At 50.5% G+C, this 462,042-nt stretch overlaps 19 protein-coding genes and 2 long non-coding RNA genes across 50 annotated transcripts; 10 read left to right on the forward strand and 11 right to left on the reverse strand.

Moving 5' to 3' along the window:
• Window positions 1-227: 227 nt before the first annotated feature.
• PER3 (period circadian regulator 3) lies at window positions 228-22,902 on the reverse strand. Of its 6 annotated transcripts, none has more exons than XM_033079347.2 (21): window positions 22,434-22,901; window positions 21,233-21,384; window positions 20,563-20,678; window positions 19,541-19,742; window positions 18,465-18,513; window positions 16,598-16,740; window positions 16,164-16,242; window positions 15,460-15,566; window positions 15,055-15,211; window positions 14,053-14,158; window positions 13,528-13,653; window positions 12,880-13,006; window positions 11,695-11,839; window positions 10,954-11,081; window positions 10,305-10,508; window positions 9,459-9,707; window positions 8,211-8,947; window positions 6,938-7,103; window positions 6,183-6,363; window positions 5,414-5,564; window positions 228-4,090 (listed from the first exon to the last, which is right to left on the reverse strand). In XM_033079347.2, the coding sequence occupies exons 1-21, from the start codon at window positions 22,628-22,630 to the stop codon at window positions 3,989-3,991; spliced, it is 3,624 nt and encodes a 1,207-aa protein (XP_032935238.1). In that variant the 5' UTR covers window positions 22,631-22,901; the 3' UTR covers window positions 228-3,988. The 6 variants fall into 6 exon arrangements, 5 of the variants coding, with proteins under 5 accessions (XP_032935238.1, XP_032935239.1, XP_032935237.1 ...); XM_033079348.2 differs by having other exon boundaries at window positions 6,183-6,360; window positions 9,459-9,710; XM_033079346.2 differs by having other exon boundaries at window positions 9,459-9,710.
• A 371-nt stretch (window positions 22,903-23,273) lies between these two features.
• Window positions 23,274-27,044, reverse strand: VAMP3 (vesicle associated membrane protein 3). The gene is made up of 5 exons (XM_033079392.2): window positions 26,936-27,044; window positions 25,652-25,730; window positions 24,917-25,075; window positions 24,256-24,307; window positions 23,274-23,489 (listed from the first exon to the last, which is right to left on the reverse strand). Coding segments are annotated over exons 1-5 (312 nt in total). The 5' UTR covers window positions 26,938-27,044; the 3' UTR covers window positions 23,274-23,469.
• A 2,915-nt stretch (window positions 27,045-29,959) lies between these two features.
• On the reverse strand, window positions 29,960-265,527 carry CAMTA1 (calmodulin binding transcription activator 1). 10 transcript variants are annotated; one of them, XM_042779950.1, is made up of 25 exons: window positions 265,513-265,527; window positions 262,057-262,150; window positions 241,801-241,919; window positions 203,031-203,098; window positions 183,822-183,957; window positions 139,584-139,655; window positions 85,945-86,098; window positions 75,349-75,489; window positions 71,315-73,170; window positions 69,480-69,606; window positions 68,638-68,772; window positions 55,942-56,081; window positions 55,500-55,696; window positions 55,081-55,159; window positions 53,959-54,274; window positions 53,088-53,611; window positions 52,234-52,421; window positions 51,649-51,895; window positions 51,116-51,187; window positions 50,102-50,122; window positions 47,481-47,674; window positions 47,225-47,299; window positions 42,492-42,522; window positions 39,096-39,166; window positions 29,960-33,172 (listed from the first exon to the last, which is right to left on the reverse strand). In XM_042779950.1, exons 2-25 carry the CDS (start codon window positions 262,121-262,123, stop codon window positions 33,109-33,111), a joined length of 5,094 nt encoding a protein of 1,697 aa, XP_042635884.1. In that variant the 5' UTR covers window positions 262,124-262,150; window positions 265,513-265,527; the 3' UTR covers window positions 29,960-33,108. The 10 variants fall into 10 exon arrangements, with proteins under 10 accessions (XP_042635884.1, XP_032935284.1, XP_032935287.1 ...); XM_033079393.2 differs by having other exon boundaries at window positions 39,096-39,277; XM_033079396.2 differs by lacking the exon at window positions 50,102-50,122.
• Window positions 228,082-232,228, reverse strand: LOC117006797. Its single transcript, XR_004420026.1, has 2 exons — window positions 232,143-232,228; window positions 228,082-228,394 (listed from the first exon to the last, which is right to left on the reverse strand). It is a non-coding gene; the product is annotated as an uncharacterized LOC117006797 (long non-coding RNA).
• A 146-nt stretch (window positions 265,528-265,673) lies between the features above and the next one.
• On the forward strand, window positions 265,674-287,092 carry DNAJC11 (DnaJ heat shock protein family (Hsp40) member C11). Its single transcript, XM_033079404.2, has 16 exons — window positions 265,674-265,780; window positions 269,024-269,153; window positions 271,162-271,235; window positions 272,414-272,515; window positions 276,563-276,691; window positions 277,718-277,840; window positions 278,726-278,799; window positions 279,759-279,948; window positions 280,286-280,371; window positions 280,805-280,921; window positions 281,876-282,031; window positions 282,181-282,250; window positions 282,374-282,431; window positions 283,047-283,189; window positions 283,628-283,757; window positions 284,363-287,092. Exons 1-16 carry the CDS (start codon window positions 265,709-265,711, stop codon window positions 284,386-284,388), a joined length of 1,680 nt encoding a protein of 559 aa, XP_032935295.1. The 5' UTR covers window positions 265,674-265,708; the 3' UTR covers window positions 284,389-287,092.
• Window positions 287,093-288,787: 1,695 nt separating this feature from the next.
• PHF13 (PHD finger protein 13) lies at window positions 288,788-291,519 on the reverse strand. Its single transcript, XM_033079406.1, has 4 exons — window positions 291,392-291,519; window positions 290,883-290,984; window positions 289,818-290,370; window positions 288,788-289,437 (listed from the first exon to the last, which is right to left on the reverse strand). The coding sequence occupies exons 1-4, from the start codon at window positions 291,428-291,430 to the stop codon at window positions 289,211-289,213; spliced, it is 921 nt and encodes a 306-aa protein (XP_032935297.1). The 5' UTR covers window positions 291,431-291,519; the 3' UTR covers window positions 288,788-289,210.
• A 117-nt stretch (window positions 291,520-291,636) lies between these two features.
• On the forward strand, window positions 291,637-298,466 carry KLHL21 (kelch like family member 21). Its single transcript, XM_033079675.2, has 5 exons — window positions 291,637-291,685; window positions 292,218-293,269; window positions 294,464-294,869; window positions 296,339-296,411; window positions 296,753-298,466. Exons 2-5 carry the CDS (start codon window positions 292,228-292,230, stop codon window positions 297,044-297,046), a joined length of 1,815 nt encoding a protein of 604 aa, XP_032935566.1. The 5' UTR covers window positions 291,637-291,685; window positions 292,218-292,227; the 3' UTR covers window positions 297,047-298,466.
• A 727-nt stretch (window positions 298,467-299,193) lies between these two features.
• Window positions 299,194-303,367, reverse strand: ZBTB48 (zinc finger and BTB domain containing 48). Its single transcript, XM_033079900.2, has 10 exons — window positions 302,908-303,367; window positions 302,662-302,866; window positions 301,894-302,005; window positions 301,465-301,557; window positions 301,070-301,156; window positions 300,591-300,745; window positions 300,290-300,426; window positions 299,815-299,979; window positions 299,625-299,713; window positions 299,194-299,539 (listed from the first exon to the last, which is right to left on the reverse strand). Exons 1-10 carry the CDS (start codon window positions 303,365-303,367, stop codon window positions 299,243-299,245), a joined length of 1,800 nt encoding a protein of 599 aa, XP_032935791.1. The 3' UTR covers window positions 299,194-299,242.
• Window positions 303,368-303,453: 86 nt separating this feature from the next.
• TAS1R1 (taste 1 receptor member 1) lies at window positions 303,454-307,727 on the reverse strand. The gene is made up of 6 exons (XM_033079668.1): window positions 307,556-307,727; window positions 307,185-307,488; window positions 306,099-306,875; window positions 305,555-305,767; window positions 305,283-305,403; window positions 303,454-304,433 (listed from the first exon to the last, which is right to left on the reverse strand). Exons 1-6 carry the CDS (start codon window positions 307,708-307,710, stop codon window positions 303,508-303,510), a joined length of 2,496 nt encoding a protein of 831 aa, XP_032935559.1. The 5' UTR covers window positions 307,711-307,727; the 3' UTR covers window positions 303,454-303,507.
• A 122-nt stretch (window positions 307,728-307,849) lies between these two features.
• On the forward strand, window positions 307,850-313,007 carry NOL9 (nucleolar protein 9). Its single transcript, XM_033079670.1, has 12 exons — window positions 307,850-308,041; window positions 308,112-308,337; window positions 308,497-308,624; window positions 308,753-308,891; window positions 309,119-309,215; window positions 309,657-309,754; window positions 310,491-310,652; window positions 310,813-311,098; window positions 311,182-311,293; window positions 311,653-311,830; window positions 312,246-312,379; window positions 312,700-313,007. Exons 1-12 carry the CDS (start codon window positions 307,850-307,852, stop codon window positions 312,829-312,831), a joined length of 1,884 nt encoding a protein of 627 aa, XP_032935561.1. The 3' UTR covers window positions 312,832-313,007.
• A 2,306-nt stretch (window positions 313,008-315,313) lies between these two features.
• Window positions 315,314-326,536, forward strand: PLEKHG5 (pleckstrin homology and RhoGEF domain containing G5). 3 transcript variants are annotated; one of them, XM_033079538.2, is made up of 22 exons: window positions 315,314-315,569; window positions 317,419-317,495; window positions 319,461-319,590; window positions 319,802-319,904; window positions 319,985-320,045; window positions 320,151-320,242; window positions 320,319-320,455; window positions 320,532-320,680; window positions 322,269-322,454; window positions 322,637-322,807; window positions 322,881-322,976; window positions 323,055-323,105; window positions 323,216-323,365; window positions 323,443-323,553; window positions 323,627-323,776; window positions 323,855-323,992; window positions 324,188-324,307; window positions 324,409-324,541; window positions 324,611-324,723; window positions 324,804-324,958; window positions 325,032-325,826; window positions 325,933-326,536. In XM_033079538.2, the coding sequence occupies exons 1-22, from the start codon at window positions 315,437-315,439 to the stop codon at window positions 325,940-325,942; spliced, it is 3,261 nt and encodes a 1,086-aa protein (XP_032935429.1). In that variant the 5' UTR covers window positions 315,314-315,436; the 3' UTR covers window positions 325,943-326,536. The 3 variants fall into 3 exon arrangements, with proteins under 3 accessions (XP_032935429.1, XP_032935430.1, XP_032935428.1); XM_033079539.1 differs by lacking the exon at window positions 315,314-315,569 and adding an exon at window positions 316,096-316,153; XM_033079537.1 differs by lacking the exon at window positions 315,314-315,569 and adding an exon at window positions 316,985-317,002.
• A 103-nt stretch (window positions 326,537-326,639) lies between these two features.
• Window positions 326,640-330,817, forward strand: TNFRSF25 (TNF receptor superfamily member 25). Its single transcript, XM_033079543.2, has 7 exons — window positions 326,640-327,101; window positions 328,663-328,858; window positions 328,961-329,092; window positions 329,167-329,328; window positions 329,418-329,502; window positions 329,588-329,649; window positions 329,734-330,817. The coding sequence occupies exons 1-7, from the start codon at window positions 327,072-327,074 to the stop codon at window positions 330,330-330,332; spliced, it is 1,266 nt and encodes a 421-aa protein (XP_032935434.1). The 5' UTR covers window positions 326,640-327,071; the 3' UTR covers window positions 330,333-330,817.
• A 92-nt stretch (window positions 330,818-330,909) lies between these two features.
• Window positions 330,910-342,601, reverse strand: ESPN (espin). Of its 3 annotated transcripts, XM_033079540.1 has the most exons (15): window positions 342,308-342,601; window positions 341,299-341,492; window positions 338,904-339,090; window positions 338,630-338,812; window positions 338,415-338,546; window positions 338,106-338,325; window positions 337,756-338,033; window positions 336,060-336,221; window positions 335,811-335,985; window positions 335,489-335,515; window positions 334,136-334,281; window positions 333,766-334,047; window positions 331,660-331,739; window positions 331,568-331,579; window positions 330,910-331,473 (listed from the first exon to the last, which is right to left on the reverse strand). In XM_033079540.1, exons 1-15 carry the CDS (start codon window positions 342,599-342,601, stop codon window positions 331,326-331,328), a joined length of 2,520 nt encoding a protein of 839 aa, XP_032935431.1. In that variant the 3' UTR covers window positions 330,910-331,325. The 3 variants fall into 3 exon arrangements, with proteins under 3 accessions (XP_032935431.1, XP_032935433.1, XP_032935432.1); XM_033079542.2 differs by lacking the exon at window positions 337,756-338,033 and having other exon boundaries at window positions 338,209-338,325; XM_033079541.1 differs by lacking the exon at window positions 335,489-335,515.
• A 1,446-nt stretch (window positions 342,602-344,047) lies between these two features.
• ACOT7 (acyl-CoA thioesterase 7) lies at window positions 344,048-349,880 on the forward strand. 2 transcript variants are annotated; one of them, XM_033079619.1, is made up of 10 exons: window positions 344,048-344,129; window positions 344,792-344,909; window positions 345,325-345,481; window positions 345,980-346,071; window positions 346,204-346,318; window positions 346,771-346,785; window positions 347,381-347,467; window positions 348,176-348,292; window positions 348,487-348,671; window positions 349,280-349,880. In XM_033079619.1, the coding sequence occupies exons 1-10, from the start codon at window positions 344,077-344,079 to the stop codon at window positions 349,382-349,384; spliced, it is 1,044 nt and encodes a 347-aa protein (XP_032935510.1). In that variant the 5' UTR covers window positions 344,048-344,076; the 3' UTR covers window positions 349,385-349,880. The 2 variants fall into 2 exon arrangements, with proteins under 2 accessions (XP_032935510.1, XP_032935511.1); XM_033079620.1 differs by lacking the exon at window positions 344,048-344,129 and adding an exon at window positions 344,590-344,700.
• Window positions 349,881-350,521: 641 nt separating this feature from the next.
• ICMT (isoprenylcysteine carboxyl methyltransferase) lies at window positions 350,522-354,135 on the forward strand. The gene is made up of 5 exons (XM_033079621.2): window positions 350,522-350,749; window positions 350,877-350,965; window positions 351,045-351,214; window positions 351,873-352,090; window positions 352,797-354,135. The coding sequence occupies exons 1-5, from the start codon at window positions 350,528-350,530 to the stop codon at window positions 352,977-352,979; spliced, it is 882 nt and encodes a 293-aa protein (XP_032935512.1). The 5' UTR covers window positions 350,522-350,527; the 3' UTR covers window positions 352,980-354,135.
• Window positions 354,136-355,271: 1,136 nt separating this feature from the next.
• RNF207 (ring finger protein 207) lies at window positions 355,272-360,690 on the reverse strand. The gene is made up of 18 exons (XM_033079307.1): window positions 360,405-360,690; window positions 359,656-359,846; window positions 359,376-359,508; window positions 359,146-359,290; window positions 358,981-359,062; window positions 358,835-358,910; window positions 358,626-358,751; window positions 358,462-358,508; window positions 358,262-358,334; window positions 358,120-358,188; window positions 357,945-358,013; window positions 357,730-357,851; window positions 356,501-356,690; window positions 356,226-356,411; window positions 356,092-356,143; window positions 355,886-356,003; window positions 355,737-355,817; window positions 355,272-355,648 (listed from the first exon to the last, which is right to left on the reverse strand). The coding sequence occupies exons 2-18, from the start codon at window positions 359,844-359,846 to the stop codon at window positions 355,486-355,488; spliced, it is 1,923 nt and encodes a 640-aa protein (XP_032935198.1). The 5' UTR covers window positions 360,405-360,690; the 3' UTR covers window positions 355,272-355,485.
• Window positions 360,691-361,467: 777 nt separating this feature from the next.
• On the forward strand, window positions 361,468-363,993 carry RPL22 (ribosomal protein L22). Its single transcript, XM_033079533.1, has 4 exons — window positions 361,468-361,574; window positions 361,982-362,089; window positions 362,725-362,849; window positions 363,771-363,993. The coding sequence occupies exons 1-4, from the start codon at window positions 361,563-361,565 to the stop codon at window positions 363,913-363,915; spliced, it is 390 nt and encodes a 129-aa protein (XP_032935424.1). The 5' UTR covers window positions 361,468-361,562; the 3' UTR covers window positions 363,916-363,993.
• A 199-nt stretch (window positions 363,994-364,192) lies between these two features.
• CHD5 (chromodomain helicase DNA binding protein 5) lies at window positions 364,193-387,996 on the forward strand. Of its 4 annotated transcripts, none has more exons than XM_033079466.2 (42): window positions 364,193-364,282; window positions 365,349-365,479; window positions 368,721-368,900; window positions 369,344-369,462; window positions 369,949-370,187; window positions 370,521-370,645; window positions 371,681-371,804; window positions 373,177-373,343; window positions 373,423-373,641; window positions 374,118-374,327; window positions 374,406-374,617; window positions 375,574-375,705; window positions 376,203-376,311; window positions 376,607-376,798; window positions 376,884-377,084; window positions 377,436-377,573; window positions 377,954-378,075; window positions 378,260-378,433; window positions 379,117-379,258; window positions 379,389-379,520; window positions 380,014-380,131; window positions 380,572-380,696; window positions 381,056-381,287; window positions 381,365-381,490; window positions 381,621-381,793; window positions 381,945-382,119; window positions 382,533-382,625; window positions 383,022-383,110; window positions 383,294-383,427; window positions 383,641-383,785; window positions 383,970-384,129; window positions 384,255-384,334; window positions 384,450-384,576; window positions 384,892-384,987; window positions 385,297-385,434; window positions 385,658-385,766; window positions 385,949-386,081; window positions 386,253-386,448; window positions 386,630-386,790; window positions 386,884-386,998; window positions 387,109-387,159; window positions 387,359-387,996. In XM_033079466.2, the coding sequence occupies exons 1-41, from the start codon at window positions 364,219-364,221 to the stop codon at window positions 387,114-387,116; spliced, it is 5,865 nt and encodes a 1,954-aa protein (XP_032935357.1). In that variant the 5' UTR covers window positions 364,193-364,218; the 3' UTR covers window positions 387,117-387,159; window positions 387,359-387,996. The 4 variants fall into 4 exon arrangements, with proteins under 4 accessions (XP_032935357.1, XP_032935359.1, XP_032935358.1 ...); XM_033079468.2 differs by having other exon boundaries at window positions 384,910-384,987; XM_033079467.2 differs by having other exon boundaries at window positions 365,352-365,479.
• Window positions 387,997-390,255: 2,259 nt separating this feature from the next.
• KCNAB2 (potassium voltage-gated channel subfamily A regulatory beta subunit 2) lies at window positions 390,256-408,706 on the reverse strand. Of its 5 annotated transcripts, none has more exons than XM_033079476.2 (17): window positions 408,666-408,706; window positions 403,211-403,329; window positions 402,804-402,845; window positions 394,913-394,956; window positions 394,510-394,547; window positions 394,261-394,340; window positions 393,777-393,821; window positions 393,580-393,624; window positions 393,456-393,499; window positions 393,268-393,354; window positions 392,940-392,984; window positions 392,030-392,115; window positions 391,699-391,819; window positions 391,468-391,562; window positions 391,183-391,303; window positions 391,005-391,093; window positions 390,256-390,698 (listed from the first exon to the last, which is right to left on the reverse strand). In XM_033079476.2, exons 2-17 carry the CDS (start codon window positions 403,285-403,287, stop codon window positions 390,609-390,611), a joined length of 1,149 nt encoding a protein of 382 aa, XP_032935367.1. In that variant the 5' UTR covers window positions 403,288-403,329; window positions 408,666-408,706; the 3' UTR covers window positions 390,256-390,608. The 5 variants fall into 5 exon arrangements, with proteins under 5 accessions (XP_032935367.1, XP_032935366.1, XP_032935368.1 ...); XM_033079475.2 differs by lacking the exon at window positions 408,666-408,706 and adding an exon at window positions 406,397-406,826; XM_033079477.2 differs by lacking the exons at window positions 392,940-392,984; window positions 408,666-408,706 and adding an exon at window positions 406,397-406,826.
• A 183-nt stretch (window positions 408,707-408,889) lies between these two features.
• On the forward strand, window positions 408,890-428,569 carry NPHP4 (nephrocystin 4). Of its 3 annotated transcripts, XM_033079471.2 has the most exons (29): window positions 408,890-409,146; window positions 409,368-409,582; window positions 410,445-410,576; window positions 412,312-412,484; window positions 412,796-412,860; window positions 413,126-413,281; window positions 413,956-414,092; window positions 414,805-414,971; window positions 415,054-415,180; window positions 416,566-416,739; window positions 416,862-416,991; window positions 419,185-419,231; window positions 419,926-420,116; window positions 420,220-420,411; window positions 421,000-421,184; window positions 421,435-421,595; window positions 421,990-422,170; window positions 423,024-423,140; window positions 423,333-423,412; window positions 423,562-423,779; window positions 423,870-424,059; window positions 424,206-424,289; window positions 424,385-424,541; window positions 424,834-424,919; window positions 425,795-425,880; window positions 425,966-426,137; window positions 426,700-426,879; window positions 427,677-427,820; window positions 427,971-428,569. In XM_033079471.2, the coding sequence occupies exons 2-29, from the start codon at window positions 409,445-409,447 to the stop codon at window positions 428,109-428,111; spliced, it is 4,011 nt and encodes a 1,336-aa protein (XP_032935362.1). In that variant the 5' UTR covers window positions 408,890-409,146; window positions 409,368-409,444; the 3' UTR covers window positions 428,112-428,569. The 3 variants fall into 3 exon arrangements, with proteins under 3 accessions (XP_032935362.1, XP_032935361.1, XP_032935363.1); XM_033079470.1 differs by lacking the exon at window positions 408,890-409,146 and having other exon boundaries at window positions 409,352-409,582; XM_033079472.1 differs by lacking the exon at window positions 408,890-409,146 and having other exon boundaries at window positions 409,352-409,582; window positions 424,397-424,541.
• Window positions 428,570-452,593: 24,024 nt separating this feature from the next.
• On the reverse strand, window positions 452,594-458,065 carry LOC117006748. 2 transcript variants are annotated; one of them, XR_004420018.1, is made up of 4 exons: window positions 457,891-458,065; window positions 457,634-457,732; window positions 457,108-457,185; window positions 452,594-455,874 (listed from the first exon to the last, which is right to left on the reverse strand). It is a non-coding gene; the product is annotated as an uncharacterized LOC117006748 (long non-coding RNA). The 2 variants fall into 2 exon arrangements; XR_004420017.1 differs by having other exon boundaries at window positions 457,634-458,065.
• Between the last annotated feature and the right edge of the window lie 3,977 nt (window positions 458,066-462,042).

Raw genomic sequence — 462,042 nt, forward strand, 5'->3', positions numbered from 1 at the left:
GCATGCCAAAACCTAGCAGTTTAGAAATACAGATGTAATATTTCACACACAAAAAGTGCTTGTTTTCCCTTGTGGGATACAGTTAGAAAAGAAAGAACAAAACATAAATGGCCACACCCACGACCCCATGGACACTGTATCCAAACACATATACCATCAAGAAAGGTATTGAGTGTTCTGTTAAAAGTCTATTTTCTACACATTATCAAGAACAAAAGAAACACACATTTGAACAGTTTTTTACAGCATATTTTTTTCAGTTTTATTTATAAAATCAGATGCTCCTTTAAAGTGTACAGTTAAAATCACAACTGTAAATTCAACCACAGCTGAATATTGTTTCAATAAAATACTCCTAGCAACTGATGTAAAAATTCATTCAATTGTGATTCAAAACTCAATTCAGCTGGAAGATAAACTTACCAATACATTACTCATTCAGCAAGTATTTACCACACTGTAAAAATACATAAGGGTCCCTTCTGTTCATAGCAATGCCATGAAAATATCTGCACAACAACTCATCTTTTAAAAACATAATTCTACATTTATGAATACAACAACAACAACAAAAATTGCCAGCGAAATCCTCCGAGGGTTTCCAAACTGCTGACACCCCCACAGGGGGTAGTAACTGCATCAGTGCTGTACCAGCATGTTTTCCCTCTGACCACTAAATAAGTGATTTTCCAAAAGCAGCTCTAAACTGTCTGCAACATTTTTCCAGGCAAAACAAAGCCACAGAAACAAAACAGCAGCAGGTGCAAATCCATCTGCATCACTCACTCCATTGGCCTTTCTGATCAGAACTGCATCTTGCTGGGATCACTTCAGCACACTACAAGGACTGAAAGATTAGTACAAGCTGAAGAAAAAACTGCCAGCTCCTGAAAACTTAAGGAAATGAGGTCAAAGGCTTGATAAGGCATTTCATTGCAAGATGAAGTTGTGGTTCTAGCAATACCTTGGGAAGGTTTGGGGGTTTTTTTATCCTAAGGGGATTAAACCTGCTGATTTTGCAGCCAAGACCATTTGATTTTTGGGCAAATAATTGCCTCATCATGACCCAGGGCACTGATTCATCTGTTCATTCCTCTTATTCTCCCACACCACAAAAAATTTTTTTTCCATAATCCAGGATGTATGTAGCCCCAGAGAAGGGATCCTGTACCAAAGATTTAGGCAGGATTACAAACTTGGAATTCAAACTCCTAGGCACGTGAATTTTCATTATGTATGGCCAGAGGGTCTGTGGTATTCACAGCAATTAAAAAACTGCCTGGGATTTCCATTGCTCAATGATTCTACTGGGCATGTAGGGGTACAAGAAGGATTAACATCTCCAAACAAGAAACACAGGTACATGATCAGGTTTCTACATACAGAATCTCGAGCACTTGTAGCAAAGACAGCACAGAATACAGCAAGTGAAGACTCCCAAATTCTACCCCTGAATTCAGAATGAACTGCAGGTATGCACCTTTGTGTCTCTGCCTCTTTTTCTACAGCTGGGATAATAAAAGTCATTTTTTGGACATGTTCATGGACCTATGGATCAAAAGCATTATTCAAGTGTTAGGTATATATTGCCATTCTCCTGAACTAAGTCTCACTGTTTTACAAGAGAGACACATGTCTGCCTGCTAAGACATTGCAAATCAGCTCATTTCCATACGTGGGAAATGAATGAACACTTTCAAACTAAGGAAATAAAAATAACAAGAGGCTATTGTGACCATAAGCTTCCTTCTGACTTAGGGTTCCAAACTATTTTGAAAGACACAGCTGTCCTTACCCAAAACATTCCATTTTATCTATTTCACTAAGTTTCAAAATGCATTGAAGCAATAATTTTAATTTAAACACAGCTAAATAGAATAGATTCTAGTGCGTAAGTCTAATTTGAAAGATAGGTTGATTAAGCAGCTTTCCAATCAAGAAAGAACCTTTACATAAAATATCTGACTACATGTTTTAGAGCAAATATTTTAGGCAGTGTGGTCATAAAGCAGAATGCCATGTTTGGAAAATGCTGTAAAAAGACCAGGAAAGGTGTAAGATATTGCCCACATCTTCCTACTTGGATACATAACCTGCTACATGCAAACACCTACTGAAGTCTCTTATTTTAAGAGGTGTTTGAGGAAGTGTGGACCTCTGCTGATTTACAACACAAGGAAAAAGAACAAGCTGAAAAAACTGAAAGACCAAGAAATGTAGCTTAAGAATAAATAGAAAGCAACAGCTATAATCAGAGCAGGCAAAAACACTGAAAAAAACCCAAAGCCATAAAAAGAATGCTGCCTGAGTAAAATTAGCCTTGAAAACTCAGAGTTCTGTAAAAATAACTTTCCTTAAAATAAACTTTAACAAGAAAGATTGTCACTGGACTGACTTTTATAAGTAAAGAAACCTTTAGATAAATACAATCTTCCTTCAATGACCTGCAGATCACAATATTTTACTTGAAGCTTATCAGTAATTGAAACTAGAGAAACGAAAATATTTCACACACCAGCAAAAGGATTACACAGAACAAAAGGGTAAATAATGTGTTACATTCTAAAACTCTGCTGAGAAAGCTCAGGTGATTAATAACACCACCAGGAAAATCTGATTACATCCAGCCTTTGATAAACAGAGGGGAAATCAGACAAAATTTGCCAGGTTTTTAGCCAAGCAGGTCCTGTTAGAAGAGCACTTTGAGATATGAATGAGAACAAGTCCTTTTACATACTGGAAGTGGTTACCACATTCTGAACTACAAACTCCTTTTTCATCCCTGGATTTCAACAGCCAGAGACTTCATTACAATGAAAGGTTAAATCTTATGCAGGAAGTCAACAGTGCTAAGAAATAACGAATATGTAGTCTGATGTTCAAGTTTAGTTCCACAACATGTGAGTTTTGAAAGCAGAAGAAATTAAATAAATTATTTTTGGTTTTGGCATCACCACAACAAAAACAAATCATAGAAACTGCTTAAATAATTTCCTATTTGTTATGTCTGGATTCAACTCCTCTAACCACTCAACAAGGAAAACATTAGGATACAAACCCACCTTCCCAAGCACTACCAACATAAGGATAAAAAATTGCATGTAACTACTTTAATTGATAGCTACTTGCCTTCATAGAGAAAATTTTCCATGGGTTTGTTTTAAAAAGCAGAGCCTGTGGATTTATACTTTTGGGTTGGTTCAGTTTTTAAAATTGCTGTATGTAATTTCATCTCTGGTGTATTTGCAAACCAGTTATCCTCAATTAATCTATATATCTGTCTTGATAAACAGAGCTTTAAAATCAAAAGCTGTAGAACAACTTGACTCCAAAACACACATCACAGAAAACATTGGGAAAAATTTACTTCTTTTCACTTCAGGTTACTTCTTTTTGATGGGCACAAGCTAGCAAAAGGCATTTGATGCAGAATAACCCAGCTGGTTTTAGCTGCTCTTTAAAAAGCCTATTGGATTCTCAAACCAGCTACCAGTTTCAGAGCCTCAGAATATTTGGATCTTTAGTTCACTTTAAATAGTGAACAAAAATGAAGAGTACTGTAGCTTGGTTTCAATACATCCACCTTACTTAGAGAGTAAACATGCTCTGATCAGTAGGTTCATCACCACAGGTTCTTAAACACTGCATCTTTTCACACTTATTTGCCAACTTCAAAAGAACAAACACCCAAACCAAAAAAAATCTTGTGTTTTGCTCATCATTGAGCAGCTAAAGTTTACAAACATAACCCATTCTGTGTCAAGTCTGTGAGGTCAGAAAGTGAAACAGCCTCCCACTGAAAGATTGTCTTCAGAGTCATGCCAGGAGCAGAGGGGGAACAGAGGAAGATTGAGGTTCATGTGTGACTGAAATATTTCATATTGGTAGGAGATGGCCATGGAGGTTCACTGCTGCTATGGAGCAAAGCCAGAGGGAAAGAGGGTGGGAATTACACCAAGCAGTTGCACTGACACAGGTGCTGAAGTCCTCAGCGTGGCAGGGCTGGAGGGGGCTCTCCCTTGTTTTCCACGCTGTCATCAGCCACTGCAGCCTCACAGCTTGCTTCCCTGCTGTCACACGTGACACAGCCCTTTGGAAAGGACAAGAAATAATAGTTTAAATTCTTTTTATATTTCCAAGGGTCAAATCCTATGGAATGAAACATTACAGCCTCTTGAAACCTCTCTCCAATGGGTGAGATCTCTCTAAAAGCAGAGATTAGATCTTGCAGATACTTGCAGCAGCCACTTACCTTGCCTCTGAGATTAGTTAATTTGGTTAGTGGAACACACAGTTCTACCTTTGAGATAAAAAGGCATGTGACTTTCTTGAATTTGAAGACCTTATCATTCAGCTTTATAAGCAAGCTCCTTATTGAAGATTTGGACTGCAGACTGAACAGCAACACTGACCAACATCAACAGCTGAAATGCCTGAGTGTATTGATGTTTCTCTTGTTCTTATTGAAACAAAGTCTTCAAACAAAAGTCCTTTATTTCTTGCTACTGTCACAAGCCTGGTCGTTGTTGCAAAATCACAATCTGCACTGGAAACACGACTTTCTGCTTAGGAACAGTTTCAGGACCATAGATAGAAAATAGTGATATTTACATACCAATACCTTTCCTAACATTTGAGATTATAAACATTCAACAGAATTTTCAACAAGATCACTGGACATAACTTGGCTATCTGAATGTTCTTAATCACAACAGGACACATGTTATCAATGAGGTATTAGGAAAACAAAGACTAGTTTTCTAGTCTTGTTCCATAGCCAAGGACACATGTGTCTTAGTTTTTCTTCTCTAAATATAAATACCACATCTCAGAATGCCACATTTGACAACCCAGACAAAACAGACAAGACATTTTTCTGGTACACGAGTACACAAACAGCTTTAAAGTTTTCTTTACAACTCAACACTGAAACTCTAGGTCTTTGTGGAAATAGATCTGTCTTGCCATGCTCCATAGCTGGGAGCACTTTAAACTGATTAGGACATTCTCTAATATACATCAGTGCAAACCAGAAGCAGTTTAGCAGAGTACCCAAGAATTATACCAGCTAAAATAATGAAGTATAAGATTGAATGAACAAATACACCTACAAAAAAACTGGCTATTCTTGTGTTTTTTACAATACACCTAACCCTCCTCCTGTGACTGAACATTTCTCAATTTCCTGAACACACTTGATCTAATTTTTACTGATATCCCAGCATTATATGCTATTCAATTATAGCAACATTTTTATAAGAGAAAAGGCCTTAATACCAAGAGAAAAAACCAACTCTAGGTGCCTTACTTGAGATCATGACACCCATAACCCAGCAGTGTAAGGTGGCCCTGGCTGGAAATGCCTGGGCTGGCCAAGGCAGGGATGAGCTGCAGCTCCTTTCCCACTGCTCACCTGGGTGCTGATTTGCAGGGGGACAGTCTGGGTCCGGATCCACGAGTGCACCTCTGCAAGCTCCTTCTTCTGCCCATCTGTAAACCAAGGCTGCTGCTTCTGCATAACTGCCAGCTTCTCCAGATCCTGCTTTAGAACTTCCTCTTTGATCCTGCAGGGAAGAGACAGCTGTGAGCACAGCTGTACACACAAGCAAGGCAGGCACTGACATTGTGAGAGTCTCTTCACCACAATCTCTGGCTGAAGCCTAGACAGCATCAGCTGTTAAAAGGGAACTTTGTACCTTGTTTGCTTTGTACCTTATTTACTTTGTAAGGCTGCTTTCAACACTGGGCTAACAGTCTGGGGTTTGTTTGCTGTTGATATTGTTGGGAGTTTATGGTTGTTTGGTGTGGGTTTTTTTATGGCTTTATGTGCTGCTTATTTTAATGTGGACTCCAATTACAAATTATATGTATAAGCTAATTACAAGGAACTTGCAAATAATCTGTAGTTTCACCCCTTTATGCATTCAAAGTATAGGACAATAACCAATCCCATTAATACTTCAGCAAAAAAGGTTACATGTTACCTTATTTTAACAGATGGGGCAATGGGAAAGAAACAGACAAAAGTAAGTAAATAACCAGGCCTAAACTGCACAAAAACAATCTAAAACACCTTCTGGGAGTTTCACTGGTTTGTGTGCTGTTTCCACAGTCTCACGTTAATCCTATAGTTCCACGCACAATTCCAAACCACATGTCAGAAATTGTTGATGTTTTCCAACCTGTTTGGCATTTGGTAATTCATTAGAACTCTCTCAGGTGTGTCATCCATCATCACACAGGCTGACTCATGTTTCGATTTATAAGCTGTCCCTTTTTCTTCTGCTTCCTGATTCTTCTCTTCTTTGGAAGCTTCAGAAGAATAATTACTGGCAAAATTGTTGCTGCTTTTCCCACTACCTGCTGAGAATGACCATGGAAAAAAAAAAAAAAAAAAAAAAAAAGGCAGATGCCTGGAAAATCCCATTAATTCAACAAAAAAAAGGTACACCACCCCCAGTGTACTCTTGCAAGTTAGTTCTGTAATACAAACACAGGAATTCTCCCAGATAGATTGCTCTAGCAATTATTATTATCTATTGAGAATTCAAAGATAAAGTGCACTCTCAAATTATTCAAGATCTACAAAGCTCTATTGACTTTTCTCAAAATTAATTGGTTCAACTTCTCTGCTTCTGAGAGGTCCTACTCTGAGCAGATTTACCTTTAGTCAAGATGTAAAGCACTAGCTAATGCAAAGAAAAGTGATAATGAGAAAAATGAAGACTGACTTCTAGGTTAAAGGAGTAGCTTCTTAGACTCACATTTCCAACTACAGTGACTGAAACAAACTTGGCTTCAAACACTAAAAGCTGGTGAAAAGTAAAGGCCATGGATCATCTTATATGGATTTCCCATCCCCCCTAGAGTATCCTGTTATTAATCATATGTTAGCAAGCCATCTAGCACCAGATACCTAAATCTTGGCCTTCCCTACCTGTGCCATGACCAGAGGTCTCGTTGAAGCTAGAGCCTAAAGAACCAGATAAAGCTGATCCACTGCCTGATGCTGCTGAACCTGAAGCCAACTGTGAGTCCTTGTACAATGAGTGGTCAGGAAATTCAAGAGCAGCATTGTTACCATTATCTTCTGGATCATTATCCTGGAGACAAAAAGCAGATCCAACACATCCACAGAAGTTACATTTAAGTATGCAAAAGGAAGTTCATGCAGTTACTGAATTTGTCACACGTTGACCAAGTTCTCATAGCAATTCAACAGGTTTGGAGTTTTTAGCTCTGAAAATGACGGGCGGTTTAGAACTCAGGATAACTCACAACTCACTTCATGGGTGAAAATCAACAAGCATCTCAACTCTAGTTTACTGGTTTCTGCTGTAGATACTTCCCCAATTTGTCAGGATATTGTACAGTGCATAAAATTAACAATTTCTACTGACAAGAGAGGAGTCAGTTCCCTTCACATCCTGTTAGATGGCATGAAGCAGCCATACACATCAAGCAAAGGTGCACTACAGGGAAAATGAGAGTCTTCCCCTGATTCACTATGCGAAGCAACTGCTTCTGCAGCTCCAGGTACACCAGCTCCCCTTTCAGGACCCTACCCTGCAGTTTCAGCTGATCCAGCCTTTCCAGCCCAATCTGGATTCAGGAGGCAGCATTTTTTTCCTTGCCTGCAGAGCTCAGATTCCTGCCTCTGAGTTTACCGCGGAAGTTGGAGAGGCCTTTTCTATGCCCATGTATGGAAACCGACCCACACGGATCCCTGTTCTTCTTTCATTAGCTGCATCCCTGGGAGACAGAGGGAGTAATTAGAAGAGTATCTTCCCTTTGTTTTGGTTCTCCACAGAGACTGTGGGACTGGGTGAAAAAGGATGCAAATTGCGCAGCACTAACCGAGTTCCACATGCATAAAAGCCCCAAACCCCAAATTCTAGCTGGCAGTTCCATTGAAAAAGCTGCTGCCAGAATGCTGAGCAGAAGCAGCTTGTGGCAGCCTAGACCAGATCATCTCACATTTCTGTCATTTACTAAGTGCCCACACTGTACTGGTACAAGTTCCCAAAAGCACAAGTACAAACTGCTTTCTCCACTCCTGTGCTATTCGTGACCTGCAGCCTACATAGCACAGCCAAGAGAAAAAGCAGCCAACAAAATCTGTGTCCCTGACACACAGACCATCACCACTGGTTTTGGTGACACAACACAGTGAAAGTTTCTTCTCCACACGAAAAATCTCTGTTACTTACACATTTATCTTCTGCATGTGGCTTAAGATCAGCACTAAGGGAAAGTTCCATAGGTTTTGGCAGCTCTTCTTGAAGCAAATTCAGCTGAAGTGGGGAGCTGCTCCGTGAGCTGCTCAGCAGTAGGGCCTGCTCACACTGGCCCTCTTGCTGGTCCTCCACAGATGAGTGAGGAGAGGCTGGAAAGGGCTGATCCACAGACTGTGGTGCTGCTGGTGATGGAGCACAAGGAGGGGGTGCTGGAGGTAGTGTGGTGCATGGATATGAAGAGGGGGGATAAACACACTGAGGGCTAGGGAGAAAGACATGTTGAGGCATCTGAGCATACATGGGGAAACCCTGAAAAAATACAGCCATGAATGTGCCAATGTTGGGGGGATAAAAGACTGGGTATGACTGTGTTCCACAGTACAGCTGTGATGAGGACATGGACTGAGGCTGTAATGAGCGAAGGGCAAGCTGCTCTCCTCCAGAAGGGGCTGGAAAAGTAGACACTGGATTTGAATAGGCAGGAAATCCCACAGGAGGATGGACATTCAGGCTGGAGGAGCTCAGATAGGACACTTCTGAGGGAGAGAACAACTGTTTCTGATTTGTTCTCTTCTCACATGGAAGACTATTTCTGTTTTTACTAGAAGAGTGGCCATCTGAGCACTGTCTCTGAGATTTCTGGCGCTTGAATTTTCCATGTTTTCCTTTTTTATGGCTAGCCGGGCTCATCTGCTTTGCAGGGGAATCACCTGAGGAAGAAAAAGAAACATATGCACTGAAATGACAGAACCAGGGAAATAAAAGAGGAAAAAAAAAAAAAGAGAAAAACACCCAGATAAATGTGTGTGGCTTAGTCAGAGAGCTGACTTCCCTCTGGATAATTCTTCCATAAACCAGGGATGGATTTGCTGACATCTACAATGTTTTTCTTCATGTCATCAATTTCCCTATCAATCACTTTGGCTTATCCTAATCAGATTTTTTCCATTCCTTTCAAGGGGATGCAACAAACTACCTGGGATTTGCAGGTTTTATTGCAATAACTATGTGCTTTGTGCAAAGTTTCAGATAGCAAGATCCAAGATGGAGCAGACATTCTGTGTGGGCAATGCTGCTGTCAAATCTTGGCAATCCAAGGAAAGCATTCTGTAAGCAGCCACAATAAGGCACTCACTAAATCATACAGAGAACCAGACATCACAGCTAGGTTGGCCTTGTAAATCATCTAACAAGTCTTTATTTCTCGAAGTTGCTGCATACCTTGGCCACAGGAATGTCTGTTGTTACTTCTGTTTCCTTGCTGAAGGTAAGTCCTAAACGGAGAGAGCAAGACCCTCTGTCGGAACTTGTCAACATAGTTCTGCTCCTCCTTTTGAGTGTGGGCTGACAGGGTCTCCTTTGTTAGCCCAACTGGCTTTAAGTCCTCAGGCAGCACTGCAAGATTCTGAGCATTCACAGGAGGCAGCTCAATCTGCTCACTTCCAACCGCGGCATCCTCCATTGTAGTCACTTCTTTGAAGAGGGAAGAAAACAAATCACTCTTTGCTCTGCCCTTCTGGCGTCAACTACCACAAAACCCTGAGTGTTACACAGAAAACAACCTCATCTGAGCTACTGAGCAGAGGCATGGGGAGAAAACAGCCTTTCAACTCAAATACAGTTACACTAACTTCAAATGAGCAAATTACTTCACATGGTGTGGAAAACTTCAAATTCACTTTGAAGTTAGAGGCACTTCTTTCTTCATATTTTATTAGTACTATAGCAGCTACATACTCTTTTCATGAAGTAACATTGGCCCCATAGTAATTTTTATTTGAATCCTCAATGGCCAAAAAGCACATTGTTGTGTTTTGAGGTATATGCAATGAAGTTCAAGGGGAAAGGAGACGGTGTAGTCTGTTAAAACTATTTCACTAAAATACCCTAAAAACTTCGAGGCTCAAGTTTTTCTTCACAGCACCCTGAGAAGCACCATAATATTTCAGAATTCACATTCATTGAGGACATATCTTAAATGAACAAAACTTTCTCACCGTGTACTTCAGGCTGGAAACATTGTGTAAATTCAAACATCAGTCAGTGTTTTGTGAGTGTGAACAGTACCTGATTCAGGGTGTGGGACATGCACTATAGTGCTGCTGTAGCTGCACTGGCTGGTGACAGATATGACACTTGGAGCCTTGTTGGACAGGGTCAGGTCTGCCAGAGGAGCTCCCACCATGCCTGCAGTTGTCTGGTCTTTCAGCGTCTCTTCCAGACCAGCAGATATTGGCGTGTGGGACTCAACTGCTGACAGCATAGTAGTATCTATTGGCAAATGACAAAGTTTCTACATGGAATTTCAAGCACTATGCTCCCAATTCATCAAGTCTCACTGGTTCAGAGATAACCAGTAAGTATGCAGACTATTAAATAAGACAATCTTATATTAAAGAAAAAAACCATTTACATGCCAGTGCAAAGGCAGCACATACTAAATGTGGCATAAAATGAGTGAGCAACAGAAGGTTCATTTAACAATAATAAAGAAGAGTTCCTTTGATGCATTCAAAGACTTAACCAATTTAGCTTATGTTTAATTGGGAGATCTAGACAATTTAGGCAAGTATTTACTAAATATTTACTAAAATACTGTTAGCAACACAACAGCTTAAAAAGTGGACAAACCTTGGAATACATAACAGTGACACATAAAAAAAACCCAAAACAGTTTTTGTAGCTCTAATATGATTATCAGTACACTTTGTGTTACCTTCCAGTGCCCTGACTTCCTGCTGACTTTGCTGGACTTGTTTGTCATCTTCTGAGGATGATGATGATGTATTTGCAGAAGATTTACATTTCCTTTTCAGTGCTGGAATACTGCAGCTCTCTAGATATCTGAAATGAAAGCATATCACAGGAAGCTCTCTCTACTTTGAGGGGGTGTTTTTCTCCATTTGGAGATACAAACATTTGAACAATCCAAACTGGAGATCCAGAGGTTGTTAACTAGTATTTTAAATTCACTGCAGAAGGTTCTGGATATGCATCTGCTTTCCAAGGAGTATTTTAAATAAAATCTATCACTCTTTGAGGGGGGGAGAAAAGAAAAAGAGAAAAAAGATTACATTATCCACTGGGTTAAAAAACACTGACATTTTATAAATTTTATCAACTTTCTATTTTATAGGGATGTTCTCAGAGTGTGTAATGAGAAGACACTGATACACTAGGACCATCAAAATTCACTTAAATTCCTACTGCACCAATGACAAACATCAACAAATAGTTGCAAACAGAATCTTGGGTCCTAAACTTTACATTACTGTTTAATTCAGATTGGGCAATCCATCCCAATGCTTAGAGAGGCAGAAAATTTTACAAACAATCCCAAATTTGTCTCAGAACTCAAACCCCAGACAGTTTAAGGCAAATGCAAACTGCTTGGATATTTACTTTCTGCTAATTAATCTTAAACTTGTATCACTAAAGTTGTTTCATAGTTTATTACCTGATGATACTATCAACACAATTGATCTGCTGGTAGGAAGGAACATGTGGAGTCTTCTTTGGATCATCATAAAATGTGTTGCCTGGTTCATCTGTGCTATCCCCTCTCAGTGTCTGAAGAAAGCAGGAAGCAGTGTGCCTCTTCCCTGGAATAGAGGAAACCTTTAAAGATTTCTCTCAAGGGCATCTAAACACTACCCTCACCTAGATAAATATATATGAACCCACATAATGATACATTATGACAGACCATAATGATATGGTCTATGACAGTACAGCTCTCATTACAAAATTATTCTGCATTTTCACCTCAATTTATATGTTTTGAGGCAAGGGAAGGAGCAGGGGAAAGATGCCTGAAAAAAGCCAAACCGCCCCACACCACCTTAAACATGCACTCAAAAAAGCAAGCAAAGACAAAGAAAACAGAATATAAACCCCCCTGCATTTAAGTTGCAAATAAAGCTGCAATTAATATCACTCTTCTTTCAAACTACACATCACAGAATCCAACCCATTATTTAACAGTTATTCACAGGTTTGTATACCATGGATACACTGTCTAGAGTCCTATCAATATTGACAGTACAGTCCTCTAGGATAACACCAGCAGTTAACTTTAATGGAGAATATCACAGAGCAAAATGTTTTAATACAAACTCCTATGATATTTAAGGGAGCATCCAGTTTCTCCATATATTTGTGCTACATACAAACTAGAAATTATGTGTATTAGTATAACATTAAGCACTCAGGAACTAAACCCCTACTTCAGTGGGAAGTGGGGCCATATTATCCAACCTATAATAGCTCCTAGGAGTTCACATGACATAACCAAGAGGAGTTTCCACACTACTTGCTACAAGCACATGTGCATTTTCACTAGAAAACCTTAAAGTTTAAAAAAAGAAATCTGCTAACCTAGAAAGAGACATATGCTCCTCCATATTTCAAGGAGGAGTTAAAAAATTATTGCACCTGTTGAGTTTATTTTTAGGGGTGAATTGGGGGAGGGTGGGGGAACTTGTTTGCTTGGGTTTTAAACAAAACAAACCTCTTCTCATGTCCAAGCCATGCTAGGAAATGCTATCTCAAGTTCTTCAGTGTAACACCAGGTAGTCAAATGCATAGCTACAGATCTACAGGAGTTCATGTTACCTTCAGGATCATAACTACATTAACTTACCTCCCAAAACTTCTGAGCACACAGCTTGTTCATTTGCATTCTGTGGCTTGCTCCTAGATGCAATGTACATCTGCTGCCCCAGGTTCTTTATTCGGTTGACATCTGCACAAACTTGTTGCAACGTCATCTTGAAACACGAAAAAAAGGTGAAGTCAAAATAAAATGAGTACAAAGAGGTCATAGGAGCTGATTTGGATTCTTGTGTTCTTCAAATTGAAAGGGAGTAGACTATCAGCCTAAGCCTGGTATCTATTGGTATTTGTAAACTTAATTAATCCAGTTATCACAGCTAATTTAAGTAAATTAACTACAATAAAGCTCAAACAGCCTCAGCATTTGAATGTTTTAATACCCATGCCAATCCTTGAAAGTGAGAATAAGCTGACTTACTCAGGAGCTTCACAAGGAAACTAAGTAATTGTATTGCTTGCTTTAGCACAGCACTACTTCCACTCTCATCTACAGCAGTCAGCAAAATTCAGAGCAAAAACCCAAAGCCAGCACTCTGTAATTAATCTGTTTAGCTTGAACATGGCTTTATTCTTCCCACTTCAGTAACATGCATGATGAGAAGCACACACAGTAAACATTTTCATTTTTACAGGTGTATTTTCCCTACTCTGCAGGCAGTGACATTTGCAGACTTACTGGCTCCTGTGTTTCCTCTGCACAGTTCCCATTGGAGTCACTCGAAGATGCTATGCTGATGTAGTGCTCATAAGAGCCACTGCTTCCAAGGCTTCCATAACCACTGGAAACATTGCTGTGAACTGGCTGTAATGAGAGGAGAAAATAAAACTTTAAAAACCATCCTCTGAGAAAACAAAATGAAGGAAACAACACACTTTGCAACACAGAACTTCAAATCAACAAAGACAATCAAGTGAAAAATCTGTATTTGTTTGGGCTCTACCACTTGCTTATGAAGAATTCTCTACCGTGCTTCAAACTGTTTCAAGATGCAGATTTACCTTTCAACATAAAGACTTGGCAAGAATGTCAAACTTTTTCTTGGGGGGGAGGGCAATGAGGTGGGCCTGTATCTATGTAGAATTTTCCTTTCAGACCTTTCAAAAGACCATCCTCAAAACAGCCCACTAATCAGACTCAAGTTTCTTTAGCCTCTCACTCAGAAGACCAGTCTGTGTCCTGAAATTCTTTTGCCTTCTTTACCTGCAGAAGCAGTTTGTAAATTTGTCCTTGTAATTCTCTTATTTCTTTCTCCACACTGCTCGTTTCTTTACTTCTTGGGGCAAAGACATCTTCATTCAGAGGGCTTCTGCAGAGAGACAACAGCATTTCACTTTGCATTTTCATTTCATGAAGAAATGACAGCTATAAACACTTAGAACAGATTCTTAATTGATTATGATTACTTTATTTTGATTTTATTTTAGTTCTGCTGAGACAACACAGAGGAATGTTATCTGTTACAGTTGCTCTGCTGGGGCAGTGCTGTGAGAGCAGGGAAGCTCCAGGGAAGTCAATACACCAGCAGAGACACCAGCTAAGGCTGACAAGCATCTACCCCTCTCTGTCTTCCTCACTCAGAAGGCAAATTCATACCCCATAAAATCTTGTATTAAAAGATCACTTTGAAAAGTCAGAAGACCACTCCCAAAAGCCATTTCCTCTAAGAGATATCAGGTAGGAAGGCAGTCAGTTATGTTTTCAAATTTCTTGAAAACTAAGGAGAAACATCTGAAAAATTAATTTGTACATTCAACACTGACTATATTTTAAGAAGACGTTGCCTTAGTAAATATTTAAATGCTGTATCAAGTAAATATGCCAAAAGAATGTCAATAAATTGGGTTTTTGTGGTGAGTGAACCACAAATTAATTTCAGGTAATTATTTGTTAAAGTGATCTAATTTTATGCTGCTTTTTAGCTTTTGCTCATCTAAAACTGGTACTTTGATTTAGACATGAACTATGTGCAAAAACCTGCTAAAATAAAAAGCTGGCTTTGCCTTTTACTTCAAAGCAATTCACTTATTCTCACACTTAATAAACAAGACTAAAGCAGTTCTGAAGGAATGGTCTGAAGACAGATGCTAGGCTGCTGTCATGCCTGCAAGAGCCAGTTATGTCTCTAGTTCAGTACTTAGACTTCTGTTTTGCAGAGTAATCAATGAAAAGCACTTTATTTGATCAATTCTACAACTGACTTACGTCCGGACTTTGTGTCGGCCAATGATGAACACAATCTTCCTGCTCCAAGGATTCACAAAGCTGGACCAGCTGGTGTCCAGTATGACATAATCCCCATTTTGAGTACAAAACCTAATAGGTAAATGCTCAAAAGGGGGTTGGCCAGCAAATTTCAGTACTGAAAAAAACCACACAATCAAGAAACTAGGTTTAGCTTACATTAGGACACAGTAGTGAAAGCACAAACACTAATGACTGAGGTTTCTAGAACTTTGGCAATGAATTCACTTGGATCTCAAACTGACTGCACGAGTTAATTAGTTAATTTTTGTCCAGATTGCAGATCAGTCACGTGTCAAGCAATATGATAAAGGTATGATAAAGAATCGTAAAACCAACCGAAATTCCTCTAAAAGCAGCTCTTACTTTTCCGGTGAATAGTGATCATCAAAGGACGATCCTCTGGGTGCAAATACATCAGTATGGATGTTCCAATTAAATCCTGAGGTAAGTAACCCAACAAAGGCACTGCTCTGAAAGCCAAACACATTATCACAGCTTACAATAAAGTTTTGACTGCTTCCATCCTTAACCCTTTGCTGCTCAGTGAAGTGCCCATGCACAATCTGCAGTGATATGAACTAAGGCTACAGAACATTTCCCAACCCATCTCAAAATCCTGCACTGTAATATTGACACATAAATACCCATGACAAACATTTCTGTGCCTGGATATTTAACAGATATTCACACTTGTAGGCAGTTTTGTGCTTGTTCACATGCAAAGGGGGAAAAAAACCCAACAAGATCTTGCAGACAACAGATCACAGGCAAAATGTCAGTAATTATGCTAATTTTCCACTGTTGATACAACCACAGCTCCCCATTGCCCTGGATAAAGAAAACTGACTGCAATTCTGTTTAACATGTGTTTTAAACCAACAAAGAAAATTATATCTGTGGAGTGTGAGATGTTTTCCCTGAGCAGACTAACACAAACTGTTTTGTCTAATTACATATTACCAATAGCACAGCTCAGCTACTTTACTTGGGTCTCCAGCTGCATCACTTAATGATTTTTCTACCTCTCCATACATACCTCATAGGTCTTAAAAACTCAAATATCTCACCTGTCATCTATGTCCAGAAAAATACATCCAGGGGTGTGTGTGGTGGTGAATATTCTTTTATCCATAGGAATTCGAGGAGCTAATAGAAACAAAATATGCACTAAGACAGAAAACTTGGGCATTACTGTTGCTTATGATATATACTGGTTGCTGAACTTAATAATTGTTGGCTGCTTTCTAACCAGTAACTCATAGAAACATTACAGAATTTTAGATACTACAGACTTCTCTCAAAAATAACAAATAGGGATCAAATGCTTTGGGGCCTGGCAAAGGCAGCACAGATATTCTGGATTTGCATGCATGCACACACAAGCTGCAATTTACACAGGTGAGACTACCCAAGCACAGCTTCTAAACAAAGGAACAAGACTTTCATACACAGCATTTTTCTATTGGCTTGGATTTTTCTCCACTGGAGCCTCCTGACTTGCCTTCATATCCAGAGTGGATTTTCTCAGCCAAAGCCAAGCAGCAGGACTCTGCATCCACACGGACAGAGGTGCACACGTGGACCAAGTACGGGGTGATTCGGAAGGGGTAACAACGTGCTTCTTGTTCTTGATCTTTCCCACCCCTGAGGAAAAGCAAAAGGGATTAACATCCTGGTTTAAAGACTCACAGTGCCAGGGCCAAGGACCCTGCCCAGAGAAGTTATGCTGAGCACAAACCCAAATAATCAGGTCCTTTGCACAACTCCTTTGAGCCACCTCCAAGGTCAACACACTGAGCAACACTGACCTCCCTCCTGCTGAAGCCAAGTAAATGTTTTGTCTCCAACACTTACACTCAGACACTGTCTAGAGATACTCTTACTCTAATGGCTAAAGACTACCTTCTAATTCTCGGTGCAAGAGTATTCACAAGAAGCACCCATTTGGTTTTGTGCTCTCCTTCAAGCTAAATAGTTCTTTTTCTGTTTGTTATTTGTTCTGTACCAATTTTAGGAAAAAAATTAAATATCTATCTCCCTCAAGGTTAGTTCTGACAGACTGCTCCAGACTTGGTGCACTGTTGTTCTTTGACTATCTTCCATAAGAATTTGTCTTCCTAGAATATGTTTGAACTGCAGCAGCACACAACATTCTTGATGAGATCTTAACCCTGGCTTTGCAACAGCTGCCATAATGATTGGCACTTTCTATTGCAAGTGCTTTCCCACCTGTTAAATATCATATCATATATTCAATATCATACCCACCTGTTACAAAAAGAATTGAGTTAAATTTCTGAAAATTATAATTTACACCAGAAGTTACTTTCTTATTCCACACTTAGTTTTGTAAAATGTTTCTAGAGAAAAGTGAGTGTCATAAAACCTACTTCTGACACTTCTGTCTTTGGGAAAACAAAAGATACAAATGGAAACTGGATACTGCAGAAGTCTAACTCAAGAAAAACCCCCATTTTCTTATTTAAGCCTAGAGTGTGTGCTTGTGAAAAAATATTTTTACTCATAAAGCCAACATGATAATCAAGTGATCTGTTACAAAAGGGAAGTCAGATGCTGTAGAAAAACATGGAGAAAAACTGTTGTAAAAGGTTTATGTATCCAATGAACAGTTCCCTCAACCTGACATTGCTATCTGTCCTGCTACATTCATTTCAGGTGCCCTTACACAATTCAAGAGACAAAGGTGATTTAAGAGCTAAAGTTGTTGAAACACATATGAATGAATCAATGATCAGCTGAAAGATGAGCGTCACATCTGCTCAGAAACAAACAGTTCTTACTGAAATCCAGAGATCACCTGAGTCTAAGGCAGAACTACACTGAAGATTGAAGGTCAGTCTCAATTTTTTTCTTCTTCTAGCTCTAAGATTAGTCAGGTACTACACAACAAACAGCATTCACAGCAACAGCAAGTCAGGCTTCACAGGTCTCAGGAGTCAGGCTTCACACTGGGACTTAGGTGACCTGAGTTTCCCTTAAGGCTTCTGCCCCAATCTCTCAAACAGTCTTAATCTCAAGCAAAACACTCTTGGCCTCCACTCTCAAACAGTAAAAAGGGGAGCAGCAATTTTTCACAAGATCACTCTCCTGCATGTACATAAGGAAACCAATAGGCCCAGGAGAAAAATTTATAAATAGTTTTTCTTCTGTCCCAGTGCAAGTTTATGCATCATTCTGGGAAAGATGTTCAAAATGTGCTACTGGATGAAAATATTCAACACATAAAGCCCATTTTGTAATGGAGTTTCATGAGCCCACACCAGTCAGCTGTAACAATAGAACAGTTTCTGCTAGTATTGTATCCCCTGTCAGCCTTCACAAAAATAAAACTGTAATAATGCACTTACCTGATCCTGCAGAAAAAGGATTTCACCTGGGCATATTCATACGGAGAAGCTAATAAGATGAACACATTGAAAGTATCAGTTAATATCCTTAAAAAGTTCACAGCTATCAGAACTATGTTAAACTCTGCATTCTCCAGACTTTGAGCAAGACTGAAGTACTTTTTATTAGCTATTGAACAGTCTGCTCCCAGCTCAAATGTTATCTCTCCTCTCTAGTCCACTCACTCATAGAGAAATGGCTGACCTGGAACTAAAGTCAGAGGAAATGCATATTAAAAAAAAAAAAAAAAAAAAAAAAAAAAAAAAAAAAAAGGAACAAACCAACCAACATATCAAAAAAACTTTCTCCAGTGCATTTCCGTGAAAAGGAAAAGAGGAAAAGTGATGAGCCAAGTACCAAAAACTATGTACAGACAAGAAAACCACAACTCCACTGGGGTGCAACTGTTCTGCTGGGTAGGCACATCACTGGCATCCAAGTTGTGGAATCCCTGGCATTCAAAAGCTCCAAATGTCTCATATCCTTTGATACCAAGGACTTTGGACTTGTCAGAACTGATGCCAGAGCAACCTCATGTCAAGGTGGGGAAAAGACACAGCCTTGGCTTGCAAGTTGTGTTTGAACTGCTCACAAATAACACAGGACTCAGATGTTTGAGTTTAGACACATCCAGCACTAAACAGCAAATCGGCTTAAAACTTGGGTTTGATGAGCTGTGCTCACTGCAGACAGTAGCAGACCATAAAGACAAAGCACCTAAGCAACCGTAAGGTGTAGATGCAACAACTTTAAGCTCACAATCAGACTTATTTTCTTTTCAAAAAGCAGCAGTATTTGGAATGGGTAAGATGATACATAAACAATAAAGAATGCACCTTTTATTTACCCCAAGTAAGAGTTTAGCCTTTGGGAGATGGCTAGGACTGCTCACACAGCCACTCCAGTTTTTAAAGTGGAAAGGAACAAACGAGGCTGGTGCATACTGCTAGTGTAAGCACTTAAAATGAACTACTACTGTCCTCATTCTGCAAAGACAGAAAGAGACAGAGCATTTAAGAGCATTGCCATGTCCCACCTGTCTGACTTGCCATGTTCCAAAGGGGCAGGTGAGACTGATCAGTGTGTGTGTAGAACACACTCACATCCTGAGGGACAAGCAACTCCACAAACCGGGAAGAGTCCAACACTTTCTTCTTACAGTTCAGAATAGATGCTGCCTGCTCAGAAATATGCACTATGCGTCCAGACAGCAAAGAAAACACAGCCACAAACGTGTCCTGGAAAACAAACATCAAAGGCAATCATTGCCTGAAACGTGGCAGTGATAACATAAGGATGAAAAGCAAAACAATCCTAAAACAAACCAACCAAGCCCAAAATGTAACCTCAGGCTGAGGTTCAAAAATGTGTTGGGTAGTGTGTGATCTACTACACTCTCCAGTGCTACAGCAGTGTACTCAAGATTTACAAATGCTAGTAAGACTACACTAGTCTTCTCAAAACAGATTAGTGCTTGTCTTTGCTCTGAATGATTGGTCATCACCCCACACACTCCTCCACAAATTTCAGAGAAATCATCACAATTCCACACACAAAAACATTCTGAGAGCTTTCCAAATTTTTTGTACTTTTTCAAGCATTGGCAATATTTTTGATACAGCATCCAACATACAGAATTTCAAGAAACACTTCTTTAAAGCAGAGCCAGAAAGCATGACACGTATTGCAAAACAAGAAAGAAAAATTAAATGCAGAGTACAAATAGAAACCAAAAAGCCCCTCACAACTATGGATCTGATGCGTTTTAAAAACCTTCTGCTGTCTTGAGATTACTCTGCTGTAAATGAATTCTCAAAGAGCTATTTGTTGCTTCTGGCCAAGGAAAAAATAGAAATTAGTATTTCTTCACTCACTATAGCTGGGTACTGACACAGTACAGATAAAACATAATCTGGATTTATCTTTAAAAACTTGAAGGTCCGTCTGGTTAAAATTTAGAGGCCTTTCAATTTTACACATTCTATTTCCACAAAACAATGTTAGGAGACTAAATATAGTTAAACTGAATTAAATCCTTGAGTGTGCCTGAATTCTTACAGTGTTTTTTGGAGTGTGTTCAGATGCAACTGCCACCAACTCTTCTATACTGTATGTCACCACATCTGTCTGAAATGCTCTTCGGTCATTCAGAGCCTGGAAAAAGTCATTGTTTGCTAATCGAAAAAAAAAAAAAACAAAACAGAAAAAGCAAAACAAAGACAAGGAAGTCAGTAAGGAGACTACTTTGAAAGGAATTCTTACAGCCCTTGTACTTTTGTCATCTTTTTGGTGAAGTCCAAGGTGAGATGAGAAGGTCTGTGTAGCGACAAAGGGAAAAGGAATACAATTATACTACTGGAGTAATCTCATTTTGTTACAGAACACAAGCATGAAGAAGTAATACAATTTTAGCTACTAAGTTCTGTGGGAAAACACAAACTAACCAACATGTTTCAAAGTGGGATGGGAATACTGTTCTCTCAATATACATAGGAAGTTACTATTAGGCATCTCTTAGCTATGGGACTCTGAAGGAAAGAGAAGCAGTAGGGGGGTATCTCAACAGAAAAGATAACACGGTTGTTTAACAAAAAAACTGGCAACAAAACTATAGTGCTTCAGGAAGTCAACTCTTTGCAGGATAATTGGAATTGGTTCTTTTAATGCTACTTGTTGCCAGACACATCTATGCAAACTCTGCTGTTCTTCCAGATTGTCTCACACGTACCTTGGACCTGCTGGACACACTGCAAGGCGTAGTTGAGAGCGCTGATGGTACTGGGCTTGTTAGAGCTCCTTTTCTCTTCAGGCAAACACCTCTTCATTTCTTGGATCATCATCATCATATCTTTGTGGGACTGGCTCCAATTCAGTTGCTCACTGTCAAACAGAGGTTAAACTTTACCAGAGAATTCTGGTGTAGAAGATTTTTTTCTTATCACCCAATTAAAATTACTTCCTAAATGAACATTTTATGGGAATGGCTGCAGAGTCATGCAATATCCAGGAACATCCTGTATGCTCAGTCACTAAATTTCCTGTTATAGCTTTCCCACTTCTTTGCAATTGAAGCTTCTCTCCTTTACCTTCCTCCTTCCCAACTCCAGTGTCATAGACGGCAAAGTCATATCAAAACCACTCTGCTTGCTAAGATGCCTAGCAACTAAAAATAAGATGATGTTTACTCTAGATTTTCTAAATATCACAGGTATTAAAATAATCAATAAATGCTGATTCTTGATCTAAGTTTCTCTAGCCTAGAAGGCTGCACCTGGTTATAAGCATCTCAGGGAACCATGAGATCCTCAAAATACACCTGACACAAAGATTTTAATCCTTGTGACTTCAGAGTCTTCATTGTACTTTAGCTGATGACTTCAGTAACTGCAGAACTGTTAACAGATAAAATCTCCCTCTCCTTACATTTGCTTATTCCGCTGACTAAAAGATAAGCAGTCAATATCCTCAAATCACAGATTCTAATCCTACCGATGAGACATGAACACCATTTTTAGTAACTTTTTTCCAGTTGCCACCGTCATTAGTATTGTACTCTTACTACATAAACCATTACATAAGTGTAAGTATTGCGTGGTAACTTTACAAGCCTGTTTAACGCTGCATACGTTATGGTCATTGAACTCTCCTTTAAATTAAAAAAAAATAAACTATTCAATTTCTAAACTTGGACGAAAAATGTTATGTCAATAATTTCTGCTTTGGTACTGCTAAACAGCCTTTAGGTGAAGCACACATCTAAGCTACCCGAGGGCGGCTGACGCGCGCGGCTCAGCCGATCTCAATGAGGCACACACAGCTCAGCGGAGCTCCGCGCTCACCGCACCGGCACAGCCCGGCCCGCGCCCCCCGGAGCCCCGCAGCGCCCGGGGTCCCGCCCCTCGCCCGCCCCGCCGAGCGCATCCCGGTACCTGTTGGCTTTTCCGGCCGAGCCGCCGCTGGACTCGGGGCTGTGCAGCTCGGTCCCGCCCGGCCCGGAGCCGCTTCCCGCGCACGCCGCGCACCGAGCGCCCGCAGCCCCCCGGGGCGCCGCCGCCGCCTCCCGCCCGGCCCCGGCCCAGGCCGCGCCGTGCTCCGCGCTGCCGCCTCGGCGCTCGCTCGCGTCCATCCCGGATCCGCTGAGCGCCACAGCACGGGGGGCATCGGCTGCCACGCCTCCTCGGCGCGGCCGGACCCTGGGCCTGCGCTACGGGCGCCGGTGCTGCAGGGAGAGCACGCGCCGCCTCACGGGACGATGGGAGGAGCGGCGCCCCCCTCTCCGCCGAGCCGAGTGGTCACCGGGGCCGCTCCTCAGCTTGCGGCTGCCAGCGCGGATGCCTCGCCAAGGGTCCCGGCGGCCTCCGCTTCGCCTTCCCGCCCCTCCGAGGCCGCGCCTCTCCCGCCGACCCCGGACAGGCCCCGCTCGGGGCCGGGAGCGCCCTGAGGGGCCGCGCCCCCGCCCCGTTACGTAACGCGGCGCACGCGGCGGCCCCGCTCCCACACACCCGCGCCACGTGCGCCGCGCCCCGCGGACAGAGGAGGAGGCGGAGGCGGGGTCGGAGCCGCTTTATTGGAGGACACCGCGCGCGGGGGGCGGGGCCCTGGCGGGCGGGGGCGCCGCCCCGCCCCTCACGCGGCGCCGCACGCGGCCCCCGTGCGCGCGCATGCCCCGCCGCCACGTGCGGGGCCGGCCCCGCCCCTGGGCGTGGCCGGAGGAGGGGCGGGGCGCGGAGGGGCGGGGCCCGCCCCGGGTCATTGAGGCACTGTGCGAGTTGTGAGCTGCGCTGGTTAGTAATTAATGACAAAAGTGTCTTAAGGCGACCAGTAAAGTTAGTTAACATCTCGGTAATCAAAATAGTTTTGCTTTAAACAGCAGTAAATGGGCTGAGAAGACAGTAGGTTTGGAGTGCAGAGGCTGAAGAAGATTCTCAAAGGCACCTTCAGTTGAACTGAGTTTCTTCTTGTAACTCATGAAGACAGACTCCAGACTACAAAAAGAAGAAATAGGTTGGACGATGTCCTTCAGCCCCTCACCATGACAATCCTGCATTTTAAGAATTTAGAATAGATATAAATCCCTCTTAAATATCTTAAATCTAAGAATTTGCCCATGTAGGTTTTCTTAGTTGTATTTTTCCCTTGTGCTTGCACACCAGGACTGTGTCTCTGGTCTCAGGGGTTACTGCTGTGTTTGTTACTGTTACAGCACAAACTTAAAAACTCTGTCTTCCCTTTAAACACTTGGTGATTCCATGAGAACTCAAAGATTGAACCACACATTCCCTGGCTCTCTATCCTACCCCAACGTTAGTCTCTCATTTTCCCCAGCAGCCAAAACTCTACTCAAAGTCTCCCTGGTTTGGCAGTGCGCTCGTAACTGCCACAAAAAAGGAGGAAGCCAAGGCAGATAACGGCTCTCAGACAAGGACACTGAGTGGAATCTCATGTTACACTTCCGCAACAGGTAGCTGTAAAAAAAACCCCAAGTCTGTTCCTGCTTTCTAAGTCCTTGCTATTTTCACTTTCACCTTTGTCACCCTCACTCACGGTTGAGACTCCGGTGCTGGAGTTCCCACGTTATCACAGTTTGCCACTCACTGCATGCAATTGTTGTTAAATCCATCACTGCTATTTCTAATTCATGTTGGGTACACTTCCATCTGAGTATCCTGCCTTTGCTTACACTGTACCAGTCAGTAAATTAACACCATCCATTGCAAATTGAGGAGAAATCCCCATTTTGGTCCAACTTACCAATAATGATGATGACGATAATGACAACAACAGCTATCAATATTGCCCACATCTGTGAAAAAAAGCCATACAACACTTACTACACACCATGCAACAGCACTAAGTGCCCCTCAGGGTACAGGAAAACAGTCCCTGCAAGGGACTTTTAGCACTGTTTGTCAGATCTAACATGGCAAGCAAAGGCTTTTCAGTCAGCAAGCTCAATCCAGTACTAGCACTCAGAGATGGCAGGCCATGCACGAAGGCAAACACAGCAATATGGTTTTCTCCACATAAAGCCTGTCCCAAGTGAATGCACAAGCTGTTCTGTTACTCACCCAAGATGATTCCAACCTTTGGCAACAGCTGCAGTACAGGAGTCTGAGTGAGCTTCTTCTACTTTCTAATACTTCCTACACATTAATTCAAGCTATGCATTTTTAGCCTTTTCTTCTTGTTTCACAAAGCCTCAGAACACTGACATGCTTCCCCTCTGGCCATTATCTTATCTAGATCTCACATAGGGCAGCTTGACCAGTAATGCAGCCTCTTGTTACTTCACCCAGTCACTGTGCCATGCTTTAAAAACTAGATGCTGTGAGTTAAATAACATTGGCTAAACTTTTTTCTGCCTTCTGTAATAGTGTTACAGGCACAGTGCAAGCACACAAGCCGAGGTTACCTTGCAGTTCTTCCACCAATACTTCCTCTTCAGCTTGGCCGCGCTGGTCTCAAACTGGGAAGCCCCTGCTTGCAGGGCATCAGCGCGGTCATCCAGCTCTGACAGCTTCTGGTCTCGCTCCAATACCTTGTCCACATTCACTCTCATGATGTCAACAACCTGCAGCAGTGCAATGTTTACAGTGAGTGACCACACAGTGGAACATAATCACAGCCAACAGGCAGCACCACGAGGTACTCAATGTTTTCACACTGAGCTATTGTCTTTTAGTATATGCAGCCATAAGACTGAAGAAAACTATGAAATCCACCTGTGGCTAGAAGCCCTGAATGCTTTTTTAAAAAGTCACTAGTGCTGGCATTCCTTCAAACCTGGGAAATAATTATTGACTTGCTTCAGAGGGAGTTGAGGAATATAAACACTATAGTAAACCATGTTAAGAAATACTTGCCAGCCAGCCTGGCATTTGGACTCCACAAAAATCCCATTTAGTAGTCAGCTCTCATGGCTACTGATGAGAAAAAAGCTTGTTCTCTGTAAACAAAGGTTTTTGTCTTTACTTATGCCAAATCCTCAAGCACCGAGATTGCAGCTAATGTTTGGGCACTGGGAACCTTTTCTCTGCTTCCCCTTTCATATAATGAAGAAAAAACTGCTTTGGCAAAAAATATCCCTTCTAATTGCATGGATTTCCTGCAGGAAGAGGAGGACACTACTATCAGAGCAGACTTTTACCTCATCTACTTGGTGTTGAGTTTGCTGAAGCCGGCGATTGCCCGCAGCCATATTGGAGCTTCCAGAGACGTTGGCTGACCTGCAGTAAAGAAAGGCATCATTATACATCTGACTGTCCTGAAAACTGGGAACTTGTATCCTTGTAATAACTACAGGGCAGTTTCTTGCTGGTATTTTAGCAGCTGACAGCAGGCACAAGCCATGCAGCATCTCAAACATCTTGTCCACAAATTGCTTGCAGTGCTAAGAGCAGCAGTGGCTTGCTAACACCACATATTGCAATGAGGCAGGGGATAGCTCAACAATGGTCCACAGGGCTCAAAGAGGGAGAAGTTTGAGCTCAGGGGTGTCCTTGCTTTCCCGTATGAATACAAGTACTAAGTTTCAAGCAACAGTCGTTTACAAAAAAATTGAATTCATAAACTTAATACTTATTCTAACTATGATTTTCCAGCGATGTGTCTCTATTCTTTTGAAATGGTTGATATGGAGCAAGAGAGAGCACCAGAAGGAAAAAATATTTGGAAAACACAGGAATTTACCTTTGGTCAGCTTTGAATTTTTAAGAGAGTTCTTTTTACCAGCTACAGCACTCTGCAGCTTTATAATGGATTCAAGAGCTTCTGTAAATACTCCTCATTACCTTTTCACCACTTGGCCAGGTTTTTAATATCTCTAGAACTATCTGCACCCAATTTCCTTTTCCATGTTCTTACTTTCACATCAGATGCTTGTTTAGTGTATCCTGGCACTCCGAACAGCCAAGTCTCACTGTTTCCTGTATTTACACATTTGCACACTGGCTTCTAACTTGCGTGTAATGAGTACAGGCCCAAGGCGGGAGCCAGGGCAAGGCTCAGAGCCGGCCCTGTACAACACCTTATCACTGTTTTGGTGCTGCAGTCACCCTTTGGTGCTGCTTCAGTGCCAGTCCCAGGTGAACAGCCTCGGAAATGACACGGCTTCCTGCGAGGTTCCGAACAGAGCAACGCCCTGGTGCCCAGCAGGCGCTGTGCCGGCAGGGCGGGTCCCGCTCTGAGAGGCGCCCGGGGCTGGCGGGACAGCCAGGCCTGCGCAGCCCAGGCCAGCGCCCGGTCCCGGCCCAAGGCACAGCCGGCCCGGGCCTCGCCTCTGCCCCGGGCCTCGCCTCTGCCCCCGGCCGCGCCCGCCCCTCCGCGCGGCCCCTCCCGAGCCGCCGCCCGCGGGGCCGGCCCGGGCCCTGCTCCCGCCGCCGCCGCCGGGCCCGCCCCGCTGCCCAGCTCCCCCCGCTCGCCCCGCACTCACATCCTGGCGGCGGGACGAAAACGGAGCCGCGGCAGCGGCACCACCCGGGCAGGTCCAGCGGGAGCTGCGCGCGGCGCCCCGCGCTGACGATTCACGGGGCGGAGCGCGGGGCGGGCTCGGGGCGGGGGCTCGGAGCGGGGGCCGGGCCCGGGACGGGCTCGGGGCGGGGGCTCGGAGCGGGGGCCGGCCCTGGGGAGGGTTCGGGTCGAAGGCGAGGAGCGGGGGCCGGGCCCGGGGAGGGTTCGGGTCGAGGGCGAGGAGCGGGGGCCGGGCCCGGGGAGGGTTCGGGTCGAGGGCGAGGAGCGGGGGCCGGGCCCGGGGAGGGTTCGGGTCGAGGGCGAGGAGCGGGAGCCGGGCCCGGGACGGGCTCGGGGCGGGGACTCGGTGCGAAGGCCGGGCCCGGGGCTGGCTCGAGACGAGGGCTCAGAGCGGGGTCCGGGCCCGGGGCTGGCTCGGGACGAGGGCGATGAGCGGGGGCCGGGCCCGGAGCTGGCTCGGGGCTGGGGCGATGAGCGGGGGCCGGGCCCGGGGCAGGCTCGGGGCGGGGACTCGGTGCGAAGGCCGGGCCCGGGGCTGGCTCGAGACGAGGGCGATGAGCGGGGGCCGGGCCCGGAGCTGGCTCGGGGCAGGGGCTCGGAGCGGGGCCCGGGCCCGCGGCAGGCTCGGGGCAGGGGCTCGGAGCGAGGGCCGGGCTCGGGGCAGGTTCGGGGCGGGGGTTCAGAGCGGGGACCAGGCCCGGGGCAGGCTCGGGGCGGGGGTTCAGAGCAGGGGCCGGGCCCGGGGCAGGCTCGGGGAGGGGGCGATGAGCGGCGGCCGGGCCCGGGGCAGGCTCGGGGCGGGGGTTCAGAGCAGGGGCCGGGCCCAGGGCAGGCTCGGGGCGGGGGTTCAGAGCGAAGGCCGGGCCCGGGGCAGGCTCGGGGAGGGGGCTCGGAGCGGCGGCCGGGCGGGCTCAGGGCGGGGGCCGGGACGCGGCTCGGGGATGCGGCCGGGGCGGCCCCGGGGCGGGGCCTGGGGCGGGGTAAGGTCATGGCCGCGCCCCGATCATGGCCGGGCCCCCGCCGGCCGCTGTCGGGGGCCGCGGCCGCTGGGGGCGCTGTGGCGGCTCCGCCCGCCCCGGGCGGTGACGGGAACGGGAACGGGAACGGGATCAACGGAACGGCGCGAGCGGGCGAGCACGGACACTCGGACGGACAGACAGACAGACAGACAGACATGGACATAGACACGTGGGCACGGACAGACAGACAGACAGACATGGGCACAGACACGTGGGCACGGACAGACAGACACACGGACAGACAGACAGACAGACATGGGCACAGACACGCGGGCACGGACAGACAGACACACGGACAGACACACAGACACAGACACACAGACACAGACACGCGCATTTCGTGGTGTTGCCAGTCGTGTCCGCGCGCTCCGTGCAGCGCCCGAGCGGGGCCGGGAGTGTCCTTGTCCTTATCGTTCCTTGTCCCTGTCCCCCGCCCTTGTCCCTCGCCTTGGCTCCAGAGGCGCCCGGCGGGATCCCTGCGCTCGCTGCCCCGGGTTCCGCTGCTGCAGCCGATGCTCCCGGTACCGCTCGGGGCTGGAGCCGATGCTCCCGGTACCGCTCGGGGCTGCAGCCGATGCTCCCGGTACCGCTCGGGGCTGGAGCCGATGCTCCCGGTACCGCTCGGGGCTGGAGCCGATGCTCCCGGTACCGCTCGGGGCTGGAGCCGATGCTCCCGGTACCGCTCGGGGCTGCAGCCGGTTCGGTGCTGCTGGCCGTACTCCCGTGGGAGCTCCGGGGCTGCTCCGCCAAGGGAGCATCGACCTCCGCAGGCACTGCTGGGAGGGGGGCACCGGCTGCCTTTGACGTGTTCTGAGTTATCTTCTGTTTTTTTCCCCCTTATTAAACTTTATCTCACCCCAGGCATTTTTCCCCCTCATGTTTGGTCTTCCAGTTCTCTCCTGCCATGCCCCTGGGGAAAAGGGAGGAGGTGTTTTCTTTCAGGACTGGGTCAACCGGCAGGATGGCAAAGAACCCAGCAATTAACAGCCACGTAAAATGGAAAAATGGGAGAGCAATTTGGAGAGTTAAATGCTGATTTATTCTAAAAGAAAAACATAATTAAACTTTCTCTGCAGTCAAGAAGAAATGAATGAAATCTTCAGTTGTGGAGCTGGGTTTCGGAAGAGCTTACTCAGAATGGTACTAACACAGTCTCTGTGAGACCAGATGATTAATTTATTAAACTCTGTTTCAGGTTTTGCCTGCTGGGCTGGCCATGTAGTCTGGTACCAGTTTTGTTCTTAAAGACCAGTTCACGTAAGTCATGTATTTGATTAGTGCAATAGTGATTGTATCTCAGTTAATTGTATTATTAATTGAGACCTCTAAGGTTTCTGCCTCAGCAGCCCTCTGGAACTCTGCCATTTGACTCTGCTTTGTGTACACTGTAGGATTAAGCATTTTGCTACCACCTCTATCTATATGGTTTCCCACAAAAAACCCTAGAAATGACTGTCCACTGAAAAGGAACTGCAAACAAAGCCCTGGGGGCTGCACCTGCTCACGGGCAGACTGTGGACTATCACACCATAACCTGTAAGGAATCAGATGCAATATTCTTACAAGCAGGTTGTGTAGAGCAAAAACATTTTTTTTGGTGGTTCCTTGGAGTGATTAAAGAACTACTTTGCTCTCAAACTAGGATGGAAGGGATGTGTTCAGAAGAAGGCACACACTTTATATGGGGAAATTTTCTTTTTTAATTTACAGCAGAAAGAATATAAAGCATTCAGAAAACATTTTCCATATTTTAAGGGCAATTCAAAACATTTTGCATGGTTCCAGCAGCTGAGTTCTTCAACAGATCCATTGATTCAGTGATGCTTTACATGCACAGTTACAAAAATAAAACTTACAAAAGAGAAGACATCTATACTAGTTTTACATGCAAGTCTTGGGGACCCCCCATTGGGCACCAGCTATTGTGTGGAACTGCCATAAGCGTGCAACCAGAGAGGGGGTTCATGTTATATTCTGTATTTCTTTCACACAGTATTACTGCTGTCGAATGTGTTTCACAAAGGAGCAATTCTATTATCAGAAGACAGAAGATCTGGCTCCTGGCACTTGGGAATTTGAATTTTCCTAGAAAGCTGCACTTACTTATCTTAGGTGAAAATGTTAAGTTCCACAACCAAGAAGAGGGTTTGAAGAATCACTTCACTGGGGGGGAGTGCTCCTCCCTCCCCAGTGACACACTGAAGGGTTACTGCCCGACACAACAAAGCACTTGGGAGCTGAGCTGGCTTCAAGCGTGCCAGGAGTCCTGGAGCTGTGCTGCAGAACTGCCTGCATGGTTAACAGCCAGCACAGGCTTAAACGTTTGGCTGAAGCAGGATCTAGATTAGTAGATACACCACCAGGCCCATGGATCTGGAAGAGTAATTTGAAATAGCTCTGTATATTACTGAATCGTTTTCTGTATAGAACAAGGAGTTAAAACATTTCCACTGAGGTCACTACTCTTGTTAGGAACAGATCAATTCTATATTGTCACGTATTGGTTAATGGGTGCAATATTTCAGTTTCAAAATGTCAAGATTCTTCCAGTACTAATACAGAGCATTTCCAATTCATTCCAAAGGAGATTCTTCAGCGTCTCCTGTTCTGTTTTGGTGTGAGAGGAAAACTGAATGGTTAAGGTTCCAATTGCAGACAGTAAATCGAGGCTGTGAGGCTGCCCACAGGCACAGTGCGAGCGCCAGGCCATTTGTTTCACTTTTTTCCCTTTTTTTTTTTAAAATTGAATCAGGTCATAAAGCAGCAGTTCAGAAATGTACAAGAGAATTCTGATAATGAGCTATAGCACATCTACTGTAATTCAATGCTGGCAGTGAAAAGAAGTAATTAAAAACAGGTACAATTATAGAAAAGGCACCAAGAGCACTGACCCCAGTTTTTTTGCCACAATCTTTGTTTTTACTCTTCTTTTAAAGACACCAGTTTCAAAGCTTCCTATGTGTGAATATTTTTTGGCTTCACAACAAGCCTTGCGTTTAAACATTGCAGTTGGTGGCCGGGATCAAGCAAGAACAACTATTCCAAAACTAACAATCTCAAATTTACACAAGTTCATTCAGAAATTTTCAACTGCCACGAGTGAGACAAACAGACAGGAGCAGTTTCTGATCTCAGACACATGTACGTGACCCACAAGTAATGACACGGACTTCAGGAGTTTCTTCCCTTACATTCCTGTGTAATGAAGATCAGAACTGGTTCCCATTGTTGAGAATCTGTGACAGTTTTAAATTAGTAGTTCAATTTAAAAAAAATCTAATTTCTTTGGCTCCTCACTATGTGGAAATAGCAATATACCATGACACCCCTACAGGATCAGTTTGCATCTTTTTTTTAAGTTTTACTTAATTTTTTAAAATTTTTTGTGCAATTTTTATTACATTTTCTGACTTCCAGCAGGAGATATGAAAATGTGAAACGTATTTTCTACTTTCGTACTATTTATTTATTTTTTTTCATTTTATGTTCATTCTAAGTGTTCTTTATTGGAGTGAGTGTATGGTGTTAAGCTAGATACGGTTTTTGTACTCTTATGATTATCTGCTTTGCAAAAGTAACTTAATTTTCTTAAGCAATATTAGCATTCACATTACTTGGCACCATTGGCAAAAAAAAAAGGAAAAAAAAAGACGGGGGTAAAAAAAAAAGAAGGAAGGAATACATAAATTAAACCCAACTGAACCAAACTCCTGGTAGCCAAAATCAAATGTAAACATATCCTTTTTTTCTTTTTTTTTTTTTTTTTTAAAGTAATGTTGCTCTGCCTTTTTTTCCTAAGTCTAAATACAGTAGCTCTTTTTTGCCATTTAGTCATGCTTTAGCAAAAATGTTCTTCTAAAGAACATTTAAAATAAAGTTTCTTATAGTGAAATAAAGTTTTTGTTTCATTTTACAGACCATAGCCACTAATGCTTTGCTTTGTTCATTTCTTTTTCTTGAGTTCATGCACATATCTCTTTAATATATACAATATGTACAAACAATACATCCACACTCTCCTCGTTCATTCAGACAAAACTATACAAATAATAATTTTATCTTGCCAAGTTATTGACCCTTTGTGAATAAAATATTTAGTAATTAATCAATATATTCCCTTTCAAATATTTTTTCTCATTTTCCATTTCTACCTTCTATATATACAGAAACTGCCCAGATTTTGATGAAGTAGCCAAAATAAGAAATTTACTGGCCAGAATGCAGCACCACTGATCTTTAGGTGGCATAAAATGTCCAGGCAACATATGTACGTGACTCTGCAAAATGACAAGAGGTTTGACAAGTACATAAGAGAAAAAGCTACATGTTTTACAAATTATTTGAGAACTTAATTAAACAATAGTACATGAAGGTAAGGCTAGAAAATAAAGTGCTGAATATGAGAGAAAGTACATGACAGTTGATATGTTTGCAGGTTCTACTAAAAATACAAAAAAAAAAAAGTGTAAAACTTGCTTAAGCTGCTCTCTCCATTCCTCATGCAATACCCGTGTCTCTCATACACCAAACCCCTCCTGTAAGTTCCCACGGGATGTATTAAAAACCTGCAGATTTAAAAAGTTGCATTAAGTGTGCTGTAGAGGTTTAAATAAAACACAAAGGACAGGAGTGCGAAGGAAATGAGGATGCATGGACCCAATAAAGATGTACTGATCTAAGCCCCTCCACTGAGACTCTCAAAGCTTCAGTTTCTTGGAGATGACTGACAGGTGCAGGAACAGCATTCTTGTGTTGCTTGTGCATTCCCACCTTTTCTGAACAATATTTTTGGTATAATATTTGTACAGTTCCACATGTTGTTTAATACAGCCCTATATGAAAAGGATAATTAATCGCTTCTTCCTTCCTTCTCGGAGAATGAAGCAACTCACGATTTCCTCCCGGTGTCTTGTTTTCCCCACGATCCAACAGAAGATTGAGTTCCAAGATGTCTTGCTGAACAAATTAAAAGTTGTCCATGAAAGTGCAAATGCAATGACCAAAACATTACTGTTAAAATCCTGCAGCTGGTATTTCCAGAACTGCAGTGGGTATTTTTGTTGTTGTTGCATGTCTCTGCTAAAAACAGAAAATGAAAACAGTCTGAAAAGCAATGTCACATTGCTACGGGATGCTGCTGCGTATCTTCAAGTTCCTTGGCCTTTTTCAATTCTTTCACTCTGAAAAAACAAAGAGGAGCTTTGTAACACTTCTATTACAAATCTCTTGAAGACAGAACAATCAAAAGGATTCATCACTCCAACCTCCCGTGCAGAAGAGGCAGCTCCCAGAGACACGACAGGAGGGTAACACCTTCCCAACACCATAAACAGTTGGAAGTGCAAGAATGGGCCACTGGAGAGCCCAGACATAAGCATTTGGAGAGACACACGTGGTTCCAGCTACTGCTTCTCTCCAGAACTGCCAGCTACAAGCTGGGCTCTTTCTGTTGTTGGCCTGATTGCTTGGGGTTTCCTGCACTGCTGTTCCCTGCCTGACCCTGCAGCTGCTCCCCACTGTCAAGGCAAAGGGGCTGCTCAGTGCTGACCCCTTTTCTCTCACAGTGCTGAGGCAGTGACAGCACAGGGGGAAAACCCATCTGTCCAGCTTGGAAAGGAAGCCTGGTGTTGACAGAGAACCTCACATAAGTGTTTATGTACAAGCAGAAGAACGGGTATGGGTGTAAAGAAAGGCACTTTGTTGCACAGGGACTCCAGCTTCTGTGCCTGTGTGTTTTGTCGTGCCCTTGGCAGTATGTTCCTGTGTTTACCCAGCAGTGCAGGATGCTGGGTGCTGTGTGCCAAGGGAGATCAACCTACAGTGTGGAAGTCACTCTTCCTAGATGTGCCCCATTCTCACCTTTCTCAAATGCATACCATACACTACCTTCTCTAACTAATCAACACAAGAACTAAACCATCACTGAAAGCGGACAAAATTAAAAATTAAATTAAAGGATGAAGAGAAGGGAATATTTTCAATCCCATTAAGTGAAACAGAGCTGGGGCAGCAGGAAACCTTCTGCTCAGGCTGAGAATCTGGCTGTGTGTCAGTGCAGGCTCCCTGCAAAGGAGCCAGACCAAATCCAGAGGCATCCCTGTGCTGCCCCAAAGGTGCCCAGTTGTGCTTGGGGCTGGCCCTGCCTTCACTTGCAGGGAGTTCCTCTGCAGTGAGATCCCTTTGCCACCTGCCTCCACATCTTCCCTCTGCTCCTGCAAGGGGAAGGCCCCTGCAAAAGGAGCAGATTACAGCAAAAAACCAAAAAAAAGGTGATTTAGCTAAGCATGTATAGGCTCAAGTGCTCATGTGATGTTGCAAAAACTTGAAAGGACAAGCAACAAAGGTACAGTACAAAAAATAGTGTCAGAGAAGCAAGTTTGTGTAATGCAACCAGCTACAAGTGAAAGAATTTAACAAAACCCAAGTAAATAAAAGAAAGAAAACATGCCAGGAGAGCTGAGCAGCAGCAGCAGTGACAGTTTGTAACTACTGTGCATAGACTTACACCCACACATCTTTTGGCTCTTACAGCAGCCTGCTAATATAAGAGTACAATGAAGGCTATAAATTGATCTCTATAAATACACCTCCATTTCACAGTTTTATTTATTCCTTTTTCTGTATGTACTATGAGTCAGAACCACAGTGAAAAGGGAGCTAGCTGCTTTTACCCCTGTTTTAGCTGACTTAAAGGCTCTGGCATTCAAATGCATTCTCAGTGTTTGTGAAATGTGACCAACAGGGGTCAAAGCAGATTAACCTGTATGCATGTTAGACCTTTGTTAATTATCCTAATTCCACTGTTGGAGAATATCATGTACGGAAAGACAGAGGGCTCTGCCAGGCCAAATGCACACAGTGTGTTCAGAGTGTGAAGGGCTGGAGAGGCCCTGGCACTCCTGAAATCAGAGCCCAGCAGGCTCTCCCAGGTGCCAAGCAGTGCTCTGGTCCCCAGGCTGAGGAAGGGACAAGGTGGCCAACAGCACCAGGGGTTCTCAGTTCCTGCTTGGACAGTGCTATGCTCAGCCTGACTGCCTGCTACGACTTTACACAGAAATCTTCCACAGGAAGGTTCTGGCTCCACACAAGCTGTCTGTCTAAAAGAGCCTGTTGACATCAAGAGAGTGGAGGCTTCAGCACTGCACAGAAGGCAGCAACAGCCTGAGTTCTAAGTTCATTGGGGCTCTTTATGCTGAGTACAGCCAGATGCCCTTTTAATTGCAGGAAACATAGAAGGGCTGACACAGTAAGCCAAAACAGTCACAAATGACAAGTTGCTCATCTCCAGTATATCCAGTTTTATTTTCTTGGAGCAGAAAAGCAGCCTCCTCCTTGAATTTTAAATTAATATTTCTAGTAGTGCACCATTTAGAAGCAGGAGAGCCAGAATCCCTGGTGCTGTGCTAGAAAAGGTGTTGTGCCTCTGTGCAATACACAATTTTTAAGGCTTAGATTAGCTGTGTTTAATACAACATCAATCAATTGATGCATGATTTGCAGTGCAACTTCCAAGTGTTTTCTGTTGCACTTCAGTACTGTAATGTAAAATTAACCTGTTATAGATCTCTCACTGAGAACATGCACATTAAATAAGCTGGTGGCTCTTTCACTGAGACATGCTATTCCTCACTTTAGCACTCCACATGCAAGGGCTACACTAACAAAGCACTTTTACTGGAAGAATGCAAGACATGCTTTGCTGCAAACTTCAACCTACAGCATGCAGTATCTGTACTGGTGCAGAACTATTGCATCTGTTTGCCTGGAACACACATGCCAACAGAGGTTAATTACTGCAGCACTCAACATTTGCACTAAAACAGGTCCTGCTCAGAAACAGTATCACAGAATCATAAAATGTAAAGGGTTGGAAGGGACGTTAAAGATCATCTAGCCCCAACTCCCCTGCCATGAGCAGGGACACCTTCCACTCTCCCAGGTTGCTCAAGGCCATATCCAACCTGGCCTTGGACACTTTCAGGGATGAGGCAGCCACAGCTTCTCTGGGTAACTTGTTCCAGTATCTCCTAATGCTCACAGAAAAAAAAAAAAAAGTCTTCTTATATCCAACCTAAAGTTACCCTCTTTCAATTTGTATGAATTACTCCTCACCCTATCACTACAGCTCTGGATGAAGAGCCTCTTTTCAGCTTTGCTGTAGCACCCTCCACACACTGGAAGGGGCTGTGAGGTCTCCACACAACCTTTTCTTCTCCAGGCTGAGCAGCCCCAACTTTCTAAGCCTGTCGTTGTAGGGGAGGTGTTCTAGTCCTCTTATTAACTTCATGGCATCCTTTGGACTTGCTCCAACAGTTCCATGTCCTTCTTATGCTCGGGACACCAGAACTGTGTGCAGGGCTCTGACAAAAGCAGAGTAGAGGGTAAGAATCCCCTCCTCCCCTGCTGCCCACATTCCTTTGGATGCAGCCCAGGACACAATTGGTTTCTGGGCTGGGAGCTCTCAGTGCCAGCTCATGGGGTTTTTCATCAACCATGACCCAAGTCTTTTTCTCCTCAAAGCTGTTTTCAGTCACTTCACCACCCAACCTGTCTGTGTGTGTGCGAGTGCCCCAGCCCAGGTGTAGGACACTGTAGTGTAGACTTGTACTTCACTTTGTTGAACTTCCTGAAGTTCACACAGTCCCACCTCTCCACCCTGCCCAGGCCTCTCTGGATCCACCCCTTCCCTCCCATGTGGGACTGCACCACACAGCTCAGTGGTGTCAGCAAAGGTGCTGAGGGTGCCCTGGATCCCACTGCCCATGCCACTGACAAAGATGTTGAACACTACCAGCCTCACCCCTGACCCCAGTCAGCACTGGCCTCCATGTGGCCCACGAGCCACTCTCTGCATGTGGCCAGCCAGCCAGCTCTTCATCCACCCAGTGGTCCATCCTCAAAATCACATCCCTCCAATTTAGAGACAGAGATGCAATATGGGACAGTGTCAAACACTTTGCATTTGCAATGCTTTCATTAGTCAGGTGGGATTTACATTATTTACATGCAGGTGTAATAATTACTGCCAAAAACAGAGACACAAAATAGTACAGAATTTCCCTAAAAGTATAAACTGACATCTGCCACAAGTACATTACTGAGAGATCCTATTTAGTATGCAATGGCTTAAAACAAACCCTGCATTCCACAGCATTTCCACACTTAGGCCTCAAGATGATAACCAACCAAATTCATTAAGCTACTGAATTTTTTTTACCTAATCTCTTTGTTCAATGTAATAGTGTGTGTGCCCACTGCAGCTGGGAGTGCAGGTAGCTGCTGTGAGTCCTTTATTCCATTAACACACTGCCTGGTAGAAATGGAAACTTGCAGTCTGCAGCTGTCAGCCTCTCCTCTCTCAAGAGCTGGCCCTGGGATGCCAGGGAAGTTCTTCCTCCTGGCACAGGGCAGCCCTGCTCACCACAGACTCTGCAGCAGGCACAGCCAAGTGCACTGAAATACCTCCAAATGTTACCAAAAATGGAACCAATCCATGGCCAGAGTCATTGGGGAAGCTCTGAGGTGTTATTGTGAACACCATGCTGCTTCTTCAAACCATGATAAACAGGAGGTGCCAGAACCAGTGCATGCACCAATGCAGTAAATGTATTACTTATCTGAAGTGCTTTGTCTAGAGAATCTAAAACTGTCTTCAACCAATTAATTCTTTCTCAGATAGTCTGCACTGCAGCCTTTCCTGTGTCTTCCTGTCCTTTCAGTCTTTCCCTAACTCTTCTTGAGTTTCTCACTCAGTGGCACTTGATTTGATTACAACAATATAAAGTCCAATAGCAGGGACTGGTATTTCCTCTTCATTAATACTTGATGTAATAAACCCTCACAATTTTCAACCACAGTTAAAAAGTACAGGTTGACCAGGGAAGAATTTTGGGCAAATTAGGACACTTGAGAATAGAAATCCTCTGACTAAGTGCTGCTAGGAGAGATTTTAAGTAAACAATATAGCACTGCCTTCATGCTGTAAGGCAGTCTTCTTTGGTTAACATTTTTCCAGTCTTAAACTGAGGCAGGGAAGAGAACCAAAGCAAAGCATTTGCAATTACAAGCATTAGTAAACTGCTGTAAGGAAAAGAACACTACTGGGATTTATAGAATTGAGCAGCAGAAAGATTGTTCTTAGAGAAGATGTTTCAACCCAGTTTGGTAAACAGACAGCAGTGAGACTGTTTTTAAACAACAGAGGAAATGAGGGCAATGGAAGTAACAGCAGCAGGCCAGGTGCTGCTGGATGGTGTAAAACCTCTCAGGAGTCTACAAGCACTGTCATGCTGGCTTGGATCACTTCTGGGAGTGCCTCTCTGAGCTGAAGGGGGGCTGCAGTGAGGACAGCTCAAGTGATGCTCAGCTGTCAGTGCAGCACCCCAGAATGGGAAACAGGCCCTGGCTTTTGCAGGTCCCTGAACAAAAAGCTCACCCTATGCCAGCAGCTCTGACACCATGCACAAAACTGCAAGGACTGTACATCTGATTTTGCACTGATGAAGCCTTGAACAAACACCTCCCCAAATAACATATTCTCCAGACACTAAGCACTTCTAAGGCACAAAGTTATTCCCTCTGCAAGTGCTGAAGAGCAGATGGAAGGAAAAAGCACGTGCAATAGAGATGACCACTGCTGAGGTGTCTGAAATCACAGCCGTGATGCTGACATACAGAAAGGAAAGAGAAGATGATTTCAAACATGAGCTTTCAACCCTGACTCTTGGGAGATACATCCTGCTTCCCAAACTGCTCCAGCCAGCCAAAGTTTCTGCCCCTCACACCATGTTGCTCACTTGGACAGTGTACAGGGGGTGCATCAGTGTGTGCTGAAGCAATGCAGAAAGCAACAGCCCCAGCGAGTGGCAGCTCCTCTCCCTGTGCCCTCCCCAGTCCTGTACAGGGTGTCAGCAATGAACCAGCCCTACTCAGGAAAAGTCACAGCAAACGATGGCTTCATGGGAAAAGCACAACACAAAGCTGCTGTATCAATCAGAGTGACTCTGTAATGTCCAGCCAGGGAAATGCTGAATGAGTCCCAATGCTGAAGATCAGTTTACAGGACAGGGTGCAAGAGCCAGAGAAGGCTGGCTGGCGAGTTACCTGTTGCTCTGAGAGCTGAAATGGCCTGTGGGATATTTAAGACAAGGGAGATCTTGTCTTTTTCCAGATACCTCATTTAGGCAGCAAAACAAAAAAGACAGAAAGGCCCAATAAGAATGACGCCCCAGAGCACATGGTCTGCAATTTAATACACACATCTGAGCTTCAAATACATTCAGCCCCTGCAAGAGGTAAATGAAAAAAAGAAATTACTTTGAAAACTTTTGTTGCAGGTACAGAGACGCATATCCCAATATGACATTTTCACACATTGTCCTGAACAAACAAGACTTTCCTACCCCTTGAAATTTTCCCCCATTCTCTATCTTACTAAGAGAAGCAAGAAACCAGGTACCTCAACGCAATGTCTGCTGCATGGCACAGATTAAAACCACATAAAAAATACAAGTCCTAGATGCACAGGAGTAGGAAAAGGTTTGTTGCTAAAATGCAGAAAGAGGGAAGAGTATGCAGAGAACAAAAAAACACAGTAGATGTTGTTTATTCAGGTATGAAATGCAGCTGTACTTACCAGAGAAATTACTTCAGATGCTACACACTTACTCCCCAAAACTGGAGAGCAGCATTTAATCAAACCATGAGATTGTGGTGGGGTAAGGGGGTCTGTCTGTACATGAAAGGTGAATGAAGACAGTTTTTATTGCTCATGATCAGAGTAACAAGCGCCCTTGTTCCACCCCAGGGAGGACAGAAGTTTTGCTGTAGGCAGAAGGTGCCTGACTGGTCATCCCCTGGAGATGGGAAAGATTCATTCCTTGTGATCTCCTCCAGATCATTTTCTGCCAAGGGTAGGGCAGAGAGGGAAACACTGCAGGCAGCTGTGCAATTTGTTCACCTCTGGACTGGGAGCAAAGCTCTCTTTTGCAGGAGGCTACAGAGGATGGTTTGACTGATAGGAAGGCAAACCCACGTGTAGGGGGACATGGTGAGTAGCTGAAATCCCTCAACTGAAGCAGATTTCTTTGAGATGAAAACTGTTACTTGAAGACAACAGCAACTGGATGGGGTTTTTTCCCCTAAAATGTATTTTAATTTCTACTGCAAAAGGACACCAAGTCTCATCTCACTCAAGAATCAGCCAGTAGAATCTCCTGCCTCTCCCTCTTTACTGATCCTGGTGTAATGTCACCCAAATAAATCCAGAAAAAAAAAAAATCACTCAGTTTGGACAGGTTTTAAAACTGAAACCCAGGAGCAGATGCTGCAATCATTTATCTGCACACTCCAGCAGCACTTGTACAGAAAACACGCAATCTGTGTATTACAGACAATAAATGCAGGATTCCCCCAGCACCAGGGGCTGTGTCAGCCTGGGCACACCAGCAGGCCTGGGAATACTCTTGCACTCCAGCAACAGACACACACAGGGTGTTACCAGAATGCAAAGCAGCAAAGAACACCTTGCCATTACAGACTTACTGTGCAGAACAGCAGCCAGTACATTTTGAGATAGCTTTTACACAGTTTAATTTTTCCAGACAGAGAGCCACCCCATTTCCCCATCAATCACACATCATTGGTCATCCCAGGCAAAACCACCAAATGCTACCAAACTTCCAGGATCTGCTTCCTGCTAATTTCTCATATGCTGTTACATACAAAAAGCCTTAGAAATGCAACACCTGTTTCTCCTCCAACACTGACAACTGGCCTCTGCAGAAGCAGCCCCTGTGAAGTCTGCCCTCAGGGCACATCTGCCCTTTGCCCTAATTTCAACCAATTCTTACTTCATCTGTTATTAGTAAAAACTCCCCATTTTAACTTCTAAAAACCCGAGGACACACAACAAAAATGGCAGCATAGAAGTCATCATTTGGAAACAAATGTCATCAGCTGCTACTCCTTTGTTAGCCTAAATAGTTAAACAAATATTAGTGTCTCCAGCAGGCTCAGGCCCTACTCATGCTTTCAATTCTTGAGTGTTGAAAATTATCTCTGCAATTCCAAGTCAATAAAACTCCATCATCAACAATGCAGTTTTCTTTTTACAATGTCACATGGAAGTGCAGGCCACCCCTCCCTTGCAGAAAACAGGAGCAATAAGCAAACAAACTGTGATATTTCTGGCAGCAGTCTTTTACAAATACCCTGCTGCACCAACAACCTCTCAGGTGTGAGATGGAACACAGCAGCCTGCTGGCAGCTGAAGCACATGCTTTGAGAAACCTGTCATGGCAATTCTCCCACTGGTAGCTAAAGATTTTTAGCTTTTCCATGTATTTTGTAGCTTTGTAGGTTTCTAATATATAGTTTTCTAGTTTCTAGCACTTTCTTACTCTTCTTCACACTTTAACACAAGAGCTAACCCTTTTTAATACATTATGTCACACTCTTGAAATTCTATTTGGTTTTATAGAACATATTTTCTAGTAAGGAAATCTTGTTTTGCACCAGCAAAAATCAACACAAGATATAGGGCAAAGAACCTCTTGGAGACACTCCAAGGGGCAGGCCCAAGTGGATTTACCTGCTAGATACACTAATTAATTAACCCTATAATATTGTAGAAATCCTACTCATACCTATGTTTTCTGCACCTGAATGCTTTCATTAAAGAACTGCTCTTTATACCAGCACTTTAATAACTTTCAGAAAGCTTTTCTTTTGATTCCAGGCAACATCACCTCTTGCCACTCTGCTGTCTGGCAGCCAACAGCCACTAATGTGACTGAGCACACAGGTGAGTGGGCTCTTCATGAGAATGAGACTCCTGACAGATGCTCCCTTGGCACTTACTATAACCCAGCTACAGCATCTTCACTTTTTTTTGTTCTCCTTCCCAATATGTGGATTAATAAATGAGAGAAAAAGCTGGCCCTAGAACATGTGATTTACCAAAGATCAACTTCATAGAAGATAAACACTGGTGCTTAACCACCTTTGGGAGTAAAAAGCACTGTGAGGAGCTCTTCTGCTTCCATCTGGCTCAGGCAGAAATAAATGTCCATTTAGAGCAGGCTGCACCTGCAGTGCAGCTTCCTATGATCTACCCTGAATGCTGCTGCAGTCCATGACAACAGAACTCATTGAGTGTGTGTGAATGCAGATCCTGTCAAATTCCAACATCTACTCACAGCCACTTTGGATACTGAAAAAATACCCCACCAACAACGCCATCTAAGCATGCCCATGATGAATATACATGTCCTTTTTCACACATTCATGCACTGGTAACATCTACTGCAGAGCTCTGTCCTGTTACAAAAGCAGCAGTGTTAGTCATTGCAGTAGGGTTAGTTTATACAAGATTCTGTCATAGAATTAATGGAGGTGAAACTTACTGGCATATCTCGGCCGCAGCCCCATGCAAGCAAGCAGAAAGCAAATATATTTAAAATGGAAGAGAGGAACTGGCTAGCAGGCAGCTACACTCACCCTTTTGTACAGCCTATGGTCCACCAGAGGGCTTCAGAGTGCAAAACAATACCAAAGAGCCATTAGACACACATGGCAACAACTGTACCTTACCCAGAGCTTCACTTCAGGGAGGAGGAGACAGCACTTCTGCTTGCCTGGAGAGAAAGAACCCTTCCCACTCCTGCCTAGGGACTCCTCTTTACCAGGGAAGGGTAGTCCTGTGTTTAGGTGCTTTAGGGCAGAAAGTTATAAGCAAGTAGAAAAAACCCAACACTGTCATCCCCATGGCATTTCTAGCTGCATCCTGCCTTCCCTGGCAGCAGTCACCTCTTTTCTATCTCATTCCAAATACTACTCCATAGAATACACTGCAGATCATAATTCCATCTTAGCAACGGTCTAGATATCCCCCAGAAGAGTAAAAGTTTCCTACAAATCAGAGAAAGAATAGGAAATAGGAGGTTACCTTCCCAGTGCAAGCTGACTGTACCATACATGAATTCAGCTCAGCAAATCCAAACCCATTCGGAGCTCCCGGATTTCCTTGCAGCTCTAGATGTGTCACATCTGGGCATCACTAAGTAGGTGGAGTCTTTCCAAAATAATTTACTATGCCAAGCTTTGGTTCTGCCTCAGGACAGTGAGCCTGGAGGCAGCTCAGCTCACAGGAGGTGTTAGGGGCAAGCTTTAGGCTGGAAGTTAATCAAGTACAAGCTGACAGGTTTGGGAGCCATGGGAAGATGGGTGAAGCTCTCCTGGGAGACCAGGAAGCTTCTGTTCCTCATTCTCAACAAACAACACTTCTGTGACAGATCATGTTGATACTGTGTTATGCTGATGCATGTTTTTCACCAGATTTTTGAGAATATGACAATAGATGGATAAACATGGGGGTTCTGTTCAAAGTCAAAAGGAAACAATACATGTCTGACGGTCAGAATGACTCCTGCTGATGAATGATCGCTTTTGTCTCCATGACACTCAGCTACTAGAGCTCCAATATCTTCTCTGAGAATATATTCAACTAAAACTTATGTATTTTCTGATTTTCATCTACATCTATGCATCCACTATTGAGAGCTCCAACTGCAGAACCCTCTCATTAACTCTCCCAAAACCCTTGAAACACCTTCAGGTCAGGCAACAAACATTAAGTTCAGGAGATCAGATCCTCAAGATATCTCACAATTGCATTTGAGATATTAAGCCTTTGTGCCAAAAAGTTATTATGCAAAATAGGACAAGATGACCATTTAAGCTGTTCTGAATGCAAGCAAACAGAGCTCCCAAAATTGGCTTAAAGTAGATTTTGATCAATTTTAAACAGGAAAGAAACCCCACCAAGCAGACAGTTGCCAGGGGAACAAATCTCACCTAAAGGCTACAGAAGAAGCTCTTGAGAGTAAGTTTTTGGTTCAGCAACAGAATCTGCTCATGGACAAAATCTAGGTTAAACCATTCCATTTTTCAAAGGTTGAATTTCTGAACTTCAAGCATTTACTGCCTTCTCACTTAGCTCACTCTCCTTACAATAGACTGCAACTGGCTTTTGCAGCCTCTTCCCCCAGATCTATCAACTGGCAGAAATGTGCTGCAAGATCCTGTTTGTTTGACGTTCCCATGCACGCTCTCTTTTCTCTCACTCCCTCAGATTTTCCAAAAATATTTGTCATTTCTATCCCTTGCACTGTCAAGGCACTGTGGTTTTAAAAGTGGCTTCATAGTGCCATTTTTATACTACAGAGCATTAGCTAACATTAGGTATTACCTGTTACGGCTCACCCTAGATTACAGGAGCTTGGATGGCTGAAGTGTTTCTGGACACTGTGGCTTTCTTAAATTCTTGTTTATAACAGCAGTGTGCTAATTTTGAGTAGTACAGGGGGAGACTGCAACGAGATTTCAACAAGCAGAAAGAGTGTGTGTGGCTCTTAGCCCAAGTACCAGTCCCATCCTCATCAGCTGTGCCCTGTGTGAGTGTCACATGGGAGACTGAAGGGATGTAATCAGGAGGCTTACACAGAGGGCATCTGAAACTTTCTTAGCATTTCTAAGCTTTATTACTCTACCCTTAGGAAGAGGTAAGCAAGAAAAGCCAAGCAGGGAAGAATAATGTCGTTACTAAGATAAAAAGAAAATTCAGAAAGCTTGAGGAAGAGCAGGTGAGAAGGAAGTAATTCCACCTGGTACCCCAGTGTGCCTGCACCACAAGGCAGTGAAGAAAGAGGATTGCAGAGCCAGGTTTGGGAAGGAATGGATGTGTGTGCTCTCACCAGAATATGCCTGTGCCAGGGGAAGCACAGGGATCTGCCCCTCAGGACAGGGAGCAAAGAAACGAACAGGTCAGCCTGAGTCAGCTGAGATGCTGGAGTAAGTGAAGCTCCGTTCTATTAAGAAGATGATCTGGTTTATTTCCAGTATTATATTTTCCTTTACAGTTGTTTACACAAGCAAAAGGCTTCTAATTTGTCTTCAAAATCCTGCGTGGTAACGAAGCTCTAAGAACCTGATTTGCCTGGTCTTTGCACTGACTGCAGAGAGCAGGGGCTCCAGATCTGTGTGGTTCCAGCAGCCGGAGGAGCCTGAGGGTCTGAGACACTAAAGCAGCGTGACCCCAGGAACAAGGACACAGCCCAAGTGTACAAAGCATGAAGTGTACACTGCTGGAAAACACTCTCCTGCTTGCCAGAGCTTTTTTAGCAAGCAGAAGGAAATTGGGTAACAACACTGAAACCTGTCACATTTCTAAACAGTTCCATATATCTGGCAAATTTATGTATTTTTCAAGCAGATTCTGAATGCTGGTTTTGTAATTTTGGCAAGTCTTGCTTTCACTTTTAGCATTTACCAATGCCACAATGCTCCTGTTCAAAATTGTCAATTACTAATAATAGTTACCCTAACACAGTTTTAAACTCTTATGACTGCTTGGAGAAAACATGCAATCACAACACTGTGATCATTTCTATTTTAGAAGGAAAAGCAAGGCAGTTTTGAAACACAGTTAACATCTTCAGTGGAGGCAAGTCACTTTTTCCTTTTGTTGCATCCTAGCCAAGAACCACAGACTAATTCCTGAGCAACAACTGGTACAAAGTGCCTGTGGACACAGGACAGGACTGCACTGCTGCAGAAATCCAAGCACTGCACAGTGTGATGTGAGCCAGAGAGAGCCTAATAACAGTGAATCCCCCCCCTGCTCCTGAATTTGTCTGGAACTCCCCAAGAGCTAAACCCATCCCACAGGGATGCCCAGAGCAGTGACCATGCTGCTGGAGAGAGGAGACTGACCCTGGGTCTGGCCTGCAAATGAACAAGGTCTTTATACAAAGGGAAGAGGAGACACTGAGAAAGAGGAAGGCAACAAGCTGAAGTCAAGAACTGTTGGAATCATGGGCAATTTAAGCCCTGCAGAGTCTGTGTTACTCAACAGCTGGAGTCTTAACTGAGCCCTGCTGGGAGTGCATGGCACATCCTGGGTGTTGGTGGGAACCCCAGGGACACAGCCAGACCTGAGGCACTCTCATGGCCTGGGTCTGAGCTGGCTCTAAGAGCCTCTCAGGCTGATCCCAGAGACCTCATGGATGGAAAATTGGCATGTGGTTCCCCCAGGATCTCAAGCAGATTTGAGAAGATACAGAAATTCCGAACCTTCAGGACATGATGCACAACAAACACAACAAAACAACCCCTTTGATCTCTTCCATGTGCCCTGCCAAAAGTGAGAAGTCACTTGTGCTTCTTTATCCATGACTGTGGCTGGTTCAAGAGCTCTTGGAATCAGTCTAGGAACTACAAAGCCCTTTTTCTTGTCCCCACATGTTACTTCCCACTGAATCTGCAGCTAAGATGTGCTTCCACAGCATGAGCCACACTGACCTCCTGCAAAGTGCAGCTTTGAAATCCTGCAATAAAGACTGAGTCTGTTTCTAAAATCAGGAGCCTATCACATGCCTCTAAGAGCTCTCCTTGTTAATTGTCACTGGACTCAACTAAACATGCTTCAAAATGCATCAGATGTGACCAGCTCCTGAGTGGATGAAATGCATGGGTAGTGAGAATGGAGGGGGCAGAGTCAGAAACATCAGGATTCACCATTGTCCAGGCAAAGTCCCAGTTTGCAACTTGATCATAAAGGGGATCCTTTCAGCTAAAATCCACAGCAAACACCCTGCTGGTATGGCAGTGCTGGCTGCCACAGGGGAGCACTCTGGCAAGCCTGTGCTGCTCCCACGCTGGCAGGAGCTGATTCATCTTCATGTCTGTGGAGTGGCTGATGTGATGGCACTTAACCTGTGCTGCTGCTGCCACATGCCACCTACCCACACTGGAGAGAACAGCACTTGAGGAGAGCCAACCAAATGATTCTGTGACCAAACTAAAGGCATTTCCAGCACACACCATCACTTTTTGCACTTTCCCACGTACCATGAATGTTTTGGGCGGCACTCAGAAGCTGTATTTAATGATTTAATAAAATTTTTTAGACATTCTAAAGTCCAGCTTTTAAAGTTGAACAACCTGGGCTGTTTTACATTATAAGCAATGGAACTATACGCAATTCTCTTTCAGTCCTAAGTTAAAGATTTAATTTTTGACAGTACATCTTGGAAACAGCTCAGCTTTGTTCTTTGATTAAAAGATCTGTAGTGAGCTGGTTCTCTTATATCTACATTGCACTCATTGCAGACACACTTGAATATTGTCACATAGCTCTAAGGAAAGGCAGATACCAAAAGACAGTGTCATACCTGTGGCGGCAGCGTCGTAAAAACCGCATAATCTTGCGAGCAGCTTGATCCTGCTTCTTGGTAAGGAGACTGCTTCTAAACACAAAAAACCCCAACACTGAAGTGTAGGCAAAACTGGGGAGAATACTACTAAATGCAAGAATAATTATCCTATAATACACATTCCTTTTCCCACTAGCCTTTGTTAAGCACAGCCTCGAAGAGGATAAAAACCAATATATAAAGATCCTAAGAGCATCATCAGCCTGGGGCTCACCTGAGTTTCTGCTGCACGATGGTGGCTGCCCGGCGGTTTTGCCTCCTCTTGCCACACTCCTTGTAGCTGCGATAGTACTGCTGGATCAGCAGCGCGGCTCGGCGGCTCTGCTGGAATTTTTTCTGCTCATAGTAACTTCGGAATTTGCTCTGGATAAGAATGGCAGCTTGCGTCATCTTTTTATAAAGTGCATACTACAACAGAAACAAAGAGAAGCTGAGGCATCCCAGTAAGACCAGTAAGATGCAGGTTCCCTATGGTGAAAGACCTTTGAGCCACTAAGATGTGATGAGAAGTAAATGAGCATCTATTCCCTGACTGGGGACTGTGTAAGAAAATGGTGACAGCAAACTGGAACAACTGTAAGATTAGGGGCAGAACTTAGTCTGTTAATAACAGAAAATAACTGTTTTGCTGCCTATGGAACAGTTTGACTCAATTAATGGAATCATAGAATAGCTTGCCCTGGGAGGAATCTTTAAAGGTCAGCAGTACAAACCCCCCCAACATGAACAGGGACATCTTCAAGGAAATCAGGCTGCTCAGAGCCCCCATCCAGCCTGCTCTTGAATGTTTCCAGGGGTAGGGCATCTGCCACATCTCTGGGCAAGCTGTGCCAGTGACTCATCAGCTCCCTTGTAAAAACTTACTTCCTTGTATCCAATCTTAACCTACCCTCTTTTAGCTTGAAACCATTATCACTTGTCTTATTGCAACAAATGTCTGTCCCCATCTTTCTTAAAAACCAAAAAACCCTAACAAATAGTTATATGTCTAATACTGAGCCTAAGACACAGGCAAAACAAAATTTTATTAGAAATCCATAACAAGCATCCAATGAACTCACAAATTTGCATGAGCAGTCACACACTTCCCAAACTCCATCTAGCACTGTATTATTTCTAGCTGTATAATTTCTGTAACTGTAAACTATATAATTTCTATTTCTGTATTATTTCCACTTGATTCCAAGTAAAGCAGGCCCAAACTCTTAAAAAGATCTTTATTCTACATACTTTTCCTCTGAAAGCATGCAAGGTGATGACTACTTAACAGAAACCATGTGCATTCATGCATATTTTTAAGTCCTAAGATGGAAATACAGCATAATGTATAGAAGTTGCACTCATACTACTGTAACAGTAGTACTGCTCTTATTTTGGTAAGTTTTAATAGTTTTAACGCTTTCAAAACTCATGTGTCTATTGTTCTTGGATATTTTATGAGCTTTGATTTCTGCTTACTTTATCACACGGATGAATAGCAGCTACTGCCCCATACAGGGTAATGCCCTAACATAGCTCAGTATTTTCCACTCTGCTGGGACCAAAAACCCCAAAAGCAAACAAACAACCCTCCCAACATAACCCCAAAGCAAAAAATCCTCCAATATCATCACAGACCACCATTTACCAAATTTCACTTTTTGGAATTGAAGCAGTCATTACGAGCAGTTATATTTTGCCATTACTAATTTCTATTGGGTTTTTTGTTTCCTTCTTTTTAAGATTTTTAAAATTAATGGATCAGATTGTGATTTTAAATTTGCTGTTTTAAATAAGTCCTCTCATGGGCTGGTAGTGGTTTTCCTTCAAGGCTTTAGCCCAGATGGGACTTCTGTGGCTGAGTTACAAACCCCTGAACAGAAGGGTTCAAATACAAAACCAAGCCATGAGCAGTGACTGTTCCAATCCAGTCACAAACCTCAGATCAGAGGAGTAGGCACATGAAAGAGAAATTAGCAGTCACTGCATAGACCAGACACCAATGTTTGCATGCAGCTCTAAGACCTGAGTAGCTGCACCCTGTCCTCCTCTTGCTCCCTTCCTTCTGGGAAGGGGATCAGTGGAGATGTCACCTAAACTCCTCCCCAAAGAGGAAAGCCTTGGCAAGCTCAGCATCTCAACCCACTTGTGCTGCCAGGACAGCCCTCAGTCTGACAAAACCCCAGGGCAGGGGGAAGCTGTGGATGGATATCACCCCAAGGACACATTCTGCCCAGGAAAAGCACACCTTGCCTCCTGGTAGCTCAAAGAAAAGCCCAACTGATTCTAGAATCTGGTGAGATCAAGATGTTGCACAGTTGGGAAACCCATCTTTACAGCAGAGAATTATTGGCTGTGAACAGTTTAAGACTGGCATCAACAGTTGTGCTTCCAGCATGAGCAGCAGTGTACTGAGATGTTGGTATTAGGAATTCAGCACACAGGTATTTCAAAGATGAATGGTCAAAATACTTCAGCAGGCAAGCAGAACACAGAGGACATTGGCTCACAGGTGGGATAAATGTTCTGTGCTCCCCAAATGCCATGGCAAAGGTCACCAAGTGGCAGCTGATCAGGAGCACTAAAGGAAAGCCTGTCCTCTGGGAACTGGCTGCAAAATCCTCCCAGCAGCTCAGCCCACCCCTGCTCATGGGAGCTGATCCAACTGTGGCACAGCAGTCCCTACACAACTCCCACAAAGTCTGGTTTGACAGTGACTTCTCAACCACAGGCATTTATTAGTGGACAGTATCAAAACATTTCTCCAAAATGCCAGGTTCTCCTTGTTTATACTGAGTGTGAAAGTTAGTGAGCCAGGGGGAACTGTTTCCACAATAGTGTTTGTATTTGTATTACCTTCAAGGCTATCCAAGTAAGCTTGGGGAGAAACAGAAAAATACATAGTTAATGTTAGTTCTGCAAATAAAGAATGAAAAAAAAAGAGAAACTAAAACAAAAAGACCCAAATAATCTTCTTTCAAAAAGAAGCACTCCAGGATCCAAGACAAAGCAACTTGCCAAGCAGTTTTTGAAAGGAATTGAGCTTCCCTACCACAGGAAGCATCACTCCAGAATGAGAGCCATGTGATGGGTTGGATGTGAACCACAGTGCAGTCACCTAATGCTAGAAAGGCTTCCCAAATAAATGTTTTTGAGGGTTGTAAAAGAGCACAGGTGTCTTGCCTCTCTTTCTATAAACATGCTGCCAGGCATTAGACAGACTGTGTCTAGCAGGGTAGAGGGCAAAGAGGGATGTAGGCTCTAGTCCTCACCAAAAAAACCCAAAACCAACCAACAACAACAAAAAAAACCAAAACAAAACAAAAACCCCAACCAAAAACCAAAAAGGAAAGGTATCTTCTTTTCCTGGGGTTGAGAACTCAGCCTGAAAACATGTCTCCAACCAGAGTATGGAGAACAGCCTCAGTCCTGGAAAAACTCACATCAAGCTACAACATGTGACTTCCCATAGTTCAAAAGTTTAGTATGTGCAAAACAAAACAACCTGGTTTTCATCTTCACCTTTATCAAAGGCAAAACCAACTTCAATTTCACAATGAAATTTGGCAAGCAACTAGTCAGAGAATAGTCTCCTCAGGCTGCAGCATGCATGAAGGCCAATATGGAATACATCACAGCTGTCCATCTCACAGCAAAACCACAGGCATTATCACAAACAAATTTCAAGGATTCCCTCCAAACTATGATTCAGAACACAAATCTTCCTTCCTTCTCAATTCTGCCTGAGCAGGGTATTTTATTACAGCAGGCTGAAAAGCATATTAGAGGAACAGAGGGACAAAGCCCACTACAACAGGGTGTGTTCATGGCACTTGGATGTGCTTCATTAAATGTCACTTTCTTGATTACCTGTTTGTACTTTCGGTAGCAACGCTGAATAACAGCAGCAGCCACCTCCTGCTGTTCCCGGAGAGGACGACCCTGTGTGCAGAAAGAAAGGAGCAGCATCAGTCAGAGTGCACCAAAACCCAGGAGAGGTGATGTGGCTCTTGGCTGCTCACAGGGCAAGCCTCTTCTGTCAACACAACCTGGTCCAAGTCAGGCCCAGGCACTTCATGGAGATGCCTGTGTTTCAACTCACATAGAGAACAAACCTTCAAAATGCATCTCTACACCAAACTAAGCAGAACCTCTGGGGTACATTTTGAGGATGTGCCTTGTGAGTGCTGCTCTGGCACAGCAGGTGTGCCATAGCATGGCATGCACTCCCCATACAGTGCTTGTTGGGCAAATATCAGCAAGCAAATGTCAGAAGCATTGGAAAGGTTATGACAGAGACTGCATTTTTATCCCTGCGGTGGGTATTACCCACATCTTGGTTTGTAACAAATCTGTCTCTCACACACCCATCAAGGAAGACACTGGACATTTGGGCCACATACCTTGTATTTCCTGAATACTGTCTGGACGAGTTTGGCAGCTTCATAGAGTTCTCTCTGCTCATGATCAGACAGAGTTAACTGTGCAAACTCATTTTCTACCTTCTCGCTGGTGGATGCACTCAGAAATTCAGACCAGTCTGCTGCCGAGGGAAGGCTGGGTTTCTCAAAAGCTATTTCACTGATTGGTGAGCCTGCAGGGCTCAAGCTGGTGTTCGAAGAAGGGGTCAGGGGTTCACTATACAGACTTCTGAAATACCAATCACAGTAGGAATTATTGGCTTACAAAGCACCTGGGCTGGCATCACAGATAAGGACAACATTTCTGAGTTCAAGACAGAAGTTTATGCTCCCCCCCTTTCTCCAAGCAACATCCCACGCCCCTGAGCCTGCCTGTCCTGCACTGCACAGATGTGGTGCTGGAGTGAAACCCTCATTCCATGAATCTGAGCACAAGAGTGTGACTGGGCCTGCAAGACCAGAACTGAGCTGCACTGAGAACTGGCACCTGCAGGCTCAAGAGTCAGAACATGCTGCCCAGCATGCACACCACACCAAAACCCAGAGCAACTCCCAGCTCCCACTGACCTGATCTGTGCAGCACTGGGCAAGTGATCGACGTCAGCAAGGTAACTGGCCAGCCAGCTCATGGTGGTGCTCATGGCAGCACTGTCCGTCCTCTCCGCCAGCAGCGATTCCATTGGCACAAAATTCTCCCGCTTGATCCTGTCAGGTGTAGCTTCAATAATGTGCTCTGCAAGTGTCATCATGTTCACCTGTCAAGGGGGAAAGAATAGCAAACTTTAGCTGCCTTGTTCTTCCATGTTACAGCCCAGCTTTAGACAGAATTCCCCATTTTGCCCAAACCTGTGGAAGCTGGAGTCTACTGTTTGTTTCAGCAGTGGAGAGAAATCCATTAACCAGTGCTCATTTGCTTTTCTGCCTCTTCACACCAAGCACTGCAGGTTTTCATACTCCCCAAACCTCTTATTTTCCTTTATTGAGAGCCAAGAGATCTGGTGAAAGGTCTCTGGGCCCTCCCTCTACAGCTGTCACTAGTATGTTATTTCCAAAGGAAAAGCAACTTTGCTGCTCTTTTGCTGAGATGGGATTGCTGCACAGTTCCCACAGGACTACTGGGCCACCTGAGTCACATGCACAATGTGACCAGCCTCTGCTTTTTCCTTGCACAACTGCAAACAATTCTGTGCATTCTGTATGCTGTTGAAGTGCATGCCAGTGTACAACCCTAAATGCTAACTATTAGCCTTTATGTGTGTGTTGAAATTGGAAGAAAGTATGGATTGACTGTGCAACCACCTCCCTCCTCAAAGCACAATTCAGCCTCTAGAGGATCCACGGGAGTTTCTCACAGTCAGGATCCTCTGTGCAGCCTCCATGCTCTATGAGATTGCTGATCTGGGTGCTGTGGGTGTGTTTACCTGCAGCTCATCCATGTGGTGTAAGCAGTCCTCATCCCCTGCGCTGTCCCTGTAGGACAAGAGTTCTGCATCCACCATCTCCCTGTCGGCCATCATCAACACATTCATCTGCTCCCGCTGGCGCAGCCGATGGGCCACAGCATCCTTCCCCAGGGCAGTGCCCTTCTGGCTCCCTGCCACCTGCACTGCAGACACACCAATATAAATGTCTTTTGGGTTCCATTTGACGCCTGCTTGGCTGCCGGAGCCCCGGTACCCAGTAACTTCTGGGATGTGCTGGGAGAGCTCCCGGCCATAGTCCCTCAGCCCCTCACTGGGGCTGATTGTCTCAGTGGAGGATTGCTTGGAGCTGGAGTTCTGCTTCCTAATGCTTGGCTGTTCCAGGCTCAGTGCAGTGGAAAGTAGCTTTTCTTGCCGGGCTTGAAAATACTCAGGGCTCAGCTTATGCTTTTTGGGTGCAGGGTAATCTTTCTGAGTCTCACTGCTGTAATAGCTGGAAGGTTCTGATCTTGGCCGCCTCAGCTCTGTGAAGAAACAGATCAATGGTCAAAACTAAACATGCAAGACTGCTATAGGAACATCAACAGCTTCTGAGTCAGGTTGAAGCTTATGCTGTGCTCTATGGACACCTGAGAAGATGTGCAAAGGGAGTAACAACCACCCAGGGAGGAGGATACTGTCTCAACCACTCCTAAGACACACTAGTCTCTCCAAAGCAGGCATTCACTCCTCTTCCTGATGCATATGCAAGTGTATGTAGCACAAGAAAAGAATTAAGCATAGACAGCAAGGCTACAGGTGAGCTCCCTGCTCCCACATTTTCACATCTTAAATACCAGCAAAACAGAACATACCCTCTAGCGTGTTTTACCTGTGTTTGTACTGGAAATCACCGTGACTCCCTTCTGAGGCTCCTGAGAGGCAACAAGCTCACTGTGCCACTGGGACACCCAGTTCTCTGTGTTGGAGTCTGTGCTCGAGGGGCACTGAATCCTGGGGTTTTGCCCAAGCTGAGTTTGCTCATCTCGCTGCAGCTGCTCCAAGCACTCTGCCAGCTTCACGTGGCCCCGGGACCGAGCAATGGCCAGCGGCAATCTCCCGAGGGAGTCGGGAATGGAGATGGCTCGGCGGTCCCACTTGTACAGCACAACAGCTGCATCCATGTGGCCCAGGGCACATGCCCACATCTAAAGAAGAAAAGGTAATTGACCCACTGGGAGACTTGCCTTCTCCTTTCTTATTAATGCAGTGGAGTCTGGTCCCAGCTCAAGGAAAAACTGTTCTGATAAACAAAACCATGCTCAAAGCCAGCAGATTAATTTTATAAATGTCCCAACCCAACAAAAGGTCAATACAGAGGACTGAATACATGCTACTCTCTCCTACAATGGAGAAACCTCCAACTGACAAAGCTGACAGTTTGTTTTCTTTTGTTTTGGGCTTTTTTGTGATACTGACATCACTGCAGAAACAGATCCGCTTCACACACAAAGGAATCTCTGAGGTCAGAAACACACAGACAGGACCAAAGGTTGAGAACAATAATACTCTGAGTAGCAAACTGGCAGTTCTGGTTCCATCTGTTTTGGCTTTTTGCTTTTATAAGTTCTCAGTTATGATTTCATGGCTCCAGTGACCAAGACAGTTTATAACTTTACAACCTCTACAGTTAAACAGTCACAGAGGACAACGTGAAAGAAGGCATGCAAAGTCCTCTCCACATGAGAGTGGAGACTAGAGTCTGTGTAAAACACTGACCAGAACCATCTGTCTGCCTCCTTTCCTCACGTTTCTCAATGACAAAGTTTTGTTCTGTGTGCTCTCTCTCAACAAAATGCCAGGAATCTGATAGCACCATGTCTTACCATGTACACAGCAGGAACACACAGGAACATCTAATCTCCAGAGGGTGAGACACTTTAGGAAAGTAACACATCAGAAAGAACTCCCCAAATAGTCAAACCCTCTAAGAAGTTTCAGACCCTGCTCTTACCAGAGGAGTGCAGGAGAAATGATCCACATTCAAAGGGTCAACTTCCAGCTCCAGATCAATGCTGTCTGCATGTTTGGTGCTGCAAAGGAAACAAGAGAATGAATGATGCTCTGTAGCCATGTCAGGATCATTGTTTAAGTCCAGATTTATCCAAAGCACTGTACCACAGAGGCCATACACATGCCCACAACATGTACCTTTACTACAGACAGTGCTCCCATCACAGACATGAAGAGCATGATACATTTAACAACTGGACTTGCTCTTAAAAGACAAGTCTCATGAGATCAAGGGATGGGAACAAGTTCAGGGGCTTGGCTTTTAGTGCAAGACTACCAGAAGTGTGGACTGAGCAGAGTTTTTTTATGCTCTTGCCACACCTGTGCTGACACCCTAGAGTCCAGCAGGCTGGGTCTTACCGCCATTTGATGAGGGTCTGGATGAGAGTAGCATAGCCCTGGGCAGCAGCCAGATGGAGCAGTGTCATTCCTCGGAAAGTCTTTGAATGGATCAAGTGTTTGGACTTCGCCCAGCACGCACGACTCATCATCTTCTCGCACACCACCACCACGCGGCTCTCAAAGCAGCTGCCCAGGGTCCCAGTCCCAGAAACGCACTGCAACACCACACACATCCCAGTTTGACCATGGAGAGAGCTGCAGCTTGCCCTCAACAGGCAGCCTTCCACTTCTACAGGTACTGAGACAGTGGCAAATGCAACTGAAAACCAGTTGCTGTTAGACACCCACAAACCAAACTTGTTACTTAGGACAAACTATAACCCTTTCCAAACCCTATCCCCCAAAAAAAACCTTTGCTAAGCAAGCATAAAGCTGTGTCTGGACACAGAAGGATTCATACCTGCACCTGTGTTCCACTGTTCCCATTCCCATTGCTCCCGCCTCCTACTCCTTGTTTGTGTTGCTGGGAGCCAGTCATTTCAGCCATTCTCCTCTCCATCTGCTCCAGTCGCTCCAATATGGACATCCTGAACTGGTTATCTAGGTTGAAGAAAGCCACAGTAAGGGCATTTCCATGGAAAGGAAGCTCAGGTTTTGACAGTCAACTATAGGAAGTCACAAACAGCTATCTTGGAAATTTGGAAATCTTGGAAATAGAGATTTGCTCTGCTTGCAAACATACACACGCACTTGACCTGCAGTATCCTAGCTCTTCAACTTTCTGCAGCAACTCTTTGACTGCAATTCCAGAGAACTTCCTTACAGAAAACAGAAAGAAAAATGAAAAATGCAGGCAGAAGACAACTCCCTTGCCTTGTGAGTCCAGCTGCACGCACACAATACTAGGAGTAATGCAAAGTCTTTCAAAACACAAACTCTGAGCAAATATACCCATTCAGAGACCATGTCAGTCGTATCACGTCTGCCATTTTAGAGTCATACTCCCCACTTTACAACAGTCCTGAATTCAGCTTGGCTTGCCTCCTAGAATCATGCAATAAAAGTACCTGGAAGAAAAAGATGCCTCTACTTCCTTCTGTGCTTAGGAAAAGGAGCCTTTGACAGGGCATTTGCTACTTCCCTAGCAGGCTCCCTGTCCTGGAAAACAGCTTCAGCCAAGTGCCACAAACACGACCAGAAACTGGCACATGGGCACTGACAATCCTGTAACTCTGGAATGCTGTACAATTCTGGAGCCCTCTGGTCCCTGCAGAGGTCTCAGAGCTGTGCTACTGATTTTCCCCTCCTTGCTTTGTAACATAGCACAATCCCAGAGCTACTAAGGCTTGAATGGTGGAGCAGGGAAGTTCAGACAGATTAACAGATCATTGCTGAACCTGATGCCATAGAGATCAGTTGAGACAATGATTCTCTGGATAGGGCCAGTCAGTGAAGAGGGAATAGATGGAAATGCAGAGCTCCTTCTGTCCTGTGACCCATAAGGGACAAGTTTCATGCAGCTCATGTGAAGCTGGGCAGGACTGTTTTATAGATAGGGAACATTTAATGAATCTCGGTATCATGCTAAGAGCATAGGTAGTAAACTGTAAGGGAGAGACAGCCCTCATACTGCTCAGTTTCATGCATCCATACAGATGGTGTGGTGGTGCAGAACACTCATAAACCCAGAACCAAGCCCACTGACAGCAAAAGGAGTATGTGCACCAAAATAGACAAGCTCTGATGAGGTTTTGAACATGTCAATCTTCTCCAAGAACACCGAGCCCTCCCTGGAAGGCTGTAAGAGTGCTCACATGCTACACTCCAAGGCACAGCTCTCACTACAGGGTACTGGAGAGATGTGGATTTCTGCTGTACTGCTCTAAGGACCATATTGCAGATCATGGTACAAGACAGCTCAGGTCCACTGGCTGGAGACATCCCCTTCTCACCAAGAGGTTGCTGAGGTCTGACAGCAGGCAAGAGCTCCACTCCTTTCTGGCCAGCCTCGGCATCCCACTCGGGCTGCTCAAGAGTCAGGGACAAAGGACTGTGGCCAGCACCTCCCAGCTAACCTCATGTCAGAGGGGAGCTCGCTGGTCCAAAGGATTTATTATTAGTGCCCTACTAATCCTTCAGCTGCGCTGTTAACTGCAAAGCCCCTGGGGAAGGAGTGGCAGCTGTACCATGAAGCACTCCTGGCGCTGATGCGGTGTCACAGCCCCGTCCCCCAGCTGCGGTCAGCACACGGCAGCAGCACAAGCCCTGTTTGCCCAGCAGATCTTTGTTCCAGGAGTGCTGCAGTGTGCTGCAGTGCAGTCCACACCGCTGTCTCCTCCCTCCCCATTGCCAGGCAGAGCACGTCCACTGCAGAGCCCGGCAGAGACCTGGCCCTGCCGAGCCGTCCCCTCCCGCCCCGCAAACAGCTGCGACACCTGGAGAGGAGGCCACGCTTGCCTGCAGGGAACAGCTCTGTTCCACACAGGTAATGCCACTCTCCCTAGCTGGGTACCAGCACTTGCATTTATTAGAGCTGAGAGCAGCAAGCCACACTGGGTATCACCCTCAGCCTTGAACAGGCAGAAGCAGCACCTTTTTAAAAGAAATTGGGCTTGAACCGACGTAATAAACCAACAAGCTCAGGGCTGCAAGATTCTGGGATTTGCTCCTACTCATTTAGGGGTCAAGAGAATAATTCTGTACCCCTGGAAACAAACAGAGAAAACAATTCCAGTCAAAATGCAGAAGTACAGACTATTATTCCCTCTCCGCCCCCCACCTTTTATTTTCCAGTCTGAAACTACTCTGGAATAGAAATGGAGGGCCCTATGTTTGTGACTATTTTCCAGGCTCTTCTCTCCTGACTTTATGATCCACAATGAGTGAAGCCTCCACCTTTCCTAATCCCAGGCTAAAGATACTGAAAACTTCCTATCAGTTTTTGTTAGAAGACTGAACTGAGGTACACCTGTCACCCACCAATGTCCCCAGACAGAAACACTAAACCAAACAAATGAAAGCAGGGAATTTTTCTTAGGAAGCAGAATTCAGAACAGCATCTGGTGCTTCTAGATATTCCTATTCAGACACCTGACAGTGCTCCTGGAAAATACTAAGGGCTGGACTAACTGGTTTTGACCAGATCAGGCATTTTAGAGACATGCTGCTATTGGTAAAATGGGAAGTAGAAACAAACATTCTGGAGTGCCAACACACCATAGCCAGAGCCCTCTCTGTGTCTAGGAGAGACCACCAGAATTTACCCAGACCTGGGTAAATGCCCTCAAATGAGAAAGATCCAGGCAGCAAATGAGGTAAGTGGGGCAGCAGTGCAGGGAATGTGCCCCTATGCTGCCCATTTTCCAGGTGACTAAAATTGGCCTAAGCAAGCCACAACCAACAACAATTCCAAAATTACTAATGAATCATGTTTTTGTTATTCTGTAATATCAGTTACACCAGGATGTCCCTTTCAAAAGGGACTGATCACTTAAAATGTCTACCAAGAAAACAAACAAACCCCCCCAACAAACTAAAAACAACAACAAAACCAGCAACAACAGAAAAACCAAACAAACAAAAAACCCAAATCAAACTACAGAAAAGAAAAAAGAGGGGTCAGGGAGGCAGTAGGAGAGAGAGGACCTTCCCCCAAGGTTTCTCCTGAACTCAGAGATGAGGTAAAACGCTCCTCTCCCATCGCAGCCTGAGCACACACCAGATCAGCAGCATTTTGGACCATGTCCAGCCCTTTCACACACTGCTGGTGAGCCAACAGATGAACCTTGCAATACCTGAGAGAAGGGCTACAAGAGCCACAAGGCTGAACCTTACAGCTACCACTCTGAGAAGTTAAAGACCTCTTATCCTGTGTTATTTCTCATTTTTCTAGTCACAATCTTTTCTCTCTTGCTTATTTTAGGAGTCTCTGCAGGGCCACCTGCTTAACAGGCACTGAAGTTACAGGAACAGTTTCCACATTCTTGTCTTTTACAGGCAGCAGAGGATCTAATGACAAGCAAATCTCTTGCAGTGCACTGAAGATGAGAGCTCAACAGCATAAAAATCACTGTCCAAATAAGCTTTTCTCCTGCTACATTGCATAGGAAATCTAAACAGTCCAAGCCCAAGGAAACACCTCACACTGGAAGCACCTTCACTCTGTCCAAAGGCAACAGAGATCCACATAGATACAAACATATTCACATAGTTAAGGTTTTGCCCAAAAATTCTGCTTTTGATGATAGAATTTAATATCTTTTTGCAAGCTAACAAGTTAGACATGCAAATTTCTGCATTTGTTGAGTTTTTCCATTACATATCAGTCTAAGAAATGTTTTAATGTTCTTTAGGAAACTCTGACTGTTTCTGAAGGTGTTCTTCAAGGCTTCCTCCACAAAAGGCAACAAAAATAACCACATTTCTCCATCTCCAAGACACAGAATAATTTCACAGAAAATATTCTGAACACTGTATCTTTCATGGAAATTATTCTTCTTCAAATTTAACAGTATCAATGTAACACCAAAATTACTTTTTACTATCTTTCCTCTATCATAACAAGGGGAGGTGGTGGTAACCTGAGGATAGCTGAACTATCCCAGCTGGGAGGGATTGGGAGGAGCTGCCTGGTCAGATTTTGATCAGAACTAAGCAATTGGTTTGAGTTTCACTCTTATTTCCCTAAAACATGAACCACCTTTTAAGTCCAGAACAAACTTCATTTTCATCAGCATTATGAGAGAGCCTACTACTGACCACAGTAATGACAGCAGGTTATGCACTGAACCTATCTAAAAATGCAGAAAAATATTGGTACAAATCCTCTAAGGGTACATGGTTGTTTACATCAGCTAGCATCATACTGTTTAACATTATTACCTTTTTTTTTTTCAGGGTTGGTTTAATCCAGTGACGTTTTCTTACCCCAGGTCCCTTCACAATGAATTTAAAGCACATCTGTACCAACAGCTCCATAAGGCACCTTTGCAGGCACAGGGAGTGGAAATTGCAGAGAGCAGAGGAGTTAGTTTCATCTCCAAGATTCTGGAAGCCACACCTCCATTTTCTCCCTCAGTGTTCTCCAATAAACACTGAATTTCCTCAGTAAGAAGCTGAACAGATGCCAGCCATTTACGTGACACAAGTTTTTACTGGAGGCTGCAGAAGCACGTGCCTTGTGCAGCCTGGTAACAGCTCCTGACTGCACAGACCCTGTATTGACAGGGGAGCTGAAAGACAGCACTTGCACACATTTCACCTACACCCCCACGACAGCCCCTCCTCTGCACAGCCCTCCCCACTGCCTAACCCAAAACCTCTTCCAACAGCAGGATTTCTGGTTTTGAGCTGTGCACGCAGTGTCCCCCACGGGTGGGCACAGCTCAGAGCATTCTGCCCACACTTTATTACAACAGGTAGTAAAGGCACACCTTCATCAAACATCAGTTCTGCACTTGCTTTGTGTGGTACCCAAAACACCACCATGGCCCATGGCATGGAGCTAAGAGAACAGCAAGGCACAGCAGTAAGTGACAAGCCCTCCTCTGCTTAAGAGGCCAATTTTAAGAAATGAGCACAGAGAGCTGCTTTTCTAATCTCTGCACACTGCTGCACTCGACAAGAACACATCCCAAAGGACCTCCAGTCCTTTTGCCAAGCAAGCTTCAAACAGCAAGAAACTAACTGTGGCACACTTGACTTGGCAGTGCAGCCAAAAGAGGGGAAACACTGCTGAAAATATAGATAAAAAATAAACTGGTAGTTTGTAGTAGCAAGCGGTGTTAACAACACTCACTCTTTTTTCACACTCTCCCCTGGAGGTCTGGAGGCTTTTGCCATGCTGCACAACCAAAATGATAGACAGTGTCTGGCTGGGAGGACTAAAGCATGAGAATCCATGATCTTCTGCACATTCCACTGGGGCTGCATCTGCCCAGCATATAATTATTCCCCCCCAGAATTCTAAACACTGAGCTAACAGTGGTGTGCAAGATCTGCATCTGCACGTGTTCCCAAGCACTGTGCTTAGAAACTCTGGTGTGGAGGAGCCACTATGGGGGCTTTGGCTTCTCAGCCTGTGCTGCTTCTTTACTGGCAGTTTCTGTGTTAAATCATTCCCTGCATGAGAACACACAGACTGAACTAAACAAGTGTGACAGCTGAGCACTGTAAAAAAAGCCATGCAGCATGAAGACATTTTTCTGGTTTGCAGAGCAAGCCAGAATTCTCTCACCATATTCCCTCATCCAGTACAAGCTGTGGGTGGGGATGGAAGCAGTCTAAGGCCACGTCACTCACAGTGCCACTGCTCTGTTTCTATTTTGCAAATCATCTGTCACTGGTCCCTAAACTTGCTTAATTCTTCTGTGACATCCTCACCCCTTATATTACAATCCTTATGAGAACCTCTCTTAGGCAGTAAGCTGTTACAGGTCACAGTATCTACCAGCAAATAAAAGCATTTAAAAGTCATATTCTAGGACAAATTCATATCTATGTTAACGAGGCAGATCACAGGGCTTTTGATCAGTAAGAAATGCCACAACTACCGAGGTATGAGATGAGGGAAACGCCGTATTGTACACTCTGAGCCTAAGCAGCAGCTGAACAAACCCCATGCTTTCACCCAAGTAATGAACACTACTGGGCATGAGCAGGAATGATGAAGTCATCCTGACTTACACACACAGGTAGTCAGTCATTTTAAGCCATTAATTCACCTGCCAAGGCATGATTTCTTACTGTCAACACTTTTCCCATAGTTCTTCCAGTGCTGTAGGACTTGAGCTATTACTCCCATGTCATGTGGGATTACTCTGTTCCTCTCTGTCACCCCCAGTAGCCAGTGCTCCCTCAAAACAGGGTACTTATCTACTTTACAATGCCTTTACTAGAAAACAGAAGCAGGAGGGCTGACTTCCTCCCCAAGTAGCAGTCTCTATACCAACAGTAATAAAGCACTTGCTGCCCCATTTTTCAGACTTCTCTTCCCCAGGGCTTAGGGAGGCAAGATGTTAATGCTATCCAAGAACAGCTGCTTCAGGAATCAAAGGAAAGTTTTAAACATGCCAGGTGTAGTTTATATATTTTAGAGATAGGGCATACAGCTAAAGGCATTACTTCTTGTGCTGCTTTGTAATTTGTATCAAAATCTGGCTGCCTAAGGTCAGTCTCTGCATCTCAGGTCAGAAACTTACCTGACAGATACCAATACTAAGAAAAATGTACACTACTACGAAAAATGCTCTTGGATCTATGCAAAGAGCAACAGCCTGGGAGAACATGCTGTGCTGCTGCTCACCAGCCCAGTGCTACTACCCAGGGCTCCTGGAGATTTCCTCCTCCAAGGGCTACATGCTAAAGGGGCTACAAAAAGCAAAAAAGCATCTCGCGCCACACTGTGCAGTATCTGTGCTTACAGTACAGTGTATGGTATTTATGTATGCATATGGTAATGATTCTGACCCAAGTTTTCTCATCAAATCTGCAATCTCGACAGTCAAAATACTCACTCCGAAATCACCAGCATGCTATAAAATGGCCTCTATTTGCTGCAAAGTTAGATAAATAGGAATTGCTGCAAGCTACACAACAGTGAAGCACTGGAACAGGTCAGCAAGCGAGACAGAGAGCTCCTTTGCTGGAAGCTTTCATGAAGTCTGACATCAGTCACGTTTCCCCCATCTAAACTGCACGTAGTCCTCACAGCCTCCTCAAGTCCTCCTCCTAGTCCCGCTCTTTCTGGCTAAGCATGCTACAAAACAAGTTTTCCAATAACGTGGTGCTGAGCAGGCGTGTGTTTCCAGCATCCCCAAGATCCCCAAAAAGGTCTGGGCTACCGACCTGCTGCTGTGCTGTACCAGCTCAGAACACGAGGCTGTGAGCTGGAGGCGCTCCGATGTAATGTGTCCTGCCGTACACGTGATGCTACAATTAAAGTGCTGTCACAACTCTGAGCCTGCATCGCAGCACTCGGGAGGGGCTGAGGACCAACACGGGAGGGCAAGAACATGAAAACAAGACCGTGTCCCACGGCTGGGGGCACAGCGAAGGGGGGCACGGAGAGCAGCAAGGCGTGCGGTCATCGTCAAAGTACAGCAGAGTGACACAACACACAAACATGCAGATTTAAACCCAAACAAGCACTGTGCGACACTTTATCCTGCAATACTTACTGAAAGCAGCACTTTGTCACATGTGCACGTCCACCTGCAACGGGTGGGGGTCCCGGACCCCTCTGCAGTCCCTCTACCTGCTTCCAGGTAAATAACGTGACAACACCTGGCACCAGAGGACTGACCTGGGAGTCTACAAGGCATCAGCGGAGGCTCCAGCCAGCATCTGGCGCAGACCCCGCAGGAGGGGCGGGCAGAGCAGGCTCCCCCCAGACCTGCTTGTCGTCTCTCGCATCCTCGCAGCCAACTGGAGCCCCGCCGTCCTGTCGCAGCGCCGGCGGGTCTCAGCGGTGCCCGCCCCGCGCCCCGGCGGCCGCAGCGGACGGGCTGATGCTGGCCGGGCTAGTGCTGGCCGGCATAGCCGGGGCTCGGGGCGGCCCGGCCGGCCGCGGCGAGGAACGAGCTGGGGCGCCGTTCAGCGACCGCGAGCATCGCGGCCCGAGCGCCGGGGCCGCGGGGCCGGGGGCGGCAGCGGGCTCCGGGAGGCAGGGGCCGGCATGCGGGGACGGGCGGGCCGCTCCCCGCCCCGCTCCGGCCCCGGGACCGCCTCAGAGCCCGCGGCCGGTCCACGGCTGCCGCCCGCCCCCCGGCTCGCCCCGCGCCGTGACAAACACGGGCGGCCACAGAAGGCAGCGGCGTCCCGGGCGGAGGGTCAGGCGGGAGCTGGGAATCGGCGGCGGCCCCGGTCACCCCCACGGAGCCATCACGGCACCCGACACCGTGTCACGCCCGCAAGTCCCAGCCGGCCGGCACCTGCCCCGGGGCACTTGGCAAGGGGAGAGCGCCCAGCCCTGCCGCAGGGCGCTCCGGCTGCCCGGGCGGAGAGCAGCGGCGCCGGGTCCCGCCACCGCCCTCAGCCCACGCCGGGGCCCCCCGCCGCCCCCATGGCGGGACGCCGGCCGCGAACGACGGGCTCAGCGCCGGCCCAGTGCGGCTGCGGGCGGGCGGCGGCCGCCGCCACCTCCCATTGTCTGCGCGGCGCGGCCGGGCGGGCCCTGCCCCGCTGCCGCTCCGCGCCCGCCGCCGGGCCCGCCCCGCCCTGACGTCACCGGGCCCCATTGGCGGCCCCGCCGTGTTTACAGCGGCACCACACCGAGTACCGAGCACCGAGAGGCCGCCGCCGTGTTTACAGCCGCACCGCACCGGGCACCGAGCGGCCGCGCCGTGTTTACAGCGGCACCGCACCGGGCACCGAGCGGCCGCCGCCGTGTTTACAGCGGCACCGCACCGAGCACCGGGCACCGAGCGGCCGCCGCCGTGTTTACAGCGACACCGCACCGGGCACCGAGCGGCCCTGCCGTGTTTACAGTGACCGGACACCACACCGAGCACCGAGTACCGAGCGGCCCCGCCGTGTTTACAGCGGCTCCGCACCGGGCACCGAGCGGCCGCCGCCCCCCGACCGTGCCGCACGGGAGCGACTCAGCCCCGGGCCGCGTCACTTTCCCGCTCATACGCGCAGTTCTCCGCATTTCGCTACACACACAGCATTTGTACTTTTTGTTATTGCTCTAATCAGGCGAATTTACAGAGCGTTAAAAGCGGACGGAATTTCGGAACTGTGCGGTCCCACGATTCACAGAGGAACCGCAGACTCCTCGGGGCAGCAGGGCACGTTCAGTCATCGCCCGAGAACAGACACAGCTTCCCAGAGGAATCTCATGTCTCTGACTGTGAAGTCAGGCTGGCTCAGAAGACAACACGCAGCATTAGGAAATTAAATACTGCTTGCCTCAATTCAATCACATTACGTTCAAAATGGGAAAGGACAGTCTGGGAAATGCAGTCAGAGCAGTAGGAGACTGGCTTCCTGAAACAGTGTCCTTAATAGTGTGTGAAAGGAAAAAATTACCAAACACATCTCAGCAGGATATAGAAACAGAACCGACAAAACCTTCACTCTACAGAGGAGTCAGCAGAGGGAGGATGAATAGAAACTTGTGAAGCTTACTGGATAACTCCTATCAAGGTACTCTGTGTCCTCTACCAGTGCTCACACAGCTGCACCACAGCCTGGTAACAATGGTACAAAACATTCATCCCTCTTCCCTGAGAGAACCCAAACAGATAATCTTTTATGGTAACATCCAAGATATAAACACCAGTCACCTCTACCCAGGTGGAAAGAGGAGTGAAAAACAGTGATATTGTTTATCAACACAGATTTTTTTTCCTACTGAAAGTCTCTTAAGGCTGCAAAACTTTCACCAATACTGAACACATTTCTCCAAACTTATTCTGGTGTCCTGCATCTACTTATCCTACTAAACAGACGCATGCCGTGGGTTTTGGTGATGAACATCACCACTGCACAGGAACCATGTACCTGTCAAACTGTGGAATGCCACAGGCAGCACACACACACAGTTTGCTCACAGATGGTTCCACACCAAAGTGAGTTTAGATACCACTGGTATTGGCCACGTCACAACACAAGTGAGCCACCGAGCTACCCCCCAGTCTTTTTATGTTCTTCAGCTGGGAAAGACAGCCAGATGAAGAACTGAGAACCCAGCAGTAGCTGAAGGCTGCCTGTCAGGTGCTCCTGCATCAGTGCCATTTTCATTCAGCACCAGTCACACCCTTGGACAACCCATACACACTTGACTCATCAGTACACACATGGCATGCCCCTATTTTTAGGTTCTGTCCTCTTTCCTGCAGACACATAACTGTAATGCCAACACCACTTACAGCCATTTCCCAACACCATCTCTACAGACACTGTATGAAAGCAGCAAAGCCTTCTGCACACGTGCTTTCCATTGGGAATCTGTACTGAAATGTCTTTATAATTTGTTATGCATCTGCTGTGAGAAGATCTCTGCCCTTCAGCCTTCAGTTCTTCAAGCCTCATTTGCTTTTTGTTTTTCTTTCTTAAAAGAACCTCTCTACAGACAGTGAATGAAAAGTGAGGTCAAATGGCTATAAAAATACATGGCTTCTGAGAACTGAGTTTCACATAGAAAACAGAAAAGGCTGCCAAGTTTATCAGCAGAGAGGAGGATCACATGAGAGTACTTCCTTTATGAGAAAAAGGTTTGCTTTGTAATGAAAGAACACCACTATTCTCATTAACTAGAAAAAAAACCGGCAAGAACATCAGCAGCTAGGTCAACTGTCCATTTGTAAAAAATCTAACTCATCCATGGTGTGAAGCAAGGAAAACTCAGACTAAAACAAGAATCTCTGTATAGTTCAGAACAGGGTGCACAATCCTTCATGGCACAGCAGACGAAGGATCCCTTCAGAGGATGGTGAAGAACATGCTCCCTTCAAACTCCTCTGCCCATTCCTACACACGGCTCAATTCAGTCCTAGGAGGAGGAGTGTGGTGGGACATGGTCTCAAACCCTTCCCAGTCATTAGCAGGACTTCTCCCTGATCCCAAAGGCTAGTACTTGTGCTGTGCTCAAAAAAAAAGGATAGTGATTTCTGTCTGAAAACAGAAAACAGAGTTCACATATAGAGTGACTTTGACTTTATTTTAAAAGGATTTGTGGAAAGGAATTGTTTATCTAAACTTATTCTTTTCCTAGGGTGTTCCTGGGTATGGCTGTTAACCCCATCTCTCTGGTCATTCCAGCTGGAATCATGAACTGTGTTTTAACAATGCAGTGCAAACGAAATCAGAGTGTTCCACTGAGTTAATTAAAAAGAATTTTAAAATTCTTGTCAACATTTTGTGACTACAAATATTCCTCGAAAATCTTCCTTGAAAATCTTCCCTCAAGACTACATGACACTCAGTAGGGCAAGGATTTTAAGCAAGGAAATGAAAGCAAACAGAGAAGTCAGGGATTTGTGTATTTATTCAATTGATAGAATCGACTCACATTAGATTTTACCTCGGCTAGCTATGCTAACATTTGTTCTCTAACAGTAAATTAGAAGACGTAACTGGTCCTTTAAATAATAGTGTAATTTTCTCCCTTTGGAGCACTGTGCATCAAGGCAGAGGCTTCTGATAAGTCATGGTTAGTATAATTATTCAGTCTTTTTCCCTGAAGGGCCTCTGCAATGCAGCGGTCCTCTTACTTTTTTTTTTGCCTCCCTGTTAGCAATGCCCTAGTTTGTTCACTGCTGCAGTCCCCCTCCCTTCCACCATCACCACAGCATAACAACCTCTCATTGAGAGCTGGGCTGCTAACCAAGAGCACCCAGAGAAACTGAGGGGCACCAGAGGCTGCACTCACAGCCACCTTCTCAGCTCCTCCGAGTTCAGCAACACTGAGGGAACTGTCAAACAAGGGATTCAAAACCTGCCCACTTGGCACTGCAGCCCTGGAGAGACTGCTAACACTGAGTACCAATCACCATCACACGCTATCAGCTGCACTCCACAGGCAGCAGGAGGCCCTGACAGCAGATGAAAAGCACCTATAGACTCTTACAATCCTCTCAAGACAAGCAAATTCGATTTTGATGCTAAACATAAGACTTTGTGTAAGACCCAGTTCTATTTCTGTTTGCAGCCATGCTTCTGCAGCCACATCACAAACCTCTCTTCACTCTGCAATACCCACAGTGCTCTGTCTCCATGCTGCTCTTTGAAAGTGGTACCATCCCAATCTGTTTGGGATGTCACTCTTGTACATGCCTCACTATCTCCCCATTTTCTGATTAAATAAACACACATTTTTCTAGGCAAGCTCAAGTTTCAGATTTTTCAGGAAAGACAATTCCAGGGTAAATGCTTCTTTCCTTCTAGGAACTGAGCAGTATGATCAGCTTTCTGTTCAGACAAAAAATGCCACCCCTTTGTCACCCTGTATAAAAAGCAGCAACATTTTGTTTGCACCAACAGAACTAGTAAGACTTTTCAATGAGAGGACATTGATTAACATTGCCACTTTGATTAACATTGCTTCCTGTCAAAACAAACTTGCCCCTCTACACCCCTCCCCAGCAGGAGCTGCTCTGTCATTCACAGCTCTACATCTGGTGTGCTTTCTTAAGGAATATCCCATGCTCCTTACCGTCCAAGGACAGCCAGTCATGCTGGGAGGAAGGCAGGGTTGGCAGAGCTCTGGCTTTATATTCAAATACCACAGAATTGGAGATGATCTGATTGTTGAAGGCAACTTGCAAAGTCACAAGCCCAGTGTCATGAGCTAAAAGGAAAAGTACATGTTGTAAGACAGAAAACTCCCCAAGAAACCCCCAGCTAGAATTACCCCCATGTGCTAAGTATTGAGCTGAGAACAGGTGAAGAGACAGAGCACTGAACAGTATTTTTGTGACTATACAATTCAAAAGTCCAAAATACCAGCTGGTATATTCGGTCATGGAGATTTTCATCTAATGGGTTGCTCTGGCAAAAGGCAGAATAACGTGTTTCTAAAGACTGAGCAGCCTCACTACATTTCCAGTGGAAAGCTGGGGCCTAGCAATAAAACCAAGTTATTCTGCATCCACCTGAAGTCATATACTGAGGGCCATACTATTGAAAATCTCTGTGGGGAGGTTAGAGGTGTTCTCATGCTGTAAGTAGCAAAGGGCAAAATGTAAGCAAATCGAGTCAGCAGAGCAATCAGTGCACCCCTGAATAACAGCAACTCTTTAATCTGCTCTTTCAAAACAAAGTGAATGCTTAGAATTATTTTAAATTATTTCAAATAATTACTTTCAAGTTTATTCAGAGATTCTGAATAGTATTTGTTGTGATCTGTTGTGATGTATCAAGATGCCAAATTGCTATTCTCACACTAAATTGGTCAAAGAAAAATGAAAACCTTCTCAATGCCTATGCACTTTTGTACATGTATATGACATAACGAGGCTCTGAAATCACCAGATGCAGGAGAGCAGTGCTCCTTACCTGGGCAGTAGCAGCGCAGTACCCCTGGCTGAATTAAAGATGCAGGCACTGAGATCTGATCAAACAGACAGCTGTAATTATTGCTGGCTTCCTGCCACGGGCCGGTAATCAGGACTTTCACTCCTCCCTGTGAGGGAAAAAAGGGAGAGACCCAAGCATGAGAGGAGAGGCCCCGGCTGGGGAGGAGCGCGGCCGAACGCGCCCGCCGCCCCTTCCCCGCGGCCGTGCTGCCCTCGGGCGGCCGCTGCGGGCAGCGACACAGCCGGGCAGGGACAAGGACAGGGACACAGCCGGGCAGGGACAGGGACAGCGACAGGGACACAGCCGGGCAGGGACAGGGACAGGGACAGAGCCGGGCACGGGCAGCGACACAGCCGGGCAGGGACAGGGACACAGCCGGGCACGGGCAGCGACAGGGACACAGCCGGGCAGGGACAGGGACACAGCCGGGCACGGGCAGCGACAGGGACACAACCGGGCACGGGCAGCGACACAACCGGGCACGGCAGGGACAGGGACACAGCCGGGCAGGGACAGGGACAGGGACACAGCCGGGCAGGGACAGGGACACAGCCGGGCACGGGCAGCGATACAGCCGGGCAGGGACAGGGACACAGCCGGGCACGGCAGGGACAGGGACAGAGCCGGGCACGGGCAGGGACAGCGACACAGCCGGGCAGGGACAGCGACAGGGACAGGGACAGAGCCGGGCACGGGCAGGGACAGCGACACAGCCGGGCAGGGACAGCGACAGGGACAGGGACAGAGCCGGGCACGGGCAGGGACAGCGACACAGCCGGGCACGGCAGGGACACGGACAGGACCGGGCACGGGCAGCGACAGGACTGGGCACGGGCAGCGACACAGCCGGGCACGGGCATGGACAGGGACACAGCCGGGCAGGCACAGGGACAGGACCGGGCACGGGGAGGGACAGCGACACAGCCGAGCACAGGCAGGGACACAGCCGGGCACGGGCAGCCCGGGGGGACGGGGCCACAGGTACCGCTCTCAGCCCGGTACCGCTCCCGGCCCGGTGCCTCTCCCAGCCCGCTGTGGCCCCTCCCGGAGCCGGCCCGGTGCCGCTCTCAGTCCGGTGCCGCTCTCGGCCCGGTGCCATTCCCAGCCCACTGCGGCTCCCCGGTACCGACCCGGGCCGCCCGGCGAAGGCCGGGAATGTCCAGGCGCGGCCCCATCACCCTCACGGGGCCGCATCCCCCGAGAACCGCACAGCGCTGCGGGGAGACCGGCCCTGAGCAGCTACCGCACACCTCCGTACAGACACCACAGGGCTCGGAGGCCGGGCCTATGAAAACAAACCCCCCTTTTTTCTTCCTCTTCTTTAAGTGGCTCAGTCTCTTTCCTCACGCACTCCTTCACGTCAGCAAGTCTGTACTGCTGCCATTTTCAGCTTATGGGGCATGTGACTGATTTGGAAGTGAGATGGAGGGAAATGCTGAACTCATTAAAGCTGTGCTGGCCTTGAGTTTTTCTACTAGGAACATCAGTGACAAATTTAAGGAACGGCTCCAGTTTGCAAACTCTACTGTTCTACTGGGCCTAGGTAGCACCATGAAGCCATCATGTGGGAAAGACTCAGCTTTCAATGAAACAATACCTTTCTGTTCAGATGCTTCCTAAGTGAAGAAAGGGCCCTGTCAGGATAATGAAGTGCTTAATTAAAAGTAAACTCAGACATGCAAGTGGCCTTGAATGCTCTGACTTGGAGAGAAATATTTAAAAAGCCTTTTCACAGCTTTAACAAAACAGTTCCCTTTTTAAAGCAACGAAAAGATAAAGCAGTAAACAACAGTGAGTGAAAGCCCTGGACTTACCTCAGGGTAAGACCATTCTGGTGAATAATCTGTCACCATGAACAAGCGCCCACTCTGCTGCAGCAGCCCCAAAGTGCCTTGTGCCGCAGCTGCCGAGACCACCTCAGCCACGTGCATGTATGCCATGGTGCTGGCTCCGTTCTCCGTGCTGCTGAGCTGCATGTTGGCTTGCTGAGGGCTGCAGCAAGGAATGCACATTTCGGCCTGGTTGTACGTCGCTCTGTTACTGTCCTCAGGCTGAGACAGTCCGGCACTGTCACCTGATACCAGCTGGTGTCCATACAGAGCATTGCTCCCACCTTCTACCGATATGAAATCATTAATTAGATCAGAAAACTGGTTGCTGAAGGAGATGTCAAAGTGGTCTAAGTTAAGCTCCATGTTGGAGGAGTTATTTAAGCTAGGATGGGCCACAGGATAGAGTCCTTGTACCATGTTTCCTTGGAGAATAGGGAGGTTATTTCCATTCCTGATACCCCCGTTGGCCTCAGGCTGCAAGTAGTGTTCTGTGTTGCAGGCTTGAAGATCCCCTGATTTAAGTAGATTTTCATTTCCTTCTGCCTGCTGGGAGGTCTCCATGGGAACTTCAGCTTCTGCAGTCATAGCCTGGAAGTTTGCTTGGAACTGCATGAGCTGGAGAGAAGAGGTGGACTCTATTCTGGTTTCCACTGTGCCATTACAGTTGGAAGTGGTTTGGGACGAGGGCTCTGTTTTCACACTGGAGATTCCTAACGTGTTCACAAATGAGCTACCTGTGTCATTCAAATTGTTGTGAGTGTTTTGCTCAAGGGGAAGAGGTTTGCTGGCATCCTGCAGAAAGAAGCTGGGGGAAGGGGTCTGATGGACGTGAGGGCTCTGGATGGTCTGATTGAAGCTGGAAGAATAGTCCTTGTTAGAGTCAATGGCACTGAAGTCCATCTGCTCCAGGGTGGTACTTGGGCTCAGACCTCCTCCAGATGGAAGTAAACCTGAACCAGTACTGAGTGTGAGAGTGTTAGATGCAGAAGTGGAGGAAAATGCTTCTTTGGACATCTGTTGTTCGAAAGATGTGTCCTCAGTTTTAATTTCTTTTGTGAGGGTTGTATTGAAGTTGAAGCTACGTTCTGTTGTGGGTGACTGCTTTATGTTGGTATTGATGCTGTCACTTTTCATACCTCCTCCACCATAAGTCTGCCCTTGCTTGGGATTGTTAAGAAAACAGTCTGGGTCAAAATTCATGGTGGTTTCTGGAATTTTCCTATTTCCTTCTAAAGTTGTGGAGAGCACAAGTTCCTCAGAGACAGTGCTGGGCAGCATCGACAAGCTCTCTGAACTGCCAGTTGTTGGAAAAGCAAACTTGTGTCCATCTGAACTCACAGCAAGTACCAGTCCTTGTGCAGCTGCATCTGAGGACAGAAGGTGTTGATTTGGGCCAGACGTGGGTGACATGGTGTACACAGCTTCACTGGTGACTTCTGACATAAATACGGTGGCACTTTGTGACAAACTTCCCATAACTGATGCTACAGCCATACTGGACACACCAGTGACAGCTGGGCTATCTGCCATATCTGGGTCGCTGTTTAACCCACTGCTGATGGACACAGGAGAATTCTGGGTCGTGTCAGGGACCTCCACTTGGTTGGTGGAAGAAACCTCAGTGCTGTTTTGATGGAGCAACACTGGTTTCGCCACTTTGCCGTTCCTCTTCTCTCGGCTGGAGGCCTTGCCATGACTGTGCTCGTTCTTGCCTTCAGAGACATCGTTATTTTGTACCTCTGAATGAGTGCTGTACCCACCTGTCCTTGGTTCAACCTTTGGTGATATGATGCGGTGTTTGGCACTGTTACACTTGTGATGCACACTGCTTCCTGCCCCTGTGCCAGAAAACAACAGTATTTGAGGTTCAGTAAATGCAAAATTAGGACAGTGCTATTTGTGTATCTTGTGGCTGTGGCAAGGGACAGCTGTGCTTGTGCATACATGTGTGAGAGTGAGTGAGGACACACATGAGAGGGCAGAAGAGACCTTGGAAGTAAAACAAATTTCTCACCAGTGCCAGAAGCACAGGTCCTGTCTAATACACTGCACACAATGACAGCGACCTCACAAACAGGCACATAGGCACCCCTACCCTCACCCCACGTAGCATCTGCCCCCTTCCTCCCTGCCCCAATCAGGCAGAGGGGAATCAGCATCTGTGACAAAGTTTCACAGTTGTTTAAATGTGCCTAATCTCAGTGCAAAGTCTGCAGAGCAAGCGCTGCTGCTGTCAGTTGGGAAGTTTGACAAACACTCTAAGGGCATGGATGCTGATGAGTAATCTGGAAGTGACAGATGCCACATCATGCTCCTGTCCCTGGCATCACGCTACTGCCTAGACTGTAGCCCACATCTTCCTGTCATCACACTGTCTATCAGTTGCCAACCAAATTATTAAAGAAGTAACCCATTAGCCATGCAAAGCATTCCTGCCATCCCATGAAGATGATCTGTTTGACTCTAAGCCATTCCTGTGCTGACAGACACACTGAACTCTGAGAGGAGCACACAGAGCACACAGTCAGCACTGAAGATCCTGAAGAATGTTCAAGCAAGGGCCACCAGAAGGAAATCCTCCATGATTTAAACCAGCCAGCACCTTTACTGGCCTGTAAAGGTAACATCATTCTTGAGAGCTTGTAATCAGGCAGGATGAAGTAAACAATTCTGTCTGCAAAGCACCTTAGTCACAAACTCTGGTGCAGGGACTGCTTTTGCTGTTTCAAGAACAGCAGCCCATGAATTTTTGATGTTTCTTTCCTTAATTGATTAATTTTCCCTAGAATGAGGTAAGAACATTAATCACAGAATTGGAGAATGACTGAAGGGTGAAAGGAGCCTCCTTGCTATAGCTCATGGCTACAATTACAGATGCCATCTTCTGGGCACCATAAAGCAACCATGGAGCCACTGCAATTTGCTAAATCGTTTGTTGCGTGCCCTTGAAGGGGAACTTCTCTATTATGTGTTCAAGATTTGAATGAGGTCACTTAAAGTAGTTCAAGACAGTGCTTTTGAGACTAAATACAATATTAAATCTCTCTATTCTCCTAGGTATAGAAATGAGCAGGAACAAGGGAAAGGCTTTCATGCTGCTGTATTTGGGGATGACAATAAGGGATTGGGAATGTGTGTGTCAATGTGCAAGCCAGTTACAAAACAAAGCAATACTGTTATGTTAAAAAGCACTGAGCAGACTTAGCACAAGACAAAACATCAAAGGGAAGAATAAAAGGATTCATGTTCAGATCTGCAAGCCTGGATCAAATGCTGAGCCTTAAGGGGTGAATTTTAATCCAAACTCAGGTATTTCAGAGGTCATCATTCCTATTTAAGCCTTGATTGTATAATGCAACTGCTCAAGAAAAAAAAGGGAAAAAAAACCCTTTGAAGCACTGACAACTTTCCTTTATAAGTTTTGCTAAAGACTAGTTAATGTGTCATATACTTTATTTGACCAAAGTGCTATAAAGGAGCAGCTCTAAAGCAGATGAATTGGAAAGTGAATCACTTAGCTTCCCACTGTCTGTAGGAAATGCTAACACTCAGGATGCTGTTTCTTGCTGCTGTACTGTCATCCAAAACAAGGTCATCTCCTTTAACAGGAAAGAGACCTGTATTTTCATGATACCTAAATAAGACCTATCTTATCTCAGTGATACCTTGCCATTAACCACCTGAGCACTTCCCAAAAAAAGTGAGATGCAAGGCAATGAATTCAGAGGGTGACATTGGAAGAACATTAGATTTTGAGGCTTTGGTAACAGAATTTGCACATATAGAAGAGAATATATCTTTTTGAGCAGGTCATGTATGGACTGCATTTATTAGAATGCATTGACATTTTCCCTAGAAGTTCCAGCTGCTTTTTTTTATGCTTGAGACTTCTGTCAGCTCTGAGTTCATTGTGTCCCAGTGTTTCATGAGACAGCATTTTTATCACTTCAGTACTACAAACCCTGCTCCCAAACTGGATGAAGCTGAGTCACTCTGTGCTCTCCTGAGGTACTCACCCAAGGTACCAGTGCAGAGACAGTTGTGTGTTCGAGGCTGGGGCTTGGTCTGGTGGCTATCGAGGATCTGCTGCACGAGCTGTTCCACTGAGAACCCTGAACTGCTGTTGCCATTGCTGCATGTCCACTTGATGCCATGAACTGCAAAGAGAACAGTAAAATTTCCCATCAGAAACTTCAAAATCACACCAAAACCATCAAAAACCAGCAAAAATCCGTTCCTGCTGCTTTCTGTCAGAACTGAAAGGAGACCTATAAAAAGCAACAGTAATGGATACTGGTTTACTATCCTCTGCTCCTTGGTATCAACAGGCTTCTAAAGGCAATTCCTGAATTAGGTACATATAGAGGAAGAACTCCTCAGTGGAGTATCTGGCTCTATTTCAGTCTTCTGCTAACAGGGAACTCTGTGCACCTGCAATGACTCTCTGTACTGCCAGCAACCTTCACTGAAAACCCAAAAACAACAAAAGATTTGGTTCCATTGAAGTAAAGCAGTGTAATTCCAAAGAGTGTTTTAGAATCTTTTTCTGTCTAATATGAAAACAAAACCAGCTTTATAGTAAAATCAGCAGCCAAAAATACACCAGAGTAAAAGTAAATGCAAACCTTCTGCCAGGTCTTCATTGTCAGATCCCGGGTGGCAGTAGTGAAGGCTGACTCATTTTTTGGGAGTGACTAACAGACACTGTGTGAGTTCCTCCTCAGACTTGGATGACCTTTTAGTAATATGGGAAAATGGACAGGAGGGTGATGTTACAGAACACATTGCAAACTGGAGCTCTTTTCTTGGGAACTCTCTGGGCCTGTTAGCTAGTTAAATAAGAATGCTAGACTGCATGCAGGTACATGATCTGAATAAAGACTCCCTCTCAGAATATTTTAGTTGCAGAATTTCCTGTAACAGTGATATTTGCAACCTGACTTACAATGGAAATGGCACTTATAAAATATCTTATCCATAATAACTGACTCAAAGCATCTTCTGTCTCCTTTAATGTCTCTATGAGCAATTTATACGTGCACGTTATTTATTTATCCTTTAAATGCACTACAGCTCACGTGCAGATTTTGGAAAGTGCTGATAAAGGACAACATCATTTCCAAGGTGTCCTCATGCCTGGCAGTTTCTTTTCAGGAGTGTCTTTGCCACAGTCTATCAAGGCACGTTCCTTGCATGTTGTGTTCTAAAATCCTTAAATCAGAATACACAAAACCAAATCTAGAAGTTCCATGGACTTAGGCTTTGCAGTAAAGACACAGATCCCTGCGTGGTGAGGGTCCCTGATGTGAAGGGGTGAAATCCTGGCAACAGCACACTGGGCTGATGCTCCTGTACAGTGAACAAGCCAAGAGCAGCATTGTGTAAGGAGATCAGAAGCAAATGAAGGGATGTTTGTGACATCTGATGGCTGTGGTCACAGGGGCAGCATATCCAGTCTCCTGTTCTCCTCTTTGATGCTGCTCACTGAGTGTGTCACACGCAGCTGGTGGAACAGAGCTCTTGGATCTGCTCTGTGAAGCAGTTTTATTGCTTTTTTTGTTACCTGTTGCTGTACTGCCTCATCACCCACTAATGTCACTTTGTCTAACAGCGTCTCATCTTGGTCTAGTTTTATACTGCAGAATTCACATTGCTATTGGCCAGGCTGGATAACCTGCAGAAATACTCTAAATTGGGTTTTCAAGTATTCTTCCCCATATCAGTATTTAAAGTGTTGCAGATAGTTTCGTAATAAGTCCCTCTATGTTTGTTTGATGACCACATTCATTGTTATTGTACCCAACAGATTTTGCTTTCTAGTACTTTCACAGTTTTGGATTTCCTCTTAACACTCAGTCTCTGTTATTACATCTAAGACACGCTTGCCACTTCACTACCTCTGCTCCCATTCGTTTTATTATTTAAGATACATTGTTCTGTCACCAGTGATATTATGTCTAATAAGTGATGTTCAAGCACCAATTTTACAAAAAAAATACATTGTCAGGGAGATTACAATGCAGTCAAGTGTTTTGGATGCTTTCAGCTATACAACACAAAGTCACTGAACTGTATTGAGAAACTTTGCATTAAGTAATTTCTGGTTACTTCAGAAACACTTTGCTAAAGAAGTGAGCTGGTGTCTGTGTTGTTGGTACAGAAAATCTATTTTACTGCAGGATGGCAGAGCCGCTCCCTACTGCTTCTAAATCCTGGGATGAGCAGCCCATCGTGCTGGGGGCAAGTCTGGAGAGTGAATCATGGCTCGGGGTTTGTATATTCATGATGATGGTTCTTAAGTGTGAATCAAGCTGTGAGCTAGGAGCTAAGGCATAATGGACAACTTTATAGCTGGGTACTTAGAGAACCATGCCTATTATTTTCAGGTCCTTCCAGCATAGCAAAGTCCCATTGAGGATCAATTGCTGCTGAGGAAAGGTCCTTCCCTAGCCTTTCTCCAGCTGATCCTAAAGGGCACTGGCTCCAGCTTCTGTCCACGTGGTGCCACTTTTTTTGGTACTTATGTTCCCCATATGCTATGAAGGTTATAAAATAAAAAGCCAGTGAAGGGTGACAGATTGCGAAAAAAGAATGTCTGGATGCTTAATGCAAATTATCCACTATCTTGGCACATCCAATATGCAGATTTTCTTCCTCCCTCTTTTAAAGAAAGACTCCTGTGCCTGGTGAATTGTTAGTACTGAATACCAAACACTATCAAGATGGCTTTTAACATGTCACGCTTGGCTTCCTGACACATAATGAATCAGCAGGAAAGGAGATTTCTAAAGGCAAGAAAGTGCATTATGAAAGGAAGGCTAATAAAAAGCATACACACATACTCTTCCTGCTTCTTAGTGGTTTAAGAAGTGAAACCACTGTAGAACAATGTTTGATTAAATATAGCCATAATATATGAACACAAAAGGGGGGGAAAAAAAGTCTGAAGCTTAGCAGAAATTCTGGAAAGGATTTTAATCCAGATTCCTGTTCAGACTCCTACTGCATTTCCTGATAATTTAAAATGAAAGCTGTGAACTGCTTCAACACTTTCCTTTTCAGTGATAGCATGGAGGGGTCTAAAGCTGCTGCATTACAGCAGCAACACATTCCTCCTGCACAGCTCCTGCAGTGCGAGGCAGCGCAGCCAGGCAGAGCCCCTGGTGCTGCACTGGGTGCTCACAGCAGAGCAGGGAGCCTGGGGAAGGTCCATAACTCACAGTGCTAATGCAATCTCTTTCGATGAGCTTGGGCTCTCACCTTTCTTCTCTTTCTTCCCTTTTGAAGAAAAGGCAATGAAAATGACCTTCTGATAGTGCCCAGCAGCTCCTCGTTCATTAGCACTGCCAGGACTTTGACCACCATGAGCAAAGGAATGAAAGATGAGATCTGAATTACCAGCAAAAAGGCTGCTCAGAATCCAAGGGAAACTTGCACAAAGAAACATATGACTGTCCAAGTTTCTTAAAACACCCTGACTTCTTCTGCCTTCTGCTGCTGCTGCTGGTGCTCAGTCCTCCACAGTTTCCAGGTCTGCAGTCCTTCTGTCTTGCAGATATCTTCCTCCTCCCCATCACCTGAACTCCACCTCACTGTCTCATCATCATTCTAGCCCTAACACCATTCCCTGTTTCCCTCCCTCTGGTTTCTCTACCCTAAGCAAAACTTATCCCTAAAATACCCTCCCACATTTAAATCTGATCATTTCACCCTTTCTGAATACTCTTAGACATTTTTCTTTGCCACTTTAAGCATTTTACACTTCCTGATTTTATTCCAAAGACCTTGCTCTTCCATACCACCCCCAAAAACACAGCTTACACATACATGTACATGTACAGGACATGATGAAGTCATTCCCTATACCCTACATGTGGCTCCTTTGCCTCAGTTTGGTCTTTTGCTGCTTGAGTAACAACGATGACATCTCCTACATGAAACTGGTAAGTTGGTTAGACTGATAGAGCTGGGATATCTACAACCATCAAGGTCAGGTTTCTGCTTGCCAGCTTTCTGTTTCTCAATGTATTTTGAAGCCTGCTGCAAGCCCTGGTGTCAGAAGTCCTGCCCTCAGCCACTCCTGACCCACACAAAGCACTTTAAAAATCCCCAAAGTGCTGCTGGGAGTGTGAGTGGGTCCTTTGTCCAACTGCCCATTCCTGCCTTGCTGCCCATATCCTGCTCCACCAAGTGTTGACATGGAGAGGTGTTTCCATGGCGATGGTCAATTGGAAATGGCAGCCTTGTCCCTCCAATTTCCACTGCGTTTCTGTTGACAGAAGTAAAGGCCTTGCTCTGATTTCTCAGTTTGGCTGAAGGATATTTCTATTAGATTTATCCTTTCGTACTCAGACGCCCACACACAGTTTAGCTTTGATTTTCCAGCCTTCCATTTCCAGTGGTTACTGGTTGTGAAGGACAGCTTTACCTGAGCCTCACTGCTGGGGACAGCAGTGACACCCCCTGAATGCTAATGTCCTGCACGGACTCACACGGGCATTCTGCTTGCAGCTCTTCTTTAAAGAGATGTCTGCCTTCCAGAACAACACTTTTCCTTGAAGGTTTGCTCAGATGCAGTGGGATGATCTGAGGGACTGGGCAGATGTGCTGTCCAATGACCCTTGGAGGGCAGGACAAGACACGACTCTGCCGAAGCTGCTGGAGCTGCTCCCAGAAGTCCAAGGCTGCTCGCACACGGAGGAGCAGAGGGAATCCGCCTCTCCCCTCGCCCGGTGTGGCCCTCGCCCTCCTCCTGCTGCGGCTCAAGGGCACCATCACCATCCTCCCCCTCCTCCTCCTCCCCCTCCGCCTCCTCCTGCCAAGAGCACCGCGAACTGCGCCCGGCGGCCGCCAGGTGGCGCCAGCGGATAAGGAACGGGCGGCGGGACCGGGACCGGGATCGGACCTGGATCAGAGCCGGGATCGGGACCGGGACCGGGATCAGACCGGGATCCGGATCGGACCGGGACCAGGGCAGGGATCGGGACCGGGACCGGGATCGGACCTGGATCAGACCGGGATCGGGACCGCGACCAGGATCGAACCGGGACCAGGGCAGGGATCAGGATCAGGACCAGAGCCGGGATCAGGACCGGGACCAGGGCAGGGATCGGGACTGGGATCAAACCAGGACCAGAATCACACCGGGACCAGGGCCGGGATCAGACCGGGATCGGACCGGGACCAGGGCAGGGATCGGGACCGGGACCAGGGCCAGGATCAGACTGGGACCAGGGCAGGGATCAGGACTGGGACCAGGGCCAGGATCAGACCGGGACCAGAGCCAGGATGAAGACCGGGACCGGAATCAGACTTGGACCAGGGCTGGGATTGGGACCAGCATCAGCATCAGCGCTGGGACCAGCATCAGCACCGGGACCGGGACTGGGATCATGGCAGGGCTGGAACCAGGGCCAGGATCAGGCTGGGACCAGAGCCAGGATGAAGACCGGGACTGGGATCAGACTGGGACCGGGGCTGGGATCGGGACCAGCATCAGCACCGGGACCAGGACTGGGATCATGGCAGGGCCAGGATCAGACTGGGACCAGGACCAGAGCTGGGATCAGGGCCAGGATCAGCACTGCGAGCAGAACCTTGTGCCCCAGACCCACAAGAAGCCTGGAAAGGCCTCTCCATTTCTCTAGTGATTTTTTTTTCTTCCAGGGTTTTGGGGGGGCCGGGTTTGTGTGGCTTTTTTTTTTTTTTTTTTTTTTTAGTTTCTCCATTCTGTTGGGTTTTTTCAGCAAAAATCTCAAATCTCGCTTGGTGTATTTGGGGGAAAAATATTGCTCATAAGCACAGTCCGTACAGAGAGGACCTTGAGCCTTTCCCAAGGTTCCCAATCCTTCTCCCCATGGCCCTTCCCAGGGCTCCCAGCCCTCCTTCCCCCGGTTTCACATCTCAGAGGCACTGCCAGGAAAATGTGCACTGACTGACACCTTTGCAGATGCTCAAGGACTGAGTCTGCCACTCACCACAGCCAAGTGTTAACAGGGGACATAAAATAAAGAACAGGAAACAAAGGCTGGTGTGCCTGTAGCCTCCTCAGAGAGGTCTGGCAATTGCTGCATCTGGTTTAATACCCAGGTTTTAAGGGTTCAGGAAACTGTTTGGTTAAGGTTTCCTCAAGTTAGTTTCCATTACTGATAATGGTGGGTTGCTACTGGATTGCTGGCAGCACTCAGTGGGATTATTTCACTTTGGTGTCTCCAAATGCAGCTGAAAAGCACAGCTGAAACACAGTTCCTAATTCTGTTCTTTTGGCAAAGTGGGACTGTCTAAGGTAGGTAAAACTCAACCAGAAGGGAAACTGTTTCCCTACAGTGTGGCCCAAGCTTCCTCTGGGGCACAAAGGCCACTGCAGACCTCAGAGGGAGAGGAGAAGTGTGTTCTTGCATGGGGCTCCTTTTTAGAGTTGCACACCTGCAGGAGTGAAGGGTTGGGTGAAGATGAGAGGCTGAGCAGGTGGCTGATGAGCAGGAGGCTGATGCTGGCCACTCAGACAATGTGAGCAGGGCTACTCAAAGTCCAAGTGGTGGGTGAGATATAAGAAGCTACCTAATACCTTCAATCGTGTTCTCTTTTTAATAAAAACTCAGACTATTGCAGTAAAACTAGATGTCAGCACTACTAAACCCAATGTCTTTTTAAAGAATCCACGTGGCTTTCTACATGGTCAGCTGAGCTAAGCTGGCAAGCTTCAGTTTTCATTGAGGGGTACTTTGGAGCTCAGACAAACTGCTTGGGGAATTGTAAAATTCATCCCATGTAGCATTTTTGTACAACTGATCTCTTAAGATGAAATATAACCCCAATCCTTAAACAGAGTTACTGAAATTGAATATAAATTCAAGCCAAGATAAAACTCCCAACAACTCAATTCTTCAAACTGCATTAATGCCAATTGCTGCTCTCTGAGTTTTGTTCTGAGCTCCACAAGTTTGATGCCTTCTCCAGTGATGACAATGCAGGGATGCAGGCTGAGGTCACCTCCAGGAGGCCTGATGGCTTCACTGACACAGAATTAGGGACTTTGGAAAAAGGCAAGAGCAGCCCATGCCCACTGACTGATGAGCACACGTGGGACTTTCAGCTTGCCCAGCTGTGGCTGCGTGCAGGCAGCACAAACAGGAGCCCTCAGCTCCTACACAGCAGAGAAATGCAAAAAGCTTTTCCTCTGAAAAGGAAGATAGCTCTTAATTATAGTGGACCTGGAACAAGGATTGCAACGTAGCACCAGCTGTGAGTTCTAAGTCGTGCTTTGCCAGCTGAAGGATGAGAGAGCCAAAAGGGGATGATTTGGAGAAACCCCCAACATGAGCTGGCCCACGATTTGCTGATCATATGGAGTTTATATACAGAATTCTGCTGTGATGGATTCTGCCACTGAATTTGCTTTTACCACCAGATGCCTCTAAGGACATCTGCTAATCTGTTCAGAGAAATCTCAAAGCATGACTGTAATGGGGCATGGGGTGGGGGGAAATTGAAAACTAAGCCAAATTGAGGCTCATTCTTCACACCAGGCATCCTGAAATGACTTACAGGTGCCTCGGACAACATTCCTGCAGAATTTTCATGTATTATAGCTATTCACTTTACACAAATGCGCCCAAAAGTTGCATTCATACCAAAGCAACACACACACAACCCTTCTGATTGAGACACCCAGTTGAGATGCTCCCAACAGCTGGATTATCCCAGGTCTGCCATCTGTGGTGGTCACAGCCTTCCCTGAGCTCCCTGACCTTGCAGACACCTCTGAGACAAGGGGCCTCATCTCCAAGGAAAAAGGAATCATCCTGTGGGAGGTCAGGAATGTGTATGAGCCCTTCCAGGTTCACATGCTTCAGTCTTGAGGACTGCCAAATTGAGGTTTGACCAGACAAGAGTGATGGTCCAGAGAAGGTGATCAGGAGGTCATGGACATCCCAGTGCAAAGGCAGGTGACAAAAAGATCAGAAAATCGAAAACCATGAAAGCTGAAGTCAGGCTGATTAATTAATTATTTACAGTCTCAACTCAGCTGGAGGTGTTGAGAAAACCTCAAATCCTTAGAGCATCTGCAGCATTTACCTTTCACGGATGTTCAGATGGGTTCATTTCAGTCTCTTAATTAGTTCACACACCAGCAATGTTAGAACAAGTTAATGCTGTTTCCACAAAGCTCTCAGAGCTCTATGGCCACTCCAAAAATGTTTTTTTTTAATCCATAACCACCAGTGGAAGCACAGTCACAGAATGAGCAAACACCACCCCTGCAGCCAGCCAAGAAGCTCTCTCTGGGTTCAGAGGTCTCCTTTAGGGGCAGGGCTGTCTCAGTACCCAAACTTCAGTGCCCTGCTCTGCCCATGGGGGTGACAAGGCTGGCACCAGCAGCTGGGGCCTGTCCCTGATGCTGCAGAAGCCTGGACTGACTTTGGGATGATGCAGTGGGGAAGGAAGAGGGAGCTGAGCAAATTATGGATGCAAGAAATGTAAACAAACTCCCTGATCATCCAAGCCAGGGTCTCTCTGCATTTCAGGAAAAACAGTTTGATGTATTTGTCTGGCTTGGACTCCAGGACCGATGCTGCTCACCCTGCCAGCCATCTGCCACATTGCTTTTAGTTCTCCAGGCACACATGGCCAAGAGAACATGCTCCCACACCATGGCTGCCACACCACTGACTGCCTGCTACCCTCCATGCTGACTTTAGAAAAGCTTTAATACCTGACAGAGGTCAACAGCTTTAACACCTGACTGCAGCCCAGGCTGAGCAGGACTTAAACAAACAGCACTTGTCAGTGAGTCAAGAGCTGGACACTGCCACCAACCTCTGACCAGGAGGAAGCACATTCCCCAAAGGCAGAACTAGTGGTAGCTTCTCTCCCTTAATCCAGAAGACATCAGTGGTCTGAAATGGGAATCCCTCTGCAGGCACAGGAACTCCACACACACCCTGGCTGTAATCGTCACTAACTTGTCTTAAATGAGAAATTCTCGTGGAAAACAGCAACCAAGGAAACAAAAAAATCAACAAAACCCCCATACAGCTTTCAAGTCCAGAGGAATAAAACAACAAACCCCAACACAGAACAGGTAAAAGGGTGAGACTGTCACTGCACCAGTGACACCATGCACAATGCTTTGATTAAGCCATTGACAAACCTGCTTTAGGGCAGAGAAATTTGGAAACATCAGGCAATCAAACTGTGAAGTCTGTGAAAGAATGTGATTAATGCAAAAATGTGATGAAACTAATGTGCTTGGCTCCAGAATTTCATGGCACACCCTATACTGGAACCAAATCTGATGGCTTCTTGGCGAGCAGTGCCCCTCTGTGCTCCCCAAACACGGTTATCCGTGTCCTCTTTGTTTTCTAGGTCTGATCACAATCCAAAGCTTTTATTGTAGCCACATTTCTAAGGATGTGTTTCCCAGGATATGTACCCATAAACAGAGACGTGTACATGCATATATACTCTGAATAATTGCGCAGAATTTCACTCTTCCCTCCTGGGACATAAAAGAGCCAAGTGTTATTAAATTTACGGCGAGTTCGTTGTAGTTTTCACATAATTTTCTTGATGCACTGCAGATTTTTTAGCAGGCGGCTGCTTCCTTTCCTGTTTAATGTTAAAGTACTTGTCCAGTCTCAGCTACACCAACACCCTGGATTTCTGTCTAAGTTTATCAGCCCCAGGGGCAAATGTGTTATTTTCTCTATCCTCCTCTGCCCTCCAGCTTTGTGTGGAAAAGGAACACACGGTCTTGCACAGTTCAGGATGCAACAAAGGACTGCAAACTCAGATTATCAACGCTGCAGTCAGCACAAGGCTGATCTTTCACGGATGGCAGAGGCACATCAGGATGCCCTCCATGGCTGAGACCTCCAATTACAGGAGGCTGGGCATGACACTAGCATCCAGTCAGGGGCAGGGGGCAGGCACAGAAGCAGACCTGGTATTTGTTAACTCACATCTGGTATTGTGGCTTTTGCAGTTAATTTTCTCTTGGTTATAGACCCACTTTATGTCTAATTTTTCTTTCATTGCCAAAGGATGTTTGTGTGCACACTGGAATGTGCTCTCCAGGGAAGACATACAATATAACTGTGATGCAAAGGAAAATGTTATACACCAAGGCAGATGCAGAAGGGTTCAAAGAACTCCCTGTCTGCAGGCAAACCTCCCCATCACTCTGCACACCTAAGCAGCCTTCTCTTCAGGCTGCACAGTTCAAAACTGTAGGAAATGATGCTCAGCTCAAAACACTTAGTTCCATGGGGCCACCTGTAAGCTACAGCAACCCACTGTGACCTGACAATGAGCACCCAAACATGGAGTGCCCCTGGGGGAATCCTCCTGCCAGTGGGCAGGTCAATCAAACAGCCCTAGAACATGCAAGAACATAGGTACAATTTTTCCACAGTGTGCAGAAGGGACGTCTCTGGGGACAGTCTGGGCAGCTCTCACACCCAGAAGTGTTGAATATTGGAAAGAGAGTGTGCGCAGATGCAAGCCGAGTTGGATGGACAAATGACTCCTTCACATGATGGTCGCTGGTTGTGAGAGACACTGAACTCTAAACACACAGCAAAGAAGCAAAAGCAGCTCCAGATACTCACACATCGGTTTGAGCTGCCCAATGAGTTCCTCTTTTGTCCACTTTGCCCATTCCTTCTTGTCGGTGTTTATCGAGCACAGGATGGGGCCGCACGGTTTCCCGCAGTCCTCGATGGCCGGGACATTCAGGTAGTGCACCAACACAATGTCTGGGTTCTGCAGGGACAGCAGTGAAAGAGTTACAGCACTGGGGACAGCACTCTCTGCATTTAGCTTCCTAATTAAAGCTGTCACAGCACGCATTGTGATCAGACTGTACCGGATTTCCCTGAGATAAGAGATGTTCTTTAAAAGAGGTGCAAAAAGACAGCACCTGACAGTTTGCACATGGCTTCCCCCATCCTGAGGGCCCTCTGCTTGCAACCCTCCCCCTCCACAGTGTGAACCTCTTTTCCAACCCTCACAACACCAAATACTTGCAATAGTCCTGTGAACACCACTGACAATGAACACCAGGTAATGTGCTGTGGTTTAAGGGACCTTTTGTTCATTTGAGACAATGCTTCCATCAGTTCTGGTCCACATCAGTCTTTTTTAAATATACAGAAAGTCACCTGAGAACATCAGGAACAGCCTCACTCTCCATACAGTGACAGAAAGCAGGAGGGAAGAGCCAAGGAGGCTCACAAATAGTATTACAGAGCATCTTAAACATGGGCTCTTTGCAGACAAGCCTGTAATTCCTTGTCTTTTTGCAAACTGCAGGAGGTTGGGACTGGAAGAGCTCTTTGCAGGACAGCTGCAGGAGGACAGAGGTGCTGGCTCCTACAGCTGATCCTGCAGGAGGATCCTGCAGCTGATCCCACAGCTGATCCTGCAGGAGGATCCCACAGGCAGATCCTGCAGCTAATATTGCAGGAGGATCCTGCAGCTGATCCCACAGGCAGATCCTGCAGCTAATATTGCAGGAGGATCTTGCAGCTGATTCCACAGGAGGATCCTGCAGCTGATCCCACAGCTGATCCTGCATCTGATCCTGCAGAAGGATCCCACAGCTGATCTCAAAGCTGATCCCACAGCTGATCCCAAAGCTAATCCCACAGCTGATCCTGCATCTGATCCTGCAGAAGGATCCTGCAGCTAATCCTGCAGGAGGATCCCACAATTGATCCCACAGCTGATCCCGCAGGAGGATCCCACAGCTGATCCCACAGCTGATCCCACAGGAGGATCCCACAGCTGATCCCAAAGCTGGTCTCACATCTGATCCTGCAGGAGGATCCCACAGGTGATCCTACAGCTAATCCCACATCTGATCCTGCAGGAGGATCCCACAGTTGATCCCACAGCTGATCCTGCAGGAGGATCCCACAGCTGATCCTGCTGGAGAATCCCACAGCTGATCCCCCAGCTGATCCCACAGCTGACCCCGCTCCCCTCTCCCCTCCCCAGGAGCTGCAGGGAAGGACCCCGCTCTGACGCACTGCGGTGCTGTCCCACCGACACCTGGAGCAGGAGCCGAGCTCTGCGTTACCACCCTGTGAGTAAATGAATCATCTTAACAACAGCAGCAGCAACAACTCCGCCAGCTCCCCAACAGCGTCCCAGGGAGATTGTTCAATAGATAATAACAAGATTGAGGAGATGATTTCTTTCCCTTAAGTAATTTACTCCGAAGTTCGCAAACTTTAATGATTGCTTTGGAATTATTTATAAAAATAAATAGGATAATGGTGTAATTAAAACTCTAATGTTTCATTAATGCTGTTAGAGCCCTGTTCCGAGGGGGAGCACAACCCATCATCCTTGCACAGGTTGTGCTGATGGGAGCACTTGCTGACGAAACCAGGGGAGAGCTGGAGCAGGACACACACACCTTCAAGGAGACCTGTGGAGGAAATTTCTGATGGGCAAAGCACAGCACTGAAGCCCAGCATGCTGAGAGCTGCACCTGGAGCAGCCCAGGGCTGGAGGACACTCAGCAGGGCTGAGTGTGGGGTGACCATGACCCTCTTGTGTGCCCTGCACACAGGGAGCATCCTGCACATCCCCAAGGTCAGGGACGGCTGCTCGTGTCCCCCAGCTCCTCCAGGCTGCCTAAGAAGGTGCTGGCAGTGGGGAGGACACTGTGCCCATGTACAGCAACATGAAAAGCAGAGCAGGGCATCCCCCCTGTATCTGCTTACATCCCTCTGTCTTGGAAGGGAAGCTCTTTTAGGTTAGGAAAATATTCAAGCAGAAACTTGCATTTTCTCCCTCTATGGACAGAACTGCGAGCAGGGGATTCTCAGTGAAGATTCTGTGAGAAAGCAGTATTAAATTCTTGCAGTCAGTGCTGAAAGAGTTGTACTGCACAAGGAAGAGGCAAAGAAACCTTGTAAGGAACAGCTAAGAATTTATTTCAGAGAGCTTTTGGGAAGTGCTAAAGCAAAGAGAACCATTGGCTCTCCTATTCCCAAGATTCCTCTGGGACAAACAACTGGACCTTTTGTGTTCAGTTGTGAGGTGTTCAAAACCTTCCTTTCCACAGGGCACATCTGTCCCAGAGGACACAGAAAACCATCACAACCTCTCATTCTACAAAGGGGAGGTCTGAAACATCACTGTTCTTGTGCATAATTCAGAAGAGGTTCAGACAGTAAAAATGATTATCCATACACCCAAATAGTCTCCATCAGCTAATTTAACATAATTAGTGATCTAGATGATGAAGTAATAAAAAGTAATATGCTTCAGAGATTTCATGTAAATACACCTCTTGCTCCCAGGGAAGTTTCAAAGAAGGGAGCAAGGACACAGCACTGGGTGATGTGGCAGTTCTGCAGGTGCTTCTACCTTCCTCTCAGGTAAGCTGAGTTTTTCACAGCCTGACAGTGCTGGTTTGTCAGGATTGTGGGGCTTCCTGGCTTCAGTGCAGCACAAGCAAGTGGACCTCAGCAGTGGACAGGCACTACAATTTATACTTCTTATATATAAAAGCATATAAAATAAATGCAAACCAAACAGGTTTGCTCCTTATGCCCATATCTAAAAGTTGATCTCAGACTGATAAATCTCATGAATGCCAATCTACTTGGTGAACTGAAATGTTTTGACACAAATGAAGAGAATACATGTTTTAGAAAATATAATTAGCAGTGAATCCCTATTTGTGATAAACTACCAGGAGAGCAAGAGAGATGTGAAAGACTGAAAAAAAAATACAAATGTAACTTCCACACAGGAAAGGTGTCAGGACACTGGACACACCAGGGCAGAAACTCTTCACTGGGGTGGCAAGGGGGAACAAGGGGAGCCCTGCACTGGGCTGCAGATGGCTCTGGAAACATTCCTGCTGGAAATCCGCCCGTCATTCCAGCGCCTGGAGCCTCAGCAGAGCTGCTCTGCTTCCCCCACACCCGAGCTGAAGGCACTGCCATCTGTCCCTGACCTGCACAAGGCTCCTTAGCTTCTCCTGCCTCCTCAGTGTGGCAGAGAGCTGCCTCCACTGCTGCTGGGGGTAAGCAGGAGATGGTGCAACAAGTGATTTAACACAAAAACTCGTTGGTTTTGATGAAGAAAAATGCAACTGCAACATCTGTCTGACTCTTGTTTGAAGCTTCATCAGCACTAAGTGGTCAATAAATCAGACTGGCATGGTGTTACGTTTCTTCCATGGCTTAGCCATTAATCTAATGCCAGTTTTCACGAGAAATGAAGGAGAAAAACTACGTGATGGTGAAAGTGTACACGTTATCCAGAAAGTGATAATGGCACCTAATGGTGCTGCAGCCCTCCATCCATGTCTGGAGTAGCCTGGCAGCCTCCTCTGCTGCCCACCACACACCATGGAAATTATCTGACTAAAACAGGAATTGTTTGTTCCACCAGCCTGCTCCATATGGGGATTTTTCATGGGAGCAGAAACACCAAACTGGAACAGTACTGGCAGCTGGGGTGCCCTGGGCAGCCAGCAAAGGGCTGGCCAAAGCTGGGGTGAAGGAATGGTCAGTTCCTCCAGAGCCCCACGATGGCTCAGCCACAGGGGAAACTCTCATTTCAGCAACCACCTTTTGCTTCTCCTTCACCTCCCAGAGTCAGTTCCCCCATAGGGAAGTCTTCCTTCTCAGGAGAATAATCACAAAAACCCTCTGCCTTACCAAAGCATGCTGCTTCGGTTCTCTTCTTCTATTTCTTTTTCTTTTAAAAGCAAAAATCAAAAGCCATTTCTGGCCAGCTTCCAGCTGCTCTTCAGTTGCTCAGCCAAGGCAATCAGCTCAAGGCAAAATCTCACTGGCAGGGGCTCCCAAATCACCGATGACCACAGCTGAAGATAATTTTATTTGGAAAAATACCTCTGAGCTGAAAGTTTTGCATTTGTACTCCCTGCTGGAAGGATGAAAGGAAGTAAATCATCCTCAAGGGTGATGAGATCAGTGAATTTAATCTCAGACAAGGAATTACCCCCAAATGCAGCCACTTGCCCTGGCTGGCACTGGACATGTGTGTCAGTTCTGTTGAGTCAAACCTGTGAAGCCCAGCTCTAATAGCTACACCACAGAGCACAAGGGCAGGAGGAGTGGAGCATGACAGTGGCGTGTACAGGCAGCTCCTGTGCCCCCCTCCCTCCCTCTTCACCCCCAAAATTATAACAGGTTTTTTCTTTCCTAGCAGCTATTCATTCACAAGGTTTACTTTGTATTTCTCAAACAATCCAAAAGGAAATCTCAGCTTTCTGGGAAGATAATTCACATCCATTGCTGTGAGGTGACAGGATTAATATCTGACAGATTATCACCCCCCAAAAAAAGATAATATAAAGAGGTGCCATAACAAGATAATATAAAGAGGTTTCTGTGGTTTTGAGGGGCTACTATTACATGATGCTTCAGCACCCACAAGTAACTCAGGGACAGGTACTGGGAGTGCCTGTGTATCATCTGTATGTTATCTAAAAATCAAACCAATGAATGAAACTATTCCCAGACACATGGATGACAGAATCTGCTACTATCTATAGCAGTGTCTTTCTGGATGGTTTCCTCTGGATTTTCAAATGTTTGAGAGCAGAGTCTGAGATACCTGAAGAAAAAGGCACAAATACATAACACAGACACTGAAGTAATGGAATTTTTTCAGAGACAAAATGCTAGCTTTGGGCAAGATTATTGGTTTGAATCCCAGCAATTTCTTTATCCTTGAACTAATTTCTAATTGAGGTCATGCTATGGAAGGCAACCTGGTGGCTGATGCCTTAGAATATATTAATCTTCCACACTAACTGTGAAAACAAAAAACAATCCACTGCCTTTGAGCACACAACCTACTGCCTTAATTTATCTAGAGCTGGGCATGTTTAATTAGGGAGAACGAGACAATTACCAGAGACACAGCACAGCCCTGGCACCTGAGATGAAGCACTGGAGCACAGGCAAGAGAGTGGGACCCCAGAGCCAGACACAAAATCAGTTGTTGTGCTGCAGAGCAGGACTCCTGCTGCTGGAAAATCCCTTTCAGTTAGCACAGCACCTTGAATTAACCTTGTCCCCTATGGCTCCAGCTGACAAAAGAGCTGCTGGAACTTCTGGCCCTTCAATAGCTTCCTCAGGAAGAGAAGCTTGGAGTCAGCCAGGCAGAGAGACATTGGTGCATGTGTGGTTTTAATTGCACTTGAATCAGCATGCTGACACACACTTGCTCAGGAACTCGTGCCAGCTGTCACTGTCCTTGCCTGGCACAGGAGCTTTGGGTCCCCTCTGGGGTGGTGCCATCCCCACCATCCTCACCATCACCACATCCCAGCCATGGCTGGGGTCTCCAGATTTATACCCTGTGGATACAATGCTTGTCTCAAAAGCTCAGCCAGCCCACAACTCAAACACAGAGTCATCTCCCCAGTTTTTCAGCCCAAATTATTTTGAGGTTCAAGAATTTTTGAGACAAGAGATTGACTACAGGATGATATAGCTCCACATACTGCAAATATTGAAAGCAAAAAATTATTTTGAGATTATGAGATGTCCTGCAATTGTTTTAAAGAGAATCAAGATTTCATCTGGCTGTATACTTTATAACATGTTCCCCAGCTCCTCTTGAATACCTTGGTAAGGGCACAGCACACAGAGCAGGCAGCATTTAAATAGCATGAGCAGCAAAGTAAGGGAGTCTTAATATAGAACAAATCCAAAACACTCACTAATATATCGTCAAATGTGATACATTTGAAGATATTTTATACAGAAAGAGCTGCCTCTAAATACTCCTGAGGATCATGTTTACTTAATGTACACTTTGAAAGACACAGAGAAATAACATGCAGTAATTCCTGGCCTCCAAAGTTCCAAAAGAAATTGATTTCTGGGATGTTTTTTATCTTTCATAGCAATACCTCTAGTGCTAGTAAAAGATGTAACAGGAAGATGATGTTACACAACCAGAAACATGCAGCAAAATAAAACAAAAGGCACTTCTCTTTTCTCACACAGGTATTATTCTTCAGGACAATGGAAATTTCTTTTAATCTGTGTCACCTCTCCCAGCTGGAAGCTTTAACTTACACAGGCAGCTGATAGGGACAAGATAATTCTGCCATGAGCTGGGACTGTGTTTATTTATCTAGGAACATGCAGGCAGCTTTGCTGCTGACACAGAGGTCCCAGGGATGGAGATGCAGCAGGGAAGTCTCCCGTCCTGCTTATTACTCCAGAGACCATGGAAGTGGTTTCATGGAAGGTCTGAGGACACCTGAATCTGTGGCTCTTGTGGTGCTGGCACTGCCCAGCATGCAGGGCATCAGTGGCAGCACATCCCTGGCACAGCCTGGCTCCCATCCACATCTCCAAAGGGTTTTCTCTGAGAACCACGGTGAGGCTCCAGGCTGCCACCCACAGAGCAAGGCTCTTTTTCAAACCCATGGTTTGTACTGTTTGTCTGGATTCTTGAAAGACCAGCCTGAGACTGTGATGGCTTTGAGCTGTCGGTCAGAGGCAGCTGTCTGGCTCAGTTAATAGCTGTCTACAGCTATTACTATTGTGTATAAAAACACAACCATCATTAAAGCATGCAGAGAAAACTTAGAGAAAGCAACCTGCCTTACTTCAGCTTACTCAAGAGATACTCCTTCTTAACACCCCTGCTCAGGAGAAGTGTGAAACAGCAGCAACAGCTGCCTTTAACCCAGCTGCTGCATGCAGCACCGACTGCCTCTACAGGGAGACAGATTTGCCATGGAAATCACCAAGGCATCTCCTCCTCCTCCCTGTCACTTGCTCTCTGCAGTTTTACAATTCATTCTGCAAAAGCCTTGAGGATTTTCAAACAATAACGCTGAGGGCAAAGCAAAGGTTTCTTTGGGTTTGAACTCCTCCGAGATACTCCTCCTGACAAATGAGGCTTATTATAGCACACACATCTCTTGCTACACTGAGTATATTCTGCTACTCCAGCTCTCCACCTCTGAAGACTTTGCACAGTGCCTCTGTATTTGCCTATGTTAAACCTGTGTATTGCAACCACTTCCAGAATAGTGGAATTTCTTCTGCAAGGAAAGTGGTGCAGAGAACATCAAAGCCACATGATATTTCAGTGTCCTACACTTGAATTGTGCATTTCATTTTCAAAACATCTAAAAAAAATTACCAACTTATACAGCCCAATTTATGCACCAGGATTACTCGATTTAACAGCAAAATATGGCTCTTTATAGGGTAACACAAAGTAAAGGCTTGACTGCCATTAAAGCACCCAGAAATCTTCCAGCCACCAGAACTGCAGATGTGGAGCAGAGTTCTGCCCTGCAGCTGCATGAATACTTTGAAATCATGTTTGAAATCGTGTTGCCCATGCACACATGGGCAAAGTCCCAACAAATCCCAGACACAAATGTAAATACTGAGGTACTGCATATGCTGTAACAGTGTTGCTCTCTTTGCAGGCTGCTGATCTGTAAAAGATTTGCTACTGCATTTGGACTATTTTCCCCCACAAGTGTGAGCCAGAGATCCCTCAGCTGACATTTGTGAGGACTCTTTATATTTTTTTTTATTCTGAAGTACAGAATCTCTTCTCCCTCTTTCTGTTTTTATTGCAACCTTTACATGGGAATTCTGTCATTGCATTTCAAACGAGCTCAGGCAGAGCTCAGCTTGGAACACTTCCATCCCCATCACCGGCCAGAAATGCCAGCATTATAAATCATGCCCCAAGTGGCTTCTGCCCTTTCCCAGCTCACCCAAGCCAGAGATACAATAATAGTTAGTCTGAAATAAGAAGAAATTTTAATTTCAAAGCTCCACTGACATTCACCGAGTGCTTTCAAAGTTTCTATCAACAGAATGCGCTGCTTCCAATTCTAGTTGGAATGAAGATGGTGCAAGTTTTTCTCTCAAGCTGATGGCCTAGTTTGCCTCAATAACAATATTATCTGTTAAATATTAATGCATTTCTGTGAATTAAGAGCAGTTCTATGGGCACCTGCAGATGCATCACTTCTTACTTTTTTAATTGGTATTGTTGTAGGTGGACCAAGTAATAGAAAGCTGACATTTCCAAATACCAAACAAGAAAAGCCCAGGAGATTGTACTGAGAGCTCGTGATAAGCTTTCCCTACAGAGACATGCTGTCCTTCAGCACTGCTCCTAAATCTTCACCAAGCTCCAAGCTACATTTGCTCATATAAAAATGACTGTAAATCATTTGGAAGAGGATTGTCCCTCGCACCCTGTGTACGCTCCCCACAGCAGTGGCACGATGGACTGAGGATGTGTCCAAGAGTTGGCTCATCTGCACAAGGCAGCAGAGCAGCAGCTCAGCACTTCCCAGCCCCACACATCCCCCCTGCCCAGCAGGAAGGGAGCTCTGTGCAGTGCCAGAAGGTGACAGCAGCTCCAGCAGCATCCCAGGGGCTGGAGCTGGGCTCACAGAGCTCACCCAGCCCTGACCCCTTTCCCCACACCTGCACAGACACAGAGCAGGGGCTCCAGGAAAGGAGGCACATGTGAGCTTGATGCCTGCCTGAAGGAACAGCAGATAAATGCTATTTAATGTTCCACACAGCCTATACAGGATGTGGTAAGCCAACAAGTCCTTTTTATTTCTATTCTTTGCTCTTGCTCTGAGGGCTCTATCATTTATAGCTTCTTTAAATTTGTTACTTTTGATATCAGTGACTGGTAATACGATTCCCGGAGGAATAACATCAATAACCTTCAAAACACTTTCATAATGTTGCCTTTGATAGTATTGCAACACGTTTGTTCCTATGGCAAAACCCTTATGACACTGCTATACAGCACACAGGTTATTCACTGAAGGTTTTGTTTGCCTGGATAACCTTTCCACACATGAGTAATGCCAGTGCCAGGGAATCCAAGGTTCTCCTTTTGGAGTCCAATTTCACTTCTGCATTGCATGTGAGGATTCACAAAGTGGAGGGTCCAAACAAAAGATGCATAAAAGCCAAGCAACATGGGGCTGTGCCCAGTGGAAGAGATGGGCAGGTACCAGGGACACCCCAAACTGCCACACCAAGGACATTCCTCCCTCCATTCTCCCTACAATCCTGGCTGTGACTCGTTAGCCATGGTGTCCTGAGAGGGATCCACAGCAGCCAGCTGAGAACTGAGGCAGCACTTTAAGCCAGAAACATCAAATCCTAAAGCAAAAAAAGGAGTATCAGACTTGCATTTATTCTGAACTGAAAGAAAAAGATTACTAGACAACCTTCTTTCTTCTTCACTACTACTCAGAAGTCTCCTGCATACAATGGGATTAGCAAACAGGGATTAGCATCTCGGCACTCCTGCTGTAGGCTGGAGACAGCCCAGCTCTCTGGGCCTCCTCCACATACACTTTGAGACTCCCATGTGGATGCCTTGAAATCTTAAAAGGAAATGAGACCCCCAACAGTGCTGCTGTGCAGCTCAGATGGGCTTCTCTGACCTGCTGATAAGAGAGGAATTATCTCCTTATCAGACCTTTCCAAGGACTCTGACTCCTTTCTGGCCATGTAGGCATCCAGGTTTCTCTTGGGGAGATCTGACAAATGGATTTTGTTTCTGTTTCATTATGTCAGAGCAAGCACAGGAACACTCCCAGGGTGGACAAACAGCTCTGGTCAGTGCCAGCACAACTCTGAACTCAAGGCTGGGACACACATTCCTTCCTGGGCTCCTTTTTGCCCCAAATCAGGTCTCTCTAAGAGCAAAGAATTGTAAATTGGACAGTGAGTCCATCCTGCCTCAAACTGCCAAGTCAGAGCAAGCGACCTGGCTGCTAAGGCAGATGTTATCAGGGATGAGCAGAAGTTGGTACAGCAAAGCAAACTGCCCTTCAGCCTGATCCATCAGTCTCAAATTCGCTGCACAGGAGCAGCCTGGCAATCTCCCAGCACACGACAGTGCCCTGATAACCTCCAAAGCTGTGTTATTTAAGCAGAGAAAGGTGAGCTTTGTTTAGCCCTTGGGCTCAGGCTGAGCTGATGACAGATGCCGACACTTCATCCAATTAGATTTTTAAGTAGTGAGCGCAAATTTATCAGGTGAGCATTTGGAGATGTGGCACATGAGAATTATCGATTTCTTTGGTAACTCCATGGCTGCATCTCTCCTGAAGAGTCTCCCTCATCTTTTTATTTCACAGTATGCTCCAAGAAAAAGAGTGAAGTTTTGGCAATGCCTTCTGAAGAATACAACAAATAGCAATGCAGTTGCCATTAAATGCAGAAATTCTCTCCCCCTTCTTCTTTTTATCTACTTGCCAAACGTGACTATGAAGCTGAGATATTTTATACACTAAGTGCTGCTGCCTGTGGTGTACATTCACATCAGCAAGAGAAAAGAACACACAAGGCATATGACATTGTATGCCTTACAAAATACAAAAAGGCAGGAAAGCTTCTGAATTTCAGTTACAGATGCAGACTATTACACGCAGCCAGTCATTGCTCATTTTGCCCATCAGCTACTTGACCCAGCTACACACACTGGTATCTTCTGAGACATCCCAAAAAAGCAGCAGTGGTTGGAACATCCAGTGCCAGACACGGAAATATTAAAGTTTAACACAGGCACTTTTAAGTTGGTAAATGCTCAGCAAAGTAAGCACAGATCAAAGGGGTTTTTGGGCTTAGGCATCGATGCATCTGAAGAAGCATCTGAGAGAGGGGTAATGCTGAGGAACGAACAGCTTATGACAAGAGTCCTTGAAACCCCAGAAACAGCAATACCCTGCACTATCCAAGCTCAAGAGTGCTCTGAGCATTTTCTAACTTACTGCTTTTTCCTTTTTTTTCTGTCTGCACAGAACATGGAAGAGGAATGGAAACCCTTGTCTTGCTGTCCTTCAAATAAAGGACAGAGCAGGTTTTGTTCTTCAGCTTGGACCTCTCAGATCTGAACTTCATCAGACAGCACAAGAACTGACCTGAGGGTCTGTTGTTAAGTGTGCCAGACATGACTGCTGGTAGGGCTGGTTTTGAGCAGAATATTGAGAGTCTTACATGCCCACCCACATTTTAGCCTTTGTACGTATCCCACATAGGTTTTCTGCCTTTTATTCCAGCAGCAAAGACTGCCTGTTTGAGTCAGAGACCCTGCCCAGATGCCTCCTGTTTGTTGCTAAAGACAAGTGACTTCACTCATCCAGCCACAGACCGTTTCTCTCTGATACTGCTGGAATGGAGCTGGTGCTCACTCAGCAACAGCACAACTTGAGGTGACTGCAGTTGTGCCTTTGCAAACCACTCAACAATGAAGATTTTCATCTTGGCACAGACACAGGAGCTGCAGCTGCCTTCTCTCCTTCATCAGGAACATTTCTGTTGCCATCAGAGGCATTTCCGTCACCTGCCACAGCTGCAGAGAGCGAGGAAACGTCAGCTACAGCAGGAATTGAAGTCACCAGGATTCCCCACGTTATTGCTCCTCAGTTTCAGAAGGACACACACCAGAAGTGCAGGGCTGGACCCTCTCACTGTGTCTGCAGGACCAGCAGTGCCCAGCACCCCTGTGATTCCAGCACCACCACCCTTCCTGCACTGCGTGCTCACAGTGGGAGATGGAGCAGGGAGCAGCCAAGGGGATTCTGTTCTCATTACACATGCAACAGCTGAGGATGCTATTCCCAAACCCTGGGACTGGAACAACAGTGCTGGAGATGCTGTGATGTGAAAGCACAAGGGAGACCACGTCCTGCTGGGCCCCCCTGAGGAGCAGGCACCTCACACGGTATGTGCTGTCTGCCTGCCACTAAAGAACCTGTAAAGGAATGTGTAATGAGATACAGGCAACAAAACCAGCGTGGGTGAACAGGGATTCCCTGCAGAGCCTCCTCTTGACTCTGTGCTAGGAGAGCACTCTCTGAAGAACACAGCATCCACCTCTTTAGGCAGAAATACCCGTGCCAGAGGAGATCCTCCATCATCATTATTTGGAGTGCTCTCTGATGTTTTGGTGTTATGTCAGAAACATTTCAGTTGTCTCAGTACTGCAAGAACCTGGAAAACCACAAAAATCTTTCATCCCAACTTGTACATATAATTTGGAAATGACTGGAGCAACCATCACACCTAAGGAGATTAGAGCCTGTTTGCTGAAAACCAAAGCCCATCCCTGCCACACCACAAGTGGAGCAGGACAGGTAAAATGCACATTACTGCACTTTGGTTGATGTGGGATGGTAACAACAGCAGAGCCCAGAGCTTGAAGGCATGTTCCCAGCAATAGAGCAAACTCCCCACAATGTTCACCGTGTCCTCAAGTCATTCTGTTTTATAGATAGAGACACAAGGAAAAAATGAAATCTAAAAAGCATTGTCAACTTGAATGATTTTTCAGGTTCTTGTCACTAAACAACCATCATCCCTCAGAGCATACGAAAAGCAATAAACCCAATAGAGCTAATAAAGGAAAACTGTGTGGAGCTTGACAGATCTGGCTGTCCCTGGCATGTGACAGCCAATTTTCCAAGCAGGCAAATTGAAGCTGCAGTAAACTTGTCCACAGGATAAGTGAGACCCTGACAAAACCAGCACCTACTCCTGTTTTTTAACGCTAAGTTCTGCTAAAAAAAGGTCAATTTTGAAAGAACATTCAAAAGGTTCTGCAAGATACATTTGTGGCCAATATAAAAACTGCCCAGTAATTGCTGTTTATCGTCTCACCTCTGCTGAGCACCAGCAGGAACCCAGTGGTCTGTAACACAAATAAAGGGACAAACCTCACCTTGTTAACACTGACTGTCCACTCTGGCTGTGCCAGCCCCCTTTACCTGTGCTCCTCTGAATGCTGAAAACCCAACAGAAACTGTAGTTTGCTCTAAAAGCTGGAATTCCTCAGGCTGTGTGGCAAGCTTGCACAGAAAGGTTTGCAGGGAGAGTCTGTGATCAAACCAAGACCTAATTTAGCCAAGAACCCATTAACATTTCTTCTGTGTACTCACTGAATGAACATGCTTTTGAAGCCACTTATTTACCAATAAATTACAATGGTCTGGATTCATTAGAAACAAAGTAAATTGTTTTAATTGATCTGAACTTTTTTGCAATGTGGGAACTTCCTTCCTGCATAATTGTACTTTCTAGAAGAATGAAACAGCAAATGAAAACTCTCTTGGAGCTTCTTGTCTGTAAAATGCTTCCTATTCTGAAAGGCTGGAATTACAGAAATTAAGAAATCAACAACTCTTCCATTTTTGCAATGAACCTTGAACCTGCCTCATGAAGTTTATAACGGGTAAAGGAGTTTTCTATGTGGAACCACACACAGACAGCTCATGTAGGAGCTCTTGCTGCACTGTCCAAAAACTGTATTACAGAATCACAGAATATTCAAGGACTTTGTTATTTGTTTCGGGGATCAGAGGAGATGAAGACTATGCAGATTTAAACAACTGCAGTTCATTTGGTATAACTTCAGGCAGATGCAAAGGAGCAAAGGTCCTGTTAAAAAAAACTCAGGCCCTGAGAGTAATGGCAGTCACTGCAACCAGAAGCAAAGCTGCAATCTAAAACAAACACTGTGCAGTGCCATCAGGTATAAATACATTTCTATTCAAATTGGTTGGGGGCGTTCAGAGGAAATATTCAATTTATAAGTAGAGTATAAATGGCATCTCTCAAAATCAGAGTTTTCGGCACAGATTAGCTCTCCATCCCCATTGCTGCTGAGAGGGCTAATCACCTCCCTGAATCAGTGCTTCTGCTCAACCTGACACTGGAAATAACATGTAATTATACTGATTAATTCTGCTGAAAACATACATTGTTTTGCTATAGAATGTAAACATAATAAGGTGAAAGTGTGTTACAAATAGAAAAAGCTGCGCTGTTCAGAAAAACCCGCTCAGGTGCTACAGGCGTTGGAGTGACTGCATTTATTAAAAGAGCAGCACTGATTCCCACAGCTGCCTCCTGACTTCTGAGGGAAAAAAAAAAAAAAGCAGAAGAAAACTGGTGGATATATGACCCAGGAGTATAGTTACAGCCTACTAAAGGCATCCAATTATTTATATATACATCAGAATGAAATGAAAAAGAACAATAAAGAAGGACTGCTTCAAACAGCAGCAGTCCTGCACAGCATCTGCACATTGAAGGGCCTGATGTGGCCAAAGGACCCCAGGTTCAAACAGGGGGCTGATACACAGGGAGCTCAAGGGAGAGGCAGGAAGGAAACAGAAGGAACTCACTCCATCTCCTGGGAGCCAATAGAATAAATACAAAAGGAGCCACAAAACAAGGAAAAAAACCCCCTAAAATTAGGAATTCCTCCTTGCACAGAATTACAGCAACAAAGCCTGGTAATTTTGCAGAAGACAGCAGCATTATCACATAAAACCAAGAAACATGCCTTTCTCCTTAGCTGCATCTTGCTGTGCAATGATCTGAGAAGCCACTGAAAGAAAATTGCTTGAGTTTCCATTTTAGAGCTGCACTTAACCAAATACTATCTGTCTTCAGACATATTGGCAAGAAAAAGTAGAAAATTACTTGTTTTTCCTGCAGCACCCAAAACCCCAACAGCCACAGTGTCAGTCCCTTGTCACCCACAACCTCCAGTGCCACCACCCTGCTGTCACCATTCTCCCTGCGCGCTGCTTGCTCAGATTCTTTGGGTGCTCTTTTAATTTATTCACGGACACAAACCCCCACCTACAGCAAAGCACCCACATCCCAGAGGACAGCAGCACGAGTTCCACGGGCTCAGCATTTTGCAGGACCCTTTTGCAGCGTGGGGATGGGGCAGCCCCCAATACCTGGCTCCTGCAGAGCATCTGTGTCACAGGCAGCTCCTGGAGAGGAGGACCCGGGGTTTGCCTGATGATAAACGGAAGGGAAAAGGCAAACACAAAGCTGCAGCTGAGTAAGGAACATTAAGTCTGACATGGGGAAGCTGTGATGCATTACTCAGCCTGATAAGTTTAATGTATAATTTAGAAAGATATCACCAAAATGGAAAGGAGAAGCTGTTAAGCAGCTCTGAAGGGTATTTGGCTCAGGCATCACATGCAGTTAGTGTTCACAGGAAGCTGCTTGCCCCATGGCACAGAACCACCCCTTGCCCAATAACTTGATTTAGATGTGTCTCAGCACTGAAGCACTTCAGAAAGAACTCATTCCTTTCCATAGGCTTTTCACTGACTGTTAGGTATTGCCTCCCTGCTTGATAAGCAAAAGTCATCAGATGGAAAAGCCCTCCTCCAACTGCTGCTCAGAGTAATAGGCTCAACCAGGCAGTTTGCACCCTTTGACACCTTGGAAGTCACTAAAAATCCCAAATTACATTTAAAAGACCTTAGAGAATGCATCAACAGAAATTATTTTAAAAATAAAATAAAAAATCAAAAACAAAACCACATCAGCTGTTATGATATTTGTTTAAAAGAGTATAATAACAACCACCTTGCCACAGTCCTTTGAAGAAATATCTATCTTGGTGGAAAAAGAGCTTTGCTGGGGAGCTTAGGGAATCTTTTGCCCTTTTGGCTTCACCAGGACAATGCAGAGGAGGGATGCTGCAGCTGCTCATTGAGGACAGCTGTAGGCTGCTGAATGACAGCTCAGCACCTGCCTGACAGGGGAAGCATTGACAGGGAAAGGTATAAAGGTTTATTTGCCAGCTGAACTTGCCCAAAGTGTCCCCTGGAGCCCACATTTCAGAATTAATGACTTCTGATACTGCTCATGTGATCACCAGAGGGCCTATGGAAAATATTTTGATGATGAGGGATGCCATTTGTTAACAGGACAAATGTGAAGAGCAGAGAGAGGACACCCCAGGACACCCTCAGCACAGAGCAGACCCTGCTACCCTGACACCAAGGATGGGACAGTGCAGGGGGCCATGACAGCACCTAGACCAGCCCAGCACTGCTGTCTGCCCAGCACCACTGGAAGGATTCCAGCATCCCTGATGAACCTTTAGCTGCTGACTTTAATTTTCTCACTGCAGGGAGCTCAGTCAGGTCTCCATGCATGCCCTGGCCTTGCACAGAAAACCATCACCCTAATTGGGGGGGACTGGCAGGCTGTGCTGGGAGCACAGTGCCTGCCCTTCAGTGCAAATCCACACTGTCCCACCAGGGATGCTCCTCCACACATCCACGTCATGGCTGCCAAGGGCACTGACAGCTGAATTTCAAGCAAAGTAGAAATGATGGGTGGCAGCAGGTGAGACCTGAGACAGGAAGGAAATTCATCCATTGTGGCATGGGAGGGAGGAAGGTCACCCAGCAGGACACAGACAAAAAGCTGTAAAGGGCCCCAGCAGTGCAGGCAGTCCCAGAAAGATCCAAGTTTTGATGTCCCTTCTGGCAGTCTCCCCAACATCTCTCACCATCCACACATTTTAATTCCATTTTTAAGTTTACCACACTCGAGAAGGGAATAACATCCTGCAGCAGTGTCACTGTATTTCCTTTCCTTAAATCAGATTTAACTTGTGTTGCTCTTTAGCAAAATTCATTGTCCTCTTATTCAGTATTACCAGATAAAAAGGACAGAGCTGTCTTATCTACGATTTTGGGAACAATTCCTCATCTGACACAGTATTTGTACGACACTGCCATTTGTCTTTTCCTAGCCTGTTCATATCGACCTTTTCTAGTTCCTTTAAACGGGACCTTTCCAGAACTGATCTCTCCCCATCCAGCCCCTGTTGAATGGGACCATCCAGCACCACCTGCGGCATCTTGGACAGGGCTGTGACACAGGAATGGGACAGTTTTATCCAATCCCTCTGTTCTTTATTTTTATATCAAGTTTTTGCTCTTCAGTTCCATATTAAGAGAAACACTGACAACCCATGACTCCCTCTAATGATATCCCAACCACCCTCAAAGTGCCTGCAGGACTCAGAAACAGCTTTCCTATTTTGTCCCTGTTTCCCAGCTCCATTAAAAATACACATTATAAAAGGTTCTGATTCTTGCTGGCTCATTATCCAGAGCACCCTGTGCTCCAACACCAGTCTGAACAAGCCCAGTGACATTCCCATCCCAGTGGCATGGCTTTTCTGGCTTCCCACTCCCAGTGAAGGGGGAGATGCTTTTCAGGACACACTGTCACTGCAACTGCTCCAGGAACTGCTTTATCACACATATATTTTAAACTCTTGACAACACTCACACAGAGATAAGGGAACAGGAACTTGGGCCACAGTTTTATAACATTTTCCCTATTTCTAGTGGTTTATCTCCAGAAAATATCAGTATGTCTCCCAAGTCCTTACAAATCAGTGCAGCTGCAATATCAGCCTCTCCGACCTCAGCCAGTACTGCCTGCAATGATTCACTCAGAATAATCAGCTCAAAAAGGGAGCCCTTGCTCCAAAAGCCTCCTCCTCCAGCTCTCCAACAACCAGGACCCACAGTTGCAGTGAGACCAGAATTTCTTGGTGTAATGTGCTGCTGTTTCCTCAAAGCAGCAAGTGCACCTGCCCCTGCCACACAAGGAGTGTGATTCTGAATTTCCATCCTTTCAGAGGTTATGGTGTATCATGCTTTATCTTCTTTCTTCTTCTGCCAGAGTCAAGATTAGAGATGGTATTTTGTGTTTGGACTCAGATGTTTATTAGTTCTTACCCTATATTACAGCGAGTTCTACAGCACTTCAGCTAACAAGCTAAAAATTGAGATGTAGCTCTCTCTACAAGGCCCTTTAAGGCTTAACTGTCCCATTAAGAATGCACACCCAAATAATTTTTTACTTTTAACCCAATAACCAAATACCCATGACCCACAATGTGGAATTTCTCTATGCAATTACAAAATACCACCCAGACCCAGGAAGAAGAAGGTGAAAAGAAAGAAACCTCCACCCTAAAACTTCCATATTGCCTTCTATATATTACTATGTTCTAAAACCTCAAATTCCAAATGCTCCATCACACTTCTATTCAAACTATACACCAGTGGCCCCAGTTTTATCACTCAATTTTGGAAGCCTTTTCCATGGCCTCAGGTCAAAACCAGTGCTTTCCTGTCATCACAGAAACTCTAAAATTCTCAGTATCCAGGGTTCCAACAAAGTGTGGGTGGGAATGAATGTGTGACGAGTGTCACACTGCCGCACCAGCCACAGGCCACCAAGCACCTGGGAGGAAGGTGCTGGTGGCTGATCCAAGAAGCTGTCACAGACCAAGGTCCAGGAGGATCATGCAATACACACAAAAGGGGTCTGGGACAGAGAGATACCAAGCACACAGACAATCCCAGCCAAATCATTTAAAAGCTCACAGTTGGATCCTGTGATTCTGTGTACAGCAGGGAGCAACTGGCCCCTGGCCACCCAGACATCCTGCAGCCGTGCAGGAGCAGCACCTGGTGATGTGCTATAATCCCTGGCACGCTGTGAATGCCTCTGCTCCCTCTGGATACGGAGGAACTAATCCTTGGGAGTGCTTGGTGCAGCTCTGCAAGGAGCTGGTTCAGTCTGCATGGAGCAGGACCAGCACTGCTCATGAGCCAGAGCAGTCTGAGGCTGCACTTTGGTGGGTTTTTTTTAACAAGCACAGACTGTGCCCACAGAATCTGACATAATTTGAGTTCAGAGATGCAATAAAAAATAGCACTCCCTTCTCAGAGCTTTTAGACTCAAAAATCTCATCAAAAAGAAATGCAGGTCTATAAATTATGCAGCCCTACCCTGCCTATCACATTCAGCTGATGTGTAGAGTCTCTTCACTTTCTCAGTGGGTTTGAATTACGAGAGTTGGTAAAAATGCTGAGGGCTCCTGCCTCAGGCTGTGGGAGGACAGCCCTGTGCTGGGCTGCTGAATAATCTCATAGCCAAAGACAACGACTGCTTTTGCTGCAAATGCTCCTGAACAGAAGGTTATCTGGCTCAGAGGGGCAACACACTTGGGCAGGAATATCCCAGCCAAAGCATCCTCCTCACACAGGACAGCAGCTTTCTCTGAAGATATCCCCTGAAGGACACTGGCCCAGAAGCACAGCAGGAACAGCTGTGCCAGTGCTGGGCACTGCCTGTGCTACCTGTGCTCACACACAAGAACAGGGCAGCACTTTTCACTGTAGTCAGATCTTGGCACAGCGTGCGATGAAAGACTTTCAGCATTGCCAGTGTGCTGAATTTAGCAGAGAAGGGAGCTGGGGAGATGGGATTCCTACAGACAAAAATAGAAAGTTTTAAAGCTGCAGCAAAGAGAAAAACTGCTGGAACATGGAGTCCTCTAGCAGCATCCAGCCAAGCAGCAAGAACCAAAAGGAAACCTATAAATAATATAGAGCAGATCTGCTCTGATCCACTAACCTACTTCAGGACAGGTTTACAGTGAATAATAAAAAGAATTTAAGCATGATTGTGGTGATTTAGAATGTGTACAGTGTTGATGTGTATTCCTTGCCCTGGTTTCTCAGCTGGAATTAAACCAGATAACTGAGTCCATGTACAGGGAAAGCAATCTGTGTTCTCTGGTTCTGTTTTTGGAGAGGAGAGGGGAGGCAGTGCCCTGCACTCTCAGCTCTGTGTGCTCTGCTGGTGGCCTGGAGCTGTGCCCTTGGGGCAGGCAAGATCCCAGATGCTGTGACAAAAGCACAGCAGGATTAGAGCACCCTCATGGGAAAGGAAAGCAAACACATGGATGTCACCATTTATCAGCTCCTCAGAGCTGTCCTGGGACACGAAGCATGTGTAATATTTGTGTACTGACAGGACACAACATCACACAGAACACGGGTGGTTAATTGCCACTACAGAATAACTGTTTACTTGATGGTGGATGAATGGAGGCAGTAAAACGAGCCCAGGTTTCCTAGAGGGTGTGTGGCAAGACTGTCAGCAAACCCAGGGAACAGTCCTAACTTTACTTAAATTATGGTGAGCAGTAATATCTTTTATATCTACGCTGAATACAGCAAAAGGGTAGCATGTAACTTTGCAGTGGATTCCTCAGCCAAGAATTCATGGCACAGGACCCCTCAATCTTGTGTTACAACCTCCTGCCCTCCTGAGGCACCTGAATGAGGTTCCAGATGCCATTTCATCACTGGCTAAAGAGTACTTCAAAGAACATCTCCACGCTGCCAGTGCCCCTGGCCCAGGGCCTTCTGAACCTCCCTCTCTCCTTTTTCCATCCATCAGCACCATCTTCATTTCAAGCACACTCTGCTGAGGCAGACAGAGCCATAAATAGCCTCCTACCTCGCTGTCCCTGCTCCCTGGGAGTGCTGTGGCAGCCAGCCCTGCTCCTCTCACGGTGTGTGCTGTGCTTTGCCCAGGTGGTTTCAGCATTGCATTCCTCGTGTGAAGAACATCCATCCAGGAGCCTGCATGCACACCTACTCCAACAGGAAACCTCAGCATGACTGGCACTTGCACAAACTTTAAAGACTATTAATTACTGTTACTTTCCTGAAAATGCTTTGAAAAATAATTGTGAACATGATTTGGGCTTAATGAGTTTGTGCTTTTGATACAGGCACAGTCTAGACAGGTGAATTGATAGCCTGCAATCTGCTAATTTATTATACCAGATTCTACTGATGCTCTTAGTGTCCTACTCTTCCTATTCCCATCTATTTCCATTTCCTTTTGACCCCAAGGAGATCATCCAGTTTTGCAGGTACATGTTCCCATTTTTCCAGTCTTTTAACAGAGTGGAAGCAGGCACCACTCTGAGGGTGAGGGGGTTCTTGTCAGTGCCACCAGAGCAGCTCTCACAGTGCCACCAGAGCAGCTCTCACAGTGCCACCAGAGCAGCTCACACAGTGCCACCAGAGCAGCTCTCAAAGTGCCACCAGAGCAGCTCTCACAGTGCCACCAGAGCAGCTCTCACAGTGCCACCACAGCAGCTCACACAGTGCCACCAGAGCAGCTCACACAGTGCCATCAGAGCAGCTCTCACAGTGCCACCAGAGCAGCTCACACAGCGCCACCAGAGCGGCTCTCACAGTGCCACCAGAGCAGCTCTCACAGCGCCACCACAGCAGCTCACACAGTGCCACCAGAGCAGCTCACACAGTGCCACCAGAGCAGCTCTCACAGTGCCAGTGCCTGCTGGTTTATGAGGGATAAACATCAACCTCCTCCAGGAGCCTTTGGTGGTTCCCACCTGCAGCAAACCAACTCTGAGACTTCCCCTGCTCCAACCAGCCAAGAAAACCAACAAGGCAAAGATCAGGAGTTGCTCTGTCACAGACCACCCCTCCTGTCCCCAAAACTCAAACCTACTCTGCAAAGCACAGCTCAGGGCACTGGCAAGCAGTGCCTTGGGAAGTCACACACTGCTGCCACAGAGCTCTCATGCACTTCTGCACAAGGAAGCCTGCTGTGTTTTGCCTACATGACATGCAAATTCACACATTTGTGTGGGTAGATAATTTCCATAAAAGATTTCCAGTGATCATACACAAAGTCTGGCACTTCAGAACAGGTTCCTGTTCTGTGTCAGCACCTGAATTTTTTTTTTGGGTTTTTTTTTGGGGTTGTTTTTGGAGGTATGGCATCCACAGCCCACCCTGAGAACAAGACAACCCGAACAGCTCCAGCACACCTCAAAGCCAAGCAGCACTTCATAGAAAACAAAACAAAAAAGCTGAATTTTAGCTCTGTGCTCCTGGATTTTTCTGATTAGAGAAGCCCATGCTAAACACTTTTAAAAGCTCTTTTGGCCCCAGGTAATTCCTGGCATAATGTCCTTCCCAGTAAATTGGTTTTGGGGGCGGGGGACTTGGTGCAGACTAATTCCCTGTGTTTTGCTGCCAGGTCTGTGACAAAGAACTGCTCCATTGTTCCAGAATAAGGTAATCTCTTGCTCTCAATCAAACACAAAATCACAAAAATACATTCCCCCCTCAATTCAGCTGAAACCCTGAGCTGTTCCCCAGGTAATTAATAATGTTTGCAAATGTGCCTCCTTTGAAGGAATATTATCGTAGTTTAGGTGACAAGCTCAGACTTGGATTCCTCTTTATAATTCCTAACATCTACTCAGGTAGCATTAATTGGATTCAGAGCAATTACAAAGGAGTCAGTTTGGCCACTTTATATCAAATTCTTGAGGAAATTTTGCTTTGGGCTGCTGTGAGCTGCAGTGCTGCTTCCCAGCCTCTCCACCTCCAGTGCCCAGCAGCACCAGCACAGGGCACTGGGCAGGTTGTGATAGGGCTCAGCAGAGCAGAAATGAATTTATTGATGCAGAGCAGTGCCTGTAGTGTGGGGTTCATTACAACCTGAGGAAGGACCACGAGATGGAGAGTGGCCACCTGAGGTGATGGTGGCTCATCCCACCTTGGTGGGCTCTGGCACAGAGGGGCTGCAGTGGAGAAATCCCTTGGCCTCTGCTGTCATCCCAGAACAGATGTAGCTCCAGAAGGAAAATTCCCTCAAAGGGATGTCTGTGTCTGTGCAGTGCTGACCCATCTCCCCAGGCTCAAACAAGGAAGTTTCTTGGCTCTTTTATCCTGCACAGACCCACGCATGCAGACAAGCAAAATAAACTGAACCCAAGGGCCTGATGGAAGCATGCCGAGGAAGTGTCTTGAGCAAAAACTGCTGAGAAGTGCCTAACACTGGAAAAACACCAGTGTGATTCACTTATTTCATAATCATTTAAGATATCCAATACATAATTCAACAGAATTTGAGGATCCTGGCTGGAGCCAGGACCAAGGTCTCATAAATTCTGCTGTAGAATTTCTGAGTGGTTGAACATGTTGGGGGGTTTCGTCCTGCAAAATATAAGCTTTGAATTTAATTCCCTTATGTGTAAACAAGATGCACCATTTTGCTCGGGAGTATTTTCTCTTTACTCATTAGAGACTACCAAAAATAATAGATTATTTTAATAGCAAGTCCAACACAAAGTCCATTTACTCCCAGACCTGCTGGGCAAGCCATGCTGGCAGCCCTGGCTGGGTCCTAGGTCCTGAACCTCTGCCAGGAAAGGGCTGAGACTGACCCAGTGCATGGGATGGGGATGAGGGCTGGGAAGAAAGCACAAAGCAATCCATGAGGAGGCTGGGGCTGCTCCTGGGGTCCCTGCCAAGAGGGCTCCACACCCAAAATCAAAGCAGCCAAAGTCTTAGGCACAACATCAGAACTCCAAAGAGCAGAGGGGCTGTCAGGAGGATGAGGAAGAAATGGCTGGGATTGAGGTTCCAGCAGATCTGCCAGGGATGGAGCAGAGCAAGCTGTAAAGGTGCCAGTGGGCTTGCCAGAGCAGAGCCAGAGGCTCAACAAGGTCATGGCAATGGGACAGTATTAAACCCAAGGAATCGCAGAACGATTTGGTGAGATGTTTGCACCACACCTTTTGTTGAAGCAGAGCAAGTTAAGCCCAGCTCTGAGCCATGATGATAACTTTCAAAATTTTAATACACTGACTCTAATATCAGCACTCCAGTTATCCCTGGGAACATCAAACAATCTGTATTTTGCAGTGGTTCCCAGTCACACCGTGTGCCTGTGGAGGAGGCATCTGCAGAACCTGCTCTGATAGAGTTAATGGGCTGCTCTGCCAGAGACTATTTAGAATTCCAGGCAGCACCAATTTAGTTTTAATGGGCACAAATTCAATTCCAATGGCTAAAGTATGCAAATAACAAATAAAAGGGAACCACTGCTCCAGCAGCTGCTGGAGAGAAAATGAACGGGCGCCCAGCTGCCCACCTTGCCCCGAGCTGCTCTCTCCTCAACCCATCATCTCCAGCAGAAGCAGCCCCACGGCCATGCAGGCAGCTGGCAGGGACAGGGCTCACCCCCATACCTCCAGCTGATGTATTTATTTGCCAATGAGTGCAGAAATGACACTAAAGGGCCCTCAATAATACCAAGCCTCATTAAATTTTAATCAGGGCAGCCTCACACTCCCTCTTCAAACACCAAGGCTTTGCAAGGGAGGGGATGCAATGTGGAGCCTCCAACGGGGCAGGGGAACATCCTGGGAGAGACTTCCCAAAGCAGCATCACTGCAATTCTGCCCACCAGACCTGGAGGAGACAGGCTGCTGCTGTGAGATGTGGCTTCACTCTGACCCTCCTGCTTCATCACAGCACTGCCCCTCCTCTCAGGGGATCCCACACAAGAGGCGGGTCTGTCCTACAGGGTCATACAGGAACCAGCAGAATTGGATTTCTGCTTTGAGCAATACCATAAAGGGCTTTGGCTTCGAGTTTGAGTCCTGAGCTGCAACTGGGGCAGATTCTGTCAACACTCAACATGTGGTGACCTCTGTACAACTCAGGAACAGCACTGTCACCAGTGTCTTCCCACCTGGAAGCCACTGGCACTGGGATTCATTCATGGGAAAGCTGCATACATTCATCTGTACACATTTGTGCCTTTAACCCAAGGGCTGGAAACACCTGAGAACAAAGAGGTGGGTGAGTAAAAAATTCTTTTCTCTCTAAATATCATACTGGCACAATATGGTGGATGCAACAGTTGGTGACTCACACTCTTGAAGGTGGTTTCATTGCTTGTCATGGGGAGGAGGTAAAAAATAAAGACATTTGAGACAACTGACAAGCCAAGAACAGACCCGAGGAACAACCACCTGGCACATCCCAAGCTGTTCTTCAGGTAAGTCCAGGTTGGGCACCAGAAAGGAGCTGGAAAAGGCCAAGTCTCGGGTTTGCTACAGCACGACATACCAGAGTGCCTGAGGAAACCTGTCAGGGGTTCCATAGTACCAACCAAAGATCAAGTTTCCCCAACCTGGGGTCCCCTTTTTTACTCAGCTGCTACAGAATCTGAACTCAGATTGAGTTATGTCACCCAGCTACACAGCAAAAGTGCTGAATTTAACAGCTTAGTAACTTTAATAACACACTCAAACCAGGTCAAAATACCATAAAACATACTGAACAATGGCTGCCTAATGTAGATTTCTTTCTTAAAAATGGCTAAGGCAGAAACTAAGAAGGCAAGCACCAAGAGTTTATGTCCTCTGTAGCTGTGGCAGACCTGTCCCTCTTTGCAACATCATCTCTGCAGCCTCTCCTGAGATCACAGGGGCTGCAAGGACACCAGAGGGAAACCAGATGTCAACAGCTGGGAAACAGAGAAGCCTAGCTTTATCCAGGGGAACTGAAGATGCTTCTCCCTGTTATTCATTTCAACCTCTATTTAGCAGGAAAAGGCTGCAGCAATTCCCTGACTCCCATCCTCTTCCTGCACTGACTGCTTGCTTCCCAGCCATGGCAGTGAAAGACTGGCCAGGGCATTGGGATTCTGGAAAAGCCAGCCCTGTTCAGCACCTGTGGGCACCCCCTGCTCCACCCCAGGCAGCATCACTCACCACTGACCACCTGGGCCAAGCCATTCCTCCTCTGAACAGATTCACTCCTTGACAAAGGCTCATTATGTCACCAGAGCAGCACCAGAAAAACACTGGGGGATGAAGGACTCTGCAAGGACACTCTCAGAGTGCTCACAGGAGGCTGCCAGCCCAGGAAGGGGACAGCAGGGTGACACGCCACGGGGATGAAGAAGGGATGCAAGAATCTGCAGCATATCCTGCCCCAGACCTGAGACTCTTCCATGCGATCTGTGGCTCTGCCATGCAAAAAGCTGCTGGTTACAGTACAGATGCACCCTTGACTCCTGTGTGGCACATGCAGGGCTGTCCACATTGGCTGGTGTGACACAGCACAGCGTGGCTGTGTGGGGTGGCACTGTCCCCAGCGGTGTCCCCAGTGCTGCAGCGCCAGCCCCGAGGTGAGACAGCACCTCTGCCCAGGGAAGGCAGCACCTGCAGGCACAGGGGTGGAGCATGCTGCCAAGCACAGCACCCTCCTGCTCCAAAAATCCTCCTTGCCCTGCCAATAAGCAAGGACTCCTGGGAGGATTTTTCCAGCAATTGCCTCAGCAGACGTAGAAGGCATTAATATTGCTGTCTGCTCCCTGCAGGTGCACTGAGCCCTGTGCTGCCCATATGCTGCACTGCTCCCATCACAGGAACATCAGCATTCTCCCACTGTGGCTCACAGCCTCTCTCACATGTTTCAAGATGGGGTTTTCCCTTTAAAAAAAAAAGAGAATTCAAACTGGGAAGTAGTTTCTAGGAATCTCTCCAGTTTGGCACTGAAGGGCTGGCACTGAGGGCCCACAGCTCCAGCAGGCAGGAGCCTGCATCATGCTGCCTTCACTAGCTCCAGATCCAGTGATGCCCCAGCTGCTGTGCTGCAGCTGGCAGCCCAGGGCTGCCTCCTTCTCTGGCCTTTTTCCTTGGCCTGGCTGTGCCTGACTCTGGCTGTCAGCACAAGCTCCCAGGTAAGGAGCCACAGGTAAAACTGAGAAGTTTCTCCCTTCTGCTCTGGGAACAGCAACCAACACTTCCTTGACCTCAGCTGCCATAAATACTTATTGTGGGATTCACACACATTTACAGTATCACAACAGAAATGGAAATTGAGGTGAGATATTGAGATGAAGTACAGGAATGTCCAGTGCAGGTGTTCCTTAGCCCACTGAAAGAATCCAAGCTGTGTTGTGCACCACATGCCTGCATCCCCTCCTGTCCCCTGTGACCTCAGCAGAGCCCTCCAGCACATTCCAGACACTGCACTGGAGGAGTTCCAGGAGCAGCTACAGCTGGACACGACCTGCCAGGCACCCAGCACACCTCATCTGCCTTCTGCAGCAACAGGGTGGCACCCTTGGCCTGTCCCTTGTGTCCAGTCACCCAGGACAGAATGAATATGTGCTCTTTTACAAGTAAGGATAACAATTTGCGAGGTGCAAAGAGCTTTCTAAGTCAGGAAATTGAATCTTATTCAAATTCAACAAAGATAATGGGAGCGGAAGAAATGCACATCATCAGGGCACAGCAGACAGAGAATGGACTGGGTGAGCCTGATCAATGGCTGCACTTACTGCAGCTGAAAAAAGGAGAGCCTGCCTCTTTTCAAACCTTGGGCTGCACAATATAATTTTAACACCATAGGATTATCACAATCAGGCATTTTTCAAAGACTGTATCTTGAGTACATTATATCAGTGATTTCAGTTTAAATCTGAATTCACAATATGATTTCTATTTATAGGCTCACACTCTATTTTTGAGAAAAAGAGCAGTTTATTTCAAAAGTAATACCTAGTGTGATAAAAGATGGTATTTCCAGAAGAATTAATCTCTAAAACGATGAGCACTGTTCACCTGAAATGTAATTTTATAATTAATTGCTGCAAGATTGCCTTCCAATGGCAGAAGACCTCTTTAAAAAGTCTCTTCAAATCAGGGCAGTAACTCTGGACTTTTTATTGTAGCATATCTAATTTTGGAAAGCACCAACTACACTGGCAAATGCTAATACAGAAAGGAACAACAACATGTGCATTCTCCCCAGAAATAAAGTGCCCAGGAAAGCAGAAGGTCAATGCTCAAAGAAAGGCTGAGAGGGAGGATCCAAAAACACAGCAGTGTGCAAAGCCGCATCTCCTGTCCCAGGGATTCTGAGCAAAGGGCCCACCACACATCTGCTCATCTTCATCAGAAACACACTCAGCATTCCTCTCCTTTGTGCTTTCCCAGAAAAGACTCACTCCTTAATTTTGGAGACTGCTGTTCCCTTGGCTCTGGGGTGGAAATGACAGTGGTATTTTCCTAATATTGGACACTGGCATGACCCCTCTCTGCTGGCTGCACAGCCTCAGTCCCTCAGCAAGGACAGGGTCAGTGCTGCATGTGGGAGCAGTCACTTGGGGCATCACATTTTCACACAAACCACAAGGAGTAAATAGACAAAAAATCAGCTACTGCTAATTACATCGTGACGTTTTCACCTTCAAGCTTTTAAATCACAAGTGACATTTCCAAATCAATCCTATTCTTTTGTGGAGAGTTTAACAAGAAACATTCAGTCTCCAAGAGCACTTGGATTTATTTCTTCAGTAATTTGACAAGAACCCATTAAAATCTACTGGAGGTTGTTTTACCCCCCATAGAGAGAGTTTAGTCCAAGGGCTTTTTCACAGTTGCCTTTTGGTAAAAAGTGGAAATGGAAACTCATTGTAACAGGGCAAGTACTGGTAATGAGGAACTCCAAAATGCTAATCCAAGAATCCTTTCCATTCTGCACCTGATGCTGAGCTGTACTGAAGTGCTGAAGCACCTGTAGCAGCTTCACCCCACGCTGCAAAGCACCTGCTCTGTTTCCTAAACTGGGAATGCCTTCCTTCTCAGCCTAAGAGGAGAGTAACCCCTGGCTCCCAGGTTTTCTTCTGTCAAGAAGGGAAATGTTCAGTTCCCCAGCAGGTTAAAGATGCTTTCCCCCATTGTCTTGATGCTGCTTTTCCACTGATGTTTGACTCAATACTGCACACTTCATTTACAATTCAGCTTTACAAAGCAGGGCTTAACTAAGGTTATTTAGCACCAATTTGGGCCTGCAGCTGAAAAAATCAACCTTCTCCAGAAAAGGGGCAAACCTTTTCTAAAAGACTTTCTGATTAGCAATATTTACCAGAGGAAATAATTGGGAGATGTGCTGCTTTTGCAACACCCTGAGTCTACAAGGAGATCAAAGTGCAGATAGAGTCACAAACCATCAGCTGATTGTGAGCTTTAATTGCTGCCAGTGGATCCCCAGCAATTAATTCCTTATCACGATGCCCCCAGCTTTATGCCTAGCCAAGGAACATACAAAGTGAGTGTCAGCCACAGGATAATTATGGGATGAAACAGGCACCACTCTTCCTGCTCTGAGCCGTGGCACCCTTCAGCAGGAACAGCCAGTGTCGAGTCAGCTTCATTAGGTATTGTCTAGAGCCCCAATCCTCATTTGTTTGCATCAATAATACATTCAAAGGGTTTATCTAACTTGCAAATGTGAATTCATTTATTGGTCCCATAAGCAAGAAAGAGCTGTGACCAGAGAAGTGTTTCATGTTACAGGTTGGACACTAAACTGGAATGACTTGCTGAAATTTAAACTATTACACCCTAACATAAATGTTTATATTAGTGTAATTTCCCTGTGCACATTGTAATAATGAATTTTACCATAACATTGCCTGCAATTTTAAAGACACATATTCCTTATGAGAGCAGTGCAAACATGTGAACATTAAGTGATTTGTTTCTACAGAATTAACTTAGAAATAAAGTTAAGCAACAGAGTCAATGGAGTGCAATTTGCAGAGGCTTGGCAAACCACCTGTGTTGACCCTCAATTCCTCCTTGGAGTACCACTATTTTTCTACACAGCAAATTTCAATTACAGCTGCCTTTTCTGATATCACATTTTACAATGACACATCCAACTTTGGTATTCCTAGTCAGTAAAAATGGTCCTCCCTGCATTTTCTGCCCTGGCTGTACAGTATGAAGCAATACTGAATGCTGCTGTTCCACCTGAGATTACAGGTGATCCCACATCCTGGATTTTCTTCTTGCTATCTTGCTGAAAACTTGTGCAAGGATGCAGCAAACCCTCACAAAAATGGAAAAAGCCCAGACAGAAAAAAACATCTGAGACTGGTAAGATTCAGATTCTGCTATTAACTGGATCACTTCCTATAAAAACTATCTTAAAATAGTGACAAATCTGTCTGAAATGGCCACCACCCATAGCAAAAGCTGCCTGCCATTGCCATGGCTGTCACCAGCTCTGAGGAGCTTCTAAAAGCTTTTTTGTACATTGAGACTTAAATGAAGATGGCAGGGCAATAATCTGCCATAAGAACACGCTCAGAGGTTTCTGCCTGTTCACTGAGACTTGGGAAAGCTCAGGGATGTTCTGTCAGAAGGGTCAAAGTCCTCCAGGCCTTACTGGCTGCACATTGAAGAAAATCAAGATCTGCAATTTGCTTTAAGGAAAATGAACAGAGGAAGTGGGGACTAAGAGAAGATAAATTTCTTTGACAATCCATGCATCACTGTGATGGCATTCCCTGTGTCAGCAGAGCTCTCTGCAGCACCTGCTTGGAGGGGCAGGAGGGGGCTCAGCCAGTTCAGATTTGTTGGACTGAAAATACTCTAAACTGGTGTAAACCAAAGCCAGCAGCAGAGCCTGTGCTGGTGGGAGCCCATCAGCCACTGTGCTGAGCAGAATTTTGATGTGATTCTCAGGGAGGACCAGTTGATTTCTTCCTTGAGGGAATTAAAAAGTGATTTGGCTCAGGCCAAGGTGCCCAGCTTTGTGCTCCCCACCTGCTGGAGCTGCTGGCTGGAGTGGACTGGTCCTGGAGTGGGTCTGGGTGACAGTGCTGGACCCCTCCACACCCCAGGGTCACCTCAGAGAGATACACCCATGGCAGCAGGACCCTGAGCCTTTGGAAGCTGCTGGCTCACATTCTTACCCTCTACTTCCCTCTTCCAGGCAGCATTTGGGTCTTTGGAATGAAGTCTGATAATATTTCTGAATAATTATGAGAATCAGCTAAAGTATGGATTTAAAAAGAGGCTCCCCAAATTCAAATGAATCCCCAAAAAGATGGAGCAATAGCTCAATGCAGAGACAGAGCAAACTTTGCCTCCTCTATCTCCCCTTCTCCCACCATTCCAAACCCTTTGATTTCCCTCCAGGCTCCCAGCACATCAAACATTAAAGGACTAACGTTATTTTGAGCACACAACAACCCTAAAGTTCAAGATATTCTGCAGATGGATTTTAAAATCTTTTAATCCATTGTGAAGCCAAAATCCTGCCGTAAACACTCTCTGGCATGCTCCAGTTAGCTGCTCATGCAGAGAGAAAAAAAGCCTTTCCAGCTTACTCTGCAGATGACCTTGCAGTCCCCCATCCCATGTTTCATGAACCTCAGGGGACCAGCGAGGAATCAGATAAAAGGATTTCATTTATTTTTGTTGGCATTGTTTTATGAAGCTTTCATTTTATCGACACCTTAACTTCAAACCATTTTCAAACACCCAGCAAGGCACCAGAGATCAGCAGATATTCAAGGGACATGTTGAAGGTGTCTTGTCTTTGTTCCCATCAACTCTTCCTGTGAAGGGAACTCTATCTTGCACGTGTGCTGAGCTTTAACCTAAATACTGGTGGCCCCATGTTGCTGCTCTCCTGCTGTGCTGCCCACGCCAGTGACACCCTTTGCTGAGGAATGAGCCATGCTGGATAGCTAATTAAAGATCTGCAATTAAGCCTCACATGGTCCTGAAAGCTGTTTCATCACAAGGCTAAACTCTGACCTCATTTCCCCAACAGAAGTCATAGGAAAAATTGGATCAGATGCTTTTGCCCAGCTTTCCAGACAAGTAGAAGGTCTCTCGTAACACGTCGCGTGCTCACACGTGTAATCATTTTCCTGGCTTTTCAGGCAGGGCAAATGGAAGATGCAAGGCTGGTACTGCTGGAAATGGAAGCCAGCTGTTTTCCCAGGGGCTAGAGATGCTGAGGATGCTGAGTGTGTGGGGGGTGATTACTGGCTACCTGCTTCCCACACCACAGTGTGCAAACACTTCATTTAAGAGGCTCATATATCACCAGTCTCCCAAGCTCCTGCTGAACATCCTCTGATCTGATCTGCTCTCCTCTGCATGACAGGAACACGTGGATCTCTCTGGAAGCCAGGCAGGAGGTAAATTCATGACATCTTGGCTCCAGGAAGGGGAATGGTTTTGTGTGGCACACCTCCCTACAGTACACCCTTTGCTGCCATGATCAGGGATCTTTCTTTGTCCCCAACAGACTGATTTCCCATTTACCAATACACTGCCAATCACCAGTTAAATTCAACAAGGAAATACAAACGTTTTTAAAAATATCAGGTTCTTTTAACACCCCATCCCCTTCAAATACAAAACTATAAAGGCAAAGTGCTTCTGGGGCACCTGCCGCTGCTGTTGCAACAAGTGCCCTTCTCAGCCCTCAACCCTCCCCTGGGGCTGACACCAGGCTCCATTGATGCCTTAAGTTTTAGCTTTTATATTTTTCAGATTTTGTACTGCCTTAGGATGTGACTCTGAACTTCATATAAAGTGTTAGCAAGTTCTCCTCACAGTTCAGTCAGACAAAACAATCCTTTTCCAGCCTGAGAATCAAGGACACCATCGCAGCTTCAGGCCCAAAAAATACAAACAACAGAGAATTGAGGAGAGAATCTGGGAGCTGCAATTGAACAATTAACCCCAATATAGAAATGGACCAAAACTTGTAAAAGTGTGAAAACTCATGACCCATTGTCCATCTTGGGTCCATCTTGGGTGGAGCCATGGCTGGGCTCTTGTACTGCCCAAGGTGAATCCTTTAAAGGCCTTTTAATAAATACTGTTTTATTCCTTTAACACTGTCTAGCCTCTGTTCCAGGTCAGCCTCCCAAGGCATCACCATGGTGTCCTGCCCATGCTGGCAGCCCCAGCCCAGTCCCCACCCCTGCCTGTGACAGGCTCAGCTGGGGCTGCCTCCTCTGCCAGTGTGTCCCCCTCTAAAGAGAGGGGCACCTCATGCTGGGTCTCAGATTTTCCTTCTGCTGTTGATTCACAGTTCAACCTGCTGTGCTCCTCCCCAGCACTCTGCATGTGTCTGTCTGTGCAGCCATGTCTGTGTTGTGTTTCTTCCACCTGGAACAGCCTTTGGACCAGCACCCCCAGAGTCTTCTGAGATCCATCAGAAAAAAACAGAATGCTGAGCTTTGTTCTAAAAAGCCATCCAAGCCTTCTTGGAACTATATTCAGGTCCAGAAAGCTCCAGCTGAAACTCATACACAGCAAAATGCACTGGGTTTATCCTTATTCCTAATGGGTATTTAGCCATTTAATAAATACAGTTGCTGCTCAATGAAGTTATTGAAGCCTGAGGCATCTGGGAGCTCTTCCTGCAAATCTGGGACAAGGAGAATGAGAAGCCTTGCAAAGGATGTCTGCTGGGAGGTTGGGTCTGCTACAAACCAGCCAGCAAGGTTCCAGGGAAGGGCTCTCCTTACCTTGCACTTGACCCTCACACCCTCCCTGTCACTGTGTCACACATCAGTGCCAAAATAGCATCAGGAGAGCACTCAGATAATGGTGCATTTACAATTATAATTGCTCATGTCCAGGAGTAATCCAGTTTAAGCCCTTTACCGTCTCAAATATTTAGAGAAATCCTGCCAGTTGCCTGGAGGGGAGAAAGTTAGGAGCCTTGGGAGAGCACAACAGATTTTCATCTTTCCAGCCCTGACAGCCTTTCACACATAAATATCTTCTCAGCCCTGCTTCCCCCCTCTTCACAACAGAGCCACTGTCCTGCCTGCTGTCCCAAATCTCACTGCCTCCCAAATCTGGCTCCCATCCCACTGAGCCCCAAACCACCACAGCAGCCCTGCCCTGGCAGCATCCTCCAGAGAGAAGCTTCCATTTGGCTGGGATATGCATTTTTACTTTCTTTTTTTTTTTTTAAGTAAGCAGCATGTGTACATCTCCTGGACTCCCTGATGCCTCAAACCCACCTCCACCTCCACGAGCATCCCAGACGTGCAATTCCAGAGGTTTTCCTTCTTTCACAAAGACCCCTCCTGCCATGCAGGATCTTTGGGCAGAGGCCCTCCAGACCTGCAGGTTCAGAAAGCTGCAGAGCTCATCCTGCAAATTTCTCTCTTTTCCTGTTTTTCTAGCTTTTAAGGCCAGGGAATAGCAATGCTCACACCAATCCTGTTGTCCAGCACAGATACACATCTCCCCAAACACAGCACATTCCAGAGGGACAGTCCTAGAACAGCTCTCACTCTCCTGGTAACCACATTCACCATTCACACAGCAAACACATGTGCAAGTTTTCATTTTGCTGACTTGGGTCCTGTGAGGTCTGTCTCTTGTTGAGCTTTTATCTGCTGCAACTGCCTCAATGCAAGTGAAGTTAATAGGCTGTGACCAAATCACTGTGGCTGCCTCTCTGAGCTGCTCTGTCCTCTCACCAGAATCTCTTCTCTAAACCTCTGTCATTTCCCACCTTTGAAGCAAAAGGACCATGGCTGGCTGCATGCTAGCACTGCTCATCACAGAACTGAACAGTGTCCCCATGTCCCCAGATCTGGACATCCATTACCCTGAAAGCCTTCTTCTCTCACCTTCTTTTCATGCAAAAGCTTGCTTTTCAACTCAAACATGTGCTGACAGCTCTACCCATCTCTAATCACCATGTTCGGATTAATTTCTGTGACCAGTGTTCATCAATATTTATTACCCTGCAAAAACTTCACAAATCAAAGTGGTGATGAAACTTGCAGGTAATGATTTTATAATTCCTTTCAGATGATTGATAAAATATTGAATACTACTCCAAAGCTACCTCAAAAGGATGCTGCCAGAACTGCCATTGCAAACTGAGAAGCTTCCCATTAGCAAGGAAGTGGCAAGATCCACCAGTGGCTGCTGGAAAACACAGCCAAGAGCCCTTGCACATGGGGTTGATGTTTACAGCATGGGATTATGTTTATGCCAAAGAAGGCCATGGCTCCAAGTCAATGCTTAATCCTCTCCCAGCCTGAGTTCCCAGCAGGACAGGCTGTGTGTGAGGTGTGAATGTCACACTGCACACGACAGTGACACACAGCACTGCCTCAACCACTGACAGGACAGTCTCTACAAGGAGCAACAGATGCTCTTGCAGGCAATAACTCCTGAGGGGTGGCAGAGCACACCATGGATATTCTCCACCTTTGAATCCATGCAATGGATGCTCAATGAGACCTGAGGCTCCTTCCAAGGACTGCTCCATGTTCCTGAAGTGTGCTCACCCCAGGGTCCATGCAAGACCTGGGCAGGAGAGCCGTGCAGGTCATGCAGGGATATTTTTTAGCACTGCAGCTGGACACAAGCAGAATATTGAAAAATACATTTCCACATACATCACTAAAATGACATTCAGCATTTCTCCTCTTTGCATCACAACTCCCAGTCATCAGAGCACCAGCGACTCCCTGGTATGAGGGATTAGATTAAAAAATTATCATACTGGCTTCCTACGCTTTCTCCATTTGCTGTCTAATGCTATTCTGGAGCCCAACAGGATGGAAAACCTTTGCATCTGATGAATGCAGACAGGTTGATATTAAGAACTGTGGCAGTTTTGTCAGCAAGAAACCATCAGGCCATCAATGTAATATTAAAGAGAGAACACTTGGAGCTCTCCTGAGCTTTTGTGTGAGCACAACCATGGCAGAGCGAATTGCCCCATCAATACTGCACTGCCAAAGAGAACCATTCATCATTGCTGCTTCAGACTGGTAGGATGGAGCACTGTTGAGAACACAGGTCTTGTCCAACTTGCAAATCTCAGACTCAATCACAGAATAGTTGGGGTTGGGAGGGCCCTCTGGAGATCATCCAGTCCAACCCCCCTGCCAAGGCAGGGTCACCTGGAGCAGGGGACACAGGGGAGCATCCAGGTGGGTTTGGAATGTCTCCAGAGGGGGAGATTCCACACCCTCCCTGGGAAGCTGCTCCAGTGCTCTGCCACCCTCCATGGAAAGAAGTCCTTCCTCATGTTGAGGTGGAATCTTGTGGTTTAGTTCATGGCCATTCCTCCTTGTCCTGTCACTGGGCACCACTGAAAGCAGACTGGCACCATTCTTTGACATGCACCTTAGAGACATTTATGCTCATTAATGTGATACCCTCTCAGTCTTCTCTTCTCTAGACTAAACAGCTTCCTAAGTCTCATCATCTCTATCAGTATCTGCCATCAGCCATGGTCATATGAGCTATCAGCACCAAGGAAGCTCTCTGGCATCTTTTCTCATCTCCTGTTTTATCTAAGATGTTTTATTCACAATGGAGTTGCACCTTTTTTTTTTTTTTTTACAGAAGTGGCAGCAGAGCATCCCAAACTAAGTGAAAATGGCTTGGGGAAAGGATGTGTAGGCTGGCTTCAGCACATCCCCTGTGTACCAGAGGGAGCAGCCACGAGTGCCCAAAGCCCCATCCCTCCTGCAACATCTGCTTCTCCCCTTGCCATGGCACTTGTTTTCACCAGGAAAACAGCATTTGAGGTGCTGGCTCTGTGTGTGATGTAAGGAAAGTGGGGAGAAGCATTCATCAGAAAAACCCCAAACAGCCAGAAACATGGTGGGTTTGTCAGATGGGTCTGGTGAGCTGAACTCACGCCTCTCTCTCAGCAGACATTTATCTAAGTCAAGGATAACAGGTTGCCATGCAATGGGAAAAGGAGAACACTCTACATTCCACTCATCCCTGGTGTGTTGTCAGGTGTGTGCTGGCACTGCTGGGGGAGGAGGGGGAGCAGGGAAGGTGCTCCATGGTAATAGGCTCCAAAGGGACCAGAAGGTACGGCACAGAGGGAGAGAGCCACTCTTCATCCTGGTGCACCTTCTGCTTCCTAGCAGGATGATGAAGAGCTTGCATACCTAGAGCTGGCTGAGGTGTTGCTGCAATAAGATCCTATGACTGTCCTTGTAGTCCTGATTACAGAAGAACGTCCTACATGCAAGTGGAAAAGATTTGCCACCAGCAGCCTCCGCTTCGCAGTCCCCATCTGAAAGCACCTGATGTATAACCCTCTTCCTTGCTTAACAAATTCCTCCAGGCCTGCCACTGTTATTCTGCATTATTTTTACACTCCTCTCCTGCAGCACCAGTTTAATGAGAGTGCAGCTTCAATTAATGTGTTCCCCAGAGTGAAAGGGTCAACCCACGTACGTGAGGAATTTCTGATCTGGTTACGCAGGAAGGGAAGGATCTCCTCTGACAACTTCCAACAGCACAGAAAAATTAATTCCCCTTTCCCACAGAAGTTTATAATGAGAAAGCCACTATATCAAATTGTTAATAATTTCATAGGCACAAATCAGTGTTGCTGAGTGTAATCTCACTCCTGTAACTTCACTTTTAATGAAAGGCCACAAATGTTGGACTGTATTTGCATTACAACTTGAGAAATGTTTCATAGTTTAGACCTCATCTGTGTGGTTCTATTAGCTCTATAAGCTAATCTGCATAAATTTTCCCTTGTACCTGTTCCCAGTGACCAGGACAGTTTCAGTGCCAAAACCCAAACAAGTTTTATTGACCACATTCTCACACAAGCTCTTGGGTCCCGATGCTGCTCAGAGCCCAGCACAGGTCCCACAGCTCCACTACAACAACCACAGCACATGGATCCAGTCAGCTTCCAACTGACATGAGCTTCTTCATTAAATTATTTGTTTGGTCTGTCCTTAAATGCAACCAAAGGATTCCATTATTATAAGTAAAACGAGTTTTCCTTTCCTACTTACATACTGAACTGATGAAAATTCAAACCATTCTTCTGAAAACCATGAACTCAGCTTCTCTCTCATTCAGCCCTTGCAAACCTGAGGCAATGCTGATATTATTGCAGACATCATTTGCATAGGAAGAATTTTTTCTTTTGATTAAAGACAAAAAAGCCTTTCTATATTTCTTAGTCTGCCTGTGCTGGAGACAACTGTGGCAGCTTCATCCCTGTGCAGTTTTCCCAAGATCTGAGCCACCACACCATGGGAGTTTGCAGGAAGTCTGATGAATGCATGAGTCAACCCCCTACTCTGCATCCCCAGATGCACAAAAAGCACTAAAAAGACACCCAAATTGGATGTTCTTCCTGAACTCCTCAGCATGCAAAGACAACGTCTTCAGATGTGAAAGAAGCTCTGCTTTAGCAGGTGAATGACAGAAGAGGTTGAGACTCCATGGCCAGAATGCCACAGGTGCCTGAAGGAGCAAGGAGTAGAGGACAGCCCAGCCCTGCTCCTGCTCCTGCTGCTGCTTCCTGCAGGACTGGGGTCCTGCTGCATGCCATGCTGCCCAGGGAATCCTCAGCTCCAGGGCATGTCCACTGGCTCAGGATTGGATTCCATCACCATTTTAGGAAGTGCTCACTCCAACTGTTTTGCTGAGCCTCTCTATAATAATCACATCTCCCTCCTGCTACTCAGATGATTAATGGGTGGATTTGATAGAAAACCTGGTGCTGTGCCCCTTTTTCCCAAACCTTCCTGACAAGAAACCTTATTCTGCTATTTTGAGAGGAGACCTCACCCTGCTGCCCATGCCATTAATTGAATAACTATCAGTTCCAATTTATTCCACTTGGCTACAAATTAGATTTCAGCTGGCTACTTCCAAGCCTGCTTCAACACAAACTTATAAAGCTGAGTCCCTTGGCTGATGCCACTTGTCAACCTGCATCTGTTCTTGGGGTATTAAAAGACAACAAAGCCAGAAACCCGCCAGTCTCTGATGAACACAACCCAAAACGTTTGGCTTTGCTTTTTTTGAGTTTATCAGTACTTTAATGGAGCCAACTAGGCTTAGTGTTTCAGAGGCTCAGCCTGGCTGCCTGCATTGAGAGCAGAGATAGAACAGGGAGGTAAGAACTGATTTCAGGAAACCCAGCAGCCCCGGTGCTCCTTCAGAGCTGGGCAGCGCTGCAGGAGCATCCTCCAGCTCCACAGCAGCACCTCCGGTGGCACTTCCAACTGTTGTTGTGTGAGTGCAGCCTGATTTAATTCCTGTTGGGGTATAAAAATTAATAACAGTAAAATGTCATGATCATCTCACACTAATTACGCATCTAATGAATAATTAGCTGCGGACACATTTGACATTTTTGGTCATTAATCTGAGCAAGTGTTTTAAGCCTTCAACAAAACTCTGCAAACTTGGTGCTGAGCAGCTCAGACCTGCAGCATTGATGCTCACATCTCCCTGTGCCAGACAGAGACTATCCATTGGTTCCTGTGCCCTTCCCTGGAAACAAGGAAGCTCCTCAGATTTCACAGAGCAGCAGAGCAGATCTCTGTCTGCCACTATGATACCAGTTGGTGAAAAAAACAGGATTTAGGAAGGAAATTTCTGCATGCCACCTCTCTCTTTCCATCAAACCTGGCTATTTATACATGTAGCTGTGAGAAATACTTTTCCCTGAACATGCCATGAATTTTGTATAAACCGTCAAGACTTAAAATTTCTGTTATAAACTGTCATTTTTAATGATAAAATCATTGTACAAATGATGGAAGAAGGCCTAACTTTGCATCTTACATATCCATGCACATGTATACACACATCTTTCTCTGCCTGGCTCAGGCTTTTCCTGCCTTTCCTTTCCCTCCATCTCTAGCATTTTGCCTGCAAGGTGTTGGGAAGAAAGGAAAACAATAAGGAAATCTCTCCACAAGGGTGGAGATTAACTCTGTTCAAAGGTGCAACACACATCCACAGCTAATGAACAAACATGTCTCATATTTAGGATGAGGGGGCATATAAAAAGGTCACAAAAGGCCAGGATTAGCACCAGATTGAGCACTTAAAACCAAAACAGAAAGCAACAGATGTTTCCCTCCTAATTTACTCCATTAGGATCTTCTCCAGCTAGCATGCACTGCTGCTTGCTAATGAAGCATTTCCATCTCCTTGCTGCACAGCTCGTAAATAAGCATCCCTGAGGTTGGCGGCAGGAACTCAGCCGCCCCTCCCAGGCAGGATTTCTCTCTTTTTATAAACCCTAGGTTTTGTCAAAGAGAAAATAAAAATCTGTTCCCAAATTCTCAAGTAATTCTTAAACAACTTCATTGCCTCCTCTTGCTGAACTGCATTTCTTCAACAGGGATGCTCCAACCCCACGGTGAACCCCTGGTACCGTGTGCTCATCAAAGCAACTCTCCCCATTACCAACAGCTGTGGATGCACCAGGTGTATTGATTTTTAAACTGCAGGAGCAAGGCACAATAGACCTAAAATAACAAAGTATTTCACCTCCTACCACTCTTGGTATTTTACACTAAACTGAAGAAACACCCCAAAGTTGTTCCCTGTGGCAGACCCCTCACTGCTTCATCCCCGCCTGGAAATAGCCCCCAACTCCAGCCTGTGGTAAATAAAGCACCTGCAGAACCAACCTCAGCATTGAAACCTGCTTCCTGTAGCTGCCCTAGCCACCATGGGCACGTCTGAGAGCTGCAGTTGTCCAGTGAGCTGAGAAGTGGGGAACTGCTGCCTTGAGAGGTTGTTTTCCATCTCTCCAGCCTGTGAAACATGGCCTGAGGCTGAAACAGTGCCTTGGGGGCAGAAGTCCCCTGAGGCACAAGGCAGAGGAGCCTGCCTGCTGTTGAGACACTAAAGACAGACATTTCCCAAGCGAGACACACAGAATGTTAAGTGCTTGGAAGGGTCCAAGCACTTTAAAGACCATCCAGTCCCAACCCCCCTTGCCATGGGCAGGGTCAGCCATCCCAATGTTCCAATGTCCAGTCCAGCCTGGCTTTGAACACCTCCAGGGCTGGGGCACCCATCACCTCCCTGGGCAACCAGTTCCAGTGTCTCACCACCCCCCCCAGTAAAGAATTCCCTCCATTAACCTAAATTTCTCCTCTTTCAATTTGTACCCATACACACATCCCTACCCATTGCGCTACAGCTTAATTATAACGCTCCTGCAAAGAATTTCAATTTATCCTATCATGGGAACAAGCTCTGTAATGAAAAGGCTTTATTAAAATAGAATGTAAAACATGTTATTAATTAACGAGGCTGTGCAGGTGTGTTCAGGAACGTGGCTGAGCTCTGTTCACATTGAAGGGAGGTGGAGTAGGGGTCAGCTGTGGCACAACATCCCCATGGCCACAATGCCACAAGCCCCTGTCGTGACATCTTACACAATGCTGCTGCTGAGGTTTGAATTCAGATGGGAAATACCATGGAGCACCTGGGGAGAAGATGATAAAAATGTGCTCCTGGCAGGAATTCAATGAGACTTTTAAAGCAGAACCAGCCCGTGCTGTGCTCTCCACCACAGCACCTGAGAGATCTGACCAGGCAGAATTTTGAGGTGAGAATTAACACGGACCAACAGCACTTAAGGTCAGAATGCCTTATCACACAGAAAAACACGAGCTTAAAGACAGGCCTGTCTGACACTGACATAAAACTCCTGCAGATGGAAAGCCAACGAGAGCCAAAATGTCACGGAAGACGCATCTAGCTGCACTGAGGTTCTCAACGACTTGCAGATTCTGTGGGGCTTTTTTTTTTGTTGTTGTTTTTGACATTCAGCTCAAATCTGTGTCCTTCATTATCTGGGTGTTTGCAAACCTTAAGCACCCCTGTGCTGGAGGCTGCTGAAGCTGCAGTAGAAAGAAACCCTCACATTGTGTGATGGCAGAACGCGGTGCTGGGCCACATCCAGCCCCAGTTTTTCTCCTTTAACAGGAGCTCAGGGCTGATATTCTTCATTCCCTTCAGCCAGCTTATTTGTGGAAATGCAGCAAATTGTACTGCAGCAGGTGTGAGCATTATGCAGGGCTATTAAAAGGAGGCTGTTGTATCTTACTCATACGTCAGTATAGGAAAACCCAGCGATGGCAGACGTGCACAGCCACGTCAGGCTTGTAGATATTACAGGAGATACAGCCTGGGTGCAATCCTGTTCTCAGAGTCTCTTCTGGTAGAACAGAGGTATTTATGGCCAGTTTTTATTGTGTGGGCCAGATATACTTTGGTGAGTAAGTTTATCACTCCAGGTATGCAAAAACCATCAGCCCTGAGAAAAGTTCTGTCCTGTCTCCTCCTCTGGTTCAAGGAAACCTGACCCAGCCCCACCAGATCAGAACCCCTGAGACCCAGCACCCCTCTGACAACTCTCCCACACCTCTACCAAAGGGAGCATTTCCTGACTTGCAAACAATTAACTCTGAAATTAAAACAGCACAATGCTATACTGAGTTTTAGTACAATTTTACAGAGCTCTATGTTTAAATGCATGTAGGAAGTGTGGGTTTTTTCTGCCTAAAGGGACTACATGCAAGCACCCCCTCTGCATAGCAGAGCTGCAGCTTTTATACATACACACAGCCAATTTTTATGGCTCAGCTCTAAACCTCTGAAAAATAAGGTTTATAATAGAAACCCTGACACCATCTAAAATATGGCAGCACTACTGGGTGCTGCTGGAATATGGCCTTAATTTATAAACCAGGGAGAAATCCTGTTCCATTTTGAAACTTAGAGACAGTAATCTAGAAAAAGGGTAAACCACAGGGAAAAATGGTAGCGTTGTCCATGAGCTATAGTGTCTAGTCCATCCAACAATTCAAAAATAAAATAGGATGCCACAATATCTAGGCCACACACTGAATCTTGGACTGTCACAAAATAAAAACATGGTGTATCCTAGGACGGGGGTATATTTCATAGAGCCATATGCCATTTTCCAGCCTTCTGGGTAGTATTTTTCCAGTGAAAATCTGATATGAGAACACTAGAAGTAAAGAAAAAAAATTTATGAGAAAAGTAGAACCCACAACCACCAGTTTTGCTTGATACAATAAATGTTTTTGCAAGAGGGTTTCAGTGTACTCCCTTCTAAATTGAAAGAAGTGGTGAGGCAGCAGATTGCTCACTCACAGGAGACACAAGTTTATCACTAAACCTTAGGAAAAAGCTCTCAGTTGCCTTGAGGCTCCAGCTTTGCATTAAAATGCATTGAGGAGGCGGTGATTCAGGGGGCAGTGGACCAGAAACCTGTTTGAGATATTTCTGGTGCCCCTGAAACACTGAGCAAAGGATTCTGCCTTGGGATTTCTGTTTGAAGAGAGACTCTGTGCCTGCTTGGGCACCACAACCCTGGGACACTGCTGCCAGCACCAGGACAAACACTGGCTCAGGAAATGCTGCTCACTGGCAAGCTTGGGAAAGAAACAGGAACCTTTTGGAACAGAGAAATTAGGAGGCCACTGAGGATTTCACTCATCACTGTTACTTGCTCCAAAGCCTGGAAATAATTCTGTCTCTTCTCCCCTACACACCAACACTACCCTATCCCAGATATTGGGGTCACCCTGATACAGCCCAAAGGGACATTATTCCCCTGTAAGAGTGATGCTTTTGGGGCTCACAGCTCTACCCTGCAGTTTTCATTGTGGCCATCCTGGATTCCTTCCCTACTTTCCTTAAACTGCCTCCTTTTGCAAGCTGAGCATCAAAGGAGAATAAATCCAGATTTATCACAATTTTCCTGCTAAAACTATTTCCCAGCAGACTTGTTACAAACCAAGCACACCACACTCTTGTTGGCCACATTACTGTCCAACATTTTACTTACCTCAGGCTCAGCCCCCCTGCTCGACTGAGCCCTGGGTCCTCTGCATTCCTCATGAACAAAAAGCAGGATTTGCTTTTGGAAAAAGCCAACAGCAGCAGCCTTAAGTAGTGCTCCACACAGCTGTGCTTCCCCCCAAACCTTCCCCACAGGCACTGCAGGAATGCCCAGAATGAGGGCAGGAGAGGGGCTGAACTCTTCATGAGCTGTTAGCAGGCTAACGAGGGCATCTGCAGGAGGAATAGGCACTAAAACTGAAACTAGATACAAAATAAATATCCCAGAGCTGGATTTCTTAAAAAAGATTCTGCTGAGCTATAGTTCCACATCAAATTTTTATTGAATACATTTTCTTCTGAGAATTTGTGCACTAAAACCAGTCAGAATCATATGAGAGGAGTATAAATTTCACGTACAGTTTTCACTGCAAACATCCTTCAGGAGAAAAAGCAAAAGCACTTTTTAATCAAGCTCACTCCACATCCTCTCCCTCCTGCCATGGAACCCAAGTGGGAGGGAGGGAATTGGAGCCCACGCAGTCCCTGCAGCACTGGGGCAGTTGGGAGCTCAGGGGAGGGATGAAGGTTATGGGGTGGGGACAAATTATCTCCCCTTTGCCACACCTGAAGGTCTGCTTTACATACAGTAAAGCTGTGAAGAAGGTGACATTTAAAAGCAACTGATATTCTTAGCTGACAATGTGAATTCACATAATTTCAGTTGTTAAAGCCCAAACGTGACACTGCCTCTTCTCCCAAATTCAGAGCTGCCCCTCCAAAACTTACTTGGTCGTATTATCTTTTGAATCTGCGATGGATTTCCTATTTGATTCTACAAAACCCAAAATAAGGGGCTAGTTCCCTGGAAGGATGATGTTTCTCACTGTACAAGTGATTTCGGGTCACTTTGAGCTTGAAAAGGCTCTAGGATCTGAAATGCTATTAGAAACAGAAAAGCTATTTTAGTCAACTTCTTTTAGCAGCATCCCAGCACCCAACACTTTTAACTTCAACAACAAGGTGAACTCAGAAAAAAACTTCTTCTCTCCGAGGTTTCCTGATTTCTCACTATAATGTAAACTTTAAACAAGTCTAAAATTGAGCACCTTTCAGCACTTGAGCAGGTCTTGGTGGCTGTGTTGCTCAGATACTCACATGGCAGTTCTTCCTTGGATATTGAACTACCTGGACCCCTGAGAAGAAAATTACACTGAAGAAAAGGTCAATAAATGGCAGAGAGGAGATGACATCCCATAATAGTTATAATTACTGTTTATCAGAGTGCTGCACTGCACAGGTAGCAGGTTACAGGATGTATTTCTGTATTTTTTTGTATTAAAACAGGACACAGCTTCAGGACTCCAAGTGGGTCCCATGACACGTGGCTCTGCTGTGTCACAGGACGTGCCACACAGTCACATCTCCTCCATGGAACCAGTGACCTTGAGAGATGTTGCATTCCTTTTACTTTCTGCATATTTTTGTGATGGATTTATCATTCAATAAACCCAGAAGAACAACAGCATTTGACGCTGGAGCTCTTTGTGCCAGTGCCAAGAGCTGTGGGAGGAGCTGAGGCTGGATCTGCATCTCACTCAGACTGCTCATGGCAGAATTGATGTTGTGGCTCCATTCTCCACTGCAGGCCAAGGAGGGGATGAATCCTCCATGAGGATTCCTTTTCCTATAAAGTTTTACATTAGGCATGTAAAGCAAATTCCCAGCAGGACAGCTCCAGGAAATGCAAAAATATGAGATGAACTAAATTTGACTGTTATGCTTCAGAAAGTCATTATATATCAGTATGGGGACACTGTAAAACCAGACAGATTCAGTGTGTCTGTGCTGGTCAACAGGGGTTGAAAGACTCTGAGAAGCTTGGCTGAACCAACCTGACAAGGTCCTTGCACCCCAGAACACTCAGACACCAGTGCTGTGTCTTGAAAACAGCAAAATCCCTATAGAAAGTCTAAGTTATAGGAAGGGATGAACACCAGTGCTCTGCACTCAGAAATAAAGAGTGCGATTATGGAGCTGTTCATGGCAGTTTTTGAGGAGTGCCACAAAGAAAGATAATTAAAGAATGGTGAAAATCCCAGCAGCCTCCTCTCTCCCTTCTCCAACAGAAAGTGGGTGTGATGGCTCAGCTGCATGGTGACTGTGATGAGAGGTCAGCAGGAGGGCAGTGCTGTGTGTGCCATGGCTCTGGCCAGGGCAGCCCCAGCTGCTGTGGGAGCAGCCATTCCCTTCTGCCATATGACAAGGACAACAACGTGAAGATGTGAATCCAACAGACTTTGTTCTGGTTACATTATTGGGAAATCTACTTTCCTGGGAAGAAAACTGATAAAAATTTTCACTCTGTCATGCCTCCTGTGCTGCCCATGGCCAGCAGGCAGCGTGAGCCAGCAGACAGTTGTATGATACACACCCCACGGCAGCACGAGGAACAGAGGCAAAGCTGACGTTCAATGGAAAAAATGTACAGTGATAAAAATTGTGCACTTCTTCCTTGACACAGAAAATGATCCCCTTAGGAACACTGCCTGCTCAGAAGCAAAAGCCTTTAGGTTGGTCCTTCTCTGGCTTTTGCCAGACCATTGTGTGATCTGACAGAGGATTAAGGCTGTGGTCCCTACACACCATTTCCACAGTGCAGGTCATGAACTTGGGGCTCTTTTTAACAATTTTTACTTTCACTAAGAGTAGTGTAGCAGGTACAAATTCATGGGTCTAAGAGCCACTTTGCCATCCACTGATCTGATCCAGGACATCACCATGGGTGTGGAGAGAGGATGCAGTGATGCATCCCAGGTGGGATCAGGTGGCAGGATGCAGGTGGCAGCTGTGGGAGGTGACAGGGATGGAGAGTCTTCACTTCACACCTCTGCGGCAGTGCGAGACACAAGAGGCATCTCAGCTTCATTAACCCAGGGCAGCACAGACATCAGTGACAGCTGAGGCAGCCAGGTGATAGAAAGGGAGTAGAGACTCCTTCAGAAATGAAAGATTATTTTGAGAATAAAAGCAACCTGGGTAATAAGCAAGACATTTACAAAGGCAGAGGATAGAAGGAAGAGCATTCAAACCTGCAGGCACCTGGGAAGTGATTTATCCAAAACACTTACAGAAGTGTTCCTTAACAGATAAAACACAAAGGTAACTCACTGCAGGCCAAAACACTGTGTATTAAAGGAAAAAATATCCTGCATTAGAAAGAGCGACTTCAGCCTTGGCAGCATCTGCTGCCCATGCCAGGACAAACTCCAGATCTCTAAACTCAAATTGTAATTTGCTTCACTACAGAATTCCCAACTCAAGCCCCAATTATAACTCTCCAGTGAGGGTGAAACTCCAGCCAACAGTATAATACATTCACTGACACCTGCAGACCTAATAATTGACCAGGGAGGATGTGGATGAGCTCAGCAGAATCACTGCATTGCTCCTGCAAGGCTCGGTGTCCTACACCAGGAAACAGCTTTGCTGCTGCAAGGTGCATAATTTAATAAACCATTAACTCAAACCTGAGGTGAAGTAAATTCAGCGTATTATATATTTCAAAATAGCATTAGAATTCAATTTAAGTGTCACCAAAAGCCTAATCCTCAGTATACAGAGCATATTAATAAGTGTCTTGGAGCCTGTGGTTTGATTTCATTTCCAGCTGGGCTGTGCTGCTGCATGGCTGCGATCCCTGCCGCGAGGATGTCTCGGTGACAGCACCACTGGCCTGAACCGGAGCAGATCACAGGGATGTCACTCCCGCTCTCTGGGGTCTTCCCGGGAGAACACAGGGGTGGGCGCTGAAGCAGAAGTAATCCTGCTTCCAGTCATGTCACTCCTTGGTGTCCCTGCTGAGATGCTGATGTTCCCCACTGACAGAAGGTTTCTCTCAGGCACCCCCAACCCATCCCTGCTCTCGGGTCCCTTCGCAGCCACAGGGGCACAACTCATTTCAGGTAAGGCAGGGGATGCTGCTCGTGCTGAGATGCTGGATGGGGCACAAGAAGCTGCTCTGGGGCTGCCCCCCAGCTGTGCCATGGTGCATGAAAGGGCTGCAGCCCTGAGGAAGGACAGAGCCAATGCTTTCCCTCCTCTGGGTCAAGTACCCAGAGCAAATGGGGCATCATTTCCACCAAGAGCTGAAATCACAAAACCTACTCTCCCTTTCTGTGGGAGTTGGACATGTTTTGGCCTTTTCTCAGTCACCCCTGCCAGAACTTCTCTCCATCAGCAATCCAGGCACATCCCCCAGCAGTTTGGGAAATGCATCTCTTCTATAAATGACAACAGATTATTTAAGCAACAACTAAAGCACTCTGACTGCTTTTTAGTTTGCTCGCATTAACGTCAGTCTCCTCATATATCTAGGGAACGAATCCGGGATTTTCTTTAAAATGGTGGAGAGCAGTACAAAAATAGAAGCCTGCTTGTCTAAAATAAAGTTATGTGTTTGAAAGGGCTGGAAATTGTTTTTTAATCACAGGCGTCTTTCTTCTGGAATATAGTCTGCCGTCTATACATTCTGCTCTTCCACCCAATTTCTCAGGAAAATGCAGCAAGTGTGTTAATAAATAATTTATAAAAACATTACAAAAGATAAAGCACTCCTGCTAAAATGTTTCCAGCCTTTGACACACCAGTTCATTTGTAATCCTCTTTGCCTCCCCTTCACTGGAACGTCAGCAGAGGGTTCATGCTGCTGTCACAGCCCCACTTCAGCCACCCTGCAGAGTCTCTGGTTCAGAGGGATCCAGGTAGATATGGACACATCCAGTCCAAGCCACAGCTCAGTGTTATCTACTGTAGATTTCTGTCATGGGAGCTGTTTTTCATGGAAGCAACATCCTGATTTATTTTTGCCATGAGGATGGCTGAAAATGCAGGTTACTGTCCCAACAAACAGAAAAAAAATCAAAATAATAAAACTGGACAATTATTACAAAAGAGTTCACAGAACCTTTGGAATTTCAGTTGAACTGAACCAACTGCCTGAGTATTTCAGATCTTTAATAAATCCTGAAAAACGTGATGGGAAGTCTTGAGACATGGCTGTTGCAGTGACTGCATGGCAGCAGAGACACAGCAACGAGCAGGGTGCCTTCAGAAGAGCTGGTGAGAAGATGAAAGGAGGGAAAGAAGAGCGCATCCTTCAGAGAGATCAAGCCAAAGGCAGGTTAAGGAAGCATGAAAAGGGTATCCACAATTTCCTCATCCTCTGAAACCGCTTGTGCATCGTGAAGCCGAGTGATAACACAAGAGGACTGACTGCTGCATCCCCCAATGTCTGGTACCAAAAGCACCTCTGCTGCTGCTGAATCAACACAGAAGACAATTCTGCTCTGCTGGCACTGCTGTCTGGTCTCCCCACACACAGTCTCCTCTGCAGCACAGCTCCACATGCACAGAGGGCACTGAGGAGCCAAGGCAGGTGAAGCAGAGCTGCTGCTCTGTGAGCACCCACCTGTATCCTGAGAATGTTTGGGATGCGCAGTCACACTGGTGGTGGTTTGGTACCACAGACCATGCTCTGCTGTACTTCTACACCACTTAATTTCATCACACAGGCTAAAACACACTTTGGGAAAACATGCCAGCATGGCAGCAACACTTTTTAGCAAAAATGCAGAGGCTTGTTGTGCCGAGGCCTTGCTCACACCCTACCCCAACACACAGGACCCAGCTCAGTGCCCATGTGCAGCACAGCATCCTCTGTGCTTTATTGCCCAGCCACTTTTATTTCACCCAAATGAAAAATAAAAACCCATTACTAAGCAAAAGTCTTGATAAATTTTATGAGATTGTAATGCTTCCAATTTATCTTGAAAAAGCCCCAAATCCTCAAGCTGTCTGTCAGCTCCAGCCAGGGACGCGGGAGATGCTGCTGACGCAGCGCAGCACGAGCAATCAGAGAGGGAAATGCTGCTCTGATGGGGTGCTACCAAAAAGAAATGGGAAGGGCTTCTTCTCTTTTAGGGCATAATGGAAAACCAAGGTGAAAAAATATAGAGAAAACATTAAATGTATGCAGGACAGTGACAGATGTCATGTAAAACGTTTTAAATTATTTTTAGGTCTCAATACTTTCTGCCCACAGCTTTCAGAAAGATGTATTTTAGGAAGGGAACACACTCGGGGCATTAGGCATCTAGTGCAGACATTCATAGTAACAAACTGCTGAATATTCAAGTGTATCAGAAAGAAGAATTCAGGAAAAAACAGAGCAAAGACAGAATATTACAAAAACCTTTGACATTCAACCAGTGCTTACACATACTCTGCAAGGCACAACTGGTGCACACAGACCACAGGAACAGTAATTAAAGACTACTACCCAAATACTGCCCACCACCAGTGCCCCCTCAGCATCTCCCACTTGCTCTTTCCATGACTGACATCCTGCCTGGATATTACATCTGGCACGACTGCTGATGTCCCTGACCTTCCCCTGCCATTTCCTACCCTACAGAAAACTATTCCATGACTGCCATGGCTGCTGGGAGCATCCTGTGAGAACAATAAAGATGAAATGCAGTTTTCCCCCAGGCTCCCAGCAAACTGGATTATCACATTTCAGCAATTACTGCAAACACTGGATTTACAGCAGGGCTCTGTGGAGCTCTGGTGTGTCCCTGCCTAGCTCAGCCTGCATCCCACTCTGCTTCCTTGGCTCACCTGCCAGAACAGTGCCACTGACACTCTTCTGCACCAATTCTGAATTATTCAGTGAGCAGTTAACGCATGTATGATGTGAAACAGCTCTCTGCCAACACACCTCTCTCTAAGGCTTGTTAGCCTTAATTTGCTCAATGGGCCAAGAGGTCTAAATTTACAAGTTTTTAGCATGATCCTATAGCACAGTTTATGTACTTCTTAATTAAGAAAAAGGGCAACATTTTAAAAATATGTATTCCCTCCCATCTCCATAGCACCTGAACACCAGCACTAAAGGAGACATCAGCACTGCTACAGGTGGAACACGATGAGATCCAGTGAGCTCAGCATCTCCAGCTGTGCAGCACAGGGGCCCATTGCAGGCCAGGGGTGAAGGCAGAGCCTGCCTCTGTAACCCTGGCAAGCAGCAGCCCGCCCAGAAGCCTGGCAGCCAGATTAATTTTCAGTTCCTGGGGTGCCAATTTCCAGCACACAGAAGGAAACGCTGCATTTCTCTGCTCAGCCGTGCCAATGTTTGAAAATCGTCTGTGTCTGAGAATCCACATTTTCCTTCCATTAGTCAGTACAAGTACAAACAGGGGGTTTTCTTCTTTCTCCATTGACACAAAATCTGGTACTATGCTGAAGGTCTAACATGGGCAGCCTGAGTCCTGCCAGTGCCAAACCAGCACACACAGAGTCACAGCTGCACCAGAGCCTCTGCAGGAGTCTGGGACCTGCCATAACCCACATCTCAAACATGGTTTCAGCAGCTCTGCTCCACACTCAGTGAACTGTGGATGGCCAGGGCTCTGCATCCTCTCAGAAGTGAACAGATAATGCAAAACAATAAAAACTGAAGTTCTGCTGAGGTGTCTTCCCCAGAAACCAGTGAAGAGGCCACCTGTGTCCTCATCCCCATCTTCTTCTCTGCCTGTGTCACTCAGAGCATGATCTCATCTTTTTAGAGATCCCATAATCAAAACAAAAATATGAGAACCAAATGCAGAAAACCACCACCTCGAGTATGCTTTCTTCATTCAGGCCCAAGAGTGAATGTCCAAGAGAGCATCCATGCAAGAGGCTGCCAGTGCCCAGGTCTGGACCATGTCCAGCAGGAACATCTCAACGCTGGCTTGCCAATTAAAACACCTGTTGCAAATATTAAGGGTCTTTGGGGTAAGGTAGCACTTAAAATCTGTGATCAAGAAAGCTTGAAATGTATCAAAACAGTGAAACCCCTTCAGAAGAGAGAGGAAGTGGAGCTACAGCACCACAGTCTCTGCCGACAGCCTGAGAACTTCTAGCAGAGACCCAGAAAACTGCATCATGCTCCAGATGATTGGTTCTCATATCTCAACCCTCTGACCAGCCTGCAGGGAGCAGGCACATCATGTCAATCATAAATGACAACACAAAGTTGTTTAAGTAAGATATCAGACATCACCATAAAATTAATGGCCACGGCGCCATATAAATGCATGAGAAAGGCTGTGAGTCCCTGTGGCTGCCTTGAGTCCTGGCCTTTACGCTGAAAATGTGAGGCAGGAAAGATCAAGAACAATTGTGTGGGGATTTTTAATCGATATCTAACCTGACAATAGGATTTGGAGGAATATCATCCCATAAAACATAGATGGCATCGCAGACTAATTGTATTTACTCCCTATTGACCAGAGAGACTCACAGAGAGAGCTCTGCATGTCCCAGGAAAGTGCTGAATGTCTCCCCAAAAAAGGGAAAGTCACCCATGTGCCTCTGTGAAGTATAAAGCCAAACATTGCTGGAGGTTAATGTCACACATTGCCCTGGCTATACCTATTTTTGAATATCAAACTCATTTACCAGTGAAAGCTTCTGAAGGAGATGCACAGTGCACCTTCTGTCTCTCTGGAGTCACTGTTCCTGAATTCACTGTGGAGCTGAACACAAACACTGTGCAGGCATAGAAAAGCATCATCTATTCCTGGCCAGCTCCTTTCTGCCAGCTGCATAACCTTGAGCTCATGACTGAAGGATGCCCGTTTATGCCTGGGAGATGCTGCCATGAATCACAGACCCCTCTTCCTCCCACAGCGCGTCCTTGTTGAGGAATACCAGTGTACCACAGCCACAGTGAGACATCCTGCAGCACATTTTATAAACAGGCTTCTAAGAAATGTGTACTTCCCATCCACTTGACAAAAAGTGATTACCAGAGCAAAGAGAATGACTAAACATTGATGCACACCCTATGAAGGTGAAGGAGCCAGACTCTGGGAACAGCTCAGAGATCCAACAGTGCTGCAGTACAACCCATCAGGGAGATGCTGGCTAAGTGCCACAGCAGCCAGGGCCAGCAGCACTTCCAGGGATCACATCACAACAAGAAAAAGTAATACAGAGCTCAAAAACGAAAAGAGGTGACCTATGGGGCCAGGAGCTCTCGAGGAGGGCAAGCACAGCCTGGGCAGCCCATAAGAGAACAGGATCAATGCAGTCACACTGTGTTTTCAGAGGAGCCACAATTCTCCTTTGTGAGGTGCAGTGCTGCTCCCACCACTGCAGCCAAGCATCTCCTCTTTCCTTGCGCACTGCATTTACACGGAGCTGAGAACACACAGGTATCACAGAGGAGGGTGACATCTGATGCATATTTTCTTTGATTATGTCTGTGGTGTGGGCACCATCCTCTGTGGCTTGTGAGGGGTCTGTCCTGCCCCAGTGACAGCAGCAGTGTCTTTATTTTAATGGGGAAGTGCAGTTGCAAAATGGGAATTATTTTCCATTTGCTTCTAGAAACAGATGTCACTTTCCTCAGACTTGTTTGTTTTCAGGACCATGGGAGTTTAATCTTTAAAACAATATTTTTACAGTATGTGTCAAGTGCCATTTCATAATGAAAGAAAACAAATTGCTTCCACTTTGTACACCATGGTAACCAGTCAAGAATGTGAACAGTTCCTCAAAGGTGGGGTCAGCAAACACCCCCCAGGCAAACCCTTTGAGATCCTTCACACACCCCCACAGACCCAGGGGAGCTGCCCAAACCCTGTGTAAGTAAGAGGAAAATTTGGCTTGACTCCTCCTGGGACTTTGCTGTTCCCACAACAGCCAGAAGAAAAATCACTGAGTGACTTCAAAATACTCCCTGGAGACTAAACATTTCACTGGAGGAAAGCAGATCTACTGCAGGGCCAGCTTCAAGGTTCACCCCAAATTCAAACACAGCCCCAGGGTTCTCCTCAAAGTCAAGCACAGCCCAGGGCTGGTATCAGTCCCACACCATGGTATGCCTGTGCAGCATTTGCTTCTCTGGCTCCTGCCTTGCTTCAGGATGGAACAACACAACCAGAAAACTCCAGAAGGTCTCACTTGAGCCAACTCCATGTTTACAGAACATATGAGCTGGCACCAGCTCCGTTTTGCTAGAGAAAATATATAATCCCTCCAAACAGAGACATACAACTAAGAAGACCTATTTTTCTTTCAGACAAACAAAATCCCCCAGACAGTAAAACATGGGATGCTGGCCCCCCTGGCAGCAGCTGAACGTGGCTGCAGCAGCTCGACCAAGTGAACCCAGAGAGAGAATTCATTGTCATCCTACCTGCAGAAGCCAGTAGCACCTTCTGTGAAACGTGGGGATGATGGAGGAATGGACATAGCAGCCATACAGGCACTGGGGACACAAAAAGAGAGAAAGCAGAGTCAGGTTAGTGGAGGAACCATCCTGAGAGGCCGGGCAGGGGATGGGGCAGCAGTGTGTGACCCATGAATGGAGGATATTGTTCTGTCCTTAGTCTGGGGCTGGAGACACACAGCACAGCTTGGTGGCACCCTGGTGTAAGCACTGTAAGCATTGCTAAAGGTCACAGAGCCCCCTCCCTAACAGCCCCTGCCCTGCCACCTCCTCCCAAGGGTGGCCAGAGCCAACGGGGCTCAGCGCCACGATACAGACAGGGCTGGTCTGGGGACTGCCTTCAAATCTTTGCTCCATCGTATTTTTATTTTTTGGCAAATAGAACACGTTCATCTCTTTTTCCATGGTTTATCTCCTGGGTATTTCAGCTGAAAATGTTGTGTTTGTAAACTGAAAAAATTGCTGTCAGATATTTTAGACAGTAAAATGCCAAAATATAGTTTGTTTCTTTTATTCTTTTTTTTTTCTTTTGAAACGAATTCTGTTTCTCTGATTAACTGAAATCAGCAAGTCCAAGGAATTCTTTCTGCAGGGAAAAAAACCCCACATTTCCAGTATGTTAGAACTTTTTTGGTTGCAAACCAAGCCCAGTGCCAAGCCATACACACAAAAGTGGTTTTAACTGCAAAGATCCCAAGCAGAGGGGTGCCTGTGCTGCTGGACATGCGCGCATGGGAGGCTGCTGCAGTCCCCCCTCCCCAGGATCACTGCTCACAAGGTCGGCCTGAATTAAACAGGATTTAAGGACTGGCTGCTATCACCGAGTTATTTTTAAAACACAAATGACAAAGATTAATAATGTTTTTTAAATGTGTCAAGGGTACATTCTACACACTGAAATGCGGGGAGGAAAAACAGAGGAGGAAAAAAGCCCTGCAGAAAATAATCCAAAGAAAAGCTTAACATTTAAATCCCTCCTGAGGGCTGGGGAACAGCTGCCCTGACAGTGACTCCTGGCACATGGCTGCATGGAAAGGTCTGCAGTGTTCAGTTCTGCTGACTCAGAGCTGGTCCCCCCACCCCAGAAAGCAGCTTGTGAGGTGCAGCATCTCCCAGTCCAACCTGCTCCCCAGTGAGGATGGGAAAGCTGGGCTGGAGCTGCTGGAGCAGCCTGCACAGCAGCCAGGGACATTCCCAGCACCTTGTGAGATATGTACCAATCTATCCCAGCACCCCCTGACTTGTTTCCCACCCCAATTTGCTGTGGAGTCGATCGAAACTTTGCCCTGATTAAAACAAACCCCAGCACTGGGCTCTGTGCAGCTCGTGGTGCACAACAGGCGGGAGCGCTGCCCTCCCTCTCAGAGCTGTCTTGCAGATAATTCTAGAGCTGTCAATAATGAATCACACAAAAGCCTCCCACCTCCATGAAACTGCTTCTCAACATTTCAGCAAATCATTAAAAAAATTCTAACAGCTCACAGAATCCAAAAAGCACACAGAACACAGAAGGGATTTCTTAAATTTTTCTTTTGTTTTTTTTTTCCCCATGGCAGCAGGACATTGGAATCTGACTCTGGATGGATGTTTTGAGACTGGATGTCCTAACTTGGGCAGCTGGGATGAAGGAGAACCCACACACTGAGCGAGCTGCTGGCCTCAGAGAGACAGCAGGGACTGTCCCCACGGGCACTGAGAGGTACCACAGCAGCAGAGAAACACTGCAGGGGTGAAACACAACCTGGGAGCCCAGCATGTGCAGTGCAGGCAAAATGAGTGATGACAGCAATAAAAACTACATTAATTTTTGGATAAAAAGGCATAGGAAAAAGTTGAGGATATAAATAGAAACCTAGGAAATCTGTGTGTCATTGTTTTGGAGGATTTTCAAGATTAATGGGTTAAGCACTGTGGATGACACAAAATCTGCAGCCAGATGGCTCAGCACAGGGGGGCTGTGGGGAGGTGGGGGTAGGGTGTTCCTACACCTGGATCTGCTGACCCCTGCCTGTGGCCCTGGGATGGCCCAGGGCTGCCAAGCACTGGGCTCAACACCTCCCTACAGCTAATGAGGAGAGTGGAATTACCACCCTGCCTGGCCAGAGCAGACAGGTAACCAGGGCAGGAGTAATACCTTTAGCTAAAGCAGTCTTTATAATGAATTCTCGCTCAAAACAGGCAAAGGGGGTTTCATTAGCTGTGTTTTCTTTTATTTTTTTAAATTATTTTTTAGTGGGAAGGTAAAAGCTGCAGAGGCCTGTGTGTCTGTGGAGATGTTAATGCCAGGCTGGGCGCTCAGCCAATGCATTAAGTGAAATCGAATTCCTGAAACCAGCTTTAATCAGCAGATTTTTAAGGTTAGAACGACTCTCTCCTCTGCAAGGCTTGCCAAGGTTAATTCTGTCCTGAGCAGGCTGAATTAATGGGCTGGACGGAGGAGAACATTTTTTTTCATGATTCCCTTTTAAGTTTACAAAATCTCCAGGAGAAGAGAAAAGGCATTTCTGAGCAGTCTGAGGAGAAACGCCACCTCAGCAGCTCATTGACTGCTGTGTGGAGAGCACGGTGGGGCTGGAATCAGCCTGACCCCGAGGAGCCCTGAGCTGAGGGACACCCAGGGGATGTGAGGATGCTGTGACATGGCTGTGGGGATGCTGTGACATGGCTGTGGGGATGCTCTGACCCACTGCTGGGTGCCCATGGAGCTGCCCCTGTGGTCCCACCACCAATCAGGGATTGTGTCCTTGTCCCTGTGCATATGGCCAAGGATGCCCTGAGCACCTGGGGGATCCCTCCTGTGCAGCTCCCCTGGATGAGACCCCCACACCTGCCCCAGGAACCAGCTACAGGCACCTTCTGTGCAGCCCCCACACTGACCCTGCCCTACTGCAGCTCACCCCTTTACAATTCCAGAGGTAATTAAAGAGAAAAGGTCTTCTCTGGGCAGCAGGGGAGAGTGTGCAACTACAGCTGCCCACCCTGCCATTTGTATGCAGTGCACATTTGGTATTACCAAACTTTTGAAAACTGGAGGGGGGGGGAATATAAAATCAAATTATTAGTGGATTTTTTTTATCCTGAGCTCCTTAAAGTGATTGTGGCTTATTTAAAAATAATACAATAATGCTGAGGTGTTCTTCCTTAACAAGCATACCTTGGGAATGGAAACAAGAAAGTAGGAGAATCAAAAATTCAAGATAGGGTTGGACAGGCTTTGAAATTCTTCTCCCTGGTGAGTTACACTAGTGGATATTTAAAAAACCCTAAAAATCGCCTAGATTTTGTTCAGATTTTCACACTGAATTCCCAATTCCCTTAATAAGAAGCTAAATCAATCTTTAGAGAACAAATCACGTAAGACCTATGGCTGTACATTATTAAAATATACTTGAGTAATTTTCTGGTGGCAAGGCTTCAGCTTTCAACACCCCAGCAGCCTCTGGACACCAGGAGAAGGATCTGTGCAGGTTACTGGGGGAAAAAACTGTACCCACTGCTCCTGGTTCCGTGTGGATATTGGGCAACACGTGCTCAGCCCAGCAGCTGATCAGCTCCCTGGTACATCCCTGTGCTGCTAGGATCTCCCTCTGTAATTACTGACCATTTCAGAGCCTCCTCACCAATTTCCATGAGGGAGCAGCACACTGCTGGCAGTAGCAGCACTGCTGCCATGGATCAAACCTCCATGGAAAGCCAAGAGAGGCGCTGGCTTCGCTCCTCTCACCATCCTGATGACAGGGTACAGGTGTCCCGGAGCAGTGGCTGCATCTGAGCCCACCCACGCTCTGCTCTCACCCTTGCCTGCTGTGACACTCTGGGAAGGAGTGCTGCAGCACATATGGATTCACAGGCATAGAAGGGAAACTGGAAAAGCAGCCTGGAAGTGCTCAGATGAGCATCCTTCAATGCAGCAACCTGTGTTTTGGTGATACAGTAAAAATGAAACCACAAAGCTCACTCTCCATCCCTACCACGATATACAGAATCATTCTGTGATTTTATCACAGAACCTCCATAATCTGTTCTTACAGGTACCACTGCTATCCCATTCTTTTCACCAACATTTCCATATCCCAGCAGAGACACCATCCAATCTTCCTGATGCCGATTCCTCTGGATTTCATACAAATCATGACCAGAGGAATTTGTCAGCTATTTGTAGTGATACATTTGGTTTAGGTGTAGGAGCAATTGTCCATCTGCTTCCGTAACCAGTACCCACGAAATCTCTGCTGACCCTCTGAGAGGGCAGAGCCCTGCTAGAAAAGCAGCTAACACTGGGTTTTGTGGCCACCAAATTACAAACCACTGGGGAAACCCCTCAAATTCTGCATGTCACCTCTGTTCTCAGAAGTGAGCGCCTCCTGAGATTGGTTATCTCACAACAGATGATCCTTCCTTCAGGACAGGGATGCTGAATCCACATTCCAAATGCATTTCAGCGTCAGATGAGGCTCGCCCCTGTCAGCTGCGGGAGCCGGGAGACAGCGGCAGCTCCCGCCCACCCCATTAATCAGGATTCAGCGAGAAAAGCCAAAGTGCTGCTATAAACCCCCTGACTCGATGCCAGCACCACGTGCCATCAATCTTGCCTGTCCCCCTGCAGCAGGGGAATGACGGGGGCTTGTGACAACTCTGGTGAGGCACAGAGGCACAGCTGAGCAGACAGGGAGGCGACAGGAGATTCTCAGCATCTCCCCGTGCACATTGGCCCCAGTTCAGCTTTTTAAAGCAGTAAACAGGGAGGGGAAACCATGTCTGAACCCTGGGGAATCCCAGGGCCAGAAGGCTGCCGCCAGAGCTCTGGTTTTGACTTAAGGAGTGTCATAATATAGGAATGGATCCAAAATTTCCCATTACTGCCGCAAATCAGAACCAAAACACTGCTAACCGTGTATTCTCACTCATCATCTTGGAGAAACACAGATATGAGACAGGTTTGGATTTTCCTCTGTCGTTCATAAATAGTAACTTTGATTCAGCAAAGCGCACAACCACGTGCTCAGATCTCCGCCTGGGCTGAGCCACGCTGCTGGCAAGGTTCGCCTTTTATCCATGTCAACACAACTTAAGCAATTGCTTACGGTTTGCCAGGTTGGGCAAGGAGTCCCTGGTACTGACAGCAGATCCCAAAAACATTCCTAACATTTCCAGGCAGCTGCAAAACCCAGAGAACCTGACCCTTTGCTTTTCAGCTGTGGCATCACAGCGCTGTGCAGCCCCGGGCGCTGCCCACTGTGCAGGAATTTCAGATTTGATCCTGTCAGTTCTTTTCCTGACACATTTCAACCCCCCCATGTGCCCTCGATGCCACTGGCAGCCATACCCAGATAATGGTTCTTGGACCTGAGCCCAGGGTTCTCATGTGATGGCTGATCAAGGGAGGAGAGGTTACACAGCCTGTGCATTGCAGGGTCTCGTCACTTCTTGTGGCTTTTGTTAACAAATATTGTTCTGTTTACCTCGGGACTCGTTAGAAAGCAATTTTTGAAATGTTCAATATTTAATGAAATATTTAAATGTTTAATGGGTTCTTTTTTCAAACCCTGTTTTCCCTTTGTGGGGTTCTGAAGTCTCTGCAAGGATTGCAAGATTTTACATTTCTCACTGCTAGAAAAGAATCCTCTAATGACATTGGCTTAACGACAGAAATCAGCGTACGTGGGGACTGATGCTTCCACAGGCAGCAACACCCACTGCTGGCCCACTGCAGGATCATTGGTATGCATCCCCACACCCCCACTGCAGTGCTTGCCTCTTCATAAATGCATATTTCTTTATTAATACGGGGATACTTTAATCTCAGTCTAATTTTACCTTTAGGGAAGCTCTATCCTGAGGCTGCCAGGAGCTTAGACCCTCCAGATGCAGTGGTGTGATTTGTATTCAAAGCAGCAGGTCTATCTGTCAACATGTTTGTCTCCCTTCTCTGCCAGCTCTTATTTATAATCCCATTCAGATTAATGAATGACAGTAGTTCTCATCACAAGAAATTTGATTAATCAATTTAAGTGCTTAATCACCCTGGCCTGGGTGAAAAGCATACTGGAGGGATGCTGCCTGGATAGGGGCAAAGTTGTGAGATGTAGGAGGAAAACATCATCACTTCACTTCCAGAACAGCTCGAGCCAGGAATGTGCACTAGATCCTTGACGGGATTATGAGATTTCCAAGAGCTCAGAATTTCCTTAGGGCCAGCAGTCATGGCCAATTAGTAATGAAATATCCTTTTCAACCCACCCCTTGATCTGACACAAAAGGCTTCATACTACTCACCTTCCCTGATACCCCTACAGCTCAAATTGAACCCAAAAACTGTGAATCATAAAACCCCAGCAGGGTGATGACCAGGATAACACACCTGGCATCCTGCAGCATCCCACTCCCCAGCACTCCTGCCCATCACTTTCCTGTACCTCAAAGACTCTCACAGCTGTGTCATCAGCTTGAATACTCCAGAATAATCTCCAGGTATTTCAGGTGAGGGATAGGAGCAAGGCTGAGCAGAAATCACTGGTTTGTAGGACAGTGTGAGCACTGCCTGTAGCTGCTCTTGCAGATACTGTGAATAACACGATAAACCCAAAAAATACCCTGAAACACAGCTACAAGCAGGCTGTGCTCAATCAGGTATGCAGGACACAGGAATTCTCACTAGAAGGATTCCCACATTCACCTCCATTACCTAAACTCAAAGGGATTTGGAGGTAGGTGACCCATTTGGACCTGGGCAGCACGAACTCTGCAGACCATCTGGTGACAGCTGTGTGCAAGGGGTCACCAGGAGCACATCTGGGTGACACATGCTCCACGAGAGAGCCAGGCTCCCACACTTTCAGCTAAGGGAAGAGCATTCCCAGCATCCCTGATGTGAGTGAGCAATTAGTAGGATGAAAAGAGGTACAAGGGACTGCTCTGACTCCACAGGCCTATGTTCTAACCCAGGTGGTTCTCCAGTGGGATACAGCCACCCTACAGGACAGGAATTACCTGGGTCCTTACACATCAACCCCCCCAGTGTCCTCAGCCTGTGCCATCCCACTCCATCCCCCTGCCAGAGCTTCCTGACTGTCACCACACGGTGAGAACTGTGAGCTGGGAAATCGTGGAGCATATTAATGTCATACTGAAATATGACACAATACACACAAGTACTTTATATTTATTCTCTTTTAGAAATGTTAGAAGGACAATATAATGAGAACACTGCAAACAAGTCAAGCGTTTTCCTCCTAATCTAGCAATAAAAATGTCAAAGAAATGCCTAAAATCCTAATAGGAGAACAAAAAAAATAATGGGGTGGGCTGTAACAAGGATTTAGCTGCAACTTTACTTGACGGCTTTAATCATGTCACCTACAACATCAATGGAAAATCAGATACACAGCTGTATGAGCCATTAATGTCTGTGCTAGTTGCCTCAGCTGCTGGGAGGCTGAGACCAAACAGATCAGGCAGAGGCTAATGAAAACAGGCTGACATCAAAACACCTTTATATCCGGGGAAACTTTGCACAAAAGAAGGATTATTCAGCTGGTCTTGGTGGCAACTTGACTAAGCAAAGGCTGTGACAAGAGCAGCATCACATCTCCAGCCCAGCTGCCTCCACCATGGCCATCATGGGCAGGCTGCACCCAAGTGGGAAATGTGGTTATTATCTGTCTCATTCTCTTTTTTTGGGAAAGAAAAAAGACCATCACAGCATGGGGGAACCAGAAAATGTGACAGTGCCCTGGGGAAATGCAGGCTGAGATGGTATTTTTGCAGACACACAATAGAAACAGCCACATCTGGAACAATCCCAGGGTGTGCAGGGCATGAGGACAATGGCATGAAGGATGCTGTCTGACATGTTCACTGTCTGTCTGACACGGGCAAATAAGGACAAGTCTAACAGATCCAATTCATAGGAAATATATAAATATCTAAGAGAACTTTTGGGAGCTATTAATTATACATGCAGTTTTATCTTGGATTAATTTTGTGCTGGAATGGACAAGAAGCTTTTGCTGAGATCTTTTTTTGGCTACCTCCCTTGGGCAAAATCAGCCCTGGAGCTATCTGCAGACATCCCACACTGCACAGGGCTCAGGTTCTGGGTCCTGCTCTCTTTACTCCACTTGCTCACAATTAAGAGCAGTAGGTGCTGCAGTGAGTGACTCAATGACCAACACATGTCCATCCCTGACTTCAGGCTCCTTGCAAAGGTGCCACAGTTCCACTGCAGCTCTGCACAGCCTGAGCAGAGAGCACAGAGCTCTCTGGAGTGGCTGGATGCTCCAGACAGGGAGCTTCCAGTAGAAGTTGATATGGGAAGCTTCCCTTCCCATTTCAGGAAGCCATTAAAGGTTTTCAGTAGCTCCTGAATTCTGGAGATTGAATCCAAGTGAATAGATAACTCAGAAGGACCTGATTTTCAAACCTCCTTCCAGAGAATCCCTTTATTAAAAAGCATTTTCACAACCTAAAACAAATTATTATGTATGCCAATACTAAATCTTCCCATTCTGATTTTAAATCCTTACAGCCTCGCTATGGCTCACAAGCAATGTCAGGAGCTACAGTAAGCAGGCATTTAAGAATGCTGTTGTAGAAATACTAAGTTTGTACTGCTTACAACCAACTTATCAATTTTTCATTCCTGTCCCAAAAACCCAAACAGAAAAGCATTAATTTCTCAAGGTTAGTACACCAAAATTTACTGAAGTTCACCACCAGCAAACAGCTGAGAGCTTCTGACGTTCAATAAGCAGTGAAAAGGTCAATGTTTTACTTGCATTAAATTTTTATCAGAGAAGGGAAAGCTAATTTTCCTGACAGATAATGAACGTTGGAAGAGGTCTGCTAGGGCAAGATACACAAGGTGGGGATACTCTCCACATGAGCAGCTGCTGAAACTCAGAGCCCTTCCTGGTGCCTACCTGAGGTGACATCATCACTGGGATTTACCTCAAGTGACATTATCACTGGGACTTCTCCTTCTGAAGAGCCCTTCAGGGCTATTTAACAGTTATGTCACTTGGACAGCTGAGGAAAGAAAATACAACTCTAAACACAGAAGTAAATATCTCCCATATGCTCTGAGACATTCTGGAGGGTAGAAACAGAGATGGCAAGCTAAGAGCAAATTTTCTTTTTGTAAAGTAATAGTGGTTTCTACCACTGGCATTCAAAGTACAGCTCTCCAAAGAGGATCTGTCTACACATTGCCAGTAAGTTATTTGTATTCTTTCAGGAATGGGACTAAGAGGCAGTGGCATCATGGACCGTGGGTCTGGACCATCCCATTCCTCCTTTTTGGGTTATTCCACCTGGGGCAGAAAGGCTACAAGGCTGCCCTGCCAAGAGCTGTCCCTGCACGCTTCTGTCCTCCAAGAGACACCTGGAGTCCTGCCATGGAACACCAGCCAGCACCTGGCCCCAAGACCTCGAGTTCCCCGTGCCAGGACCCTGAACCAGCTCCTGCACCTCCCCAGCTGCAATCACAGTTCCTGGACATCACTGTGAAGGTGCAGCTCCTCAGGACATCACCTGCCACATCTCCTGACCCAAAGGGATTTACTTTCACTTTAACTGACTTGTCACCACTATCTAATAACACATCTGGGAGGCTTTGCTGATTAATTAGATGCAAGGCTTCACACAGATGAATCTTAATGGGACCTCACACATCCCCCTCCAACAACTCTTTAGCTAAAAAGCTGAAAATGTTCACAAAGGATGTGAGTGGAATTGCAGGTTCTTTAGCAGGTCATGAGGGCTGAAAAGTCTCCCACAAATGCATCACTGGAGGTCATCCAGACCCCACTGTGTGGAGAGGGATGGTGGCAGCAGAGCAGTGCCTGGCTCCAGCACAGCCTCCTCCAGCTGCAGGGTCCCCCCATCCCACAGCCTCTGGTGGCAGTGCACAGAGAAGGGGACCTGGCAGTCACACAGCATTGACAAATGAAAGTCAAGTGATTAGCTGGCAGGTTCAACAGTTTTGCTTCTAAAGTGCTTTCTGCATATTTCCTCAATAAAAGCAAGACAGCGCTGATGAGCTATATGACAAAACAGAACGCTGAATCATTTTTAGTACATCACCTCTTCTCATGCAGAGGGAATCTTCCGTCTTCCCCATCACAACCAATTAGAGCATTCATAACATTTCTTCAAGGCTGACAGTGATTGGAAAAGATCATGAGACTCATAAGAGAGAATTCCACACTTAATGCTGTTAGATCTGTTCTCTCCATCCTCCTGGTTTCTGGGTGTTTTACTGGCAATAGCAGAGCAGCATTTTGCTCAACCCAAACAATATTTTCCTTAACTGTGAGTACAAAGTGCAGTTTTGCTGACGTCAACAGAAAAGATGGTTTTCCATCAAAGCAGCAGGGCTGTGTCTGGAGTGTGGAATAGTAGCTGTGAACCCTGTCCCCTGCTCCTGTAGGAAACAGCACCCTGGAAATCCTCTGTCCTTCTGCAGAGGACACAGCTGGCTCAGGAAAGAGAACTGCTGGAGAATGGTGCTGAGCAGGAAGTGAAATGTCATTTGTACATGAAATGACTGACTATTTCAGCTTTTTTTCAAGACTGAAATGGTGAAATGCCAATCCCTTGAAAGGAGTCCCCTCTTCTTAGAAAACCTGGACCCATACATGGAAACTTGAATCACTTTCTAAAATGTTCACTGGCTGAATCCAGCTCAAAAGGAGATCAGTGCACTCGTGGGTAACTGGGGGTTCACAGAGCTGACGAATCACAAGAAGATTCACAGTGACACGTGTCAATTTAAACATTTTTGTTGCATTTTTGTAAGCAGAAGTTTTTTAGCATTTGGGAGAAAGGTGCAGACACTCGTGTGCTTGTTCACTGCCAAGAGAAAATGCTTTGCTGAGACTGAGCACTGGCTGCAGCACAAAACTGAACAGCAAAATTTTGTCTTGTTACTGAAACCAAGTTCAAGATTCAAGGAAAAGCAGAAGAAAACAGAAAATTCTGGGCTACTTGCTTCCCAACCTCCCACTGACATCACAAAACTGTCATTAGAAATGAGTCCCACGGGCAGGCAGAAATCTGTTCCCTCGGTCACACAATCCATCATCTCTATCCAATACACTGCCTGTAGGTTTACAAATCACAAGGAATTTACCAAGTGGCTTTCATAAGGAAAAGTGGACAATAAATCATCATCACACCAAAGCCACTCATGTAACACACAGCTTCATTTTCATGCCAAATTTCATAATTGGTAGCCATAAAAAAACACAAAGCCTACAAAACTTCCTCATCTGAGCAGTCTTCAAATATAATGATGCAGTATTAAGGATGGACATTAATTAAATTTTTCACCTGTTCCTTCTTCTCTAATTCCATGCTGAACCTGAAAGCATAGGAAGTTGGCTCTCACCAGAGCCAAGGCTACACTTTGCCCCAAAGAGCTTTTGAAAACAACTGGTTTTACTTGCATTAAGCTCCAGGGTCTGAAAGACAGGGACAATCCCTCTGGAACTCCTGCCACTGCTGTGCAGCTGCTACAGCACCTCCTCAAACTTTTGATAAATCCTCCTCTGAAATGGCAATTAACACCTTTTGCAGGTCACTCCACAAGATTAATTTTCCAAGCACAGATTAATGAAAACGCAGGCAGGAGTGTTTAGAAAATATTTTCCTTATTAATCTTCATCAGCAGCAGATTACCAGCAGGGCGGCTAATGAAGACATCGGCTCGTTAAGGTGAGAGCAGGCAAGGGAGAAGGACAGGGCTGCTCTCCCAGGCACCATAAGCAGCTCTGTCACCACCATGTCCCAGTACACTGCAAATTCAGAGAAACCACTCAGGCTAGCCCAAAATACTGACTGGGTCCAACCCATGTGCTGAAGGGCAGCTCAGAGGAGGGAACTGCCCAAGAACCACAATTGTCACAAACCCCCAGAGCCAACAGATTTCAAGTTCCACAACAGGAGCACAGACAAACACATTTAAAAACCTTCAGTTCCTCCAAATCCACCAACAGCAAATGCTACTCCCGGCTGAAAGTTTACCCTTAGGATGGGGAGGCTCCTTTTTGACAGAACTTTTCTCTGCCACACACAAATCTCAAAGGGATGCTTAATTGAACTGGATAGAGTTTAAAACTAACACAGAGGATGCTGCAGAGGAAGCCTGCCCCTGGTGACTAGGAGAGCTCAGGGATGATGGCTCTGGAAAGAGGACTGAGTGTCCTACCTTCCTGAAGCTGGACTTTTTGACTTCCAGAACCCCTGTATTTTCCCAAATTACCAGAGAATGCTTCATGTTTCTTTCTCTACCAACTGTGTCTCCTGCAGTTCAAGCAAATAACACTCTCTCTCCTCATTTTATTTTCTTTTCCAGCACTAACCCTCTTTTAAATTGAAAAAAAAAAAAAAAAAAAAGAAAGCTATTCTACCCTTATTTCTCCAGGCTCATCGGTGGCAATGTTGCATTTTGATACAGCCTAGCTTAGAGCCTGGTTTGGGTTTAAAAAGAGTCAATGTGTCAGTTTAGGAGCGCGCTCCTGCCTGGCTCACTACAGAATCAATCAAACCCGCACTTAATGGAAGGACGGGAAGGCAGTGGGAGGAGAAGCCGAAACCACATCCCCTGTCCTTTGTCAGCACACAAAGCTGCGCACTCCCGTACCCTTCAAAGCTCCTTGCAGGCGGGTGCTGAAGCAGTGCTGCGGCTGCTCCCTCCTCATCCTCCTCCTCCTCTGCCTCCTCAGCCTTCGGACCAGCACCCAGGGCTTGTGCCAGCTCACAACTGGGATCAACAGACAGCTGGATGTCCACTTAGCAAAGGTGACCTTCAAACCTTCTTGGTGTTTAAATTCAGTGTGTGCTCCTCACAAATTAACCATTACTGTTTAATACGAGGGATGCTGCTTCGCCATGCCAGCGTGTGCTTTATAACATGAAAATATTGCTGCTTTATGGCAAAGTTGGCTTGTAAGTTTAGTCTGTAATAAAAAGGTGTATCTCTAATGATAAAGGTATAGCCTCTAATATCTTAAAGGCAAAGGACCTGGGCTAAGCTGGATCTGACCATGACTGTAAGACACCAACTCACCTCTCCCTTGCAGAGCAGGGGAGGCCCAGTAAGTATAAAGTTTAATGCTACCCTGTTTAATGATATTTTCACTTCAACCGAACTGTAAAATTAACTGAGAACTTACATTAAAAAAAGACTTTTATTTTATGCTGATCATTAACTAAGGAGGTTTCACACTTGAGATCTGTTATATTAAAGGAGACTGAAACTGCTTGTATCAATTACTTTCTTCTAAGTGGACAGACTTCTCACAAAATATTTAAACTGTTTTGTGACTGTAGAGGAGATAACAGCCAAATCCTGGGTGGGAAGGGATCTCTGGTCTGTGCCTGCTGCCTGTGCTGCATGGGGCAGCAGTGTCAGGGGAGCTGCTACAGACTCCAGGCTTGGCACATGGCACAGTCCAACATGACCTTTGGTGGACCACAGGTCTTATTTTCTGCCACTGAAACAATCTTCTTCAGGTTCTACTACCTAAACTAAATGAAGGTACACTCCACTGGAGCCTGGTAACTTTGCTGCCTACCTTGTCAGTAAATAAAATACATCTATGAGTGCAGTTCAAAAAATAACAAACTAAGGAGCTCAGGGGAACCACCCTCAGCATCTTCCAGACACTGAATGAGTGGATATATACACAAGAATGAAGGGGAAAACTGGTTAAGCAAAAAAGCAGCAAGAGCATGAGCAACTGGGAAGATGTTAAGTGAGTTCTGCACCAAACTGGCTGCTCCAGTGAGCGAGAGTGAAACACAGCCCCTAAAAACTGATGCACTCCTCCAATGATCTTGCTATGGCATCTCTGATACAGCTCAGTACCATTACAGGTATGCAATTAATTACAGACCAGCTGTAATGCACTTTGCAAATGAAAATTCTATTAAAATGTGATTATTAATTCTACAAAAACGTAATTATTAATTCCATTACTATTACTGCCAATGACACAAACCCAGTTTGAAATGTAGAACTCCCCTTGGGTAACTTTTAAGACACACAAAAAATGGTGCAAGGAAACAAAGTATTGTGATCATCCTCATCATCCTCTTTTAACACACAAGAAGAGGCATTTTCAGTCACAGAAGGTGCTGACTTTGCACGATTGGGCTGCCAATGAAGTGAAGGATGGGTTATCCCCGTTTATACAACTGCACAGTGTTTATTTAAACACGAGCCAAAGCTCAGCTGTGTGAGGGGGACGAGCACACGGCAGTGCCAGCATCCAGCTCTGCTGCTGGCACCCATGAGCAGAAATGCTCTTTGTCATATACCCACAGCCAGGGAGGGAGGCTCCATGAAGCCAAGCCCTAAATTTAGAAGTCATCATCCCAAAGCTGTACGTGGAACGATTCATCATGGTGACAGCAGCAGCATGTGAAATGGAGCTGTTTGGAGAATAATGCAGACAGGTATTTGCACAGCACAGTGTTGTTTGGAGTCTCAGGAGTACAAAACATGCTACTTCAGAATGGGGTGGGGCTTTTCCAGGGTCCTACAATGACTCTGCCACAAAGCTTAACCTCAACATTCCAGCCCATCCTAACACGTAACAAAAATCTAATTATCTTCTGAAGAGGAGGGAAAAAAAAAGTAATTCAGTAAGAAGAAAAAGGACCCCTCCTGCCCAGCAGCACCAATGACTCCTGAGCACCAAGCCCAGTGGTCCCATGTGTGAACACCATGGACAGCCTCTGTGCCAATGCCAGCCCTCATTTTACATGATTTTCATCTCCCCACTTTATTTCTTTGACATTTGCAGATGGAACAACTGCATCACTTCCCAGCCCTGGTTTTGCCAGATTAAACAAGCTTTTTATTTCTGCTCATAAAACAGCCCATTTTCCTGATCCGACCTGTCGTTTTCTGTTCTGCTCTGCACCAATGTCCCCTGAACACTGCCCTCCTCCATTGTATATGGAGCTGTAAATGACACAGTGCCACCTTGCTCATGGCCCCACTGCTTCTCTGAAGCACCCAAAGGATTGTACATGCCATAAGAGCCATTAGCACACGCTGTCTGAGGTTAAGGAACTCCAAATAACATTCAACAGTGTGTGCAAGCCACCTAAATTGACATGAGATATTAATTTTAGCTGGAAAGATCCTCCAGTGTGCAAAATGTTAGTAAACACAGGAAATTTAACTCAGCATGGCCTTACCTGGCCTGCAAACAGGACATCCCCAGGCTGAGCAGAGGGAAACTAGAACACACCTCCGAGAATAAAAGTGATGTAAAAGCTAATATCTCTCTTTCTCATTGCTGTATTCCCAGTCAGAAGCCACATGTTCATTATCTTCCATTAACGTATTGTGTCCTCTTCCTTAACTAATAAAACATTTATCTCCAAGGAAATTCTGCAGGAAAGACTGAATTTGCATATACATAATAGACATGTCAAAATGTAAGATGTGAGGACTTGGTATTCCAGCTAAGAGTGTTACAAATGATTTGTATTAGTTTCCCTAAATTCCAGAACAACTCCAGTGAATCCCATCCCTGCCAGTGGCATTGTAGGACCAACTGCAGAACCAAAAGATTGCATTTACTGAGGGCACAATGCTGAGCAGGTACTGCACATTTGGGCTACACGTTTTGGGGCAATTACTCCCATAATCTAAATGCAGCTGCTTAATTGTGCACTTCATGGAGGAAAAGCCAGGTGACAGTGAAGCATTAGGTGGGATAAAATCTGAAAAATGAGTAGTAGGGAACTCGTGTTTCCTGAGGAGGAGGGAAGGTCTGGAGACAGGAGCAGCACAAGAGCTGGAGTACTGGTGCAGCTGGCTGCCCCACAGCACCTCACATCACTGCCTTAATCACCACTGCAATGGCTCTGTGCATGGAGAGTCCCAAAGGAGAGGAATCTCTGCAGATAATGATCCCTCACAATGGCTTTCTGTCAGAGCCAGAACTCCCTGGAATGCTGAAGGTGAACTTCAGTTACAGATCTATTGTGCATTTTGCTCTAGACTGTGATAAAAACTTCTTCCCCTGGCAACAACGAAGTCTACCATGAATTCTTTTTTCTTTTTTCTTTTTCCCCTGAAAACTATTTCTGAAAGCCCGCTTAGAAGGCAGATGTGCTTCAGGGGATAGAGAAGGCAGTGCCATATGCACAATGCAACACTGGGAGGCACAGCTTAGGGTATTGACATTATAAAACCCAGTAGCAATGGGAGATAATGTTTTTACAAAGGTTACAAACAGGAATGCAAGGTCTAAGGGTAATTTTCCAGATGCTGCTCAGTAATGCAGTCTTGTGCATTCCCTCTTTTCCTACCAGTGAGGCAAGGAGAAGCACACTGGCAGAGCTGTGATGCTCACCAGGCTCCCTGGCCACACTGGTCAGTGTTCTGTCACCATGAGCAGGCACATCTTTCCTTTCCTGGGAAACAACCTCCCAGGTGATAATTCACCAGCACAAGGAGCATCATCCCAGCTCCACAGCTGAGCTGTACTCCAGTACATCCCCCCCATACCAATGGCTCCTGCAGTTCAGCTGCCGTCATCTCTGCATCCATAAATCAACTTTATGGAATGCACCAATTTAGGAGCAGTGCAATAAAATACACCTGTATTATTGGAATATCAACTATGTTTGCAAAAGAAACCATTTTTTTTCCCATGAGCTCCCCAGTCACCTCCCCAGTATCTGCAGAGCTGAGCACAGAACAGGACAGAGGCAACTCTGCCCGAGGTTGTTCACTGGACCCCAGCCAGCTCCTCACACCCTGTGCTCTTCTGGGCATCAGCACTGAGTGGGGCAAACTGTGCACAACCCGTGGTATCCACAAATCCTGGATAACAGAGACTTCTCACATCCATATTTAAAAAAAAACCCAACAAACTATTTCAAGTAGTGGGGCAAACATCACCCAGATGGCAAGTTTGCTGTATCCTTGCTGAAAAATACTATGCAGCCAACAAACCCATATGGCCAACCAGAGGAGCCACATAAAGATAACGATATGCCTATACAGGCAAAATGTTAATGAATTGGGCCCAAAGTACATAAAAATCTGCTACCTGGTCCATTACACCTGTTTATGAAATCAATGCTTGTATTTACCTTAACATTTAGTAGTTCATAAACACAGGATGGGCAGGCAGGGTCAATGCAAGGTGCTGGCAAGAAGCCATCTCTGCAGCCCACCCTGCTTCCCACACCTCAGTCTTTGCCCCCTTTCAGCTGGAAATGGGGTCTCACAGTCTTCAAATTCCCCTGAAGGGGAAAGGGATTAGACATACAAGCAGATGGTCTATAAATAAGGTTCTGGAAAAATCTCCCACTGCCTGTGGATTTATCTCCTCTAAGAAGGTCAGCCCGTTCGCTGGAGGGTTATTAAGCTCTGCCACGTACGTGCAGGCAGTAAAAGAGATGCAGAAAGGGCTGCATCACCTGAACCACTGACTCAAACAAATGCCAAACACTGACGCCTTCAAGGCTCTGCCTTCGTCACCACCTTCTCCATGGCTCCCATCCATGCAAGAGCCATTTCTGTTGTCTCCAAGATGACACTGAGCTGAAAAAGATGTGGAGGGAGATAACAGCATGAATCTTCTCTATTAGGATTAACCAATTAAGTGGCCATTAAATCAGGAACCATCAGGATGCTCGATGGCCAACAAGACCTGAATTTATGCCCTGCTGCCTGGAATTCCCCATCAGTGATTTACACACACACACCCCCGAGGCTTATCCCGAGCATCCTGCCCTGAAAAGAGGGATGAGAAAACACAGACACTGGGGAGGAAGGGGTTCTGGCAACCCCCAGGTGCTCAGAGATGCTGGTCAGACACAGGTCAAAAGGCTGAGGATGACAAAAGGCTGAGGATGCCCGGAGCTCTGTGCCACTGCCGGATCGCGGGTGCCCCCAGCCCCGGGGACCGCGTGGGTACCACCGCAGTGGTTGCCACGGCAACGGCGCGATGTGAGGCAGGATTCCTTTCTCATCACTGCGATGGCTCAAGTATCCATTACGTTCCGGCGGCGGCTTGAATAACAAACATGAACGCCAACAAATCGATGAGACGAGCAGGATTTTAAGCCCTGCAAAATGCTTGTTTTCTTCTGTATTCCCTCGAGCCCGAGGCTCCCCAGCCAAGTTAGAGCAAGGGGATTTCAAATTTGGCAAGAATCTAGGCAACAGATCCTCCTGAAGTGCAAATTGCCACAGTTCCACTGAAGTCAGCAGAGATATGACAATTTACACCCACTTAGGTTCTGCCACTGGGTAATTAGCACATTGCAAATAACTGGAAACAGATTCCCAAATAAGAACACTCTTAAGCTTGAAGCAAGAATGTTTAAATTAAAAATAAAAAAAAAAACCTCCCCAGTTTTTGCAGGATTAAGGAAACTTGCAGGCTTCTCTGCTGGCTTCTGCTACTACATTACTGGATAAAGTAAAAACTTGTCACTCATTTTGTTCTCCTGATGACCCAGGTTGAAACCACAGCTGTGTTATCAGCCTTGCTGTACCTGATGTATTTGATTGACACATCTCCCACCAGGTTCAGCCCAAATGCCCTTTCACTACCAACTCCCCACACACCCCCAGGGACTCAGAATCCCAACCACTTGTTCCAGTCATGCCTGGGTTTTGTCACCTACCCAATTTTACAGACTTTTATTTCAAACACAGAGGCAACAATGCACATGTTGATCAACTGCAGGATGCAATATGCAAGTTCTGTGTAATTTCTCTCTTAATCAATACCCAAAAAGGTCAAGCAGAATGAACCCTTCATTCTTTCACGTTGGGCTGACTGGTCAAACATCAGTCCTGGGCAAAGCAGTGGAAAAATTGATATGAGATTCAATTAATAAGGAATTAAAGGGTGTTTTAATGCATTTAATGCTCACCAACCTGGTTCCATGGGAAACAGCTCTTGTCAAGCAAACCTGATTTCCTTCCTCTAGGAGGTTCAAATTCTGGTTGACAAAGGCCACATATTTGGAAGGCACTTAAAATTTTGTATGGCATTTGACTCCGTACCAAACACCATTTGAATGTTGAAAACACACACACATTTAATGGATTAAAAGCTGTCTAGCAGACAGATCTTGAAAGCACTGGTCAGCTGGGACCTATAACTGAATCATAAGCTTCCAGAGACAAGGCTGCACCTCGGGAAGTGATGACCCTGGAAGAGCCCAAGCTCTGGAATGGAAAAATGGCTCAGCCCACATGTGCAGGCAGCTGTGAAAGCCAGCTGCAGTTGTGTCAGTACTATCAGCAGAGATATGTGGTTGGTGAAGGTTCCTGTAAAACAGTTGGACAGAGACAGCCACAGATCTCCTTTGCCTGAGTAGCAACTGCCTGGCTCTGTCACACTGGTTTGCACAGTTAGAACAGAGGGGAAACATCTAAATTGGCACAGCAAGGATGCTCTTCCCTGTCCTTTCCCCAGGATATGGATTCTCCTTGCACCCATCCATCACATGAGCTGTTACATCACAGCAGGAGGTGCAGACCATGCATGACTGAGGGCATCTCTGCCCTTACCCACTGACCATGTGCAGGCTCTTCATCCATCAGCCCACATGTGATCTTGCTGGGGGGGGTCAAAAAGGCAAAGACACCCAGCAGTATGAGGTCTCCTGGATCTGATTCCTTCTGCCACCAGCAGCAGACACTCAGGGATTTCCAAGAGCTGGAAAAGCTGCCCTGCCTGCAACTGCCCTGTGCCCTGCTTAGTGTCTGACCAACAGCCTGCCTTTCTTCTCAGCAGGTTATTCTAAATGCCAGAAGTGCTGAGTCAGACAAATTTAAATGTCATCTTTACACCTCAACAACAAGCAAAGCCACAAAAACATCCCTGTGCTCACCTGCCAGCAAGTCACTGGTTCTCTCATCTGCATGAAGAACCATCTGGAGGGAACACTGGTGGGGAGGGAGTGCAGGGCAGGGGATCCCTGGGAGGAGATGACAAGCACTGATGCTCTGAGGAAAGATATGCCATGTCTGCTCAGGCCCCAACATCAGCCAAAATAAAGCAAGAAAGCAAGAAAGAAAGAAAGAAAGAGGAAGCCCCAAAGGTCCAAAGAAGGGGTTGTGTGGCCCCAAAGTGGCAGCACTGAGACACCCACTAGCACTGCTCAGGGTGCCAGACTGCTCAGAAATCAAGCCTGCTTTAGCAATGTCTATGGCAGCTGATAACTCACTCTAAGGAACATGGCTGTAAGGAACATTCGTGCTTTAACACCATCCAACGGGGAGAGGGAGCTTGTCTTCCCCATGTCTGGTGTGCTGCCTCTGCCCACAGCAGAGCCATCCCTCCTGTCCCCTCCTCACATCAGAGCCATCCCTTCTGTCCCCTCCTCACAGCACAGCCATCCCCCCTGTCCCCTCCTCACATCAGAGCCATCCCTCTTGTCCCCTCCTCACATCAGAGCCATCCCTCCTGTCCCCTCCTCACAGCAGAGCCATCCCTCCTGTCCCCTCCTCACAGCAGAGCCATCCCTCCTGTCCCCTCCTTACAGCAGGGCCATCCCTCCTGTCCCCTCCTCACATCAGAGCCATCCCTCCTGTCCCCTCCTTACAGCAGGGCCATCCCTTCTGTCCCCTCCTCACAGCAGGGCCATCCCTCCTGTCCCCTCCTCACAGCAGAGCCATCCCTCCTGTCCCCTCCTCACAGCAGGGCCATCCCTTCTGTCCCCTCCTCACAGCAGAGCCATCCCTCCTGTCCCCTCCTCACAGCACAGCCATCCCTCCTGTGCTCCTCCTCACAGCCAGGCTGGTTATTAGCCGGGGAAGCAGAGGATGTCCGATGGCAAGGGGGGAATAAATCATTATTCCCAGCTAAATGGAGTAGTGCGGATCTGCTGGAAACGCTGCCTTCACCAGCAGTGCAAATAATGGAGATTGCACGCGCCGGGGCCAAGGCAATGAGCCACCACACTATTGATGGGGCATTTGTACAAGTGCAGGAGTTGTGTTTCACAGCCAGCTCTAACAAAGGCAATGTTGCTGCTCAGAGCTGAGGATTAATTCTGCTCTTCACCTGCACAGGTTATCCCAGCCAGACCCCAGAGAAGCTGAAGGACAAGTCGGTGTCTCCCCCTCAGCCACTCCTGTGTTTGTGAGCTTCAACATTTGTGTGTGAGGGAGGATCCTTAGAATGCACTGGTAAACAAACATTCACAGAAACGCATTCTGTGTTTACTCTGGGGGAATTATCCACTGGCAGACATGCAATAGAGCCATTACCATACTGCATCCATCCCTGTTTAGCCTCAGTTCCTCTTCCTGTCAGCCACCAACACAAGATGCACTGGAAGAAGGTGAAAGGCTTTTGCACAAGATATCAGGAACTCCTGAAGGCATTATCCAAAATCCTAAATAACCTTCCACGCTGTAGCTATTCCATGGCAGAGAATGAGATCTATGAGAAACATGATTTATCTCCACAATTATAATTTACATTTTAATGAATGATGCTGCAACAAACACGCCGAAGTATCTCATCTCTAGCATCTAATTCTGTTGATGCCAGTCAACATGTTATACTATTCACCATTTTTACTTGAAACTCCTGGCACAGCTGGCTGTGTAACCTCTTTATTGAACTCCCCAAGTATCTGCCATCTGCATCTTTGCCCAAATTAAAAAAGGAAAACACCCAAGTGGTTGACAGGCACTTCCCAGTGGGAACCACGATGGGGGTAGTGACTGGAGAATTCCCAGAAAGCCATTCTGGTAGAATTCCCAGAAAGCCATGCATTCAGTAGCAGGATAAAAGACCTGAATGAACCCAGGGTGAGACTTACACAGGCTTCCTTCTCTGCAGCAGTTTGCAGAAAGTGCATAACAACATATTATTAGTGTATAAAGATGAAAGGCCTATAAATCTGTACAAGAAAGCTTAGAATCTCTACAAAAGAAATACAATGAAAAACAAAATTACAGATGAAAACTAAGCATCAGCTGTGATAGTGCTTGCTCAAGTCAGAATCAACAACCAGGATGTCAAACTGGTGCAATAACTCACTCTTCAGGTTTACTTTTTTAACCAAAGAACTGCAGCTTCTCATTGATTTTTTCAGCATATTTAAAAATAGATCAGTACATTACTGCAATTATTGTGGGTTTTTTTAAACAGATATACATAATACATTACAGATACTCCAAGGCTTCGAAATTTTTTTAAATGTCACTTGTTAGGTAGTTGTAAGCATCAGTAGGTAATTTTCTACGAAACAGGAAAGTCAAAGAGGCTTTTCCATTAAAAGCATCTCTGCCTTGATCCCACCTGTTCTGCACTGGAACCTTTTATTCCACCCTGTGTGTGTGTGTGCCTTTACAGAGATCCTGGAACCCTTGGGTTCAACTGAGCCTTATTACATTTTAAAGCCTTTGGATGACAGCAGCAAAGTGTTCTGCACTATAAACCAGAACACAGCTGAGCTTTGATGGGTATGCTGCTTCCTTCTACCCCACAAAACACTTTCTAAATGCTATTAAAATTTAGCATACGCCATAATAACCAGGCTGCATTTTTTTCTACATTTAAGTCAATTGACTTTCAAGTTTTATCTTTCCACATATTTTGAATCAAATAAAGTTGTTTCTGCAGCTCAGGAGGAGGATGTGGCTCATCTTGATGAGCAGCAGTTCCATGAGAAAAATTCTGGATAACCAAATAAAACTGCCAGTGGCCAGTAGAGACAAAGTAGAAAAGTTCTACATTTTCTGTCTTTTCCAGCTGTTAGATTACTCCAGAGTGACAGGGAATGCAGAAAGGTCCTGTCAGCATATTCTCAAGGGAGGGAGACTGTGCAGGGAGGACAGGAGCAGGAGGATGCAGGCAAAGGTCACTTTTCACATAAACTGGAGGGGTACTGATATGAGATTGGGACCAAAAATAACTCCTGGAAACATGAACCCAGGTGCAGTAAGGGAAGGGAACCAGACAGTGGGGTCAGGGTCCCCTGTCTCACCTGGAGGGACCCCACACTCCCACTTCATCAGGAGAGCTGAGCACAGCCCTGGTTTCAAACTGTCTGGTTTCATACACTTTTATATTTAACCACACTGTGTTGCCCAAAAGGCAGATAATTCTGAAGGCATGTCACTCAGGGAAGAATCTTCAACTGGAGCTATTGGACTCTGTCTCTAACATTACAGATATAATTACAACCATCAGCCTGTGCTAACGAGTGGGAAGGGGAATGATTTGCATCCAAACTGCAGCCACGTCAAAGCAGAAGATGCTTCTGAAATAGGACCCAGAAAGGCACTCAGCTAGTAAATCCTTCCATTTAAAGTTTCAGATGATATGTAGGGAGTCATGCTAGAAACTCCTCTCTAGCTGAGTCAGGATGCAGAGGCTAAAATGAGCCAAATCTGAGTTATCTTCAAAATCACCAACACGGAGGATGAACAAAAAAAAAAAAACCCCACCACCCACCCAGCCAGAGCTGGGCCCTGTCCCACTACCTGTGTGGGTGGAAGAAGGATGTGCCTGGAAAGAGAAGAAACCATCAGACATTGGGACTAGGACTTATGCAGACTGCAAGAGATTTACAGTAGGGAGAAAAAAGGAAACTCTTCCTCAACTCAAGCAGAATATCACAGAAGCCTCAGTGGCAGAATGATTTATCATGTGTCAGACTCACCTCCTGGCCCAGCGATGGAAGTTTCATCATTTGGAACATTGGAGGTTCTGCACAACGTTAGGGAACACACCCCAGGGCATAATCCACCTTTGGTTCCAGCAGCAGGAGGAATCACCTGATAGATTTTCCCTGCATCTGGTTTCTACGATTCAAGGCTTTGGAATTACAAAGAAGTGAGGAAGAAAATATTGCACAGATCATATTTGATTATCATTTCCTTCAGTTGATGGCACTGGTGCCACAGAGGGGGGTGGAAGCAAACTGGAAGGGCATTGTCCAGCGGGTCACTTACTTGTGCTTTTCACAGGTATTTATTTATGAACAGCCTGAAAACCTGGGGCATTTATCTTCCGGTAATTTCCTCCCAAAGCAGGTGACCAGACAGACACAATGCTTACCCCACAGTGACCAGAGCATGTGCTTGCTGTGACTTATTTGCTCACCTGCAGGCAGCCTCCTGCTGTGTGCTGGATTGGCTTCTACAGAGCACACAAGCAAGCCCTCCCTTAAAATACTCAGGAAAACTCTTTCCCTGCATTTTGCCCCCTTTCTTAACCTCCCCATTTCCAGACAATACAGAAAGTGGCAAACACAGCACCTATAAATCCAGGTTATGATCCAGCATCCCAGGGATGCTCTAGGACACTCTTCCACCTCATGGGATCTTTCCAAGGGATGTTTCCAAGCACACACAAGCACTGTGTGTCTCTTAGCCACACACTGTTGGCTTGAGGAGGGTTGTTTATAGTCACTGGCACTTCCACAAACATCGATGATTTAGTTCCCCAAATATTTGTCTCCCATGAAAGTCGGGAACCTCTCAATTTTACAAGAGTTGTTACAAGTCAGACAAAAGCTATTAATAAAGTGTGAAACCCACAATATCCCCCGAGGGGGATGGAAAAAGAAATCAGCGCTGGAAAGAAAGATCAAGTGCTGCTCCAGTGACAGATGGTGCTCCACAAAAGGTCAACCCTTGGCTCATTCTGCTGCTCATTATTTATTAACAATCTTTCTGACATTGGCATTACTGCAAGAGTCCAGCGTTATGCAGATAATAAAACGCTATTTTATAGTCCAAGGTCTCCTGCAGGTACAGCAAAAAGTTTGCAAAGTGATTTCAGTGTTGCAGGGCACTTTTGAGGATGCCTGTGCCAGCAGAGCACAGCCAGCCTGCAAAGTGAAGATGAAATGGAAAAGTTTCATGGCTCACCTGCCTGGCCTGTCTCTTGCCCAGACTTTTCACCACATCTCACCCAGAACAAGACAGCCAAGGTCACAGATGTCACAGTCTTCACCAGCTGTCACAGCTCAGGGGTTACATCTGCCAGGCTGACAGGAAACCTTCCCTATCCAGCTTCCTGAGGACACTGCCAGGGACTGCCCTGCTGCTTCCACAGCAGGGGCAGGAGGTCACAACCTCCTCCCACTCCACACCTGGAACAATCCCTGTCGCATGATGGACACACCAGGAGACTTCTGTGCTCCCTCTTTACTGGAGCAAAGAACATGTAATTGCTTTTATTCCAGCTTCAGGTGTGAACACTGAGGAAAATGAGCTCAAACAACAGCCAGGACACTGCTACAAACTGCCCAGCCCAAGAGAACCCAGAAAGATCCCACTGGCAAAATAAGAGACACTTCCATTGGAGTGAGCCCACTATTGCCTCCGAGGAAAGATCAGCGTAAGTATGATTATATCAATAAAAAATAAAAACATCATAAAAAGTAGTCGGGCAGAGATAAGTTTATGACTAATTATGAACAGCATGTCATGCCCTGACTCCTTGTAAAATAAAATATAGTCTATTTTTACTATCTGCTGCCATGACTTCCAGATAACAGACACGTTTCCTTCCAAGGTCGTACCTTGTTTAACACAGTTTCAACCCCATGCAGAGAAACCACCAAAGGCTCCTGAATCCCAGAGAACTCACAGGAGCATGACTGTGTTTGATCCTCCTTAATGTGGCTTATCAGTAAACATCAACTGAAATTCATTGTAGAGACAGGTTAAGTCCTATCTATACATCTACAGGATTTATGAAGTCCTAAATATTTAGGATATTTAGGTTTTTACAGAAGAACAACAGGAGCAGGCACCAGCAAAAAATAAATGCAAATCTGGTACGATGTTGGCAGCAGTTTGGGAATCAGAGCTACAAGCAGGGTGGGAATTCACATCAGTGACTCAAGTACCCAACCACTTTACTTTGACAAATTCAAAACGGTGATTTAACATTTGCACTACAGATGCAGACAAAAAACCTGCAGAATTCTCCCACCAACATCCAGAGGGAGCTGCTGGCATTGCCTCTGTGGTGTGATACATCCAGTGTGACTGACTCTGGAACAGTGACACAATGCTGGCAGACAACACACATTTTCTGAACCCTGCTTTGACCATCCAAATTGTTTTGCTAAAACAAAGTCAGATCACTTGATCAGGAATGGAAAAGCCTTTCATATTAAGCCCATGCTAAACTCCAGCAATTTTCAGCACTTGGAATTAATGTCTGAAATAAGTTTAATGAACTTTCAAAGGATTCCAGGGAAGGAGGGAGTAATGGCAGGCATTATCTCTGGGAACTGGTCCTGCTGTAGCACATGCGTGAACCAAGAAATGAAAAGCAACAGAGGGTCCCTTGGGCAACTCAGGAAATGCTCCAAGGTGTAAGAAGATGAATGACAATCCTTGCAGCCTCCTAATGGAGTGATAGCCATGGGACATTCCTCTTACTGGGAGCTTTTCAGAGCCCGGGTTCTGCTGACTGGGAACACAAATGTGTATAAATAAACACAGAGCACACTGGCAATGATGTTAAATGATGCTTCATATAATTATCATTATTCTGTGGTACCATTAACAGGAAAAAGCACAGAATTTTAATGACCAGGTTTGCATGGCAGCCTGGATTTGTTGTCTGACACCATGTGGCTGTAAAACCTCCCCATGAAGTCAGCTGCTGATTGCACAAGACCCACAAGGCAGACAGCAAGAGCCTGCTTTAGCAACAGACAACCCATGTTGTGCATGAAACCAGCAGAGTCCTCCTGCTGGAACCTGAAGTGAGGCTTTCTCCATTTACCCAACAACCTGACAAGAACAAGGCTCTGGTCCAGCAGCTCTGTATTCCCTCCCTGTGCAGGAATTCCCATCCAGGATGCTCATGGACCAAATGTTTGGGGTCAGAGCCTGCAAAGATCAAGTTGGGTCCTGCTGACCAGGGGCTCTGCAGTGCCTCTGCCCTCACTTCAACTCTAAGAACAAACCCAGGTATTTCAGAGTTCTTGAGATTCATGTGAACGACTTGAAAGCTTCTCCACCGAGGCCAAGAGCTTCAGGCCAAATGTTTGAAGGTTTTTGTGGGCAGACTGCACACACCACTTCTAGTTACAAGAGAAGCAGCAGCAGGATTGGACTTAGTCAGTGCTGAAGCACCTTCCTTACAACAGAGGACACTCTTTACATCATGTAACTCTTAATGAAACCGAGCCACAATCACAACACAAACCCTACACAGCTCCGAGGCACAAAGCCTCGGTGTTTTATTTCTCAGCTGTGTACCTACCGCTTAACTCTGGAAAGTATTGCTTATAAAAGATGATTCCTAAAAGCAAAGTTTGGAATTTTATTATGCCTCTGGGCTAGATTGGCTGATCTTTGAAGAAATAGGGTTGTACCCTTTTCATCTGATATCCACAGGACAATATTTTAGCAGTGAGAGAGATCAAACGAAGCAGATCCACAGGGCTCTTGGCACGTGATGCACGTTTAGCCAGCAAGGCCAGCACTGCCAGGCTCAAAGGGCACCACACAGCCTTAATAACATGACACTCTGGAATTTGATGGATTATCCCTACCAAAGTGGGAAGATACCATCCAAAAGGCCATGAAGCAGATGGAGCATGTGAAAAACACTCAGAAATGCAGACAAAAATAAAAGAGAAAGTAGTGCAAGAAGGAATTCCTGTGACACTACAGTCATTAGCAGTGACACAGAGACTTCTTAACCTCAATAATCAAACATCCCTTCCCACTTTACAGAGCACACAGATTATAATAACCACTTCTGTTATCACTACTGTGTTTTATCTTCACTTTGCTGTGTGAGAGACCACAGTTATCCCTTCCAGAGCTTTATTTATTCCCTAGAGAAGGCAGGACACCCAGGCAGAGACAGCCAAGATGGATCATGGTGTGGAGGAGCTGGACACTGACCAAACTGCCCCAGTGCCAGCAGGTAACACCTGTGGATCATGCTGGGGGGGAGAGGAGGGCAGAAGGATCCCTCAGCTGTTCTGGGCCCATCCCAGTTGGCTGCTGCCAACTCCCCATTTTTAATGCTCTATAGCCTTGAAAATGTCACTGTGTGTTCAGCAAGGAAATGGCTTAATTAGGGGTCATTTAGCTGAGGTGAAAAACACCTGCTGTTTTAAACCCCCATTAAGTCACACTTTCATTTCCCCACCATTCCCTAATTTCATGTCTTTCCAAGTCTAGGTCTCTGCAGACAGTACTTGGGTTCCAAGGACAGCTGGTGAGCCATCCACCCAAGGTGCTGGAACTGCAGCAGGGACCAGCCAGGGACACCAAAGGAGCTGCATGCTGGGCTTCTTTCCCTTCCCTTCTCCCTTTGTCCCAGCCAGCCATGGCTTCTGAGCTGCCTTCCTCCTCTGCCAGAGGACCTGGGGCCTTGTCTGCATCTGGAACAGGAGAAATGTTCCCGCAGGCAGTGAGAGGGGAAAATCAACATGGACAACTGAAACAGTCTGGAATTGCTATGTATTGAAAATTAACTTCTATTTTAACTACAATTTAATCCATGCTTTTCTTTGGTAAATGTGCCAATAGGTGTTTGCTGCTTGCAGATTGTCACGCTAAGCAAAACATCAAGTCAATTTGTTTTAAAAGAAATTGATTTGAGAGCATTAGATTCATCAGCATTCCCTTTTTCCAACTGAAAACAGGGTCTGACTAATGACTCAATATTCTACCCCAAAACAAATCTTTAGTTTAACTTTTTAAAGTACCTGAATAACTTTTTTAAGCACCTGATTAACTTTTTAAAGCAACCCATGGCTGGTGGGACACTGCCCATCCATCACCAGCGCGTTTCCCATCCAACCACTGCCAAAATGTTCCCAAGCAGGAGCTCTGCAGACAAAGCTGTTTGTCCTGAGCAGACCTGCATCAGCTCCAGCGAGCAGATCCATCAGCCCAAATTGCCTGCAGATTGCCAAAGCTGAGCTCCCTCCTAAATCACGCCATGCCCTGTCCTGGTTGGAGAGCCGGCTCTCACCGGTGCTCCAGATGCTGATGAGAAGTGCTGATGTGTCACTGCCTCCAGAGCCATTTGCTACAGCCTGCAAGGAAGGCAGCTCTGAAATTCAGCTGTGCCCCACCAGCACCAGGAGCTGCCTGTGGAGAGGGGAAGGTAGGGACAGCATCCCTGCCCTCGGCTGTGCCGCTGCTCCCGTCAGCAGGAGCTGCTTTTCAACAAACACCAGGCCAGGATATTTTTAAACTGCATCCAAGGTTTGAAGGAGCTGCCTCCTGGGAAGGTCAGCAGGGGATGGAGGCTTCCCTGGGGAATCTGGCTGCTCACTCTGTACCATGTGGCACGTGGCCATCGCCCTGTGCCGCACATCCTGTACCAGGGGAAGGACTGGCAGCCCCACTGCTCCTTCCACGGCTGTAGGGGCATGGCACAGGAACTGCCCTCTGAGCAAACCACCTCCTCAGCTGTGGGATGGGACCAGGCAGCTGCTCCCACCACAAGGCAGGAATCACACCAAAACTGCTTCACTGGGCAACACTGCCTGCCCTGCCAGACCCCCAGTACCGAACTGCCAGGAGGGCACCCATGGAGGTGAACCAGCCTCTGAGAGTATTTGTCCTAACTGTAAATGTTTGGACACATACTCTCAAAGCTTATGTACTTTTCTTAATTTTGGTTTTTAAAACAACAGTATTAAAGGTCTCCCTTTCACCATGAAACAAAGAAATGTGACTTTCTACTTCCCACTCATTTTATTCCATGCTGACACTGCTGAAAATTCTATTTTTAAATAGAATTTCTTTCCAATGATGTATATTGGCAATCAAATGCAGGCACAGCATGGTTTTCTGACAAGTTAAAATTCTATGGTATTTTCTCCTAAATAGTCTTATGTACTGATTACTTAGAAGAGTGAATTCCCTGCAAAGCTGTACCCAGGCACTCGGTTTTTGCTCCAGCTGATAAATGTAAGCAATAAAAATATGTTCCATTCTACAGCAGTGCCTATTAAAATGTAAACACCACTGGAAGATTTTGAGCAGGCTACAGAAATGCTTTATTCAAAAGCAAAAGGCTGTCTGAGGCTGCCAAAACCTGGCATGGTGAGTCCATTCATCAAACAGCACCTTCCACCAGTCAGTGGGACAGTGACACAGGGTCAGACTGGGAGCACTGGTGCTGGGGCTTTTCCTACTCAGCCTACAGAAATCAGGAGTTGCCATGGGAGCAGGACATGAGTTTGATGGGTGCACAGCACCCTGTGTTCTGCTGGGCTGATGGGAGAACACTGGCACCAGGGGTTTCCCCTTAGCCATGCTCTAAAGAAGCCTCTGCCAGAGCAGAGGGGAAGCAAATGTGTCCCATGTAGAGACAGACTTTCCTAGCTCTGAGGTCAGAGGTGCATCTATAGCCTGCATGAAGCAAGATGCTGATGAATCAAAATTCAAAACGTCCCTCATGAATAATTCACTGAATGTGTGCGAGTAAGCTATAGCAGTGTAAATATATGTCTGGCTACAAAGAGATATGTATATATTTAAATTAACAAAGGAATGGCTCAAGTTACCATATGGAAAAATACCAGTGACCTGAGGATGTTTGCTTCATATGGCTCAGATACACCAAACTGTAACTAAAGAAACAGCCTCAAATTCATCAAACCATGACAGGCAGGACCCGTTCACTCGAGACATTACAAATCCTCCTCATTTATTTATATTTGTTTTTTTCCTCAACTCAAGTTTTACTCTCCCAACCCATCATCTCTGCCATGTTGGCTGAAGTCCCCCACTCCCCCCACTGAAATCACCACAATCAGCTCAGCACCACCTCGTCCTTACTTGGCAGTGAAATCACATGAATAACCATTACCATGGTAGGCCAGCAAGTGCATTAAAACCCTGGAATTCATATAAACAACAGAAGAACATAAATGACAAACATAGGTGCAGGGTCCATCGATCATTCCCTTCTCCCTCACAGCAAGAAATGTGGGATCACATTAAAAATAGAACAGACACCTGCAACTAGACGGGTATTTATACGGAATATTGTGACAACTGTCATTTCACATTAGTCAGCAAGATCCCACAGGACTTGGAGAAATATTAACTGTGCTGCATTTTTTTTTTTACTGGCAAAATATAATAAAATCCACTTTCTTGATGGCTTCCTGGTGGGGATTGCTCCTCTCCCTGAAGTCATTCATGAAATAAGGATGCTCCTCCAAGAGCCTGGATAGAAAACACTTCACCTAGGCACTGGAGTATGGAGAGAGGGGGAGGTTTTGTGATTCTTCACTTGGGACTCATCCACACTTTTCATGATGTTTTGATGATGCCAAACTCAAAAAATAACCATAAATGACCCAAAGTCAAGGTAGATCCAATGAGTAGTGGTTATCTAATTAATAAATTGAATTATGACCCTAAAATTGTGCAGATCTGAGAAGGACTGTGCACTCCTAAGAGCCCATTTCTTGAATAAGTTCCTAAAAGATATGGAGGAGGAAAATTCCAAATTACAGAGTCAGAGGTACAGAGGCACTTGTGTTTATTTACAATAACAAAAATGCTTTTCCCATACAGATGAAGCATTTCAAGGTCTTGCTTGTTGCCCTGAGCCTCATGCAATAAAAATGGGACTTTTGTGAAGGTCCTAGACACTCCTTTTATTTGGTGAGAGACATTTACATCACTGAAAGCAAAATGCATCCTCAACAGCAGAGTAGTTCCTGTCAAAAAACACCCTGTGCCCTACATTTTACCATCATCACAGTTAATCATTTATACACCATGCAGAGGCATGTGGTACTCACTGACAAACACCAAGGCCACTGTGTGTCCCAAAGAACATGCAGCAAGTACAGGCAAGATGAAAAAGGTCAGGGGAAATACCTTGGATACAACCTCTGATGGACAGGACTAGAAAGACAAAAGATGATGGAAAAGGAGATTTGGAAAGGACAAAGAAAACTAGAGAAAAACAAGGGTGAAATCAGGACAAGAACATGTCAACAAGGCAAAACTCAAAAAAAATATGATGAAGAAGAGGGTCTTGAAACAGATGCAGAAGGGGCCAAGATGTCACCAGTGGGTTCCAAAGAGAAGGTGACAGAACTGGGATGGCAGACAGTGCTGAGGGCATCAGTGGTTCAAGGGGAGCCCCTGAAGGAGAAGGGCATTATCAGGACAGGAAGGCTTTCAGCAGCTGAAGGAAATGGGCAAACATCTGTGGTCTTCTGGAAGGAGCCACAAAAATGTTGTTTTAAAACAACTCACACAACAGAAGAGGCAGAACTACCCTGAGCAGAAATGCATGGTAAAATATAATGTGGCACAGTGCAAAGTGGAGAACTGATCTGCCTGTCATTTGATGCCACCAGAAGCATTTATAAACACACATTAAAATTCAGGTTCTGTTTCTGAGTGCCTCTCGCTGAGGGAACTGGAGAGGGCATGGCCTTGACTCATGTCCTGGCTGGCACTGAAGTCCCCAGCTGTGCAGACTCAGACCTGTGCTCCCAACAAAGGCCATCTGTCAGTGGCCTCTGACACCCCAGTTTTCCCCTGCCTTGTCCCCATGTCCAGGGCATCTGGGCTTGTTTGTACCAATCACACTCATGTTGAAGCACAGCCTGTCACACAACTCCTCATCATCTGGGCTGGGAATTGGCTCAATGATTCAATCACGCTTCCATCCCATCCCATCCCATCCCATCCCATCCCATCCCATCCCATCCCATCCCATCCCATCCCATCCCATCCCATCCGTGGTTGGGCCAACCCCAGTTGTCACCTGCCCAGCAGAGAGGGACAGGCCACCTGTCCTAGACGACAGAGCTTGGAGGAACCTGTCATGGCACTCTCAGCCAGGTGTGAAAATGCAGCTGTGGGCTCCTAAAAGAAAGGGGATGGAACCAGCATGGCCATACACAGAATGTTTGACCAGTACAAGTGATCAGCCCCTTGGAGCATCATTGCCAAGCCTGCAGAAAGCTCTCCACCTTTGCCTATCTCTACATCATGACCAGCATCTTTTTGGAAGATAAATGCACAACAATTGAATTCAGACATCAGTAGGTGGGATTTTCCAATGTGTGTTGTGCAAGCCAAATGATCCTGATGCCTTAAGTTTTAGTTTTCATATTATCCAGATTCTGTGCTGCATTAGGATGTTACTCTGAACTTCATATAGAGTGTTAGCAAGTTCTGCTCACAGTTTAGTCAGACAAAACAATCCTTTTCCAGCCTGAGAACCAAGGACACTATTGCAGCTTCAGGCCCAAAAAGTGCAAACAGCAGGAAATTGAGGGGAGAATCTGGGAGGACGGGACTGCAGAACCTGAAACTGTAATTGAACAATTAACCCCAACATAGAAATGGACCAAAACTTATAAAAGTGTGAAAACTCATGACCCATTGTCCATCTTGGGTGTAGCCTCAGCCAGGCTCTTGTTCCTTCAAAGGTCTTTGAAGGCCTTTTAATAAATACCTATTTTATTCCTTTAACACTGTCTAGCCTCTGTTCTAGGTAGCCTCTCAAGGCATCAATCCCAGTTGCTCCTCTTGACCTTGCAAACTGTATTTTAATTAATGTGTCCTCCTGGTTACAGAATATCAAGGATATCAAGGAACATTACAGCTAACGATCTTGTGCTTGGGGGTTTTCCTCCCACCATGGATTTTCAACAACTGTTACACATTTTTCTTTGATTTTGATAATCTAATGTTAAAATCACGACCTATCCCAAATCCACTTCAGATTTTGTTCGTTTAATCAAGAGTTGAGCAATTTCAAGGATGTTTTTACAATTCAAATATTGGGTGGTTGCACGCTGAGCCAATCCTTTGATTTCTGAAAAGTTCTCCAATGCCAACCTCATGTTTTTAATCTTCCTGGTATTGCAGGCAATCTAGTTGATCTTACAGACGATTCTGATTAAATGAGCTTTTTTCTCTCTTCAGTTCTCACAAAAATACATAAAATATTTACAAATGTGATACAATGAACTCTATGTTCTTCTGTTTAGAGCAACACTTAGTGCACAGGTGATGACATTTCCCAGTGATTAAAGAAATTAAACCTAAAATTCTTTAAAAACTATTTTATTCAATACTCTGTTGGGGTTTTCCTCTAATAGCAATCACTGCACAGCTCTCATAGGTTATATATAAGAAGAGTTATTTTTGTGGATAAAAGACAACAAGAAGTCAATAATCTTTGGCAGACAGCCTTCACAGTTCTGCTAGCACCAGCGCATCCAGCTGCTGATGAGCCTTAATGTTTCCCTGATATTGTTTTCTGCTATAAAATGGAAGATCTAATCTATGCTGAAGGTCAGTCCCCACCAAAGACTGCAATCAGTGATAGCCTTCATAAACTCACTGAAATTTGTACTATTGTCCAGCATCCTCTGCCCTGTCATAGCAGTGGCTCCATCGATGTGTCCCCTCTGCCTGGGATGCTGCAGAGCTGGAAGAGCCCACACTTCTGCATGGATCCTGATCCACAGATCAAATGAGAGCTGCTGGCACAGGCAGTAAAACCCCATGCACACTTCATGAAGAAGGAAAAAGCCCTGCCCACATTTCCCAATGGCCCCCCACCTCTGCTAGGGACACACACTTATGGCACCAGCAGGAGAAAATCCATCCTTTCAGTGATCAACTCTAAATGCACACCATCTTTTAGAAAAATCATAACTAAAACCTAGACTTCTGACCATACCTTGGAGTCAGGCAATTATGAGGGACTTTTAATGAGTAATTCAGGTAATTAAAAAGTCAAATATACAATATGCAAGAAGCAGCATCAGCATGTCACTGTTCCTGATCCTGGTCAGTGCTCATGATTGCACCAGTGCCATCTCCTGCCAACACATCATTGTGGCTCCATCATGGCTGCAAAGGACTTTCCAAACAAGCCTGAGCTTGGCTCATGTTGGAGCATGTTTGACACCAACATGTATAAAGTATGTTGGGTAACTGCTGCTAAAATTCAACATACGCTGTATTTCATGTAGGAGATGCAATTTGCTGGCTGTATTCCAGTAAAATAACTTTATGGCTTTCTGTCATGATAAATAACTGTTAATAGCATAATGGAATTAATATTTACTTTGAAGCTATGCTGTCTGTTCAAATAAAGTTGCTATATATAGAATCATCCCCATGCTGCTGGGCTTCTAAAATGTTGAGAATTGACAAGACGACAGGCAAATATTAAATTCCAGTTCCCTCCAGCCATTAATAAACTTTTAGACTTTGCATTTGTGATTGAAACTCTTCTATATATTTTATACAGCTATGATAGGTCAAGAAGTGTTAATTCAAATGTGGGACAGACAAGACAAGAAGGGCTTTTGGGGTCTGGGAGCTCCCTCTGCCTGCCCTAAGAATGGAGACAGTGTAGAATGGTGGGTCTGGACCACCAGGCTTGGAGCTAGGGGCAGAAACCTCAGCAAATGTTCACAGGACAGTTCATCTTTAAATACAAAAAAATTGATCGTGTTTTTATCATTATAAATGCACTTTTTATAATCCCAACAAGGAGTAATTAATGAGATGCTTAAGTCTAACCATGTCTCTTCTTCACAGGCATGAAGGGAAGTACACAGAAGGCAGGAAAGGAGATGGCATTTCACCTTTTTAAGATAAAAGATATGCTTCCTTTTAGTAGGAAAATGCTAAAATAAATAGTCCTGGCTATAGGAGGATATTACACACACAACAGTGAACCTGACCAACAGAAGGACAAGGAAGGGCCAAGCCATTGCTCCCATCATGCATGCTCAGAAGAAGTGCAGCAGGAGGATTAGGCAGTGCAGCAAAGCCACAGGTGCTGCAAATCATCCTCACAGTGCTCCAGCATGCTGGTGTCACCTCATCCTGCTTTTATTCAAAATTTCTTCATGGCAACAAGCACACAAAAACTGCAGGCAAAGTGTAACCATCAACAGAAACGCCCACGCAGCATCAGAGAGTGTCTGGGGTCAGAAGAAGGCAGAATCTCCACAAATATATTTATAGTGCTCTAAGACGCTGCAGTCCTCTGGAGCACGGAGCCTTTTAATGGAAAATCACCACATATTTGTCGTGGCGAGTGACAGGGAGATGCTCCAGCAGCACGGAGCTGTCCAGCGGGGAGTGCAGAGGGATCCTGGGGGCTGCAGCGGCCAGAGCAAAGAGCTGCTGGGACAGCCAGCCCTGCCACCACCACATCCCCCTGCATGGCACTGAGACATGTCCTCAGAATCAGATCAGAATCTTCGCTGATTGATTTGGATGCTCCTCACCTTTAGAAGAGTTCAGAGCTACTGTACCTTATTCTGAGAACTCGGGCGAACACCAAACCCAGCACAGCTCTGCCAAGCGCTGCAGCTAGAGACGGACATGGAGCCCTCCGAGGTGCCTGGAGCTGTGTCCAGCTGTGTCCAGCTGTGTCCGTGGGGGACAGAGGGACTCCAGCTGCAGGGGGAGTGTCCCCACAACACTGAGAGGGGGGCAGCACAAAGGATGGGGGTACGGGCCGAGGGTTGTGCCACCGGATAGCAGCGGAGTCTGTCCCGCACACTGCTGATCCCCCGCAATCCCCGGGCTCTTTCCCGCATGGAGCTGATCCCCGCAATCCCCGGGCTCTGTCCCGCATGGAGCTGATCCCTGCAATCCGCGGGATGGCAGTGGGCTCTGTCTCGCACCCTCCTGATCCCCGCAATCCCTGGGCTCTATCCCGCACGGAGCTGATCCCCGCAATCCCCAGGCTCTGTCCCGCATGGAGCTGATCCCCGCAATCCCCGGGCTCTGTCCCGCACGGAGCTGATCCCCGCAATCCCCGGGCTCTGTCCCGCACGGAGCTGATCCCCGCAATCCCCGGGCTCTGTCCCGCACACTGCTGATCCCCGCAATCCCCGGGCTCTGTCCCGCACGCTGCTGATCCCCGCAATCCCCGGGCTCTGTCCCGCACGCTGCTGATCCCCGCAATCCCCGGGCTCTGTCCCGCACGCTGCTGATCCCCGGCAGCCACGCGATGGCAGCAGAAATATGGGAACACCGGAGCGGACGAACGCATCATCCCGCCGCTCCAAGGAAAAGCTGTTCTGCAAAGACGAGGCAACTGCTACATGTAAGTCAAAGTCTGAGATGGTTTTAGGACAAGCAGAGAGTAGAAAAACGGTTTTTTTTTCCTCTGAGTACAGTAATTGACACTTTCTGCATCCCTGGTATTGCCAACAGGGTCACTCGGGCTTCCCCCGGCAGCTTCAATCCGACCTAGAGCAGACACATTAAGATTCGGAGCACAGCTCCTGCCTCTCTGGGTCAGATCCCGGCTGGGAACCAAGAGAACCCCTTGCTGCTGGCACTGCCAAGCTCGTCCCTGCTCCCCTTCATCATCCCCTTCATCTCCCTTTCACGTCACTCCAGAGTGCTAGTGGGCAATTAATGCTTTTTATGTCCAAAAAGTGTCCAAACACCATGTAATTAATCCTTATCCCTTGGCTGTAAAAGAGGGAAGTAAATAACATCCTACAAAGGGGCGGCCACCCAAACATCCCAGATGTGTCCACACTCTAAAATCCCCTCTTGCCAGGTTCTGTGTCTGTGTTGCCTGCTGGGGACCACACCAGGCTGTGTTTGGGAAATCCAGCACCTTCAAATAAGACTGCTCTCCCTGCTCCCCCTCCCCACGCATACCTTGGCAAGCAATACCCCACTTTCCAACAGGAACTCAGGAAATTAAAATGTTTAATGCACCCCCGACGCACACAGAATTAGCAACAATACAGCAAATGAGGTTTGCCTTCCTGCCCAACACACAGTGAAATAAATAAATAAAGAGGCTCTCACTAAAAGCCAGGCAGGGAAGGCAGAGCCACCGAGGCTCCTCGCTTCCCACGGAAGCCCTTATCTCCGTCACAGCCCACAATGCAATTACAAGATTACAAGGCACATGCTGCTCCAGCATCTGGATCCTCCATGCAAGTACAGGGATCCCTTCAGAACCAGGAAACCTCTCAAAATTATGAGGAATGGCACGGATTCTCCTCGCAGCACGGTTCCCACTGACCCCTCTCCAGGCAGCACCTCCAGGGACAGACATCTGGAGTTTGTATCTGTCCATACAGCACAAAAAGAAACTGTGTGGTCAAAAAGATAAATGCTGACCACCAACTCTGGTCCAAAAAGCATTGAGGTTTATTTTGTTTTGCTGTAAACTGTCTCATCTACATTGTAAAGCCAGGGATAGACCAGTATCCTTCCATTCCCATCCCAGTCCCCAGCAAGTTAAACCCAGACCACAGAGCCAGCAATCCAATCTCCATATATTTTATTCTCAATATATTTCATTTCTGGCCACCGATCTTTAGATCTCCTATTGGATTTTGTTTTCGTAAATGGATTTTCCCACAGAGCTGGCAGAAAATAGATTTAATTTCAAATTTCTCTAAACTGAAATAGTCAATATAAATGTCAATGTATGTTTGTGCCATGCAGCCGGTGAGGCGACAGAAGCCTCACATTTCAGAGGAGTGTGGGGCCCTGAAAGTGTGTTTTGTGTCTGTATACTTGTTCTGATGCTCTCTTTCATAAGAATGACTAAAAATGTACATGTATTTATTAAAATTTTTGTTTACCTGTTTTGTTTTGTGGGTGCAAAAAGCAGTATGATGTCTAGCACTGCTCTGCAGGTAAGTCAAGAGGAAAGATTCCCTATTAGCAGAAGATTTTGCAATCTGGCATCCCCACAGACCCATCACAGAATGGTCTAGATTGGAAGGGACCTCAAGGACACCCTGCCATGGGCAGAGACATTTCCTCTACTGTAGGTCCCCAGTTCCCTCTCTCCCCTCAGCACGGGGTGTAGTTGCAGCACCAATTACTCAACAATTCCAATCTAGCCTGATGTTAATGTCATTAGTCCGCAGAGATCCTTTTGGAATCATTTACATCGAAACTGTCTTTTTACATCCTAAATGAAAAATGCTCAGACTTCAGTGAATGGGATTTGAATTATAACCCTACCACATGTGGCTCAGCTTTATTCACGCTATTTATTAAACAGGGAAAAAAACAGTGATGCAGTCAATTACAGAGCAATTACCTGAGCATTGCTGCAAACCTGTTGCCACACACTGCAGGGACAGGGGTTGCCCTTGACTTGGGCAGAACTTGCCCATGGGGCACCTGCCAGGCAGAGCATTCCCCTGACCTCAGCTGAACCTTCATTTTGAGATACTCAGATACCAGGAAAACTTTTACTGATGAAGTTAAATAAGCCATGACAATTAAAGGATTAGGAATGTTATGGGTCTTGTAAAGAAAAAAAAAATCTTCTGGACATGTATAGAGCATTTAGGAAAAGAAGCCAAAACTCAAGAGAATTTGCTGTGACTTTATGTTACTGCAGGAGAATACACCAGGACCCTGATATACAAAAGGATTACTGATATCTATGTTCCCTTCTGAAGAGACTCCCACGAGATCCATTCCAGATTTAACAATAATCCATACTCCCCTTCAGAAATGGCAAAACAATACTCCCATTTCCCAGGACTGCCTCCAACACAGGAATCATTAAGATGCCATCACAATCCTGCATTCCAGGTGCCATAAACACCAGCTGGAACAGGAATAAATCCCAACCACAGCTCATGAGCAGTCAACACCTCCACATTTCTGCACCAGCATCTGCCTGTGGTGCCCACTGTGGAAACATGCACACTGCAAAGGTGAGTGTGCCACAGCAAAAGTCGGGAGATGCTGTTGGACTCCAAGGTCTCTAATGTGCCACAGGGGGTTAACAGAGAGGCTGCTTATAAAGGGGACCAGTCAGATCTCAGGAGAGGTGTCAGGACAATGCTATTTGCAGCAATAATGAAGAACAGAAAAGTGCCCCTCCTAGTGAGCAGCTTCTCCCTTGTTCAGGGCTGCTTGTTTGTCTTAATGTCTGCCCACGTGTGTGTCATGTTTCCAGAAAGCCTCTCACATTAAACTCTCTCCTCCAAAGCCATTCCAGAGTGTTTCTTTGAAATACATTAAACAGACTGACTGAACAATGTGATCCTAATTAGTCTGCCAGCTACACAGCTCACCTCTGAGGGCGAGCAAAGCCCATGTAAATTAAAGTGAATTGGAGCGAATTGGCTTAGGCTGCCCAAGGAATCACTCTCCAGATTAGGGCTGCTCCAACGTGCCACCTGCAAGGCTGCTGTCACCCTCCTGTGACAACCGAGGAGATTTCACCCATGATAACGGAATAGAGAGATGTAAAACCACTCTGCAGTTCAATATTCTGTGGTGGGCTATTTGGCACGATGCAGAGGAGCCCATTTGGTCATTTCTCAAAAGCAAAAGGTCTGGTCCTTCACAGGTGCCCCCAGCCCCAGGCTGCACTGATGCCATCCCCACTCTGGTGACCCAGGGACGCTGCCAAAACCTAAATGCTATGGAAACCTGTGTGAAGTTTTGATGGTGATGTCCCAGGGTTTATGCAGTAATTGAATAATCTTAAATTTTCATTCCTGTCCTCATGGACTAATCTGCAATAGTGTTAAGGGACTGTTATGATATTAATTAAATACAAGTCCTGCATACAAAATTGATACTTCGCATCTCCATCTCCACAAGGGGGTTTCTCTCTTAATAAGACTGAAAGCAAGTTTTACTTTTTTGGGGGTTTTTTGGGGTTTTTTTTAAGGAATTCATAAAGATTATCATATTGTACAAAGGTAACAAACACCCAATCTTCAAGAGACCAAGGTATCTCACATACAGAAGCTCTGGTGCTTGGAGTGGGACTAGGGGCACAGCTCTGCCCCAGCCTTGGGACAGCCCTTCTCCATAGCCACTTCTCAGGCACTGGGGCTTGGAGAGACTAAAATATCCTCAACACAGGAAGAAGAGCAGCAGGATCAGTGTCAACCTTCCAAAACACAGATGACAAGAAGGAAATTCACTACAAAAACATGACCTCGTTTTAATTTTAGCAGCAGTTTACTACAAATTCACGTGAAGGCACAGTTACACTCTCCTGGAAAAGTTCACACACAAGAAAAGGCAGAATCGTATCTGCTGAGCCAGAAGCTTGCAACGTGGAGCAGCTCCATCCAAAATCATGGCAAAGCTATTCCAACACTCCCCTTACTATTATTTATTAGTTAAAATTTTTAATTATGTGAATTGATTAGGAACACATCACCAGGGATCCTAATTAATTAGAATTTTAAAAAGGATCACAGACCGGAGAGTCCACAAAGAATTGCACAAAGAGGTGTATTAAGGGAAAGGCCAAATTAACTTCTCCTTTCTGGTTTATCCAGCCTTTTCTAACAGGACTGTGATCAGATTAACCAAGTAATACCCAAACCCCTCCTGCACAGCAATGCTAACCAAGGCAACAGCTTGAGGATTTCAGGACATTTTCATTTAACATCCGCTTGGTTAAGTAGTTTATTCCTCCTAATCCATATTTATTTAAATGAGTGTACTCCTAGTTAAATTAGTTTATTCCTTATTTTTGTCCTAAATTTGCTTTAGCTGCTTCATCCATACTCACCAAATTCTTCTGTATGGTTCTGATAGACTTCAAAATCCCTCAGGATCTGATGTAGACTTTTTGTTTCAAAATGTATTTTTCTATTTACCCAAAACTTGGACGAAGGTGCCATCACATTGACAACACTTGGGAAGGAATTAATAATTAAATCCTCTAATACAAATCCCTGTTCAGAACTGGCTGGTCAGTAGTTTCACAGGCCAGCATGTTCCTCCTCCCTGCCTCCAAGCTGCCATTTCCAGAGCAATGTTTGGATGCTATTGATGCTCTTGGCTGTCGGCTCTGCAAGTACTTTTCCATCAGTGCGACAATGATCCCTATTTATCTTCTGGCTGCAAGAGTCGCTGAGATGATCTGGCAGTGCCACAAGGCAGACAGTTATTTCATGCCCTGTTAAACCCTAATGCAGCTAACTACGGTATCACTCCAAATTTGAAAAAAGCTTTTTTTTTGTTATTTTAAATCTGCTGCCTACGTGTCCAAGTGGAGAACATTGCTTCCTTTTAGAATGGTATCAGAAACCTAAACCCAAAACACTGTCTGTGAAGTACCATGGTGCACTGATTGAGTAATTAATTAACAAGGTTAAAACTACATCATTCTGCCCAAGAAACACCTGGAAGTGAAGAAAACAGACTTCTCCTGCAGGTGCAGAACAGAGACTGCAGTGACCACCCAGGTGCTGCCTGTGGATGAGAGGGTGCAAGTACCTTCTTGAAGACAGAAAATCAGATACTAAAGGGCTCTCAAGCTGGAGAACTATGTAGGAATGAATGGCTAAACCCTGGTACATCCAAATCACAAAGCAAATGGTTTAACACTTATTTTCCTGAGTGGTGAATGTGATCAGCCACAAGGAGAAACCCTGAAAGCCTCCAGCTCCCACGATGTGCCCATCTGTATTTGTTACTTTCCAGGAGCCACACTTCAGTAAAACAGAAATTAATGGGTTCAGTGCAGGGCTCTTTGAGCTGAACATGATCACCACTACATTCATGCAGTCAGGCATTAAAGGGCTAGATAACTCCAGCTTTGGAATAACCCCAAGAAAGTCCCATTTATTTTCTCATGTGCTCATGTGGCAGCCAAAGGTCATCAACAATCTCTTACTAGAGGTAAAGGGACAGCACAGGGTCTGGTGTTCTGCATCACATTCTGCAAACCCAAAACAAAAACAAGGCAGCATTTCTGTGATGATGACTTTTTTTGTGTGCTTGTCATAATAAAACATTGTTATTGGATGTAAAAATTATGGAACAAAGTTATGCCTCTCTGGTGTAATATAATGCAATCCATTTAATACTATTTTAAACCCCAAAACCTCATTAGAGCAGACAGAATGTAAGAATGACAAATGGGCTAGGAGGAAGCTGGAGCACTAGAAGAATTCTGGGCACTCCTCCCCTTCCCAGTGCTGGCACTGACTTTGGGGATGCTGGGGGAGTGTCAGCCACCAGCAGCATGTGGGGAGCACAGGGTGCCCATCACCCCAACAGGAGGAAGGTTCATGCCTTGCAAAGCATCTGCCAAGGCAGGCCTGGGGTGAAGCTGGAAAGCTCAGCTTAGCCCAAAGTCCAGCCTGGCAGCTGCCAGACAGGCCTGGAGACACAGGTGAAGCTCTGCCTGTCATGGACACCCCAATTACCCCAACCCTGGCCAGGCTCACAGGCTGTCAGCTGTAAAATCAACCCAGCCTACACAAACACACACCCGGCAGCCTCACGTTCCTTGGCCAAAATAACACAGCTGAACACTGCAATTAAACATTTCAATAGCTTTGGACCACTCTGGCCCTCAGTTAGGTATCCAGTGTTGGAAATACAGCCCTGCTGCCTTAGGAATGAGCTGGTCACAGCTCTGTGAGTGGGCTTCTGCTACCAGATCAAGTAATTGCCATTTAATAAATATAGAACTTGGATAAATGCACTTGTTATCCACACCTGTGCAAACCTTTAACATCAGAAGTGACCAGAGTAATCAAAACTGCTCTCTCCTCATGCAGGTGGAGGTTAAGAAAGAAAAGTGGTGTCAAACAACGACATATTTTTAACAAACAGGCTTATTCCAGAAATAATGCCTCAGGTGAAATCACTTGCATGAATGTGTCTGAGCAGCTGAATACCATCAGCAGAGCAAAGGTTCTCCCAAAACACACATGTATTCTGGGCCAAATTCGACAGAAACTCTACTCCTACATACTGCAAGACCAACACTCCATCAGCACACAGAAATTACAGCAATTGCTACCAAAACCTGGCTGAGATTTGTGAGAATCAAACTGAACCCATTCCAGCTACCATGGTTACAGAGCACTGTGCAGCCCACCCTGAGGTGTCAGGTTGCTCTTGGGCAGTGCCTGTTAAATAAGCCACAGAGTCTCCAAGAAGATGCTCAGTGTGGAGACACTCTACAGTCACACAGCCCAGCCAGCCCACACAGGTGGATGCTGAAGCTGTACTCACAGCTTGCTCAAAGGAGTCATAAAGAACAAGTGTATTTCTGGGGTGGGGCGAGCTGTGGTTTAACTCCAGCCAACAATTAAGACCCAGGCCAGGGGGAGCAGGGAGCAGATGGAATTCAGCAAATAGGAGTGTTTTTCTGAAGGTGTGGACAGACTTTGTTGGGTTGAGGTGTCTTGGGGAGCTGTCACCTCCCAGCCCAGCACAGCCCACAGCCACCCCCACCATGCTCCTACCTCCACTCCTTGCACCTTCAGTTTCATGTGATCCTCTCTGGTGGTCTTCCCATCTTTCCTTTTTTTCCAGCAATATCCATCTTTCCTGTATTTCACTTTCTTTCTGTTGTACAGGATCATAGAACCATTCTGTGGTCTAAAAGCAAGAAACAGGTTTGGGTTACATAAAGCAACAAAAGCCAGACTGAAAGTGTCTGTGGAACAAGGTCCCACAGACCAGCAAAAGGCTCCACAGAAAAGCAAGAGTCAGGATTTGGTGTTAAATAAATGGTCCCCTTTTGCTGCTGTTACTTGGCTGAAGTGATGTCTGCAATCTGCAAACTCTTCTGTGAAGATCTTGTACCTAATGCAGGAAGTGCCAGTGATAGGTTAAAGAAAAAAAAAAGGAAAGTCTGATGAAATAGCCAGCATTTTCATGGATGTATTTTGACTGCTACATGCTGAAAATTAGAAAAACAGAAAATTTAAGGGGAAAAAGGATTGTTGTTATTTAATTACAATTTCTCTCCCTTGCTAACACATCAGTAGAATGAGATTCCAACCACCTCTAAGGCTGCACCAGGACATGGATAGTGGCTTAAAGTGATAATAAACAAGCAAGCAAAAAAAACAAAACAGGGAAGGATAAAAGCACAAGCTTATACATTGGTTTCACTGTTCTGCTTAGATCAGTGCTAGACAGGGAGTAAACTGCTGCCTTCTGAGCACCTTCTCAACTTCAAAGACACAGGAAAACTTTTTCCACTCAAAAACTACGATGGCAATTTGAAATGTCCTTAAAGCATGGTGATGCCCAGCAGACAGGAGCCAGTGTAGTATGGGTGTAGAGACATTTAGCTGTTTGCTAAGGCAAATCACAACCAAAGCAAGCCTGTTGTAACACTGAGAAACAACAAATACCCTCCAACCTGGGAGGCAGTGAGCATTTTTTCCACATACACACAAATATTTATTGCTTGTGGCCAGAAACCCATGGCCCATCCTCCCAAACTACACCTCCTCCTATCCCCCAGGTCCCAGCAGCCTGGACCCAAGGGCTCGGGGAGGCTGCTCCTCCTCTCTTCCTCTTACACATCACCCTGAAAATAAACACTTGGGTGTCAGCACAGCCACAGTTTGTGTTTGACAGCACTGTAGATAGTGCATTAATTCAGTGGAGGTATCATCTATCTCATTTCAATATTTATTCTGTAAACCCCCAGTCACTGCATGTGTCAGCTCAAACTCTTCTCACACCACCAGAGATCCTCCAGGCACCGTCAGTCTGTGTCCCATGGTCAGGATAGGCCATGAAAAGCCAGTACAAGCTGATCTCCTGCCTGATGCCTCTGCACTGACACACATGGCTCTTCCCAAAACACAAAACACAAAGGACCTGGAGGGTTCTGATGCCAGGGAAATCCTGCTTCCCTCGCCCCCAGTGCCACGTGGGCACAGGCAGGGCAGAGCTGAGCTCGGCAGCCTCGCTGCTGCTCTGCAGGGCTGGAGCCAAGTTTGTTGGTTTACTTCTGCAACAAAAAGGGAACACAGTGAGAGGGCACTGGCAAAGCAGTTAACGAGATTTATAGAAAATAGAGCCCAATGAAACAAAATCTCTTAAGGATCTGCGGAGCGGTTTTCGATTTTGATAAGAGTGTATCGAGCTGCTTTAAGGCTCACAGAAAGCAGCTGGTTTTTAAAGATAACTTCATGAGATGAGACTCAATTTTAACCTGATCTACGCTGCTGCTGTATTTCACCCGCTGTAAGAAAGGAGAGAGGAAAGCTCTGCCCTGCTCATCCCTCAGCACTCAGACATAGCCCTGAGCAGACAAGTGATGGTGTGGGAAGATGCAGCAGGCGAGCCCTGCCGGGGATTCCCAGGGCATGTGACAGATGAGACGCCAGCCCAAACCTCTGGGGGTTTTGCCACTCAGCCTGAATTTGGGGATTTCCTTTTTCCCTTTGCAGAAGAGAGGGACAAAGTCACAAGCCTGAGCACAGGCTACAATTCTTGATCAGCTCTGGATTTCCTCTCCTTTAGGAGACTGTGGCATTTAAAAGCTGCTAATCTCTGTTTTGGTTTCTTGTCTGTGGTCTGAGGGAAGGAGGGGGAAGGACAGGAAGAATAATTGCAAAGCAGAAAGCCTTTTGTCTCAAGTATTGATGAGATCTGGGATGCTTTCCTCCCTCTCACCCTTCTATCCACCACCAAGGCTCTCACAAATTGCCACAACATCCTAAGAGCTGCTTTCGCCCAAATTGTTCCTGCTACAGCCAGGAAGAAGATCCTAAATTCTATTTTCCTACTTATTTTTAACATGAACAATCATCCCCTGCAGCTGATGGGTCTGGGAACCTGCCTGGAGATTGAGGTGACCCAGGGCTCCTGGCAGTGCTCAGGAGTGATCCAGGCACTGGATAAACCAGTTTCCCTCAGTAAGGCACAGAGAGGAGGAACAGAGGAAATGGGATTTCCAGGGAAGATTTTCCAGAGATGGCATTTTGGATTTGACACCCAACTCAGCTGTGCATACTGACCTCTGGTCTAAGTCCTGCTCTGAGTGGATTTTGTTTCTTTTGGATTAAGTCCCTCGCCTAGGTCATAGGAATGTAAACCTACTTCTTGTTAACAGGAACCAGATGCAAAGAGGGAATAAACAAAAAGCAAATTAAGGTTAGGATATTTTTGTCAATTGATGCTTCCTATCTGCCTCTCCATTAGTGCTCCAATTTAGGTCCCTCTGGCCTGAAGGACAGAGATTTCCCCCTAATCACATTACTTCAATATTAAAAATGCTGTTCAGTTTAACCAGTTCCCTCTAAATTGTCACATCGAGATGTGGTAAATGTCAGACATATCAGTTAATGAAAACTACGTTTTACTGCCTCAGGAGCTGGGGGTGCCAAAAGAGAATTGCAAATATTGCAAATCCAAAAAAATTCTCTTTTTCAAGATAACAGAGCAAGATCAGCCAGAACCACTCCTTGAGAAGGTACATGGCTCTAAGAGTTATTTTTTATTATGTCATCTGCATTCATTCTAGTTCCAAACCAAGGAGGATATTTAAATATGGATGTTTAATGCAGCTGCCATAAAGCAGAGGTACCACACACCAGACCCTCACCAGGGCACGAGCAGAAGCTGCTCCAGTGCCTGAGACAAGTCCCCTCCATCCCTGCCACCCAGCACACTGAGAAATGGCTCCTGCAAACAGCCTGGATGATGCTATTTTTCATCTGCATGATATTTTCTCTGGCTATGAAGTTATCATGGAGCCAAGGGAAAACAGGAGGGGACTATTTTCCATCTTCTTCTGCATCTATGCATGATAATAATGAGAAATTAACTTCCGCTTTCCCAAAGGAGCAACCTACTGATGCAGAAAGTGGCTGGGAAAAGCTGAAGTCCTGGAGGAAGCCATGAAAAGAGACAGCCTTTCAAGAAAATACTGCACTGAATCCTTGTTCTTATTTCCTTAGGAATGCAAAGAAGCCCAAGTTCTTGAACCTGTCTTCATCCAGGCCAGTTTAGGAATGGGGAGAAGTGCCAAGAGCGAGTGTGACAAGGTGCCTCCCACCCAGCTAATGCCCTGCCATGCAGCAGAGCAGGCAGAGCTCTGGGGTTAGCAAACACTGCAGGTGATCAACTCCAAGTAACCATCTATTTCCTTCTTTTCTGCACTGCAGCAGTGATGGACAAGGACTGTCAGTCAGGAGTGCTTCCTGGCTGACACCATGCTCTCAGAAACACCTCACCTCTCATTTCTTGCTTCTGCCCAAGAAAAATATCTGATGACTGAAGTTATTTCTCCCTGGAGGAATGCTGCTCTTGAAGTCTTCATTTACCTTGACATTTCCCCCCACTGCACCTGTGGCTTATCAGAAGATTAAAGCCCAAATGGAAAACTGAAAGAGGAATCTCAAGCAGCTGCAGCCCTTGACATCTCACCTGCCCCTGGCTATGAAGATACCTGGACACTCACTGTTGGCTTAGGAGGTCACCCAGACTCATTAAGGATGGAGGCACCCAAGACCAAGGCAAAGCCATAACCCTTGCCTCAAGAGCATCACCCCACCACCCCAGGGATGCACCTGGAGGATGCTGTAACAGGTAGATCTCTTCCATACTAACAGAAAGCTTTAAAATTATATTTACATGGGCAAATGCTTTTAAGACTGTGGGGACTTTGTGCATCATAGCTGTAACACTGGCAGATCACACAAAAATTTGTTTGACAAACACTTTTTTTCCCCCTTCTAGATAAATACTTGGCTTTGACCCTCAGGCAATGATTCACACCTGCCCTGAAAGAAATCCCAGCATGTGCCCAGCCTGCACCAGTGGGACCAAAAAACAAGGAAAAGCCCCTCAAGAACTTAATGTAAATGTTCAGGCTTCACCATAACTGCTGTAAAGCCATTGCATCTCATGGGGAGAGGCTGCTGCTGTTACAACCTCTGCTCTCTTCACTGCAAATTGGGATTATTGGCACAGCAAATGAAGGAATCACAGATTATGTGTTTGAAATTTGTCTGATCTTTGAACTCTGCAGGGATGAAATAGACTTCAGATAAGTTTTCATAGCCATATAGGAGGAGGTATAAATCACAAGGAAATGTAAATACGCTGCAAGTTTTTTGTATCTAGAATTAAATATCATTTGCATTTAAGATGTAAGTGAACTTCCTTCATATCTACAATATTTAAGAAGTTAAAAGTCTAAAGTCATAGACTTAGCAATTTTATCCAGAGCTGTGGTTTAACACAGTGGCTAATCCCATCAAGGGGGCGTTAATTGGTGTCTAGATGCTCCTTCTCATAGCAGCAGTAGGCCATAAAACTTAATCCTTACCTCCTCTTTCCAGCATGTAGCCTCCATGTTCATCAATAAAAGTAATGTGATTCATTAAGTATGGAAGTAATTACCTGCAGCTCCAACAAACAGGACTGAACGAGCCATGCCAGTGCCAAGTTGGCTTTTATGCCATTGTACAGGGCTGCCAAGGAAAGCCCTTCTGCAAGATCAGGATAAATGCTGATGGCTGCAACACAAGCTGCAGACCACTACATAGCTGCTGGGCATCTCCTTGGTGTGGGCTGGGATACCCATGGACAAGTCCTTCCCCAAAGCAGCTCCTTGGGGCTTTTTAAGGAGTGATCAGGATGTGCCACAAAAACACATAGTGAAGATACTCTGCATGGTGTTTGGTACAGGAGTTAATCCCTGGAACATCTGGGGCTCTGTTGATGGAGGCAGGACCCTCCCAGCAGTGATGTCCTGCAGCACAATGCAGGCAGGTGCCAAGCACAGCAGCTTCACTGTGAGTGACATGGAAGCAGAGCCTTGCCCGTGTCCCCATGGGTGTCCCTGTCAGGCTGCAGAGGCCAAGAGCAACAGGACAGCTCCAGGCACCTCAGCACAACAACTCTGACCATCACCACTCCTTCTGTGCTAAGAGCTGTACTCATCAATTTGTCAGAAATAAATGTCTTTGCTCTGTGTCCTTGCTCTTGACACAACTACAAAATAGGTAACAGTGCTACCAGCACTAAGAGTGATACAACTAACAGCAGGATCTGCCTTCTCAGTAGCCATTTACTCTGCTGCCATTCATGTTTAAGAGTATTGCAGCTGGCCCCAAAGTGTAAACTCCACAGAAGACTCACACAGCCCATCATGGTGACTCAGTCTGATGAATTTCACCAATATAATTTTCTTTTTAGAGCCAATTTAAAAAAAAATACCCAAAAAACCCCACCAAAAGCCAGGTTAAAAATGAAGTAGATATGTCACTGTAAGCACAACCAGGTGGGTGAGCTCTGCTCTCCCAGTGAATAGCAGGTCAGAACTCAGTTCAGCACTTGTCTGGACCTCCCTAGGCAGGAAGATCCTTCCAGAAACAGCACTGTCCCTGCATATTTAGTTCAAGTTTTCCACACATTTTACTCAGCAACATGATAATTCACGTGTTGATGGCTCTGAACTCTGTAAAAGACTTGAAAAAGAAATTAGAAACAATCTTTATGAACTCCTCAGCACACTGAGCAATTGAAGCCTCCTCGTAACGATGTAGGGCCAAAGATGGAATATTAAAATTGCCATTAAGTGGAATGCACATGAAATGCTAAAAAGTCTTTCTGCAAATTATTTCTTGATATAATGTCATGCTGTAGAACTAAATCTTAGTACAAGGTATGAAAAAAGCCAGTTAAATCAACTTTGTTCATTTAAATATAATTTTTAAAGAACTGGCATTCATCTCTTTATTGCTCAAAGATTTTTATCAATTTCTTTAGCCTTCATTTATTTCTCTTCCCTACTCCCAAGGGGATACCATTTGATTTATTGGGAATTAATTCTTACAACTGATGAATGCTTTAAAGTATTTTCAGATTAATCACCACCATCTCCACTGGTGCACGGAGGAGAGCCCCATTCCCTCTCTGTGCTCACACAGACCAAAGGGCTCCAGCCCCTGGGTGCCAGCAGCCATTCTGCCTTATCAATTACTCTCTCCATGGACACAGATTGTTATGGCAAGGACCAAGGGCTCCAATTAACTTTTAAAATACTTATTTGGAGATGGCCTCCTCCTGCGGGTGGTACTTCAGTTCTGAACATGGTCACCTCTCAGCACAGCAGCAACACACGTGTGTGCAAACACTGCTGCATTCCTATGGGGAAGGAAGAAAATGGAAGAAAAATTCTATTTTTTTTAGTTAACTTACTTCCTGTCCAATTTGTAACAACCACCAGCTCCAGGCTAACAGGGTTTTGTCCACAACTGTGTTGAAGTAGGGCTGAACCTTTTTGGTACAAAAAGGTTTTGTCCAAAGCATCACATACCAGGGAAATTTGCCAGGATGCACCTGAACCACGTCCTTGGCCTCTAGCAGGTGTCACCTGCACAGAGCTGGTGGGAGCCACGTAGGCTTTGCTGGTAATTGGGAAAAATCTCACTGGGGATGGGAGGAGAGCAGAGGTCAGAGGAAGAAAAAAGGTTCTCCCTCTGCTAGCAGCATGCAGCCTGACTCATGACTTGAGACACTATAAAAATCTGTAAATATTTGAAAATTGAATAATAATAAATTAATTATAAATTTTAATTGAGAACCACTTCAAATTGTAAACGCAGTTCAATAGCTGATGAACTTCCAACACTGCAGGCAGTGAAACAGTGAAGACTGGAGGAACTGGTGATGCTGGTATGGGAGGGAGCAACTCCCCAGCTGTGGTCCATTAACACATCTGCTCCCATCAGCACAGCCAGGTCCAACAGAAGATGGGCAGAGCACTATGGAAAGGGCTGGAGAGGGGACACAGTGCTGCTCAACAGCCACCACCAGCTTGCTCTGTCCAGGCAAAAGCATAGTTTGCAATATTGCAATTGAATTTAAAATGCTGATTTGCCTTGGACTCCATCGATTGTTGAGATTGTTAATTCCTGATTAATGGTAACTGTGTACATAAATCTGGATTAACCTGGAAACCAGAGATGCTCAAACTGTCCCAGAAGTTGGGCTAATTGGGCTGCCTCTCCTAAGCCCAGAGCCAGGCCCATCAGCTCTTTGTAGGGCTGAAGCTTAGGACTGAGCCAGCTGTTGAGGTCAGTTTTAAGATGGGGCAACACCAACCCTGTCCAGGCAAAGTGAGCTCCCAGAGCAGGAGGGCAGAGCTCACTGTGCATCCTCCAAATGGGTTTATAAGTGTGGCACTGACCAAGCCTGAGCTCTCTTTAACAGTCACCAAGGAGGCAGGTGCTGGAATGCCCCGCAGCAGCCTGTTCTCAGCCCTTCCTCTCTTTCAAATGAACCTCACAAATATAATCTGTTTATTTATATCAATTTAGTCCCATCAATTAATGATGACAAGGCAATTAACTAGAATGCCAGACAGTAAAAAATAACCACATAATGCCTTCTTTAGAGGAAATCTATTATGTAATTCCAATCGGTCTTCATTAACACAAAGTATTCCAGTAAAAGGTAGTAATCTAGTTATAGTCTGTGAAATATGAAGATCCGCAAAGTAATTTTTCAGAATTAAGGGTATTTTTAGTCAATAAGAAGAAAACCTGTCTGCATTTTTTCTGCAAAAAACTTTTTTGCAAAAAACCACCCAACTCCATAACATAAGGCACAGAGAAGGCTGAGCAGTATCACCAAAGAGGCACTGAAGAGGCACATTGATCACCTCCCTTCCCCACAGCATTTGGGGCCTGGATCAAGCTGAGATCGTGGCTGCTCCCATTTTTTCCATCCCTCATCCAACACTCACTACATAGGTGCTGGCACCAGAGAAAAGAGTCTCAAACCACCGACTGTAGTGGTTTTCAAACACCCTGACAAGCAGGTATTGCGCTGATTAGTGTTGAAATCAGTGTTCACAGCTTTATTTAGATGATAATGCAATACCCCACTCATCCCAGCCATGAGCTCTCCTTCACACACTGCCACAACTGCCATTAGTGACAGGAGAATGGCACAGCATGACCTGACCTGGCTCATTCCTACCTGACAGACTGAGCAAGTCACTTGTACACAGAACAAAGACAACATATTTTCCTTCAGTATTTCATGTGAGGCACTTCAGAATTACCAGTGGTTTAATGGTACTAACCCAATTTATCAATTGTATATATTAAAGATTCAATTTTTAGGGAAAATTAGATGAAAAACATGAGTCCACAAAACAACCAGCTTCACATGAAAGTACACATTTTCTAATTTTAAGCCTTATTCCCCTTCAAACTTATTAATAAACTCGGAGTTGATAAGAGAAAATTAACCCCAAATATAGAAAATCCTGCAAACAAAGAACACAGACAAATATAAAAGCAGTCAACCACTTCTCCAAAACATGCCCAAGCTGTTAAGTACTCTCGACTTAAAATTTGAAGCAGCTTAAAAATCCCAAATTCCTACAGGAATGTGTTTACAATACAAACTCAATTATTGTCTCACTCTGATGCTTATCTTTTCTTACACCCTCTCAGCTCATCCTACTTTGGAATCTAATTACATTCCAGTATTTTCAGTTCAGATGAAATTACACATTTTCAGATTAATTTAGCCTAAACCAACTTTTGATAACAGCCTTTTTCTATGGTGCCCTAATTTATGACCCTACAAGTCAGCATGAACTGCTCTTTTAAACCTTGCATCACCCCACCATAAAGCCATGCTCTCTGTCCCCAAACCCAGCACAGCACCCAGCATCGCTGGGTCAATGTTTGCCCAATTTCCTTTGATCAAAACCCTCCTTTTCCTCTTACCTCTGTTATTTTCTGAGCTTGGTTGACAGAGAACAGTCAAGGGGTGACTGTTCCCTATAAGCTGGTGCAGGAAAGGCACAACCTTTTCTGTTTAGTTAAAACCCAAGGACATGTTCTCACAAGGACACTTCAGCTCAGCTGTCACAGGAGGAGCCCAGGATGGGAACCCTGGCCCAAAGCAGGCCTGGCATTCAGCTTTCCCCAAACCAAACCCCAGGACATGAAGCATTCCCTGAAGGACACCTGATGCTTCCCACGGAACGCCCTGCCAGCGTCGTGCTGGGAATCCCGGCCTCTCCCCAGGCTGCCTGAATCCAAGCACGGCCTCCACAGCTTTCCTCTCACCTCCTTCCCACCAGTTGTGATCTCATGCAACTGTCAAATCCTCAGCATGTTTGAAACCTACTTGTTCAGGCGCCAAGTGGAGACTCATCTAATCCCTGCAACGAGTCAGATGCTGCAATTGTGTTAATGCCATGCAAGACTTTCACCTTCCAGAACTTCACCAAATTTTTAATATCGTAAGAAACTAGGATTAGATGTTAGCTCCCCTACAAACTACATAATCAAATCCTACTCATTTGATCCTCTTCATATGCTACCTAAGGGCAGAACCTTCTCTCTTACCACTGCCCACTCTGGAATATCAACACTACAACAGTGGGACTGTGCCCACACATCACCTGCTTTGGTTTGTCTCCCACCTGCACATGCCTCTGGCTGCAACCAAATACTATCTCACCCAGTACCAGGGATTTTGGTAAAGACAGGTGGGCAGACTGTAGGAAGGCATAATAGATAGAACAGTCCCTCCAGATCTGGGATCTGTGCAGGATTAGAAGTGACTTTTTTATAAATTTCAGTAGTTGAGGAGATGAGAGTGAGGATTGAAGAGGAAAAGAAACCAGACAAGAGCAGCAGTTAAGAAAAGCCTGGGAGTAAAACCAGTGGGAGAAGAGGAGGCAGAGCAAGCACACAAAACTGCAGTTATAAAATCCCCCAAATCTTTCACATCCTAAATTTAAAGCAGCACACAAAATACTGCCCTGCTCTTGGCTAGCACTGCTCTCAAAGGCCACCATTTATCAAAAAAAGTTTGTTGCACAATTTAGCACTGGATGGGTCTTTTAAAGGTGTCTGGGATTACAAATGCCACATCAGTGTTAGCATCCCTGGCCTGAGGCATCTTGCCTGAACACTGCAAAGCAGAAATAAGAAGCTGAACAGTGGTAGAGCCATGTTTCACTTTGGTATTGGGAGTTGGGACTGTGCACTATTCTGTGAAAGCAACGTCACCTTACGTGGGTATTTTCTTGACAGCTGGTCCAACAGTGTCACTCTTTCTTAGCTGTTGACAAATCCTGTTACAAAGCAAAGATTTGTACCAGAGCTTTAATTTAATTATTGTAAATAAACCCAGCAAATTTGCTGAATGGTTTCATGAGTTACTGGCCCAACCAGGACCTGTAATCCTCCTGCAGTGCTGCTCCGTGTGACACCCCAGGTAATACTGCTACAGCATCCACTGCTTCCAAGGACAGACAAAGCCTTCAAAACAACTTGGGGTTACTGCCACAGAGACACAGCCCCAACCCTGCACCAGCCCACTTCAGCCCCTGACTGTGCAGTGGTTCCAGGAGCAGCCCCACTGGCGTCCTTCAGTGCTGGTGCTTCCAAAGCCCTTGCAATTGTGTTCAGGTCACAATTCCAGCCCATGCCGTGCTTCCATGCTGCTGTGAATGAGCTCTGTGAGGCTGCAGAGAGAACTGATGGCACCCCAGAGAAACAGGTCAAACAGAGGCTCTTAGACATGCTGCTGAAAGAGGTTTTAGAAGGTCTCTCTTAAGGAAATACGGAAGTTTCTCGCAATCACCACTTTGCTTCCTTTGCGTTGCAAATCAACCCCTAATACCTTGTTTACTCACTGTGGCAGCATAAGAGCAGGGGGAAACACAGGAGCCCTTTAGCCAGAGAGAATTAAATAAAATAACGGGAACATCCCACAAATACCAAAGTCAATTAATTCATTTGTTACAGGGCAAGAGTCCTGCATAATTTGTCCTCTGAGTAGTTTATTTTAGCTAATTGCTTATCCAGCAAGAAGATCTCCCCTGCATGACCCATTTGCTGTGCAAGAGGCTCAACTGATGAGAAATAAATGGTCACCTTCCAGAGGGCACGGAGTGACAGCAGGGATGTTCCACATGCTGCTCTGGTCCTCAGACCCACATCCAAGGAGAGGAACACACCCACACCCTGACACTTCATAATCAGGGTAAGCATTGGTGTCCAGATTCTCCTGAGGAAACCAGGAGTCCACAGTTCCCCTTTCCAGGACAAGCAGGAGAAGTGAAGGATGCAGATTAGGCACCCCCCACTAAAGCTTTACTTCCACCCAGCTGCATTGCTGCAACTCACAGCAGTGTGTTCACCCATCACTCGCCTTTTACAACAGCACTTAAGGCAACACAACAGTTCCAGTTGTGAGGGTGGAGCTGTTTGTCAGCCACATCACCCTCTCAGCTTCTCCACCAGAGGCAGACAGAGCAGAGGCAGAACCAAATGGCTTAATTTGAGGCTTAGCCTCACTGCTACATCCCCTGTCTGTAAACATTCCTGGGGAACAGGTGGAACAGAGCTGTCAGACCCACAGCCACCTTCAACTGGCCAAAAGATGGAATCAGGACAGATGTTATTGGTCTCATCAAAATTTTGTAAATTGAACAGTGAAATGGAACAGCCTTATTTATCTTAATTTAGTTCATCCTTGACATTTACAAAATAAATACAGGAATAATACTATAAGCACAATTCACTCTCACTGATGGCAGCAGGAATCACACATGCTCTGACAAAGGACAGGAGTGACATGGCCACTGTTTGCTGGTAGCAGAGCAGAGGGTGCCACAGGATCCCCAAGGATCCACCAGCACCTCCCAGCTCAGCACCTCCCTGCAGCACCAAGTACATCCTCGCTGGACAGACAGGCAATGCTGAAAGGAGAAAGGGGAGGACTGCAAGGTGGTGATTTGAGATTGGCTGGGCAGCGGGTTTTGAGTCACCACCAAAGAGGCAACAGGATTTCTGTCAGGAAAGCTTCAAGCTTTCACATTCCACAGGGAGGCTTCTGATGGGCTTTTACTGATGCTTCATCTCCCTCAGAATCAATAGAAAAGAATAATCCCACGGCTAGGCATAAATCATGTTGCACAACTTGGCAAATCATCACGTGGGATGCCTCGGGACGAGGCCGTTTCTTTATTTCCAGAAACAGCACCATTAATGGTTTCTGCCTGCCAAGCAACAAGATTCCCACTTCATAGCACTGGAAATCTCCATCCTGCACTGAGCCCAGCCACTGTCTCCACTTACTGTGGAGCAAATGTGGGCACAGCTCATCTCAGCTGTGGGTAACTAATGGGTGTTGGTGCTGGGGACGAGCCAGAGGGGCAGAGGGGCTGTGGAGGGACAGGTCCCACCTGCCCTGACACCAATCCTGACAGGCCCCCATCTGCCTGGGGCCACAAAGCCACTCCTCACACCTGCCCCAATACAGCTCACCTTAGCAGGACTGCAAAGCAGATCCTAAAACCCCTTTCAGCACTTGTCATGCTGGTGGTGCCACTCCAGGTGCAGCAGCCCCAGGCAGGAGACTGCGCTGTCTGTTTATGGGAAACAAAGCAGCCACAGCACGAGTCAGAACTCAACGCTCCCACAAAAAGCAGCTCTGGAAAACCCCAGCAGCACCTTCCCTCATGTCACTTTACATCCTGTCAGTAACGTACAGGAAACAAAACAGCCTGGCAGAGTTATCCAAGGGTGTGAGACTTTAGGTACATCTGTAATTAAAAAACAGACACCAAAGCTGCAAAGCAGCACCATAAAGCAGATCATTTTACAGCTGGCTGGGCTCTCTCTGATGTACTTGAGAACCATTTTTAAGTGACATAAAGTTTAACATACCAGTACATCTGCCTACCCACCAGATTCTACACGGAATTTAAAATTTAATTATATTAAAGTATTGTTACAGAGTGCGTAGCAAGAACGCCAACCAAGTGTAACTTGAGGAGAATCTTTGCCAGATTGTTGTAAATCTGTGTTTTCAGGACTAGGAAGAAAAAAAAGAAAAATTCAGACCTGAACACCTGTATCAGTGCTCTCAGCTTCGTTATTGCTCCCCCACCAACTGCTCCACATTTGGGCTGAGCAGAATCACACACTTGTCCAGTGTTTCACTACAATATCAATGCACACCTACAGCACCTGTGCCTGCCAAGCAATTGCTCCTCACACCACAGCAAAAGCAAAGCCTGCTCACTGCCTACACACACTTATTCAGCACCAAAAGGAAAACCTCAATGTCTGCAGGCAGCTCCTCATCTTCCAACAACCACAACACAAACCAATCTGTCCTCTCCAGGCTGAGCAGCAGGTCCTCTGGGATGCTTCCAGCTGCTCTGCATACACAGGCACAAACATCCTCCCCCCAGTTCCATGTTATCAGCACATGCTGGCTAACATGCCAATGGGCAACTTAAGTACCACTTGTGCTTGTCATAGAAGACACAGTCCCCACCAGGAAATCAAAGCATCAACCCCCTGGACACAGGGTACCCTCTGCCCCAGGCTCAGAGGTCCAATCCCTGCCAGCACAAGATGGTCACAGTGCCTTGCTTCAGTCCTGACTCCAACCTCAGGGACAGGGTTCCAGGAGGCAAAAATCCTTGTCAATAAATAAAGAAACTAAATAAATAGTTTATTTTTCATCAGTTGCTATTTGCAGTCATTAAGGTGCAACAAGCAGTTGCTGGATGGTGTTTTTGACACAGAGAATATATTGGAAGAAACGAGAATATCATTAAGGGTCAATTAGGAGCAACTTAAAGGTTATTTTTGCATATCTCACCTCCCGGACAAAAGAAGATTCTTCAGTGCCATATGAGAATATAAATTAAGTTGCAAAAGTCTTTAAAATGTGACAAAGATTTTCATTTTCTTGCTGAAGAACAAATAGCAGGTCTCCTGTCACTCTGAAGCCTGCACATATGAGGCAGGAAAGGGCAAGTCCAAGGTGGTTCCACATCAGCCATCAAGCCCTGTCCTTCACAGCCCACTTCAACAGGAAGCACAGAATGCTGGACAATATGGAATTGTCTGCCAGGTCTGGTGTGACCATCAGAAGCCCCAGCCCAACACCTTTTCCAGCACACCCTTTCCTTTCCTCTGTTCTACCCAGGGCAGCTCCTCACTGATCAGCCTGGGATCCCCCATCCAGACCCAGCACAGGGGGCTCACACCAACAGAGCAGCCTCCTCAGCCCTAAGCATCCTCCCACTGGGATCAAGAACAGTCAGAGCCTGCCAAATACTGAATGTCAGTGATGTCCAAAGCCACACTGTGTTGCTTGGCCATACCCATTGACAGAAAAACCCACCAAGCCTTGCTGCAGGCAGATGGGTTTGCTGAATGATTTCACTGCTTTGTTATCAGATAATTGCTTTTTCTGACAATTCCATGTTTTCCAGAGTTCTCTTCCCTTCCAAGAGGCAATGCTGCAGGACTCTTATGAGTCCACAGAAAGAGGAGAAGGAGCCTTTGCATCCCTGTGTGCCTGCAAAGCCAGGCAGTGAGGGCAAGTGTTTGTGTGCATGGACCAGCTGTGAGCCACCATCTCTGACACACATCCCTCTGATATGTGGGGAAGCCCAAGCCTGGTGACCATGCACAGGGGCTGCAGAGCCTTTGCTAGACTGGAAGAGTTAACCCTTCAGCCTCTGTGCCAGGTGATTTCACAACAAAAACCTCTTGCCTTGGTTGTCCAAGCTGGCCAGTGACATCCTCTGCTGTGACACAGCTCTTCTGAGCTGCCAGCTAAACACAGAGGGAAACCAGCTCTCCCAGAGGACCAGCACACACCAGGCTGGATTTGCCATGGAAGAATTTGGAAGGAATACTTGAAGACCATTGCCAGGCATCTGGATGGCTCCCAGCAACTCTGACCTTAGGTCACTTTACAATCAACACAGTGAGCTGTTAAAGGAATTCATTATTGGTGTCTCAACACCCCTGGACCACAGCAGCTAAAAAATCTATATGAACTTAGGGCTCTTAAAACCATCTGTGCACTGTTTATTCTCTGCAGGGAAAATAAAGAGAAGAAAATACTGAAAGTAGCGAGAAGAAAGTGTTGAGAGTCATGAAATCTATAAAGTGTTAAGAGAGATGTGCCACATTTAGCAGGGATTATGTCAAGCAGCATCCCGAGCCAGGAGTGCTGACAGCACACACACACTGCCTTCAACAAAGGAAAATAGGTCGTACACGACCCCAAACATGCTGGCAGAGCTTCCAGCAGCATGAGCAGAAAACCCAAATTTCAGCACTGCCCACGGGCAAGGTTAATGGCCCTGGATCCTATGGAGAGTATGAGGCACATGAGAGAGCAGGACCTTTAAAACGTGCCTTGAAAGTCTAAACAAAGTCTCAAGAGGACTTTTATTTGCAACAAGCATAAGGGGAGATGGACAAAACTTTTGCCATCAATCACAGCTCTGGGCAGTTCCTTTTCTACAGCCTCCAGCTCCCATGAGCTTCTCCTCCATGGGAAGCCTCTGTTTCATTTCCTGGCAGTAGCATCTACCCCATGCAGTGGGACAGCTCTCACACAGCACACTGGAAAGAAGGCTCATAAGGTAATTCAGCACAGTGAATTAATTCCAAAGCACAATTGTTTTCCATCTTCATTTAAACCCAACCTTACCTAATCTCACTTTAACGACATAGGAAATGGAAATTCCCTTAATAATATAAGTTATGAATATTTATTACCCTATTTTTTACCTGAAAATTGAGTAATTCAATTAATTTTACTATTAATTATTTAATAGAGGATTAATATATTGCAAGATCCTAACTTTTCTTTACGATGCTGCTGATAAAGATATCCCAGATAGGGGATGTTCCTCACACTGGACTGATGGACAGGTGGCACAGGGTGTTCTTCTTGGGAGAGGGGTAGCTGTACAGAAGGTGGGGAGACTCCAGGGACTGCACCCACCCTGCTGTCACTGTGGAGTAGGGCTGGTCCCCAGCAATCCCCCTGTGTCCCTTCCAAGACATGAAGCAAGCAGGGGCAGAAATACATCTAAACTGCATTCCCAGATGGAAAACTGACCTTGCAGCTTCTGGGCACAGTCAAGGCTTTTCCACTGCCTGAGGCCCACTTGTGAAATAGTGAAGTCACCTCGGATTGCTCAAGAATATTTTTAAAATACTGTAAAAATGCTAACGGCAGAAGGCACCTGGAAACAGAGAAGCAAAGTATCTTCCTCTGGCAGAATGCTTCTGGACTCAGAAAATTGACTTTGTCATTGAAATTCCAAAGTAAATAACAATTAAGTTCTACTTGATATATAAATGTCAAGTAATTTTTTTTTGTCATCGTGATTTGCATTTAAACTTGGAAATGTCAGACACTTGGCCCTGCTGCATTAGCAGAACGCTTCCCCCGCCCCGCTGACGGAACACCCGCTGCGGATTACCCAGCACATCATCAAGTAACCAAACACCATTCCAAGGGAGCCTCAAGGTCGATGCTTGCGAGGTGTACTCGCTAATTTATGTTGATCAACTGGAGTGCTCAAAAGAATATTGTAATAATGCTCCAGTACATTTATATCAGTGTATTCAATCAATTGGAGTCGTTCAACAAGAAGTTTCATTAAAAAGTAATTTTAGGGTTCTTTTGCAAAGGTTTGTCATAGCTCCTTCAATGCCACCACAAGGCAAGAGGGCCTCTCCTCCATGTTCATGACTAAAGCAATACCCAACTGTAAACATGGGGACCTCTGTTTGGGAAAGAGATGAAAACATTCCAAACTGCAAGCTCGGCTCCAAACCAGCTTGCTCCTCATTGCCACCCTCTGCCTTAGCTCAGTGACCTGTGAGGCATCACAGCCCAGCCTGGCCTGCCCTCTGCAGCAGTTCCTTCACTGGTGGCTGAGCTGGACAGCACCAAAACCCCATCACCAGTACCAACCCTCTGCCAAAAACTGCAGCAGATCCCACAGGCACCATCCAGCTGCACCCGCAGCCCCCATCCAGCAGTGACTCTTCACAGCACACCATACATCACTGGATTAGGAAACTCTCTGTGTGTCAGTGGTGCAATTAATTTTTATTAATTTTGTGAGATTAAATTAGCAGCACCCACAGCAGCAAACAAAGAACAGGGAGTGTTCCAGTTCAGTGCCAAATCGATGTCATTAATTCTGTAATACTGGGAGCCCTGATTGTAGCAACTCAGCATTTAACTCTTCCAATTAATTTTCATATTAAAAAAATAGAAAACTAACTCAACAATTTCAGAAGGACCTTGAACTCATGTCACAACTTTCCTTCTCCTGGGACATTCTTTCTTCCAAGTGTAAACACAAAAGAGGAAGGTAAGGAAATTATTTTCATGCATTGCCTTTAGCAAACCAAGCTCTTAGGATCAGAAGACGCTACAAAAACATCCATAATCTCATATCTTTAGTGATGCCATGTAGAGCCAGATTAGTTAATGTGTTTTCTGACTCCTTAAAAGGTTTCTCTGGCAAAGGCTCAGCCAGAAATTGTTTTGAATTAATTCTGAAACTGGGATTACCAACCCAGAAAAAACCATTGCTAATATTAGCTGAATTACCTGCTGTTCTGCAGCCAAGGAGAGTCTCACAGCTGCCACCAGCAGGAAAGATCCATTCAGGGCCCTTCCACCACCACGGCAGTTCCAGGTCTTGGAGAACCACTGAGAAAGCACTTGGGTTTCCCACTCTCCTTCCCAGGTGCTACATGTTTTAATATTACAAGCAAATGCATTACTTACCAATGTCACAAAAATATAGTCTGGTGGGGGGAAAAGCCCACAAAAGTAAAACAACACAGCTCTTTTGTTCCCATATTTCATGGAAAGCAGGTCCTCTGTGTGCCCCACCTGCACTGCAGAGGTGCAGAGAAGGCCTCCACGTCCATCCTCTCCTCAGCTGGATGCTGTGGAACACCTGGAATCAATCTGTGCTATTTGTTAGGGTGGCACTGCTCCCTGTGTCCCACTGTGATCTCTGTCCCTGCTCATGGCAGCAGGAGGTGATGCCAAACCTGGAGCACGCTGCTCCGGGCACCTGCGGCACCGGCCCCTGCAACGGATGATGCTGGGATGCAGGATGCTAGAACAGGCTTTTCTCTCACCTGGGTCCCAGCAGGCTCCTTCCAATGGCCCAGCCCTCTGCAATAGGAAAGGGGTGGATTGGGAGAAAGAAAAACAGCAAAAGCCCAGCAAGACCAGAAAGCAAGAGTCGTTCTCTGCATTAGTGAGACGTATGGAGCCAGAACATAGCTGAAACAGCAAGAAAACATCCACAGCCAAAACTCCATGTCTGGGTTCCCAGGGGAGGGAGAAGTTAAACATTTATGGCAGCACGAAGAAGACATGACATTTACTGAATAATAAACTGCAAACATGTCTGTTAATGCAGCTTTTTGGGACCTCCTCACCATCAAACACTTAACCTCAGCAAGGGAAACACCAGAACGCAAACAATCCCCGTGCCTGCCTGTGAACAGGCGGCACATGGTAGGGCTGGTGCTTTTTTATTTATTTAAAGTTAGAAGCAAGGGAGTTCTGTCAAGATAAACAGCCCATGACCTTGCTCAGAGGCTTCAGATCTGAAGGGATACAATTAAATCCTGAGCAATCGGGTTAAAACTTTAAGCTGCCAAGACTGTAGCTGTTCCATTTTTAATCAATCTGATTTCATTCAATAAAATGCTCATTAAGGCAATTAATGAGAGTTTGGTGTCACAAGCCATCAGGCATGACTGGGAGTTTCCACTTGGTGGTCAAGTCATTGATCAGTGAGTCAAGTCATCAGCGCGAGAGAGTCAATGTGCTGAGCAGGAGAACATTACCTGGTTTTGGGGGAGGTTGTTAGCCACTCCTCATGCTTTTCAAACGTTATTAAATAAGCTGCAATTTCCTGAAAGAGAAACGCAGAAAGAAAACAGAGTTACTTGCATGGCTGTGCTGGCAACTGGAAAGTTTTATAACAGAGACACGGAGCCGCCTACCCCGGGACCAGGCTGCAGCTGAAATCGGGTTTTGACTGACAGAGTGCGCTCAGTAAACGTTCACATCCACGCCACCAAGGCCAGGCTTAAACAGGACAATGAAGAGATGCAAATGAGGAAAGGCATTAACATTTTCCAGCACAGAGAATTTGCTGGTAACTGTGGTGACCACGGCATCGCCGCGAGCCCGGTGTGACGTCAGGAAGCAAAGGGAAGGGTAGCGACAATACGGACACGGGGAGCTAAATAAAATATTTATAAATAGAACAGCATCACTGCAGAGAGAATTACTGAATTATTAATCGTTGCCATAAAAAGCCAGCGGGTGACATCAACGTAAGTCATTGCTCCCACTTGCAGGAATGATACGGGCGATTACTTCCAGATCAGAACTGATTTGTTTGCAGGAAATTATCGGAGCCAGCGAGATAATTCACGACAGTGCCTGTAAACAGGCCTGAGGAACACGGGACAGACGTTCATCCATTTCCTGGATACAAACCTGGGGTGGTCACAAGGTGGCAACTGTCACCACATCAGCAGTGTCCCAATATCTAGAGATGGCCACGGACTCCTGGGACTGTGCTGAAAATAAGCTCCCTGTGATATACTCAGAAAAATGTAGGGTTTTGATGGTTATCTTCCAAAATCACCTCCCAGCCCTCTCAGAGGGGTCTGCATAGCAAAAGCTGAACAAGTAGTAAGGCCAGTAAAACTGCCTTCAATGCACAAATGCCTCAAATCAGACCCCCAAACCACGTGCAGTATCATCCCCAGAGCCACTGCAGCAGAAGTGTCCCCAGGCTGTACCTCCCAACAGCACACGCCAGCACCAGGGCTTTCCACCAAGAGAGGGGTTTTTATTATTTTTTTTTTAGCTAGCTCTATATAAGGGCTGTCGCTTACAGTACCAAAGCTAAAAATCCCCACAATGCTCTCCAACCAGCTGGCCCAAGCATCTGCTAGAGCCACAAAATGCAATTATATTACTCCCAAACGAGACGTAAAAATATCTTGTTTCCAATACTCTTGGTTTTAAGACTCATACTTAATGTCCTCTGGGCATTGCAGCGGTGCCAGATCTCCGTGTTATGTACTTTATTAGAGCTGTGTGAATGTCATATTAATGACTCCTGACCAACATGTTTACACTGCAAATAAATTCTCCTGGAATCCATCGGTGCACCCCTTGTTTTCCAAGCCAGTCTCTGCAGGTTTAAGGGATCCCCATACACACAGATGACAGAGCAGCGGCATGAAACTCCAAAAACTCCTATTTTTAATTTGTGGCTAATGGCTGAATAAAATTCAGCATCAAAGAAAGCCAATGCAGATCTCCACCACCAACACTGATGACCTTCCCAATCCTCACAGTTTCACAGCAGCTGCATTTGAATCAGATGCAAGTGCTGGAATCTGGACACTACATGGCCAAAAAGGTCTGACCTGAGATTTCCAACAGGCTAAAACCGCCAAAGAACTCCATAACTAAAATTCTTTGGAAAATACGAAAAAATATCTCTGGAGTTTTTTAGAGCCAGTGCAGTAATTCCACCAAAACTGCTGCAATCAGCAAAGCTCTATTCCCAACCCATCCCACGTTATGTGTCCTCAGCTCACTATGCTATAAACCTCATGCTGTACAGTGAGATGAGCTCTGGAGATACTGAGGAACACTCAGGAGCTCTCTGCACATCCTCTCCACCGCCAGGCAAGCAAACATTTACAGAAACAAACCCCTTCAACGCCTAGACAGCTTAGGGGGTTCAGATTAGTCTGGGATTTTGCCTATTCCTACTAAAATTCAACTGCTGTAAGGAGAATTAAGCCATTTTTAACTTTTCTGGCTGAACAAATATATTGCTATGGCATAGAAACCCAAAGTATTTCAGGTGAAGGAAGTCAGGTTTACCCATGCTCATTCACTCTGCTCCTTCCTGCCAGCCCATGTCAGGCACACATGAAAACCCAACCCCAAATTGTCACCAAGGAGCTGAAGCTCTGAGAGGCTCCCATGCGGGGCAGAACACGGGTTTTCAATCTGCTGGCCTGGCCCTCTCATGTTTGGGCAGAGGAAAGGCCAAGCTGCCAGTCAGTGCCACAGATACACATGGAGAAAGAAGGATGCTCTTCTCTGCTGCAAAACCCCTTTAAACCCCATTCCTTACATGTTCTGCTTTCTGTAACTACAACTTTGTGTCAGCTCTGCAGAAGAAAGCGCTCAGCCCAGCATGGGTGGTTGATCAGAGGTTTGCAGATGCTTCTGCCCAGTGGCTCCCTGTCTACATGGTGGGGCACAGGCAGGGCTGTGGGTTCAGCAGTTGCATGGGCTGAGTACCCTGCTGTCACACTAACACCCTTTTTCCCTTTGAAAAAAGAGGGAAGAAATAGATTTATCACCAGAAGACACAAAGTCATTAAATAATTAAAAACAAAACTATGGGCACAATAAAAGCCCTCTGATAAAACCCTGCATTTTAATGCGTGTTAATTCCCCTAATGATTCTTTCTGTGTCTCACAGGGTCAAATCAATGTCCTCACAAAAAAAATCCAATTATATCCCATTCATCGTATCTTTGGAGCAAGGCTATTGTTTGCTTTTGTCTCCTATCAAACCTTTTTCCCATTGCTTCTTGCCCAAGACTACAAACAAAAGGCAGCATGGCACCAGCAAGGTCAGACAAGACAGAGCTGGCTCTGAAACCCCAGCTGGTCCTGGCTCCTCTGTGACTGCACAGCCAGCAACCACATCAAGGGACACATGCATGTGACACAAATGCTCATTCTTGTCACCACCAAGTCCCCCTGCAGCACCAGTCAAGCCAGGTGGCACTAGGAGGAGCCCAAGGCCACCCAAGTTTGTCTCCATGGGTAAGGGCACCACACACCATGGGAACAGCCCCTGAGCCAGGATGTCCCACCCAGACCCACATCCCCTATCCCAGCTTTGAAATTACTGTCAGCATAACCTGAATGAGCATTGCTGAGGAAGTGTGAGCCACTGAAAGCTGTGTGGATCCAGCAGTGCTCAGCACATGGCTTTCCCTTCCTGAGCACCTCCAGGACCGAGCCCACCACTCACACTGGTGAGAACAGGCTGGATTGACCATCTCAAGGAATCAGCCCATAAAGCAATGAGATTACTTAACATTCAAATCACTCGAGTTGTGTTTTATCCTAAACTTGGTCAGATAATTCTGTGGTTTAGTTCAGACTTGGTTGCTGGAGATGAAAGCATTATATCTAAGTGCGCATTTATTTTCATTTTACACTTCCCAGTTTGTTTAGATTATTAGTGTGAATGCACCAGGGAGCCACCAGCTGGGAAGCCCAGCAAGCTGCATGAGACAGGACACAAGCAGCTCCACTGTCTCCAGACAAGTGCCACCGAGGATGTTCCCACTGCTCCCTCAGCCTCGTGCCACCGTGGCACCACTCAGCCTGGCGCTCCCAGCTCAGGCCACCACACGCTCCCCACCCAATGCTACGTGACTGCAGCTCCTCAGACTCTTCAATATTTAATGTCAGCACATAACAGCCCAGAGCAGTGGCACATGGGCGACCTGAGCTCACCCACCGTGTCCCAGCCGCCGCGCTGAGGACGAGCAGCAGTGCAGCAGCCAGGGGCGCAGGGACAGGGATGGCAGGGAGGAAGAAGCTCCCTGGCACACTCAGTGCTGCCCAGCAGCTGCTGCAAAGCTGTTTGTCTTCATGCACAGGAGCCAGAGAGGACAAAGCACAGGGCAGAATGAAGGGCAGGGTTCTGACAGTGTCAGAGAGGCCCACGACCCACCATGCACACAGGACGGTGCCAACTCTGCTCTGAGTTGAAGGGTTTCCAGTGAATACACACATTTTTTTGAAAAAAAGTTATAAAAAACTCTGAAACAGTCAATTAATGGGTTCCCAAAAGCCATGGATTGAGTGTTGGCTCCTTCCTCCCTCAACTCCCTCCAGTTCATCCTGCATTATCACAAGGTATCAGCAATTCCCACCTGACCTCTCAAAATAAAAAGAGAAACTGTAAGGGAGAAGGACTGCAGGATTCCCTGGGCCAGGCCAGCTGTGGTCACCATCTGGTCTCAAAGCAACATATAATTCATTAAAAAAAAACCAGTCTGAATTTCAAGTTATTACTTTGTAAGAATTATACACACTCGAATTAATAAGCCTGAATCTATGCATGTGTTAGGAGAAAGCAGAAGAGTTTGTACTCATCCCTGGATTTAGACCACAGAGCTAATAAAGCTACAATCTCTTAAGCAAGCACATTTATTCTCTTAGGAATTCACCATGTCCTCTCTGCTATAAAGACAAATTCCAGCCCATCACTTCCTTATCATCCTTCTCTGAAATGAAAATAAAAATTCATGTTGACTGTGGACCATCTTCTCAGCTGGGATTGAGCCATTTTCATTTTCTACCCATCCCCACTCCCAAATCTATTAATATTCTGAATATCCCAACCACAAACTGCTCCGAACACCATACAGAGTGGGCTCACACCACCCTTTTTCATGGGAAGAAAAATCACAATCCCATTGCATTCACCCAGTTGTTTGGCCTGCATCAGCAACACTGTCAAGGGGATATTGCTCATGAACTGGGTGAAACAAGGAGCAGGAGAAAGGCAAAGCAAACCCATGAGCATCCAGCAGGGACAGGAGGGTAAGGTGACTGTGGGCTGACAAAACACTCCTACACCAGAATGTTTCACTGCCATTTCAGGCAGGACTTGCTTTGGTCTTAAAGTGTTACCTGTGTGCAACTTCTCAAAGCAGAAACATTGATCGGCCTATGCTGAAGCTGAGAAGGGGATAAAGCTCAAATATTACTGCTGTTTTGCTGACAATCTATGTCAGCACACAGACTGTGGCTGGGGGTCAGAGGCTGCCCAGGGCTGCCCAGCTGGAGCACGTGTCAGACCAGACTTGCACAGATTCGGTTTTCCAATTCATACCATGAATTTCCTGCCTCACCATTTTGGGGCCCAAAGTGCTGCCCTCCTTTGGTTTGCAGAGAGCAGGAGATGATTGCTGTCCCCCTCACCCAGCCAGCCTGGCTGATCCCATCTCTGCCCTGAGGGCAGCCCTGGCAGCACTGTCTGGTGCCACAGGACACGAAAGCCACCAAGTGGGAGATGTCTGTGGTTTGGAAGATGCTCGCCTTGGTTCCCTGCATGGCAGTGAGCGGTGGGATCGCAGGAGGGGGGATGTTTTCATTAATAATGGTGTCTCACCAACCATCTGCTAAAGGTCCACACTATTAATTTAACAGGAAAAAATGGAATAGATTACTCTACAGTTTTCAATTAAAGTACATGATGTCTTCAAACCGCAATCTTAATTAGATATTATAGGGTGACATTTAGGAATCCTGAGCTGTGATGGCTGATCAAATCATCTGACTGCAACGGTGTTCTGCAGCACTGCTGGGGCCCTGTGCACCCAGCACCGTCAGGAGAGCTGTCTGTCCTCGGATTCCAGTGCTGCAGCAGCTCTGACAAACTCCTGGGGTTAAAGGATCACAACAGTGAAACACCCATGGCAGCACTGGCACAACAAAAAACCAGAGTGGACACAGTCCCAAGGAAAACTTATGGAAAGGGGGAGGACAAAGGGGAAAAAAGTAAACCAAGTTTAAAAAAAAAAAGAAAATTAGCAAATGGACAACTCAAACATTTTATTTTCAGTGTTAAATCCAATATGAAAAAAATAGATTTGGACAAGAAATAATTTTCTCTGAAACATGTGAAAATTAGAAGAAAAATAACCCAAATCAAGAGTACAAACAGTGAATAAGAGGCACTGGAGCTGAAAAAGATCTGCTCAGCTCCTTCACCTGCCAAACACATGGACAAGAGCAAACTGAGACATGCACTGGGTCTTTAGAAAAGCAAGAGCATAATTGGACACAACCCCCCAGCCATGGCTGCCCTGAACCACTCAGAAGCGCCGTTAGTCACAAGCAAGAGCAAAGTCAGCCCTTGCATCAGCCCATGCCTAATAGGATTAGGATGGATTTTATCTTCCATTTAGGCCCCACACTGAGGGACAGTTAGTAAAACAGAGCCCAGTCTTGAGTTACTGGAAAACACCTACAGGTCATTATGTGATTTTTTTTTTCTTTTAAATGACCTTTGACTAAACCCTGGGATTTAAAGAACCATGAATACTGGCATCCTGTTGGCACTGCTGGCTCAATTCACTTGTCCTCTGCAGCCTGAAAGAGTCAAATACGTGGTGGGACAAAAAAAAAGAAAATTCACTAAGATCCCTGTGCTTACAATGCATTAATTACAGCATAATAGCAAAACCCTCAAATATTGTACACAATTCGCACAGTTATGTGGCTTGAAGATGCCAAAGCACATTCCTCTGCTCCAGAGTGGGCATGTGCTGTCAGAGATGCTGCCCTGCTCTCAATTCCCTCAGAAATCAGGAGGAACATGGAATGTTCTGCAGCTCTCCTCCACCAACAAAATCTAAATTGCACCATGGGGGATGGAGCAGATCCCCTGTGAACCTGCCCATGCTGTGCCTTCCCCTAACCTGGATGGTCCCTCCTGCCATGGGGGATGCACCAGTCCCACTCTCAGCAGTGGGATCACTGTGCTCAACAAGGTGAGAACACCAGGGCCTGCTCCATTTTCTCTCTCTTGCATGCAATCAGCAGAAAGCCCTTCCAAAGTCGTTCCAATGCAAGAATCATTAAAAGGGAAATATCCCCAGAAACTGCCCCTTTCTACATACTCCTCACTCCCATATGCTCTGACATAATAATGTGCCAGAAATGTCTTTTCAGCATGTTTTTGCATTATGCCTAATTCTGTCAGAGTTTTTTGGTCCCACGTAACAACAGCTCAATGCAGAGTCAGATATAAATCTGGCTTAAGAGACTCTCACCAGGAATTCATTTAAAACTGTAAATGTTAAAAGATTCTGCTGCTGATTTATGGCATTTTCTTACTTCAAACAGAATTAAAATCCTTCTTAAAAGATACATATTCAATCATTATAAAAGCTGCATTCAAATGATGCTGCTGGCCAGAATGAGAGCCATGAAGCCCAGAAATCTCAGAGCAGTAGGCAATCCAGGAACAGCAGGGACTGGGACATTTTACTGGTTACCCCAGTGCTCTGCTGTCATCCCATCTCCTCAGTCTCACATCTTAATTAGTGCAAACAGGAGTCCTGGATACTGGTGCTTTCATGCTCCATCTATCCCACTCCAGCACAAGCACAAGGATCCCTTTTCTGGAAAATCCATCTGGACAGAGAAGCTGCTGCACCTGAAGTTATTACTGAATGGGTTTATTCGTTTTCCATTGTTTACACTGAAGGCTCTGTCAATACCACACAAGTGTCCTGTATCATTGTGCAAATAACATTTAGTGTTTAAAAAAATTACCCATGCTACTCATTACCATCATTCCTATAAGAATTGTTCATGTTTTGCATTTGTGAACAGAGAACATGGTAGAGCCTTGAGTCCCATAGCACACCCCTGTTCCCAAGGACGGCCAGGCTGATGAAAACTCAGGAACAGTGTCTGGAAGGAACCTCTGCAGCACCAGTACAACTCACAAAGGGGTTTCAAGCATTCAAGATGCTAAAAGAACCACAGTGTATGAGAGGGTCATGGCTTCTGGGTCTCCTTCCTAATCTCATGCTGCTCCACTGAAATATAAAATCTAAATGGAAGGATCAGTATCAAATGCAAGAGTAAACAAACAGAAGCAGCCAGAAAAAGCATTATTCACTTATTTATATAATTAATTGTTTGTTATTCAGAAACCACAAAGCCATTAGCAGAAAGCCATGGCTCTCTGCACTGCACTGTGGGAGATGCCTCCAACTCCTTAGAGAGTTGTTCTGTCCCAAGCCCAGCCCAGGCTCAAACCAGATGTGCTGATGTCCCCAGCTCCTGGATGGTGCTGCTGGGTTGGTTGGTTTTGGCAAGGTTTTTTGGTTTGGGGTTTTTCTCTCCTGATCTTCCCTGGTAAATTCAGAATCACAGAATATTCTGAGTTGGAAGAGATCCTGAAGGATCATAAAGTCAAACTCATAACTGCACGACACATATGGGGATTGAACCCGTGACACTGGCATTATTCACACCATGCTTTAACCAGATGAGCTGATCTCAGGGTCACTTTGATGGATTCTTCACAAAATAAGGAGCAGCAAGCCCTGTTTCTGGAGGCAGCTCCCAAGTGCTGATCAGCTCCAGTGAACTCACAACACTCGCAGCTGTCATCAAACCATCCTCCCTTCCGTGGAGGCATAAAAGGGAAAGTATTTCTGCCCCATGTCAGGATCCAGGCATGATGATTAACCAGGGCCCAGGGGACACAGCAGGTCTGTCCTCAGAGTGGCTGGCAGTTGCCAGCTGACTTCCATCTGGGGAAACTGCCCCTCTGACCTGGAATTACTGTGTGTTGGCACTGCAAGGAAACAACCATAAAACCAGAGCAGCATCAGGGAACTGTAAATTCCTTGTGAGTTATTTTCAGACTTCTAAAAGTTTAGTTAATCCTCGCCTTTAAGAGAACATATAAGAAAAAAATGACAAGGGGAAAAAATCACCAGAAAAAACGGATGTTTGTGTGAAAGAGCCATTTCCCATTCTGAGCAGTGCCAGGACAGCAAACTGACCAAAGTGCCCAGGATTCCCTGTATTTATCCTTGAAAAGGGGTTGACCAGAAGGTCAGTGAAAGGCAGGGCTGATGCCATGTCATGCCAGTGACCTCGGGACTGCCAGCACACAGAACATTGCTGCAGGCTGTGCTGGGGCTGCTGTGTCCTTTCTCACAGAGAGGAGCCAGCAGAGAGCATGGATGCTGCTTTCCAAAGGTTAAGCATCACAGGCGATTTCATCCTCTTTACATTTGTAAGTGGTTGATTTTGGTTTTGGTTTTTTTTTTATTTTTTTAAATAATCATAAATCCCAACATCTGCTCCCAGGGCGGGAGCCCTTTGGCTCTGTGCTCAGCCAGGGAAGGGAACGTGGCTGCCAGCGGCTGCTGCAGGTGTTATTTTTAGTGCGACAGCTATTTACCAGCTCCATTCCCAGAGGGAATTCAGGGAGTAAAACGGATGCTGATGCATTTCTTACTAAATATAGAAAAGGGGGCGAGCCACCACACGCAGTGTGGCTGTAGATTCCTGCTCCTGAGGGGGATGTGACCCCAGTGGTACCCGACACCGTGGTGGGGTCACCCCAGCACAGGATCCCCATTCACCACATTCTAACCTTCAAGCTGGTGTTTGGAAAAAAGCTTTGTAAAAGTAGCTCTTATAACTAATTGGCTTCACTTTGAAGCCCTGATCCTGTAATGAATGGCTCCCGAAATCAAACAAAGCATTCTCAACACCAACAAAATTGCCTGTTATGAAAGCAGAACATTTTTAGGGTAATATTGACTTTAACGCTCTGTCAAGGCACATTGACAGCAGGATGAAAACAGCCCTCCCTCTGCTCACCCAGCTCTAATCCAGCTGCTGAGAGGGGACCCTGAACACTCGTGCAAGGCTGTGCTCTACATCCCCAGGAGTGGGCTCATTTCCTATTAGTTTAAAAATATGTATTTTAAAAAAATTTAAATCTTGCTGATCAAAGAAAGGGATGTATTTCAGAATTACTCTGGTCTTCTCTGGTTTTAAGCCTTTAAAATTCTGGAGAGGCAGTTTTGACATCCAGCAGCTCTGCAGACCCAGACAGATGGGGATTCCTGGTTGAACTCCTTTTATATTTCCTTTATTGCTTCATATTTACCAATGACCTGGAAATGAGCAGTGTGAAGGTGCCACTTGAACATGACAGAAGGCATTTCTGAGTGAGGCTCAGACAGGCTGGAAAACCAGCCCAGAGCCCTGAGCAAACTACAAACTGGGCAAATGACTGACACAACATCAAATGCGTGGGATGCAAAAAACTCAAAGTAATGGGGATTGGAAGAGCAAGATGCATTATTCATCCAGCCTGTGAGGGTCAGTGCTAGTGGCATTACTCTTGAGTAAGTGAGGGCATCAGGGCACAGCATGGTGGACACCTTGGATGTACCTGCATCACCGTGAGCCACACTGGTCAGCCCAGACCCACTCTGAGCTCCCCAGGGCTCCTGCTCTGGGCAACCACCCAAACCCCACCCACAGGATACAGAGACACCTATGGATCTATAAATCTATATACAGATACTCAAACACACACTCCTTGAACACTTAATTTCCCTCCACAGTTTCCTGAAGGGAGATCACTTACAGAGCAGAAGAAATAGAGTTTAATGAATTAAAGTGCACTTAAGTTCGGGAACACTAATGAAGTCACACCTTAATCGGGTATAATTGAGAAGCCAGCCCTGCCATTGTTTGGATTATGAACTGCAGTTTGTCATCACATGGAAATTAGCAGCTACCTCCTCGTGGAGCAACCTGCTGAGAATGAAGTGCTGGTCACCTGTTGGATTCTCTCTGTTTCTATGGGGGAAAGCACCAAGGTTCCCCCCTTTATTTCCCATTCCTGACGTTTTCACTGCCTTACTTGACCCTGATTTACCCAGCAACCATCTGACAGCAGTGCCAGCTCAGGGATGTCACTCTCAAGGACACTCTCAAGCATCCCCAAGGGCAGCCCAGCCACAACTCCAGAGGGGCCAGCGGTGCTGAAGGTGCTGTGTGCACAGGGATGCCACAAGGGCACAGCCTGGCAGGACCATCCCAGGGATGGGCTCTGTGCCAGTCCCAGCTACGCTCCAGGAGTATTTCAGAGCAGGCCAGCTCTCAGGCCCTGCACATCGTGCTGCCAAGAGGAGTCTCTGGCGTGTGCAGACAGCTTCTTGTCTGTACTTAAAATACTATTTGATTAAGAAAAAAAGAAAAGAAAAAAAAAGAAAAAGGAAATAAATTGTGTTTTGTGGGACTGGGAGCATCAAGAGCAGAAATGGCAGCAGAAATGCAATGCTTACTCAAGTCATGCTGCCAAGCTGAAAACACTTCAGCTGTGCCTGTGTGTGCCCTTGCCTTCAGCTGGGGTGGCTCCCGTTTGCTTGGCTCCAAATGGGGAGGAAAAATGCCATTTCCTCAGTGCCTACCCTGGAGCACTGTGAAGAGCGGTGAAAAGGAAAGGCTGCACTGTTCCAGATATACAAAGAGTACACAGAAGTAGAAAAACGTCATCCCATCACTTAATATATGCAAATTATGTTAAATATTTCATTCATTAAATGGCTAAGGTTATTACTGAATTGTACCTTAAGCTGTTCAGAAAGTTCATTCTTCTTGCACTTGCTCGGTAAAGTGAAATAACTGACTGAAATGAATATTTTACAGTTTGTGCAGACAGAACATTTATTAACAATTCTTTCCCTCTCACAGTCCCTTTCCTAAGCAGGTTTCGGGCACCGTGTGACTTAAATTATCCAGAGGGAATGAATTTTGGTTTCTTTTTAAAAGTTTGATTTATTCCCAGTTTGGAAGAGCCCAGCAACCTGGGAGGACCCAAACACAATCCTGATGGGAGAGAACAGCCACAGAGCCACTTCCCAAAAGTTGGTGGGGAGAGCCAGAGGGAGAAGAAAGCAGCCACAGAATTTGGGCATTTTCCTTCCTCTAAGCCCAGACAGCTCCACTCTTACAGGGAAACAGCTCCTGCAATGGCCCATAACGTGCCATGGGTCCTCTGGGATTTCATACGAGTAATGTGAAGTGACAGGGCTCTGGCTCCTGCCATCCCCTGTCCCTGCCACTCCCGGGCCAGCCAGACAAGGGGGAAGGGGCCACTACAGGCAGCTCCAGCTGCTTCCAGCCTCACCAACAGCCCAGGCAGCAGCATCCTCCCCCATGGTGGCAGTTCCATCTAGGGGAGCAGGTCCTGATTAACCCACCAGCACATTCCAGCAGCTCCCAGCCCCGTGGCCAGCATGCAGACCCCCCTTTTCTTGGGGTGAGGGCAGGACACAACATATCCCAACATACTCCCAGAAGACTGACATCACACAGGGAGTGTGTGTAACACAGGCAACTCCACCACCCTCCAGGCACCGCCTCCTACCACGTCTCCAGATGACTTTCGCACGCCATGGGCAGCTCCCAGGGAAAACCCACTGGGCTTCAACCCAGCTCCTAACACGGCGTGGCAGCCACATCTCTATGAACTTCCAGGCTTAGAGGAGACAGATGGATAAAAATAATTATCACTGGAATGGTGGCTCTGGGATCTAAGTCAGACCCAGGAAAGGCAGCTCCCTCTGGCAGGAGTGTGTCCCTGGGATGGAGGTTTACAGTCTCAGCCAAGCAGACACCCTGCAATGTCTCATCAATCTCGGCTGGGAAAAACCTTTCCATTTCCAACGGGAATATGCAAACCAGGCTCTGCACTGTAAATCTTCCTTTGCGGCGCTAAGGAGATAAGTAGGACCTATTAACCTCCCATGTTATTTCCAACTTCATTATTGGAGCTGACACAGGGAGAGCACGCGGTGACGGCTCTTTTTGGCAGAGTGCATGTAAATCGCTTTCTCAAAGGAAATTACTTCTCTGGGCTGAATGTTATTAATCTAAATTCTCTCTTAGTCAAATTGTTGCCCGTAATAAATATGGAACAGGTTGCTACGCTCATCTCCGAGGGCATCCTAATCCAGCTGCAGGTTTTCCCCTCAATTTGAAGGAGCTCCTGAGGAGCTCCTCTATGAGAGCAGCCTTCACCCAAGGATGGGACCATCCACCCCAACGTCACCCAGCACACAAGTACCCTGTGATTTCATAATGAAAATGTATTTTGGCCCTGCCAGTATCGCATGCACCAGCAGTAAAGTGTGAGCAGGAGCAAGGCAGGGCCTGGTGAGGTCAGGGAAGGGACACAAGGAATGCCCTTTTCCAGCAACATGAGGTGGTGGCCTTCCATGGCCAATATCTTTCATGGCTGGTGCTTCATTTATGTCAGTTTTGGTACTGTTAAAGCAGTTCAACTTGCAGTGTTTAGGACTTCATGCTCTTTTCCAGTGGATACACACTTGATATCCTCCTTGTGCAACCAAAAAACCCTGGAGTTTAAGCACAAACAGATCAAAAACCCCATAAAAACCAGATTCAAAGCCAAACTGAACTTTGCCAGAGGTGGAGCTAGGAATTTTATTTGCATGGTATTCCTTCCTTCATTGAAACCAGCTCCTTGCCAGTAAAGATTTTCACAGAAATCCTCACAGAACACCCTTCCACAAAAAGCTACAATCCCTTCTGCTCAAAGGCACACCCCAGGTATGGAATGGATTTGGAACACTATAAATCCAGTGGCACACACAGCCCTTCTCCTCATTTGTTACCAGCCAAGTGTGAAAATGTTAATGAAGGCAGCTGTAATAATCTACGGGAATTTCCCAATTAAGATTTTGTTCACGTCCGCCAGCTCCCACTCCAACGCAGCCTTTGAGCATCCTCCCTTCAACCCAACAGCAGCCATAATTGCTGGGCTCCATCCAGGTACCCTCACCCGGCCACCCTGATGAGGGAAATCACTGCCACTCTATTAACTCCAGCTTCTACTGCATGTATTCCTAGAAGAAAATGAATGCAGAGAGATTTCAAGTGTGTGCCTACTCCCCTACACGAGTGCGTTTGAAATGTAACACGCTAACAGCACTGAGTCAGGCAATACCACATCAGCCACTTTTACTGAAAAAGAAAAAAAAAAATTCAAAATTAAGTTTTGGGGGTGGCTTATGGCAGCCCTGGCTCGTGGGAAGCTGATGAAGCTGATGCCTTCCTGGTTCAGCAAGGTGAACCCTGGGAGCCTGTCTGGGTGTTGGGAGCACACCTCTCTTCTGGCAGAGCAGAAGGGAAAGAGACTCCATGATAAAATGAAGGCATCCTCGCAAATAAATTACTTTTCTACCACAGTCGTGTGATTTTTAATTTTCCTCTAATTTCAGGACTGCAGCACTGATATAAAACCCCTCTAAGTGTTTTAGGGGGATGGTAATGGTCCTATACTAAAATAATTCAACCAACACTATAATTTTAGTACCACTATCAAAATGAAATAATGGCTGTTTACTGTGTTACACCTTTCAAATGACCTTCATTTGAATACAAATTGTGGCTCCAAACTCCAAAAGCTGTTCCATTTCAGGAGGCAGCAAATTGAGGATGTTTACCCGGGGTTTGCTCTGCCAGCAGATCCCTCAGCATAACCACAAAGGCCAAATGTGTTTGGGGGGTTCTTTTCCTCTGAACTCACCTAAGACCAGCCTAAAGGACACACCTGGATCTGACAAGAAGCCTGAACCACAGCCCTTCACTCTGCTCCAAGCATGACAGGAATCACACATTCTGTTTTATCTGGAAATACCTTTTGGTGATGAATCTGTTCACTCACAGCTCCCTCCCTCCCAACCATCTCACCTTGGACAAAGGACTAAGATTACTCCAACAATAATCAGGTACCCAGATGAGAGGAAGAGGTGGATGGGTCCTGTCTCAGTCCGGGCCTGGAAAACACTTTATTAGATTTGATTTTTTTACTGTTAGGCTCTGTCTGCCCATCACAGGCCCTTGCACATGGGCAGCCACCTCTGCCCAGAGAAGCTGTGGGTGCCCAGGCTGTGGGGAGCCCCTTGGCACAGCCCTAAAGGTGCTGTTCCCAACTCCTGTGGCTGTGTGGCATTCACAGCTCAGCCCACACAGCCACAGCGGGGGCGGTCACAGGCGAGGAGCTGCAGAAAAAATTTCACTACAGACATTTGCTGATATTCACTCATACACCTGGGAACCCCAGTCTATCACCAGCTATTTCACTCTAATAATGAATTTCTGCCCTTTCATCAACATTAGTCAGAACAAGCTCTGAGAAAATTCCCATTTGGTGCCAGGATATAACAGAAAACACTGACATGAATGGCAGCAATCAAAGCCAAGCAGTGTGCCCAGCTGCAAGGCAGGACAAGCTGCCACCACTCAAATCTGAGCCCTTCCAAGATCATTCCTAAGAAGGGGAAAAAGTAAAATAAAAAAAGTTTCTCTGTAAGTTGCCAGAAGTTGTGCTACAAACTCCCTTCACGTGGATACCAAAGGGCCATGATCCCACAAGGATACTCCATGCTCAAACATGCTCCCTCCTCTTCCCCAGCTCCCAACCAAACCAGTGGTGATCCAGGCACCAGGCTGAGTGCTGCTTTTGCTGCTGCTCACAACCCAAGTGCTACAGTGGGAAAATCCCACATGCTGAAAATACGGAACGTCTGTAAACACTCCCGTTCCACACCTACGTGTAATTACTCACGATGAGTGAGGAGGAGGAAGAAAAACCCACTTTTTGTTTTTAATTCTCTTCTTTGTGCATAGAAGCTATTGCAAGAGAAGCCCCAGCCAGCCAGCATCTCTGGAGGGCAAGAGCAATGTGTGGCCACAACAGCTAGAGGGAGGGCAACAGTGCAGTGCCATTTTGGGGCAGCAGAAAGGGAAATCCCTTCTATAAAGGACAAGCTCTGCCTTTCCCCAGAGCTGCCTTTCCTTGGCAGATGCAGCCCTCCCAAGGGCAGAGCCAAGCCAGCAGTGATGTCCCAGCTGGAGATCTTGACCCAACACCCGCCTCTGCTGTAGTGACATGTGGAGAAACAAAAGGATTTTAAACAATAGGTGTTGTATAAAACATCTGAAAACAAGACAAATTAGTCATTAAAAAATAATTTTGGAAAATTACAGTCTTGTTAATAGACACTGTCGTGACTTTGCGTGTTCCTTTTCAGGCAGGAGGGAGGGAGGGAGGAAGGAAGGAAGGGGACTCAAAACACATTTTACTTGATTTCAAGAACTGAAGAGGTAGATACCCATGCCTTTGGAAGCCTGTGCCATCCCAGTGCTGGCAGCATGGCCCTGTATGGTGAGGTGCCAAATGATGTGACCAGGGCAGGTGAGCACCTGCAACCCTGCACTGAAACCCCCACCATGAACCTGCCTGTGGGATGCTCCAAAGTTATTTTCATGCACTCAACAGCGAGGACTATGCCAAAATACTCAAGGTCAAGAGACCAGCATGGTTCGAGGCAATCTGCACCTCTTAAAACAGTGACAAATATGTTATTTAATTTTAATGAGCTTTTTTGCATCTCCAATCTAATTACAGCATTATCAAGCACTGCTCCGAACTGCAGGTGGCTGCTCATTACTTGGGGTAAGGCTGTCACAAGCATTTTTCATGAATACTAAAAACTACCTCGTTTCACCACCCACTCTAAAATATCCCCAGCTGATTGCTCCACTTCTGAATGTGGGGTTTGGTGTGGTTAAAAGAGAGCAGTACCCACAAGCACAGCCTTATGCACCTGCCCAGCTCCTGTGGCCAAAAGGAGAAACACCACATCCACCAAAAACAAAAAAAAGTGAGTTTTGGTGTGCCAGAAGCGTCCCCCAAAAGCAAACATCTCCCTGTTCTGCACACAGCAGTGAGGACACCCTGTGACAGGGCACTGAGGAAAACCCCTCATTTCCAGATGGCTTCTATTTTTTGCTTTCAACTAAGTGGGTTTTTTAAATCATTATTAAAAACAAGGAAAACTCCAATGTCAAAAGCATTTTGGCAAGATTAAAATTCTTCCATTTTCCGCTTAAGCTTTGCAAAAAATCAGATTTTTCTCTTCCTTTCTTGCTAATTCTTTTGACCACCTCTCCTCATGGGCTGCTGTTTCCTCCATGCAGCACAAAGCTGCTGGAGCTCACGTCCAAAAGGCTCAGTAACCAGCAAGAATCAGATATTTTAATCCACCCCAAATCCCCTTTTCCCTGCACGGTTTGGTGAGCACAGGCAACAAACAAGCGATAACGAAACCCCAACAGCAGCTTTTCCTCTTACAAAGCAGGGAGGCAAGCAGGACACCCCCCCTCAACAACCCCAAATCTTCATCCCTCAGGGAGGAAGGAGCTGCCCAGCTCACCCTTGGATTGCCTTTCCCTTCTCACAAAAAACTGGTGCAGGTGGTGGCAGCCCGCAGGTCTGCCTGGCCAGGATCACTCACTGGCATCCAGGGGGGCATGGAGGTGATGGCAGGGGACCGAGGGCTGAGGGGACATTGGGCTCTGCACCGCAGGGACACCCCAGCAAAGCAAGAGCATCCCGGGCAGGCTCCGGGCTTGTCTGAGTTCCCCCGGCAGCTTCATCAGTGCTGACAGCAGCTGGGAGAGGCTGCGGCACCTGGGGCTGAGGCAGCTGAGCAGCAGCACCTGGGCCACCTCCCCCAAGCCAAGTGTGCACGTGTGTATGTGTGTGTGCACGTGTGTATGTGTGTATGCATGTGTGTGTGCACACGTGTGTATGCATCTACCTGTGCATGCATGTGTGTATGTACGTGTGTACGCATGTGTGTGTGTGTGTGTATGTATGCATCTACCTGTGCATGCACGTGTGTACGTGTGTATGCACGTGTGTGTGTGTGCACACGTGTGTATGCATCTACCTGTGCATGCACGCATGTGTGTGTATGTAGGCGTGTACGCATGTGTGCGTGTGTGTATGTATGCATCTACCTGTGCATGCACGTGTGTATGCACGTGTGTATGCATGTGTGTATGCATGTGTGTATGTGTTTGTGCACGTGTGGATGTGTGTATGCATGTGTGTATGCATCTACCTGTGAATGCAGGTGTGTGTATGCACATGTGTATGTGTGTATGCACATATCCATGTGGTTATGCACGTGTGTGTGTGTGCATGTGTCTATGCGTCTACCTGTGCATGCACATGTCTGTCAGTGTCTATGAATGTGTATGTATGTATGTATGTATGCATCTGCCTGTGCATGCACGTGTGTGTATATACGTGTGTAGGCATGTGTGTGTATGTGTGTATGCATCTACCTGTGCATGCGTGTGTGTGTATGCATCTGCCTGTGCATGCATGTGTACATGTGTGTATGCACGTGTCCACGTGTGTATGTATGTGTCTACCTGTGCATGCATGTGTGTATGCACGTGTCTGTCTGTGTCTATGTATGCATCTACCTGTGCATGCACGTGTGTATCTTTGCTCTGGCGTGTATCCCTGTGTCCATGTACCTGCCCGGAGCCCCGCACCCCGCGCTCCACCGGCACACGGAACGCTGCCGGAGCCGCGGTTCGCTCCCGGCGCCGCTGCGGCAGTCCCGCCGTGTCCCCCTGACCTTGCTGCAAACCGCAGCGGCCTTTGGGACGCGGGATCGCAGCCGCACGGCGGTGGCAGCGGACGTGCCCGCTCTCTGGCCGGGGGATGCCACCGGGGATCCCCCTTGGCAGGGACACTGGCCGGCGCTGCGGGGAATTCCAGGGCTGGGCTGGGAGCGGGAGGGCCGGGGATGGAGCAGTGCGATGAGCGAGCGTGGGGAGAGAATCGCGTCTGCTCAGCCGTGCCCCGCAGAGCACCCGGCTCCCCCGGCCGCTTCCCCCGGCCCCTCTCCAGATAAGCACACTGACTTTAGTTAACGTGTGTGTGTGCCAGCTGCAGCCCCGCGACCGGAGCAGGCACAGACGTGGCGTGGAATGATAATTAAATACATTCGCATCATCTGTCATTTTTTACTGCAGGTGCCGGTGTAATAAATCCGAGCTTGACTCTTCTGTCAGCTGGTAGCGAACATGTTTTAACACCAAATCCCAGGGGGATGAATTCAGAATGGCTTGGCCTTGCACGGGGAGGAGCCGCCTGTAACACGCCAAGTGGGTAACGCATATTTGATTGCTTTCATAGTACTTTTATTATTTTGGTGAGACGTGCCTGATGTAGCGTTCCAACCCACTCCCACAGGGAAGGGAAACATTTCCACCACCGCATTCCTTCCACACCCCAACCCTCCAAACACAGCCCTGGCTCTGATCTCCTTAGCCCCAGAACTGTCCCAGCGTCTTGATGTGCCCATGACCTGCTGGGGTTATTAGGATTTTGGTCAAAGAGGGGAAAAAAGCCAAACAAAGAAAAGGAAAAAGGCAAACAAAAAAAATTGCTAATTAATTTACATAGAACAACGACAACTTAGAAAATTAAACATTTAAGTTACTATGTTGTAAAACCTAACTCATCCCTCTGGTGCACAGTGAAGGAACACCGTGTTTCCCCATGGATTGTATATAAACTGCTTGCCAGTCATTCTTTGGAGAACAGCAAATCCTTCACTGCAGATACTGCTGGACACCTCATAAGACACCATTTTCCACAGGTATCCACACACCTGTGATGCAGCACCAGCCTCTTAAGTGCACTGACACTGCAATAATGAACTGTTTTGGTTTGAAGTCGATTTACTATTTTACCAAGTTTTCTTCTCCTTGCCTTCCACACATGGCGCAGTTGATGCACACATCAGGTACAAATCCAGGTGCCGCAGGATGTTCCTGTGTCCAAGCTGGCCCCAGTCCCACGAAGGATAGCCAGGCCTGGCTACAGGAGCCAGTCCCTGCAAGCCCAGGTGGGAAAAGCACGGAGTGCAAAGGTAGAAGCCAAAACCCCAATGAGAACAATCCCCGTGGTGTGCCATGGCTGGGGCTTGCCAGCTGCACTGGTTATTTATAACCCTGGCACTTACACAATTACAGCTCGACAACTTACAATACAGGCCTGGAAATCAGAGCACTTTATTTACCCGGCCAAAGCTTTATTGGTGCAGTTGGATTTCCAGTGAGGGAAGTGGTGTTTATGAAGAACTCTCTTGTAGGTGCCTGTCTGCCTTTCAGCTGTCCTGAACAGCCTCTCCCTTCTGGCAGCACAAGCTGGTGGCAAACATGCAGGTAAATCCTTTGGCAGGACCCTCCATCTTCCAGGACTTGCTGCACTTTTAACCTAATAAAGTCTCGATTCTAATTTGAGGCAGAAAATGCAACTGAAAGGGCAAACAGTGGTGGGTCCTGCCCCAAAGTGGGAACAGGTGCCTGCACTTGCCCCTAGGTGATTTCTACCCACATTCACTGTGTGTTCCACTCCTTGTTCAGTTTTGACTTTGTCATGGTACTTTGCCAGCCATACGTGTGTCCTGGAGCCACACATCTTTTTTAACAAATTATGTTAAATTAAATCATAAGTAAGCTGAATGGCTTCAGAAGAGCAGAATCCCCCCTTTTGTGTGCAGAACAAAACCCGGTGCTGCCTGCTTTGCGGTTTCCTTGGCAAGCACACGGTTCTGCTCAGCTCTCCCTTGCTGGAGCAGCAACAGCCCTGTAACATCATCAGAACACAGGAATGATTCTGAATTCAGGGGCAGGAATTACTGACCCTGAACTTACAGCATGGTTACAGACTCCTTCCCAGCCACAGGCTGTCCCAAGACAGGGTCCTTACCACTCTCCCCAGCATATTCCTAAACCCGAAATCCCCAAATTCAGGATCCACCAGTGTGAAAAATTCCTGATGTGGGTTTGCAATTCCCCCCACCAGCACTACTGCCTGCAGCATCACTCCATGCTTTAAACAAAAGCACAGTTTTCCTTTCATTAAAATTGTTCCCATGGATTAAAGATTTGGAGGCCACAGCAAAGCAAGTTAAACATTTACTTTCTATTAAAACATCTAAATGAGAAGATTAAAACCTGTTTTACATTTAACAGGCAAAGTCAAATCAGCACAGGAGCAGCTTAGTAGAGCCAAGGCCTTCTGACGTGCAGAGGTAATCAATTTACAGAGGGAGGGATTTCCTAACCCTACTCAGAAAGGGGTAAAAAAAATAGCACACATACATTTGAACAAATCTTTCCCTTCTGTCCCCATGGCTGCCTCCCGGAGCTGTTTTGCTGCAGCTCCAATCAGCTCTCTCCCACTGACAGCTCTTGCCCCAGATTCCCCCATAAAATATTTTCACAGCTGATTAGTCTATTTAGCACGTTGCACGCTTAAGCTCTTTTGTTTATTTTTCATTTGAGATGGCAGGAAGAGACAATCCAATGGAATGCAGAAGGGGGTTATTGACTGTGTTTAATGGCAACTGTTTGCAGGAGTAGCAGTTAGAGGTCACAGAGGTGACGCAGACACAGCTGACTGCTGCAGGAATTTCTGCTCTAATTTTCTAACATCCAAACAGACTCTGCCTGGTAACAGAAACCACTGAACTACAGCTGGTTTCTGCCAAGGCAGAATTCCCAGGGGAAGCTGAAAGTCTCCCTTCACAGGGCCAAAATCCAAGTCTATTTGTATTTGCCTGCAGCTGATCTAACAAGACCAGCTCAGTTCTGCCATGTGGGTACTGAGGCAAAGCCCCCGCTGCTGCCAGGCTCCTCTTCCACAGTGTGTATTAGCCAAACTTTGGGATCAGCCAGCCCACCAAAAGGGTTTTTTGGTGATGCAATTTCAGATGAGCGCCAAACCCACAGAGTTACACAAAGCACTGTCACTGCTGGACAGAGTCCTCCATGCAAACACCTGGGATCCGAACCCAGGTACTGAACCCAGGTACTGAACTGGGACTGCCATGATTTCCACATGGCCAGCAGGGAACCCCACAGGGACTCCCACACAGATCTCAGTCCCAGGTTTCCAAGTGAGGTGCTCTGATGCAATGAGCTGATTTTACACCCCCTCTCTAACACAGCTCCATCAGCTGATGCTGCTGCCATTAAAAGGAGAGATCAGAGCTCCCTCACTCCAATATACAAGAATTAGACTGAATCTCCCCACATGTTCTAGAGGTCACCCCAAAGAGAAATCTCTACTTCAGTTATATAATCCTCAGTTTCAAAAGTTTATTCAAAAAGTAAAAAGCAGCAGGAGGAAGTGAGGGCCAGACCAAATGTGTGCAGTCCCTGGGGTGGAGGGCTGTGTACTTTTAAGTGATCACACAATTCTAGGGTGAAGCAGCACACAGCTAAAGACAGAATCACGAGAAAGTGCTGCTTAACTGGCTTTGTCAGACAAGTTTTTTGGCATGAGCGTGTATTATGCAAAAGGAATAATCCCTTTAACTAAAATATTTGAAAGAGAGTGGCACAGCCAGGAACCAAAGGGAGGTTTTGCCATTATTTCTCATCTGATCACGCTGAATAAAATGGTCCAACTTACAAAGTATTTTAGGACAGAACTTGGAGGCTGCCTCTACCTGCAAGCAAATGTACTTTGCTAACTTGTGCAGACTAAACATACCACATGCAGACAGGAAAGTAGCTGGGTGGCCCCATGGCTCATTGGAGAGAAGTCATACAACATCCGCTGGCCAGGGATGATGCTCACAGGGGAAGGGTCCCAACACCAGCCACGAGCAGGAGGAGGGGAACAGCCCTGGGACACTTTGCAGCCAGCAAGCCCTCACTGAGCCCCGCAGCAGCCGAGTGTCAGTGCTGCTGAGGCTCACACTCACATTCACACTCACGGGAGCCCCCAGCTCCAGCCCCATCTCCCCCCTCGCCCTCCCCGGGCACGGCTCAGGCGCTGCCCTCGCCAGAGCCACGGCGTTGGCTGCCCTACAATCGCCGTCTCCTCCAAGCCTTGATCTTCCCTGCAAACCTGCACATTCAGTGCCTTCGCAGCACCCTCCTGTGGGGATTCCGCGTCCGTACAGACACGGGGGCAGCTGAAACGGGGCGCGATGGAAACCCTCCTCTTCCTCCTCCTCCGGCGAGGCGCGGGCACGAGGCAGCTCCAGCCGCCCCAGGCGGCTCCGAGGCGCCCGCGGTCCCCGGTACAGCGGGGCTGGGTGAGGAGGCGATGCCCAAAGCACCACGGCCACCGGCACAGCCCGGACGGGACAGGACAACTGTGGGGACAGCTGAGGCCAGCGGCACCCCCGGCACTGCTGGCCCGAGTGTTTGTCTACAACCGACTGACTCACACAGCCACCAGCGCCAGCGAATGACAAAAGGAGTAAAAATTAATAGATTTCTTTGCAGCAATCTCTGACATGTACAAAGTGCTCCTCAACTCCTTCCCTGGAGCGTGCAATTGCCCCCCACGGGGTTTATCACTGTTCAAAAACCTGTTCTCAAAACCAGGAAAACCTTCATTTAGCAGCACCTCGTTTGGAACCACCTTCACATTAACACTTTTGTTTTCATGGTGATACTGCATTTTCATTCAGGTACTTGAAAGCATTTTTGCACAAGTTGCAGTGATTTTACACAACACTTTGCACCTCAATGAAAACCAAACAGTACACTCATTTTTAAGAGAAAGAAGACTTGAGAAAGTTTGTAATTTTTATGTTACTAAATATTTAAGTTTTTTTAAAAAATTGTGTTATCTACACTCTTAATATACAGCATTCAGACTGGTGCCAAGATACAGAGATCCCAGATATTGCAAGAATGCTGCAAAATTAGACTTGGATAAATCTCAAATCTGAATCACTGATTACCCTCCAGGTTACACAGTAATTTAATATCCTTCAGCACATGACTTGCAGAGAGCACACAAATCAGTTCACTTGTGCAACGGGCAATAATAACATGGATATAGCATCATTCACTTTTGAAGCCTCTCACACCAAATTAATTCATCTTAATAGATGATGCTTCTGCAGGAACAAACCAAATTTTTTTGCCTCCCAAATGAAGGATTTTCAAACAAGTCTGGCAGATGAGTGTTAGGTGAGGTGCAGACACACTGCAGACAACCTCTCTAGTTTAGATGTTCTAAAGCAAGGAAAGAGCAAATCATGGGAGAGATGATAATCCCTCATCTTTTTCCTCCACCTATCGAGAATTTCTTTCTATACCCTCATTGCCTGGCAATGACCACTTTCACCTATCAGGAGTGGTGCATTGCTCTCATCCCTGGAGCACTCAAGTATCCTGTCATGGAAAAGAACAGGCCATAGAATCAATCAGACAGAAGCTGTCAGAGACAAGCATCTAGTCTGGAAAATTCAGGTGCAAAACTGCAATTAAAGACTGCCTTCCCATTGCCTTTCCAAATCATCATCCTGGACAAGAACTAAAACCTTCTCTCCAAAGTTAAAAATTCATTGCACTTGTCAAACTCTCAGAAAGGAAGAGCTGCTCAGCTACTAAATTCTGAAGACATAACTGAGCCTTGCTCTTCCAGGGCAAAGAAGGGAGGCAGGTGTACGGAGGCTGGAGGCGAAGGCAGAAAATCCATCCAGCAGAACCCAGGGAGGCAGGGAATCAGATGTGGCAGAACAGAGCAGGCAGAGCTGGAGGAAGATGAACCAATCACATGATTTTTGTCGTTACTGTGCCATGAGGTCTGTGACCAGGGAAGGCAGAGTAGGAGAGAAGACTCCCGTCATTACCGGATATATGATGTGACTTATTACTACCATCAAAAACTACAGCACCTTCCCAGCGGCAGCAGCAGGATTTTCTGGATGAGAACACTCTCATTTCTACCCTGAAGAATATCAATTCTTCCTCCACTACACTGCCCTGCTCAGGGGATAGTAGAGCTATTCCCAGCTACAAAGAAAATGCGTCCTAAATAAACGGAGAAGAGAAAGGCAAATAAAATGTTTGATAATAAAGTCTTGCAAGCTGTAGGCTTTTACAGGAGGGAAATAATCTCCACAGCTGGAAGGACACCTCTCCTGGCATCAAGGTCAGAACTTCTTAAGGAACAGAGGCCACTAGGCAGCACAGACTGGCCCCAACCCAACTGGTAACTCGGTAGCACAGTTCCCTGGCTGCTGCCTTCTACATATCCCCAAGAGGAAAAACAAATCTACAGCATAAACCCTGGCTATCAGATCATATGTGGAACCAGTTACTGAATCAGTAATTCCTCAGCCCCTCCTCAGCCCACAGCCCTGTAACACACGAGGGTGGAGGGGAATGAGAAGTGAACAGAAGGACCTGGGTGACAGGGCAACAGAACTCACTGGGAACACATCGTGTGACACAGCACCTTCCAGGCCCCTCCCAAAGAATGGAGAAAAGCAAGTTGCAGTATTTGTTTCATACGTTCATCACAACAGGAACATCAGCCAGATCTAGACTAGGTCCAAGGGATAATCACTGTAATTAGCACTTCGTTCATATAATTACCAGCAGACCCTGTAACATTTTACAATGGAGGTAATTACCCACATTTTACAGCTGAGGAAACAGATACAGTGCAGGTGAGTAACTTAAAAGAAATCATCAGTGAAAGTGTGGCACAGCCAGAGGCTGCAATTATCCTTATTCCCAGCCAAGGCTCTCCCCAACAATCCATGCTGAATTCACTTCTGTCTTGTGGGAAGGAATCCAGAGAAAATAAACACAAACTGGAATTTCCAATGTCTAGAAGAGCTGAAAAGCAGACAAGCCAAACCTGAAGGAGAAATAAAAACACATGTTTATCACTGAGCATTTTCTGAGCTGAATGTGCAGCTACGAGCGGAGAACAGGCAGAGGACCCTGCTCTAGCAGACACAAAGCCAATGCAGGGTGTCAAGGGCTACAGTTCTACTTCTGAAGCAGAGGAAAAGCAGAAGCACAGGAGAGGGTCAGGGCTGGCTGCCCAACGGCGCCAGCTCAACCCCTCAGCCATCAGAGCCCTTAATGCAAGTCGAGAAGTTAGAGATTAAAGCAGGAGCAATCATTAAATTATTTAAGGACTTTGCAAACCAACCCACACCCAGAGCAGCAAGCAGGGTGACCAAGCCTGAGAAATTCACCCCCACCCTGAAGAGAACCTCCCTGCAGAGTGGCTGCCGAGGATTGCAGTCCTGCCCCAACAGCCAGTGTCCCAGTGTGAGGCCAGAGCAGCGCTCAGGCTCTGCTCTGAAAGGAGGAATTCCTTTCCCCTACGAGCACAGGAGCAGCAGGATCCATGCCTAGAACTCACCAGCCCTGAAACGTGAGTAGGGTTAGCTGGCACTCAGTCAGTTTATTGCATAGGGTCAGGTGCTGCACAGAAATCTGTGTTTTCCCAGGTACAGTCTTGGGCAGGGGATACAGACCTGTCCTGTACTTTCATACTGCACCTCTGGATGAGTTTCAATGGTATCAGAAAATGGTGTGTTTGTGCTGACCAATACATCTGATTTTCAAAAGTAGTCAGACCAAAGTGAGCAATTTGCTGCTGCCTATGTTTTATTAAATAAGCAGCACATGCAGATGACACACAGGCATCTATTAGGTTGAATGAAGCAGATTAGGTTAATCCAACCCCAGCTGCATTACCTGAACTGCAAGACATGCAACGCTCTGAATCTTGTATGTGTGCCAAGGATTTCATTTCAGCCCTTCAGCCTTCTGTTAAAGTTAATACATAAAAGCCTCCAGCAGCAGAAGATATTGCATAGATTTCAAAATTAAGACTTGTTTCAGGAGTGGATGTTGTCAACATTCTGGCTTTGAGTAACAGAAAAACCTCGTAAGCAGGAACAGATCTCTCAATAGAGTATTCTCTCAATACCTAAATAGACAAATGTTTTGCTTTGCAAACATTTTGCAGCATTTGTGTAGTTCTTTGATTAAGTGTTTGATGAAAACATGTATTTGAGTTACTGCTCAGTGAAAAACAAGCTCAGTAAAGTGAATTAAGTTCCATCATCTCTTGCCATCCAAGGGTCAGCTGTTGGTGTTCCTGCTGTATCCAGCAGCAGTGCAGCAAAAGCCCAGGGACAGATTTTACACTGGGGCAAACAATGCTATTTGCTGGTTGAACAAAGTGGCTTTTCTTGCCAATATTTACTGTGTTTTATAAAGGAAAAAGAGGACAATTCCTATCTCCTCCCTTCCCAAAGGCTGTACCTCCTCCTCCCTCAGCAGCTCCAGCATCCTGGAAGCCCATGCAATAGCTGAACAGGCAAACCCATATTATTTACACTAATATCTGCAAATAACCATCTGCATCTAACACAATACATGGAAATATCACAACAAAGCATGCATCACTCTGTCATCCCACCACCTTGGGAGCTACACCCAGAGAATGCCATGGGTCAGAGCGCTTACCTTATGAAAGAAGGCAGGATGGACATGACAAAACATGAAATGAGACAAAAATGAAATAAATAAAAGAAAAAAGAAAAAAAGAAACAAGACATTCTAACCATCTTTTAAGCTGTTTTTATTATCGACTCCAATTCCCAACACCAGACATTTTTATTCCATTTATTCTCTTTCCCTGCTATTTGTTCTAGCAGGAGGAAGCCAACAGCCAGCCCTCTGCTCAGGGAAGGAGCTTTCTTCCAGTTTCCAGACGTTTAAATAAAGGTTTTTAAGAATTGCTGCCCTGGAAAGTCAAGGCATTCACATCTAACTGCTGCCAACATAAAATATATGTTACAAGGAGAAAAAGAGTCTTCAAGGAGTTTTCTTGGGAAAAGTACTTTTTCCCATTGAGTTTTAAAACCCTGTTCTGGAGACTGGAGAAATGGCTTAAGATGGTTTCTGGAGGATTCTTCTTCTCAGGCTGACAGGTAGCATTAAACCCAAGCCAAAGCCAAATTCCCAGACAGGCTCTGCAAGGAGCAGCACTCTGTGTACCAGAACTGACAACTCTAGGTCTACAAAAACAAAAAAAATCCAGCTAAAATCTGGAACAGGAGGGGAAAGAAAAATCCACCTGAATGCTTCAAGCACTGATGGAGGCTGTGACAATCCAACACAGCTCAGCCACAGGGTCAGGAAAACTCACACAGTAACACAGAGGTGCTGGGCGGGGAATTCTGTGAATACTGGATCTGCCACTATTTTAGCAGGCAATTCTGCCACACAAAGGCAGTTTAAAAACAGGGATCTTGCAGTTAAGCACTGAGATCAGTGCTGGAAATACCTTTCTCAGGCAGGGATGCAAATTCAAATCAGCTCTTTTCTGAACCAGGTTCTGGACGATGGTGCATCTCCACCATCCAGGCAGAATCTGCTAGGGATGAATCCCTAAAGACTCACAGAGGACTTGGGGGGAAGGAGACAACTCAGGCTCAGCCCTGGAGGTCAGCAGGACCCCCAGACAGAGGAGCAGAGCCAAATGCAGTCCAGTTTATCTGGGGAAGAGTCAGCAGGAGGTAGTTCAGGTGAGCTTCAGGTACCAGCAGAGCCCAGTGGCACTATGAGAACAGCTCACTACAATTTTAATCTGTAGTCCTAATGAACGATATAAAGTTTTATAAGCATCAACAAGGCTCTGAGAAGACCTAAATCCATTTCAGTGCTCATTTAGCAGCTTCATCTGTGTGCAATTAAAACTTCAGCATTAAATGTTAGAGAATAAAATAATGAGACACTTAAAAAGTAATCTGTACTTCAGTGGGCCGTGCTCAGTGGATTTCATGTGATCATTTACCAGATAAAAATAGAATCTGGCCAAAATCTGTCTTATCCACTGCTTCCCTTTCAACAGGAAAATGGAAAGAACCAACTAAGCTTTGGGGGCTTTGCCATCCCACGTACACACAACGCTGCTTCCCTAAGCACAGGCGTGCCTAAAGCACAGCTCCAAGCATTGATAACTTCCCTTTGGGCTCCAATGATAACAGAAAAATAAATGCAAATTGAGTTTCAAGTGAGATTTTCATTTTGGTCTGAAGCCTAATCTTTTATTAAAACAGCTATCAGTTTGGAGCTGATGGTTAGGAAAAGTTAACTTCAGGACAGGGAAAAAAAAATTAACAGCGAAAGAATAGTTCTTATTCATAAGTGTATCTGAAATGCTCCCAAGGTTACTTTAAGCTATGAAAGCTGACTAGAAAGGGACATGGATGGGCCATGGACAGGCCACAAGCATGGGTTTTACTGAACAAAAGAACTGTAGAAAAAAATGTGAATTAAAAGCAAAGATGTACATAAATATCAAAATAGATTAAGTGGGAGAACACAGATCAAAAGAAGTGAAGTACTATACAGGAAACATACACACAGTTAAACTTAAAAGAAAAAACAACGAAAAATACATATTTTATTAACAACTGAAATAATGTTTATTCAAGAAAAGCCAACATTGTGCATCCTCATAGAAAAGAAAAGACATCTGGGGAGGTCAAAGAACGCTACAGTTTAAAATGATGAAATGTTACAGCTTACACACCAAAATTAAAAATGAAATGAAATTTAAAAAATGAAATGGTTACCAAAGTAATGCAGGTCAAGGGATCAAAGGTGAAGGGTCACACACTATTAAAAAGAAATCCAAAAGGGCGTCTGCATCAAGATCTCTGCAAAACAAAGGAGCTTCAGTGAGTAACACTAGAACCTTCTATGGAAGCACATCAAAGCTCTCGCACTCCACACCCAGCCCACGGCAGCATGCTCAGCTGCTCTCCTGTGCTGGTGGCTACTGACCCTGCTGCAGCCCCTGACCCTGCTGCAGCCCCTGCCGCAGCCACTCCTGTGGCTACTGACCCTGCTGCAGCCCCTCCTGCAGCCACTGACCATTCCTGTGGCCACACTGCCCTGGCCACCCTGGTGGTTCCTGCTTCCAGCCACTTTGGCTTGTTATTATTAACCTCCCTGGAGACAGGCTTCTTAAAGTTTTTCGGTTTCCATGTTGGAGCACTGGTTTCTTGTTTCACAAACTGTTTCCGCCCAAGCATCGGCTCCAGGTCCTGCATTAGCACTGACCACTACCTGTGCTGAGGAGGCCCTGCTCAGGTCAGACCACTCCTGGCTGTCAACACAACTGCTAGATTGCTGCTTTTCAGGGCAAGTTTGACATGCTTTTTCAACAGTTTTCTTTATTCACTGTAACGGTGGAAATCTGGTAATTATTGACACACACGCACACTGAATCCCTCACATCGTAACGTATTGCTTTAACACTCCAATAAAAAAGTAATTCAAATGTGGTTTCCAAGACAAAGGCCTCTCCTCCTGGAATTTCAATTACACAGAAGCCATAAAACAACCTTTGGTACCCATTTCCAAGCAAGATGCAGTAAATTATCTATACTAAATTTATGCAGAGAACGTAATATTTACATCAGATAACTTTTGGAGAAAGACAACCACCAAGGGCACTGCATCCCTCTTTATTCCAGCATCCCTCCCCCAACCTGGCAAGACACTAAGTTTTGGGAGACTCTATCTGGACCAAACCAGCTCTGTGCTTGAAGCCAAGAAACAAACTCCCTGCACAAAACCCTGCCTTTGTAAGGCAAAGAAGCCCCCAGTGTCAAATAATCACGGTATGTAACTCTGAGTTGTAGCACAAGGATCTAGTCTGCCTGGATGTTTTCCCAGAAAGTGTCCCACCTTCCATGTCATTCCTGCTTCATACATGTCACAATCAGGAACCTCCTGGAGAATCCAAGAAGGTCCAACTGTGTCTGGCAAACCCTGGCTAAAGCTACTGCTTGTTAACCTCAAAACTGAGTTCCTGCCATTATTTCCAGCATTTATCAATTCCATTTTCTGTGAGCCAAACCATTAAGTCCACGTTTCTGCTGTTCCTCACTTCTGTGCTGGGCTGCCTCCTCTCACCACATCTCACACTGTACATGTGCCAGACGACCTGGATATCTCAAAGGGTTTGGGAACCCAGCAACTTTGTAATAACTCAACAGCACAGACACACACTTGCAGTGACTCATCAGATAATTAAGTCTGAAGGCATCAATATGAGTTGTGTGAGCAGGAAGACCCCAGAGGTGCATGACAGGGACATGCCTGCAGGACACACCAACGCAGTAGAGCTCCTTCACAACTTCTCAGGTAATAAAAAGTTTGCACAGATGACTTTTAGGTAACTGCAGGAACATTTTAGCCCTAGGACAGCAATGGTGGGGCACAGCCCCAAGGTGGGACAGCTCTCCAGGGCTGTGTGCTGCAAACAGCTCCCAGCTCCTGCAGTCTGTCAACAACAGGACACAGACACCAGACACAAAGGAATGAGCACAGAGGTTTGGCTTTTCTTTCCCCCCCACTGCAGTGGATTATGCTTTCTCCTGCTCTGCCTAGGACACTGTTCCCTGCAAAGACCACTGCTTCTTTCCCTTTTTCCCTTAGGCAGTGCCACAGCAGAAGACAACCTTTGCTTTTGCTGGCACTAATTTTTCCTTCATATCTAGTTTTTCTTTTCTTTCTCATCTAAATTCTCTGATTTTTCTCTTCCAAATGAAACAGCCACCCTTAGAAGCAGCAAACCTGAGACCAAGATGACAGGATTTCAATCCCTTACAAAATATAATCTCCTCAATTCCCATTCATTTGCCAAGTAAACCAATTCCTTTGTGTGTGTACATGCCAGGCCGTGGCAGAGAGAATGAGTTTCTAAATTGACTTTGTTGTAACATTTTTCTTGCATAACATGGAAGTACACCTTGTGTAACACCACTGAGTATTTTTTTCAGTGCTGGGCAAGCCAGAGACCCAGACACACAATGCAGTGGTACCTACCACTACTGCTGGTGGTGCAGATAAACAGATAAATACTGAATTAATCCACTCTCCTGACTCCCTCATGTTTCAAGAAGGGTTCCCATAACTGATAACTCCAACTTTTTATTCCCCCCACACCAAATTCCACTTTTGCTTTTGATACTACACTTCAGGATAATCACAGTTAACAAGGATGAGCCACAACAGATGATACAGGTTAGGAAAAGCACACCAGGTCCATCAACTGGAGGAAATAATACTCCACCTTATGTTCCCAGGAGACACACTAAGGATTTGGAGCCACCATACAGCAACGGTCCAGGTCTCTGGACACACATTTGTTACTGCTGAACTACAGTCATCTACAACACCCACTCTGCGGAGGAACATGAAGTGTCAAACAGCAAAAAAACCTACTATCACTGATCAACATTCAGAGGTACTTTGACAGGTTACTAATGACAGTCAGGTGGTTAAATACCATCAACATTTTTATATTTTGTGTACAATATGCTAAAACTAATTATGAGGGGTTTTTTTTTCAGGCTATCATTAAGTATAAAAAAGTTATTTCATTTATTTAATTTATTCAAAAGAGTTCACTTGGAGAAAAAAAATAATTAAAATAATAATAATATTAAAAAAATTTTTAAATAAATCAGTGAATTACTGCCAACCCTCCATCTGCTTGCTCTGCTTTACAGGAATCACTCTAGTTCCAGCACTCTGACATACTAACTGCCCAGCACCACAAGACCAGCTCTTCTTCCCTGACCCTAACATGAACCAAATGGAAGGGAAAAAAGCCAGGTTTTCATAAGAGACGAGGATCCTCTCTGTTTGAGCATGAACAGTATAGCATGAACAGGTAATACTGCCCTTGTTAAAAATCACCCGGATTGGTAGGTAACCTTCCAATTTTGCTCAATCCCCAGCCCACTCACAGCAGTCACTAGGGCTGTAAACACAACTGAGGAACTGCAAACACAATGCCAGCACCACACTCCTGCTTTGCACATTAAGCAAAGCACAGAATTTCATTAATTTCACAAAATAAACCCACAATTAAGTGCTTCTGTTAGAGAAATTGCCGTCTTGTTCACGCATCATCTCAAAGCCCAACCACACGCGCAGCGGAGGAGCCACTCCCACATGCCAGACAGCCCCAGTCAGGTGTACGAACATTTCCCTCTGCTCTGCTCTCCTCACACTGCAAACACCCTTCCCCTTGCATTTCACTTGCTGAGCTCACTCTGAAGTAAGTGGGGTTCCTCACATTGCTGCTACTGGCCAGAGGAGGGGCAGGCTCTGGATGCACAGTACCACCAGCTGGCAGCGAGGGCACCCAGCTCACTGGTGACAAAGCCAGGTGGGAAAGGTCTCTCTGAGGCACAGGACCTGGCAGACCACCACCACTGAAATGAAAGGTGAGAATCGACACAGCACTCTGGATTTCATGGAATCTCTTGGCTGCTCCAGCACTTGGCAAACACTTTGCTCCCAGCAAGGCATCCTCTGTCATTACCAAACCCTCGTTGTAACGTGCTCAGTCCCCAGCTCAGCACCACACAAAGGGCACCCCCAGGTACCACAGCAGCAGGGGCAGGAGGAGTTGCTGTGTGGGAGCTGATCTGCAACCACTTCCTTGCTGCTCCTCCAGCCGGGGATCATCAGGCGGAACAGAAACCAACAGCACTTCTAGTAACAGCATTTGCCATTACCCTCGGAGTATTTTATACTGCGATCACGTGGGCAGCAGGCAATTAGTCTAAATTCAATATTCTTATTGCTTTTGAGAAACCCCAGAGCTGACACAGACCACGAGGATGTCCCAAGCCCTGGGAGTGCTCCTAAGCAGGCACAGGGCTCTCACAACAGCCACCAGTGGCCCCTGGCTTCAGGAGCCCTGCACTCCAGCTCAACACATCTGAATTAATTGATGTAAAGCATTAAAAAAAAAGCTGGACTTCAGAGTCCACAGGGAACTGTATTGAGCGCTGCTCCTTTTCCACGCAGTTTTGCCATCTTGAGGGGACACAGTGACCTGGGCCAACAACCCTGTCCTGCTCCAACTGTGCTGGTGACACAAAGCAGTCCCATACACTTGCTCAACACCACAAACTGGTACCACATTCAGCTACTCTGGTGACAGGAATGAACTGGAACATGCAGTGCAGGGTCACAACACACCACACCATCCCAGGCAGCCTTAAAACAAGGAGGTTACGTTTCTGATGTAAGAGTCGATTCTAAAACACACTTAGAAACATTAAAAGGAAAAAAAAAAAAAAAGCAGTAGCAGTAGGCATGCTGCTGTAGCAGAGCAGGGCTTCGATGAACAAACACGTGGCGACAGGAGCCGTGCGGTGACCAGCTGCCCGACACTCAGCTGCCGAGGGGAGCTGGAGGAGCAGGCAGCGGGGATGTATTGCTTCCACTTCCTCCCTGCCAGCATTTCAGAGCATCACAGCCAGCCCAAGGCTCCAGACTTGCTCCCCCTATCAGTCTGGGTCCCTCATGTCCCTCAGGCAATTCTCCAAACCTTCAAGATCTTCTCTGTGCTTTAGAGAAAAGATGGCAAATAACTCGTTGTCAAGTGAAAAGGAGAATGTCAGTGTCATGCGAGCAAAGCAGCAACGCCAGAGCACATCGAGATGTCAGTGAACACGCGACTTGGGCCCCCAGGCAGCAGAGGGTTTCTTCCTACGCTAAATAATGCTCAAATACAGACTTTCATAACTGCATTATTTGAATACTCTCCCAAACAGTACCTGAGCCTGGAATCTGCAAAATGTGGATGCTGGCTGACTCTAGAGAGCATGGCAGCTCTGCCATTCCCCTCAAGACAAGCCTAAGCACATGGAGCGATTGCTGCTGGCTTTTCCTACCACGGAAGTTCTGGGCTTCTCCCAACAGACTGTAAATAGAGAATCCTGTTGGAACCAAAGCCCAAGACAGCATTTTACATTTCCAATGTTTAACTTTTTCCTCTTTCTCGCACCGTGTCATTAAGTGTTTACAAGGATGATTAATGACTGCGGCTGCCAACTGTTAACAAATGGCATCTCTGTTCAGAGCTGCAATCCAGTGCCTGGCAAGCGATGTGCACAGACAAGGTTACTCCAACATCCTTGAGCCCCAGCACCCCGGGAAGCTCCTGCTTCCCAGACAGAAAGTAGTGAGATGCATCTCCTGCAGACAACATATCTTGCTGCCCAAAATGACTAGCAGGTGATGAGGCACCACCTTCAGCACCTCTGTCAAGGAACACTGGAGTTCAGCCAGGGCACCTGGAGCATGGCTCTGTCCAGCCCAGCTTTGGGAGCCCAGCCCCACTCCCATGGAAGGAAGCCGAGATCCAGTGCTCCCAAAATTCTCGCTCAAGGCACACTGCCAGCACACCAAGCCAGAAGCCTTTGCTCCATCCACTTGCAGAAACCAAATTGGATCTGCATTTCACAAACCCTAAAATGGTTCACAGCAAACAAAAACGAAACCCTTAGAGTGAGGGACTCCCTCACAAGCACAAAGCACTGCAGAACTTTCTGGCAACTAACTCATTTGTCTTAATGTGAGAAATCATATGAAAGCCCCATCTCTATCCTCTCCCAGAACCGGAGAAATAAGCACAATGCACCTTTACAGGCATTTCAAAAATGTAAATCTGTAATTAAATTGCTAGGTTTAACTTAAGATTTTCTATCTCTGGTAAAAAAAATTGAATTAGAAGGAACACTTCCTTCAGTAGGAAATATAAAACTGCTATAAACTTGATTTAAGACAAGATGACTTCTTGGTATGGAAATGCATTTCCATCAAACATTTCAGTTGCAAATGCATGATCTGACGGAAAGCAAGCACCTCAATAACATGTTTGAGCCATTTTTAAGTGCTCCATTTCTCTTGGTGCTCATCACGTGATTTTACTACGTGTAAAGCCATCCACAGCCCAGCCAGCTCTCAGAGCACAGCTTCTCCACCCCAACTACCCAATCCAGAGTAACATCCTACCACCATTCTCAAGCTGCAGGTGTAAGTGCTCAGAAAAAGCTCTCTGCAGTGTTCCCATGGCGATGCTCTACCCTGACCTCTGCACCAGCAGCACCTGATGCAGTCCAGGCCCAGTGCCTGCACATGCCCATCCTGCTGCCCACAGGTGGGAACACCTGTGTGCTGGGCTTCAGGGCCACAACAGACAGGCTAGAGCTGTCCAAGTTTCCTTGAACCATCCCCATACAAAGAAGCATAAAAGGGAATAGTTAGGAGTCAGGTCATGGCTGGATTAGGGTCCCACACCAGTGCCTGCTATGCTCACACTCTGCAGCTCACTCAACACCTGTGACTGCCCAACACACACCACTTGCAGGAGGACAGCACTGTCACAAGCATTCAGATCTGCAGGTTGTTTAAACATTTCATTTCTTTTCCATCTATTACTAAACCTGCCTGTCCAGGAGACACATCACACACAGGACCAAGGATTCTGAAATCAGTACAAAAATTCTGGAAATACCATTTTATGAAATACAACTTTTTCTTCTCTACTTTACAACTTCTGTCTTCACTAGCACAGGCAGAACACCTGTGTACTCAGATGAAAAAAATTATTCCCTTAGGAATGCCTCAGGAATGTAGTCCAACATTATTATTCAATTATACCCTAAGAAAAATTCAAGTTTTATAACAGTGCACAGAATTAAACTTTCAGATGGGGGTGGGGAAGGCAATAAAATCTGGAAGCTCAGCTCCTTCCTCCCCCATAATTAACACAAATTTCCAAGACTTCATCTAGGCATAAGACTCTGGCTTTTTCTATTTTTTCCCCCCCTCTGAGCTAATGGGGCCAAAAATCTCTGGCCACAAGAAAAGCTCTTTCATTTAAATCATGCATCAGTGATATTGCACCAGCCACACCACACAAGCTGGCAGAGTCAGCACAAGCTACAACCCATGGACAGACCCAGCTTCATCCACACCCCCATGGCATGAGAGCCTCAGTGAGAGATCTGTGAAGAGGGGATACAAATGAGAGGGAGGAATCTGACATTCAAGAAGACAGACAGAGGCTGGGTCTGGTTTTAATATCCCAGTTGATGACCTGTGTCTATCAGCAAACAATCCATCCAGAATTACAGCAGCAGACAATCCCACTCCAGCAATACACTGGCGAGCACCAGTAGAGCACTCACTCCTCGCTCCCCAAAATACTAACACACAACCCTTATGAGTACAGCCACGCTCCCAAATTCTCCTCCCTACATAATACACCACACCAAGCACCTGCACTTTCTTGCTTCTGCTCATGAATAATAACAGTTTTCAGCTGCATAATGAACTTTGCCACATGCTGTACCTGTCAGTGGTGTCTCAGGAGCTCAAGATGACCACCTGGGTCTGTTAAAAGTCTCTGTTGTCCCAGCCTGAGCACTGGAGAAAGAGTCAGGAGTCGTCTTCTGCAGTTTCCAGAGGTGTTTATTTCATCTTATCTAAGAAGTTCTTTCCCTGACCACTGCGGTCCGTTCAGCAGGTCAGTCCCAGGCACACTGCCCACCCCTGGGATGGCATTATCTTTTCATACTATAAACTACACAAACATTATTTACAATTATCTTCCAATACCTATCATTTATATTGTACAGTCTAGTTCTACTCTAAACCAATCTAAAAGTGCCAACATCACCCAAAAGATGGATGCCAAGAAGGAGAAAGAAGGACAGAATATGCCCAGATTCCTCCGTCTTGACCCCAGACCCTTATTATAAAAAATCTTAAAAATCTACTTTTTTACCTTGTCATAAACTAACTTATACTCTACTTATTTTTTGTGGCTTGTAACTCTTCATACAAAGGTGGTTATTGTTCCCAGGGGTTAAAATCAAAGGCACAGGGGTCTTGGGCTCTGTGCCAAAGCTTCTGAGCCCCCTACCAGGGTCTCAAGCCATCCAGGGCATGTCCTGGGTTCCCACATGTACCCATAGGAAGCTCTACACACCAATCCTGCCCAAAACCACATGTGCAAGTGTGTGCACAAAGTTCTGCACTGGGGACAGCAGCAATATTAAAGTGATTAAACCTCACACCAAGCAGCTCTTTCCAGTAAGAGGGAAGAACATAATTCTGTCACAAACCTGTGCAGAGCTTGCTTTCCCCCAACTCTTTGTCCTAACACCATGTATCAGAGCCACTAGAATTGCCACTGCTCCATGTCCTGTCCCCATTAGTACCAACACTATCACAGAATAAACTGCAATCCACGTTTTCTGCAATTTACATTTCAATTCAAATGACCCAAGACAAAAACATCTACACAAAAAAGCCAAGGCCAGCAACTGCCCCAAAGACCCGATTCATTCCATCACAGTACTGGGTATGTTAAAAATAGATACCTGATTTTAACTTCCAGACACCAAAAGGAAGAGACATAAAGACTCCAATTTTGAAAAATACACACAGTCACTGCTCTGTGATTGATTCTACGCTCAGCAAACACACACACACAAGCGAGCAGTGTTTGATCCTGCACTCAGCTGCCACTTGCAGGTGTTAAACTCATGAGCACAGGTTCTGTTAACAAGTTTAGATCTACAAACGAGGGATCAGAGGAACAGGACCAGTCAGCTCCCAACAAGCAGACACTAACCAGAGTTTTACAATCATTTCTCCAAGTGGATTGCCTCTATTATTAAGTGATTCCCATAAATATGGCAAAGCTATGCTAAGACAGAGCTAGTAAAAACTAAAACTACCCACTGTGGGTATTGCCATGGGACATTCAGCATTTTGGCACAGCAGGAATAAAGCCTAGGAATTGTAGAGCTACCTGGGTTGTTCTTTAACTTCACCTCGGCCCACAGAATTTTAAATACTTCTTTTTTATTTAAATTACCCCAACCATAATGCAGTAAGAGGTGATTTGTGAATCAGCACACTCAGGGTAACTGGATTCCAGTAAAAAACACTCAGTTCTGTGTTTCCCTTGTTCTTAACAAGATTACTCAGACAGAGGTAAGCTGGTTATTTCCCAGGACCCTGCACGGCAGGAAAGAACACACACTGCTTTTTTGTTCAAAAGTCTTCATGTACAGGAAAGTAACACTTTATTCATCACAGTACAAACACACCTATCCAATTTTGAACCATTCTGAAGCAGGTCATTAAAGTCATATGAGATTTGACTCTGAGACAAGTACACACACATGAGCAATAGACTCCTACTGTACTAGAAGTCAACTCCCACATTTGCCTTCCAGTCTCACTTAAGGCTCACTTTCAGCATCTACTAGGACTTATTATTTATGGAATAGATTCCAGAGCCAGGGAACTCATATCCTGTAACTTGCATGGCATGCTCTCACAAAACAATCCATAAGCATTAAGTAAGCTGGTACATTTACGAATAAGAGATTTAACTACCTCATTAGTGTTCCAGCGGTGCCTCTCTTTCGGTAAACTTGAACATTTTGGTAGACATTCAAGCAGCTTCTTCGGTAAAAAGATTTTTACATGACTGCCATTGCTGTTCCCATGATCATCTAGAAAAAAAGAGGAGACACATGATGCACACACATTCACAGGAGAATGGGTGATTGCAACCAGGAGACTCAAGCAACTAAAAGACTTGGAAATCCCCCTGTCCAAAAAGAGCAATTTGCCATGGCAAGAAGACAAACAGTAGCTTTCTCTTGAAACTGCAACTTTATTTCAGAAATACAAACACAGTTTAATTATTTCTGGGTGCAAAGTTTTAGAAGAGCTTTGATGGATTTGGACACAAAGAGCCTGTGTGTGCTTACCTGTGCCTATTTTAGCTCATTATTTCCCTCAGTGGCAAATTTTACAAGCAATAGCAACAAAACACTGTAGAAGCTGTGACCACAGCGGCACGACCTGCCAGGGAAGTCATAAATGAAGTTCACACTTGACAGGATTTGCAAGTAAATAAGCACTGAGCCCCAGCACCTGCTATAATTTTGTCAAGCTGCAGCAGAAATGCAACTCAAGGTCTATTAGTTCATTTAAAACTAAAAGACGCCATACCTGATCAAACCCAGGTTACTTCTATTTCCATTCACAGCTCAGAAAGTAATTGTAGCTCTTCAACATAAGAGTGAGGAAGAGGGATGGAAATTTTACAACCTCACCATGCCCAAAGGTTTCAAAAGCAGAAATATTAAATAGTACAAAATTATTCTTTTTTATTGCTAAATATGTAGAAGGTTCATCAATTCCCCTTAAAAGACCTGCGTACCAAAAAGCCCTGTAATCCCACACCAGCCTGTAGCAGTAGCAACAGCATCACCTTGAAGATGTCTATCACCCTCTAACACCATCAAAAGAATCAGAGCACCCATGAAATGCATGTGTTTATCAACCAAATCAGTCCCCACAGGAAAGGGAATTGGAGCAGCAGCATAAGAGAGACGAGGCACAATGCAGAACTTTATCAGTTCTCCCTCCAAACACCGTATTTCTGTCGTCTTCCACCAGCCTCATGCATCCCATGACAGATCCTGGGCATTGCTAAACAAGCAGTACAGTTACTCACTGGCATTTTACCCTACAAAATTAATTTATAGTCATTTCCCACTTGCAAATGTACAGAAAAAGGATATTAACTTCATTTTACACATCTAATCATTTTATGTCATAAAACACATGCCAGCACTATGATAAAAACTCCTCTGCAATTTCGTACAACACAGACATTCCCTGTGACCTGCAGTGAACCCAACAGAGCCTGGCCCACGATCATTCTTAGAAATTACTCAGGAATTGTAGAGACTTCACACCAGCAGCCAGACATCCCTGGTATTCTTAAAGCTTGATTAGACTCTTGGATGTGTCAAGTTCAACAATATACATGCTGTTAAATCAACTGCTCGTGCAAGCCCAGCAGATGAGTTTACAAGATAAGCAGCGATGTGTATGATAAACGTGAGCTGCTCTGTAATTTATGAGTCCTGCGTGCTCCCTGAGTTACTGGGAACTTTACTGTGCAACTGTGTCAGATTAAATCAACAGGGCTGCCACTTCCCAACTTCTTTCTGGGTGAGGAGCAGCCAAGCAGGATCGATCTCTGCTGGACTGTTAAAGAAATCATGGAGAGGGTGCTCTCTGTTACGCCATTCCAGGATCTCTATTTGGATATTGAGTATTTCAGACCATGACTCTACAGGGCTTTTTGGCCACGTCCTTCTCCCCAGCCAATGCTGTGCACATATGACTGTCACCACTATTTTCCTGCACTTGGGCCACTCCAAGCCTCACAGACACCCAAGCTGTGATACCTGGGGTTATCCACAAAAATACAACTTGCCTGTGCTAAAGACCAGAGCCAGGCAAGGCCTGCCATGCCAGCAGCTCCCAGCCATTTCCAGATCCACCACCTAATGCAACCAGTGCTCAATTCACACTCCCTGCATTCATTTTACACCATTTCCATTTCTCATTCAAAACACTGCATTGCTCTACATTCAATTCATTAAGGCGCAAAGTATTTTACAGCACACATTATTGCTTTTATCAGCCAAACTACATCCCAGTTACATCTCATCAGCTTATTTTCCATGGGCACATTTTAATTGACATTAATTGTATTACTTCCCCTTACCTCCGTATCAGTCAAGCCCTCTATCACTCATTCCATTATTTTGCAGGGCTGGCAGACCTCTAATTATTCAGCTCGTTTTATTAACTTTCTTCCATTGTCATCAATTATCAGTATTATTAATCCAGAAAGTGCCTATGGATAATAGAGCCCTTTAAAATGTTTTGGTAGAAGTTGTCAGAACTTGCTGACGCTAAACCTTCCAACTCCCGTTGTTAGCATCTCCCACCTTCTGTTATTACAGCAATGGAAGGTCATTCTCACCATCCTGTAACACGACTACATCTCATGGATGCCTCCCTTTTCTGCATTTAGCAATGGCATTTCCTCACTCCAAAAAAATCCCCTGTGTGAAAAACAACTGCCTCCTGTCTCCATCCAACCAGTTTTTCATTATGGACTCCTCAAGCTGTGTGCTCAGAACAATATACAACCATCACGGTATGGGATGCAAATCCCAAATCCAGTGACCTCTAAACCAGGTCTGACCTTGGAAAAGGATGAAACCAGCCAACCAGCTATGAGGGTGAAGAACCCATAGATCCAAATGATGTACACACATTTGCCTTCAAACTTGCTTCTCAGCCCTCTGGAATCACAAAATGTATTTCTACAGGGAAGAAAGTCTGGGGAAGCTGGGAACAGAGAGGAAAGGAGGATTGCTCAGTCAGTGGCACTGAGGGTACTGGTGGAACAAGAATTCCCATTCTTCCACATGAACCACCCCTTTCCTGCTCCTGTTTCTCACAAATAACACCTTGACACCTTTAGGGAGGTGGAGCAAACCCCTCCCCAATGCTATCCCTTGGCTTGAATCAAAACTGCCATCGCTGGTGCAGCTGATGAGCCCATCCACCACCACAAGGCCTCCTGGTGAAGGCAGACAACAAGGGTCCACACTGCCCTGCAGCCCTGCTCATCCTGCAGAGCACCCAGCAGGCAAACTCCTCCGTTTATCACCAACTAAAATTTCCTCGGTAGCTAAAAACAGGAGCTGCAATCAGTGCTTCCCAGCACTGATTTGGTTTTACTGTGCAAATCCAGATTTTTACTTGAACTTTCTCCTCATTTATTTTTGCTACGGGTGCGACTAACAACACCAAGATCTGCAAATCCATCCAGTGTCAATAACAAGCGTCTGTGCAAGCAGGGCCACACTGGCACGGGGAGGATTTGCCAGTAAAGCTCTATCAACACGGGGGTTTTTAGTGCAGAGCTGGCCACAGCTCAAAAATGTTTCCCAAGGCAGGCACAGCCACAGCTGAGAACTCAAGTAAGGAAGCTACAGACTAAAATATAGCAGCCTACAATGTGTCCTGTTATAATTCAGGATGAAAATGCAAAATTTAAGTTCCATTAGCAATCTTCAAGATTACTTATTAGCAAACCAGAAACTCATGTAGAATTAAGAAAGTGTAAGTATTATAAAGTTCATGGAAAGTTCCACATTAATTATACCACATAAACCCTTCGTCATTTTATGGGTTTCTTCATGCTCCTTGCACTTTATCCTCCCAAGGGATGTACCATGGGCCATAAAACTTTAAAGTGCACAACAGCAAATCACAGAGAGTCTGTGCTCTACCCCCACTCTCCAAACAACCCCCTACCCCTTTTCTTTATCTTTAACTGATTCTTAAATCTTTGGTGGATTTAGATCTGCAGCCCCGTTAGCTACCACAGTTTTCCTACATAACGTGTAATTGGAAAATAAAGAAATCCTCAAAAGGATGTTGATCAGCTGCTGATGTGAAGACAGGTCTATACTGAAAATAAATAACACAAGTAAGCTATAAACTCACAAACACAAATTTTATAAACCTATAATTATGAAATAATAACTTAGGGTTGGCCATCTCCTTAAGTACCTCAAGAGAGGGAAGAGGTGTTTAAACATTACAAATGGGCACTTTAGTACAAAACAGTTTTTAGTAAAATCCCAATATCATTCTTATTTGGAAAAGAGACAGGCATCCAGTTGATCCCACCACCACTGACCACTGCAGTGGCAGAGCTATGGCCCTACAGTGTACAACTGGCACCACAAAAACAGTGCACAGAGGCTACCATAGTCACCCAGTCACTTGCTGATCTCCAGACCCAGACAAATCCAACAAACTCCATCTGGAAGAAATAAATGCAAAGCATGACTCCAGATCCAAACAACTGCAGGACTGCTATGCTATTTCTCTCAGTTAAACTTCAATCCTGGCATCTTCCATCCATAAACAAGCAGCAACAGAAGCAAATGCAACAGCTCTTGGTTTGTTTGCTAGAAATATTTGTATGATTACAGTAGTAAATCTCTTGGCAACAAAAGCAGATTTCTAAATATCAATCAAGGGTGGCTAAGAGAAGATAACCAGGTCCAGCTCTGCAGTGCTGCTGTCTCAGCAGGGCTCCGCTGGATGCCAGCACTCAGTCAGACACCGGCTGAGCAAACGCATTCCCAGTCCTCCAGCATGGGATGCAGCCTGGGGCTGAGGGGAGGACACAAGGAAAGACTAAGCAGTTCAGGCAAAGGTAAAAAATGTACAACAGGAGCAAGAGGCCAACACCAACCAGCACATGTATGGCCATGACTGCTGCCTGCATGGACTAAAACCCACAAAGGATGAGGAGGGGATCACAGGTATGGTGGCAGTCTGAAGGATGAGCAACAAAACAATTTTCCTCTAGAAGTTGCTGAATCTAGCCTTAGTGTCTTGGAATATTTGTGATAAATACTTTGTTGCTATGGCAAGCTCTACAAACAATTCTAAAACCATAAGAAACACAAATATAGCTAAAGCTGCTGTTGTGCATCACTGGCCCAGCTCTCCCCACAAGTAACGTGCTACTCCCAAGTCCCTTTGTCCTTTTCACATAGCAGAAAGTTTCTTGACATTTTATAACTAAATTCAGTGTGAACACCAATTAGGTAAAACTACAAATGGTGCGTTTTGGGGAAGAGCTGAGAGCCAAATTTTCCCTAATGAAGCCTACACACTGGCTGAGGGCTGGGTAACACAACCAGCTGTTTATTTCTCCTGCCATACGCTCAGCACCCTGCACAACACTTCCAATTCCACTTTCCCTCACCAGCAAAACAAGCTCCACCTTCCCTCTCCCACCCAGGCAGGTTCAAACACTTGCTAACGGAGCAAGAGGAGAATTCTTCACAGTCAGAAGGTACACACAAGGACCTACTCAAAAAGCAAACTTTGGGAGTGTTCAAACAGTGCAGTCACTTCAGCCTCTCCTTGCAGTTCCTCATGTTCATGCCTGACTTTCACTGCTTGGCTGTTAAATCTGACAAGCGCACCAGAACGATGAAAACACTGCTCACCATCACCAACAATACTTTGGTTGAGACATGTCATCAATTCCTTCACCATTGGTTTTCACTAAAATTGCATCATCAAATTAAATGGCAATGAATCCAAGGACTGGTGGATATTACTGGCCAGGTCTAGCAAAAAATAATCTTTACTGAGTTCCCAATACTACAGGTGTTCTCAACACTACAACGCATTTCTCAGAAGTCCTGAAGTATTGGCTAAAGCCAAGGCAATCACTTACTCTGACCCTACATGCTGGCAAGCCACCAGTCAAATATTTTCACTTCTTCCCTGTCAAACCACAAAGAGTTTGAGTTTGGAAACCTACCTGGAGAGCTGGCTGGGAAAACCCAAGTGTGTGAGGCAAGCAGAAGGACAGCAAGCACTCCATCTCCAATGAGAAGAGTTTGCTCCCGTTCACCCAGTGCCACAACTGCTACTCAGCACAGAGTGGTCCTTCAGCATTGCCCTGGGAGTAGGGCAGGTGCTGTACCCCAAAGGACTGGGGCTAAGACAGGCACCAGCACACACAGGCAAACCTGCCTTTCCAAATCCAGGGGGTTTAACCCAGCATTAACACAACACAAGGCTGCCAGGAGCCAAGGAAGGTGAAAACAGGACATAAAGTGAGGGGAGAAAACTACAAAGCAAAAACTCAGCAAGGTGTGGAAGCGGAATACCGAAGCTGCAGGAAGCTGCTGGAAGCACTGCATTTCTATTAACCAGACCAGTATTCTACAAGCACTCCACCCAGCCTTGCTTCACTCCCTGGCAATATTTGGGTTTGTTGGCTGGGGGCTTTTTCCCCTCAGACACATGTGGCTTATTGAAGCAGAGACAGAGGGACATTGGAAAAGAAAGGTCACATTCCAGCTCCCTCTTTCTGAAGCCTGTCTTGATAGAGGGAGGATAGCTACTGCCCCTTCCTCCAAAAACATCCACCTTTGTAAGGAGGTCTTCATAAGAACCATTTAAGACCACTACTAATGCAAGGGCAGCACTGAGTCTTTAAATACTGAATTTAAAGGTATCCATTTTAACTGTACTTCTACGTCATCATTCCACTACATCATTTTCTGATACAGAAAATTAAATCTGAGTTAATACATCTCCAGGAAGGTTTCCTACATATGTAGCTTTAAAATTGACAAAAATAAACCAAAAAACCTTTAAGTCAAAGTAATTGTGAAAAACATTAACAAGAAGAGATGCGGAATGAAATTTAAAAAAACAGAGTTTTAAATAAGCCCTAAGCCTCACATCAGGAATAACACTATTGTAACACCAAAAGTACTCAAAAAACTGACCTCACAAACATATAGTTCCTAATGTTTGGAAAAAGGGAATGAAGCCCACTCCCTAAACTTGTCCTGCTGGCTGACAGTCCACAAAGACGGTCTAGAAAGTTCACCAGGAGACAGTTTGCTTTCAGTTCTGACAACAGAAATTTTGGTAAAATCCCAGCGCTGAGATTCAGCAAAAATTCTTGGGCAAGGAGTGGACTGAGTCGAGCGTCAAATGCTGCCTCCTCCCCGCGACAGTCCGATCCTGCAGCACACAACCCCGGCCGTCAGCACACCGTAAGTTCAGGTTTGTTTAAGTAATAAAACCTTAGGTAACACTTCTACAGAGGAAAGTAAATATTTGCTGTTTAACAACCAAATCGGGGATGTTTTGTTTTCAAAAGGCTGTTGTTACCCAAATAGTCTATCCAAAGCCAATAACATCTGAGGTTCCACTTACCCTCTTCAGTCAGCCCACGCCACCAGCACCCTCAGGAGCTGCAGGGAGAAGCACCACCTCCTCCTGCCATCCCACCTATGACCCTGCCTCAGCTAACAGACAGAAAATTCAACAACCGCACATAACCGAACTCAGCGCACAACAAAATTCTGGGCCTCTGTGCCAGCGCACGCAAAACACTTGGGCACTACTCTCTGCAAAGCTCTTGGTTAGAGGTACCTGGCTGTGAGGACACAAAAAGGCTGTCCGTGTATATTCTTCCCGTCTTGAACTTTAAATTAGAAAAATAAAGATTTTAAGAGGACACCTCCCTTAACACCCTCCGATCAAGTTCAGAGCTGTCACAGTTGCCAAGATGGCACCGGCAAGGGTCAGTCCTCCCGGCTCAGCTCAGATGCACAAAACACAGCAGGAACTACAAAACCCACAAACCCTCTGCTGCAGGATGGCAAGAGCCGCTGGGTCACTGAACCAGCCTCATCCTGCCCGAGGAAACCAGAAAAGAGGGAACTCACCCGAGTTCTCCAAGCCGTGGAACTCTCTCCTGCAGCCAGGGGACAGCGGCGCCAGCCTCATTCCAAACCTCAACTCCCGCTGGGGATCTCCCGCTGCTCGGGAGGGCACAAGAAGCCCCGAGGGCAGCTCGCAGGGAGCTCCAAGGCCAGGCAGGTCTGCAGAGCCGTGTGCTGCTGCTCACAGGCTCGTCGCTGCTGCACCGCACTGGGGGGATGGAGCAGGCGGCTCCCCAATGAAAGCAGCGCTGCTCCGCAGCCGGCCCGCGAGCTGCCATTTACATCCGCTTTTAACTCATTGAAGTAACTAAAATCTAAAGCAACTTGTGCTCTCTCCTCCCAGCACCTGCACTACTGGTGAAACACTCTGCTTGAATCATGCCTTTAGAACTCCCATTTAAGTTTCTGACAGGTGGAGTTTAAGCTTAAGGAATGAATGGTTTATATGTCGTCTCCTTGAAAATCCACCGCAAAAGTAGGTCAGCGGGGGAGCAGCTCTGTGACTTCGTACGACAACACCCCGGGCGCCGGTGCCGAGCCGGGGTTGCTCCGCTCCCACCTCCGCGATGCTGCGGTGCCCTGCACGGGCACGGAGCGGAGACAGCGCCGGCCCTGCCAGCGGAGACGCCGGACGGCAGCGCCGGGCACAGCGGGTGTCTCGCTGGCAGCTCCTGCACAGCCCTACTCGAGAGCGAACACGGCTGCCGACCCATCTCCCCAGTAAAGACACACCTCACCCGCTCCCTGAAACCACGTACCAACACCAAACATGACAAAAGTTGCAGTAAATAACAAGCGGAAAGGACAAGTTACGTTGCCAGCAAGGAGCACTGACCTGCCTGGTCCGTAGAGCCGCAGCCTCACAGGGCTGAGCACACTGAAAGCTGGGCTTTACGGAGGAAAAATCCATCGTACGTTGGCACAGGAAGCTCGAAAAGTGATTCGAACCCGACTGTGCTTTGGTGACAACACTGTCACCCCCCAAGAGAACCAAAACGTCACAATCTGAGCCAGGAAGTCCAGGTGAACGCTCGCTCTCCTTGCACACACCCCTGTTAGCCAGGTGGCATTTCACTGCTTCAGTGCAGTTAATCATGTACTTCAACGCAAGTGAGAAAAGAATGAAGCCCGACGTTTTCCAGACCAAAGGAAAGATCGAACTAATGGATTTGGGAGCATCAAAGAGATTAGTAAAAGATGAAGCCAACAACACTCAAAATCACCTCTACTACTTAAATTTTAAATTTTTGCAGAGCCTTTGAATTTCACGGCGCAATCAAAACTCAAACCTATGCCCAGAGGGGCTCTACAGCCGCCAAGAAACAACGCAAAAAATATATTCCCAAAGCAATTCAAGAAAAAAATCCAGACAAAAGGTGGGATAAGAACCCTTGTATTCTACGAAGGGGTTTCCCAGTAAAGAATGCAAATGGGTTCCAAGCAAGGATGTACATCTGCTGTGGCAGATAAAGAAAAAAAAAAAGAACAAACCTATTACTTACTACTAAACACCGTCCCTTGAAGTGCCCAACTACAACCAGGCCAATCTCTGGGGTGCCGGCATAATCAACCGGATTTAGGCAGGGGATGTGAACTGTCCTCTGCTCTCTCCTCCCGCCCCTGTAAGATGGAGGCGCCGACACCGGTACCGGCCGCGACCACCCGGCCGCCAGGGTCCGGGGTGGCACCACTGCCCGAGCCAACCGGGAGAAACTTATCTGAAATAACGCGAAATATCCAACCCGCCTCCCGCCGAACCCGGGCCACGGCCCCGCTCCCGCCGGGCCGGGGGCAGGAGCGGCGGCGGAGCGGCGCTTCCCCCTTGCGGACGCGCCGGGCCCGCTCCCGCCGCTCCGGCAACTTTCGGCCCCAGTCGGGAGCCCCGGGGCCCCCAGCGGGGCCGGGCCCGCACCGCGCTCACCTTCGCGCCTGCCGCTCCGCCCGCCCCCGGCCCGCCCGCGGCGCGGAGGCCCCGGTCTGGCGGGGCCGTGGCCAAGGCCACCCAGCTTCCGACGGGCGCGCGCCCGCGAGGCACGTGCACCGCCGCCGCGGGGGGGGTGGCGGGGGCGGCCCGGCCCGGCCGTGGCGAGCGCCGGCCCCGCGCCGGCCGCGCCGCCGGGGCCTCCATGTTGGCGGCGGGCGGGCACGTGCCGGCGGGCGGCGGGAGGCGGGACCGTGCCCGGCCCGGCCCGGCTCGGCCGCCGCGGCCCCCGCGCCACGCGGCCTTCCTGCCGCACATGGCCCGCCCGCCGGCCCGACCCGGCCCGGCCCCGCGGGGGCGCCGCCGCCGCAAACTTCGCGTCGCGCGGCCCGGCCTGTGCCGCCGCCACCGCCCCGCGGCGGGGCCGTGGCGGGAGGCGGGGGCGGCCCGGCGGGCAGGCCCGGCGCGGGGCCCGGCGCGGGAGGGGGCGGCCCGGCCGCGTTCTCACCTTCCGGCTTGTTTTCGGCGGCCATTTCCCCTCCGCGCGCCACATCCTCCTCCGCCTCCTCGCGACCGGGACCAGGCGCGCGCCGCCTCCTCCCGCGCCGCCGCCGGCCCGGCCGCCCCGCGCGCACCGCGCACGCCCCGGGCCGCCCATTGGTCAATCCGCCGCACTGACATCCCCGGCGTCCAATCGCGGCAGGCCGGGGGCGGGTCCCCGGAGGGGATGGGCACGATGGACACCGCGCCCCACCAATGGCAGTGCGGCAGCGCTTCAGTGGCACGCGCCTCAGCCATTCAGCGGCGGCGCTGGGCGGGCGGGCGGGGGCAGGACAGAACGCGTGATCGACGGCCGCAGCAGCCACTGGAAAGCCGAGAGCGCGTAACTGACAGCCGCCGGAGCCAATCGTTCCGCGGGGGAGACGGGACTAAGTGGCTGACGCACGGCACCGCGCGCGCCGGCGGCCAACGAGCAGCGCCGTCCGCTAGAATGACGGCACCCTGCACCAATGGGGTGCGCAGCCCGGCCGGCCGGCCGCGGCCCCGGCCCCGCCCATTGGCTGCGCGCGGCCCCGGCGGGCACCGCCCCCCCCGCGCCCGGTGACCCCAAACAAAGGCGGCGATTGGCGCGGCCGCCAGTCCCCGCCCGGCGGGGCCGCCCCGCCCCGTGCACCGGAGCCGAGGCTACACCGAGAGAGCGAAATTACCCCCGCCGGGATGCCCCGGGGCCGTTTTGTAAGAGGCGCCACCCGAGCCCCGTGTTTGTCACCGCCCTCAGTAACGCCGGTGCCGAACCGGCGTGTCCGGGTCAGAGGGTCTGCCCGGGTGTGCTGGTCCCAGCGCTTCCCGGAGGGACGGACGTGCCGAGCCCCTAGAGCGGAGAAGAACCCTCGGGCAGGGAGCAGCCCCCGGGCTCTACCCCCTTTCTTTGTAGCAGACGAAGCCCGGAGCTGTTGCCCTGCCCTCACCGGCGGCCCCGAGGCTGCAAAGGTTATTTCCCCATTTTTCAGTACTGCTGAATATTCGGGGTGCTGTAGGCCCTCTTCCACGGTGCAGAGCACGATGCTGGGGTGAAACAGGCGTTCTTGGCACTGTGCAGGGAGATGAGGATTTGTGATTTGTGGAGAGAACCAAGTTATGGTGGCCAAGGAGATGTTAAAGGTTTGAGAGAGTCCTGCCCATCCCTCGGACAGTTTGTGAGACAGTGTCAGATCCCACCAGCGTACAATGCACAGGGCCGGGGGGTTGTGAAGGAGCTCCCACGACATCCAAAGAAATCAGTGTCCTTCTCAAAGCTGACGTGGCCCAAGGAGTGAAATGTTCTGGCCTGGCTGAGTCTGCCCCATCTCCGTCAGAACTTGATGAGCACGGACACTTCAGCCTCCTCGAGCAGAGCCCTGCAGAACTGGACCACAGCTAATGCCTGCACAATGCAAACCAAGACTGCAACGGTTGTTTCCTTTGATGTGTGTGACTAAACACACAAAAAGGATATTTTCTCTTAGATCCTCCTGGGAGCAGAACTTCTTTAAAAAGACCTGTTGGTGCTTTGGCTTTGCTAAGGACCGAAGCTGTTTCCAAGCCCAGACGAAAGGAGGATGGTGTGATGGGCCTCTTCTAAGACAGAAGAAAGGAAAATTCCTTTTTCCTATTTTCAGCAGCTGCTAATCTCGTGGAGCGTGAAAGGCACATTGATGAAGAGGCTTCAGAATGACAGGCTCACTCCCGACGGTCAGAAAGCTCATCTGGTACAGTGTCCTATAAATACCCACAAATACTAATGCAGCCACAGGATCAGCTAAGACAGTTGTTTCCTTCAGCACTTCAAAATATGCTGGAAATGGAAACTTTTCTAGCTGCCACACGGGCAAAGAGCTACCATTTTCTTGATGAATTCTAGGGAATTTATGTCTCTCCTTGGTTCTTCTTCAAGACAATCCATATGCTTAGCAGAGACACGAGGTAGCCATACAGTTGTTGTACTTCATAGTTTGCATTATAGCAAAAGATAGTATCAGACTAACAGAGGCATCTCTTGGTGCTGAAGGACAGGAAGCAATCTCCAGATGCAAATCACAGACCTTTGGTTGATGCCTCATGGAGATGTGGAGGGCCAGTCCATGCTGAATTCCTCCCCAGAGTTCCCCTCAGAGAGGCAGGTGCTGGAGCCCCTGTGGACAGACCTGCTTTGCCTCCTCTTCTTCAGCGAGAAATGGTTTAGCCAAGGAGCAGTGTTTCTGCCCTGGGCCAGCTCACCTCCAGCCCCTCCAACATCATGCTGGCATTCTCAGACAGCTTGAGTTTCCATGTGGGTATCCAGGCAAAACCAAGTAATGAAAAGAGATGAGAGAAATTATGGGACCAACACAGCTCCTCTGATTGACACAGCTCCTCACTGGTACCAAACACAGAGATGATGGAGAGCTGTTGGGTTTGTTTTTGAGCCCCCATGCTCCTGGCAGGAACTCAGGCTGCTCCCCACAAACAAACAGCAATTGCTGGCACAAAGAGCCTTCCTGTTCTTGCCAGGGAAAATGGCACAACCGTTCATTCCAGTCCCAAGCCTCGCTGCAGTATTCAGTGACACCCTTTGGACAGGTAACCATGGGGACTCTACATGGGTCACATCACCCTGAATCACCCACAAACTAAATGAAATGCCAAGTCAGCTCTGTGCACACACAGGTGTACGTCTGTCTCTTCCCTCCAAGGCTTGAGCAGTTCCTTCTGCACTTCTGTGGCTCATTAAAGAACAAGGTCCATGCTCTGAGGGACAAGGTTGTTCAGGACAGTGCCTGCCTTCTCCTGGCCTGCACAGCCTGGGAGCATAGGAAGTGCTGCTGCACTAGTTGGGAACAGCTCTGCTGCCAGGACTAACACAATCCCCCTGACTCCACAGCAGTGTGTACCCTGCTCATGTGTCTTTGGGAGCACTAACTGGCTTTCTAGATCCTTCCTAGTCTGTAAAGACAATGAGATTTTGTGTGGATGAGGATTAATAAAGCATTTTAAAGGGTTACTGAAGCAGTGTATGAACTCTGCTCCATCTAGCTAATGAACCCATTCTCCTCCTCAACATGAGGTTTTCTACCAGGAGACACAAACCCCTAGTGAACTGAATCTCCCACACCTGAAATTATCTGATGTTAGGTGTCATTCTGTACACACAGGTTACTACAGCAGTGTGACCTGTGTAATACCAGAGATACTCAACAGGGATTTTTTCATCCAGCATGCCAGCAAAGCCCCAAATATTTTAATTTAATTCCTGTGCAATAAAATGATAAGAAAGAAGCCATTTGAATTGAAGTGCTGCTGGTATCTTTGAAGTTTCCTAGCTCCCACTGTTTAAAACTCAGTCCAATTGCTATTAAGGCACAGAGGTACTGAACTGCACAACACTCCATGCATGGATGGTGTGGGATAAACTTGCTCACTCTTACCTTTCCAGGGGCACCCGCACAGAGCAACCTCCAGCTGATAAGCAGCAAGACAGGAGATGTGCCAGGAGTTTGTGCAGTCTGAATCATGAATAATTTTTTATCAGCACACTGATAAAAGCTGCTGCTATGCTGGTGATTGGTGTCTGGGTTGGTTGCATTAAAAAGGAGGTGAAATAGCAAGTTCTTTTAAAATTCTTAATTGTCAATCTGTGGCAGATGTGGGTCTGGCTTGGTTAATTGGGTTAATGTGATGATTTGGTGATCATATTGAGCTATATGCAGAAGTAAAAGTGTTAAGAATATATTCAAATATCCTGTTACGGATATTCAGCACATCACCGTTGCTATGGCAAGCAGCACAAAGGAAAACAGTTCAGACAGGTTTAATAGCCATAATGGCAATGTTGGAACCCCATTTCTTGTGAATTGTTTGCACAAAGTTACTTCATGATTTAGAAGCAAGGAATACCAAGTGTTTTCACAAAAACACTCTCAGAAGTGTGAGAGGAGATGATTAGAAAAAAACCTCACATGATAGAAATGAAATGCTTTTGCCCTTTTTACTCTCTCCACATACAGAATCTAAAGGTGCTTCTTCTAGGTGTTATTCCAGGAATAAACCCAAGACTTAACTAAGACAATGTGTGTGGACAAATGCACCTCTTAAAACATATCACTGGATTTGTGATGTACAACTGCCAAAAACAGGTAAATATTCCAAAACATGCACTTGTTTCAAAAGGATCTCCTAAGAAGTATACTCCACCTAACGCTCCACCATGCAAGTAACTTGTCCAATAATGTGTGGGGAAGTTGAAGGGAATATACATTACCAGGAACTAAGGATACTGGACTGAGAATGGACAAAAGCACATACTCCCCTAGCAGGAGGTTGAGTTCAATCACTTTCTACACAATGGGCTTTGGGTCCATCATTCTCTCCATTCCTTCTGCAGTTCTGAGCCCATTTGTTTCCCTCAGAAATACAAAGGCTACACTCAAATCACCTCTAGTTAAATTCTGCTGGCTACAGGAAATATATCCCAGGCTAAAATGAAGTACAACTCCAAAATCCCAGCCCCTTTAATGGAGTCTTTGAGGAAGTGGTTTTGCTGTGCAAAGCTCCATATAGAGTTTACAGATATTTAAACCAGTAGCCTCAACACAAAACACAGCATTTATCTGTTTAACCAAGAACAGGATCAACAACAGTTGTTCTACAGGAACACCAGCTCCACATGGGAATCCCATGGGGTTGCTGTGCTGGAGCCTCAGTCATCCCAGTACAGGACTGACAGAGTTGCCAAGGACCAGCCTTTGCTGCAGGCAGCAGGGCCAGAGAACAACTGGCCCACCATGCCCTACACATTGCCCCTGCAGCCCTTGGCCTTTGCTCTCTGAGGTCTGCCTTCACTTTGCTCCCAGCACCCCAGTAGCACTAAGAATGTAACAATCATTTTGCCCTAATATACACCCATAAGCCAGTCAGAGGAGAAAAAAATGAAATATGAGGTAAATTAAAGCTTCCAACTAAGGGGATTTACCAGTAAGTCACCATAAAATTCAGATAATTTATTTTTTCAATTCTGCAGCAACTTTCTCCAATTCATTTGGATTAGCTATTAGAAATTATGTCTCAAAAATTAAAGAAAATGTCTATTGACCACTATATCAAATTCTAATTTTAGCCAGGGAAAAAAAGAATAATTAGGCTGTGATTTACTCTGGTAGTCAACTTACATTAACAATTTTCCCCCATGTTTATGTAATTCTGGCAAAATCAAATAATATATACAGTGCTCATAAACGCTGGGCTAGATTTAGTAAGGACAATTTCCTACACTACATCCAGGACATTTCTCTTTGCTTTCTTTTCTAATAAGACAATTGAGTTGTTCTGTGTGAGGAGGGAATATGATTGTCATGCGTGGCCTCCTCGGTTGGAATTTTAGTGGAGTCTTCAAAGAGGGTCATGGAAGGATTAGTTTTTTAATTTTTTTTTTAAGCTGTCATCCTCTTGTAACTGTATAGCGTGCCTGCTCTCCAGGAATGGTTTATTCCACATCCTAACCCTTCTTCCCAGGGAGAAAGTATAAATCCTGCAAACTCTCAGTGCCAGAAGCCATCATGCAGTGTTGGCTCTGCAGTGGATGCACAGCTCTCAGCTCAGCACAAGTGAGTTTGGGACTGGATCTCCAGCCACAGCTGGAACAAATGGGGAAGGATGTTTAAGATCCCTAAAGTTATACTCCTAAAGTTGTGTTCCTGCTTTTAAACAAGTATCTTTTCCAGCTCCTCTACAATTGGACTGCTACCTACATTAATTGAATAAATAGGGATCTGGGAGCCAAACCAGTCACCAAGGTATGAAAGTGTCAGCCTCAGGCACTGAGAACAGAAGAAAGAGTAATGAAAGACAACAGAGGAAGAACAACAGGAGAGCCAAAGGAAGTAGAACTGGTGATGGTAACAGAGGCAGAAGGTGCTCAAAGTCACATGGATTCCAGAATTAGAAGCCAGCAGCAAATTCAAATTTACCTGAGTCAGTTTGCTCAGATGGCACCGCCCCAACACTGCCCTTTGCCCAAAAACCCATCCTGGCACTTCTGAACCAAGTCTGTCCTGTGATTTCCTCAGGGAGCATCATTAACACACAGAGCACTCAAGCTTTCAATTAAAACGCATCATTGCTGAAAGCATTATCCCAAATCTTTAAAGGACTCCATCCCGACTGGGCTCTGCCATGTTATAAATTCACAATGAGAAGGAACTTCCCTGACTTTTCCTATCATTATTTATGAATGGGTAAACCAAATGGAAGAGTAATTCCAGTGTTACAAACTAGAGTCACTCGTGCTTTGCTCCGTGGCACCATGGCAGAGCAGCTGCTCCGGTTCTCTCAGGGTGGTGTAACGGTGCCTTATCACACAAACCTTTCTGCTCTGTCAACAAGGGTACACAACACTCCTTATAAACAAAAATGATTAGTTTAATATTTTCTCACTAGTTTTAGCCACAGAGCAGTTTCTTTCCAGGTCTGCCTAAACCTCATCTAACCTTTAAGACTATTCTTTCCCATGTGACCCATGAGAGTTGCACGAAATGAGAAATATATCCAAAGAGTAGCTGCAGAAAATATACAGGAATAACTCGTTTTCATTGAGATGTGTTCATTTCTGAGTTCTGACTTTCCCCTGAACTTCCTCCCCTGAAGTACTGGAACAATAATACCAGTACAATAATACTTTTTCTCCTGAAGTGGAGTAAATCAGTTCCTCACTCTCAGTAGTGAAGTGAAAATTAAGATGAAAAGGAGCACAGAATGCAGAAAACCCCTATTACTCCAGAATAATACAATTTGCTGCTGATCCTCAGTTGGTAAGACAGGCACGTCAATTATTTACAGAATTCAGAGTGTGAAATATGAAGTATTTCAGCCTGGGACACCAAGAAGGTAAAACCAGGAACACAATCCTGTCAGCACTGGCAGACAAGGACAGAATAGGCAAGCACAGAATATTTCTACACAGATTACCCTTTTTATTGAACTACAAATTGTAAAAGGTCTCTGTGAAGTGCCACTTTCAGTGTTAAGTGAGCTACATCTTCCTTTTGACAGTGTCAGTCTGTATTTAATGTTTATTTAACATTTGTCTAAAGGGCCATCTCTGCCAGGGAAACAACGTACAGTAAGTTAGCCTAACTTCACCTGAATATTTACAGGAAGCCCAGGATCTTCTCCTGGATCTGTGCTTATGTCCTTCACCAGGCTGTCACACACACTGTAAAACCTGCTCCACATGACCAAACTTTGCCAGCAATTTTCATAATCAAAATTCCAATTTATGTTCTCAGTAGTGATACCAAAATTTATCTGCACAAAAGCACTTGTATGGTTTATAGCAAGTTTGTTGAGAGCAAGTATCTGGATTAAAACTCCCAGGGTTGCAATGAAAGGTTGTTCATAGCTCATCTGAAGAACTAACAGATACTATTCAAAAACATCCACAATTTCTTGGGGAAAAACCCAAAGCAAACCAAATAAAACCCCCACAAAAAAAAAGCAGAAAACCTTGGAGCCTCAACATCTAGTAACAGTCATTGATACATGGCATGGCCTTGCTAAAATACTTTGGTATGTCCATGCAATATTCTATCTCAAATCAAGTATTTCAAAGCTGCAGGAATTCTAAGTGCATCTCCTCCTCCTGCCTTGCCTCCAACTCTGAGGGCAAAAGCTTCAAATACAGTGACTAAGAAATTACAGAAAAGGAGTAGCACTGAACTTTCAGATCAAAGGATACAGAGTGATTCACCTTCTTTTCCTGACTGCTTGTGAGACGTGGGCTAAACACCAACAGTCAGGTGCTCTGAAAAGCTCCACCTCAGTAAGAGAAATTGTAGAGAGGCTACAGGACTCTCCCTTAGACAGGCTCCCTCACTCAAGAGCTCTGTCTGTCAGCCCATGTCACCAGAGGGGTGACACACACCACCTTCCATTGCTGCCAGTGCTCACCGATGCCAGCGTTTGCAGGACAACCAGCAGATCACAACAGGTATTGCCCATTGCTGTCCTGCAACTGAAAACCTGAGTGCTGACACGACTGAGGGAAAAGCTAAAAAACCACAAGCCAGCCCTGCAGGCTACTGTCTGTCCCCAGGGTCACACCAAACACCACGTGCTGGAAAGAAGCAGAGGCAGGGAGGACTTGGCAGTGCCTGAAGTACAACGCCTGCAGAAGCAATTGTGCTGATGCCAGATCTGGTCCTTTCGGAGCTTTCCAGCCACTGCTGAGCGGACAGCACGTGTTGCAATGCTGGAGCTGGCAAGGGCAGTGCTGAGCACAGATAGTGGCCACTGGCCACCTTAAAGCACCAGCACCATGCCCTGAGCCAGTGTTTAGCAGCGTGAGCAGTAAAATAACACATCTATTGAGCTCTCAAAACTGCAGCAAATATTGTTCCCTGTTCCACATTTCACCCAGCCTTGTGGGTGCTGTAGCTATCACTGCTCTGTGCTGGCTGGGTGCCAGGACCCCAGCCAGGGACCAGGAGGAATAAGGAATGGCCACACGACCTGGCTCTAGGGAACCAGCACTCCTGTAGGGACACGGGTCCTGCCAGCACTGGCTGCTCTCCAGTTTTATAGACTCAAAGCTCTCCAGACTGATGGTGAAGAATTTTGAAACCCAACGAGTATAACAGATTCACATCCAAGTTTATAGAAATTGCTGAAAAATACATCAACATCCTTCACATACACATATGCAGAAAAACAACTAACAAAACCATCAGATCTCCCAAAATGCAGATTGACAACAACAGAAACTTGCTAATTACTATTTTAAGTATCCTTAAATTCTCATCTCTGGTGCTATTAAACTAAAAATTACATAATCATGGATTTGAACTGTAGGACAGCTTATACAAGTTAGGACCATTCCAAAAAGTCAATCAGTGTTTTAGAGTATATTTAGTGGATATTTTGAACATGGGCAGAGGAAAGAGCTCTGTCCATGACAGGCTCTTGTCATTTTGGGTTGGAAGGCTCCAAGTAGACCAAGAGTTCTGTTTGGCCAAATGGCACGAACATCTGAACTACAGGGAATTCCTCCCTGACTGCTGTTTTGAAAACAATACTTTCAGCAGAAACTATTATATCAACCCATTAGACAGTACTGAAAAGATCCTCTGCTTGCCCCACAAACACCCTGTGTCCAACACAGCTGCTGCTGGAGAGAGATGAGAGGCAGGGGCAAGAGACACATCATCACTGCAAACCTGGAGCACTTGCAGGAAGACCATTTGCTTTTGACTTTTGAGGGATTTAAGGCAGTCTGCACAAACAAGCATGAAAATCTCCCAAGGAGAGCTACATGACTAATGAAGATTTTCTTGCCCCTCATCAGTTGCTTCAGCCACTTCTGCTGCTACTGAATGAGCGTAACGGGGCCTTTCTACTGCATGGTGCTCTGCAGATATGACTAAATCTGCCTCTCACCTCCCCAAGTCCCCAGGTAGACTATCACACCTCCATTACAGAGAGAATTTCGCAGGATGAAAGAGCCAGTAAGAAGTGTTTCCTCTGGGCATCCCAACAGCATTATCACAAAATGCGGTAAAAGGCATCAGAGCAGCAGAGGCACCTGTTTGCAGAACACTCCCAGCACTGCAGCCATGTGCACCTGCCCAGGGCATGGCCACAGCAGGAGCAGGCCATGGCTCACTGACTGACTCTCTGGAGCACGACACTGGCTGCAAATGGACTGCATTTCTGTTTTTGCCCTCAGCACAACCACAGCAGCAGAAGCGTGGAGTAACTGCTGGGCGGATGGGGCAGGGAGAACTCTGCACCTGCCAGTGCACACATGCAAGGATAGGGTGGAAAGGATGAGTCCCATGGGCTTTAGGTACAGAATGATGCAGCTTTGGGGAAAACCCGAGCAAAGAGAGAGCAGGTCAGGAGTGAGAGGTGGCACTGGGACTTCATGCAAAATGGAGGAGGAGGGAATTCAGAACACTGAGCTCTGGTTTGAGGGGGTGTGCCGTTTGCCTCATGAGGAAAGGTACCCCACAAAGTCCCACAGGCTCTGAAATGCACTCAATTAGCTGTTCCTTTTACCTTTTTGTTCTACCCAGCATTTCTTCAAGAGCACTGTCATCTCTGGCTTTGGCATCCTACTCATCATCTATGAATTCATGTTGCCGTTTCCTCCCTGAAAGGAAAAATCCCATAGTCAGTCATTTGCTACACAGAGGAAAGGACAAATCTGACAGTATTTTGGCCACTGTTAAAGTTCAAAGACCACCTTGCTCTTTGAGCTGACAACACTGCAAGTTGTGCTCTTGGCTATGGTGTCGTTCAGCCATGATCCATCAGTGTGTGCTCACTCCAGAAACTTATCCCAAGTTTACCTGTAAGCAGCTGAAAAGCTGTCAGTGCCTCAGCCCTGTCCAGAGAGAAGGAGCAGGGCAATGACTCGCTCAGACTAAAAAAATTCCCAACAACAACAAGAGAGACTTGTGCCAGGCAAATATCTTTATTTTACTTTAAAACATCCTGAAAGTGTTAATCTATATGAAAGAGAAGCAATACAAGACTGAGAAAGCATTTTTAATGTTAGGGAAGCCTTCACATCACATGAACCAAATTAAAAATAAGACTAAACACAAGTGTACAAAGTGGAGACAAAAAAAAATCAATTTTCTCAAAGACATAACATAAGGGACTCCCACAGGGGCCAGCAAATTCTGGAAGGGAGAAAGAGATTATATTTTATGGGAAGAGATTCAATAAGCATTCTTTTCCCATAAAGCTAGTGATGGAGGATTGTCACTGCTCCATAGACACCCCATGCACATTTCAGGACAACAGTAACAGGAAATCAATAGCACCTTTTATACGTGCAAAGACATTATGTCTCTGGACTCCTACTACTAACAAATGGGGCCAAGAAAGACCTTTACTAGAATTTAGCAGTCAGCATTACTCTGGCTGAGAACAGAGGGCAAGATGCTGGTCTACACCCTTGGATTTTTAGATTATTTTTTTTTAAAAACTAACTCTGCTCAGAGCATCACCCTCGAGTGGTGCTGAGGAGCCCCCAATGACAGAACATCACAAGTGTAACGGTGCTGAGCCCCAGCACCGTCACCCCATCGCACACATCCCCTCCAGCTGATGCTGTAGTCATTACAGACAGGAGCTTTGTCAGGGGGTAACTTGACAGCTTTGACAAGCTCGGCTGAATTTATGGCACTTTCTAGTTTTTCCCTCCATTGAGCTGTGATGGAGCTAAAGTTAATATTACCAAAACCACTGCGCAAGGGGACAGGTTCCCAGCGCTGACTCCGTGATCTCAGTCACTGAGAGAATCTGCTGCACTGGGTCCCTCACAGTGTCCCCTGCCACCCTCAGGGACAGGGATGGCAGCTCCATCCAGCCCTCTTGCAAGAGGAGATTCCATGATGGTCTCTGATACCTCTGGCTCTACCACAGCACAGGTGAATCACCACTAGTAGGGCTACTCACAGTTTACTAGAGAGCACTGAAGCAGCAGCCACAGTGTCACAGGTCTGACAACACATGCCTAACTAAACCCAGGACCTGAGTCCTGGGGGCTGCTTCTCCTGCTGTGTCCCACACAGCACCACAAAACTTCCACCTGCAAGTACCAATGTGGGAAGAGGAATATTGCACCCCAAGCCAAACCCTGGCAAGTCAGTAAAGCACAAACAAGTACTTTTCTTTTTTTTCTTCCTTTTTCTTTTTCCCATTAGACTGCTTTTTGCCATAGATGTTACATTTCTTCTGTTATAATGCAAGGTTTTAAAGAGCTCTCTCTACATCCTTAGAAAGCACAGTTCATATTTAGCTCCCTAAACTCGTATTTCTCTCTTCCTATATTTCCCTGCCAAGATGTGACACCTGTGGAACGTTCCCAGAAAATTCCCCTGAATCATCTGTGATGCAAGGGAACAGCAGCCAGCGTTGGCAACAAGCAGCTGGGTCTTTTAGGAAAGCGTTAGATCAATCTGGTGAGGGGAAGGATCCCCAGTAACTCTGGCACTAACATCCCCAAGGACCACAGAGCTCCCAAATCAGTTAGAAAAAGAGAATAATTACGACAGGACCAAAATCCATGGGAAATAGCGTTGCCATGGCAACTGACATCCTCACAACTTGAATCTCCTTTGCATTCTTGCACAGACTCAATGACTCCTAAACCAGGAGAGAAAAAAAAATCTGTCTAGCAGGTGGGTTCATTGAGGAAAAGCAGTGCTAGAGGTGCTTCCCCGCAGAACAGACCTATTTCCACATGGTTTCTCAGAAAGGGAGCCTTTGTGCATCTCTCATTCCAAGCATTGCATCTCACTCACCAGGAGTGCAGAGGAACTGCTACAATACAATCAATACTTCCTTGTTAACTACCCTTGTATCAGAAAAAAAAAATCTTATTAAATATTAAAATGTTCCTCTTCAAAAACGTTCCTTTTCAAATAAAAGTTACATGAAGATAAAATCCAAAGCAGACTAGCTGAGTTTTGGAATGGGAATGTGGTTCCAGCTTCACACTGGGCTGCACTGGTGTTAATGAGTGGTCTTTCAAACATTCCTCTTTACAGTTTGCAGTACTCAAAAACCACTCCAGCATCCACACAGACAGATCGGATCCAGCCACTGGGCAACATCCATACATGAGCAGGAAAGGCCTTATTTTTCTTCCTGACAGCCTTATCAAGCATTAATACCCAGTCTGTCCACCAGCACGCTTTAAGCGAGGTTCACGTTAACGCACCGGCTGGGCAGCTCTGTTGCTAAAAGCTCTGAGTTTTACACACTTTGGGGGCATTTCCCTTCCATTTGGGTACTGGTCGGCCCTGGGGAGTTAACCCACCCTCAGGGAGGGCAGCACACCGAGAACCCCAGGTCCAAGCAGCGCTATTGATCCAAGGGAAACTGCTCCGGATCTACCGGTGACAAACGAGGGCACACGCTCTGCCCACGGTGTGACCCTGCCCGCCGGGCCGGTCTGGCATCGCCGTGCCCGCCTTCGGGTGCCGTGCAGGCGGATCTGCCCCGGGACCCTCCGCTGTACCGGGCTGCCCCGCTGCCCTCCGCCAGCCGCTCACGGAACAGCGACTCGATGGTGACAGCACGGCTCGGAAATCGCCCTCTTGTTACGGGGGAGAGGCCTCATCTGTACCTACAGGTTCTGCAAATGACCGGAGCGAGCGACTGCCCTTTAGGCAGTACCGAGGCCCTGCGGCACCGAGACGGGCACCGGCAGAGGAACCGGGGAGGGGCACCGGCGGTCGCGGTCGCTCTCCCTGCCGCTATGCCCCGGGAGCGGGGCGGACGGAGGCGCTGAGCACCCACGGCACCGCCACAGACGGTGGGGCATAGAGCGGCATGGAGCGGCATGGAGCGCCGGCAAATACGCGTCAGAGTGCCAGGGCGAAGAGTGAGGGGAACGTGGCCGGAGTGGAGCGCGGCGGAGCAGGTCGGCGCCGGTCCGCGCTCCCTCCCTCCCTAGATCACTCTCTCTCCCTCAGTCCCTCCCGCCCTCACACTCACCCCTCGCCGCCTCCGCCGCCGCCGCCGCCTCCCGGCTCGCGCGCCACGCACACGCACGCGCGCACGCCCGCGCGAGCGCGGGAAGGGGGGGGAGAGTCGGGGGCGGGGGCCGTGCCCGCGCGCGTGCGCGGGAGGTCGGACCGCCGGGCCGGCGGGGGGCGCCACAGCGCGCGGCGAGGGGTGAGAGGTCGGGACGATGGCGGCGGCCTTGGGCGAGGAGGCGCCGGACAACGAGGACTACTACGGGCTGCTCAACGTGCGCCGCGAGGTGCGGCCGCGGGGCCGCGCGGGGCCGGGGCCGCGCGGGGCGGGGCGGGGCAGGGCGGGGTGAGACCCTCGTGCCCGCCGCGGCGGGAGCGGCGCCCCTGCGGCGTGTCCTCCGCGCGGGCCGGGCTGCTGCCGCCGCTCCCGCTGCTGCTGCTGCTGGCGGCGGGGCGGGAGGGCTCGGGCCGGGCCGCGGGGATCCCGGTGGAGTGCGGCGGGTGAGCGCCGGCTGAGGCCGAGAAATGCGTGGCTTGTTCCGAATTGCGGCGGTTTGGGCGCTCCTGATGCAACTCCGCGCACGCGGGATGCAGCCGCGTCCCCTCGGGCACGGCTGTGGAGGATTCCCGAACGTTTCCCGTTTGGAAGCAGACAGGGTTTTTTTTTTGCAAAACATTTTTCCCGCCAAAAAAGGGAGGATCGAGAGTCCTTGATTTCACTTTTCAAAATAGATGGATATTAATTGGTGCAGGTTTGTTACACCAGAACAGTTTGGAACTTATTGGGAGGCAGCTGCTTTTTCGTAGTAATAATCAGGCAGATCTCAAAAGATCTGGATGTAGGAACGGTGCTGTAGTTTGTTTCAGCAAGTGCAGCTGCAGTATAGATCTATATATATATTTGTGTGTGTATAAATCTGTATAAACAGCCCGTGAAGTCCATCAGCCTGGGTGTGGCCATTTCAGTTGGACAAGGCTCGTACTGAATCACCACTACTGCGTGCAATAGGAGATGCAGACTTGGAAGCGATTCAGTCTGGTATATTGGAAGAATTCCCTTTGGGACTCCGTCAGTCCCTGAGCTGAGTCTCCTGTGTCTCATATGTGAGAATCTGCTGTGCTCCTGAAGGAACAGCGTGTGATGGTCACGCTGCTCGCAGAGCTCCACGATGCTGAGCTCCTTTTAAAAAAATTTCGAGCACTCGTCTGGTTCAAAGCCGGCAGGGTCATGCTTGAACATTCCTTGGGAGCTTTCGTAATTCAGCTCCAAAACGTCAGCAGCGTGCAGAGGTTAAAACAGAGGTGGGAACCGCGCAAGGATTGTGACTGCTGGGGGAGGTTTAATGGTTAACTTAGCCAGGCTTCCAGAGCAGGATTTTCAGGTTTTGTACAGCAGAGAGCTGCACACTGAATTACAGGGGTCTGCAAGGGAGTCATTCCAACAGAGTGGAGCTCGTGCTTTGTTAATTGTCCCTTGCTAATTATCTTCAGTAGTACTGTCCTGTAGTGGATGTTGTGAATAGGATGTCTGAGTGCTGAGCACAGGTGTGACAGCTGAGCTTGGAACTGCAGAGACTCCACAGAGGCAGCATCTTCTGAGCAGGAATTGCTCAGTGTGTGTATGAATGGTTCATCTTTTAGAAATGTTAGTCTGCTAAAAACGTGGTGCAGTGTTTGAGATCTTAAATGAGGCACTCTTAATGTTGACCAGAGTTTTGGTAATAAAAATGTAACTTTGTGCAGTTATTTGTGACTACATTTCCTGGCAGTCTAAAAACTGTGTCAGGGTTTCTTTAGTGGTTTTGAAGAGGCTATTGCTTGTGGAGTATTGAACCAATGACCCAAACTACTCAGTGATGATGAAATGCCCAATCTAACATTTTATTGAACATGGCATTTATGAAAAATGAACTTGCTCATTTTTATTATATAATCGATAGCACATTAAACCATTTATCATTAATTTGATTTAAAAATGCCATTTTGGGCCTATATGTTCCCTTGCCTTCCCAGTCAAGTTTAAATTTGAGATCCGAGAATGCACAAGGTAATCAAAAGAAAAAAGCTAATTGTAGCTGTCCTTACTGTCTTGGGACCAGCAAATTTGGCAGCTCCCCTTTTGCTGTATCATTTCAAAATATTAGTAAGCAACTATACAAACGTGCAGAAAAAACATTCTGAGCTGTCCTCAAATCCAAACAGATTCCTGGCATTGTGACACAAAGGAGTGTGTTTCTGTGATGGAAACCCTTCTTGCCACAAGTGATAAAAAAGATGTTACTTTAGGAAACTACCTTTTAGGAACTTTATTTCCCCAGTGAAAGCTATGAACCTGTGAAGAGTGTTAACAGTAAATGGAATTTTTGTCTGTAAATCTGCTCCTCTCTGAGTGCCCCCCTCACTGACTGCGCTGGGTCCTGACTGTGGCAGCCCCTGGGGACAGACTGGACCATCAGGTTTTGATTATTTTACTCTGGGCATTCCTCCAGGAATGGCTTCCTGTGCCCAGGAACTGGTTCTTGCCTGGACGGTTTGGGAGCTGGATGGTTGGGCTCTTTCAAGCTCTGCCTGGGGGAAGTTCTGCTTGATTTTAGCACCTGCACTTCTAAAAAGTAGATGTTAAGCAATCTCTAAGGAATGGGCAGGAGCTGCAATGCAAGGGATGTAACAGGGTGAGGTGAGAAAGGGGAGATTACTGTGAAGTCCAAAAGACTCTCAGAAGTCCAAAAATAACATTGCTGGGAGATGGTAATGGAAGGAGCAGGGGTTTTTCTCTATCGATTCTGAGAGAGCCATCCATATCCTTGGAATGATGCCAGGTGCCATCTGAGGTCCCAGAGTGGTTGTGGTAAAGGACAAGGTGGGTTCGTTCTTGATGCATTGGTGGCACACTGTTCTCATGGTGATCTGCCTGTGGCTTTGTGGCCAGATGATGCACCTTCCTCCTCTGCTGCACAGCACAGACCCTGCTGGGGAGCAGAGTGGGGTACTGGGGAGCAGAGTGAGGTACTGGGCAGGTGCTGGGATGAGTGTAGAACCACTGATTTACAATTCTTACCTCTACAGCTGTGGGAGGTCAATGATTTTTGGGTAGTTACAGTGTCCCTTTGAGGGTTAAGATTGAAATATGAATAGAATGTGTTGTACATCTCTGGATTTGTGTATTTTTATCTGAGGCAATTTTGCTTTTTCTTGCTCTTCTGATTTGGAGGGGATAGTAATTGCTTGATACAACAGAAGTCTGGAGATGGATTGCTTGGGTGGTGGGGTTTTTACATAATATTTTATACCTGAGTATACACTAATGAGCTGTTGAGGTCCCTTGTTGCACTACAGATAGTGTGGACAATCCTGGTGTGATAATTGAATATTTTCTTAATTTATGTAATGAAGCAATAATCCGTGATTGATTTGGGGCCAAAGTATTGCACTGTAACAGCTGACAGACTTCCCTTTCAGGGCCAGTCTTGAGAGTGGCCTTTGGAAAAGGCCTTGGCTGTCCTTGAGATGATTTTTGGTGGTTTCCACAGGCCTCCCAGGAGGAGCTGAAGGCCGCGTACCGCCGGCTATGCATGCTGTACCACCCCGACAAGCACCGCGACCCCGAGCTCAAAACCCAGGCTGAGCGGCTCTTCAACCTTGTCCACCAAGCCTATGAAGGTCAGGGGGAGGTTGAGCTTTGCAGGGGGTTTCTGGGAGAGCTGTACCTTCATGCTTTTTGAAGCTATTTATCATTACCAAGTGATAATTAAATTTGCTGATACTTACCAATGCTGTTTACTGCTTCTCTACCATAATTCAGAGGAGAAATGCCGTATGAATGCTGCAGGGAATGAGATGTCTTACTTCCTGCATGTTATAAATGATCTTCTCATCACTTCTCTTACTTGTGCAGACTTCTTCCATAGGAGAATAAGACTGAAAAGCTTCAAACAGAGAGACAATTTCATATTGCACTGATTAACTGCTACATCTCTGAGTTCTGTTCCCTGTCACTTGGCTGTGATCTCCATTTCCAGCAAGTTCTTCTATATGCTCAGACTGAGAGGAGGACAACTGATTCATAGCAGTTAGAGTTTATTCTTGTGTCAAAGCCCTTTTCAAATACTCTGAATTTAACTGAAATTTACTTAAATCCCAGTGTGCAAGCACTTGGAGGGCAGGTGGATTAGAAGCTGGTAGGAGTCATCCTGTTACAAACCTGGTGCACCCAGTCCTGGAACCTAAAGAGAAACTAAACCAAAATGCTCAATAATTATTCTGCCATTCAACCTCAAATATGAGTGAATATTTTTTACACCCCTGGTTTTGACTGATAAGCATTTGTTCCTTCCAGTTGGACTTGAGCATGTGTGGAGTCTTTCCTGTTGTCCCTGTTAGGACATGTGGAAGCTTTTGCTGGGAGAGCAGGGAAAGTCTGACCTTGATGACGTGCAGAACAAAAACTCATAATGCTTCAGTAATTTCACTTTAGTGTGGTGAATTACATTAGAGGCAGCAGCTTCCCTTTGAATTTTCTGGCTGCTCTTAGCTCTGCCTTGCAATGAACATGGAAATTGGTGCTCCTTTACTACCAAATGTGAGTGTAGTATGCTACAAGCAAGAATTTTGACATCTTGGAAATGAGCCACTTCACCTCCTGCCTATTTTCTCTTTCTCCTCTTCCATCTCCTAGTATCACACAACAAAAGATTCATTTTATCAGAATTCATAAAAAGCAGTGTGTGCCTGTGACATTTAGCAAGTCAAATAATATTCCACTAGTTCAGACCAAAACTCAATTACCAGTATAATCCTCTTTTTGCCTTACTCTACTCCCCCAGCTCCCTGGGGACACATCAGTTTTCCCACAGCCTCAAGAAATACGTGTTAATGATAAAGCTGGTCTTGGAACCCTGGAGGAGGAAATAGTGATGATTTTTTTTATTTATTTTTTTCTTACAGAAAGGTGTGCTATAGGAATTTATGCATTTAAATATGCCTTACCCTTTAGAGACTCTTCCTAATTCCGTGCCCAGTCTTTTTCTAAAGTAACTGTTCTGCAGTCTCCTGTTGTATTTTGTGTTGTCCATTGTGCTGGCTGACATTTTTGGATGTTAAGATTCTACACAAACCTTTACTATTACCCCTTATTGATGTTTGGCAAGGTGTGAACTGCCTCATGGAAATTGCTTTGTTGGTGCTTGGCATGTACCATGTGTGGGGACTAGGTGGGAAAGGATCAGTGGACATGGATGGTGAGGAAGATCAAAGGAAGCACCACAGAGCTTTGAAAGCCAGACAGAGCTGGGTGCCAATCCCAGGAAGGGCCCAGGGACAGCTGTGGCCAAATTGTTCATAAGTTTGTTAGGGGACTTGTGTCACCTTCAAAGAAAGCAATGTTAGAAACCTCCCTCCCTGCACATTCACTTAGGCTGCATGTCTCTTGTGTTCTTTCCACTTTCTTGTTTTAGAAAAAGAAGAAAAAAATTGGATTTTTGGGGGGGAAAAGTCAGTATGTCTTCTCAATAAAGCACGTGGAAGCATCCAAGGGGTTCATGTGCAACTGTAGAACAAGATGTTTCCAGGATCTGTGCTTGAATTCCAAATATCGTGAGTGTTTTGGTCTGAAATCTGAGGAGAAGACCCAAAACTGAGTTCTCTCCTCTCTTTTGGTTTCAATTTACAGTGCTTAGTGATCCACAGACCAGAGCCATCTATGACATATATGGGAGGAGAGGACTGGAGATGGAAGGCTGGGAGGTGAGAGAAATTGAGCACGTTATGGCCAGTGGCCTTGACTAAGCCCACCTTTATCTGCCATTGTTCTATCAGCTGCACTGACACCTGGCTGGTGATAAATGCCTGTTGGTTTGAAGCCATCCTTGGTTAGTCATTTCTGTCTCTCTCTGTCCCTGCTGGAACACCATGATGGATTTTCAAAGAGCCCTTTGGTTTTACACTTGACAAGAGAACAATAAACCTGACATTCAGAGTTCCCTGGAAGGATATTACCATGACAGGCAACATCTTTATCTGAGACAAATGTGTCATTATTGTCCAACTAGTCCCATCTTTTTCATCTGAAACTTGTTTTTTTCAGCATTGACTGGCTTCTGAGTTTGAAATTACTTTTTCTTCCTGGACTTTTTAGGGTGGGGTGGGTTGGGGTTTTTTGTGTTTTTGGTTTGGTTTACTTTTGGTTGGGTTTTATGGGCTTTGGAATGGAACTTGTCCATTCATGTCTGTCCAGCTCTCAAAAACCTTCCTGGCCTCTGCCAGCCCTAGTTGATTGCATTATGCTGCTTGAAGCAGAATCCTCTGGTATTGGGTCAGGTCAGCACCAAGGTCAAACTTGGAGTCAGTTGCTAGAAATGTGGAGCAGGTCCAGCATTTAACAGATGTTTTTGAGCTGCTTTTGGCAGACTTCATCTTATTTTGAAAAGCCAAATCCAATACTCTTTCTATCCATTCCAAAACTGGGCCTGTGTAAAACCCTCATTCCCTGAGCCATGTCAGGTAAGCATCTGTGAACCAGCATAGCCTAAAAATCACACAACTCTCATGGAATCAATTTACCTCGGGTCTGAGACTTTCAGTTCTTTTCATTTTTGTGTCCACACCTGGTAGAGCAGTTAATGGATCACTGAGGGTAACAACTGCACTACAGTGTCTTGTAGTTGTGGTTGGAAAACTCTTTGCTCTGGTTTTGTCAAGGGAACAGAAATAACCAAACCATTCTGCCTTCTCTCAAGGCATGGGTTTTTCTCTCATACCTGCCCTTTGATCTGGCCCAGGTGCTTTGTTCCAAACTCCAACTATTGAAATTGGTGCAGGGTGTTAGTGCATCCTGCATCCAAGGGCCTCTGACCCCCCAGCACTGCAATACCCTGAGCAGCCTCTGTCTGGTAATTGTTTGGTTTTCATTTCTTTTTGAGCAGGTTGTGGAACGAAAGAGAACTGCAGCTGAAATCAGGGAAGAATTTGAGCGTTTGCAGAGAGAGAGGGAAGAGAGGAGACTGCAACAGCGAACTAATCCAAAGGTAAGCAAAGACTTAATCCTGGTCTCAAGTGTGGGTCTGTTATTATCACCAGTGTGCAGGGTGTGCTGAACCTAGGTGAGGGCCTCTAGGAAAGAGCCCCTCAGGTGTACACACATGCTGCATGACTTTCTGTCTTTTGCATATGCAGTTTCTCTGCATAATATAGGGCAAACAGCTCATTCTATGAACAATCCCCTACTGAATGTTCTTCTTTTCTTAGAGAAACATGTTGGGAAAAATACCTTTTTCAGCAATTTTCAGAAAACTGAAATATTTATGATTTCTTTCCAAGTTTTCTAAATAAAATGTAACTCACTGCAGTTACCTGACAGGTTTTCCCTTTGGCACTGCTGCAGTGTCACAACAATGCAGGGAGCTATTCAAATGCAGCTTGAAACCAGCAACAAATCTGAGGCAGCCCTAAGCCAGCTGGGCAGCAGCACAGTGAGGAGAGTCAACCTGAACAGGGTTGGGGTCTGCCAGTGTCGCAGTTAGTGCCTGTTTTGGAAAGTGTGATTGTGCCCTCAGGATGAGAATCATCCCAGATGCTGTTCCCATCTCAGTCTGAGCAGCAGACTCTGACCTGGAGTGATTCACCTTGCAGTGACCTTGGCTGGTCAGAGGTGCTCAGGAATACTATTGGGATGGCAGGGAGAGATGGACATGGCCATTGGCCAGAGTATCCATAGCTCAGTGTCTTTGCTGGCTCTTGGCTTGATGGGTGTGTGAGACAGCCTGGGGTTTGTCAGTATGATCCCTGACTGAAGTTTCAAAGCTTGTTGAATCACAAAAATTTTGGTTCTTATGCAGTGACTAACATTATCCAAGAGCTGCATCTATTATTAACTAATGAGTGTGTAATTCATATGAGAGTGTAAAATCACAATGTCTTCTGAGTGGACAGATATGGGATTGAAGGGGTGCTTAGGACTGGATCCTAAGGAAAACATCCATCTAAGCAGAGCTGTAATATTTTGAGACATTCACCTTGGCACAACCTTTGGATCTGCACTGCTCTTAGCAAAGCACTTGGTCTGTACAGATCCCCAGGCTGAGGGTAGTGCATAGACACTAAGAACTGGTTTGTCCTGGAAGGGTAAACAAGCATAAAGTGTTGTGTGAGTATCTGTTGACAGCTTTATTCCAGGCAAGAAGGGATTTCTGGGTGCCACAAGCCAGGCAGGGCAAACTGTCCCTGCTGGAGGTGCAGGTGAGTGGGGTCAGAGATGTTTTCAGAGAGGGACATGGTTATCTCTCACTGTGCTGCTCCTGCTTCAGGACTGTGACATTTTCCCTGGGCGCCTCGCCGTGGCTGCAAGCTGCACTGTGAGCCTCAGCCTGTGTCCTGGGATAAAATTAGCCATCTGGGTGTTTACAGCAATTGCCGGCTGGCAGCCGATGGAAATGCCTCTCCAGGCAGTGTTCCCGTGGAATTGGGGAGCGCAGCTGTGATCATTTCATACACGAGCGCAAGTTATTTTAAAATTTCCAACATTTTGTCGGTTCTATAAAACAGTTCCACAAAAATAAAGCATTTTAACCAGAAATGTTGAGCAATAACCAGATGTAGGCAATTTGGAGGGTTGAAATTAAGTCTCCTATTTGCTTTTAGAGCTTTGTTTTTGCTTTCAAAGATGTGCAGAAGGGTTGAAAAGTTCATTACTAGGTTTAAGAAGAACCGTTTCCTGTTAGGAGAAATTAAATCCAGTTTTTTTCCTGCTGTGGAAGGTCAATATGCAGGCCCCCTCAAGGCAAAGCCTGGCACAACTTCCAGGTATCACCTTCCTGAAGGTAAATCCCTAAGAAAAAAGGGCTGGCACATCTACAAATTCCATCAGTGAAGTCTGTTTTGTATTCACAGGCTGGCAAATAAAGGTGACTGTAAAAGCTAATCCCAGCTCTGATGGTTCCGTAGTGCCACTCCTGCTTCCTGCCTTGCTGAGCTGCTGCTCTGTGCAGTGCAGTGCTGGCACCTCTGACTTCTGAGCAGGGGTTACAGCTCTCTCCTGCTGCTCTTCCTTATCAGGGAGGGTTCCTCATTTCCCGTGGTCAGAGCAGGTGGCTGATGGGAGCTGGGAGCAGCAGCAGTCCCCCCTCCATTATCCGGAGGCATAGGGGTGCTCTCGTTCTCTGGGAATATTTTTAACTTTACCATCTGCTGCTGTTCCTGTGCTTGTGCCTGAACGAGTTTCCTTGCCAGGATCCACAGACCTCCAAGGGTGACTTCACCTGCTTGGCAGGAGGTGGAGGGTCTGCCCAGGGCCCACCTCTGACCTCAGGGGAAGGCAGAAGAGTAGGAGTTCAGCTGGGGAGCAGGGAGGGAATGGGGAGACACTCCTTTTCTCTGAACACATCTTGTGGATTTTCATGGAGAGGTTCAGGTGTTTTCCTTCTCTCCTTAGGAGGGATATTTGCTGTACAACTCATACTTGTGAAAAAAGAAATCCTAATGTTTTGAGTGTGTTTTAGAGAAAGAAGGTACACTGAATTTCAGGAATGTGGATCTTGCTCCATCTTTCCAAAGGGTGCAGCACCAGTAGACCAAGCACAGCAAGATAGTCTCCAAATAGGTGTTTGCTAGCACAGAACTGCAGCCTTACAGGGTGGTTAGAGGTTTTCCATTGCTTCCCTCTTTTTTTGGCCATGTTTCAAGGAACAGCATGGCACAGGAGAGGGCTGAAACTGGAGAAGCTCTAGGGTCTGGAGTTGCTTGAAGGTGACTTTGCAGATGGTTCCTGAAAGTGCAGAAAGGGCAGGAGCTGGTTGTTGGTGCCACAACCACACAGAACAGTGAGTGTGATTGCTCTGAAATGCACCGCCTGCCAAGGGTGGTTAGTAACCAGCTGGAGTACAGCCCCTGTTCCAGGGTTCTTCTGGAAATAACACCTTTCAGTTTTAAAATATTTATCCAATTTTTGCTTCATAAGTAATCAGAAAATAAACACTGAGAAGAAGTTGGGAATCTCTACAGCAAATAGATAGGCTGGGAGCCCAGGCAGAGAAAAGGTTCAAGTCCTGTCAGATTCTGTAATTCTTCCTTTATTTACAGTCCAGCATTTGATCAGAGTGGAGCGATCAAGGGAAAATGCTCCCTCAGACTGAAATAAGGATTTATTCCAGCCATGCTTGGCCTTAGTGTGGTGGGGTTTGTAGCTACCCAGCTATTGAGTCTCCATATCCAAACTGCTCAGAGTTCAGTCGGTGCTTGTACACAGAGGGGGGTTTTATTGCACTCTGTATGTTTTATAGGAGCTGGGATGCTGTCAGATGGGTCCATCGGGAAGGTTTCCAAAGCCTCTTGAAGTTATATGACCCAGACAAGTACCTAATTGTGCTCTTTTCAAAGAAACACACTCCTGCAGTTAGTCTGAGGGAGCACAGCAGCAGGTAGCCAGACTATTGAGCTGTGGCCTAGTTTTTTGTAGGAATAAGTTTTTCTATGGTCTGAGAAAGGAAATATTTACCATTTGCTAAAAGTGTATCTTTGTTAAGCCTTCCTTCTGATCACGAAATAAAAACTAGAAAAAGAAATCAAAATATTTTATTAACAAGGTCAATTGCAAGTGAATGATACAGTTCAGTAGTAGGTCAGTTTAGGTAACTCATAAGAAGAAGCCTGTAGAGGTTTTCTGACCAAGTTCCATTGAAGAAAATAAATTTCTAGAATATATTATTTCAACTTTTAAATACTGACAGAGCGCAGTCAGTTGTGGGGAAAGAAGAAATCTGCTGTATAAAGGTGTTCTGCCTGCTTCTGTAGTGTGTCACAATAGAAAAATGACCTCCTAGAATTGCAAGTTGAGTTTGTGTTGAGAAACTGCCTTTTCTCCAGTCTGTTTGATGATTTATATTGCTGTTTTGAAATATTGTAATCATTCCCTTCTGTCTTGTGCTTTAGGAAATGCATTTTAAAGTGGTAAAAGTAATTGCAGAACAATGGAAAACTGCACAAAAATGTAATCATACACAGGGATGGTTCAGCCACTTGTTCTGTGTGTGCCAGATGTTTGCTCATGCTAAATGCCTGTTCCACTTGTCATCCCTCAGGGAACAATTAGTGTGGGAATAGATGCCACTGACCTGTTTGATCGCTATGATGAAGAATATGAAGATGTGCCTGGGAGCAGCTTTCCCCAGATTGAGATAAACAAAATGCACATATCCCAGTCCATCGAGGTGAGGAGGGTGGATGCTGCCATGAGAGCAGGGTGTGAGTGAATGAAGCACCTCAGAACACAGAGCATGCTGCTCAGGGGCTCTCAGTGGGATTTGGGGGGGAACACAGTGACCAGCACAGGTGGAAATAGGTATTTTGGGGCCAGCAGAATGGTGGGTTGGCTCTGTAGCCTTTGGGCAACTGCTCTGTGGGCTGCAGTGGTCCTGCCCTCCTGCCAGTGGAGGTGATCAGTGCCCAATTCTCACTGAACAGGATGTGCTCAGTGGTTGAAAGCAAGTGGCACCAAGGCTTGAGGATGTGCATAAGGAAAAGGATGGGAAGCTGTGGGTGATACAATTCCTCCAAAGCCATCTTCCCCTGGCCCCTGGAACTTGCTATAATAGATAAGGTTTCCTAGATACCAAGGCTGAGTCAAATTCCTTAAGAATTTGGTCACACTCTAACACTTTGGACGATAATTGGTTAGAAATTAGTTTGTGTAATTGGTCAGTTCACCTTTAGAACTCCTCATTTAGATTGGATGCTGTTTTTTGTATAAACTTTTTATTGGCTGTAGTTTGGATCCCCCTTAAACCTATAAATATGACTGTCTCCCCTTTGGGGATCCCTTCACATGAAATAAAGATTTTTGTGGAATGTGTCAAGCAAGGCCTCCGGTCTTTCTCTGCTGGCTGATGTGAGCTCCTGAGAGATGGCTGATCAATATTAGCACTCTCAGGTCCTGGTAAAACAACAGCCAGGGGCAGAAAGAAAGCTTACAGGGAAGCATTTCCTCTTTCAGAGAGTCATAGAAATTAAATCTGCTAGAGAGATGAGAATGGTTTACAGCTCAAGGTCAGGACTTCAGGGTGGTACATTACAGGTGTCACAAGTGTCTGGTACTGTAAGACTTATCTGACTTTTTGCCATGCTTGATGTTTACACTCTGCCATTTACACTCTGTGGTGGTGATTATGTCCTTGCAGAACATACACTAAATGTGTGAACTGGGATCAGTTACTGGAAACAATATATTCCTTTTTCAGGCACCCTTGACTTCCACAGATACAGCAATACTGTCTGGTAACCTTTCCACCCAGAATGGGAATGGAGGGGGATCAATTAATCTTGCACTGAGACGAGTGACATCTGCCAAGGGATGGGGAGAGGTAAGAGTACACCTGTTATGCAGTTTTGTATTCAATCTATTACCTGGTGTTCTATTTTTTGGGGAGGAACTTCAGCTGTGGTTCATCTCTCATTTTCTATGTTCTGTAAAATGTAGAAAAAGGAATTCTTAAAGGAATTTTAGACAAAGGGAAGACCAAACTTTATTTTTTTCTTATTTTTCTCCCTTCTCCATTTGGCCACGCAATTTGGACTTCACTGTGCAGACAGAATTGTTACCTGATGTCTCTAGTCTTTGTGATTGCTCTGTCTGAAGGCACAGTGCTGTGAGCAGGCCTTTTAGGGCAGTGTGATAGTTGGCCTTTGCTTCCAAAACTGTTTTGCTTGCACAGGAAGAGGTTATGGGGGAAACAGTTTGATCCCCCCAGCAGATATGGTCTGAGCAGCTGGAAGGTCCTGTGTTGCAGCACCTGCAAGCTGAGCTGTGTTTGAGGTGCTTGAGTCACTGGTATAGCTGACAGCTGCCTGTGCCTTCCTTCCTGCACACGAGCTCCTGCTAGCCTGCCTCCTCAGCCTGGGAGACTGTGAGTCTTCCACTCGTTTGAGATGGACAGACTGGATGGAGGCTTTTGATTTGCGTAGGATTTTGTGAGGGAGAAGTTTTCTCCACGTTCCCTGGAGTGACCAAAGCAGGTCCCAATAGCAGTCACAGTTTTACAAAACTTTGTTTTACCCATGAGCTCCAAATCAGCGAGACACCTTTTATTCTGAATGCAAAGCTGCAGAAAATGGAGGGTGCTGAAAGAGGTGGTAAATGTTAGTCAGATGTGTAAAACAGCTGTGATGAAAATGATGCTTGTGACATACTTTGTCACTGTTGTAAAGGATGTTTTCTTCTAACACTCTGGCACTCTGCATTCCAACAGTTGGAGTTTGGAGCTGGAGACCTTCACGGGCCTCTCTTTGGGATGAAGATATTTCGTAATCTTACACCAAGATGGTAAATATTAGAAAAATGGCCTAGTGGTTAATATTCCACAATAAGGAACCAAATGACTTGAATTGTCTTCCACATTAATTTTGGATTTGTTTTCTGTCCTACAAAATAAGGTAGATTTAAGGTCATACTTGTATTGCCAAAATGCTTGCATTCTTTCTGGGTGTTGGTGCCCTCCCTTTTTATATTTCCAGTTTAAGGGAGATCTGTGTTCCACATCCTTAGATTTGTACTTGATCTTGTCATGATTCATCATACTTGAGGCAGGATCTCAAATCAGAGCAACAGAAGTTTGCTCTAGGAACAGAACAAAAAAGGGGGAACTCTTCTGAGGCTTCCATGTGTGAGAGGGAGTTTCTGACAGCAAAACAGGAGATGATGTGTCATATTTTGTGGAAATAATGCCAAATTATTTCATGTCTGTTCACAAATGAATAGAGGTCTCAGGTTGCAAAGGAGAATACAAGGTAAGGCCTCTGATTGGAGCCACATGTCAGAGCATCATAGGAGCTCGTGTAGGTTCCCTCTGTTTATTTTTGAATTTAGTGAATCTGCCATTCCTCAGAGCTTGTCAGGATTCTTGTTCCCAGAAAGTGCTTTAGCACTGGTTTTTAGAGCTGATGCTCAAGGATTATTTAATAGCAGGGCTGCTCTCTGCCAGCAGCCCAGTGTGCTGTTCTGCAGAGACCAGGATGTTATCTGCACAGGGCAAGAAGGGGAAGGCTGGATGCCTGGGCAGCATCATGCACAGACAATAAACCAGGGCACAGCCTGCTCTCCTGGGTGCTGCTTGTGCTCAAGGCAGTCTGAGTTAGTTTTTACTTTTCCCTGAAAACCCCGAGCATCATGCTTTATGCAGGATGATCTCTGGGCACTCAGCAAAATTCCTGGGCAAGAAGGACACTGAGGCCACCTGGGAACCTGTGTTTTTTCACTGATGAGTTTTTTCCTCATTTCTCTAGTTTCATCACCACAAACTGTGCCCTGCAGTTCTCATCCCGTGGGGTCCGCCCCGGCCTCACCACGGTCCTGGCCCGCAACCTGGACAAGAACACCATGGGCTACCTGCAGTGGAGGTGGGGCATCCAGTCAGCCATGAACACCAGTATTGTCCGGGACACCAAAACCAGCCACTTCACTGTGGCAATGCAGGTGAGAGCCACAGGTGGGACATGATCCTGCCCCGTGGGAGAGAGCAGCCTCACCTTCCTGTCCCAGCAGTGTTTTCCATGGGATTAGAGGTTAAGGAAGCAGCTGGAATATCTCATGTTAGACCTGATATAGGTAACCAGCTGTCTGGCAGAGCACAGCTCTTGGCATTGTCATAGTTGACATGAGTCAGCTTAGAGTAAGGTCAGGACAGCACAGACAGCAGAGGTTGTAAATGGCAGGCACTGCTTTGTGTTCTGTGCTTCAAGGTTGAGAAAGGAAATTGGGGAAAGCACTGGTCAAAGGTATGTTTTGATACACTTGTGCCTTTGTGTTTCAGCTGGGAATCCCCCATTCTTTCATGATGGTCAGTTACCAGCATAAGTTTCAGGATGAGGATCAAACACGAGTGAAAGGTTCTCTCAAGTAAGTGCTCAAAAGGGAATTCACATTGCTCACAGCCTGAGGACTCTCCTCTCCTGCTGCTGTAGGCCTCCAGGCTCCACACAAACCAAATGCTTCTGTGGCCTTTGGGAGCCTCTTTAAATCTGATAAAGGCTGAAGTGAATGTCTTGGAGGCTTGGGCCTTTGTGCCTCTGCAGTTAAGTGGAACTTGTAATACCTTGTGTGTGATATCTCTATATCATCCCAAATAAGAAAGCCAGAAGTTCTTGTTTACTACTTAGCAAGCTGGAAAGTCTAATCTCACCTTGGAGATACACCATGAATCTTCCAGAGGCCAACATCTGCTGCAAACAGATGCATTTTCATGCTTTACTTGTTTGGGAATTACAGGATTCAGTAAAGAGAAATTGAAGTGTCTTCTCTGTCTTAACAGTTCTTGGTTCTGTCATCCTAGGGCGGGTTTCTTTGGGACCATAGTGGAGTATGGAGCAGAGAGGAAGATTTCCCGACACAGTGTTTTAGGAGCCACTGTCAGCGTTGGTGTTCCTCAAGGAGTGTCCTTGAAAATCAAGTCAGTTCAAGATCTCAACTCTTTATTGCAGAGGCTGACCATAACCTCCATGTTTCTATTTCCAGTATTCAGGTGGGAAGGTCCCAGTCCCAGGTCAATACAGGTGTATTGATACATCACTGGGAGAGGGTGCAGCTGCCCTCAACTCTAATGCAAGCTGTGAGCCCATTGTAAGCAGTGGTACCTTCCACTGGTGTGACTCACAGCCTGAGCCACCTGTCTGTGTGTGTGTGTGTCTGTGTGTGTGTGTGTGTGCATCAGAATATTCTGATAAATACAGCTTAAAGTGAGGTTTGGAGTAGTCTGGTAAGTGAATGGAAGATTTCTGAAAATATTAGTAGAGTTGGATTCCATGTGTATTATGCTATATACAAGTGACTGCTTGAATTAGGGAATTACCATTACCTAATGCAGGTGATTGTAGCATTAACAAGGTGCAGTTCACTGTGGGACAGAGCTCATTAGTGTCACTTGAATTGGGGCCAGCTATGGTGGGGTGTGAAACTGCTGAAAGGCCTGAAGAATTCAGGCCCAAAGAAACTCATATTTTCTAAAATAAATATTGTTACTGACATCAGAAAAATATTCTGCCTGCCCTGAAGGCCCGTGCCAGTGTTACGAGCACAGGCTTTCTCTAGAAGCATTTTCTCTTCTTGCATGAGGATGTTCGTCCCTTTTTCTGTTGAAATTAATGACCAAGCAAATTCTCCTAAGATTAAAAAAAGAACTTTAGAATGGTCAGGTACTGTCACGAGCTGCTACTTCAAAGTCTGACTCTGACTGGAGTCAGCTGCCTTTCCTGCCGTTGGCTTTTTCAGTTTATCAGGCTTTCACCTTTTTGAGCTCCTCATTCATCTCCCCTTGGTTCATCAGCACGCGCTGCTAAGTGTGCTTCATCAGGCACATCCAGCTCTGCTTTTCCTCTTACCATCCCTCTGCTCTTCTTTGTTGCAGGCTGAATAGGGCCAGCCAGACCTACTTCTTCCCTGTCCATCTAACAGATCAGCTGCTTCCCAGCGCCGTGTTCTATGCCACTGTGGGACCTCTCGTTATCTACTTTGCCATGCACAGGCTGGTCATCAAACCCTACCTCAGGGCACAGAAGGAGAGGTGAGCTTGCACATTCCTGGGGAAATCTCACTCAGGCTCATTTTGTGAGGTTGTGGGTCAGTTGTAATTGGGTGGGTAAAGCAGACCCTGCCAGTTTCTGCCTGAATCCCAGCAATGTATTCCTGATGAGATGTTGTTCCTTCTGCCAGAGAGCTGGAGAAGCAGCGGGAGAACACAGCCAGCGACATGCTACAGAAGAAGCAGGAGGCTGAAGCTGCAGTGAGTCTTTCTTGTAGCTTGGTCCCCTCAGTGAAAGGAAACTCTTTTCACTCTAGACCATTCTCCTTTCGCCACAGTGTCTGACCATACATGATTTCTGCTCTGCCACTTGTGTTGTGACAGGTCCGGTTAATGCAGGAGTCAGTCCGAAGGATAATTGAAGCAGAGGAAGCCAGAATGGGTAAAGATTATTTAATTTATTTGTTCTATAAATTTGGAGAGAAGGAGGAGTGCAAAGGTGTTGTTTCTTCATTCCCACTCCTGATGAAGTGCAGTGTAGCTGCTGCTGCACATGTAGTGGAGGAGCCCCATTATGACTCAGCTCCAGGTAGCTGAGCTTAGGAGGGATCACAGAATATTATCTTGGGACATGGTGTGAAGTGGATCAACAGACTGAAGACAGCAGTCTGGATTCGCCTCTCTCCCAGATCAATAGGTGCAAAAGCTGTAGTCTGAAGTTCAGTTTTCACTGATTTCTCCCTTACGTGGTTTGCTCCTGGGTCATAGTGGGAATCTGATCTCTGATGGTTACTAGCAATTTTCCACAGAATATTCCAAAATGAACTGAAATCCACTTGGAATGTCACATCAGTGTGGCACCAAGGTCCTGTCACTCCATTCTAGTGCTGAAGGTTGCTAACAAACGCCCAAGTAAAAATGTTGTTCTTTTTTGGGAAGCATGGGTCCAGGCCAGGAGAATTAAATCTCACTGAAAGCAAGAGAAAATGCTGGTGTGGGATGGTCTTTTTGTCAGTAGAAGCCTTCCATCACAGCTGTGATTTCCTGGGAAATGCAGGTCTGATTGTAGTGAACGCCTGGTATGGGAAGTTTGTTAATGACAACAGCAGGAAGAATGAGAAGGTGAAGGTTATAGACGTGACTGTGCCTCTGCAGTGCTTGGTGAAGGATTCTAAACTCATCCTTACAGAGGCCTCCAAGGTATGTAGCTGTTCTGTCAAAGCCCAGGTTCAAGGACTCAAATGTGTGGCCCAGAATTTCATTTGAACCATGTGGTGTCCTGCCAGGGGATTTCTGCAGTGGCTCTGGATCAATTTACAGATACCATTTGCATACCAAGTATTACAAACTTCCAGGAACTTCTGTTTCTCGGGGCTTTTCCAGTGCCACTGTTTGCATTGTGGGACAGTGGGTGTTACAGACCTTGGGGCTGTACACCAGGAATGTCCCAACCCGCTGGTTTACTTTTATGCAAGAGAACTTGTGGAGGTGATTCCCCAGTGTTATCTCACCTTGCTGGCAGCAAAACTCCCCTTTTTTTTTAAATGACACATTGTCCAGGCACTAATGGCTTTTGACCAGCTGGAGAACTTTGAAAGTCCATTCCCTGATGTTCAGTCTGTCTTTCTGTGGTTCAAGGCTGGGCTTCCAGGCTTCTACGACCCCTGTGTGGGTGAGGAGAAGAGTTTGAAAGTGCTTTATCAGTTCCGAGGAGTTCTGCACCAAGTGATGTCAGCTGACAATGAGGCCCTTAGGATACCAAAGCAATGTAAGTAGCACAGACTGCCCAGCATCTTCTGGGGAACCAGTGATGGACTGCTTCAGCTCTGTGGTGAAGCACACAGTACTGGGGTTCTGGGCTTTAGAACTGGGGTTACTGGAATGGACTGACCATGACTTGCCTCTGCAGTAAGGCCCAAAAGAACTCAGCAGCAGCTCTGCAGCTGTTTGTACCAGCTAGTCTGGTACTGGGGTGGAAGCAGAGGCCTCCCACAGATACCAGTGTCCTTCTGGGTGGCCATTTGGGCTCTGAATGTAATGTATGGAGGCCCAAGTCAGATTTTTTCCTTGTCCCCATTTATCTTACCTGCCAAAATACTTTCCCTGCTGGAATAACTGTGAAACTAGAATCTGCTTGTGACAACTTTTACTGGCACCCCAGTGGGTCTGGTGGGTTGGATCAAGGGCATAGACCTTTGTTTGCCCTAGACCAGCTCCCTGCCCAGTATGAGCAGCACGTCCAACTGACAGAGCTCCCAGAAGTGCATTGGAGGCGTATTTGAGTTGTGTCTAATTAGCAGCCAGAAATGTTCCTGCCTGTCCTGGTACAATGGTGGGCTCCAGCATGTGTCCATTCCTTGTTCTCCCCCACAGCTCACAGGATTGATGCCGATGGCTAATCCAGGGAACTCGCATCTCTCACGGTACCTGGGTCAATGGAAAGTGCGAAACCTCCCCCGGACGCTGCGAGTTTGAACAGAGACACTTTTATTTTTACTGTCTGTATAGCAGGTGGTGTCCTGCCAGTTCTGTTAGGGACAAAAGGACAGACCCTGCTGCTCCAGGCGGCTCCCAGGCAATATCTGAGTTGTGGCTTGGTACCCAATAAAGCAGCGTGACTCTGAGTGCACAGTGCTTTCTGCCCAGGGGCTGAGCAGGCATCCTGCTCCCAGCTGCCCATGGCCCCTCCGTGCACTCACACCTCTCTCCTGGAGCTCAGCAGGGATGAAGACCTGCTCTCACCTCACCATGTGCTTCCTGGGGTAGGTAACACACCTTCTTCTCGTGAGGGGAATTTCAATTCTCTGGCCACTTCCTGCAAGTCCCCTGTGCAAATACTTTTGGAGAGAGGTCAGTGATTGTTTCAATCTCAAATCTGTGTTTGAAATGCACTTGTTAAGAAAAGTATGTGCTTAAGTATGAATGAATTTGCCTTTTAAAGTAATATGGACCTCTTCAGTACCAATCTGTCCAGCTGCTCATTTCCAACACTGCTCTTCCAGACAAGAACACGGTGTATCCTAGGTTTATTAATTCTTCTGCCACCCACAACCATGTATTGTCAAGGATTTCCAGAAAAGAGGAGAGCAAGTGAGGGAGAAGGACACCAATTAATTTCATTTGATTCTTATGCTGCAACTATCTCTTCACATCTAATTTATTTCTAGCAAAAATAAATGTAGTTTATAAAGTAAACCATACCAAAGTGAGGAGAGAGGCCAAAGGGACAAAGAGCTGCAAATGTAAACACTCATCTCCCCTTTCTGAAAAGCAGCCATTACAGCATAGATCCATTGGCTTTATCTTGCCTAGAAGCCCTGCCAGGGATTTCCAGCAGAAGGGCAGTCCTGGGCTGCTGACACAGCAGCTGGAAAAACAACCTGTAGAATCTGCTCCACACTGGGCCCATCAGCACATCTGAGGCTTTTGCAGAGAGACAAGGAGTCGTGGTGGCTGTTCTTGGTCGTGGTCCAGACCAGCCTTCATTGCTCATGGGTGAGAGCAGAGGGGAAAACACCTGTGTCTTGGCAGTACAGAGTTGCTTTTGACTCCTGCCATAACTGCTTTCCTGACATGAACCTGGCCCCTGTTCTGGGCAGCTGTGGTTCTCTGTGCTCAGGTCACTGCACCAGGAGAATGAGATTTCCAAAAGAAATGCTTTCCCCTGTGAAAAACAAGTTCACATTATGAAGAGGTGTTCATCTGTTTTTATTAAAACCAAAACTTCTCAGTTGTGATCAGTTCCTGGTGCAGGACTTTATTTCACTTACAGCCAGCATTCTGTCGATCTGAAATTAAATGTAAAATGTGCAATAAATTATATTCAGCTGAAAAGCAGCTCCCATTCCCTTTGCATCTGTAGGAAGTTCCTGAGATTAAACCTCTTGAAGGCAAGGGTTGCAGGTTTTGTAAACCTAACAGCACTCTCCATCCCATCCAGCTTATTGACCTCTGCTGGGTGGGACTGCAGAAATCTCAATCTCCAGTTCCTTTTTGATGTCCCTGTGTGAGGTGTATGGCCAGACTGGCACAAGAGCATCCCTGAGGGCCAGACACTTGGGTCAGTCTCCCCAACCCTCTCCTCCTTTCTTCCTTGTTTTCTGTGAGTGCTAAGTTTTGTCAGAACTCTAAGAACAGCCCCACTGCAGAACCACAGCCTTCACCACCATATTCTTGCTGTGAGCAGCTGCCATTTTACAGCCACAACTCCCCTGGGACTTCTTTTTATGACTCCCTATAATTCAAAATTACCAACAGAATTAAAAGAAAAGCTCTAAGCAAGCAGAGCTGAGCTTCCAGCCTAGCTTCCAGTGCAACCTAGTGCCATTTCCATAAGGTTGAGCCACCTTTTCAGTTTGCCATGGTGTTCAGGCTGCTGCTTTGATGGCAGCTGGCTGAGCAGCAGTGCCTGCAGGGCTGTGGCACAGAGATGAGCTGCAGGGTGGCACCAAGGCTCTGGCAGCTCTTGGGTGGAGCCCTCGGTGCTGCCTGGGGAGGGGGGGAAGCTCTCTTTCAGCACAGCTCCCAGAGGGTTCACTGGGGCTTGGTTTGGATCAGACCAAGCCTCCAGTCCTTGCAAGGGAGTGCAGTGCTGCTGCAGGGCTGGTTCTAAGGCTGCAGGGACCTAGTGCCAGGACTGTGCACTCTGCCACCATCAGCATCCTGACCTGACCCCTGTCCCTGAGCTCAGTCATTGCACCCTTCAACAAGCTCCTGGCACAAGCCCAGCACTGTCCCTGCTGTCTTCAGCTGCTCTAGGCAGTGCCTGCCTCCCAGCCCTCCCACCCTGCCCAGCCACAGGGCTCCATCACTATGTCCCACACTCTAAGAAGAGGCTAGCAAGGAGCAGCTGCTCCACAGAAAGGTGGGGATACCTTGCCAGCTCTTCCTATCCCCACTTGAGTGTATTGTTTTGAGAACAGCACTTCAAGTGTCAAGTCTTCCTGCTGCCTGGCACAACAGCTCACAAACCAATAAATCATAACAGCAGACTCCCGAGTTTGGAATATAACAAACTCATTGTTCATTTGTCTCACATTTAAGAAAAAAACATGGTTCATTAAAAGTTTTAATGAAAAAATAAAGTTCTGAATTAAACTATAATTATACATGGCTGAAAGTGATGAACTAAAAGAATGGAGATGTTACTTTTTTATTTCTCTCTGCTGATATTGTAACGTGCTGGACACCATCCACTGGGATAAATCCAAAAAGGGGACAGAACAAGAGTCAGTCACATTGATTAGTGTTGAACCTCTGTGAAAAAGAGCCAGTTCACTTGACAGTGCACCATTTCTCCCATAAAAGCTTCAGGAACACAGTCCATGGAGGTCCAGTTGAACTGCAGGCATGCTGTAAACACAAGAGATAACAATTTCAGATCAGGTCCAACTCTTGTGCAGTTGTGGCTGAGATCTTCCAAAGCATTTCTGGGGAAATGGCAGCACTGGAGAACTTTGGTTATTTTTCTGGCTGCAAAGGACAGTCAGGCAGCCGTTGGGGGCAAGTCTTTGGCAAACTCCTTGGTGGTTCCACATAGCTTCTGAAGGCAGCATAGCACAGTCATGGTTGAGAGATTTCACAGAGCTGGTTTTCTGAACCCAGTCAGCTGTTACAGCTTGGTGGAACGAGACTTTTATCAGGAACCAGGAGAGAACAGTTACATGTTGTGCACTTCTGTCATCCTGCCCACACTGTGGAGCCCCTGTGGTACTGGGGCCAATGTCTGAAGGAGGGCCTTTGACCCTGTGTGCTAGCAAGACCCTCAGTCATCACCAGGATGCATCTCCTGGTGAGCCAGTCCTCAGACAAGGCAGTGCTCCAATGCTGTGTGAGTGCAGAACTCATGGGGACTTGTTCCTGCTGGCACAGCTGGTCTGGCTGCAGCCACTGTGCCAGCCAGTGCTTCTCTTACTGGACAGAGCACACACTGTTCTTCAGGCATAACTTCGAGAAACACCTCAAAACACCAACCCGGTTTGTGTGATCCTTGTGGAGCTGTCTGGTCACTGAGGAACAATGCCAGCATCTCCCTGGCTTTGTGTATGAGCTGTGACTTCCCATCGTGGTCCTGAAGGGATTTCCCATGTCTGCAGTGCTGGCCAGGGCCTCAGTGCTCTCCTGTCCACTCCACACCAGACAGATCCTCATTGCACTTCATCCTGTAGCTGCATTGCCTGCATTCACTTTGATATGTGTCATTGCTACCAATAGAATAAAGATTCTGGCTTTTTGGTTACAGTCCAGTTTCAAAAAACAAACAGCAAAAGCAAGAATCAACTCAGCTGTCGTACTTCAATGGACATGGTCAAATTCCAAACCAGACCTGCCAGGTTCTACATTTCCTTTTGGCCCCTTTTACAGCCCATGTTTGAATTCTGGGCTGAGAAAAGGGAGTGTCATCATCTTAAAACAGCACCATAGAGGTTAATGAAGGGACAGGAGATGGAGCAGCTTCCCCCCATACACACATTTGAGCTGATCATGCAAACAAATCACAAAAAAATCACTGTAAGAAGAGACCTTCTAGGAAGGAATCTGATGCCACTGATCCCCCACGCTGCCTGTCCAGGAAAAGGGCTGCTCCTTCCTGCCAGGGCGCTGTCCCTTGGCACGGGAGGGAGCCCTGAGTCTCGTTTGCACTTGGATGATGCCAAATGACAGAACTCCCCTATGCTCAGGCCTGTGGAAGCAGCAGCAGATCACACAGAGGCCGGTAGCACTGAGGCTGACTCCTATGGAGCCTTAGGATATCTAAGATTGATCTATACGGACAAATGGGCAGGTATAATATCACACTGAATTTAAAACACAGGGCCATTTACTTTTCAGACTCTTCACACAGACTCCCTCCTCCTCCCCTCCCTCTTTGGGAGGAGGAGGAGTTTTCTAGCACAGAGAAGATTTGCAGTTTCCCAATGGGATGAGAAAACCTACTTGGCAAAGGTATTGTACATCACCCAGTCATCGTAACCAGACAAAACTCCAGAGAGCTCAGAGAGTTTCCTCTGTCCCTCGAGACAGTCTCTTGCCAGAGTTCTGCCCAGCCGGCCGCTCCCAGCTCCGGCTGCCCACGGCTCGGCGATTCCTCGCTCCTGGGCCACAGGCCGGCTGGGCTGCCCTCCTGCCTGAGCAGCAGCAGTTCAGGGGAGCCCTCCCCGGCCTCCCAGCCGGCACCCACAGCTCGCCCACCCTCGCAGTGCACCAGCATGTGCCTCCCCCCTAGTCCAGAAAGCGCCTGCGCGAGCCGGTCCGGGAGCGGTTCGAACGGCGAATGTCAAACTTGGAGTCCCGGCACTTCTGGCAGATGTAGATCTCTGGGACGTTTGACTTGCGGATTTTGGCGCAGGAGAGGTGGATCCAGGTGTGGCACTCGTTGCACTCGATCATTGGCCGCCCAGCGAAAGGCTTCATGCAGAAGCAAGTGACCAGGTCCCAAGAGTCGTCATCTGCAAAGAAAAATGTCAAAGATACGTTTTTAGTGCCTGACACCTCTCACACCAGGAATTTTCTCTCCTTTCATGCTAAATTAACTACCTGGATTTCAACAACAGGCACTCTGCCACTTTTTCCAGGTCTCTCTTGCAGTAAGAGATTCTCAGCAGTACACAGGAGGCCATAATCGAGGAAAGGAGAACCAGCTGCTTCTATAAAGTTGCAGCTTTTCACTCGGTTTATTGCCGAAAAAGCCAACTCACCTCCCTTCCCCCAAAAACCCAACTGTTCCCAAATTCCACCCAGGCAGTGCTCCTCAGCATTATCCTCAGGCTACAAGTAAAGGACCACTACTTCCACCTGGCTAATTCTCTTGGACAGCCAGGCCACCTACCTGAATCCACCATGATGTCCTCATCATCACCAGTGCCGTCCTCATCCCGAAAAACCACCTGCTTGCCCTGCCGAATGACCGTTCGCTTGCCCACGCTCTGGATCTCCACTGTCTGCTCAGCTGTCACAGCAGGGTAGGAGACACTGGATGGGGTGTCAGAGTCCCACACCGAGCAGTGCTCAGTCACAGACTGAGGGTCACCCTCTGACGAGGGGCTCATCGGCGTCTCTGCGTAAGAGTCCTCTGCCTCCAGATCCAGCAGCTTCTCCTCATAGTCCTCCTCTGCAGACACCTCTGTTTCCCTCCTTTTCAGCTTTTTCTTCTTCCTGATCTTATCGATTTGCTTTCGCTCTGGCAGGAAGTTGCTGGCCTTTGCCCGCTGGAACAGGGAACCGTACGGTTTTGCTCGCTTAAGCTGACTAAAGTTCTTTCTGTTCTTGGCGGGCAGGGAGACAGAGGAGGGGGTGTCATTGAAGCGGGGGTCCCAGCTATCACTGTCAATCGTGCCTCCGGTGCTGTTGGGAGGGCTGGGGCTGTTCCTCAGCGGTGTTTCCTGGAACACATTGGGGAAGCAGGTAACAGTTTGACCCGGAGCAGACTCACATGTGGGCAAGGCGCTGTCCCCCAGGGAACTCTGCCCCATCCCTGAAGTGCTGTGCCCTGTCCCCTAGAGAGGTGTCCCCTGTCCCCAGGCATGCTAAAGCACTGTGCCCTGTCCCCAAGGCGCTGAGCCGTTTCCCCTGGGTACTGTCCCCTCTCCCACGGGGTGCTGAACCCTGGACATCGAGGTGCTGCCGCTCCCGCTCTCCCTACACGCCACCCCAGGCTTTCTACGGCCGGAGCTCCCGAGCCCGGGGAGCAGCAGGAGCGATGCCGGATCCGACGTTTTTCACCCCGCCCACGCCGGGCACCACCCGCCCCGTCCCCAGAGCCTCCAGCCGCCGCGGTTCCCCTTTTGTTCGGGCCCGGCGCGGGGCCGTGACCGCTGGAGCGGCCGGTCTGACAGACCAGCCCGGTGCCCCCGAGTGCCCCCCAGTGCCCCCAGGGCCCCCCGCTGCAACTCACCTCCTGCGGGTACGGGATGTAGCCGGCGTAGGCCAAGACGAAGGTGCAGAACTTATTGAAGTCCTCCACGGTGCGGTGCCGCCGGGAACCGGGGGAGAAGTCCTGCAAGAGGCGGGGGTGAGCGGCGGCCGCGGGGCCGGGCCCGCCGGTGGGAGGCGGCACCGCCGCTCCCGCCGCGCCCCGCGCCGCCCCGCCGCCCCCACAGCGGCGGAACCGGGCAGTGCCCCCCCCTCCTCCATCGCCCCCCGGTGTCGGTACCGGGCCCCCAGGCAGCCCCCCCGCGGCGGGCACGGCGGGGCGGCGCCGCCGCCATTCCTCGCCCCGGCGGCACAAGATGGCCCCGGCCCCCCGCCCCGCGGCGGGGAACGGGCAGCGGGCACCCTTGGCCGGACAGGGCCGGGCCGGGCCGGGTCGGGCCAGGCTCGGCAGCGGGTGACGGACCCCCTCCCCTTCTGTTTCTTCCCCGCTTCTCCCTTCCCTTCCTTTTTCCCCTCGGGACTCCGGCTCACCTCCGGGGCGAACGGCGAAGCGCAGGAGTCGGAGTCCATGTCCCGGCGCGGGTGACGCGGGCGGGGCCGGGGCGGCGGCGGCGGCAGCCGGGCAGTGCCGACACCGCGAGCCGCTCGGTGCCGGCGGGAGGCGGCGAAGGGGCGGCCGCCCGCGCGGGGCCGCCGGGAGCCGTAGTCCGGGCGTGCGCAGTGCCGGGCGCGGGGCGCGCTGGGAGCGGCGGAGGGGCGGGGGCGGTGCCGGGAGCCGGGAACGGAGCGGGAAGCGGAGCACGAAGCAGGGCGGAGAGCGGAGCGGTGAGCGGGGTCTAGGGGTGGCTCTTATCGGGTGATTGTGGGCCCGGGCGGGAGGGGATGGCGCTGGGTTCGCTGCGGGGCCTGGCTGGTGGCGGTGGTAGGACGGGCAGGGCGCCGGAGCGTCTGCTGCGAGCCGGACCCTCAACCGCGAGCCGGACCCTCCGCCCGCACTAACGGCGGTACCCGAGCCGGACTCAGAGCGGAGCTCGCTCAGCGCTGTCTGCGCTTGGGGCCTGTCTTGTGTTCCCTCGGTACCATTAGGCGGCTCCTTGTGAGCTCCAGCCCGGGGCCAAGGGCGCGGGGCTGGGCGCGGTAGCTGCGGGGCCCTGGAACCGGCCCGAGCGGGACCGCGCTGCCAGCGCCGCCGCGTTACGCAACGGCCGCGCTCGGGGGGCCCCAGCCGGGACGGGCTCCCCGAGCCCACCCGCCCCCTCCTTGCCTGATCTCCAGCTCCCTTTCTCGCCCCGGGAGTCGCTCGGGGGTCGGTCCCAGCGGCTCCGCGCAGGCCGTGACCCAGGTGCGCTCCCCACAGGAACGGCGGCATGGCGAGCGGCACCGGCGGGACGGCAGCGGCAACCTCAGCCACGGCGGCGGCGGCGACGGGAGAACCGGCACACGCGGTGTCGCTGCTGCGGGGTCTGAGCGCGCTGCGGGCCGAGCGGAGCCTGCTGGACGTGACGGTGGTGGCCGGCGGGCGAGAGTTCGGGGCTCACCGCGCCGTTCTGGCCGCTGCCTCGGGATACTTCCGCGCCATGTTCGGCGGGGCCCTGCGCGAGTCGCGGGCCGAGCGTGTGCGGCTGCACGGCGTCGAGCCCGAGTGCCTGGGCCGGCTGCTCGACTTCGCCTACACCGGCCGCGTGGGGCGGCTGGGCCCCGACATCGCCGAGCGCCTGCTGCGCGCCGCCGACCTGCTGCAGTTCCCCGCTGTCAAGGAGGCCTGCGGGGCCTGGCTGGCGCGGCAGCTGGAGCCCGCCAACGCCCTGGACATGCAGGACTTCGCGGAGGCCTTCGCCTGCCCGGAGCTGGCAGCTGCCGCCCACCGCTTCGTGCTGCGGCATGTGGGCGAGCTGGGCGCCCAGCTGGAGCGGCTGCCGCTGCCTCGCCTGCTCTCCTACCTGCGGGACGACGGGCTCTGCATCCCCAAGGAGGAGGCCGCCTTTCAGCTGGCGCTGCGCTGGGTGCGCGCTGACCCTGCCACTCGTGCCCCGCTGCTGCCGCAGCTCCTGGCCCACGTCCGCCTGCCCTTTGTGCGCCGCTTTTACCTGCTGGCCCACGTGGAGAGCGAGCCGCTGGTGGCCCGCTGCCCTCCCTGCCTGCGCCTCCTGCGTGAAGCCCGCGACTTCCAGGCTGCTCGCCTTGATCGCCACGACCGGGGGCCCTGTGCCCGCATGCGGCCCCGACCCTCCACTGGCCTCGCTGAGATCCTTGTCCTCGTTGGTGGCTGCGACCGTGACTGCGATGAGCTTGTCACCGTCGACTGCTACAACCCACGCACTGGCCACTGGCGCTACCTGGCCGAGTTCCCCGAGCACCTGGGAGGGGGCTACAGTGTCGCTGCGCTGGGCAATGATATCTATGTCACTGGTAAGGCATACCGGGAGTGAGGGGAAGCGCCAGGGTGGAGGGTTCTGTTGAAAATGTGTGGGTTGTAGTGGCAAATCTTGGCTTTTCCTGGGTAGCAGAGAGTTTGGGACTTGGCTTGGGCGCCTGCACCCTGCCAGCAGGCATGGAGACTCCTGGAGTCGGTGCTGGATTTAGCAGCTGGTCTCAGTCCAGGAGCTATTTTGTCATGACTAATGCTGTTGAGCATGCTGGCAGAAGTCACAGATCTTGTAGTTAGAACTTTTTAACCGTCACTGAGGACAGGGGTGATGTAACAAGGTTTTGAGTTTCTCTCTTTGAAGAAAGTGCTCAGGTTCAGAGCCCCCTGAATCACAAGCTAGGCACATGCTTGAGGCAGAGGTATGTCAGAAAGCCCCAGGTTCCTTCACCAACCCCTGTGAGTCACAGTACCTTCCCCTGCACAAATCCTCCCTCCTTGCTTGGGCTGCAATTACTTCTGTCAAGGTGACACCAGTATGTAAATTCGGTTTTTAAACTGCATGCAAATGTCTTGTTTGAACTACATCTCTGTGACAGCTGTAACAATCTGAGGCTCAGGACACCAAGTGCTGTGGAACAGCGTGCCCTTGGTGTGCAGGACACGCTGGCAGAGTTTTGAAGAGCAAGTCTTAATGTGGATGAACAGAAAACTGTGTGTTCTCTAGTCACAAGCAGAAAACAAGGCCCTGCTTTAAGGACAGGACTGTAAAAATGACAGGCTGCCACATGGATGCAAGCATGTTTTTACAGAAACCCCTGTAATGTCCCATGGGAGCTTCTTGGAGTGATCCCAGGCAGGTCAGTCCTGCCAGGAGCTGTGTGCAGGCTGCTGCTGGGGATCTTGGCTTGTTCTGGACAGTGTCAGTGTGATGCAGGCAGGGCTGGGGGGTTCCCAAGCTGCCAGCAGCACCACAACTGCCTTGGCAGCTTCTGGGCAGTGACAGAGCAAAATGGGAGAGAAGTGGGTGTTAGAGGGTGGAGGTAGTGAAACATGGAACACTCATTTTGAGTCACAGCTGGATATGGACTAGGAATGACATGGGAGAAATCCTCCCTGGCTTGCTGGGAATGAAACAGTGCAAAACTCCCTTTAAAATCCTTGTGGCTGAGCCATCTCCTCCATCACCCTTCCCTTAATGGAGCCAGGCTCCTGACACGTGTCATGCTGTGCCACAGGGGGCTCGGACGGCTCCAGGCTGTACGACTGCGTCTGGAGATACAATTCCAGTGTGAATGAGTGGACAGAGGTGTCACCCATGCTGAAAGCCAGGGAATACCACAGCTCCACGGTCCTGGACGGGCTGCTCTACGTGGTTGCCTCTGACAGCACGGAGCGCTATGACCACACACTGGACAGCTGGGAGGCCCTGCAGCCCATGCTGTACCCCATGGACAACTGCTCCACCACCTCGTGCCGTGGGAAACTCTTCGCCATCGGCTCCCTATCTGGCAAAGAGTCCATGGTCATGCAGTGCTATGACCCCGACAGTGACCTCTGGTCCCTTGTCAACTGCGGCCATCTGCCCCCCTGGTCCTTCGCCCCAAAGACTGTCACACTCAACGGTCTCATGTACTTCATACGGTGAGTAGTGGGAGCTTCCCTCTTCCTTCACTTCCCTCCCTCCCCATGTCCCCATGAGGAGAACCCACAACTCCCCTAGCAAGGATTTTGGGGGTGGTGGAGGGAGGGCACTGGGTTGTGCTTCCCTTGATGGTGCAGGGAGGGCTGTAACACCTTTTTCCTTGTGTTGGTGGGCCTCAAAGAGCTGCCCATAAACTTGTGTAAAAATGTCTGAGTGTAACCCAGGGCTGGGGAACAGGCAGGTGTAAATCCATCTGAAGTCAGCAGCACTGCTTGGAAATTGGCTTCTCGGTTTCTCCGGCTCCTGGTTCAGCCCCCTTCATTGCTATAAATAAGCACATAAGCTCCAAGAAAACGTTAAACTCTGATGCAGGAGAGGACATCTTCCGTCTCAGCAGAGATAAGAGCGCTGAAGATGAAGTGATTGGTCACTATTTTTAAGCACCTTTCCAAACTGGGACTTAATTACCCATCTGAAGCTGTCCTGGTGGCGCAAATACTTCAGTTATCCGCTTAATTAAAAATAAACGGGAAGGCATGCTAGGGCTGGAGCATTTCATCTCTCTGTGTTGACTCTGAGCAAACAGACTTCTGTGATGGCCCACAGGCACTTCTCTTTTTTTAATCTCCTCTTGGCTTTGCATGAAGTAGCAGCTTTGGCCCAAGACTTTTTATTTGATCCTTTTGGGTCCAGCCAAGTGTCTTGCTGGCGGCTGTCCTGGTCAGCTGGTTTCAGTCCATCCTGCCAGGGTGTTGTAGCTGCTCAGGTCACAACCTGATTCTATAGAATTTCCTTTTTCTTATCCATTTTAAAATACTGGTGATTGGCACTTCAGGATTTTTGGATCTCTTTTCATCTGCAAGAGTCAGTGAGGAGATGATTTGGGTTAGGTGTTCTTCCCTCATTTCACGTGCTGTGCGTGGGCTGCTGCTCCGTGTAGAGCTGTGGGATAATCTTCGGAGGGCAGAGGAGTAAGCTGCAAGTAAAAGTAGAAAATTGGCTTAATAGCTCAGGCTAAAGGCTCTGAGTGATGATCCTTCATGCTGGGACTAGTTTTATAGCTTTAAACAAAGCGCAGCAGTGAGGTTCAGGTGCTCTCTGCAGTTGCCCCAGAGCTCACCCAGAGTTGGGAGAGGAGACCCTGGTCTGGCTCCTGGCCCTGCCTGGAGCTGCCTTGCAGCATCTTGATCCCATCTGTACCAGGATTGTCTTGGAAAGGCTGACAGCTGCCCTGACCTTGTCCTCCACACATTCTTGTGTCAGCAGCGCATGTCTCTGAGTCGCAAACGTCCCTCACCTGTCACTGTCGCCCTCCTGTCTGCCGAGCAGGGTGGGTAAGAGAAGCCTTGAGGGATTATGCTGCCTCCCCAGCTCTTTTCTCCCCCTGCCCGTCTAAATTTGGCTTCGATGAAGAACTCAAGCAGTGTTGCTAGAATGCAGAAGAGTGATTTTGTGTTCTCCTCCCCAGAGATGACTCGGCCGAAGTGGATGTTTACAATCCATCAAAGAATGAATGGGATAAAATCCCTGCCATGCTTCAGGTAGGACATTTTCCTGCTTCTGGGATGTCTTAAGTGTTACAATTGAGTTTCATTTACCTTTGTAAAACCAAGAGCTTTTTAGAATCAGAACCCCTTGCATGTGAAGCTGGTTTAAGTGTGTTGGAGTCACTGGGCAGACAGTCCTGGATGTAGTGGCATGTCTGAGCGTGCAGCCCGGCATGTGAGATCTGTGGGCAGCACTGGTTCAGAGCCCAACCTGCAGCTGGCAGGCATGAAGCTCCCTCCAAGGAATAGCCCCCACATCCCACCAACCCCCTCGATTGGCTGTTGGATGAGGCAGACCCCCTTGATCACTGTGTGTATTTATTCTTATGTTACAGGTTCATGTTGGAGGGAGTGTGGCTGTGCTCGGTGGGAAGCTCTATGTCTCGGGGGGCTACGATAACACGTTTGAACTCTCGGATGTCCTGGAAGCCTACGACCCCGAGACACGAACGTGGAGCATCGTGGGCCAGCTCCCTGAGCCCATCTTCTGGCATGGTAGCGTCAGCATATTCCGGCAGTTCATGCCAGAAACCACACAGGAGGACGACAGCATCACGCTGGACAACACCATCAGCTTGAGCAGGCAGAACCAAAACCTTCACAACCAGAACCTCAATGAGCTGCCTTAGCACAGGAAGCAGCTTGACGGAATCCCTCATCCGGAACCTGGGCTGCTTTGGGAGAAGGCTGAGGCAAACCAGTGCTTGGAAACAAAACCATACTGATCACAGAGGGAGCAAAAACTCTGGCTGTTGAACGTGATGCTGTGGGCCTGCAGGCAGCAAGGCCTCCACTGCTTCCCTCGGCCCTTCAGGGCGGGAGACGGCACCGCGCTGCCCACAGGGATCCGAGAGCTGATCCCTGGGGAAAGTGCTCGTGGTGAACTGTGCCACAGCACCGCTGCTTACAGCTTGTGACCAGACACCTTTCACTGGGAGCTCCTTCACCCGGTAGTGCTTCATTTGCCACCAAACTCCTTCATTCAGTTTCTGTCTTGGGAGGGGTCTGTCTGGTAGGGCAGTGGTGTGGACAGCCCCCTGCATTCTGTGCCTCAGAGGGAGACAGGCTTCCTGTGCACGTGTTGGGATTGAAAGGTAGTTATTTTAGGATTTTTTTCTTCTTTTTATTTGGGGTTTGCAGTTTTATTTTGGCTTGTGTAAGATTTGCCTTTATACTTGCCCAAGTGCCCTGGCCAGGTGGGCTCTGTTTATCTACCTTTGCTGAAGAGCAGTTGCGTGCAGTTTACATGTGGAATGTTTCTGGAAGAAGCAAACGACTGAACCTGCAGCATGGCTCCCTGAGAGCAAATGCTGCACCTTCAGGAGAGCCCTGAAGTGTGGAAGAAGCTAAGGTGTGGCTGGATGCATTTGCTTTTTTGGTCTTTAAATTTTAGCTAATAGAGGAAAAAATTGCATTTAAACTGAATTCAGAGATGGAAACCCCGTGTACTCGATCTCTCTCCTCCAGGCTTCCCCCTGGGTTGAGGAGCATCCGAGCCCCATTTCTACAGCATCAGCGTCTTCACAGCTTTACAGAAGCATATTTTGCCCCAGTGCTGTCTGACGCTGCTGCACCCCTCAGCCACGGGGACGCCGGGCTGTTCCCCAGCCTGGAACCCTGACAGTGCCTTGAGACCGCCGCGTGCCAGCAGGGAACGCGCAGGGCCCGGCTGCCCCTTGGTGTGACACCCATGGACAGAGCAGGGGGGCACAGGGGCCCACAATTCGGGGCAGCTGCTGCTTTTTTGGGAGCAATGGCCAATTCCCGACAGCGCCGCAGCCTGAGGCATTTCTGCTGAGCTATAAATAACGCACCCCGGCGCTGTGCACGCGGCTGTGCTCGCTGCTGGACCCCCCAGTCCCACCTGCTGAGCAGCTACAGATCTGTATTTATTTTTTGTAGAATTCATTGTGTTGAATCCTCAAGTACAGTTGAACTCCATCCTTTGAAACAAAGGCATTTTACATTTGCAGATAATGTATTTTTATTCTCATAGTTTGTTTTTAAATTTACTTGCAGCAGTCAAGTTAAATAAAACCTGTTACACAATTCTGTTTTCTATGAGGCGAAGGGACCTGGAAAGAGATTTTACTAGGAGTTTAATTTCTCCTTCCAGATATGCTTAAACTGGAGCCTCTCTGCCTCCTTGGTGAGGGGGAAAGGGGAGAGAGCACAGCTGCAACTCTGGGATGTGGGGGCACACACAGAGATCTCCCCCCACCCTGACACCAACTCAGGCTGTGGTTCTCACTCTCCCAGCAACCCTGGATTGTGTCTTTTCGGACAGAGTACAACTCCACATGTGAGCACAGGCACTTTGTGGCTGCTGGAATGTGTTTCAAGTGAACTCACAGCTCAGTCATCCCAGTGCTGAGCAGATGGGGGTCATGCTCTGCCTTTAATGGGGGAAAGAAAGAGCAACTGACAAAAGCTGAACAAAACAAAGGAGAAATAAGGCACAAGTTAAAAGGGGGAGTTAAGGAATGGGCAGAGCTGCTCTCTCTGGGGGAAGGTGAGCTTTAATTACAGGCAGGGTCAGAGGGCAGGAGGAAAGGGGAGGGCAGCACCAGCTCCTCTGGTGTCAGAAAGTGAATCAGGATGACACAGGGAGATCACTCCCATCCCACTGCACATGGACACTGACTGAAGTGACCATGCTGAGACACTTCATCTGACACTCACATCATGGTGACTTCCTTTCCCTGGAGCCTGGAATGGGAGATTGGCAGAAAAGGAGGGGACGGAGCTCAAAAGAACAAGTGTGGCAGAAAGTGGCTCAGCTTAATGCTTTACTCTGTTGCAGTGTAAGGGGATGGGTGACAACACTATGTCTCACAGTCTTCAGGAATCGTTGTGGTTATAATCAGCGATTGCTCAATCACATCAGCAGGGGAGAAGTTCTCGTTTGAGCAGAGTTTCTGTGCAGGGAGCTCCTCGGGCAGTGGCCCACGGGCCAGTGACTCCACAATCACCTCAGCTGAGCCCACCTCCAGCTCTGCTGGTGGCTGCAGCACCACCATCACATCCTTCTCATCCTCGATGATGAGGTTCCGCAGCTTCCGCTGTCGAGGGTTATAGTTCTCCACTCGGTCGTGGATCTCCATGTGGCGCCTCAAGTGAGCCTGCAAAAGAAGGGGAATTTGGAGAGACAGTGAAGGCTGGCTCCCCAGTGCAGCACAGGGGCCCTGGAGCTGGGGAAGGCCTCACCTGCCGTGTGAATTTATAGCCACACTCGATGCACTCAAACTTCCTCACTCCCTTGTGCCGGCGAACATGAACACGCAGCTGTTCTACCGCTGGGAAGGGAAAAAAGAACCTGTTGTCAGCAGCTCCATGTCATACAGCAATGCCAGCCCACCCATGGGAAGGAGGCAGCTCCTGCAGAACCCCATGTTACCTTTGAACGTCTTCCCACAGATGTGGCAGAAGTGGGGCCGCCCCTCCTGGTGCCGGCTGGCGACGTGCCTCAGCAGCGGCCCCTTCTCGGTGAAACGCTGCTCGCAGAACTCGCAGCTGAACGGCCGCTCCCCGGTGTGCGTCCGGTTGTGCTTGTCCAGACTCGCTGCCGTTAACAGGGGGACACAGGGAGAGTGGCTGGTCAGAAGCACAGCCCATGCACCCCATCCCAGGGGCTATCAGGCTGGGTCAGGCTGGTCAAGAAGGAAAGAGCAGCACAAGCACAAGCTGCCTGGTCCAACTAAGGGTAATGAGCAACACCAGCTCATTCCCTTTCAGTGCAGGTGACAGAAACGTGCTTTCCTTGGTATCAGCCTGCACTCAAGAGCATGGCTTTGCTCCTGGGGAAGCTGCTTTCTGGAGGTCCTGGATGCTGGAGCACAGCACTTGGCATGACATGCCATAGCCAGGGGTACCTTGTGTCCGGAAGGTCTTGCCGCAGAGATGGCACTGGAAGGGCTTCTCGCCCGTGTGCGTGCGCAGGTGCATGTTGAGGTTGGCTTTCTGTGTGAAGGCGTGGTGGCAGAACTCACACACGTAGGGCCGCTCGTTCCTGGGGGCAGGGAAATGTCACCGTCACCTCTGCCTCTGCCAGCTTCAGCCCCTTGGGTCTCAGCCCAGCCCCTCTGGGAAGGCCCCTCTGAAAGTCAGCCAACCCCCAGGCCTGTGGGGCAGAGACTTCAGCCAGGGTGACAGAGGACACATTGTCACTTGTACCTGTGCTTAGCCTTGATGTGCATCTGGAGGCCATTGCGGCTCGAGGCCCTGTGCCCGCACTCCTCGCACACAAACAGCTTCTCTCCACGGTGCTTGAAGGCCTCGTGCAGGCGCAGCTCTGTCCGGGACAGAAAGCACTTGGAGCAGGTTGAGCACTGCAAGGCCACAGGAGAGGAGGGTGTTAGGGTTGGGGAACACCCACCCTAGACCCACTCACACCCAGCCTTTCCCCAGCTCCTCCAGGGACCTCCCTGCAGCAGCACCCCCAGCTCAGACACCCAGTGAGATGGGACAGCCCAACAGAGATAAAGTGCTGGTCAGTGCTTGGATCTGTGGGCTTCTCCTGTCCCCAAAAGGGCCCATTTCCAGTAACTCTGTGCCCTACCCCGTCACTGACAGAGCCCAACATAATATTGTGCCATTCCTTAGGCCAGGTCCACACTCAGGATCACCCCCTCCCCAAAACCCCCGGTCCCTACCGCATGGGGCTTGGGTGCGCCGTGCAGCTTTATCATGTGGCTCTGCAGGTCTTTCTTCTGCATGAACTGCTGTGAGCAGGAGGAGCACTGCAAGACAGGAGAATGGAGTCAGCTTCCAGCTGCCCCCAAAGAGTGGTTTCAAAGCAAGGAGGGGACCAGCGGGGCAGTAAAACACAGATTCCTGGTACAGCTACAGGAAGCCTTTGGCTGTGGTGCCTCCCCGGATCACATTTTGGTCAGAGACAGGGAACAACCCCGAGTGGGCTATCATGGACAGGGAACTGGTGCACTCAGCTCTGGATGAGCTGGGCTGCCCTAGAAGGAAAAGGCTTGCCCCTGCTCTGTGCCAGTATCCAGCAGCATCCATAGGGACGTTGGATGCAGGCCCTGCTGACCTTGTATGGCATCTCCCCGGTGTGTGACACCATGTGCAGCCGCAGCTCCATCCGCCGCTTGAACACCTCTGGGCAGGCCGAGCATGTGAATACCTGTGAGAGACAGGGTAATTTTGGCTTCCCCAGGACCCAGAGCCTGACCTGGAGCCCAGAGCACAGCCCCCTGCCCAGCACATGGCACTGGCACCCTGCTACAGCATTCAGCCCACACCCACAGGAGCCAAATCTTGTACACACTGGTGTGCTGAATGTTGTGCATCAGGTGTGAGTCCCAGCTGCAGGGGCCCCAGCCATGGAACATGTGCCACACGGTGCTGACATGGGGTCTGTTTGGAACTGAGCATGGGCTGGGACTGGGCAAAGGTTCCAACTCCCCTCCTCCCACATGGCAGCTACATTCCAGCCCAGCAGGGCAGCTCCTGGGCGTACCTGTTCCGATCGGTTCATGCAGTTCCTGGCTTCATGTTCCAGGAGATTCTCTTTTCTAAAGTAACATTTGCCACACTTGGAACACTCAAATGGCTTCTCTCCAGTGTGTTTCCTTGGGGTATGCAAATACAGAATCCCATCACTGCCTGCCAACAGCATCTATACTGTCAGGTCCAGGAGGTCACAGGGAAGGGTGAAGTGGGTGCTTCCCCCCACTCCCACAGTGCTACTGTTCACAGCTGCCCTAAAGCTGCTTTGATGCCACCTTTGTGTCCCCTCAATAGCTCAATAGCTGTCAGTGCCTGTGACGCTCCATGGACCACCAGTTTTGCAGGGCCAAGAGTCCTCCCCAACACAAATGAAGCAAAGCAAAGCAATGCCCTGCTCTTGGTGGTCCACCCTGGAGCTCCTCATAAAGCCCAGCCTTGTGTCCCCCACAACCTCAGAAACTCCCCCCCAGGAGGATTTGCCATCTCCCACCTGCAGCTAGCACAGCCCCCAGGAGCCCCTCACATGGCCTTCCTGAGCCACAGCTCAGGGCAGTCGCTGCAGCTTTGGGGACGCCTTTCACTGACATATAACCCTCCCCCAGGCCAGAGCACCCCCAGGAGCAGTGGAAACCCTCCTTTACCACCCCGGGGGATGCCGAGATGTTCGGACCAGCTGGCAGGACCGGGGCCGCCCTTTCCCCCCTCCCGGGCAGGGTCCGAGCCGTGCAGGCGGCGCGTCCCCCCGCGTGCAAGGAAAAGGAGAAACCGGAGCGTTTACCTGTTGTGCACTTTAAGGTAATATTTGCTGAGGAAGGTTTTATGACATGTGGGACACTCGACCGGCACCGCTGTACCTTTTCTGCTCCCCGCTGCCTTTCCCGGAGCGGGGGGGCTCTTTTTGCTCCGCAGCACCTTGTTCTCGGGAAGGGGCTCGGCGTCGCCGTCCCCCCGCCCGCCGCCACCCACCGCCGCCTCCTCCGGGGCTGAGGGGGAGCCCTGCGAGGGAACAGCGGCGTCACGGCGCCGCCCCCGCCGGGCCCCGGCCCCGCCGTCCCCTTCCCGCCCCCCTCACGCACCGCCTGCCCGCCGGGCTGCGGGGCCGCCGCGGGCTCCGGGCGGGCGGTAGCGGCGGCGGCGCGGCGGGGCCGCGGGCGGAAGGCGCGGCACAGCGCCACGGCGTCGGGCACGCCGAGCTGCTCGGCGGCCGCCAGCAGGCGGGCGCGGTTGTGCGCCGTGAGCGCCAGGCGCCCCGTGTAGAAGAAGTCGAGCAGCAGCTGGAAGGTGTCGGCGAGGCCGTCGGGCAGCGCCACGGGCCCGCCGGGGCCGCGCGCGCGGAAAAAGCGGGAGCAGCTGGCGAGCACCGGCCAGTGCGCGCGGAACTCGCGGCCGCCCACACCGAGCGTCGCGTCGCAGAACTGCCCGGCGGCGCGCTGCCGGTTCAGCTCCCGCAGCACCCGCACGCTATGCGCCGCCGCCGCCGCCATGGCCGAGCACCGGGGCCCACCGGCCGCCGCCACCGCCGGACGTGGCGTCAGCGGGCGCCGGCAGTGACGATGGAGAGCGCGCGGCCGGGGCGGGCCGGGGCCGAGGGTCGGTCCCCGCGGTGCGGGCGGAGCCGCACGGCTCAGGCGGCGGCCAGGCGGCGCGTGTACTCCTGGATGGCTATCTGGAAGTGTTCGGCCGTGTTTTTGTGCGGCCGCAGCAGGATGACAAAGGCCCGCGGTACGAAGTACCCTCCCAGCAGTGCTGCGAGCGTGCCCAGCGTGCTCAGCACCCGCGCCGCCGTCTCGGCCCGGCCGCGTAGCGCGCCCTGCGAGCACAGCACGGCGGCCGAGCAGCCCAGGTGGAGCAGCAGGCTCACGGTCAGGCTCTTGGCCTCGTTATAGGCGGCGGGCAGGTCCGTGCCCGCGTAGCTGAGCACGAAGCAGCCGGCGCTGAGCAGCACCGTGTAGACGATGGCAGCGTCGGCCGCGGCGTTGTGGCCGCACTTGAGCACCACCCACTCGTCCCTCTCGCCGTACTCGCGGCGCGGCACCGAGGGGCTGGCGGCCTCGATGACCACGCACAGCAGCGCTTGTGCCGCCGTGCTGGCGGCCACGAACAGCACCGGCCCCTGGCGCCGCATCCACGCCTCGTAGAGCGCAGGCCAGCGCGCGTTCAGCTTGAAGATACAGAGGATCTGGAAGGAGCGGGTCGCCACGCAGGAGAGGAATACGGTGAAGCTGATGCCAAAGAGCGGCACCCGCAGCAGGCACGCCACCCGCGAGGGCTTGCCAAAGTAGAAGAAGAGGCTGCTGCAGGTGCAGGCCAGGGAGCCCAGCATGAGGAAACACATCTTCCCACCCGCAGACTTGACCACAGGTGTGGAGGCGTTGAGGGCGAACAGGACAGCCAGCGCCACTATGAGCAGCATGAGAAGAACAGCCATGGCCAGCAGCGCCCAGGAGAGGGGCTCAGACCAGGACAGGAACTCGATGGTGCGGTGGAAGCAGACCTCGCTCCCTGCTGGGGCCCATTCGTCCAAGCCACATCTCTGGCAGTCAAAGGGGTCTGCAGAGGACATGGACACCTCATACACCTCGGAACTGGTAAGAATTGTGCTGCAGTGCAGAGCCCAGCCTGCAGCTCCCTGGGGTCTGCTCACCCATCACGCTTGCTCCTTCTTGCAGGCACTCCCAGGCCTGGGGTAGCAGAGGGGGCTCGTTTCTCAAAAGACCCCCCACCTAAAATGCACCCCATGGACTATCCCAAAATCCATGGCCTGGGCTGAGACAGGGGCTCAGCTGTGTGAGGCTCAGGGCCATGGGCGCTGTGGGTGGGAAGGGGCTCATGCATCAGCAGTAACCTGGGAAGGATCTGCAGCACTGCTGTTGAATGGGACAGTACCATGTAGGGGTGCTTTCTGCTCCCACTGTCCCCAGAGCTGCCCCTGCCCACTCCACAGGCCAAGGGTGTTGAGGGACTAGCTGCCAGGAAGGGGTTTGTCATTGTGGCTAGAGACACAGGAGGCTAGAGGCAGGAGACATTTCCATATGCCAGGTGCTGATGACCACATAGTGCAGAAGCCCCGTGTGCCATCTGGGGCACAAAGGCAACCACTAGGTTGAATTTCCCTGGCAGAGGATGTGGTGCAGGGGACAGCTACCGGGCCGGACATCCCGTTCCCTGGCCACAGGCAAAGGGGCTCTGTTTGCCCAGGTGGGCTCACGTGTGGGCAGTATTCCCCGGAAAGCACAGGGCATGGGCTTTGCATACCCACTGGTAAGCAAACAGTAGCCAGACCCACTGCCTTAGGTCAGCTCAGAGGTTTTACTGACCACAGGAGGTGAGAGGCTGGGAGTGGTGAGACAGGAGCAGGAGGTAGGATGTGGGCAGGAGCAGACCCTGGGGTGTACTGACCCGATGTGTTCAGGAAGGTTCCCGGTGGACAGGCCACACAGCTGAAGCAGCATTTGTGGCGGCTCTGCTGCAGCCGCATCTCCCCTGGCTGACAGGCCTCAGAGCACACGGAGCTGGGAGCCTGCCAGGAGCACAGACAGGGTCAGGCTGGCAGGCAGCAGCCTCTGCCCTCAGTTTTGCCCTGATGTGAGGAAACACCCCAGAACTGGTGGCATTGGAATGCACTCAGCTCAGAAGTGAGCAGTAAATAAGACCTGGGTGCAGAACAGTACCTGGCCATCTTCTGTGTGCCACAGGATTTTGCCTGGGTCAATGCTCAGTCTGTCAGGGTTCACATGGAAGGTTCCTATCACATCAGCAGTCCAGTTTGGGCCCCTCCACTTCCACATGATAATGTCATAGCCTCTATGAATGTCCCCATTGGCATCAAAAGAGATTCGGCTCTTGTACAGGGTGAAGTTCACTTCCCTAATCTTTTGTAGGAGCTGTAAAACAGAAGAGTAAGAAAGGAGCCCTTCCAATGGCACAACTCCTGCCATTGGAAGGGAGATGTGCTGGAGGACACTTCCTCTGTCCTGCAGCTGCTTTCCAGTCCCCCGTCATTCAGTGAGGGACTGGTGGTAGAGGAACGAGTGACCTAGGTTAGAGTCTAGATCTAGGTCTTGGCTGCTCTGACTGTGAGGGGCAGCTGAAGCCCACAAAGGTCTTCAGCTGAGATTTGAGCCTTTGGGAAAGACAGGAGACCTTTGGGCACAATGGAAAAATCCTCCCCTGTGGGAAAGGATCCTCATGGATCTTCCACAAGGTTGCTCTTACCTGCCAGGGATAGACAGTGTCTCTGCTGCAGGCTCCTGAAGCACAGCCCAGCAGGTCATGGAGGCCATGGGCCACGGCGTATACAGCCGAGTATACATTGAAGGAGCCTTGAGCATCATACATGTCAGGGACAGTGGCGAGTGCACGGCAGCCAGTGCAGCATTGGGTGCAGTCCAGCTGTGTGTTCCCCCCAGATTCCCCACCTGCCTCTACACTGCTGGAACACTCAGCCCCAGCACCTTCCTCCAACATCTTCCAAGCTTCAAAGCGTTCCAGCATCGTGGACTCTGGCTTCTCAATTGCCATCCCAAACACTGAACCAATATTCTGGATGCCAGGCACCTGCCAGATAGACTGAGACAACGACCAGTCTTCAGAGGCCACCCACACCATATCCGTGATGTTCCTCTGGACCACCACCTCGAAGAACGGCAGAGCGATTCCTCTGGTGGAGAACACAACAGTGACATTGACCTTGACATCTGTGAGGATTCGGACCAGGTTGTGAAGCTCTGGGTTGTTGGCGTCCGAGTTGGCAGGGATGGTGCCTCGGTAGGCCACACACACATTGCTCATGCTCAGCAGCTCCTGCAGGGCATCCAGGCTGGCCCTGCCATAGGTGTTGTCGCTGCCCAGCAGCACCACCCAGGTCCAGCCAAAGTGCTGCAGCAGCAAGAAGATGGCCTTCACCTGCTGTCTGTCGCTGGGGATGGTGCGCAGGAAAGAGGGGTACAGCCTCTTCAGGCTCAGCGACTCCGTGGAGGCTTCGTAGCTGATCTGCAAAGGGAGCCAGGGAAAAGGGGGGATGCGCTGGCCCAGGCAGCTGCACCCCTAAGAGCTAATGGCACAGGCAGCCTGTTTGTAGCTGGGCAGGCAGTAGACCCAGTGCCAAGCGTGCTGAAACAGGAGAAAGCAGTGATGGATGGCAAGCCAGCCTACCAACTGCCTGGGAAGGATCCTGGAACCGTACACACAGAGGGACTGCATTTCCACGTCTACCAGGCTCCTCAGCTCTAAGCCCACCCTCCCTGAAACCATCACTCATTCAGATCCCTGTTGTTCATCAGCTGCAGGAGCTGCACTTACCTCTGGTACAAGAAAGAGGCTGAGAACAGCGGCTGTGGTGAGGGCCAGCCGACTGCTGTCGGGGCCAATGACAGCCACAGCCTGGGGTTCATAGTGTTGGAAACTGGGGAGCACCTGGACATCCTGCCTCCCTTTACGAGCAAGGGCACACAGCGTGGCGTGGAAGTTGGTAGGCTCAGAGCAGGTGTCGTAGATTTCATAGCCCAGGGTGACATTGGGGAGCAGCATGCTGGAGTTGTTGATCTCCTCCACTGCGAAGCGCATGGCCTGGGACAGGCAGTAGCCGTGGCTCTTGAAGGCAGCGCTACGGAATCGAGAGTGGTTGTTAGGGAGGACAGCGCGCTGGGGGCACGGGCAGCACAGACACTCACTCCTCGCAGCCGCGGACGAGCAGGTTGGCATCGTCCCGGTACGGCGCGGTGTGCAGCGGGAACAGCCCAGCCAGGCGGTGATCGCCGCGGAGGGTGAACGAGGCGGCGGCAGCAGCCGCGCAGAGGCACAGGCGGAGCAGCGCGGGTGGCGGCATGGCAGGGCAGGGCAGCGCGACCCCGCACCGCGCCGCGCGGGCGGCTCTTAACGGGGCGGCGGCGGCGGGCGGGGCTCGCACCGGGCGAGGCGGGGCCGGCCGAGGGGCGGCCCCGGGAGGCGGAGGAGGCTCGGCGGTCATGCCCGCGCGGCGCGGCCGCCCCCGCCGGGCTCCGGCCCGTGCCCTGGCCCGCGCGAGCCGGGCGGAGGCGGCCTGGCGGGAGTTCGCCGCCTCCTTCACTCGCATCGGGATGGTGCCGCCGGCCGAGCCGGGGCTGGTGGCCGTGGAGGCGGCGGAGGGCACGGCCGTGCTGCTGCTGGCGCCGCGGCAGGTGAGCAGCGCCCGCAGCGTGCCGGTCCCGCCGCGCCCCGCACCGCCTGACCGCCTGCTCTGTCCTGCAGGCGCTGACCTTCACCGGCAAGTGCCGCCTGCGCTGCCTCTACGGTGCCGTCCGCCTGCTGGGCTTCGCTGTGGCCTCGCACCACCCGGGACTGCCGGTCTTCTCGCCGGCCACGCACTGCGCGCTCAGCCTGGAGGCGCTGCCCGGCGCCCGCCCGCCCGGCGCCGCGCTCCGCCAGCTGCGCGCCGCCGCCCGCGCCGCCATGCGCTCGCACCGCGTCCGTCGCCGTGAGTGCGGGACGGGACGGGACGGGGGCGCGGGCGGGCGCCATTTCACGGGCGGTGCGGGGAGCGGCCATTTTGTGCGCGGGGCGCTGCGGAGCGGCCGGGTGCCATTTCGCGGGCGGGCGCGGGGCTGAGGGTGATGGCGGCACTTGCCTCTTGCAGAGGCGCGGGTGAAGGTGATGGCAGGGTTCTCGCCCGACTGCGCCGTGGTGCTGCTGGAGCACCTGGACACTCCGGTGACGCGATTCCTGCTGAGCCACCCACCGCTGTCGCGGCTTTTCGAGCCCCAGGTGAGGCGGCGCGGTGCCCCCTGCGCCGTGCCCGCACCGCCCGTGCGGAGCCAGCGGGGCCGCCCCCTTGTCAGCGCCCAGGCCGTGGCCTCACACCCCCTGTGCTCAATGCTCGCCCTCTCGCCTAGAAAAAGGAGGAGTCTATCTTCACGCCAGAGGACGCGGTCCTGGCGTCCGTGGGCATCGTGAAGTGCAGCCCCGACCGCGGGCTGCAGGTGTCGGAGAGCATGTGCCTGGCGCTGGAGGAGCTGATCCAGGCCTGCTGTGGTGAGTGCAGGCCTTTGGCCAGGTTGTGGCTTTGGTAGCTGGGAAAAAAAAGAAAATCCATGAGGCTTTTCATTGCTTGAAGTTGGGAGAGTACGCGCTGACCAGTACGTGCTGATGGGGTGTTGTATTTTTCTGTATAAAGAATGTACATCTAGAGCTTAGGCATTGCCTAGGGTGGGTCGGTGATGCCAGCATCAGTCCAGTTCACACTCTGCTTTTCTTTCTAGCGGAAGATGAAGGTGTGCCTGTGGTGCTGGTGTGTGGTCCAAAAAACACTGGGAAATCAACATTTAACAGATACCTAATTAACCTGTTACTGAACCGGTGAGTCTTTCATGTTCTGCAAACTTTTAAGTGCTGCATGAGATTTAGGAGAAGGAAAAAAAAAAAAAACATATGTTTGACAGGTCTCTCAAAAGAACCATCAGAACTGGAAGGTGCATGGTTTTTAAACACAAACAAAAATTCAGAAAAGCAGGCCTTCTTGTCTTGAGTGATTTCAGAAAAGCAGTCTCCTGAACATTTCTGTTGAATAGTGCTAAATTGCTGCCTTGGAGTGTAGGAACAGATTTGGCACCAAGCAGTTTGGGTTCAGTAGAGGAGTTACAATGCTTAAAAATGTACCATGAGCGTGGTAGAGGGAAGGTGAGATTTTATTCATGAATTTTAGCTTTGCAACCTGGAACAAAATCAGATTGCTCTTCTGATATGTTCAGGTCATGCTGTAGTTCTTTTGGTGGATGCTAACACACAGTGTCCCTGCAGCCTTCCTGTGGTCGAGTACATGGAGTGTGACATCGGGCAGACGGAATTCACGCCGCCTGGGTGCGTGTCCCTGAGCAGCGTCACGGAGCCCGTTCTGGGTATGTATTCCGCTGCTTCTGCGGTTACCAGAGGCCTGTTCCGTTTCTGAAATGAGCAGGGTGTTCTAGGCAGAGGCTCTGATTCAGGGGAAGCTGCTGCCACAGCTGTCAGAGTTTCCTGGAAAGAATAAACCAAGCGGTGTTTGAGTTTTCTTGTAGGGACATTTAAGCTTCCTGAGTACCATGGAGCTGTTCTTCTGCTCGTTTTGTCTGCTTTAGAGAGAGATGATGTTGTAGAGGTGGTAGTACTGAGGTGTGTCAGTGGGGATGTTCTGCCTTTCAGATGTGAAAGGTCTCCTTGGGAAAATGTGTATCTATAGATAAAACTAACTTGAGCAATCCAAAGTGGATCTGAACAGATTTGGGTTGTTCTGATGAGTGGAGAAAATAAAGTGCAGGAAACTACTGGTGTTTGTAGTCTTGCAAATCGGGGTCACTGTCTAAAAGGATGTGGCCAGGCTGGTTTGTCATAAACTGTTCTTCTAAGATTTGCAAGTGTGTGAGCAGTGATTTCAAACAAAAAAACCACCCAGTATTAACCTGAAACAAGCAAAGCTCCCAGCCTGCAAGACCAACAGACCAGTTTCCCCTTCTTGCAGGCTGTGCAAGGAGGACAATTGGCATGTGGGAAGAACGTGGGTTATTTCAGGAGAGGAGGTGTGTGGGTACTAAAGGGTTGGGAGTGTTTTGGTTTGACTTGGGGAAGCCACTGGATGTTTGGTGCTCTCTTTGCCAGGTCCCCCCTTCACTCACCAGCAGATGCCCCGTAAGATGGTGTATTATGGTCAGATCGGCTGTGAGCAGGACACAGAGAGGTACCTTGATGTTGTGAAATACGTGTTCAGCTGCTACAAGAAAGAAGTGCCTTTAGTCATCAACACTATGGGCTGGGTGAAAGGTAAATGGGGTCAATCTGCTCTGGAGAGGTGTGGGAGGGAGGTAACAGTGGCACAGAACCACGTGGAACAAGAACTCGCAGCGCGTCTACCCTCAGCTAACGCTGCTGTCCCACCTGTTGCAGTAGTAGCAGCAGTTGTGTGTTTCCTGTGCTCCTGAAGGTGAAGGGCTGCTGCTCCTCATTGATCTCATCCGGCTGTTGTCACCCAGCCACATTGTTCAGATGGACATCTGTGACTGGAAGGCCATGCCCCCGCTGACACCTGAGCATGTCTGCTTCAGCGCTGGGCTGCACACCAAGGGCAAGCAGCAACCCAAATGCAAGCAGCTGGGAGCGGACAGCATGGAGAGCTGGAAGTACCCTGAAGGGGAGGACATGTCAGCTCCACAGCACAAGCTGCTATATATCCACCCTGAATTCCCTCGGGCAGGGCAGGCGGGTGAAGCGTAAGTAGGATGTTAAGTGCTCTGTGAGGTCTGTGGGCTGAACAGAACCGCACATCATACCTGACATGGGGCTGTCCTTTCAGGCGAGTGCACAGCGGCATCCTGCGTGACATGTCCATCCTGGGATACCTGGGGCACCTGCAGAGCCCAGACATTGGGGCTGTGCTCCCACTGCACAGCCTGGTGCCATATCAGGTAAAGGAGCTTTTTGGGATGGCTTGCCAGGGGGGTGTGCAGAGAGCACAACTTAAAGTGATGGGCAATTCTGTTCCTACTGCATATGTTTCTCAGAAGAGGGGTAAACACTCTAATCTGCAGAGTGACTGTATGCAGGGTGTCTGGAAGCTGAGCTTCTGTCGAGGTGCTGGTGTGGCACATGTGTGCTGTGTGTTCTGTACGTGCAGGTGTTGGTGCAGAAGCTGCTTTGTGTGCCTTGCCTTAGTGCCTGTGTGAGAGTGTGCAGGGTCTGTACTCAGCAAGGTCTTATCTCTGAACTCAAACTCAATCCGTGTGGAGCTGATGAATCCTTTTGTTTCTCCTCTTTCCCACCCCAGGTACCTTTCAATGCTGTCGCACTCAGGGTTATTCACACGGATGTTGCTCCCAGCAACATCATGTATGCGGTGAACGCCAGCTGGGTCGGGCTCTGCTGCATTCCAGAGGAAGTCCGGTGCCAGACTGACGGGCCAGTCCTGCTGACACAGACACCAGTCTGTGACTGCCTGGGCTTTGGTGAGCACCCTGGAGCTCTGCTCTCACCTGCTGTGTTTTAGCAGACAGGTTGCAGATTGATGGAATTACTCTGCTCTTCTAAAACCAGCTGGAGAAGTGGGATGAGTGTTGTGTATTCTCTGCTGTTAGAGATTGTACTGCAAAGTCCTTGGACTTTGATTAACAGGTGGTAAGAGCTGTGGGGAATGTCCTTGCACAGTGCCACTTGGAGCTTTTCTCAGAACTCCAGTGACTCACTTTCTGGTTCACGTTCTCAAAAACAGACTCCATGTGGCCTTTGCAAAATTCCAGTAGTCTCAGTTTCCTTGTGTGACTTTAATGTTCTAGTTTGGACTTTGGTGCTTAATCATGAGTAGGGATGTGCCAGTGAGCAGGGATACCTAGTGACTGAGCTTTTCATGTGTGTTTTTTTTAGGAATTGTTCGAGGGGTTGATATGGAGAAGAAACTTTACCACATCCTGACACCAGTGCCTCCAGAGAATCTGAGACTTGTGAATTGTTTGCTCCTTGGGAACATCTCCATCCCTAACTGTGTGCTTGTGGGCCAGGTAGGAGCTCATGGGAGGGGTGAGACTTGACTGAGCTACAACTGGCTGGCAGATTTTCCATTTTTTTATTCCTGCGGCTGATGCGTGCTGGGAGATGCCTGGGCATCAGCAGATGGTTATCTCTCTGTGAAATTGTCCTTAAGCATGGAAACCTTGGGAGAACACAGTGTTCTGTTCATGTTTCAGATGCCAGAGTGGGGTTTGGTGGTTGCTGGGTCCTTCCCACCATCAGCTCTGTCAACCTGGGGAGGGATGTGTTTCCTCCTCTGAAGGTTCAAGTTCTTAAACCTGTTTCTGGTTTAATTTTTCCCCTTTTCCAGCAAGGAATTGAGGGAGAGATCCCCTACGTCACATCTGATTACAACTACAGCATCATGGGCTCAGGGAAACTGAGGAAGAAGAAGCAGCATTTGAAGAAGAGGCAGTTCCCCTTTGAGTGTGATTACACTTGAAACCTCAGAGCATTCAACCAGGGATTGTTCATGTGGGACCTCAGGCGGTTGCAGGAGCCCTGGGTGCTGCAGAGGCCCTGGGCATGTAGATGCTACAGTGGGGCCGGTTTTGATAATGTTTTGTATGTTCAGTTTGTATTTTTTGTGTTTTGTAATAAATATCTATGGTAAATGTTGGACTAGTTTGGATCTTTTCCTAGGCCAAGGCTGACACATGTGGGGGCACAGCTACCATTTCACTCACCCTGGTCAGGACCCCTCCCCACTGCATGTCTGGCCCTCGGGGAGCTCTGGTTGTCAGCAATCCACAGTGCCCTGAGCAGAACTTCACTGTCCCCTGGGTCTGGAGAAGGGCCCATGGTGGGTTTCTGGCACTGGGTGTCATGCTGATCAAGGAGAGGGGAAGGAAGGAGCATTATCGGGACATGTCTGTCCCCCTGAGTGACAAAGATGGAGCCACTCGGTGCTGCACTGTCACAGCCCATCCTGTCTGTCCACTGTGACTGCTCTCTCCTGCCCTGTGCTGTCCCAGCTGCATATCTGGTGCTGCAGGGTGAACTCAGTGCCCTGAGCACAGTCTGGGAGCAACTTTGGCTTTGACGTGGCCCCAGCTCTAAGGGACTGTGCCATGGATGGAGGCTGTAACAGGATGTGACTGGGGAGTAACTTGTCACCAAAGTGCTGCATGGGACACTGGGGTGCATGGCCTTACCTGACCCCATCTGCTCTGGCCCAGGAACTTTATTTCTTTTTTCTTCCCAATCCTTTGTCAATTAGCAATTTGTTCCCAAGGGAAGCTGGGAGTGGTGGGAATCGCACAAGGGTGAGTGCCTTGGGTGAAGTTGAGGATGTTTTTGGAAAAAATCCTTCTTTATGGGTAAGAACACACAGGGCTCTTACTGAATCTGTGACTGCAAAAGTAACCTGGCTTCTGACAGCATCTCCTGTAAAATGAGGAGTGGCAGCAGCACAGAGTGGGGAACAGTCCAGCCCTGGAGTCTGCAGCCCCCCGAGCCCAATGGTGGTTCAAATTCTGTGGGCCAGGTCTGTGGAGGAGGGAAGGAAGCAGAGGAAGGAGGAATGTGCTGTACCACTTGGGGCCAGAGCTTTTTGGCTGCTGTGGGTGTGAGGGATCTGCAAAATTGCTTTTATCTGGTTTGGGAAGTGATTTCCTAGAACTACCAAATGAGCAGCTGTAAACAAACAAAAAAACTGGGTTGAGAGGTGAGGAGGGGACAGAGCTGGAGAAGAGCCACAAGAGGCTGTGCAGTGTTGCAGACTTGTAAAGAGTTAAACTTAATCCAGGCCTAATTATCCCCATATGGCTGGGTCTGGCAGCAAAGGAAGAAGTTGGCTAGCATTGTGGCCTGAACAGTGGCTAAAGTAAATAAAGGGGCCACGGTGCAGCCAGGGGGAGCATCCCAGGCGGGGTGAGACGGGAGTTTAATCACGAGGGAGTGGGTGGAAAAAGCTTCAGGAAAGGTGAGATAGACAAAGGACATGGCAGAAATGCCCAACACTAAAAGCATCCTCCCTTAGTGTTGTCACCAGCCCCCAGCATCCACCTTACCCAGCTGAGGGCAATGGATCTCACGGTGTCTCCGTCCCTCAGAGCCAGGGAGCAAGTGAGTAACGCCTGTGTGCTGAGCTGCATCTGGTTTGGGGCATTTTGGGGGTGGGCAGGGGGGTGCCAGTGCCTGCTGGGCCCCAGAGGTGGATGCTGCAGCCGTGGGAATGGCAAACCTCTGGCTTCTGGTGCTCCCTGAGGAGAAGAGGGACAATGGGGAGGCTGGGGGCTTTGGAGCATGAAACGTCCCATCAAGAACGCTGTTCCGTGATCAATGGAAATCTGTGTCAGCGTTCTTAGTATTAAGGATGCACTAAATCAAGCAGGATTAATTTTGCAATACGTTGGTTGGCATCTGTTACTTTTGCAGCAGTGATTTACGAGTGAATTTCTGGCAAAGGGTGCCTAGAAGCAACAAAATTCTGAGAAGCACCTGGCGCCTCTGGAAGGAGATGCTGGGGTGAGTTTGGAGGTTGGGATGGGTCTTGGCATGAGGCAGGATCAAGGTGCCATTTTTGTTGTCTTTGTGGGGTTTAAGCCCTATCTGGTGCTTTCTTGGATTAGCAGGAGGAAAATCCCCCTGAAGATCCCTGGTTTTCCCTATGTGAGCGGGGGCCCCCGTGTGCCCACGGGTGCAGGGATACAACTGGAGCTCGGGGCGGCGCATTCCTGCCCCCTCAAGAGCCGGGCGGTCAGCAGAGCCGCCAAACATCCCCCTTCTTAATGCTGATTCTTTCCATCACAAGCACGTCTTGTCTCCGTGGCCGAATGTCTTCCATAGACGGTGGAAAGTGAAATTTGTGCAATGTCTGTAGGAGGCTGAAGAAAGGCCCTTTGTGCGCCCCCCGCGCGGGCGCTGGGCAGCCTCCAGCAGCACCCTCGGCCGCCCCGCGGCTCCCGCCGGCGGCGTCAATGCACCGCTTGTCCAGAGACCGGGACCCACTCTTAAAGCCCGAGCTGGTCTCCCCCGGTTAGTCCCACCGGTGGCCCCGCCGGGGCGGGCACGGCTACGGGGGGCCCCCCGGCCGCAGCCCCAGGATGTTTCTGTACTGGAAGAAGCGGGGTGCCTACGAGCTGGAGGCTTTGCCGCCCGGCCTGGCGGGGCTGGAGTGCGGGGCAGCGGAGCGCTTCTCCTGGAGCTCCAGCCTGGACGTCAGCGAGGAGCTCGGGGGTAGGTGGCTGGGGCACTTTGGGCAACCGGCAGGTTGTGGCTGAGCGCGGCTGCCCAAAGCCTCCAGCTCTAGCAACGACGGTGAGGGGTTGGGAGAACATCCTGAGTGCCGCCGGGATGCCGTGGGAATGCTACAGGTGCAGCTGGGGAGCGCTCAGCAAAGCGCCCGGTGCCACCGCCGCTTCCCCCGGCCCAGGCAGGCGTTTGAAAGAGCTAGCTGCTGCTGCTGCTGCTGCTGTGCGCTCTGCCGCAAGGACGATCCGGTTTCAAAACTCGTTTGCCGTCACCGGGTCCGCCGGGTGTAATAGCACAGCCGGCAGCAGGAGAAGGAGGAGGTGACCGGGCGGGGAGAGGAGCTGATGGGGACAGGATCTCTCCTGCAGCCCCCGGAGTGTCTGGTGGGGATCCGGACACGCTCTTGCCTCTGACACAAAGCGGGGCTCCCTGCGAGGAGCTCCCAGCCCGGTGTCCCAGGCCCTGGTGTGTGTGTGTGACCCGCGGGCAGGGTCGGCTTTTGGGAACGGCCACGCGGCTCTGGCTGATCCCTGGCACCGCCGGCCGCTTCGGCCAGCCTCTAGTTTTTGGTGAGTTTGGAAAACTTTCCCTTGGGTGCATGAAAGAATTTGTTATTTGTTTCCGTTATTATTCCCGATAGGTCAAGTGAAACGGCAGCGGCGGGGGGCGGGGGCCGACCAAGGCCGGCGGGCGCTGCGGGGCGGCCGCGGGGACAGAGGCCTCATTGTGCTCCTGCCGCGGGGGCAGCGCCCGGCCCCGGCTCCCAGCCCGGCTCCCAGCCCGGCTCCTAGCCCGGCTCCCAGCCCTGTTCCCAGCCCGGCTCCTAGCCCGGCTCCCAGCCCTGCTCCCAGCCCGGCTCCCAGCCCGGCTCCCAGCCCTGCTCCCGGAGGGCGACGAGCTGAGCCCTGCCCGGCTGCTCCTGCACCGTCCAGCAGCGTCCATGGTGCCACAGCAGCCCCGGCATCGCCTCCCAAGATGGGAGCTTGAGCAGCCAGCACCATTCCGAGTTGCTTCCCCCTCTCCAGGCAGAAGCAGCAGTTTTTTTCAGAGCTGCCTCAAAAGGCAGACTGTTCTATCCCGCAGACTGTTTCTAACCCTGGCCTTGGCCGCGGTCTCGCTCGGGTCGGCGTGGATGCTGTTTTTGTTGGCAGGAAGGATGCGGGAGAGGAAAGTGGTGCGGCGGGGAAGTCCCTGTGCCGCTGGGCTGGTGTAATAGCCGTGACACCTGGTAGAGCAGTGCCATTGTGGCAGAGCCATGCCATCTGGCCTCTCCACATCCCCGGCAGTGGCTCCCTGCCCAGCAGGCAGCTTCCCAACGCTGCATCCCTGCCTGCAGCGGGGCTGTCCTGCCAGAGGGTGTCTGTACTGCTCGTTTGCCGCTGCGAGCAGCGCGGAGTCTGTTATTTTTAAACTATTAGGTTCGACACATAACAAAAGCCTTCAAAATAGGATTTGTCCGTAAGGCCGATTTAACTGTCAAGCTCCTAAGCCCCATTGGGGGCTGACAGCGGCAGATTTAGTGTTGCTGCTGCAGCCCCAGGCCGTGCCAGCCCCAGGGGAGCTGGGGCAGGTCCGTGTCCTTATCCTGTACCCTGGGGTGCTGAGCAGGAGGTGCCGGATTCTGTAACTTGTGCGTTTCTCCGGCGGGGATGCACCACTGGCTCCTTGGGCATGGGGCTTCATCGCCCTGGATGAGCTGTGGGGCGGGCAGGAGCGGGCTGAGCCCGAGTGCTCTGCCGACCTCTGAGACCCGGGATTCCTGGTGTGGGGGCTCAGCACGGACCCGGAGGGGGCTCACCGCAGCGCCCAGGCACTGACCCTACTCTCTCCACAGCCGAGCCGTGCCCAGAAGAAGAGACAGTGCTGCACTGCCAGAATCCCGACTGCGCTGGAGAGAGAAGGGCGACCAAGGTGGGTCCCGCGAGGTGCGGGCAGCGTCGGGCAGTGCTGCCTGGGGTCTTGGAGGTGAGAAGGGCCAGCGAACAGCTCTGCCCAACCTGCCTCTCCCTGCCTTGGTCGGCAGCTCCCGGCCTGCCGTGCCGGGTGTGTATTCCCTGCTGGTGTCGCGGTCCTGCTGACATTTAAGGGCACATCGGCGATTTACGCGTTTCTCCAAGCTGCCCTGATTTGGGCTAATCCACTACAGCCCGTCTGTCCCCCCGCTCGCTAACGTGAAGCCAGGGCGGATTTAGGGTCCCTTCTCTCCTGTAGGGAGCCAGGCCGGACCCACGCCCTGGCTCCTGGCGAGTCCCCGGGGCTGCAGTGCGGGGCCTCAGGCGGTGTCTCCGGCGCAGCAGGCAGGACAGCCCGGGTGCACCGGGGGTGTGCCGCGGTGCTCTGTTTGCACGCCGGGCTGGCAGGGCCGGTGCTGCTGGGGCACACGTGGCATTGGGCTGTAGCTGCCCAGGAGCGCAGGTGGGACTGCCGAGAGCGACTGAGGCCACTCCGCCGCTGTCGCCAGACCCCTGATGCCTGCCAGGTAGCGCTTGGGGGAGGAGGACTGGTCAGGCTGGGGGCTCATCCTGCCGTGTCATGGTGCAGGATCACGGTGTGAACCCACTCGCTTTGTGAGGCACCTGCTGAGGGGCGGCGGAGCTGTTGTGTGCTGGGAGTTCCGTGGGGCTTGGATCAGGAGCTGATCCCTGGGGTGGGCAGAGGGGTTCGGCCATTCCGCCTGGCACCTCCTGTGGGGATGAGTCCACGGATGGGCTGCTGGAACAGGGTGGATGAGAAGCGCCGCATCTCTCTGGAGCGGCTGCCAGGGGATGTCACAGAATGAATGCCAGCTGCGGGCACTGGCTGGACCCTCGGCCATACTCCCACACGCAGGTGTCACGATGGCCACGATGGCAGCAACGCCGTGCTGGGAGAGGAGGAGGGCTGAGGGGCGTCCTGGGGCTGAGACTGCCTCGAATTCTAGGATAGGACACTGTGGATGGCAGGGATGGCAGAGGGGCCGGCGGCCCCTCGGAGAGAGCGCGGGTGGTGGGAGCGCGTCAGCTCTGACCTCAGCAGCGCCGGAGGAAGGAGGGCAGGAAGCGGGGGCGGCTGGAGCTGCACAGGCGCTTCCTCCCCGCTGCAGCGCGGGGTGCTGCAGGCAAGCCCGGGCAGGGCTGTGTCCTCCCAGCACCCTCGCACCCCTCCGCGGGCAGGGTGGCCGTGAGGGTCCCACACGGGGACGGAGATATATCAGCGGTGCAGCAGGGCTTGCTGGCAGTGGCCGGTGGCGCCACATCCCCAGGAGCGGGGCCAGTAAGAGCCCCAGTGAGACGGGCACTGGCCAGGGAACACAGGCTATGCACTGTGCTGAGGGCCTGGCTGGGGGTTTAAAAATAACCCGCTGTGAATGCCTGGAGGGGTTGGGGCCGTGGCCGTGGCCGCACACAATCGGAGGAAACTCGCCGGCTTCGAGCATTGTTTGGCTGCAGACGCTCGCTTCCTCCGTCCTGCCACGGGGACACGGCTCTCGTCAGCACAAAGGGGCTGTGGGGTGCCAGGGCGGCCTCCTGGGCCGCTGGTGAGGTGCTAGTGCCACGGTGCAGGTGACTGTCCCGCAGCTCCTTGTCCAAGCCTCGGCATGTGCAGGTGTCCCAGGGTCTCTGCTCATTGCAGTGGGGCGGGGGGGGCTCTGCGGTGCACAAGCTCCCGTGTCATCACCACGCCCTTACAGCACCCACTGCCATATAGCCATGCCCTGGTCATGCTGCTTTCCCTGTGCCCACTCTGGCTCCAGCATTCCCTATGAGCAGCGTGCCAGCTGCATTTGGGGGTGGGAGAGGGAACCTTACTGCTCGTGGTGCTGACCATCCCTCCTGCCAACACGGCACAGCCGGCAGCCCCGGGCAGGCCCTGTCTGATGGGCACATGTCCCCGCAGGAATGCCACCACGCCGAGTGCCGGCAGCTGAGCCGCAGCGGCCCCCTCAGCCTGTGTGAGCTCTGCGACGGCCGCCTCCATGGCGCCATGCACTTCGATGGCCACATCCGCTTCGACCTGTCCCCGCAAGGTGAGCCGGACGGGGCTGCGGCACCGCTGTGACACCGCTGTGGCACCGCTGTGACACCGCTGTGACACCTCCGCGGCAGAGGTGCAGCGCAGGGATGGGAGTGATGAAATGCGCTTGGGGCTGGTGCAACTCAGGGATGGGAGTGGGATGCAGTGGGAGCCAGCACGGGGCTGGGGGAGCTGTCACAGCCCAGCTCGATGCCCGTTTGCAGGCTCCATCCTGGCCCGCAACATGTCGACACGTTCGTGCCCCCCGCGCACCAGCCCTGCCTCTGATGTGGAGGAGGAGGAGGAATGTCCGGCAGAGAGCAGAGGGTGAGCGCCTAGCCCTGCACAGCCCGTGTGCAGCCCCAGCCCGTGGCATCCCTGTCACCCTGCCCTCCCTGTGCCCGCAGGGAACGCAGGAGCTCAGCGCTGAAGCTTCCCAAGAAGAAGGCTTGGCGCAGGCACACGGACGTAAGACACCAGCTCCTCTCCGTGGGGCACTCGGCAGGGCAGCAGGATGGCCCTGGTGGGAGGGAGGGAGGAACCCCTGGGCAAGCAGCTGCCACCTGTCCCCAGGACCCCAGCAAGGAGTGTTTCACCTTGAAGTTTGACCTCAGCATCGACATCGAGGCAGAGATCGTGCCAGCTGTGAAGAAGAAGTCACTGGGGTGAGTCTGCTGGGAACAGGACAAGGTACAATGTGGGTACAGATGCAGAGACAAATGTGGGGCTCATGTCCTGCAGGGAAGTGCTGCTGCCAGTCTTTGAGAGGAAGGCGATTGAGCTGGGCAAAGTGGACATCTACCTGGACCAGTCCCACACGCCTCTGTCCCTGCAGTTCGAGGCGTATCGCTTCGGGGGACATTACCTGCGGGTCAAAGGTGCTGCGGGGGCCCAGAGGGAGGTTTGGCTGCTCCAGAGTTTCCAGAGCACACTGACAGCCTGATGCTCCCACAGCCAAGCCTGGGGATGAGATGAAGGTGGAGCAGGCAGTGCGAGACGCCAGGTCAGCCAGCCTGCCCATCCTGCATCCTGCCAGCAGTGCTGCATTCCTTGGACCGGCACTGGAGCCGCTGCCAGGACGCCGGGAGGGCAGTGAGAGCCTGGTGAGTGCCAGTGCTAGTCTGGGGAGGAAGGAATTTGGGATGGGATGGCAGTGTGTGTGATATCCTCCCACAGCCATTCTTTCTGAAGATGGGTCATGGGGCAACAGCGTGGTGTCTTCTCCATGGCCTTGTTGTGGTGTGGGCTGGAGATCCCCCTGGAGCCCCCAAGACCCACTTTTTCCCCTGGCTGTGCCATGCTAGCTGTGCTGTGTTGTGCTGTGCTGGCTACACCATGGTAGAGTAGCAGCTCAAGCAGCAGCACCAGCCCATCGGCTGTGCCAGGTACAGGCTGGCACCAAAGCAAAGGCAAACAGGAGCCCTGGGGGCCCCGGCAGTGGCTGCCACTCGGTGCCACCCCACCCCTGGGACTCCTCCTGGCCCCAGGACTCGCCCTGGCCGCTGGCCCTCCTCTCACTGCGACGCCTGGTAGTTGCTGAGCACAGCAGCTCTGTCCTGCCCCATGGACCCTGGCCCCAGATAAGGCGTGGGACCGTGCTGGGTGTCACTCCCATGGCAGCAGGGTGCCAGGCCCGCGGGGAGCAGCTCTGCAGGATCTGGCCAGGGGGCACTGCTTGGTCCTGTGCCAGCAGACCCTGAGGGTGGCAAGCTGGCTGCATGGCCAGGGCTAGTGTCTGCCCGTGTCCAGCACTATAATGCCTGGCTGCAGGACCCGCAAGGCACTAGCAGGGCCAGGGGTCAAGCGGGCAACCAGCCACCTCTGTGGGGGTCTCGATCCCGACCACCTTCCTGGGGACAGGTGGGCCCCAAGCGGCACCGAGGCGATGGGGCTGGTGGCAGCCGGCGCACCTGGAGAAGTGACAGCACAGTGAGTAATGGGGATGGTGCCCGGAGCAGCTCTTGCCGCCTGGGTCTGCGAACGTGGCAGGGTGTGGGGCCGTGCTGGCGGCGGTGGCAGCAGCATGGGGCTTCCCAGGGCTTGGTGGCAGGCAGGGAGCCCCGAGCCTGTTGAGTTTTGTGCCACGGTGACGAGATGGCAGCGGCCACATCCCGGCACGGCCCAGGGACACACAGGGAGCAGCCGGTACAGCGGTGCCCGGGGCTGCGGGAGCCTCTTGGCCGTGACCCAGCTCTCGCGACCAGCCGGGGGGCTTTGATCTCCGCCGGTGAATTGTTCAGCTCTGGTAGCTTATCTGCCGAGGAGGGAAATTAGGTTTTCGGCGCTGGCCCCACCTCCTTTTGTTTCGGAGGAGCTCGGCCACAGCCTGCCCGGCCCCGGCTCTGTGGTCCGAGCCGGGAGTGCGGCAGGACGGGCGGCTCGGCCGGGTGCTGCGACCCTCGGGATGCCCTGAGCCCCCGCGCTGCAGGGGCCGCTTGTCCATGGCCGGCCGGGCTTGGCCAGGTAGCACCCGGGGTCCTGCACCCCCGGGGCTCTGCACCCCCGGGATGCAGGTAGGCAGGTCAGTGCGGGCAGGGGAGCGTGGCCCCGGGACCCCACTGCCCGGGGCTGCCATCTGGGTGTCTGTCTGTCCCACGATGCTCGAGGTCAGCCAGGCTGCTGTCCCCATCCCAGTGCCATGGCCGCACCGCTGGGCACTGACCCTGGGGACACTGGCTGTCCCCGCTGCAGGCTCCAGGACGGCGAAGGAAGAACATAACAGAGTTCCTGGGGGATACCAGCATCCCCAGCCCTGAGCCAGCCCTGCACGGCAGCAGCTCTCTGCCCACCAATGGCACCGACACCTGGAAGAATCGCGCTGCCAGCCGCTTCAGCGGCTTCTTCGGCTCCGGGACTAACACGGGCTCCTTCGTGCGGGTACGTGCAATGCAGGCATGGGGAGGGGGTGTGGGGACATAGCCACTGTCTGTGGCTAAGCTGGGGAGCTGGGATGGGTCCCCCTGGGGCTCGAGACCCTAGTTCCACAGGTGGGGTGAGGTGGTCCGTGGCACAAGCCTGCTGGCCCCTGCCGAGCCACTCTGTCCCACACTTTTGGCCAGGACACTGAGAAGCTGGAGCAGCTGGTGAACAGGCTGCACGCCTACAGCACCTTTGGGCTGCCCAAGCTGCCGCCCCAGCTCCGCTTTGACCGCGACTCCTGGGAGGAGGATGGGGACGAGGCTGGGCTGACGCTGGAGGACAGCTGGCAGCAGATCATCCAGGGCACAGAGGTAGGGACAGGGCCTGGGGAGTCTCAGGGGCTCTGCCCAGGCCCCAGCACAGTGCTGACACTCAGCCTGGCAGGTCCTGTCGCGCCGGCAGTGCCACCAGCAGGAAGCCATCTGGGAGCTGCTGCACACAGAGGCCACCTACATCCGGAACCTCAAAGTCATCACTGATGTGAGTATTGGCAGCTGCTGCACTGTGCTGGGCTGGGGACTGTGGCTGCAGCTCACTGGCTCCCCACTCTCCCCACAGCTCTTTCTCTCCTGCCTGGTGAACCTGCAAGAGTCAGGGCTGCTCTGTGAGGTAAGTGGAGAGGGCTGCAGGGGACAGGCTGTTCAGAGATGGCTCCTCAGCCGTGCCATGCTGCAGGGTGGAGGTGTTGTTCCCCAGCACTGCCCACCTCACCCCCACAGGTGGATGCCGAGCGGCTCTTCAGCAACATTGGGGAGATCATCCGGCTGCACTGCAAGCTGTGGCGCAGTGTCATGGCCTCAGTGCTGGCCAAGGCACGACGGACTGGGGCACTGCTTGACCCCATTGACTTCCTTGATGCCTTCAAGATGGTGAGTGGGGATGCCACGCCACGGTGGGGAGCCAGACCACGGTGTGTGCTGCATGGTGACCCCCTTGTGTCCCTCAGTTCGGGACCCTCTTCAAGCCCTATGTGCGGTATTGCATGGAGGAGGAGGGCTGCATGGAGTACATGCGGGCACTGCTGCGGGACAGCGAGCTCTTCCGCACCTATGTGACGGTAAGGGGAGGGCGGGGACCGGGCCTGGGGCTGGGGCCAGGGCGGTGCCGGTGCTAATGCCTGTGTGCCACAGTGGGCTGAGAAGCAGGAGCAGTGCAGCCGCCTGAAGCTGAGCGACATGCTGGTGAAACCTCACCAGCGCCTCACCAAGTACCCGCTGCTCCTCAAGTCTATCCTGAAGAAGACAGATGACCCACGCGCCCGTGAAGCCATCACCACCATGGTAAGGGATTGGGGTGGGGGGCAGCAGGGTCGGTGGCCCCCCCCTGGCCCCTCAAACCCACTGCCACTCCTGGCACAGATCAGCTCTGTGGAGCGCTTCATCAACGATGTCAACTCGCGGATGCGCCAGCGGCAGGAGCGGCAGCGCCTGGACGCCATTCTCAGCCGGATCGATGCCTACGAGGTGGTGGAGGGCAGCACAGATGAGGTGGACAAGGTAGGCTGGACATGGCAGAGCTGCCATCTCACGCCACACCATGCCCTTCAATGCCATCCTCTGCCACCCTGCTCTGCCACCCTGCTCTGCCACTCTATGTCACTTCATGCCAAGCCACCCCTTGCTATGTCATGCCATGCCGCCTGTGCCATATTACCCCATGCACCCCATGCTGACACTGAGGGCTTCTGGCAGCTGCTGAAGGAGTTCCTGCGGCTGGACCTGACTGCCCCCATCCCTGGCACCTCCCCGGAGGACACCCGGCAGCTCCTCCTTGAGGGCAGCCTGAGGATGCGGGAAGGTAAAGACAGCAAGGTGAGGACTGCAGGGGACAGGGAGATCTCGGCTCTGACCCCTGCCTGCCCGCCCTCACTCTCTGCACGGACTGACGCCCACGGCCACATTCTCACCCACAGATGGACGTCTACTGCTTCCTCTTCACTGACCTCTTCCTCATCACCAAGCCTTTCAAGAAGGCTGAGCGCACCAAGGTGATACGGCAGCCCTTGCTGGTGGACAGAGTTGTTTGCCGGGAGCTCAGAGACCCAGGTGAGAGCAATGGGCATAAGGGGGACTACAGGGAGGTCCCTGGACACTGCTGACAGCCCCTGCCCACAGGCTCCTTTCTCCTCATCTACCTGAACGAGCTGGGGAGTGCTGTGGCCGCCTACACCTTCCAGACCAGTGGGCAGTTGTGCCGCAGCTGGGTCGAGGCCGTGCGCAATGCCCAGGTGAGGGCACATGGGTGGGTGGGGGACCCGTGGGTGCCCTGTGCACGCCCCATTCCTCACTGATGACTCCCCCTTCCCAGAACCTGCTGCAGCGGCTGCGGCAGCGCTGGCGCATGGAGGAGCAGGAGGAGGAGGACGAGGAGGATGAGGAGGATGATGGTGAGAGTGGCACCTCAGCTGCCAGTTCACCCACCATCCTGCACCACAGCAGCGCCAGCCCGGACTCACAGCAGTGGTAGGGAGCAGGAGGGGGGACCTGCACACCCCCAGCCTGGCACAGGCCCCTCCTCACCTTCTTTTACCCACAGCCCGTCCGACGGCTCCACCGAGACGCTTGCCATGGCGGCAGCAGAGGGTGGCGATGAGCTCTCCTCCCCAGACTGGGACACAGGACCCTTCAGTTCAACCTCGGATGGCTCGTCCATCAGCACCAGCACCTCCATCGGCACTGGCACCTCTGCTGAGACCCCCACCTCTGCCGAGACCCCCACCCAGGAGCTGCCTGCAGGCGCCCTGCCTGTTCCCCTGCCCCACGGCGTGGCCTCCCCAGGCAGCGGCTGCCGCTCGTCCTCCATCGACAGCGCCTATGGCACGCTCTCACCTGCCTCTCTGCGGGACTTCAGCCAGCAGCCACAGGGGACGGCCGAGGAGGGGCAGGAGCCCTCCCTGGCCCCTCCTGCGCCCCGGCCTGCCTCGCCCCGGCTGCGCCGCCGGACGCCCGTGCAGCTCCTGCCTTGCCCAGCCAGGGTGCTTAAGTCCAAGTCGGAGGCCAGCTTGCCCCAGCTCCTGTCCCCCACTTCCCCAGGCCCCCTAAGCCAAAGCCGCAGCCTCTCTGACCTCTGTGCTGGTTCCCCCCGGACTAGCCAAGACCCCACAGCTCTGGCTGCCCCCGGCAGCAGTGGCAGCTCCACATCAGAGCTCTCAGAGCCAGAGGCACCAGTGGAGAGCCCAGCATCCCTGCCAGGGGAGCTCAGGCGCGACTTCCAGCCTCCTGCCCGCCGAACCCTCTCGGACCCACAGTCGGCGCAGCACCGCAAGCTGACACTGGCTCAGCTGTACCGGATCCGGACCACGCTGCTGCTCAACTCCACGCTGACGGCCTCGTAAGCACATGCTGCCTGCTCCTGGGGGACGGCCAGCCCTTCCAGGGGCTTCCCAGGGACAGAGTCCCAGTGCTGAAGGCATCTCTCCCCACTCTATGTCTTGCAGGGAGGTCTGAGAACCGCTGGTGTGGAAAAGGACAGATGCACGGATGTACCAAGGAGCTTCTCCTGCTTCTAACCGTAGCGTAATGCCGGGGCTGGGCAGAGCAGGCACGGGGATGCCACGCTGGTGGGGACATGGATGGGGATGCAGACCAGTCCCCTTGGCAAGGACGTGTCCTGGGCATGGCGGTGCAGGGCTGGACATGGCACGTGGCTTGTGCTGAACCCCCTGTCCACAGACATGCGAGTTGTCGGGCAGGGGATCCTGGGGCTATGGGGGGCTGTGGGAGACTGTGGGTCAGCTCCTGCAGGCGAGGAAGGGATGATGATGTTGGCAGTGGTGAGTGGAGAAGTTGCTGAGAGGGTCGTGGTGCTGGTGGCACTGTGCTGTGGGCAGTGCAGGGAGGAAACTGGGGCTGGTGGCAGGAGAGGATGGCGCAGGGCTGAGGCAGGTTTGCCCTGTGGGGTGGCAGTGGATGGCAGCACCTGGGACCGGAGTGCGGGAGCCACGGTGGGACATGCACGGAGGCAAGAACCCCGGCTGCCCCCCCATGCTAATCTGCACTCCACGTCCCAGCTGAACAATAAAACCAGCTGGTGCACGCTCATGTCCGCCTCGCCTTTCCTTTGCCTTCAGCAGCACCCAAGGCTGGGCATCACCTGGGTGGGTGCGATGTGGCTGAGGAAGCCCCACCGGGACAGACAAAGAGGGGCCAGTTCCAGCCTCCCATTTTGGAGCTCAGGGTGGGGATGGAGCCCTGGGACGGAGATCAGCCCTGCTCCCCACCTACCCTGCGTCCCCCTGTCACCCCCGCAGCCGTGGGTCTGCGCCAACGAGCAAGGGAGGGCGGTGGCCGGGTCCGAGGCGAGGCAGTGCAGGTCCCTCCCGCGCCTAGCACTCCGTCATGTGGTTTCGTACCCCCTGGACTCATTTCCAAAAAAGCATTTCCTCCTGCTGCGGTTGGGTGTAAAAGCCTGCCTCGGGAGGGCTGGCGCTCACTCACCACGCGTCGCGTGCTGCTGACGGCAGCCATGGGGTGCCGGGGCACCCTGCCCGGGCACTGAGCTGCCCCGACACCCCACTGCACCTGCTGCCCGCTCCCCTCACCGCCCCGGCATGACCCAGCCGCATCGGCCACAAGGATGAAGTGTTGCTGCCCTGGGGTGGCTTGGGTGAGTGCGGTGGCGTGGGGGTCCCACGGATCCTGGGCACCAGTTGTGGGGTGTCGCATGGCTGTGGCCATCATAGGTCTGGAGGAGGGAGGGAGGGGGGAAGATGGATTAACCCCAGTGCCCAGCGCCCCAAAACCGCTTACCTCTTTGGCTAACAGCTGGGGCTGGGCTCTGCTGCACCAAAACATTCACGGTGTGGCGTAACCACAGGGGCCACAGGCCATAACGAGACACACAGGCTGCGGCCTGGGAAGCGTGGGGTCAGTCACGGGGCTGCAGGCAGGGCAGTGCCGCGGGGAGTGGCTATACGGACAGGGGCTGCCTTCGGGGCTAGCTGGGCGCACGGGTGGTGACCACGGCACACGGGCGCGCACGGGCACCGGGAGCGGCGGCTGCGTTCCGGGCGGGACAGGCGTTTGCTGGGCACAAGCAGCCGTGGCTCTCCCCACCGCACAGCCAGCCCTGGGCCTGCCCCGTGCCCACCGGTCACTCCGGGTCCAGCGGGCACCCGCTCCCCGCGCTGGGCAGGGGCCGCTGCCCGGCTGCAGGCGGGGTGCGCGGGCAGGGCCCCGCTGCGGGACGGCCGTGCCTCAGCGGTGACTCAGATGTGCCACTGGCAGTCGGGACTGACTGAGGCAGCCGCCCGGATCTGCCGGCAGCGCTCTGCGAGCGGGACGGCCCAGCGCGGTTTCCAGTCTGCCGGTGGCGGCGGGTTTAGTAGAAAATGATTCAGCTGCCGTAATCGGGGCCATCACGGCTGGGAAATCCAGCCCCCAGCGAGGAATCCCCTGGCTCCCTGCCCACACTGTCAGTGCCACGGTCCTCTCAGCCCCCGGCCCAGCCTGTGGAAGGGGTGTCAGCGTGGGCAGTGCTCTCTGCACCCACCGGCGCTTTCACGGGAGCGGACAGCACCTGGTACCCCGCGGGGGAACAGTGACCTACTTTGGAACGCGCGTAACGAGGCGCGATAGCATCGGGGAGAGCGTGAGCCAAGCACGGCTTCCTTTCGGGGAGGAAATCACCTCCTCTGTGAGGGAGATAAACCCCAGGAAAGTCAAAACTGGCAGCATTAACCCCTAAGCGCCCGGCTACCGGCACCTCCCTAAGCTGGCCATCCCTGGCAGCACCAGCAGTCCGAGTTCCTGACTCTTTCGTCCCCATCCCTGGTGATATGGCAGGGGTCCTGTTGGCACAGGCGGCCGAGCATCTCAGTCCCCAGCCAGCCTGGCAGCACCATCTGCAGAGCACACGGGGGCACAGCCCCCTGCACAGGCTGTGGCACAGTGGCCCCCGCAGTGCCAGCAGGAAGTTGCTTGCTCGTGTACTGCGGGGAAGGCAGAGCACAAGGGGCTGTCGCGGGGTATTCCCGGCCCGGGGGCAGCACACCCACGCGGTTTTGGGGCAGAGGGCCGCGGCTCCAGCCGTTCTACCCGGTGCAGGCACCGGTTTACACGCAATTCCAGGTACGGCTGTGTCTCCGGTATAAGCTGGCGTGAGCCACGGGCGCCCAGCTCCTGGAACAACCCGGCTGCCTGCAGCCCTGCTCTCTCCCTGCTTGCAGGTGATCTTGGCAGCGCTGTGGCTGGCGGCCAGCGAATTGCAGCCCCCAGGGTGGCGGGACCGCGCCGTGCCGCAAAGACAGCCGGTCCTTGTGCAGCCACTCCTCCGCCTGCGGAGACATGCCAGCATCTCCCGGTGCCCCGCCGGCACGAACTGGGTCGAGAGTGCTGGCCATTGCTGCCTTCCGTGTTCCGCAGGTGAGCGCTGCCCAGTCCGTGTGGCATGGCACAGCACACCGTGGCACAGCAGGGGCATTGCTCCGAGTGGCCGTGCTCCCTGTCACCCCACTGTCCCTGCAGGGACATTCCTGTCCGAGCCCTGCACAATCCCTGAGACTCTCGGCAAGTGCCTCCCCTGTCCCGCTGGCACCTTCCGCACCCAGCCCAACACCCTCAGCAAGTGCCAGGCTTGCTACGAGTGTGATCTACAAGGTGAGCTGGTACCCTCCACACCGTGCTGTGCCAAGCAGCGTGGTGCCATGCTGCTCACCGCCTGCTTTCTGCAGCTTTCCAGAGTGTGCTGAGCAACTGCTCGGCCACCAGCAACGTCGCCTGTGGCTGTGAGCCCGGCCACTTCCGTGACTGCCGTCACGAGTTGTCTTCTAAGTGCAGCGAATTCTCTTGCCGAAAATGCCAGCCCTGCACCGGACGCCTCATCCAGCAACCCTGTGAGTGCTGCCACCTGCCCCATGGCACAAACTGTCAGTTGTGCCACCTCTGACTGGGCTACCCTGCCTCATTCCCACCCTCTCCCCAGGTTCGGAGACACAGGATGCAATTTGCGACAGCAACTGCAAACCTGACTTCTACAGAGACGGTGACAAGTGCCAGCCATGCCCCACGTAAGCATTGACCTTCCAGCTAGGAACCCATGTGGGGCCCATGGCATGGCACAGCATGGCACCCATGGGTCCCATCTCCTTGCAGGAGCACACTGGACGCGTGTGGCAAAGAGTGTCAGCAAGTGTGCAGAAGCAACAATGACCAAGGTACGGGGACAATGGGGCCAGGGTCGGTGGTGTGCAGTAACCATGCTGGACAGCTGATGGGAACGCTCCTGCTCCTCCTTTCAGGCTCAGGTCTGGAGTACATCCTGCTGGGACTCACCGGGCCTCTCTTCCTGGGTGCCCTTGCCATCTACCACAAGAGGAAGAGGCTCTGGCATGGTTCCCTGGCAGGTGGCTCCCTCCCCATGGCACAGGCCACCTCCTCAATGGCCGGGGCTGCAGCCACACCGTGGTGCCGGAGGTGGGACAACCTGTGCTGCAAGCAGCCGTGCTCCCCACAGGGGACAGAGCGTGCCACTGGCACAGCAAAGCAGAGCCTCCACCACCAGGCCTTGCTGCGTGAGCAGCCCAGTGATGAAGGGGAGCCCTCTGCACCCCCAGAGCCCCGCAGTGCCCTGCTGCAGGGCAGCCAGCTCTACGCCGTCATCGATGTGGTACCAGTACGGCGTTGGAAGGAGTTCATGCGCATGCTGGAACTGCGGGAGGCAGAGATTGAGCTGGTGGAGCTGGAGGTGGTGCACATCCGGGACCAGCAGTACGAGATGCTGAAGCGCTGGTGCCAGCAGACCAGTGCCACACTGGACCACGTCTTTGCTGCCCTGGAGCGCATGGAGCTGGCCGGCTGTGCCGAGGCGCTGCGCCAGAGTCTGCCTGTGGGACCCTAATCCCCAGCGTCAGCACCCTGGCACAGGGAGGTCACAACACTTCCACATCTCACTGGGCACCTCATCCCAGCCATACCCCTAAGTATTGTTACTTATGACGTGTAGACATTTTATGTCAGTTTTATGTCCCCTTCCCACTTGCCTGTCCTCTCTATTTATGTCCCCCTGCTCCCAGGGCCGGGGAGGACCCCATGCCTCAGCACGTCGGCTGCCCAGCCACTCGCGGGACGAGCGGGCACCGAGCCCACCGCAAACCCATGGGATAGTTCTCAAGGCTGCCCGCTGCTGGGCACTCCTTCCCCCTCCCCAATAAATGGTGTGTTCTCCATCCACCACGCCTGGCACTTCTTCGCAAAGCTGCGTCGGCCGGGCACCAGGGCACTGCTGGCCTCAGGACCGCTGATGGCGATGTGGCCACCACAGGTGACAGGCAGTGTGGGTGCTGGCAGAGGTACAGGCGGTGTGGGTGTTGGGGGTGATTGTGGTGATGTTGGTGAGGGAGGCACCGCTGTCGGCGAGCATGGTGTGGGTGGGGAATGGTGTGGGCAGCCCCAGGAAGGCGCGGGGCACTGCTGGCGGGGTTTATCGTTTTAATCGCTGGAAAGGCAGGCGGTCTGGGCAGAGGTGAGCCGGAAGCTGGCCTTGAGCGGCTCTGGAGGGACAGGAGCGAGGGCGAGCACGCTGCAACGGCGAGTGGTGCCAGCGGGGTGTGCGGCGAGCCCGGCCGCAGCGGCCGAGCCGGGCAGTGCGCAGGGAGCCGCGTGTCCCACACCGCGGCAGCTCGCTTTGCAACGGGCAGCACAGGGTGGGCTGGCGGCAGCGGGGTGTGGGGATGGGCGGGGGGCTACGGGTGCCTGGGGCGGTGAGGGGTTTCTCTGGGTTGGGCTATGTGGCCATCCACGGCAGGAGGAGGGTGCCGAAGCACGTCACGGTCCATGGGAGGACCTGCCAGCCTCCTCCTGCTGCGAAGAGCCAGGATGCTGTGTGGCGTGGCTAGTGCTTGGCTATGTCCCCCTTCTTGAGGATGATCTGTCGCTGCCAGGGCGCCAGCTTTGTCTCATCGTACCCGAGAGTCCTTAGCTTTTCCGACTGCTCCTTCTCCTTCTCCTCCTCCTCCCGCTTCAGCTTCTCCTGCTCTTTCCTGCTTATCGGTAGAGGGCACAGGGCGCCGCGGTCACCAGAGCCGCGGGAGCCGCCGTGCCCGCCCACCCAGGGAAGGGGCTTGCGGCACTCACCGTTTCTGCTCCCTGCGAAGGCAAAGGGAAGAGTGAGGTTAACAGAGCCGCGGGAGTGACCGGCTGTGCAGCATCCCCCGACCCTGGCTCACCTCTCTTCCTCCAGCTTCTTGCGCAGGATGTCCCTCCTCCAGGCTGGCATGCTGGCCAGGCGCGCCTCCTCTTCTTTCTCCTGCAATAGACAGCCGTGTTACCGGCACTGCCGGGGGCCCACCCTCACTGCCGGCTCCATGGGGCCACAGCATCATCCTTGGTGCGCGGCATCGCATCCTTCTGGCAGCCGCCCTCCTTGGCACGGTGCTGGTGGGGTTCACCAGCACATGGCTCGCCGACGCGCCCCTCACTGCCCGCCTTCCGCCGGCGCCGGGAGGAGGAAGGAGCGCGTGGCGTGGCCAACCCTTGCAGCACACCACAGCTTTATTAGACACGCGGGGGCCCACGCTGCCCCGGCACCGCAAACACCACACCAGAGGGGAGCGCAGCCCCGCCGCTGCGCCTCCCACACAACACACAGCCACGGCAAGCCGCACACACTGCAACCTCGGCCCGGGGCCGCGCACAACAACACCCAGCCCTCTGCGAAGCTGAGCTGCACCACGAGCCACAGAGGCAGGCGAGCACACCCGGGCACCAGCCCACAGCTGTCCCCTGAGCTTGCTACCGCCCCACGCCACACCACTGGCACAGCTTGCAGCATCCTGCCGGACTCAGGTGTCAAACATCTCTGCCTCCTTCTCCTTCCAGAAGGAGAAGCTGCGGTCAATGAAGCGGCAGACGTCCTCCTCGCTGAACTCTCCCAGCTCTGGCACTGGCACTGCTGCCCCCTGCCCTTCTGTGGCCATGGTGGGGGTGTCTGGCAGGCTCTCTACCACTGCCACAGGGTCATTCCCAAAAAACTCCTCAACGAGGTCCTCAAAGCCGTCAAGCCAGTGGCGGTGGCCAGCCTCGACCTGCTCCAGCACGGTGCGGTGGAAACGGCGGACGCGGTGCCAGCTGTGGCTGCCCAGGCGGTCAAACATCTCATAGCAGAGCAGGTGGCGGAAGCGCCGCTCCTCGGGGCTGAGGGGCATCTCCAGCAGCTGGAAGTAGCCCAGCATGAAGAGGTCGAGCGGGAGGCTGTCGTGGGGCATGGGTGAGCCGCCGACGTGGGGCAGGAAGTGTTGGGGCCAGTACAGCACCGTGGTGCGGCTCAGCCGCCGGATCTGACGCCCTGGGACCCGGCGGGCGACACTTCTCCAGCGGGCCAGCAGCCGCCCCGCTGCCGGTCGCCGCCTCCCCAGCCGCCGCGGCCGCTCCTCCCCGGGCACCGCCGAGAGTGCCCGCTTCTTCCAGTGCTCCAGGAAGAGGAAGACGGCGCGCTCCTTGCACCCCTTGGTGCGTTCATGCGGGCTGCTCGGCTCCGGCAGCGCTGGCCTGCTCCGCCGCAGAGCCCCATCCCCGTATTCCTCCTCCAGGATGGGCCGGCGGGTGCTACCAGGGGGCTGCACCCGCTTGCGCTTAGTGACCCTGGGGGGAGGTGCAGGGGGCCCCCCTGGCCCCTCGTAGTTGGCCTTGAGGCTGCGGACAGAGACTCCGCACCCCAGGATCTCACGCCGAGCGTCGTGCTGGGCACCGGGGCTGCCCACTGCGCCCCCCGCCCCAGGGCCCTCCCGGCCGCTCAGGGTGGCTGGTGCTGCGGCCGCGCTCCTCGGCAGCGTGGGGGACTGGCTGCCGCGGGCAGGCGCGTCCTCGTGGGCGAGGCCGAAGCGCCGGGGTGCCGGGGGCGAGGAGAGGGGCACGAGTGGCGGCAGCTCCTCCTCCGGCCCCCCTGGAAGCGGCTGCGCCTCGTGCATTACCCGCAGGCTCCCCAGCTGCCTCTCCAGGTGCTGCATGTCCTCCTCCCGCATCGGCTGCCCGGCGGGTCCCGGTATGCCCCCGCGGGCAGGTGGCCCGCGCCGGCACAGGGGCGGCGAGCGGCTCCCAGGCTGCGGCGGGAAAGAGGGCAAAGGGGCTCTTGAGGCCATGCCGCACGCACCTTGTGCCACTGCCGCCGTGTGTGGCATCCCCGGGGTACGACGCCCCTGCATGCAGGTAGGGTGGTCCCCAGACCAACTGGGAGCCAGAGGCAATGCCACGCACGCCATCTCGCCAGGTCCTGAGCTGCTTGGGCCATGCCCGCGCCGCGCTCGCCGCCGCAGCACCTGGGACCCCCTCCCTACCTTGCGCCGCTGCTCCTCTTCCTCCTGCATGCGGAGCTGCAGCTTGCGAACCATCACCTGCCGCTTCCACTCGGGGATGGGCCGACCCTGCTCGTCCTGGCTCGGCACCAGCGCCTCCACCTCCACCGCTGCCCCAGCGCTTGCTGCCGGCACCGGTGAGCTTCCGTTCAGCACCGGCTCTGGTGAGCCCCCCGCCAGGCAGCGCGGTGGCCCAGCAGCCTCGGGGGTGGCCGGCGGGGTGGGCGTCCTGGTGGGTGACGGGGAGGACACTGGCGACTCTGCCTGTGGAAGGAGGGAGGGAGGGCGGTGGGCACTTGCTGTGCTGTGCTGCGCCGCACCACCGGCTCCCCTGGCCCCCATCACCACCTACGTTGGCCCCTGCCTGGCCGCTGCCCGAGAAGACGGTGGTGAAGCCTTTGCTCTGTGGCGTTGGCTTGAGGCTCTTCCCAGCTTTGATCTCGGCCAGCAGGTCCGAGTTGTCGCCGGTGGGGGACATCATGTTGAAGGATTTGGTGCCTGAAGGGAGGCAGGAGGGGCAGTAAGTACCGCACCAGCACCATCTCCCTGCCCCTGTGAATCCCCCATTAGCTTGCAGGGTAGGGGGCTGGATGGGTGGCTGGCTGGCTGACTGCCCCCCTCCTTGCCATCCACGAGCCCCTGCAACACCCCTGAAGTAGCATCCAGACACTCAGCTCACTGGTCCACAGGAACAGCACATCACCAAATTCCTGGGTCCATCAGACCCCAGTAGAGCAACCCCCCAGCACTCAACAGCCCGGCACCCCAGCTCCACAGATCCGTAAGACCAGCACTCCAACAGCAGCTTACAGGGTCCATGGCACCCTGCTGCAGCAGCATCCCAGCACCCCAACGCTCAGCTGCAAGGGTCCCAGCCTGGCCCCAGCTCCGAATGCCCCTCCATGCCCCCGAGGCACTATGTTACAACAGAAGGGTGCCTCTGGAGGGACAGCTCCATGGCCGGTGGCAGCCCTGCCACTGCAAGACGGCCCCTACACTCCCCTGGCAGCTCCCGGCAGCGATGCACCGACAGCCTGAGCCAGACTCCCTGCCAGCCCGGTGCCCAAAGGGCTGCGTGGCACCGGCACCCCGGGGATGCTTTTCCCACTGCTCACGCCACCCGCCTCGCGAGCACCCACCGTCCGTGCCAGCCATGCGTGAGTCCCTAACGGCCCATGGTACCGTGCCAAGGCAGAGCCCCCTCCCCGCGGCCGGCGCCCGCAGCTCGCTCCGCTCGGCTGCGCCACGCCGGAGCCAGAGGGCTGCGGGTGCTGCGGGCCCAGCGGGACGCGCGCGCTGCCATCCAGCGCCGGCTGAGACCCCCCGGTCCCGGGAGCCGGCGCTAATAAAGCGGGCGCCGAGCAGCGGCCAAGCCCGCCGGCTGCAGTCAGCGGCGGGGGAGCGGCCGGTGCGCTCACGTGGCGGGGTCACGCCGGCCGGCTGAGCGCGAACAAAGGCCCTCTGTGTGCGGGGCCGCGGGGCTCTGGGGCCCGGCTGCCTGCCCAGCCCTGCTAGCCCTGCCTGGCGGCTCCGGCAGCCCCGCACCAGCACTCAGCCTCCCGCGTGGCACGGCCGGCCGGCGACGCGCAGGGATGACAGCCCCCGCGGCCGTCGATGCGCAGGACGGCACCGGCATGGGCCCTCCGGCTGTGCCCCGCGCCAGGGCACCCCCTGAGCAGGGACAGCGTGGGACCGCGGTACTTACTCTTCATCTGCCTGAGCGCCTTTCCTCCTAGGGAGAGAAGCAGAGAGGCGGCGCGGGGCGCGTGGCAGAGGAAGGATTTGGCCACCGCGAGACAAGAGAGAAGAGAAGCGGCCAGCAGTGAGAGCAGGCAGGGGCGAGCGGGCGTGGGAGCCCCCGCGCCGACACCGGAGGAGAGAAGGACAGAAAGGCTGTCAGGAGCCGCGCGGCCCAAGTGCCCAAGTGCCGCGGGAGGAGACGAGCCAAGGAGGTCAATGCCACAGTACAGCCAAGGGGACAGTGCCCAGTATCACTCCCCGTGCCCACCCGGCACCCTGCCACTTACTTCCCGTAGAGGAGGAGGAGCGGCGGGGGCCGGCGGGCGTCTCGACGGGCGGGGGCGGCGGTGGGGGCGTCGGGCAGGCGGTGTCGGGCAGTGGTGGGGGCGGGGGCGGAGGGGGCAGCTCGGCACCGGGTTTGCTCTCCCCGTTGCTCATGGTGTCCGCCGAGATGGGTGATGCCTGGAAGAGAGCATGGGCAGGCGTTGCGGTGCGGTGCCACTAAACTGTGCACAGGCTCGCGGCGCGGGGCTCACCTCCTCGGTGTGCGCCATTCGCTGGGGGCCTGGCTGCTCGGCCACGACGTGCCCCAGGTGCTTGTAGTAGTCACCGGTGCTCGGCTGCTTGCCGAAATTCCTTGACCGCCTGCTAGAGTCGGCCCGGCGCAGGCCCTCGGGACTGCTGTCACGCGATGCCAGCTGCAATGGGGAGCCCACCTCAGCACTGCCGCGCCCGGCTATGGCCGTGGCACAGGGCCGTGGTGGAGTGTGACTGTGCCAGCGGTTTGCCTTGGGGCAGACGCAGAGCTGGGACGGACAACAGGCGCATGCCCTGGGGTCTGTTCGGCAAACGGCTCTACCAGGGGCTGCGTGCCATGGTGGCAGCGTGCGGCATCAGTGCCTGGCACTGTGACCCCATAGCCTGTGCCCAGGATCCTGTCCAAGCCTCCCCCGGGATAACCCCCTGGGAACAGGAGTGCCGAGCCCCAGCCCCGCGGATTACCGGAAGCTTATCCCGCGCGGGGCTAGGGCCCGGTTCCAAACCTCCCTCTGAACAGGGCTCTCAAGCAGCGCTGCCTCAGCTCACCCCGGCGCATTCCACAGCGGCTTTGCGAGTTGTGCTGCCGAGTGCTGCGCTGCAGGGGGCTGTGCCTGCTCCCTGGGTTTGGGGCGCCACCGTGGCATAGCCCTGCTCCCCTTGCTGGGGGCCCCGCTATTTGCATTTCCCCGTACGCCACCTCCACCCATGGCATTTTCACGGTGAGCCCGGGTGCTCGCCGCCGCCGCCAGCCCCAGCTAAGTCAACAAACGTCAGCTCGGTGCTTCCTACTCCGGCTGCCATGGGAGTTGTGCCAAGCTTGGCTCCTGCTCCGGCAGTCCCAGCCCTGGTCTGGCACAAGGGTCTGTGCCGCTGAACCCCATTTCATGGGGCACCCACACCAGTGTGGCACCGCTCTGCCACACTCCCACAGGCAGCCCGTTACTCCGGTAAGCACTAAAGAGCCAAGGCCATGTGCAACCAGCACTGTGGGGTCCCGAGACCGCCACGTGCCTAGCCCACACTGCTCTGCCGAGACCCCCACCCCATGTGCCCCCGTTCCCCAGGTCGGGGACACAGGCAGTGTCCTGACCATGCCCAGAATCCTGTCCCCAGTGAGGTGGCGAGAGCCATGGTAGGGGGTCAGGGCGGCCCCAAAACTCCTGCATCCTTATGCCCCCCCAGCCCGCCATGGAGGGCTGCACCCCTCTTACCTGTGCACGCCTGGCTGAGCCCTCTCAGCTCCTGGCAGCGCTGGCTGTGCCACCCGACACCTGTGGCGCGGGCGACACCGGAGCTGGCCGCTCGGGTTACCGCCTGCGCAGCTGCCCACGCCCAGCTCGGCATGGTGCCGGTGGCATCGCCGGGCCGCATGGGCGCGGCTGCCATGGCATTGGCATGATGCTGCCGGGTGCCCCAGCCGGTGCAGCAGTGGAGTGGGCCCACCCAGTGCCACGGAACCACCAGAGCATCACTGGCCCCAGCTTGCTGCATCCTCGCTGCTGGTTGAGCCCCAGCCCCCCCAGTGCATGCCAGCTTTGCAGGCATGTGGCCTCCAGCTGGGACCGTCCCCTCCCAGTGCAGGCAGCAACTCCTCAAAGGGGATGGGTGCTCGGTGGCATGCCCCCCCCGGTGGTATGTCCCTTGAGCTGTGTATGGGGCATGGTGCAGGGGACACGGTGCATGGGGCCGTACCTCTCGGCGCAGCGCCTGGCTCTCCACATGCCGCAGGTTGTTCTTGGCCCGCACGTAGATGTCAGCGGTGTGGGGGGCAGCGGGGGGTGCAGGTGCAGGGTAGCCGGGGGGTGGCGGGGGTGGCCGGGTGGCAGGGGGTGGGGGCGGTGGTGGGGGGAAGGCAGGGGGTGGTGGCGGCGGGGGACCCTCGCCTGCGGGGCCCCGGCCCCGTGGCCGCATCTCGGGGTCCAGCATGTCCATGTACGCCTGCATGTCCGCCAGCGCCGGCTCAGGCACCCCTGCGCAGGGCACGGGGTCAGGGGGGGCTGGACCCGCACCCCCCGCCCTGCGCCCCCTGGCCCCGCACTCACGGGCGGCGGGGGCCCCTGGGGGGCCGCCCCTCTTCTCCCCGGTGCTGGACTGGCTGGAGTGGCAGGAGTCGTAGTTGGAGAGGGTGCTGGCAGGGGAGCCCACCTCGAAGCGCGCCTGGGGCACTGATGCTGTGGTGTTGGGCGATGACATGCCCGAGTCGGGCTGTCGGCATTCCCCATCCGCCGAGGGGTCTCGTGACAGCACGCGGTGCTCCACACTCTGTGGCACAGCCGTGGGGTCAGGCAGCAGGGCAGAGGTGGGGAGGCCCTGTGTGTTCCCCACGCCCTCATGCCCAGGCACTGCCATACCATGTTCTCCACGGTGCGCAGGTACTGGGCGCAGTGGCTGTGGCCATTGTACTCGGCGAGGTCGGCTGCTGTGTAGCCATCCTGGTCACGGATGCTGAGGTCGGCACCGTTCACCACCAGGATCTGGCAGCACTGGGGAGAGTGGGGGTGCATGGCAGGGCTGGAGGGAAGGGCCCTCCCCTCACCCTGACATCCTGTTGGCCACCAGCACCCACCTCCAGCTCGCCATTCTCGGCGGCATCATGCAGCGGCGTGCCGCCCCAGCCGTCGGCACTGATCTCCCCGCCGTGCAACAGCAGCCAGCTCAGCACCTTGGCATGGCCGCGACTGGCGGCGAAGTGCATGGCCGTGGCCCCCTCGGCGTCCCTCTCCGACAGGCTCACCGTCGTGAAGCTCATCTGTGTGGGCAGGTGGGCTGAGCACCGGGGCTGTGCGCCCTGTGCTGTGCCACTGCACTGTGCCACCACGCCGTGCTTGGACCGCGCTTACCAGCCATACGATGACAGTGTTGTGGCCCATCTGGGCGGCGGCGTGCAGTGGGGTCATGCCATCATAAGCGCGCGCGTGGGGGTCAGCCCCACAATCCTGCACCAGGTACTGGATGATCTCCAGGTGGCCTTCCTGGCAGGCGAGGTACAGCGGGGTGGCCCCTGTCTTGGTCTGGGCACTCAACGTACTGCAAGCAGGGCACAGCGCCCGTCACCTGTGGCCACTGCTATTGCCAGGGCTGGGACAGGGGGCTGGCAGGATACAGGGATATGGGGGCTTGTGGGACACAAGGAACATGGGCAGGTGCAGACGACACAGCTGTGGGCAGGCAGGGCAGTGCCAGGGCCGGGAGCTGTCCATCCCACACCTTCCCTCAGGTTCTAGCGCTGTGGTGATGGCTGCAGCTGCAGCGGGAGGTCACTAAGTTAATCAGCCTGCTTAGGCTAAGCTCCTTCCTCCGGCTGTTTTTGGACACTGCAATTTAGTCGTATTTTAGAGTAAGCTGCTTACACAGCACCAGCCCTGGAGCCGGCTGGGAAAGGCGAACCTGCACCATGGTGCTGCCCGGCCCAGCTGCTGCACACGGTGTCCCCTCACTGCCCCAAAAGGCCTTGGTATCCTTGTGTCTCTCGTCCTGAATTGTATATCCCAAACTGTGCAACCCAAATCCTGAATCCCACATCTTTTACCCCACATTCCCCACAGACCCACATTCTGCAACCCACATCCCGCATCCTGCCTCCCGACCCCACAGGAAGCTGTTTTATTAAGTGCTCCATAAAAAAACCTGTTGAATATTTAAAAAAGGAAGAGCAATAAATACTCTGCTCTGTTATCGCAACGATCGCAGTCCCTTAATAATTGATCCCTGTAACTGTGAGACGCGCTGTGGCCAGCACTCCCTTCCCGCTGTGCCTTGCGTGCTGTGCCACTGAGTGCCTGCAGTTCCAGGCTGCAGAGTCCTCTGTGCTCACCGAGATGGGACTGGGGCTTGGGGCAGCTGCAGACTGAAGGTGCAAGGAATAGCGAGAGCACAGGCACAGAGTCAGTCTCTGATTCCCTTTTCTCAGTAATTGGGAAGGGGTTAAGACCCTTGTGCAGCATCAGTAAACTGCTTTGCCAGATGGCTGAGACCCCATGCTGGGCCACCGGCTGCCTGGGGGCCCCGCGGGCCGGTGCGAAGGTGGGCTGGGAGAGCCAGCATCCCGCTGGGGATTGGATTTCGGAGCTGTAACGGAGCCTCCGGGCAGGCGCGGGACTGGGAGCAGGGCCAGCAGTAAATAATTCAGGGGGAAGGCGGTGACAGCAGCGGAGCAACCCCGGCAAGCAGCGTGAAAGGCAATGCGAGTGCCGTGCCACACCTGGGCTGACACAGTGGGCACCGAGCAGGAGCAGTGACTGGTTTGGGGCTGGGCTCAGGCTGCAGGGGTTAATCCCAGAAATGCTCAGGGCTAAGCTGGCACACCTGGAGCAAGGAGATAAAGAACTGGGGCTAGGACAGCTCTGGGCAGTAAGCACGATGGGATCCAGGGATCTCTGTGACCCTGCCTGGAGGAAAGGATGCAGGGCTCTGGTGTTGTGGCACACAGAGAGAGGGGTGCCGAGTGCTGGTTCACGTCCTGCTGCCTCGAGACTCCCTAGATGTGGGAGAGCTGTGCAATCCCTCTCATCCACATCCCTGGATACTTTCAGGGAAAATGTAGAGCAACAGCGCATACCCCCGACTCTGCTTTGGTCGGGTCTACGGGTTATTTCTAGTGGCCTCTGACCACCACAGGAAATCGGATTAGCGGCCACCTAATCGCCTGCTGCAGCCTCGTGGCGAGGCCCGGCATCGCGGGCCCTGTGGGCTGCTATGCCAAGTAACCCAGGGACCAGTCTGGCCCCGGGTACCGCTCAGGAGGAAAAGCAGGGATGCTGCCACAACGGAGCCGTCTGAGAGAGGCTGCCACGTCCAGCAATGCCCACGGACCTGGGCAAGCGGAAAGGTCGTCTCCGGCGCAGGGAGCAGCCTCTGCTCGGCGGTCAGCCTAATCCATTTACATAACAGCGGGCGGACAAAGGCGGCTGTGTTATCGCCCCGCGCCAGCAGCCGACTCAGCGGCCAGTGACAATATTTCTGCCAGTGCTCACCCCTGTCCTCCTCTCCCTTTCTTTCTGGGCCATAAAGAAGGTGCAGCTGGCTGCCCAGCCTGATAACGTGGCCGCGTTGCCCTTGGAGCTGGGGGATCAGGGTGGCTGCAGCATTCGTCCCCAGTACTGGCACCCTGCCCAGTGGATGGAGGGAGGGTTGGGGCCACAGCAGGCACCCTGTTCTTTCACTAGCCCCTCTCCTGCTGGTGGGTGCCAAGCTTCCTGCAGACCCTGTCTCGCTGCCAGCAGTGGGTGCCTTTACCTGGGGCAGTGTCCCAAGAGGAGTCGCAGGGAAGGGAAATCCCCTTTCACCGCGGCGTAGTGGACGGGCAGTGCTCCCGTGTTGGTGGCTGCCGTGGGGTCGCTGCCTCCAAAGCGGAGGAGCCAGTCGATCACCTCATGGTGACCGAAGCGGGCTGCCAGGTGTAGGATGGTGGCACCAGAGTTGTCTGTGTCCTGCAGGAGGAAGTGGGACGGCTGTCAGTAGCAGGGACCAAGCCCTTCCGGCAAGGGGGCAGGGGACCGCAGGCAGCCGTGGGGCATCCCCCAGCCCGGAGCTAGTTCCGGGAGGGTGGGGTGGCCAGGGCGGAGTTCCTGTCCGTAAGGAGCGGGGCTGGAGCAGGAGCACAGGGCATTGGAGGAACCGTGGGACCAGCATGCCTGCCCTCCGTCAAGGGCCTGCGTCCGCACACAGTGAGTGCAGCACAATGCCCTCCTTGTTCTGCCGGCCGCGGAACCCCTGAGCGCGGTAACTTGCCACGGAACCCGGCTGTGCCGCCGGCCCGTCCGCCCTCCACGCTCGATGGGGCGCGGGCAGGGCTGGCCCCTGGCCAGGAGGTCGCCGATGCCTGCTGACCCCTTCCTTCCCGATTAATCTCCGCTCCCAGCCCTGCCGCCGCCTCCTCTTCCTTCGGCCGTCACATGTCTTTAACTCTCGGCCGGCCCCGGGGCAAGCCGCTTACCGCCCCGGTCCCGCCGTTGTGTAACCCCGGGAGGGGGCGGCGGCCCCGGGGAATATGTTCTGCCCTCGCGGCTGAACCCCTCCGGGATGCCGGGGACTCTGCGAGTCCGTCGGATGCCTCCCGCTATGCACGGCGGAGCCCTGCCCGTGCCGGCTAGGACAGATCCCGGCTCGCCGTCGGCAGAGTTGGGAGCACCACGCGTGACCGTCTCCCCGCGGCCACAGCCACCCACACGGGACCGCGAAACGCCTCCCCGGCCGCCCGAGCCACCGAGGGACCCTCCGCCGCCCCCCGCGACCCCGCTCGCACCTGCACGCCGCAGCCGCCCTGCGTGAGCAGCCACTGGAGACAGGCGAGGTTGCCGGTGGCGGCGGCGTCGTGGGCCGGCGTGGCCCCGTTTCGCGCCCGCGCGTCCCCGCGGAGCGCGGCCTCAGCCGCCAGGTACCGGAGGCAAGCGAGGCGTCCGGCCCGGGCAGCGTGGTGTGCGGGGGACGCGCCCAGGGCGTCCCGCAGCCCCGGCCGCAGTAGCCCGGCCGCCCGCAGCCCCCGCAGCGCCTCCACGTCTCCCTGTCGCGCCGCCTGCAGCGCCCGCTCCAGCGCCATCCCGGTGGCGGGCCCGGCCCCAGCGGCCCCGGCGGCGGCCCCGGCGGCCCCGGCCGCCGCTTGGCACTGCGCGGCGCTCCCGCCTCGCCGCCCCCCGGCCCCGCCGGCTCCACCTCTCCCTCCCCCGGGGCCGCCCCTCCGCCCGCCCCGCCCGACGGCGCGGCTCTTGCCCGCGGCTCGAGACCCCCGCACGGCTCCCCCCGGCCTCAGCCGGAGCAGCCACCCCTTGCCGAATGGCAGCCGGGACCAGGAGCGGGACCGGTGCAAGTCCGGGTGGAGCCCAAAGAGGACGGCACGCAGCTGCCGGCGCCGCTGTCCGCGGCCTTGGGCAGCAGCCCCACGGGTGTTCACTCCCGCCGCCCGCCCAGGAGAGAGGAGCAGCAACGACGGGCTCCTCCGGCAGCCCCGACGTGCGCTGCCGGTCCTAGCGGAGCAGGCAGAACGGGGGGCGCTGGGCGGGCGGCTGCCCCGCCTCTGCCGTCCAAGAGGTGCCGGCAGCCGGGCACGGTCCGCTTTGGGCTCCACCCAGACTTGCACCGGTCCCGGTCGCCAACTCGGCAAAGTGTTTTTATGAATCGCTGGCGGGGCAGGGGGCGGTGTGGGAGCACAGGCGGGGACCCCCCTCCTTCAGGACCGCGGACAGCGGAGGTGCCTCTCGATCAGCACCGAGGACAAGGCAAGGCCGCCCTGCCCGCCTCCTTCCGTGCCTGCACCCCGCTCCCCCTGCCCGGCCCTTCTGCCCTGCCCCGCCGGCGGTTCATAAAGCCGGTAGCGGTGTAGAGAGCGGGAGCGCCATGTCCCCACCCCGTGCCCGTGCCCTGCAGGCACCCCGGCTCCTGCGTCCCCCTCCTGCCTCCGCCGAGCTGTGCAAGGGGGAGAGCTCTGGCATTCCCGGCCGCCCGCGGGCTGCCCCGTCTACGCGCACACCCTCCGGTCCATCACGGAGACGCGGAGCCGCGCTCGCACCAACGACAGCCCGCGGTCGGCGAGGCCGTGAGTGTCGGGAGGAATGCTGAGATCCTGGACCCCCTCCGGACCCTGCGTGCGCTCCACTGCGAGATGTCACTGCCTGCTCGGGACTGTCGCCACCACCAGACCCAAAATCCCTGGGCGTCTACGGGAGCTTTGTTACAACCGGGGAGAACCGACGGCGCCGGGAACGCGGGCGGGGATGGGGCGGTGCTCCCCGTGCCGACTCGAAGACAATGACGCCCCACGAGTCCCCGCGCTGACAGGGTGCGGCAGGGGCACCCCAGTCCCGGTGGGGTCACACAGCAGCGCCGGAGCCGCCCCCCGCCCCGGCTCCCCGCGGCCCCGGCGCTCCTCCCCGCGCGGGGGCGCGCCCGCGCTGCCCGCCAATGGCGCGGAGCGGCGGGGCGTGCCCGGGGCGCGGCGGGGCCCGGCCGGGGCGCGGCGGGGCGTGGCCAAGCGCGCCGGTGCCGCAGCGCCGCTGCGGGCGGGGCGCCGGTGCCGCCATGTCGGAGCCGGGGGCCGCGGGCCCGAGCCCGGCCGCCATCCAGGTGTCCAGGTAAGGCCCCACCGCGGCCGGCGTCCCGGGCAGGGCTGGGCAAGGAGGCGGGCGTGCTGGTGCCCGCGGGCGGGTGCCGGTCTGCAGCCGAGATGCTGCCCGCCCTGCTGCCGGCATCGGCGGCGCCGCCCGCTTTAGTCACGCTGTCAATGACAGCGGCCGCGGGCAGAGCGCAGCAGCGCCGCGCCCGTGCTCCGTGCTGCGGGGGCTGGGAGCGGGCAGGGCTGCTGTGGTTCTTCCGTCTGTGTCACCGCCGCTCCCGGTCGCGGCCGCCCTGAAGCAGCAGCTCCTGTCCGGGCCAGAGCTCAGCCGCTGTCCCGGTGTCCCCGGGCCGTTTTTCGCCGTTGCAGAAAGCGCGGCTGCTCCGGGAGGCCGCGTGCAGCACCGGCACGTGCCCGGCTCGGTCTGTGCCGCACCGGGAGCCGGCGGGGTGCGGCCCCAGAAAGACGCCGGCTGCCCTAGCACAGGCGCCCTGCTTCCTTCCGCTCCCAGCGGTAATTTGGAGCGGTTTCAATCGCCGCTCACAGGAAGCCAGCCGCATGCGAGTTGCGATGGCCCGGCAGCTCAGTCGGTAGGCGATATGATGCCTCCGGGGCAGCGGCACCGGGGCTGGGCTGGGGGCGCGGCACGCGTTATGAGCTCTCATGTGCCTCTTTCGGCAGGATTATGCGCCCAGATGATGCCAACATCGCGGGAAATGTCCACGGGGGAACCATCCTGAAGATGATTGAGGAGGCAGGAGCCATCATCAGCACCCGCCACTGCAATTCCCAGGAGGGGGTGAGTAGATGTCGGAGTGCCTGCCAGCCTCTGGCATGGTGACCATTCATTCCCTGCTGTGTCTCAGGGGCAGCAGAAGTTCCACACTTGGGAGTGTTTGCTCCTACATGCAAACCACTGGTGTCTCTGGCTGCAGCTGCAGCTAGGAGCGTTCTGCTGAAATTGTGGTTTACCAGCAGAAACATTATTAGTCATTATTGCTGTTAATGTTTTAATTCCTGAGAAAGGCGAGTTGGGGCAACCCCGGTGTTGGTTACAGACGGGAAAGGAAGCATGGCCAGAGGTTGATAAGATGGCGGTTGCAGTATCCGAGCCCCACACTGCATGGCCGGTTTGGCTGGTCCCAGGGAGCCGCCAGCTGTGGCCCCACGTGGCGAGGCTGTGATCACTATCTTGGCTGTCTCACCATCCCCAGGAGGCCTGCGTGGCTGCACTGGCACGGGTGGAGCGGACAGACTTCCTCTCACCGATGTGCATCGGCGAGGTGGCCAACGTCAGTGCCGAGATCACCTACACCTCCCGGCACTCTGTGGAGGTGCAGGTCAACGTCATGTCTGAAAACATTTTAACAGGTGGGTGGCTGCTGGTGGCTGTGTTCCAGGAATAACAGTGTTAAGCCAAGAACTTGAAGCAGAGACCCCATCCTCTGCTCCGTCACTGGCAGCATTCGGCAGGGAGATCTGGGGTGTTTATTGACAGAGCTGGGGTGCAGGGAGGGCTGGTGCTGGGGAGGGAGGCCAAGCAGGCTCCCTGGGATTTATGGCTCCATTGTAGTAAAAAACAGCAAAACCTGCTTGTAGCTCTTCCTGCCTGATTTGCTGCCTGTGGCTGCCTTTGGTCTGAAAAAGTCCCTTTTCCTGCCGTTGCTGTGACAACCAGTTCCGCTTGCTGGCACACCTTCCCTAAAGTGCATTGTCACATCCACTACGAGCTAAAGCCTGGCAGGAGCCAGCAGGGGAAGGAGCCACCAATGCCAGTGGCATTGCCGGTGTGTGCCCAACCCCAGACCGGTTGTTAGGTGCAGCACTGCTGGCCTTGGCACCATCACCTGCTGCCCCCTTCTCCTCCAGGGGCAAAGAAGTTGACGAACAAGGCGACACTGTGGTATGTGCCGCTGTCCCTGAAGAATGTGAATAAGGTCCTTGAGGTTCCCCCCATCCAGGTAGGACAGCATTTGGGTCCCTCAAAACTGGAACTTGTCCTCCCTGCAGAATGGGACTTACCTGGCCCTGTTGGCACTCCCAGCTGTGCCAGTGGCTTTGCCAATCCCCTTCTTACCAGCCTTCTATTCCAGTATGCGAGAAAGGAGCAGGAGGATGAGGGGAAGAAGCGTTATGAAGAGCAAAAGCTGGATCGGCTGGAAACTAAGCAGAGAAATGGTGACGTGATGTTACCTGTCATCAACCCAGGTAACACGGGCAGTGTTTAGCCAGTGCAAATTGCCCAGCAGTACTGGGAGACAAAACTAGTACCCAGGGCAACTCCAGCCGTTCTCAGGGCCCTGTAGCTGCAAGTGTGCATTCTGAAACACCACACCAGGGGTGGGGATGGGATTTTGGAGCCACATTGTGTGAGTGGAGGGGGAGCTGAGTGGATACCTGTGATACCCTGCAGGGGCTGGTGGATGAGACCCCCTCTCCAAAACCCCGTTCCTGTATCACTCCTTGCATCCCTTGTGTGTTTGTGTGCAGCTAGATTTTGCTCAGCAAAGGGTAAATGCAAGTGCTGAGCAAGGGTGGCCTCTAGGCCTGGCTGTGGTCTTCAGGCAGAGGTGGAGGGGTGGCACTGAGAGTGTTGGGGGAGGTGATGGGGGATGAAGTTGCTCAAATGCTTTTTTCTCCTTTGTCCTCCCTGCTCACAGACAGGCAGACAAAAGGTAAGGCTCAGTGGGAACTGCTGCATGGGCGGTCACCCTGAGTGGGACTTGACTGCTTTTCCTTCCTCTGAGCTTCTTTAACATCTTTCATTAGATAGAAAACAACAGCCACTTCTGAGAGAGCATTTCCTCTGCTGGGAGTTTGGGGGTGCGAATTCTGTCACCTGGAGGTTGTGGTGGGACAGGGGTCACCGGGATGTGACTTAGGGGCGTGGGGGTGAAGATCTTCCCACCAAGGGGAAAATAGGAGCTCTATGCAGCAGGGTCTGGGAGATTCAGCTGAGGGGGGAAGCATACAGCCATGTGACCCAGTTCACTCCTGTTTGCTTTCATGTTCTTTGAAAGCTTGAAAAGAAAGAAATGAGCTGAGCTAGAATAAAGTGGATGGGTAGGGATTAGAGGGAGGTGGCAGCCCGTCAGGTGGTGAACAGTCTCTGCTCTTGGAACTTCTCCAGCCTGGTTTAATCACTGGTTTCAACATAGTTCAGATTTGCACAAGCCAGGCCCATGTTTTCTTGCTTTGGGCAACTTAAGACAGGGCTGTATGATGGTGTACAAGCTGAGCAGCTCTCACCTTGCTTTGCTCTCTAACCAGAGCCACACACTGTTGGCTACAGCCAGTCCAGCCTGATCCACCTGGTGGGCCCGTCGGACTGCACACTGCTGGGCTTTGTGCATGGAGGTGAGTGAGCTATGAGGCAGCTGCGTTGCAGGTCCAGGTGGCTTTTTCCTGGACGAAATTGTGGTTGGACTCAGTGGTTTTGGTGGGCTCTGCCTCTGGAGGCACACAGGCCTCTTTGCATTGACTGTCAGGGTCGGAGTTGCTTTAACTGAGACAAAAGCTTCCTCTTTTTCTGTGCCCCAAAAACTCATGTACTCAAACTGTAAATCCTACAGTTTTGTCATCACCTCTGAGATTGCAAATCCCAGAGTACAAACACCCAGCGTGTGACTGCAATTAGCTGAAGTAATTTGCTCTTAGCTGGCAGTGCCCATCCACCTGCAGGGCTGGCACGTGTGGTATAAGCCCTAGAAGAGGTGTGTTTGCTAAGGGCTGGGAAAGCACACACCTAATCCTTAAAAAAACAAATTAACATGGCTCAGAACTGTTTCAAGGTTTGTGGAACTGATCTTGTCTTACAAGGGTCAGGTTTGCTCAGAGAAATTCGGGAGAGACGGAGCTGACCTTAATCACAGGTCTGTGAGGATGTTGCTCTGGTATTGTCAGGAGTCCTTGTGCTGGTACTGGATTCTCCTGAAGTTGGGACTTAGTCTTGGGTCCAATTCTCCAGCGTAACTTTGGCCATGCTAAGGCCTTACTGACCTTTGCATGGTTTTCCTGAAATCCCACTGACTTCCCTGAGACAGGACCCTCTGCTTCCCCTCACAGGTGTCACTATGAAGCTCATGGATGAGGTTGCTGGCATTGTGGCTGCCCGCCACTGCAAGACCAACATCGTCACTGCTTCAGTGGATGCCATCAACTTCCATGAGAAGATCAAAAAAGGTACCAAGGGTAGTGGCAGGCACTGTGATCTCCTGTGTTGCCACACCCTGGCTCCCTTGAATGCACTCTCAGGACATTCTGGCAGAGAAAATTAGTCCCTGTTTGATTTATCCCATGCTCTGCTTCAGACACAGCTTAATCACAGAACATGCAGGACGTCTTGCTCCCTTCACCAGCCCCTCTCTGCTTCACAGGCTGTGTCATCACTGTCTCAGGACGTATGACATTCACAAGCAATAAGTCCATGGAAATAGAGGTCTTTGTGGATGCTGACCCGTTTGTGGATGAGCCTCGGGAGCGGTACCGTGCCGTCAGCGCCTTCTTCACCTATGTGTCCCTGAGCAAGGAGGGGAAGCCCCTGCCTGTCCCGCAGCTGCTGGTAAGAGCTTTTCTCTCTGGGCTGGAGCCAGCAGGGCCATCATGTCTCCTGCCCCTCCTGGAGCAGAGCCCAGCTGGCCTTTTTGTCCAAGAAGTACTCTTCCCTTGAGTTAGTCAGCAGAAAAATATGAGCACAAACAAGACTTTCTAGGGCAGGCTTCAGGGGGTTTTGTTTTTGTTGTTGTTTACTTTTGGGGTTTTTTAAAATTTTGTTTTTATTTTTTATTTCTTTTGAAAATTGCCAATGTGGAGGTTGGGGATATTCTCTTTTCTTGTTGTTCAGGTCAGGCTGTGTGCATTGCCACTCAGTGGCAATGGAGGCTCCCACATCCCTAATTGCTGCTCCCCACGGTGTCCCCATTCCGGCCTCCTGCCTCTGTTAGCTCCCCTAATCCTGTCAGAGCTTTGCTGATGTGGTGCTCCCGACTGGGGGTGTTGGTTAATATTTGATGTGGCAATTTGATGCTTAATGCAGGAGCACACTGGCTGTCGTGTATTTGACAGAGGGCAGCTTTTCCTTCACGCTGCTGTGAGGGGAGGCTTGTTTCCCTCCTGCACACACTCGCAGCACACTGACACTGCACCTTTGCACTCTCTCTGTGGCCTCAGACGGAGACAGAGGACGAGAAGCGTCGCTTCGAGGAAGGGAAGGGCAGGTACCTGCAGACCAAAGCCAAGCGGCAGGCGCAGATGCAGCAGGCTGCCCAGCAGTGACCTGGCTGGCACCCTCGCCTGCCAAACATCCAGGTTGTTCCTGTTCGTTTTGTGTCCGGTCCGCGCCAGCCCCATGCCTCCGCCCGCCCCAGCCTGCTGCCGGCGCCGCTGCTTCGCTGCTGATGGGCTCAGCACCGCAAACCTCGTGCTACAGGTGGCTGAAGCTCCCTGAAAGCGCCCAGGAGTCTTCCCAGGCACTCGCCATCTGCCTCCAGAGCCGTTGTTGCTGTTCGATCCCGTTGGCGATGCTCCTGCCTGTGTCAGAGGCGGGATGGAGGCGTGTGGTGGCTTGAGGGGCGCGTGAGGCCGCGAGTCTTTGTGCTGCTGTGTTCGACTCGCTGGTTTGTCCTACCATGCACACCAAAGCTTTCGTACGTGCTGTGCCGCGCCGGGGCCGCACTGAATGTCCGTGACATCTCTAGGTAGTTCTCTGTGCACATCTTAAGTTATTTAAAGAATCCTGTGGCATAAATAAAGTCTGTTTCATTGACTGGAATGAAAGGCTGACGTTTTTATTTCAAACAATTGTGCTTTTCCTCCCTCCCCCAGATCCGCCCGCGCTCCCCAAGTGGCGCCTGGCGCTCCCGACGTTGTTTTTAAGGAACTCTCGCTGTTTTAACGGGACCCCCAGAGCAGAACCCATTCTTGGTTTGGGATATTAAACAATAAACCACCTGACAGGAGGTTGTAGTGAGGTGGGGACTGGTTTCTTCTGCCGTGCCTACAGTGCGAGAGCATGGCTTTAGGCTGACAGAGTGGAAATTCAGAACAGCTATCAGAAAATATTCTCCCTGTTCGGGTGCTCAGGCAGCAGGAAGGTGGTGGAGTCACCATGCCGGGAAGTGTCCAGCAGCGTGTGCACCCTACGCTGGGTGATGTGGTTTAGGGGTTACAGTGGCGGGGCCGGGCGGGCGGTGGGACAGCACGATGCCAAAGGGCTCCAACCCCGCCGGCTCCGTCACCGCCGCCAAACCTGCCCCGCCACCCGCGGCCCGGGCCCGCCCCACGGCACCGGCGGCAGGCGCCGCCAAACTCTCGCGAGAGCAGCGCCGCTCTGCTGCTGCCGCGGCTGCGCGGGGCGGGGCTCTCGCGAGAGCGGCGGGGCCGTTTCCCGGGCGACGCGGGCGGGGCGGGGCCGCCATCATGGCGGCGGCGGTGGCTCGGAGAGGGCGGCTGGGCCGGGAGGGCCGCGCCAGCCTTTGCTCCTTCCTGCTCGGCGCCTCGGTGGCGGCCCTGCCACTGCTACTCGGTTCGTCCCCCTCCCTGCTGGCTGCTCCCGGTCTGCGCGGCCGCCTAGCTCTCGCCCTGCACGTGGCGGGCGTGAACGCGGCGCTGCTGCTCATCTATCCGCGGCCGCTCTACAAGGTACGGGGGTGGCCGGGGTGAAGTGCGGCTGTGGAGGGTTCGGTCCCGGTCCCGCGGTGCGCCGGTAGGGATACCCGGTCCCGGGGAGCGGCGGCGGCAGCGCGTTCTCCCCTCCCTGTGCTTGCAGATCGCCGTCCGGGCCTGTTTCTTGGGCTTCGCCTTCGGCTGCGGGCTGCTGCTGAGCGCCGGCCGCTCCGCCTGGCGCCACTTCGGATGGTAAGGGCCGTGCTGGGCAGCCGGGCGGGCGCGGTGCCCCCGGCCCTACTAAACCTGGCCTGCCTCCCTCCCGTCGCAGGTATATGTGCTCCCTCTCCCTCTTTCACTACTCGGAGTATCTGGTGACAGCCATCAACAATCCTCGCAGCCTCTCGCTGGACTCCTTCCTACTCAACCACAGCTTCGAGTACAACCTGGCTGCCCTGTCCTCCTGGGTGGAATTCACGCTGGAGAAGCTCTTCTTCCCAGGTCGGCTGTTCTGTCCCTCCCTGACTGCCCAGTTGCACGTGGTTCGCGTGGGGTCCATCTGTCTGGTAGCAAAGTGCGGGTGACCCTCAGCTTGCTGCCCCGTGACAGCCCTGCAGCAGCTTTGCCATGGTCATAATCCCTCAGTGCTCAAAGCCTCTTGGGTTGGATCTCGGGAGGGCAGGGGGGAGCCCCCCTCACTCTGACATGCCAGGCCAAGGGACCTTCAGCCCTTTCCTACCTTCGTGGTACAAGAGTGATGTGTCAGGTACACCTGGGTGTCGCCTTTTGACAGGAATAAAATGAAGTAGTCAAAATCTGTTGCTGGTTGCCTAGTTTGGAGCAAACTGGCTGTGCTCGTCTATTTATTCTTAGGACAGGGAAGCTGTTCCCCTTTGTTGTTTTGTAGCAACCTGAGCATGTGCTTGGCTATGCTTTGTGTTGGCTTTGCTCAACCTCTACAGCTGGGCCCCACAGACTAATCCATGCTAACACCAAGCAGGGATTGCTGGTTTTGTCTGTTTGGTGTGGGATGGCAGCACATAGCTGCTGCTGTCACACATTTTGCTTTGAGATGAGGGGGCAAAACCCATTCATTGACCAGCCCCCTGCACCCCTCGAGACCTGTACAAACCCATTGTGCCCCTCCCTGTCCATGCAGAGCTGAAGCAGATCACCTGGCTGAGCACCGTGGGGCTGCTGATGGTGATCTTTGGGGACTGCCTGAGGAAGGCGGCCATGCTTACGGCCGGCTCCAACTTCAACCACATCGTTCAGAACGAGAAGTCTGACACCCACACTTTGGTGACAAGTGGGGTGTACGGGTGGTTCCGGCACCCGTCCTACGTGGGATGGTTTTACTGGAGTATCGGAACACAGGTACTGTATCCAGTGTACTCAGGTTCTTTTGTGTCATGACCCCGGTCTTTGCTCTCAGTGCTGCCCATGCTGTGATGGAGTGCAGACAGCACCTGGTGCTGGGCATGGATTCTGCTGCCTCCCACTGGCTCACAGGAAATCAGGAATTCCTGAGTGCTCTGCTCCATGTGATCTTTGGGAAGATCCTGTTCCCTTAATTTTTTCTGTGCAGTAAGAAGAGGTGGTGGAGCTGGGGTGTGATTTGCTGCTGGTTTAAAGCTGGTGTCCAGAGTTTTCTGTTTTTCTGTGGTCAAAATGCCTTCCACGAGTGGTCAAACTCAACCTGGCTCCTGCCAAACACCAGCCCTGCACTTGAGGTCTAGGAAACTCCCTGACTAGAGTGTCAGCTCTGGCCAGCTGCAGCTGAGCCCTGTATCACTGCTGTTGTAGCTGTGTGTTCTTGTGGCTGGCTGGGTGCTAGCATTAGATTGTCTTTCTTTGGAGAGAGTTTGTAAGGGTGGCACATGGAGATTTTGAGAGCTGGGGCACTGAAGCCAGTGCTGCCTATGCGCTGCTTTCTTCACTCTGGAGAGAAACTAGTGCTTATGAAGTTTCACAGGGAGTGTTGGGGTCTTTTCTGTGTCAATGTTGCTGCAGGGGGATGAGCTGTGGGGCCAGGGCAGCCTTGTGTTCTCGAGGGGACGCTCACCAGCAGCATCTGTTCCAGGTGTTGCTCTGCAATCCCATCTGCGTGGTGGGCTACGCTCTGGCGTCCTGGCGCTTCTTCAGGGAGCGGATCGAGGAGGAGGAGATTACACTCATTCATTTCTTTGGAGAAGAATACCTGGAGTACAAAAGGAAGGTGCCATCAGGTCTCCCTTTTATTAAAGGAGTCAAATTGGAACTGTAACATGGGCGAAAACCAGACTGGCTGAGCAGATGCCCAGCTCCTGCTGCGCCCAGTGCCTGTGTGGTGCTGGCATCGGGAGGTGCTTGTTCGTATTTCCCAGCCACCCAGGAGGAGCTGGTGGAGGGCTGCAGCATTGGGCAGCCTGCTGGGTCACTCGCAGATAAGAAGCTCGTTCCTCCTTCTTGAGATCAGTCCTTCGTTGCACATTCAGGGATCTTCCAGATAACTTAGCCTGTAGCGACCCTAAAGAGAATGAATCCTGCCTGCAGCAGCTGAATTGTCTTGGAACACCTCTGGAACTGATTCTACCAGAAAACAGCACTGCCCTCCTGGCCCTGGGTGGGGAAGGTGCTGGGCAGCAGATTGTTCCTGTTGCGTAATTTGATTTTAAAGCTTTCTGACCTCGTGAGCCCGGTGACACGGCTTTAATCTCCTCGGGCCAAACTCCTTGAGCTGGCACTGGGGTGGCCATGGGAGCAGCCTCCGGCTCTGCCTGCCCTCGAAGCACTAGAGTGCTGGCAGCACAGCACCACTCAGTTCTCTCTAGACCTTGGGGTCTGCAGGGAGAATTCTGCTGCTCCCCTCGTGCTGCTGGATCCGAGCACCTCTGGGCCCTCTCCTCCTCCCTCAGATGCTGCTGCGGATGCAGTGTCACTGCTCCAGCCGCTGCCTCCTGCTGCCACCTCTGTTCCTTCTTCCTGCTTCCAAATCGCGCTGCTTCCTATCCTGCCAGGCTGCCTCTGTCTTGCAGAGATCCCAGGATTTTTGGGTTGTGAAAGAACCACAGCTGCCAGGCTTGCTAAGGGCTTTAGTCCCTGAGATCCTTCCCTGCTCTTTTGGGCAATGTCAGGGCAAGTAGGAGATGCTTCTAGGGAAATCTCCAACCAGAAGAGTTGGGCTAGCTAACGCTCTTTTATAGTAACCATTTGGAAATGGTTCCCACTGAGCTGTGTGGTATAACTTTGTTGTTATATACCAAAGAGGTTCACTGTTTTCTTGAGTTCTACATTATTCTTCCTTGCTGGAATGGAAATGAGTTGCTTGTCAGTTCATGCTTGGAGCTTGTGGTGTTCCATGGGGAAGGCGCTGCAGTACGGCTCAGGAATGGGTACTTGGTGAGAATGACTTGGGTTTGGGTTTAGATTTTCTTTTTTTATTAAAAAAAAAAAAAGAAAACATTTCCAACTTCTGTCTGATTATTTGAAGGTCTCTTGAGGTGCTGGTGGCATCATCATGAAAATTGGAATCCTTTATAATTCCTGGTGGGTTCTCAGAACATGCCAGCACTGCGTTGAGGCACAATTGTGACTCAGTGACTTGTGGGGCTGTGCAGCCACAGGGATGAGGCTGACCCTAACCCTGACCCTTGCTGAACCTGATGCAGGGTCCATCCTCCACTGGGCTTGCTTGATTACAGAATATCTGCCTGATGTACTCAGTGGTGATTTGTCTTTTGCTGAGTGGGGTTTTGGCTTGGGAGAAAAGAACAAAGGTGAAAACTCACCAGTTGGAGAGTGCTGATTTGTGCTAGGCACTCAGAGGCTCCCACTTGGGCTGTTCTTGTCTCAGGGAAGCCCAGGGAAGCACTGGTTGCAGCCGGTGGCCCTCAGGCAGGTTAATCTGTAACTAATTTTTTTTTAAGCAGTGATGTTCCTGCTGTGCCCTTGATCAAAGGAACTTTGACACAAGAAATTATCACTTGGGTTTGATATGCTGTTTGACAACAGAAACAAAACCTCATTCCCAGATTGTTCTTCATAGTAAATGCACCTTGATCCTAATTTCACAAGTGCTGCTTCCAGCAGGGTCCAAGCAGGATGCGTTGGCACCAAAAGGAAGGGATAAACTCTACCCTGAGCAAAACCTTCAGTGTCTGTTGACACTTTTGAGACCAACAGCTTCTCTTAACCTTTTATTTTCCCAAATCCTGTGACCAAAAGCTCTGTGAGGAGACAGAAGCTTACTGGGTGTGGTGAAGGCATGTGAACTTTTAGGGAAAAGCTGGAGTAATCTGTGAAACCCTGCCCTCTGTGCCACAGAAGTCAGTGAGTTCTTAGTTCCCACATGTGCAGAGAACCTCTAGAGCAGCTGTTCCTGGCACCCCCCGTGTTGGTGCATGGCTACCTGACACTTCACGGGATGCTCCATCACCTGGCTGTGTACCCCTTGCCCTGCCCTGCACTTGGAGTTGTTATTTTCCCCCATAATTTGCTGCTGTTGTGGTTTTAGGAGCAGCTGGATACCCTGAGCCAGTGGATCCTTTTTGTCATCACTGCAGAACCACACAGACACGGACAACTGCACCCTTTTATTTCAGTCTGACACGCAAGGGAGAGCACAAAGAGAGCTTTTCAGAAGCAAGTCCACCTGAGGCCTTTGTATGTGCTGCAGACATGACTGCCCGTGCTGTTTCCTGCCCTGGCTTGTGGCACTGGGCAAGAGGAGCTGGTCAGTGACCAGGACATGGTTCTGCCCAGCAGCTCTGCCACATGCCCAGCACTGGGCTCTATGGTGCTGGCTCTTTCGGGGTAGCACTCTCTGCTCTGCTCTTCTGCTGGCCCCTGCAGCAGTCTTTGTTTTTTGGGGAGGAGTCTCCAGGAGTGTCCCTGGGCATGAAGCCCTCCCCAGGGCTGGCTGAAGCCTCCTTGTTGCTGCCAGGAGAGGCATTTCTGGGGAAGGGAAGGCATCTTAGACAGGGTCACTGTATGGGAAAGGGTGTGGGAGGAACTTGGCACTCAGGTGCTTGCTGTCGCCTACCTTGGCACCACTTCATTGTCGTCACAGATCTTGAGCAGCATCTGGGCCTGTTCTTCTTTAGGCTCCTGAGGCTCCTGCAGCCTGTGGCAGGATGGGTGTGAACTGTGAGCTATGTCCCCCCTGGCCCTGAAAGCCCCTGCACCCCTCACCTGGGCTCCAGCCGCTCCTTCACTTTGGCGATGGAGCGGACGTAGGGCGCGATCTGCTTGGTGATGGTGCTCAGGCAGCTGTTCTCCTGCCGCAGCTGCAGCAAGTCATGGAGCTGGGCTGGGGGTGAGAGGAGCGGGCTGGGACACAGCCAGCCCCACAGTACGGGCACAGGGGGCACATGGAGGGAGCGTGGGATCACCAGTACCTTCATAGATCTCCTGCTCATTTGCTACTCGCTGGTAGGTCTCCTCCCAAACCTGGAAGGAAAAGAGGGAGCTGGGCAGTCTGCGGTGGAACGGCACAGAGGGGAGCTGCTCTGCCAGGATGTGCCAGCTGTACCTCCTCAAAGACGCTGCGCATCATCTCCACGGCAGAGTAGTGAGCTGCGATCTGCACGTCCATCTGCAGCGACTTCTGCAGGATCTCGCTCATGATCTCTGACTTGATGAGTGAGTGGTGCTTGGTGAGGTCACGATGCAGCTCCTGCACCTGGTCCTTCAGCCCCTGGATCTCCGTCTGCAGCATCTGTGGGAACCGGGGCGCACAGCCACATGAGCAGCAGCAACCTGGCCCGTCCTGTGCTGTCCCATCCTGCTTTGACCCATCCTCCCTACCCGGTAGGTGTTCTCGTAGTTGCGGCAGTGCTCGGCGAAGGGGGTCTCGCGCCCCTCGGCCAGCAGCACCTTGGTGCTGATGTACCGGTGCATGGTTGGCTTCTTCACTATGGGGCCGGTGGACATTTTGTCACTGGTTGGGGGGCAGCTGGGCACCATGAGGGTCTTGGAGCATTGGCCACCAGGGAGCCTGCATGGAGAGATGACAGTGACATGCTGCAGGTGAGCATCAGTGAGGGTGAGGTGCCAGGGACCATGTCGCCAGCTCAGCCCCACTGCCCCTTGGCTCCGGTGAACCTGGGGATGTACCAGTCCCACATGTCCCTTCCCTCGCCTGAGCACAGGGGTTCAGTCAGTGGTCCCTTATGTTGCCCCAAAAATCAGATTTCTGTAGGCTTCTCTCCTGATTCTTGCAATTATGGAACCAGCTGCGGCAGTGAGAAGCCAGGAGCTGAGCTCAGCACCCTCCAGATTCTAAAGGGGGGGATAGAGCTCACTCCCTCACTGCTGGTATCTCCTGGCCCCTTGGCAGGCACTGCTGCCCCTGTGTTTCCCACCATCCCATGGTCTCCCCATGCTAACCACCACCACCATTGGTCCTACCGTGCAGTGCCGTGCTCCCCCTGCCCGTGGTGAGGTCAGCAGCCCCCAGGAGCTCAGCCACCCTGCAGTGCCAAGCCTGCCTGGGGGCAAGGAGCAGTCCCCATGCAGTGCCTGTCTGTGCCTCTCTGGCCGGGAGGGCCTGGCAGGGCTGGTGCTGCCGTGACATCAACAGGCCTAAATATATCCCTGGTGAAGAATGGACGAGCACTTCCCTGAAATTCTGATAAAAATAGTGGCGGGCAAAGAGGCTGTGGCACCACGGGCATGTGGGCAAGCAGGAGCTGGCCCAGGTGGAGCACCTATGGAGAGGGGCCAGATCCCACCAGGGACCATTGCAGGGGCTGGGCTGGGGAACAGAGTGAGGCTCAACCAGGCCCCCAGCTGCCAGCCTTGCTACTGCCCGCCCCTCTGCCACCCGCCCCACTTCCCAGAAGTGTCACTTGAAGCCTGTTGTTCATCAGTGCAGCTGTGCTTGTGCTGTCCTGGTACCGCTGCTGAGGTGACAGGCTCAAGGGCAGCAGCAGGGGCAAGCTTGGCATAGTGAGATGCTGAGGGGACTGTGCTGTGTGGCACGTGGCATGGGACACAGTAGCACATATGCCTTGGGTGCAATCCTAGCACCTCACATGTTCGTTCCGGTGATGCCAGGACCGATGCCACCAGCGCTGCCCACCAGGGAGCGGCGGGGGCTGAGCATCAGGAGGGGCTCCAGGCAGCGGGCAAACTCTGCCCGGTACTCGCTGTTGATCTGGGGGGCAAGAGAGGAGAATGCAGCTGAGGCTGGGGCTGGGGCAGAGCCAGCAGCTGGCACTGCCCACAGGCTCTGCAGGCAGGGCTCTACCTTGCTGGTCTGGGCTGGACGCAGGCGGTGTGGCAGCTTGACGATCCTCTGCAGCCTCTCCATCAGTTGCTGAAAGGCAGTGATGAAGCATGGTGAGGGGTGCCCAGCACCTTGCACCTGAGCTCAGCTCTGCCACAGGATGCTCTGACCACCCTGCACTGCTGGCAACACTCACATAGCCCAGGTCCAGGAACTCAGCTTTGTTGGCAGAGCTCAGGAAGGCCGAGCAGGTCACCAGGTGGACCTGTGTGTGTGGAGGGGGTCTGTCACTGCCTGGCTTTGGTGTCAGGATGTCCCTGCCTGGTATCAGACCCTACCTGCAGAGTGGGCAGCAGGGAGGCAAGGTGGGCCAGCTGCTCCTTGAATGCCTTCTCCTTTTCCTCGTGCTGGCTGCAGCAGAGCAGGGCATGGCACAGCCTTTGCAAGACTCCAGGGAGCCATCCAGCCCCAGGCATCCCAAAACACTTTGGGAAGGGGGGGGCAGCCCTCGGATAGGGCTCAACCCATGGTCCCTCACCTCTGCACAGCTTTCAGAAGTGTCTTTTTCCTCTCGGAGAGCTGCTCCTGCAAATGGCACAGCCACCCTGTGTCCTGCAGCCACCCCAGTCCCTTCCCAGTGCTCTGGCTCTGTACCGAGGGCACAGGGCTCCATGTGCAGGAGGATGAAGAGGGATGCTGCACCTGCATGCGGCTGAAGAGGGAGTTGATGGCTGCCTCCTCCTCACTGGCACTGTTGCGAACCTCCTCGATCATGGCCTTGAGCAGGACAATGGCCTCACGCGTGGAGGTCTGCAGCTCCTTCACAGCCTGCCCGGGGTGGCAGAGTGGCTGCAGTGCAGGGGACAGCACTGCACCCCCATGCCACCTCCACACCCCCCGGCCCTGCCCACCATCACTGCCTGGTCCAGCCGCTGGCAGCCCTGCATGTACGCTGTCTCAATGTCGATGCAGTGTGCCCGGCTCTCCCTGCAGGCACAGACATCAGGGGAAAACACAGGATGGGGCATGTAGCAAGCGTGGGGCTGGGATTACTCACCCCTGCATGTCCCTGAAGCAGTTGATGCAGAGCATGGACTTCTTCTCGGTGGAGAACATGATGTAGGGCTCCTCGTGCAGTGCTGCAGGGGACAGGAGCATGGCATAGCCTGGCACAGAGCAGTGCAGCATAGCATGGCACAAGGCAGCCTGGCATGGCACTCACGGCACTTCTTGTGGATGTCTTTGGTGCGCTTGGAGAGGGAGACGATTTCGTGGCGGGTGAACATCCTGGCACGGTGGGTCTCCTCGCGGCATGGGGCACAGAGGGGCTGCCCACAGGTGTTGCAGAAGTACATGGTGTCCAGCTCCTGTGTGAGGGGACACAGCTGGTGGCAGGCATGGCCCTGGCGGGGGTCCCCTACCTACCCCACCTGTCCACCCTGCTGCCCTCACCGCCTTGGTGCAGCACCGGTCGCAGTTGGCACACTGCACATCCTCCTCACTGTCGGCTGAGCTGTCCACCAGGAACTGCAGGAGCCGGTCCACGGGGGGTAGCCCTGTGCCACCCCTCACCACTGAGGGGTGCCTGTGGGGACAAGATGGGGACAAGGATAGCGACACCCCCCCAGGCCAGCGGGGCAGCTTTGGGGACGCAGGGAGCAGTGCTGTGCTGAGCTGCCAGCCCCGTGCTGTGCCCCAGTCCTGGTGTGCCCCGGACAGGGCTGTCCCTTACCCGCAGAGTGGACAGTGCAGGCGGCCATCGCTGGCACGGCCTCGCAGGCAGCTGGCACAGAAGTTGTGGTAGCAGTCGAGCAGGCAGGGGTGCTGGTAGGGCTCGTGGCAGAGCAGGCACACCAACGGGTGGCAGTTGGCCTTCTCCAGCTCAGTGCAGCTCTCCAGTGGGGAGAAAATGCCACCTGCCATCTGTGGGGTTGAGAGCCAAGCCCTGTGCTCAGGGACCCTGTGTGGCACCAGTTTGTGAGTGCACTGTGGCTGCCACACAAAGAACAAATCCTGCTCCAGGGCCTGCGAGCTGCTGACTATTTTTAGGTTATGAGCTGCGTGGCACGAGGCTGCCCCCAGCGCACCCCTTCCCCTGGTATTACAGGCTGGGGGCTGCAGTGCTGGGTCGGGTGGTCCCCACAGCTAATTGTCCCCTCTGGTATGTGTCCCCCAAAGCAGGATCATCCCCTGAGATGAGCTGTCCCCTGCAAAGAAGCATCCCCTCCAGCAGAGCATCCCCCAGGACAGGGGTGGGAGTTCCTTCAGGGCAGGGTTCCCCCCAGAGGAAGCATTCCCTACAACAGGGTGTCCCCTGCCCGGAGATGTGCCCTACGATGGCAGCCTGGCACTGACGGCAGCCGGGTGCCCCACATGCCGGGAGTCCCTGTTCTGGGCACAGGTGTGTCCTGGCCAGGTGAAGGCTTTACCTCTCCCTGTATGTAAGTCGGGGGATCCGAGCCGAGCTGTGCTGCTGCTCACCGTGTGCCGGCAGGAATGAGAGCGATGCCGAGGCAGCAGGGTCCGGCCGATCCTGTGACGTGGGGCCCCCTGGCACTGCCGATCGGCTGCCACGCCACGGCCCAAAAATAGCCCCGTGCGCTCCTCGGGGCCCTGCGGCGGGGACGGCCCTAGGCGTGTGGGGACACGGGACTGCGCAGCCACCCAGGCTGCGGGGACATGGGCATCTGCATGGCCTGGTGATAGCCCGCAGGAGGTGCGGGGGTCACCGTGTGCACAGTGAGAGCCCCGGGGTGCAGTCACCCAGTACGCAGTAAAGAGCGGGGTGTGGAGATCACTCCATGCGCAGTGAGGCTCCCACAGTGCAGGGTAACTCCGTGCAAAGTGAGGAGACACAGAGTGCAGGGGTCACTCCGTGCACAGTCAGGTTCCTGGTGTCCGGCGTGGTCACTCCGTACCCGGTGAGGCTCCTGGTTCGCGGGTGGTCACTCCGTACCCGGTGAGGCTCCCGGTATGCGGGGTGGTCACTCCGTGCCCGGTGAGTCTCCCGGTGTGCCGGGTGGTCACTCCGTGCACAGAAGCTCCCGGAGGAGGGTCACTCCGTGCCCGGTGAGGCTCCCGGAGCCGGGGCGGTCACTCCGTGCCCGGTGAGGCTCCCGGTGTGCAGGGCGGTCACTCCGTACCCGGTGAGGCTCCCGGTGTGCAGGGTGGTTACTCCGTACCCGGTGAGGCTCCCGGTTCGCGGGGTTGTCACTCCGTACCCGGTGAGGCTCCCGGTGTGCGGGGTTGTCACTCCGTGCCCGGTGAGGCTCCCGGAGCCGGGGCGGTCACTCCGTGCCCGGTGAGTCTCCCGGTGTGCAGGGCGGTCACTCCGTGCCCGGTGAGGCTCCCGGGGCCGGGGTCCCCCCGCGGGCGGTGCGGGGTGCAGGACACGCGCGCCCCACGTGCCGCTCCCCACGCTCCGGAGGCTCCGCCCCCGAACAGCCCCGCCCACAGCCCCGCCCACAGCCCGCCCCCGCGCTCGCTCCGCCCCGCCAGGCATCACTGTCCGCTCGCAGGAGCCCCGCACGGGTGGGACCGGAAGCGATCGACGCCGTCGGCGCTCGGCTGGCACGACCCGAGCGTGGTTTTGCGCAGGCGCACGGCGCGCGCTCCCTTTCTGCCTCGCGCGGAGCCGCCATGGCGCCCGCGGTGAGTGAGCGCGGGACCGGCACCGGGCCGCCACGTCCCCGAACCTCCCTACTCCGCCACCGGCACACCCCGCGCCCCGCCCCGAGCCCCCGGCACTCCCTGCGGCCCCGCCGCCTGGCCCAGCCACGCGACCTGCCCCCGCCCGCTCTTCTCCGCGTGGGGCTGGGCCCGGCCCGCGCCTTCCCGGGGCCCCACGCGATGCCCGCCGCCCATCCGGATCGTGGAAGCGGGCAGCGGGCGAGCCCCATTCCCTCCGCATTGTCCCCGATCTCGATCCATGCCTGGGCCTTTCCTTCTGCACCAGCCCGGAGCTCGGCCCGCCCCTCCCCGCTCCCCGGGCTCGGTCCCTCACAGCGCTCCCCCTCCCGTTCTCTCTCACTCTACCTCACTCTCTTTTTCCCCTGCAGCAGAAGAAGCCTGCGGCGAAAGGTGGCAAGAAGAAGAAGCAGGTTCTGAAGTTCACGCTGGATTGCACGCACCCCGTCGAGGATGGCATCATGGACGCCGCCAACTTCGTGAGTTCGGTGCCTCCGCGGGAGCAGTGATGGCTCCACCATCCTTGAGTGATGCTCCGCTCCCAGCGGCCCCGAACATCCCCGGCTATCCTGCGGCTCTGCCCTGCTCCCTTGAGGCCGGCCCATGGGCAGAGGAGCAGGGAGTGCTGGGGCTGGGGATGAGGCTGGGATTGGGACAGTTAGTAGTTAAAGCACAAGCGTTGTTCCTGTTCATGGACAGTTTTTCTGTCCGTCTGCTGGGTGAGTTCGTGTCATGGCAGGGATGTAGCAGGGCCAGGAATGCTGCACTTTGGGAGTCATAAACCTATGCCCGTCCAAGTTGCATTCCAGCATGGGCCTGGGTGAGGCTGGCGCTGAGGGGAGCTCGGAGGAGCCTGACCCCACTGTCCTGGCTGTCCCCCTGCAGGGCAGGGAACGTCCCTACCATGCCACAGTCCAATATGTGCAGGCTCGAGCACCTCACCTAGGTGTGGCTAAGATGGGATGGATTAGCCTAGCTTGAGGAAGGGGCTCTCCTGAACCATGGGGGCTCTGGTGTCTGTTCCCCAGCTGCAGACACCAGGCACAAGCCAGCCTGTGGGAGCCGTGTCTGGCGGGAGTTGTGGCCCTGGCTCACGGCTGTGTTCCTCCTGCAGGAGCAGTTCTTGCAGGAGCGGATCAAGGTGAACGGCAAAGCGGGAAACCTAGGCGGGGGCGTGGTGACCATCGAGAGGAGCAAGAGCAAGATCACGGTCACATCAGAGGTGCCATTCTCCAAGAGGTGAGGTGGGGCAGGCCGAGTCCCCGTTGGTCAGTGCGACCAGAGATGGCCCTTAGCAGAGGATGACCGGTGTACACTGAGAGCCTGTGGGCAGGAGGGGCTGGCAGGGAAGAGATGTCTCGGTGCAGGAGTTGTGCTGCAGTTTGTGCTACCTGGCACTCGCTGAGTGGCTGCTCTTCCCAAATGATACATGAAAGAGGAATGTGTTTGATATTCCAGCTGGGAAGGCTGCTGGGCTGGGTAGTGAGGGGACCTGCAGCCAATAGGTGCTGAGTGGAGAATTTACAGGTATCTGCAGACAAGTTCTCTCAGGTTGTTCCCCTCATCTTTGTGGGGCTTTGTCCCTCCTTTGGGCCGACATCTGCAAAATGTGGTTGTGCCAAGGTGTCCCAGATTGTTCCCATTGTCCCGTGGTGCTCTGGCCGCTTTTCCTGGCAGTGCCTGTCCTTGGACTGGCACCGGCAAACTGGGGTTATGCCATGGCAGAGGTGGCTCAGGAGCTGGCTGGGCATGCAGGGTGATGGGAAAAGCAGAGCTGTGTGGGCGGTGGGCGTGCCCTGCCCTGTGAGCACCTGCCTTTCTCCCAACACTGTTGCTCCACGTCGGTGCTACACCTCGCACATCCCAGCAGCAGGTATTCACCATCGGTGGAGATTCCCTCTGGGGTGGGCACAAGGCACTGGAGTCACAGCCTTGTTAGGGCAAGAATGATCTCCCAGGATCCCTGTCATGGCATTGTGGTGTGATTTCCCTGGTTGCAGTGTTTCCCTGCAGGAGCTTTGCTAGGAGGTGGCCACTGGGATGTGTTGGTCCTGCTGGAGGTGGGACCCCATAGGAAATAAAGGTTTATTAGCCAAAATGCCACTTGGGGGGCTGGCGGGGGGCAGTGGGGCACCACTGTCAGCCATGCCTCTCCCACAGGTACCTCAAGTACCTGACCAAGAAGTACCTGAAAAAGAACAACCTGCGGGACTGGCTGCGCGTGGTGGCCAACAGCAAGGAGAGCTACGAGCTGCGCTACTTCCAGATCAACCAGGATGAGGAGGAGGAAGAAGAGGAGGATTGAGCCCCACCACCGCCGCTGCTGACGGCCATTTTGTACAGTTTCACTTTTCTGGAATAAACAGCAGCAGAGTTGTTCATAGCCCGTGCTCGGTGGCGGCTGCGGGGCGCGGTTTGGGGGGATTTGGGGGTTTTGGGGGAGCGGCGCGCGGGGGGCGTGGCCGGGGCGTGGCCCGGGTGGCGGGAGGGGTGTCCGGGGGCGTGTCCCCCGCAGGGGGCGGGGCCGGCTCTCGCCATCTTGGCGCGGAGCGGCCGCGCCCGGCTCGGCCCCGGCGCTCGGCCCGGGGCGGGCGCTGCCCCGCCCGGCATGCGGGGCCCGGCGGCCGCCCGGGAGCTGCTGGACGACGCGGATAATGAGGAGGACGTGTCGGGTAGGCGGCAGCGGCGGGCGGGGGGGGCACGGGCGGGGCAGTAGCGTCGCTCCCCAGATGGGTCCGGCCGTGCCGCGGGTGATCCCCGCTGTCCGTGCGCCCCGGACCGGAGTGATCTGTGTCAGGTCCTCATCAGTAGCCGGTTCCCCCCGAGGCGGTGCCTGGGGGCCGGCTGGTCCCCTGGCCTGGGCTTGGTGCAGCGATGCCCACCCTGTCAGACCTAAACCAGCACAGCATGAATCAGTGAATCATGGAATCACAGTGTGGTTTGGATTGGGAGGGACCAAAAGCCCATCCAGTTCCACCACCTGCCATGGGCAGGGACACCTTCCACTGGAGCAGGTTCTCCAACCTGGCCTTGAACACTTCCAGGGATGGAGCATCCGCAGCTTCTCTGGACAGCTGTACCAGGACCTCACAGAAGTTGAGCGAGCAATATGTCCTGACCACTCTGAAGTGGCGTTGCTGTATGAGCTCAGAAATTAAAAATAAAGACAGGCCTAAAGCCATGTGGAGACTGGCTGGGATGCTCTGAGATGATGATGAGGAGGGGTGGTGTGCACTAGCATCAGTGCCTCTGCCCACAGCCGGGTCCCTGAGCTGGTGTGAGCAGCCAGAACAACCTGGCAGCTGTGGCACCATGGCACCCATTTTCCACATGAACCCTTCCTCTCCTCCACTCAGTGTGTTTTTTTGAACTCTGGGAATTTGAAGGTAAAAGCCAAGTGCTCTCCTAGTGTCTGCAGGCCCAGGTCAGCAGGAGCAGCAGTGCACAGGGTGTCCCCATGCCCATCTCTGAGAACACAGCATGCGTTGCCCACACCTCTGTGCTGGGAATGAGTGGCAGAAGGATCTGGCTGTGGGAAGAACTGAGGCTGGTGCTGCTGGGCAAGACCCTTGAGGGACACCAGTGGGGCAGCTGCTGGTGTGAGGGTCTGCAGGAAAGGCCACAGAGCTCTGAATCTTGTGCCTGAGGTTGCTGCTCAGGTGTGCTCCTCTGTCACGGTGAACACGGTGTCCTGTGCCTGTGCAGTCTGTCCACGTGAGCTGTCCCTTTTGTCCCCAGAAGAAGATGATGGGGTGCTGGAAGGATTGGATGAGTTTTTTGCAGAAGACCAAGTTGTGGTACAGAAAAAGAAGAAATCCAAGAAGCTGAAAGATGGCAAGACTGCCAAAATCAAGAGGAGGAAGAAGGAGGTAACACTGCATTTTCTCACACTGGGCTGGGGCTCCTCAGCTGTGGTGCAGAGGCAGCAGCTCAGAGCTGCTGCTGGCAAGCACCTCTTGGGTCGCTGGATGGAGAGAAGGGTTGTTATTGCTCACTGAGAAGGTGCTCTCCAGCCCTGGGAGATGACTCTCTTGCCTCTCTCTTGCCTCTCTCTTGTCCCTCTCTTGTCCCTCTCTTGTCCCTCTCTTGTCCCTCTCTTGTCCCTCTCTTGTCCCTCTCTTGTCCCTCTCTTGTCCCTCTCTTGCCAGCTTAGCTATTAGTGGTAATGTCCCTTGCAGGTGGTTGCTGGGGAGCAGCTGGGGGGAGAAGGGGCTGCCCTGTCTCCTGGCAGTGATGCAGTGATGCAGGCACATACCCCACAGGAGCAGCTCGGCTCTTGTGGATGCATGGATGTGTCCAGTGGTACTGTCCGGCCCTGTGTGCTGAGCTCCTCCTGCCCACCCACAGTGCAGCATCTGGGGACAGCAGTAAATCTTACTGATGTATACTGCACCAACACAGCATCTGTGGCTCATGTTCCCAGGGAGGGAGATGCAAACCACCATGTTGGGACGTGATCAGGGCACGGCTTGGAGATTTCTGTGTGATGTTGGCTGCACCCATTCCAGCTGTTTGCAAATGGGATGGTCCAGGGGCCTCTAGGACTTGGCACATGGAAGGCCTCTTAGGTCTTCTGCAGGAAAACAAAGATGAGGATTTGTGTCCTCAAGGGTCAGGCTCTGAGGCTGCACTGGAGGTGTGCTGCAGGGCTGAGAAGGCTGGCTGACACTGCTCCTAGAGCCTGGCTCACTGATGCTGTGCCACATGGGTTCTGCCTCTCACTGTCCTGTCCCCAGACAGTGCTGGACATGAGGACAGGAACAGACATCTTGTGTGCCAACCCTGTTCCTGCCTAAACATAGACAGGCTGCTGGGAACAAAGGGTGGGCAGTGATGGTTCCTGAGCCCCTACTTCCCCTGCTGGGGCTGGGGAGAAACTGCTCACCCAGCACAACTGGGCACATCCCCCTTTGCCAAGGCAGGGCTGGGTGTTGCTGATCTCCCCAAGGCAGCTGTAAACAAATTGGCTGGATGAGGTATGGCATTGAAGTGCTTGTGCTGTGGGTAGGAGTGTGATGAGCTGCTGGTTTAGAGACAAGTGATTCCATCCTGCTCTGCCTCTTGCCATCGTGGCCCCAAGGAAGCTTGTTTCCATCGTGGCCATGGTGATGTTCTCTTTCTGCAGATACCGCACAAAGCAGGCTCAGGCTCTCTGCCCCCTCTACCTCTCCCATCATTAGGCACAGTTTTTTCCCTATCCTGTTTTCTGAGAGGGGGGAAATAAAACACATCTCCAAGGTATTTTCACCTCTGCCCCTCTCCTGTTGCTGCTGACCTGAATGAGCCCTGCAGCTGTGTGTGCAGCTTGTGCTGAGCTTGGCTGTGCTGAGCTGGGGGTGGGGAGGAAATAACTGGCTGAGAACCCTCCTGTTTTTTAATTAGTGCCTTGTCTGGGCAGCTCTAACCAGGTTCTGCCTGGTCATCTATCAAATCCAGGGAGAAGCTGGTGCTGGAGCTGTTGGTTGGCATGAAGCACCACCCAGGCTGCCCTCGAGGTCAGGGGCTAAAATATAGAGAACCTTGAATTTGGCTTCCTTTTCCTGAACTTCTCAAGAGTTCTGGGGGCAGATGAGCCTTACCCCTGCTAGAGGCAGTGGCAGTGAGGTGTGAGGCCAGTGCCTGTGCCCACTGCAGTTCCTGGGCTTTATCGGGGCTGCACGCCGCACTGCCGCGGGAATTCACCAGCACCAGCCGCAGTGGAGCTCAAGGCAATGCTGCAACCCCCCAGAAAAAATCCGCGCGGAACAGCCAGGCTGTGGTTGGAACCTCAGCGCAGGCAGATGAAGGTCCTTGGCAGGGAAGGCAGTGGAGAGGGAGATTCAACCTGTACTGCAGCAGTTCCCATGGAAACCAATTATCCTGTGCCCAATTCCAGCTGTTCCTAACCCCGCTGGAGGAGAGGCGCGGGCTGCTCCGAGCCGGGAGGGACCGATGGACGCCGAGCCCCGGCAGCGCTGGGGGTCAGAGCCCGGGGCCGGGCGGTGGCTCCGGGCAGGAGGGGCAGAGGGAACCGGGATCGGGCCGGGAAGGGCTGGCGGGGCTGGGCGCTGTCCGCTGTGCTGGCAGGAGCCTGTCCCTGGTGCTGCTCGGTGCCCCCGAGGGGCGGGATGGTATCCATAGGGACGGGATGGCATCCATAGGGATGGCATCCATAGGGATGGGATGGCTTCTAGAGGGATGGAGTGGCATCCATAGGAATGGGATGGCTTCTAGAGGGATGGAGTGGCATCCATAGGAATGGGATAGCATTCAGAGGGACGGGATGGCGTCCATAGGGATGGAGTGGCATCCATAGGGGCGGGATGGCATCCATAGGGATGGAGTGGCATCCATAGGAATGGGATGGCATCCAGAGGGATGGGATGGCGTCCATAGGGATGGAGTGGCATCCAGAGGGACGGGATGGCATCCATAGAAACGGGATGGCATCCATAGAAACAAGATGGCATCCATAGGGACGGGATGGCATCTTGAGGGACGGAGTGGCATCCACAGGGGTGGGATGGCGTCCATGGGGATGGGATGGTATCTAGAGGGATGGAGTGTCTTCCATAGGAATGGGATGGCATCTTGTGGAATGGAGTGGCATCCATAGGGACAGGATGGCTTCTAGAGGGACCTGGACAAGCACAAGGAGGGGAACCTGAGTTGAGCACAACCGAGTGTAGGTTCTGCACCTGGATCACAACAACCTCCAGTGTCAATCCAGGCTGGGCGATGAGCAGATCGAGAGCAGCCCTGCTGAGAAGGACTTGGGTGTACTGGTTGTTGAGAGGCTGGACATGCCCTGGCCGTGTGTGTTGGCAGCCCAGGAAGTCACCTGGGCTTCACCCAGCAGGCAGCCACACTCCTTGGGATGGTAATTGTGTTACCTTCAGTGTTGTGCAGTAGGTCATGATCTCTCCAGAAAAAAACAAAAATATCCCCTGGGCAGTCCCTGCTCTGGCTCTTCCAGCACAGTGTAGCCATTGAAGCCTGCTGCTTTCTGACTGTGGGGAAGCAGAGTGCATCCATCCACTGGAGAAGGGATGTTTCATGTGAGAGGGAGTGTTTGTGGAGACAGAGTGAAGTGGGGACAGGCTTGTTCTTCACTGTCCCTTTCTGTTTTAGGGGAGCAATGATGAAATGTCAGAAAATGAAGAGGAGATCGAGGACAAATCAGAAAGTGAAGGGAGTGACTATTCTCCCAACAAAAAGAAGAAGAAAAAACTGAAAGACAAGAAGGAGAAAAAGCCAAAACGGAAGAAGAAGGATGAGGAAGAGGATGACAATGAGGATGGAAGTTTAAAGGTACAAAAGACGTCTTTGAGCTGGTACTAGTGCCTGAAGCCAGGTTGGACAAGGGGAATTGAGAGTTTCTTGAGTAGCTTTCCTTGGGTTTGGCAAGGATGAGGTTGCAGGTGAATGACTGGGACAGGAGAAGCTCTATTTCCTTGGTGCTTACCTTGAGTGCAGGGAGAAGTTGACTTTCTTGGAGCTGTGAAACCTGCCAAGGCCTTGTCTAGTGTTACATGGTGGGGAGCATTTGCATGGGGCCGTGTTAATTTGTTTCTTGGGACTACATGAAGCGTTAATTTATTAAATGCTTGCATATGCTGTTTCATAAATCCCCGAAACAAATCCCTGCATGTCACTGACTAGGGAGATATGGAACACATGACAGACCCAGCCTTGTGCTGCTCATCTGCAGAGCCATGGCTGTTTGCATTAATGATGACTCTCTAAATCTTCAGGAGCCCAAGAGCTCAGCCCAGCTCATGGAGGAATGGGGACTTGATGATGTAGATTACGTTTTCTCAGAAGAGGATTATCACACTCTGACGAATTACAAGGCTTTCAGCCAGTTCCTCAGGTAGGGAACTGTATACCTGGTGGTTGAGGTTTGGGCATTGCTCAGTTAGCAGATGAAATTGTGAAGTCAATTTTGCATCACCAACTCCTTGTCGCTTCTTCCTCCCCACTCAGTCCTCAGAACTCCATTTATTTCCAGGATTGTCTCAAACAGCTGAAGCATTTGTCTTTCCTGCTCTCCAAAGCCCCATATTATGTGTATTTTGTATATGAAAAATTTCATGAGAAAAACAGTGTTAATCAATTTCTGCTTGTACCATGAGCCTTTCAGAGCACAGCAGGTATTTCAGGGAGGAGGAGGTTTAGATGTGCCCCCCTTGCATATACTTGCTTAAGGAAGCTCTGGTTTCTGCTGCCTCTCCATGGAGCTCCTGCTGGGAGGCAGCGCTGCTGTGTCTTTTGGGCTGAAGCACCAGCACGTGAGGGCAGGAGCAGACACACAACACAGTGCTGCTAACACATGGTTCTCCTCTCCCCTGCCCTGCAGGCCTCTGATTGCCAAGAAGAACCCCAAGATCCCCATGTCCAAGATGATGACAGTGCTCGGTGCCAAGTGGCGAGAGTTCAGTGCCAACAACCCCTTCAAGGGCAGCTCGGCGGCGGCGGCTGCGGCAGCTGTGGCTGCAGCTGTGGAGACTGTCACCATCACCCCAACGCTCCCTGCCAGCCCCCAGCACCCTGCCCTGCCCCCTGTCATCAGAAAGGCCAAAACCAAGGAGGGGAAGGGTGGGTACCACTTGTGAGGGGCTGCTTTTGCACAAGACTGCAAAGCACAAGCTTCAGCAAACTGAGGAGGAAAAGAGGGTGCCAGAGGGGGGTCTGCAACTCCCCTCGCCCTTGCAGAGGTCCTTGAGAGGCATGTGGTTCATGAACCATGGCAGATTGAGCCTCTGGGTCTGCTGGATGTTTGGCAGTTTGTGGCAATTAATTAAGCTGAGCAGCAGTGGGAAAGGGGGGGATCTGCCTTTGTACCATGTTCTGCCTTGGGAAGTCTGTGCCTGGGGGTGATTTGGGTGACAGTTGTTTGCAGAGGACCAAACAAGTTTTCAATTTCTTAAGGTCCAGGTGTACGGAAGAAAATCAAGGGCTCCAAAGATGGGAAGAAAAAAGGGAAAGGGAAAAAGATGGCAGGCTTGAAATTCCGGTTTGGAGGAATCCCCAGCAAAAGGAAAAAGGGCTCCTCTGTAAGTTTGCAGGGCTTTGGGTCTGGGAGGAATGGGACAAGCCCTTGTTGGGGCAGCACAGTCACCCCATGTCAGGGGTGTCACAGCTCAGGCCATGATCAGCACATCCCCTTGCACCCGTGTCCAAGCTCACATTTGTGAGACTCGTGTCTGGCCACAGTTTTTGCTGAAATCACATGGTGCTGTTTACTTTCAGCAGTGCGGGTGATAATGCCATCATTTCAGATTTCATTTGCAGAGGAATTCTTCAGGGCTTGCACTGCCTCTGAACCGTGTGTCACAGAGGATTCTGGGATGCTTTAATTGCATTAGCAGGGTCTGCCCACGGCAGCTGGAGTCCCGTGGCATTGCCTGCAGTGCTGGAGCTGCCCAGGCAGAGCACACTGGGCTCTTCCCACTGCACCAGCATCAGGCGTGTTTGAAGGAATTAACAGCATTTTAAAGAATAATTTCCTTAGATAACTAGTGACTGGGGGTGGGGCTCTTCTTGATAATATTGGTGAAACCCCCTCATCTCACTGTGTTGCAGTTCCAGCTTTAGTTCCCATAACACAACCTGTTTCCAAGCACATCTGTGGGTTGAAAGGCCACTCTTTTCTGCAGATTTTCGATCATACATCACAAAAAATTCTTCCTGTGCTCTAGATCCACAGATTCACCTTCCAGAGAGTCACAAAGAGCCCAGGCTGCCTCCTGCAGCTGAACCCCTGGTTAGGACTGTGCAGGCTGGGGATTTCCATGCTTGAGTTCACTGAAGAATTCAGATGTATTATTATGTTTTGAGTGCACTCCCTTCATGCTGTGGGAATGCCAAGTGTGAATGCCTGCATGCATGGACATAGGAGGGATGGCACAGCTGAAATGGGTGTTGAAAGAGAGAGAGGGAGCAAAGTTCTGCCAAGTGCTGGAAAAAGGAGCCTTTGGATGCACGGGATGGGAGTATTGTTCCTATCCAGGAGAGCAGAGTCTCAGCAGTGAGTGACAGCTGGGGTGCCAGCACTTGGACTGGGTGTGCTTTGTGTTTTCTCTCTGCAGAGTGAAGAGGAGGAACGGGAGGAATCCGACTTTGACAGTGCCAGCATCAACAGCTCCTCCATGCGCTCTGAGTGCTCAGCTGGCCTGGGGAAGAGAGGGAAGAAGAGGAAAAAGAAAAAGAGGAGTAGGCCATCCTTTGTACTTTGTTCCTGTTCTATTTGGATTACCCTGTTCAGATGGTGCTTCCCTGGGCTGTGCAGCTCCAGGCTGTGTCTGGCACTGGCTCGGTGGGACAGGATGTGCCTGTGCCTGTGTGAGTGGAGTGTGAGGAGCTCTCTTGGTGTCCAGGCCCTGCTGCTGAGGGGCTTGTGCCTGCAAGGAAGCTTCAGAATTTGTGGGGTTTCCAGGGCAGTGATTTTCTGAGGAATAGCCCCCGTGGAGCTGTGGCTTGTGGCAAGCTCCCAGCAGAGCAGGGCAGGCTGTGGGTGAGGCCGTGTGAAGATGAGAGGAGTGTTTTGTCTGTGTGAGGTGTGCAGTCAGGCAGAGGCAGGTGGCAGAGCTGTGGTAGTGATGCAGGGACAGGGAGGCACGTGAACCATGGTGGAAAGGATCTGTCAGGATTTTCCAGTGGCTGTGTGACCACATTTGTGTGCGTGTCCCTTCATCCCTTCCCATGTTGATGTTGTGCTATGGCACCTCTGTCCTCGTGCTGCTCTGGAGAGCAGCCCCCTGTGCTGAGCACGTTGCCTTTCTGTCTTGTGTCCTTGTTTGGGATGAGATATTTCAGATCCAGGTGCATCCTTTGGCTTCTTTGCTTTTCTGATGGATTTTTGCTTCCAAGAAATGGAAGGACAGCTTCTAGGCTGGGGATCAGTCAGGGTGTGACACTGGCCAGCCTCTCCATTGGTCAGTGAGGCTGGGCTAGCTGGCTAGCCCCATGTCTTGTGTGTGAAGGGCATTGCTTGTGGCCTTGTGAGGGCCCTGGTGCTGGAGGTAGGGAGCTCCTGCTGCGTGCTGGAGGAGTAAAAGGTCAGAGTTCCATGCCAGGAGTTTGTGGCTGAGCTGGGAATTGAGATTAGCCATTCTGGCACATCCTCTCCTCCTTTTCCCATCCATGCTGTGTTGAGAGTGCTCCTGCCTCTGTGCCAGGGAGCCCCGAGGAAGAGCAGGGTAGTCCCTGGAGAGGAGTCCTGTCCTTGGCCGTGTCACCCTTGCATGGTGCGTTTGCAGCTGGTGCTGGTGCCTGGGGAGGTTTCTCTGACCGGCCTCCCTTGCAACCTCTCCAGGTTCTGGCATTCTCCATTGAGAGCCTGAAGGAACCAAAGGATGATACAGTGTGGAGAGAGAAAGAGAGACAGAGGTGAGATGATGCTGTGTGCAAAGGTGAACTGTGGTGCTGAGGGACAGAGAGGTAGTGGGAATTAACAGGAGGGGTCTGAGGTGAAATGCTGTCCTTATTCCCTTAACTGTATGGTAGAGGAGCAAGTGTCCCATTCCCTCCGGGAGAGCTGGCTGCTCTGCCACCCCTCTGACTGTCACCTGTCCCTTGCTTGCAGTTGAAGAGGGGGACGGGTATGAGACGGACCACCAGGACTACTGCGAGGTGTGCCAGCAGGGCGGGGAGATCATCCTGTGCGACACCTGCCCCCGTGCCTACCACCTGGTGTGCCTGGACCCCGAGCTGGAGAAGGCCCCTGAGGGCAAGTGGAGCTGCCCCCACTGTGTGAGTGGGGTTGGGGTCCCGTGGGGGTGGGTGGGCTGCTGTGGAACCCCTCGGTGTTACACTGGCTGTGCTTCCCCAGGAGAAGGAGGGCATCCAGTGGGAGCCGAAGGAGGAGGAGGAGGAGGAAGAGGATGGTGGTGAGGAGGAGGAGGATGACCACATGGAGTTCTGCCGGGTCTGTAAGGATGGAGGGGAGCTGCTGTGCTGCGACACTTGCCCATCCTCTTACCACCTCCACTGCCTGAACCCGCCGCTGCCAGAGATACCAAACGGTGAATGGCTCTGCCCACGCTGCACAGTGAGTGTTACTGGCATTTCCATTCCTCACTCTGTCCCTGCTCCCACACCTGCCTGGCCTGCCAGTGGCTCTCATGGCTGCTGCTGCCCCTCACAGCCCTGCCCTCTGCCCCAGACCCCTCCCTGAGGAGTGTTGCCGCCAGGTGCATGTGCCTGAGGGTGCAGGGTGGCTCTGGAAGGCTCTGCTGCCTCTCTGGTCTCCCTGTGGGAATTGCTGGCTGGCAGCTGGTTTCTGATGGGATGTCAAGCCTTGTTTGATAAGTGGCCTATAGAGAAGGTCTTTTCTGTCTGGTGGTAAGACCTGTCCCCGTGGGGGGTGCAGAGTGTCAGGGACACTTCTCAGGTGCCCTGTGTTGGAGGCTGTCCACTTGGCATTGAGGGTCCCCCTCTGCCTCCCAGTTCCCAGCTCTAGCTCCCTGTGACCCCTGACAGCATCTCAAACTCTGTTCTCTTGCCTGTTTGTCTGTGTATCCCCAGTGCCCTCCACTGAAGGGCAAAGTCCAGCGCATCCTGCACTGGGCCTGGAAGGAGCCTCCCCCTGCCCCGCTCCCGCCCGCGCTGCCCACCACGGACCCGGAGCTGCCTCTGCCCCCGCCCAAGGTGCTGGAGGGGATCCCAGAGCGTGAATTCTTCGTGAAGTGGGCAGGCCTCTCCTACTGGCACTGCTCCTGGGTCAAGGAGCTGCAGGTGAGCCGTGTGGTGTTGGTGTAGAGCCCTGCCCAGCCCTCTGCCCCGTGGGCTGAGCGTGGCTCCCTCCTGCTGCAGCTGGAGCTCTACCACACCGTGATGTACCGCAACTACCAACGCAAGAACGACATGGATGAGCCCCCAGCCTTCGACTACGGCTCTGGGGACGAGGACAGCCAGAGGGAGAAGCGCAAGAACAAGGACCCCCAGTATGCCAAGATGGAGGAGCGGTTCTACCGCTATGGCATCAAGCCCGAGTGGATGATGATCCACCGCATCCTGAACCACAGGTGAGGAGCCTGTGAGGGAAACTCTGCCATCCTTCTGCAAGGCAAAACCTTGGGCTGCTGGACTTTCAGATTCTGGCCTGTGCTGGGGTCTGTCTTGCATTGGAGGTTTGCTCCCGGGGTGAAGCTGAGGTTGGAAGGGGATCCATGCTGCCTTATTTTAATTTCTGCTATGTTGCACGTTAAAAATAGAGTTATAGCAAATTTAACCAAAGTTGTTCCACACTTCCACACTTCATACTGCTTGGGTCCTGTTACAGCCCAACCATTCTGTAAATTCCAGTGCTGATGGGGATGGTGCTGAGGGGAAGAGTTGGAGCGTGTGGCTGACTCCCTTACAGAACTTTGACATTGATGTTTCTTTTCTGTAGAAGAAATTCCCTGTGAATGAAATGTGCTGTGCAGATGGGCTTTCTGCATCGAGTGGCTGGAGACATGTTTTTGTTGAATTTCTACATTTCAAGTGGCAGTTTGAAATATCAAGCAGTAGGAACAGCTCTGCTGGAAGGCTGTGTGGCAGGAAAGAACTAAAGCTGCCTGTTTGATTTTCATGTGAGCTTTACCTTGTCCACTAACAAGGCACCAGATTTCCCTGTAGGCACAGAGTCAGACTTGGAAGTGTGTTTATTCTGTTTTTAGTAAACTGAACTTCCCAGAGTGGTGAATGCTGCAGGTGAGAGGGGAAGCACTGTTATCCATCCAGGCCTGGTGAAACAGGGAAATGAGCTTGTTCAGTGGAAAGGAAAAGCAGCCTGTAAAGCTTAATGGTTTGACACACTTAGAGGTGAACAGGCATTTCTGCTGGAAGTGTCAACACTGTTTTTCTACCTCAGCTTGGATGTCCTAGTCTAGGTGAAGGCAGAGGATGGAGCATCCAGCTCTGGCAAAGCAGATCACAGTGAGCTGCTCCCAGGGGCTGGTGGCATTCACTGATCAGCATTCTGTGCCCTGTGTTACAGCTTTGATAAAAAGGGAGACATCCATTACCTGATCAAGTGGAAGGACCTGCCCTATGACCAGTGCACCTGGGAGATCGATGACATAGATATCCCCTACTATGAGAACCTCAAACTCCTCTACTGGAACCACAGGTGTGAGCCCACAGCCAGGGGAGCTGGGCAGGGCCAGGGCAGCCCGTGGGGGTGGTTGGAACAAGGGGAACACTGAGGTGCTCCCCTTTTGAACACATTGACACTGCTTGCAGTGACTTCTCTTCAAAGAGCAGTGGCCCAGCACTAATGAAGGCACATCCATCCTGATGTGCCATTTTGGGATTGCTGGACAATCTCACCTGCTCTTTTGCAGCCTGTGCTCCCCTTCCTTTGTGTCTGCACTGCTGTGACATTTATGGTCTTCATGACCATGCTGTCTGTGGAGAAAACCACAGCACTCTGAGTTTGCTGTTCTTCATTTTGTATGGACTGTTGTGAGGGGAAAATCAATGCCCTGTGAGTGCCCCTGCTAGCTGGGCCAGAAGAGCTCCTGTGGGGAGAGGGGCAGTGGAATGTGGGAGGTGTTTCTGTCCCTCAGCTCAGAGCTGAGAGAACAGTGACCCCCTGCCATCCCTGACGTGTGCTGCCTGTCACAGGGAGCTGATGCTGGGGGAGGACACTCGCCCTCTGAAGAAGCTGAACAAGAAAGGGAAAAAGCTGAAAGAGGAGAAGCTGGAAAAGCCTCCAGAAACGCCTCTTGTGGATGTGAGTGAGAGTGGTGGGGACAGTAGGCCAGCATGGGAACCTAGAGGGAGGGTGGGCTGTCTGTGCCCTTGTCCTGTCACGTTGTCCTCCTCTGGTTCTTTTGGGAATCCTGTTCCCATTGAGAATTCTGGCATGGTGTTGCTGTGAGGAGCCTGGGAGCTGGGCTATGCCAGGGACCGTGTCTGTGTCTCCTTTGGAGCTGTTGGATGTTACAAACCTGAAGAGGGATGTGCTTGGGTGCAGGGGAAGGAGGGGCAGGTGTTTTTCACTGCTCTGTGCATGGTTCTCTTTTCAGCCTACAGTGAAGTTTGACAAGCAGCCGTGGTACATCGATGCCACGGGGGGCACGCTGCACCCTTACCAGCTGGAAGGGCTGAACTGGCTGAGATTCTCCTGGGCACAAGGCACAGACACAATCCTGGCTGATGAGATGGGGCTGGGGAAGACGGTGCAGACTATTGTGTTCTTGTATTCCCTGTACAAGGAGGTGAGTGGAGTGCCTGGCTGTCCCTGAGGTGGCTGAGAAATGCTGGCTGCAGGGAGAACAGCCTGGGCTCTGTCTCCCTGAGCAGGGCCACTCGAAAGGGCCGTACCTAGTCAGTGCCCCCCTCTCCACCATCATCAACTGGGAGCGGGAGTTTGAGATGTGGGCACCCGACTTCTACGTCGTGACCTACACGGGGGACAAGGAGAGCCGCTCGGTCATCCGGGAAAACGAGTTCTCCTTTGAGGACAACGCCATCCGCAGCGGGAAGAAGGTCTTCCGGATGAAGGTGGGAGCTGAGTCTGTGCCTGCCCCATCACTGTACCTGTCAGTAAGAAGGGGAGAGGAGAATTTGACCTGGAGAGGGAGGCTGGTTAGGTCCCTGATGAGCTTTGTCCCACGGAGGGAAGCATTGTTTACAAATGCAGGAGGTTTGTGATGAGCTTTGCAGATTTCTGCCAGAGGTTTTCTATTTCTGTAGTCTCCTGCTTGGTTCTCGTGTTTGGGTGTTCTCCCAGCCCTGCTGTGGGCTTTGTGCCAGGCGGTGCAGCCCTTCTCATCTTGGATCACATGCAGCAGCAGCAAAGGTGGAGGCTGTCCTGCTCTCTTATCCCAGCTTTTCTCTCCCTCTGCTCTCCAGAAGGAAGCTCAGATCAAATTCCACGTCCTGCTCACATCCTATGAGCTGATCACCATTGACCAGGCGGTGCTGGGCTCCATAGAGTGGGCATGTCTGGTGGTGGATGAAGCACACAGGCTGAAGAACAACCAGTCCAAAGTAGGTGGCAGGCATTTGTGAGTGATTTTTTTCTCTGTTTAACATGCTCTGGCATTAAAAGCCCTTCAGCAGCAGGAGAGGCAGCAGCCTTGCTGCCTGATCATCCTGAACAGGCTATTGTGGAAGGGAATTGATCCCTCTCCTTCCTCTTCCCTTTACCTGAGGCTCAATGCAGTCTCCTGGTGCAGGAGGAGACAAGTGGTGTGACCCAAGAACACACAGAATTGCTGCCTGTGCTCAGTGGGAATGGGAGAAATGCTGGCACCCTGCTCTGTGCCCATGGGGGATCACTGCTCAGGCTCCTTGTGCACCCTGCAGAGTCCCACAGTGACACAGGGGTTCCTTGCAGTCCTTGTCACCCAAACTTATTTCTTTTCCAGTTCTTTAGAGTACTGAATAGCTACAAGATCGATTACAAGCTGCTTCTCACAGGGACTCCGCTCCAGAACAATTTGGAAGAACTCTTCCACCTGCTCAATTTCCTGACTCCAGAGAGGTTTAAGTAAGTTGCACTTCCCTGGGCCGTCAGGGTGGCTCCTTGCTCTGGCTTTGGTGCAGGCACATGAGCATTATCTCCTCATGTGCCTCGAGAACTCTGCCCTGGTTTTAAGTCACAAAGCAGCAGATCCCTTTGCTTTCACGTGCCCCTGTTGCTCAGCACCATGGGGGTCTGGCTGCTTCCACAGCAACCTGGAAGGGTTCCTGGAGGAGTTTGCAGACATCTCCAAGGAGGACCAGATCAAAAAGCTGCATGACCTGCTGGGTCCCCACATGCTGCGGCGGCTCAAAGCCGATGTGTTCAAGAACATGCCGGCCAAGACGGAGCTGATTGTGCGAGTGGAGCTGAGCCAGATGCAGAAGTGAGTGATTCCAGTGCTTTCTCCAGGGGTGTCTGGCTTTCCCCAGCATGGTGAGGTGTCAGTGGGGATTGAGGGGTCAGAGGCACCCTGCTGGGCTGGGGCCTGCTGCAGGAAGAGTGGGAGTTCCTTTGTGTCTCACCAGGAGGTGTGTTCAGTGGTTGAACCGGGCTCTGTGCAGTTCTGGGGGCATGGGAGGCTGGCAGCGAGGCTCTGCTGGCTCTGGGGCACAGAGAAAACACTGAGGCTGAGTCTCCTTCTCCCATTCCTGGCACTGGCCTGTGCTGCTGGTGTGCCTGGGTCAGCCTGGAGCTGCTGCTACCCCAGCTCTGGTTCTGCCACGCTGACCTGTTCAGTTTCTGTGGCATCTCCTGCAGGTCAGGGCACCTCCAGAAAGGGCCTGTCACTTCTTCCTGTCCTGGGGGGCAGGAGGGCTTGGCTGGCACCCAGCAGAGGGGGTGGTGAAGGTGCTGTGCCCTCCAGTCCTTCCCACTGCCAGGGCTGTGATTCCCCCAGAGCACCTGGAAAGATCCAGCCCTAGGTGCTGAATTGCTTTTAAACCCCTTCAAATGTCCCTTTTACATCTCCAGTGACACTAGGGGGGTTTAATTCAGTGCCCTCATGTTTGTTCCAGTCCCACACCTGCCCCAACTAACACAGTGTCTGTCCCACAACCCCTCCTGCAGGAAGTACTACAAATTCATCCTGACAAGGAACTTCGAAGCCCTGAATTCGAAAGGTGGTGGGAACCAGGTCTCACTGCTCAACATCATGATGGACCTGAAGAAGTGCTGCAATCACCCCTACCTGTTCCCTGTGGCAGCTGTGGTACGTCCCCTGCCTTTGTACCCTTGGACATCTCAGTGTTGGGTGGCAGCTGGGTCCACGATCCTGCTTTGATTAACACTGTGGGTTTCCATGCTGGTGGTTTCAATGACTTTGTTCGCTGCCTTCACAGGAGGCCCCTGTGCTGCCCAATGGATCTTATGATGGGAATTCTTTGGTCAAATCTTCTGGGAAACTGATGCTGCTCCAAAAGATGCTGAAGAAGTTACGGGATGGGGGTCACAGAGTTCTGATCTTCTCTCAGGTGAGAGCACGGAGAGATAATAATAAATAAATGTTTTAAGGAATTATTTTAAATTATATATGGGAAATTTGTGCTGGGAACAGACAGAAATAGGTGGAATAGCTGGTGACAGCTTCTCCCCCAGGCAGCCAGGGCAGTAATGGTGGAAGGGCTGTGTCCCAGCTCACTCCTGAGGGAGCGCCTGTCATGTTTAAGAGCTCTGTTAGCTCAGGATAGAAGCGAGATAACAGTCACAAAGCTCCTCTTTGGGGAGGGACAGTCAGACACAATTCCTTCCTGCTGGCAGAGTTGCCTGTGGAAGATGAGACGTGAGTGTTGCTCCTCTGGCTGCTGCCAGAGTGTTGGCTGTGCTTGCTTTGCTGACCATGCTGTGCCACCACCAAGGACTCTGGGCTGTGGGCAAGGACCATGCTGGGGCAGGGCAGGTCCCCAGGGGAGGCAGGGGTGTTTGGCCATGCAGACCCTCTCATGCCAGGGTCACCTTGCCCTGTAGATGACAAAGATGCTGGACTTGCTGGAGGATTTCCTGGAGTATGAAGGCTACAAGTATGAGCGGATCGACGGGGGCATCACCGGCGGGCTGCGCCAAGAGGCCATCGACAGGTTCAATGGTACTCACCTTCCTGCCTTGCTGAGGGGTGCCCATGGGGGATAGCAATGTGTGGCCAGCAGCAGGTCATCTGCCAGTGCCCGTAGCTCGTGCCACACTTGCAGGTCTGGCTTCCTGTGGCACAGTGGGGGCTGCTCGTATCGCGCCATTAAACCCTTGAGTTGGTTCCCACAAGGAACCCTGGCTGTGCCAGCAGCTGTTCAGCTGAAGGGGCTCCTGCCTTTCCCTCCAGCACCTCCACAGAGCTTCCCCTTTCATCTGTAGATGGGTTCTGCAGTACCTGGTTCCCAGGGAGTGATGTGTTTTCACTCCTTGCCACCCCTGCCTCTTGCTTGTCAGCTTCTGTCAGCGTCCTGTCCCTCTGAAATGGTGCTGCTCCTCTCTGTGAGCTCTGCTTCTTTCTGTCTCACCTGTTCCCACCTCTGGGTTTGTCGTTCTCAGCTCCTGGGGCTCAGCAGTTCTGCTTCCTCCTCTCCACCCGCGCCGGTGGTCTGGGCATAAACCTTGCTACGGCCGACACTGTCATTATTTATGATTCTGACTGGAATCCCCACAATGACATCCAGGTTTCTGACTTTCCCTTTTCCTTCCTGTATAGTAAGTACCTCTCTGGCTGTGCCCTCTCTTTGCACACCCTCACTGGGATTTCAGTATCTCCTCTTGAGAGCTGCTGACACTTTTTCCTGTGTTTGTGGGTATTTCTGCCCAGCAGTCCCCTTCTCACACCCTCTGGCCTCATCCCGGCCTCTCTGCAGTCTAGGAGAGACCTGACACACACAACTGTCCCTCCCCTGTGACATTCTCACTTCTTCCTCATGCTTGTCCTCAACTGGGTGCCTCTCATGCAGCTTGGAGGGTGAGAAGCATGGCCTTGTTGTCCAGCTGCCATGGTGCCACCCTCAGCAGCTCCGTGCTCCGCCCGCAGGCGTTCAGCAGAGCTCACCGCATCGGGCAGAACAAGAAGGTGATGATTTACCGCTTCGTGACCAGGGCCTCTGTGGAGGAGCGCATCACCCAGGTGGCCAAAAGGAAGATGATGCTCACCCACCTGGTGGTGCGCCCAGGGCTCGGCTCCAAGTCGGGCTCCATGACCAAGCAAGAGCTGGATGACATCCTCAAGTTTGGGACAGAAGAACTCTTCAAGGATGATGTGGAGGGTGAGGTGGGAATGCTCTGGGTGAGGCAGGGCCCTCTCTGAGCTGCTGGGGCTCACTGTTTTCTCCCTGTGCAACAGGCATGGTGTCTCAGGGACAGCGGATTGCCATGCCAGATGCTGTTACCCCTTTCTCAGACACACTGTCAACAAAAGGGGGTGCAGCAACTGCTGGCATGAAAAAAAAGCATGGTGGCACCCCACCAGGTGTGTAGCCCATCTTTGCTGGGGTTACTCATCCCCGTCCCTATCCCCTCATCTGACCTGAGCTTGCCTGGCTCAGGAGCAGACTGTCCAGCACCCTGATCTGTGCTGCTCCCCTCGGTTTGCTCTCCAGGTGACAATAAGGATGTAGAAGACAGCAGTGTGATCCACTATGATGATGCTGCCATCTCGAAGCTTTTGGACCGAAACCAGGATGCAACTGATGACACGGAGCTGCAGAACATGAATGAGTATCTCAGCTCCTTTAAAGTGGCTCAGTATGTTGTGAGAGAAGAGGACGGTGTGGTAATGTGCTCAGTATCATGTCTTACAATCACCCCTTTGTACATTCCTCTGTGTTCCTTCTGCTCCCTCTCCTGTCCCTGCTTGGCATGAGGCAGGATCTTCCCTGCTCTCTCTCTGTGGCTGCTCGAGCCCCTTGTCTCTGACTCTGCAGGAGGAGGTGGAACGGGAGATCATCAAGCAAGAGGAGAATGTGGACCCTGACTACTGGGAGAAGCTGCTGCGGCACCACTATGAGCAGCAGCAGGAAGATCTGGCCAGGAACCTGGGGAAAGGGAAGAGAATCCGCAAGCAGGTCAACTACAATGACACCTCTCAGGAGGACCAAGGTACGGCCACATGTGCTCAGCTCCTGGCCAGGCTCACGGGACAGACAGAGCTGTCACTTGGTGTCTCTCTGCAGTTGGTAGATTGCCTTGATCTATACTTCCAAGATTCCTAAACTTTCCAGTGAACAAATTTTCAAAGATTTTTTTTTTCTTTTTATTTTTTGGTCTGTAAACTCTGGTTTTGCTGGAAGAATCTAGGAAAGACATATCTGTGGGCAAAATATTTCAAATTGTGTTTTTGCTGCATAACAGAATGCTAATTCTGCAAAACCTGAGAATGTGATTTCCTGTTGCTGTGTCCCCCTCTCCTGCTGCCTGTCAGGGAATGTCTGTGATAAATATCTTCAAGCAGGCATTCTAGCACATCCCTCCCAGGCAGGGTGCTCTAACCTGGCCTCCCATGTGTTCTGCAGAGTGGCAGGACGAGCTCTCTGACAACCAGTCAGAGTATTCCATTGGCTCTGAGGATGAGGATGAAGACTTTGAAGAGAGGCCAGAAGGCCAGAGTGAGTTGATGTGTTTGATAGTCCCTGGGATTTGGAAGCATCAGAAATGTCTGGGTTGGAGGGGTTGGTGTGCCCAGGGTTTCTGTTCAGGGGACTGTATCCCTGCTTCCTATCAGGTGAGGAGCTTTCCAGGCCAGGGAAGGCAGCCAGCTTCTTCCTTGGCCTCTGCAGGATGTGGTCTGGTCTACCATGAGGACCAGGCATGGTCCTGCCTCGCCTGGGAAGGGCAGAGGAATGTCCTGGCTTGGGGAGTGGTGGCTGGGAGGGGCCCTGCAGTCTGGGCAGATGCTCTGGTGGGTTCTGCTGCTGTCAGGAGGGAGGGCAGGAAGCCTGGGGCACATGAGGTGTCTTTCCTTGCTGCCTGGCCCATCCATCACTGAGGCTGCTTGGCTCTAGGTGGCAGAAGACAGTCCCGGAGACAGCTGAAGACTGACAGAGACAAACCTCTCCCTCCTTTGCTGGCAAGAGTTGGGGGGAACATCGAGGTGAGCCTCAGCCAGAGCATGGCCAATGCTTTTCTTCCCAGGCTCCTTCAGGCTGGATCCCTCTGTGCTGAATCACTGGGACATTAATCCTGGTCCAGCAATGCCTGTCCAGCTGTGAAGCTCCAGGGTGCCACATGCTGCTGAGGCCACTCTGTGATCCCAGCAATGCCTTGCTTCCTGCAGGTTCTGGGCTTCAACGCCCGGCAGCGCAAGGCGTTCCTGAATGCCATCATGCGCTGGGGAATGCCGCCCCAGGATGCCTTCAACTCCCACTGGCTGGTCCGGGATCTGCGAGGGAAGAGCGAGAAGGAGTTCAGGTACAGAGATCCTGACAGGCAGGCAAGGTTGGGAGCCTGCACCCCTTCACTGGGGGCTCTTTTTGGGGAGGTGATGTCTGTTTTATTGCGATGGCATCTCTCGTTCCCTTCCTGGCTGTGAGACCTCCCTCCTCCAGGGGTGGCAGGGAGGGTGACAACATGGGTTGAGCAGGGAGGCCATGGGCCAGGACTCAAGTCTGGCTTCCCTGGCAGGGCGTACGTCTCTCTGTTCATGAGACACTTGTGTGAGCCCGGGGCAGACGGTGCCGAGACCTTTGCGGACGGCGTTCCTCGGGAAGGGCTGTCACGCCAGCACGTGCTGACGCGCATCGGGGTCATGTCACTAGTAAGGAAGAAGGTGGGTGAGTAAAATTATGAATGGGCCTTTTCAGGAATGTTCAGGAGACTTTTCCCAAGGGGGTGGGTGCAGCAGTCCTGCCACTCAATCGCTCTGTGGGTGAGCAGCCTGGACACACCGACTCTGTGGCACCGGCTGGGAATGTCCCTGCTCTGTTTGACCTGAACATGTGTGTTTGTCCCAGGTCCAGGAGTTTGAACATGTCAATGGGAAGTACAGCACCCCAGACCTGGTTCTTGAGGGCCCAGAGAGCAAGAGATGCAGTGAGGTTGTGTCTTCAGATCCCAACACGCCTGTTCCGGCCAGTCCAGCGCACACACACACAGGACCAGGGGCCCTTGCAGGTATCCGGGGGGTTGTGGCTGGGGTCTGGCTTGGGAGGGAGGTGGGACAAGACACCAGAAGGTTTTACAGGTACTTGACCCATCAGGCCCTGCTCAACAGCTTCCTGACTTTACTCTTCCTACAGACAAAATAGAAGCACAGCTGGGTTTCCATGAGGAAAAGGACCTGGTGGAGCAGAAGCCCAGAAAGGTGTCCGACAGCCAGGTGAGCTTTATTCAGCATCTCCCCCTGGAAGTTTCCCCTGCTCTACCTGGGAACTTGGGGTACTCTCTAGGGAAGGGAGAGCTGGGCTGATCCGGAATGGGTGCTTGACATTTAGGTGCCTGCAAGTGCTGAAGTGGAGAGTGAAGAGCACCCAGAAAGCTGTGACAGCAAAGAGAGGCCAAGGGAAGAGAAGCAAGAGGATTGTGAAAAGGCTGAGCCTTCTTCTGATCCCCTGGTGAAAGGTGAGGCTGTGTATCTTCTCTACGTTGCTATGGGAAATCTGAATGTCACAAAGTCCTGCAGAAATTCCTGAAAAAACAAGTTGCAAATTGCATGAAATGGTCATTTTGGGGGTCATTTGTTCCTCCAGATGTCTCAAAGAAGAGGAAAAACTAAATACATTTATTTGATAAAATGGAGAAGAATGTTCTGCTTGAAGTTCTTTGAGCATCTTGAACATACAAACAATTTAGTTACTTCACCCTAAAAGGGAAAGTCTGTCTGGATAAGTAGGTTGTTCCCTGCAGAGCATTTTCCATGTCAAGCATTTCTTGTAGGCCTGTTCCTTTCTGCAGATGAGGGAATTCAAGAGCAAGAGAAGGTGGAGCTGAGCAGCAGCCCAGGGAAGGGGGAGGATAAAGAAGTCAAACCAGGTGAGGCATGAGGCTTTGGAGAGAGAAGAGTGGGAAGAATTCCCAGAGTGAGGCCAGTGCCTGGAGCAGTGAGAGTGTGCCCACGGGGTGGTGGCAAAGATGCCAGTAGCACCAGCACCACTGGTGCATAGGCACCACAAGTGAGAACAACACTCTGTTGGGGTGGGCACTGCCTGTGCTGACACTGGGACCTGCTGGGAGGGGTTGGTGGCTTTTGCAGCAGTGTCTGGCTGTTGATGGGGCAGAGATGGCACCAGAGGGTCTAGTGGTGGAGCACAATTAGGCCAATTCCTTGTGTTTGCCAAGCAGAAGATGGCAAGGAGGAAGAGAAGGAGCCAAGTGATGCCCAGCAAAACGGTGACAAGGAGGAAGAGGACGAAGGAAAGAAGGATGACAGAAACATGAACTTCAGATTCATGTTCAACATTGCTGATGGTGGCTTCACAGGTAAGAGTGAGGTGTTGGCCTCTCCTGCAAAGCTGCTGCAGGGGCTCTGAACCTGTTCAAGGGCTATGAATGGGCTGATGCTTTGCTAGCAGCAGCAGAACTGGGTCTGCCCTGTGCCTGTGGTCTGGGGACATTCCATCACTCACCCTGCCCACGTGCTGTGCTTTGACCTGCAGTCTGGCTGCCTCATCAGGCTGTCTCCCTTCTGCTTCTGCTTCCACAGAGCTGCACACACTGTGGCAGAATGAGGAGAGGGCTGCCATGTCCTCTGGCAAGATCTACGACATCTGGCACCGCCGACATGACTACTGGCTGTTGGCAGGAATTGTCACGTACCCTTTGACCTGGCAGAGCAGGAGGCAGCGAGGCCAGAGAAACCTCTCTGGGGGTGTGGTAGCTGGGCTGGTGCTGCAGTGATGAGCAGGGAGAGGGTTTTAGGGCCATGATGTGGGTGTGGGGTGATGGGCAGGCTCTTGGCTGGCCGGTTCTGCCCTTGACACTTCGCCCACACCAGTCACGGCTATGCCCGCTGGCAGGACATCCAGAATGACCCACGCTACGTGATCCTGAACGAGCCCTTCAAGTCAGAGATACACAAGGGGAACTACCTCGAGATGAAGAACAAGTTCCTTGCCCGGCGGTTTAAGGTGAGTGGCAGGTCCAGGGCTGGCGAGTCCTTACTGGTGGGAGGACCAGAGCAGCACCCTGAAGCCAGGGGGGAGTTTGCCAGCATCATCTGTGAACGAAGTGGGGAGTGAACTTTGCAAGGGGCTCTGTGGTTTATTGGTTCTGAATCCTTCCCCTTCTGCACCTCCCAGTTGCTGGAGCAGGCCCTGGTGATCGAGGAGCAGCTGCGGAGGGCAGCGTACCTCAACATGACCCAAGACCCCAGTCACCCGGCCATGGCACTGAACGCGCGGCTGGCAGAAGTGGAGTGCCTTGCTGAGAGCCACCAGCACCTCTCCAAAGAGTCCCTGGCTGGGAACAAGCCTGCCAACGCTGTCCTGCACAAAGGTGTGTGCCTGCAGGGCTGAGGGAGTGTGCTCTGAGGCTGGGAAGGGTTCCCGAGCCTCACACGGGGAGCCAAGCCAGGAGATGTCCCCATCTTGTGTTCTGTCACCCAGGAGCTGCCTGCTCCTGTCAGCTTGTTAGGTCTGGCAGGCGTCCCCCCAAGTACCTCCTGCTTTCCTTGCAGTGCTGAACCAGCTCGAGGAGCTGCTGAGTGACATGAAGGCTGATGTGACACGCTTGCCCTCCATGCTGTCCCGCATCCCGCCCGTGGCTGCCCGGCTGCAGATGTCAGAGCGGAGCATCCTCAGCCGCCTGGCCACCCGTGGAGGGGATCCAGCTGCCCAGGTCTGTGGGGATGGGCACAGAACCCTCTCTGAGGGGGTCATGGTCAGGTCAGGGCTGCAGGCCCACGTCTTTTCTCCCTCCTTGCCTCCCCAGGGCTCCTTTGGCTCTGCCCAGATCTTCAACAACAGCTTTGGGCCAAATTTCCGCGGTCCTGGGCCAGGTGGAATTGTCAACTACAGCCAGATGCCTCTGGGACCCTACGTGACTGGTAGGTTGGGGTTTTGCTCTTGGGCAGAAAAGTTCAGAGGGTGGATTTGGGCGGTCCAGGAGCACTGCCAAAGGACAGTAGTAAGCAAGGTGTTTCCTCTGTCACCACAGATATTTAGCAGTTCCCACGATTTTCCCCTGCAGCTCCCACTCCTAGCTGAGGTAAGGCTGTGCTTCCTGTTCTTTGTGCTCCATTTGCTGGGGAACATGAAGGGGTGGGGGGCTAAATGGAGGCTCAATTTTATCTGGCTGCAGTGGAGGTGGAAGCAAATCCTGCCTGCAGCCCCTCCCAGTGAGGCTGACATTGTGGGGAGGGTCCAGATTTGGCTGATGGGCAGCCCTCCTTCCTCTCTTCTTGCAGCAGCCCTAGGGGACAGTCCCCTGTCCCTGGCCATGGTGGGGAAATCGTGCCAGCGTTGCCTGCGTGGAAGACAAGCTGCTGCTGCCGGCGCTACCGCGCTGTCCCGCTCCCGCTTCAAGTGTGCTTTGCCTGCTGCGGCCCCCGTGGGAGCGGCGGGGCCGGGGGTTTGTGTCCGTGTATATTTTTTGCACTTTCTTATTGAAGACTTGAAGAGTTTGTCTGGGCAAGGTGGGCTGAGGGGAGGGAGGGAGGGCTGGAGTTGCGGTGTTTGTCCGGTTGTGTTGGCAGGTGTAGGGGTGAGTGGAGGCCAGTGGTGCCATGTCCCAGCCAGCTGTGCTCCCCAGCTTCCCCCTAAGGGCCATCTCTGGCTCCTTGTGGTGTTTGAGCAAGCCCACGCCTGCTGCTGCCCTGCTGGAGTCCCTGGCACTGCTGTGGTGTGGCTGGGGGTCCACGTGTGCCGGGCTTGGGGTGGGCAGATGGAGGGGAGGCGGGTGGGACAGAGGGGACAGCTGGAACTGGGATGGGGATACCTCGAGCGTGGTGACACCGGCAGCCGTAAGCAACGCCCCTGCATCCGCTTCGTGCTCTGTGTGTCCCGGTTTCTGTTCTGTGTTTTAATAAATCCTTTGGGAAGGACACAGTGGAGTCTGGCAATGGAAGGGATGGTGGGGTGGCCTGGCCCTGGTCTTGGTACCTCTGTTGTCCTGCACACGCGTTCACAGAAACAGACACGGATGTCTACACACACACACACACACACACACACGTACACAGACACAGGTACACCTAGAGACACAGAGAGGCACACATGGACACAGACAGACATGAAAATGTCCTGTGTAGCTACACTGATACTGTTATCTCTGCATGAGAGCATGTATATGTACATGTACTGTGTCACCCCCACATGGACCTCTTCTACAGCAGTATAGATCTGTGTACACACATGTGTAGATATACACAGAACTGTAAGTTTTAGATCTATATGTGTGCATATATGTCTTTATGTGAGCCTACACTGCTATAAATACTGATTTATTTAGGTATTTCTATGTGGGTGTGTATCTATGCACACACACCTGTATATTACACATGTCTATATAATGTATTTGTGGTTCCAATACCTGTGTATTTGTGTACATACATACTTGTGAGTGTGTGTGTAGACACAGGAATGGGTAGTTAATGGATATATGTACATAGGATAGATCTGTATGTGGCATGGATGTACAGATCTATATATACAGAGGTGTAAATGCACATACATGTGTACATATATCTATATATCTACACATCTCCATATCTGCATCTCTGTATGGGTACATAGTTGTATTGATCTTTGTGCATGTGTACACAGACACACGTGTATTTGTAATTTTTATATATTTACGCATAAGTGTAGATATAGATGTATAGCTATCCTAGACAGAGACAGTATAGGTGTGTGTATATACACATGTATTTGTTATTTCACACATATGTATATGTTTCTGTTTGCACACAAACATTGATATGGTTCTGTAGACAGATGTACACGTATAGATGGATGTGGATGTGTGGATGTGGGACAGGTGCACACTGACTCTCAACCATAGACAGAAGGGGAGCTCTGATGTCATAAGTGGGGTCAGGAGAGACCCCCTCATGTTTGCACATTTATAGTGGGGCTGTAGGTGCAGCCATGGCTACACAGCAGATAAACATACACACACACTGTGCAGAGCTCTCACTGTGCAGAGATCTCACACACAGTACAAATCTCATACACATGCCCAGAATGCACAGAGCTGAGGGTTTGCACATACATTTGCAGTTTTTTATGTGTGCACAGATAGAGGAAACTGCTCATAAATGTATGTGGATATGGATACATATATATAGGTATTGGCAAAATGTTTGTTCTGCACAGAGTACCCAGAGCTATAAAGAGATAGACACATTAGCTATAGTTACATTGTTCTCTCTATAGAGATATGTATCTCTATCTGTATCTATCATACATGTATCCATACAGCTATATATATGTAGCTATATCTAAATTACAAATATCTATGTCCACGTGTATATATGGCATATGTTTATAAATGTATAGGCATGAATGTATAGTTAAAGAGCTGGGTATGGATATAGACACACCTGCACATATATCTGTATATACACATCTATCTGCATACACACACATTAAATACCTACCAGTAATTTTCATGTGTGCATATATCCATACAAACATGGATGCTGCTGTAGCAGTATATTTACATGGATATGTACACATCTGTATATTACATATATGGATCAACGCACAGAACCATGTATGTCTGTATACACACAAGCACACACGTGTCTACGTGTGTGTATATACATTATATATGTAGTTTTCAGAGGTGTGTGTACACATTTACATATAGGTATCTATATATGTAAATAGGTATTGATCTCTCAGAGACTGATGTCAGGGATAGAGGTGGAGGTAGAGCTACATCTGTATCTACATCTGTCTGTGTGTGACTGTGTGTGTGTGTCTGCAGACACCCCTGTAACGGGTGGGTGTGGGTGCACGTGTAGAGGCTTTCAGCAGCTTTGTGCACATACAGCTGAAGGCGCGTGTGGGCTGCGTTCACCCCCGCAGCTGCTGTCTGCAAATCCACACGTCTGCACGTCCCCTCTTGTCTGTATGTCCCTGTGTCTCCGTGCATCCATGCACACAGATACTTCCACACTTGCCCACACACACTCCCCCAGCCTGATCCCTGCCCTCGGCTGGAGCACCCCAGGCTCTTCCCGCAGAGATCTGCCTCCCTGTCACCATCCCACCCACCCCATTCCCGGGAGCAGGTGCTCTCCAGGAACCGCAGCCGCGCACGGTGCCGGTGGCGCAGGGCAGAGGCGAGGGCCGGGCGCAGGCTGGGGAACAGCTTCGTGTTGTCGGCCCCGTGGGCGTACAGCACCGCGTGCACCCCGCGCCCGTCGCCTCCGCCGACGCGGAGGCAGGAGCCACGCATGCAACGGGTCCCGGGACAGCTCCGGCTGCGGGCAGGGCGGCCGGGCAGCTCGGGGCTCGCCTCCCGCCGGCCGTCCCTGCGCCGCAGAGCCAGGCCGGGCGGCCGCGGTGCCATGTCCGGGGCAGCGCGGGTGGGAGCGCTGGCTCTCGGCGCTCGCGGTGCGAAACCACACTCTCCACTTTGCTCCAACAAAGCGTAAGCAAGCGAACGGGCGGCGAGGGCTGCGCGGCGGGCGGCGCGCTCGGGCGCGCTTAGGATCTGTAGTCCTTCTTGCTGTATGGTTTGTTGCCCAGGATGCTATCGATCTCGTGGACGATGGAAGACGACAGCTTTGGAAGGACCTGCGGGGGATGGAGGCGATGCTGGGAGTGGGGATTTTGACCCTGGTGCGTGCGGGAGGATGCTCACCGCCTCCACCCCACCACGTTCGTGCCACAAGCCCCGGCTTGCCGGCTGGGTGACCCAGTTAGGGAGAGCCTGAGTCAGGGCCGACCCTGCCCCCAGCCCAGCAAAGCCTCGTCTCTGCTTCTCGCCTTCATGACAAGCAAAACCTGTTATGGAGCTGGGTTTGCAACCCTCTTTCTCCGCACAGTGCAGCACAGCAACGAGTGCTGTGGGCAAATGTTGCTCCTGCTGGGAGCACTGACCTGTATTGCTCCAATATTCTCCATCAGCTGGTCAGCATTGGAGGCCCCCAGTAAGACGGAGCTGACACCCTCGTTGCGCAGGCACCAGGCTGGGACAGGAGGGAGAGCAGAACTTGAGCATGACCCAGATACCCCGGTGCCACCCCCAGCTGTCCCCGACTGTCCCCCATCCTCTTACCAATGGCGAGCTGGGGCAGGGTGCAGCCCAGGCGCTCAGCAATGGCTTGCAGCTCCTTCAGCTTTGCCTGCTGCCGCCGGCCCTCTTCACTCAGGATCTTGTCCTTCAGCCACTGGTATCCCTGGGGAGCAGGAAGGGGTGCTGTGGTGGGATCAGGGTGCACCAGCACCTTGCACAGGCAGGGTATCCCCAAACTCCCTGGGTTGTGGCTCCTGGAGCTCCTGTTCCCACAGGGACTTTGCAAAGCCCCTGGCCTTGTGCCCTCCCAGCCCTGGTGCAGCTCACCTTCAGCGAGGCACGGGAGTAGGGGGGGATGCCCCCATCGTACTTTCCCGAGACGATGCCACAGGCCAGTGGGGACCAGGTCATGGCTCCAACACCTGGGGACAGAGCACAACAGGGGGATGATCCCACTGCTCCCAGCTCCCCCAGAGGCTGTGGCACCTGGCCTCAGCAGTACTGGCCTTGGGGAGCACTCTGCTTTTGGGGGCTGGGAAGGAATCCCCACTGTCATACCTATCTTGTGGAAGAGCTCAGGGAGCTGCACCTCCACCTTTTCCCGCTGGAACATGTGGTACTCGGCCTGCTCGCAGATCGGCGGAATCAGGTTGAACTGCCGGGCCACCGAGTACGCCTCCTGCAGAAGAGCCAGGACCCTCAGTGCCCTGCTGCTCCCCCCGAGCCCCCTGCCCAACCCCCCAGCCAAGTCATGAGCGGCTGCCCCGAAAAATAATTAAGGCTTAAATGCATCTGCACACGCTTGGCTCCCAACAGTCTGATTAAATCAACATCAGCAGCATCGCTGGGGCTGCTCCGCTGCGGCCGCCCCGGTCCCCTGGGCCCCTACCATGATCTCCATGGAGCTCCAGCGCGAGGTCCCCCAGTACATGGCCATCCCCTGGTTGATGACATGGGTCATGGCTCGCACTGTCTCTGCCGGGAGGGAAGGAGAGAGTGGCAGGTGGGGTTTAGCAGGGGCTGCACTGGCAGAAGGGGGCTCACACCATGCTGATGGCTGGCGAGCATCCCACTGCCCAGTGCTGCGGTGGGAGCTGGGTGGTGTCCAGGGGATGCTTTCAGAAGAGCAGGATGGGGACAGAGGGAGCAGCCACTCAGGATGTGCCAGGGACCACAGCCAACCTGACATGCTCACACGGTGCCAGGCTCTCCCTGCATGGAGAGCAGCCTGAGGCTTCTGCCAGTGGCCCCATGCCCTGTGGGGTTACCAGCACTGGCACTGCTGCAGGAGGAAGGACTGATGCATTGCCCATACACAGAGACCCATGGAGGGAAGCCTGAACCTTGTGTGAGCCGCTCAGGGGTCTTGGGGAGAGCCAGCCCTGAGCCATGCAGGCTGGGGCCAAGCCAAGGCGTGCTCCTGCAGCCAAAGGCGGGCAGCGGGGAGGGCAAGGGGCATGAAGCTCGCCCGGCCGGCACCGCAGCACACACCCCAGCATGCTCATAGCTGCCCCGGCGGGGAGGGACCCTGCTGCAGACCCCGGCATGTGCCACGCACATGTCCCATGGCAGGGCCCTGGGGGGTGGGAGCCTCTCTGCTTTTTGTCCTTTAAACTGCAGTACAGTCTGAAGGGCCAGGGGATGTCTGTGTTGTGCTGCCGCTGCCTCTGCATTTCATGGCGGGGTTTGCTTGAGAGGGGGGAACAAGGATGGGGGATCACAGAGGAGTGGGGGCTCTGCCCCGGGAAACACCGCTGGGACAGGCAGCGGCTGGCGGGCAGAGTGCGGGCAGGGAGTACCTTCTACGATGAAAGTCCTGGACTTGGAGGAACTAAATGGGTCCCCTGGTGATAAAAGAGAGATTTAGAGAAAGTGGAGTCACCGCTGCTGGGACGGGGACAGTGACCTGCCACCGCACCACCAACCCGCCCCGCCGCGGCCCCAGAGGGTCCTGGTGCCGGGCAGGGGGCAGCAGAAGTGTGACTGTGGCACGGGCCAACCGTGGTGGCGGGGGAGCGGATTCTGCTCGGGAGGGAAAATGCCCTTGAAACACAAGCCTGGCGCAAACCAACCGCGACGGCGATGAAAGGCAGCGGGGAGGAGCGTGGCACCGCGGCGCGCACCCACCTTCCATCGGCGTGTTGGGGTCGGGCCGGTTGGCGAACACCACGTCCACGTACTCCAGCTGCAGCCGCTCCAGCGATGCCTTCAGACCTGCAGCATGGATGGGGCTGTCAGGCATGCTGAGCCCCACGCTGCCAGCAGTGAGGCAGGTGGTGAGGCACAGCCTGGCACATTCTTGCCCCTACCCCTACCTTCTATGATGTGTTTTCGGGACAGGCCTCTCTCAGTCTCGGCCCTGGAAAAGGAAAGGTGGGTGAGAGCCTGGGGTGAGAACCTGACCTGTGCCTGCTCTGCTGGAGGGTGGGTGTTACCTACTTTCCTCCCCAGAAGATTTTGGTGGTGATGACCAAGCTGGACCGCCTGCAGGGAGAAAGAGAGAATCACTGGTGGTGGCACCTGCAAAGCCCCATGCACCCTGCCTGGCATGGCACACTCTTGTCCAAGCCCAGCTTTCCCCAGCCCATGAGGACTACAGTGATGGTTTTGCCAAATAGGGAGGGTATCTGGCTTACCTCCACCCTTTCTTCTTGATGATGTTCCCCAGCACCACCTCGGCCCTAGAAGGGAAGGGGACATCAGCCATTTGCACCTGGCAGCTGCGGCCACGGGGAGTGGTGGCAGCCAGCAGGGACAACCCCAGACCCTGGGAGAACAGGAGGCAAATGCAGTGGCTGTGGGGACACTGTTTGCCCACTGGCTGCAGTGCCCAGTACTGAGCTGCCTCCAGTGCATGAGCTTGCTAATTTTAAGTGAATGCATGGGCACACACCAATGCCTTGGGTACAGCTGTGCTGGGAGGGTGCATGGCTGCACCTACATGATACAGACCACCATGGGAAGCATGGGACTGCCAGAACCACAACTCTCCCCATGAGCCTTGTCCTGGAAGCTGCTTTGTAGCTGGCAAACCTGGGAGATTCCCAGTGCAACTGTGATTTGGTGGGAATCAGGGTGTAGGGTGAGACCCCTGTGGCACTGCCAAAGCAAGGTACCTACTTGCCAGCAGCGTAGACTTCTGCTGTGTCGAAGAGATTAATGCCGTTGTCATAAGCTAAAGTCATCAGCTGCTCTGCCATCTGCGAGGAGAGAGCAGGGTTGGTGAAGGGGGTGGCCAAGAGCCGGCACATGGTGAGCTCCGGCGTGCCGCATGCACCCCAGCCACAGCCACGGCTGTGCTGGCCCCATCCCCTCCCCACTCATCAAGGAAAGGCTGGGGAGGGATGAGGTGAAGAGGTGCAGCCTTACCTCATCTGTGATCTGCCCTCCAAAAGTCACCCATGTTCCTGCAGGGGAGAGAGAGGTGTGTGCATGATGAATGTGGTGAGCAAGAAGCCGCCACCTGAAGCCCCCAGCCACCCACCCTGGCTCCCCAGCACAGCCCTGGCACGTGGTGGCCACAGCCGGCCCTGCCGCGTGCACTGTGGTGCTCCCAGCACAGCCCAGTCGCTTCCTATCGTGTCAGAAAAAGAGAAAATAATACGACAATTTCTGGGCCGTGACTCAAAACAGCCACAGGGCTGAGGAAAACCCTTTCCTTCCCTTTGCAAACATTGCTGGGGCAAGTGAGCGCTGCCCTGGCCGGGGAGTGCCGGCAGCTGCTGCAGGACTGAGGGGATGCTGAGGGGCTGTGGCAAACCCTGGCACTTACCCAGACCCAGGCAGGACACACGCAGCCCAGACTTCCCGAGGTTCCTGGAAGACAGAGACCATTAGGAAAGGTGCCAGAAAACCCCAAGACGCTGTCTCATGCATCCTGCATGCCACCAAACACATCGGGCACGAGGACTGGGAGGTGTGGTGGTGGCCCATGGTCTCCATCCCCACCTGGGATGGTTCCACAATGAGAGTCCCTTCTCAACTGATTAACAAGCTATCCCAGGCTGGGCATCCTGCAGCTTGGTAGTGGCACTGCCTGCACCTGCGCAGTGATGCTGTGCCCAGCAGGGCTATTGGGAGAGCAGTGACCTCGTTAAAGCAGCTCCCTGTGATGAGGCTGGGGTGTCCAGCTGCCCTGAGAGTGCTGCTGGCACTGAGGAATGAGACTGGAGGAAGAGGATCTGGCATGCTGGTGGTCAGGACTGAAGCATCCCACACATGGCATGAGTTGTGCCTGTTCTCTGCATCGCACAGGGAAGCACAGGGCTTGCACCAGGTGAGGAGTGGAACAACATCCTGGAGAAATGGAGCACCCCAGAAAATTTGACCAGCACAAGAAACTGGAGAACAGCTTTCGGGAAGGGGGCCAGGCTGGCAGACGCCTTCGCCGTGGTGATGGAGAGCCAGTTACTTGTTAAAAATGACAAAGGCTCAAGAAATGAGCGTTAAAATAAATAAAGTGTAGGTGAGCCGCGGCAGCTCGCCCGCGCGGGTGTCGCATAGCAACCGGAGGCACCGCCACCGCCGGCACCGCCGACACGGGCACCGGCAGCCGGGCAGGGAGTGGCTGTGGCCTGGCCACGGGCAACCGTGGGCTGCTCCGAGCCAGGGCAGCATCCCTCTGTGCTGCCATGTTATTGCCCAGCAGCTGCAGGCACCGGCGCTCCCCCTGTCCCATGGTGGTTTTAGTGCATCTTGCAGTGGGGAGAGGTCATGGCTGTGGGCCAGTGGTGGCTTAAGCCCCCGTGATGGAGTGGAGAGCACCTGGACTCCTCCTGGACATTCCAAGAGTATTGCTGGGGTTCCCCTGGGCAGGTGGTTGTTGCTGCTCTTGGCTTCCCAGACCAAAAGTGTGTTGGTAGGCAGCCCAACAGAGATACTGGCAGACTTTGGGAAGGCCAAGCATTCCCTCACACTGTGCTACGGCTTTCCTACCCCATGTACTTGCTTGGAGCATCCCCCTGTGCCACTGTCCCCCCAGCAGCCACCAGTGGGGACTCCCGAGCTGATCACCCATTGCCTGGGAGGGGGTGTTACTGGTATGCTCCTCCTCTGGCTGAGGACACGACTGTGGGGCAGGAGTACTGAGCCCTGAGGACGCCACTGCGCATTGCCCTGTTACCTCTGCACGGGTTTGGTGTTTGGGAGCCGGACAGAACTGGACCAGCCCCCTCCCCAGAGCCCGGGCAAGGGGACTCGGCTGATTTGGATGACAGTGGTGGATGACGGCCAGGCTCACCCCAGCGCCCTGCCGGCCTGACACACTTTGTTGCCTAATGCTGGCACATCTGGGCTGCAGTGGAGGCACGCGGCCGCTGGCAGCTGGACCATGGCGTGCAGGCTCATCTGGGGGGGGCTCTAGCCTGTCCTGGGGTCCATGCTCATCCAGGGGAGCCCCAGCTTCACGCTGAGACTCAGTCTCAGTGAGGGAAGCCCTCTGTACTCTGCCCCACAGTCAGTACATGGGGTGTGTGAGCCCTGGGGATGCCAGGGGGGTCCCACATGCACAAACCACCCCATTTCCAGAACCACCATGGGCAGCCAGACCCCCTTATAGCTCTGCACTCGCTTTGCAGGGCACTGAGTCTCCGGCAGCACCGAAAGGATGCCATGGCAGCCCGGATTAACGCTACTGTGACTCCCAGACCCCCCCGGCTCGGCAGCCTGCCCGGTTTGGCACACACTGAGGATGCTACTAATCCTACCCTGAATATTAGGGTCCCTTCTTTCCCCCATCCTGAAGATTTTACGCGCGGCTGGATCAAAGCTGCCCTGAGGGGGCAGGAGCAAACGGGGAGGAATCGCACGGAGGCGCAAGGTCAGCACTTTTAGCGACGAGAAACCGACAGAACCGGACACGAACCGGAGATCAGAGAGTGCGGCGCCCCCGGCCCCCAGTCCCCCCCTCGCCAGCCCGATCGCAGTGAGGAACGGGGAAAGCCCCAGGAGCGCCCGATTCCTACCTATATTTCATGCCCGGCTGCTTGACGCTGGAGTCGCTGGAGGAGGGAGCGTTCTGCACCGAGAGCTGCCCCAGGCTGCGGGCCACCATGGCCACCGCGCGGAACTTGCCGCGGGTGCCGAGGCTGGGGCTGCCGGCATTCTGTCGGTTCAGCCGATCCTCCGCGCTCCGGCTCTTGATGCTGTGCTCGGAGCACACAAAGGAGACCTGCATGCTGCTCCGGCGGGCAGCAGCTCCAGCTGCCTAAATTTAGCCGGCGCCCCGGGCGAGGCGGGGAGCTCCTCCCGCGCGCCGCCAACGTGACGGCGGGGGGCTGCGGGGCGGCGGGCGCGGAGCGCTCCCGTCAGCCCTCCTGCCCTCAATATTTGATGAGCTCAGGAAGAGAGCGAGAGGCACCCCGGCAGGTGGGGGCAGGAGGGCTGCCGGTACCCTCCGGAGTGGCCGTGGCGGGGCAGGATTCCCCCGCGCCCCGCTGGGCATCCCCCCGCCGGTACGGCTGCTGGACCATCCCCGGCTTGGGGCACAGCAAGGGATGAGGCTGCGGAGGGGAGAGGTCTTTCCTTGCCTCCCTCCGGCCACGCACGGCAGCAGATTCCCCGCAGGGGTCCGAAACCAAACCCTCTGGCAGCAATGCGAGTGCATCGCAAACCGCACGGCTGGGCGACAGCGCAGGTGGCGGCGATGCTGATGGCCCGGTTTGCCCGAGTTGTCGCCCGCGGGGCCACAACCCTTACAGCGCATTCACCCTACTTTTCCCAGTTCAAGCGAAGCCGAGTGAGGTGAGTTCCAGCCCAGCACCTCCTGCCGAAGCAGGGACACAAGTGAGCACACCACAGCACCGTCCTGCAGCCGGGGCCACGTGCCAGCTGCCAGCACCTGCCGTGCCCCTCAGGATGGAGCAAAATGCAGCGACGGGGCTTGCAGGAAATTATGCACATTTCCCCCAAACCTAATGAAAAATCTTGTAATCTCCTCCGCTTCCCTCTCTCGCAAAGCTCCTTAGCTGGTAATCCTGCCAGCACCAGCGCCAGCGCCGGCTCCACTGTGCGGAGGGGGGGACCTGGCAGCAATTGTCAGCCCCCCACAAGATGAGAAACACCATAAATTTTGGTAGCAGCGAGGACATGCCCAAAGAAGGAGCACCTTTGGGGTGTCTCTGCCAGCTGCTCCCATCAATAAATAATGTCCCCATGAATATTAGATGGGCTCTTGCCACTGTGTAAATGTTACCGCGGTCATTGTGAGCAGAGGGGAACCTGACCCGCAGCGCCGCACGGCACGGCACAGTGCAGCACGGCAGGAGCCGGCAGAGCTGCCAGCTCTGGGGGCTTTGCTGTGCTGGGGGACAAGTGGCATCCCTGTATTGTCACTGGAGAACAGCCACTGTCCTCATCCCTGGTGCCCCTCAAAGCCTAACCTGGGTTATTACTGGGGGTCCTGCACCCCACTGCCCCACCTGCAATGCCAGGGAAGAGTGGGAAGGGGTGCACTGGGTAGAGCAGCCCCATCCCTCTGAGGGGCTGTGGCCACCTCTCCAGCTGCCCAGAGTGTCCTCCTGACAAGGACATTGGCTGAAATCCTGATACACCTTGCACCAGGACCCACATGAAAAATTAATGATGCACCCTCTCTGTGATGCACACCATCAGTCAGGAAGAGTCGCACATTCGTCAGGCGGAGATGTACCCCCGTCAGATGGAGATTTACACCCACCAGGTGGAGATGAACCCCTGTCAGGCGAAGATGTAACCCCCAGTGAGGCAGAGATGTACCCGCATCAGATGGAGATTTACACCTCCGAGGCAGAAACAGCCCTTCGGTGGCTGCTTGCTCCAGCTGCCTAATCTTTAAAGCTCAGAGGGCGTTTTGTCTGCAAATGCCCAAACAGCAAACAGCAATGTCAAGTGAGAAGCTCAAAGATCACCAAGCAGGAAAGTGCTAACAGCGCTGATCGGCTGCCGCCTCTCTGGCGCACGCCGCGCCAAGGGCACCGGCTCCTCCCAGCCTCGGTGAGCCCAGGTGAGAGCCGAGGTGAGCTCAGGTGAGAGCCGTTCTCCCGAGGAGGTGTTAAACCAGCACCAAGCAGCGTCCCCTGTGTCATTCCCTCACCTCGGCCCTCGCCGCCCTCGTGGCGCTGCCTTACCTGTACTTCATGCCAGTGGCGCGGGCGGTACAGTCGGCCAAGGAGAGCCCGTGCATCCGCAGGAACTCCTCCAGAGTCTTCGCCCGCGCCGCCGCCCGCACGTCCCGCAGCCGCCGCAGCTCCAGCCCGTCGGCCGCCCGGGGGGCTGGGGGCAGCCCCCACTCGGGGCTGGGCCGGATGGCCACGCTGCGCAAGCTCTCACTGTAGGTCATGGAGAGCATCCTGCTGCCCGAGCGTGGGCTCTGCCGGCCAGCCACGCCGCCAAACACTCTGTGGTGCTACGGAGAGAGCTGGGAAAGCACAACATGGGCTCCCTCGCCACTCAGGGCACAGTCCTGCCCGCATTGCCATGCCGGAGCGGTGGCACCCGCCCTTGCCAGGATGTGGGGACCCTAGCAAAGCCAGCCTCTTCAGCAGAGCAAAGCCTTGGCGTGGGAGCTGAAGCACAACAGGAGAAGCTGCAGGATGGGATGAGGCACAGTCCATGTCTGAGGCTGCAGTGGTGCCTACCACAGCTGCCCCAAGCCACGATGCAGCAGCGTGGCCAGTGGTCTGGCTGTGCTGGTTCCCAGCTTGCACTATCTGGGCTGCACTGGTTTACATCCCTGCGAGGGATGCAATGAGTCCCAGGAGCTGGCCGAGGCGTGGTAAGCAGTGGCACAAGTACTGCTGGTAAGAATCTGGCACTGTGTGCCAGCGGGCAAGGAAAAATCAGGATGGGAAAGGGATTGCCATGGGGCTCCCTGGAAAGGGTGGACATCGGCAGAGGGTCTGTGGGCACTGGGTGCTTGCTGTGCCTGCGTCACGTTGCCGCAATGTGCGCCACCAGCCAACCAACACCTTCCCCACCGCCGCGGCAGCGACCTCCCAGCCGGTGCGGCTGCCGAAAATAGCCTGCTGCAGGGTGGGCTCCTCTCACACCCGAGCCCTTGCTGTCTCCATGGCTGGGACCTCACTGGTGGTGGCACCAGCATCGATTTCTGCGCCTCTCTCTGCAACTTCCCTTGTCTCCAGTGTCTGCACGGAGCAGGAACTGGGGCCAAAACCATGGTGTTGGTGCCAGAGTGGCCACTGGGGATGCGCTGTGACAGATTTACACCAGCATCAGGCTCCAGCCAGCTCCCACTGGTGGTTTTTTCTTTCCCTGTGAAGCTCAAATTTACAGGAGCCAAAAGTGAAGTGCTCTCTGCCATTAAGGTGTGACCTCCAGAGGAAAGGAGAAGGAAACCCAGAGGTTACGGAGCTGGCCAGGTATGACCAAAACCCTGGGGGTCTCCTTTGACATCTGCTGCTGCCAGAGACCACTCTGCGCTCCTCCTGCTCTGTAGCAAGGCCTTAGGAAAGCTGGGAGACACAGAAAAGAAACCTTTCCCTCGTTGTGGCAAAGCCAAACTAAATCCTGGTCATCAGCCTCTTACTGCCACATCTCAAAGCTGGAGCCTGGACCTGGCACCTCCAGCACTGGCCCTTCTCTGTGGCTGTAGCTTTAATTAGGGCAGTGCCGATGGCTCCTCCTGGGTACAGGCACCTGATGGGATCTCCAAGCTCCCAGTGGGATTTCCTTGCCCTGGTGGGATCCCCTCACCTGACAGCAGCAAGAAGAAACCTGAGCTGGCTGCAATGCTGCTCTACAGCAGCAAAACGGCTGCAGCAAACAGAGCTGGGGTTTGACCTGGGCTGATCTGAGGAATGGGGTAGGAATCCACCGGCCGCCCTATCTTGATACTTCCCAGATTTTTGGCAGAACAAAACTGGATGGCTGGGAGAACGCAGAGGTGGTGGGCGCATTCCTGGCCATTTGACAGCAGAAATCCCAGTGCTCCTGGGATGAGTGGCTGCAGGATCTGCCCAGGATAAGCTGTGCCATGCCCAAGCAGGAGAGGCTGTTTTGCGAGGAAGGGAGCAGGGATGGGATCAGAGCACAGGCTCTGCAGGATAACAGCACTGTTAGCAGCATCAGAGGCACAACAAGTGGGAGACAGGCAGGGCAGCTGCCCAGAGAGATGTGTGGCCAGCCTGCCCTGCCAAGCTGGGAAATAGGCAGCCACCAGCCTGCCTAAAGCCAAGAAGACCCCAAACTCCGAAAGAAAACCACCCTAAGCCATCAAATCCAAGTCACCCTGCACAGAAAATCTTCCCTGCTGCCCGCAGCGGCGTCCCCACGGCGGTGCCCATCCCCGGCCATCGCCCACCATCCCCAGCCCCGCTCGCCGCCCGCGCTGCCGGCCCAGACTCACCGCGCCGGGGAAGCTGCTCAGCAGCAGCTCAGCTCTGGGCGCCCGAGCTGCCCCGGGGCAGATATAAGAGCCGCGGTGGCCGCGTTGTTTTGCATTAGGGGAGTGTCGGAGCTTGGCGTCCAAAGCACTTGGAGGCTGCGCCAAGCCCCCAGCGCCCGGCTTCTCGCCGCGCTCCATTAGCCCTATTAGGGGATTTTCTTCCTTGCGAAGGGGAGTTAAATTATTCATGGCGCCTCACTAAAAGCCCGGGGATGTGCCGCTGCTTTATCAAAGCTGGCACCGCCACCCCTCGCCCTGCAGTGACAGGTCCCCGTCACCAGCACACAGGGTGGTAGGGGACACTGGAGCCACCAGGGAGCAGAGACAGTGCCCTGTGGCAGATACAACTCTCCTGTGGTCCCTGTGGCCAGTGGAGTCAGAGCTGGGCTGTGGCAGGACTGAAAGGCAGCCTCCCTGAGGAGGGAGCCCCAAAACAGAACTGGGTGATGAACATAGGTGGCTGCTGCCTGAAAGCAGCCTACAGACAAGCTCCTGCCTTTTGTGCTTGGGAGCCTTTTGCACCAGGTATGTCCAGTGGCTGAGGCCAGTTTGGCAGCCAAAACTTGCCCATAGCTGGGCTTGGCAGTGGTGGTGGCAGCACTGGGATGGACACTGTCAGTGCCACTGAGCCATCCCATTGCCGGCTGGCATCACCTCCTCCCATCATGTGTGGGATGGAGTGGGGGGCCACGGTTCTGCCGAGGGGCAGCCCCCGCTCCCTCACCCCACGGCAGCCAGGCCAGACCCAGTCCCACCACCACTGGGCTGCTGTAGCCCTGGGAGCACTGGAGCAGCTGCTGGCAGAGTGTGGGGAAGTGCTGTCCTCACTTCTGACGGTAAAAGGGTGATGGGGGCGATTGTTGCCTCCTGTACCACTTAATGAGACTGCTCCTAATAGCAGGAGCTGTGGAGCAGCTGGCTGGTTTCCCAGCGCTGCTCTTGGGAAAAGCCAGGGGCTTCTCCAGGCACAGCACTGGCATGGGATACTCCTCCCAAGGCAAGCTGAGCTCCATACCTCACAGTGGCTGCCCCCCACAGCCATGTGGCCACACTCTGCTGCTTGGACAGCCTGTGAGAACAGTCCCCCCCAAACCCAGCCACACCGCAGGGTCCCCACACCGCGCTTCCAAACCCGCAGGCAGGTGATGAGGCGACGCCACACCTGTGACACCCATCCCACACAGAGGGACCCTGGCACAGTGGGCAGGGCAGTGCTGTGCCAGCATTATCTGGGCATAGCCACTTGCTGGGGGAATTTTGGGGAGGGAAAGGGCCTGGTTACCTGTAGAACTGGAGCTGGCGCTTGGGGCTCCCGTATCTCGCGCTTCCGACAGCAAAGGGGAGAGAGAAGAAAGATGCCACAAACCCCGTTAGAAAGGAGGAGCGGGAGTGAGCGCCAGAGTCAGTGGCTGTGGGAAGGGTCAGTGACACCCACCCATGCCTCAGCACAGTGGACACTACAGCAGGCACTGGCATGACCCTGAAAGTGCCCACTATGCCCATAACATGCACTAGCACCCCAAAACGCTGCTGCTGTGTGAGGATTTTGTGCTGGAAGCTTTTGCACAAAGCATGCCAGGGCAGTTTAGGAGTATCAGGGCAGTTTCAGGGAGCGTGTCGGTTCTGGGTTGCCACAGGCTTGGGTTTGAAGCCCCACAGAGTCCCCCCAGCACTGCCCTGCACCCTTACCTGTAAATCATCCCTGGGGAGCCTGTCTGCCGCAGCGAGAGTCGCGCTGGGGAGTCAGTGGTGGATTCGGGATACATGGAGCCAGCCTGGGCTCCCCGGAGCCACTCGCCGCCTCACCCCTGCCACAGGGGAAGAGGAAAAGAGGAAGAAATTAGTTTTTCTGGGGCACGCGCATGACAGCGCTTCCTGTTGCAGGAGATCTGAAGCCGGATGGGCATGTGGCACTGGCAGCGGTGTGGGCACAGCAGCTCTGCCAGCCTCAGACCCTGGGGCTCACATCCAGACCCACCGATCCCAAAACCATCTCATCCCATTCCTGTTCCTCTGACTTCCCAGCTTGGCTGCTCTCTCCAGACTTCTGGGGGTCCTGAGATCTCATGAAATGGTGAGGAAACATGGGCCTGAAAAATGAAACATTCTGAAAACCCCGGAGCTGTCCTCGAGGGTCCCTCTGAACAGAACAAGGTAAGGGGTGGAAAACAGCCTGGCTTTTCCTGCAGCTCACATGTGACTGTGTGCACAGGGGTGAGTGAGCTCCATGGGAAAGGAGGGCTCACCCCCAGGCACCCCTGACTCTCCTCTTCCTTGTCCCCATGCCAGGGGCATTCAGCATGACTCCCTGAGAGCTGTGCTCCTGCAACACTGTCAGCAGTTTGCAGTATCACAGAAAACAATGACACTTCTCTACAGAACTGGGGCTGGGATTTAAATTTATCCCATCTTTCTTTAGGCCGGTGAGATGCCATCTTTACACTGCAGATCACAAGCTGCTCTGTTTCCCAGATGGGGACTGAGAGATCTCCAGGCTTGCTCCCGGCTGCCCTGGGCTCAGCGGGAGCATGGCCTTACACAGTGTGCTCATGTCCTGGCACACATCCCGCCTGCATCCTGGCACAGCATGCCTGCATCCTGCGTCCCTCCTGCATTCTGGCACAGCATGCCTGCATCCTGCATCCCAGCACGGTGTGCCTGCATCTTGCATCCTGCCTGCATCCCAGCAGGGCACGCCTGCATCCTGCATCTACATCCTGCATCCTTCCTGCATCCCAGCATAGTGTGCCAGCATCCTGCATCCCTCCCGCATCCTGCATCCCTCCGGCATCCCGGCCCGGCGTGCCTGCATCCCGGCGCAGCCCCTGCAGCCCACGCAGCCCAATGGCAGCGGCTGCGGCAGCCGAGCCCATCCCCGCGGAGCCGCCCACCCGCCCACCGCCGCTCCCGGCCGGGCTGCAGCCCCCGGCACAGATCCCCATCGCCCTCCTCCTGAGCGCTGCGGGAGTGCATCTCCTTTGGCTACAGCCGCGCTGAAGCCGGAGCTCAGGCAGCCTCAGTGAAGCCGGGTTTATTTTGGAGAAGTCAGGAGGGGAGACGCTGTCTCCCGAATCCGCAGCACTGACATGAGCCTGGAGCAGGATCCTGCCGAGCCCTACAACCAGGACCCGCCTGAGTCCCTCAAGCCCCTGTGACCCCCCGGGTGCTGCGAGTGTTGGCTCCGCAGCTCCCCCGGCCTCGCCTGGCAGTGGGCAGCTGCCTGCAGCACCGCCGGGTCAGCAGCAGCCACCGGCCGGGCACTGTCCTGCCAGCTCATGCCAGCTCAGCGTCACTTGGCTAGCGGCGGCAAAACAAAGCTGAGGGAAGCTGGAGGGGACAGCCGGGTCCCCGTGTCCCAGCGCAGCCATGCAGCTCCTTGCTCACACTGCCAATATCAGGACTCCTCCATGGCTCAGCACTGGCTGGTTCTGTATCCCAGGGGGCTGTGGTGCCAGGAGCTCAGATCTCTGCAATTTTCAGCAGAACCCGATGCCCCTTCCCTGGTGTCTCTCAGGAATGCTGCGGTGGCTGGCAAGTCTCCGGCAGTGCTAGAGGGAGTTTGTTGGCAAGCACAGCTGGACCACGGGCACATGGGTCAGGGCTCTGCACTCTGAGGAGCCAAAGTGTACCAATTCATCCCTCTGAGCTCTCTGAGCCAAAGGCACTGCCAAAAGTCCAATCCCCTCCATGTCAGCAGCTTGGTGTTTCCCTGAGACTGCTCCTGCACCTCCAGCTTCCTCATGGCACAACTCAGCTGTGAGTCTGCAACTGCAGGAGTTTCAGCAGTGGCCCAAGAGGGAAGAAAAGTGTTTTCTTCTGCAGGATTCACCCAGGAGCCAGGTGAAGGACGCCCTCATGATCTGTGCACCCACCAAGGTTCATTCCTGTCCCTGGCAGCACAGTGGGGTGCAAGAGTGTGGGTGCTGCGACATGGATGGTTTATGGCTGGGAAGCCCCCGGGAGCTGGGCCAGCATGGGGGGGACTACACAATGCAGTCTGCCAGACATGCTGCCATCAGAGCAGGAGTGGGTGAAACTGGACATGGGATAAATGAAAATGTAGGGACGAAACTGCTGCTTCTGGTGAGCCTGATCCTCCAAAGGTGAGGCCCTGGGGCAAGGAGAGCTGGGGGACCCTTGCCCTGGGCAGCCCAGCATCCTGCTCAAGTCAGATGAGGGATGCAGGTAACGTCGCAGGGAGCATCTCCCCACGCCAGGTGCCTGTCCCCATATTTCCCTCCCTTTTTCCACTGTGTTTGCAGCAAATGCCCCCCGCCACGCCACGGGGAAGGTGACTTTAGCTCAATGACTCACGCTGCCCTGCTCTGTCGCCTCGGCACCTCCTGCCACCTCCTGCCGTCACCTCTGCGCTCATGCCCCGTGCTGGTCCCGTGCCCCCCCTCCCCCGGCTGCACCGGCGCCGCAGGGATCCGCAGAGCAGCAGCCCTGCCCCTTCCTTTGGCCCGGGAGCCTCTGTTGCGGCGCAGCATCTCCCAGCCCACCGGGCCCCTCCGACCGCCCGGGTGGGCTCCCGTGCCTTTTCCAGCCCATCATCACCACAACGAAACAGGCGGGCACCGGGGACTCAGCTGCGACACGTGAGGTCGCCCGTGACCACCGAAACACCCGCACCGGCGCTGCTCAGCTGCCCGAGTCAATGACACAGCCCAAAAGCACACGCTTTTGGCGCTTCGGCCGGGGTTATTCCGGCTCTGCCGTCACGTACACCAGAGCCAAAGTAGCGGGGTCCATCGGGCTGCCCGCGGGTCCCTGCGGTGTGACACTGCCAGTTCCCTGCCACGCCGCGGCTGCCGGCCAGGCACGGCTGAGCCACGGCTGAGCCACGGCCCCGCCGGCACCCGGCACCGCACCTACCTGTCTCCGGTGCTCGGACGGAGGGCGATGCGCGGTCGGCAGGCACAAGGCAATGAGTCAAGCCCGGCTCCGCGGGTCTCGGGAAGCAGCGCCGGTGCCGGCGCAGAGCAGCTGCTACAGCCGGGGGGCAAACGCAGCGGATGACGGTTCCTACCCCATTCCCGCTCTGTCCCCGGGAAAAGGCGTCTGGCAGAGGGGGAAGCCGAGCCCCCCGCGCCCCGGGATGCGACAGCACCCAAGGATGCTGCAGAGCCGTCCCTGCCGCTCTCACATCCTGACTCGGCAAGTTTGGCTCCGCCGGTGGCTGCAGCGGGCTCCCGATCCCGCCGGTGCCTTAACCGTGTCGGCGCCGCAGCCCGGCACCGGCAGCGCGTGGGCGAGCGAGCGGCTGCCACCAGCCGCCCCTGCGCAGCTCAGGCGGGGGAAGGCTCGTCCGGGGCCACGGGCAGTCTGGGCAGGAGCTGCATCATCGCTGCCTTAAATCGCGCCGGGTGTGCTTCTCTTAAAATAATCAAATACAGCGTCGGCAGTGATGCTGCGGGGCTGCCTCCAGCACCAGGGTCACCCGGCTGCTGCGTTCTGCCACTGGCCACCCATCCTCCTCGCGCCCATCATGCCTTCTCACTGCCTTTGGCTTTTTGGCTATCTTGGGCAAAAAAACCACCCTGGAGCATGCCACCTCAGTAACTGGAGCAGGCTGGTCCCTGTGGCAGCGCGACTCAATGATCCCGCAGCAATAACAACACCAATGCAGCTGGATCCAACAGGAAAACTAGAGGCCAAGCCAGCAAAAAGGGGTCAAGGTTTGGGACAGGCTGCTCACGCAGTGGTGCACTGGCAGCTATAAATTAGGGAAACCTGGTTCCTTTCCCTCAGCCGAGTCCTGTTCAGCTTCATGGCAGCATCTTGGCACTTTCTCTGCCATTTCAGCACAGTCCTGGCAGTGATGGGGCCAATAAGCACACTGCCTGCTCCAAACCATGCTGACACTGGCAGGGACCACTCAGCACTGCCAGGGTGGGTGATCCCAGCAGGCTGCCTGCTTTCCATGCCACAGCAGCTCCAGGAACAGCCAGAAACAGGCAGAGAAGGTCATAAACCCCATCCACTTTGGGGACATTCCCAGCAGCAGCCCATCAGTGGCTTTGCTACCCCCACAGATGGTGGGAGCCATGTGCCAAGTCGATCTGCTCCTGCTCCATGATGCATCTGACCCACAGACCCGCAGGCCATGAGCAGGAGGTGACAGCTGGCCCTGCCACCCTCCTAATCAAAACAAGAATAGTAATAACTAATAAAACCAGCAGCTCTCTTGAATTTGCCGTTGGCAGCTCCATGTAAAGGCGTTTTCTGCTCACCAGCTGGAAAATCACTGCATATATGCAACAGGCCTGTACAGGGGATGTGATGATAGAGACTGGATACATCTCGCCCAGCTTGCTCTGGCACTCACCCACGGTGTGCGCCGCGGTTCCCAGCAACACTTGGGGAAGAAACCCGTGTTTTTGGGGAGCAGGCTGGGTACCCTGCCCACACCTGCCAGCAGCACAGACCATGTCTCACCTGGGCGAGAGCCTGTGTTAGCAGTCCAGTGCCAGCCACAGGCTGAAGGAGCCCACAGGGATCCCCATCACGAGGAAAACGTACCCCCAAAAACGGAGGCTGGCAAGACAGTGGCTCGTGAGCTTCGGGTCCCGCAGAAGAAATGGTGAGGCAGCGTCAGCAGCACTGCGAGGGGACCAGGGACCCACCACAGGGCTCGGGGCTCCTTCCATCCGCAGCCCTCCAGTCACCGCAGCAAAGCGAGACAAGGAACGGACTAAGAAGCGGCAGCAAACTGAAGGAACCGCGGCGTTTGACTCACTATGAGCAAATCAGCCCGGGGGAAAAATCCAATATTCCCACCCCCGTGTGACTGGGGCTTTGCCGGCGGCTCACACCGTGTCACCGGGGCTCCTGCCCTGCCACTCCCGGCGTGCGGTGACAGGCCGCAGGCCACCGGAACATCATGAACATTGTTTACCTCGCCTTGCTGTGGGAACGCAGACATAGCCAACCTCCCCCGTCCCCGCACAGCCCCGGGTCCCACTGGGCCGAGAGCAGGCGGCGGGGCGAGGGCCCCTCTCTCCGCACCGGGGAGCGTCGGGAGTGGGGTGCGGCGGGGTGGCCTCGCCCGTAGCCCTGCCCGCAGCCCTGCCCGGTTCCACCGCCCTCGCCATCGCCCGGTCGCGGTCGCATCCCCGGACCCGCTCCCCCCGCGCCCCCGCACCTGCCCCGCGTCCGCCGCTCCCGCCGCTCCGCCGCCCGCCCTCGTGGGGGGCGGCCCCGCCCCGCCGCGCCTGGCCCCGCCCCTCCCGCCGCCCATTGGCCGCGCCGCCCGCCTCTCGCGCCGCATGCAAATGACGAGGGCGCCGCGCCGTCCCCATTGGCGGCAGAGCCGGCCGGGTCCAGCGGGAGGGCCCGCCCCGCGCGGTGCGGCACCATCGCCCTAGTAACCCGATGCTGAGCCGGGCGCGACCACTCGCGCTGGAGGGGGCGGCCTCCACCGCCGCTTCCGTCCTGCTGTCGCATCCAGCGCGGGGCGCGATCGCTCCGGGCTTGTCTCAACGCAGACTGTCACCGCTTTGCTCCGGCGATGGGGCGCAGGAGGTGGGCGGCGGGGCGGCGCGGGGCGGCAGCGTGTCCATCCTCCACCCCGCCTCGGGCCAGCGCGCGGTTGGTTGGACCCGCGAAGATGGCGTCGGGGCGCGGTGAGTGAGCGGGGGGGTGTGGGCACTGAGGGACGGTGCCGGTGCCAGTCCCGCTCCCGCGCACCGGGACCCTGTGAGTGCGTGGGTGGGTGGCCACGGGCCGGCCCTGCCCTGCCTGTACCCGTGTGCATCCCCAGGCGGGTGCGGGCCGGGCCGTGCCCACCCACGTGTGTTTGTTGCCCAGGGCTGTGTGTACTGACCGTGTGGCTGTGTTCCCGCAGGGTGCGTGTTCCCCGCTGTTCCAGCCCCATGCCCGCCGTAGCTGGCGCCGGGAGGCAGCGGCGATCCCCGGGAGGCGATGGGCGAGTGGGACCGGGTGTTCCGGCAGCACCGGCCGCTGCCGCCGCACCCGCAGCGGGGCCGGGCCCGGCCCCCGCCCCGCTCCACCGCCTTCCGCTGCGTCCTCAAGTACCTGCACGGCGCTGCCCTCTCCCAGGTAGGGCGATCGGTCCCGCCAGGGGACCCCGGCAGTGTCCTGCTGCGCCCGTTGTTTATGCTGAGTCTCACTATTCATAGAATCATGAAATAGTTTGGGGTTGGAAGGGGCCTTACAGAGCATCTCCTTCCACCATCCGGCTATGGACAGGGCTGCCTTCCACTAGACCAGGTTGGCCTTTCCAACTTTCTGGCTTTGAACACTTCCAGGGATGGAGCAGCAGCGATGGAACTGCTGTGCCAGTGCCTCGCCAGCCTAACAAGGAAGAATTTCTCCATAAGACTAAACTTAAACTGTTCCCTTTTCAGTTTAGCTCCCTCTCGCCCCGCCCCTTTATTCTGTCACTTTCTGTGAATGTACAAAGTCACTTTCCATCTTTTTTCCAAGCCCCTTTCAGCATTCCTGTCCGGGTGTGTGGGCCTGAGCTCCCAATGGTGGCTTTTAAAACAAGGTGGTTTTGGGGGGAACTAACTGGAAATGTCCCACAAGCACAAAGTTGTTCCAGTCCCATGCCTTATTACCTGTAAATCTGAGTTAGCATTCAATTAATTTTTCATCTTGTTTTTTTGTTAGTTTAGGTAAATATATTTGAATCAAATTTTCTGGATAGCACTTTAATATCAGTTGCCTCTTTATTCTGTGCTTAATGCTCAATTTTCACACTTTCCCTTTGCTCTGTCAGCCTCTGGCTTGGAGGCAGGTTCGGTAGCAATGCATGAAACTGTCTGTGGCCATGTGCTTTATTTGGGCATCCCTTAGAAAACAGGAATGATGTCTCTTACCAAAGTGTGTTCTGAGCTTTGGGGATGCAGAGCTGGCCTGTCCCCGAGCGTCCCCAAAGCTGGTGCGTTGTGCCTTGCAGGGAACCAAGTACCAGCTGCGCCTCTCCCTCTTTGATGCCACCTACCACCACTTCTTTGGGAAGACGTGGAGGAGCAGCTGGCGAGCTGCCAGCACTGCCCCACCGCGCTTGGCCAGGGCGACCTTCAATGAGGTGGGGGCTGCCAAGGGTCTGGGGAAACACAGGACCAAACCATCCCAGCACTTCCTGACCTTTTTGCCCAGGGTGCATCCCAGACACTGCCCATTTATTAAGCTTTGTGTGTGGTTTATTGCAAACTGGGGTTCTGGGTTTCCTCTGAGGCTGGTGCCACCGTGGGAGCAGCGATGTGCCAGTGTGTGCCACCTGCTGTGTTCGGAGCTGGCGACAGAGAGCAGTGTTTCCCCACAAGTGGGAAGGAAGGGAAGGAGCAGCTGCCCACCCTCCTTATGTGGGAACTAAACTCTCCCAAAGCCATGCTTCCATCCGGTGCTGATACCAGCAAATGTACCTAAATGGGGAGATCCTGCTGCCTCATAGCACGACCCATGTTTTCCAATTCATAGCTCCTGTTTCCAGGAGCTCCTCAGTGCTGCAGGTGAAGTGCAGCACAGCACAGCTCTGTGCTCTTCCTTCCTTTACATTGACAGTGACATTGAGGGGCGTTGACGTGTGTGCTTCTCTCCCAAGTGTTTCAGTACTGTCCCACCCCAGCTTGTTTTGAACAGGGATGGATTAAAACTAGGGCAGAGAGTGCTGCAGAGAGAGCTGAATTCTGGGAGCAGCTGCCTTTCCAAATACATTCCCAGCATCTGCAGGCTTCCTGGGTGTTTGCAATGCGGTTGGGAGCAGTTGGCAGGGTTTTGGGGTGTGGGGAACTGTGTTGCAGCCTGTCTGTGGTAGCTGAATTGCATTACCCATCCCTGCAGCTGCAGGGCTTGGGGTCTGACAGAGGAGGGAGGGGTGATCTGCATGCAGGGTGGGATCTTCCAACGGTGGGAAAGTCAGCAGCTCATTGTTAGGAACAGTTCAGGTGGAGCTGGAATTGATTTGTGACAGGAGAGGGAAGCAGGAAGGTCACTGCTCCTCTGCCTGCTGTGTGCATGTTCGTCAGCCTCACCAGAGCAGGAAGTCATGAGGAGAAGGATCAGAGTCTGCTTGCATGGTGGGCTTTGTCCTCAGGGTCTAGGGCAGAGGAATGCAGTGACAGAAATCTCTGTGTGCATTCAGGAGGGACCCTTGAGCTCAGTGGCACAGGGGATGCCCTGTCAGGGCTCCCTGTGCCTTTGCAGGGTGAGCCTTGATCTGCAGGCTCATTAAGCCAGCACCTTGCAATAAAGGCTAATAGAATAAGGATTTATGTCCCAGGGTTGATGTGTAAATGTCTCTCTCTGTTATTCATTCCTGACAGCCCATATTGCAGTCAACATTTTTCCTGAAACATTGTGGCAATGAATTTTTAATAGAAAGATTAACCTAGCTTTAAATTCTGTCCTGGGGAAATGACTTGTGTCCTGTGCCCTTCTGCCCCTAGCTCCAAGCTATTCCCATGTCCCTCCCCAGGAAGATTTCTGGCTCCTTTTTCCTGCTGTAATGCTGTAGCTCTGGGATTCATTGAAGCCCCACTCATTCAGGGTCTGCACCCTGTGAGTTACTCTGGAAAACAGGTGTTGGCAACAAAAAAAAGTTTGGAAATAAAAAAAGATGATGCTTGAGACTTAAGGGCTGAGATTTTGTAGCAGTAATTTGCCATTACATTTTGTAACTAGAAGGAATTTGCCATTAACTTGTGTCTGGAAGTTTTAATGGATATTCTGGTTGTGCCACTGAGTGTCCCAGCACAACAGGCATTGCTCTGCCTGCAGCTGCCAGCTCTGAAATAACCCATCTCTCTCCTTTCCTGTCCCAGGTCGTTTATTTCCATACCTCCTTGAACCACCCTGGCATTGCTGCTGTCGTGGAAGTGGTAATGATAGCTGGGAAAGGGGATGGGGGCTCTCAGCATCTTTCCTGCGGCTTTGGAACCATCCCCCTCTTTCACGGCGGATCAGAGGTGACAAACCCAGCTACTGAGGACAGAATGTAGGTTCCCCTGCTGCTGTGTGACAGGTCCCACTAGGAATTGAGGTGGCAACATGCATGGCTGCTTTGGGGGGTGGAGGGAAGGGTGACCCTGGGGCTGCAGAAACAGAGACAGCATTTAGAATCCTGGAATTCTTCACTCTGGGGAAGCAGTGATGGGTTTGGAAGGGATGCCTGTCCCTTCCCTAAGAGACAGGGTTTTTCCAGCATAGATTGGGTTGGTTTTACTGCTGAGCAGGGGCTTTGTGGAAGATAGAGATGTGCTTCAGGGTGGATTTACAGACTGCTGCACATGTGCTCTTTGCTTTCAGGCTGAAGCTGTACCATGGGACACCACGTGCCCTACTGCACCCACGCTTCCAGGACCCTATGGAAAGTAAGCAGCAGCCAGACATGGTCCCTTCTTGGTGGCTTCTCTTACCCAAATGTGTGTTGTGTGTGTCTTGATGTGAGACATGGTCTGTGCCCTGGTACTGCTCAGTGGATGTGCCTTACTGCCAGCTGGGAATGGCCTGGCTGGGCAAACACAGGTTTTTCTTTGCTCCTTGCACATGTGTTCACAGATAATGATTCATTCAACATTGGGGCTGTGAAGCTGTCTCCCCAGTTTTGGTCATTTTGGGATGTTTTCTTTTCTTCAGAGAACAAATACATGACAGTGATGGAGAAGAGCCACCTGCAGTATGCCCTGAAGTCCCACCAGCCCCTGGAGGCAATATTTCACCTCCTTCCTGAAAATCTGCTGGTATCTGGGCTGCCGACTGTTCCTGGTTTGCTACCGGCGCGTGGAGATGCAGGTAAAGGCTCTTTCCCTCTGCCTATGCTGCTCCTGCTTTAAGGCAGTGGGTTCCCTGGGAGGCTGTGGGCAGGGAAGGCAGGGCACTGGGATGGGATTCTGGGAGCACAGTGGTTTCTCTGCAGTGTCTGCCCTTGTCAAGAGCATTTCCCCTGTGTGGGGCCACAGCTCTCATGCTCAGAGCTCAGTCTGGAATCTGTCAAAATGGCTCAGTCAGTTTCCTGTCCGTTAATTGCTTTGCTCCTGGGAAGCTGCTAAGGATAAGTGATGGTTGGTTTAATTACAGTCATTCAGCAGAATCTTAGAAACAGCTTTTGCAGCTTGTTTAAACTCAGAGGCGGGTTCAGCATCGCTAGGGCCTGGCAGGTTTGTGGGCGATGAGCTTTTGCCCGCTCAGCTTTTGTTAATCTCTTCCTATGGCACATTGCCCTTTGAGCTTCTGCAATTAAAATACATGTGCTGAAGATTCAGAGGGTAAAAAATTCCTCAGAGTTCTGCAGCTGAGTTATTCTTCAGCTTCCTGCCTGGAAAACCTTCTGCTGATGGCTTTAGGGTAGTAACTGTTGGTACTGAAGCTGAGCAAGGTCTTGAAAGCAGCTGAGTCCCTGCAGGTGTTCAGGAGTGGTGGCTTTCTGTTTGCATGGGAAACCTGTGGCCACCACCTTTGTCTTTCAGATGACTGCTTGCAGAAGCCCCGGCTGATGAAGACGGTCACCTGCTATCTGGAGCGGCTTTTCATCCAGTTGTACCCATCCCTGGAGGAGTTTGAAGAGGAGCTGTTGGATTTACTGAACAGTGATCGCTTGCTGCAGGTAAGTAGAGTGCTGTGAGAGTGATGAAACCCTGGCACAAGCTGCACAGAGAAACTGTGGCTGCCCCATCCCTGAAAGTGTCCAAGGCTAGGTTGGGCAGGACTTGGAGCAACCTGTTTTAGTAGAAGGTGTCCCATGCTAGAGGGTGGAAAAAGATAATACTTAAGGTTTCTTCCAACCCCAATCATTCTGTGATTCCATGATTCTAGGTACTGCCAATGTGGTTGGGGCAGGGGAAGGCACAGTGTAGAGCAGTAATTCTAGTGTCTGGAATTATGGGTGGGGTGAAAAGTGTCAGGTAAGTGATATTCATGCATTTGTTTCTCTTGGAGTCTCCTTTTTTTTTTTTTTTTTTTTTTTTCTGTGGAGATGTTTAGCTTGTTTCCCTATTGGATTAGTACATGTGTGCTCTGTGTGGACTTTGTTTTGAACATCCAGACACTCATAAGCAGAATTTGGGTTTGCTTTGCTGTGGGAAATGCAGAGATGAGATGCAGTGTGTATCAAGTCCATCTCTTTGGAGTGGCAGCCACTGTCCAGGTCTTTTTTTTCCAGATTTGCTCCAACTCTGCCATAAATACAAAGTATTTTAATATCTATTGTGCTAAGGGAATAGGTCCTGCCTCTTGAGATTCTGAAGGGTTGCCTAAATTCTTCTGGCTGTGGTCAGCACAGGGAGTGCTGCCCAAGGTGGAAAACATTCCTGTCACAGGCTAACACTGCACCAGATGGTGAAGAGGTGGTGATCCGGGAGCGGCGGCTGCACGTTGGTGTCCACAATGGCCTGCGCTTTGTCCGGGCACCGCAGGTCGCCGTGCTGGTGCCAGACGTGGAATTGTCACCAGGTGCCTGCCAGAGGGTGTCCAGCTCTGGAGCCAGGTAAAGGGGAACCCCTCTGCTGCCAGTGCTGCTTCCCTCCTGCCTGGGATGCCTCCCACAACCACTTCTCTATCCTGCACAGGGATGCAGGTCAAGCCCTAGTGCTGAGGAGCCGCATCCAGCTGAGTGAAATGGTTCCTCACCCGGCTTTCAGGGTCTGCTTCCAGCTGGAATATGTCTTCTGCAGCATGGGGAGAACTGGTGGGAAGGTAGGGCTGAGAGTCTCTGTGCCTGTGAAAGAGCAGGGATCCATTCTGGAAGAGTGAGCCCTGCTGAGGAACTCTTTCCTCTGCCCCTGTTTCACCATGCTGCATCTCCAAGTCGCAGTAGCTCCTTGTTGCATGGCTGTGCTGTGTAATGCAGGCCCTGCAAAGTGTGCGTGTGCCTTCCACAGCACTGCACAAAACAACCTGCGTGGTTTGGTGAATTATTTTAATTACATGTGGCTCCATTTCTCCACTGTTTATATGTAGATGGAGGAATGTAGCCTGCAGCATCCACACAGTGTTCTGGCAGCTAATTTGGAAAATTTCAGCTTTTTTTTGTAATCTCAAAAAGACTTTTCTTTAGAATTTGGTATTTATGCTGAAGTGAGTTTAACCTGTCCCACTCCTTTTTTTTCTTGTTTTTGCCATGAATGCTGAGGTTCTTCTGGGTGCTTCAGCCTGATGTTCTCAAACTGTAAAGGCAGGAGAAACCTCTGAGGGTGGTCTCTGCAGTCAATATACTCTCACCTACTTACTGATCGTTTATTCACATCTTGGTTTAACCTTTCTGCAGGTTAAACACAGCTCAATGAGTACTGTGTATCTGACCTTGTGCTGTTAGAGCTATCAGCCCCTGGCTGGCTGAATTGATGGCCATTTGTTAGTAGGCTTTAATCATCCTGCTAAGATGTTCATTGAAGATGTAGCAAATACCTCTTGTTAAGCTGTTCAGAGCCAAAGTGGGGGAAATGGGTATTTATAAAGCAGAATGCATGTGTCAGACAAGAGGGATTTGTACAGAGAAGGGAGACCCTGAGCTGTGCTGTTGGGAGTTGTTTGGTCCAGCTCAGCTGGAAAGCTGAAGCCCAGGGTTCCACAGAGATTTGGGGTTACAGAGGCAGATTCATTTGGCTCTGTGGGCAGTGCTGTCTGGGGCAGCAGTGGAGCCAGTCCCTGTGGTGCAGCCCTGGGGCAGAGTGGTTAATCCCAAAGCTGCTTGCAAAGCTGATCACCTTGTCCTTGTCCTCAGTGCCATAATTAGCTGTGAGGGGGATGGTGGGTGCTGGCAGAACCCTCTCTTATTTCTGTGCCTCTCCTTCCGTTTGAGGGAGGCTGTGGATGCACTGGGTAAGTGGAATCCTTTCCTCTCTGCCAGGGATGGGGGTCCAACACATATCCCTTCAGCTTGAGGGAGGGGTTACAGGCATAAGGTCCTGGAAAGTGAAATGTCTCCAGAATGGGATGAAGAGCAGTGGCTTCTGTGATGCCAGAGCCAGGTGTGAGGCGTGGTGGAATAGGAGAGCCAGTGCCTGTCTGGCAGCACCCATTCCCAAGTCCTGGCAGTGAGGGGGGGCTGCCTGGTGCTCACTGTGCTCCCCCACCCCCAGGCCCTGTCTGTCAGTGCCCGCAGTGAGGCGGCCGACATGCGCTCGGTGCGCTGGGCTGTCTGGAGCCCTGTCCCGGGCGCCGGTGACACTGACGTGGTCCTGCCCCTGCGTGGCGGCGCTCGCCGTGGCCCCTGCCAAACCTTGGTCTACCGGACCCCACCGAGCTCCCGGCAGGTAAGGGTGTGCTGGCCCCTGGCAGCTTTGCTCCAGCACCGGGGTGAGGGAGCCGCTGTTGGAGGCACGAGGGAGGCTGCGTGTAGCACACTGTCTGAAAGCATTTTTGTTGCCAACTTCAGGGGAAGCACGTGGAGTCTGGGACTGTCCAATTCCATGTTTCCACTGATTCGGAAGAACATCTTGTAACTGCTGCGGAGATCCTATGTAAAGACAGGGACGAGTTGAAGCAGCCTCCTACGCCATCGCTGAGTGAGTGTTTTCCAGATCGCTGACATTTAAAATATAGAGTGTGGCACTGGTGTCTGCTCGGGAGAGAAAACAAGACTTCAGTGAGTTTCAGCGAGCTAGTTATGAATTACTGGAGTGAAGCAAGTTTTTGTCAAGTTGAATTCAGCTCTTACTTTTTAACTTGCAAAATTCCCATGTGATAGTGTTGCTGAGCCATGTGCAAAACCCTCAGGGGTTGCCAGCACTGCCAAGCCCCCTCCCATTCCAGGTCACCAGGTGCAGGTACTGCTGCTCCTCTCTCTGGACTCAGAGTCTCTCCAGACATGGGGAGATGTTAGTCATAGGCTGGGGAAAAGTAATCTGTTTGTGCCACCACCGAGGGAGTGTGACAGCAGCCTGGGTTGGGTTGATGTTCGCAGGATGTACTGGTGCCTGGCTGGGGAAGAGCAGGCAGCATCTCTGCATGTGCACAGGTGCATCTGTCTATAGTTTGGGGGGACCTGTGGTTGGGGTTCCAGGACCCCTCTGCTGTATTGGAGATGGAAGGAAAAGTGCTGTGGGCTTGGATTTGGCCATGAGGTTGTGTCCAAGCACTGTGCTCCTAAAAATCCTCTTTGGCTTGTTTCTCTCTCATCCCCGTTTTGTGATTGGTGGGAAGCAAACTCCCCTTTCTTTGCAGTGTGTTCGTGCTGGGATCCCAGCTGTGTCTCAGTGTCGTGCTTTGGACACCAGGCAGTATTTTAGTGTGTGTAATATCTCCCCAGCTCACTGATGAGCCACTCGGTGCCACCCCCCAGGCCAGGCAATGCCCATTACAGTGGGTTGCTGTTCCATGCCAGCTCCAGTGCTCTGGTGCCTTCCACAAGATGGCAGTGGCACCATAGCTTTGCTGTGACAAATCCTGTGTTTCTGCTGGCGAGGAGCCAGGATTGCTGCTGGGAGGGACTTCGGAGAGGAAAGCTTTAGGTGGAGGTGAAGGGTCTGGTGATGTTGGGGTCTGTGGGGTTCATCTCCCTGCAGCACATGCTGCATCATGACTGATACCTTCCTGGTGCTACTTGAAAAGTTTTTCCTGGTGCCTTTCAGCTGTAGGTGACTGGGATGCTGATGGAGTTGTGGTGTGGTGGGGAGAGAAAGAAGCAAGTACTGACATTGAGCTTCCAGCCTGGTGCTGGTCTGGAGTGCTCTGTCTTAGGGGAGTATGCTGGGCTGTGGGCTGTGTCCCTGGCGAGGGGAGATCCCCATCAAGGTGATTTTCAGGCACTAACTCCCTGGCATTTCCCAGCTCCAGGGGTCTTACAGCACCAGGGAGAACTTGCAAGTGCAGTGGCAGTTCTGGAGCTATGCCCCTCCAGCATGTGTTCCAAGGTGCTGAAGAGACTATTGGGTTAACTTTTTGTAGAGCTCTGTTGAAAAACGTGCTGCTGCCTGGCCCAGGGGAGACCAAGAGCTTTTTCTGTCAGCTCAGATGCTGGTGTTGCTGCTATGTCTGTCCTTCCTCTTGTTAACGCCGGCCAAAGCCATCCTAACTGGAAGGAAACAATATTTTAGGCATGAGGGAAATGGGGTGGTTTCCTTTACACAGCAGCCAGCATGAAATAGATGGGATATATATGATGGGGGAAAGCAAATTAAGGTCTCAGCATCACGTGGATGCAGAGATGGAACATCTGTGCCCCTGCTCTTCTGCGAAGGACCTGCGGCTCCACAGCACAGCGAGCTCAGCTGTGCCGGCATGAGAGAGCAGCCGAATATAAACACAATAAAGCTCCCACCGTTTCGGGGCACAAATGCTCGAGCAGTTGAAGGGAGTGACAAAAAATAACAGAGAAGCGATGAAAACCTTAAGTATCCTAAAACTTTCACGTCTCATTAAACATCCCACTTAGGCAGCACTGCATGGCTGTGGGGCACCACGGTGCTGTCAGGGGATGGGGGAGCTGCTGTTTGTGCAGAGTTAGCCTGATTCACGGCAAAATAACAAATGGATCTGGAGATGTGCTGTGTTAACCCCCAAGCAGCAGTCTTATTGGGAAATAAGTCAAGGGAAGTGTTTGGATGATGGTAAGCTGGTTCACTGCGCTGCCTTCGCCTCTAAAATTGGAAAGAGCTGGTGGGAGGATAGGGCAGGTTTGGTGGCAGTGGGTGCAGCTGCAGTTATGGGCCCTGAGGGTGATGGTTCCTCTACAGCATCTCCCCTGTCCCTCTCCACAGGAGTGCCAACCCCACGGCGGGTGCCAGGCTCCCCACGGGGACCAGGGGTAAGTGTCACATGCACCAGTGGATGCGGGTGGTGGGCAGCAGCATTCCCCAGGGGATGGCCCACGTGTAGGATGTGCTTCTGGACCCATCCCCTGCCTGTTTTCCTGCCTGCTGCAGCCAAGAGGCACCAAGTGTCCTCAACTCCACCTCCTCCAGGCAGCAAACCAGCTCCTGCCTGTGATGTGCTGGGAGAGGTTCCCTGTGCTCTTTTCACACCTTAGGAGTGAGGGCAGCTCTGGTTTTTGACAGCCCAGATTTGCTGGGTGGTGTTGTCCCTGGTATGTGCTGACAGTGACACACAGTTTGTTCATGCAGAGCTCCCAGGAATTTAGGAGAGCTGTGAATACTGAGAGCCCTCTTTATGCTGTTTTATATCTTGATGCAGGAATCAACGCACGCAAATATTTTTGATGAAATGAAATGCCTCATAAGGCTGCATTAAGCAGTTTCATCTTCCTGCTGCATATGCTCATTCCTCCTCTTGCCAGGGAGCAAGCAGCAGGGAAATAGCAGTGGAGGTGCAAACCCTTGTGTGGCCAAGTTGTATCCCTTCTTGGTGGAATGACAGCACTGGGGCACATGGTGGCCGAGCTCCTTTAGCACAGAGGAGCTGCTGGCTGATATGGCCACCAGGGTTGCCTCAGGGGGCTGCCTTGGCACTGTGGGTGCTCACACTTGCTGCTCTCTCACCAGCTGTCAGTGTCCCAGCTCGTGGCCTCGCCAGGGGGCACAGGCCAGATCCTGCAGCAGGATGGGTGCATCACTCACCTGGAGGCCGACCTGGGCTCGCCGGACACAGAGCCCTGTGCCAACGACCAGCTGCAGGCACTGCCCTTCACCCCTCTGCAGCTGCCCATGGCTGCTGTGGGGCTGCAGGCATGCAGGTGAACCTCAGCTACCCCTCCCTAGGCTCCTGTGGCCCCATCATCTGCCCTGCCAGGGTTCCTGTGGCCTCTTTTGTGGAACTCACCCCAGTTTCTCTGTCAGTTCCCATGTGTCCCTCTCTCGTGCTGCGCTGGCTCGCCTGCACGCTGCCGGCTTTCCAGACATCCTGGACCGCAACCAGGAGCCAGTGGAAATCTCAGAGCCAGTGGAGCTGGGCAGTTTCAACCTGCGCCTGGAGGAAGCTGACCCTCTGCAAGGCAATGAAATTGTCCTGCAGTTCCTGGCTTTTGGCAGGTGGGATGGCAGCTCGTGGTCTTGTGTGTGCAGATCCCAAAGGCCTCCTGGACCTGGTCCTTTCCAAATTCCACCATGCCTCTTCCCTGCTTGGGCAGGAGATGTCCTTGCAGAAGTGCCTCTTCTTTTAGTAGGTGCTTTTGTCCTTCCTGGGCACTTTTAAGTCATAATCCAGTTATTTTAAATTGGATCCATGAGCCACATTGTGATGTCAGAGCTCATTAATGCAGGGCTTCTCCAGAAATGCAAATGGAGTTGGGAAAGTTGGCACCCAAGGGGTGGCTTTGGCTGGATAAGGCCCTGCTTCTGTTTTTTCCATGGCTGGCAGTGTGCTGTGGGAAGGTAACACGCTGCCTTTGCTGGGCGCCTCCATCACAGCATATGGCAGGAGACAGCTGGAATTATGAAGCTTTTTGGAAAGTTAAGACAAACCGTATGGCCGCTGTCTTCAGAAAAGTCCAAATACTTGTGGTGCTGCCAATCTTCTCGTATTCTTCTGCCTCTTGGCATGTGCCAAATGCATGAGGAGCTCGTGACAGAGTGGCAGTGCTGTGCCACAAGTAACCCAAAACTCTCTCTCTCCTCAAGGGATGCCCAGGGCGGTGTGGAGGGGCTGTGGCCGAGGACTGTCTTCCTCACCTTCCAGTTCTACCGTTTCCCACCAGTCACCACACCCCGGCTGCAGCTGGTCAGCACGGACGGGGGGCTGGCAGCCGGGCTGGGTGTGCCAGCGCAGCTCCTTGTCCGTGTTAACGAGGATGGGACCCTAAACAGTAAGCTCTGGTTTTAGCATCCCTGTCTGGCTGCTCTTCTTCCTCTTGTTGGGTGGATGAGGGCTTGCCTCTGGCCCAAGGGATGGGCTGGTGTCTGTTTATAGCAAACCTCTGCTGGTTTGCACATCATGGAAAACATTCAAAACATCCAGTGTTTGAAGTAGAGCACAGAGTGTCAGTTGCATGAGGTGCACATTGAGGCTTCCCACCAAGCTAAGTGCCATGTCTGTGACAGTGTGGTGTCTTGCAGAACCACCAGGCTTGCAGCTGAAGTACATGGTGGATCCAGCTTTCCTGCGGCCCGGGGAGCAGCGCTGGTTCCTGCGGTACCTGGCAGAGCACAGCCTCCAGATTGACATCTGGGATGGAGACTCCCTACTCCATGTTGGGTCTGCTGCCATTAAACTGGAGGTATTGGTTAGACTGAAGGTCTTTTCCTGTGGCTGGTAACACTGAAGGGCTCCCTGCCTGTCTGGAGTGCTAGGGAAGAGCCCAGCTCTCCCTTTCGTCCTGTGTTGAGATGCTGTTGCATTGTCCTTGTGTCTTTAGTAATGGAGATGCTGTCAACCCCTCTGTAACTGAGTCTGATGTCAGCTTGACAAGTCCCTAATCACAGGATTTGTTATCTTTTCCTCCAAAGTGATGACAAAGCATTAACTTTCTCCGCCCTTCCCCAGAACTCTGGCAGTATTCTAGCACTAAGCCCTGCAGAGCCAGGACATCCAGTGCCATTCATACCCAGACCCCTTGGCCCCTGACTCCCCAGTAACTCACTGCACCTTGTCTGTCCTTGCCTTGTCCCCAGCCCCTGCTGCGCCAGGGCCAGACGGCCGTCAGGACCTACCACGAGCTGGAGGTGGCCACGACTGAGTACGAGCCGGACGGGACGGTGCTGGGCCGGGAGGCGCTGCGGCACGGCGCCCTGCGGCCCCTCGGTGTCCGTGTGGCTGTGAGGGGCCGCCTCCACCTCTGCCTGGCCAATGTTGGTGAGAACCACTGCTCATGTGGCCCAAAGGCTTGGGTGGGGCACTCAGCATGTGCAGGGCTGTACCTAAATGAGACCCAGGCTGGCGGGGATGTCATCCTTCCCGGAACCTGCTGGCTGCTTTTATTTTATGTATTTAATTCTGTGTCCTATAAATGTGCAGTGACTCCAGGTTTTAAAATCTTATCTTCAGAGGAGAGATTAACTCCATATAAGATATCTTAAATCGTCATTTCCATACTTTGCCTGCAAAGGGCCGATAAGCTCCTGGGAAGGAGAATCTAAGATCCACAACCCAGGGAGTGGTTTAACTAACATGGTGACAAAGAAGAGGGAAGGAAGGAAGAGCTAGAGCTGCTGTGCCAGGACAGCAGCCACCCTTTGGTGTTTTTCCTATCCTCTTTTTTAAAAAAAAATCAAAATACTGTTAGAAACAGGATGGCAAAGCTTGGAACCCTTTCCTGAAGGATGCAGACAGGTTGTGTAGGCTGGGCAAATACCTGCTGGGTTTACAGCCTTGTGTGGCTCCACTTGGCACAGCCTTTGTGGGAATGGGGAGGTGCAGCAGCATGTGGCCATGCTGGGGGAGGCAGAACACAGAAATGAAAGCAGGATCCTGGTGAGGGGCTTGGAATGGTGTTTGCTCTCAATGCTGCTCCGTCCCTGGGCAGGTGACTGTGACAGAACAGGCTCTGGGGAGCGTGTGGGGCTCTTAGGGCATCACTGGTGTCCAGATATTCCCTCCTCTTGTGTAAATTGGCTGAACAGAGCTGCAGGAAGGTAAAAATTGGCATTAGATTTTATAACAATGGAAATGGATGGTTTCCACTCACTCCTGTCTCCACTTGTGGCAGGTCACCCTTGTGAGGAGACCCCAGGGCAGCTGCCATCCCACTCCTGCAGTGTCACTGCACCAGACAGTGCTGTCATCACCCCAGGTGGTAACCTGTGCTCCCTGAACACTCCTGGTGGTGAGTCCTGCTGAGGCCGGGCCTGTCCCACTGTGGGTTGAGGTGGGCAAGGTCTCTGCTGCTGCAGTGCCAGCTGTGGGTCAGCTGCCCCCTCTGTTGCTCCCCTTTTCAGCCCTGTGGTATTGTGGAGCTCTTGGGGGCTGCAGTATCTGGGGGGTCCTTCCTTGGTGCCATGGTGGTCTCTCCCTGCAGGCAGGCGGACGGCGTGGGCACGGAGGCTGGTGGATGTGGACAATGAGCTGGAGGCCGCACTGCGCAGTCGCCGGCCAGAAGTGAGCCTGGCCCCTCAGTTGAGGCCATGTCCACCCACTGGCTGCAGCACATGGCAGTGGTGTGGCTGCATGAGGGTGATAGTGGCAGGAGGGTGTGGGGCCAGACCCCTGTGGCGTCTGTGGGTTTATGGTCCCTTCTCTCCTGACAGGGCTGGCCAAAGCAGCGTGCTTGGGACCTTCAGGTCATTGATGCCTACCGGGATCACATCAAGGAAGAGAGCATCTACCAGATGCTCAACCAGGCCATCACAGCCACCCACACTGTCCATGCTGTGCTGGGGACAGCTGAGTTCTTTGAGTTCGCCCTGAAGAACCCATACAGCATCCAGCACACCGTGACCATCGAGGTCAACCACCCTGAGCTCAGGTGGGGGCTCCTTTGTGTGTGTGGGGAGATGCCTGGGGGGTACCAGCTCCCACCAGTCCTCACCAGCTCCTCTGCTGCTCACTGCCCCAGTGTCATACTGGACCCAAGGGAGTGGCGTCACTTCAAGGAGCTGACCAAGAGTGTTACACCAGTGGAAGAGGATATGTTCCATCTCCGTGATGACCTCAAGCCTCAGGTCTACCTGCGCCCCAGTGAGACTGTCCACATCCCCTTCAAATACCAGACCTTCTCTGCAGACCCTGCCGTGGTTGCAGCACAGGTAGGCATGGGCCCCTGTTTTGAGCTGTTCCCGATATGAAGTGTTCCCCTTGGTTGCCTGTGAAGAGCAGGCTGGAACAGCCATGGGGAGCAGCAGCAGCTGCAGCAATGCTGCACCCTGAGGGAACTGACTCTTTCACCCCACAGGGGCCGACTGGGCTGGGCATCAGTGCCAATGAGAACACTCACTCCCTTGGGAAGAGTGGGGCCAAGCAGACAAAGCTCATCCAGGTTAGAGAACCAGGTGAAATGCTGCTTGAGGGGCTGCGTGGGAGGAGCAGAATCACTGGAAAACCCCATCCCTCTCCTGCTGGCCCTCGGCACAGGTCTCCTTCCAGGTGAGCGGGGGGAAGCCCATTGCACTCCTGCGGGTGAAGGTGGAGCCACAGCCCCATGTGGTGGACCAGACCTTCCGCTTCTACCACCCAGAGCTCACCTTCCTGAAGAAAACCATTCGGCTGCCTCCCTGGCACACCCTCCCTGGTGAGTCTGTGGCGTGCATGGTGGGGCTTGGGCTCTTCCTTGTTAGTCATCATCCATAGTTCATGGAGCCTTTCTGGAGGCACAGCAGCATCCAGGGAGCACGTTGTTGCTTCCTCACCCCTTCACAGCCCTGGGCTCCTTGCTTGTTCTCCATCTTTCTCTGTTAACTTCAGCCTGAATTCCCTACACTTGTGTGGCTTGCTGGTAGTCTAGCATGAGGAGTTCTGTGTGCAGGAGAGAGGCACAGATAGAGGAAAAGCTGAAGGTGGTTTCCTCGGTCCCTTGTCCACAGGCACACCAGTGGGAGTGCCAGGCGGGCAGCCTGAGATGTTCGTTCGCTGCAGCGATCCCGACATCATTTGTGAAACCAAATCCTTGGTATGTTACACTTTGGCATTGCTGTTCCTTGCATCCTTCTACTGCAGATTGTTTGGGTTGGCAGAGAGCTGCTGACGTGGGTGCAACCACAGAGCATCCCCGTGTACCAGCCCGTGGCAGTGACACAGTGGCAGCGATGAAGCTGGAATTGCTTTTTATTCCCAATTAAAAGGAGCTGCATTGTTTTGGCGGGGGAGGCTGAGCGTTGCCCCTTATCGCATCATGCAGCAGCCTGTGCTTGCTTGTTCTTTTGAGCAAGTACCAGATGATTCAGACACTGGGGAAAAGCAGCCTTTTGTTGGGCTGGGAGAGACCTTTCTGCTGCTTGGGGTACCTGCACCCATTGGCAGCACGTGGTGGGATGCTGTGTCCTTGGGAAGCACAGCAAAGCTTGTCCCTGCTGAAGGATGCTGGGGTGGTTGGACAGCTCCATGCCCAGCCCTGCACCATCCCACTCCCTCCACAAGCAGGAGGCTTTCCTGGGCTGGCTTCACAGTAGGAAAGGGTGGAAGGGAAAAATAAGCTTGGGCATGTACATGTGAATGGTGACGAGGGATAGTTGCTAATTGCTGTTGTGGAAATGCGTTAGTATGGTAATTGGATTAGGGCTTGTTAGAAAACTTGCAGAAAAATTGCCAAAATTTGATTACAGATACAGACCTGGAATGCGATAGTCGTTTGTATCCTCTTTTGTAATTAAAAATACTGGGAGAGCTCAGCCAAGCTGTATAATAACTTAATAACGTTGTTTAACGATGTACCAAACATCTGCTTTAGTAAGGGAGATGGTGGTAGTTCCCCCGTTAATGGAAAGACACCCCTGGGGTCCTCATTAGCTGGTCAGCTGCTGGGACAGTGCTCTGTTGTCCATGCAGGGGCCTGGTGAGCCACAGGACATCTTCCTCAAAGTAGCTGGAGGACCAAGCCCGCAGATCAAAAAGTTCTTTGTTGCTATTTATACGTAAGTAGCAGGACCCCAAAAGGATGGGGAGCGTTGACTCCCATGGTGTGTGGTGAGCCCTGTCTGTCTGTCTGTCCGTGCACAGGGACACCTGGCTGGCAGCACCTGTCCAGATCTGGCAGTTCTACCTGCACTCGCTGCAGCGCCTGGACGTCACCTGCACGGCCGGGCAGCTCACCCGCCTCTCCCTGCTGCTGCGTGGCACCGCGGCCCCACGGAGGGTGCGGGCCTTCACCTCCCAGCCCCAGGAGCTGGAGGTAACCCCCGTGGTGGGCTGGGGGCTGGCTGGCCTTGGTCAGCCCAGAGAAAGCCCCTTCAGAAAGCAAAAGGCAACCCACGCGGAACTGTGAATGACGGAGAGCCGTAAAGCGTTTGTGATAATTATCTTTTGATTAGAGCTGTCATGTGTAGGATCATTGGCGCGAAACCCCGGAGGGCAAATTATCTGTGTTAATGAGACTGTCTGAAGACTCTCAATTTCTTTAGAATTCGTTCGTTGGTAATTGGAAATGTGAATAGTAAAAGGCAGAAAAACTCCATTGCTGTCCTATAAAGGAAAGGCAAAGGCTCCCCAGGCAAAGCCTGTGTGGTGAAATCCATGGCCTGGGGAGCCCTGGGTGTTCCCGAGTGGCTTTTCTCCTTCCTGGCATGAACTGGTCCCAGAGTATTCCTGGGACTGGGAAGTATGAGATTCAATAGTGATAGAATAGGGGTACAGGTTTTTAAGAGCAATTGGGTCTAGTTGATGCTCAAAACTGGACTTTTCAGGGCTGTGATCTGCCGTTGTGGGTGGCTGTACCTCCAGGTGTTGTTCCACAGGTGGATCCGAGCGGTGCCTTCGTCCTCCCTGCCAATGGCATTCAGGACCTGTACATCGGCGTGAGGCCACGGCGGGCTGGGAGCAAATTCATCTACCTCAACCTGGTGGATGTGGAGTCCCACCAGCTGGTGTCCTCCTGGCTGCTCTGCCTGTCCTGCAGGCAGCCTCTCATCTCCAAGGTACGGCAGCTCTTGCCACTGCAAAACGTGGTGATGGCACTGGATCAGTGGTGTCAGTTCAGCCAGTAACCTGGGGCTGTCTCCTGCTTCTTCTTCTCTTTCCATCTGTGTTTTTTTTGGCGCTTGCCATCATAAACACACATCTAGCCCTTGGGGTACTTGAATAATCTCACTGAAGCCCCTGGTAAAATGTCTTTTAGGCTGTTTTGGAGGCAGCCCCACGCTGAGGAGCGGCAGCTCGGAAGTATTCCCAGTTGTGAAATTAGAGCTGCAGCATGCTGCTTTCGATTAGCGCTGTGCTGGCAGAGGCCTTGCCTCAAAGACAGAAAATTAGATTTCCTGGCTAATGTGTTTCTTCTAAAAATGTTTTCCTGAACCCCTTGATACTGGGAAAGGTTCAGATTGGCATTTACACTGATGCCCCATTGTCCTGCCACATGCTGCTCGTGCTATGGGGTGTTAAGAGAATCAGAGTAGTTGGGACTGGAGGGAGCTGTTCAGGGTCATCAAGTCCATCTAGTTATCTGAGCACCACAGCTTTTCCTGGGAAGGAGAAGGAGCTGGATAGTCTCCGCTGCTCTCCCAGCCCTTTGTCCTTTGCACTTGTAATTAATTTTTACTGCATTTGATCAAAGCTGGGTTCTTTCTGCTGTCTGGCAGAGCAGATGTGAGGTGTGGGAGGGGAAGGCAGTGTGTGAGAGGCAATTCTCTGTGGTAGGTTTGGGGGAGTGCCCATTTTTGCTGCTGCCCACCCTGCTATCTGTGCCACCTTGCCACGGCCCCTGCTTGCCCCACAGGCCTTTGAGATCTCGCTGCCTGCAGGAGGTGGGAAAGGCTGCAACAAGCGCATCACCTACACCAACCCCTACCCCTCACCCCGGCTCTACTTCCTGTGCACCAACCGCCCCGACCTGCTGCAGTTCAAGGAGGATTCCTTCGAGGTACGTCCTGCTGCCAGCACTGCCCCCTTTGTCAGACCAGGCAATGCTGGGGGGGTGCCAGCTGTGAGGGCCACCCTGGCCAGGGGGAGGTGGGCACATGGAGGGGCTAGGCCAGGTGCTGCTGCCTCCTCTTAGCCCTGTCTCCTGCAGGTGGCCGGAGGGGAGGTGTACACCATCGGCCTGCGCTTCGCCCCGAGCCAGACCGTGGGCGAGGAGGAGATCCTGATTCACATCAATGACCGTGAGGACAAGAACGAGGAGACTTTCTGTGTGAAGGTCCTGTACCAGTGAGGCTGCCTGCCCATCACTGCAAAGCTGCAGGTTCCTGTGCCAGCCCAGCAGCTTCATCAGCACTGCCTCAGGGATGCCTGTGTCTGTCTGAGGGTGGTCATGACCCCCATCCCCTGGCTGTCACCTTGCCAGGCTGGTGTCTCTGTCACTGGGGTCCCTAGGCATTGCCCTGAGTGCCGGTGGTGGCATGCAGCTCTATCCACACAAATTGAGACGAGTGGATGTGTTTGTTACGGCACTTTGTGACTGCAGGATCTGTATTTTTGTTAAGCGTGATGATATTTTAGGCACTTTTAATCTTTTTTTAACTTGAAAAGTTTGCAGATTTCATTCTGCAGAATATTTTTAAAGTATTTTATATTCAACGGTGAGTTTTGTACACACTAAGGCAGTTCTATGGGATTTTTGATACTTTTTACTCATCCTTGATGCATAAAAATTGCTGTGCACAACTGTCAGAGTGTGGCAGCATTTTCTTCCTGGGGAGGTGGAAATGCTCAGCATCCTTGTCCTGTGGAGATGAGTCCAGGAGGTTCCCTGCATCACCCCCATCCCCTGGAGCATCCTGGGGGTCAGGGCAGGGACTGTAAGTGGCACTGGGAGGGTAGGGCAGCTCACCAGCTCTGGAAATGCTGCCTCACTCTCCACAGGCCTGAGGCTGGTGAATTAGTGGCCCCGATAAAGTCGGGTGCCGAGTTCCTCTGCCTCCCTCGCACTGATGGGAAATGACAGCTCATATTTTAGAAATGATTATACTGTCTGCAGCACAGAGAGGCCCCGAAGTTGGGTTATTAAAGTAGATTAGCTGAATAATTTTTATTACATTTTCACACAACGATATTTCTTGAGGCTTATGAATGAGCTAGTGCTGTACCTGCAGCACAGGCAGCTCGAGTAGTGAATGATGTGCCAGCATTCAGGGGATGCCAGCACAGCACAGGGACTTGAGCTGAGCTGGTGCTTGAATGGTGCTGCCTACTCCTCTGCAGCACACGCCTGTGGCCCAAAATCTACAGAACTGTCATTAAGAAAAGTTGATAAAAGTGTCCCCGTAGGAAATGCAAATGCCTTGTGTCCCAGCTGCTTGGCCATGGCTGTTGGAATTGCTGTGTGGGGACAGTTTCCTGGGTTCCCACTTGTTAAGGAAGTCATCCCTGCTAATGACAATGAACTCAAGCACCCGTGCCTGGCATGCAGCTTGGAGGGTGTGCTCTTCCCATTTGCATTCATGTTGTGAAGTGAACTGGATTCCAGTAATGACAGAATTAATTTACCCTAAAAATCTTGGTTTGTGTCTAATCACTGAGGTGTGCAGGGAGGGGAAGGATTGAAAAGCCCTTTCCATGGGATCAGTAATTCTTGAGGGTGTTGTCCCTCTTGGAGCATTTGCAGATGAGACCTTTTGGGGACTGGAGTGTCACTGCATTGCTGAAACAGCAACAGAGGAATAAGGAGAGCACGGAGACCTGGCCCCAGCACCCAGGCTAGGGAGGGGCAACTGAAAAAATGGCAACTAGTAATGAGAAAATAAGGTGAAAAAATGAAAAAACAGCATAGGAGCTGGGGGCAAAGCTCCTGCAGCAGCTGAAGGCCCTTGGGAAACTGGCTGTCAGGATGCCCAAGCCTCAGTAGGGTTTGCCGCCAGCCCAAACTTTTAAACCCAGCTTGTTTTCCCCATTATGAGGAGGAAATTGTGACTGCCTGAGAACCCTCTAATTAAACAAAGCTTCACCATAATATTTGCTGGGAGCTCGCCAGCCCTGTAATATGACATTACCGGGCATCTTTATTAGCTGAAATGAGTATTTAGCGCCTCTGCCAAACCAAAAGCTGATTGAGGCACATGGAGCAGCACGGCAGCATCCAGCAAAGGTTCCTGCAACCTGCTGGTGAGGCAGCATCATTCTGGGGGGCTTTCCACTGAGATAAACTCTTTCTTGGTTATTTCCATGTCACCCAAATCCAGCCCAGCAGCCCCAGCATGGGAGTTTGGGAGGTTTATTCCCTGTTTCTCCCACTTGTCTCTCTGAAAGCGCAGCACTGACTTGATAAAACCTGATTTAATGGTTACAAAACCCAGAGATAAAGCTGCTCTTAATGGATTTCTTTAAGATCAAGGCTGTCAAATAGGAGGCTCAGAATCCTTTCTACGGTGAGAGCGACTATATTAAGTGCACTCAATCACACCCAGGCGAAGGTTCCTTAAGTGAGACACTGGCTGGAGGAAATGCATTTTATTAGTGTCTCTGGCAAAAGGAGTCTGGCAGGAGGGGATGAGGAGCATCTAAGCTGCAGTGGCTGTGCTCCCTTTCAGCTGCAATGGAGGGGATGTAAAAGACTTTGCAAAACATGTCCTCCGTCCCTGGCTGGTCCCGCAGGGAGGAGGGTGATGAGTGCCATGGTGACATCGAAGGAGCTGTCCTGGGGGAGAAGAACCCCTGGGGACGGTGCTCACAGAACACACCTCAAAATCCACATGGCTTGGTGGAGATGTGGGGCATCCAAGGGGTGATGCTCAAAGACTTTTGGGGGTGTCAGAATGGAATCACCCCAACCAAAGGGAGTGGTGGAAGAAGAGGGGCCTTGGCAGCTCTGGGCACTCCAAAGCTTAAAACACAGATTAGTTTTTCATAACAATTCGCAGCTCCATAATGAGAAATTTGCAGCAGTTCCAAACTGCTGGTTGCTTTTAAATCATTTCCTGTCTTTCTGTCTCAAGCTTGACATTTGATGATGAATTGAGTCTGTGTTCATTTACCCACTGATTTACTGTACAGAGGTGGGAAACTGCAGCCACCTTAGTGAAGGTCAACATGAGGCATTTGCCTGTAATTTCCAAATACTATTAAAGTATTTAAATAAACTGTGTGGGTGCTGTAGGCAATGAAGGCCCCTCTTGCAGGGCTGATGCTGCAGGGGATTCTTCTGCGTGGTGAGAACAGGTTTGTGGGAGCAAGAGCAGATCACCTGGCTCATCAGCATGAGGGTACTGACTGCACCCCAAATTTATGAGAGAACACTTGATTTTAGGGGCACAGCAATCAGAGCACTGGCAGCTGCTCCTCCCAGCCCAGATTAGTGTCACGTTCTCATCCTGCTTTCCTGAACCCTGCACTCATTCCTGGGAAGCTGGAGGGAGCTGCCCCACGGTTTCCCCTGAGCTGCCAGCTTTGTCTCCTGCTGCAGGACCCGGTTGTTTGCGGCTGTGAATCTGTTTGGCGGGTGTGAGCAGGAGGTTCGGCTTCACAAATGTCACGCAGATCCTATCTCAGGGGAAACATCCTTCAGTAATTACAGTAAACGAAAAGTCCTGGAAGCAAAGCCCTGGAGACTGCAGCCTTCTGTTTATCTCTAAAGTCTGAAGTATGCGTGGAGGGAGCTGGGAGCAGGAGGTGCTGGTGGCTGCAGTCCCCGTGGTGTGGGGATGGTGTCAGGGTTTGCCTTCACCCAGGGTGCAGGCAGCAGGATGCTCTGAGCTCTGCCTACATCAATCTGCCCCCTCGCTGCAAATTAATAAGCAAATTCAGAACAAAAAAAAAAGAAAAGCAAAGTCTCTCTATGGATAATTTGTGCACAGAAAAGGGGCCAAATGAATTAAATAAATAATTTTCTGCTACACTGGTCCCATTTGATTCCCTTTCACAGCAACTTTTCAAGCCTAATGGTATCGATACCCTTTTGGCACCCATTTTCAGAGCCACAGCCCCCCGCCCCCTGCTGCTCCTTAATGCAGCTCATCTCCAGCCTATGGCTCCCAGGGCCTCTGCCAAATCAGCACTTCAAATTAAAGTCTTCCCCACCTCTCCCTGGTTTCCATGGAGATCCGAGTGGATGCTCCCTTCCTTCTTCCTCTTGAGCCGATGGAGAGGCCCCTCCTGGGGATGGCCCTTGCGACGCCTGGGATTCTCCGAGCATCCAGCAGTTCTGCAGCTGCCTTTGCCGTGTGCAGCTGCCGGCAGACCTGGTGGCTTCAGTCCTGGCGTGCCGGTGACCCTGTCCCAGTGCCCCATTCCACAGTGAAGCATCCCAGGCATGCCAGGATCAGGTTCCCAGCGTAAGTTTTCCTCTCATGTTGGAGCTGATCCCACCTGACTCCTCAAGAAGCTTGGCCAGCAGAAACTCTCTTCTGGTGGGAATCAGCTCCACAGCTGGACGAGGACCAGGCTGGTTTGTTTGTAGCAGCTTTATCTAAACTATGAGTAGACTTCTGTCGTCTGCACACAGATTTCCCAAGCACTGCCTGGAGCTCTTTGGCCAAGGCTGCTCCAGCAGTGGGAATGGTGGTGGGAATACCCTTGCATGTGTAAATGAATGGGCAAATAGCTGCGAGATCTAAGGAATGACAGTAATTATGGAACAAAATTATTATTAATGTACTAATTTAGCTGGGAGCCAGGCTGTATGTAATTACGCTCTGGGATCATGATAAGGTTAATGCATTTACCTTCCTAGGTATTTATAGACACCTGGAATTGTTCTCTCTGTGAGAATCACGTGTGCATGTTCCTGACCGTGTGGGTCTGGCAGCCAAAGGGGGCATGGGGAGGTCTGTTGCTCTTTGCTAATATTGCTCACAGGGGGGTTTAGGAGAGCAGTGATCCTGGCTCTGTGGCCCTGGGGAATCCCGGGGGATGCTCACCAGAGGGGAAGCATTCTGCTACTTCCCAGAGTCTCTTGGATCATGGCCAAATGAATTTTCTGTGGCGTGTATAGCTGAGGGAAACTGTCCTAGGGGCCACCAGCATCTGGCATTTGGCTGCCTGGAAATCTTCCCAACCTTTGGGCTCAGCAGTGCTGCAGCAGCCACCCAGGCTGGCAGAGGGACCAGCAAACCCACCCTGTCCATGCTTAATAATTCAGAACTTCACAAACACCTCATAAACTTTCCAATACTGGCAAAAAGCCTCTGCTTGTGAGGATGCTGTGAGGATGGGGCTCCCCACGCCAGGTCCACGTGTGTCCTTTGCCAGTCACTGCTCAAGCTGCTGGTGCCCCAGAAATGCCAGGCTGGAGCAGAGCTGCTCACCCACACAGCAGTGGGTGGGAGAGCCCAGGGGCTGCTGCCACGGTGCTGAGCATCGCTTTGGCATGGGTGTGAATCAGGAACAAGCAGGGCAGGACCGGACAGACCTCGGAGTCCCCCTCCTCAGGGATGTTCTGCCTTCTCCCCAGTGCCTCAGGAGCTCCCTGCCCTGCTCCAGCCCACCTTTATTAATGTCACACTGGGAAATGTCAGCGGGGTTTGCTGAGCATCCTGCAGCGCTGAGCCCTCCCGGCTGCACCAGCTGCAGAGCCCCTGCACGTGGGGCCGCTCGCTCGCGGGCCAGTTGAGCACAGCCACCAAGTGTCACCGGGGATATTTCTCTTGATGTCACATGGGGAGGACAGCAGCAAGATGTGGAAGGTCAGCTCAGCCCTAAAAATATGTCTCTGCCTGTGCACAGCTGTATTTTTGGTTTCTTCAGTATCCAACAGACACACTGCTAGTGAAAGGCTGGAGAGGCCAGGGCACAGTGAAGGAAAGGTTTAATAAGGTTATGGGAGGCCTTGAGGACCCCCTGGCTTGGCCTTTTGCTGATTTACAGGGAAATAATGTGTGAGTGGCTCAGGGGAGCCCAAGGCTCCCTCTCCACTGCAGACCTCTGCAGCAGAGAGGTCAGAAAGGGAACTGCTGGAGAGGAGCTAAAGAAGCCCATCAACATCCCAAATATTTCTCCAGAAATCAATGCAAAGGTTTATTCAACTCTTTAGAGAAGGGGAATGGGAAAAAAGGGAGGGGGAAAGGAAAGGAAAGGAAAGGAAAGGAAAGGAAAGGAAAGGAAAGGAAAGGAAAGGAAAGGAAAGGAAAGGAAAGGAAAGGAAAGGAAAGGAAAGGAAAGGAAAGGAAAGGAAAGGAAAGGAAAGGAAAGGAAAGGAAAGGAAAGGAAAGGAAAGGAAAGGAAAGGAAAACAAGAAGGGAAAGGGGATATGGAGAGGAAGGAGAAAGGGAAGGGGATTCTGAGCTGGCTGTCAGGCCTGTTTAATTGCATCATGTAAACCCACTCTTACAACAAACATAAGTTTGAATTATGTGTGTTATTTTTGCAGACTGTTTGCACATGGCTGAATTTCATGATGACAGAAGTGAGTTACTGCACAGGGTTATGCAAATGAAGTACTTAATTAAGTAGGAGTCATACAAAATAAATTACAGCTCCACCAAATGCCCTCTGTTCTTCCTCTGAGTCCAGGTCACTTCCAGGAGATCGGCCCCTGACTGAGAAAATTCCCGGTCAGACAGTGCTGCTTCCCCACCTTTGCTTGAGAGGAGGATGGAAGGAGGCATCACCATCCCTGGAGCATCCCCCAGGGACATTCCCATCCCACCCAGTCCCAGCCCCCATGAGGGTCTGCCATGCCACCCACCCCTCTCCTTCCTCCAGCCCAATTCATCACCCTCAAGGGCTCCTCTTAGTTCAGGCCCAGATGTTTCCTGCTGTTTGCTACAAATGTTAATTATCTCCTAATTGCTTCTAAGCAGAGGCTGAGCTGGCAGAGAGTGGGGAAGAGAGCCAGCCAAGGGCATTTGCAGCCCAGGGCAGTGGGACATGGAGCCACAGCTGCTTCTGGCAGGGTGTTTGTTGGAATTCCTTATTATTCCTCCTGATTCCAAATACTTATTGACAGGTTACCCAGGCCATGCCCCAGAATGGAGATGCCCGGTGGGGATGCAGGATGTGATGGTGTGGAGCCCTCTCTGCTTCCCAAACCCTCAGGCACCAGCACTTTTGTCAGCCTGCAACGTCTGGGTGCTGGTGTTGGTCACAGGACATGTTCCTGGCCCTTCATGGCTGGCTGCAGAGATGAAAAGCTGATGGGTTTGGGTGTTGTTGGAAAGCTCCTTTGAAGGTGGGGAGTGGCTTCTTTGGGGGAGTTGGAGCCCAAATTCAGCCATCTGTGACTCCACACAATTTCTGCCATCCAGCATGTCCCCAAGCTGTCCCTGGTGCCATCCTATCTCACCATGGCCGTTGTGCTCGTGCCACTGCTGTGGTCCTACAAGGGGACTGGGCAGAGCATCACTGGGATGGCCCCAGCATGACTGGAAAAGTCTCAGCCCCGCCAGCTTGGGCAACACAGGGCAAAAACAGCTTAAAAAAACCCCAACCCAAGCCCAACTGAGTGAGCAGGAGAACAACTTTGTGAAAGGTTTATTTTTAGCTCTCTCCAGCATAAAAAACAATTAAAGAAAGTGTCAAACCCCGCTCCCGAATGCGAAGAGCTGGAAGCCAAATGTCACCCCAGCTTTGATCCCCTTGGAGGCAGCAATGCTGCTATCAGTTTAGAAGCATTAATTTGCATATTCATGTCCCCTAATTTGCTCTTCGGGAGTTGGAGTCTAACAGCTAATGAAGAAAGTCTTCCTGTGCATGCAGAGGAAACCTGGAGTCTGTCACAGACGCGCTGGGAAAAATAATCAGACACAAGTAAGTGTCCATCCCAAGGGAAAGAGTGTCCAAACCAAAAAAACTTCGGAAAGATCAAACTCTCTTTCCTGCATGTCCAGGGGATGGGGTGAAGGGGCCACCAAGTCCTCAGTGCCGGGATTTGCCCTAATTCTGGCAGTGCTGGGCAGGATGCTGGGAAGGGGATGATGAGGAGGATGTTGAGGGGGCTGGAGACCTGCTTCCCTGTACAGCAACAATTGAACCATGAAATGGGAGCAGGCTGGTTTTAGGGAGTATTGGGCACCCAGGGACCTGCAAGAACCATCAGGAACTGTGTTAGGAGCCAAAGGGCTGCTGGTGGCAGCTGGCCAAGCAGGCAGAGTTATCAACCACACTGCCAAGCGAAGTATCCCTTCTGCTCACCCTTAATTCAATTTCTTTCAGCAATACAATAGCTCAGTTTTATGTCTGCCATTCATCAAGAATTAAACTTATTGCCATCATTGTTGGCAGGGTATTGATTCTGAGATGGCACTGAAGCTTGCAGGACTGCTCTGCATCCGCAGCATGCCTGCTCCTCATCCCACAGATGGGAGCACAGGGAACCCTGTGCCTGTGTCTTTTGGAACTAATGGAATGTGCAGGGATCCTTTGTGAACACAGCATGCCATGTGAGTTTTCTGGGGCTCACATTCCACAATGGGCTTTGGAAGGTCAGCACTGAGGAGGGGGCTGGGCTGAGGGAGTGAGTGACCAAGAGCATCACCCTTTGTCATCTGTTGGAGCAGAGTCACAGTCAGGACAAATCCTGGATCATGCAATGCTCTGTGTTCCTCGTGGTGCCCTGGAGAGCTCCTTCTATCTGCTCTGCCGAGGGCTGCAATTACAGCTTTGTTGTCAGTAGCAGATAAAGAGGAGATTGTCGAGAGGCTGGGTTAAGGCTGATGCCCCTGGCAGGAGCTGTGTGGAGAGGGGGAGTTTCTGGAGGGAAGATGTGCCCCTGCTTTGGCCAGAGCTGCACTGTCAGAGAGACCCTGCCAGCTCAGCACTGTGTGCCAGCAATGGGGCTGGAAAAAAACAAACCAGAGCACTTCTTCCTGGGGAGGCAAGGAATCATGGAATCCCAGAATGTTTTGTGCAGGGAGGGACCTTCAAAAGTTCCACACCCTTACTACAGGCAGGAGCACTTCCCAATAGACCAAGTTTTTCCAAGTCCCACCTAACCCAGCCTTGAACACTTGCAGGGGTGGGTATCCCAGGTTAATATTCTCTGACTCTGAGCTGAGAAAATGCTTCCCAGCATTTCAATGTGTTGCATGGCTTGTTAGCCTCTGGTACAGTTAACCTCTTGATGGTTTAGCATTACTAATTCCTTTGGTAATTACAGCAATAACAATAATCCTGGGAAGCTTGTTGGGCTGCAGTGCATGTATATGCTGTGCTGTTCCGTGCAAATTCCCCTTGGGAAGCGTGGTAGTTAATGGGACCTATCTGCCTGGCTGGAAAACTCCTGTGGGACAGTGAGGGCTGGGCTGGTGGGCTGGCAAGGCACAACGCTGTGATGGCACTAGAAGCAGAGCTGGTTGGTGGGTAACTACTCTTATCCTGCCTGCTCCAATAGGGGTTACACTGCTGGACTTTTCCTGGGAAACTCCTGAATCCCAGATTTCACTGAAAGTCAGGAATTTCAGCCAGAGCCGCAGGACTCGGGTTGAGTGGTAACGTCAGAGGCGAGTTTGCTGCACTGCGTTATCTGCCTCTTACATCAGCTCCCCTTAAGAAATCACAAAGGAAAAAAAAATCTTCCACATTCTCTTCTTTCAGCAAATGCATTTTAAATAAATTATAGGATTAAAAAAGTTAAAAGTTTAATCGGCTCCCCCATTGTGCATGAGTTCAAAAGGAACATTTATCAGGCGCGAGGTTGAGCCACAGTTCATCTGTGTCGCTGGAAGATTTTTAATTTGCTCAACTGGAAACGATGAGAAGAGTTGATTAGATGGGAACTGTAATTTATTTCCAGCTGTCAGCAGTTCCGGCACCCTCAGGGATCTGGAACCTTGGGGCAGCCACAGCAGTCCTGTCCCCTCTGGTCTCGGGTGTACCTCACCCGACCTGAATGTTTTTTTGGTCATGGCTGATGGTGTGGCTCCTCGTGCTCCATGAATCACTCATGGGCTAGGAAATCTGTCACATCAGGGACATTCCAGGGACAAGCAGAATCATGGTCTGAAGCATCTCAGGGCAGGGATCGGGTTCCCTCCCAACACATCTGGATTCTGCTACCACAGTGTGCTGGAGGAGCAGCTCTCCAAATGCCTCTGGTGTCTCCAGCTCCCCAGACAAAGGATGCAGTACATGAAGCCAAATCCACTTTATTATCGTTATCAAGGAAGCAAAATCCTTTTCCATGAGCAGTTCTGTGTCATTAATAGCAAAATAAGCAACTGCTGACAGCCAGGCTGCTCTGGAGAGCAAACCCACATCCATCCTAGAAACTGGGACATGCCAACAGGGTGATGTCCCCTTTCATCTCCTTTTTCCTCTCCTGCCAGTCCACTGGGGACCCTGGGAATGCTGACAGCAGCGGCAGGCGGCTGTGGAAGAGTTAAGGGTCTGTGTTTTCCACCGGCACTCTTCCTTCTCAGGGAAGACAAATGATTCATTATATTCCCCATCATTTTCGCTGATGCCTGGCTGCCTCCCGTTGAGATGTTGGGCCTGCGCCACGCAAGTCGTTAGCGTGATCCCCAAGAAGAGCCGCGGAGAGCCGTGTTCCCTATTTGTCTGTGGTGGCTCCTGCCAGGGGCAAACCAGTGTGATCAGTTCTAGTTTTCTTTCAGATCTTCACAAAAATGGCAACACGCAGAGAAGTGGCATGAGAATTTCACAACGACATCCAGCTTTTCCTGGGCAAGGCAGAGGGAACTGTGGCTGCAAGAGGTTTTGGAAGCGGGTGGATGGGGAAGCTGTCCCTGCCCACAGGCACGACTGGGGTGGTCACAGCCTGCCCACACTGAGGGTTTGATGTGGGCAGTAGCTTTCCTGAAGGTAAATATCCAACTCAACTTCTCCTGGGCAGTATTTGTCTCTCAGATCCATGGATGATAGTATTCAATTCAGCCAGAGTCAGGCGGGGTGGTGCAAACTGCATCCCAACTCTCGGAGCTGTCGTGCTCCTCACAGCAACCCAGGGATCTATCAGGAAACCACGTTCTGAGTGCTGGTGGTGGAGCTTTTGGCTAAAATTGCTCCATTTTCACTCACCAGAGTGACCCACTGCTGAACTGCACACAGGACTGTGAGTAGGACTGTGAGTAGGACTGTGAGTAGGGCTGCACATGGGTTGGAGAATGAGACTGATATTTTTAATGAAACCTGTATCCAAATCCAGAAATTTTCAGATGACACAAGGAAGCTTTAATTTGGACACGAGTCAGACAAGATTATCCAGATTCATGGAAGCTGTGGCAGTCTCCAGCACTGGTGGGATCAACAAGGAATCGCTGTGCTGAGTGAGGTCTGGGTATGAACCACAGGATGATGAGAGTGATGAGCAGTAAGAGGGCTGATGTCCACAAAGATCCAAGCCCTCTGTGCAGATCCTACAAGCCCAGCACATTCTGGAGCCCACCCCTGCCTGGATGGAATATGTTTCTGGCTGGGAGAGGCATGGCATGAACAGAGTATCAACAGGATCAATGAATACATAAAGAGTGATGTGTATTTTAGCTTCTCACCACAGGGATGAGTTATTCCTGCTATTGGGTTATTCCTGTTAATATTTTTAACAATCCTTTCCTGCTCAGGGGCACTGGGGCTTGAAGGGAAGCAAAAATGACTTGGCTTAAGGCACTGGGCAAGGAAGTGAAAGTAACTGTGGCTTCTGGGACAGAGAGAAATTCATGATGGAAATTAGGGATACTCTGCCTTTGGCAACGGTGATGACCCTGGTACCAGCTGGGACAGCAGTCCCTCAGCAGGCCCTGGAGCATTTCTCTGCAAGCCGTGCCAGCTGCAAGCATCAGGAAGGAGCTGGGTCCCTGCATGGCACTCACTGGTTTATTTTGATAGGCAGGAGCCATTCCTGTTCACAGCCGTTTAATGTAATGTGGGAATTGGTAATTTGGGATTGTGGCTGAAATCACTTTTGAATACATAAAACATAAATACAGCAAAAGCGGAGAAATGAGCCATAACTCTCCCTAATGGAGCCCCGGCCTCTCTGCTTTCTGTGGCACAGGGAAAAATGGTCCCACTATTTTCGACCATTAATTCTGTCTCGGCCTCAGCCGTGCTGCTCCTGGTTTCCCGAGCACTTTTTACGAAATAATGAGGCTATTTATTAGCAGCAACGAGGCTGCACAGAAAAAGGTGTTGAGATAGTTTCTATAGTAACTCCCTGTGAAAACATTTGGTGCTCAACCGTCCGGAGCTGCTCTGCTGCCCTGCCTGCCAGGCGAGCGGAGGAGCCCCAGCTCAGCTCTGACCACGGAGCCCTGTGCACCCCTTTCTTCATCCCTTACAGGACCCACATGATGGGGTCCATATCAGAGGATGCAGGAACAACAGTGTGGTAATTTTGGGGTTTATTTGGAAACATTACCCTGAGAAACCCCATTGAGCAGGTGGGATAGGAGGTGGGATCCTGCTGACCTGACTCTGGGTTGCTCTGTAGCTGTCACAGCCCCTGGGGTGAAACCCAGCAGCTCCTCTTTCTCCCTGCAATGTCTTCTCATCTTCCTCAGCTGTAGGTCACATTTTCATTGGGCATTTAGTGTGTATTCTCAGCTCCCTCCTTGGATCAGTAGAGGAGCAGGAGTGTAATGGGATGGCCTAGTGTGGCTCGTGGCCATCCTGAAACTACCCAGGAGCAACAGCCACTCTGGCTGGAAAGAAGCACTCAGGGCTCAGGTTGCTCTCTGCATCACAGCAGAATTTCCAGGAATAATTGGATTTGGCCATTCAGTTATTTCCTCAAATAACAGAAAACTCAATTGTTCACATTCGCCAGTTGGATGCCACAGGAACTAAGCACAAATTCCATTGTTCTTAAGCACAGTTCTACTGTTTTGTTGTATTGAGTAATACAAACAGTATTACAGTAACTCCCCAGCACTGCTCAATTCCTACATTCCAGCACATGGAGGGACCAGGCAGCCCTTTCAAGGGGAGTGTCTGAATCCCCACATTTCCATGCCATACAGCTCTGTGTGAGTACTAAATAAATTCCAGGAAAGCAGGGGTACCTGAGGATTAAGAGGAGACTGAATTTACTGGGGAAACAGTTACTCACTTGGCCTTATCTGGCAGCTGGACAAACAGGGCTTGGGAAAGGAGGATAAATCAGTCCCAAGCCATCAGTGTGTGCTGGGGGAGTGGAGCATCCTCCAGCCCACGCTCCGGTTTGCCAGCATCTCCCATCCCCCGCGAAACCGTTATTAAAGCTGGCAAGCCATCATGAGAAATAAAGATTTATCGTGGCGTAATTTCCCAGGAGGGACAGAGATTAATGCCGAGGAGAGGGGAACCAGCAGCCGTTTTCTGTTTGGGTAGAGGATGAGCTTTTTGCTCCCTGGGGCTCTGTGCTCCTGCCGGGTCCAGTCGGGGACGTGGCCTCAGGGCTCCATTCCAACCCCACTGGCATCCAGCCCATCCTGGGGATACATCCCAGGACACCTCTGTGTTTTTCCTTCTAAAATTTCTTAAATTTGTTTCTTAAATTTCACCCTTTCAAGCCACACAGCCTCTCAAGGCTCTCTGTGTACCAGCAGGACCCCTGTGCTGCACACGGAGCACAAGGAGAGGAGGAACATGAAGAAAGCTGCAAAGAAGAGGGAAGAGGGACAGTGCAGTGCTTTAGTGTCTTTTACAAAGATAAATACATGTGGACTGAAGAAACTGAGTAATGCAGAGGCTTTTATAAAAGGCCCCTAATTTTGTTGCTGCTTTGCCTGGACGTGTCACAGGAGGAGGGAAGGGATACGGTAACGCACTTTTCAATTTTGGCTGCAAAATTTTCATCATTATCATTTCAATTAAAATTGCTCTTTGAAGCAGTTTGTCTTCAGGCTCAGCCGCACGAATCTTTGCTTTCATGAACATGGAAAACTTGAAAAATAAAAATGACCCTATTTTATCCAGTGCTGGTTTCAAGGACAGGGCTCATGCTGGAGCACAGTGCCAGGATGGGATGGGATGGGATGGGATGGGATGGGATGGGATGGGATGGGATGGGATGGGATGGGATGGGATGGGATGGGATGGGATGAGATGGGATGGGATGGGATGGGATGCAGAGTGTGGTGTTCAGGCCCTGGAATCATCCGTGGGAATTGCTCCTGGAGCAAGGGCAGTGCTCGCCCCAGCACGATGCTGAGTGAGGTGCACAGAGCACCATCACTTCCCACCTTATGCAGAGTTAAATGAAGTCGAGCTTCTTTGTCTCTTTGGATTTGAGCAGTGCCCAGTGTGTGATGGGGCAGCCTCAAATTGATGGGAGCCCTTGGGAATGGCAGAAGGACAGGTCCTTGCTGCCAACACTCACCAGTCCCCCCTGCCTCTGCTGGGATCTTGGGGTGGGCTGTGAACACCTATGAGGTGGAGATTATGCAACGCTTCTGTAAAAAAAACTGATGTTCAACACTAATTTATGGATATACCGAATTATCTAATGCAAATGTGAATAGGATTTACAAAGAAATATCAGAGACGCACCTACAATCAAGTCAATCTTCTTTGCAGAAAAGCAAAAGATGGAATGTGTAAAAGGAGCCTGGTAATTTATGCATTTGCGTGTCCCATTCCATCCTCAGGAACGTGGTTACCAGTTCCTGTGCCTGTCCTTCATAACTGCTCCCAATGTCATCTTTTTAATGAAAATTAAGTGCTTTGGTTGTACTCCACAGAAGCTGCGCGGACATGACTAATTGCAGCGCTGGGAGATGGCAACCTCATTTGAAAGGAAGCAAGTCCTGGGAGGATTCAGCGTGGACTCTTCCAAACAACAGACGCCATGGACTTAGAAGGACTAAAAATATTTCCCCTGCATCTGCTCAAGCCGTTTCATTTCCTCTTCATTTTCTCTAATTTTCTTTGTCTTCAGCTTTAACTGATTTGATGCATCCTAATTATGATCACATCTGCCCGCTCCTGTGGCACTCTGGATGACCTGTGCCAGCATCTGGGCTGGTGAAGAGATGGAGAAGGAATGGACAGCAGGACTTGCTCTCCAAGGACCTGTGGATATCCCTCTGGCCCTGGATGCTGTACAGGCATCCCTGAGGAGAACTTTCCACATGCCAGCTTTCCTGTGCTGTTCTCTTGTGTTGGGATGCCCAACTACTTTCCCACAAGTACAGTCACTTTCCCAGGAGCAGGGAGAAGTGCTCAGGATTTCACTCTCCCAGCTGGTCCTTGGGTCCTGTGAGTAGGACTGGGGCTTGCTTTTTTGGGTGAGCCCTTGCTTAGGAAAACCCTGTGTAAATCCAACACTCAGAAGTCATTTATTCTGTTGCTAATTTATGACAGTGTTTTTCATCCTGATCTTAAAGAAAATCCATCCTCACATTAAGGCTAAAAGCAAATCCTTGGCAAGATTAGGTTAGCCTAGAAAAACTTAGCCCACAAGCAATTACCCAGCGCTTCCGAGGTGTTTTGTCTCCTGCACAAGGAAATCAAAATCCCCAACCAACGATTCGTGGGAAGAAGTGGCTCCAATACGAGAACAAGATGCGTGTTGTGTCCTTTCTTTAATCAAGTTAATGGTCATCATTTTACATGCTAATGTCTCCTCCGTGGTCCATCAGCCGTGCAGCTGCAGCCGCCTGCAATCCGCCGTGTTTTACCTAAGAGACCCAATTACTGCTTGGCTCGGCGCAGGCTGACGCGGAGCGTTGCAGAGCTTCCCTCCAGAGCTTCCCCTGGCATTGCCTGGGCCAGGAGAACCATCCCGAGGGCTTGGCTAGAAAAACCAGGAGCAGAACAGAAGAACAACTCGTGTTCTGCTTCACTGGGTTACCTGGCAGGAGGCTGTGGGGCACTGGGGTACCCTGACTGAGGAGTCAAGATCAATCTCTGAGGGGCTGTCCCAAAAACCAGAGGCTGTACCAGCAGCAGCCTCCCCTCAAGCCCCCTGGACCACTGCCATTCTCATTGCCATCTGAGATGCTTTCATTCTTATTTTTTCACTCAGTCCAAAAGAATTGATAATAAAATAACCAAACCCAAACATTCCATTTTTTTCCCCCACAATCTTTGTACTTGATGGAGGTGCTGTGCTGAAAGGTGGCAGCCCAAGGAAAAGCTCAAAGGATGCACCAGCTCTCTGTATTTGTTATCGGGATCACTTCCACCTTCACCGAGGGGAGAGGCACCCACCCCTCCATGGGGGAAACCTGGAGCAGACTCGATTGCTGGCTGGAGCATCCTCCCAGACAGGGGTGGGGGGCAGAGGAGGGGCCGTGCCCTGGAGCGCTCAATCCCGTCAGGAGTGGATGGATGCAGCACCCTGATGGCTGCTTGCAATCTCCAAGGGCTGAGAGATAAGGGGGCTGTCAGGGAAAAGCCGGGCCAGAGAGATAAGAGAGCTTATTCCGTCCAATTATTGGGCAGATAAGGAAGCACAGGCAAGCCCAGCTTTCCGAATTCATCCCAGCCAGTCTCAGAGTGCTGGTCCCTTCCCCACGAGCCATCCCACTGCCCGAGGGCTGGGAATGCCCACTGCAGGCAGGGCTGACTGCCCCACTCAGCCCCTCTGGAGATGGTACCAGCTCAGGACTGCTCGGGCTCGTATTTCCCTTGAAATATGGCCCTGGCATTTCTCACAACCTTTGCACAAAGGTTAGGAGGGAGCGTGATGAGATTTGCTTGATGACAGGGAGTTGGGGTGTGCTGTCGGCAGGGATGATGCAGCACTCTCTGGGGAAGCCTGTGGTTTGGAGGGCTGGTGAAGAGATGCAGTGGAGGAGCATGGAGACCCCAGCAGGACACACAACCTCCTCCCAGAGGGGCTCTGGGCAGGAGTCTGCAGCCCCCTGTGCTGTTTGGAGGTGTTTGGAGAGCCATGAATCCGTACAAGGATGGAATGGGTGGCCAAGGTGTGGGAACCAGAATAGAAGTGCAGGATTCAAGGGGAGAAAGTGGTGCTGGGCAAGACCACTCACACAGGGAAGCAGCATCAGTCTTTGTGGGCAAACACCAGTCTGTGACACCTTCCTTGGTGAGGGGACCAAGCCCTGTTGGAGCCCCCCTTACCTCCCAGGGTGGGCAGGATGGGCCAGTATCAAGGAAGGAGCAGCATGCAGGAAATGGCCTCTGTCTGTGGTTTCACCTGGGTGCCTCTAATTTACTAGCACAATTAATTTGAACCATAAATCTGCAGCTGCAGTTACTGTGCACATGGGACTGGAGATGGGTATTAAAATCTTTCCTGTGTCCCTGACTGGTGGCCATCACTGGTCCTGGTGTGTGCAGGAGAGGACAGAGCCAGACCCTGTCCTTTTCTCGGCTCTTCCTCCCCAGCTCGTGGCTGGTCAAGCCCATTCCTCACGGCACCTTCCCTGTGGCACATGGAGCCAACTGCACACAGATCCCAAATGGATCCTGTGCTCCCTGGCATTGCCCTCCCTGCAATGGGATGAGTGATGGGATGGTGATGTGGTTTGCAGAAGGTTCAGTATCCCTAGTCCAGGGCTTGGATCAAATTCCTGCCTGGGAAAAGACTCAGCCAGCTCCAGGAGTGGGAGCAAACATACCTTGAATTCCCCAAAGTGGGGCTGGGCTGATGGGGAGGCAGAGCTGTGGCTGGGCCAGGACAGCTCCGTGCTTTGGGGGAAACTTCCTCAGATTTTTAATTATCACAGGCAATTAAGACTTTAAATCTGCCAGGCTCCAGCTGCCACAGCTGGCGCAGCTCCAGCGGCGCCGCCGTCCTCTCTGACGGCGATGTGGAGATGCTGGGCATGGGTGAGGAGCTCCAGGAGAGGGGCTTGTCACCAAAGCCAGTGACAGAACCAAGGTCATGCTGCCCGTGGGGGCGTGTCAGAGGAACCCAGAACTGGGTAAGCAGCTGGGATTCTCCCAAGAGCTGCCAGGACACCTGGAGAGGAGTACCTGGAAAATGCTGACGATGCAGTGAAAAGTCAAGTGTTTCCCAGAAGGCAGATGAACGAGGAGTAAAACCCAGGGCTGCATTAAAAGCATCTCAAGGTACAGAGGTGATAGAGGTGGCTGAGAAATGAGAGCCTGGCTGAGAAGGGGTGGGTACAAAGGAGAGGAAGATGGAGGGGGAACATTCAGCCAGGTGAGGATGGATAAACAAACTGCCACAGCCCCCAGGGAACCCCCTGGGGACCATGAGGCTCTGTCTGTCCCACAAAACCATCTGGAGAGCCCTGGAGAAGATGTGGCAGCACAGAACCAAGCTCTTAACACACAGAAACATCATCAAGTGCTCCGGGTCCCACTGCAGCAGCTTCTCTCTTTCCATGATGGAAATTTATTGCACAGCTGATGCAGGGAAAGCCAACGCAGCCATGACACCCTCGCAGGGGACATCTCCCTATGGCTGCCTTCTGCCCCTTCTGCCTTATCACAAATAAATATTGCTGCAGAGCACAGGGAAGTGTGAGATCGACCTCATCTGGTGTCCCACTATGTAATTAGTGAGTGCGGATCAACTGGAGCTTAAAGAAGGGATAAAGAAACCGGCGGATCTCACTCAACGAAACAGAAAACAAGGAGCCTCACCCAATGAATGAGCTCTCTCTAAATATAACCAGGACTGCAAAATTGTGTCAGGGAATAATTCATATGCAGAAATAGCTCTAAAACTAAGTGGAAGCGTGAGAGCTGAATAGAGCAAACCCCAAGGAGCCGTAAGGAAACAGCACAAATTCGGTGGAAGTGTGGGAGCAATCCAGGAGCTTCCACGATTCTAATCCACGATTAGAAGTATCCTGAGACAGTTCCTGTACGCCAAACCTCCTTTTCTCCCCTGCTGAGCCCCAGGCTCCTCATGCTGGCAGCACAGAGGTGATTAATTCCCACAGTTCCTGACACTGGCTTGTGCCAGCACCAGCACCCTCAGCACTTTGGGGCTATCCTGGACACTTAATTTAATATGGTGTGATTGGATTTGATTAAAAGCTATTGATTGGGAGGACAGGGGCTGGTAAAATTGTGGCCATTTGTCAGTGACCGGGCAGTGAAATCTATGGGCTAATAAATCAGGGCTGGCGCTGTTGGTACACAGCGACTGCAGTGCAGGACGTGGTCAGGCTCCTTCCCCTGGCACCAGGGATGGACTAATCCCATTAAAAATTTTTCCAACGTGGAGCTGCCCCTGGGGAAGAGCTGTGGAGCTGGAGGGTGAGTGCTGATGTACCCAAAGCCAGGGGTGGTGTACCCTGTGCTCCCCACTCCTGGATGCAGGCAGGATGCACAGTGCAAGGCAGCATTTCAGAGGCCAGCACAGTCCATCTTCGGGGAAGCTCCTTGCTCCTTGCCTTTTCCTTCCCTTGGGCAAGAGGGGTTGCTCCAACACACTGCCTCTGGAAATGGCTGGGATGGAGGGAGCCTCTGCACCTCCCATAAGGTGCTCCAACATCTCCCAGGGGATGCTCTTACCACCTCCACAAGCTGCTCCCGGTGTGCAGGGCTGGAGCACTTACCAGACGTGCCTATGGCTGCCTCTCTGATTTAGAGGCACTGTCCATGGGCAGCTCTTTGAGCAGCTGTGACACACAGGAAAATTACGGAACGACACTCGCCAGCTCTTTAGCAGCGTATTGACACAACGGGGACCGGAATGATGAGATGTGAGACTTCTGATGCATCTGTATTATTCCCAGCATGCTATCACAGCTCCCAGAATGGGGATGTCAAATGGCTTCCTCCGAGCATTTTGTATGTCTTTAAAAATGAAATGGGCTGTGCTGATGCCTTCAGATGTCTAATGGGTGATGCGAGTGTAAAAGTGCCACTTCATGCTTTGAGATGTCACTACAGTAAATCAATCCCATTTTAGCTGCTTTTATAAGCTGCAAATATTTTCTCAGGGCTGCTGAGGAGGGAGGGGAGCAGGAGCCAGGGACTGTTGGCAAAGACAAGCGTGGCCAGGTCAGCCTCATGGGCCAGCTTGGCTGAGAGATGTGTGAGGGGCTCTGAGCCCCCAGCTCTTGCCTGGGCTGCTCAGCATCCCGGGGGTCTGGGACACATCCCAACACCATTATCTCCCTCCTCTCCTGGCCTTCTGCACCACCCAGCGAGACCTCCCTCTGTGTATCTCTTCTAAGTCCTTTGTAATAGCTGACACGGAGCCAGGGGAAGCTTGACAGGTCGGCTCTGTATTAAAAATGATCTACGATAATAAAAGGGGAGGAAAAGAGGCCGCTGCCTCACAAGGAGTCTGAAGGCATGGAAGATTAGCAGTGCTGCTATATTGCATACACACTGTTTGGGTTTGGGAGAAGATTTCTGTGCTTGGGGTTCCTCTGTACCTGCCAGGACCTGGCACCTGGTGAGCTGAGCAGCAGGATGGTGACGCACACAGGGTCCCTGAGTGTCACTGTGAGCGCTGGAGCTGTGAGCCCCTGAGGTCCCAGGAGCTGAATCCAAAGGTTGAGGGAATGGGGAACTTCTGGAAGGGCTCAAGGAGAGCACCAGGTGGCTCTGCCAAAAAGGAACCTTCAGGTGAGGCAAATGGCCTGGTCTGGATCAGAGGAGTGCAGCAGGATCCCCCACTCCTCAACTCCTCAAGAGCTGCACCTGTGACTGCTCTGCGGTGATTTACACGTCTCAGTGACTAATGCGTTCATAATCAAAATGGACCATAATCATTACTGCAGCAAAGCAATCCTTGCTTTCTTCTATTTACTAATCTTCAACTTCTCCTTGTGACCTTTACTTCAAAATGTTTCAATATAAATAATGCACTTCTGTGAATATATTCTTCTGATTATTTCCCAAAGCTCTGATTCTCCATGTGCGACGGTCCCTGAAGTGGTAATTTGTTCTCCTTCCTCGTAATTGCAATTTTAGAAATAGCTGTTCCAAATGCTCCCAGCCTGAGATCTTTTTTGATATCTTTCCTCCATTTTCCCCTCTGTAATAAAGCTGCTTCCTGGGACAGGGAGGGACTCCAGGTCCAGGAGTGCCCCAGGGCAGTGGGGCTCTGTAGGTGCCTCTCACCACTGATCAAGAGGTTTGTGTTGTTCCAGGAGACTCTGTCTTTCCATTAGGCCCCTCCTAATCTTTTAGAGCATTAGTTAGGAGAGCATTTATTAATCTCAGATTAACTCTTACTAATTCCAGTTGCAACTAAAATTTGCTTACTGGGAGATGGGGCTGCTCAGACAGAAAATGAACCTGGTAGGGGGGATGGCAGTGGGAGAGCTGAGCAGGGACCTGCCCTTCCAGCTGCTCGTTCCAGATACACATCAGACTGGGAGTTAATCAACAACAGCAAAGGGATTTGGACTCTGGATCAGGCAGAGTGGGGCAAGAGGGGAGTGGGCACACCTTGAAGGTGTGGCCCACCAGAAGGCAGCTCCCCAACCTGGGCACATTGCCTGCAGATGAAGCACTTGCAGAAGCCGAGCTCTTCACTTTGGAAGGACAGGGGGGCTCTGGCATGGGGTCCTTCTCCCAAGGGAGATGCCATGGCATGGGCAGCTCTCCTTTTGGCAAAACCACAGTGCCCAGCTCTAACCTTGTGCAGCCAGTTCAGAGAAATTGTTTGTGATGAATTTAAGCTGAAGGTTAAGAGCCAACATCAGCTAGAAAGTCAATGACTAATCTATTAAGCTCCCCAGTAACTTAATTTACATGTTTTTAATGATTACTTCCTACCTGGGCACTCTGAAAACTAATTGGACTTGAATCGCTAAGTGCATTCAGAGGTGGACTCAAATTAATAAGCACCACTCATGTCTGCTTTTAGATGCAGGAGAGAATAAGTGCTGGCTCTGGGGGCTGCCAGATGCCTCATTGCCATGCAGCCACGGCTGCACTCCCTGGGCTGGGGGTATCTGCTCTCCAAATAACCAGCTCTGTTGCACCCACTGCCATTCAGGAATTTAAACCTCCATTAAGGGCTTGATGCACTTCTTGGAAACTCAGTTTTTTTCATCCATTGAAAGAGAAAAACCTGTTTCAGATTTCAAGTGGGGCCTGGGCCAAGCATTGCTTTCAGTTAGTCAGTGGTGTTCTCAGAACTGAGGGGCTGGTGAGGCTGGCTCAGTGGTTTCTCCACTGCTGGGTCATGAGCTGGATTCCCTCCTCCTTTTTCTCCTCTTTACCAGCTCAACTGCAGGTTTCATCAGCAGTGGTCCCAGTCTCACTGCTCCCTCACAGAAAACATGGATCTCAGCCTCAGCAGCTTAGTGGGACCCCAGCCACGCCAGCATCCAGCTCCTCTCTCCATCCCTGTGCATTCCCAGAGGATGGAGGGGCCAGGAGGCAGGGGGGACCTGGGCTCAGCAAGGGGTGCCCCCAGGAATGGGGTTGTTATAGCACCCCAACATGCTGAATTTGCCAGAACCTGCATGAGACAAACAGCTGAGATGTTTCTGCACAGGCAAGGGAAGCTCCTGCTCTAGGGAGAGCAGCCTGGCCATAAGGGAGGGAATGTGGCTGGAATGAAAATCACCTACTTAAGAGATAACCTGAAAGCCCTTTTAATATAATGGCAAAAGGCAAAAGAGGCTTAGAGAACTGGCTGGTTCCTCATTTAAGGCAAGGATGAGCACTTACTTTGGATCAGTCCACGAAAAATACCATAGTGATCTTTATTTCCCTGAAAAGCCCAGCATCTTTGCTGGCACTGTGGGATATAAAACAAATTCACCCAGCATCCGTTGTGTAGGGCTGTTTTTGGGCAAAGATGAGCTGCAGTCATGGGGGAATTATCCCTTATGACTGGAAGTTGGAGCCAGCTCTGCCACCATCACTGCTTGTGGCATCCAGTGCTATCAACTCTTGCTCCAGCAAGGGACTGACTGCACCAAGTGCATCAGCATCAGAATGAAACTGAGGATTTCACAGTTTGCCATCAGCTAATAGCTGAGCAAACAGAACACAGCGCTGGTACTGGGGAAGATGCTTCCCCCTGAAGAACAGTTCTTTTAATGAGGCTCATCATAATGCTCATTAATTTGCGTACATCTGGATGTTCAGGTTGGCAAATGTGGAGGCAAATAGCTTTGCATTGTGTTGAGTCACACACACAATTGCTTCACTACTCCTTCTCAGTCTCATGTGGGTCAAGGAATATTTGCTTTACTGAGAAAAAACTGTTTCCTGGGAAATGTCCCACATCTGGCAGATCCTGGGGCGTCTTGACAGTGCATAGGACTGGGAAGAGACAGAGCTGTGGGGTCCTGCCTCCCCTCCTTACCCCACTGAACACATCCCAGTGAGGTTTGCAGCTCAGCTCTGTGCAGTGGGAGCTCAGTTTTTTCCCTTTTAAGAGCTGTCCTTTCCATCTGTGCCACATTGGCCATGTTCCTGGGGGACACCCTGGCGATGCCCCCACCATGCTGAACCCCCCTTGACCCTGAGTGCTTGGGGAAAGTGGATTCAGGGTGGATGGTCTCCGGTATGGGAAGCAGGGAGAAGCCTCACTCCAACCTGCCAGGCTCCCCTCCAACACAAACACCGGAGAGAGCCGAGTTCCCTCGCTGTCCCTGGGGACTGAACGTTTCATCCTGGGCTTTTTCATTACTGTTCGATGCTGGAGTTACACAGATGCTGCCTGCTCCCCCCCAATGGCAAGGAAATTATGCACCTGGGCCAGCAGCCAGGATGCCGAGGATTTATGCTTTTCAAGGTCTTTTATTAACTTGGCAACATATGGCTCTATCCTCAGAGCATCTCCTCCACCTCCGCCTCCTCCTCCACCCCCTCCTCCTCCTCCTCCTGCTCTTCCTTCTCCTCCCCAGAATGCTGGGGCTGGACTGGGGCTCTCCCTGGCTCCCTGTGCCCTTCATGCTGGATTTGTTCATCCTTGGGGAAAAAACCCCTTTAGGATGGGTGGGATAGTAACAAAATTACATGAAACAACATTCTTATTAAAAGTGTATTTCAATTCCTTTCTGTTTCACAGACGTGAAATCAGTCTTTAAAATGCCAATAGCGAATATTTAAGACACTGAAAGCTGTTTTCTTTTTGGCATGTACCTGGATTTGAGTAGAGACCCTCCAGAGCCAGGAATGCCGGATGCTACAGTCACTGTGTGCATATGAGAGCTTGGAAAGGGCTCCCCTTTCACTGCTTGATTTTTGTCTTTAAGATTCAGGCAACAGCTGCCTTCTCCCCAACTTTGCATCTAGTGAAACACAGGGATGCTCTTGGAAATGCACCATGGAGGCAGTGGGGCCATGGGCAAGGAAAGCCATCCTCACCTCTAAAGGTTTGGGTAACTCCAGGAGCAAAGCCAAGGGCTGGGCTTGTGCAGGTGGAGGAGCAGGAATGAGAACTGCCAGGGAAAGACCTTGCCAGAGGTTTCCATCCATGATATATGTATGAGGAATGTCTAATGGTGCTGAACTTCAACTGGCTGGAAGGTTGTCATGCTGCTGCCAGGCTACAGCCGTGTCTCTTCCCTCTCCTGGCTAAAACATGGCTGGGCTGCATCCAGCTACATCTCTCCTTGGACAAACCCAAACACCAACAGCAATACTAATCCTGCTGATGGATGAATCTGCACCCACCAGGGCTGCACCCACCCCTCAACATCCGGGGTGTTCTAGTGGCAGTGCTGGAAATGCCATTAGGAAATGAGGGGAAGTCGGGAGTTGTCATTTACACGCTCATGAATGTGCCAAGAGCTGCAAAACGCAGCACAGTGCAACGTGGCCACCTGCTGCATCCCACCGAGCCACCAGATCCTCTGTGCTCTCAGGAGAGCAGGCTCAGCTTTTTCCATTGAACACCTGCACGTTTTCCAACCCTCCTTTCCTGAAGCCACAGCCTTGTGCACTCAGACCTGCAGGATGGGTTCGTTTACCCACATGCCTCAAAGTGCAGAGTGCGAGGCTACAGTGGCATTCGAGTAGCGTCGAGTGCTTTCAAGAAGATTACACTCGCTGAAGTAGTAATTAATGTTTGTTTTATTATGTTCTGGGGAATGATCGTCCAACAAGATAATTCAAATAAAGCCGAGCATGTTCCGAGTGAACGCCGCTTAAAGGCTGATTCATTGCAAACTGGCCCGTGCAAAGGACCAATAATTAGGAGAAAAGGCACAAGTAGGAGCATACTCGCCATTTATCTGCCTTTTATGTAATTAAAATGATGGAAATTACGGCTTAATGAGTGGAAATTGGATGTGCTCTTGAGAGTTTTGCGTGTCTTATTTTCCTACAGTCTCTAACCGTGTCCCTCCAGCCATGTCACCAGCCTGGGGCCACTGCAGGACTGCCAAGGGCCACCTGGGGATGGAAAGCTGGTGACAATGCTGACAGAGCTTCCACCTGCTGCACCCAAGGGTCTGCACCACTCTGGGTCAGGGAATGAGGGCTGGGATGTGCCAGACCATGGCCAAACACTCAGCACGAGCTCTGCTTCCCATGATTAACTCCTGGTAATGTCTCATTAAATGACATACAGTGAAACCACTGTGTCATATTATATGGTAAATAAACCTGACGAAGGCAGCACATCCAGCAGCCTGATAAACCACCTGGTTTTATCCCACAGCTGAGAGGTACACCAGGGGAAGGCTGCTCTGCTGGGATGGTGGGAGCTGGCAGTGACACTGCCAGCAGAGCCCTGGTGGCTCCACATCACAGCCCGAGGCTCTGCAAGCTGCTACGGCGCGGTGTGTCGGATAAATGATGAGAAGAAAATTGTCCTCCATCTGTTGAAATAAATTCCACCACATTTGCTTCTCTCATTAGCTGTATACAGGGGCGGAACATGGTACTAAGCCCATGGAGGCAGAGGATGTTGATCGGGGTGCCAGCAGGTGCCAGCACGGCCACCCCGTCAGGAGTCCCACGGTGGCAGTGCCAAGGGGACCCACACATCAGGGGGTGGATGCCTTCCCACTTCAGCTCCTGGAGGGAGCATCTTCCACAAGATGGAGCCTGTGGGCAAACGATGTGAGGCCGGGAGGACGCTGGACAGCGAGCGGCTGTCTGTCTGTCTGTCTGTCTGTCTGTCCGGCCGTCCACTCTGACACACCGGGTCTGTCCGTCCATCTGTCACCCAGGTGATGCCTGCAGAGTGATGCAGAGTGGTCTGTCTGTCCATCTGTCCATCTCCCCTGTGGTGCCCCGAGAGCCATGCAGAGCCGTCTGTCTGTCTCTCTGTCCATCTGTCTGTCTGCCATGCGGTGCCAGGCAGTGATGGAGAGAGGGGACCAGGCAGCTCTAAGGCCAGGGATGCCATCTCGGGGTAAGTCAGTGCCAGACATGGTGACTTCTGCACTCAGAGGGCACACAGAGCTGCCCCACACGAGTTCTGAGATGCCCATCCCTCCCATGGGATGCTCAGTTTCCCTCTCACACCCCGGGCTGTGGCTGATGCAGGGGCTCTGGTTTGGCTTAGTTCACCTTTCTGTATCAACATCTTGCCACTTTGCCTGTTAATCCTGAGAGGGAAGTGCAAACCCAAGATGGATCAAAACAAATGCCAGAGCCCAAGGAGAAATGTCAGCAGCTGTCAGGGGGTGGCAGGAACGGGGGGCTGGGTGCCCTGGGGAGAGCTCCCACATCCCAGCTCACCTTTCCAAAGGAAACCTCTCCTGGCACATGCTGAGCTGAGAGTCCTGGGAGAAAGGCTGCTGCTTGCTTGAGGGGGTTCCCAGCCACCCCCCCCCATTCCTGGGCTCTTTCCTGCCTTCCCCTCTTGCTGGAAAACCTGAGGCAGAGGGTGGCAGCTCCACTCAGCTCTGCTCTCCACGCCATTTCCACATTATGCTAATGCACAGCTGTTGAATCCTCCTTCCCAGTGTGAATTCCAGCAGGTCCTTCCTCCTAAGTGGGAATTACTTCCATTTGCTGCTTTTTTTAATTATCCAGTGCTTAGGAAAGTATCTCAGTGCATGGCTGTGGCTGCCTGGTAATGCTTGGGGCACCGTGGCAGGTAATGCCAGGGACCTTTTGTTGATGCCGAGGACTTTTTGGGGAGATGCTGAGACCTGAGGAGCTGGTGAAGCTGACTGGAACATCAGACAGTTCTGGGGGGGTGAGGGGGCAGCGGCGCTAGGGGACAGCAGCAGTTCATTAATGTCAATAGAAATGGAAAGAGGATTTGGAGAGTGAGAAGGGACAGATCAGCAGTGACAGGGAATATGGAAACAGCCAACTTTTGTCGGCCTGAGGAAATCAGTACAGAGTTACTGGAGATGCAAAGAAGACAGCTGTGATAAGGGACACTGGGGACACCCAGGCTGGGGACAGCAGTGCCAGCACCACACCAGGGCTGATGAGACCCAGACCTGCTCTCCTGCCCATCACCCCTGAAATCAGCCTGACCACACATACGAAAATGGCAATAAATTTCAGGGATTACGACTCTCTGCTGTTCTTTGGATAGGTCTTTGGTTGGATTTGAAGAGAATTCTTATTTGAACAATAGGTCAGATGTGAATTCACCTTGCTGCAGACACGGGAGCTCCAATCTGGGAGGCTTTTAGCCCTCTTGCAGAAAGAGAAAAAGAAGAAAATCCTTGCTGTCTAATTATGCTGGTTACAGGCAATCAGCCTCGCAGCCATATTCCGATGACTTTTATTCGACACTGATTGATCACACTTTAATTGCCACCCAGGGCACAAGAAAAACCCTCGTGAAGAGAGAAGTTTTGGAGAGTCACAGTGAGCACAGGGACAGCTGCTTTGGGTCACAGCCTGAGCCTGGGAATTGCCTTCCCAGAGCTTGGCTGAGAGCTGGGAATGCTCTGAAGGGAGTGGATCTCAGCCTGGTCTGTGCCTGGCTCTGTGTCACAGTGCCTGCGGACAACAACTGCAGGCAGCAACCCGCTGGGAATGGAGCTTCCAAGGGGGAGAGGAGCAGCCAAACACACCTTTGAACGTGTTCCAGTATCTTTTACCGCACTGTAGCACTCCTCCAGCTGATAGTGGAGCAGCTCTCACACGGAGAAGCGTGATGCCACCGATAAAAACCGATTAGGATTTTTAAGGTAGAAAAGTGCATCAATTCTGCATCAATTCTGAATGCAGATGCTGGATTTATCGCTGCAGAGAAGGGTTATACTCACATACTGACCATCCTGTGCCTGCTCCCAGCATCTGCAGGGCTCAGCAGGGCCACAACAGCACTTCATGGGACTTCACCACACTCCCCCCATGCCAGGCAGGAAAACCTCCCACTGCACAAGGAGCAGAAAAGTGTGATGAGGAATTGTTATGTTCTGTGGAAATACTGGTCTTTGTACACAGGGGCAGTGTTGCAAACACTCAAAACTGCCCCAGAAATGGGCAGCTCACCCCCCTGAGCCTTGGGAGAGGTGTGCATATCCAAATCTGTTTCCCACACGCTGATGGGAGTGCTGGGGGTGATTCTCTCATGTGGTCTCTGGCCATTGGCAGGACAGCACAGTGATGGATTGAGGGGCAGCCTGGGCACCCTGGCCTGGGTGAGAGGTGTGGGCAGCACCCAGGGGGAGCAGGGCACCCCAGTTTCATGGGATAAATCTGCAGGAACGAGCTCAGCTGACACCAGAGCAGGTATGCAAGAGCACCAGGAACTTCCAATGATAAAAGAATGATAAAGGAAAATTCTCCCTCTCCCACAGCCAAAACACCACGTTTTCAGACCTGTGTCATTCAAATGACAAAAGGAGACAAGCCTGGCACCTTTAGTAACTGTGCCTTTAAATCTTCATCCGTAAATGCATTAAATATCTTTTAATGCGGCAATTGTTTGGGAACAAGTCCAAACATTTAAATATTGTGGCCAGGACGTCACAGCTCAGACTCTTTGTGCCATGCTCTAGTGGAGGACTCGGAGCAGCAATTGCTTCCTTCCATGGGAAGTGTCAGCAGGGTCAGAGCTGATGCATTGTAAATCAGTGCCTTGACAGAACAGCACCTTGTTTTACTCAGCTTGCTCTCGTCAGGTTGAAATTCATGTATAATTCTACCACTCGCTGCTGGGGAAGCAGCTCTCTGGGAGATAACAGCTTCCCTTTGGCCCAAACATGAAACCAAACCAAACCAAACCAAACCAAACCAAACCAAACCAAACCAAACCTGGACTGGTGCTATGGCATTGCCCCACTGAAACCCAAGGATGAATGGAATAAAAGTGTTTTCTTTCTCTCCTGAACGTGTGGCCAGGTCTGAGGACTTACAAAAACCCATGTTCAGTGCTTCATCTTTGCCATCCCTGCAGTGGCACAGGGCTCCTTGCTGTCACAGGTGAGCTGGTGCCAGCACTGCCCTGTCCCTTCCAAGCCTTGCTGTCCCTCCCTGTTCAGTGGCACAAGGTGATGTTTGAGGTATGGCCCCAAGGGCCAAAAGCCTGGAAAGCTCAGACCAGGCCATGATATTAAAATGAATACTCAGCATTGGCATTCAACAGTCAGTACTCAGCACCTCACCTTGGTCTTGGTGCAGTCCTGCCTGGCTGGGGCTGCCCACGCAGCTGTGTCAGGATGAAGAGCCCAGGCAAAGCTAACCTAGAAAAGGGATAGAAAAAAAGGGAAAATCTCAGCTTTGTATTTAACAAACAGCAGATGATGTGGCTGTGTCTTGTTTGCTCGGAGCCAAGCGAAACCCTGCTGCTCTGGAGCAAAACGGGGAGTTATTGAGGTGAGAAATGCGTGGGCTGGAAGCTGACCCACGACATCCCTCCCCTCCCGCCCACGGCTGGGTCCAGCCACCACAGGGACAGACCAGCTCTGTAACGAGCTCACCAGAGCCATTCCTCAGCCTTAGGCAAGGAAAAAAGAGAGATGAAAAAAAAATAACCCAGAGAGAGAATTTAATTGTGAACTCTTGCTGGTGAAGGCGAAGCATAAACCAATAAATGGTAGAAATGCATCTGATAAGCCCTGCGAGGTGAAGATGAGAAATGTGTTGGCTGCACGTGGGAGTGTGTGGGATGATGAAAGGCTTTGGAAGTACCTGCAGCAGCAGAAGGACCACGGGGAGTAATAAACAGGGTGCTTAGCAAAGGTTTTGGAGAGCTTCAGGCTTCGGTCGTGGCGATGCTCTCGCCTTTCTCTGTGGGGAAGAGCCAGGAGAGACAGACTTTGCTTGCAGGGAAAAACACAGCAAGAGGGATCTGAGAGTTCAGCATGGAGCTGGAGGTATCCACAGAGGAGCCTTTGCTGATGCTGGCTGCAGGCATTGCCTGCCAGCGATGGGTGGGTTGTACTTACTGCAGGACTGAGTGTCTGAAGCTCTGCTGCTGCCCTGGATCCATCTGGACCACAACAGGGACACCAGCCCTGGCTCCAGGAGGGGAAGCTGCTGGAACTCTGCACCCCAGCATCCCTGGTGGCAGCACCACCACAACCAGAGGAGGAGACCCTGTAATAACCAACCCACTTTAAAAGCAGTATCAAGTGCTTTTGGTTATCTGCAGCTGGGAACACACCCAGCTTCAGATATTCCAGTCTATGTAATTGAATTATTTAGGGGCTGGCATGGCGTGATGAAATAGGCTTTCTTCCTATTTTTAGGTTTCCATCTACAGGGCTGGAAATTACAGCCATTAAAATGTTCTATTAGTAATGATATATAAAGGGGAAAAAACTGATCAGACTTTTCTAGTGCACATAGAGCATTAGGATATCATTAATTTTAATGATAGAGCCCAAAATTACAAAGCTATTACAGTCATACTTGAAGTTTCCGGAAAAAAAAGAGAGAGAATCAGTCTAAATTGTTGTTAATGAGTAAAAAAATATTTAAATCATATTTAACGGACCTTACAATTATGGCTGATGTCTCTGTGGGCTGATGATGGCTTAGACTGGGGTTGTTCCCTGGTGCTGACAAAACAAATGTCTAGCACAAGGCAACAGTGAGGGGAGTCCAGGAGGATTTGCTGGAGTGTTCTGGAGGGGGACAGAGAGAGGCCACATTCCTTCAAGGGCTGCTTTTGGCCTTTTATTCCCGCCTCTAAGTCTTGTTACAGGATTCCTGCTGCCCTGGAGGAGATTTCCAACTCCATCAGCTGCTGAGCAAAAAAAAAAAGTATTCCCAGCACTGTGCACTGTGAAGTAGCAGCAATTAATGGCCCTTGGAGGGCTGGAGATTTTCATCTTGGTTTTTCTTTAAAAAATAAATGACTGAGGAACAAAGTCCTTTGGGAAAGTGGATGGGGGAAAAGAAGAAAGTTGGAAAGAGGAACCCTTGAGATGCTTCGTGCTCCCTGACCCTCTGGTGTGAGGGGAAAGGATGCAGCGCCCAGAAAGCAGCTGGGATTTCCCTGACCTGCAAGCCCAGCCAAGGGGACTGTGTGCTGGGCTGATGGGAGCTGGATCCTGGATTTATTGAGGCATGCTTGCAATAATTCAACAAGCACCCCCTGTCCTGGGAGCAGTGACACAGCCGAGTCTCTCTGGAGCAGGGCTGTGACCAAGGGACAATTTACTGCCTTGTCCTTGACAGCTCTGGTCATCTCTAAGTCACCAAACCCTTGACTTCCTCATGGAAGGAAGGAAAATATTTTTTCCAAGGGAAAATCCCTCTCTGCTGAAGCTCCCACTGCTCCTGTTTGCTGGCAGCTCTTCCAAAGCCCCCTGAAACACCTGAGCAGAACACCTGCAATAACTGCACAGGCTCATAATACTCTGGGTGACATTAAGACTATTTTCCAGGTTCCTGCTAGTTGAAACACTGCAATAGAAGGGTCAAAAACTTTTCAGATTCATTAGGCCTCAAAATAGCTGCCTCGTTAAGCAGCACGGAGATGGCCGATAATGGGAGGCGAAGCAGAGCGCCCCGGAGATTGGATGTGCACACCAGGCTGATAAATGGCTTCTCTGTGGCTATTGCAGAGCTGGCAAGGGGAAAAATGCCATCCCACGGATGAACAGGTCTGGAGTTTAGTACGACAACTCTTGGAGCTGCCTTGGCTGGAATGACACATCTCTGCCTTTGGCTGGAGGCAGCAATGTGACCTTCGGGAGAGGGGCTGCAGGAAAGCAGCCAGAGGCCAGCAGCCTCTCCATCCTTCCTCTGGTGCATTAAAGCAGCACCTGCCTGCTGCCTTTGCCTTGGACTGCTGTGGTCTCTGCACAAGGGCTGTACCTGCATCCCTCCCATTGGTTTAAATAATCCTACGTGCCAATCTGATCTCTGCAGCACATGAGGAGAAACAACGGCTGTGGTTGGTGGTGTCTCTGGAACCTGAGTCGACCACCTGTGTTGTTTTAGAGTCTCTGTGTTCCAGCCTGAGCACTGGAGAAAGAGTCAGGAGATGTCTTCTGTGGTTTCCAGAGGTGTTTATTTTATCTAATTAAGAAGTTTTTTCCCTGACTAGCTGCAGTCCCTCCATCTAGTCAGCCCAGGCACACTGCCTGCCCCTGGGACGGGCACTGTCTTTATACTATAAACTACATAAACATTATTTGCAATTATCTTCCAATACCTATCATTTATATTGTACAGTCTGATTCTACTCTAAACCAATCTAAAAGTGCCAACATCACCCAAAAGATGGATGCTGGCAAGAAGGAGAAAGAAGGACAGAACACACCCAGATTCCTCCATCTTGACCCCAGACCTTTATTATAAACAATCTTAAAAACCTACTTTTTCACCTTATAATAACCTAACTTACACTCTACTTATTTTTTGTGATTTGTAATTCTTCATGTAAGGGTGGTAATTTTTCCCAGGGAGAGAAATCAAAGGCACAGGGGTTCTGGGCACTGTGCCAAGGTTCCTGAGCCCCCTGCCTGGGTCTCGAACCATCCAGGGAAGCCAGAGGGATGTGCTGGGTTCCCACAAACGGCCTCATGTCCTACACCTCAAAGGGTTTCCACTGAACTCAGCCTGGCCAGCACCAGCTGCAGATCTGGGATGTGCAGTGCACCAGGGCACTGAACTGCTATCCCCTTGCTGATAGATCAGAGGGAGGATGAAGACAGACAGTTTTTTCTGACCAGGGTAATAGAGTCAGCAATTCCACTTGGATAAGCACATGGATTTTACGTCGTCCCTGCGCAGCGCTGAACAAAACATGCCAGTGGCAGAAGACGCACAGCGTTCTCTGTGGAACAGCATTCCCTGCATGGCAGCTTGCTGTTTAAGGAGAAAGCACTTGAACACTTTGGAAAAGATGAAGATCCCAAAGCTGAATTTTAGAGTGCTCATCTTGCAGCTCCCAAGTTCATTACCAGCAGCAGCGAGTGCTGGGTGGCACCGCACCAAGCCGTGCTTAGCACGCACATCACTTGGAGTGGACCCACAGTCCCAGAGTAGTTGGAGGTGTTTACTCACATCCTAGAAGTTCAGCATCTGTCAGTTTTAATATTGGTGTTTTTAAAATTTTCTTCTTAACCCCAAGGCACCAGTTTCATTCTCAGACTCACCCTGTCCTTGTGAGGCAGCTGAGACCAGAGGTCCCATTGTCCCTCTCAATCCTGAGGCTCTTCCTTGGGCTCTGCCAACAAAGTTTTCCCCACTTTTCCTCATTTCACAACACCAAGGTGTTTTCTGATTTTTGGAAAGTAGAAACTGAGACAAACACACCCCACCCATGCACATCCTTCTTTAGATGCTTCTCCTGCTGCTCCTCTGTTCAGTGGTTTGGGCATCTCCATTAGAGAGTGGTGGGAAAAAGAAATCACTTTTAGTGAGAAGGCTGGGGGGAAAGATGATGTTCTGGGCAATGCACATGGGAGAGCTGCCCAGCTCTTGGGGGAACAGGCTCCCCATCCAGTCAGTGGGAGTGACCAGGGACAAAGCCTGGAGTGGGAGCAGGGGCAGGCAGGGAGGAGTGAGTGGGAAGCCAACAAGACTTTGGGATTCTTCTCACAACAGCACTGAGGTTTGCCTGGCTGAAGGGCATCTGCAAGAGCTCGGATTGGAACCACCCAGCAGCGAGGTTTTCTATCCAGTTTTCCCTAATTTTGCACAACCCAAGCTCCTGCTGTCTGTGGTCATCCCTCCAAGTCAGAGCAGCTCCCTCAGCATCCTTCCTTCCTTCCTTCCTTCCTTCCTTCCTTCCTTCCTTCCTTCCTTCCTTCCTTCCTTCCTTCCTTCCTTCCTTCCTTCCTTCCTTCCTTCCTTCCTTCCTTCCTTCCTTCCTTCCTTCCTTCCTTCCTTCCTTCCTTCCTTCCTTCCTTCCTTCCTTCCTTCCTTCCTTCCTTCCTTCCTTCCTTCCTTCCTTCCTTCCTTCCTTCCTTCCTTCCCTCCTTCCCTCCTTCCTTCCTTCCCTCCCTCCCCGTGGTGCCGCACGACCTCTGACAGCACCGGCGCCCTTGTCAGGGAGGGAGGTGTTGGTCTCCTTTTCCTGCCCTTGCCTCTGCTGAAATTCAGGTGGAAGCTGATTTTAGTCCACCCTGGTTCAGCCTCCC

Source organism: Catharus ustulatus, chromosome 24 (genome assembly GCF_009819885.2).
Source record: "Catharus ustulatus isolate bCatUst1 chromosome 24, bCatUst1.pri.v2, whole genome shotgun sequence".
In the NCBI taxonomy this organism is placed as follows: Eukaryota; Metazoa; Chordata; class Aves; order Passeriformes; family Turdidae; genus Catharus; species Catharus ustulatus.

What these genes read in the sequence shown, in the direction of transcription:
- TAS1R1 (XM_033079668.1), bottom strand. Translation starts at nt 307,710, where the DNA reads ATGCCGCCACCCGCGCTGCTCCGCCTGTGCCTCTGCGCGGCTGCTGCC. An exon ending in GCCTCTTTCTTGTACCAGAG is followed by an intron (nt 306,876 to 307,184) that starts GTAAGTGCAGCT and finishes CTCCCTTTGCAG; the next exon opens with ATCAGCTACGAAGCCTCCAC. An exon ending in GGCACACAGAAGATGGCCAG is followed by an intron (nt 305,404 to 305,554) that starts GTACTGTTCTGC and finishes TGCTCCTGGCAG; the next exon opens with GCTCCCAGCTCCGTGTGCTC.
- DNAJC11 (XM_033079404.2), top strand. Translation starts at nt 265,709, where the DNA reads ATGGCGGCGGCCTTGGGCGAGGAGGCGCCGGACAACGAGGACTACTAC. An exon ending in TGCTCAACGTGCGCCGCGAG is followed by an intron (nt 265,781 to 269,023) that starts GTGCGGCCGCGG and finishes TGGTTTCCACAG; the next exon opens with GCCTCCCAGGAGGAGCTGAA. An exon ending in AGCAGAGGAAGCCAGAATGG is followed by an intron (nt 282,432 to 283,046) that starts GTAAAGATTATT and finishes TGGGAAATGCAG; the next exon opens with GTCTGATTGTAGTGAACGCC.
- RPL22 (XM_033079533.1), top strand. An exon ending in TCATGGACGCCGCCAACTTC is followed by an intron (nt 362,090 to 362,724) that starts GTGAGTTCGGTG and finishes TTCCTCCTGCAG; the next exon opens with GAGCAGTTCTTGCAGGAGCG. An exon ending in GAGGTGCCATTCTCCAAGAG is followed by an intron (nt 362,850 to 363,770) that starts GTGAGGTGGGGC and finishes CCTCTCCCACAG; the next exon opens with GTACCTCAAGTACCTGACCA.
- PHF13 (XM_033079406.1), bottom strand. Translation starts at nt 291,430, where the DNA reads ATGGACTCCGACTCCTGCGCTTCGCCGTTCGCCCCGGAG. An exon ending in ACATCCCGTACCCGCAGGAG is followed by an intron (nt 290,371 to 290,882) that starts GTGAGTTGCAGC and finishes AATGTGTTCCAG; the next exon opens with GAAACACCGCTGAGGAACAG. An exon ending in GGACATCATGGTGGATTCAG is followed by an intron (nt 289,438 to 289,817) that starts GTAGGTGGCCTG and finishes TTTTCTTTGCAG; the next exon opens with ATGACGACTCTTGGGACCTG.
- CHD5 (XM_033079466.2), top strand. Translation starts at nt 364,219, where the DNA reads ATGCGGGGCCCGGCGGCCGCCCGGGAGCTGCTGGACGACGCGGATAAT. An exon ending in CCTGGGTCAAGGAGCTGCAG is followed by an intron (nt 374,328 to 374,405) that starts GTGAGCCGTGTG and finishes CTCCTGCTGCAG; the next exon opens with CTGGAGCTCTACCACACCGT. An exon ending in GAGTTCTGATCTTCTCTCAG is followed by an intron (nt 379,521 to 380,013) that starts GTGAGAGCACGG and finishes CTTGCCCTGTAG; the next exon opens with ATGACAAAGATGCTGGACTT.
- KLHL21 (XM_033079675.2), top strand. Translation starts at nt 292,228, where the DNA reads ATGGCGAGCGGCACCGGCGGGACGGCAGCGGCAACCTCAGCCACGGCG. An exon ending in GGTCTCATGTACTTCATACG is followed by an intron (nt 294,870 to 296,338) that starts GTGAGTAGTGGG and finishes TCTCCTCCCCAG; the next exon opens with AGATGACTCGGCCGAAGTGG. An exon ending in AAATCCCTGCCATGCTTCAG is followed by an intron (nt 296,412 to 296,752) that starts GTAGGACATTTT and finishes CTTATGTTACAG; the next exon opens with GTTCATGTTGGAGGGAGTGT.
- ACOT7 (XM_033079619.1), top strand. Translation starts at nt 344,077, where the DNA reads ATGTCGGAGCCGGGGGCCGCGGGCCCGAGCCCGGCCGCCATCCAGGTG. An exon ending in GCCGCCATCCAGGTGTCCAG is followed by an intron (nt 344,130 to 344,791) that starts GTAAGGCCCCAC and finishes CTCTTTCGGCAG; the next exon opens with GATTATGCGCCCAGATGATG. An exon ending in TGCCTGTCCCGCAGCTGCTG is followed by an intron (nt 348,672 to 349,279) that starts GTAAGAGCTTTT and finishes CTGTGGCCTCAG; the next exon opens with ACGGAGACAGAGGACGAGAA.
- NPHP4 (XM_033079471.2), top strand. Translation starts at nt 409,445, where the DNA reads ATGGGCGAGTGGGACCGGGTGTTCCGGCAGCACCGGCCGCTGCCGCCG. An exon ending in CCCCACCGAGCTCCCGGCAG is followed by an intron (nt 416,740 to 416,861) that starts GTAAGGGTGTGC and finishes TGCCAACTTCAG; the next exon opens with GGGAAGCACGTGGAGTCTGG. An exon ending in AGCAGACAAAGCTCATCCAG is followed by an intron (nt 424,290 to 424,384) that starts GTTAGAGAACCA and finishes CCCTCGGCACAG; the next exon opens with GTCTCCTTCCAGGTGAGCGG.
- CAMTA1 (XM_033079393.2), bottom strand. Translation starts at nt 262,123, where the DNA reads ATGATGAGTAGGATGCCAAAGCCAGAGATGACAGTGCTCTTGAAGAAA. An exon ending in GGTGCTACTGGCTTCTGCAG is followed by an intron (nt 86,099 to 139,583) that starts GTAGGATGACAA and finishes CTGTCCCTGCAG; the next exon opens with AACCCAGACATTGTGTTGGT. An exon ending in TTACTTGGATAGCCTTGAAG is followed by an intron (nt 47,675 to 50,101) that starts GTAATACAAATA and finishes TTTCTGTTGTAG; the next exon opens with TATGCACTTTATAAAAAGAT.
- RNF207 (XM_033079307.1), bottom strand. Translation starts at nt 359,846, where the DNA reads ATGGCAGGTGGCATTTTCTCCCCACTGGAGAGCTGCACTGAGCTGGAG. An exon ending in CCCTCTTCAGCCGCATGCAG is followed by an intron (nt 358,509 to 358,625) that starts GTGCAGCATCCC and finishes TGCCATTTGCAG; the next exon opens with GAGCAGCTCTCCGAGAGGAA. An exon ending in CTTCTGAAAGCTGTGCAGAG is followed by an intron (nt 358,335 to 358,461) that starts GTGAGGGACCAT and finishes GCTCTGCTGCAG; the next exon opens with CCAGCACGAGGAAAAGGAGA.
- ESPN (XM_033079540.1), bottom strand. Translation starts at nt 342,601, where the DNA reads ATGGCGCTGGAGCGGGCGCTGCAGGCGGCGCGACAGGGAGACGTGGAG. An exon ending in GCCAGGCGCTGCGCCGAGAG is followed by an intron (nt 336,222 to 337,755) that starts GTACGGCCCCAT and finishes TCCCCATTGCAG; the next exon opens with CTGGCATCGCGTGACAGCAG. An exon ending in AAGAGGAGCAGCGGCGCAAG is followed by an intron (nt 331,740 to 333,765) that starts GTAGGGAGGGGG and finishes TGTCTATTGCAG; the next exon opens with GAGAAAGAAGAGGAGGCGCG.
- ICMT (XM_033079621.2), top strand. Translation starts at nt 350,528, where the DNA reads ATGGCGGCGGCGGTGGCTCGGAGAGGGCGGCTGGGCCGGGAGGGCCGC. An exon ending in GCCTGGCGCCACTTCGGATG is followed by an intron (nt 350,966 to 351,044) that starts GTAAGGGCCGTG and finishes CTCCCGTCGCAG; the next exon opens with GTATATGTGCTCCCTCTCCC. An exon ending in ACTGGAGTATCGGAACACAG is followed by an intron (nt 352,091 to 352,796) that starts GTACTGTATCCA and finishes CATCTGTTCCAG; the next exon opens with GTGTTGCTCTGCAATCCCAT.
- TNFRSF25 (XM_033079543.2), top strand. Translation starts at nt 327,072, where the DNA reads ATGAAGTGTTGCTGCCCTGGGGTGGCTTGG. An exon ending in GCTGCCCTGGGGTGGCTTGG is followed by an intron (nt 327,102 to 328,662) that starts GTGAGTGCGGTG and finishes CCCTGCTTGCAG; the next exon opens with GTGATCTTGGCAGCGCTGTG. An exon ending in CTACGAGTGTGATCTACAAG is followed by an intron (nt 329,093 to 329,166) that starts GTGAGCTGGTAC and finishes TGCTTTCTGCAG; the next exon opens with CTTTCCAGAGTGTGCTGAGC.
- PLEKHG5 (XM_033079538.2), top strand. Translation starts at nt 315,437, where the DNA reads ATGTTTCTGTACTGGAAGAAGCGGGGTGCCTACGAGCTGGAGGCTTTG. An exon ending in CGTCAGCGAGGAGCTCGGGG is followed by an intron (nt 315,570 to 317,418) that starts GTAGGTGGCTGG and finishes CTCTCTCCACAG; the next exon opens with CCGAGCCGTGCCCAGAAGAA. An exon ending in AGCCCGGACTCACAGCAGTG is followed by an intron (nt 324,959 to 325,031) that starts GTAGGGAGCAGG and finishes TTTTACCCACAG; the next exon opens with CCCGTCCGACGGCTCCACCG.
- ZBTB48 (XM_033079900.2), bottom strand. Translation starts at nt 303,367, where the DNA reads ATGGCGGCGGCGGCGGCGCATAGCGTGCGGGTGCTGCGGGAGCTGAAC. An exon ending in GCCGGGGCCCGGCGGGGGCG is followed by an intron (nt 302,867 to 302,907) that starts GCGCCGTGACGC and finishes GCTCCCCCTCAG; the next exon opens with CCCCGGAGGAGGCGGCGGTG. An exon ending in GCATGAACCGATCGGAACAG is followed by an intron (nt 301,558 to 301,893) that starts GTACGCCCAGGA and finishes TGTCTCTCACAG; the next exon opens with GTATTCACATGCTCGGCCTG.
- PER3 (XM_033079346.2), bottom strand. Translation starts at nt 22,630, where the DNA reads ATGGACGCGAGCGAGCGCCGAGGCGGCAGCGCGGAGCACGGCGCGGCC. An exon ending in GTGTGTCCAGCAGGTCCAAG is followed by an intron (nt 20,679 to 21,232) that starts GTACGTGTGAGA and finishes TTTTTCGATTAG; the next exon opens with CAAACAATGACTTTTTCCAG. An exon ending in GACCTCTGGTCATGGCACAG is followed by an intron (nt 6,364 to 6,937) that starts GTAGGGAAGGCC and finishes GGTCATTCTCAG; the next exon opens with CAGGTAGTGGGAAAAGCAGC.
- NOL9 (XM_033079670.1), top strand. Translation starts at nt 307,850, where the DNA reads ATGCCCGCGCGGCGCGGCCGCCCCCGCCGGGCTCCGGCCCGTGCCCTG. An exon ending in ATTAACCTGTTACTGAACCG is followed by an intron (nt 309,216 to 309,656) that starts GTGAGTCTTTCA and finishes GTGTCCCTGCAG; the next exon opens with CCTTCCTGTGGTCGAGTACA. An exon ending in ACTGTGTGCTTGTGGGCCAG is followed by an intron (nt 312,380 to 312,699) that starts GTAGGAGCTCAT and finishes CCCCTTTTCCAG; the next exon opens with CAAGGAATTGAGGGAGAGAT.
- VAMP3 (XM_033079392.2), bottom strand. An exon ending in ATTGGTGGAAGAACTGCAAG is followed by an intron (nt 24,308 to 24,916) that starts GTAACCTCGGCT and finishes TTTTTTTCACAG; the next exon opens with ATGTGGGCAATATTGATAGC. An exon ending in TATCGTCATCATCATTATTG is followed by an intron (nt 23,490 to 24,255) that starts GTAAGTTGGACC and finishes TTCTTTTTGTAG; the next exon opens with TCTGGAGTCTGTCTTCATGA.
- KCNAB2 (XM_033079473.2), bottom strand. Translation starts at nt 397,315, where the DNA reads ATGCAGGTCTCCTTTGTGTGCTCCGAGCACAGCATCAAGAGCCGGAGC. An exon ending in ACTCCCGTGCCTCGCTGAAG is followed by an intron (nt 391,304 to 391,467) that starts GTGAGCTGCACC and finishes CCTGCTCCCCAG; the next exon opens with GGATACCAGTGGCTGAAGGA. An exon ending in AGAATATTGGAGCAATACAG is followed by an intron (nt 390,699 to 391,004) that starts GTCAGTGCTCCC and finishes CATCCCCCGCAG; the next exon opens with GTCCTTCCAAAGCTGTCGTC.